Source organism: Lontra canadensis, unplaced genomic scaffold, assembly GCF_010015895.1.
Source record: "Lontra canadensis isolate GAN:19392208 unplaced genomic scaffold, GSC_riverotter_1.0 scaffold5, whole genome shotgun sequence".
NCBI lineage: Eukaryota > Metazoa > Chordata > Mammalia > Carnivora > Mustelidae > Lontra > Lontra canadensis.
The window spans coordinates 34321684-34898399 of NW_022630999.1; the positions used below are offsets into that span (position 1 = coordinate 34321684).

Sequence of the window (576716 nt, forward strand, 5' to 3'; positions counted from 1 at the left end):
TAGAGCCCAATTTGGGACTTGAATTCCCAACCCTAAGGATCAAGACCTGCCCTGAGATCAAGAGTTGGACACTTAACTGATGGAGCCACCTGGGGGCCTCCTATTACTATTACTTCTAACATAAAGTTTATGTTTAGCCAAGTAATATGTTAGAGCAAATGGCAGAAGTCCCTTGCTTACCCCTCCCCACCTATAACTCCCATTCCCCAGAAGAAACCTCTTTTGACTGCTCTTTCTGCCATTTTATCTTTATATTTCTTTAAAAGTATGCTTAAATGCTATTTCTTAATATTTCAATATTTGAATTACAATGGACTTACTACCATGAAAGATGAAAATTTAACTCTCAACCACCATGTCCAACAATTTCCCTTTTCCATCCTGCTACTATAATAAGATCTGTTTCTGTTAAATCAATAGTCAATGTTTTTATTGATTTGGACATAGAAATGTTATTCACAGCTGAACAACAGTAATAGTACAGCTTGATAACATTTCTTATATAACAGTTTTTCTTGAAATTAATAATTGCATCACCATTCCACTTCTTTAATATTTCATGTTTCTGTTACTAATTCATTGCCAGCTCTTTGCCAGAACCATAAAACTCTCAGTATGGTCAAATATACCAAGTGATTTATGGTTTTTTGGTTTGTGCATGTTTTGTTTTGTTTTACCCCAACATTCGTCCTAAAGCCCTAACCCATCAATCCACATCGATTGCTCTCGAGGTCTGTTTTATTCATTGTGCTGGGCTCTTAGCAGGCTCTTTCAACCCATAGATGCACGTCCTTCAGGTTTCCTATATGGTTTCTTTGATAATTTTCTTTTTAATTTCTTTTTAGCGTAACAGTATTCATTGTTTTTGCGCCACACCCAGTGCTCCATGCAGTACGTGCCCTCTTTAATACCCATCACCTGGCTCCCCCAACCTCCCACCCCCCCGCCCCTTCAAAACCCTCAGGTTGTTTTTCAGAGTCCATAGTCTCTCATGGTTCACCTCCCCTTCCAATTTCCCTCAACTCCCTTCTCCTCTCCATCTCCCCATGCCCTCCATGTTATTTGTTATGCATCTCTGGTCTCTATTTCTGAACTCATACTAGGTTAAATGTTGGACTTCCAGAAAAGATCCTCTGTCTCATCTTTTCTTGCCTCCTTTCTCTCCCTTTTTAATGTATATTCTAGGTGATTTCTTCAACTTTTCCCTCCAACTAATGGATTATTTATTTGTAGTATTTTATTATTCATTTCCAAGATAATTTCTTCTTCTCTGAATATTTCCTTATTATGGCATCCTGTGCTTGTTCCAGAAATGCAACATTTTCTTTTCTCTAAGGATATTAATTATAAGCTTTTAAAAATTATAGTTTTCTTCTCCCTGAAGTTTCAATTTCCTCAAGTAGTATTTTTATGTTTGCTTATTTGGCTCTCATCTTTCATATTAAAGCTCTCCTCCTGCCTGTATTATTCGGAGGCACTCTTAAATGTGACACAGAAGCTCTGTGCATGGACAGAACATCCAACTCGAGCTTTCTAAGGGAATGCTGAAAGGGTGATGACGTGGTGGGTCAGCTTTTTCACTGATATCCGAAGTCACTGTCCAAAGCTTGTATTTCCCAAGGACATCAGTTTCTTCCTTGGAAGACAAAAACTGGGCTACCAACATCCTGGAGCCCAGAGAGAAAATGGGGATGCGGTCTCCCAGTTCAGTAAGGTGACTTACACTAAATCTCCTGGTCCAGCCCTTTACCCCTGGCCACAGCTGAGCAAACCTTGTAAGAAATTAAACTGCATGTTTTTTGATGTTGTTGTTGTTGTTGTTTTAACCAGCTACCAGAGAGTGGATCTTACTGTTTTATATGCTAACTTTCAAAACCTGTTTTCAGCTCCGCTTCACAACTTTGTCTCCAGACGTACCTGATACTGTCGAATCTTAACATTGCCAAATTCTGCAGGGTAAGGTGACTGGCTTCCTGTCACCCTCTCCTACCTCAAGTATCTGGCTTCCCACTCCCTTTGCTGTACTAAATCAGTAACGGCCTGCTCATTTGCTTTCCATTTGCTTTCCAGCTCACTTGCTTTCCAGCTTCCAACACTGATTTCCCCATTTGCTTTGGAGCCCTCTCCTGTCCTTTTTGTCCTCACTTATGTGTGTTTTTCAAATTCCTTCACTATAATTCTAGTGGGATGTGAGGAGGGGACAGAAATATATACGGGAACTCATTTACCATGTTTGACCAGGAATCCAAAGCTTTATTCTTGTTTAGCAGTTATTTTAGAACAATGGTGTATTAAATAATGGCTTAAAACCTGACTTGACTCTCATATAAACAGAGGTCAATTAGGTTGGGCCATAGATTTTTTTTTTTACAATATTTTATTTATTTATTTGAGAGAGTAAGCAAGCAAGAGAGCCCGAGCAGGGGGAGGAGCAGAAGGAGAGGGAGAAGCAGACACCACACTGAGCAGGGAGCCCTATGCAAGCCTCTATCCCAGGACCCTGACATCATGACCTGAGCGGAAGGCAGATGCTCGACTGACTGAGACACTCAGGCACCCCCACAGATATTTTTTAGTATTTCATATAATAGTAGCCTAGATGTACTGACCATATAAGCCTAACTTAATGACTAGCACAGAAGAAAGAGAAAAGGGTAGTGTTGTACCCGAGTTTTTGCATCCAAGAGACCACCAAAGAGCCAACACCGATGCAATCACACAAGGGTTTATTCGACAAGCTTAAGCTTGGGCCCAAGTATACCCGACACAGCAGAGCAGGGACTTGGACCCTGGGCTTAGTTAAGGTAGGGGTATTTATGGGTCATTACAAGAGGCTGGGGGGGAAGAGAGAAAATTTACTAAAGCAGGGTGGGGGTTTCTGGAACCAAAGCAGGGTGGGGCTTCCTGGAACTAAAGTAGGGGAAAGTTCAGCCCTTGGGCACAGAGGTCTGAGATGGCTGTACTTATGCTAAGGCTAAACCTGAAGTGGGATGGCCTTAATTTTTCTCCGCCTCCACAGGTAGGGTGGGAGGAAGAAGGGGAAAAAAGAATGGAAAGTCTCTAAATTTTTTTTAATCACACATGATAATAAATAAACTTTATTCTTTACATAATTTTTCTTCATTAATACTTCTTGGGCTTCACTATTAGGTGGTATAAAACAATTTTATTCTCATATAATAACTGTCTTGAAATTGGTTTCCAGAACCTATAGGAGGCAAAAACTACACTTTCATTGCCAGGAGTATAGTTTGTTTTAAACCCAAAAGCTGTCCTTATGAAACTGAAGCCCAGAAAAGGATTTGTGGATTTTAAAATATCTTATGGACTGTCTGTAGACTTGGAATCTGAGGTCAATATTGGCTTGAAATCTTCTATGGCAGACGTGTGATTTTGGGGGGGTGAGGGAGGGAAAGCAGAAAAGAGTAAAAGGGAGAAATGAGGACCTTTTTTTTTTCCCTCTTGGCTCAAAACCAAATATTCAAGGCTTGTGTTCACATCCCTTTGAATGAGGCCTCTGGTAAGTATAGTGGTCCTTGCAGCCCAGCTACAAGGTTTGCAGTCCCCCCAGTTTGTATCATGGGAGCTGGCTGACATTATTCAGGGAAAGCAATGACTGAGGAAAATGTGATATAAAACTCTGCTTCTAGCCTGCAAACTGCCTGTCTGGGACTGTGTGGGATCAATGTGGCTGCTACTTAGAATGTGGGAATGTGGAAGGTAAGTTCTGTGACTTGGACAGAAAAAGTCACATGTATGGTCAGTGTGGGCACCACCTGATAAGTCCCCCAGATGTGGAGAAGCTGATGGACGGAACCCCACTCCCGCCCTCCCCACCCCACCAGCCATGAGGCATCTGTGTGAACCAGGAAAGTGTGTGTGGGCCTGAAGGAAACACCTGTGAGAATGTCTGCCAGTTCAAGGAGCCAAACCTTCAGAAGAGCTCCAGTATTAGCAGGAAACACAAAGGATCTCCTGAATCAGGTAATACAGATTCCTCATACCATTCCCTTGAATTTTTAAAGCATAAAGAATATACACCTCTGTGTATGTTTCCTATTTCTGACATTGACTGTGTGACATTGAAATGATGAAAGAGCCTGTTACTTTTTTGTGGTTACAATTGAAGTTAACTTCCAGGTTATGTGACCTCCCACAAATCTAAAAAACTCAGGTGTGTGGACTTCATTGTTCCAAACTAGATCTAGTGTTCTGTAGATAAAATTATACAAGAATGAAAAAATTAACTATACTAGAGCTCAGCTATGTGACTTCATCGAGTAATAGGAAACGTTTCCGTCCTTACACATTTTGTAACCTTAATAGGGTTTTCTTTATCTTTTCTACAGTCATCATGCAAAATCATCTAAATTTTAATTCAGTGAGGTCTAGATGGAATTAAAAATAATAAGCAATACGAGGCAAGTGCCTTGATATAAATATGAATCATATCTGTATGGGACTTGACACTTTTTTAAAAGTGTGGACATGGCATATAATCAATTGGATGAAATTTCATTTTGGTGTGAGAGCTAAAACTTATAACATGTGAAAGAACCACATTAAATAGATTGTAAATCTACATTACTTAGTAAGTAAGTAGGAAAGACTTCCGATGTCATTTGCATTTATTTGGGGGCACTTAGCCAACAAGATAAAATAAAGTTCTTATAAGGCTGCATTTTTCTTGACAGGATAAAGAAGCCAATGTAAACGTAAAACTACCAGGCTCACTGGGGAAGATGAAGAAAAATAAAGCAACTTTCACAGAGATAGTTCTACAGCCCCACATTAATGTAATTCATTCTTCAAAAATGAGTCATTCCAATTTCTTATAGATTTTCAAATGTCTTAATGCATTTTCTCTAGAGCTCTAAATTGCTCACTAAACACTTTGTGATACAGTTCTGGAAACAGCTATTAATGGAATAGGGCAAGTTCAACAGTTACATCAGCACCTAAACCTACTGTGTGTTGTCAGATGCTCACGCTATAAACACATGTATTTCAGAATAGGATCATTCCACTTAGTTTTCAAAAGTCCATAGGTGCAATTTTTCCTACTACATTTTGTTTCTAACAAGTAAAAATTGGAGATCTCAAGAAGCAGATTCCCAGAATGAAATAAGGCTTAAGCAGCAATGTCCCCTCTAGAATAATGTCAATCCACCCCAACCCAGTATTAGAACTGTGAAGACAGATACACAGTTCGCAGAGCATTGCAGTACTGCATGTGCTGAAAGTCAAAACCCTGGAGAACTACACAGTTTAGCAAAGACCATATTTCTGCCTAAGATCCATGTGTTCAAAATAATCTCTCCAATCAGGAATAAGCTATTATTGGGAATGTGTTCTGCTGTAAATGACAAGCAAGAGGCCTTTTCTCCCAGAGTAACTGAACCACAATGACACATGAAGTCTAGTGATCCTGATAACATTATTGTATTTATTATCAATGAATTTTCATAAGATGAGGCTTTCCAGTGTCCACCTTCTTTTTTTTTTTTTTTTCTTTAAATTAGGATAGCGGGGCGCCTGGGTGGCTCAGGGGGTAAAGCCTCCGCTTTCGGCTCAGGTCATGATCCCAGGGTCCTGGGATGGAGCCCTGCATCAGGCTCTCTGCTCAGTGGGGAGCCTGCTTCCTCCTCTCTCTCTGCCTGCTTCTCTGCCTACTTGTGATCTCTGTCAAATAAACAAATAAAATCTTTAAAAATAAATACATAAATTAGGATAGCTCCTCTAGTATCACTTTTAAGGCCATGAAAACTAGTTTTCAGAAATCTTCAAAGTCATTTGTATCACTGAATCACAACTTCTCAATGCAATCTGTGAGTTCCTAGAGCTGAGAAGGTTAGTCTAAAAGAGCTAGTGATGTCATTGATTTCAGAATATGCAATCTTTACCATTTTTTATTTAGTTACCCCCACCATACCCTATTTTCTGATTTCTATATGGATAACAATACCATTTGAAATTAAAGTTTAAGAAAATAAATGCAGAAAGTAGAACTCTTTCTGAATCTTGTGGTAAGCTAAAACTTCACATTTACAGAAACTTATTTAACCATTATTCTGTTAATTCATGTAAATACCTTCCTATAATGGTCTGAATTGACAAGCTTTGCAAAATGACCAATTTGCCAATATAATTATGATTTTCTACATTCATAAGAAACAATTTGCAATTATTTTAATATACTGATGTATACTGATCAGCAATAAGCTAAAATCCTTTAAAATATTTTCAAGATTGCATTTTACTTAAGTCTGACTCAATGATCTTGAGTTAAACAATACAAAACTAATATGGTTTAACAATCCATTGGGTATGATTTTCTTTGGGGTTTTGGCAGATAATATGATAGATCGAGTCTGAACTTTGATCACAGTAGGGCTATGGATAGTCTGTGAGACCTTTTGCAGACAAGACAGGTAGATTTATCATGACTGATATTAGCACAGGTTATAGTGAGTATATTGTTTGTAATACACAGAAAAATTAAAGGACCAGCTTTGCTGATTAATATGTGACATTAGCTGAAAAATGAAGTCACACAAGAGTTTTCTTTAGCCAAGCATAAAGTACTTGATTTGTGGGCAATTGAGGGTTAAAACTAAATAGGTTTGATTCATTTATGTCCAAGAAAAGGTTACTGTTGTTAGCAATCAAAAAGTACTCCCCAAAGAGGAAAAACAAAAAAGAAAAGTATTACCAAATATTAGGAGCCTTTAGCACAAGATAGGACAACAAAATTTGGTGGTTAGGAGAGCTAACCTAAACCATCTATTCTTTATGAGTTTCTTGATATAAAATGTACTCCCTAATGTTGGGAAACAACAATTTAACACCAGTCCACTTTTCGTTTTATTTCTTCTCCCATTTATTTTTGATTGGATGTTCACAACTTAATACTTCCAAGGGCCACATAGAGTAGCTGTGCCCTAGAAAAGGGGGATTTATGTGATTTCTAGCTTTTTTATTTGGTGCCTTTGGCATTGACATTCCTGCTTTCCTGGGACGAGAAAGAAAAATTACTTTAATGTTAAATTGACTGATGGCCCATTCTGATTTCCTGAGATTACTGCTAATGAAAAAATACTTAACATTAAGAAATAGAAACTATGGAATATAAAATTTACAAAAGCTATCTGCCTTTAAAGGACCATAACAGCCATTAAATTATTATACAGTGCAGCTTGTATCAACTGCAGTTTAGATTGCAACAAAGCGTTAAATAAGTGGGCAAGAAAATTCATATTGCTGGATTTAAAGATGGCTTGACTTTTTTTTTTTTCTTTTTACCCTGGGACATAACAAAGTCAATTTCCAAGATGTTGTATCACTTAGGATAAACCTAAGCTACGCAACGATGATATTACACTATTTTTCAGAAAGGACTTTTAGCATACATAATTAAACATTAATTAAACATATGCATATATTTTGAGTTTTATCCTCCAAATGGATAAAAATGTCCTCTTTGGCAACGTATAGAAGTTGAAGATATTTTTAATATGACTTCTTTAAAAAATAAAAATAACATTGAAATAGAATTTACCATGTTCTTAGTTGCTGTATTTCCTTTCTGGATAAAGGGTCTGTTTTAGATTTAGCTCCATTATTGAAATAAAATTATAAAGCTAGTTATGGTCTAATGGGAAAAATAAGATTGTATGAGAAAATGTTATCAGAAACGTAATGGGAAAAATATTTACTTTGTAGACAGACAAACCTTACTTATTTATTTTTAAAAGATTTTTATTATTTACTTGACAGACAGAGATCATAAGTAGGCAGAGAGGCAGACACAGAAAGAGCAAGGGAAGCAAGCTCCCTGCTGAGCAGAGAGCCCAATGTGGGGCTGGATCCCAGGACCCTGGGATTGTGACCTGAGCCAAAGGCAGAGGCTTAACCCACTGAGCCACCCAGGCACCCTGACAAACCTTATTTAAATCTCGGCTCTGCCACTTAGTGATGTGACTGACCTTGGGTAAGGTGCCTAACTCTGTTAAAGTCACCTGTAAAATAAGAAAATATCTACCTTGCCAGCTGGTAGTGTTAAATAAGAATTGAACAAACCTTGGTACACAAATGTTCAAAAATATGTTTCCCTTTCTCCCATCCACAGAGAGAAAATGAGATCCTAGAGAAATGACTATTTTTATATCTTACATTATAAAGAACAGCTTTTGTATTTTTTTATATGGCCCATTATCTTGTTAACAGTTTTATTGAGCTTTATTTCACATACCATACAACTAATCCACTTAAAGTGTACAATGCAATGGCTTTTAGTATATTCACAGAACTGTGCAGCCATGGCCACAATCAATTCTGTTCACCACAATCAATTTTATATTTTCATTATCCCCCAAAAGAAACCTCACTCCCCTTACTCATCACCCTCCAACCCTCCCATCTCGTCCAGCCCTAGACAATCACTAATCCACTTTCCTAAACTGAACATTTCATATAAGTGGAATCATACATTATGTGGTCAATTGTGACTGTCTTCCCTTAACATGATGTTTTCAAGGTTCATGCATGTTGTAGTATGTGTCAATATCATTCCTTTTTATTAGAATAATATTCCTTTGTATCTATACATCACACTTTATTTATCATTCTTCAGTTGATGGATTATTTGGGTGGTTTCCATTTGAGTAGAACTGCTGTATTAACCATTTGCTAAACTTCCAGACTGTTTTCCAGAGCATCTTCAACATTTTACATCCCTACCAGCAGTGTATTAGGGTTCCATTTTCTCCACATTCTTGCCAATGCCTGTAATTATCTGTTTTGTTTTGTTAAATTATAGCTATCCTCCTATGTGTGAAATGCTATCTGGATGGGCTTTTCATTTGACTTTCGCAATGGCTCATGATGTTGGGCATCTTCTCATGCGCTTACTGGCCATCTGTACACATCTTCTTCATGGGAATATCTACTCAGATTTTTCATCCCTTTTTAGTTGGGTCATTTGTCTTTTTATTATTGATTTGTAATAGCTCTTTCTATATATTCTAGATATAAGCCCATTATCACATATGTGGTTCCTCTTCCGCCCATTATTTTCCTATATTTCTTTTTCACCTCAACATTCCCCACCCAACTTAGTACAACATCTTCACAGCTTTATTCTTACCAGGTCTTCTAGAATTTTTAACAATTTTTTTTTCCCATCCTAAGTAATCTACATTCACTTAAACGACAGGCACTTCTGAATAAGTTTATAATGCAAGGTTTCTTTGTCACTGGGATTCCCCTTTCCAGGCTTCTTAAGTACTACATATATTTTTATGGCAATTTTGGCTAAAAGTCTACCATTTGAGTAGGGGAAAAAACCCTCAATAATTTGTGCCAATTGAATTTATACATGCACAAGTTATTTGCAAAAAAAAATTATTTAGACACGAAAGCCATTTTTTTTACATAAATTCTCACTCGAATTTTTTTTCTTATACCTCCTGTTGTTTCGTTGACTCTTCAAAATACAGAGAATTTCACTCAAAATAATGTCACTTTTGGTTGTAAAGTTTCACCATGTGTAGAGTGGAAGAAAAAGGCAGACACACTGGTCCTTCCTGGTGATGATGGATGTATTTCAATGCACGTATCTGAGTTACTTGAACAGTACACACAGGCAGTCAATATATTTGTTGATGATGTTAATGAACTCTTTCCTCCAGATCACATTTTAAGATTTAAGTTTGAAATATTAAAATGTTTCCACTGTAATCATATCAGGCAATATAATAATAAATTATATATTCAAGGTATTCCAATTACAAAATCATTCCACATGTATGATCTCATCGATAGAACTTGGAGGTCTGCACATGGTGACAGAGGAAAAGGATGGAAGGGAGAGTGTAGTGTTACTCAAAGTGTGGCTCAGAGACTACAGTCACAGGATGATCTTGACACCTTGGTGAAAGGACCAACTACAGGTCCCAACTATAGTCAAAAAGGATCCAGGATATAGGGACTGTGCCTCACAAATCAGCCTTTTTAAAATAATTGTTACAGATGGCCCCAATTTATGCTCAAGTTTAACAAACACTGATATAGTTAAACAAGTAAACAAATAAACTGCATAATATGTTTCAGAATAAAAAGACCGTGAGCAAATCATTTAACCTCTTTGACCTTGTTGTCTCACCTTCTCAGGAATGTCTCAGGATTATTTAATAATGGATATATGTCAGTCACTCAATGCATTGCCTTGCCTGGAGTAGGCACTCAATAAAGAGTAGTTACCGGTTTTTTAAATCATACCTCTAGGGCATTCTTCTCAGAATAATGGGTGGAGAGAGAATTTAGTGGAAGAAACAGTGTATGCAAAGCAGCGAGGAGAATCATGTCACGCAGCTCATTCACTCTAACTGTGCAGAGGGCATGAACAGGAGTAATAATAAATTAATCTGGAAAAGAAGGATTGGGCTAGATAAGAGGACCCTACATTCATAGTACAGAGTTGGGGTTTTTCACAGTAAGCCATGAAGCCATTGAAGGGTTTTTTATTCTATTATAAGAATTTAGGATTACTTATTTTATTATAAGAATTTTCTAGCATTATCAAAAGTAGAGAGAACAGTATAAGAAAGCACATTACTCAGATTCAGTTATTACCTACATTTTGCTACATTGACTTGTCCATCTTTTTATTTTGCTTTTTTCTTTGCCAAAATATCTAAATGCTATCCCCAGCTTTCATATTCTTTCACCTTCCATCCCTCAGTATAAGTCTATAGAATATATGACACTTTCATACACAATCACAATTCCTTTATCATAACTAAAAAGCTTAACATTATTTCTTTGGCATCATCTACCACCCAGTCCATAATTTTCACATTTCCCCAATTGTCTAAAAAATGTCCTTTTATAGTCAGTTTTTAAAAATTAGGTTCCAGGGTCACCTGAGGGGCTTAGTTGGTTAAACATTTGCCTTTGGCTCAGGTCAAGATCCCAGCATCCTGGGATCTGGGATAGATCCCTGCCTCAGGCTCCCTGCATGGTCTCAAGTAAACAACCTAATTTTACATTTCACTTTTACATTTCAAAGAACTAAAAAAAGAACAAACTAAGCCCAAAGCCCAGCCCACTTCTTCCTTTCCTCTGCTCTTCCCCCTGCTTGTGCTCTCTCACTTGCACTCTTTCTCTCTCTTTCTCTCAAATAAATAAAATCTTAAAAAAAAAAAAAATCAGGCTCCAAACACAGTCTGTACATCATAGTTGGTTATTTGGTTTCTCAATCTCTTTAATCTAGAAAAGTGCCCTCACCCATCCTTACTTTTTTTATGTCATTGGCTTATTGCAAAAACCAGGTGATCTGCTTACATAAAATACTACATGTTCTGCATTTGTCTGTGGACTCCCTTAGGAGTGGCGATAGACACTTAACTTATTTTTCTGTTCCCCCATACTTCTATTATTCGATGTTTTCTCTGATACTTATTTAGAGTCAGGTTCAGCATTTTGGGCAAGTGCCCTTCATGGGGGTGTTGTGGACATCCTCTTGCATCACAACAGAAGGCATACCAGGTCTGATTGTCCTACTTTCAGTCATGCTAATATTGGTCAGTTGTTTAAGGAGGTAAAAGCCTGATCTCACTGTGACAAATTTCCCCATCATCATTCAAAAAATAATCCTCAACCAAATGAAGATTATTGCCTAAATCAATTCTTTATTAGGGGTTACATGGCATTCATTCTATGTTTATAGATTGGAATTTGTCTGTAAAGAATTATTCTGGAAGAAATAGACAGCATTACAAGAATAGTAGGGGACTTGCACACCCCACTTACAGCAATGAATAGATCATCCAGGGAGAAAATCTGTACAGAAATATAGGACTTAAACTACATGTTAGACCAGATGGACTTAACAGGTATGTATGGAACATTCTATCCAACAGCAGCAGAGTACACATTCTTCTCAAGCACATGTAGAACATTCTCCAGGATATATTGTATATTACATCACAAAACAAGTCTTAATGAATTTGAGAAGACTGAAATCATATCAAGCATCTTTTCTGACCATGATACAATGAAACTAAAAATTAATTCTAAGAATAAGACTGGAAAATTTGCAAATACATGGAGATTAAACAACATGCTCCTGAACAACCAATGGGTCAAAGAAGAAATGAAAAAAATTTTTAAAAACATTTTGAGGGGCGCCTGGGTGGCTCAGTGGGTTAAAGCCTCTGCCTTCAGCTCAGGTCATGATCCCAGGGTCCTGGAATCGAGCCCCGCATCGGGCTCTCTGCTCAGCAGGGAGCCTGCTTCCTCCTCTCTCTCTGCCTGCCTCTCTGCCTACTTGTGATCTCTGTCTGTCAAATAAATAAATAAAATATTTTAAAAAATAAAATAAAAATAAAAACATTTTGAGACAAATGAAAATGGAAACACAACATACCAAAACTTATGGGCAGCAAAAGGACTTTTAACGTGGATGATTATAGCCATAAATGCCTACATGATGAAAAAAAGAAAGATTTCAAATAAAAAACCTAATTTTACATTTCAAAGAACAGAAAAAAAGAACAAACTAAGCCCAAAGTTAGTAGAAAGGAGGAAGTAATAAAGAGGAGAAATAAATGGAGACTAAAAAGACAACAGAAAATATTAATGAAACTGAGAGGTGGTTTTTTGAAAATATAAGCAAAACTGACAAATCTTCAGCTTAACTAGCTAAGAAAAAAAGAGAAGGCTCAAATAAATAAAATCAGAAATAAAAGAGAAGACATTACAACCGATAGCATAGAAATAAGAAGGATCATAAGAAACTACTATGAACAATTGTACGTCAATAAATTAGATAATCTTTAAGAAAAGGCTAAATTCCTAGAAACTTACAACCTGCCAAGAATGAATCATGAAGAAACAGAAAATCTGAACAGACTAATCATTAGTAAGGAGATTGAGTCATTAATCAAAAACCCCCAACAAAGAAAAGTCCAGAAGCAGGTGATTTCACTGGTGAATTCTGACAAACGTTAAAGAAGAATTAATGATGGACGCCTGGGTGGCTCAGTCGGTTGAGCGGCTGCCTTCGGCTCAGGTCATGATCCCGGACTTCCAGGATCGGGTCCCACATCGGGCTCCCGGCTCCTTGGGGAGTCTGCTTCTCCCTCTGACCTTCTCCTCTCTCATGCTCTCTCTCATTCATTCTCTCTCAAATAAATAAATAAAATCTTAAAAAAAAAAGAAGAAGAAGAAGAATTAATGCCAATCCGTCACAAACCCTTCCAAAAACTTGAAGAAGAGGGAATGCTTGCAAAGTTCTTTTATGAGACATTTTTTTAGTATCACCCTGATACTAAAGCCAGACAAAGGTGCTATAAGAAAGGAAAATTACAGGCCAATATCCCTGGTTAACATAGATGCAAATATCCTCAACAAAATATCAGCAATCTGAATTCAATAATACATTACAAGAATCATACACTATGACCAAGTGGGATTTATTCTAGGGAGGCAAGATGGTTTAATATATGCAAATCAATAAATGTGATACACTACAGTAACAAAATGAAGGACAGAAATTATATGATCACCTCAATAGATACAGGAAAAAGCATCCGACAAAAAATTTTCATGATAGAAAACTCCACAAACTAGGGATAGAGAAAATGTACCTAAACATAATAAAGGCCATATATGACAAGCCTATATCTAACATCATGCTCAATGGTGGAAAGCCAAAAGCTTTTCTTCTAAGATCAGGAATTAGACAAGGATGGCCATTTTCACCACTTTTCCTGTAACATAGTACTAGAAGTTGTAGCCACAGCCATTAGGCAAGAAAGAGAAAATAAAGGCATCTAAATCAGAAAGGAAAAAGTAAAACTGTCTCTATTTACAGATGACATGTTATATATAGAAAACCCTTAACACTCTACCAAAAAAAAATGTTAGAATTAATAAATGAATTCAGTAAAGTTTCAGGGTTCAAAATCAATACACAAAAAGCAGTTGTATTCCTATACACTAACAACAAACTATCAGGAAAAAAAAGTTAAGAAAGCAATCACATTTACAGTAGCATCAAACAGAATGCAATACTTAAGAATAAATTTAACCAGGTTATTGAGAGATCTTTCATCATGTAGGCACTTGTGGAGATTACAGGCCAGTTGTCTTGTAGAATGTCTCTACATTTGAGTTTGTCCAATGCTTCCTCACAGTTAGAGTAAGGGTATGCACCTTTTGCAAGGCTATTAGAGAGATGGTATTGTGTTCTTCCTATTGCGTTTTGTTAAATGGCACATGATTTAGATTTGTCCCATTATTAATGTTATCCGCATTAATCACTCAATTAAAGTTGGCAGATGACAGACTTCTGAGCCAAAAAGTTTTTTTTTTTAACCTTGTAATTAATTAGTATTTTGTGAGGAACTGCTGTGAGACTATGTAAACTTCCAATTTATTCATTTATTCACTTCTATTAATATGTACTAATTCTAGTATATTATTTAGGTTTCTTATTTTATTCAGTGAGTTTTAATCTATTATAATCATTATTTGTTTTGGTGCCTGAATTGTTCTAGATTTGGCAAGTGGAAGCCCCTTCAAGTTGTCTCCATGTCCTTTTGACATGTCCCCTTCATTCTTTGAGGCTTTCCTTACTTTCTTACACCTCAAGATGTTCCAGATTTATCTTGTACTTACATGCCTTGATGTGGAATCAGCCATTTTTCCAAGGAATCCTGGTTCCTGTGAGTAGAAAATAGCATTTAGAAGCCAAGTTCTGGATGTTAGGTGTGCTCATTGTTATTTCAGTCTTGCTGACCTCAGGCATTCTCAGTAGAGATATACATGCACACATACACACACAGACACCTACATTTATTTCTATATTTATCTCTATATAGTGAAAATGATGAATTTTTGGTGATACTTCCAATCCAACACCACAGAGTTTATTGTAGTTATGCCCCTTTCCATATTTGCAATGCCCTTCTCCTACAGTGAGAAATTTAGTTTCCATTATTCTTAATATATGTATTTATTTTATCAATTCCCTAGTATATAACCAGTTTCCTAACTCCACTTCCAACTCTACCCTTGGGTAGGTATCTTTTTACCTCTACTTGGGCTCTGATACCCCTTATCAGGGTACCACCATACATAAAAACCCTCCTCACCTTGCTCAGGCTCTGAATCCCCACACCCAGCTTCCCTCACCCACATCGCTGCACAGATGTCTTTCTCAGATCTGTTAAGCTCTAAAGTCCTGCACTGTCCACCTCTTCAATGCATGGATACCCTCTTCATTCCACTGGGGCTCCAAATCTCTACAATGGGCTAAAACTCTGCATAGATGTCTTCTTCCCCTGCTGTCTCTGACACCCCAAGAAGAACCAGATCACTCTCATGCATAGTCACTCTCCTCATCCCATTCAGGATCTGATACCCTTGTCAACCAGCCCTCCTACACAAAAGCTCTTTTCACCTTCCTTGTCCCACAGAGACTCTACCAATCTTCTTTTGCAACAACTGGTGTGGACTGTGCTCCACTCTGTTAGATGGTTTTAGGACTATCCCAGAGCATGCATTAATACTTTCAAAAGTATTCTAGGTGAAAAATAAACTATATGGTCAATGTATATATAAGTCAACCTGGAAAAGTGTTTTTAGGAGCAGTATTTTATATACCTGAGGGACAACTTTTTGTCTTTTCTACCTCTTCTAGTTATAGAGAATTCTAATAGTTCATTTAATGAATTAAAATTATTGCTATTATATATGTTTTATTTTTAATAGTGAAAAAGAGTAGACAAACATATATTTCCTTCAGTAGAGGACTGATTAAATAAATGATTATATGATATACAACAGTGAAATATTAAGGAGTTCTTGAAAAGAAATGACATAGATCTATGATACTGACATGAAAGATACCTAAAATATATTGTTAAACAGAAAAATCAAGGTGTAAGACAGGATTATAGCATGATCTCATTTGTATGAAAGAAGAAAATGTTTGCCCACATATTTATGTGCAGAGACAGCGGCTTGGAAGGACACATTAAATTAAGATGGGTTAGTTTTGAGCAGCTACCATTCTTGGCAACTTTTACTTTTGATTTTGTATAATTCTGTACCACTAGATTTTATATAAAAGTCATGGATTTCTTTTATAATCAGGAGAAAATAATAGAATTACTCTTATAAAATAAGTTGCTACAACTGAAAAGGACTAAATGTGGGCATCAGTATTGACTGATTTTCCCTAAGCTCCTAAGTATGGCACAACTAACCTTGGGGATGGTTTTGAATGTGTGTTGGGGCAGGGGAGATATGAGGCAGAAGAAAGGAGAAAGAAAAGGTGATGGCTTGGTTTTCCTTGAGCTATTCTTAAGCTCTTTCATTTTTTTTTATAAGAGATTTGCCTGGTCAGCTGTGTATTCTCATGGTAAATTTAAAACATAAGTCTTGGTGAAAGGAAAACATTGACCCTCAAGGAAAGGACTTAGGGTTTAAGAAATGATTTAGCTCTTGCCTACTCAAAGTGATATTAGTATGTGAGGGATCTAATTTTATATCTTAGTCCAAATTAGTTTCACCCTAAAAACAATTAAAGAGTATTGCTTTCACGGAGAAGGATTAAATGTATTTTATAGAAATGTTTTTGAAGAAAGTGCTAGAAATGGGGAAATGCTTATTATTAAGAAGTAGCTATGTGCATAAAATGGGCTATGGCCAGTGATAGCTCTTTTTTCTTGTCCTATTCTCCTAGAATTTACACATTTTATACTCTCCATTTCAATTTAAGACTCCATTATTTAAAAAAATTACACACACACACACACACACACACACACACACACAGTTTCCCTTATATCAAAAAAGATTTGTAGCAATAGAGCCTGTCTGGTCAAACTCACCTTTTCCAAATATCCTTTACCCATATATATGTGGCTTCCACCAGCACTTTTTAAATAAGTGCTTCTTTAGTGAGCATTAACAGTCATCTGTTTAGGTCTGCTTTTTATTATATCACAAGTTTTTCTCTGATTATAAAAATGAATAATGTATATTTTAGAAAATCTTGAAAATGAAACATGAAGAAAAAAAATCACCTGTTAATTCCACAACTCATTAAGATAGCCCTGTTAACATTTGTTTGCATTCTGTTCCATTTTTTTCTACGCCTTTTTTCATTTCATTTGAATGGTGTACCGTTCCATTTTGCCTTTTATACTTAACCTCTTAACATAGCATTTTCCACAGTTTTACAAAACTCTCTATAAATACAATCCTTAATGACTGTATAGGGTTCTGCCATATGTTGTACCATAATTTACTTAACCTTTCCAGCTTTCCCCCATTATAAATTATGCTTTAACAAATACCTTCACATATAAAACTTTTTTTTTGCAGTTATTTTCTTAGAATCACTTTCTTGAAGTTGGGTGAAGATGATAGATATTTTCAAGATTCTTGGTACATATTACAAATCGCTTTTCAGAATGTGTATACTACTTTATCCAATAGCACTACGTGTCAGTGACATTTTATTATGATGCTGCTTAGAGATAATGTTAAGGATACATAGTTAATATAATATTACTATCTTCCTGAGGTAATCAATGCTTTATTTATTATTATGTGGAAGAACTAATAAGCAAGTAATATAAGGCAATATATAAAATGAAAAATATTCATTTTTATTTGTCAAAATAGCATTATTAATACATAGCAGTATACTTTTGTTACTGCCACTACATTAAAAGTGTAAAAGTGTAGAATAAGGGGCCCCTGGGTGGCTCAGAGGGTTAAAGCCTCTGCCTTCGGCTCAGGTCATGATCCCAAGGTCCTGGGATCAAGCCCTGCATGGGGCTCTCTCCTTGGTGGGGAGCCTGCTTCCTCCTCTCTGTCTCTCTGCCTGCCTCTCTGCCTACTTGTGATCTCTCTCTGTTGAAAAAATAAAATCTTTTAAAAAAAGTGTAAAATAATTTAAACTAAAGTGTGTACAGTTTTTAGTATATGTGTAATAATAAAGATTGCAAAATAACTCCTATTTATACCACCAGAGGAGAAGAAATTTTGTTACTCTGGTTTCACACTGGATATTTAAATAAATGGAGTTTAAGGTTAATGTCTTGATAAAATAGAAAAGTTGAAATTAACCAATATGAAAGAAATATACACAAATAAACACATTTTATATAGCTGTTGTGTGTTGGAGGGGTTTTATATAAATTTGAATTTTTTGGACGCATTTTTCTCTTGTTTCTCCCATTTGCCTGACTTCTGCTGGTTCCCAAAACTTACTGAGGTATTAAGTAATCTTATTAAGTGTATTTAATAAAATTATACTTTGTAGAACAAATTAATGAAGGTGTGCACTAATGTTTCCTGTTTTTGCTTATATTGCTACTAAATTAAATGATTGACCATAGGTTTTATATTTTATGTCTTGATAATGTAAGAATTTTAGTTGGAGGGGCACCCGGGTGGCTCAGCTGGTTAAGCATCTGACTTTGGCTCAGGTCATGATCCCAGGAGGGCCCTGCAATAGAGCCCTGCATAGGGCTCCCTGCTCCCTTCTCCTTCTCCCTCTGCCCTCCCCCCAACTTGTACTCTCTGGCTTTCTTTATCTCTCTGTCAAATAAATAAATAAAATCTTAAAAAAATTTAGTTGGCTATTTTGAGGGGTTTTGTATTGTTTTGTTTTTGTTGTTATTGTTGTTGGTGGTGGTGGTGTTGTTTGGTTAGTTAGTTGGTATTTTTAGTTAGTTGGTTAGTTGGTTGGTATTTTGAAGTTTCAGTCCCACAGTTCAGCCCCACAGTTCGGGCCCACATAAGTCCTGTTATAGAAACAATAAATAACAAATCAAAACTCAAAGATGTTAGGTGAATTTCCCAAGGTACCAGAATTACAAACGTTAATTGAATTTCCTGAAAAGATACAAAGATCAAATATCCATTTGTCTTTTTTAGAAGGCTAGTTGACATAGAAGAAGATATTTTAATTCCTAAGAGCCCTAAATGTACCTCCTTTAATTGAGTTTTGTGATAGAAATGAATTATTTGACATCCTGGAGCATCTTTTGTGCTAGTTTAAAAAAAATTTTTTTTTTTTAAGATTTTATTTATTTATTTGAGAGAGAGAGAGGGAGATAGAGAGAGTAGGGGCAGGGAGAGGGAGAAGCAGACTCCCTGCTGAGTAGAGAACCTGATTCAGGGTTCCATCCCAGGACCCTGAGATCATGACCTGAGACAAAGGCAGATGCTTAACTGACTGGACCACCCAGGTGCCCTTTGTGATAGTTTTAATAGCTGCAGGGACACAATTATATCTTAAATTTTATTAATTGACAAAAAAGATATGGAGTTGTATGCATATCTTGTTAGAAAATCATGGAAGGGAGAGTTCATTATAAACTGAAATCTTTAGTAGTCACTCAAATTTAAAGGGAAAAAAGAATTGGTTTTTCCTTTTCTGAGTTTCCTTGTAAATTCACAGAATAGTCAGCTGCTGTTCTTATCACAACCTTATATTTGTGCCAAGGATATTCTGGTATGGGGAAAGAAAAAGTCAAATGATCAAATCTCAAGAAATTGTTCTTCCTGTAATGGCTTAATTTTTGAGGTAATAGAAATGCTACTTTAAAACAATAACTTTAAAATGTGGACTGGGATTCAGAAGTTAGACAAAGACAATAGGCAGTTAAAATAACGGGGTATTGTGTGGCAGATACAATAGGGAGGTCAGAAATCAACACTGGTGTTAAGAGATTAAAAGTCACAAATGAGCCTGGATATTAAAAGTCTTAAAGCATGGACATAGAATATAGGAATCAAAAACTTTGGAATATAGGAATCATAAATGGCAGAATGAGGGAATAGAACATTTTCAAGTTTAGGAGCTGGGTTATGGGGACAAGGATTCATGTGCTCTGGATAAGCTATGTAAATCAAGGGCAAAGAATGGGAGATGCAAACAGTCTGATCATAATGGAGTAGTTTATGTTGAATTAGACCTCCCACTTAAATCAATTATAAAAACAGGACACACACACTTTTAACAAATATGTTAACATATTACACACATAATAGATATAAATTTGATAATTTAATGTGTATTAATGACACACACACACATACACACACATATGTAACAATTGCTAGAAGGCTCGAGGGAAGAACCTATAAAGACAAGACTTGATTGGCTTAACTCTGGAGAGCATGAAAGCACTGAGGGCAAGGTCCACATTCAGGTCTGTTTCCACCCCTGGGGCATTTTGAATTACCACAGGGGTAACTGAGCTAAATAGATAGTAGCAATCTCAGTAGGCTAGGAGCAGAGATGGGAGTTTAGGAACAAATGCAGCTAGGATGTGAAGGACACAATTCTAGAGAGGAGAAAATCACAGAGATGTGAGCTCCAAAATCTGTGTATAAATTCCCTTTATATCATCAGTAAATTTTTAAGACGTACATGCACAGGAAGAGACTTTAAGGGACTCAGCAGAACAGCAGCACCTGAAGAGCTGAACAGAGATTTTAGCAGTTTCACAGAATTGGGGAAATGGGGATTAGAGTTCAAGGCCCACAAGGCAGAGGGGTCTTGGAAAATATTTAGGCTTTCAAGATCTAGTAAGATTTATTAAGAACCATGACCTAGGAATAAGGGCAAAACTGAAATAAACTTGAATTTAAAAGCCTAAGACCAAGTCTCAATCAGATTAAGGTGATTCACTTGTATTCTGTCTGCCTACTACAATAAGAAAACTTAATCCTCTTTGGAGAAAGCTGGTATCATCCACAGTCTCTACAATTTTTCTATCACACTGTCTGACATTTAATAAGAAATTATAAGGCATGCTTAAAAAACAGGACCAAATGCCGAAAGCTGGAAGGACTCATAGGTGATTCAGATATTGGAGTTATCTGATAGGTGCTTTAAATTATATGATTAAAATGTTCAAGAAAATAGAGGAAAGAAAGAGAAACAATTCCACCAGAGCCTTAGAATCTGTTAAAAGAATGGAAAGGGAAAACGCAAATGAAAATTCTGGACCTGGAAATATTATAACTAAAATTAAGATCCCGATAGAGGGGTTGTGTAGCAGCACTAAGATACAGCAGAACAGAGTTTCTACTGAATGGGTGACAGGTCAGTAAAAAAAAATCATGCGGATTAAAACACAACGAGAAAAAAAGACAAAAAATATAGAAAAGAGTGTAAGAGACATATGGAATACTTAAAAAGATCTAACATAGATGTAACTGGAGTTCCAGAAAGAGAAGAGGGAGAAAGGAACAGAAATACAGACAATTTTCAAAAACTGATAAAAATATCAGATTTCATATTTAAGAAGCCTTAGGAATTCCAGGCAGGATAACACATACACACACACACACACACACACACACATACACACACACAGAGTTACATCACACTCAAACTGCTGAAGACAAAAAGAAAGAAAAGAAACAATTTAAGCCAGCCACAGGTGGGAGGAGATGTATTACCTTCAAAGGAGCAACAGTCAGACTCATGGCTAACTTCACAACAGAAACAATGGCAACCAGAAATCAAGGGAAAAGACATTTTTTTTTTTTTAAATGCTGAGAACATTTTTTTTTAAGACAAAAGAGAATTCTATACCTAGCAAAACTATCCTATAAAAAATATAGGTATAAAGATGTATTCATGTTAACAAAGGCTGACTTTGTCACTAGTAAACCTAAACTATAATTAGTATTAAAGTAATTTCTCACACTGAAGTACAATGCCTCCAACTAGAAGGGTCAATCTTCAAGAAGAAATGAAGAGCACCAGAAAGGAATAACTTTGACTTACTTTTGTTCAAATAAATCCTCATTCCAATGGAATCATTTGGTGCAAAATACAAATTCATATTAAATGAAATATAGGCAAGAAGTAGTAATAGGCGAGCTAGAATTTTACAATTTAACACCATGTAGACACTGTCATTTCAATTTCAAGCCAAATAAAGTTAAAAAGAAAATGGAAGTTGGACTCTGGGAATCAGGGGTCAAGAACGGCAAGCCGCTGGCATGAAGGAGTCAAAGATTATGGCAGATCGTGCATGGCAAGTGGGTGTTCAGGGGACAAGAACAGTTACGGAGAGAAGGGTATCAGAAGCTGTGGCCATAGTTGTGCTGTAAGTCTTCAGGATCAACAGAATTTGCGGAAGATGTAAGAACCAGAGGTCATGGCTGACAGTTGAGTTGTGGTGGTTGTGTCAAAGGAAAGATGTCAGAGGTTACGACCCACCTGAAGTAGCAGCATCGGTTCAAACTTCCGTGCTGGGGGCGGTTGAGATTCCCGGCTCCCCAGGCCCCGCCCCCTCGTGCCCACCTCCGCCCCCCCACCTCCACCCCCCACCTCCACCCCCCACCCCGCGCGCCGCCTTCGTCACCCCGCCCCGTCCCGTCAGGCCCCGCCCCGTCCAGCGCTTCAAACGCAGGGGCCGCCAGGCCGAGGCGACGAACGTGCTCGCAAGCCAGCGGCGCAGGGACCCCGCGGGCGGCTGGGGCTTCCGCGGTGCCCGCCTCCGCTCCCTCCCCTCGGGCGCTCGGGGCGGCCGGCCGGCGCCGCCTCCCGGGAAGATGGCGCTGCACTTCCAGGTCAGTGCGCTCTGCACCGCGGGCCTTCGCTCCGCCGTCCCGGGAACCCGGCGCGACGTTGCGGTCTGGAGACGGAGGGCGGAGGACGGCGGCGGAGGACGCCGGGCTGCGGACCCGCGCCTTGGAGCCCCAGCTCCCGCCCCCGCCTGGGTCGGAGACTCGGGCGCTGGCTTGGGCTGCCCACCCCGGGCCCGGGCCCGAAGAGGGGATGGCCCGTGCCCGGGGGTGGCGGGTGGAAAGGCAAGGGGCCAGGTTCGGAGCTCGCCCCTCCGGGGAGGTGCGGATGCTGAGGACCCGCTGCGCTGGAGCCCGCACTCCTGGTGCGGGGCACTGTGCGAAGGGCGGCTTTGGCGGCGCCCAGGCAGGTGGGAGCCCCACCAGGCCGGACCAGTCTTCCCGCCGTGTCCCCGGTCGCGGCTCCATCGCCAGCGTCCGCACGGTTGGGATGCAGTTCGAGAGGGGGCCAGGGTCCCCCGAGGGAACGGCGGCAGCGGTTGGATTTTTAATTGGCTAGAGCGCGCAGGGGCTGTATCTGTAGGGAGTTGCGGAGTGCTTAGCAGCCGCCTTATTGGAGGAGGAAACGGGGGCAGCGTGCCGGAGGAGCGCGGAGATAAGGATGGGACACGTACTTGCGGAGGACGGCTCACGTATTCTCGGGCTGCACTGGCATGTGCATCCAGTTATTCATTCAACAAACATTTATGGAGCTCCCCACTGTGTCTCAAGCATTGTGCACAGTTCTGGGATGAAGGATTACATCATCTTACCATCCCTGCCCTCATAGAATTCACAGACAATTACAGTACATGCGGAAATGATACGGTAGAATTAATCACAGGATATCATGGGAACATTGAAGACGGGCATCAACCGCGCGGGCGTCCCTGTGTGTGTGTGTGTGTGTGTGTGTGTGTGGAGAAGTGAGGCAGAGCTCTGCTTCTTGGAGGAGATGCTTTGAGTTTCCGTTCGCCCAGTTATATACTGAGTTCCTGCTTTGCTAGGCATGGAAAACAGCTCTAGCAAAACTGATTTCTACTCTCAGGGAACTTGCAGTCTAGTGGGTCTTGAATTTTAGGAGCCTGACAGGTGAAGAGGAGGGGAAGAGTACAGAGGCAAAAGGACCATGTGAACGATGGTGAAGAGTTGTGGAAGAACATGGCACACTGTGGAAAGTTTGGTCTGGCTGGAGCATAAGGTTCATGTAAAATGGAAGAGAGAAGGGGAGGCTGCTCTGGATGGTGCGAATGACCTTGGACGGGTAGTCAATTTCATAATGTGGTGACTGTCTCTATGTGTCAAGTTCCTCTTGTAGACTTCTTTGGACTACCTGTGGTCATACTCATTTCTTATTTACTGATTCTTCCAAAGGATATTTTCTTTCCAACCAGCCACTCTCCTGTCAGGTAAATGAAAGCTCCAGGATTTATACACCAGGAAGTAGTGAGCCCCACACATTACCTTTAGACTCCTTGCCATTTCTAAGGGTGTCCAGGTCAAAATAATGTTATTTGTTTCCACTTTGGTAAACATGCCCCCCTGGAAATTTTCACAGGAAGAATCTTACAGGGAGGTCGTAGGGATTGTAAATAGGTAATCAAGTATTCATAGCTCAGGTGTAAATCTTGAGGGTAAAGACTGGTGGAAGTTTGGAAGTTTTCAGGGTTAGAAAGATGATGCATAATAGTAAATCCCTTAGTCCCGGAAGACTTCTTCATACTTAGAGTTTGGAAAAGTTAGCTACTAATGCCAAAACTACCTATATTGGTTTTTCAGGAATGTATCTCACAGCACCTTGAAAGTGTAGTTGGACAAATAAAAGATCAAACAATTTTGAGAGCCAGAAAAAAGCGCTGAAACTTCTCAGTTTGAAGTATTTCTAGTGTATGAGACCATATTTTCCAGTTCACTCTAGGAGCATTTATTAAAAATGATAACCAGTACCTAACATTTTGACTTTTCACATGGGCTTATTATTGATTTTGAGCCCCACAAGTGATTTGAGAGGTGTGCATATATGTACATATATACATTTTATTATTGAAGACACTGAATCTTAGAACAGTTGTGACTTGCCCAAGGCTGTGGAGTTAGAGTAGGCCCAGTAATTCATAATTCCATATTCTTTCATATCAGTAGCTTACTGTTACCTACTCACCAGGGTACGTTGTCAAAAATTATGCCATTAGGGTGATGCGTAAAAATGTGGACTTGCATAAGGTGAGGTTAGGGTACTTCTGCACATTCTTTTTCACATCATGGCATACATAAAAAATGGTAATTGTCTTGTTCATTGACATAAACTGCTCACAGCCAAAAGTCTGGCTGCCTGGAGGGCAGGAGGATCAATATGCCAGGCATGCTATTCCAGGTACATGCATTCTGGTTAGGAAGCTGTGAGCAAGTTAGACTTCTTTGTCCCAAAGGAAGTGATGGATCTGGATTATCATCAAGAGGAGACAGTCCAGATTGGTGGGAGGAAGGCAGAGTGAGGAAAGAAAGATAGAGTTGAGAATAGGTAAGATAAAAGAATTTCAGATAAAACAGAAGGATTGAGATGAGAATCAAGAGGTAATGTCAGGAATAATTTAGAATACTCATTTGGTCCATCCTTTTGCTCTCAGAATTGTTCCAGAACCAGGAACTAAGGCTATGCTTCTTAATACCCAGCCAGGCTACCTGATTTGATCTAGATGTGTTTGTGCACTGTTTTATTTGAACATGATGGTAACATAATGGGAAAAAGGTTTGGGAAAGATCGTGGGCTCGAATGGGAGAAACTACAGACAAAAGACCAATATATGTTTCATAATTTATCGTGAACTGCAGGAATTATTTACAATTTATTTTGCTTTTGTTGTGTGCCAGGCACTGGGTTAAGCTTTCTGTCTTCTCTCTTACTCTTCATAGTTATTTTGGGAGGTGGATATTACTATCTGCAGTTTCAAAAGTGGGGTTTAGAAAGGTTAAATAATTTGCTTCGGGTCAATAAATGGTAGATTCCAAAGCTTCCACTCCTTTCCAAAGAAGCTGCTGAAGAAATCCAGGGCACTGGAGACCACAGTTAGAAAATACTGTTCTGTTGTTCTGTTGTCCATGAATAGCATGTAGAGGTATTAAGTCTGAGTCTCTAGTTAAAAAGAATTGTTAGGATTTTATGACAAATTAGGTATATACCAGGAATTAGCTAAACTGTGAGGTTTAAGATACTCCCTCCCTGCCCTCAATTCTAACACCAGCTGCATATTTGGGGGTTTCCTAGAACCAGGCTCAGATTTGATAGTTTAGCAAAGGACTCGAAGAATTCACTGCAAGCTGTCATATGCATGCAGTTTATTCCTGGGAAAGTACACGGATTAAAATTGATTAAAAGAAGAGGTGCCTAGGGCAGTGTCTGGGAGGGTTCCAAAACAACGCTTTTGCTGTTCTTAGGGCATGTTATTCACTCAGCCTATATATATGACAGTGTGCATTGAGTATTGCAAACTGGGGACCTTTTTACTGGGGCTTCATTACATAGTCATGATTGACTGTTGATTGCCCACGTGATTGATCTCAGTTTTTAGGCTGACTAATACTAATGTGATCCAAAGCCTGCACCCTGAAACACATGGTTGGTCTTTCTGGTTTGGCCAGCCCCTGACTTAAGACTGTGGAATGTGTACCCCCCCCCCAATTCCTGGCCCCTAAACAAAAATAGGCCAGTCAGGTATGACATAGGCTAACCTTCCAGAATCTGAGGGTAATGGGGCAAGGCCAAACTCTTAACTATATAGGAGGGACTAAGGAGAAGGAAGAGACAAAACTAACATCAAAATTAAAAATCTAGATCCTGGTCTAGTCCTTTGAAACCACTCAAAACAAAGAGCCACTTGGAAGTGGAAATCTGTGGGAAATCTGTTCAATTCAGTTTTTGACATTTTTGGGTTTTTAGCATCTTTCTGAATTTCTAAGAGGAAGAAATTGGTAGATACAAAGATGGTGATCAGACAGAGTTGAATGTATAGAGTAGGAAATCATCTGCTTATTATCTCCCTGCAGACTGAAGTAAAGGGTGGCAAGATGTCAGGGTGGTAAGGAAACAACGTGTGCTTGAGGTCTGTAGACTTGTATTTATTTGGCTCAAAATTGACCATTTACTTCACACTTGATCATAAGCAACATATATACATATGTATGTATATGTGTGTGTGTATATATGTGTGTATGTGTGTGTATGTATTTTCTAAGCCTCAGTGGTGGTTTTTGTTTTGTTTTGTTTTGTTTTGGTCTTAAACTGGGTGTACTACAAATATGTACTTTACAGGAGTCTACTTTTCAGGATTGCTTGAAAAATAAAAGCTATAAATCCTTGTAAACTATAAGGCTCTAAAAACAAATACTACTTAATTCATTGTAGAAGGAAGAGTTCCAAGAGCCTTCAGATTTGCTAAGGAAAAGGTAGTAAAGGGAAGAAGAAACAAAGATTTGTGGGGAAATTAGTAACTTCAAGATGAAAGTATTTTTTGTTAATGATAATCAAGAACCTTAATTCCGGGGCGCCTGGGTGGGTCAGTGGGTTAAAGCCTCTGCCTTTGGCTCAGGTCATGATCCCAGGGTCTTGGGATCAAGCCCCGCATCGCATCCGGCTCTCTGCTCAGTGGGGAGCCTGCTTCCTCCTCTCTCTCTGCCTGCCTCTCTGCCTACTTGTGATCTCTGTCAAATAAATAAATAAAATATTAAAAAAAAAAAAAGAACCTTAATTCCATATGGCAGGAAAAATATAGAGAAGTAATTGAAAAGAGTTAAATTCAATTGGGGTGGGGTTTTTGTGGCTCATTGATTTATTTTTTATTATTAGGGGCCATTTTTTTCCTTAGAACAAAAGCCATCATTCTTTTTCTTTTAGCTTAATATTGAGGTGTAACTGACAAATAGCAAACTGCACATATTTAAATTGTACAGTTTTGACTTATGTTTACACCTGCAAAACCATCACTAAAATCAAGATAATGAACATACCCATCATCTCTCCAAAGTTTCCTTTTGTTCCTTTGTAATCCCCCATTGCTGTTCCCCTGTCCTGTTCTGCTCTCCTCCCTCCCTGGCCGAAACCTGTAATCTGTTTTCTGTTCCTATAATACCTTCCGATATATACTCTTTTTGTCTGTTTTTGTTTGTTTGTTTGTTTGTTTTTTTACTCAGCACTTAACCTGTTGATGGATACACGTGTGAGAATAACTGTATAGAAAGAAGTCACGTCAGTTAGGGGTTAATTGTCAAGTGCAAAGACGAGAAACGAGTTTAGAATAGCTTGGAAAATCTTTAAGGCAAAATAATGTCATTATCTCTTCTGCAATGGAAGTTGGGTACTTTCTGTTTATATTTGATAGTTATTCTTTGGGAGTTAGGTGATGTCCAATTCTACTTGTTCTACCTATTAGTTATTTTTATGGGCATCTAATATTGATATAAAGCCTTGCAGGAGCTTTAATAACTCATACCTGATTTGTCAGCAAAGTGAGAAGGGATCCATTTCTCTGAAGCATTCTAATGTTAACCATGTGCGTAGACATCAGTGTGTAAAACTAAGATGCAAATTTATCAATTCATTGTGAGAAATAAAGTCTCTCTTTATAGATTCTCTGGAAAGTCAAATGCTAATCAGAAGATTGCTTGGTCAGTCAGCATTCACCATATTGTGAGTTTAAGTGTTTTAAATGTTTAGATAATGCCTTTCCACCAGGGTAAGGATCTTTGTAGATGTGTCCTTTTCTCTAAAAAGATTTGATATGCCTGGGATGTGCTTTGTTATTATCATTACAGTAAAAGAATGACTTGATTCCCCCCCCTTTGCTTCAGTCTTCCATAAGAAAAAGTTCAGACCTTTCCCTTTTTATCTTGTACTGCCTTTCAGTTAATACTTTGAAATACCTTTGGAAAGAAAAAGGTAATTTGTAATATTGTTGACTTAAGTGAATACTGTTTGAATACACTCCAGAGTTGTTCTTTGTTGAGATTCTTTAAATCAGTATAGCAAAACAGACAAAATAATTTCAAGAACTGTTCTGGAAAATTTCCAATTAGGTTTACTTAGGTACCACTTGAATTGATTAATATTAATATTTGTATTTGTTTCCTAGTACTGTTGTAACAAATTACCACAAACTGAAAAGCCAACAGAAAATTATTGTCTTACAGTTATGAGGGCCGAAGTCTGAAACTAATATGCCAGTCTTATTGGTTCCTTCTGGACTCGTTGAGGGAGAAACTGCCCCATGCCTTTCTCCTACTTTCTGCTGGCTGCTGGTAATGCTTGGTGTTCTTTGGCTTGTGGAGTCATCATTCTAGCCTCTGCCTCCTTCTTCATATGACTTCCCTTGTGTAGCTCTGTGTCTTTTCGTCTCACATGTACTTTACTTTTCTTTTATGAATCATTAGATTTAGGGATCACCCTAAATCCAGGCCAGTGTCGTTAAGATCCTTAATTTAGGATTTGCAATGACCTTCATTTCCAAATAAGGACACATTAAAGGTACCAGGGTTAGGAATTGGGCATATCTTTTAGGGGGATACAGTTCTACCCATTACAATATTATTATTAGGTCATAATAATAAATAATAAAAATAAATAATAAAATATATTATATTATATAAAATAAATAAATAATTTAAATAAAATTTAATTCTCCAAACGAACTTATAAGAAAGGTTTGAGTCTCACTTTTTTGTTGCCTTTGCTTTTAAATACTTAGGTCTTCTCATTATTTCTGGACCAATTCTTTTTGAATTTAAGGTCTACTTCAAAGACTCTTTAGACCTTGATGAACGCTTGACAGCAGGATCAGTTTATCATTAAATTATTCTGGATATTACCAGCTCTAAAATTTAGCCTTTCATATTAGCCTTTATTAGCTGAAGGAAAAGACTTCTAAGGTTAATCATGAGTCAAGAGAGGGAAGAAGGTAGCGCTTTCTTTTTTTGTATTTCTTACCCTTGGAGAAAATACGGAAATTCATATGTATTCAAGGGCATACATTTTCTATGCATTTTAATATGAGCATTATGGAGCCGTACTCTGGGGGCTTGTTGGGCCAGTATAGGTGGGGGAAATATTTAAAATGTGTCACACTTGAGGTCCTTTATCTTAATTTATTCATTTGAAACTTTTCTTTTTTACTTTCACTCTAGCAGAAATTTCCTAAGTCTGGGATGTTTGGCTCTGACCTGGATAGAAAATGGAAAATGCCATAAAGGAGCTAAGAAGGAGAAAGAAGTGAAAAGAATAAAGGGAGCTAGAGGAGGTCTCATTTCAGTGTTTTATGTGCATTCCTATTAGGCAGAGATACATGTATTTGAAAGAATGTTTGGCCTAGTGTAGCTCTAAGGCTGCCATGTAACAATTGACGCCAGAAAGGATAAAAAATGGCATTTCTTTAGGAATATCTGATTACCTTCGTATGACTACCTGATATTGAAATCTGTGCCTTTTTTTTTGCCCTCCAAAGAATTCTCTTTAATTCAAGTTCAAAGTGAAGTAGTTTGTTTTATCAAGTGCCTTTAATAAAAATTATTTTGAGCTAAAAAAGAATGCTGATCTCATTTTTTTCCCAGATCTTATCCATGTATTTTATATCTTCAGATGAAATTATATTTATAAACAGAAAGAATTATTCTTTGTGCTTATAAAATAAGAGCCTACAACATGATAACTAGTTATTACATTGCTAGAAATAACATGGGGTTAGGTCATAGTTCCTGAAAATCATGACAGAGTTTGCCTGCAGCACTATGAGTCATTAGTTTAGAGGCTCCAAATCAGCGTATATTTATAATTATCTTTGCTTTTTTATGGATGGAACCATTGAAATTCTTATAATTTGAGAAGTAATGTAATTGATATAGTGTCTGCAACTCGCTTATGATAATTCCCCCACCCATCTCTTTAGCTTCATTTGGCATCTCCTCCTTGCTGTCTACCAGTGACATTGACCTTTTAATGCCTCTAAATGATTACACTCTGTTCTGGGCCCTGGTAAATGCTACTTTTCTGCCTGGACTGCCGTCTAGTCTTTTTTTGTCTGGCTCACCCTTTTAGGATAAATGTTACTCCTTCAGGCAGACCTTTCAAACTCCTTGGATTAGGCAAGTCCTTCTCTTTCTATACTCTTTTCCACTACCGTTACTGTCAATTTATAAACAAATAACTTAGAGGAAGGAGATAGGCCTTTTTTGTTTACCACTGTGACACTGAGTAAGTAGTGGTAGCTCAGTAAGTATTTCTTGAATTGATGAATTCAGGCATGATATGCATCCCTCAATTCCTGCATTAATATATTTATCTTGTTCTGGTCTTTTACTCAAGTAAAATGTTATATATATATTTTTTCTTCTCAAGAGCTTGGCTGAATTGGAAGTGTTATGTACTCATCTCTACATAGGGACTGATCTTACACAAAGAATAGAGGCTGAGAAAGCACTCCTGGAACTTATTGACAGCCCAGAATGTCTCAGCAAGTGTCAACTTCTATTAGAACAAGGAACGGTAAGTATTTGATAATAGCGATTAACCATGAGAGATCAGTAGATGTATGTTAGTGTCAACGAACGTATATAGGTTATGGTCAGTGGTAATTGATAGATAATACTGCATGTTTTCTTGGGTATAGTTTATTTCACTGTCAAAGGATTAATCATAGGAAGAATTGGAAAGCCTGGAGAGCAAACTTAGAAAAGAGCTCAAGAGGTAGAAATAGGCATAAATTGAAATAGTTTCTTGATTCTTCTTCACCCCTTTTGATGTCTTGATTCTTCTTGACCCCCTTTGCCATCAGTAATGGGCAGAGTTTGCATTTTTAGAAAGTTGAGTAAGAGCCTTTTTAAAAAAAAAAATTTCAGGTAAGAGAAGCAGGTTGTAATTAACTCCAAAACATGAAGGAATGGTTCATAGGAATGCTATCTCTTGCCTGCGTCCCTTCTAGAGATTAGCTATTCACTCAGTAGTCATGTAGCAAATACTTAAATGTAAAACTAGGTATAGTACTACCTACTTGCCTCATGCACATGCATAAAAGTAACTCCTAGTTTAGTTGGGGAGGTATAAGTATGTAAATAGATAGCTATAAAATGACATGGTCGCGCTACAGTAGGAGACTGTAGGGGCTAGAATAGAGGTCAACGAACTTTTTCTGTAAAGGGCCAAATAGTAAATATTTAGATTTTGCAGGCCAAGAGGCTAAATAAAGGATATTTTGTAAGTACATCTATAAGAAGAGAGAAAACAAATTTCCACAAAGTTTTATTGATGAAACTTAAAGTATAATAATTGAGTACAGTTTTTTTTAATACAGATCTACTAATCAAAAGAATGAAATTATTCTTTTGGAGATAACTTTTGACTTAATTGGGGTTCAAAGTTCGTACTTCTGTCATTAGTGTTGATTGCAAATGTTCATGTGTTAATGGTCGTCTTTAATGAGGTTTTTAATATTTTATCTTTGAAAATGTCTTTTCACATAAATAGGTACTGCCAAATATTGATATCCATCCATAAGCATATGATTTTAATTAAGCATATTCATCACTTAGAAGGCATTTATGGAATTCTGGATGTTTGCCTTCCAGAATGTCATTCACATTGCAGAGTAATCACTTCCAACTGAAGGGAAGCTGGGAGCTCCTCAGTTGCTCAGTTAAATGGTTTTTAAAATATGAAAATTTCCTTTCCACTTGTTTCAGGGTCTGAAAAATGCTGCTGGATGTATAGTTTGAGTTCAGAAAATATACTTGGGAGGAGAGATCTTGCTACTTGTTTTAACTTTTGGTAGCGTGGAAAGTGTTTAAAGCAGCTTACTTAATACTAGTTGTGATCGAAAAAGTGTTAGTTATTATTGAAATGACTTTACTGCATTTTAAGTTTTGTAATATAAGTACTAAGCACTCGTTTGCCTTTTAGGCAATTTTGTAACTTTAGGTTGAATTCATTAAATTATGTTATCAAGTCTGCAGCAAAAGCTAATTTTCAAAGCCATTTAGCATTCAATAATAGGGGTTTAGAATGGGTCTTCTCAGAAAAATTTCAGTCTCAGCCCTGAGCTAAAAAAAAAATTACAATAAAACTTTACTATTGCTAAGCTATTGAACTACCTTGTGGTGGGGCAAGTCAGGACTTTCAGCTTCTTTTTCTGACAGAAATTCACAGAACTGAAGATAAGTTCACAAAAGCGAATTGAAGTCTACTCTTAACACCGCTGATTCATTAATACATGATAGACTCAAATAATTTACTACAGAGTATCTACTGGTGGGGAATATAATGAATAACCATAGGTTTTGGACTCTTACATTTTTATAAGTTTTGTAAATTTGTACAACTAAGCACTTTTCTGCTCCATATATTTTTACCACCGTTTGTGACACATCTTAGCAGATACTGCTTCAGGTTGTACACAGTAAGTGTTTTCTTAACTTCTTTGAAAATATTTCTGGCCTGACCTTCCACATAGACTTGTCAGCAAGGCCTTTAGTCACTTCAAACTTAGTATTGACGTCTGGAATAAATGGATAATATTGTTAACGGAATAAGACAGAATTAGCAACATCAGTCAGCTCATCAGGAACTAAAGAGAACCTCCAAATCATTTCCGTTGTTGTTTGAAATTGACTTTTGATTTTGCTTCCATGTCGTCAACTGTTTCAGCATTGTTCTCATTGAAAGTCTAGTAGTTTGAGTTTTATTTTCTCTGCATATATAATTTTGCTACTATAATAAAATAATGGTGATTTTAATTAATTCTCCATTGGTAAATGACTTTCCATGCTTGGCTAACAAATGAGTCACTTCAGAACTTTGGTCTCAGTCCTATTTTATTTTTGTGAGGAAATTCCACTGTTATGAGATACTCTGTTCCAATTTTCTACTTTTTCTGACTGTTGATTTCCTGTGAATTAGGAACATTGTCATGAATACATAGTCTGATACTGTCAACATATATTACAGTCTTTTAGGATAACCATAGTGCCATTTCATAAAGAGCACATTGCTCTACTATCTAATTCAATAACAGTAGTAATTCAAACTCTCCTGTGCCTTAAAAGTTAGGTATTTGAAATCTGCTTTTTATCATGTTTTGACATGGTGGTTATGCACTGGTAATAATCAAAGGTACATGTCATGGCAATACCCATGGCACTCTAGGTGCTATGGAATTATAACTATATTATTGCAATTTATAATGCATTCAGCAGCAGGAGGCAATGAGTGTCACATACAGTCTGTCTCAACTATTCAACTCTGTTGTCATAGCTTGAAAGCAGCCATAGACAATATATAAACGAATGAGCATGTCTATGCTCTGTGTTTCTATATGGACCCTGAAATTTGGATTTCATGATTTTTTGCATGTCATAAAATATTATTTTTCCCCTGATTGTTTAAAATAGTAAAAACCATTCATACCCCATGGACCTTACAAAAACAGATAGGATTTTATCCATGGGCCTTAGTTTGCTGACCTCTAGTCAGAGGAAAATGTAGTGAGTCACTGGACCAAATTTTGAAGGATTGAGTATAAAGTTAAGACAATTGGTGGTCAAAGGGAATACAATACCATAAGACATGGATCTAAAGGAGTGTGGAGGTCAGGGTAGGAAAGGCATTGAAAGGGGCGAAAAGAGAGCTGTTGTGGTCAGAGGACAGTGAAGAGAGGAACCAGGTGAATTGGGAGAGATAATCAGAGGCCAGATCGTACAGGACTGTGTAGATGTGGTAAGAGTATTTTATTTGAACTTGCTCAAAATAATATTTTTTCTCTTGATTATCTGCTCTTGTTTGAGAAAGTGACCTACACCTTCCTCAATGACTGAACCCTTATGAGAGATTGTATATATATATATATGTGTATATTTGTATATATACTTTATTCATTGTTAATCTGTCGTTTTGGAAAACCAGAAAAATTTCCATTATGGCTTAGGAAAAGTTCCTGTCACAGTGTTTTGATGATTCTAATTTCATTTGTGATAATAATAAATAAAATTTATTATTCTTTGCAGACATCCTATGCTCAGCTCCTTGCAGCAACATGTCTTTCAAAACTTGTTAGCCGAGTCAGTCCTTTGCCAATTGAACAGAGGGTAGATATCAGTAAGTGGTTTATTATGCTTTTTTTTTTTTTAATAAAATTGCACTTTATTTTTTAATTGGAGTATAGTTGACACACAATGTTACATTATTTAACATTGCACTTTAAAATCATTTTTTCCTTTTAAATATGTTAAACTGTGAAGAGGCATGCAAGTTACTTAAAATTCTGTTATTTTTTTTGAAGATGAGTTGTCAAGTCTCCTTTATGCATCTAGTAATGAACAGTGATGTGTTATACAACAATGTGTAATCAAAGCATTTGGTTAGTTTAATAATAAATAAATAACTAGGATTTTATTGTGTGTACTGTTGGTAAGATTTGTACTATCTCATTTTATTCACCACATTTATGAAATAGGTGCTCTTATTATCCTCATTTTATAAATGAGGAAATTAGATTTGATTGGCTCTGTAATGTGCCCAAGATCACACAGCTCAGAAGAAGTAAGTAGAGCTGTGATTCAAATCCATACAATCCGTGTGGAGTTTATGCTCTTAGCCATTGTCTTAACTTCATTTGCAACTGAATGATAGAAAAGAAGCCAGCTGTCCATTTATTTCTCAGGCTTCTATACAAAATCATTTGGGGTGCATGTCAAATCAAAAGCAGGTTCCTAAAAATGAAACAAGATGGGATCGGGAGGGAGACAAACCATAAGAGACTTTTAATCTCATAAAACAAACTGAGGGTTGCAGCGGGGAGAGGGGTAGGGGAGGGTGGTTGGGTTATGGACATTGGGGAGGGTATGTGCTATGGTGAGTGCTGTGAAGTGTGTAAACCTGGCGATTCACAGACCTGTACCTCTGGGGCTAGTAATACATTATATGTTAATAAAAAATAAAAATTAAAAAAAAAAAGCAGGTTCCTACTTATTAGGAAGATAATGTGTATATGGAAGAATAATATTTGGAAGTTAGTATAGTTGGAAAACTTATTCTGTGAAGTACAGTATATTTTTCAGAAATAATGTAGTTTAAGGTTTTGTGTGTGTGTGTGTATGTGTACATGTATCTGTGTATGTATGTGTTAGCTTTTCATATGGACAGGAGTCTAATTGAGCTATGGGATTTTTGTTTTCAGTGATCTTTGTTTATAGTAGAAATGAACTGTCGACTCATTTGTGCTCTCCAGCCTCAGGGTTCACATTATTTGTATTTGTGTATCAGAAAAATTAAAATGTATATCTATGATAGATAGTAAGCCAAATTTTTGAACGATCGGATCACACAATGACATGTCATTTGCCTCATATATTTGATATTTTTCTTAAAGCACCCAGAATCATAGGCACTGTACAACGCCTACAGGAGGATTTATCTATGTGTTCATAGACTTGGGTGCTTAAGAAAGCAAGATGAACTTATAGTTTTAAAAATTAGGGTCCAAACATTATAAACCTAACTCACAAAACATCATGGCTTTATTTGACTGACTTACGTATACACACACATACACTTTGAATAGATTTATTTTTTTAGAGCAGTTTTAAAATTGAGCAGAAAGTAGAGTTCTCATACGCTCTGTCCCCCACACATGTATAGGCTCTTCCATTTTTAGTGTCCTGCACCAGAGGTACATTAGTTATAATTGATGAGCCTACATTGACACATGATCATTACCCAAAGTCCAGTTTACGTTAGGGTTCACTCTTGGTATTGTGCATTCTGGGGTTTGCATAAATGTGTAAGGACATACATCCCCCATTATAACAGTCTGCAGAATAGTTTCACTGCCCCCCAGAAATCCTCTGTGTGCCACCTATTCATCCCTTCCTCCCTTCTAACCCCTGACAACCATTGCTCTTTTTACTGTTGGCAGTTTTGCCTTTTCCAGAGTGTCATGTAGTTGGAATCCTATAATGTGTAGCTTTTTCAGATTGGCTTCTTTTACTTAGTAATAAGGATTTAACCTTCTCCTGGTCTTTTCATGGCTTGGTAGATCATTTCTTTTTAGCACTAAATGATACGCTATTGTCTGGATGTACTACAGTTTATTTGCCCACCTACTTGATTGCTCCAAGTTTTGGCAGTTATAAATAAAGCCTAAAGTGGACTTTTGTGTGGGCTTAAGTTCAGCTCATTTGGGTAAATACTAAGGAGAGTAATTGCTCTATGGTATGGTAAGATTGTGTTTAATTTTGTAAAGAATCGTCATATTGTCTTCGAGAATGGCTGTACCATTTTGCATTCCCACCTGCAATGAATGAGAGTTCCTGTTGCTCCACAGTCTTGCTAACATTTGGTATTTTCAATATTTTGGATTTGGGCTGTTTTAGTAGGTGTGTAGCAGTATCTTACTGTTTTAATTTGCAATTCCCTGATGACATACGATTGAACATCTTTTCATACGTTTTATTTACCATCTGTATATTTTCTTTGATGATGTGTCTAAGTCTTTCACCCATTTTTAATCAGGTTGTTTTCTTATTGTTGAGTTTTGAGAGTTTCTCTATATTTTAGATGGCAGTCCTTTATCAGATAAGTCTTTTGCAAAGATTTTGCTCCCTATTCTGTGGCTTGTCTTCTCATTCTCTTGATGTTGTTCCTCCCAGAGCAAAAGTTTTTAATTTTAAGTGAGTCTAGCGTATCACTATATTTTTCATGGAGTGTGCCTTCGTTGTTGTGTGCAGAAAGTCAGTGCAAACCCAAGATGGTCTAGGTTTTTTTCCTGCGTTGTCTTCTAGGAGTTCTTATAGTTTTGTGCTTCACATTTAGGACTGTGATCCATTTCGAGTTGATTTTTGTGGAGAGTGTAAGGTCTGTGTCTAGATTCGTTTATTTGCATATGGGTGTCCACTTGTTCTGGCACCATTTGTTGGAAAGACTGTCTTCACTCCATTCTTTTTTGCCTTCGTCCGTTTGTCAAAGACTAGTTGACTAGATTCACGTGTGTCTTTTTCTGGGCCCTCTATTCTGTTCCGTTGAGCTATTTGTTCTTTTACCAGTACCGCACTGTCTTGAGCGCCGGAACTTTATAAGAAATCTTGAAGCTGGGGAGTGTCAGCCTTCCAGCTTTGTTGTTCTTCAGTATTGTGGCAGGTATTCTAGATCAGTTGCCTCTCTGTGAATCTCTTTAGAATCAGCTTGTAAATATTTACAAAATAACTTACTGGGATTTTGATTTGGATTGCGTTGAATCTCCAGGTCAGTTTGGGAAGAACTGACAGCTTGACAGCATTGAGTCTTTTTACCCACGAACGTGGAATCTCTCTCCATTTATTTAGTTCTTCTCTGGTTTAATCCGTCAGCTTTAGGTTTTTTGTAACACTCTTTTTCATGTTGAGAAAGTTTCCTTCTGTTTCTGCTGAGAATTTTTATTATAACTGGCCACTGGATTTTGTTAAATGCTTTTTCTGCATCTAATAAAATGATCATGTGATTTTCCTTCTTTCCTCTTTTGATAACATTAATTGATTTTCAGATGTTGAACTGGACTTGCAGAACCTGGGACAAATCTCACTTGGTAGTGGTATATAATTCTTGGTTGTGGTATATAATTCTTTTTATGCATTTTTGGAATCAATTTGCTAATTTGTTGAGGATTTTTCTTTATGTTGATGAGAGATATTGGTCTGTAGTTTCTTTTCTTATAACATCTTTGTCTGGTTTTGTTATTAAGGTAGTGCTGGCCTCATAGAATGAATTAGAAGGAATTCTCTTGCTTCTGTCTTCTGGAAGAGATTGAAGATAATTGATATAATTTCTTCCTTAAATGTTTGGTAGGGCCCACCAGTGAACCCCTCAGGGCCTGGTGCAGAATAATTACTGATTCAGTTTATTTGAAAGATACAGACCTATTGTCAGATGGCCCATTTGACTTGTTTGTTTTTAAATAAATACTTAAAGAGGAACACTCATTAAAGGAAATTTGGAAAAGAGAAAAGTAGAAACTTAGAACACAATTTCAAGCAACAAATGATGTGTTCTCCTTATGAGTTGCATTGGTTTAACTTACTACTCTTATTTCTGCAAGTAGATTAGAATGTTTGTCATGACATGTCTGACATGTGTTAGTAGAATAATTCACGTGTCAGCCAAAGTGGAAGATAGGAGTAATTGCTTCAACAGTTGCCGTGACTTCACATCCCCTCAGAATCCTCAGTTTTTCATGGGAAGGCCCAGACTACATAGCCCCATTATCTTCCAACATTAACTCTACTGCCAGTTAGTATTCACCACACTGTTTTCTGCCTTTATTAGCATAATTAACAATGGCTTACTATTGCTCATCAGTTAAATAGTATTTCCTCAGCTTCGTATTCAAGTCCCTTTATGAGTTTGTAATTGATGGACCATTCTTGTAACTGTGTATGCTCATTGGTACTAGTCTTGTAGTTGTGCCAGAAGGTCTTCCCCTTATGCCCTGTTATTTCTGCCTTGGTGCCTTATTTAATGTTGTTTCTCTGGTCTTCTATTCAAATGAAAGTGTAGCTTAAGTTTAATTACCTATATAGATTGGTCCTCCTTTCTTCCCTTCAAAGAGCTTTATTGAGGTGTAATTCATATATCATAAAGTTGACTTGTTTTAAGTGTACAATTAATGATTTTTAGTAAATTTACAGTGTTGTGTGAACATCATCACAATTCAATGTTGGCACATTTCTGTCACCCCCAGAACATCCCTTATGCTTACTAAGTTAGTCCTGCTCCCATAACCCCAACCACTGGATGCTTTCTGCCCTTATAGATTCACCTTTAGTGAATATTTCATATAAATACAATCATACCCATATGTAGCTTTTTGTGTCTGACTTTTTTCACTTAGCAAAATGTTTTTGAGATTTATCCATGTTGTAGCATATGTCAATATTTTGTTCTTTTTTATTGTAGAGTAATATTCCTTAGTATAGATAGATTTTTGTTACCATTTTGTTACCATTCACTACTTGATGGATGTTTGGGTTATTTCTGCTTTTTAGCCACAGTGAATAATGTTATTGTGAATATTGACCTAACAAGTCTTTGTGTGGACATAGGTTTTCATTTCTTTTCAGTAGATACCTAAGAGTGAAATTGCTGGTTCATAAATAAATTTATGCTTAACTTTTAAGGAAACCACTATACTATGTTCCAAGGTGGCTGTACCACTGTGCATTCTCACCAGCAATGCATGGAGGTTCCAGGTTCTCCACATCTTCTCCTCATAAGTCTTATCTTGATCTTCTTGTGATCATTTCTTTTGTCCCATCTATTCTCTCTCTCCAAATATTTCATAAGCAAACTCCAGGCATAGTTTATAGCTCAAATTTTTGTGTTCTTGGAATTTGGAGTTATTTCCATCAAAGAATTCTTTAAATATTGGGGTTATTTACCTTCTCTTTACCTTTTTCTCAAATAACATATTAGCCTTAGGGAACAAAGTAGAGATTGAATCTTTCCCCTTTTCTTTTATATTCTTGTGTGTTTTCTGATAGATTTTGTGGCTTTTTTTTTTTTTTTTTTTAACCTAAAATCAGTTAGTCAGGGGCACCTGGGTGGCTCAGTGGGTTAAAGCTTCTGCCTTCAGCTCAGGTCATGGTCTCAGGGTCCTGGGCTTGAGCCCTGCATCAGCTCTCTGCTCAGTGGGGAGCCTGCTTCCTCCTCTCTCTCTGCCTGCCTCTCTGCCTACTTGTGATCTCTCTCTGTCAAAATAAATAAATAAAATAAAAAAAAAATAAAATCAATTAGTCAAGAACTATTGAATATTAAATTCCCATAATGTGTAATACCAAAAACATCAGGTCTAATGATGGTAAATTACCAAAGATGTCTGCAAGTTTTGAGTTACTCATTACTAATAAGACTTATGGTTTGGCTAGTATTTGGAAGCAATAAACAAAAACTTAAACCAAAACAACCTGTCTTAGTCCCAATTTGGTCAATGTGACAAGTTATTTCACCTCTTTCACTTTCATATCTTTTACCTAAGAAACAAGTTAATAGTAATAATAGTATAATAGCAATATCTTCACATTGCTATGAGAGCCACATAAGGAATTTGCTGGGAAGCACTTCTAACTTGCATCATAAATGCTAAAATGTTATTGTTACATAGGGTTCCACACCCGAAGAGCTTCTACTGCATAGCTTTCCAACTTTCTGTTAACTTCTCTCTGGGACTTTTTTAGCTGTTTTATTTCATTTTCCTGTGTCTTCTTGAGCATTTCATTTTCTTCTTGATATGGCTTTTTTCTGTTACCTTGGGCTGGTGATGATGAGATGCATATTGTTTTACTTGATCATTGTCATGGACACTTACTGAACTGGAAAAATATTAGAAGTCCTGTAAAAAAGCATAACATGAGAGTATTTTATGTAAGGTATTCAGCTAAAATAACAAACGTGTAGTGTATTAATTTTTTTTCCTGCCTTAGATGACAAACTTGTTAGCCAGTGTCTTTACTTGGGTAGTCTGGGAAGGTGTGTATATTGGGACCTAGCTTAAATGTCAAACTTGGTTGATCTCACATTTTGTTGATTATCTTGAGATTACCCTCTTAGTGGTTATCATTACCCCCATGCAGATTCCCATATCCCCTCCAAGTTAAAAATTTTCAAGATAGTAAAAATAATTGAGGTAAATAAACCAGATTTTCTTTTATATTCTAGAAGCAGTGTCTTCTTCTTAAGCTTCATTATTGAAATAAAACATTACAAGTTATGAAGCTTAGGATATCCATATTACTGCATAGGAGAAACCTTTTTTTTTTTTTACATCCATCTTAATTCTAGAAAAATCTATGCTTTTTAAAGAAAATTTAATTTCGGACACTTGGATGGCTCCGTTGGTTGAGCGTCTGCCTTTGGCTCAGGTAATGATCCCAGGGTTCTGGGATTGAGCCCCACATGGCTAGCAGGGTGTCTCCTTCTCCCTCTGCCCCTCACCCTGCTCATGTTCCCTGTCCTCCCCTCTTTCTGTCTCTCAAATAAATAAATCTTTTTTTTTAAAGATTTATTTATATAACTATATAATCTTGATGTTAATAAAAATTAAGGTTGAAATATGATAGTCATGAGAATTTTTTTTTTTAATGTAAGAATCTCACTGCAGCTGTTTCCATTAAAGATATTTTTATTTAAATATTGAGGTATATACCTTTTCTTCACTCTTTTCCCTAATGGCATACTGGCCTTTGAGGCCAAAGTAGAAATGGAATCCTTTCCTTTTTAAAAAATTTTTCCCTTTATTTTTCTGTTAGACTTCTGGCATGTTTGTTACCTGAACTCAATTATTTGATCTCATAGCTAACTTTGCTACCCACTTTTAATGATTTTGGTATATCAGCTTTGTTCCAAGTTTTAATTTACTATTCTATTTGTACTTTCTATAACTTATATACTTATTTTACCATACTATACTACTTGTTTTTTTTGTGCCACTTAAACAGGATAGCGTACAGTCAGTGTTGATATAGTAAGACATATGCATCCATAAAAGTGACTGTGCTATGCATTGTTATGCAGTAAAATCACAGGGTTCAGGAGAGAAATTGGACATGGAAATAAAACTCAACTTCATCAGTGACACATTAAAAAAAGAAATCTAATAGAAGGTTTAGTAGAGTTTTACACATGTTAAATGGTTAAGAAATACTTAAATAGTAGAATAAAGAAGCATTTTATCTTGAATATCTGAATTTTGTTTTTGGATGTGGACCTCAGAGGGTTGCAGTTCGTGAATCATAATGAAGTGGTGAAGGAAGATTATCTGAAATAGGATGGAAAAGTGTAAAACCAGATAAGGTTGTGTGAGGCGGGTAACACGTGAGGTGAACTGAGACAGCTACTAGATGTTTGAGGTGGCTGCATTTTGTATATGGTTTGCTTCATTTGGCCTGGTTGCAGCTTTGTATTCACCTGGCAGTTTTTTCTACGTGAAATCATGCAAAAACAAAAGTGACATTCTCATTACACTCAAATTATCCCCTAATATTTAAATTGAATTGGAGCAAATTTCCTTTTCCACAATAAGCCTTGTAGCATAAATGACTATTTAAGTAAGTATGTATCTTGGAGAAAAGGATTAGCTTTTTGTCAAAGAATGTGTCATTGCCAGCTGTTTTTCTTCACAAGATTCACATTATGTTACGGAAAAGTTCAAATGATCACAGAATATTTTCTTACAGGAAACTACATTCTTAATTATGTGGCATCACAGCCCAAGCTGGCGCCCTTTGTTATCCAAGCTCTAATTCAAGTCATTGCTAAAATCACTAAACTGGGATGGTTTGAGGTTCAGAAAGACCAGTTTATCTTCAGAGAAATTATTGCTGATGTGAAGAAGTTCCTTCAGGTAAGAAGGCATTATCGCATTATTAGAACATCACTAGTTGGTTTTTTTGTTTTTTGGGGTTTTTTTTTTGGTTTAGAAAACTTCTTTTCTTAAGTATGATTTCTTCTGTGACTACCAGTACCATATTAATTACAATTTACTGTTTATCCTCTGGGCCCTTTATTTTTTATTGCCAGTAAATTAGCATCATGGCATTACAGAAGTTTCAGGCAAAAAGAATGAACATTAAAATGTTAGAAAATACACAAAAATTAGAAAATTTCAAAAATACGTGTTCTGTCCTTTCTAACATGCACGTCTATGTACTACATACATACAAAACGGATCTAATATTTTTTGAGTATGATGTGATCTAATGCTCATTACATCTCTTTGAAGTGGATCTCACTTGCAAATGAGAAAACTGAGGCTTAGGAAAGTTAAGTGAATTACATACAGTTGAAGAGTGACCTAGTAAAGCATAAAGCAAGCATTTCAGCCAAGTTTTCTAACTTAAGGGATACATATATTTAACTTTTGCATGAGACCGTATTGACTATGCTAGTTTCTTAAGGATATTTTTAACTTAAATGATTCAAGTTTTAGCATATGCACATTTAACCTGCGCAAATTCGGGTATTTGAACTGCAAAAAATAAAAATAAAGAAAAATAAGCAAGAGGACAGTCATATACACTGTGCTGGTGATTCTGCTTGCCATTCCACAGAGTAGTCTGTGTCCTGAGGTGTGGTGTGGCAAACTCAAATCTGCTATTTCCAGTCTCTGCATGCCTCTTAGAATGACCATCCTGCCTTGCTCAGTGTGATTCGGATATTTAAAGATACATATTTTTTCATACAGACATTATCCCTAATTGCAAGAAAGACACTTCAGCTGGTGCTCTGATGCAGAAGCAGTGGTCTGTTACAGTTCTTGAGGGAAAACTGGCAGTTTGGATTGAGAGATGGCTCAGTATTGGTTTATTGGCAATTAGAGGCAATTTGGATTTTCTGAGATTTTATTTCTTATGCAGTAAATCCCTGTGTAAGATGTAACTCTACCATGTAGTGCAATTCTAGAAACTTCAGAATATGAAACACTAGACTACGATGCTTTCCTTTTATTCATATTGTTAAAATCCTGGTTAACAAATATTTGATCATCTAAAACTTCTCAGGAATCCATCCATGTCTTTTTAGCCCTCAGGTGAGCAGTCCTGGAGCAGTGGATGGTTTGCTCAGAGACAAATGACTTCCTCACTCCAGAGTTGTACTCGCAGTTTTGGCTAACAAAATAGCACTCTTCTCTTGTCGTTTCTTTCTTTCTTTTTTTTTTTTTTTTAAGATTTTATTTATTTATTTGACAGAGATCACAAGCAGGCAGAGAGGCAGGCAGAAAGAGAGGAGGAAGCAGGCTCCCTGCCAAGCAGAGAGCCCAATGCCGGGCTCGATCCCAGGATTCCAGGATCATAACCTGAGCCGGAGGCAAGAGGCTTTAACCCACTGAGCCACCCAGGCCCCCTCTCTTGTTGTTTCTTAAGATCACACACAGCTCAAGAATCATTAGTGTAGGCAAGAACAGACTTCAGAGTTTTTGAAAAATAAAATTAAGGTTGAAAACTGAATGGAATGAAGTCATTCTTGTTGGATAACATTTCTCAAGCTCTCTTTCCAGTGGCTGGTAAGTTGAACTTAAGGTGAGCTTTAGTGTGTTCTTGTCGATTTTGGAAAAACAGAAGAAACAAAATGTTTGGTCTTCAAAGTTTAACAAAGTATCACAAAAGGAAGCACTTGTTTTCTGGGTATGACTTAACCTAACTTTGAGTCACGAGAAAGGCTATTTCACTTACCTGAATGGAAATGAGAAAAGAAACGCGTGCTAAATACGTTTCCCATAAATGTGAATGAGATTCTTAAAAAGCAGACTCAGGTCCTTGGCGCTCTTATTTTTAAAGTGTTCAATCAAGGTAACGGGATTTGAGAAAATACTTTGGGAATTTTAAGTGAATCGAAAGCTGCTAGGTCAGGGCAAGTAAAAAGTTTGAGCAACTAATTTTACTTTGTCCAGATCCTCTACTGTCATAGATTAATTATGTCTAATAAATTTCTAGACAAAAGAGAAAAAAAAAACACTTTAATGTTTAAGTACTCAAATAGAGTACCCCATGGTTCCTTTGGGTATTAACAGCTTCTGTGAATTTTGTACTAAAAATTATTTTAAATTTGCTAAATCTTTAATGGCCTGAAGTTTTGTACATCTTCTTTTCTCTGTTATTGCAGTCTTACTGCTGCCACACTACAAACATTGATGGGCTTCTTTTCTACATACATACCCAGGAGAGCCTCCTGTCATCTATGGCAGTGCTAGCTACATTACTGATTCACAATGAGATAAGGAGCAGAATGTAAATCAGTGTGGTGCTTCCTTCACTGAGGAAGATTTGCTATGAAAAAAATGCTGGCTAAACTAAGCAGTGTACTTAGTAGGGACTTAGTAGGCTTATAATCTTGTACAAACTCTTATCTCATCCATCATGAATGAGTCCCTAGCCACTCTGAGACTAGCATTGAGTTTGCAGAGGACCAGCAGGCCATCAGGGAGCCTCACTTCGAGGAGCATTGACCTGGTGTGCTTACTCAGAGGGCCGATGCTTCAGTAACAGGAAATGTGTAGCCTAGTTCAAACAGTTGAGATTGTTGTGAAGGGCCATAAAGAAATAAAATGCAAAAATTATGGGATGTGACTTTTGTTTATTTTTTTATCCTGAGATAATAAATAGAAGGAATGACCAACTATAAAATTCAGACTTGAAAAACTTGTGGGGCCTTTGGGTGGCTCAGTCAGTTAAGTGTCTGCCTTCAGTTCAGGTCATGATCCCAGGGTCCTGCGGTTGAGCCCTTTCTTCGGGCTCTCTGCTCAGCAAGAAGCCTGCTTCTCCCTCCCACTGCCTGCTGCTCCCCCTGCTTGTGCGCTCGTGTGCTCCCTCTCTCTCTCTGAAATAAATAAATGAAATCTTTAAAAAAAAAAAAGACTTGAAAAGCTTGTAATCTGTATTATTTCTTTTTTATGATTACACTATAATTGAATGTTTTTTTTTTTTTAAGATTTATGTATTTATTTGTGTGTGTGAGAGAGAGAGAGAGAGAGCATGTGGAGGGAGGGGCAGAGAGAGAGGGAGGAAGATAATCTCAGGCAGACTATGTCCTGGGCTTCATCTTACGACCTTGAGCTCATGACTTGAGCTGAAATCAGGAGTCGGACACTCAACTGACTCAGCCACCCAAGCATCCCTGGATGTTACTTTTTTAGTTTTTATACTTACAATGTGATTTTGCAATAAGGTAATTTGTTAGTAAAAGTGCACCTAAAATCTGAATTTTGATTTGAAGGAAGTTTTTGAGATTAAATTGGGAGCTGATTAAATTAAAAACATTATAGAGGCTATGAAACTGTATACCATATTGATAGTTATGTATTAATTTACCCCAGTGCATTGGACACTTTAGACTGCCTTCATTTTAGATATCATAATAAATGCATACACATGTGCTATTAAATAATATTAAAAAGGCCTAAGTGATCTTATGTGATATTAGATTGAGAGATTTATATTAGTTCCTAAGCTATTTATTATTTATTGAGTGCAGCTATCTCAGTAGCCTTCAAGCAAATTTATAGAACTAAAGAGCAATTTTTGTTCAATCTTATAAAGTCTCATGAAAACTATTAAACTCTTGTATTTTAGGGTTTAGTTTAATATAAGTCCTACATGCTATAAACATTTTTTAGAGTATTTAGCATTTCTAGGGTAGGTGAGCTTTTTTCCTCACTCAGTTCTGTGTGTACCTGAATTTATCCTTCAAAAAATGAACTCAAAATTATTTTTGTAGACATCATAAATACTTTTTTATGTATTTTAGTAGATACATTATTCGGAAAATGTGATGTTTCAGTATTTGATTATTTGTTTATGCATTAAGAACCAATAATATGTCTCTACTTAGGGTACACTTGGTTGTTTTCTCCATAGGGTACTGTGGAGCACTGCATAATAGGAGTGATAATCCTCTCCGAGTTGACTCAGGAAATGAACCTGGTAAGCCTTCCATCTAATAGTGACGTGAAGTTTGCTAAGTAATACTGATTCTTTCATATAAAATGTTTGTGTAGCATAAAACTCTGAATAATCAAGTTTTTTGTGTATTTTATTGGTGGGATAATTAGGTATTGGAACACTTACTGAAAGTAACAGAAATAGTGTGAGGTACTGCAAGGAAGAGGGAATTAGACATGGTCCTTGCTCCATGACCATTGGTGAATTGTCCTTTTATCCTCTCTACATAGTAATACACTAACATAAGAAAAAAATTATATGAAAAGAAACAAACCTTTATTTGCTTACAAATAAAAGACAAGCAGTTTGGTGAATGGATTCTCAACAATGGGTACACAGCACGACTCCTCAAAGAATAGGCCACTTGGCACTTGGCCACTTGCTGGCATGAATTTCCACCCTGTACAAGGACTTTACAGAAGCCGTGCTTCACCACAACAGTGCCTTTATGAGCTCAGCAGCTGAGCACATTGTCACCTGTTTCTGCTCACTTTTGTACTTAGCATGGTTCTAAACAGAACAAAAGCAGAAGTTAGGTTCTCTGTGGGATAATGTTAAAATAAAGGGGAGTAGAGGTAGTGTTTATATTTTAAAACTCTTGTCATGTTCAGTAGTCTGCGTTTGTGTGTGTGTGTGTGTGAATATGAAGAGCTTGCATACCTAGGACTACTTGCCAGCTCCCTTTGGAGTGTCAGTATAGTTCTGTACATAAAAAAATCAGCCAAAACAACCGTTTCCAACTTGTGTTCAGTCAGGAATTAGAGAATATTTCTAGTTTTATCGGGTGCTTATCTTAAATTTAAAGTGATCCCTTATGTTATCACAGACCTCACTCCCTGACTCCTCCACCCCGAGCGAGTAACAGTTTCTCCCCTGTGGCTATGTACCAGTATACATTTGTCCCACAAAGGAACCAGTATAGAATTGTGCCTCTCATTTATTGGACATGTTCTTTTAGTCTCCATCAATCTGGAAAAATTCCTCAATCTTTCTCTCACTTTTCATGACCTTAACATTTGTGAAAATTACAGGCTACTTTTGTGAAATGTCCCTCAATTTGGGATTGTCTGATGTTTCTTTATTATTAGATTCGGATTATGCATATTGGTTAGGAATATCACAGAAATGATACTGTGGTCTTCTCATTTTCTCCAGTCAGGAAGCGCATGATTTGATTTGTTACATTACTAATGGTATTTACTTTGGTTACTTGATGAAAATGGTCTCCTCCTCTAATTGCAGATTTATTTTTTTCTCCCTTGTAAATAATAACTACTTAAGACAAAATATCCATTCCTCATCAGACTTCTAATTTATTCACTTATTTATATCAATATGCATTCCTGGCTTCCAATTGTATTTAGTAGATTATAATTTGTTAGTAACATACTTTCATGCTCTCATTTTGCCATATTTGGCCAGTAGGAATCCTTTTAAGCTTGTTTCCATGTCCATTTGACATTTACTCACCAGTCTTTGAATATTTTCTTACTTTTTTGGCACAAGATGTTCTAGGCTTATCTTGTATATAACCCAAGTGCTTTTGAAAAAAGCTTCAAGGTCTAAAGTGTGATTTTGATTTTGTATGGTAAAAAAAATAAGGCTTTTGTGGACCCATTTTACTTGGTCTAATTTTATGGCATTTACAGTTTGAACAAGCGCTTGGTAAGTACTTCTGACCAGGCAGCAGGGAGATCTACAGTGCATGGTGAAAATCAGACACTATCATTATTAAATGTGAACCAGGCAAATTCATGTAATGTCAATAACAAGATGTATTTTTTAAGAAAACATATCTAAACTTGAGGTTTCCTAAAAGAGGATTATAGGCAATCTTGTTTTTTTTCAAAGCCAAGCCTATGGTTTCTACTGTTCCTGAAGGATACTCATCAGGAAGTACAATATCCTTTGTCTACATTGTAGAGGCATAGGTATGCATTAGACAAAGATGCACAGTCCGTCTTCTCAAAAAACTGGATATCGGTGAATAAAACAAGTAAAATAAGCAGGGTAGGCCTTGAAGATAACTGAAATTAGACCTGGATTTGTATTTTAGCTCTATTGCTTACTGCTTTGGACAGACATCTAAATGTCTTTAAGTGTACAGATTTACACTCTGTAAAGTGAGAATGACACCTTCCAGGATCTTCTTAAGATTAGATAAACTACTAGCTCAGGGCCTGGTATGTACAAGTGCTCCATAAGAGTTTCTTCTGTTCGTGTTATAATATGGTAGTAATGAGAGGTTGGCCTAAGATAGTGTGCCTGTAAACTTTAATTTTCATATGTTAGAAGAGGATAATATATTTTTCACAGGCTATTTTAAGAAGTGAAATAATATGTGAAGAGTACTTCATGAATTACAATTGCAATACTATATGCTATTATTTGTATTAAGGAAAAGTTTTTATATATTGAAGGACATATTATAAGAGAAACAGACTAAAGTTTGGTTTAAAAGAAAGGAAGAATGCTGGAAATGCTAATTTGAATCTTACCTATTGGTTACGTTATGCCCGAGTTTTTGTGTCCGAGAGACCACCAAGGAGCCAAGCACCGATGCAATCACACGACGGTTTATTTGACAGGCTTAAGCTTGGGCCCAAGTATACCCGACACAGCGGAGTAGGGACTTGGACCCTGAGGTGACATGCTTAAGCTTGGGCCCAACTATACCCGATGCAGCGGAGTAGGGACTTGGACCCTGAGGTGACATGCTTAAGCTTGGGCCCAAGTATACCTGACGCAGTGGAGTAGGGACTTAGACCCCGAGCCAGATTGCAGTCAGTTTTTAAAGGCAGAATAGGGGTGGACTTGGCGGTGGGTGAGGACAAAAGGGGTTAGGGATGATGTAAGTATCTAAGGAATTTTGGAAGCGAGGTCTCCAGGACTTTGAGGGGCTAGCTGTTGTCTGGGGAAAAGGTTATTCATTACCAATAACAAAAATCTTCTTGTGAGACCCTTTAGGTGTATATCAGTGGGTCATATGCTTGGGAATGATCGCTGACACTATCTTGGAGGTTTAGAGATAAAGTTTCACATTTCTCCTATCAAGTGTCCTTGTTAGTGAGATTTAGGTTTAGAAGAAATTTAACTTTATTTTCATTTCCTTCTGCCTCAGCCTCCTTCAGTTTTATGGTGGGGAGGGCGACATTAGGGCTTAAAGAACTGAGTTATTTGCCTCTGGAAATTGTGCTATTGTTAAGATAGCTTCTTGGTTGTAAATCTCTAGAACATTGGTAAACCAGGGGAGACTCCTGTCTTGCAGGATTGTGATCTCTGCAAGTTAATTATTTGCTTTTCCCCCAGGGCAGCCAGGGGTGGCCGAGGAATGTCACACATACTACCGAGGGAAGGGGAGGGGAGCGGGTGGAGAGGGGGTGCAAGGTGCCAGCCTCCACTTTGCCAAGATGGCTGTACTTATGTTAGGGCTAGACTCGAGGTGGGTACAGCCTTGTTTTTCTTGGCCTCCACAGTTACAGATTCCAGTAACTACTTCCTGTAATCACTTCTGTTATGTTTCATGTTTCTATAAGTAAATGTGGCTTTAAATATAGTCTAAATTGTTTGATGGAGCTTAGGAAGTATCAAATAATCAATTTTGAGCTCACTGATTTTTTTTTAAATGTGTTTAAGCATTAGCAAAGAAAATGGTTTATTTTCTTCTTCCAAATAGCAAAAGGAATGCTGTAGTGACTCTAGCCCATGGTGTTAATGGTCATTTGGGTATCAGACTTCAGCTTTGTTTGCTGTTTGCTGTTGATAAATGGAAGTATTAATGGCATTAATAGTATAGTTTTGATCTTATCATATTTTAGATTAGAGGCTTAAGAACTACTCTTCATAGATTTATTCTTAATAGTTATCTATCGGTAACTAATAAATATTAAGAGGGAATGTACTGTTGCTTATATACTAAGATTTCTGGTTGTTTATTTTTTCCGCCTTGGTTTCTTTTTAAAACACCAAGGATATATGAACCAATGACATTTCTGGTGTATATAGAAATACTACTTTTATATGAACAATTTTTCTGTAATTGATTATTAACTGATTCACAGCAAGTTAAAATTTGAAGATTATTTTAGGGATTCTTGTTTTACAGGAGCAATCTGAGCTGAGGAACAGAGTTGTTGCTTACCTAATAGGAAATGGTACATGGTACAGGAGTTGATAGTCTTAGGATCCATCTGTTATTTTATAATCTGTGTTCATATTACCTCTGAAAGTGTGATCAATTCTGGCTTCTAATTTTGGGATTGGTATGGTTAGAAAGAGCAATGAATTGAAACAGTCTAGAAACTTGGGTTTTGCCGATGGTGGGTCTGCCGTTAACTCTGTGACTAACATTAAGCAGGGCACTTATCCCATAGATTTTTAAAAGCTCTCTTAACTCTGTACTTGATGCTTCTTTAATCATTATTTCCATTCCTTTTCTTAGTAAATTTTTGCTTTGCTATTTGCTAAGTCTGGTTAAATAAATTTATCTTGATCTTTTTAGGTTGATTATTCTAGACCTTCAGCAAAACACAGGAAAATAGCTACCTCATTTCGTGACACTTCTCTCAAAGACATTTTAGTGCTAGCATGCTCTCTTCTAAAAGAGGTAAGTTTTTAAATAATTCAATATCCTACTTAGAGTATTTAGGAAATTTTAAGTTTCAGAAGAACTTCAATTGAAACCCCCTTCCCCAACCGCCATTCTGCCTTTTCCAGATTTACTGTGAACAATCTTAATTTAGGTACAGTAGATTTCCACGAGTCTGTAAGAGGTTCCAAAAAATTCACTTTTATTTAACAGAGATATAATAAAACAAAATCTAAAGGGAATTCAGTAACTTATCTTTAGGTAGTTTCACTGTCTTCCTACTACTGCTATAGATTATTTATTACAGAAGCTAATTGAGACTTAGTTTCTTTATTTTTGTTGCCTGTATTTTAATGGGATGCAGATGAACAATGAAATGGCAGTAAGTTTTTCTAATTCATCAATTATCAGTATTCATAGGTGAGCCAAGACAGTTGACTTTAATAATTTGTTTGGGAAATTATATTTTCCCATTTGCTACTTGGTGCCCTGTGGATTATTAGGATTATTATTATAATTAATAATTAATTATATTAATTATATTATATTAATTAATAATTATATTGTGTTTGCTTGTAATATAGGGATTCCGTCATGCGGTTCAAGCTTTTAAATTGGCATAATATAGCATTTCCTAAAGTATGTTCCAGGAAGTACCTGTTTCTAATTATTTCAGTTCTCTAGATAGTTAGTAACAGGATAACTGCTGCAGTGGGCCAGTCTGAAAGACCCTCTATTGTTTTTTAAATTTTCCTTTTCTATGAAAAATTTTAACATATGTAAAAGAAGGTTGAAGAATATAATGAGCTCCCCTTGGACCCATTAACCAGTTAAGCAGTAACAACTCCAGACCAGTCTCTTTTCATCTCTGTACTTTTCAAACAACTCTTTGTCTTTGTGTTATTCTTGAAGCAGAATCCCAAATTTCGTTATCACTTCTTCCACAGGTATTTCGCAATGTGTCTTTAGGAGATAATCTATTCTGATTGTGTCAGAGTAGACCTTTTGGGGGGGGGGGGAGGTAGGGTGTGGTAAGGATTGTTCTCCAGAACAATCTTAGACTCATGCAGCTCTGACCTTTGTTAACTGAATATGGATCATTTATACATAAAGTTCCCCACTTGAAGAATATTATATTTCCGGCTTGTTCTGAGCAGCCTTTGATCTAAAATAGATCCCAAAGATTTATACATTCTGCTGAGTACAGTATTTGTCCTAACGTTCTTTTTATAACTTTAGAAGGTGGCCTACAATTTGCAGTTAAGTGTCAAAGGTCTTATTCTCATTTTAGAAAATAAAATTTTGAAAACATTCTATTGTACATTTTTGTTGATTGTGATTTTACAACTTTTTCTGACATACACAACAACATAACTTTGCAGACTTTCCTTCCTAATTCTAATTTGGCATTGAAAAGTGATTTAGTGAAGTGACAATTTGTTTATTGATGTATTTCATGAAGTTTTATTTGACTTTCACCTTTTTTCAGGTGTTGGCCAAACCCTTAAATCTTCAGGATGAAGGTCAACAAACTCTAGTAATGCAGGTCTTGAAACTGGTCCTCAACTGCCTTAGCTTTGACTTCATTGGCAGTTCAGCAGATGAATCTGCAGATGATCTTTGCACAGTGCAGATTCCAACAACCTGGAGAACAAGTAAGAAGAAAGTTTAGTGTGAGGGATGGTCAGAGTCAAAGGCACAGAATTAAACAATATAGTTGCCAAATGTGCAGTTACCTCTAGTTTTTGTTAGGCGATCAAAAAATTCAAAAAGATTTGTAACCAGGGTAGCTGCTGATACCCAGTATTGAAATCTGCTTTCCTTACTTCACATCATGGGAGCTTCCATATTTTGATATTGGAAAATAGGAAAGCTAGCTCTAGAGTTAGGGGAAAAACAGGTTTGGGAGGGAAAATGAAGAGTTCTGTTTTGAAAGTTTCAGATGAATAGAGTGAGAGAGGATATAACACAGAGATATAACACAGAGAAACTGTATTTTTCAAAGTTAGAAGGAGAATGAATTAGAATAATGGACTTAGCAGAGCAGAATTGCAGCTTACTTCCTTATAGAGAAGGATACCAAGAAAAAAAAGCAAGCTCATTTGCTCTCACACATTTCAGAAAGATGATGGCACTAGGGTATTCCTACAGTCAGAGGTGAGGTGAGGACTAGGGCTTGGTAAAAAAGTCTGTATTCTGCTCAAAGTCCCCAGGATCTTCTCTCCCACCTGTGCAACTACCAACTTTTCATTTTTCTTCCCTGTGTGCCCTTTCCCCTTACTTTCCAAGACCAGACCTTTTTGTCCTCAAGAAATTAAACTGGGTATTTAGGATAACCAATATAGCAGGGGAACACCACAATTTTGTGAAAACTTCTAATATGGAAAGCAGAGATGAAAACAATTAAAAGGGATGTAGTATTCTTAGTATCGTGATGAATACATGAACCAAAAAAATGCAATAAAAATTGCACATACTGCACATAAACACAGACACACACCTGTATGTCCACATGAGTGCATGTAAAAATGGGAAAAATGAATAAGATTGATGGATTGTATCAGTGTGGTTTCCTGATTGTGATATTCTGCTGTAGTTTTGCAAGAATTTACCATTGAAGGAAACTAAGTAATGGGTGCATGGGTCTCTGTTATTTCTTGCAACTGCATATGCATCTGTAATTATCTCAAGAAGCTTTTTTATAAAGGGAGAGCTTAGTAGAAACAAAGTAAAGAGTAGAAGTAAACTTCAAAAAAGTATAGTTAATATCCCCAGGGAAATTTAAAAAAAAGTAACACATCCCTGAAACAAGATTAGTATTTTTTTAGTTTTATTTATTTATTTGAGAGAAAGAAAGAGAGAGAGAATGCATTGTGGGGAGGGGTAAAGAGAGAAGAAGAAGAGAAAATCTCAAGCAGACTCCCCACTGAGCATGGAGCCCCAATGTGGGGCTCGATCTCATGACCCTGAGATCACGATCTGAACTGAAATCAAGAGTCAGACACTTAACCAGCTGAGCCACACAGTTGTTCCAGAATAAGATATTGTTTTATAAAGCAAAGTTCAGAGAATGTTCCAAATATAAAAGATAGTTGCTTAAATAAAACACTTAATAAAAGATTGGAAGATAAAGTTAGGGAAATATCCCAGAAAGTAGAACAAAAAAGCAAGGAGAGATTTGATAGGAGAAAAATCTACAAGAATATCAGAGCATAAAATTAGGAGAGCTGGCATCTGACTACTAGGAGTTTGAGAAAGAGAATAGAAAAAAAAAAAAAAAAAGAAGAAGAAAATTTGCAAACAAATAACACCAAAAAAAAGTTCTTGGCACTGAAACATAAAATTTCAGATTGAAAGATCCCATGAAGGGCACATAGTAATGAATGAATAAAAGAAACACTAAGCTTCATAATCATAATCATTTCAGAGTAATAGTGATAAAAGGAAGATCCTGAAATCTACCAGAAAGGAGAAGTCACCTACAAAGGACTGGGGTCAAGAACAGCATTAGACTTCTCAGTATCAGCACTGGAAGCCAGAAGACAATGGAGTAGTATCCCTAAACTTCTGAAGGGAAATAATTTTCAAACTAGACTGAAATTATCAAGCATAAGGTTGAACTAAGACATTTTCAGACATGCCCATCCTCTTGAAATTTATCCTTTATGTGCTTGCTCTCAGAAAGTTACTTGACAAAAAAACCATGGAAGATGAGGGGTTTGTGAAAAGGGAGTTTCAAAACAAGATGACAATGAACAGACATAGAAAGAAGATAATTATATAACAAATTTAGGAACAAGTTGGAGGCTATAGGAGATGAGGGAAGGGGGGAGAAGTGGAAATTATAGGTTATTTGATGCTACTGATCACGTGGAAAATGGTATGAAGAACATTTTACAAATCTGTCAGAATATTTGGAAAGAATTCGGGACAGATAGATATACAACTAAGCACAGAAAAGATGCTATGATTAAATCCAGAGAGTGTTAGAAATAAGATCATAGTGTACTCCTTGGCTTAGCTGTTAACATTACTTACACAGCCATAATAAATGTAAACACTTAGAATTGATTTAATCCCAAATTGTTAAAATAGCGGATAGATTTTGAAAGAGGTCAGGTTGTGGTAGAGGCTCCAACCTCATAGCTTATAACAAATTCATTTGATGTTTAAGGTAAAACAAAGAAATAGTCATATAGCATGTTATTTGGAAATACGTATGTAAGTGTAGATTAAGAGTTGAAAGGTAGTTGGAATGGAGTAGGGTATAGCTGTTTTTTTATGATACACTTTTTAATAGTGTTTACTTTTTGATACTGTTTGGCTTAAATGTTTATATTATTGTAATACAGATGAAAATGGTAAGATTCTCCCAGTAAGAACTGTAGATGCTACATAGAAATAAGGAACATTTTAGCTAATTAGTTTCTATCTCTGTATTCTTTCATCTTTCAACGGACTATAGCTAGGAATTAAAAAGGAATTAAGCCTAACTGATAAGAGTGGCCACATGCAGAGGTCTTAGAGTTCTTGTTTGTGTGCTGATGTCTTACTGTTCACATTAAAATGACTGAATGGAAGTAATGGTATTAGAAAAAAAAATTTTTTTTCCAGTTTTCCTGGAACCAGAAACATTGGATCTTTTCTTCAATTTGTATCATTCACTTCCACCACTACTGTCTCAGTTAGTAAGTAAAAATCATTATTTCATTAAAAAGTACTTGCAATCTTTATCTAAGGGTGGTATCTATTTTAGTGTAAAAAGTCTGATTTATATTCTTGATTGGGTTCACCTCTCACAAGAAATGCTTTTTTACATCCCTTGGGATTTATGTTACTTGAGCTATTTGTCACATTCTGACCACAGGTTTCCTTTTCATGGGTGAATCCAGGACCTCTAGCTGTTGGTTTAGCTCTTGCCCAGAGCCAGGAAAGCTTGTCACCCTTTAAGTGTACCTTCCTTTCTACCCAGTCCCCACTCCTTCTTCTGGGTCTCAGTCTGGTAGTTGGCCACACCATCGTTTACCTTCCCTTTTCCTTCCCTCTCTCTAGAATTCTCCCTTAATCCTTCCCTAGGCTCACCAGGCAGCCCACATCAGTGTATCTGAATGAGAAACAAAAGGGGGATCTGCTCATGTAATTTTGTGATCATCACTCCAATTGTTCATTTATTTTTTGAATTAAATTATTTTGTGTGCTTAAAAATCTTAAAACTCTTTGATTATATAGTAACTTTGAGAATGTGAACCCCATCTTTGTGGAACCTGAAACAGAGACCAGGCAAGACTGAAAAAAGAAAAAGAAAAAGAAAAGGTTGTCAGTTTAATATCTAAGCTTCTAGAAGTAAAGTTGGAGGATTCTGATATTGCTATTTCCTGAAAAAACATGTTCCAGATTTAAAGTACAGATCCGTGGTGTGTTTGTTTAGATATGTTATTGCCTAGAAGGGGAGACTAGATTTGCAAAAATACTCTCTCCCTTTCTTTTTTTAAAAAACATGTCTGTTCTTCAGTCTAGGGTTTTAAGGTGGTGGTTTTTAAACTGCGTTTCACAGGGTACTCACTTTTGCGGTGGTGCCGGAGTTTCAGCCTTCTATCTTTTAACCAGAATAATTTTGTTTTTAGTTATTTAAAAACCATGTTTTCGTGTACGGTTATGTTTTGCAATAACATAAGCTACTGGCACTTAAAAAATTAAGTGTAAAACAACTGCTTTAAGAGAAAGTAACTAACATTTATTGGGCCTGCCCTATTATATGGTGCTTATCTCCCTTCATCCTTACAGTGGTCCTGCAAGGTAAGTATTATTATCCTCACTATGTTGTCAAGGAAACAGACCCGGACTGGCTAAGATAAATTTATTAGGGTAGCAAACTATATAATGAAACTGAGACTCAAACCCAGATGTTTTTGGCCCCCAAACACCAGTGGTTCCCAAACCTTCAGTATATCAGAATTGCCTAAGGAATTTTTTTTTTTTTTTTTTTTTTTTAACAGTAAGGACGCGGCAAACTGGAGAACATCTAAAAGGCCATACTCTGATTCTTGTCGCTGTTCTCACCTTTTCTAAGAGAGCCAGACATTATTTAATATCTCTTCATTAAAATATTTAAATCTTAACAGCCAGTTCTAATTTTTTTATGAAGTTGGCAAACATGTGGACCAAAACAAAACCTATGAGGGCCTGCTTGGCCTGAAAAGCTGCCAACTGTGGGCCTCTCACTTAATGATCAGACAGATTCCAGTGGTTTTCAGTAGTAGAATTAAGACCCCAAGTAGTGAAATTGTCTGGTAAAGTATTAACTTTTAGAAGATAACTAGACCATTTTTGTAGAATAGCTAATGTTCTTAGCAGCATTCTCCAAATTGCTCCTCAACTTTTTAATGAATGGTATGGATAAGATGTACTATCACCACATAAATTGGGGATATACTGGATTAAGTGAAGTTATACCAAGTTACACAAAAGCAAAGTTTTCCCACTTGCAGGATACTACTGTACATAGTGTACAGTATTTCTCAAACAGAGTCTACCACAAAACCATCTTTTATTTTCTGTAGAACAGCTGTTTTATTGGTTCGTGAGCAGAGCTGGGCAGCAGAAGCAATTGGAAGTCTTTGGAGTGTATGCCTGCCCAGGTTGCTTTGGCATATTTCACATAGGAAAATATATTAGAAGAGAATACAGATGAATAGAAATTTTAGTGGTGGGGTTGAAGAGTGATGGGTGGTGGTGGTGGTTGATGGTGTGTAGCTTTCATGATTTCTGGATTCTGTAGTACTTTTCTATTATTAAAATTAAAAAATACTTTTTTATGTGAAGACAGTGTTCCTTACATGTGGCCATAGTTACTTTTAAAATTGAAATGAATTTTGTTGTTCCTATTTTTAGGCACTTTCATGTTTAGTTCAGTTTGCTTCTACAAGAAGGTCCTTATTTAGCAGTCCTGAACGTGCCAAGTACCTTGGTAATTTAATTAAGGGAGTAAAAAGGATACTTGAAAACCCTCAGGTATTTATGAAGTAATTTAATTAATACTTAGTATGTAGAAATACAGTTTTTCTGCTGAAAGGTGTAATAAATTCGTGACTTGATTATGATTCTGGAAGGAAGTGTGAAGTATCACATCCATCTTCCTTAGATATCATTTGTAGTAGAAACGGGCAGTTTTAAAAAATGGGTGCTTTCCTGACAGACTTCTGTGTTCTTCCTTTTTCACTTTTTTCCATTCTTTTAGGTGAATAAGAATAGAAGGTATATACCCTGTGATGCTTCTGCTTTATACCATTGTGTCCTGCATTTCTTTGCTTGTACTTCTTACATTATTTATTAATTCAGAGTCATAGCTACCTTCTGAACTATAAGACTTAATATAAATCTGAACGTTAATATTGGATTAAGTGGCTTTGAATTATGAGATAATATCTTTTTGCCCTCTTGTGGACAAATAAGAGTTTGTAGATTTAAAAAATCTATATATTAACTTGCAAAGCTTCAGTAGCAATATTCATTTCAGAGAATTGCAAAGCCATTCTTAATTAGTGATTTGGCTGCCTAGATAAAACTTTTTGTTTTACTTTTTATTTTGTTTTTGGTTTAAAATATATGTAATGAAAGCACGGATTTTAAGAGGTTAAATGCTTTAAGGGGATTTATCTGTCTCTTAGTTATTACTAACTTTTGAGGGGACATACAATATTTGTACATAAAGAAAATGTGCTTGCCTAATAAGGAGCAATTGATTTTGTAGGTCATTCTCAAGAGTGTTTTAGTATTTTGTGTGTTATGCTTTTATATTTCCAATGTTAGCACAGTCATGAAATATACATGTTTTGTTGATAAATGGGATTTTACTAATATACTTTAAATTTTTAGTAGTTTAAGTCACTGTCATCAATCAGTATGTAGAAAATAATATGTTAATATCAAATAATTGTTTTAATTGGTTTTCCAAAATCCTCATGTTCATGTTTCATGTCTGTAAAAGTTAGTTTGAATATTTTATTATTTTAGAGTTACAAACATACTAGGAGATCTATGAGTATGAAGTATCTTTTTATAATTAGACTCTTTTATATTTTCATGGTGTTCATATGAATGAAATTTCTTAGAAACTTTCAGTACTAAACAGATACTTTTTGAATTCTCTTTCATGCCATCTGCAATACAAAGTGTTTGAACTTTTGTAAAGATGACACTTATACCCAGTCCTCAAGGAGCTCTCATAGACAACTAGGGACCTCTTTCTTGGTCTTTCCTTTTAACCTTTCTTTCCTCAAGATTACCTCTCTGTCTTGTAGTACTTCTGTTAAACTTTCTGCCCTTTCTGCATTAATTTATTTGAATGACTCTGCTTAGGGACCAGAAGTTGCTTGAGGGCACAGTGTCTATAGGAACTCTGTAAATATTTGTTGAATTAGAAGAAATTTCTGCTTATGTGCACAAATACCATTTTAACTTCAGTTCAGCTGGTATCACTTTTTTCCAGGGTTTCAAGAACCCATTCTGAATTTTCATCATAAATATTTCTCAAGTCTTCTGTTAACTTCTGTTTAAGCTGCAGTGTGCGTGCACCTGGGCACACACACATGCATGTACATATACATGCAAATTTTTTGTGTAATACGGTGGGTTCCCAAATACAATTTAGTCATCCCAGTGCAAAGCTTCTTCCACATCCTCTACTTTGGATTTCTTATTATGAATCATTCATGAAAACATTAATTTCAACAGGAATCATTTGCTTTATTTCATTAATAATCTACCCATTTGATACAGAGTACCAATGAAAATTGGAAAACTTAATAAAATACTCTCGGAATTTTATTGACAGGTTATTAGCTTGGTTTGTTCTTAAGTATTTTTAAAAGTCTTTTCTTTTTGTCTTATAATTTAGGGTTTGTCTGATCCAGGTAATTATCATGAATTTTGCCGATTTTTGGCTCGTTTAAAAACAAATTATCAGCTGGGAGAATTAGTTATGGTGAAGGAATATCCTGAAGTTATCAGATTGATTGCTAACTTTACCATTACTAGTCTACAGGTAAATAAAAATACATAATTGGTATTAAACAGATAATTTTAAAAATAAGTTCTTGGTAAGATTTGGTGGGGATTTTTAATATTTGTTACTGTACTTTACTAAAAATACTTACTCCAGGATTTTAAGTAAAAGTTCACTGGAACATATTTTGTAAAAAAAATTAGATCTAGACTATCTGAATATCTAATAATTGAAGGATGAATTGAGAAGCTATAATAAACTGTGAAGAAATAAAAACATTTTTTACATATTTTTGGGGGGGGAAATTTTTTATAAGTTTGGGGGGAGTTTTTAAAACCACATTTTCTATATGATCTCAACTCTGGAAAGTATTCATGGAAAGAATATTAGAAGGAAGTACACTAACATTTTAATAGTCCTCATCCTTGGGTCGTAGAATAATGAGAGATTGTTGGATTCTTCTTTATGCCTTTTTGCTTTCATAAAATTTGCTATGTTGAATGTTCATTGGCTATATAATTATAATAAAAGTTAATTTTAAAGTCTGTTTTTAGTAATTTGTCAAAAAAATCTTTTTAGTAATTTTGTCTTTATAGTTCTTATTCTAGGAAGATATGTCATTTTAAATAACATTTGCTTTATTTCTTTGTAGCATTGGGAATTTGCTCCCAACAGTATTCATTATTTATTAACTCTGTGGCAAAGGATGGTAGCATCAGTGCCTTTTGTGAAGTCAACTGAACCCCACTTATTAGACACTTATGCACCAGAAATCACGAAGGCCTTTATCACTTCTCGGTTGGAATCTGTTGCCATAGTTGTGAGGTATTGAAAACTAAATGTTTCTGTTGTGTTTTTACCTTTTGCATCTTGGAATTTAAACATTTGAAGTGTAATTTGCATAGTGTAAAATCACCCTTTTTAGTGAACAGGTCTATGAGTTCTCATAAAGATATACAGTTGTAGAACTACCTTATAGTTAGGATAGAGTATAGTTCCATCAACCCAGAAAATTCTTTTGTGTCCCTTGTAATCATCCCTTTTCCCACCCTCAGCCTCTGGCAATTACTGACTTGTTTTCCTGTAGTTTTTGCCTTTCCAGAATGTTGTATAGATGAAATCCTATGGTATGTAGTCCAGCTTCTTTCACTTAGCATAATGCATGTGAGACTCCTCCATGTTGTGTCAGGAGTTCTTAAAATATATTGCTGAATAGTATTTCATTTTATGGATGTATCACAGTTTATTTAACCATCTGCCTATTGATGGATGTTTGGGTTGTTTCTGTTTTTGTCAATTATGAGTAAAATAGCTATAAACATTCCTAAACAGATTTCTGTTTGATGGTAGGTAGAGAAGTAAATACCTTAGGGGGAGATTTCTGGGTTGAATGGTAAGTATATGTTTCACTTTAAGAGAAACTGCCAAACTGTTTTTCAAAGGGCTGTATCATTTTGCATTCCTACCAGCAATGTATGAGATTCAATTGCTCTTTATCCTCTTCAGTACTTGATATCGTCAGTTTTTAAGAACTTTAAAAATTTTAGTCGTTCTAATAGGTATGTAGTGGTACCTCATTTTGACTTAATTTGCATTCCCTTAACGACCAGTAATGTTGAGCATCATTTTATGTGCTTATTTACCATTTGTATTGTTTGTCAAAGTGCCCGTTAAATTTGTTGCCCCTTCTTTTTGAATTCGGTTGTTTATTTAGATTTCGAAGGTCTGTATATTCTGGTCACAAGTCTTTTTATTGTATGTATTTTGTAAATATTCTCTGTCAGTCCATAGCTTGCTTTTTCATTTCCCTGACAGTCTTTTTTGAAGAGCCAAAGTTTTAGAGTTTAACGAAGTCTGATTTATCCATTATTTTTTTCTTCTAGAGGTTTTACAGTTTTAGAATTTACAATTATTTCTCTGATCCATTTTGAGTTAATTTTTGCATATGGTATGAGGTAAGCCTTGACGTTGGGTTTGTTTTTGTTTTTAATGGATGACCAATTATCCTAGCGCCATTTGCCGAAAAGACTGTCTTCTCTCCATTGCATTGCCTTTATTCTCTTTTCAAAAATTAATTGACCGCATACATGTGCTTTCTGGACTCTGTTTTCATTAATCTGTGTGTTTCTCCTTCTACCAGTACCTTGTCTTGAATACTGTAGCCTTAATAGCTTTGAAATCAGGTGTATGAGTCTTCTCCCTTGGTTTTCCCTTTCCACAATCGCTTTGGCTCTTTTACTTCCTTTGCTTTTGCGTGTAAATTTTAAACTCATCTTGTCAGTTTCCACCAAAAAATCCTGCTGGAATTTTGACTGGAATTATTTTAAATTTGTAGATTAATTTTGGGGAAGAATTGACATCTTTGCAGGATCAAGTCTTTAGTCAGTGAGCAGGTTTTTTTTTTTTTAAATTTTTATTTATTTTTTAAGTTTCTTTTCACTGTTCCAGAATTCATTGTTTATGCACCACACCCAGTGCTGCATGCAATACATGCCCTCTTATAATACCCACCGCCAGGCTCACCCAATCTCCCACCCCCACCCCCTCCAAAACCCTCAGCTAGTTCCCCAAAGTCCATAGTCTCTCATGGTTCGTCTCCCCCTCCAGTTTCCCCCAACTCCCTTCTCCTCTCCATCTCCCCATGTCCTCCGTGCTATTCCTTATGCTCCACAAATAAGCGAAACCATATGATAATTGACTCTCTCTGCTTGACTTATTTCACTCAGCATAATCTCTTCCAGTCCCGTCCATGTTGATATAAAAGTTGGGTATTCATCCTTTCTGATGGAGACAAAATACTCCATAGTATATATGGACCACATCTTTATCCATTCGTCCGTTGAAGGGCATTTTGGTTCTTTCCACAGTTTGGGGACTGTGGCCATTGCTGCTATGAACATTGGGGTACAGATGCCTTTCTTTTCACTACATCTGTATCTTTGGGGTAAATACTCAGTAGTGCAATTGCAGGATCATAGTGTAGCTCTATTTTTAATTTTTTTGAGGAATTTCCACACTGTTTTCCAAAGTGGCTGCACCAACTTGCATTCCCACCAACAGTGTAAGAGGGCTCCCCTTTCTCCACATCCTCTCCAACACATGTTGTTTACTGTCTTGTTAATTTTGGCCATTCTAACTGGTGTAAGGTAGTACCTCAATGTTGTTTTGATTTGAATCTCCCTGATGGCTAGTGATGATGAACATTTTTTCATGTGTCTGTTAGCTATTTGTATGTCTCCATTGGAGAAGTGTCTGTTCGTATCTTCTGCCCATTTTTTGACGTGATTATCCGTTTTGTGTGTGTTGAGTTTGAGGAGTTCTTTCTAGATCTTGGATATCAGCCCTTTGTCTGTAGTGTTATGTGCGAATATCTTCTCGCATTCCGTGGGTTGCCTCTTTGTTTTGTTGACTGTTTCCTTTGCTGTGCAGAAGCTATTGATCTTGATGAAGTCCCAAAAGTTCATTTTCGCTTTTGTTTCCTTTGCCTTTGGAGACATATCTTGAAAGAAGTTTTGCTGTGGCCGATGTCGAAGAGGTTACTGCCTATGTTCTCCTCTAGGACTCTGATGGATTCCTGCCTCACGTTGAGGTCTTTTATCCATTTCGAGTTTATCTTTGTGTACGGTGTATGAGAATGGTCGAGTTTCATTCTTCTACACATAGCTGTCCAATTTTCCCTGCACCATTTATTGAAGAGACTGTCTTTGAGGTTTATCTTTTAATTTAATTAGTTCTCGGGTGTTTCTTTTCCTCACTGGTGATTTCTTTCCTTACTGTTGTATTCAGCATTCAGATTTTACATATGTTTAATTAGATTTAATTAATTAGTTTTTTTCTGGTGCCGTTTGAAGGTACAGTTTTTTAAATGTCAATTTCCAATTGTTCATGGCCAGTAGTTCATGGCTAGTGATACAGTTGGATTTTATATACTGACCCTGTATGCTAGGACCTTGGTAAACTCTGCTGTCTGTAAGAGGTTGTAGCGTGCGTGCACGTGTGTGTGTGTGGTTTCTTTGGGACTCTGTGTATAGAATCATGTCATCTTCAAATATAGAATTTACATTTACATTTTATTTCTTACCTTCCAATCTGTCTTTTTGTTTCTTTATCCATGGTAGAATTTTTATTTAACATAAAGTTTATTTGTGGTGAATAATAGCATATCACATTCTAATGTTGTCTGCAAACTTGTTCTATATCTGCAGAGATAATTTAGATGATCCACTGGATGATACTGCTACTGTGTTTCAGCAGCTGGAGCAGTTGTGCACTGTCAGCAGATGTGAATATGAAAAGACATGCACTCTTCTTGTACAGTTGTTTGACCAAAATGCTCAGAATTACCAAAAGCTTCTGCATTCATCTTCTGCAATAACTGTGGACAAGGCAATTCAGGAAGGTCAGTACATTTTATATGACTATGTATGCTGTTATGTTGAATTTTAAGTAGCTTTTCATTAGTCACTTCAATAATTTTGCTGCAAATTATTTTTATGTATTTCCCCCAAATCCTCATCTTCTAATAAGCCATTAATTTTATTAACCTTCTGGGTGTTTTGTTTGCTTGATGGCCAATTTTTAGTTTTCCTTTATAAGATACATGGGAATTGTGCCTCTGGAATGACCATCAAGAAAAGCTGATAATGGTATTTGAGTAGAGTTCATTAACTTGTAACTGTCTTTTAACTAATCATGTTTCCTTCTTTGCTATAGTTGACTGTAAATTCAGAGCCCAATTTCATCCAGTAAAAAATTGTATAAGACTTCATTATGGTTTTGCATCTGTGGATTAGCCTTCACCATGGCTTTGGTTTATCATTCTATTTTAATTCCTTGATTTTCTTATTATTTTTCTTTAAGTGTTTATTGAGGGAGGATTTATTTATTGCTATATGTCCCTTTAAACCCTTCAGGAACATAGCAGGGAATAAAATTTAAGTAAATACATTTTTTCACACTTCAGAAAAATCAAGTGAATATGAGAATGGAATGGGCTCTATATATTTCTAATAGGAGGCCCTTTAATTATAGTTGCAGAATTTTTTTCTTTTCTGTTTCTTCCTTTCATCATTTCGGAAAGGGAATGGTAAAGAATGATAGTCACACTCTCAATGATCTCCTATTTAAATGCTTTTTAAACAATTGTTTATAAGATTTTACATTTACTAATATCTTCCTAAAATGCCTTTTATTATGTTTTTGTTTTCATTTTTTGAGTCACATTAGAAAACCGCTGCTGGGCTAGATAGTGGAGTAAGTTGTTAACCTTCTCTACTGCAAATGTTTTCTCTTATTAAGATCTCATGATTTATAAATTAAATTGAGGAGCAGTTATTTTTTGCAGCATTTAGTTTTGTCATGATTGATTTCTTCTTTCAGTAGAGTTTTGAAAATGATTAAATATTAAATACATACAAAAGGTTATTTATATATTGAAACATAGTGACTAGCAATAACAGCACCATCACACAGACTAGGTCAGTATCAGTATCTTTGCCACTTCCGTTGTTCTTTGTCCAAATCTATCCTTCCTACCAGCAGAAAATACTTACAGACTTGAGTTCTGTGTTTATCAATTGGTGCCTTTTATTAGTCATAGTAATCCTCATATCTTTGTGTATATATATATATTATGTGTGTGTATATATCTATATATTCTGAAAATAATGGATGGTTTTGCAAATTTCTGAACTCTATACAGCTGGAATGAGACTGTGTTCCTCTACAACTTGCTTTATTTTTTTTTCCCCTCAACATTGCATTTATGAGAGTCTGTGTTGATGCTATGGCTATAGTTCCTTCATTTGCACTGCCACTGTTCTCTGCTGTTTGAATATACCAAATTCATTTATGCATTTTCTTGTCTGTCAATATTGTGTTTTTCCTGTTTTTTGCTGATACAATGAGTGCTGCCGTAAAGATTGTTATATGTACCTATTACATAGTTAGTTTCAGTAGATGATGCCAAAGCAGTTTACAGAGTGATTTACTACTTTATATTCCACCCACCCTCATCTAAATTTTTGCCAGCAGCTCATAATGTTAGACCTAAATTTTTACTAGTTGAGATACTATACCTCATGGGTATTTTAGTTTTTGTAATTCCCAAATTATTAATGAAGTTTAGTATTATCTTATGTTTGTTGACTCTTGTGTCATTACCAGTGATATATATATTCATGATTTTTGTTCTTTTTCTCCTCACCATTTGGATTGTTAGTTTTTCTCTTACTGTTGAATTCTTCATGTATTTTTGACACTAATCCTTCAGTTATTTGAATTGTAAATGTTGTCCCCAAGTTTGTGCTCTGTCTTTACATATCATATTAATGTGTCTGTTCTCTTAATTATTTTTCATACCAAACTTCATTTGAATTAACTCACCTAATCTTTTTGAGGAGGTAATATATGCACATCGTCTAGAAAAAATAAATTAAAATATGATCTGTTTCAGCTCCCTGTCTGTCCTCTTGTTCTTCACTCTAAGTAGCCATTCTTACTAGTTTTGCATATATTTTCAAAGTTTCTGTATGTATATACAAACAATTATGAATTTATAAATTCTTATCCCCCTTTATTTACCTTGGATATGGCATACCACCCTTAATGTTCTGTTCCTGCCTTTTTTTTTTTTCATTTAACAATGTATTTTATAGCTATTTTCAAGCCAGTATATGGAGAATTCTTTTTTTATAGATGCATGATATTTCATATGTATCATTTTATATAATTTATTTAATCATTCCATCCACCACTGAAAGTCATTTGAGTTGTCACCGTCAGCTATTAAAATTAATTCCACATAGATTAACGACATACATATGTCATTTTACATGTCTGCAAATATATATATAAGATAAATTTCCATGGTAGAACTACTATTGGGTAAAGGATAAATGTATTTATAACTCTTATAGATACTGCCAGATTACTCTTGGTAAGGACTATGTCTGTTTACCTGTCCATCAACTCTATGGGAGTGTTTCCTTGTTGCCTTCACGGGGTAATTTACCAACCTTTTAAATTCCTAGCAATTCTGTAGGTGAAAAATGGTTTCTCAGTATAATTTAACTTTCCATGTCAGTGCAGTTAGGCATTGCTTAAATTTATTTAAGAGCTATTTAGTCAGCTCTTTCTGTAATGACTTATTTCTTTGCTCTTTTTTTTAAATTGGGTTGTTGGTCCTTTTCTCATTGATTTTTTTTTTTTAAACAGCTCTTTGTATTTTAGAAAAATGAGCTCCTTGTCTCTGATGAGAGTTGCAAATATATTTTTCTTTTCTTTTTTTTTTTTTTTTGAGTGTGTAGTTTTGATGAATTTAGAAGATATTCACAGCCATGTAACTATCACCACATTCAAGACAGAGAACACTTTCTTCACTCCAAATAATTTTTTCATGCTCTTTGATCCCTTTCCCTGTCTCTTGACCCAGGAACTACTGGCTTCTGTCACTTTGATTTGTCTCTTCTAGATTTCTTAAATGGAATAATACAATAAGTAGTCTTTTGTGTTTGACTTTACATAGCATAATGTTTTTGACATTCAAATATATTGTGTATATTAATATTTCCTTTTCATTGCTGCATAGTATTACATAGTATGACTTTATTATACTTTGTCTGTCTAGTCACTGTGTGATGGACATTTGAGTTCCACTTTCAGTTTTGGGGCTGTTATGAATAATGATGCTATGAACATACGCAGACAAGTCTTTGTATCTACTTCAATTTTTATTTCTCATGGCTAAATACCTAAGACAAATTGCTGGGTCATATAAGAAATGTATGTTTAATATTACAGGGTACTGCTATACTGTTTTACAAAGTGTTCCATTTTTCATTCTCATTGACAATGTATGAGAGTTCCATTTGCTTCACATCTGCATCATGATTTGATACTATCTTCTTAACTTTAGCCATTCTGCTGGGTATCTAACAGTAGTATCTAATTGTTACAGTTTGCATTTCCCAGATAATTAATGGTGGTGTGCTTTTTGCCCATTCATATATCTTCTTTTATGAAATGTTCACATTTTTGCCCATTTTTAAATTGGGTTGTTTGTTCTTTTATACATATTCTTATTGGAATTGGAAGAGTGTTTTATAATTCTGTATATAATCTCTCTTTCGCATATATGTTTGCAAGTATTTTCTCCCTGCCTATGGTATATCTTAACTATTTTTCAAAGAGCAGAAGTTTTAAATTTTGATGACCTGCCTTTTCAGTTTTCTCTTTCTGGCTCGTGCTTTTTGGATTTAAGAAATCTGCTACCCAAGTAACAGAGATGATGGTCTTTGTTTTCTTTTAGAAGTCTAATAGTTTTTAGCTATTATGTTTAAGTCAGAACCACTTAGGGTTTATGTTTATGCATATTGTGAGTTAATGGTAAGGTCCCCTTCCCAACCCATACAGATACATAGTTGTTCTAGTCCCGTTTGCTGAAACAATTCTGTTTTCCCCTGTTGAATTATTGTAACAGTTTTGTCAAAATCAATTGATGATAAACAGCTGAGGTTAATTACTGGACTCTATTCTGTGCCATTGATCTGTATGTTCTCCCTTACGTTAGTGTTAACCTGTCTTGGTTACTGTAACTTTGTAAGTCTTGAAATCAGGTAATCTAAGTACTCCCATTTCATTCTTCTTTCTCAAAATGGTTGTGTCCGTTTTAGGTCTTTTGTCTTTCTATATTAATTTTAGCATCAGCTTGTTAATTTCTTTTAAAAAATCTCACTAGAATTTTGATTGGGATTGCCTCAATCTATGCATCCGTTTGGGCAATCTTAACAATATTGAGTCATCCAGTTCATGGGCATGGTATATTGCTTCACTTATATAGTTGTCCCTTATTTTTCTTTGCAATGTTGTATTGCTTTCAGTGCACAGGTATTAGAAACGTTTCACTGAATTTACTACTATATATTTTTGATGCTATTGTAAATTTTACAATTATTCTCTGCTATATAAAACCAGGATTGATCTTTATCTTCGTGTCCTATGATTTTGCTAAATTTACTTATTTTAATAGCTTTTTTGGGATTCTTTTAGATTGTTATATATGACATGTCATCTGCAAATAAAGACAGTTTAATGTTTTGTCTTCATGCCTTTTATTTCTTTTCTTGCCTTATTCCACTGGTAGGACCTCCAGTACAATGTTGAATAAAGTGGTGAGAGTGGATAGTCTGTCCTTGTTTCTGTTTGTACATATGAAGCATTGAGCCTTTCACCATTGATGTAGGATGTTATCTATAAGTTTTTTTAAAGGATGTGTATAATAAATTTGAGGAAGTTCCCTTCTATTCTTTTGGCTATTTATAATGAATGGGGTATTTTTTTTTTTAATGTTTTTATCTACCTATTCAAATGAACTTTTTTCCCCCTCTTTTTACTAATATAGTGAATTACACTGATTGATTTTTTTGTGTTAAACCAGTTTTACATTCCCAGGGTAAATCCTACTTGGTTATGATATAGCGTTCATTTATATAGGGTTAGATACATTTGCCAAAAAAAATTGTTAATTTTATATTGATGTTCATGAAGGATATTGTGTATATTTGTTTTCTTGCCATGTCTTTGCCTGGTTTTGGTAACAGGGTAATACCATCATAAGTCAGGAAACAATTCGTCTTCTTTCTTTATTTTCTGAAAGAGTTTGTGGAATATGAGTATTATTTCATTCTTAAGAGTCTTACAGAATTCACCAGCAAAGTCAGTGGGCCTAGAGGGTTTAAAATCACAAGTTCGATTTCTTCAATTGATACAGGACTATTCAAATTTTCTGTTTCTCCTGGACTTAAATTTAGTAATTTGTATCTTTCAAGGAATTTGTTCTATTTTTAAATTCCTTTTTATTGGAATAAAGTTATTTCTAATATTGTTATTATTCTTTTACTGTCTGTAGGATCTGAAATGATGTTCCTTTCATTTTTTTTTTTTTCTAACTGAAACATACTTGACATACAACATTATTAGTTTTAGGTAGCCAACATAATGATTTGATATTTGTATATGTTACAGAATGGTCACCACAGTAAATCTAGTTACTGTCACCATACATAGTTATAAAATTGTTTTCTTCTTGTGATGGGAACTTTAAATATCTACCCTCTTAGCAATTTGCAGATATGCAATACAGTATTAACTGTAGTCACTGTGCTGTATATTACATTCCCATGACTTAGTTTTCAACTGGCAGTTTTTAACTTTTGACCCCATTCACCCATTTTACCACCCACCCCTCATTCTTGATACTGACAATTGTTGCCTTTTTTTTTCTTTTCCCCTGATTGATCTCAATTAGAAATTTATCAATTTTGTGAATCTTTCCAAAGAACCAACTTTTATTTTTATTGATTTTTTTTGTTTGTTCATTTTTTAAATTTCATAAGTTATTGTAGCTTTATTATTTTCTGCCTATACTATTGACTTTATTTCATCTTTACCCTCCCTAATTTTAGATAGAGATTCCACATCTTTGAGTTTTAAATTTTTGTATTTTTCTAATAGAAAAATTTCAAGTTATGAATTTCATTGTTAAGCATTGTTTGAGCTGCATCTCATGAATTTTGATGTTCTGTTTTTATCACCACTTAGTTAAAAATATTTTCTAGTCTATATTTTTTGTTAATTTATGGAATTTGAAGTATATGCTTTTTATTTCCAGGTATTTGGGGTTTTCTTAGTTGTCTTATTATTGCTGATTTCTAATTTAATTCCACCTTGTCAAAGACTATCTTGTAGGATTTCAAACTTATAAAATTTATTGAGACTTGTTTTATGACCTAACATATGTTATGTCTTGGTAAACATATGACATACACTTGAAAAGAATATGTATTTTACCATTTGGGAGTAACAGTTTATAAATAGAAATTAAGTCAAGATGATTAATAGTGTCCAGGTATTCTTTGTCTTTGCTGATTTGTGTTTTGTTTTGGTCTATTACTATTATTTATAGAGAGAGCTGTTATAATCTCCAAATAGAATTGTGGAATTGTCTTAGCTACTTTTAATTGTCAATTTTTGCTTCATATAGATATCTATAATTGTTTTGTCTTTCCTATTAATTAAAATGTTTCATCTTGAAATCAGTCTTATCTGATACTAACTAAAGACAGTGCCTTCTTTTTTTTTTTTTTAAAGATTTTATTTATTTATTTGAGATAGAGACAGTGAGAGAGAGCATGAGCAAGGAGAAGGTCAGAGGGAGAAGCAGACTCCCCATGGAGCTGGGAGCCCGATGCGGGACTCGATCCCGGGACTCCGGGATCATGACCCGAGCCGAAGGCAGTCGTCCAAGCAACTAAGCCACCCAGGCGTCCCAAGTCAGTGCCTTCTTATGCTATTTACACAGTAATCCTTCTCCATGTGTTAACTTCCAGTTTGTCTGTGTCTTGATATTTAAAGTACATCCCTCTTAGACAGTATATAGTTCTTTCTTTTTTAAAAACCTACTCTGACTATCCTGTCCTTTAATTGGAATGGTTAGTCCATTAACTAAATGAGGTAGAGGAGGACTACCAACTCAACACCATGTGAACTACTTCTTTAGAATAAGGTTCTTCATATCACACTGGCGGTCTCTATTAAGGCCACAGACCATATATGGTCTGACTTGAGGGTTTTCTCCTCCACTCCATCTAATATTAAAGTCAAGTAAGACAAGTTTCTGTTGTCTTTCTCTGCCAAGGGCAGATTCCCCCTCCCCCCTCCCACCCCAGTTCATTTTTTTCACTAAGGGTATAACTGTGTCTCAGCTTTTGTTGGGCTCCTCACACTGGGCATGCCCTGGGTTTTGTCCTTTGTTCATCAAGAAGAAACTCAAGTTCTCTAGCTGTTCTCATGCTTGTTTCTAGATTTTAGGCCTTTGAGGATTTATTTTACTTTCTTATCAGCTCAATAGTATATTTGGTGTCTTTGTGCATGTTGGGTGCAGATGCACCGTAGCAGAGAGCACAGACTGATGAGTAGAGTACACGCTGTTTTTCATCCCTCCTTGTCTTTTCTGCTAGCTTTTTGTAGCTATGTGCTTGCCCTGTAAGCCTGTGTTGTAGTGTTTTTAAAAGGGTTTTTCTTTTGTTTTGGGGGCTTTTTTTGGTCTAATGACTCAGTGGCATCCCATATAGTATCTTTTCAGATGTGCTTTCTACATTGACTCAGATTGTGTTATGGCCGGCTGCCTGTAAAATCACATTTTTCTTTTTGGTTTATACCCCAAATAATGTTTCCTTCTTTTTAATAGTAAAGAATTAGTAGTTCTTTCACTTCTTTGTTGTCAGCTTGCTGCTCTGAAAGGCTTTTCAGATGCAAAACAGCCAGCTTCTGGATAAACTTTTTAATGTATTTCTGGGCTTGAAATAAGTACATGAAATTTTTGAGGTTCCTTTTCCTCCCCTCTGCTACTCTCCACCCCTTTTGTCCACCGCGTCCCTCCCCAACCTATTTCTCCCTCAAAAAAGTGAACTTTAACTGGAGTGGGACTAGTCAACAGCAAACAAGGTCAAAAGGCAGTATTGCTTTCAAAGGCAAATTATCAATATCAGTGATTAAATTAGTAACAAGGCCTTAGGCTTCGTGTGTGTACTGAACTTAAGATTCATATATCCAAAGGCAAATTATCAGTATCAGGGATTAAATTGGTGATTAAGATTCATATATTAAGTTGGACCCTTGAAAGGGGATAAAGTGGCCCCAGAATGTTACAGCCCTTTGGCTTCCAGCACAAAAAAGTAAATTAAAACCTTCTCTGATGAATAGTAACCATAATTTAGGGCCTTGAGAAAACTGCAGATTCACAGCAATCAAATGAGTGTTCATAATTTTAAAAATAACAAGTACACAAATAATGAACAAGATAGCCTCAGTGAGCAGTAACAGAAACAATAAATTACCTATTTGATTTAGACCTTCCCAAGGACTTAAGATACTGGAAATGGATGGGAATATAAAATAATTATGTATGAAATGTTTAAAGAAATAAAAAATAGAATAAAAAATGAGCCAACAGGAGTATGACAGATGACCAAGGCAGAATGAAGAAGACTCAGGTAAAACTTTTAATATTGAAGAAAAAATTTTGTGATCTAAAATTTAATGGGTGTGTTAAACAGTAAATCAGACATAGCTAAGGAAAGAATTAGCAAATTGGTAGTTAGGTTTGAAGAAATTTTCAAGAATGTGGAGAAACAAGGAAGTGAGACTATTTAAAAAGAAGTTAAAGAATGGGATGAAATGTCAGGGTATCAGATCAATCCCAGAAAAGCAGAATAGAGGAGATGGAACAGAGGCAATAACTGAAGATAATCTATTTGAGAATTTTTTAGAATTAATGGAAGACATGAATCTATTGATACAGTAAGCCCAACATATACCAATCAAAAAAGAGTTAGTCATAGTGTATAGTCCCAAAGACAGATTATCTCCAAAACAGCTTGAGGAGTATAAAATAGACTGATAAGCTCACTTCTCAACAGTAGAAATGTAAGCCAGAGGGTGGTAGAATATTATTTTTTTAAAAAATTGAGCCAAAATAACAGCAATCCTATAATTATATGTAAGCAAAAGTATCTTTCAAGAACAAGGATGAACAAAAGACATTTTCAGACAAACAAAACCAGAATTTTTGTACTAATAGATCTTTGCTGAGGTTCTTCATTAAAAGTTTCAGTAACAAAATGAAAAGGTAACCTACCCAGTGGGAGAAAATATTTGCAAACATATATATCTGATGAAAGGTTAATATCCAAAATATTTAAGGAACTCATACAACTCAGTGACATCAGGTACAACCAAAGGTGTTCCACATCACTAGTCATCAGGGAAATGGAAATTAAAACCACAATTAAAGCACCTCACACCTCTCAAGAATGACTTTTATCTGAAAGACAAGAGGAAGCAAGTATGGTAAAGATGTAGAGAAAAGGGAAGTCTCATTCACTGTTGGTGGGAATGTGAATTAGAATAGCCACTATGGAAAACAGCATGGAAGTTCCTCATAAAATTAAAGATAGAGCTACCATAATATCCAGCAATTCCACCTCTCTGTATTTGTTCAGAGAACATAAAAAACACTAATTTGAAAAGGTATCTACACCCCTACGTTCATTGCAGCTTTCTTTACAATAACCAAGAGCCAAGACATGGGAGCAGTCTAAATGTACACTGATGGATGAATGGAGAAAGGAAGTGTGTGTGTGTGTGTGTGTGTGTGTGTGTGTGTGTGAAATGGAATATTATTCAGCCATAACAAACAGTGAAATCATGCCATGTCTGACAGCAAAGAAGAATCCGTAGGACATTATGCTAAGTGAAACAAGTAAGACAGAGAAAGACTAATACCATATGATCTCATTTATATGTAGAATCTGAAAGTAAAACATAACAAAAAGCTGAATTCATAGATACAGAGGACAGATTGGTGGTTGCCAGAGGAGGGTGGGGGGGTGGGCAAAGTGGATAAACATGGTCAAAAGGTATAAGCTTCCACTTACAAAATAAGTAAGTCATGGGGATGTAATGTACAGCATGGTGACTATAGTAAGAGTTCTGTATTGTATATTTGAAGGTTGCTGAGGGAATAAATCTTGAAATGTCCTTACCATAAAAAAAGTTGTGACTATGTGAGGTAACAAATGTTAACTGGACTTAATGTGATCATTTCCTAATATATACAAATATCAAATCATTATATTTTATATTTTACACTTGAAACTAATATAATGTTGTCTGTGAATTGCATGTCCTTTTTTAAACGTTGAGCTAGTATTTGTGTATAAAGCAAGTCTCAACAAATTTCAGTCACATAGCATCAGAGAGTCCACAGTCTTACCAATTTACAATTAAACTAAAACTAAATTACAAAAATAATAATAAATGAACCCGTACACTTGAGTATTTTTTGGAACCATACTTAAAAGGCACATGAGATACCATTTGTACTCCTAGTAGGTGGGAAAAATAAGAAATCTTACAGGAGAATGTAGATCAAAGGGAATTCTTACACTCTTGTGGTAGGAATATAAAGTAAATCAATTAGAAATGGAATAGAAGTCAATTTGGTGTTATTTTGCAAAGTGGAACATTTGAATCCCTGCTGGCCTGGCACTTCCAGTCTTAGGGATGTCCTCTAGGACATCTCTTCTCCACAAGTGGTGTGAGACTGAATGTTCATAGTCAAGTTGTTCCTAAAGGCACAAGTGGAAACAGCTCAAATGCCCATAAACATGAAAATGTATAAACAGATGATACTGTGGTTATACAATACAGTATTCTATAACAATAAAAATAAATGAAGTAGAGGTATACTTACAATGAATGTCAGAGATATGATCGCTAGTGGAGTAATGTAATTTTCAGGAAACTGTATGTGGTATGAAACACTTAATAAAGCCCCAAAACAAGTGAGACTAAAAATACATTGTTTAGGAGTATATGCATAAGTGATAAAATAAAAAAAAAATTCAAGAGAATAGTAAGCACCAAATACAGCATCATAGTTACCTCTAGGGTGGCAGGTAAGGGGCTATGTTAGAGGAGGGGTAGCCTTGGTTCTTGAGTTGGACTGGGGATTAAATAGGTGTTTGTTTCATTACACTTCATATCCATTACACATAGCTTCATATATATCAAATATTACATTGCAATGTAAAAAGTAAAAAGATTCAGTTATAAAATAATATCTGTTTTCCTACAAAAGAGTATAGCTGTTATGAGATACAAAAATGGAATTAACTTCAATGTAATAATTTACTGATACTAAATTAAAATTAAGTCAGACGTGATTCTTGGTTAAATATAAATTCAAGGAGTTTTTATAGTTGGATATACTGTGTAGGTTTTTTTAAAGATTTTATTTATTTATTTGAGGGAGAGTGAGAGAGAGCACAAGATGGGAGAGGGTCAGAGGGAGAAGCAGATTCCCGTTGCGCTGGGAGCCCAATGTGGGACTCCATCCCAGGACTCCAGGATCATGACCAAAGGCAGTTGCTTAACCAGCTGAGCCACCCAGGTACCCACTATGTGGTTTTAATAACATTTCAGTCTCTAATGCCCAGTACATAGAAAATTTTTAACATTTTGTTTTTCTTTTTTTTTGTCATTGGGAACGAATCTGCCTTTTAGAAATATCTGTGTTCTACTTAAAAATGATTGTTTTAGATTACAAGAAGTGCCTAATGTGGCTCTAGTTTATACCACCATATGTAGCAGTATTCAATTTCTTTTGTGCAGACTAAACACTTCAGTTAGTGTTGAACAAAGAAAATTATATGCTCTCGTTATGTGTGCTTTAATTTAGATGCTTAATGGCTTTTAATGTTACAAAATAAGTTTATTATTATATTATGATCTCATTTGTATTATATTGTCTTGCTCTTCCATATTTGTGGTGATATGGTCATGGTTTACGAAAACAATAATCCCTAAGAAATAGGTCATTAACAGTAGTTAACGATTACTTGTGATCTATGGTAATGACTGATTTCTTTGGGATTATTGCAGTTATAAACCATAATTACAGATTATTACAGCAATAATTATTTTGTTAAAGGAAAAAATGTTCTGTGCTTGAACAGCTGCTTAAACAAGCGCCCTGAACATTTCAGAATAAGTAGAAAAATGGAAAATTATAATGGAAATATAGTATCATTATAAAGATGAGATTCAAAACAAATTTATAGATATGAAACTGATGTATATTTAAATTTCTAAATGTAATTTTGATGTATGGATTTACATTGTTCTTTAAACTTTGTGGACAAAATTCTGTAACCATAGTAACATTTATTATTTCGAATGTTGCCAGTCTAAAATTGGTGAGGTTTAGGGAGAGGGTGTTTATGAGAAATATTATTTTCTCATATTATTTTTCATTCCGTTAAATACAAAAATTATGTTTGATGGTTTAATAATAATGCCTTTACATTCCAATTTTTATTTCTAACACTAATCCTAATTTATTCAGTTAGCAGTTAAGTTTCCAAAGGTTAGGAAATGCCTGCTTGTTGTTTCTTGTGTGATAGAAGTCAGTGCTTTCCAAAACAAGGAGAGTAAATATTCTGTTTTTCTTCCGAATAAACAAACTTCCATTCAGAATATACCATAATTTCAGAAAAAAATTGGTCCCATGTTTTTCTGCATAGTGTTTTTTGATATATAAACCTTATTTTTGAGTTACAGAACAAAAGGAATTAAACAATAAAAAATTTAAATTTGAGAAGTTCATGTCTTGTATTTAGTATCTTTTATCTTTCTATTATTGGACAGTAATACTCATCAACTGCACTGAAAAAATCATTTTTCTCCTTTATCTCTTACTAGGTTCAGTCCTTTGGGCATGGGGTCTCTCCCTTCTCACTGTACCTCATACATACACATATTTAGTTAAAGCACTATGGCAGAACATGACATATAGAAAGGCCCATGCTTTTCTAAGTGTATTTTACCTGGAAATTTTTTTTTCACTTTATAGTTTTTTGCTTTGTTTTACAAAAGCACTGAAGAAATATATATAATTAATGGTAACTAGCTGTAATTGCTACAAGCCTCTGGTAGAGACGAAAGAACTTAAAAATTTTTTAATATTGTGACTTGATTTTCATGAGCAGCTTTTAAAGTAAAACTTATGGGGCGCCTGGGTGGCTCAGTGGGTTAAGCCTCTGCTTTCGGCTCAGGTCATGGTCTCAGGGTCCTGGGATCAAGCCCCGCATCGGGCTCTCTGCTTTGCGGGGAGTCTGCTTCCCCCTCTCTCTCTGCGTGTCTCTCTGCCTACTTGTGATCTCTCTCTCTCTCTCTCTGTTAAATAAACAAATAAAATCTTTAAAATATAAAGTGAAACTTATAATGAACATATAAAAGCAACATTGGTATGTTTTGGTTTTTGTAGGTTTGTTTGATAGAGAAGAATGAAAAAGAGGATGGCTATTTTATAATAATAGTATTAGTGATAATAGTTAACATTTAGTGAGCACTTGTAGGAAGCATTGAGTACTTTATATGCAGAATACAATGTAGTGCTTGTCACAAGCCTGTGAGCCAGGTGTAATTATCACCCCCGTATTTATAAATAAGAATAAAAACGAGAAATTAAATAACTAGCATTGTTAATAGTTGAGGCAGAATTTGGACCAACCCTATGCTCTTGGTAGCTAAATTGTACTGCTTCCATTTTTTATAATACTGATATGTCAACAGAGAAATATGAAAGCTACATGCATGGTGAATTCTTAGACTATTTTTAAGTAGGCTTGTTTTTATCAAGAACTGGTAGACAAATGTTTCTGTGTTTACATTAATGATAAACCCCCAAAATAAGTTTTCTTATTTTAAATTCAGCTGTTCAAAACATACTCATTTCATGTGTCACATATACTTGGGTTTATTTGTGGTTGGTTTGGGAATCAGAGCAAGTGTAAAAGACCCTAGACATGATCCCAAAGGTAGATGTAATCTCATCTGTGGTCAAAACTTGGGAGACAGAGGAAAATTCCAGATTGGGAATTAAAATGTGTTAAATAAACACTTGGGAGATTCTTGGATCATAAGATGTTGTTGGATCACCACAATTTGTCTAGCTAATGGACAGTTGTGCTGCTTGAGTATTCCCTTTCATCCATCTTGAGAGGTAGTAGTATGTATCTCCTAAGGGTATGAGAATGGGCTCTTGGAACTCCATTGCCTGTATTGGAATCATAGCCCTGCAATTTTTAATAGGAACATTTGTGACATTAAATGAATGTAAATATAGGTAATAGATACAATGGTTAGAATAGTAGCTAAGTGCATAGAAAACATCATAAAAAAGTTTGCTGTTATTTTTTTTAATTTATTTATTTTAAAGATTTTATTTATTTATTTGACAGAGAGATCAGTAGTAGCCAGAGAGGCAGGCAGAGAGAGAGGGGGAAACAGGCTCCCTGCTGAGCAAGGAGCCCTATGCGGGGCTCGATCCCAGGACCCTGGGATCATGACCTGAGCCAAAGGCAGAGGCTTAACCCACTGAGCCATCCAGGCACCCCAGTTTGCTGTTATTTTTAGTAATAGTCAAGCTCGCTTTAATAACCAGTACCTAAATATCTAAATTGATAAAACATATAAAAAAGGTTATTATTTTAAAAGGTTATTATTTACATTTAAATCATATTTTTTCATCTTCAAAAAGTTTGCAATATGACATTTTTTAAGTAATGACTGCCATTGGCTAGGTAGATTATTACACTGCCTTCACCAAAAACTATACTTGTGTTTCAGTTTCACATCCATTACTCAAAATGTGTATGTCCCACGCACAGTTGTGGCATAATCTATTAATAATGACCTCTGTGAGATTCTGAGAGATATAGCCAAATCTTATTCAGTGTTTGCATTCTATAAAGTTGCAGTGAACACTGAATTAGCAAATATTAAGCTATTGTTTCTAGGGTGAATACATGTTAGGTTCCCGCAGACCCCGCTCACAACATTTTCATTGACTGGTGAATGTATAGCCTTGTTTTATATGTGTTTCTGTTGCAAGACACCTTGTTTACTGTATATTATTGCTTCATTAGCATTGAACTCATAGTCCACGTCCCTAATATTCATGCCGAGATGAAGCTTATCTAACACATGTATTTTCTCTATGAGGTACATAACATATAGGAACATACATGTTTTTTACATATAGGAACACTATGCAGCATATAGGAACATGTATGTTTTTTACATATAGGAACACTATGCAGCACTTTACTGATCTTGGGGAATATTTTAAATAGTAAAATCACCAACAGAAAGCACAAAAGTACAAAAAAATTGGAGCATCAAAAAGGCCATGGAAGAATACTTACTTGTTTATAGTATGAAAGATGAAACAAGAAAGGAGAATGTTGCTTTGTTCTACCTATGCTTGGCAAGTGTACACTGGGCTACGCAGGTTATTTTGCAGTTGTGCATCTACACATAAGTGGTCACAAGTATTTCTGGAGTTACAAATAAATTTTACCAAGTAGACGAATTTTCAGTAGGAGAATCTACAAATAATGAGGATAGATTTCATCATATCGTGTGTTGAGTATGCTTTGAGAAGAAATTGGTTTTATTTAAGCAATAAATATATAATTACCATTAACATTGATTTTTAGTAATGACTCTACATTTTAATGCATAAAGTCATAAAATGTTAACCTTTTTTGAGTCCATTTCATGCAATCTGTTTTTTGTTTGTTTAAATATTTTATTTATTTATTTATTTATTTATTTATTTATTTGACAGAGAGGGAGAGTGTGAGAGAGGGAACACAAGCAGAGGGAGTGGGAGAGAGAGAAGCAGGCTTTCTTCTGAGCAGGGAGCCTGATGCAGTGCTCCATCCCAGGATGCTGGGATCACGACCCAAGCTGAAGGCAGATGCTTAACGATTGAGCCACCCTGGCGCCCCTCATGCTATCTTTTCTATGTAATGATTTCTTAGTCCGGTAACCCATGTCTTTGGATAACTTACTATGTGCCAGGCACTGCTTTAGGCTCTGGAGATGCATTAGACAACCAAACAGAAAAAATAACAGTTTTTATGCAGTTGATAGTCTATTGGAATAGACAGGTAACAAAGCAAGATAAATAAGTAAAATATATATTATATTAGAAAGTGATAGTACTAAAATAAACAAGCCGGGAAGGGGGATATGAAATGTTGGCAGATTATGTTCTCATAATCTCTTACCAAAACTTAGTAGCTTATCAAATAACAATCATTTTTTTTATTATCTCTTAGTGTTCTCTGGGATTCATAAGTCTCAGCTGGATGATTCTCATTTGGGATCTTTCCTGCATTGTAATCAGATGACACCTGGCACTGAAGTCACCTGAGTGATTATTTACTCAAGCCTGGTATCTGGGCTGGAATGTTCAATGAGTGGGCTCTCAGTGGGCATTTCTCTGCATTGCTAGCTTGGATCTCCTAATAGTATGATAGTCTCAGGGTATTTGGTCTTCTTAAATGGTGATTGGCTTCCCCAGAGTGAACATTTCCCTAAGAGACTGAAAGAAACTGCCAGTTCTCTTAAAGGCTAAGCCCAGTACTGGAATGATGTCACTTCCACCATATTCTGTTGGTCAGAGCAGTTAAAATCCAGCTCACACTTAGAAAGGTTTGGAAGAATAGACTCCACTTTTTGATGGCTTGTGCATATGTAGAGGGAAGGAATTGATGGTTATCTGGAAGGCATGCATGCTTCCTACTCTAGGTACTGAAAATTGATAGGATAGCTATAAAAGGCCTTACTGAAAAGGTGAATCCAAAGTGAGACTGGTCAGCTGGTTGTCTTTCTCAAATTGTATTAAATTGTGGGGGTATAGGCAAAGACTAGGTGGGGAATTAGATTTGAACAATTAGGGTTGTGTAAGATGAGTATGTAAGAGTAAGAGGAATTGAAGGGGTGTGTAAGGCAGAGATTATAATGATTGAGGATTGAGCAAAGAACTGAAGCTAGCTAAGCAGGATAGAGAAGACATTAAGCTTCTAAGAGAGTGAAGAAATGGCAGGTCCCAAAAAAGTGTTAGTACTAATAAGAGATTAACAAAGTTGCTGGATACAGGATTAATAAAAATCAACAGTATGTTTATATATATCCCAATTAATCAAAAATGAAGATCAGTTCACTTAAAATAGCATCAAAAAGAATAAAGTACTTAGGTATAAGTTTTAAAAAAGAAGCATAAGACTTATATACTGATCACTGTACACCCTTGTTGGAAGAAATTAGAGGTGTACATGTGGAAAGTCACCAATGATCATGGATCAGAAGACTTAATATTGGTAAGATGGGAATACTCCCCAAATTGACCTACAGATTTTACGTAATCTCTCTCAAAATCCCAGCTGGCTTCTTTGCAGGAATTGGCATGCTGATCCTGAACTTAATGAGGACATCCACAAGACTCAGAATATGCAGAATAAGTGTGAAAAAGAATGAAGTTTAAAGATTCACACTTTCTGATTTCAGAATTTATTAAAAAGCAACAGTAATCAAAACTGGAATTGGTATGAAGGTAGACATTAGATCAATAAAATAGAATTGAGAGTCCAGGATATCCTCTAATTTATAATCAGTTGCTTTTTCACAAGTGTGGCAAGATAATTCAATGGCGAAAGGATAGTGTTTTTGACAAATGGTGCTGAGACAATTTGATACCACATGCAAAGAATAAAGTTGAACCACTGTCTCCCACCATACATAAAATTAAGTCAAGATGAAACATAGACCTAAATGTAAGAGTTAAAACTATGAAGAAACTATGAAGAGTTAAAACTCAGAAGAAAACGTAGGAGTAAATCTTCATGACTTTGGGTTGGCCAATGGTTTCTTAGATATGGACCAGAAGCTAAAATGACGAAAGAAAAATTCAAAATTTGGACTATATCAGTTAAAAATCTTAGACTACTTCAAAGGATACTGTCAAGAAAGTGGAAGTACAACCAGAAAATTGGAGGAAATATGTGCAAATTATATATTTGATAAGGGACTTGGATCTACAATGCATAAAGAACTCTCATAGCTCACTAGTAAAAAAAAACCACAGTTCAATTAAAAATGAGCAGAGAAGGGCACCTGGGTGGCTCAGTTGGTTAAGCAACTGCCTTTGGCTCAGGTCATGATCCTGGAGTCCCCAGATCAAGTCCCGCATCGGGCTCCCAGCTCCATGGGGAGTCTGCTTCTCCCTCTGATCTTCTCCCCTCTCATGCTCTCTCTCACTCTCTCTATCTCAAATAAATAAATAAAATCTTAAAGAAAAAAAAATGAGCAGAGGAAGGGTGCCTGGCTGGCTCAGTCAGCTAAGTATCCAACTTTTCGTTTTAGCTCAGGTCCCAATCTCAGGGTTGTTGGATTGGTTCCCACGTTGGGCTGCACACTCAGTGCAGGGTCTGCTTGAGATTCTTTTTCCCTTTCCTTCTCCCTCCCGCTCAGCCTGTGTCCTTGCTTATGCACTCTCTCTCATATAATAAATAAATAAAATCTTAAAATGAGCAAAGGATTTGAATAGACCTTTCTCCAAAGAAGATATGTAAGTGGCCAGTAAGCATATGTGAGGATGGTCAACACCATTAGTCATCAGGGAAGGACATGTCATAATTGTAAGATACCACTTTATACTCACTAGGGTGGATGTAATCAAAAAGATAATAAAAATGCTGACAAGGATTTAGACCTTCATTTATTGCTGGTGGGAATGAGAAGTGGTACAGCTGCTTTGGAAAGTTTGGCCATTCCTTAAAATGTTTTAAAAATCTAGGTATCATATGACCCAGTGATTCCAATTCTAGATATATCCAAAAGAAATTAAAACATATCCACATAAAAACAGCGCAGGTATTCATAATAGTATTGTTTTTAAAGTTTATATTTAAATTTTGGTTAATTAACATGCAGTATATTAGTTTCAGGTGTACAATATATTGGTTGAACAGTTCGCTATACAGCACCTGGTGCTCATCACAAGTGCGCTCCTTAATCCCCATCGCCTATTTAACTCCTCCCCCCACCCACCACCCCTCTGGTAACCATCAGTTTGTTCTCTATATCTAAGAGTCTGTTTCTTGGTTTGCCTCTCCTTTCCTCCCCACTTTGCTCATTTGTTTCTTAAATTCCACATATGAGCGAAATCATGGTATTTGTCTGACTTATTTCATTTAGCATAATACTCTTCTAGCTCCATCCATGTCATTGCAAATGGCAAGATTTCATTCTTTTTTATGGCTGAGTAATATTCCATCACACACACACACACACACACACACACACACACACACATATTCAGATAGATAACTATCTTATCTATCTGAATACCATGTCTTCTTACCTATTCATCAGTAAGTAGACACTGTAGGCTGTTTCTGTAAGTAGCAGCATTATTTTCTTTTTTAAATTTATTTGATAGACAGAGATCATAAGTAGGCAGAGAGGCACGCAGAGAGAGAGAGGAAGGGAAGCAGGCTCCCCGCCAAGCAGAGAGCCTGATGCGGGGCTCGATCCCAGAACCCTGGGATCATGACCTGAGCCGAAGGCAGAGGCTTTAACCCACTGAGCCACCCAGGCGCCCCAGTAGCAGCATTATTTTTAAAGCCAAAATATAGAAACAATCCAAATGCCCATTGCTGATGAATAGATAAATAAAATGTGGTATGTCCAACAATGGAATATTTTTTAGTATAGTTGACACATAGTGTTCCATTAGTTTCAGGTATACAGCATAGTCATTCACTTCTCTATACCTTATGGCATCCTCATAAGTGTAGTTACCATCTGTCACCGTACAATGCTATTATAGGTCATTGAGTATAATCCCTGTACTGTCCCTTTTATTCCCATTCATACTATATTCATACCATAACTGGAAGCTTGTATTTCCCTCTCCCCTTTACCCATTTTGCCCATTCCCCCAACCCCTTCACCTCTGGCAACCATCAGTTCAATGGAATGTTGTTTTTTTGTTTTGTTCTGTTTTTTGCTATAAGAAATGGAAGTACCAGTATAAACCACAACAGGGATGATCCTTAAACACATTATGCTAAGTGAAAGAAGACAGTTACAAAGATACATATTAAATGATTTTATTCAGATGAAATGGCCAGAATGGGAAAAATCTGAAGAGACATAAGGTAGATTAATAGTTGCTTAGGGCTGGGGGGTGGGGTTAAGGGGTATGGGGTGGAATCTATGGGGATAGATTGACATGTTCTTAAATTAGGCCTTCGTGGTGGTTGTACAGCCCTGCAAATTTATTTAAAAAAATTGAGTCGTATACTTTAAGTGGGTGAATTGTATGGCAAATGAATTATATTTCAGTAAAATTGTTAAAAAAGAAAGTGATTGGTTTGTGTGTTGGAGAGTCCCAGTAGAACAAAGGATGTTGAAGTTGGCAGATTCATCTTTTTTTTTTTTTTTTAAAGATTTTATTTATTTATTTGAGAGAGAGACAGTGAGAGAGAACATGAGAGGGGAGAAAGTCAGAGGGAGAAGCAGACTCTCCAAGGAGCAGGGAGCCCGATGTGGGACTCGATCCCAGGACTCTGGGATCATGACCTGAGCTGAAGGCAGTCGCTTCACCAACTGAGCCACCCAAGTGCCCTGGCAGATTCATCTTTGTACATATTGAAATTACTGCTGATTATGATAGAAATACTATTGGAAAAGGTGATGGCAAGCCTAGAACTAACATCTTCTGAAAATAAGGGAAAATAACCAGAGGGAGAGTAGATTATTGCAACAGGAAAGGGTATTTGGTAGTATAATTTGATGACATAAGCTGTAAAGCTGAGTGCTTTTATGATGGAGAGGGAGTGTGTTTTAGAAGTGGAGATGAGGAACATCAAACAGACCTACTTCCATGTTGGAAGCCTGAGATACAAGAGGTGTGGAAGAGAAATCCCTTGAGAGGACATACAGAGGAAGAAGGCTCATCAGGGGATAGTGTATGTTCTTAATAGACTTTTATATTAATCACAAAACAATTTTGAGATATGTAGGTGAATTTCTTAACACCTTCAGTTTCCTACATGGGCTTTTTGTTCTGTTACTTTTTTTTTAATTATATGACTCTTGAAGCTTGAGTTTGTTTTATGAATTCTATTATTACTTGATCAAATTAGTGTTTTTGTTCTCCTATGGAATCTGTTTCACATTGTTAATGTAGCTGGTCTGTTCTGATTTATTCATTTGTTTTATGATAGAAGAGGGGATATGGATACTTGCCAAGTTGTGTTTCTAACTTACAGGAAGTTTGTTACCTCAGTAGGCTGATGTCTCTCTCGAAGTCAGAAGGAGTTGATAACTTGTAATGATTGCTAGTATTCACAGGAATATAGGAAGAATGTCATCTTTTTCTGGACGTATTTATCCTTCCTAAGTCTTCCAAGAAGCACGGACAGCCTCTTTTATGACTGTTCCAATCAATACCTTGTGAAAAATACTTTAGTTCACTTGAGAAGTTTTCTCAATACAGAAATGTAATTGATTTTGGGATTATGAAATAAGCTGTTCATCTTTGAAAAATCAGTTTCTAAGAATAGCACAAAATTTCTTTTTAGCAAGATAATTGGTGTGTTGTTAATTATTCATAAAGGTCTCAAAAATTTTGGAGAATCTGATACATAGATCAATGAGTCTAGAGATGTCAAATAACATGCTTAAACAGAAATCATTCAGTAAATAACTCCCATTTCTGAGCCACTCACTTTTGGCTGCCCCCAAATAAAATTTTTGAAAACTGTACGTTCCATGTGTACCAGTATTGTAAAGTTATTTAATCCCTTGCTAATATTGTCTGTAAAGTTGATTTGGTCATCAGACTATGTTATTTGAATGGTGACGGTCTTGGATTTTAAGAAGTTGTGCATCAAAATACAAAGGCAATAAATTTATTACCATCAATTATGATTTAAGCAGAAATAATATTAAAAGTGATCAGACTGGTATGATCATGACACTGACCATTCAGAAAAGATGCTGCTCATTGTATCATATTACTACTGAACCAATTTAGGCCTGGATCTAGACATTATGTTTGGTGTTTTGTTACCAAATTTAATTTTAATCTGAAGTCTTCACAGTAGATCTTATTTTCTCCATTTTTCAAATGAAAACCCTAAGATATAAAGATGTAAGTCACTTAGGCAAGATCACATAATACATTGTTTGAGCTAGGATTTGAATTATTTTTTCTGGCTCTAAAGTCTGTCATTTTTTTTTTTTTAAGATTTTATTTACTTATTTCATAGACAGAGATCACAAGTAGGCAGAGAGGCAGGCAGAGAGAGAGGAGGAAGCAGGCTCCATGCTGAGTAGAGAGCCCGAAGTGGGACTCAATCCCAGGATCTGGGATCACGACCTGAGCTAAGTCAGAGGCTTTAACCCACTGAGCCACCCAGGCGTCCCTGTCATTTTTACGTTTAAACTGCCTTCCTAACATCCACTCTCCACTCTCTTTCAGGGACTGAGTTCACAGTTTACCACTTGTTTGGAAGAATAGGTCATTTTTGCCAATTTTAGAATTTTCTGCAAAATAAGCATTGTTTCTATTAATACTTCCTAAACATTTTTTTTCTTGTTCTATATTAGGACGTCTTGCATGGCTGGTGTACTTAGTTGGGACAGTTGTTGGAGGGAGGTTAACATATACCAGTACAGATGAACATGATGCTATGGATGGAGAATTATCCTGCCGGTAAGTAATGGCCATAAAGTTTACAGAAATTTATGTAGTGAAGAAATGTAGTTATCGAACTGGTATTTTGAGCTAAAACATTTTCTGTGGCCTTTTGAAGAAAGTATTATTTTTTTCTTATTGGTGAGAAAACCAAGGCGTAGAGGTTAACTGATTTGTAGAAGTCAAATCTCTAGTTTAAGTGTTATAGTCAAATATATCTTAAACTTGTATTCAAATAGTATGATGAAGATTTAGGTTGCTTTTTATTTCTTAGGACCTGATAAAGCAGGCAGAATTGCTTTGTATTGGGTGGTGGCAAAATTAGGTGACATACATCTGGTCAAAAAGCAGTGGATAGCCAATTACCCAATACAAGCTTTGTTGATGATTGTTGACTAGATTTTTCACCTCATGACCATAGTCTTAGTAAGAAGCAATGAATTACTTGCCTTAACACTGAGGAAAATTCCTACCTGTGAATAATACATGTGAGTTGGTTTTCTTAATATTTTAATTTATTTTTAATAACATTTTTCTTTATAACAAGGTAATACATGTTTTAATTGAACACTTAACTATTTCAAATAAAAAAGTCATATATTATTTTGGAGGTAACTATTTCTGTCATTTTGCTTAATACCTTCGTGTCTTTTTAATTAATGCTTGAAGGTATATGTACATTATATGTGTCTTCTTCAACATTTTTTGAACAAAAATTATATTCTACTATATTACTGTTTTGTAAGCTAAACTGGAGATAATAATGCCTAATTCATTTTGGGCTATTATAAGGGTTAAATGAGTTAATATTTTTAAGATGCTTAGAACAATGCCTGGCAAATAATAAGCACTATATTACCAAATACCGCCCCCCCAACACTTCTTTCTTTAAAAAAATCAAGCATAATATTGTGAACATTTTACCTAGACATTAAATATTCTAAGCTGTACTAAAATTTAAATATATCACAGTTTTTGGAATTTCGGGTTGTTTCTCAATTTTTCTATATTATAAACTGCTTTGAGGTGAATATTCTTTTAGTCATATCTTTATATAGGTCAAAATAATTTCATTAGAGTTAATTCCTAAAGGCTATATAGTTGGTTGAATGGTCTGCAGCATTTTAAAGAGTTTTAGTACTTATTACCAAAAGACCTTCTGGAAGAGTTGTACCAGTTTATTTTCTGAACTCAAAGGCTCTGAGACCATTTTTTCTGCAGTTGAATGCTAGAAAATAGAATTCTTTTCCCTGCCAGTTTATAGATAACAAATGTCTTGTTTTGATTTCTGTTGCTTTGGTTACAAGTGGTTTCAAACATTCTTTTCCATCCCTACTCTTCGTAACTATATTTTCTTTTTGTGGTTTTTAAACATACGTAGATTGTATCATTTAGCTGCTTTTCTTTTATGATTATCTTTCCTCATTTATCTATAAGAACTCAGTGTATTGTCAAAGATCTTAATATTTAGTATTCATTTTGAAAATGTCTTCTCCATGTTTTTAGTTTGTTTCAGAAATGTCTCTTGTCACAGACCTGTACCCCTAGGGCTAATAATACATTATATTAATAAAAAAATAAAAAATAAAAAAAAATTTTTTCTTGTAATGGATTTAAATATTTATATATTGAAATCTCTGAATTTTTCTCCTCATATTTTCCCCTTTCTTCAGACTTAGAAGGTTGTTCCACACCCAGATAATAAAAATATTCACCTAGATTTTCTCCTAGTTCTTTTATGGTTTCAGCTTTTTATATTTAATTTTTAATACTTGACATTTGTTTTATATACTTTTCCCGAAGTTCCCATAGTATTAACCAATTAATGCGAACCCCACCCTTTACTGACTTGAAATGCTACTTTTATCTTTACACAAAATTCTTAGGTCTTTTTTAAGCCTTTCATTCTTTTCCATTCGTCTTTGTAGTCTGTTTTCCTCCGTGTAGAATAGAATATAAGGGAAATAATTCCTTGCTCCTTATTGAGGCTATGGTCATGAAGTGAAAAACCTGTCCATGATCATAAACAAAGCTTGTATCGGGTAACTGACTATTCATTGCTCTTTTTTTTTTTTTTTAAAGATTTTATTTTTTTGAGAGAGAGAGATACAGAGTGAGAGAGAGCATGAGAGGGGAGGTCAGAGGGAGAAGCAGACTCCCCAGGGAGCTGGGAGCCTGATGCGGAACTCGATCCCAGGACTCCGGGATCATGACCTGAGCCAAAGGCAGTCGCTTAACCAACTGAGCAACCCAGGTGCCCTCCATTGCTTTTGACCACACGTATGCCACCCGAATTTTGCCACCACCCAATATACTATCACCCTACCAAGGTCCTTAAAATTATTAGACCTCATTGTGGCATTTTCCTACCTTACTATTCATAAATATATCCCTGAGTATTTAATAAATTTGTTACCATTCTGAATAGAAATTTTTCTCTTCATTCCATAATCTTTTTAACCTTTAAACTAGCACTTGCTTTAGTGAAACTTGAGTCTGAATGGAACATAAATATTTTTAGCTTTCCTAAGATTTATTTCTAATATCAAATAACTTTAAAATATGAAGAGGGTATTCTTAGAATGCTTTGGTTAATTTTAAACAGTGAATAATTTGCTTCTGTGCCATCTTTTAATATTACATAATTTAGTAAAGTGAAAAGTAAGTATACTTTTTGCTATAATTAGTTTGATTTTTAAGTTTTCATCATCAAGTAGAGAAATACCCACTGGCATTATTTTCCTGAGAAATATATAACAGGAAATAAACAAAAGCAGGTGTATATCTGCTAAGAAAATAAACAAAAGCAGGTGTATATTTGCCAAGTACAAAATTTTAATTTTTTCTTTAAGCAGCAAACATATTTAACTTTAAATAAGATTTGGTTTGTGTTTTAGTCATTGCCTAGAAAAACAAAGTGTTAGGTGAATTCTGTGGTCTAAGGCTTTATTGACAGGGAGAATGGGGCATTTTCAAGGAAGATAAAAATGAAGGAACAAGAAGAGTGAGAGAGTAAGAGAAAACAAATAGAGTCTGTGCTCCCAACTCACATATTCCATTTTTGCAAATCTGTGTACTTGCTAAAATTTATTTGTCACCCCCAAACCAATACTCATGGTGCTACCGCAGTCATTTTTGGATATGTGCTTGGTGATGAAAAATTTGAGTTGCCTGATACCCACTTTCCCATGTGAGGCTGAACAGATGCTGTCTGTACCTTCTTGTTTCAAACTCTCATGCTTTTCATTGTCTGTTTAATGCCCTATATCTCACATTTTTGTGCTTTTTGTTGGTGGTCCCTGATACAGTTCTCTAGTGTTCCTAGGCACAAAAAAAAAAGCTGTGAAGTACCTTACAGAGAAAATACATACGTTAGGTAAGCCTTGTTCAGGCACAAATTATTGTGTTGTTGACCAAGAGTTCGGTGTTAGTGAATCAACAATATATTAACTAAGATGTCTTTAAAGAGAAGCACACATAAAGTTATGTGTTGATTGGCTGATGAAAATATTGTGACCAGAGTTCCGCAGGCGCCCTAACCCTGTGTCTCCTCTGGGAATGCAGTGGTTCAGTATATTCAGTATCAATATACTAATTCACTTTGCTTAATGTCTTTAATAGAACATAACCACCATGAATAAGGAGAATCAAGTGTATAAGGTAGTATATTACACACCTGGTCGCTCCTCTAGGAGTTTTCCCTAGAGGCCACATGGAACCACTGTGCTTGAAAACAGTCCATGGTGGTAGCAGGAAGACAGGGGACTATGGGCAAGCCATTTTTCTGTTTGCTTATTTCTGTGTCCAATTTTTTATTAGTTTCCTTATTTCTGTGTTCCATTTCATATTAACGTCTACTCCTGGGGTGTTTTAACTTTTTCACACTTCATAACTGCATTGCCTGGCCTCTTTGAGGTGCCATTGGAGAAGCCAGAGCTTCTGTTGCTGTTGGTCCTACTGAGTTGGGAGGTAGGGCTTGAGCTGTCATAGACCTCTCTTCTCCCCGGGTGAGGATTTACAACTGCAGGAACTATGTACATTTTTACTGGAGCTACAAGGCAAGTAGTTGAAGCCAGGGGTGGGGTGAAAGGTAGTGAATAGGTTGGTGGGTATGTAAACAGGACTAAGCAGATTCAAAGTGGGGCATAGAAAAAACATAAATATGTGTTTTAAAATATTGAGATTTTAAATTGAATAAGAATGATCTTATTTATTTATTTGACAGATTTTATTTATTTATCTGACAGAGATCACAAGTAGGCAGAGAGGCAGGCAGAAGGAAAGAGGAGGAAGTAGGCTCCCTGCTGAGCAGAGTTCCCGATGCGGAGCTCGATCCCAGGACCTTGAGATCATGACCTGAGGTGAAGGCAGAGGCTTTAACCCACTGAGCCACCCAGGCGCCCCAATAAGAATGATGTTTTATGTAGAATTTTAAAATATCAATTTCCTATGGAGAAGTTCCAAGTAACTGAATATTGTTGCCTTCTCTGTGTTGTTATATGATACCTTTCTAACTCCTGGGAGAACACTACCAAATTGGAAGATTGTGAAGCTTCTGCCAAAAACCTCTATGCTATTTTATCAAGAAAAGGTTAATATTCATAAAAGCTCCCCATATTGTGATCATTTTAATTAAAACATGTTACTTTAAAATATTTAAATATGCTTCTTTAACTTAGCAAATCGTGCTCAGACCATGCAATTCTAATTAAGTAAAGATAATTTTATAGTCATTTCGGTTTCATTCATCATTACCAGAACGTAAACCTCTTGAGAATTTACCCAGAGATTTTGTTTTATTCATCCTGTATCCTCTCAGTTTGCTCGTGCCAGTAGAGTGGCTGCTACTGTTAGAGGCTTATTTCTCTCAGTTATGCCACCCTCCATCTCTCCTTGTTTCTCTGACCTGTTCATCTCCCTGTCATCCCTCATCATTGAAACCTTTGGCAGCTAGCTCAGAGTTTGCTCTCTCCCCCAAACTCTGCTCTCCTATGGATGACTTCAGTTTCTTTCCCATGAAATCATGTTATTCTACTCTTCTCTATCCATAAGCTTCCAGTGGCTTCCTGTCACACTTGAAACAAATGCCAGGGTCGTTGTCATGGCTCAGAGCTCCCTGCGCTTCCTGTGCTACCTGACTTCATTTCCTACCTTTTCTCATACAGCTCAACCACACTGGCCTCCTTGCTGTTCTTTGAGTGTTACCAGTATGTTCTCACTTTAGGACCTCTGCACTTGTGCTAGGAATGCTTTCCTCTAGATATTTATACAGTACTCCTTCGCTTCAGTCAGGGGTGTACCCAGCTGTCTCTTCCTGCCCTGACTTCCCAATCCGAAATAACATCCTTTCCCAGTTTATTTTTTTCATAGTACTTATTACCTATTGATGTTTATTTGTTCATTCCAGTAGAGTAAGGGAAGGAATAAGCTTTATCTGCTTTGTTCACTGCTATATTTTTATCTCATTTGCCTGACAAAACCTTAACCTTGAAGGAATTCAGAGTTTTCTCTGATTTGTTGAGTGATAATAAAAGAAATTGTACACCACTGTATATAGGTACCATTTGTCAATGAAGATACCATTTTTTACCTCAGCTGAGCCTTCAGCATTGATCAGTGATTCTCTGTTGTTTTAGTAATTCTTGTCTTCTGACTTCCAAATTATGTTGAGCTGTTTACTTGAAAGTTGTGTTCCACATGTGTCTTCAATTCAGTGGCTAAAATTAAACTCCTCTCTTCCCTTCCCTCCCAGCCCTGACTCTCTTCTCATGTCTCATCACCATCCACTCAGTTGTCTAAGCCTGCATCCCAGGAGTTATCTTTAACGTTTCCTTTTTCCTCTCTCTAACATCCGTGTAGCCTTCATCTCCAAATCCTCTCATTTCTGCCTTCTAGTTAGGCCAGTTAGTCTAGTTGTTTCTATCTCCCCTGCCATTTTAGCTCTTACCACCTTTCACGTGGGTTCATGCTACAGTTTTATATGGATGCCTTGCTTCCTTCCTGGCTTTCTGAAGTACAGATCTCTTTATGTCAGTGCTTTGCTCAGACTCTGCAATGCTTTCCATTGCTATTGGGTTTAAAATCAACATGGCTCATCGGGTTCTTCATGATCTGGCTCCCGCCTGTCTCATTAGCCTCATCTTTGGACGTTGGTTGTTTTATAGCCACATTTCACTTTTTTCAGCTCTTAAATGAGCCATGCATTTCCTTCCCTTTTTAGTTAGCTACTTAGCTACACAGGCTTTCCCCTTTCTCTGGACACACTCTTTATTTGCCCTGTTCTATCCTAGAATATTATGAATTCTTTACTGATTTCTTTGTATTGTTTATTATGGCACTTGTCATTCTTTATTTTAATTGCTTGTTTTATTTTATGTCTTTTGCTATACAGACTCTAGCTATCTGGAGGACTAGGAATGTCTATATTTTGTTCACTGTTATACTCTGGACTTGTAATGCACACCTGCCATATAGTAGGCCCTCAGATATTTGTTGACTGAATGAATACTTATTTGATAGGTAGGGGAGTATAAACAACTGAGTACCCAAAATTCACTTCTTTGAATTTGAAATGGTGTGCTTATATTGGACCAAAATGATTTAATGTTATATTTGTCTTTTTATTCCCTCCGTGCTCTTTACCAAAAGTAATTTAACATAAAGAGAAAAATAAATGTAGGGCAATAAATGGTAACTGAAAGTGAATATTATATATGCAATACAAGCTTTGGCCTTAATTACTTTTCAAGGTGGCCACAAATCTTTGATGGACACTATGGCAGAGACTACTAGCTGCAGTGTCTCTTCTTCCCTTCTTCTGAAGTAGTACAATACCTCATTATTTGCCAGGCATGTGGCCACCTGAATAAAGTCTGGATTTACTAGACTCTCTTGCAGCTAGGTGTGGTTAAGTGATTGTATTCTAGGCAGAAAATGGGAACAAATGTGGTATATGCAAGACGTGTGGACATAATGGGTAGAGCTGAAGTAGTCATTGTCCACCAGAGAGTGATTGTTTGAATGGAGGCAAGTTAACAACAAGATGAAAGGCACCCGAGTCTCTGATTCAGTGGGGAGCACTAGCTCGTCTTGGAGCACTGTCTTGGATATTTGCCTGAGAGAGAAATAAATATCCATATTGTTTAAGCCATGATTACTTGGATGTTAGACTGTGGCAACTGAACTTCCTGTGCAACTATCACCACCTTACACCACTTAGAATGGCCAAAATTAGCAAGACAGGAAACAACATGTGTTGGAGGGGATGTGGAGAAAGGGGAACCCTCTTACACTGTTGGTGGGAGTGCAAGTTGGTGCAGCCACTTTGGAGAACAGTGTGGAGATTCCTCAAGAAATTAAAAATAGAGCTTCCCTATGACCCTGCAATTGCACTACTGGGTATTTACCCCAAAGGTACAGATGTAGTGAAAAGAAGGGCCATCTGTACCCCAATGTTTATAGCAGCAATGGCCACGGTCACCAAACTGTGGAAAGAACCAAGATGCCCTTCAATGGACGAATGGATAAGGAAGATGTGGTCCGTATACACTATGGAGTATTATGCCTCCATCGGAAAGGATGAATACCCAACTTTTGTAGCAACATGACGGGACTGGAAGAGATTATGCTGAGTGAAATAAATCAAGCAGAGAGAGTCAATTATCATATGGTTTCACTTATTTGTGGAGCATAACAAATAGCATGGAGGACAAGGGGAGATGGAGAGGAGAAGGGAGTTGAGGGAAATTGGTAGGGGAGGTGAACCATGAGAGACTATGGACTCTGGAAAAACAATCTGAGGGGTTTGAAGGGGAGGGGGGTGGGAGGTTGGGGGAACCAGGTGGTGGGTAATGGAGAGGGCACGGATTGCATGCAGCACTGGGTGTGGTGCAAAACCAATGAATATTGTTACACTGAAAATAAATTTAAAAAATTAAAAAAAAAATAAATACAAAAAAAGAAAAAGGGTCTTTGACAAATGGATCCTGTACCCTGCTGGGAATTCTTTCCTGCTTTCCTGCTGGGATGGCATTTCCTCTTAGGCAAATGCAAATCACCAGCTCTACTTGAGTTGTAAAGGCATCCCAACAAAGTGTCTTCTGGTTTCACATCTTCCTGTGATTTTGGAATGTATGCTATAAAAAGGAAAAAAAAAAAGTAAAGGAGAGAGTATGTAGAATCCACAAAGAGCCAGAGTAGGAAAAGGAAAGTCCCACTCAGTAAATAATTAAAAAAAAAAAAAAAAAGGAAAAAAAAAAGATATACCTGTTCAAGTCATGTGAAAATTCACCTGGATCTAGGCATAGTTTGATGCGTATATCTATTTATTTAACTAAAAATTACTCCAGCAATCTGCTAATTCAGAAATATCCAGACTAAAAGTCAGCTTTGTCACTCCTCTCAAAATTACAGAACAGACATATCTTCTTAGGAAAAAAAAAAAAAAAAACCCAGCAACTTGGCTACAGTAATCTAATTCTTAAATTTGTTAATCAGTAAATTTCCTTTCATAAATTTTAATGTTATTAAGGATATGTGGCAAATGAAAGTTACTTTTAAATAATATAAATACAGGAAATTATAACCATAAAATGGTTTTCAACATACTATTTCATAATACTTTGGCAACAAATCCCAACCTTTTTTTCTTTTTTTTCCCATTATTAAAGATTATTTATTTATTTGAGAGAAAGAGAGAGTGCAAGGAGGAGCAGAGGAGGAAGGAGAAGGATAAGCAGATTTCCCTCTGAGTGCACAGCCTGACTCGGGGCTCAGTCCTAGGACCCCAAGATCAGGACCTGAGCCGAAACCAAGAGTTAGATGCTTAATTGACTCAGCCACCCAGGCACCCCATAAGTCTCAGCTTTTTTAAGAGAAGTTTATATGCTATAACCTAGACACTGTGTAGAATTCTTTGGAAGTAGGGAAGAGGGCAATAGTTGTATTTCCTTGAAATATGAACTTAATTCAAAATGAGATGCTCAAACTTTGAGATAGTCTTTAATTTACATCCATTAAAAATAATGTTTCGGAAAAATACTAAATAATTTGAAAAAAAATTGATCAAGGTATATTTATTGAGACTGATCACTGGAATACAATATAAGGTCTGGTAAAGGAATCTGAATGCATAAATGAACTGAGGGTATATGATAAGGGATATAATTGAAATGGTGAGCAAAAAATAGACTATATAAGAAGGAAATGGTGTTGAAGCACCTGGCTAAAATGGGGAAAAGGAAAAAATGTTGATCCGTATCTCACAAGATGTGTTCAAGATAAGCTCAAATGTATGAGAGACATAAATGTAAAATCAAAACAAAACAAAACAAACCCCCTCAGATTTAGCGAAGACTTTGTTAGTATGCAAAATCCATTTAAAAAATTGATGAGGGATGCCTGGGTGGCTCAGTCAGTTGAGCATCTGCCTGCCTTCTGCCCAGGTCATGATCTCAGGGTCCTGGGATCAAGTCCTACATTGGCCTCCTTGCTCGGTGGGGAGCCTGCTTCTCCCTCTGTCTCCTCTACCTGTTGCTCCCCCTGATTGTGCTCTCTTTCTTTGACAAATAAATAAATTAAATTTTCAAAAATTAAATAAATAAAAATGTGATGAAAGGAGTACGTGGGTGGCTCAGTTGGTTAAGTGTTGAACTCTTGGTTTCGATTAAGGTCGTGATCTCATGGGGGGTGGGTTCGAGCCCCAAGTCTGGCTTTGCACTTAGTGTGGACTCTGCTTGAAGATTTTTTCCTCTGCCAGCACCCCCAACTCATGTATTCTCTCTAAAAGAAATAAATAAATCTTTAAAAAATGAATGAAAATTTTGTATAGCAAAAACTTCTCCACAGCATTAAAAACACCATAATCAGGGGCGCCTGGGTGGGTCAGTGGATTAAGCCTCTGCCTTTGGCTCGGGTCATGATCTCAGGGTCCTGGGATCAAGCCCCACATCAGGATCTCTGCTAAGTGAGGAGCCTGCTTCCTCCTCTCTCTGCCTGCCTCTCTGCCTACTTGTGATCTCTCTGTTGAATAAATAAATAAAATCTTTAAAAAAACCAACAACACCATAATCAGTCAAGAGACAAAACTGAGATAAAATTTTATAGCTGAATCAAAGACAAAGAACTCAGTTTCCTAATATATAAAGAATTCATAGAAATCAACAATAAAATGACAGCCCAGTAGGAAGAATTGGCAAAGAATATGGACAAATAGGTCACAAGCAAGGACATATACATGGCTTAAAAACTCGGAAAAATTTTAACCTCACATACATGAGAGAAAAATAAAATAAAATTGCACTGAGATGCCATTTTTCAGATTTCAGTGAATATTTTAGAGTTTCATATCATCTGAACTGAGTGTATATAGACACTTAGAGATTGGAGATAGGAATATAAATTGTTTCAATTTCTATGGAGAACAATTTATTAAAAGGATCAACATTATAAAAATTTATATTCTTTAAACTAGTGGTTTTACTTTTAGAAGTGTTTGTTGTAATACACATGTGTGAAATGATGTATACAAGATGGTTAATTGCAGCATTTTTGCAACAGCAAAAATTTTAAGCTGTGCCCATGTGTAGGAGAATGTTTGAAAATATTATAGCATATTCATGTAATATAAACAGTTGCAAGAGAGAATGAGGAAACTCTTGATGGCTGATATGGAAAGATCTATAAGATAAATGGAAAAAGCTAGGGTTGGAACCGTAAGTATAATAGTATGTTCCATATGTTTAAAGGAGTTGGGAGGAGAACATACAGTCATATTTGTCTATATATACATTTAACAAAATCTCTGGAAGGACATAGGAACTATTAATAGCATGTGTATATGTTCCTGTGTGCATACGTGGAAGGAAGCATGCAGGTCAGGACTAGACGTAGCTGTCTTTGTGCAGTTAGAAAAAGAAGAAAAAAGTGCTGGTTCTCAGTAACCTCCACTTCTTGGTCCTTAAGAAAGATGATTATAATAAGCTGATTTTGTTAACGTCAGAGACTTGGCAGCCATCCATTGGAAATTTTTAATGAAAATAGGCAATACAAAGATTTCTTTTTTCAAAAACTCTAGACTAAGCTTTTTATTATATTAAGTTAAATTGTTTCTCTAGGAAATTTGACTTAACCTTTAGTTACTTTGTGATTATCTGGTAATAATAGTTGTATACTTATATTAAAAATACTTGATTTTATTAAGATCATCTTATAAATTATTCCAGGTAAAATTTTCACTATTCATTGAAAATATGACCCCACATACGTAATTATATAAAAACCTTAAGGTTGAATGAAAAGGTAAAATACAAAACTACACATTCAATATCATTTTTCTTGTACTGAAATTTTATATAGATGTAGATATTAATTTATATCTGTATATATATTACATATAATTATAGGTATTTACTTATATATATGCTAATATATTTATATGTATATGTCATATGCATTTATACCTAAATTTTTAATGAAATAATAAGTATGTCCTTGTAGGTTTCTCTGTATGTACGTGTATGTGTAGGTCTTAGGAAAAAGACTAGAAGGAATTGGGGACTTAGACCCAATTTTATTATCTCTTAGTATTAGGATTTCAGATGGTTTTTAAAATATTTTCTTTGTAAGCTTTTGTATTTTCCCACATTTAAGTGATTATATATTACACTACATTGATGATAAATGTTTTAATGTTGTTTCTCCAAGAATTTTTACTGAAGCCTTTTTTTTTCTCCTTCATGAAAAGAGTTTTTCAGCTTATATCCTTAATGGATACTGGATTGCCTCAGTGTTCTAATGAGAAAATAGAGCTTGCAATTCTGTGGTTCTTGGATCAGTTTCGTAAAACGTATGTTGGCGATCAACTTCAAAGAACCTCAAAGGTAGGTTTTTACTAGAGATTTTTTAGAAACTCTTACTGAAAATGAAGAAAGATGTTCACATATAATAGCTTTAAGCTGAATGATATATTTAGGCAATTTCTACCTAAGAAATTTAATTGATTAATTGAAATCGATTGATTAATTGGCATTGAAGGCAACTTGAAATTAATTTGCTTATTTTACGCCTAGATTTACCATTTTATTTGAAGATTGATTGGCAGAGTTAGTGAATATTTTTTATGTGGCTAGTCATTAAAGAACTACGATTATTTTAAACACTTTAAAAGATTTTGCCTTATATTTATTTCAAAGTTTAAAACAAAAGATTTCCTCTTTTAGTAGTTGTGGGCTTTTTTTGGTCACTTATTTATGTGGTTTCCAGTATATTTTTCGCTCATTACTCGGCATTTTTACATGATAACTGATGAGAATCAGGAGAGCTAGACCTGTCTGTGAGAGGCCATAGTTAAATCACCTTAATGTAGAGGACACTTGTAGTATGATGATTGAAAGTTTAGCATCAACAAATTTCGATGAATTGATCCTAAGGCATAATGAGGGATTATGGGGGCTAATTTTTGTGAACCCTAACCAGATATTTAGTAGTACTTGTGACACTGAGTAAGATCTATGAGATTTTCTTCTTCTTCTGAAATAGTAACTCTTTCTAAGCCTTCTCTATAAGAAGTCGTAAGGACAGTCTTATCTCCTTTGGATTCATAGCTCCTATTAGTAATGTTGAAGGATTTCTTACTTGAAATATTTAGAATAAGCTTTTTATATTGAACTGAGTTTTTTCCCCTATGGGAAATTTAGCATAACCTTCAATACATTTATGCTTTTCTGTTCATAATAGTCATATAATAGTGGGAAAAATTTTTGTTTGGTTTTGTTAATATCATCCTTTAGTTTATTTCGGGTTTATTTTCTTTGCTTTTTAAGAAAGTGATATAGCTTGGTGCTTCCTTTGTCAAATATATTGTGATATTTTATTGCCATTTCAATAAAACTTTCTTAGAATTTAGTTGCCATTGAATGAGACCATTAGGGAGAAAAAGGAGTAACTAGAAATAAATGTTTTAGTTTGATAGAAGGACAAATTAGAGTCAGACAAAAATTACATGGTATGACATTTATACAGGGTATCTCTTTTAAAATCCAAGTTGTGTTACTTGAAGGTTGAGAATAAATCAAATTATGATAAATTATCTTATTTTAAATGTACCCAGAGCGTTTGATATTTTGCTTTCACAAAAGTGAATACTCTTTAAACATTAGTAATCCAATATATGTTTGTTCAGGGTCTTAAATCAGAATAGTAGAACATGGAGTAGAAAAGCCTTCATATTAATTGTGTTTAAAATACTAGGAAAGATATATGTAAAATGACACTAGTTTTTTACATCAATGGGATTTAGGAATTTTTTTCCAGAATTTTTGTTGTTACATTAAAAAAATAGAAAAAAAAATATGAGAGTTTTAGATGTCAAGAAACAGGTCACAGAAAAAGACACATTTATATATCTTTATGAGGTAATCGTGAAAAAAAGTGAATTATAGAAGGTCGGTTTTTCTTTTTTGAAAGAGCTTACATATTAGGAAAAAATGAGCATATTATAGACTGGGGTTGATTCTTCCATTAAAACAACGTTTTTGGTGTATGCATCTAATGCTGTTTCTTCAAAAAGTGTGTAGTCCTACAGTGATTTTATTTCCAAGGCATTCCTACTGCACAGTCCTAAGGGGAAGCCAGAGCTTTCTGCTTTCCCTTTCTCGGGCTTGTCTGCCAATCTGCCTTTGTAAAGCCTCGAAGAGAGTGTTGAGGGGTCCTTGATATGTGCCCTGGCACTCCTCTAGGAACTCTTCATACTCCTTCTAATCCTTACAGTAATCCTGCAAAGTTGGTATTATTTTGTTTGTTTCACTTTTTCAAAGTTGGGATTATGGTTCCCATTTTACAAATGAAACAAACCATCTGAGACATTTATAAGTTCTCTACTAGTTTTCTGGCAACCAACCAAGGAAGACCAGATGGAAAATATTTTTTTTTGGTGACTATATTGTCACTTTCCAAACTGTGGCAAATAAAGGGGAGAGTGTTAGATAACTAGTAGGCAAAAAATACTTAGTGTGCACTTATTTTCTTTAATCAGTAACTGAACACTCTTAAGCATTATCTCATTTAATTGAACCATATAAAGCATGACTTACAAAGTTCTTCCCAGTCTTTTTTCTATGTATGTCAGCAGTTTCATGTGTCAGTCCTCCATATTTTTACTGCATACTTTATGTGTACTAAAGTTTTTTCAACTTCAACAGCTTGTGTTCTCTGTCGATTCTGGGCCTTCAGACAAATGTTTCCTCTGCCTAGAACATTATTTCTTTTAAATCAAACTTCCACCTTACTGTCTTACTCTGTTGACTTCTACTTTATCTTTCACATCAGATACCCCATCCTTTAGGATGACCTTCTTAAATTCTGGGAGAATTCCTTTTTCTCTGTGTTCCTCTAACACCCTATTTTAGCACTATTACACTGCATTGTATTTGTTTGTTAGCAAAACATACATTGACTATAATTCGGGTTAGGGCTGTCTCCACCTTTTTTATTATGACCTCCAAGTGCCTGACATATTGCTTATATGCTTTCTACTAAATAATGGTTGAATGTATATATTTAGTAGAATTCCATAGGATTTTGGGTCTAGATCTCATACATAATACATTCATGTGATAAAAGGTATGTTCTTGAGTTGAAAAATGAGATTAGTGAAATTGTTTAGTGAAATTTTTTGGCAGTTTTAAATAAGGTATACTGCTAAGCATCCTCAAATTTTTAGATACGCATAAGTGCTTCAGGAACCCAGGTGGAATCATTGAGGAAACCTAAGTGATATATAGAATAGAAGCATGTGCTCTAAATGAGAAAGAAGAGTCGTAAATAGTAGCTGTAGGCATTTATTGAAGAAATAGTCTGTGTCAAAGATTTCACATAGCACTTGACAGGCATCTAATTTCATCTCACAAAGACCTGTGGGCATAGTTGTTTTTATTAACACTCTGCCCACCCCTTTTTACAGATTTGGAACCTGAGGTTTGAAATGGTTAATTAATGTGTTTAAGTGGCTGAATCTGGGTTTGAACCCAGAACACCTGATAAGTGAGCCTGTGATGCTTATCACTTTGCTGTACTGCCTCCTGTTGGATCTTTCACTGCGATATTGAATAGGCCTTCCAGTCTCTATAGGTCTGAATTTCCCGAAACCCATCCCTCCTACTTTCCAATTTTGAGGAAGAATGACTGTGAACCCCAAATTTCCACTTTGTTCTTACTTTTTATATCTGGTCTGTCACCTAATCTTGCAGATTTTATTTTCTTAGTATCTTTCAGTTTGACTCTTTTCTCAGGCCCTCAGTTTTTATCCTCATTGGTACTGCTTGTCATTTCTCACTGGACTTCAAAAGTTTTCTGACTCTCCTCTTTGTTTCCTTTTTTGCCTTTTCCCCACTTCAGTCAATTTTCCATACTGCCTTGTGGTAATATGGAAAATGAAGGAAAGTAATCTTTCCTTCAGCAGAAACCAGAGAGAATAGTGTAACGAACACTCATACACCCACCCTCCAACTTTGTCAAATCTGAATGCTTTGCTCTGTTTGCTTCAGATCTGTATATTTTTAAATGAAATGTTAGTGGCCTGTTGTTCTGATTCTGTTCTTACTTCTTGCCCGCAAAGTAACCATTATCTTAAATTTAGTGTTATTTTCATGCATGATTTTGTTCTATTCCCACATTTCTGTGTAGTTTGAAACAAAACCTAGCACTGTTAACTTTATAGAAAATTAGTGTGCAGAAACTTGCCATTTTTGATCAACCTTGTTGTTGAGATTTATCCATGGTGATACATACAGACCTAATTTTTTTAAATTATTAAATGGTATTACAGTATATTACTGTGCCATTACACTTATTTTTCTGTTAATTTATGTTAGATTGTTTCCAGTTTTAAAGATTATAGAAAATAGTGCAGTAAACATTCTAATACCTTTTTCCTCATGCATATGTATGAGAGTGTCTTGAAGGTGAATCCTGGGAGTGGAATTGCTGGGCTGTAGACTACAATTTTCAGCTTTACAAGGTACTATCAAGTTGCCCTCCTAAGTGTTTGAATAGTTTATTCTCCCTCTCCCAGTACAGTATGTGTTGCTGTGTGTTGTCTTAATACTTGCTTTTTTCAGACTTTAAAATTTGCAGAATTTCTCTGCTTGAAATTCTTACTGGTTTCTCATTATGTATAAAATAAGCTCCTTATTATGGTCAGGGTTTTCCTACCTTTGCAGCCTTTTCTTTTGACACTGGATTCTACTCTATGACATGCTTTGTGTGTGCTGCACTTCTTTCCCTCTTACCTGTTCCTTCTTATTATCCAGTGAATATTAATAAGTCACTACTGCAAATTAGGACCAGGGATACAATAGCAAATAGGATGGTCCATCTCTCCACTAAGTTTATAATTAATTAATAATTTATATTTAAATTAAATTTAATTTATAATTAAAGAGGAAGATGGACAAAGAAACAATTACAAAATTTACCCCCTCTTCTACAGTGAAATGCTATATAATAAGGAAAGACAGACTTTTACATCAAGGGTGCTGGGCTTTTGGTTCTATCTATGTAAATATTTGGATTATTACTCCACAGCATACAAAAATTAAATCTAAATTAGTCAGTGGATCTTAGTGTGAAAAGCAGAAGATTATCATTTAGGGATAGGAAGGATTTTTTTATTTAAGGCATAAAAAGCCCAAACTGTAAATGCAAAGGTTGATTAATTCTACCCATATTAAAAATAAAAATTTCTGCAGCTCGAAATACACAGTAAACAAAATAAAAAGACAAACTGGAGACAGGATGAGACCTGATACATGTAACTTAAAGAGAATCAATACCCAGTTATATAAACAATTTCTATCAATCAATAAGAGAAAAATAGCCTAGTAGAAAAATGGGCCAAAGATATGAATAAACAATTTACAAAAGAGGAAATCATAGTCTCTAATCAACATGAAAAAATGTTCATCCTCTCATGGACTTAGGGAAATGCAAATTAAAGCTATAGTGAGATATGATACCATACCTATTAGCTGGAGACAGTTAAAAAGTCTGATGAAGGTACGTATTTGTGAGGAAGTAAAATAGAAAACACTCCTATACACTCCTAGTGGAATCCAAACCAGTAAAATGTGTTTTTTTTGAAAATAGTTTAGCAATATCTTGAAAAGTTGAAAATACATATACACTTAGACTGGGTGAAAACTGTAAAACATCATTGAAAGAAATGAAATGAGGCTTAAGTAAATAGCTGTATACCATATTTGTGAGTTGGAAGACTCAATATTGTTAAGACTTGTTATGTAAAGTAAGGTATGATAACAGTGTGTCACCAAATAGAGAATTTTAATAGAGATACAAATTATTAAAGATGGAAAAAAATAGAAATTCTGTAGTTGAAAAGTACAATAATTAAAAATGAAAAATTCACTTGAAGGCCTCAACAGTATATTTAAACTGACAGAATAAAGAATTAACAAGCTTGAGGATAGCATCTTAAGCATCTGCCTTTGGCTCAGATAGTGATCTCTGAGTCCTGAGATGGGCTCCATGCTCAGTGGGGAATCTGCTTGAGAGTCTCTTTCCTTTCCCTCTGCCCCTCCCCCATTCCCTTGCATGCATTCTTTCTCTCTCAAATAAATAAATCTTTAAAAAATCAATAAGGCAATAATGGCTTAAAATTTACCACATTTGTTGGAAAACATTGCACATCAAAGAATACAACAAAGGTCCACATTAAAAACACATCATAGTAATAATCCTGAAAGAGAAAATGTTGATAGCAGCAAGAGAAAGAATATTTATCACAGTTACCAGAGGGAGGTGGGTGGGGAGGATGGGTTAAACTGGTGATGGGGATTAGAGTACATTTGTGATAAGCACTGGGTGATGTATGGAAATGTTGAATAAAAACTTAAAGAAAGGGGCACCTGGGTGGCATAGTTGTTAAACATCCGCCTTCAGCTCAGGTCATGATCCCAGGGTCCTGGGATTGAGCCCTGCATTGGGCTCTCTGCTTAGCAGGAAGCCTGCTTCTCCCTCTGTCCTTCCCCGCTGCTTGTATTCCCTCCCTTGCTGTGTCTCTCTCTGTCAAATAAATAAATAAAATCTTAAAAATAAAAAAAAGAAAAGAAAACTACTCGTTACATGCAAGGGATACCAATAAGACTAATAGCTGATTAGTCTTTAGAAACAGCAGAGGTCAAAAGACAGTAGATGACATAGTCAAAGTGCTAAACCAGTAACCAAGAATTCTATATCCAGCAAAACTATTTTGGAAAATTAAAGACATTACCAGGCAAACAAAAAACAGAGAATTCATTGCTTTCAAAGCTGCCTTCTAAGAAATACTAATAACAGTACTTTAGGTTAAAAGCAAGTGACCTCAACCTCAGATAAATCCACATGAAAGAACAATGCTCATTATGTATAAAATAAGCTCCTTATTATGGTCAGTGAAGGTAATTAGGCAATTATAAAATATAGTACTTTTTCTCTTAACTGATTTAAAAAGCAATTGGATAAGATAATTACATTTTATACACATAACACTGTATTGATGGCATATAGCATATGTAATATTTAATATATTTGCCAATAACAGCATGAAGAAGATCGGTAGTAGCGAAGTTGGGGGCTAAGGAAATGACACAAGATGGCAACTCGAATCCACGAGAACCAATAAAAAAGAACGAGAAATGGTAAATAAGAAAGTTGACGTAACAAACACTTTAGACGTATATTTTTGTTCTTTCTCTCAACTTCATTAAAAGATGTAAAATTAAGTGAAGAAATAATTATCATGATTTATTGTTAGATATATAATATATAAAGTAATAAATTTTATCATATAATAATAATATTACAAAAAGGGAGAAGAAGGAATAGAGCTATATAGGAATAACATTTCTTTGTCTTTTTGAATTAAGTTAGTATAAATCTGAGGTAGAGTCTGATAAGATGTATATGTTGAGTCCTAGGGAAACTACCCAGAAAGTAACTAAAAAATAGATAGTTAAAAAATTATTAAAATTAAAGTTACTAAAATATTAACTAAAAAATATTCATTTAATGTAAAAGCAGCACATTTAATGTAAAAGCACTCTCATAGGAAGGCTAAAGGAAAAAAATGACAAAAATGGGGAACATAGATCTAACAATATCAATAATAACATTAAATTTAGACTGGATTATGCAACCCAACCAATAGCAGATATTATTAGATTGGATTTTTAAAAAAATAATGTTACACATGCTATCTATGTATAGAACATACATTTTAAATTCAAGAATACAAATAAGTTGAAAGTAAAAAGATAGCAAAAGATATATCACATAGACAGCAACCATTAAAAAGCTGGAGTGTCTATACTAAGACCAAACAAAGTAGACTTTAAAACAAAAAATGCCACTAAGGATAAACAGGAACATTTTATGATAAAAGGGTCAACCCATAAGGAAGAGATAGCAATTAAAACATATATGTACCTAACAAGAGAGGTCCAAAATATATGAAACAAAAGTGACAGAAATAATAATAATAGTTGAAGATTTAATGACTTCGTTTTAAAAATAATGAATAGAACAACTAGGCAGGAGGTCTTTAAGAAGGTCTTGAACAACTTTGTAAACCAAGTAGACCATAGACAACTATGGAACACTATACCCAACAGCAGCAGAATATGCATTCTGTTTTTTAAGTGGATTTTATTTATTTGACAGAGAGAGCACATAAGCACATAAGAGCACATAAGCGGCAGGCAGAGGGAGAGGGAGAAGCAGGCTCCCCAGTGAGCTGAGAGCTTGCCATGGGGCTCAATCCCAGACCCTGCGATCATGACCTGAGCTGAGGACAGACACTTAACTGACTGAGCTACCTAGGTGCCCTCAGAATATGCATTCTTATCAAGTCCTCACAGAACATTGACCAGAATAGACCATATGCTCAATCATAAAACAAGACTTGGTAAGTTTAAAAGAATTAAAATAGTACAAAGTGTGTTCTCTAATCACTATGGAATGCATGGAAATCAGTAACGGAAAGAAATGTGAGGAACTCATAAGTATATAGAAATTAAACAACATACTTCTAGATAACCAATGAGTCAAAGAAGAAATCACAAGGAAAATTAAGAAATACTTTCGGATGAAAGAAAATGACACAACATACAAAACTTAGAAAATTTAGCTAAAGTAGTACTTAGGGATAAATATATAGCTAAAAACACCTACTTTAAAAATAGATATCTTAAGTAAAAAGCCCAATCTTCCACCTTAAGACACTCGAAAAATAAGAAGAAACCAAACCTAAAGCAAGCAGAAGGAAGCATATAATAAAGATTAGAGTAGAAATTGATGAAATAGAAATTTGAAAACAGTAACAAAAGTCAATGAAATACAATCTTGGTTCTTTGTAAAAAAAAAAAAAAAAATTTACGTACCTTTAGCTACATTGACAAGAGAGTACTAAAATCAGGGATGAAATAGAAGACATTACTACTGACCTTACAGAAATGAAAATGATTTTAATGTAATTTTATGAACATCTGAATGCCAGTAAGTTAGATAACTTAGACGGAATGGACAAGTTTATATAAAAATATAAATAACTGAAACTTATACAAGAGTATGTAGAAATCTGAATAAGCATATGACAACTAAAGAAATTGAATTAGTCATCAGACTACCCACAAAGAAGAGCCCAGGCCCAGATAGATTCCCTAGTGATTTCTACCAGGCATTCAAAGGATAGATAGCAATTCTTTATAAATGCTTCCAAAAAGTGGAAGAGAAGGGAGTACTTCCCAAATCATTCTGTGAGGCCAGTTTACACCAATTTTATACCAAGACCATATACATAAAAAAAATGAAGTGACCAATATCTGTTATGAATATAGATGCAAAAAATTTTTAAAAATACAGGCTAACTGAATCTAATGACTTATAAACACTTTCCTCTGATCAAGAACAAGACAAGGATGTCTCTTACTTAGATTAAACATTGTACTAGAGCTTCTGGTCAGGAATATTAGACAATAAAAATTAAATAAAGTCACCCAGATTAGAAGAGAGGAAGTAAACTCCTGTTCACAGATGGCATATCTTGAATGTAGAAAATCTTAAGAATCACCTAAAATACTATTAGAACTAATTTTAAAAATTGGTAAGTTTGCAGAATAGATGATCAGTATAAAAAAAATCATTTGAATTTCTATATACTTGCAATATACAACCTGTGAAGGAAATGAACAAAACATTTCATTTACAATAGCATCAAAAAGAATTAAATACTTAAGAATAAATTTAACAAAAGAAGTACAAAACTTTTAAACTGGAAACTACATGTCATTGTTGGAATAAATAAAAGAAAATCTAATAAATGGAAAGATATCCCATGGTCACGAATCAGAAGACTTACTATTGGGGTACCAGGGTGGCTCAGTTGATTGAGCATCTGACTTGATTTTGGCCCAGGTCTTGGTCTCAGGTTCGTGACTGAGCCCTGTGTCAGGCTCCTTGCTCAGCAGAGCAGGGAGTCTGCTTCTCTCTCTCTCTCTCTCTCTCTCTCTCCTTTTGCCCCTCCCCTTGCTCATGCTTTCTCTCTAAAATAAATAAATGAATCTTGGGGAGAACAAAAAACTTACTGTTAAGATGGCAATACTCCACAGATTGATCTATACCTTCAGCACAATCTTCATAAAACTCTTAGCTATTGGGGTGCCTGGGTGGCTCAGTCATTAAGCATCTGCCTTCAGCTCAGGTCATGATCCCAGAGTCCTGGGATCGAACCCTGCGCTGGGTTCCCTGCTCGGCAGAAGGCCTGCTTCTCCCTCTCCCACTCCCCCTGCTTGTGTTCCCTCTCTCACTGTGCCTCTCTCTGTCAAATAAATAAACAAAATCTTAAAGAAAATCTTAGCTGTCTTAGTTTGCAGAGTTGGCAGTCTTACCCTACAATTCATACAAGAATCAAAGGAACAAGAAGAGCCAAAACAATCTTGAAAAAGAGGAGCACTCTCTTTCCAATTTCACAACCTGCCACAAAGCAACAGTAACTGAGACAGTGTGGTACTGCTTAGCAATAGACATATAGGTCAGCAAAATAGAATTGAGAGTCCAGGCATAAACCCTCACATTTGCAGTTTATTTTTGACAAGAATGCCAAGACAAGCCAGTGGTGAAAAAGTAATCTTTTCAACAAATGGTGCTGGGACAACTGAATATCCACATGCAAAAGAATGAGGCTGGAACCCTATCTCCCACCATATCCAAAAATTACTTCAAAGTGAACCAGACTTAAATGTCAGTGTTAAAACTACAAAACTGTTAGAAAGAAACATAGAAGTAAAACTTCATGACTTTGGATTGAGTAATGGTTTCTTCGATACAATACTGAAAGCACAAGCAGCTAAAGACAAAAAGAGAGAAATTGGACTTCATCAAAAGTTTTGTGCTTCAAATGACACCATCAAGAAAATGAAAACACAACCCACAGAATGGTAGAAAATATATGCAGATCATTTATATGAAAAGAGACTTGTATCAAAATTTATAAAGAGCTCTTACAACTCTAATAAAAAGATGAGTAAACCAATTTAGAAATGGACAAAAGATTTGATAGACACTTCTCCAAAGAAGACACATAAGTGGCTAACAGGCATATGAAAAGATGTTTGACATCACTATAATTCATGAAAAATTTAATCACTGAGGAAAATCCATGTCATTATTACAATGAGTTACTACTTCACAACCCTTGGGTTGGATAAAATCATAAAGACAGATAATATTGGTGAGGATGTGGAGAAATTGGACCTTCATACACTATAGGTGAGCATATAAAAATGGTACAGCCAGTTTGGAAAGCAGTCTGGAAGATCTTCAAAAAGTTAAACAGAGAGTTACTATATGATCCAGTAACTCCAGTGTATATACCCAAGAGAAATAAAAACACACATCCACATAAAAATTTTACACAACTGTTCACAGAAGTATTATTCGTAATACCATGAAGTAGAAATAAGTCCAAATGTCCATCAACTGAGGAATGGATAACTAAAAACTGGTATATGCCAAAATGGAGTATTACTCAGTGAGAAGAAGGAATGAAGTATTGATACATGGTACAGCATAGGTGATTCTTAAAAATAGTATGCCAAGTGAAGGAAGCCAGGCACCACAGAACAAAAAGTGTGATTTCATTGACAGGAAATTTCCAAAATAGGCAAATCTATAGAAACAAAAGTAGATTATTGGTTTCCTAGTAAGGGTTTTTTTTTTTTTTATGGTGTTGAAAATATTCTAGAATTGATTGTGATGATGGTTGCAAATATCTGTGAATATACTAAAAACCTTTGAATTGTATACTTTAAATGTGTGAATTATATAATAGGTGAGTGTCTCAGCTATTACCACAAAAAATCCCCTCACTTTTAAAATGGGGAAAAGATTTAAACAAGCCCATCGAAAGATGATATTTAAGTTGCCAGTAATCACAAAAAGATACCTAACATTGCTCATTATCAGAGAAATATTAATTAAAACTTAAGTGAATTACTATTACACATCTGCCATAATGGCTAAAAATGAAAGGGACTGATCAAACCAAGCCTTGATGATGATGTGGAGGACATGAAACTATCATACTTTCCTGGTGGGAGTATAGATTGATGTAACCATTTTGGAAAACTCTTTGGTGATATCTGCTAAAGCTGAACGTAATCTACCATATAATTCATCAGCTTTACACTTGGGTAAAGAAATGAGTTTATATAGCCACCAAGTGACATGAACAAGAATGTTCATAGCAGCTTCCTTTATAACATTTAAGAACTGGAAACCCATGTCCGTCAACAGTCGAATGGATAAATTAGTATGTAGGCATGCAGTGTAAATACTTCATGGCTGTAAAAGAAAAGGGAAAAAAATGCTACATGCAAAAATTTATGGATGAATTTATGCTAATCAATTTGCCATGATGATGAATGAAAAGTATATGTACTTTATGAGTCTACTTAACGATATAATGATAGTCAAACTAATTTATGGTGATAAAAGTCAGAATGGTGGTGAACTTTGGGGAGGGAGAGTATATTCACTGCAGAAGTGAGCAAAGGAGCTTTCTGAGGAGTTGGAAATATTTTTATCTTGATATACACATAAGTAAAAATTCACTGAGCTCATAATTCTGATTTATGTACTTTATGTGTGTTATACCTCAATATGATTTTTTTTTCCACAAAAGATTACTCATAGAAGCATGATGTATAATTGCAAAAATAAAAGGAAACTTGCCCATTGGCAGGGGAATGGATAAATAGATTTTTGTGTAGTCATACAATGGGATTCTGTACAGCAATGAAAATGAATGATCTAAACTACATTCATTTTTGGCTAAATCCAAAAAAGCCTCTCTATTGTTGTATGAAAAAAAGTTGTTGAAGGATATATGTAATATGATACTCTCTCTATCAAATATGTTAAGAATAATATATGTTCATGAATTCTTTATATAATAAAAATATAAAGATATACATGAGATTGGTTAAAAGCTGAATTCAGGCTAATAGTCATCTCTGGTTGAGCAGAAGCATGGGATTAGAGAAAAAGGCACAAGTGACTTGACTTGTGTCTCTAATGATTTATTTCTTAGTCTGCATGGTGGATCTGCATGAATGTTTATTACTATATTTTATTCCTTTTACTATATTTGGAATTTTTAATCTACAAAACAATTATAGTCACTGTACTTAAACGTAAAAAATTGAATATTCACATTTATCCTCTTTCACACCTTGAAAACCTACTGTAATGACAGTAAAGGAATAAAAATAAAACCAATATACTTACAAGGAAAAAAGTGGGAGAGATGCTAGACCATGACATACTTGAAACTAGCAACCAGATATAGAAGTTGTATTTGGCTTAATATAACTGAAAGAACTAAACCTCACATGCTTGAGTGGAAGAAGGCAATAATTAGCAGACAGTTTGCAATAAGAATCCTGGAAAGGCTCAGAACTTGGAGATGCTAGATACTTTGAAGATTAGGGCTCAGGGTCTGGCCTGAAGTAGGAGAACTGTTTTGAAATATATGTTTAGTTCTGATGGCTCCCTCCTACTCCCACACAGCTAGAGACTCCTCCCTAGTTCTTGCAGGACACAGGAATGTTTCTTTTTCATAGAAGTTTGGACAGCCTGGATGCAAATGAGATGAGACACTGGACTGAAAATCCTCCTAGACACTTCCCAACTCTTGCTTTCCTAACACTGTTAGCTGGGCTTGAAACCCCAAAGCAGGATATTAATGAAATGCTTTTAGGAGTAAGAACATATTTAAGAGAGTCCCATAAATACTGGTATGTGGGATCCCCAATTTAAAAATAAGCCTACATTATGAACCTATAGTCAAGTTTACCGGGTTATAAATCCTGTTGTGAACAAAGAGTCTTGAGTGACTCATTCTCAGAAGTGAACAGATAGTTGACAACTGCCAGCCTTTTGAAGAAAGCCTCTTAAATGAAAATCAGAGAGAAAACCAAACAGAAAATAAGAAATTGGAGCAAGACAAAATAACATTGCAACCACAAAACAAGACAAGGATTCCATAAAGAAGATAATTCAAAGAAGAAAGAACTTTTTGCAATTTAAGACATGATAGCATAAATTCAATCTTAGACAATTTAGAAGATAAAATAGCAAATATCACCAGAAAGTTAAAATAAAAATGGGCAATAGAAGAAAAAAGATAAGAAAATTAGACAATCTAAGAAGCCTAGCAGTGGATTAATGAGTGCTAGTAAGAGAATTTGAATGAGTACTAGAAAATTTCTTGTAATATAAGAGGTTTCATATTGAAAAGGACTATGCAGGGGTCCAACAAAGTGAGTGAAAGAAGATCCATATTCAGACACATCATTGGAAACTCAAACCATCAGAAGGGAGGCTGTAAAAGATCCTGAAAGCTTCCAGAGATGAAAGAGGTCACATTCAAAGGATTAGGAATGAAAATTATATTGTCCTTCTCAGTTGCAACACTAGAAATGGAAGACAGTGGAACAACACCCTCACGTTTTTTGGGCAAAAAAATGAATTCCAACTTGAAATTTTATAAACCAAATTTAAACAAGTATGAAGGTAGAATAAAGACATTTCAGACAGACGGAGCCTCAAAATTTACTTCCCCTACATCCTTTACCAGGAAGCTGCTGGAGGCTGTGTTCCACAAAATTAAGAGAGTAAATCCAGAAAGAGGAAGGCAGACATGGGATCTGAGAATCAGGGAATCCAACAGAGGAGAGAGGCAAAGGAAATTTCCAGCTTGCTTGCCATCTGTGCCTCCAGTGAGAGCAACCAGTCCACACTGGAATAGGTGGGAGGTCATTGGGCTTTCCTTTCCTTTCTCCTTCCTTTCCATTTCTTCCACCTCCTTCCCCGCCCTTCCCTTCCCTTCCTTTTCCCTCCCCTCCCCTCCCTTTCCTTTTCCCTCCCCTCCCCTCTCCCTTCCTCCTCTTTCTTTCTTTCAACTGATTGCCTAATATGGTGGGTCCCATTGCGAGGAATTGAGAGAGTTTACGGATTTGGGTTCATGATACATAGAAACATAGAAAATTAAGGCAAATGAAAAGTGAATCAAACTAAATGTACAAGAAAGGAAATTCAATCATAGTACTGTATAGCTTCTTTGTGAATAATAGGTACATTGTCATAAATATGTTAGGGAGTCGAAAGATAATGTCTAAAGTTAAAAAACCGAGAGAAATAGCTATATCAGCATGTTATTTAGAAGAATGCATGAAAATAGTAAATAGCTAAAAATGTTGAAAGTGGATTTACTAAGTGTCAGAATCGGAAGTAGAAAGGAGTATGTTAGAGGATGGTAGCTTGATTTCCAAATGATGTGCATATGTAATTTTAATAGAAATATGAATCAATTTAGAAAGTACAGTATCATACATGTAGTGATAATGATAAGCATAAGATGTCATAAGAGTACAGAGGACAGGGTATCAGCCCAGATGTTGAGAATCAGAGAAGGCTTCTGAGAGGGAAATTGTGAATGGAATCCAAAAGAATTAGTAGAAGCCGTGGGGAAGGAAGTAAAGCAGGATGCCTGTTTTAGGAGGCAGGAACAAAGCCTCAAAGGTTCCACATTGTAAGAAATCCAAATAGATCAGTACAGCTAGGATTCCCAGTAACACCAGTGACCATTGCAGTGCCTAACATTAGTAAACTCTTAATAAATGTTTGTTGAATTAATGAGTACATAGTTGATGTATGAAAAGGGACCTTTAAGAACGAGAAGTCTGGGAAAGGAGATTCATGACAGTCACATGCAGCCTACCTTGTATCTAAAGCACCAGAGGTCTAGGCCAGGAAGATACAGCAAATTCAGGTGTCTACAAACCAACCAGTTTCTCACGGAACTATGTGTATTGTTTCTGAGATACATAAATATTCTGGACTTCGGTGATTACAATAATCCAGCACTCTCTTGGAATAAAATGTACTAATTAAAAGCATAGCTAATAGTTTAACTGTATATGTAAATGGATCACCCATGTGAAATATTAGGATAGAATTTAAAACATCAAAAATTTTAAAAATATAATAGATTCTTATGTTACATAAGAATTTTTGCTGTATTTTTAATTTTTGTATTACATCAGCTCTGTGGTAAATACTACCTGCTTCCTTTGATCTCATTATATAATCGGAGCCACTATGTACCATAATTATATATTGCCTCAGCTTATGGTTGAGATCAGTTTTAAATGTCACATTTACATTTTAAAATGTGATATCCATTCACTTATTAGGAAAAGTCCATTTTAATTTTTAATCCAATTAAAATTAGAAAAGGAAGAACCCTTTTTACACACATACACACAGAGACACACACACACATATCTTGGCTACTGAATATTTACCAAAGGCTGGAAGTTTGTTTGTTTTTGTTTTGTTTTGTTTTTTAAGATTTTATTTATTTGAGAGAGAGGGTGAGTAAGAGACACAAACAGGGATCAGAAAAAGAGGGAGAAGCAGACTCTCCACTGAGCAGGGAATCTGATGTGGGGCTCAGTCCCAGACCCTGGTCATCAGACCTGAGCCAAAGGCAGATGCTTAATGGACTGAGCCAGCCAGGCATCCCTGGAAGTTTTGAACTTAGTTCCTAAATCCCTTTATTTAAGCCAAACCTATCATAAATACCAGTTTTGCTTTAGTTGGTTACAGAATCACGAATGTTAATTAAAATGTGGCTATTTAGATCTTGGAATGTATTTTCCTTTAAATATAGATCCACAAAGAGCTATTTTTTATTTAAATTCAATTAGTTAACAAATGGTATATTATTAGTTTTAGAGGAAGAGTTCAGTGACTTATCAGTCTTACATAACAGTCAGTGTTCATTACAGCCTGTGCCCTCCTCCACAAGGAGCTATTTAATCAATGATGCTGATAAGCCATAGTATTAATACAGCTTGTCTGAATTTTGGTCTCCTAGGCTAGGGTACCAAAAATTGAGAAAGCAAGTTTCTTTCTCCTCTTAGGATTTAAAAATTGAAATAGGCAAATCAGTCTTAAAAATTTGTTCTGCCTTTCTTCACTCCTGGTTTTGACATCCTTGTTTTTCTCAAGATTGCTTTGGCTATTTGGGCTCTTTTGTGGTTCCATACAAATTTAAGCATTATTTGTTCTAGTTCTGTGAAAAATGCTGTTGTTATTTTGATAGGGATTGCATTGAATCTGTATATTGCTTTGGGTAGTATTGACATTTTAATAATATTAATTCTTCTAATGCATGAGCATGGAATATCTTTCCATTTGTTTGTATGATCTTCTGTTTCTTTCATCAGTGTTTTATAGTTTCAGAGTACAGTTCTTGGTTAAGTTTATTCCTAGATATTTTATTCTTTTTGGTGCAATTGTAAATGAAATTGTTTTCTTAATTTCTCTTTCTCCTACTTTGTTATTAGTGTATAGAAATGCTACCAATTTCTGGGTATTAATTTGTATCCTGCAACTTTACTGAATTCATTGATTACTTCTAGTAGTTTTTTTGGTGGAGTTTTAAAATTTTCTAAATATAGTAGATTACCTACAAGTAGTAACAGCTTAACTTCTTCTTTACCAATGTGGATGCCTCTAATTTCTTTTTCTTATCTGATTGCTGTGACTAAGAATAAAAGTGGCAAGAGTGAACATCAGTGTCTTATTTTGGATCTTAGAGGGAAAGCTCAGTTTTCCACTATCGAGTATGGTGTTAGCTTGGGTTTTTCATATATGTCCTTTATTATGTTGAGTTATGTTCCCTCTAAACCCACTTTGTGAGAGTTTTTATCTTGAATTGACGTATTTTGTCAAATGCTTTTTCTGCGTCTATTGAGATGATCATGTGATGTTTTTCCTTTGTTTTTTTTTTAATTTTTTAATTTTGTTTTCAGTGTTCCAAAATTTATTGTTTATGCACCACACCCAGTGCGCTATGCAGTCCATGCCCTCCATAATTCCCACCACCAGGCTCACCCAACCCCCCACCCCCTTCCTTCCAAAACCCTCAGTTTGTTTCTCAGAGTCCACAGTCTCTCATGGTTTGTCTCCCCTCCGATGTCCCCCAACTCACGTCTCCTCTCCGTGTGTATCGTGTTGATTGACTTGCAAATATTGAACCATCCTTGCATCCCTGAAATAAATCCTACTTGATTGTGGTGAATGATCCTTTTAATGTATTATAGAATGCTGTTAATATTTTTTGAGGATTTTTGCATCATTGTGCATCAGGGATATTGGTGTATCGTTCTCTTTTTCTGTAGTACCTTTGGTTTTGGTCTCTGTAATGCTGGCACATAGAATGAATTTGAAACTAACCAGTCAGTCACCACGAGGGGAATTTCATCCTCTAAAATGATCTGTACCTCTCTTTTCTCCATCACCACAGTACACACTGCCACACACACACCCAACACACACACACACACACACACACACACACCCCTTACAAATTTGCTTTCTTTCCAAACACCTAGCATATGCCAGATGTCAAAAGGAAAGCATTCCAATTAACGTATGAAAGAATTCTCCCATAAAGGATTTGCCTTTCCTAAAGATATTTATTAGTGCCAAAGAATTCCAAATGGTATAACAAAGTTAAGTAAGTAAGAAATCAGCTGTGTTGTGGTGGTTACCTAGATACCTCCATGTGGTTAGGAGTACACTCCCATGTTGGTCCCCTCCACACACACACTTTTTTCCTCTCCTTTATCCTCTTGAATATAGCTATTTCCTAAAAGTTTCCAAATTGCTTTTCAGGAAGGTTCTCAAAACATTGAGAAGGTTATTAGCCAGAGGGAGTGAAGGCAACATAGTAATTTATAAATAGGGTGACCATACATCCAGATTTGCCTCGGATAGTCCTGGTTCACACTTGTCTTGGCATAATTGATAATTGCCCCAGTTTACATTCTCAAAGGTGTCCCTGTTTTGATGATAAGTTATATGGTCACCTTGTGTATAAGTCACATGTTTATAAATACGATAGTGTAGTAATCCAGAAATGGGAAATAACTTTGTTAAGCCCAGGCAAATGATCCTTTTCTTTGGCTCTCTAGTTATGAACTAGTGACATAGAAGCACATTGTATGCTAATAATTCTGTGGAATAACTTAGAATTTGCATTAAGACAGTAGGTGCCCATTGGTGAATTTTCAAGTTATCAAAAATAGAAATGAGAACATTTCAACTTCTAAGCACTAGCTTTGTATATAGATTTCTGAATTGTTTTGCGTAATTAATCTACCTGTTATCCAGCTTGTTTTCTCCTGTTGAGTACACACATGAAGCAGCAGATGGCATTCTCTCCCTACAGTTGTTAGGTCCTCCTGAATAGAATATTATTAGCAGTTACTGGTAAATTGAGTAGGAAAGCCCTTGAATAAGGAAACAAAAAACATATTGTAACAGTAACTTCAGTGGACTGCTATAACTCTAAGTGCAATCCAGTGTTGAAATAATGTACTTGCTGCTTTTCCAGGTACTTGGATATATTTTAGTTGTTGGCGAAATATATATTTGTATTTGATAACACTACATTTTAGGGATGTTTAAGAAATTCAATCACAAGAAAACAGTTTTGGGTATAGAATTTTTACTTTGGTGAAAAATAAGTAGCAGCTTTAAAACATTTTAAAGAGTAAACATTTAAAGATTTGAAAATATTTTAGTATAATAAGTATGTCATGCAGCTTATAGGGAAAAAGTACCTTTGAAAGTTAAAAATATCTTTTGGGATGTTAAGGAATAATGATTGATGACTTTTGGGTTTTTTTTTCTGTTAAGTGTTTTAAAACTTTTCAGACTTTAATTCTGGGATGCTTTCACATTTACTCTAAATGTACTGTGTAAATATGTCTTCGCTATAGTGTTACTAGAGTTAGTTAGGTTTTCTTTCTTAGAAAAGGGTTCGTGCTTATAGGGAAAGTTAATGCTTACACTGCTGGATTGTTTTATTGCTTAGAGATTTGTGCTTTTAATTGTCATTTAATACATATAATACATCAGTATTCAGATAGGCCTTTTTTTTTTAAGGTAATTTTTCTATACTCTTACCCACTTAATCTTACATGGTAATATATAACTTGTAAAAAAAATATATATAACTTGTAAAAAACCCAAACATATTCTGTGCCCCTGCTAAACAGAAAATTGAACAAATCTGAGTAAAGACCTAATTATTTGATTTTAAAACTTTTTGCTTTATAAATGGATTTGCTAAGTTACGCTTTTAAGTATGAACTTCCCTTAGTGCATTTAAGTGTTGATTCAAGAGCATGAGGTACTAGACAAGGAAATTTAGAGCAAGAAAACCTAAAGTTAAAGCGGCTAATTATCGAAATTATGATATAAATTGGAAAAATAAGGGATTTAAGTTGGAAAACTATGGGTTTAGATTTTTTTAACTGGTTTAAAATTTTTAAATTGACTTATTTTTATCACATCAAATCAAATACACCATTGTTTGGTATCAAATCTTATGTGAACTATATATAATTATGTAATTCTTTATGCATTTGATAAGCACTTACTGTCTCCCTTGTGTCAAACACTGTGCTAGAGCCTGGAAGAACACAAAGATGATGGCTCTTTGTGATTACTTGGTAAAGTGTATGCTAACTCACAGAGTATTTTTAATCTGTATTTTCTCATTTTTTCCATTTATTTTTAATGATTATAAATTTTAAAGCACTTAGAAAATTTGACATCGGTGGACAAAATGCACAAAGTAAAACTCCATGTACATTCACAAATTATGGATGACCTTTTTTGAGTTGTTCTCTTGATAGACTTTTTTAAAAAGTAAAGTGGAATGTAATAATTTCTCCTGGTGGTGATTTTATAAGTTTTCTGCCTCAGGTATATTTATCTGGCTTATCTCCGGATGTTTAAAATTTTCCTAATGATTCTAAGAAATTGTTGTGATAAGAGTAATGAACAATATAGGTGGTGGGACCTTGTGATGAGCCCTGTGTGATGTATGGAAGTGTTGAATCACTATATTGTACACCTGAAGCTAATATAACACTGTATGTTAACTATACTGGAATTAAAATGAAAACATAAAAAATAAATGAAATATCGCATGGTATGTAACTACGGTGTATTCTTGAAGAGTGTGCAGCAGTAAAAAAAAAAAAACACTCAATTTTAAGACGTTTTAGTTTTTCAATTTTACAGATACATATTTTCTCCCCCCATAATCCTGTAGTTTTTCTTAATAGTCATTGGGTCTTGTGCAAATCATGCACAAGATAGTCTTCCCTCACAAATCAAAAGGTGAGGCATACAAAATAGTCATTTCCTGAGAAATAGTTTTTATAATTGAAATTATGTCCACCATTCATGATTTATTCATGATGTCTACATTTCTTTGATAGTTCTTGCTTCTGGGATAATGATGGATATTTTTGAAAATTCAGAGAATCTGTCAAATACATCATCGGCCACTTTGTAAGATGGAGGTAGGGAACTGGATTCCTGGAGTCTTGGGGTAGAATCTGCGGTCTTAAAAAATACTTGAGTTGTTTAAAAGAAACTTAGATGTGAAAATATTTCACTGACTTTGGCATCTCAATGATAGAGGCATATGCGAATTTTCTGAATTTCTACTAGAAACATGTTCATCTGTGATGCTGGTACTAAAATTGGTTATCTTTGTGGCACCCGGGTGGCTCAGTCAGTTCAGCGTCTGCCTTGGGCTCAGGTCATGCTCTGGGTCCTGGGATCAAGCCCCACATTGGGCTCTCTACTCAGTGGGGAGTGTGCTTTTCCCTCTGCCCCCCCCCCCCATAAAAATAAATAAATAAAATTGGTTACCTTTATTTAGTGTCAAAGTAGTTATAAATAGGAACTTCCTACTGTATCCTTGTAAGTTATTTTCTTTCTTTTGCTCATGAATGCTTTAAGTAGCTTGCTTAAAGTGAATCCAGGTGAGATAGGATCCCTCCTACTTCTGCTGTAGAAACCTAGAAGCTGCTCAGTATTTGTAAATAATCTATCTCACATCTTTGTTTCTTTTTTGCTTCAAGAAATGTGTAACACCTATTATGTATTATGATGACTTGATTAACTGAAAGGATAAAAGTCTTTTTAGCTTCAAGTTTTTTAATACATATGGTTGAAGTATTTCCAAGAATTTTAGACTCAAGATAGTGATCCTATAGCATTAAATGTTTCCTACAGAACTAAATGAGAAATATTGAGGGTCATTTCATTTTTAATTATTTATATCATTTTTTAAAAGTATTTTGTATTAATCACTTATATCCTAATGCATGATGCTTTTTTTGTAGGATAAGCATAAGAAAGTAAACCTAGAATATTATTTCTAAGGCACATTAGTATTTGAAGAGTAGGTGTGTTTAGCCTGAAAGCAAACCTGGTACTAAATAGTTAAACATTTTAATAATATATTCATGTATGTGTGTTTATGTTTTTTTTTTTTTAAATATTTTATTTATTGATTTGACAGAGAGAGATCACAGGTAGACAGAGAGGCAGGCAGAGAGAGAGAGAGAGAGAGGGAAGCAGGCTCCCCGCTGAGCAGAGAGCCTGATGCGGGACTCGATCCCAGGACCTTGAGATCATGACCTGAGCCGAAGGCAGTGGCTTAACCCACTGAGCCACCCAGGCGCCCCTGTGTTTATGTTTTTATTTCTCAAATATATACTGTTCATTGCTAATCAATGTTCTAATCTGTTAACTAGGAAGAAAAATTAACCAGTTAGGCTTACTGAAAAATATACATGAATGGTAAACCAGAATTGTAGAGTATTTATTAACTTGGGCATATAAGTATAATTATAATGATATAAAACAAACAGTAAAAACTAAGGTATTAGACAAAAGACAAAATAAATATAATAAAATAATATTAATAAAATTAATAAAATATTAATTTGCTGTCTCTTATATTAAAATCGCAGGCAGTGTTTTCTTTATGTTTTTTTGATATTTTGAGATTTTCCCTATTGGTTATATCATATATATTTGGGAAATCCAATAAAGTCTATTAAAAGTGCTTAACTGTGTTTGTCCAAGTCTGAATGGCTCTGCCTTTGCTCAAGTGATACTTTTAGGCAACAATTTAATGCACTGCATAGTAGACAGTTTATTGAATGAATTTATTTAAATGTGCTTTCAAAAATTATTCTCAATTATACTGTATTCTAAGTCTTACAAATTTAGGTTCTGCTACATATAGATGGGTGCAGTCAGCATTTAGTAGACTTCTACTGATTTTAGAAAGTATTATGTGCTTAGTATATTCTTGCTTATTTTATCAAACTAGCTAGCTTCAGGTTATGTAATGTTAAGCTTCTTACCACCATGTGGCAGTAAACCAGATGTATAGAAACTTCAGTAGCATAGATTATAATAATGTTTGTATTCCATTTAGTACATTTATTTTTTTCTTTCTTGCGAAAAGGCCAAAAAAATACTTTGTTTTTGCTTAAAACAAAGGATAAATGAGCATTCTGAATAAGGCTCCTTTACTGTCCTAATGATTAATGATCACCAAACACTTTTGAAAGATTAGCATTTTTCAGAGCTGCTAAAAAAATATACTGTTTTATTTAATTACAAGAAAGTAAAGGCTCTTCACACTGACAGGTGGTGGAAATTAGCAGGCAGTTTTGAAATTGTGCTGTGCACAAGAAATTAGATCTCATTTTAATTCTGCTTTTCTCAACTAGCAAATGAGGTTAATGCCATACATATTCAGCTGATATGGATGAAGAAATTGATATAAAGTAGATCAACATAGCTACGGGGCTAGATTAATTTATAGGTAAAGAGGCAGTGATAAATGAAAGTAATGTAGTAGTGGTCACTAAACTCCTCTGCCATGAGGGATTCAATAGCGTTAGTTGCTCATTAAAGGCATTGTCGGGGCGCATCAAATAGAAATTTGAAAAGGAATAGCCAACTAACCCCTAATTATCAAAATACAGAAAATACTAATTATACCTTAATTAGCTTTTCTTTTAATGTACTGAAATTTGTTACTTTTTGTGTGGCACAAATGGATAGTTATATCAACAATAAATAGGTTGTTTTAATAACTTTCTTTTACCTCTGGGAAAACTACACTCCAATTTTTAATATGCAATAATGCTTCTCTCTAGCCTGTAGGAGATGAAAATTATTAAGTAGCTTTATTTTTTTGAAGATTTTACAGCAGCTTTGGGAAGAATTATTTCACCATGCATCAATTACTTTTAATTGAACTGAATATTTTTCAGATTGTACCGAATGCCTCTCATTTAAGTTTAGCAGTTAGAGTTTAAGAAAGCATCATAATGAGAACTGCATATAACCTCTGTCTTGTGGCATAATAAGGATGATCATTTATTTTGAATTTTTAAAAAAGCAGTCCAAGGTAGGAATTATAAGTGTAGTCACCTTTTTTATTTCTGGCAGACAGTGTTAGAGAAATAGAGGCTATATATTGTAGAAGCTCAGCTTGTGAATTTTTTTCTTCCCTCCTAAAAAGGTTGCTATCAGACAATCCAGATAAGCAGGAATTCATTTCTTTAGAATAAAGATGCAGTGTTGTAGTGGGAAGTAGCTTGGGCTTCTATATTCTATAGTCCCGTAGCTCTCAAGCCTGTTCTGTGCTCCTCCTCCTATCTCATATTACCCTTGGTAAATCCATTAACTTTTTTTTTTTAAAGATTTTATTTATTTATTTTGACAGAGATCACAAGTAGGCAGAGAGGCAGGCAGAGAGAGAGGAGGAAGCAGGCTCCCCTCTGAGCAGAGAGTCCCATATGAGGCTCAATCCCAGGACCCCGGGATCATGACCTGAGCCGAAAATAGAGGCTTTAACCCACTGAGCCACCCAGGCACCCCAACTTTTCTTAATGGCAGTTTCCTCACCTATCAACAAGAGAGATGCTTTTTACAGAGAATTGTGAGGATTAAGTAAAATATGTAGCAAGTGCCTAGCATAAAATTTAATACGATGTAGGGGCATCTGGTTGGCTCAGTCGCTTAAGTGTCTTGATTTCCACTCAGGTCATGATCTCAGGGTCCTGGGACTGTGCCTCACATTGGGCTGCCTGCTCAGCAGGGAGTCTGCTTTTCCCTCTCCTTCTGCCCCTCCCCGTCCCTGCTTGTGCTGCTCCCTCTCACAAATAAATAAGTTAAATAAAAATAAATAAAATATTTTCAATTTAATACAATATACATACTTAAAAAGCTGCTGTTACTGTTAAGAATAACAAGGTAGGACTCAATGTTTTAAAAAATTCTATGAATTTAATGTAATGCCAAAATTCTCCTTGAAAGAATTTCATGTACTCTAATCTTTAGAATAGCTAATGTAATTCCTGATGTTTTTGGAAACCAACAGATATCACAGATTGATTTTTTGTGTGTGGAGAATTTGCAAACATTTTCTCTTTGGAGCAGATATTTACAGTGATTGTAATATCAGCAGATAATCTAAGTTCATGTGGCAGAACTGGGCATTAAAAGTAGACAGCCTGATTCTGAAGCCTCTCCAGAAAAAGACAAAAGTGGTGACTTCTGACCTTATCACATGTATAATTGATTCAAAATATTTATTTTTCTATCTTCTTTTGCTTTTGATATTTGTGTTGAATTTGTGTTTCCTCTCTTTTGCATCTCTTCTTATCTTGTTGGGGGTCATGCAGTGCACAGGCTCTTAACTAGGTCTGTGACACTAAACCTCGGTAATAACCTCATTTTTTTTGTCAGTAGAACAAAAATCATTATATTCATAAAATGCTCTTTTTGGCAATAAATTGTATCCTAATACATTGGGTATCATAATGAATTGTGCCAACAACATCAGTTACGTTGTATCTTTTATCCAAAAAAATTAGAAAATTCAAATAGGAAAAAAAAGGAATGGATCACTCGAAGAGAAAAGAGCAAGGGGAGCATTTTATAATTTCTCAAAGTATGAATACTGGTACTACCTTAAAATGTAAGCACTGCCAGAATACTTACTAGAATTATGAATACTGACTAAATAAATGTATGTGAAAGTAAGTTGTAAGCTAGGAAACCTTGTAAAAATCTTTATAATTTCAGGAAAATTAGAATACTACCTTTTAAGTGCTTACAGAATAATTAAAAAGAACTGAAAGCAGTGATTCTGAAGAGAAGGGAAATGAATGGGTTTGTTTCCACAGAGATTAAAGGAGCGTGGGAAAGAATGTCAGAACAAAAGAAAGGAGGTGAGATTTTTATGTTCATCGGAAGAGACTGGTATTTGAAAAGTTAGAAATATGGAATTATAGCTATGGTCTCAGACTGAGGCCCCAAATCAGTAGCATTAGTCCACTTGGAAACTTGCTAGGAATGAAATTCTAGCACCCTACCGCACCTGACCTACTGAAGCTCTGAGGGCGGGCCCAGCAATCTGTATTATTACAAGATCTTAAGGTGATTCTGACACTCACCTAAGTTTGAGAACCACTGAATTATTGGCTTGAAGACAGATGCTGTATCATGGTTTGTTTTTACCATCATAAGGAACTAGGTTTGTTTGTAACTCCTTCCCACCTCTTTTAAACCTAAATGCCTTCTCTTTTCTTGCTTGTATTTTAACCTAAGATGTAGAGAAGGGTAGGGCGAAATGACCGCTTGTTTGTTCTATGTCAAACATTGTGCTAAAATAAAATACTTTAGGGGAATGTGTAAGTCAGTAGAGGATCCATGTCTCCTCTCCTGAGAACTAAAGTACATATGGTTCTGTAAGGTACCTATGTAACAAACTATGGCTTATCCCAATCTTATCCTAATTTTTCAACATTTATTTAACACTGTAAATAAGACTAAAATGAACACTTTTTTTTAAACGAATTTTCTAAACCTAATTTCTCTTAATACATGGATTTTTTTTTAAAGAAAACTGCAGTCTGAACTAATGCTTGAACAGTTCTCAATGTTGTGACTCTTCCCTGTCCCTGGCATTTCTTTGTGTGTGTTATGTTGCTGATCTGTGGACTCATTAACTTTTAAAAAGTAGTACTTTTTAGGAAAAGTCCTTCAAACACTGTAGCAAGATTAGGTCAGAAGTCACACTCTTTCCGGTTGCTAGAATGAGATTGGATGTAATGCTCAGTTCTCTCTTGCCTTGTGATTATTGGCAAATATGGAATCTCTTTGAGCCATTCTTTCTACATCTAGAAAATGCAAATAATAGTATCTACCTCTGAGGAAAGTTTTGAGATTAAAGGAGAGTGTATTTGAAATAGTTGGCACAGAGCCTGACACGTGGTATTCAGTGTTACCTGCTACAAGGATGGTGATAGTGACGCTGACAGTGGTGATGACAGCAGTGTGGCTGTCACTTCTCTCCAGGAATTTAACCAGTGCGCCATGTTTTCAGATACAAAATATTAGAGCCTAAAAGAGACCAGATATGACTTAAATGAGCATTTTCCAAGTTTTTTGCATATCACAAGGCTCCTAAAAACAGAATTTAACAGGGTAATAGCTCTTTTGAAAAAGGGTTTTTGTTCTTTTTTTTTTATTTTGCTGAATAAATTTGGAAACTTGAAAGAGCCCATGTACTATATTCTCTTGGAAATTTTTCATGCATATTGGCATATTAAAGGTTTTAAGAAGGTCTTGTCTTAAATAATCCTTACCATTTATCAAAATTACTTAACCATAGAAACTTTTTCTCTGGGGAATACCCACTTGTGCTTTACAAAATACAGTCTGAGAAATGCTATCTAGACCAGTCACTTTTGTAGATAAAGATGTATCTCCTCAACCCCATTCCATAGAAACTGATAAGTTATGTAAGGCCACACAGTTGTAGACTCAGTATGGAACCCAAGCTCTTCCTAGTCATGTTATTTCTAATCAGTTTTGGATGTAGACAGGAAAATGCTTTGAGTGTAAACTTGGAAGATGATTCTGTAATGTAGGATGGCAAGGAAAGAGGGTTGAGGGATAATTCTAGTATAGTGGATCTCATGTTTGCCTGATTGTAAGGGAGTCTAGGATATTGTAAAAGTATAGATCCTCATACTCCTGGAAATTTTGATTTTTAAGAGTGTGGTCTATTATCATTGTTAGGTCATATATCAGTAGATCTAGGATTTCCAGTAATGAATCTTTATAAAATTGTAAGAGTTGTTTGATTTTGAGTATCTAGAGATTTTGTATTATCTTTCTATATTGGCAGGAAAATGATTAAAAATAGACAGCTTCTATGACAAAAAAATGCAGATAAACTTCACCTGCTATATATTCACATCGTGAAGTCATGTATGTGTAGGGAAGAATGGTACTGCCTTATTTGTTGCCTTCCTTTTAAATACTCTGTAGTAGCCATTACCTAAAGCAATTACAGAAATCTATTAAGATAGCTTTATTAAGTTCTCTGTTTATAAATTCGTGATTCGTTAAACTCACTTTTTGCTCTTTGACCACAACTGTGTTGGATTCATGTGAGAGGGACAGGATGCCTATAACTTAAATCTGTATGATCTTCTCATGTCAGAAAACATGTAAGAATTTCTACGTGAAAAATTTTGGAAAGATAAGGATAATTGAAGTAATAGCATAGCCTTTATAGCTGATACACCTGTGTAGGTCTAATAAAGACAGTAAGAATTCTCAATGAAATAAAAATTAATGTTGATATATTTTAAAAGATCTGCTTTCCAATAAATATACATAGTTTGTCAGTTAATTTTAGGAAGTCAGACATTATTTGGTAGAAATAAATACATACAAACTGTATATTGTTATGAAAAAAGATTTTTATGGCCATTTGTGGGGATTCTGTGTTACAGGTGAACTGTTTCTGATGTTTGTTGTGTGCATATCTTTTCTTTAAGACCTTGAAATTTGTGACCAAGCAACATACACATTTTCATATTTAGCATTTTTATTGCAGATTGTCAGTTAGAACCTCTTAAGTATTAAATTGACATATGTTTGTGAAATTTTGACTTTCCAAAATAATAATACTGTTTATCTTTTGTTCTCTAGCTTATTTTGTAATCCACTTTTCCTTCACGTCTTGCTTCAGAGAAATCAGATCAAATTACAATATAGTTATAATATCAAAGTCCTTAAAAATATTCACCTTTGTTAACCCAGTCTCTGGAAGTGTAGCCTGAGGAAATAATCTGAAATGCAGGCAAAGCTTTATGTACCAAGGTATTCATCCCATTATTTCAAAGAAGATTGATTAAACAAGTTATGATACAAACATGAGGAAATATCAGGCAGACAGTGGTGGAATTTGTTTAGGCTGAATGTAGAAAGTTGTTGTTCTTACTCCCTTGTCCTTTCTCTTCCTAGGCATAACTATTGTATTATACCTTACTTTTTTCTTTTGTGAAAATTTTATTGACATGGTATGAAGCTTTTGATACAATGTTACATTTTTAAAAGGACAAGTTATAAATATGTAAATATTTTTCAGTCACCAAAAAGATTAGAAGAAAATATATTAAAATGTTAATAATACTTATCTATGGGTCTCTGTAGTTTCAGTTACCTTCCACAGCCCTCCAAGTAATGAAAAAAAGACAGCTCTCAGAAATAAAGGATAATCTTTCTCATCAAAAGGGCTAGCTAACAATATAAAAGTCTGAAAGAGAGGATGCTTAAAAGACCTTTTTTCTCATTACTACTAAGTTTAGATAATAGTTAAAGCTATTTTCCCCCCAAAAGCAAGGCAATGAATAAAAAGATAAGGACACAGTGGTGTCCTGTGAAATACAAAGTAGGAGGTGTGGAAAAATTGTTCGTGGAAATCTGAGTTGGATGGAATGATTGTAATACCTGAAATGGATTTCAGAGGAAGCAAAAGTGATCATTATGAGAGAGGTGATTTTGGTTATTTCAAATTGGGAATTTATTTGATTCTTACTCTGCTAAACAGCAGCTTTCCAGTCCCTATACGAGGTGAATATAAAGAAGGGTTTCTTTTCTCTTTGGGAAGATTTTGATGTCATAGTTATAACATGCCATAAGTTTTCACAGATGAAAAGAGGTGAAAACAGAATCCAGACCTAGGTTGGCCAGATTCCAGAGCACTTGCTGTGTACATACATCATGTTTAGGATCTTAATTTCCACCTCCAACATACTCTCTGACTGTGGAAATAAAAGATGTATCTCAAGATATATTGTCATCATTATGACTTTTCTTATTGGAAAGGGATAATTTATCTTTTTATAGCTTTACTAAAGAGAGTGAGTTTTCTCTGTGTTCCTATTTGTTAATGCGGTGGTTTCTAAAAAATTGAAAAGTGAATTGCTAGCCAAAAGGAAAAAGAAAATCCAATTTCAGTTAAGTCCCAGAAGCTTTATTATAACTCCAAATCCCCAATGTGATGTTTCTGGAAAGTTGTTCCTCAAACTGTGGTGTACGTAAAAGTCCTGTGGGGGCTAGAGTCTGTTAAATGCAGATTCTTGTACTTCTCAGAGATTCTGATACAGCAGATCTGGGCCAGGACCCAGAAATCTATATTGTAATAAGTATTCCTACTAATGTTGATGTAGGTGATCCCTGAACTCCACTTCAAGAAACTCTTGTCCAAAAGTTCTATCTACTAGTCCATATACTGGATATGTAACCAAATGGTTGAAAGGTGACTCTAGAAATCCTCCCACAGAAGTGTAGATTGCTCTTTGCTTGTTTGGCTTCGTGAAGTTCTGCATACCCACTCTTGTGTTAAATAAATGCTGGTTGACTAAATAGGTATTCAATATCCATGTCTTTAGGCCTTTTATTTTACACTGTTAGAAAACCATATACTAATCCAATATTCTTGTTAATCTATTTGCTGAACGTGTTAAGAGTCATAAAAATGTGCATACCCTTTGATCTGGTAATGCCATGCCTATGAATCTATTATTAGGAAATTGCCATTTCCCATTGCTTTGGTATTTATAGTAGTAAATTTGGTATAGAGACTAATCTTGATTACCATGACATCTGAAATCACTTACAAAAATGCTGCTTATATTTATAATGTTAATAGAAAATGGCCATAATATTAAACACAGAATAAGATCAGGCACCTCGGTGGCTCAGTTGGTTGAGCATCTGACTCTTGATTTCAGATTTTGGCTCCAGGGGGGTCAAGCACTATGTCTGGCTCCATGCTCAGCATGGTGCCTACTTGTCCTTCTCCCTCCTCCTCTGTGCCCCCCACCACCATGCACCTGCATTCTCTCTCTCTCTCTATTTCAAATAAATAGATAAATATTTTTAAAAATACAATTCAACTATATGAAAAAAGGAAAAAAATGACTATAAGGAAAGGAACAAAAATATTCATTTTCTTTATTTCTTAGGACAGTTAAAGAGAATTTTTAAATATTTCCCTATTTTTCTACATTTTCCAGTATTATTTCTTTATTAAAAGGAATACATTAATTTAAAAATAATCATTTTTTATGTCTTCACAGTTGACTTGATTATACAGAAGAGAGTCTAAGGATTTTTACATTACTTTCTATCATACTTAGTTTCACAGTATGCTATGAAGTCTGCCAAATGCATATAAATTTGCTGTTCTTTAACTTAATTATGTTCCTCATTTCTTAATTCCTCATTAGACTGGAAAATTTTCTTGTCATATACATACCTTTTCGAATGTGATATTTTAAACATAATTGTCAGGTTGGAGCAGTTGCCATTTCAAACAGTTAGGAACACTCAGGCCATTGTGGAACAGAGCTGATTGCTAGAAGACATAAATAGAAGCCCATTTATAAATCCTGGGTTTTTCACTTTTTAAAAAATTATTTTGTTCTTCGGCATATCCATGTAAAATTACCTAAATGATTTTGGTTAGTCTCTATTCATGGTTATGGTATTTAAATGATGTATGTGTTCATACAGTGTAAAAAATGTATATATGTATATACATAAAAATAACATCAGTACTAAAAGTAGTAGACAGCTTTGATAGAATATTAATTCAGTGGTAAGCCCTTCTCATTCAGCAGTTTAATAGTCTTGTTAAAGTCCTTAAAGCATTCTAACCACTGCTAATTATACATAGACCTACTGACTGGTCTGTTTTATTGTGCTTTTATTTGTATCTTGGATATCTGTCCAGATGCTTTTGCTGATGAGGGATTAAATCACCTATTACAATTTCAATGAAAAGAAAATAACAGAGGGATATCCAGGCCTTGAAGCTATGGTTTTTAATTTTTATAAAATATTTTTTATTTTTTGTAATTCTAGGATTTTTCTGTTATCATTGGCAAATATTTTTTTTCCTGGATATAGGAATGTTCATGAACCTAGACAGAATATCACATTTTAGGTTACTTTAATTTTGAGTTTTAATTTTTTATTTATATACTGTGTAATAGCATTGTGAAGTTTAGACCTAGAAAGGATCTTGACAAATCATTTGCTACTTTGAGACAGTTAGAAATCTTTTAACCCTATTTTAATAGTAAGGCACTGTGAGAGAGTAAATGACTTGCCCAAGGTCTCATGGCTAGTAATTGTAGAGAGAAAACTAGAGTCAAAGCTTTTATTTTCCTAATGTAATTATTTTATCTAATTTTTTGGGATCACTACATTAATAAATTTTTCACAAATACACCTTATGTCAGTGTTTACCATAATTAAATATTTAAGTAAATTTCTATAATTGTAGATAAAATGCTGGTATTTAATACCGGTTTTCTTTTTATCATTTGATAATATTTTTACAATAAAAATTATGCAATTATAAAAATAAATAGCCTGTTTTTTCAATTGGTATGAGCTGGCTTTATTTTATACTGCTAATAAAAGCACATTATGTTCAAGCATTGCAATTATCACTGAAATGCTCGTCCATTAACTGAAACATTAGGCTGAGTATATAATTACTGTCTAGAGCCAATATCTTTGTGAAGCTGCATCTACAAGGCTATTAAGCTATAAGCAATATTTGTAAACTAATATTTAAATGATTCAGAATTGATACCATCTTTTGCAAACTTAAAAATAAATACTGTATCTATTCAATTTGATTGGTTTCTCATGTGCTTTGAAACTATGGTAGGAATTCTCAAAGATGATTGAAATATGTCACTTAGATGAATTTTAATACAGTTGCTATAACCTAATACATATAATCCTACTGAAGTTTTCTTTTGACTGATTTTTTTTTGTCTTGGTAAATACATATAACATAAAATTATTATCTTACCCATTTTTCTGTACAGTGGTATTAGGTGTATTCACGTTGTTGTGCAGCCATCACCACCATTCATCTCCAGAACTTCTTTCAGCTTGCAATATTGCAACTCCAAGCCCATTAAATCGTAACCCTTCATTCCCCCCTGCCCTTAGTCCTAGCAACTACCCTTTTATTTTCTGCCTCTGTGATTTTGAACTACACTAAGTATTTCGTGTAAGTGGAATCATACAGTATTTGTCTTTTTGTGAGTGGTTTATTTCACTTAGCTAATGTCCTCTAAGGTTCATTGATGTTGTCGTATGTGTCAGAATTTTCTTCCTTTTAAAGGCTGAATAATACTCCATTGTATGTATATACCATATTTTGTTTATCCATTCATCTGTCCGTGGACATTTGGATTGCTTCCACATTTCAGCTATTGTGAATAAATCTTCTTTGAAGTACTTGTATCAGCCTGCCTGAACTATAACTTCTGGACACAATACTTTTTTTTAATGATTTTCTGTATTTAGTTGAGAGAGAGGGAGAGTGAGAGAGAGCATGAGAGGGGAGAAGGTCAGAGGGAGAAGCAGACTCCCCGTGGAGCTGGGAGCCTGATGTGGGACTCTATCCCAGACTCCAGGATCATGACCTGAGCTGAAGGCTGTCGCTTAACCAACTGAGCCAACCAGGCGCCCTGGACAAAATATTTTTTAAAAACCCACTATTTTAAGACACTGGGGAGTGACCAAAAGTAGGTAGAAGCCAGAGAGTAGATGCTCCTTGAATAAAAGGAATAAAACTGGTTGACACACACATTTATCTGGCTTTTCCCTTGAAGAAACTCAGAAGTTCTGCAGCGTCCAGGAACACAGCTCAAGCAGAAATCAGCCTTTTTTTTTTTTTTTTTTTTGAGTTAGAGGTTGAAATTCAGGGCTTTCAGAGCAGCTGAAAATGAGCAGGATACTGGAAAGGAAGAAGGCACACATGGGTAACCCCAGAATCTGAATACAAACTTATCCCAAATCCTTACAGGGCAAGATTCCAAGGAACTGGGTGGAACTTGAACTCTAAACCAACTCTGTCTTCAGCAACTGCTGACGTCACTGCCATGCTCTTTAAGGCTTCTGCTTGTGGAAACACAAATGTTAATAACATTTTTTGCGAAAGAGCAGTTGAGACCCAACAGTAAACTGTGGAGCAAATAGATAAAGTGACAGAAACAGCAAACTTTAAGTTCACAAGATTATCCTGCAACTATCAATTCTTCATTAGTGTTGTTGCCTACCTTCTCTTAGCTGTTCTTTTATGTAGGAAATGAGCTAATATTAAGTATTCTGCCAAGGTAAAAGCCTACAGTTATTTTTAAATTCACGATCTCTTTAGTTTATATGCTGTTGCTGAAAAATTCACTTCCTAGAATTTGAATGCTATAGTTATCGTTTTATATTTTCTGAGAGGTTATTTTTGAGAAAACTATTTTTTTTAAAGATTTTATTTATTTATTTGACAGAGATCACAAGTAGGCAGAGAGGCAGGCAGAGAGAGAGGAGGAAGCAGGCTCCCCACTGAGCAGAGAGCCCGATGCAGGGCTCGATCCCAGGACCCTGGGATCATGACCTGAGCCGAAGGCAGAGGCATAACCCACTGAGCCACCCAGGTGCCCCATTGAGAAAACTATTTTTGATGAGGATTCCGACTCTTTCCTGAGGGGGAAGAATTTGGGCAAGGTATCTAGTTCTGGTGAAAGTGAAAATTATGAAATAAGTGAAAGTAGAAATTAAACAGGTGAATGAGAAATCTTCAGTGTTCAAACCCAGAGAAGGTGTTAAGATTATATTGTCTTGTTTAAATCGTTACTTGCTGTTCTATTTTGAGTTGCCTCTGATTATCATGATAGTTTTAGTGTACTGAAATAATCACTTTCTAACTTGGACTTTCTCCGCAGACTGAATAATTTCACTTAGATTCTAAATTTAAAGAATACTTTTAAAAAGAGTTGTGTAGGGACACCTGGGTGGCTCAGTGGGTTAAGCCACTGCCTTCAGCTCAGGTCATGATCCCAGGGTCCTGGGATCGAGTCCCGCATCGGGCTCCTTGCTCAGCAGGGAACCTGCCTCTCTCTCCGCCTCTGCCTGCCTCTCTGCCTGCTTGTGTGCTTTCTCTCTCTCTCTTTATGACAAATAAATAAATAAAATCTTTAAAAAATAAAAATAAAAAGAGTAGTGTATATGCTTACTGCAGGTATAATCAAACCACAGGCTAGTTATATTTTAGTTACTCCCATAGTGTTAAGATGTCTTGTATAGCTTCATCTTTCATTTGTCAGCTTTCCAGTTAACCCAAACAAACAAACAGTCCATTTTTGAAAGATGTGCAGAAGCTTCAAATGTCTATTTTGATTCTTGAGTTAAATTTCAGATGATATTCCATTAGGTTTGTGTACATGTTCATTTTGGACCTATCTTGAAATGACACAGTAATACTACTGAACGATCATTTAGTTGACACTGCTTGCAGTTCCTTATGAACTTGTTTGAACCAACTTCCAGAACTCTAAGATGATCCTAACATCCAGCTTCTTATTTTGGAAGCCCACCATATGCAAGCATTAGCTGGCCTGATCTTTTACCACCAGTTCAGCCCCCAACCGCAGTGGAACCCCACACTGAAGCAGAACCCTAAACTGTTGGATTTTGAACCATAATGTAACCAGTCTCCTTACTGAGAAACCACACTGCTCCCCGGTTGGTTACTACCACATTTTATTCTCTTTCTTAACCAGACTTTGTAGAAGAGTTGTCTATACTGCTTGTCACCATGCCCTGATCTCCTGCTCATTTCTCAATCTATTCAAATTCATTCTTTTAAGCCCTTTCTAGTTCATTCACTTTAAATTTCTAAAAAATCAACTTTATTGAGATCTACTTTATATACACAGTATGCAATTTGATGAGTTATGACGAAAGTATACATGTATAGAGAGTGCCCTTAATAGTGATTGCCACATTCAAGATAGAAAATATTTCCGTCATTGCAAATACAGGGTTTCCCTGTACCCCTTTCCAGTCAGATCCTACTTATAAATAGGCCCAGACCACCGGTAATCTACTTTTTTCACTGTTGGTGTCTGGCTTCATTATCTCAACATCCTGTTTTTGAGATTGATCTATGTAATTGTGTATTTGGTTCATTTTTATTGCTAACTAGTATTCCATTGTCTGCATGTCCCTCAGTGTATTTATGTTCACTTGTTGATGGACGTTTTTTGTCCTTTTTCCTCTTTGTCATTATGAAAAAAGCCGCTGTGAACATTAGCTACAGGACTTTGTAAGGGGCATGTGTTTTCGTTTCTCTTAGAACTTTCACTGCTCTTGGAATAAAATTGCCAAGTGATAGGATAGGGAATGTTAACTGTCAAACTGGTTTTCAAAGTGATCATACCATTTTATATTCTCACTGACAATTTATTTGTTATAGTTATTCTACATACTTGTGGACATTGTCAGTGTTTTAAATTTTAGCCACTATAGCAGATGTAGTGGAATTTCACTGTAGTGTTAATTTGCAATTTCCTGATGACAAATGAGTGTCTTTTCAGGGACTTACTGGCCTTTTATATATCTCCCTCTGTGAAGTGTCTCTTTGCTTCTTTTGCCCATTTCTTATTGTGATACTTGTTTTTTTATTATAGAGGGTTGTTTTTTTTTTTTAGTAAATTCTTTATGCCAGTTCTTTGTCAAACATATGTATTATGAGTATTTCCATTGGATCTATGATTTGCTGTTTGTTTTCTTTGTGGTGTCTTTTGAACCACAGACATTCCTAGTTTTGATGAACTCCAGTTGATCTTTTTTTTTCTTTTTCACTTTTTGTGTCCTAAGAAATTTTTAACTACTGCAGAGTCAAAACTCTCTTCTCCTATATTTTCTTCTAGAAGTATTTTTAGCTTTTACATGTATACCTGTGATTCATTTCAAGTTAGTTTTTGTCTTGAGTTGGGCTTTGTGTTCCCCCTACCATATGGGTATCAAGTAGTTTCAGTATCACTTGTTGAATAGACTATCCTTTCTTCCAATGAATTAGCTTGAGTCCTTAGTAGAAAACTAATTCATTATGTGTGTAAACATCTAGTTCTGAAGTCTCTATTCTGTCTCACTGGTCAGTTAGCCTACCCTATGCCAGTATCATACTGTTCTAATTCCTATAGCCTTTAGTAAAGTCTCGAAATCAGGTGGTGTTCTAAATTTTATATTCTTTTTAAAATTACTTTGGTTATTCTAGTTTTTTGTGTCTTGTACAGACTTTACAACCAGCTTATCAGTCATCATTTATTGGAATTGCATTAAGTGTATAGATCTGTTTAAGGAGAGAACTGAGATTTTAAGAGTATTGAAGTTTTCTGTATTCTTTCTGATTTTTTGGCATCTCGATTTTGTTGATTATTGAGAAAGAAGCATTGATCTCTCTGACTATAATTTTGCAGTATTAAGTTCTTACAGTTCTGTTTTGATTTCATATGTTTTAAAGTACTGTTGTTAAATCAATGAACTTTTAGAATTGTTATGTCCTCTTGATGAATTGATCCCTTTATCATTATTAAGTGACCCTCTTTATTCATGGTAATATTCTTTGCTCTGAAATCTACTTTGTTTGATATTAACATAGCTACTAGCATGTTCTGTTCATTCAGTTACCATTCTTTTATTTAAGTCTTTATATATAAATAGAGTTATAGGCAGCATGTGGTTCAATCTTGTGTTTTTTAACCATAGAAGATAATTGCTACCATTTAATTGAGCTGCTTAGACCACTTACATTAATGTAATTATTAATATGGTTGGATTTAATCCATTATGTTGCTTTTTTCAATTTGCTTCAACTGATTTTTCTCCCCCGTTTTCTTTCCCTCTTTCCTTCTCTCTCTCTCTCCCTCCCTCTTTCTTTCTTTCTCTCTTTGGATTGAATGCTTTTTATTCTATTTGGTCTCCTTTTTTGACTTATTAGCTATAACTTCTGTTAGTTTTGTAGTTATTCTTTAGAGTTTATAGTACATATCATTAGCTCATCGCAGTTCCTTTTCAAGTAATAACCACCTCACAACAGTATACTTCCATCTCTCCTCTGGCCTTGTGCTATTATTGTCATACATTTTACTTCTACATTCGTACATTATAAACCCCATAATATCTTTACATTATTTTTGCCTTAACAGTCAATTATCTTTTAGACAACTATCATATGATCTCTCTGATATGAGGAATTTGAGAGCCAGGGTGGGGGATTGTGGGCAAAGGGAGGGAAAAATGAAACAAGATGGGATCAGGAGGGAGACAAACCGTAAGAGACTCTTACTCTCACAAAACAGAGGGTTGCTGTGGGGTGGGGGATAGGGCTAGGGTGGTTGGGTTATGGACGTTGGGGAGGGTATGTACTGTGGTGAGTGCTGTGAAATGTGTAAGCCTGATGATTCACAGACCTGTACCCCTGGGGCAAATAATACATTATATGTTAATAAACAAGCAAACAAAAAACAGTCAATTATCTTATAAAGGTACTTAAATAATAATAAGAAAAAAAGCTTTTTATATTTATCCAGGTAGTTACCATTTCTAATGTCTTTCATTCTTTTGTGTAGATCCAGATTTCCAAGTGGCATAATTTTCTTCCTGTCTGAAAGATTTCTTATAAAATTGTATGCGGTGCAGAAATCCTGCCAACAGTTCTTTCAGCTTTCATATGTCAGGAAAGCATTTATTTTGCCTTCTTTTTGAAAGCTATTTCCAGGGGCGCCTGGGTGGCTCAGTCGTTAAGCATCTGCCTTCAGCTCAGATCATGATCCCAGGGTTCTGGGATTGAGCCCCACATCGGGCTCCCTGCTCAGCGGGGAGCCTGCTTCTCCCTCTCTCACTCCCCCTGCTTGTGTTCCTGCTCTTGCTGTCTCTCTCTGTCAAATAAATAAATAACATCTTAAAAAAAAATGAAAGAAAGATGTTTCCATTGTATATATGAATGTAGATTGCCATTTCTCCCCTTTCAGTACGTTGAAAAAGTAGTGCCATTGCCACTTGTAAGCCTTTTCTCTAGTCCTGTATGCAATCCATCCCTTCTCTCTGCCTCCTTGTAAGATGTTGACTTTATCACTGATTTTGAGCAATTTTATTACTACGTGCCTTGGTGTTCTTTTCTTCATGTTTCTTGTGTTTGAGATTGTTTGGCTTCTTAAACCTGTGAAATTTTAGTGTAAAAAATAGGTAAAAATTTGGCTTTTATTTCTTCAGAATTTTTTTTTTCTAGCCCTCCCCCTTCTTTCTGTGGGGACTCCAATTTTATATGCATTAGGCCATCTAGAGTTGGACAGCAGCTTACTGATGTCCTTTTTCCCTCTCTGTATTTGATTTTGGATTATTTCTTTTGCTGTTTTCAAGTTCACTAATATTTTCTTTCATGATACCTGATTTGTGGTTGATTGCATGCAGTGGTTTTTTTTTTTTTAATTTTTTATTTATTTGACAGAGATCACAAGCAGGCAGAGAGGCAGGCAGAGAGAGAGGGGGAAGCAGGCTCCCTGCTGAGCAGAGAGGCCGATGCGGGGCTTGATCCCAGGACCCTGAGATCATGACCTGAGCCGAAGGCAGAGGCTTAACCCACTGAGCCACCCAGGCGCCCCTGCAGTGTGTTTTTTAATTCAGACATCATCATTTTCTTTTCTAACAGTCCAGTTTGAGCTTATTAGAATATCTTTTCTGCCTCTACTTAACATCTTTCCTCTAACTTTTTGAACATATCAAGTACATACTTTATCATAACACTTTCTTGTCTTTGTATACTAATTCTGTCATTTATAGAATTTTCTTTTTTACATTCCTAATTTTTTTTTTACTGAATGGCAGATAGATTTTTGTATTCCTATAAATACTCTTGGGTTCTGTTCTGGGAAGCAATTAAATTACTTGGAAACAGTCTGATTCTTTCAGATCTTTTTTTTAAGACTACATGATTAATTTTGTCTCTATGCTAAAACAAAACCTTTCTGAGTTCTTTACAGACTTAGATTTCTACTCAATATACCATGAATTATAAGGCATTCCATGGTGGCTGTTGGGTACAGGAACTACGTCTGGCCCTGTATGAACCCCTGATACTATTCTCTTTTGTCCTTTTGCTGGGTTTTCCCCTCTGACATTGAATAGTTTCCTCACATGTATGGATTGATAAACACTACACATCTCTGAGGTTCTCTCTTTGTAAAGCTCTCTTTCCCAGTACTCTTTCCTGAAAACTATAGCCACCTTAGTGCTCTGAACTTCTGTTTCCATTTCTATTTCCTGAACTTAGGGAGTCTGCTGGGGTTCACCAAGCTTGTGTTTCCCAGCACCAGTCCTGGGACTCATATGTTTCTCGGGAATCCTTTTGTTGTTGTTGTCAGACTTGGAAATTGTCTTGGAAATGATTGTTGTATGTATTTAATTGTCTGGATCTTTAGTTATTTTAGACAAATGGGTAAACATGGCCTCTGTTACTCCATATTGACAGAAGGTTTTATTTTGTTCTGTCCTTTTACTTTTAACCTACCTGTTTCTTTTTGTTTGAGATGGTTTTTACATCAACAGTATCCTGTCGTACAGTCTCTGCATTATAACTGAAATGCTCAGACTAGAAACCAGCAAACCTTTCCTGTAGAAGACCAGATGGTAAATATTTTAGGCCTCGCAGGTGATCTATGTCACAACTGCTCAACTCTGTAGTTGTAGTGCAAAATAGCCGTAGACAATATATAAATCATTTGGGTTGGCTCTGTTCCAATAAAACTATATTGATGGATACTGAAATTTGAATTTCAAAAAGTTTCATGTATCATGAAATATAATTCTTTTTTTTTTTAATATTTTATTTATTTATTTGACAGACAGAGATCACAAGTAGGCAGAGAGGCAGGCAGAGAGCCCGATGTGGGGCTCGATCCCAGGACTCTGAGACCATGACCTGAGCTGAAGGCAGAGGCTTAACCCACTGAGCCACCCAGGCGCCCCATGAAATATAATTCTTAAAGAATTCCTTTTTTTTTAACCATTTACAAATGTAAATGTCATTCTGAACTCATAGACCATAAAAAAATAGTAGGCTGGCTAGATTTGACCTGTGGTCTGTAGTTTGCTGATTGCTGGTTTATACTGTTTCTCTTTAATATAATTGTTGATATGGCTGTTATCTTGCTATTTGTCTTTTATTTGTCCTATCTGTGTTCTGTTTCTTTTTTCCATCTCCTTCGAGTTTTGGATTAATTGCGCATTTTTTATTATTTACTTTATCTCCACTGTTGGCTTATTAGCTATATCTCTTTAAATTTTTAAAATAGTTTATCTATGGCTTATAGTCTGCATTTTAACTCATCTATCCTGAAATAATATTACAGCATTTCACATATAAGAACTTTATAACAATATACTTCCATTTAAACCTTTCCATTTTTTTATGTTCTTGTTCTCACAGATTTTACTTCTACATTTATAAACTTCTCAATACATTATTACTTTAAGTTGTCTGTTGTTATCTTCTAGAGAAGTTGAAGACTGGGGAGGAAAGTTTTTTTATATGCCCACACATGTGCTGTTTGACACTTCATTTCTTTATATAGTTCTAAATTTCCACATGGTATCTATTTTCCATTTGAAAAACTTTCTTTAGCAATTCTTGTAGTTCACATTTGATAGAAACAGATTCTCTCAGCTTTTTCTCTTTTGGCTGAAAAATTCTTTATTTTGTCCTTCTGAACGATATTTTTACTAGATACAGAATTCCAGTTTGATATTTTCTTTTCTTCAGCTATTTAAAAATGTGTTTCATTGTCCTCTGGCTTTTATAGTTTCTGACAAGAAGTCTGTGAACATACTGAAACTCTTTCTGGAACTCTGCCCTGAAAGTTCAAGTTGCCTCAGATTCTGAACTCTTATCTTGTCAACTCCATGAAACTGCTGGGCTATAGCTGGGATACCCGCTTCTTCGCAGTCTAAAATGCTCACCCTTTTTGTTTCCCTTCTCACAGGGGTCCTAATCCTGCACTGCCTGTTTTCCAGTGTCTTAAAACTGTTGCTTCTTACAGTCAATCCAGTTTCCTTGTTGCTTAAGGCATGCGGGTAAGCCAGGAGCCTGTTAATACATTCTGGGTAGAAGAACAAAATCATTCTTTATAAAAATCAAAAAATAAATATTCATTGAATACACTGGGAACTACATTCCTGCTTTAGATGCTAAAGGTGTGAAAACCTAAGTGTCCAGACCTGAGCTCCAGTCTCACAAAACTTACATTCCAGAGGAAGCAGAGTGAAACATTTAATAACGGAGCAAATCAGAAAGTCAGTGTAAGATAACAGATAAGTGCTCTAAAGGCAGTAATGCAAAATGATACAATAATGTGATGGAAGAGTCTACTTTACATTGAGAGAACATGGAAGGCCTTGCTGAGGTGGTAATATTTGATCTGAAATTTGACTGATATAAAACAGGAATCTCCAAACTATGGTCTGAAGACCTATTTTATAAATAAAGTTTTATTGGAAAAGAGCCATACCCATTCCTTGACTTATTGCCTATGGCTGCTTTTGGGCAACAATGATGGTGTTGAGTCGTTGTCCCATAAGCTTAAAATATTTATTATCCGGTCTTTTAAGAAATAGTTTGCCATCCGCGACATAAAAGAACTCTACCGCTGTTGCCGGAGCTGAGATCTCTAATGACTGCCATATTTATGAAGCTGCTACGTACTTTCCTACCCTTATTTTAATGAACTTTTAGCATCATTCAACATGATCAACCGTCTTCTCCGTGAAACAGTTTCTCCTTTCTTAGGTTCTCTGACACCATGATCTGTTGATTTTTTTCTAAGCTCTCTAACAATTTCTTCTCCATTTCTTTGTATAGTAATTTTCCTAAATCTGACCATCTGACCTTTAAATGTTGGAGTTTTTCAGGGCTAGGCTTAGGTCTATCATGTCTCTCTTCTCTGGTTTATCCCTAGTCTCTTATACTCCTGTGTCTTCAGTTACTATTTATTTACTGATGATTCCAAATATGTATCTCTATGTAGGCCTGTCTTCAGAAGTGTTCTGGTTTTCTTTTTAAATGATTGATTGGTTGATTAATTGATTGATTTTTTGGGGGTGGGGCGGGAAGGGCAGAGGGAGAGGCAGAGAGAGTCCCAAGCAGATTCCACGCTGAATGTAGAGCCCCATATGCTGCTCAATCTCAGGACCCTGATATCACGACCCGAGCCAAAACCATGAGTCAGCCACTCAACCAACTGTGCCACCCGGGGACCCCTTGAACTTTTGACTTATCTATCCACTTGTCTATTTGACATCTCCCTGTCATTGTAAATTCAAGAGGCTCTAAAGAGAATTCATGACATCCCCTATAACAGCTGCCTTGGATGTCTGTATTCATTAAGAGGCATCTGATAATCAGGTCAGTAACCTAGAATGTACTGTTGTACATTTCTATTCTTTCAGTTCTCTTTCGGTTTCTATCCTTTCAGTTCTCCCTCCTAAGTATTTGGTTTTGTATAATTTTGTCTGTATTGGTATATTCCTAGTCCAGGCCACACCTCTCTATGACCTATGTGACAGCGTCCTTACTGGTCTGCCCATATCCATTCTGGGATCTCTCCAAGTGGTTCATCAGATGCCATAGCCAAAGATTAAAATGAGAACCAGTAGATTCCCATTGCTTTTAGGACAAGGACCAAAATCTTTTACATGGCTTATAGAATCTACTGAAGAAACTGTCTTCTCTCTTCCTCTCCAGCCTTATCCTATACCATTCCCCCCCCCCCTTTTTTTTTTCTTTTCTATAGGTATTCTGGCATTTTTTCAGTTCCTAAATTCTCCAGATATTTTACCCTAGCCTTTGTATGTATTATTTCTTCTACATGGGATGATCTTTCTCTTTTCTTTGCCTAGCTAATTCCTTCATTGTTTTCTCTGGGCACCTTCTCTCATCCTGTCTTCCCATCTTAGGGCCTCTAGTTATATGAAACCATTATTACTTGGTCTTTACTTTTCAAAGCACTTATCACACTGTGATTAATTGTAGCTATAATTAATGGAATTATTTGTCTGTCTTCCTTACAGAACTATGAACTTCATAAGGGAAGGGGTTGTGTGTTTCTTGTTCACCATTGTATCCTCAACATCAAGCTTGTTTTCTGACAGTAAATATTTGTGAAATGAAATAATAAATGAGTATATTATATATTTTAATTATCACAAAAAACCCCTATAACTTATATTTTCTCTTTGAGAGGCTTTTAAATTCCTTGGAAGAAAGATTTAGAATAATGACAATAGCTGCCATTTATTGAGCAACTGCCATGTGCTTACTTATCCCTATGCCACACACACACACACACACACACACAGTTTGACCTTCACAAGTCCTACAGTGTTGCACTTACCCCCATGATTCTGTGGGAGAACTGAGTCTCAGAGAGGTTATTTCACTTGCTCAGTGTCACACAGTTAGTAAGTGGGAGAGCCATGATTCAAACCCAGTTGGTCTTCCTCCAGAGGCTCGTATGCTCTTACTCTTCGTGTTTCAGCGTCCTGCCACATTATTACTGGGAAAACTACTGCCATTTCTAACTTTGTACACAGGACTCATCTGATCTTCCCTTTTTACTCCCCATAAGTCCGTATTTATACATCCTAGCTCATGTATTCACTAATAGTTAATATTCACATAATGATTGTGGAAATACTTCTTAAACAGCTGTAAAGTATGGGAGAAACACTAAAATTTAGCAATCTTAGATCTTTGAAGACATGCTCTAGAATAGCTAAGCAAAAATTGCACCGAGGTTGCAAATGAACTTAACTTCATTTGACATTCAATTTTTTTTAGTTATCATTAACAGTTTTGATACTAAAATTGAGAAACTAGTCACAAATTCAAATTAAGCAATGGCATGTTTCACATTTTCTCTACCTTAGACATGTAGTAAAATTTAAATCCATCTTTAAGAATCTATTTCTTAAATGAATTTATCATGTACGGCAAGGGACTTCTTTGAGAAACCACAGGTTAGCTTCCTCCTATTATTCCTGCATGGTTTAGGAGTCCTCAAGATTCAGCTACTTCTCTGATAAATTAGTGTCAGGAAGAATTCATTTTTGACTTTTCTTTCAGCATTGGAAAACTCATTTTTACCATGAATCATCTTATTTACTTACAGTGCTCATGAAGTATAAATAGAATTACCCATAATATTTTGATAAAGCTAATAAACACTTCTATTCTTCTCCTATTTTTGTGCTTTGTGAACAGTAAATTGGCTCTTTTCTGGAATTTTCTGTATTTTACAACTTCCCCTCAGAAAAAAACCTTTCATCTACTTAATATATACAAAATTAGTTCAGAAGGCATTTGAACGAACCTATGCATCATATTATAATTAGTAATAGTAATACTGTTCTCAAGCCTTGTTTTATAATAATTTCCTTTCAAATTTCAGTTTCAGTACTAACTTTTGTAGCCTTATATAGTGATTTTCATTATAGAAATCCACTTTCTTATTTGCCTCTCGAACTATATAGAGCATAGACTACTGGACCTAGTAGTTCTGGGTATTTTGTAGAAAGGGAGGTGAGAACTAGAATTGAGGAAGGAATTTCGATTTCATTATGATTTTGTCAGCTATTAAATTAGCGGTCTACTAGATTTTTATAATAGTTACTGAATTTTGCAACCGGTCTTATTCCTAGTCCTTAATATATTAAGGTATTACTTATTAGCATCTGTATCATCTCATCATATCATCCTCTCATGTGAAATGGAGTATTTTGCCTATCGATTTTTTAAAAATAAAAATTAATTGATACCGATATATACAGAACATTGAAATTCCAGGCTTGTCCATAAAGGAGAACAGTTACTATTAGAATTGATGAGGCAATGAAAACAACAACCACCACCACCAACAACTAAAAGACAAAAATTAGTTGTGTTTAGGAGGGCAAAATAGATGTCGTAAAATCCTGGAGTTTACCAATTCTCTAACAGAAAATTATGCGTAACTGTAAGAAATACCTGACAAGACATTTTTGAATACAGATTCTAAAACTAAAAGAAGGAAATCATCTATTTTGTAGGGAAAAACACAATATTTTTAGAATTCTTGTTTGAAAACTTCAATAAGGATATTTTATACCTGTGGAAAACCTGACTGGTACATGACATATCAAATCCTGGCCTTCGGAATGCCCGATAATTTGAACCCTCGAAAGATATATTCTTTTAAATCACCTTTACAGTAGCTGTAATACCTGAAAATAATTTAATCATTTGGATTGATACTGGATTGTTGACATAGCCAAACTTAAGCATTTTTTGAAATATTCTGGGACTACTTACTTTGCTCATGGAAGCAAACTTGACTATTAATTCTCCCAAAATGAAATTTTAAGGAGCCATGAAAATAATCAGTTATAATTAGCATCTTTATTATTGAATCTCCATTCCAGAATGATTTAGACTTTTGATATCTTTGTCTCTCCCAACTTTCGCAGAGACTTTCTTTGCCTTGTGTACAGAAAAGAGGTAGCTAATGGAAAAATGCATACCTGACTTTTTTCCTCTCCTAAGAAAGGAGAATTCATCCACTGCCACTGTACCTTTTTTTCTTTTCTTTTTTGTCTTGCACAGAAGACTGGCATCTTCCTGTGAAGGGCTTGTGGCAAACCTATCCAACTCGGGTTTCTTCCTCCTTGAGAACGATCTGATCCATCATCATCTGAACCAGGGATCACACTCTAAGGGTCCAGGTGAGGGCAAGTCAGTCTATATGTTAAGCCAATTTCTTTTCTGGTCAGGTAAGTCACACTCAGGCATGATCTCACCCAGCATCAGCCAGCCTTAGTTTTTTAAAGCTTCCTGGTCCCCAGAGAGAGATACACCTCATCTGTCCATTAATTCTCTGACCCACCTAAACTATTAATGATGAATCACATCTTTAAAAATTCTCTTTGCTATATAATATAATCATTTCTAGGTACTTACTCATTTTTAATTCCAGAAGTCTTAAAAGGATTATGTGTATGTGGTGAGAAAGAAAGATATATGCTGAAACAAATAGGTTTTCCTAGTTGCAGTTTGAACTTTCGAGAGACATATAATCAGTCTAGCACCCTTGTAATTTTTAGTTTTCAACTGTGTTTGTAGATGTCTGGAAACCAAAGGTAGAATACCAGAGCTAATAACATTGACATGCATGGTTATCATGAAGGTCTTTTTTGGTTTTGTCATGGATTCTTTCATTTAATGTCAAAATGATTAACGGCAGAGACAAGAATTTCCCTGTTCTGTATCAAACTTCCATATGCTAGTTATAAGGAGAAATTTATGATTGCTCTTCAGGCAAGTGATCTTAGCTAATTGGAGTTTGGCTTTGCACCTTGATGCTATCTTTAAGTTGGGAGGTGAATTAACTTTGTAGCTCTGAGGCTATTTTCAAGACAACTTGTTTTTCAAAAACTTTTTCTTTTTTATTAGAGAAAAAAAAATCTGCCTTGTCTTCTGACATTGATGGTCTTTCCTTCAAAATGCACTTGTGCATTATATAATTTGTTTCATAGATGACCTTTATATACAATAATAAATTAGTTGTCAATCTTACAAAATAATTTGTTTCATCATGATACTTATATTGTATGCATTTAATTATAAGGAAAACATAAGTAGTTCTACTCTGATATACCTTGTCTCCTTTGCCAACACATAGATAGGAATAAATTGGGCTTCTATTTCCTTCTGTTGGCTAATTCTCCAAATGACTTATAAGTTAGTTATGAACCAAAGTTAATACATGTCATTGAGTTTGCCACAGTAAAGAGTGATTCCTAGTCACTGCGAAAGGAGATTATCTTCCTCTCTGATATTTTGCCAGCCGTGAAGCTAGACAGTTGTTTTACCCTAATATTTCGCTTTTTGAGATTCATTGTTTTGTGTTTATTATTCAAAAATATCAGTATGAGTTTTGACTAAGAGAAAAATTTTTTGGCTAGAAAAGCTTACAAGCATTCATTATTCAGAACTGCCTGCTATTTTACCACTGAGACCTAAATAAGACAGTTGTTTACGTGATTCTGTATCAGTACAATTAAGTCAGTATGGACTTAAGACACAACTTGTTGGGTACAAGTCCCATTTGTTCCCATTTGTTATACCCTTATATTTGGCATAACGTGGAGAAGCAGAAAATATTCATTGTGCATTAAAATATTTCTGGGGTATCTGTCTTGAACAGAAGAGGTATTTACTTAACTCTGCTTCAGATTCTAATAGAAAGTTATTTCCCACTGGATTATAACTGTTTTAATATGATTAGGTTCCTATATGTACATTGTATGAGTACGTGAACATATTCTAACCCAATCATAAAAAGACATAAAGTAACTTAAATATTTAGAAATATGAATAATATTACTTAACCAGGAATATCATAGACATTGAAATGTTAAATATTAGAATCTGCATTGTGATGACTTCAGTCATCATGTTTCAAAGGCTTAGGAAGTAGGCCAGCTTTCCCATGCTGTTCTTGGGTTGGGCCAATCAACTACATTGTTGAGGATTTTAATTTTGAAGAAATTAGCAAACTGTGAGTAAAATTTGAGGATTACATTTGACTGGCTTCCAAAGTACTTGTATATCTAAAGAGTGTAAGTTTTAAAATAACCTTTTATCCTTCTCATACTCTTACTTTTGTACCTAGTAGTATTTTTATGTAGATGTAGCTGTGAACTTTAGACATGCCCATATTTATATCAGTGAAATCATTACAACATCAGTTTCAGTAAATGAGTGAACTATAGAGACTTAAAAGATCAGTTTTTAGTCCTTAAGACATCATAATGGGATCTGCTGTTAGTATCTGCACAGAAATTTATAGACTTTAAATATATAAATTTAGATTACCTGTAATAACATTTCCATTCTACAACAGGTAATACATTTCAGAGATCCCTGGCATGTGTAATAAGGGATATGCGAGCTAATTCACCTTACTCTAAGTAAAACAGGGTTAGAAAGGCAAGTTTTCCATGAAAAATAAGTAATTGATGAATTCTAAAACCAAATATGTGACTTTGGGATTCTTCCCTGTATTGATAAGGTTGATTGGCCCTTTCTAATAGAGAAGCAGTGCTGCTGACCCACCATAATAAACTTTGTGTTATCTCTTAACTAAACTATATTAGATTTAAAATAAAACGTGGCTCAGGCCTTAGAGAGGTTATTTGCTGAAACTGAGGCTTCCTTTCCATATCCTCCCTTCACAGGATTTGATTGCATTACACTGATAAGCTTTAACATTAAAATCACATTTTGTATTTCTTCGTGTCCATTTTCTGTTCCCTCTGTAGGGCAAAAACCAAAAATGACCAGGGGATGTGATTCTTCTAAGAAGCTCTTTTATAATGTGTCCAAGGTGTCAGAAACAATCCTTTCATACCTCCTGAATAGTGGCAGCAAGCAATCATATAGGAATACTCTACCTAGCTTTTCTTTTGGTGACGTCTTGCCCTTAACTCCTAGAAATGCGTACCATACCTTCAAGTAATTGGTTAGATTGCCTGACGTCTACTAATGTCTCAAGTTAATAACCATAGAATATTTCAAAAAGGTGGTGCCTCCTTCAAAAAATGTATGTGTGCTTGCTAAAATCTTGTTTGGCTTGAAACAACTAAATTTAGTAGACTCTAAAATTGTATATTGTTAGAATATGATACTTCAAACAAACTGTGATTTACTTTCAGTTCTGAAAATATTCAGAAGGATTTGTTATCTCTTGCAGACCTTTCTGCAAACTACTAATGGGATGAACACAATATATCACTTTTATAATAGTGAGCTATTAAAGGCAAGCATAAAGCAGTCTGAAGCCCATAAGTGGTGCCAACAGCTCCTGCTTTAATGAATTCCCTTTTAGATGTCCATTAAATGCTCGTGGCAAATGTACTCATAATGGAAATGGCAAATCTAAATGGGTAGATATGAATAATCCATGGAGTTTAAATTCTGTTTATGATCATCTTCACATTTAGTTTTCAAGACAACGCAGTTTAGTTTTCATTACAGTTTGGAATAAAGAGGACAGGGAGTAATTGATTGCTTCAAGCAGATTAAAATCAATGGTTTTCTTTTCAAAGAACCAGTTCAATGCAGTAATTCCAACTTTAAACATTGATTTAGGGTACTCAACACAAAATGTTTTGTGCTGTGTGAACTTTTATATAGAAAGACTAGTATTAATTTTATTTCCCTATATATCTATATAGTGAAATATAGAGGTTGTTAGTAGCATGTGCATGACTTAATAGTGATCTATATTAAGTCATTTTGATATTATTGCAGGCATATAATGAATCAATGAGATTCCCGTCATCACTGTAATACTGTTTGTAACCCATTAGCACAGAGAAATTACAGCCCATCATACATCATTACTGTGATTGAGGCTTTATTACCATATTCTCAAATTGCTTGCTTGCTATAAAACTAAATAGACACAAGACAACTATAGGTGAAGTGTAGACTATGCATTATTGTGCTACAGTAATGAGCGATTATTGTACCATAATGGGGTGAAACTTATGAGGAAAATAAACTTAGCAGTAATAGAAAACTGGAGACTCTTTTTACATTTGTTTTTATTACCTTAAAGGTCAAATATATTTGTTATGCTCAGGTTATTGTTTATGTATTACATGAATCATAGCCTCTTGATATTTTGTAAAGATCCCCTTCCTCCCCCCCTCCCCGCACAACGTATCTTTTTAAAGTCTGTAGTCTCATGCACTTGGAATGCTCAGGGCTGGATTTGGAATCTGCATTTTGCTGCTTGAGAGAGTAGACATTTTACTGCTACTAAGCCTGACATTTTTGTGGGTAGGTAATACCCTTTAAACTTTAGGCTATTTTTCAGTACTCTATATATTTTATTAACAGTGTGAATAGGTCAGTAGTCTTCCGGCTCTTCAGTTGAAATAATAAATGTATGAATGCAACAATATTCTAAGCAATGAAGAGAGGTAAAATATGGAACAGTTGCCTGGGGCCTGATTGTAAAAGACTTTTGATGTCTCAAAGAGGGAAATGGAAGAAATATATTGCCTCTATATTAAAGAAAAAAAAATCCCATGACACTAAAACTTGTTAGTTAAATTGTGCATATGTTCATTCTATCCCTGTTGAGTCTTGTTATGAGTTATAACATTGAGAGCATTATTTAGAACAGTAAAAAGCCCAGTGTACTGACTTTTGAGCTAAGATCGTTGCTTGGATTCAAAGCTCTCCCTAGTGCTGTGTGGCTTTCTGATCTCAGCCTCATTGTGACTTGGCACCATGTAATAATATAAAATAAAATAGAGAAGCTGGCATAAGATATATTCATGATTATAAAGCACTTCACATATAAATTCTTAGCCAAAGCATAGAGTGGGAGCATAGCTTTCTCTGAAAGACTAAAAGAGGTAACCCGTTCTCAGCTTATAATATCCTTACAAGTTATATAGGCATTATTCTTAGGCTTATCATGATATAATTACCACCCCCTTTTAGATTTTTTTTTTAATTTATAAATGCTTATGGTGGTTGCAGTGGTATAAAACCTGAACACTTGCTACAGTGTGTCTTGACAACAGTGAGAGGTGCTGCCTAAAACGAGAGTTCAGAATTGACCAAAGGGACATTAGACCTAAACTAGTCCTCAGCCAACTGGTACCTTCTGAAAATGTAAGACACATAACTAACCAACTGCATTCTTTGCTCTCCAGGGTACATAGCCATTTTGGGCCATAGAATATTTTTGTGACTTTCTCATAATTTATTTAATCACTTCTTGGGAGGGCTTTCCATGTTAAAAACAAGCAGAGGGAACAATGCAAAAGCAAAATGCCAGGAATAATAAAGAGAGGCAAAGTTTAGACTTTAGAAGGATGTAATTTGAATGTTTAAAACCATCTATGACTCATATTATACTTAATCTAATTTCAAGTAGGATTTGAAGTTGTATTCAATTTATTACTTGCCTCAAAATCTTTTGGGGAACAGGGAGAAACAAGAATAAAACAAATTATTTTTGTTGCTTTTAATAGTCTAGTTGGAGTGATAGTATAAATAAAAAGAATAACAAACAAAAAAATAAGCATTAAATACTAAGAAGAAAATAAAATAGCATATAGAGGATAGGGAGTGCTGAATGGGATTATTTTATATAAGATATTTATAGAAAGCCTTTCTAATGAGATGACATTTTAGCAAAAATCTGAATAAAGTCCCAAACCAGTCATAATGGTATCTGTGGTAAAAATGTATCAGGAACAGTGACTACAAAGGTTCTAACACAACAGCTTGTTTGGTGTATTTGCAAAACAGCAAGGATACTATAGCTCAGCAGAGTAAATAAGAGTGGTAGGGGTAGGAAATTAAAAATAATGTCTTAATAATTTTTAAGATTTATAATGAATTCAACACCATTAATGATTTTTTTATTTGGTGACTTTTTTGCCAGTGGAGAGGTCATTCAAACTCAGATGATCGAATAATTTTCTTAATTTACTGTAAATGACCTGATTTTTAACTATTTAAATATAAAAATTTTTAATATATTCACCCTATCCATGTATATCTTTTTGCAGGGCTCTAGAGTTTTATTTTTGATAAGCAGGGAGTCTCAGAGTGTAAGCCATGGACTTTCCTATGTATTTTTAGAACTTTATAATTGGAGAATGCTTGCACTTTTACTGCTGATCTAGATAGGTTTGTAGTTTGTTTCTAGCACTCAGTGAAAACAAACATTTTTTCATTTAATCGCCTTTCCAAAGCAGTCCATAGGTCCACGAAAGCTTGTGAAGTCTTGCTGTTTTATTGATTTGAGTTATTGACAAGTGGAAATAGATGAATTACAGTTTGGGGGAATCTTTTATTCTGTAAAAGGGGTCCTTGAAATAAAAAAAGTTTTAAGAACTAATTACCTTCTTCTAAGGCAGAAGGTGAGGAACAGAAGAACTAGACATGGGAAAACTGACATAAAAAGAAGACCTAAAGAAAATCTGAGGTTCCCACAAAACACACTGAGGGTTGCTAGGGGTAGGGAGAGGGTGGTGGGGTTATGGACATTGGGGAGGGTATGGGCTATGGTTAATGCTGTGAAATGTGTAAGACTGATGATTCGCAGACCTGTACCCCTGGGGCAAATAATACATTATATGTTAATAAAAATAATTAATAAAAAATTAAGACCACAAAAAAAAGAGAAAAAATCTGAGGTTCCAAGACAGAGAAGCAGCTAAAAATGTATAAAAGTTAAGTTTTGACAGAGAGAAGAGGAAACTGCTGAAGGAGGAGTTCTTCCTAGTTGCATCCTACATTTGTTATGTAGTGCTATGTAACAGAGTACCCTCAGATTTAGGATCAAACATATTTTATTTCCCACAGTTCCTGAGGGACAGGAATTTGAGAGCAGTTTAGCTGAATGGTTCTGGCTTAGGGTGTGTCATGAAGTTCAGTCAAGCTGTTCAGCTGGGACTGTAGTCTCTGCTAACTTGACTGGGGTTGGAGGATCAGCTTATAGAATGACTTCTCACTTGACTGTTGGTTAGGAGGCCTCATCAGTATTAGGCCTTAACTTCCTTGCCATTTGAAGCTCTCCAGAGGACTACTTGATTGTCTTTCAGGCATGCAGTTAACTGCCTCAAAGTGAGTAATCTGAGAGAGAGCAGCGGAGCAAACCGCAATACTTTTTATGACCTAATCTTGGGAGTGACACACTGTCACTTCTGCTTTATTCTTTTGGTTAGAAGTGAGGCACTAAGTTCAGCTCACACTCAAAAGGAGTGGAACTAAGCTCTACCTCTTGAAAAGAGGGGTACCAAAAAATGTATGGACATATTTTAAAACACTTACTCATAACAGCATCGGCCCAGCTCATCTGTATGGAGGCTGTAACCTGGTGCCCTGGAACCATAGTCTAGAATGAAGAGGAATGTAGACAGTCGTCCTTGAGCCTTCTTAGCTCTCTCTCTGCCAGTCCTAGAATGTGGATTTTCCTGGATTTCTATTTCCTCAGCCTTATGTCACTATTGAGCAGTAGGATCTCATGGAGTAAGTCTGACTGAGAGGTGCCTTAGGCCTAAGTAGGAGACTCGGCAGCTCACGTGTGGTCAAGCCTACTTCATTATGACTCTAATAGAGATTTATGGCCAAAGCTCTAGTTAAAAGAGTGATAATCTCTGGCTATGCACTTTGCATTATCTCCCTATGAAACTTGTAATCATGGAGGTCATTAGAGTTTTGAGGTTCAGGAGCCCATCTAACAGGAATCTTATTCATATAATTACTAAAAACTCTTATGACTCCAAGGGCTTATACCTTCTAACTGATGGATTGATGGATAGAAGGATGGCAAGAATGTAATAATTTAAAATTTAGCAAATTTAATTATAAAATCTAGATGATAGGTATGTGCCAATCATTGTACTGTTCTTTCAACTTTTCTCTGTGTTAAAAATTCTCATAATAAAATGTTGGAGGAATAAAACTTTTGTTCTTGTAGTACTCCTCCTAGCTGTTGGTCTTCCAAATGAGTGCCTACCTATACTGTCAAAGAGTTGATAGCTTTTTCTCTCCAACCTGAACAATATATACAGGTTATTGTTAATAGCTGGCATCTTAGCAAGCCTAATAACATCTAGCTCTTTCTGTCTATATAATGTGATTTCTATGATAGGGAAGTAGTGATTACAATTCCGGCCTCCTCCTGTATATGAAAGGGCCTGAAACATAACATATCACGAAACATCTTTGAACAGAATATCTGTCATATAATAGCAGCTACCAATTACTTACTGTCTGCTGCTGTTGCAGGCACTGTACTAGATCCTTCTGTTGTCACCTTAATCTGTATCAAGATCCAAAACAGATGAGGAAACGGTGCTGCAGTACTTCTGCTTCTTACTGTAGCCCTTGTAAAAGTCTCTGTAGTATTGAAAATCACTATCCTGTATGTAGTTTTAGATTCTAGTATGTGATTATTAGCCCCTAGTATAGTCTGAGAAATGCTTGTGTATTTGCAGTGGACTGTCATAGCACCTTATAATTTCTTGTGCCTCCCATGGCTCATTTGTAGTTGGACTGATTGTATAATTAAAGGACCCACGTCACTTGGAGTCAGCTGTTTTGGGCCTAGCCACATCTCTTAAGAGCTTTGTGACCATGAAGGGAATGTAAGTGAAGGATATATAGGAATTCTTTCTATTTTTGCAGTTATTCTGTAAGTCTAAAGTAATTTTAGATAAAACATAGAAAATAAATAGCTTTTTTTTTTTAAAGAGATTTCATTTATTTATTTGATAGAGAGAGAGATCACAAGTAGGTGGAGAGGCAGGCAGAGAGAGAGAAGGGGAATCAGGCTCCCCACTGAGCAGAGAGCCTGATGAGGAGCTCAATCCCAGGACTCTGAGATCATAACCTGAGCCAAAGGCAGAGGCCCAACCCACTAAGCCACCCAGTCGCCCCTAGAAAATAAATAGCTTTGTCACATCTCTGTTAGTGCACTATTTTTGAAAATAGGGAGAGCTATACCTAATAATAATAACAAAAAAACATTGAAAACCTAAAATGTGAGTGTAGATAATATATCTCATAGAACTTTCAGCTGTATCATGCTCAATAATTTTCATGCATAGTTAAATGAACAGTATGTGTTGAGAATGACAATATGATCTTGTAAGAAAATCCTTAATCTTGGGGGACCTGGCTAACTAGATTTAAATCTTCATTCTCCCACTGGATGACCTTGAGCCAATGACTATGTAATGTCATGCCTCAGTTTTTCCTACAATGGTATGAAATCATGGTAAATATTCAATATCTAAAGACATTTCAGTTATCCCTTAGAAAGCTATTGTAAAAATTCAGTTAAATTATAATGTAGTATTTAGTAAACAGAGAGCCATTTAACTAATTGATAACACCCATTTACTTCTATTACAGTTCCTCAGTTTTTCTGAACCATCGCTAGGCGCAAAGCAATGTATCTCCCAAAACAACAGAGAAGACTAACTACCACCACCCCCTTCACAATCTAATTTGTGATAAAATACGAAAATATATTGTTTGTTGAAGGAAGTCCTGTATATACTTTTTTTGAAATAATTTTTTGAATACATAATAATTTTTTGAAATACATCCCTCTAGGCAGATACTAAATTTAAATGTTATTTTCAGTGTTTATTTTAAATAATTTTTTGAAATACATCCCTCTAGGCAGATGCTAAATTTAAATATTATTTTCAGTGTTAATCAAATATTTGTGGTAAAAGAGATGATTAATTAATGCTGATGAGTTGTTAGGATCAAAGAAGAATCCTCCCTTTGCTAGTATCTTGAGGATGATCAGGAACTTCATGAATGATTTTACCACCACAGCACTCATTTGAATCATCTTTGGATTAAAAGGTTCTAACTAGTGTCCTTTTGCATTGCTTTTCCTAATTATAACTATAAATCAAAAACATGAAAATTAGAGAGCTAAATGCTTTCTAAGAACCATTTAATGATTGTAATAACCCACTCTAGAGGAGGGCATCATCTTTTTGTCAGGGAAACCAAAATCACAGAAAGACCCCTGCTCTTAAATTTGTGCTTTGTATGAAAGGAGCATATGTTACAGATGTTTGAGAAATAGTAACATGAAGTCCTTTCTGTAGTATTTTAAAAGAAGATAGAGTAATCTGCCTAAAATAAATTAATAATAAGAAAGTACTCAATGGGCACAAAAGTAGATGAATATGGGACTTCAGAAAAAGAGATCTAGCTGATGTTACATATTGACTAGTGATTGCTTTCCTGTACTTAAACAGTTTGTACCATGCAAGTATTGATCGCCATCAAACGACTGACTACAGTATCTTCATGCAGATGTTCTTGTAATTACTTTGTAACAAGTAAATATTTTCAAGGTAAATATGTTAAAATGAAGTATTCTTCAAATAAAAACTCTAAGATTACTCTCTTCTTGCTTAAAATAATTTGTTCTGAAGATTCCAGGAATATATGTAAGACAGGCTGGTGATTTCAGACTGGCTTACAATCAGCTGTTTCTTAAATGAAATTTTGCACAGAAGCAAATGGCTCTGACTGGAATGAAGATGCAGGAGTTTCAGGGTGCCAGATGTTCCAGTGGCTCAGTTCTTATTCTCTCTTTCTGGGGCCCTGACGTGTCTCTGTGGCATCCTAAACCTCTGAGGAGTGCATCTTGAGAACTGTGGACATATGTAGGAATTTGTAATTCATAGGCCATATGCTATTCTTTTGGCTGTTGGAGGACTCTGCCCTTGTATCCTATTAGATCACATACTCTACCAGCAGCACTATAGTTGTTCAATAGCAATATGTTTATTGAATGTACAAGTGATTGTTAGTCGACGTGTTTTTCTGATCAGCACTGATAATGGGCTATGTGATATGAGCTTAGAAACTTTCTTTTTATGTATATAATGAAAGAGAATTGGGTTAGGTCAAATCAGAAGCTCATTCCAAGCATTTGCTATTCTGTCATTCAGTGGAGAGTCTGGTACTTTCCTTTTATGAGGTAGGAAACAAGTCTTAGCCATAGTTCATAAATCTGCAGGATATAAACTTGGAATGGCAAGATAAAATTAGTCAACATAAAGTAATTAGAAAACACCTATTAATAACATATTAATAAGTTGTTTTAGACTTTAACAGCCAAAATTATGAAGAGAGAAATGTATATCAAAAGGATCTCTTTCAAAATCCTTAGATTAAAAAAAGCCTCTGAGATTCTTCTCATTTAGGTACACTAGCAAAGTTATATGCATTTCCTACTAAGAACTGGAAATCAATCCTGTTGCTCTATTATGATCTTAAATCTCAAATAATGGTCTTTTAAGCAGGTGTAGAAAGATGACATTTCTCTTCTCATGCTATATTTTTTAAAGATTGGTTTTATTTATTTGACAGACAGACATCACAAGTAGGCAGAGAGGCAGGCAGAGAGAGAGAGAGATAGAGGGGTAAGCAGGCTCCCTGCTGAGCTGAGAGCCTGATGTGGGGCTCGATCCCAGGACCCTGAGATCATGACCTGAGCCGAAGGCAGAGGGTTAAACCCACCCAGGCGCCCCTCTTCTCATGCTATTTTTATTTTTTTTTTAAGATTTTATTTATTTATTTATTTGAGAGAGAGAGCGAGCTTGAGAGGGACAAGGGGCAGAGAGAGAAGGAGAAGCAGACTCTCCACTGAGCAGGGAGCCGATGCAGGTCATGATCCTGGAGTCCTGGGACTCCAGGATCATGACCTGAGCAGAAGGCAGTTAATCAGCTGAGCCACCCAGGAGTCCCTCATGTTATTTTTAAATAAATACTAATAATATGACATTTTTACCTTGGTGCCTCCTGTGAAATCTGTATTTTTAGAAATTTAATGAGCCACACTATGACTAACGGTTAATATAAATTCAGTTGACTTGAACATTAAGATTAAAGTCACGAACTTTTCCTGATTTTTTATGAATACAAATTAATATTTTCTTAGGTCCATTTTTCAAATGAATTTCTAATAGAACTCTAAGGTAACATAGATATATTTTGGCATATTTAAGAGATAGTTTAGTAATTATTTTTATGTAAGTCATCAAGGCTTATTTTCCCTTTTGCAATAATAAACCAAACCATTATAAAATTTGTAGAGAATTTTGTATTTATTTGATATTTGACTATAATACCCGAATTGGTTTTGCTTTGCTCACAAAGGTAAAGAGAAATCCAAATTTACTCATAATAAAAGTATTAGAGAAACTGTCAATAAATTTACTGTTATAATTGAATCATATGATATCTAAATTGTTGATAATATGATCTGCTCGTTAAACAATAGTGTCTGGAGAAAATGATGGATTAATTGACTGATGGCTAAAGTTTCCCTCAAATATAATGGTTTACCCAGTTTGATTTGATTTGTGTAAAATAACTTTCTCTAATAAACAATTTGCTCAGAGGCAATAGAAGAAATGAATGGTTATCAAACCAAACTTAATTAGTCTATCCTAGATTGATATTACTTGGGGAGTCTTCGTTTTAATTGTGGAGGGCTGGATACAAAGAGTTTGGTTCATTATTTTTTCCTGTATAAACACTATTGTGTAACTACCTATGGAATAATAACATGTGAATTCATTTTAATAAATGCTTGTAAAGTGAATTAGCTAATTATGCCAGGCTAAAAATGATTCCTTTAATTATTTTGGATATTTAACTGGTACTTCAATTTTATTATTGTTAGTCTGTAAATGTGATTTGTATTAGCTCTGCCAAACTAATTATAATGTATAACTTAACAATTTGAACAGTTTTGTAATGCTTATAATGTTCTCTTGTGTAAAAGAAAACCTTATTTCTAGTTGCATGAAGATAAAGATTTAACACAAATTCAGAGCAAAAGAATGGCAATTTATGTGTAAACAGAGAATAAAAACCCCTCAATATCCAGTGTGGTGACCACCATCATTATATGTATGAGAAAAATGAACAGATTTCGTTCAGGAGAAGATAAAACCAGTTACTCACTAGTTTATCTTAAGATGGTGTTCAGTTGGCACTTGAAGACAAGGCGTAACATAAGAGATTTGATTAGTTCTTATTTTATGAGCTAAAAGCGTTTTCTGTTTGCCCTTAGTATAGATAGAAGTCAGTCTGTATTTTCAAACAGGAAGATTTATATTCATACCTCATTGTGGATGTCAGAAACAATATGCTTCTTAATCATTTTCACTTAGCAGATTAATTCTAATTGTTTTTGAATCAGAAATGAATGAGAACAAAGGCTTTAGTAGTTAAAAATATAGCATTCTAATTTAGTTTTTGTGGGAAGAAAGCAAAATAACCTCCACGAGAGTATGCAATCTAAAACATTCTTCTTTTTAAAATTAATACACAATAAAATTCACTTTGAATTTTTGAGGCGTATACAGTACTATGAGTTTTAACCCAAGTATAGATTCATGTAACCACTACCACAATCAGGATTGGTAATAGTTCTATCACCAAATAAAACAAAACTTCCTCATGCTGTGCCCCATCGCTCACCCCTAGCAACCACTGATCTGTTCCCACTCACTATAGTTTTCATTTTTTCCAGAATGTTATGTATATGGGTTCATATAGTATTTGACCTTTTGAAATGGGCTTGACTTAACATAATGCCTTTAAAAATTAATCCATGTTGGGCACCTGGGTGGCTCAGTCGTTTAAGCGTCTGCCTTCAGCTCAGGTCATGATCTTGAGGTCCTGGGATTGAGCCTCATATTAGGCTTCCTGCTTAGCAGGGAGCCTGCTTCTCCCTCTCCCTCTTGCCGCTCTGCCTGCTTGTTCTCTCTCTCTCTCTCTCTGTCAAATAAATAAATAAAATCTTTAAATAAATAAATAAAATTAATCCATGTTTTTGTAATACCAGTAATTTGTTTCCTGTCTACTCTTCCCCAAATTTCATATAGCAACACCAGTATTGTTTTGTCCAGTTAATAATATAATTGATCTTCCCATAGGGTAACTTAGTTTCTCCTTCAGCATATCCTCATAATAACTAAAAACTTGATTTTTGCTCTTATTCACACATACAGTTCTGCCTTTTTAACATCTGCATTCTAATTTTATGGCTGCACCATATTTTGTTTGACCTTTTTTCAACATAGATATGTAGAATTTTTAAAAAATTATGGCACTTAATGCTGCAATAATTATTCTTGAAAATTTCTTTTCTGCACATATATCTTCCAGTAACTCCTAGGAATGAAATTGTTGGATAAAAAAATAAACACAAAAAACTTGTATGGATTGCAGTTTGCCTTCCAAAATGTTGAACCTGTTTGTACGCAATCTTACTTTACCATCATTATCCTTCTTTGTATTCTTTGCAAATCTAGTAATTGAAAATATCTTACTTTTATTTTAAGTTGTATTTCATTAAACGTTAGTGCAATTGAACTCAATATTAAGGTGTCAGTTGTCTCCAGTTTGACACAAGTCTTTTGTTAGATATATGATTACCAAATATTTTCTTTCATTATATAGCTTGTCTTTTCATTTTCTTAACAGTGTCCATTAAAGAGCTTTTAGGTTTTAGTTTTAGCTTTGAGATTTTTTAAAAAAGATTTTATTTATTTATTTGACAGAGAGGGAGATCACAAGTAGGCAGAGAGGCAGGCAGAGAGAGAGAGTGAAGCAGGCTCCCTGCTGAGCAGAGAGTCCAATGTGGGCCTTGATCCCAGGACCCTGGGATCATGACCTGAGTCAAAGGCAGAGGCTTAATCCACCGAGCCACCCAAATGTCCTAGCTTTTAGTTTTTAATTATGATGAAATCTAATGCCATATTATTTTTGTTAATGGATCATGCTTTTCATATCATTCATAGTTAAATGAGCAATGTAGGAAAACTGTTTGCCTAATTCCAGGACACAAAGATAGTCTTTCAAAACTTGTGTAGTTTCGTATATGTCTTTGTTATATCTTTTCTTTTATCCATTTGCTTAAACTTATCTTTAAATATAAATATATCTTTACATTTTAATGTGAGTTTCTGCTAGACAGCGTTATCATTTGGTCTTATATTTTTATCCATTCTTGCGGTCTCTGTCTCTTAATAGGTATATTTAAACCATTTACATTTATTGTTGATATTTGGATTTACATCTTCCCTCTTCTTGCCTTCTGTTTGTTCCCTCTTTCCTGCCTCCTTTTAGATTATTTAAATATTTATAGATTCCATTTTATTTATCAGTTGAGTTTTTTTCCGTTTTTCTTCAAATGTTTTTCCCCCATGGTTGCTATAGGAATTATCAAATACATGCTTATCCTTGAACAGTTTATTTAGCATTAATGTTGTATCACTTAAAGTGGAACATAGGTCCCTTTGTCTTCTGCTCCCTATGTTGTAGTTGCATAATGTATTATTTCAACTTACATTGAAAACCCCTCAGATGATGTTAGTATATGTGCTGCCAAAGCGAGCACTCTCAGATAATGTTAGAACTTCTGCTTTGCACTGTATTTTGTAGAAATTAAGAGGACAATGACATTCTATTACATTTATCTAGATAGTTACTCCTCCTGTTTCTCCTCTTTCATTCCCAATATTCCAGGTTTTTCTCTCATATCGTTTCCCTTCTGTCCAAAACCTTCCTTTAGCATTCTTACAGAGTAGATCTACGGACAATGAATTCTCTTAGTTTTCTATCATCTAGGAATATCTTTTTTTTTTTAAAGATTTTATTTATTTATCAGAGAGAGAGAGGGAGAGAGAGCTAGCACAGGCAGACAGAATGGCAGGCAGAGGCAGAGGGAGAAGCAGGCTCCCCGCCGAGCAAGGAGCCTGATATGGGACTCGATCCCAGGACACTGGGATCATGACCTGAGCCGAAGGCAGCTGCTCAACCAACTGAGCCACCCAGGCATCCCCTAGGAATATCTTTATTAAACCTTTATTATGAAGGAATTTTTTTCTCTGAATATACAATTCTGGGTTGGAAGTTTGTCAGTTCTTTTGGCACTTTAGATATGTTGTCCAGCTTTCATCCGACTGCATGGTTTCCACACTCATTTGAATTCTTATTACCCACTACATTATGGACTCTTTTTCTCCAGCTGCTTTCAGGACTTTTTTTTTTTCTTTTTTTGCCTTTGGTTTTCATCAGTTTGGTTATAATTGTATGGGCATGAATTTCTTCATGTTTATTCTACATGAATCTGTAGTTCCGTGCTTTTTGCCAAATTTAAGAAGTTGTCAGTAATTATTTCTTTTCTTTCTTTATTCATTTAGATAAAAATACATGACACACAATTAAGTATTTTAAAGTGTACCATTCTGTGGCATTTAGTACATTCACAGTGTCGTTCATACACCACCTCCCTGTAGAGCCAAATATTTTTAGCACCTCAGAAAAATACTTTATACCCATTAATCAGTCATCTTCATCCTCCCCTCTCCCATCTGTTGGGTAACACTCATTTGTTTTCTGTTTCTGGCCTTGCCTGTTGTGGTTATTTTATATGCAAAGAATCATGCAATATGTGATCTTTTGTGGCTGGTGTCTTTCACTTATGTAATGTTTTGTTTTGTTTTTGTACCTTCAAGTTTTTATTTAAATTCCAGTTAACATACAGTATAATATTAGTTTCAGGTGTAGAATTTAGTGACTCATAATTTACATAAAGCAAGTGCCCTCCTTAATGCCCATCTCCCATCTAGCCCATCCCCCACCCACCTCCCTCCATCAATCCTCAGTTTCTTTGTTCTCTATCATTAAGAGTCCGTTTTATGGTTAACTCTTTTTCCCCGCCATGTTCATCTGTTTTGAAATTCTGAATATGAATGAAATCATAGTATTTGTCTATCTCTGACTCACTTATTATTTATATATATATATATAATGTATAAAATGTATATATATATAAATAATACTTTCAAGACTCATCCAAGTTGTAGGGTATATCAGTACTTCATTCCTTTTTCTGGCTGAATAATACTTCATTTTGTGGATATACCATGATTTGTTTCTCTCTTTACCAGTTAATGGACATTTGGTTGTTTCCAACTTTTGGCTATTATGTATAATACTGCTATAAATGTTCTTGTACAAGTTTCTGTGTGGACATACATTTTTATTTCTCTTTGGTACATATATAGGAGTGAAGTTGCTAAGTTATATGGTAATTCTATGCTTAACTTTTTGAGTTACCATTAAACTACTTTCCACAATGGCTGCACCATGGTACATTCCTATCAACAATGTACAAGAGTTTCTGTTTCTGCACATTCTCATTAATACTTTTTATTTTCTGGTTGTTTTTTATGGGTGTAATTATATATAATTATGTAACTATATATATAGTGCGTGTGAAGTGATAACTCATTCTGGTTTTGATTTGCATTTCCTTAATGACAAATGATGTGGAACATATTTTCATGTGCTTTGGAGAAGTATCTATTCAAGTCTTATGCCCCAATTTTTTTTATTTATTACGTTTAATGTTTATTATCTTTGCACTTGAATATAAACTCTATACAGCATGGATTTATATTACATATGTTTTATTAAGATATCGTAAGTCTCTAGAATATGTCTAGGCACAGAGTAGGTAGTTAATAAATAATTGTGGAATAATCACCAATTTTTTTTTTTGCAAGGTTGACTAATAGATTTTATTGTAACAGAGTTTGAAGATCATTGATATGATTTCAGATTCCACATTGCAGCTAACTCTGTTTCTATCTCTAAATTGTCAGTAATTTTTTTTTTTTTTCCACGATGCCCTATGAAGTTTTATTACATAATGTCAGGACTATTACTCACTCTTTACATTTCTTTTTTTTTTTTTTTTTTTTTTTTAATTCTATTTTTTACAAACATATATTTTTTTATGCCCAAATTTTTAAGCTGGCCTTTTCTTGTTGAGCTGTAAGAATTCTTTATATAGTCTTGATATTAAACCCTTATCAGATATATGATCTGCATAGCACCTGGGTGGCTCAGTCAGTTAAGTGTCTGCCTTTGGCTCAGGTCATGATCCCAGGATACTGGGATTGAGCCCCAGATTGATCTCTCTGCTCAGCGGGCAGCTTGCTTCTCTTCTCCTGCCTGCTGCTCACCCTGCTTAGGCATACACACCATCTCTCTCTGTCAAATAAATAAATAAGAAATTTTTTTTAAAAAGATATGATTTGCAAACATTTTCTCCACTTCTGTAAGTTGTCTTTTCACTTTCTTGATGATGTCCTTGAAGCACAAAGTTCTTAGTTCTGTTGTTGTCTGACTTATTTGTTCTTTTGCTGCTCATGCTTTTGTGTGAAAGCTATTAATACATTGCTAAATCGAGATCATAAATATTTACTCTTATGTTTTCTTATAATTTTATAGTTTTAGCTCTTTTAGCTAGTTGATCCATTTTGACTTAATTTTTATATATGGTGTGAGTTATTTTGCATAATCATAATCATTCTTTTACATATGATTAGCATGTATCTTACTACCTTTTGTTGCAAATACTATTCTTTCTCTCTTGAATGGTTTTAGCACCCTTATCAAAAATCAGCTCTCTGTAGATATTTGGGTTTATTTCTGATTCTCAATTCTAATTCCTTGGTCTGTGCTATCATCTGATCATTTGTGTCCCCCCCAAAATTCCTAATTCTAATTCCAAACAGTGGTGATATTAGTTAGGTGGGAACTTTGGAAAGTATTTAAGGGCCTTTGCAAATACTTAAGTTATGATGGTAGAGCCATCATGAATGTAGAATTAGTGCCTTATAAAAGATACTGCAGTGAGATGTCTAACCCCTTCTGCCATACGAAGATACAACAAGAAGTCTGCATTCTGGAAGAGAGCCCTCATCCAACCATGCTGGCACCCTGATCTTGGACTCCCAGTTTTCAGAACTGTAAGAAATTACTTTCCATTGTTTATAAGTTACCCAGTCTGTAGTAGTTTTTTTACCCTTAAGCCAGTACTACACTGTTTTGATTACTATAGTTTTATAGTAAGTTTTAGAATCAGGAAGTATGACTCCTCCAACTTCTTTTTTCAATATTGTTTTGACTGTTCAGAACCCTTTGTAATCCCATATGGATTTGTAGATTATCTTTTCCACTTCTGAAAAAAAAAAAAAGACAGTTGGATTTGTTTAATGTTTTTTTTCATTAATTTTTAAATTTTTTTTATTAGCATATAATGTATTATTAGCCCCTGGGTTACAGGTCTGTGAATCGCCAGGTTTACACACTTCACAGCAGTCACCATAGCACACACCCTCCCCAATGTCCATAACCTCACCACCCTCTCCCTACCCACCTCTCCCCAGCAACCCTCAGTTTGTTTTGTGAGATTAAGAGTCTCTTATGGTTTGTCTCCCTCCCAATCCCATCTTGTTTCATTTATTCTTTTCCTACCTCCAAACCCCCTATGTTGCATCTCCCCTTCCTCATATCAGGGAGATCATATGATAGTGACAGTTGGATTTTGATAGAGATTTGAATCTTTAGATCATTTTTGGGAGTACTCCTTTCATCTTAACAAGATTACATCTTCTCATCCATTAGCATGGAATTCTTTCCATTTAATTAGGTCCTAAATTTCTTTCAGCATTGTCTTGTAATCTTCAGTGTACAAATATTTTATCTCTGGTTAAATTGATTCCTAGATATTTTATTCTTTGGGAATGTTATTATAAATGGAATTGTTTTCCTTCTTTTCTTGAATTGTTCATTGCTAAGGTGTAGACACTTAACTGATTTTTGTGTTTTGATTGTCTATCCTGCAACTTTGCAGAATCTGTTTATTAGCTTTAGTTGATTTTCTGTGGACTTTTTTCTGTATATAAAATTGTGTCATCTCTAAGTAGGTATAATTTTATTTTTTCCTTTGCAGTTTTGATAGCTTTTATTTATTTTTCTTAACTAATTGCTCTAAGTAGGACTTCCAGTACGAGGTTGAATAGCAATAGTGAAATGGGCATCCTTGTTTTGTTCCTGATCTTAGGGAGAATGCTTTCAGTCTTTCACCACTGAGTATGATATTAACTATTTTCTGCTTCAATTCCATCAGTGTTTGCTTCAAATGTTTTAGACCTGTTGCTTGTGTATATATGTTTATAATCTTTGTATTTTCTTTTCAATTTTACCCTCCAATCAATATACAATATTTTTTCTTTGTCTTTTGTAACAACTTTTTAAAAAATTCTATTTTGTCTGATATTAATGTAGCTATCTTTTAGTTAGGGTTTATATGGAATATCTTTTTCCATCCTTTCACTTTCAGCCTGTTTGTGTCTTTGGGTCTAAAGTAAATCTCCTATAACCAGCATTTTTTGGATTTTTTTTTTCCATTCTGCCGAGTTTTGTCTTTTAGTTGATTAGCTTAATCTATTCATATTTAAATTTACAAATAATGAGAAACTTAGTTCTTCCATTTTGTTGTTTGTTTTCTATATATCTTTTATCTTTTTTGTTTCTCAGTTCCTCCTGTACTGCTTTTGTGTGTGTTTGATTTTCTCTTGCCAGTTTTTTAGTTATTTTCTTAGTGATTACCAATGAGGATTACAGTTAGCATCCTGAATTATAACAGTTAGTTTGCACTGATACCAAGTTAACTTCAAGCATACATGACCTCTGCTCTTTCTCCTACCCTTTAGGTTGTTATGTCACAAATTACATAAAATCTATAGAATATGTGCCCATTCCTATGGATTTATAATTGTTTGTTAGGCATTGCTTTTTAAATCATATGGAAAACAAAAAGAATCACAAACTGAAAGTGCAATAATAGTAGCTTTTATATTTCTATGTAATTACCTTAACCGGAGAGCTCTGTTTCTTCATATAGCTCTGAGTTGTGGTCTAGTACCCTTTTACTTCAGCCTGAAAGAATTCCTTTAGTATTTTTTGTAGGGCTGGTCTGCTAATGATGACTTCCTTAGCTTTTTACTTTTTTAAAGCTGGGAATATCTTAATTTCTCCTTCATTTTATAAGGATAGTTTTGCTAGATACAGAATTATTGTTGGCAGCTTTTTTTTTTTTTTTTTTTTTCTCAGCATTTAAAATATGATTCCACACTGCCTTCTGGCCTTCATGGATTCTGGTGAGAAATCAGATATTAACCATATCGAGGCTCTATTGTATGTAACAAGTTATTTTTTCTTACTGCAATATACAGGTTCTTTATAAAGTGCCTTAGTGTACATCTCTGTTAGTTTATCACGGTTTCTTTGGATATGTGAATTTGTGTCTTTCATCAAATGTTAGAAGTTTTTTGCCATTGTTTCCTTTAATATTTTTTCTGCCTTTTTTATCTTTTTTCATTCTGGGACTCCCATAAAGTGTGTGTCGAAATGCATGATAGTTTTTCATAGGTCCCTTAGACACTGTTCATTTCTCTTCACTCTTTTTCTTTCTGCTTCTCATACTGAATACTTTCAGTTGCCCTATTCTCAATTTTACCATGTCTTCTGCTTGCTCAGATCTGCTGTTGAACCAATCAGTCTAGTGATTTTTTTATTTCAGTGTTGTACTTTTCAGCTGCACAATTTTTATTTGGCTCTTTTTTACAATTTCCAGTTTTTAAATTAATAGTTCTAGCTATTTATAGCTTTCTTCTGATTCTTTTAGTTTAGTTTTTTTTTTTTTTTTAATTCATGCTTTCCTTTAGCTCTACGAGCATATTTAAGGCAGTTACTTCAAGTCTTTGTCTAGTAAGTCCAACGAATGGGCTTTTCTCAGGGATTATTTCTGTCAATTAATTATTTTCTGTGAGTGGGCCATCATTTCCTGTTTCTTTGTATGCTTTGTAATATATTTTTTTATTAAGAACTGAACATTTTAGGGGTGCCTGGGTGGCTCAGTGGGTTAAGCCTCTGCCTTCAGCTCAGGTCATGATCTCAGGGTCTCTGAGATTGAGCCCCGCATCAGGCTCCCTGCTGAGCAGGGAGCCTGCTTCCGCCCCCCGCCTGCTTGCCTCTCTGCCTACTTGTGATCTCTCGCTCTCTCTCAAATAAATAAATAAAATCTTTAAATTAAGGGGAAAAAAAACAACATTTTGAATATTGTAATGTGCTAACTCTGGAAATCAGATTTTCTTCCTTCACCAGAGGTTGCTGTTGTTGCTTATTGAAGGCTGTAGTTGTCCATTTGTATAGTGACTTTTTCAAATTATTTTTGCAAAGACTATTTCTTGTTCTGTGTGGTCACTGAAGTCTCTGTTCTGTTATCTACATGGCCAGCCAGTGTGACCTGACAGATGTACTTGAATACCAGGATCTAGTAGGATAAAAGGTAGGAAATAGATGTTTTGTTTCTCTAAATTCTTTCAACAGAGACCATCCAGGAATTTGCTTCCAATTAAAATTAAAGCTGAAATAATGGCTAGCCTCTGTGCTGGTCCCTCAATGAAACATACAAGCCCAATTTTTAGTAGACGGGGTCCTTATTGCCCACTGGGGAAATAGCAAGCTGCACTAGGAACGTAACCTCTGTCCCGATAGCAGCCTGGCCGAGGTCTGGGAGTGTGATGTGGTAGCTGCTCTGCAGAATGCTAAAAGTTACAGTCTTTGTTTTTGTTAGAAACTTCCCTAAATACTGTAAGTATTCAGTTAGACTCTAGAGTTCTGAAACAGTTGAATCTGATAGTACTGTTTTTTGGTGGGGGGAGGGATAGAGGAGGAGGAACAGGCAATCTTAGGTGGGTTCCACACCCAGTATGGAGTCTGATGCAGGGCTTGATCTCACAACCCTGAGATCATGACCTGAGCTGAAAGTAAAAGACATTTAACCAACTGAGCCACCCAGATGCCCCCAAATTTATAGTTCTTGATAGCTCAGTGGTTGTTTCAGTTGTTTCCTGGGGCTTTATTCTGCCATTTAATGTGACATTTACCTTATAATGTCTTTTCTGCATCACACTTTTTATCATCTCCTCCCAAACTCCAGTGAGCCACAGGGGCCTATGTGAACTTGTTATTTTCCCACATGTCTTTGAGGCTCTGTTAATTGTATTTTTTCCTATTCTGTTTAAATTGGATAGTTTCTATATATCTTCACTTTTAACTGAACCTTTCCTCTGTCACTTCCATTCTGCTATTGAACCCATCAGTGAATTTTTAATTTCATGGAAATTTCCACTTCTAAATTTTTCCATTTCATTCTTTGTTGTTTTAATGAAAGTTCTCTCTTTCAGTTTAAGAATGTTCTTCCCTACTTTTTGGAGCATGGTTGTAATAACTACTTTACAGTCATGATTCCAACATCTATGTCATCTCAGGATTATAGTCACTAGATTTCTTTTCACTTGATATTTGAGGTTTTTCTCTTTCTTTATATGAGAGGTGATTTCAGATTGCATTCCTGGACATTTTGAATATTATGTGATAAGATTCTGGGTCTTCTTTACAACCTTAGGAGAGTGTTACCTTCTTATTTTAACAGACACCTGACCTTGTTAAATTCAAATGGACTCTAACCCTTCTTTGATGTGCTATAGTTCCAATGTCAGTTTAACTTTCAGAGGCTATGCAGTACCATTAAAATCTGTCCTGTGTTTTTGTTACTCAATGGCATATTTATTCCCTTGTCTGATTAAGCCCAGTAAAGTTCTCAAAGCTTCTGGTGTGCTGTGTAGTGTTAGATTTACACATGCGCAGATTATCGTTGAACTCAGATGTTCACATGTCACTTAATGGGATGGCTTTTTGAACTTCCTCCTTCTTGCAGTATCCTGGGAACTTTACTCTTCTCTGGGGCTCCTTTTTAATAGTTCTCTGGCCTGAAAGGGCTCTAGTGCTTCTGCTGTGCCATATATGTCCTATGACTGTGTCTGAATCCAGGGCCGAGAGGCAGGAGAACAAAATAAAAAACAATGGGAACTTGTCCTGCCCTCTTAAGACCACAGCTCCTCTGGTCAGAGAGAACATCTTGGTGTCCACCCAACCTCCATGCTGCTCCTCCTCCATAGGATTGTCTGGGTGCAAAAGCAGAGACAATGAATAAAAGAAAAACAGGGAATTTACTCACTTTCACTGAGCTTTATGAGGCTGCCACCTACTTCTTGGGCCAAAGAGTGAAGGTTTCTTTTGAAGTTCCTTCTTTGCAGTCCTAGTACAGAATTCTAGGTTTTAAGGCACCTTTGAGTCCAGGCTGAGCAATACTGAAGGAAAAGATAATGGGAAACTTACCACTGGTTTGGTAGTACTTTGAATTATGGCCCCTCCCCTAATTTGTCTACTGTCTTTCACTTTTCAAAATCTTCAGATAGCTTCTTTCTGCTTTCTTTACAGGATACAAGTTATTTATTTCATCTTTCTGGGATTCAGAACCTCCCTAAACCTTTATTACTGTTAAGCTGTATGCCTTCCTGCTCTAGAAAAAAAACACAGTTGATTTTTCCAGACTGTTTTTCACATAATACGTGCCCAATTAAGTATTTACTGAGTGATTATTCTACCTGGTTGTTAAGACCATGAGACATTACTGAGATTCGTCTGCAGTTTCAGTCAAGTGTGTGTCAACAAAACAGTATATAGTGATATCGTAATAAATATGTATGGTGACAGATAGTAGTTATAATTGTATACGAACATAGTGTATAAAGTTGTCCAATCACTGTTATACACCTGAAACTAATGTAACATTGTGTGTCAACTATACTCAAAAATTTTTAAGTGTATTATTCTAACTGGAATTAAAATGAAAGCTTGGAGAAACAAAGTATATTATGAGTAGAAGAAGGTGAAGGGGGTAAAAACATACGAACTCTCAGCTATAAAGGCATGGGATGTTACATACAACATTGGGATTATAGTTAATCATACTGTATTATATATCTGAAAGTTGCTAAAAGAGTAGATCTTAAAAGTTTTTAATCACAAGAAAAAAAACTGTATGGTGATAGATGTTAACAAGACTCATTGTGGTGATCATTTTGCAGTAAATACAAATATTGAATCATTATGTTGTACACCTGAAACTAATATGTCAATTATATCTAAATTAAAAAAATATAGAACATTTAATTTAGTTTACTGTCCTTAGGGGTTTGTATTCCTAAAATGTGTTCCCAGAGTAACATGCCCACATGGAATAATGATTGTTTATATGTGAGTTTATTTAGTGATTAACATGGTATCTTTCATATCTCTTCTGAATGGAAAAGTCAATAATCTTGGAGAAGGGCAGAAAAAATAATTCCCAATAAAAACATTAATATATTAGAACATTTTTTAAAAAGCAGTATGTAGGGGCACCTGGGTGGCTCAGTCATTAAGGGTCTGCCTTTGGCTCAGGTCATGATCCCAGGGTCCTGGGATTGAGTCCCACTTTGGGCTCCTTGTTTAGCGGGGAGCCTGGGGAGCCTCCCTCTACCTGCAGCTTCCCCTGCTTGTATGCGCTCGATCACTCTCTCTCTTTCTCTCTCTCTGACAAATAAATGAATAAAATCTTTAAAAAAAGAAAAAGACTTTAAGTCCCAGCAGGTTGTAACATAGTGAAATAATCTCGAAGAATCTCTTCTTTGTGCCTAAGTTCTGTTTTCATCTAATAAAACACAATGTTTACCACTGAAGACCCATTGTCTAAGGAGGAGCTTCATAGGAGTATGTGCATACAATATTATCGACTTAATATAGATCGCATTTTTTAAAGTTAAATAAATAAATATCAGAGCATCTAATACAGAGATTACTAGCTCAGTAGTCTTTTCTTACTTTTGGTACCTGAAAAAATTAACTTGTCTTATATCTTTTGTGGTTAAGGGATAGAAACTACCTTCCCTGTATCAGGGAATGCTGTACTATCTTTGTAACTTTTAACTAACTTTTTCCTTCCATTAATTATTAAGGACTGACATATCAAGATAATCTGGTATCTTAGATGCCAAAGGAATTTGCAAGAAGGGAGGAGTTCTATTTGTTAAAAATGGGATGCCGAATAGCCTTGAATTTCAAAATAAGATGAAACCTGAGATTCAGGTTGTTAAATCTGCATGTAAGGGGCTTCTTTGAATTGAGTGGTGGTACAGACATCAGTTGACATAGTACATTGTAATTGTTTGCTCACGTTTTTCTCCCCTTCCCGACGGAGCTCCATTATGGAAGGGTCTGTGTTTCTCATAAATCTGTACTGGTAACACCTAATATTGGACCTGAAGTTAAGTGTTAGATTAATTTTTGAGAAGGGAGAGTGTCCTGGGAAAACTCCGTGTTTCTCCTTTACTCTCACACTATACTTCACTTCTGATCTCAGACAAGTGGATTTTCCACAGATCGAGCAGTTCTTTGGTACCAGCTGGGCGTCCTGTAATTCAGTTAGCTCTGACACTGTCTGCTTGGAGTTAGCATCAGATTGCACAAGGGCTCCATCTCACAAGACTGCCCCCAGTTCAGATGGCAGTTCCAAGTTCCAGATGGTCATCTGTACTTCTGACCAAATGGCTATAAATTGAGGTTCCAGTGACCCCTCCCACCTTGGGTTTGATAATTTGCTAAAATGAATCACGAAACTCAGAAACACTTATGTTCATCAGTTTATTTTAAAAGATGTAATAAAGGGTACAGATGAACAGCCAGATGAAAGATACATATGGTGAATCATAGAAAAGGGGGGTAGAGTTTTCATGTCTTCTGCAGGCACACCACCCTTCCAGCACCTCCACATGTTTAGCAACCTGGAAGCTCTCCGAACCCTGTACTCCTGGTATTTTTATGGAGACTTTATCACTGAGGAATAATCAATCATTAATTCAGTCTCTAGTCCCTCCTTCCTTCCTAGAGGCTGGGGGTAGGGCTGAAGGTCCCAAGCTACTAATCATGGCTTGATCTTTCTAGTGACCAGCATCTGTCATGAAGCCATTCAGAATCCCAGCAAGAGTTGCCTCATTAGAATAAAAGATGCTCCTATCGCCCAGGAAATCCCAAGGGATTTAGGAGTTCTAGGTCAGGAACCAGAGTCAAATGCCCAATAGTAGAATAAAAGATGTTCCTGTGCTCTTGTAATTTAGGAAATTACAAGGGTTTTAGGAGCTCTGTGCCAAGAACCAGGGGGCTGAGAGACTCATGCATTTTTCCTGTTATTTCACAGAAGAGGAAGGAAAGGAAAAGGATAGAGCCTATGCACATGCTAAGGTCATCCACGAAGATTTGTTCGTTTTCATAGTAGGTGACAGATAAAAGTTCAGTGGGGGTGGGGAGGGGTAGAGAAAACTCATGGAGCCTTGATCATCTCAGCCAAGTGGGAGGCAGTTTTCAACTGAAAATAAAGGACATCAGACTGAAGTGAGGACATTGAGCAGAGAGTGGAGGAAGTTTAGGATAGCCTCTCTGAGAAATTCAACAACAAAGTAAACTAAGAATTTTTAAAAATAGTAAGTTGCAAGTGTTTGTAAGGACCCAGGTGAGTTACAAGAGTGCTGAAGAAATCCACTCAAGCCCATTTTAGAATTGAGTGTCTGAATAATGTAAGAATAATATTAGAATAATAATTGTTGGTATACCCCAAGAGATCTGTGTCTCATACTGTCCAGCATGATACCATTTTTTACTTTTATAAATTATATTAATTTTTTAAATTATATTTTTTATCATTTTTATAAGTAGTTCTCTCCTTTCCTTGAAGGTAATCCTATTGATGGTGATGCTATCTTTAAAGGTATGGCTGATGAGAGCATATCAAAGCAACATTATACCACAAAGCTCATAAAGGTCAATAAAGCTCATCTATGGATTATTTTCTGCTTTATGACTGTGGAGTCTAGACTGTGATTTAGGGTTATTCACTCAGGTGTATTGCTTAGACACCGTGTCTCTGGCACAGGCTTAGTTACACAATGCTAACCCTCCAGAAGTGAGTCTCGTGGGGAAGATACAAATATATAAATAGTTACAGTGTTATCTAAGAAGTGCCTTCAGGTAGTATTTTATTTTAAAAGCCGGTGGTACCTAATTAAAGCATTGAATTTCTCATTCTGGAATACCAGAGAATTCATGAAATGTTGCTGGAAAACTTGGACGAGATGGGGAAAGCTTTAAGAACTCATCTTTAATTTGCATCTTCAAGGACCAGTTTGCCAGGGGAGCCGGGGAAGGAGGGGATTTTGAACTAGTATTTCTTAACCTTTTTAAATCCATGACTCTCTCCTTTGATATAAAAATTTCAGTGTCTGCCTTCCACATTGTTTTGAAATTTCAAGATTTTATTTATTTGCGAGAGAGAGAGCATGAGAGGAGAGAGGTCAGAGGGAGAAGCAGACGCCCCACTGAGCAGGGAGCCCCATGTGGGACTCGATCTCAGGACTCCAGGATCCTGACCTGAGCCGAAGGCAGTTGCTTAACCAACTGAGCCACCCAGGCGCCCCGGTTTTGAAATTTCAAATGAAACATGGCTAAAAGTGAAACAGTGGAACAAGTGCTGCTCGTTTTCAGACTGAATTCATTTCCACCCTCTCCCCACTCCTCCACCCCGTATCTCTGCTTTAGATGGGGAGGGGGGGCGTTTATTGATTGATCCATAATTATTTGGCAGGTAGATAGGTATGGCACATGTACAGTGCGTACCACGGCTACATGATCCTGAGGTTTCTCAGGGAAGGCAGAGGATTAAAATCTCTACGTACCTCTGTGAGGCCCGTTGTTCTGAGTTCCTCGTACAGTATGACTCTAACACACAGTCACAGAGTATTGCTCTCCTTTCTCCTCTTGTCCCTTTGTTTGCTAAGTTTAATGTAGGTAATCAGTAAGCTGTGACCATAAATCTTCCTTGACCACCCCAGGCTGTGCCCGACTGGTTCAGATTCCCTTGTATCTACCTTCTTAGAACCCTGGGCTGCAGATTCGGCCACCTGTCGTTTTGACGAATTGTCTTTCCATTCAGTTGTGTCCCTAAAAGCCTGTAAACTGATGGAGAGCAGAGATTGCTTAGCACTGTAGTCTTTATTTCCCAGAATATTGTCAGGCTCCAAGTAGGCAATGAATAGATACTTGTTTAGTGTGTAAACATGATTAAAAGTTGCATTGGTATTGGGCAAAATGATGCAATAGGACAAGTGTGTCACTAGTCCCGTCTTTCCCAGCTCCATCTCTGAGTCCTTCCTACTGCCTTTTTTTTTTTTTTTTTTTTTTTATAATTCAGGGACCCCACATCTTGAGCTCCCTGGTATCAAGGCACTGGTGGGAGGGTGAGGATCTGACTAACATTCTAATCTAGAATAAGAATTTGCTTCTGTAATTTAAAAATATAGTGCTTGTTGGATGTCTTTTTAAAAATGTGTGTCTACAGAAAAAATAACAGAGTCACATGGTACAGAATGCAGAGTACAAAGAAGAATGCATGTTGACAGGTAATTGCCCTTTAGCCTGTCTCTCTCAGACATCAAATTCTGGCCCTTAAAAACCATAGTTCTCAGTTTCTTGAGTATTGTTATGTAGCTGTTCCGTATATACTCATGTTGTATGTCATCTAACTTAGCTTATAGTATCTTCTCTTTTAAAGATGTTTTAAACTTACATGTAACCAACAAGCCAGGTGGTTTGTCCTGTAGAGTTTCCCACAGTCTAGATTTTAGTGATTATATCCTTATGGTATAGTTTGGCATGTTCTTCTGTCCATGTATTTCTTATATATTAGTAGTAAGATCTAGAGACTTCAGGCTTGAATTTTTTTTTTTTGTATGTTTTTGGTCAAGACTACTTTATAAATTAGGCTGTGTAATTTTTTTTAAGGAGCCATATAATGGCTGGATGTCTCTCCATTGCTAATGTTAGCAGCCGCTAATTCAATTTTGGCCTGCGTCATTAAAGATTGCAAAACTGGTAGATATTCTAATTCTGTCCTTCCATCTTCATTTATTTGTTGGATATGTCAATTATTTCCTTACCCCCAAGGTGCAGTTGAGTATAGTCAAGGCAGATATAAATATTGGATTCTTTAATATCTTTCAAGTGATTTTTTTCTTTAGCATCCTTATGAATATGTGGATTTAAACATAATTGAAATTAGTGTTGATATGGCCCTTGGAAACTTCTTTAAGTTGGATTCAAATTCAATGTCTCCTGAATGCTTTTGACACAAACGTAGTAGTGTTGATGCCTTCCTTGCTATCTGGTCTGACAAGATATTCCAGGCTTATCTGGTAGATTTCCTGCCACAAATCTGGAATCAACCATTTGTTCCAGAAGCTCTTGTTCCTTCGAGTGGAAACTGGTATTTATAGACCACAGTTTGGGCTCTAAGAATTTTCAGTATTGCAGGAGTGACCTTTACCCTAGCCATTTTTAATGGACAGACCAGAAATATGTAATTTTTTTAATGTGAAATAAACATAAGATCATACTGATTCTTCCAATAGGAATTCAGCATTTGAAGGCATTTACTGAACCTCATAATATTTTTCATTATTGCTTTCTCCAGAGCTCCAAATCCCAGTTTTGAACTACACCAGCATAGCTACTTCTTTTATCACAGAATACATACCCTATTTGTAATCTTAGAATAACAGTTTCAATTTTACTGTCAACTATATAATTAAAGGAAACTGTTCACAGTTTCTGAAGTTGTTTTTGTCCTTTAGGTACATTCCTAGTAGAGTCAAATTATTGTTGGACATTTGATTTTTTAAAGGCTTTATTGAGGTAAAAGTACATACCATGAATTCACCCATTTGTAGTGTACAGTTCATTCGCTTTTAATATATTGACAGAGTTGTGCATTCATCACCACAATTAATTTTAGAACAGTTTTCATCACTTAAAAAGAAACCCCACTCTCCTTAGCCACCACCCTTTAAGCCTCCATGTCCCCAGCCCTACACAACTGGTAATCTACTTTCTGTCTCTATAGTTTTGCCTCTTCAAGATATTTCATATAAATGGAATCTATATAATATGTGATTCTTTGTGACTGAATTACTTCATTTAGCATAATTTTTTCAAGGTTCATCCATGTTGTAGCATGTATCAATATATTTCTTTTTATTGTTGAGTAATATCCCTTTGTATGGATATACCACAGTTTATTTAAACATTCATGAGTTAATGGACATTAGGATTATTTCCATTCCCTGGCTCTTATGAATAATGCTGCTATGGGGGGAGAGTGGAAGGGGTGCGGAAGAAAAAAATAATGCTCCTGTGAACATTCACATGCAAGTTTTTGTGTGGGTATTTTCATTTCCCTTGGGTGTATACCTAGGAGTGGAATTGTTACATCATATTACAACTCTTATGTTTAAAATTTTGAAAAACTGCCTTTCTGTTTTCCAAAGTGGCTGCACCATTTTACATTCCCACCAGCAGCATATGAGGATTTTTATTTGTCCAAAACCTTGCCAACACATGTCTTTTTTAGTCTATCCATCCTTTGAGTGTGAAGTGGTATCTTACTGTGGTTTTGACTGGTGTCTGATAATATTGAGCATCTTTTCTTACGATCTTTGTCCACGTCTTTAATCGGGTTACCTTTTTATTATTGGCTTGTAATTATTTATATATTCCAGATGTAAGTCTCTTGTCAGATATATGATTGCAGTTGTTTTTCTTTCATTCTGTGAGTTGTCTTTTCACTTTCTTGCAGTATCTCTGGAGCTTCAAAGTTTTCAATTTTGGTGATGTCCAGTTTTGTCTCATTTTTTTCTTTTGTAGCGTGAGCTTTCGATGTTATATGTAAGAAGTGACTGCCTAACCCAGGATCATGAAGATACACTCCCACATTTTCTTCTAAGAGTTTTATAGTTTTAACTCTTATATTTAGACCTTTGATTTATTTTTGTATATAGTATAGGTAAGAGTTCAGCTTCATTCTTTTGCATGGGAATATACAGTTGTCCCAGCACCATTTGTTGAAGGGTGTTCTTTGCCTGTTGGCACTCTTCTTGAAAATCAGTTGACTGTAGAATGAAGTTGGGAGTTGGCCTTCCTCTTGTATTTTTTGGAATAACTTGAGAACAGTAAGTATTAACTCACTTTCAAATGTTTTGTGGAATTCACCTGAGAAGCCATCTGGTCCTGTGCTTTTATTTGTTGGGAGTTTTCGATTACCAATTTAATTTCATTACTAGTAATCGGTCTGTTAAGATTTTCTATTTCTTCCTGATTGTTTTGGAAGATTGTAGGTTTCTAGTAATTTATTTCTTCTAGGTTGCCCAATTTGTTGGCATATAATTTTTCATAATATTCTCTTTTAATTTTCTGTATTTCTATAGTGTTGGTTCTTGTTTCTCCTCCTTCATATCCGATTTTATTTGAGTCTTCTCTTTTTTTTTTTTCGTGATGAGTCTGGCTAAACATTTATCAATTTTGTTTGTTTCCAAAGAACCATCTCATGGTTTTATTGATCTTTTCTTTCTTTCTTATTTTTGTGTGTGTCTGTTTCATTTATTCCTGCTCTCATCTTTATTATTTTCTTCCTTCTTCTGTCTTTAGACTTTGTTCTAATTTTTCTAGTTCTTTTAGGTATAAGATCAAGTTGTTTATTTAAGATTTTTCTTATTTCTTGAGGTTGGACTGTTGTGTTTTGTCTCCATGTATCTTTTTATTTCCCCATTGGTTGTTTAGTAGCATGTTGTTAGGCTTCCATGTATTTGTGAGTTTTTTTTTTTCTTCCAGTTTTTTTCTTGTAAGTGATTTCTAGTTATATACCATTGTCATTAGAAAAGACATTTGATATGATTTCAGTCTTCTTGAAATTATTGAGACTTGTTTTGAAGCCTAACGTGATTTATCCTAGAGAATATTCCATATGTACTTGAAAAGAATGTGTTTCCTGATATTTTTGGATGGAATGTTCTGCATATGTCTGTTAGGTCCGTCTGGTCTAAATGTCATTCAGAGCCACCTTTTCCTTGTTGATTTTCTGTCTCATCTATCCATTGATGTAAGTGGGGTGTTAAAGTCCCATACTATTATTACATCACTGTCATTTTTCTCCATTATGTCTGTTAATATTTGCATTCTGTATTTAGGTGTTCCTATATTGGATACGTAGATACATACAGTTGTTATATCCTCTTGTTGGATTGATCCCTTTATCATTATGTAGGGCCTTTCTTTGTCTCTTGCTACAGTCTTTGTTTTCTTTTTTTTTTTTTTTTTTAAGATTTTATTTATTTGACAGACAGAGATCACAAGTAGACAGAGAGGCAGGCAGAGAGAGAGAGGAGGAAGCAGGCTCCCTGCTGAGCAGAGAGCCCGATGCAGGGCTCAATCCCAGGATCCTGGGATCATGACCTGAGCTGAAGGCAGAGGCTTTAACCCACTGAGCCACCCAGGTGCCCCAGTCTTTGTTTTCAAGTCTATTTTGTCTGTTATAATTATTTACCCTGGCTTTTTTTTTCTCTTCCATGTACATGGAGAATCTTTTTCATTCCTTCACTTTCAGTCTGTGTATGTCTTTAGGTTTGACTGTAAATGTGAGGATTTATTTCTAGACTCTAAATTCTATTCCATTTACCTATACATCTGTTCTTACACCAGTACCACACCATCTTGATTACTGTAGCTTTGTCATACACTTTGGAACTGGGAAGGAATTGATTCTTTTGGATATTCTGGACCCTTTGGATTTTCTTGTGATTTTTAAGATCAGCTTGTCAATTTCTGCAAAGAAGTTGGGACATTGACAGTGATTACACTCAATGTATAGATTAATTTGGGGAGTATTATCACCTTAACAATATTGTCCTCCGATCTATGGACATGGGATTTCTTTCCATTTCTTTCAATAATGTCTATAGTTCTCAGAATAATAGTTCTCAGAATAAAAGTCTTTTGCTAAGTTTATTTCCAAGTATTCTGTTCTTTTTGATGCTATTGTAAATGGAATTTTTTTCTTTATTTCATTTGTGTTTACTCTTTGCTATAAAATAAAATTCATTTTGTTATTTTGGCCTTTATCCTATAACTTGCTGAACTCATTTGTTAGTTCTAATAGTTTTTAGTGGATTCTTTTTTTTGTGTACAAGATCATGTCATCAGCGTGAAGCAGTTCCATATTGGTGTTAACAGTGTCTGTCTGTAACAGTCAAGGATAGCTTCATCCCTTAAGCCCTTCTCCTTCATGTTTTCTTTTCTAATTCTTTTTTTCTCCTTACAGTCCTTTCTGTTTCCCTTCTTTGTAGCTCTTTCTCCTTTCTGCATTTGAGCTCTTCTCTACTGTCTGAATCATGTCTACTTTCCTCCTTTGTATTCTCTCTGCTGGGATCTCCAGCCCTAAATAGCTTTTCTGCTTCTCTACCTCTTTTTCTTGCACTTTCTTCTTCTCTAATGTGTATCTTTATTGCCTGCTGAGGCACACTGACCCCTTTCTGTCAGGAGAGGTGGCTGGAATAATTTCCAAGTTGTGAATTGTGTTTACCAGTTATCTTCTTACAGGAGTGGTGTAGCAACTATTTTAAACTTTATTGAGGCATAAATTACTTAAAATAAAATGAACAGATTTTACGTGTTTTATTTAATGAGTTTCAACAAATATATACATAAGGATATCCACACCCAAGAAAATTTCCTCATTTCTCTTTCTAGTCAATGTCTCTCTCCCCCGGGCCACAAGATGAACCCTTTCTAATTTTTATTAGCCATAAATTAGTGCTACTTACTTCTAGACTTTATATAAATGGAAACAAAGTATGTGCTCTTTTAATTCTTGTGTTTCTTCACTCAACATAAGGTTTTTAGATTCTTCTGTGTTGACAGGCACACAGTAGTTTATTCCTTCATTTAAAAAAAAAAAGATTTTTTTATTTATTTGAGAGAGAGAGAGAGAGAGAGAGAGTGCACTTGTGTGAAGGGGGGTGGGGCAGAGGGAAAGGGAGAGACAGAATCTCAAGCAGACTTCCCACTAAGTGTGGAGCCTGCCACGGGGTTTGAGCCCAAGACCCTGAGATCATGACCTGAGCTGAAGTCAAGAGTCGCACATCAGCTGACTGAGCCATCCAGGCGTCTCTATTCCTTCCTTTTAATTACAAGGTGATATTCTGTTGTATAAATATACCACAATTCGTATATCCATTCTCCTCTTGATGGACCTTTGGATTGCTTTCACTGGTTTTATTTTTTAAAAATAATAGTAACAATTTTTAAATTTGAAAAAGACAAAGGGGAAAAAATTTGGAAGTGGGAGCCCAATTTCTTACCCCCTCACTCCCAATATGATTTCCTCAGTTATATTCCTTTCATAGAGTCATGTGTATATCCAATATTTCTTTATGTCTTTGCCATTATTTTCATACAAATGGAATCATTTTCCACATGATATTTCTCAAACATCATTCTGTATTAGTACATGTGGATTACATCACTGATATTCTTACCTGTCAAGTAGTATATATGCACTATACTTTATCCCATTTTACAGGTGTACAATAAGTTATTTAACCAGTTGTATTTAATTACTGGATAATCAAGTTGCTTCTTTTTTCTTTTACAAATTTTTCTACAATGAGTATCCTTGTATTTATATATTTGTGCTATTTGCTTGGTACATAATTGCTATAAGATAACTCTTATATTAGGTATTGCTAGGTTAAAGATTATATACATTTAAAATTTTGATAGAAATTGCCAAATTATTCTCCAAAAGTGTTGTATTAAATCAAACCAAAATTGCCCTTTCCATACTTATTAGGACATTTAAGGGTTATGTTCTTATATGTGATAAAGGAGACGTTCATCTATTTTTAGCTTATTCATTTAACAATTATTGAAGGCCACCAATAGTGTCTGAGAGTTTTTATTCATACACAGCCTGACAGATACCAGGTCATGTTCATCTCTGCCAGTCTCACAAGTGAAAAATGTTATTTCACTGATGTTTTCATATGATTTCTATAATAATGAATTTTTTTCATATATTTGTTTTCCACGTAATTTTTAAAAATTGTTTAATTTTTTTTATTATGTTGTGCTAGTCACCATACAGTACATCATTAGTTTTTGATGTAGTGTTCCATGATTCATTGTTTGCATATAACACACAGTGCTCCATGCAATCCGTGCCCTCCTTAATACCCATCACCAGGCTCCATGTAGATTAATCTGTAAACTACCTAGTTATAATCTTTGTCCATTTTTCTGTCTGATTTTTGTCTTCATGCTGATTTATAGGAGCTCTTCGTCATGTGTCACTAGTTTTTCCTAGTTAGTGTTTGTGTATTGACTTTGTTTACAGTGGTTTCTTAGGAAAATATCCTCTGTTTCCTCAGTGGTGTTTACATTTTTAAAATAAACCGTTGTCTAACCGAAAAGAGTAATTGTTAAGAGAAATTTAAGGCACTATAACAGTTGAGTTGGAAAACTATTTTGGTTTACAGAAAAGATATCAAGAAATTCATTTCATTTTAATCTTTAACCTTTTTAAATCTTATTCTTTCAGAATGAACTCTTCTTGAAAGACCTATGTCTAAAAAAAAAGGGGGAATATGTGATATAACATCAGTTCTTATGCTATGAGGATAAAATTTGTCTTTAGTGCTAAATATATAGCAATATGGTATAAATAAATCTAAGTATATATACATTTTTCCTGTAATGGTGCAGTTAGTTATTTTGTCATTTGTGGTGTTACAGATCTGATACTCATCACTCTTTACTTTATTCTTTGTGTGGGTAATGACTTCAGAGAATTGTAATATTGTAGAACTGTGGCATTCGAAGGGTTCTTGTCATGGATTTCAGGAAAAGAAGTTATCTATATTTTGTCATCAAAGCACTTAAGTTGAGAATTTGCTTTGCTTAATTGATAAGTTGAATGCACTCAAATATTGTTAGTGCTTCACTTTCTTCTCTTAAATATTTCCTGAAACTCTGGCTAAGATCTTATCTGAAGGAATAAGGAAAGAAAAAACCACTAAGATTTAACTAGGGAACTGCTTCATGGGTACTCATCATACAATAAATGTGACAGTTGAGTCGCTAATGCTACCACATCTTCTAGTTAGTCCAGTTCTACGCTCATAGAAAGTATACAAAACTAGTGCATTACCTGTGCATTTAGTCTCTGCAAGGTAGGTTCTATCATCCCTGTTATAAAGATAAAGAATCTTGCGGCTCCAAGAAGTAAAATATCTTGCCCAAAGTCACTGCTCACTGATAGCTAGAATCTCTTGTTGTTCTCATCAGAGAATAAACTTGTTTATAGTTATGCATTCGTTATTGTTATCAAGTAAATCCCATGCTACTCTTAGTCCATGAGGAACTGACCCCATTTCCAGCCTTAGATGTGCAGACATGACATGAGCCTGGCCATCAGCTCATTCTATTCCTCTGGCCGTAATTTTTGGTTTAATATGAGTTTGTGAACAACTGCAGGTTCAGGTCAATGAAGTTTAATTTCTGGGACCCGTTGAAACTATTTGGTGAAAGAAGTTCTCTTTCCACTGAATTTTAGCTGGGAAAATCTAAGTCTTGAGCTGTTAAGGGCTGCAGGGTTCAGAAAGCCAACTTGAAAGTGAGTATAAGGACTGAAAAGAAACACTGAGAGATAGAGAGAGATCAGATCCTGATAGTATTTCTTTAGCCTCTGGATCCAGTGATGCAGCCATGCCTACAAGAAGATCTAGTGGTGGTTATTTCAGATACTGAGCGAATACTCCATGCACCTGTGCTCCCTGCTTGAAAACACAAGACCGTGCTGAACCGGTACAACCACATAGCTGCTAGGGATTTGAAGTGATACGGGTGAGACTCTCTCTGAGTCTCTTAAACACAGACACACACACACATGCACGTGACTTAAGTCCAGCATGACCGTTAATTCTAAAATAGGAAATGACAGTGCAGATGCTCAGAGGAAGCGGGAAGTTCTCTGACCTGTTGCCAACCCTTTTTTTTTCTTCTTCTTTTTCACATCCACCCTGCACGTATATTCTGTAATGGTCACTGCAACTCTTTTTTGTGAACTGTTTACATGTCTGACTTCTTGTTTGGATTTTACTTGGTGATTTGATATGAATTTTTAATGCAAAAGCACTTAGCATTAGGAGTTTGACATTTTGTCTGACCTTAATCACCAGGAGGATCATGAGAGGTTTATTCAGTGGGAAGAGAACTGTTACAGCTCTGACAGAAATGATGGGAAATAAGTAAACAGCCTTTTAAATCTTCACCAGAAATCAATAGGGTTTAAAGATGATGGACGTTGGTGTTTTTTGCTGCTTAAGGACTTCAACCTTTTACGGGAAAATATCTTCTCAACGTGTCAGCAGTTTTTTCCATGCACACAATGAATCACTGCTGCAAATAGAACATTCTGCATAGAACACTCTTTATCATTATTATAAGGAAGAAATTGTATATGACTGCCCATGGTAATATAGAGCCTTTTGGGGCATTTTTGTATGAAAAAAGAAAGCCATTTCTCACCATTTTGTTTTTGTCTTATGTGTAGTTCATACGCCAAACTTTTTCCTCAGCACAGTAATAGCAGTTGTTATTTACCGAGCATCTCCATTTTAGTGGGCATTGGCTGGGTGGTATGTTGAGGTAGATCATATGACTCCATTTTATAGATGATGAAATTGAGGCCTAAAGGCTTTGTCAAAGGTCGTCTAACTAGTGACATAACTGGTATTTAAAACCCTAGTCCATAGAGTTTGAAGCTTATGCTTTTACCGCTCTTCCAGCTGCATCTCTGAGGACAGGCACTCAATAGGTGTGCTAAGACCTTTGACTCCATTTCTTTAGTAGTGGTGTCTCGTATTTTCTGTCTTTGCTCTTTTCCCTCAGTCAGTAAAACTGACTTAAGTGACAGATTTCCACATCATTTAATAAGAGGATAAGAGCTACCCCATGGTCATTGAATAAAGGGATATGGGTTGAGAACTGCTTCCCAATATACTCTGCAGATTTGTTTTTCATGAATGATTTATAAGATATTAGATTGATACAGCATTTAGCAGTATATTCACAATAAGCTGAATCTGATGCAAGTGTTCAAATATTAACCAAACATGTCATGCTGTGTCCTTTGTTTCAAGGTATAGAATTATGGATTTTATTGTAAAAAATACTTCTGTTCTAAATATTATTATAAAACATGGAACACTTGCCATTATAGAGTAGCTGAAAGGTTTTCAACTGATTCATACATATCATTGTGCAGCTGTTATCTTGGAGAAAGTAACATATTTATTTTGTAATTTGGAAATACTCTTTGTAATTCAAACCAAGAATACCAATTCAGTCTTTTAATAATAAGTAATCATGAAACATACTAGTAAATAAGAATTTCCATACAAAACCTCCTGATTTGAGATGAATTTCAATTTAGGGACACATTACTTAATTGGAATTTTTTTTTAAGATTTTATTTATTTATTTGAGAGAGTGTGTGAGAGAGAACACGAGCAGAGGGAGAGGGAAAGGCAGAGGCAAGGGGAGAAGCATACTCCCCGCTGAGCAGGGAGCCCGACACAGGACTCGATCCCAGGACCCTGGGATGGTGACCTGAGCCAAAGGCAGATGCTTAAGTGACTGAGACAGCCAGGTGCCCCAATTAACTGGGATTTTTAAAAGAAAAGATGAGATAAGTCCTTACCAGCTTATTGTAATACATGCATGGAGCACTGGGTGTTATACATGAACAATGAATCAAAAACTAATGATGTGCTGTATGGTGACTAATATAACACAATAAAAAATAAATTAATTTTAAAAAAGATATATTGAATGCAGATAATATCAGACGTAAGGTACGATCCCCACTTTTTTATTATCGAGTCATGAAATAGTCACTTAACTTTAGTAATTCTCCATTTCCTTATTTAGAAACTGAAATAAACTAAATGCCTGAGGCTCCTGCTAACTCTAAAGTTTGGTATAATTCCTTAGGCTTAGAATTTTGACTTGAAGTAATTTTTTTCTATCACATATTTTTAACTCAAAACAAATTTTTTTAAAGATTTTATTTATTTGTTTGACAGAGAGAGACACAGCGAGGGAGCAAACACAAGCAGGGGCAGTGGGAGAGGGAGAAGCAGGCTTCCCACTAAACAGGGAACCCAATGCGGGGCTGGATCCCAGGGGCCTGGGATCATGACCTGAGCTGAAGGCAGACACTTAACAGACTGAGCCACCCAGGTGCCCCAATTCAAAACAATTTTTTTAAAGTAATTTTTGCCATTACATTTTAAAAGATCTCTCTCCTTCCCCCTCAAAAGCAGGTCTTTTTCTAATATCTAGTGGTCTTCTCTGAATTGGGGGTATTGTATTGCTAACTTGTGCTCACCTCAAGTAAAGTGACATAACCTTTGTTTCTCATATGAAAAAAAATGTATAACATTGTTGCTGCAGGCATTTTAAAGATGCTAATCAACGAATGACTGACAGCCAGTTTCGTGTGTTCTCTGGGACCCTGAGGTTTTCAGGCACATGGTGACTATGTCTATATTTGATACAGGAGTAAACTGATCGATTTCATCGAGTAACTAACTCCTGAGCTTGTAGGAAAGAGTTGAACTTGTGATGAAAGGATGATTCTTAGGCAGTCACAGTATAGGAAGGGCTGTAAGAAATACATGCCTCTGAGGGTCAGAGTTGCAGTCTTATCTCCCCTTTGCTCAAATTCACACTGACTCAGGACCTCTGAAAAGAGAGTGTAGTAGAAATCAGGAATCTTTCATTCTAGTCTGATTCTTCCCCCTAATTTTTTGGTCACATAGATTAGAAGGTCATATAACCTCTTGAGGCCCCAGTTTTCTCATCTGCAGTCTGGGGAAAATAATACCTACTGCACAGGATTATTGTGAGAGTTATAGGAGTTAACATATGAAAGCACTTGAACTCCTGAATAATTGCTTTGGCAGACAGTAAATTATTTACGTATCTTGCCAATACAAGTTTTTCTTACCTGAGTTTGATGCATAACCTCAGAATCTTATACTGTGGCTTGTGGGGTATGACTAGGTATAACGTCTTAAAGGAAACAAGTACTGCTGAGTTTATTCACTTACTGTTTCACAGTCTTTGTCCTTGCCCCTGTTACCAAATAAACATGTCCATTTGAAAGAAGATGCTAGCTTTCCCAACGTAAAAGGAATTACAGATTCAGGAAAGGAGAGGACTTTGCAATATATAGCGTTCCATGTAGTCCAGTTCCTTCCCTTGTTTGTCTTTGAAATTTCAGTCCTCTCTTGTTAAATATAAAGACCTTTTCCAGTTACTTTGTTTTTGTATTTTTCGTTGATTACTATAGGCTTCCAAGGTTTAACTGTTTTATTTTGCTGAGGTGATCTCTAATGGTTAATTTTATTAACCAGAAATCTTGTCCAAGAACATGTTTTAAATGCATTGAAGTCAGTGGGAAAATATGATTTGATACCTAAAAAAATTCCAGTAAAACCAAACATTTTTTTTTTTTGCTTCAAAATTGTACTTAACATTAAGTATTGGTAAACTGTGATTATGTCTGAGTTGGTCTTACCTATATACATTTGTTCCTTTAATTTTTTTTAGATTAATTTATTTGAGAAAGAGAGAGAGCTAGGGGAGGGGCAGAGAGAGAGGGAGGGACATTCTCCAACAGACTCCCCGCTGAATGTGGAGCCTGACTTGGGGCTCAGTCTCATGACCCATGAGATCACTACTTGAGCTGAAACCGAGAGTTGGATGCTCAACTGACTGAGCACCCCCGTGCTCTCCACATTTGTTCCTTTTAAAGAGCACGCAAATTTTCTTTCCTCTTTTCTTCTTTTTTCTCTTTTCATGGCTTTTATTGAAGCAATTACATTGCACACTTACATATCTGGCCTGCACACCATCAAGAACTTCTTAAGTTCTGAGAATTCTCCAGGTAAATACTTTAGTCTTCAATCTGTAAGCTCTGCATTTCGCATTTAGTGAACTCCCCATAATATATTGAATGAGACTGCATTTATGTTGAAGATCTAAAAATACTTAGCCAAATTGATCTATGACTACATAAACAAGTTCTATTGCAGTGACTCTGCAAATGTTCCCAATTTGTGACTGATGGTCTATAATGTCATATTTACTTCCATAATAGACAGTTACCTTTCATAATAGTGTTATCATAATAAACTAAGATAAAAGAGATTTGCTGAGACTTCTCTCCCAACCATTAGGATTAACCAGGTAGAAGGCTCTACTTCCAGTTAGCTATGTGACCATACTGTCTGCAGGATTTATTTACAAAATGAGGGCTTATACTGGATTATTGCTAAGGTTCTGTCTAGCTGAAAAAATTCTCAACCGAAAGAGCTGCCACTATATTTATTTTTGCTCAGAGACCACTCAGCTTCTTTACCCTAAGAAGCCCAGTCATGAAACAGTCACTTGAGGAACCTGAACTGCATATCCCAGGAGCTTCTTACGTGCTGAGAAGAACTGTTATTCCCCTTTGATCTCTGGTCCTTAAACTCCATGCTTAGCATTTAGTGAACACCTACTGATACTTAGTTTGGTTTGGGTTTTGTATAGTACCCCTTTGAAGGTAATGTCTATACACATGTCTTGGAATTTGTGGGAAGACAAGTGTATTGTAAAGTCAACGTCCTGCCACCCCTTCTTTCTTAGAAGTTCTTGCAGCTGTGGTTTAGTCCCCCAGATTTGTTACAAAAGATAGAAATACATTGTTCTACATATCATGGACAATCAGTACAGGTTTATGTATGGCCTTGACCACTGTGGACTATAAGCTACTTGAGGGCAGAAGCTCTGCTTTATTAATTTGTTATCTTCTTCTAATGTGTATTACAGCTGAGCACATATTAGTCGATTATGTTTACTAAGTTAATGACTATGCAAAATCACACACATGATGTCATAGCTGAATTGTTACTGGAAAAAAATCACTGCCTTTGTAATGCCTGTGTAATGATTCCTCTCTCCAAGAAAGAGCATCAAGAACCCAGTTGTATGCGTTAGCTTATGTAAGATGTGAACTTCTGGAAAGGCACCTGCTGGTTATCACTGTCTAATACATCATTTCAGTGTCAAAGGACAAATGTAGTCACGATTGCTGCTGTAATTTTCATGAACCCTGAACAGTTCCGTATTTTGTAAGTGACTAGAGAAATGTATTTGTTATTTGCACTTTAGTTCTTATGCAGTCTAGCAATATAATCAGATTAAGTGTGTGTCATGCACTGTTTCACTTGCAGCCATAATCCCCTGTCTGCATCAGTCTAATTTAGTGCTTTGAGCAGTGAAATAATGCAGACTAAATCAAAGCTGGGCTTGAGCCAAGATGATGAGTTGGAAAGGTCCTTGGTTTTATAATCATATAGACCTGGATCATCACTAATTGAGGTAACATTACATCGAACACTAAAGGTGGCACTGGATCATGGTAAGTTGCTATGTGACTGGAAGCTAATGCTGCTTTAGTTTAAAAGGTTTATTGTGAAAAATAGTCCTTAGGTGTGAAGAACTGTTTGAAAGGTATAAAGTCCATTGCCTTGAAAGTACCGCTTACCAGCATAGAAGATATCTTGGCATGTGTTAGCTGCACAGTAGGTTCTAAAAGAGACCAAGGAATGAAAGAACGAGCTAACTCTGATGCAAGGCCTTGTGCTTTTTTATTTATAATAGTAGAAAAAAATAGTCATCAGATACCAATCTAGATGGTGGCAGCCAACGTGCGTATGGTTTTTAATTGTACATTAGGTGATGAGAGATTTTGGCCTTAGGCAAGTCACTGAGTACTAGATGAGCTCAGCTCTGTTACATTCATCTAGTGAAAACCAGGCCAGTAATGCCTGCATTGTGAAGTTATTTTGAGGGTTGGTGATTATGCCTGCAAAATAACCATTCCAAGTGGCTGGCACTCTCTAATTGTTCTATAAATTGAATTTTTTGTTTTCATTGTTCTCATTGTTAGCATGGCCATCATCACGGTCATTTTTATATAATGATCTCTGCGTTCAAGGTGGGTTAGCGCCTTTGTGGATTATCCCAGTGTTTCTCTGTTCCTCAGATTCTTTAAATGAATAACCACAGAACTTCTCTAGGCATCTGAAAGCAAAATGCTTCATCAGATTCTGTAAGCTCTTAACTTTATGTTCTCACCCAGGCCTATCATCTAACACTGATTCTTCTGATCTTTCAGAACGATGCTGTCGTCACATAGAGGAATTTATGGATGTTTGCTATCTCGCTGATCTTGGTATATGTTAATGACTTTGTGCAATCTTTATCTGATTGCCAGTCTTACTTTACTCACATTGGCAGATTTTCTGTATTCTCTCCCTACTTTTCTTTATCTAGTGATAATTTCATTTAATTTTACTTTCCCTTCATTTCTGAGAATCCATTAATGCCTAATAAGGTCAGCTTTGTGAATTCCAAATCCATTCTCACTAAACAGTTCATAATGCCATGGGGGGTTGTTATTTTACTTCATCTTGCTTTCTCTACTCTCTATCCCCTCGGCGTTCTTGTTATGATGACTTTTTTTTTTTTAAGATTTAGTTTATTTATTTGAGAGAGAATGAGAGAGAGAGAGCGAGAGCGAGCATGAGAGTGGGGAAGGTCAGAGGGAGAAGCAGACTCCCCACCAAGCAGGGAACCTGCTTGTGGGTCTTGATCCCAGGACTCCAGGATCATGACCTGAGCCAAAGGCAGTTGCTTAACCAACTGAGCCACCCAGGTTCCCTGTTACGATGACTTTAATCATGTTTAGAGTGGTTCGTGGAGAAAAGGTTACGGTTGGAATTCACGTGGGCCGTAGACTTTGTTTGCGTGGTTGTGTCTGTCTGTTTTTATCATCTGAAGTTGAGCGTTAGAGGACATTGCTGGCTGTAAATAAAAAGAAAGCACAGACCTGTCCATCTGGTATTAGGTTTATAGCCCCCAGCAAACGAAGTCCGTTGTTGACACTGATGAAGAAATGCATGGAAATTCAGAAGGGTTTTAGTAGTCCAGTTACCTTTTGTAGGTCATAAGCTTTCTGAGCCTTAGTTTTCTCCAGTCCAAAATGGACATTTAACTGCCCTTTGGATTTCAGTGGACCGTGTGAAGATCAGATGAAATCTTGTGAAATGCGTGTAAAAGGAATTCGTCCATCCTGAAAAGTGTTACAGTCTTTATGATTATACAGTATTAGCGGCGTTTTATCCATTGGGGATAAGAGACTAGGTGTTGGTATATCCTATTTATTAACATGTTTTTGCGTCTTCTGCCAGAAAGGATTTGAAGCAGAGATCAGTCATGAAGTGTTGAATTGAAGGTCTTTAATTTTGGCAAGAGGTGTGAAATAAGAGGAAACTGAGGAGGGAAATGTCTTGTAAGGATGTTGAATTATTTTGTTGTATAGGCAATTAGTATTTAGGAGGTGCAACCTCATGGGTAGGATGAAATGTGCAAATTGGATTGTTGTTGGCAGATAAGAGTGTTATTTACTTTTTTATTTATTTATTGAGGGAAGGAGGGGCAAAGGGAAAGGGAGAGAGGGAATGTTAAGCAGACTCCATCCCCAGCATTGAGCTGGACGAATTAAGGCTGGATCTCATGACCCTGAGATCATGACCTGAGCTACCATCTGGAGTTGGACACTTAACCCACTAAGCCACTCAGGAGCCTCAGAGTGATTTTTAGAAGAGAAGTAGTATACCATAGAGGTGGAGAGATATTTTCTATAAAAAGGTAAAATCTTAAAAAGAATAGGTAAAGTTTAGATAGGGTAAGAAATTATGAATTTCTCTCTGAGTACTTGGAGGAAATGTTGCAGGTTATAAGAAAAGAGTAATTTGGGAGAAATAATAATGAAACCTGGAGAAGGCTTAAATTTTGCATCTGAAAAGAAGGGCAAGTTTCTCAAAAAGAGTTGTGGATGGGGGAGGGAGAAGAGCAGTATTTATGACTTATTTCTAACTACACATTAGAACTTTTAGATTCATATCCTAGTACAAAAGCAATTATGGCAGTTTTGGATTACATTATGAAACATTAATTGTGGCCACGTGATTAAAATTTGTAATTCTTGATTTCATTTCTTATTTTTTAAACTGATGTTTTATAAAAGACTTTATTACTTTCTGCTTCAAGGAGCTAGTGAAGAAATTTTCCTTAGTGATTTCTTACATCCAGTGCTAAAAATTGTTAGAGGCCGGTAACCTTTTTTGGTTTCTCTCTTGTTACCTCTTTCCTCCATAACAGTGTGAGACACTGCTACTTATGAGTTCTTCTTTAGGCAAGTTCCTTGGCTCTCTAAACTTTAGTTTCATCACAAACTGAATGAATAATAATATCTAGTTTATAGGGTTGCTTTGAGGGTTGAGATAATGTGCTTAGCATGATAACTGACATACAGAAAGTTGAAAATTAGTTGCTTCTATTGTTGATGTTATTGCAGTTATTATTAACACTGTTCTTATTATTATCTTTGAATACAGTGATTTCTTTTTCCCAGTGGTCTGCTAAATCAAAGAAAAATCATTGGTACATAATCCCAGGGGATGTGTTTATATAAGTGGTGGCCGTGTATTCTATATTATAGGTTAATAAGCTTTGCTTCTTAGCGTGTTGTGAATATCTTTAAACTAAAACTTTTGGATAGGAAAGAAGGGTTTTCTCTGTTTGAAAATGTTCCTCTGTTTTATATCTTTGAGTAGCAAAAACCTGTAGTTTTTAGAATTAGTCTCTCTAGATGTTAACCTGATACAGAAACTAAGATTCTCTGCAGCAGGCCATTCTGAGGTTGGGGCTGTTGTTTCTCTGTATTTTATCTATTAAGCAATCACCTCTTCTTGTGCTTTAAGCTGTCATTTGAGTGCAACTGTGAGAGGTAAATTGTTCAGTAAGCTGAGTGAGCAAACTGTTGGGCATATCTCATTGGGCTTCTAGACGAAGTAAGTGGCTGACCTACGTTTTTGGAAACTCAGGCATTCACATACTGAATGCCTGTCATGGACCAGACGTGTTGTAAAATCATCATTACCCTTAACAATCCTGTTTTTAGTGGTGAGACAAACAAGGTGAAGCTGTGACTGATGTCAATACGGGGCTGCAACAGCGCTTAGGAAAGGCACTTCCCCTTGGGCTTGAGGAGAGCAGGTGAGATGAGACTGAGGAGTCTCCTCAGGAGACTTCCTGTTGGTAATATCTGTTCTGGGCTTTGAGGCCAAATGGGAAACGGCTGTGGGTAGGTATGAGGTGCGGGTCAAGAGGGGGTAAATTTTTCCAGGTTAAAAGAGCAACACCTTTGGGGAACTCTAAGACAGGGGAGTAAAGATAAAAATACTGGGCACGAAGGAGGAAATTAGATTTTTATTGTGGCCTTGGATGTCTGTTTTATGAGAGAACAAGTTGGTTCAAAGGAGAAAAGTGATTGAAATGGTATTCACTGATCTATTTTATTTTGTTGACTTCGTCAGTCCATTTCAGTGAAAGTACTTGAGCCTAATCATTTGGGCATGGGTTTGTTTTCGTTGTTACTCTTTTGTAATTTGTAATTTGTAATATTTTCAAAATTCTCATGTGGTTCTCAATACTGGCTGTACAATATAATCACATAGGGAATTTTTTTTTTAATGCCAGTGTGGATTTGCTGTAAAATATTCCAACAGAAATTTTTAAATGTAGGAGGATTGGGGAACAGATGATACAAGACTGGCAAAACAATGATAATCATTGAAGCTTGGTAATGGGTACCTGGGGTTCATTAAAGTATTCCCATTATGTTTGTATGTATTTAAACATTTCTGTAGTAAAAAGTTTAAAAAGTAAAATTGGTTGTTTTTCTGAATGACAACCAAAATATTCATGCCTGGGTCCCCCACCTGAAACCAGTTCAATCAGAATTTTTTGGAGTAGGATCTGGGTATCTTCTGGTTTTGGTTTTTGTTTTTTTAAGTTCAGTGTGGTGCTAGTATATAGCCATCTTTGAAAATCTCGACTTCATGAGACAAACCTAGCAGGGATTATTCTTATTTTACAGGTAAAGAATTGAGACCCAGAAAGGCTAAATGTTTTGTTAAAAGGCCACACAGCTAGTAAAGAACATACCCATTATGTTATCAGCCTCATATTCTAGTGATCATTTTGTTACACCACTCTGCTTCCTCTGTTGCCTACCATCAAAGGAACGATTTTGTTGCTAGTTCTTATCGCATGATCTGTTCAGAAACTATGCTGTATCGACGATATCGTAGTCCCTACAACCCTGTTTTAGAACACACTAGTTCCTCTTCTTCCTCTAACTGGCAGTGAGTTTTGGGTGCAAGCCATGGAAGTTGCTAAATTGGTTTTATTTGTGAGTAGATGGTCTTAAGTCAGCCTGCCATTTTCTTTTCTTGGCCTGTAAGTAAGGGAGCAGTGTAAGTGCCTCTTGGAAAGAAAACATGCTGATATTTTTCTAGTGCCCTGTGTACTGGGGCAGTAAATCTACATGCAAATTAAAGATTTTGGTGACAAATGATAACTCTCATCATCAGTCTAATCTCCTCTTAACTTTCCTGGGTATTGTTAATTCATAACATAGTTTGAATTGACTTACCATTATTGATTCCTGTATTCATTAGAATGAAAAGGGGACTCTTGCCTTTGCAAGGGAAATACAGTTATAAGACACTTTCCTTTCTCATAAAATAAAAGGACCTGGCAGGATATAAACTGTGAGAGTGACAGTTAAATTGACGTGGTGAAGGTTAATGCTTGCTTGCTACATTGATGTTGGAGGTTCCAATCACTTGTCAGTATGCTCCTATAATACATACAGTACATCTTCATTAGGAAGGCATATAACAATCAGTTTCAGGTTTCCGGATGAGCCTGTGGCCAGGCCATAATTAACCTTTTGAACCTGGAATTGTAACAGAATGTACTATTGGCTTAGGTTATCAATTATGGTCAGAGTCAATTGATACTTTACTCAACAAAGGCTTATTGGTGATGGATATTATCATTTACTCGTCTTCACATTGTGTGATTTAAAATAAAGTTGACATGGCAAAGTTTTCCATTTTTTATTTTTGGAGAGAGAAATTTTTGTAAGCCAGATGCCTTGCCAAAGAGTTATGTAAGTTAACTGGGTGGGTATGTGTGGAGGGGGGCGGGGTTGCCTCAATTTAGAGGGAGAGAACTTTGGTCTCAATTTTCAGCATTATTTTAAATTTCTGAAGTATAAAGTAGGGCAACTATTAAGGGAGCTTTTAGGATTACATGATATGTCAAATTGTAATAGAAAAGAATCATACACAGCATATCAACATACTTTAAGCATAACTTTAAAAGATTAAAGTTCAGGTGTATTCATGTAGTTTTTTGTATCTTATAAGTTGTGTTAAGTGTTTTGTATCTTTTTTTCTGTCTAATATTTTACTTAAATAATATCAGAAAAATGGCTGGCAGACTTTCACTTATTTTGGAAAAACTTAATGGTTTGTGTGTTAATCAAATAAAACTGAAAATATTGTCAGTTCAAACCCAGGGAACAGTTTGATTTTAATGAACTTCAAATTATCTATTACAACTTAAAGAGAATTACTCAAATTAAGAAGTTATTTGCTTTTTTGCTATATTTCTGTTTATCATGTTATCATTATTTTAGTGTTTAAAATAATTTTCTATTAAAGTTAAATAATGACAATGTGTGTCAGGAGTTGTTTCTATAAAAAAGTTACACTCACGTTTTTTATTTATAATTTTTATCCACTGTTATCTGACTGTGTATGTTGTTTTGAGATCATCTATGAAGCCGTCTTGAGAGAATTTATTTTTAAATTATGGGCAGAAAGAACATTATATGCAAAAAAATATTTTGCAATATTTTTATAATAGTGGGAAGTTGAGAGCAACATAAATGTCCAACACTAAGGCATTTGTTAAGTTTATTAATGGTTTGAAGAAATATTATAGCCATTAAAGTAATGATAGAGGGGCGCCTAAGTGGCTCAGTGGTTAAAGCCTCTGCCTTCGGCTCAGGTCATGATCTCAGGGTCGTGGGATCGAGTCCCGCATCAGGCTCTCTGCTCAGCAGGGAGCCTGCCTCCTCCTGTCTCTCTCTGCCTGCCTCTCTGCCTACTTGTGATCTGTCTTTCAAATAAATAAAAAATAAATAAATAAAGTAATGATAGAATAGAAATTTTGATATCCTTGGGAAATAGTTATGTTATCTTAAATTTAAAAAGTAGGCTAAAAACTTGCATACTCAAGGGTAAGAGAAGGTCATTGAAAAACTGGAAGGAAATATACTAAAATATAAACAGTAGTTGCCTTGAGGTGGTAGTATTATATGCCTTTTTCTTATTTACATATTTTATTACATAAAATATTTATTATAGCATTTATATAAATTACATTTAGAAGTAAATTATATTTTTATAAATAGAATTGCTTCTGAGTATTATTACTCTTATCATCAGAAAAAATTAGTTTAAAAATTATTTACAGGTCTCTAAAAAGAATGTTTTTCCTATCTGTTCATCAGTAGCACAACATTATATATAAGGCCTAACTGCCTGGTTCAAATTCCAGCTCTCTTACTTCCTAGCTGTGTGCCTTTGGAGAGAGAGATGAATATTCTCTTTGTACTTCCATTTCCTCATCTGTAAAATGGGGATAATAATGTACTTAGCTTATAGGGTTGCTAGGAGGATTACATTAGTATATATGAAGTTAAAAGTAAGTAAACACATCATTACGTGATGCCATCTGTGCTGTAATCTTGTCCTCACTCCTTGGGGCATAGACCCTCTCGTGCTGAAGCACAGGACACATCCGCTCCTGTATTACTGACTGTTCATTAGCCTTTTAGCCTCGTATCTGTCTTCTTCTGTGTATCTCCACTTGTATGTATCGTGAGCTCTTTCACACTCATTACTTCTGAGATTTAAGCATTTACCGTCTCCCCAAACATCTCCCATTCCTGCTAAGTGAATGTCATTCTCACCTTAGTCACAATAGGAAAGATGTGGAAATCACTTAGACTCTTCGTCTGTCTTCCTAAATTCTCTTGAATATTTCTGCTTTTTTCTTTCCCTTCTGATACATTCAGACCATCTTTATTTCTTATCTGCTAATCCCAGTCTTGACTTCCTCTCCCCAAACATCCTAGACAGAGCTGCTGGGGCAGTGTCAGTCTTCATATCTCCCTTTGCTTTCAAGATGAAAGCCAGACCCTCAAGACCGAGCCCCTTTTCTGGGCTCTCCTCATTCTTCCTGACATTGGCCTCACTGAGTTATTCGCCAGTCTTTGAATGTGTTGTGCTCCATCAGTCCTTCTAGGCCCTTGTACATGTTCTTCTGTCTCTGGAATACTATCACCTCCTGTGATAACTCTGTGCATTAGATATTCCTCCAAATTGGCTCAGCTCAAGGCACAATGCCACAAAAGCATTTATCATATGATACCATATGATAAATTACCATATTTATCATATGGTAATTCTCTGTCCTTGTCCCTGGTCTTCTTTAGGATGTGAGCCCCTTATATTTAGGGACCATGCCTTATCCATCTCTGTACATCTAATCCCTAGAAGAATGACAGGCACCCAGTAAACACTGAATGAAAGAGTGAATTTGATGGAAATAGTGGGTTACAGGTGATGAATTATGTTTCTTACAAAATAATGTCCATACAGGCTATTCTCCTCTTCTTACCATACATAGCTGAGCCATCTTGTCCCTTTACACCATGACCATCATTACTCTCTTAATAACTTGTCTTTAAAAACAATTATTCTTTCCTCTTCATGAGTAGTGATAGATACACTGAGTCAGGAAAGTTACTAATGTAATACTGGCTGAGCAGGAATAAAGGTGGCCCTCAAATGGTCGCTTTTCTCTAAAATAAAGTTAAAGTCAAAATCATGTCTTGTACTTCTGTTCCTTCACCAAATCTGTCATTCTGTGTTTCTTTTTTCATAATCTGGTAGCAATATATAAACCTCCCCTTAAAGAGTTCTCAGAAAATATTGGCTCTCATTGGTGACAGTGACCTGCTTTGCTGCATGATATCCTGTGTTTCCATGATGTAATTTTATTTTTCTTTTAATAAGCCATCTCCTTTGGATTGGATACAATCTGCCATTTTCTTTTCTTTTCTTTTTTTTTAAGATTTATTTATTTATTTATTTGTCAGAGAGAGAGAGAGAGAGAGCATGAAACATAGGAGGTTAGAGGGAGAAGCAGACTCCCCACTGTGCAGGGAGCCTGATGCGGGACTCGATCCCGGGACCCCAGGATCATGACCTGAGCTGAAGACAGTTGCTTAACCAACTGAGCCACCTACGCACCCCAATCTGCCGTTTTCATTCTGTAGACCTTCGTTGAAGATATATAGTGTGCAAGGAATTAGAACTCTGGAGAAATATTTGGACGCATTGCAAGAAATAGTGGGAAAAATATATTAGCTGTATAAACACAAGCGAACTTACTTGAATCTCAGTTTTCCCTTTGTAACTTGGGGATAAAAATCCTTACTTCTCAAAATGATGGCAGCATAAAGTAGATATTTAATAAAAGCGGCTTTCCTTTCTTCCTTCCCACTTCCCCGTGTGGCATCTGTAGAGTATAATCCTAATAAAGGAGCCCAACCAAACTGTAGGTTGCAAATAGATCTGAAGACATTATCACTAATCATCTGCTCACTGAAGCAATCCCTACCACATTTTCCTGTGATCACATATTTTCCTTGACTACTGAACTACATTTGGACATTCTTGGCAGTCATTACCCATCCTGATGCTGTTTCAAAGTAGAGATGAATTGTGTTACTGTCAGACTGTGAGTCCGTTCATTGTATATGGATAGTCATTTGTTCACTCATTAATTTAGTCACAAATATTTGAGCACCTTGTATGTTCCAGCTATGTTTCATGCTGTGCTACACATTAGCATTACACTGGTAAAATGGGTGGCCTCTGCAAAATTTAAATGGAAAGATGGTCGTACATCTCATACCTAGAGAAGTTAAGTGATATCCGGAAAGTTACATAGCTAATAAGAAGAGGAGGTGATAGGGGTTCCTGGGTGGCTCAGTCGTTAAGCCTCTGCCTTCAGCTCAGGTCATGATCTCAGAGTCCTGGGATCGAGCCTCGCATCGGGCTCCCAGCTCAGCGGAAAGCCTGCTTCTCCCTCTCCCACTCCCCCTGCTTGTGTTCCCTCTCTTGCTGTCTCTCTCTGTCAAATGAATAAATAAAATCTTTTAAAAAGAGAAAAGAAGAAGAGGAGGAGCTAATAATGTAGACCCAGCAACATTGAATCTAGAATCTGTGATTTTTAACCTCCATGGCAACAGGTTTCATCGTGTGGTTCAGGGACTTTTGGAGATCCCAAGACCCATTCAGGAAGTCACTGAGGTCAAAACTGTTGTCAGAATGATGCTGGGACAATATTAACCTTTTTATTTTCATACCCTAATGAGTGTACTGTAGAATTTTCTAGAGGCTATATGCTGTGTAATATTACAACAGATTTAAGGCACAAGCTGCTTCTGTTTCCATTAAGCCATATATTAAAGAGATATATAAAAATATAAAATGGTGCCACTGTTCTTACTAAATTTTTTTTCAGAAAATATAGTTTTTTCATTAAAAATATTAATTACTTTGGCATGTAAACGATCTATTCTTTTTCTAATAAATTAATGTTTTAAAATTAATTTTATTTCTAACATGGTAAATACCAGTAGATATAGCCCACATTAACAAAAGTTTTTTTGAGTTTCTTCCTCAATAGTTTTTAAAAATGTAAAAGGGTCCAGAAACCAACAAGTTAGAGAATTGCTGCTATACATTGTTATCCCATATTTCAGAACCTTCTTTTGGGTATACAATTGAGTCTTTAAAAAAATTATTTATTTGAGAGACAGAGCAAGCTGGGGAGGGTGGAAGGAGAGAGAGAATCTCAAGCAGATTCCATGCCAAGCAAGGAGCCCCACACAGGGCTTAATCTCACAACCCTGAGATCACAACCTTAGCTGAAACCAAGAGTTGAATGCTCAACCGACTGAGCCACACAGGAGCCCCTAGAATTGAGTCTTTTAAGTTAACCTCCCAATTCAAAGAATACACAATTCTGTTCAAGAATAATACTTTATCACGAGTTGTCAAAATCATTAGCAGTAATACTTGAGAAAAGTAAAAAATAGAGTAAACAGCAGAATCAGACTCTAAATACAGAGAATAAACTGATGGTTACTAGAGAGAAGGGGGTGGAAGGATGGGCAAAATGGGCAAAAGGGAGTGGGAGATATAAGCTTCTAGTTATGGAATGAATAAGTCATGAGAATAAAAGGTACAGAATGAGGAATGTAGTCAATGATATTGTAATAGCATTACATGATGACAGATTGTAGCCACACTTGTGATGAGCAGAGCGTAACATAGAGAGATGTTGAATCATGATTCTGGACACCTACAACGAATGTAACACTATGTATCAACTATTCTCAAATAAAAAATTGAAAAAAATACTTGAGACCCTTGTATGTTCTTTGATCCCATGTGCCTTTTCAAAGAGCTCACAGTACAAAATATCAGAATATCACGATTCTGGTGTACTTCATTCAGATTTACAGAGTTAATTTTTATGAAATACATGAAAAGAATTGCATCATAATTAAAGCAGATTTTGTTTAAATGTTCTATTTTAGTATATGACTGGTATTGCAACTCGTATGTCACCATCTCCAGAAGTTCATCCAGTCACAAGAAGAGCATATTCCATTTTCTTTCTTAAATAATGAAATGGCTCAGTGTTCTAAATAGGATTCATCAACTATGTATTTTTCAGCATTTCAGAAGCATAGTATAGTACAGGCACACTAAATGGTTTCTAAAGGAACTGTGTATGTCTTTCATTTGACAGTTACTAAGCATATACCAGATTCTGTGTTTAAGTACTGGGAAGACAGACCAGTTGTGGTCTTGGTTATGTTAGATGGGAGAAATAGAAAAGAAAACAAACAAAAGATATTTTTGCCAAACTGGCATAAAATTTCTCAGAGATAACATCTTCCTTATTCTTTATGATGTTTTTCATTGATTTTATGTGAATGAAAGGTCATAGCCTCTTTAATATGAATATAATTTAATTAGTAATAACATCTTTCTGCTATGAAATAGAGATTGTTGAGATCTATACAATGCTAAAGTATTCTTTAAAACAATGAATACATGTTCTTTATCTAATCTCCCTCAAATTAAAATGAGCTGATATTGCCTGCCTTACTTATCTAATGGACCCTGGAAAATGTTCACCTTAACACCAAATTTATTTCCAAGTTGAGTTGCACATAACATCATTAAAAGAAAACAATGTATTAAATTTCTTAGAAGGTTGAAGAACATACAGGTGTACATTTTACATATCCATGTATTACAGTGAAATACTGCATTTATGCTGGGAGAAGAGGTTTTAGTTTAATTTTTGTGGCTAGGAGTGTTTTTTGAGTCTACCTTACTTACATACCCAGTGCTCAACCTAACAGTATTCCAACAAAGATTACTAGTGTTTCATGGTCAAAGGGATTTGGAACTCCTATATGGTGAATACCATTAGCCTGGACATAGGTGACAGTTTGCCCAGGAACAAAATTTAATATCTTTTAAAACCTGCTAGTTTTTCATAAGAGAATCATAATCTCACAAAACAAACTGAGGGTTGCTGGGGGGAGGGGGGGAGGGAGAGGGCGGTGGGGTTATGGACAATGGGGAAGGTATGTGCTGCAGTGAGTGCTGTGAAGTGTGTAAACCTGGCGATTCACAGACCTGTAACCCTGGGTCTAATAATACATTGTATGTTAATAAAAAAATAAATTTAAAAATTAAAAAAAAAACCCTGCTAGTTTTTACTGTGATATTATTCATTATTCATTATTCTAATGGGAACTAATGAGAACTAGTAGGACCAAAGACTAGCTAACATCTTTTGGGGTACGCAGTGTGAAACTAGGACGGCATTTGCACCCTACCGTTGTCATTCAGGTTATGTTATTTGGGGGCTCAGTAAAATGGACATGAACAGAGAAGTCCATTTTAATGAAATCATGACTATTTAAGGATTTTTAAAGGCATGTGGATTGGTAGTTTTACTGACTTACAGAGAGAATTTAAGACAAATAAACTTAACATGCATGACTTTCTGTTACTGTTAAGGGACAAAGGAGATACACAGAAAAGTATTTAATATCAAATTGCTAATTTGGGGGAAATTTTTTAAAAAATATGTTTTCTATAACACCACTTACTACTGAAAGAAAGCTCAATAAAATATTGGCTAATGAAGATATTGTGGGTTTTTTTCCCTCTCTGTGGGAAGGACAAGTTTCTCCCCCAGTCCTATGAAGAGGGACTTGGTGAGTGTCTGGGGTGACTTGAGAACTTCATGTTTATCAAAATGGTGATGAAGGGTGGAAGGAGAAGGATAAGTGTGACAAGCATGAGAATGTAAAGTTGAGAACATTGAAATCCACACAGAATAGATTCCAGTAATGAACACTGTCACTAACTAGCCTGTGAATTTCAAGAAAAAAGTTTGAAAGTGAATTTCAGGGATGAAAATTCTCCCCTTTAAATTAATAAGTAACAATGAATATCATATTTGCTAAGTTATTATTTCAACAAATCTTATTGCGTCTTTAATTAATTAATTTGGCCCTTCCTCATAGATTCTGTAACGTAGTTTGAAGAGATTAGGTTCCTATACTAGTGGATGAAGTCCTCAAGAAAAGGTGTCTCTGTCTCACTCTCTATCCCTCTTATCCAGCATAGAATCTCTTGTTCTGTGTCATAGAGTTTTGTTTGGGATGTTTGTTTGTTTGAGAGGAAGAGCGGGCGGGGGCAGGGGGGAGGAGGAGAGAATCTTCAGGGTCCGCCTCCAATGAGGGACTCCATCTGACAGCGCCAAGATCATGACCTGAGCCAAAATCAAGAGTCTGACGCTTAACCAACTGAGCCAAAACCCCTGTTTTGGGGTTTTGGGTGTTTTTTTTGTTTTGTTTTGTTTTTTTTTGTTTTTTTTTTTAAGTCATTGACCAGGTAGTGATGGTAAAGGGGGAAGAGGGCGGAATGGGTAGAAAAATGTAAAGCTACAAGCCTAGCAGTTCTTGTTTCTGAGAATCAATCAAAACAAAAATGAAATTTTACCCATTTCACCTTTGAAATTACAGTGTGGGTCAATAGGAATCAATTATACCATTCTATTGCCACATATTTTGTTATAAAAATGAAATATAGCTCTGCTTGTCCCTAAATCAGATGGTATTTCAGATAGCTGGCTCGTAGCTAAGGAAAGCTGTGTGGGCTTTAACTTAGAGGAGAGTTTTTCTTCCTTCAACTCCTCCTCCCAGTGCCCGAAACGTTCCTTCAGTCTCCAGTCTGGCCCTGGAGTCTAGTCCGTAGCGCCGTCTAGGAGTCAGGGAAGGTGATGGAGTGGACTCCCCAGAGCTTGCTGCTTCAGCTGCTCCAGAACTCTCCTCCCCACCTCCAACCCTGTCTACTAGTGCTGAGTTAGCCGGTAGCCACCAGAGCTGCCTTTTTCAGTTAACGGTTCTGTAAAATTACATCAGAGAAACAAATGAGTGCGATAGAGAGTTTTCTTCCCAGGGCAGTCTAAGAAAGCAAGTGTATACACATGGCAGGAAACAGTATCATACAATGAGCAGTATCATGCAAGCTTTGTTCCAGACTGACCTGGGCTCAAAGACCCCCTCTGAGCTTGTAGGATTTTTCGTATTATGATATGTAAAGTGCTTGGGACCTAGTAGGCCCCTAGAAGTGGATCATATATTATGTTTCAGAATCATATGGGTAAAATTAGATAGAACCAGAAAAGGATCAAATTCTACAAAAATAATGAAACTATTTTATGCAGCATGAGAAAAGAAAATGAGCTTTAAGCATATCTACTTGGTGTCAGGGCTTTACTTTTTAAAAAGAAAAATTGGGACACCTGGGTGGCTCAGTTGGTTGAGCGTCTGCCTTCGACTTAGGTCATGACCCCAGGGTCCTGGGATTGAGCCCCGCATTGGGCTCCTTGCTCAATGGGAGCCTGCTTCTCCCTCTGCCTGCTGCTGCCCCTGCTTGTGCACCCACTCTCTCTCCCTCTCTGACAAATAAAATCTTAAAAATAAAAAATGAAAATAAGAATCATAGGCTGTGTTATATATCTAAATCAGGAAAGGACTTAAATTCACATTAAGTTATTCTAGTTACAACATAGTAGATAGAACTATATAATCATCAAAGTAAAACTGACTGAAGATTAAGCATGTAATTACGTTGTACTTTGCACAGGAGCATTAAAACAATTCTCATTCTCCTCCTCCATCTCTTACCTCCCACCAAGATACAAAAAATTGGTAAGAAACACCATTCCTTTCTTGGAATGAGCAAAAGAGAACATTTAAACAGATTATAAGAAAATGTCATTCATCGTTTTTATTTTCTTTGGAAATTGTGCTTTTCTTACTGAATATACCATAATAATTTTTTCTTTTCCTTGCATTTTTATGCTCAATCAAAATACTTTAGAACTAATCTTTGTGTGTATGTAGAAAACCATTTACTTCTTAAATATAGTTGGTGTTTTTAGGAAGAACCAGTTTGAGAATATAGATATATCACCATAAGCATCTGTTACCTTGGCACAATTGTATTACAGAGTTTGTTGTGAAGATGAACAGCTAGTTTCTCTTCTAGCTGTTTCTTTTGGTGGATGGAAATTAGCAGTTTGATGTGGTTTCGTTTATACTGAACTTACAATATACATGTTTTTATTCAAAGAATATTTTTGAGAAATCTGGCATGTTTCATATGTTCTTAGACTTTTTAATCCAAAATCCTTTGCTGACTCTACCAGTGATATGAATATACAGTTTGCCATTATACAGACTTGGGTTCAAACATGGTTCTACCACTTGGTGGCCTTAGCAAGTTTCTCAAACTCTGAGATCCTCAGACTTCTTGTCTCTATAAAGCTAGAATAATACTTACCCACAAGGCTTTTGTGAGATTACATATAATAAGCTCTCAGAAATACGTCTCTTTCTCTATAAAATAAAAAATGTCCCTAAAACATGTTAAGGTTATGTCTTTTTTTTTCCTTGACCATCTTTACCCACGTTTTGCCCAACCCTCCACCTCTCCCCACTGCAATCTCCAGTGTGTTCTCTGTATCTGTGAGTTCAAGTATTTTTTTTTTAACTTTAGATTCTGCATTTGTGGGCAACCATACAGTATTTTTCTTTTTCTGTCTAACTTATTGGCCTTTAAGATCCATCAATCATGTTGTAGAAAATGTCAGGATTTCCTTCTTTTTTATGGCTGAATAATATTCCATTATATATATCACCTTACATATATACCACATTATATATATAGCATCTCACACACACACACTCATGCACACACACCCACACACACACTGCATTTTCTTGATGATTCATTTATCAGTGAACAATTAGGTTATTTCCATGTCTTGACTATTGTAAATAATGCTTCAATGAACACAGGGGTGCAGATGTCTTTTCAAGGTAGTGATTTTGTTTTTTTTTTTCAGACAAATACCTAAAAATAGAATTCCTGGCTCATGTGTGGTTCTATTTTAATTTTTGAGGAACCTCCACATTGTTTTCCAGAGTGTCTGCACCACCTTACTTTTCTACCAACAGTGCACAACAAACAGCAATGTACCATTTTTCCACATCCTTGCCAACACTTGTTGTTTTTATCTTTTTGGCAATAGCCACTATGACACATGTGAGGTGGTATCTCATTGTGGTTTTGATTTGCATTTCCCTGATGATGAGTGACATTGAACACCTTTTTATGTATCTGTTGGACATTTGTATGTCTTCTTTGGAAAAATACCTAACCAGATTCTTTGCCCTTTTTTAAATCAGATTGTTTGCTGTCGGTTTTTTTCCTGTCGAGTTGTATGAGTTTTTTATATATTTTGGATATTGACTTCTTATCAGATATATGATTTGCATATGTTTTCTTCCATTCCATAGGTTGCATTTGCATTTTTGTTAGTGGTTTCCTTAAATGTTCCTGTGCATTGCAAGTAGTTCTAATTTGTATCTGCTCCTATCGTTTTCTAGATTCAGAAATAGCTTCCAAATAATGATACTTCTTTAAATGGAATGATGTTAATTCATCTAGCTCACTGCTACTGTATTGTATAGCTTGGGAAAAATGTGCTGTTTTTGCAGTCTGTTCGTTCAAATGGTTTATGAATTAAAGCAAAGGCCTATCATGTTCTAAGATCCCGTAGTTCATTATTGCAAAATAAAGTATCCATTTATTAGGCAAGGATTGTCTACAATGTCTGCAAGAGTAAACAGACCCACTCATAAGAATAAGTGTTGCCTTCAAATTTGTACTGAAGTATGCTGAAAAACATGTATACTATAGCTGTGATAATGAGCAGTACAGTAGAGAGAGGTGATTTATGATACCTGTTTCTGACAGCTATAGTGCCGAGACTCCCAGGGTATCTGATCATGGCATTAGCATGCTGACAGCTCAGCATTTAGAACATTATGGTAATTTATCCTGCCTATGCTGTCACCTGCACTGTCAGAGTTTCTTTTTAATGATGGTATAACTATTTTGTTTGTTTGTACTGCATTCTTTTCATTTGGCTAATGCTTTCTCATTAGATTGAACCTAGTAAATGAGAGTAATTAAGTGCTTCCTATAGCTCAGATGCAATGATTAAGTTGCAGAGCTGCTACTGATTATGTTTTGTCATTTATCTCTATTAATCTGAGAATAATCCAGATGATAAACACATGTAATTTTTTGCTAATGTTCAATAGATGAAATTTATAGTTTCTCAATGGAGCCAAGCAGTAAATGTATAATCATTCATATATATATATATATATATATATATATATATATATATATATATAGTAAGTTGTTATATGTGAACTTGCTTTAAATAAGCATACAAGTGACACTAGTGTTAATAAAAAGGGAAAGATACTTTTAATTGTCATACTGAATTTATTCCTTCTTGAAATGTCCTTTATTCTGGGAAAAAAAAAGAAAAAAGGCTTAAATCCCTGTTACAGAGCAAGTTTCTCTCAATTTCCCTTTCTTTGACTTATATGCAGGGACAAGATTAAAACTTGTTTTAATATACATATTTGAAGTTCTTTTGATCACTCTATTCCAACGGTTTTTCTGAATTTCTAAACTGTAATATTTATGTATTCTGATTTTCTAAACAGTAACAATTTGAAATGATTCTAAAATGTTTCAAACAGGGACACCTGGGTGGCTCAGTGGGTTAAAGCCTCTGTCTTCGGCTCAGGACATGATCCCAGGGTCCTGGGATCGAGCCCCACATCGGGCTCTCTGCTCAGCGGGGAGCCTGCTTCCTCCTCTCTCTCTCTGCCTGTCTCTCTGCCTACTTGTGATCTCTGTCAAATAAATAAAATCTTTAAAAATAAATAAATAAAATGTTTCAAACAAATTGTTCATTAAATAACTCATGGAATTAATTTTAGAGCTTTGCCTTTTAAATAACCCCTATGCTAAAACATGGACAGAATAATGTGAAAAAATATATATATATATTAAGATAATATACAATTACATATATATTTCTTTCTATATGACAGTATTTGCTATAGATACACAGTTTTCACAACTCTGATTATTGTGAATACTATAGTTAGTTATTCCTACCCGCTTTCTTAAGTTAGCCAAATGAAATGATGCATTTTATTTGCAGTTAGAGATAGTATATGCCAGCTTCATGCATTTTAATGTAATCGTTTTGTAAAGATTTGTTCCTAACTCTTTACAGTTCATTTAGAAAATGATAGTCCCAACAAACTTCCAGATACATGAAGGAAAGTAGAGGATTGTTTTTAGGAAATTACATTTTGTGATACTATTTCAATAAATGCTTTGAACGATCACATTATTGCTCAGTCTGTGAATGTCTGTGTATGTAGTCTACTCCAGATCTTCAGTTCATGTATAGATGGTAGGAAAATGGACAGAAACATAGTTACTGCATTACTAGTTTACGTTTAAGTGTATGACCAAAGCCTGCTTAGTGTGATTCGTCAAACACTGGAATAAACACATTCACAGTTCTTTTGTTGGAAAGAGCATTGTTGTACTCGAGTGTTCTTCTATGCTTTGCAGTGCTTTGAGAACTGCTCTTATGTTTCATTTAAGAAAAAGGTCTTTTAAGCATCCTCACATATAAGGCCTTTATTTGCACATTTAGATCACTTGCAGAATTTTGTTCTATGAACAGATGGTATCATCTAGAATTAAATACTGAAAACATGGATGTTAAGCTTACCTTAGTTAATTTTAAGGAATATTATTTTTTGAAAATGAAGACATTGTATAAATCTTAAATGGAGTTTGATATCTTTAATGATAATTTGGTTTTCTGTGGATTCCTTTCTAAAAGAACAGATGATTTTTAAAGGGTGGACTTAGGCTACACAGAGAACGGTTCCTCTTGTTCAGGTGTACAAATGTCTTCCATGCAGACTAACTGGAAATCGAGGCTATCATAAATATTGGAGATTTATTAAGTTCTCTGGTGTTCTATTCAAATTGCTTTTGCTACAATTTGAGAAGATTTAATATTTAGCCGAATAGAGATTATCACCTTTCTTAGAGATCAACTTCTCAGTCCTGTACTTCAGGCTAGGTTGAAGAAATAGGTTGTTCAGATGATTAGATTATATATGAAGTGAAGGTTTGTTAATGGTAGTATAATACCAGAATCTGTGTTTTTGAAATTGTGGAAAATGTCTCTGATAAGCAATTGTTAGTTAAGGAATGCACCAAAAGCATTTGAAAGCCTTAAGTTCTAACTCAGACATTCTTCCCTAGTAGTTATTTCATGAGATAATTTTTCTCTTTCTTCTGCACGATAAGATAATAGAATGAGTAATGGTGAGTATTAGGCCAATTTAACGCTCTTTTAATGTTAAATTCTAAAATAGGGAGCCCAAAATAGTCCTAGCAGTTTTCCCATCATTTTGTACTGTTTAAAGAAGAACGAAAGAAAGAAAAAACTGGATAGTATTTTAGGATGGAATGTTTATTAATCTAGAAGATATTCCTTTTCTGATAAAAGATGGGAATGATGGTTTTGGTGGAATAATCTTTTCAATATCGAGTATTTGCTATTTTTGTATTCCTGCATAGTTGATTCCAAATGTCCTTTCTTTCTTAAGATTCTGGTTTCGAAAACTAATTTTTAATTATCCCCCACCTCCACCCCTTGTCCTAACAACAAAGAAACAAGTCTATTTCAGTTGTTAATGTTGAAATTACAAGTTGTAACTGTTCCTTTATCCTTGGTTAAAAAATAATTATAAAAATAGGGTAAAGAGAAAATTCTTTTTTCCCTTGTTGGTCAGTTCTATAGAGGTAATTTAAAATACCGTATATTGAATTCTTTGATCATTTCTCCTGGGTGGATTGGGAAAGAAGTCAAAGCTGAGGCAATTGCTTCTGGGCTCTCTTTCTGTGTGCCTGGTAAATGAAACACAAGGAACCTCACCAAACTACATGACTAATGGCAACCTCCAGTGCCGCCTGCAATCAAAGATTAATTTGCTTTATCAAGTTTAAAGAATACCGGGTGATAAATCATGTCAAAAAGAAATAATCAGTCAAAAGCTGATGTTCTTTTCTACATGTGAGGACAGGTGCTATGAGGCATGCATTTGCTATATACAGTTAATTTTGTTTTTATGCATTTATGTTCATTTTAATTTCTATTTAGTTGATTCTTGGATCAAATAATTTCTCTCATTAAGATCAACTAACATTTCAGCTGAAAGGCTGTAGGATTATAGATCCAAAGTATCATTCTTTCCCTTTAGTTTATAGAAGTATTTTTCTCATATGAGCATTATTAATAAATGTTTACTTCTTTCAAACATGAGTTAGCCAATGCCAAATGGGAAATGAAATTATTTTCTCCCTGTCAAGATGCCCAAGAATATTAACTGGGTGTTCATATTTGTAATAGCTGTCTGTATAATAGACTTATGTATTTATATAAAATTTTCATTTTACTCAAATCTCCCCATCTTTTTTTCTTTTTCCTTTTTTAAAGAGAGAGAGCGAGAGCAGGAGTCTCTCTCTAATTCTGTCCCCTGGGTCCATAACGCAGGATCCATTTGACGTAAGATTGTGTTATAAAGAGGTGGTCTTCCCAGCACTTTCAGCAGACGCATTTTGAACAGTATCCAAAACCAATCTTGTATTTTTTCAGAGACTGTCAGAACTCTTTTAAAGTGAGACTCAGAGTATCTTTGTAGCAGAGTTTTTTATTTCTAGTCATAGTCAAGTGCAAAGGGAGTTTCTTTAAATGTTTTCTTATGTATAGGTATGTATTACTTCCTGCCCAGGTCTTTTCTAGGTCACTCCCCTTCCATGGTTAATTAGAAATTTGGAAATTATTGATTTTCCACTTGATGTATAAAATTAAATGAAAAGTCATCATAGACTTGAAAGTGGAGCTGTGAAGTTGTCTAGTTGGAGCAGTTGTAGGAATTCTTCTCTCCAGGGTGATTCTTCATCTTCTTTGGCTTCACCATTTCTCCTGGTCTTTTAGTCTAGATAGATTTTGACCCTTTTTCACTCCAGTAAATTGTTGGCAGTGCAGGAGGGCTTATGGATGGCTTTTGTTTTCCTTTTTTAATGTTTCTAATTTCTATGAATTATTTAAAAATATCTGTAAAGTTCCATTATTGACATCACTAGCATCCTAAAGAGAAAATACCTTGTCAGCTTAACTGGGTTTTCAAAGACTTCTTTTAAACTGAGTAGGAATTTAACTTGCCTGGACTTCTGTTTTTCACAAAGTACCTATTATGTTCTATTTCATATCTAAAATGAGAAGATAGGACAAACTGATAAGAATCCTTCCCGTTTGAAAGAATTTTGTAACCTAAGCCGACATTAACTGAGTCAACCAGTGATCCAGTGATCATTAATAGTTTGTGTAATAGCAGTCTATCCTAGTGACTTGCTGTGCTATAAACAGCTTAGTGGAATAAAAGTAGATTTAGATATGAAGACTGAACACTTCTATCCAAGGTCTAACTCCAACATTTGTATAAAACCTGATAATTGTATTTGCTTTAAGGGTGCTGTTAGGAGTATGATCCCATCATATTTCTTAGTGGTCCCTATATGAAGCCACAGAGAGAAATTCCTTTTAAAATTTAGTGCTAGGAGGGGTGCCTGGGTGACTCAGTCAGTTAGGTTCAGGTCATGATCCCTCCGTCCTGGGATCCAACCTTGCATTGGCCTCCCTGCTCAGCGGGGAGCCTGCTTTTCCCACTCCTTCCCCCTGCTGCGCTTTCTTGCTCTCTTTCTGTGAAAAAAACAAAAATCATTAAAACAAATTAACACTAGGATATGTTTCTGTTTGCTTAAGAAATGCATATATATTCCTCTTATACACAGGCTGTAAAATAATCTTTTCTTTTTCACTTTGGATATCTGAAAATGTGGCACCAACGTGGCTCAACTGTTCCATTGTGTGAAACCTTAGAATCTGCTTTTACAAATTTTGATAACTCTCCTCCTCACCTTTTTAATCTATGCTCTTATTCAACTTAATATTATGTCTGATCCTCATGATCCATTTTCATCTCTCTTTTAGTTTTTTCGTGTCTGGATTCTCTATATGTCATTCCAAATACTCAATATAAGGAATCACTGTGTAAATAAGTAAAACTGCCCTGACACCGTCACTAAATATCCAAAGAAGTCCTTTCTTTTCTTTTAGATTTTAGGTATTCTCATTTGTAAACTAAAGTAATGAACTAGATTGCGTGGGAGACCTTTTTGATTCAAATTCTAGGAGTGAAAACAACAGAAGACCTCCAGTTCCTGTTTGGGGCTGTAGAAAGCTTGAAGGATCTATACTCCCATCCTTAAAACACCAAAAAGCTGGACAAACTGCAAGTTTATGACTTTCTTTGAGCCTGTCAGAAAGCTAAGGTTGTAAAGTAACCATCAGGAAGAGAGAGGTGCCTACTAGGAGAGAAAGAGCACAGGCACTTTTTTACTTGCCGCAACACACAGCCAACACCATATTCAGTGATGGGGCTGGAATAGTTGTGTTGATGGAGACTGAGTGTGGGCTGCCAAGAGAAAGCGGAACCCCTGTTGGCCTTAGATACATGAGGATTTTGTACCTCCTTGAAGACTTATCCACTTACCCCATGACACTGTCCCTTCTACCCCAAAAAGATACTGGCAGGAGTCCTGAGAAAGCATCCTTCAGGTTCAGGTCTGCATGAGGGGAACAACAGTGAGAGACACAAAACTCCACCTGAACCCTTCTGCCCTGTCTCTTGTTGGGCAGGGGAGGGGGAGGTATGAATTTACATATTTAAAAGAGCAACCAGTGAAAACCTGTTGCGGCCCCAGTTGGGGAACAGAATCTGGAGTTTATGCTGTGCCCAAAACAACAGCTACTGGAGCGGCTAGAGCTCCGAGAAGGCCATACCCTCAAGACCCAAAGACACAGTACCTACCTAAGGCTGAGACCTAATCAAAACGACAGAGAACACTCTCCCTTATTTCCCATCACCGGACTAACCAATGTGGGTAACAAGTAATAAGATAACAGTGGAATACTGCTGGAGAGCTGCAGGAAAATTAGGACAGATCCTGTCTGAGGCACAGCGTGAAGGGAAGACCTCATGCTAAAGGCAGAACAGACTTTGAGACAATTCCTCTTGAGAATCAGCCCCTCATCTAAATATAAGCTATTGCTACAATAATTTGAAGCCTATGATATATTGTGGGCAATCATACAACAAAAAAATCTCAGACTCAACCTAGTGCCTAACTATTAAATTAAACCCCCATGTGAAAGACCTAGGAGAAATTCATACCCATTTACAGGAGCAAAAAACAGAAAAAATCTGGTTTTCAACAAAAAGTTTACAAGGAGAAAAAAGAAGCAGCCATCTGCCAAGAGACTAACAAAACCAAACCTGGCTATGACACAGGTGCTAGAAGTGTACGACAGGAAATTGACAGGAAAATTAAGATAACTATGATTAATATATTAAAGATTCTAATAGGAAAAGTCGACAACATGCAAGATCAGATGGGTGTTTTCAGCAGTGTTGAAAACTATAAGAAGAAATAAAATGAAATACTAAAAAAGGAAAACTCTTTAACAGAGACAAAGAATGTTTTTGAAGGCTTTATCAGTATATTTGACAGAGTTGAGGAAAGAAGCCCTGAACTCCCAAGCCACAGGACAGTATAACATATGCCTAAGGCTAGGAAAACTTCAATAACACTATCAACCAACTTGACCTACCTGACATTTATAGAACACTTCATCTAATAACAGTAAAATACACATCCTTTCCTCATGCACATGATATATTCACCAAGATAGACCATATTTTAGGCCATGAAACAAATGTTAGCAAATGTAAAGGAATAGAAATCCGATAAAGTCAGTTTCAGATCATAAAAAAAATTAAACTTGAAATCAATAGCAGAAAGATATCTGGAAACTCACCAAATGTTTGGGCATGAAACAGCCATTTCTAAGTAGTCCATGGGCCAAAGAGGAAGTCTCAATATATAAAAATATTTGAAAATGAAAATATAATCTAAAATATTGTGGTTTGTGGGATACTGCTAAAAAATGCATAGAGTGAAATTTATAGCATTAAATAATCATATTAGAAAAAGAAGAAAGAGCTCAAATCAGTTTCTAGAATATGGGTTGGCATTTTTCCAGATAGTGACTATTTTAGACTTTGCAGGCCATATATGGTCTCTGATATATGTTGTTCCTTTCTGTTTTTGTTTTGTTTCTACAACTTTTTAAAAATGTGAAAACCATTCTTAGTTTAAAGTTCATTAAAAAAAGGTCAGGAGCCACATTTGGCCCATGGACCATAGATTGCCTACCCCTGATTTAAAAAATAAAGAGCAAATTAATTTCAAAGCAAGAGGAAGGGAGGAAATAATAAAGATAGGAGCACAAATCAATGAAATTGAAAACAGAAAAACAATAGAGAAAATCATTGAAACCAAAAGCTAGTTGAAAAGATAAATAAAATTAACAAATATCTAGCTTAACCGGCCAAGAAAAAAAGAAACACAAATTGACATCAAGAATGAAAGTATGGATACCAGTACAAATCCCACAGACATTTTAGGAATAATAAACTAATAGAGTTTGACAACTTGGGTTAAGTGGACCATTCTGTGAAAGACATAAACTACCAAAATTTATTCAAGAATAGATAACCGAAACAGTCCTCTATTAAAGAAACTGAATTCATAGTTTAAAAGCCTCCAATAAAGAAAACTTTATTCCTAGATTGTTTCACTAGAGAATTTACTAAACATGTAAAGAAGAAATAATCCTAATTCTGTGCAGTCTCTTCCAGAAAATAAGAGAAGGAAACATATCCCAACTCATTTTATGAGGTCACCATAACTCCCAATTCCAAAATTGTACAAAGACATTACAAAAAAAGGAAATTAAAGATCCATATCCTTTATGATCATAGACTCAGAAATTCTCAATGAAATATATATAAACCAAATCCAACAATATCTAAAAAGGATAATACAGCACAATGAAATGAAATCATCCCCGTATGGCTGGTTCAACATCTAAAAATCAGTCACTGTAACTTTACCTCATTATCAAGCTAAAGAAGAAAAATCATATGATTGTTTCAAGAGATGCAGAAAAAGGTTTTAGCACTCATGCTTAGTAAAAATTGAATAAACCAGGAACAGAAGGGACCTCCCTTAATCTGATCAATGCTGCCTATGAGAACCTAACATCATGCTTAATATTGAAAGACTAAATGCTTTCCCTCTAAGATCAGTAATAATGCAACCATGCTTTCTCACCACTCCTATTCAGCATCATACCAGTCTGGTTCAGGGAAACAGAAATTTGTCAGCATACAGATTAGAAAGGAAGAAGTAAGACTCTCTCTATTCCCAGATGACATGATTATATAGAAGATGCCAAGAAATGTACAAAAAAGATTCTGGGACTGATAAATGAATTTTAGCAAGGTTTTAGGATACAAGGTCTATAAACAAAACTCATTGCATTTCTGTGTACTACCAATGAAAAATTGAAATTTGTTTTTTTTAAGTACTATGTAAAATAATACCCCTCCAAATACTTCCATGCAAAGTTAACAAAATATATATAGACTCTGTATGCTAAAACTATAAACACTGATGAAAGAAATCAAAGGCCTAAATAAAGGGAGATAGATATACAGAGTTCATAATCAGAAGACTCAGTATTGTTAAGATGTTAATTCTTTCAAAATTAATCTATACATTCGATGTATTCCCCATTAGAATTCTAGCAGGATTTTTTGTAGATATCAACAAACTGATTACAAAATTCAGCTGGGAAGGGGTGCCTGGGTGGCTTAGTTGCTTAAGTGTCCAACTTTTTTTTTTTTTTTTATAATTTTATTTTTAAGTGTCCAACTTTTGATTGCAGTTCAGGTCATGATCTCAGCGTTGTGAGATTGAGTCCTGTTTCGGACTCTGTGTGGGTGAGGAGCCTGCTTAAGATTCTCTCTCTCCCTCTGTCCCTGTCCCCCTCTCTTTAAACACACACACATGCACATGCACACACACACTTCATCTGGGAAGCCAGAAAGCCACAGGAACAGAAATAGCTGAAATAGAAGGCATGCAGGTGGTCAACAGACTCATGAGAAGACACTCAACATCGCTAATCTGGGAAATGCAAATCAAAATCACAAGGATGTATCACTTCACACCAGTCAGAATGGCTAGAAACAAAAAGACAAGAAATAATTAGTGGTGGCAAGGATGTGAAAAAAAGAAAAAGGGGCTATCACGCACTGTTGGTGGGTATGTCAACTGGTGCAGCCACATTGGAAAACAGTATGGAAGTGCTTCCAAAAAAGTAAAAATAGAGATACCATATGATCCAGTAATTCCAATACTGGGTATTTACCCAACGAAAATGAAAACACAAATTAAAAAAGATACATACACCCCTGTGTGTATTGCAGTATTATTTGCAATACCCAAGATAGAGAAGCAACCTAAGTGTCCCTCAATGGATAAATAAATAAAGAGGACATGATGTATATGTATATGGTGGACTGTTACTCAGCCATAAAAAAGAATGAGATCTTACCATTTGCAACAACAGGAATGAACCTAGAGGAATTATGCAAAGTGAAGTAAATCAGGCAGAGAAAGACAAATACCATATGATTTCACTTATGTGTGGAATCTAAAAAGACAAATGAACAAAAAAAAAGCAGAAGTAGACCCATAAATACAGAGAACAAACTGGTAATTGCCAGGCGGAAGAGGACTGGGAGGTACAGATTTCCAGTTATGGAATGAATAAGTCATGGGGATGAAAGGTACAGCACAGGGAATATAGTCAGTGGTATTGGAATAGTGTTGTATGCTGACAGATGGTACGTACACTTGTGGTAAGCATAACATAACATACAGAGTTGCCAGACCACTATGTTGTGCACCTGAAACTAATGTAACATTGTGTGTCGACTATACTTCAATAAAAAAAATATACAAAATAACTGGTTTTTCATGAAGAAGGAATAATCAAAACAGTTGTGGGGGGAAAAATGCAAGTGAAAGAGGCACACATCCATTTTCAAGCCTCACTATTGGGTTACCGTCATAAGGAGATTAGATTATGGTACTGGCAAAAATTTAGACATACGGATTAATGGAACACTAGTTACCTTACTTATATTTCCTTACTTTGGCATGAAAAGAGCTGAGAATCTGTGAAGCCCTGATAGCAATGAACATACCTAGATCTCAGATCTTGATTTCTAAGTATCATTTTCCAATTGAAAAAACCAGTTCTTCTTGGAGAAAAGGCTGATTATAAGACTGAGTCTAGGAAAATAGCAGATGAGCCTAAAGCATCTTGTAGTGCCAACAGATAAAGAGATGCTTTAAAAAATGAAGGAATATATAGGATGTGGGAATGCCAAAAGGCGCCACCTTGAAGGAATTCCTAGTGTTGAAAGTAGAGTAATTTTGAACAACAAAATGAATGATAACATTAGATTATAACTCTCAGAACAGAATAAATATCCATGACTTAATGCTGATATGCGTATACAGTTGAACAAATGGGAGAGAAGAGGAAGTTCTTTTGGATGATTTCAATTAATAAATTAGAAGGAATGAAGGAAATATAAAATCACTGTTAGCATACCCCAATAATAATTTTTGTAGGCAAGATCCACCAACAGATGCTAAAATGAGTGGGCATAAGTTTACGTATAAATGGATTATTTTCCTAGTCTTTTACAAGGAAATTAGTATCTTCCACCAAATAATTACAAGAGGAAAAGTAATCACTGTAGAGTGGAAAAACCTGGCACAAGTTCAATGTTGACATAATAAGTAATAAGATCTGTTGGCATACACTCCCTTCTGGTATTCTTGCAAGAAATGTATAACCTCAATCTATTCATGAAGAAGCATCAGACAAATCCAAATAGAAATTCTACAAAATAATTGCCCAGTATTCTTCAAAATTACTTCAAAGTCATGAAAGTCGAGGAAAGCCTAAGGAACTTTCACGTGACAACTAAATGCAACATGGAAGCCTAGAGTGGATCCTGGGTCAGAAGAAGGACATTAGTGGAAGCACATGTGAAATCTGAGTACAGTCTGTAGTTTAGTTGATGGTATTATACAAAAATTTTGGTTTTTACAAATATGCCATGGTTATGTAAGAGGTTAATATTGGGGGAAACGGGGTAAAGGGCATACAGAAATCATCTGTATCATATCTGCAACTTTGTTATGATTCTAAAATTATTTTGAAATAGAAAGTTTCTACAATAGGCAGCCACCAGCTCCCCCTTTTTGAGGGGCAATTGTCCTTTGCAGTAGACATAGTCACCTTCTTTTGAAGATTAAGACGTGAGAAGCCTGAAAAGTTAAATTCTTATTAAAAGAATTTTGTGTAGTTAACAACTCCAGAAAGTCTTCTCTAGCCATGTCTTCCCCCCTGCCCCACACTGTTGTCTCGAACATCCTTTCTCTCTCACCCTTGTCATGGTTCTCATCCCTCTATATGAGATTCATTTATATGCTTATCTTAAATGGGAATTCTCGGTGCCCTGGTCCATGACAGATACCCAATAGTATTTCTTGAAATAAACCTGATCTTTTACCTCTGCTATTCTCCTTGATGAATGGCACCATTCTGGTATAAGCCAGAGACTTAGGAATCATTTCCGTTTCATTTCTCCGTCACTCACACTCACCAAAGTCTGGTATTTTTTACTTACAGAGTCTCCCTAATCTGTTCCTTTCATCTCCTCAACAGCCCCAGTCCAGGTTACCATCTTTTCCCTTGTAATATTACATTACCCGCCCAACTCAAATCCTCACTCTGTTCTTGCCCTCCCACTCCATGCTTTCAGTTTATTTTATACAGTGTAGTCAGAGTACTTTTAAAAAAAATATAAATCTTACTCTATCTTTTCATCTGTTTAAATGCTTCCCATTGTTGTTAGGATGTTGCAACACAGCCCTTATTCATCTAACCCCAACTTACTCTCTAACTGCACATAATCCCACTTTCGTAGCCAGCCCACTGGCCTTTGAGGCCCTGAGACTCACCATACTCTCATATGATTCTAGGCCTTTGAAAATATGAATTCTGTTGTCTGGAATCCTCTTTTCCATTTCTCCCAACCTTCCCTTTTCACCCAGGGGATGCCTACTTATCCCGCAGCTCTCAGCTCAATGACCATTTCATCGTAGAAGGCCTCCTTGATCTCCCAGACCAGGATATGTTACCTTTTTGTATACTGTCAGAACATCTTATATTTCTATTATAGCATCTCTCACAGTTTGTAATAATGTTTATTTGTATGATTATCTGATTAACATCCGTCTCTTTCACTAGAACTGTAACCTCCGTGAGGATGGGGATCATGTTTGATTTTGTTCATACCAGCATCTAGCATGGCACCTGACATATGCTGGAGTATTTATCAAGCTCAAGTTTTCCAAATTCAGTTGAACATTTATTAAATGAATAAAAGAATAAGCTATATTATACTTGTGGAACTGGAACTGCAACTGAATACATTATCAGACATTAGATTAGCCATCTCTTCCGTGAGCAGAATTTGGGTTATAAAGAGCAGATATCATATCATGCCCTAGTTTAAAAAACTCTAATCCAAATCCCTTTTTGATGGTCAGTCAAAATCTGTTTCCTTGTTTGGTACAAGTCCTATTGGACTCAAGGATCCCTAAGTACAGGGATAGAAGTGAGGTTAACTACAGGGAGGCCCAAGGCAACTTTTTGGGATGATGAAAATAATTAATATGGATATATTGACATATATCTTGATTACGGTGATAGTTACACAGCCATGTACATTTTTCAAAATTCATAGAACTGTATGCTTTTGAAAAGGGTGAAATTTATTCTATGAAATTATATGCAATTAAAAAAAAAATCCTGACTAATTTGAGGGGGGCATCTGCTCTGGACCCAAGAATCTCTTCAACCCATCCTTACCTTATTGTGGAAATCCATTCACTTGTCAGGAAGATATGAAGAGCTATCTCAAGTCCAGAATATTCCTAACTACCTAGGTCTTCTCCCTGTGTTCTATCTCAATTGAATGAAGGAATGAGAAACAGAAATTCTTACTGGCTACTTGATCATATTAGGATAGCTTTAAGGCCATTTTATTCCCATGATAGGCTGCCCTTACTCATTTCCACCTCATTGTTCCTTGTAGCATTCATTCAGAAAACTTTGGCAAAGATCTCAAAAGTGTTTCTTTTCCTCCCCTCCTCATTTCTCTACTGGCATAGCTGCTTACTGGAAATGAATATGTCAAAGGGGACCTTTCACCATAGTGTCCTCCCCTAAATGAAGACAAGGTATCTTTTCCATTGAAAAGAAAATATATTCAGACGTAAGAATTCCGCTAACAAAGGTTTTGTTTAATGTTGAGGAGGAAGCCCAAAAAATGCAGAAATGCAAAATACATACTTTGATCTAACAAAAAGCCTAAAATTAGAGAATTGGTTAATTTGAAGACTAAAATCAAAATGATTATTTTGCAAAACTAATTTGATGAGTATCTCCTAACTTTTGCTAGTGTCAGCCCTGAATTCAGTCACTCAATTTTTTAAGATTGTATGCTTATTCAAGATTCCATTTTTTAAATTATGAATTATGACCTACTGCTGTGTAATACCTGTGTCAGAATGTTGGCGTATTCATCATGGGTTTTGTATACTTCTATTTTTATCGAAGTCTTTGGTTTCTTTTCTGCCTATTTAGTATATATCCTATAAAAAAGTGCATGAAATACATCATTTCAGAGTAAAATTAAGGCTAAGAAATTCAAATTTTTTGGTAAAATACCAACAATGTAAATTGTTTGAAATATACAAGACCCTATCATTAATTCAGAATCTTTTCCTATATATTGATATTGGAAATAGAGGTGTTAAATTCCCACCTGGCATGGCCATTGGTTTGCTTCTGGTTTGTAATGATAATAAAGCTGCTGTTTCGGTTTCTGTGCTGTATGTCTCTATTAATGTTCATAGAGCCTCTCTCAGTAGATGATTTTTGAAATCAAGTCTGGCCCCTTTTCATATAATTTTCTGTTAAAAAGTAGTTTCACTTGTTCAAACTGTGATTGAGAAAAAAAAAATACATTGTTAGAGACCAGAGGTGCAGTTGTATGTCACTAATCAGATATCTACTAAATATATGCCCCTGCTATGTGGTGAGACCTTAGAACCCAGACCAGAATCACTGTTGGTGATGGAGTCAACCAAATGTTCTCCCTGCCCTTTATAAAGATAAGATTTTACACCTGCCATGAATATGGAATTGTTCCATAGTTACCAGTGGTAAGATGAGTGGTCATGTTATCAAAAAATTACTTTTTTTCTCAATAGAAGTATAGAAAAGCTTGTCTCTTTTAATTCATTAGTATTCATTAGGGAATATAGACTATTTCAAAGGCCTACGATGTGCCAGTCAGTCTGCTAGATAATTTGTTTATTTTAGTCCTTCTAAAAATAATGTGAAGCAAGTATTGTATCAGTTTTAGAGGTGAGGAAATTAATGTTCAAAATAAGTGACCATCCCCGATAGCTAATGACTCAGAGAACAATATTTCAAACTAGGAGTTTGTAACTAACTACAAAGGCACATGAAGATTGACATTTTTATAGGTGTTTACCTTTTCTTTCCAGACATAAGTAATGAAGGCCTGATTTCTTAAAAGATTATTAAATAGTTTATTTCCTGTTTTAAAATTTTTTGATCAATTGCAACATTTTGTTTTTTAAATTAATCATTGTCACAAACAACCCGATTTTATCTGGTAAGCTAATAGGATAAATGGTTCCATAATTACTCAGTTATGTAGCACAGTTAGCAAGTCCAGATTCGATAGTCCACTGTGGGAAAATAAGATTTAAAATTGAGGTTTTTGTTCCTCAAGGACAATAGAACAATAGAATTTTTCCACTTAATAATCCGTGTACATGTTTCTTTGACACACTGAATAACATCATAGAATTACAGAATATTAGAAGTAGAAAAGGTCATAAAATATGTAGCCCAGTAGTTTTCTAGCATGCTCTGTGGTTTGGGGCAATGGGAAAAAGAGCTTAGCAGGTCATCTTCCCCCCTCTATGAATCAGAGCACTTTGCCTTAGACTGTCTCTCATAGTGAGCTTCCAGATTAGCTCTTATTTGAAAAAATGGATTCACATCTTTGAAACATTCTTTCACCATTTCCTGATTTTACAGATGGCAGTCTAAGGCCCAGAGAAGCAAATTACCTTTCTGAAGTGATTTCAGTTGCTGGATTAGGATTTTCAATGCAGTAACCTATTCATTCCTTTAAAAAAAAGTTATTGAGTATCTGCAGTGGCCCAGTTACTATGCTTAGAGATCAGAGACTGGTGGAAGAGACAGGTGGATAAATAATTGACAGGTCAGCATGACAAAAGAAGTTTATAAGTGCCATATGAAGGAAGTCAAGAGAAGTGTCCCCTGAGACATTACGTTTGAACTAAGTCTTAAGGATGGAGATGATTTTTCTGGGTTGAAAGGGGAGGGTGACTGTTCCCAATTGAGCCATGGAGGGGTCACAGCATGACACAGTCAGCCCAACAGCCTGGATCAGAGGTTTGGTGGGGTACGATTCTGAGCAACAGAGTAGAAGTTAAGGGAAAGGTTATTCCTTGCAGTGGGGAAAGGGCCAGATTAAGAGAATTGTGCCACAGCAGGATAGGGAAAGCCATTATCCTGTAGGAGATGGGTGCCATTAAAGACTTTCAACTAGGTAAGAGGAGTGACTGATAATTTTTGTATTTCAGAAAAGTTGCTCTGGTGGCAGTGTCTTCATCCTGGAGGGGAAGAAATATAAACTGTATGTTGCCTTTGAGCCACCTCAGCCTCTTCCACTTACTGGTGTCACTGGCATCAGCCAGTGGTGCCCCTGCCTTCTTCCCTGATGGCAACAAGTGTCTGTTACATGTTTTGTTAAAGGGGTTTTGTCCTTGAGAGCATCTGCCTGCCACAACACAGAGTAGATCAGATTTGGAGGACCTTTTAAAACTGAGTGTTTGACTCTATGTGAAATCCCTTTTCGTGTTTTGCTTCACTTGAAATGACATTATGACTTACTGTGAGACAGGATAATTTGTAGTTTCCTTTGTCATCATCTTCTTCGGTTGTCACAGACCGTGGAGTGCTCTGCAGTGGTTCTAGGGAACTGAGAATGGGAAGGACACATGATTTTTATATTATTATTTCTCTTGAGTGTTCTTGCTTGTGATAGATTTTGGCTCCAGGCATAAAGATGTATGGAGAAGCAGCCTACTGGGAGAGCATTTTATGTTTCACTTGGCTTTTTTGTGACTAAATGCAGTATTAAATGATTTGTGTGATACTTGCATGATATTAAATCGAAAGGGCTATTGTTTTATCAAGAAGGGCTTTAGCATATACTATGAAGGTTAGACATTAAACACCAGGGTTTCTATGTGTAAAGAAAAGTCAACACAGATTTCTTAGCTTGAATTATTTTAGTTAGTAACCTTAGCAGTGGCTCTTCAGAAACATAAAGTTTGCTTTCTCATCAGAAGCCCCAAATAGTGTGTCTTTGAGGACCATTTTTCTTGGCATTATTCTCTGGACTCAACCAACATTTTGGGTAAGCGATCATCTTACCATCCTCTGTCTGTAAGCCTGAATTTATCTCTTTGACCACCTATGTTTTGTTTTGTTTTGTTTTGTTTAATTTTATTTATTGATCAGAGAGAGAGAGCACAAGCGGGGGAGTGGCAGGCAGAGGGAGAAACAGGCTCCCTGCAGAGCAAGGAGTCCAATGTGGGACTCAATTCCAGGACCCTGGGATCATGACCTGAGCCAAAGGCAGGCACTTAACCGACTGAGCCACCCAGGCATCCCAGCCACCTATGTTTGAAAATAAACTTCTCAGGGCGCCTGGCCAGCTCAGTCAGTTGAGCATCCGACTCGTGATTTCGGCTAAGGTTATGTTCTCCAGGGTGCTGAGATCAAGCCCTCTATAGGGCTCTGCTCTCAGCAGGGGTCTGCTTGAGATTCTTTCCCTCTCTCTCAAATAAATAAATAAATCTTTTAAAAAATATAAGAATAAAAATCTCTATTTCACCCTGTGCTAAGCCAGAGTCCTTTTTCTTTAATAAAACAAAAGAGGAGCAGAAACTTTTCTTTGATATAAATTCCTAAGGACACTTCATACACTAACCGCTCCCAGAGTTGACTTACCCTTACTTGTGTCCACAAGTCCTGTCTTCCCTCGCCCTCTCCACTTTCAACAACTTTTTGGGGATTTCTAAATGTTTTGATACTAGCAAAAAATAAAAAGATGGCTTTTTAATCGGAATTATAGAGAAGGGATGGATAAAATAACAAGCAAAAGCCAATCACACAGCTTCAGGAAGTCTCACACCAAAAACTGTCCCTGACAGTAATGAAACTATAAAGGGGAACAGGCCCAAAGCACATGTCATGCTTATTCTCTTGAAAGCCACATGGTGGGCTCTCTACTGTATTCCCTAGAAATAGTGTTTCCATGAGGTTGTGTAATGCTTTACCTCTCCTTTAGAAACTAACCTCCCTCACAAGAAAAGACAGGGAAAAGCATTACTTTAATTATTAAGGTGGGGGTTTGTTTTGTTTTGTTTTGTTTTAAGGTGGGTTTTTAGGTACTCACAGGACAACATTTCAGAAGAAATCCCATATTATGTCTAATAGGCCCCAGAGGAAGAATAAACTTTTATTAATCACATGTAATATGCAATGCCAAACATTTCACATAGATTTTCTCTATTCCTTATAACAATCCCATGAGAGTCCTCCTCTAACATTTATGGTAATAGTAACAAAATTAAATATCAAATAATAATGCATCTGAGGAGATTTCCTTTCCTCTTGGTCACTGGGTTGCAGCGAGCACCTAGAAAGGCTGAAGACTGAGTGTGTATGACGTGTGTAAGAGCTGAAGGGAAACACAGACGATGAGGAGTAAACATCTAGAGCACACTGGAGAGTGGATGAGGCTTTCTTTTGTAGAAAGAGCAGAACAAGAAAATAGAATTATCAAAGAGCTGCTGTGTAGTTTCTAGGTGCCAGTACTCGGCAAGATCATGACCCCCCAGAAGTTAAGAACTTCTGTGTCATGCCACCTTCACATAAGAGGAGCAAGTTGAGGAAATTAGAGCAGTGTGAGCCTTGTTTTGTATTCCTTTTTAAAACTTTCCCCCCAGGGAGCAGTAGTAGTACATTAAACCCAGGGGCTGGGGGGTAGGGGGGGGAAGTATCCTCACAATCCTTCAGGACTCGGAGACCTAATTTATTTTGTTAGAAAGGTAGTGTAGTGTACTGGGTAAGAGTCTAGGTTCTGAAGTCAAATTGCTCAAATTTAAACCCTAACTCTACCAAGTGTTTGTTCTGTTGCCTCAGAGAATGCACCTAATTGCTCCATCTCAATTTCTTCATTGTAAAGCTAGAATAGTAATAGCATCTACCTCATGGTAGACGTGAGCATTAAATTAGTAAATATGTATGAAGTGCTTAACATGGTGGTTCTTTCCAGAAGTGATTTTTACCTCCCAGAGAACAGCTGATGATATTTAAAGACATTTCTGGTTGTCACAGTTTGGGGGAGGGGCGCTACTGGAATCCAGCAGCTAGAAGCCAGGGATGCTGCTAAACATTTTACAATGCACTGGACAACCCTCCACAACAAAAATGTATCCAGCCCAAAATGTCAGTAGTGCTCAGACTGAAAAACCCTGGTTTAGCACCATGACTGACATTTACACTTCAATAAATGTTTGCAATTACTGTGTGTTAATGTCTATTGAAAATGGAAGAACAAGTGAAATCATGACATACTTCTCTTTTCTGAGCAACTAAAGAATAGTAAAAAAAAAAATTCAATATCAGATAATAAACTACTTTATCTAATTAATGGAATTTCAGTGTTACATGGGAAAACCCATTTAAAGAATGTGATTTTTTGATAGTATAAATGATTACGAACCCATGACTGAGGCTATTTTATGTGCTTCGTAAAAAGTCTTATGGTTTAAACCTGTTTGGAATTGATTGGATTGTATTTTTTAGAGCATTTCATGATCACATATGAAAGGCAGTTGGTTAAGAGTGTGGTCTTTGGTATTATTCTTAATTGAGTTCAAATCCCAACTCTGTCAGTACAAACTATGTGACTCAAAAGACACATTACATAACTTCTCTGAGCCTCAGTTTCCCTAGTGGTAAAATTGTGATACTAATGCCCACCTGTTTCATAGAGTTATATTGATTAAATGAGGTAAGGCATATAATATACCTAGTATCACACCTAGCATATAATAAACACTCAGGAACTGATAGCTGCTTATATTATCTATGTCATCATTTTTAGCATCCCTGTCTCTGGAAGTCCAGTACCCACAGGGGTAGGGTAAAAGCTAAAGGGGACAACTAGGCACCTGAGTGTTAGCAAAGTAAACCTGACCATGGGTTCTGCAGTTAGCATGAATGAGCCATCTCGCTTGTCATGCTGCCTTTACCAATTTCATAAAATCACCTCAATTTCCTCCATAAGGTCTCTTTCCTAGTTTGATATCTACCAACATCCTCTCTCAGCATCCCTAACCCCTTTTGTGATATTCTAGATCTTTTACACTACTCCTTCTTATTGATGTCTGAGTTATGCTCATTTTTCACAGGAGTCCATTATGGGATTTTCCAAAATCCCATTTCACACCAGTAAGGGAATCTGAAAGGGAAGAACCTTTGTTTCCTATCTGTGTCCTCTCACCATGTGACTGTCCATTTTATTCTTTTAAGTTGCTGTATTTTCAGCCTTCTTCTAAATTATATCATATTCTCCTTTGAAGTTCCTAACTTAGCTTGTTCAAAGGCAAAACAAAACAAAACAAAAAAAGTATGATATTTTGTGAGAAATAATGTGTCGTTCGGTTAAGATGCTGTGAGTGCTTTCTGTCTTCAGAAGCTTATTTATAGCAATTTCTCCTTTTATTGTACTTGAAAAGTAGAAGGTATAATCGGCAAACATGGTTTAAGATTTGAGTTAGTTTGCATCTATCTCTATTAATGTGTTTCATACGCGAGGCATTAACATCCCTTTATTGTGTTATTGTTAAAATAATCATCTTAAATCTAAGGACCATGTCTTAATTTTGAAGAAAGATAATTCTTCCACCTCTCTAAGATTAAAATTGTGAGGAAAATCCTGCAAAGAAAACGGAGTTCCATTTGTAAATAACAGATCTCAGTAGGCTTTTGATTTGCAGGTTGTTACTGTTCATCCTCTATCGGTTCGGTGTATCACATGAGCGCCGGTGAGCAGATGTGGGGGGGACACAAGCGGGATGTGGAAGCAGGAAGCAGCAGCGTTGGCAAACTGGCAAATGCTTCTCTTTTGCTAAGACTTGCTTTTTTGTATTCAGGCTGTCCGAACCATCTGCTTTTATATTCTCTTTACCTACTGTCAGCCATTTTGGAGTTTTTTTTAAAGCTTTAAAAGTGATTGGGAATTTCTCACAGTAAGTCAGGAATCCTTACCGCTCTTTAAAAACCTGGTGCTTTTAGCATATTCCCATTTAATGCCCAAGAGAATAGTTATTTTTTAATTTAGGTGCAGTATGTCGTATGTTATATAATGAAAATGTTCTTCTCCCTTTCCAGTTACTTACTCTCAGGCATCAAAATTTAAATTTAACTAGATACTTGGCCATGGTGTACACATTAACAACAGATGCATGGGGATTGAATATAAATGATGGTTTACTTATCCCTTCTTGTTTAAAAAAGAAAAGTATTGCACAGTTTAATGAAAATTCCCAATTTTTATAAGCTTAGTTATTTTCTAGATATGCAACTGATGTTCTCAATAAAAATAGTATTTATAAAGTACCTATTGTGCACAAAATACTGTCCTAGGCATTGTGTCCAAGTTACTGCTGGTCCTCTCTACAACATTACAAGGTGGGTAGTATCCTCATTTCGTAGATGAAGAAATGCTCCACTTCTCAGAGAAATGGAGAAAATTGTTCAGGTCACACTTGAGACAGGGATTAGGGCTCTTCTACACTCCTTTTCAAAAATGTCATATTTAGGAGATAATACAGAATGTGATAGAAAGTTTCAGGATAAGGAATTGGGGATGGTACATTTTATTTAGTTGCAGGTAAGCACGCTTCATTTGGTTTGTGAAGTTCCTGACTCTGTCTAGCCTTTGATTATATATAGGCATTTTATTTTCTTCTCTAGTCATTGAGAAATACTGTTGGCACTTGGTCCCCTGCTTCTGCTGTTTCCAAGGTTTTTAAAAATGCTTTTACTTAAAAAGAAAGAAAAGGAACAATCGTGTCCTGTTTGTAGTAATTTACATTAGCTGATTTGTTTCTTCCTATTTTGCCTGTTAACATTTAAGACCTCTAGTAGCCTTTTCAAGATTGTAGTCAGAATTAAATAGCTGTATTGTTACATGTTTTTGGACCTTTGTCACTACTCAAAAATGTGGTCTCCAGAAATTCAGTGGTTCAAATTATTTATTTTATTTTTTTAAGATTTATTTATTTTAAAGAGAATGAGAGAGAGAGACAGAGAGAGCAAGTGTGGGGAGGGGCAGAGAGAGAAAGAGAATCCTGAAGCAGACTCCCCACTGAGCACCGAGCCCAACACAGTCTCTATCTCAGGACCCTTAGATCATGACCTGAGCTGAAATCAAGAGTCAGCCCTTTAACCGACTGAATGGTCCAGGTGCCCCAATGGTTCAAATGATTTAAAAGCACAATGTTAATAGTTATAATCAATATTTCACTTTTTTACAGCACAATTCACATATATACTATAAAATGAACAGTATGAAAGTCTTAGGTGTCTTCAGTTTAGAAAGTTAAACAATTGAGAGGGAAAATCGGGTTTTTGTTTTTTTAACTCAGTATTTTGGTAGGACTTGAAAATTTCTTAAATATTTAAATTCAGTAATCCCCTTAGCCCTGTGTTAAGTTCAGGGAAAATAAGAGTATGTTTTACTTTCTATGATGGATAATAAAATTTATAGAACTTATTTTTCCAAGCAGTGCCACAAACTGAAAATACATTGATTGAAAGTCCATGAATGAAAGATTGTGAGCTGTTTATTAAGGAAAGATAGAAATATCTGGGTACACCTCCAGCCTTTTGAGGTTAATGGTCATAGTTGGACGGTAGGTCATTGGAATTGTAATCAGAAGCAATAAGGAACCAAATGAGCCTTTGAGCTGATTTATTGTACTATTATATAATTAATATAGGCAGAAGTAATCTCTTTCAAGTTCCTGGCCCACCTCAGACCTGCCTCTTGTTGGAGGAAATAGAGCCAAATTGTCATAATTTTGCCACCTTGGCATTTCTTCTCAATTCCCAACCCTTTTACTTTTCTTCAGTAATTTAGCTGAGGCAGAGAGGGATTTCTTTTCCACATTCAATACTTAATTTTGAAGCTATGGATTTAGAGTTACTTCAGTACATATTTAATTGAAATCTTATATAAGCGGATGAGCCTCCCCCAGGGAACTGGGCATATGAGGATGGAGGGAGAGCACTCTCCGTTCAAGGATGTGGAGAAAAGAAATTTCTACCAAAAATAAAGAATTAGGAAAATGAGAAACCAAAGAGTAGTATATATCCATGAAGGTTGGAATATCAAGGAGAGAGAACACATGTCATTAAACACAACAAATGGTCCAAGAAGGGTAAAAGCTTAACTTCTCTGGCTGTGGTCTATCATACATACTGTAGTTGGACAAATCTTAAACACCACTTTTATCATAGGGCTCTTCCTACTCAAAGACCTATTGTTGCCTACATCAAGCCAGCAATCCTTGCTTCTATGGTCTTCCATAATCTGGCTCCACCTACCAGCCAATTTTAGTTCCAATATCTCCCCTCTATCAGGTTGACTCTCACCATCTTTATCCTAAATTGCATTGTTCTCTTTTTCCTTCTTCCCCACTCCCACCCCCATCCTTTCCCCTCCCCATCCCCATTCTTCAGTGTTCTATTCAAGTATCATTCTCACAGTTCCTAGTATCTGGGTCATATTCATTAAAACTTAGTTAAATAATGATGACAATACTAACAGTCATTTATTGTTTATTATATGCCAGGAGTATGATGTAAGCTTTTACATGCATTACATCTTGTAAACCTCAAAATAATCTTGTGATGAAGGTGTTCTTAACCATAGTTCTACCACAAAGTGACTTAACTAAGAATACAGTGGTAGGAAGTGGCATATACAAGATTTGACCTTTAGGTCTGATTAAATCTATTAAATGATGAGCTGTAATTGCCAATCTTGTTCCTTTTTTTCTGCTCTGTGTTTGAGATTCTTGAAGACAGAGGCAATTTTATATATATATGTATATATATATAATATATTTTATTTGTCAGTATAGCTAAGATAAGGCTAGATCATCAACTATTTTCTTATTGATTGATTGACTGTGGATTAGATAAGATGAGATGGTCAAATTCGATGGTGATGAAAGCAGAGAAACTTTATTCTGATCCTAGTCATTTTTCTGAAGTAGATGTTATTAAATAGAGCGGTATTTTATTTAGGAAATAGTGGATTGAAACCAGGCAATGTTCAGTTTTAAAGGATTTTTATAGTAACTGCAACAGTGTTATTTTGGGCTGAATCAGTGCCATTCTTTTATTCTTTCATCCATTAATCAAGTATTTATAATTACTGTGATAGTATGATATATAAAAAGAAATAAATGTTTGCTCTTTGTCCCCCTTTCTGGCACAGAGTTCCTAAAACCTTTGGAATATCCTAAGCGATAAAAGCCAATAAAGGTATCTTGACATTCCTAACAGACCCCTTTTTTCTACCTGTGAGTTTATGTTTATGAGGTGACTTTTGGAAAGCATCTAAGGATGGAGGCTGCTTGCCAGGGGATCAACCATGTGATTCGAGGGTTGGTACTTTCAGTCTCACTTCCTGACTTCTGGGGAATGGAGAAAGACCAGAGTTTGAGTTTAGTCACCAAGGGCCAAAGAGTTAGTCATGCCTAGGTGAGGAAACTTCCATAAAAAGCCAAAAGGATGTGTTTCAGAGAGCTTCTGGGTTGAGAGACAAAGGCAAACAAATCATGAAAGACTCTGACCTATAGACAACAAACTGAGGGTGGATGGAGGAGGTGGGTGGGGGTGGGTATGAAGGAGGACACTTGTTATGATGAGCACTGGGTGTTGTATGTAAACAATGAACCACTGAACTCTATTCCTATAATCAATATTGAATTGTATGTCAACTAACTAGAATTTCAATTTAAAAAAAGAAAAACTGGGTTAATGAACACCAATAGGAGAGATTTGAGGATAGAGGCTCAAAAAGCATGGAGACTCCATACCCCTTCCCACAAACCTTGCCCTAAGCATCTCTTCCATCTGGACAGTACTGATGTACATTCTTTTATGACAAACCAATAATCTAATAAGTAAAATGTTTCTCTGAGTTCTGTGAGCTCCTCTAGCAAAATAACCAAACCCAAGGAGGGGGTCATCAGAACCTTCAGTCTGTAGCTACTCAGAAGCACAGGTGACAATCTGGACTTCCAGTTAGTGCCTAAATTAGGGGCAGCCTTATGGGACTGAGCCCTTAACCCATGAAATCTGACACTATCTCAAGGTAGACAGTGTCAGAATTGAGTTAAGTTGTAGGAACATCCAGTCAGTCTTCATGGACAGTTGGAGAAAAAACACACATTAGAATTACAAATACGATTGACCCTTGAAGGACATGGGGATTAAGAGTGCCAACCCCCTTGCACAGTCAAAAATCCAGGTATAACTTTTGACTCCCCTCAGGTTTTACTACTAATAGCCTACTTTTGACCAAAAGCCTCACCAATAACATAAGCAGTGGATTAACACAGATTTTGAGTGTTATATCTATTATATACTGTATTCTTACTATAAAGTATGCTGGAGAAAAGAAAATATTCTTTAAAAAATCATAATTACCATACTGTAAAAAATCCGCTTGTAAGTGGACCTGTGCAGCTCAAATCCTTGTTGTGGAAGGGTCATCTGTACATGTAATTGCCTACTGTGTGCTACACATTAGGACACAGTGTGACTAGAGAAATAGCCCTGCCACCACAGGCTGGTGGAGAACACAGACAAAGCTGACAAGCCGTCATTGTTCAATATGATGAGGCCCATGATTGATAGGCAGAAGGACAGTGAGAACATAAAGGAAGCCACCTAATGTAATCTTGGGCAAGTCCTGGAAGGATTTCTAAGTGATACTCAGGGTTTCTTTTAGCATCATTCGGTTCTGTGTATTACATAAACAGGTAAGTAAAATACAACTAGGAGTTACATACAGGGGCAAAAAGAGGCCAGTATGTTTTCCACTTTCCCACTCATGATTGCAGAATGAGACCAAGAAATCTAAATATTGGTACCCTTCAGATTGTTTACCAAATTAAGGAGGTTGCTGTCAAAATAAATGTTTCATGCTCCTAAGGTAATTAATAAAACAAATGAATTCCCCTACCTCTCTCATTTGGCACCAAGAAACCACCCACTGGTTCCATTCTGTCATATTGGTGCCAGAGAGAAGACAGGGTTATCTTACATACATTGAATGAAATAATGCCCATCGAAAGTTTAGTTTGGGTTTACCAGAGTGTCGGTGAATACATATTTTTCCCAGGAGCTAGGAAGCAGTATTGTTAAACAGTGAGACCTGTGAATAGGAAGTTGGAAAAGTGATCATTTTACTGTGTAATCTTGAGCAGTCTCCTAACCACTTTTTGATTTTCCCCATCTAAAAAAAATGGGGCTCATGATACCTGTCCTTTGAATGCACATTCTTAGTGATCCAGGAGAGACAGTATAATGAATGAGCCCTCTCTTGGCCAAAAGGAAGATAATCTAAGTAATTAAATATTTAAAATAAAATTTTATTAATGAGATGAGGGAAAGATAGGGGACATAGGGAAAGTAGATATTTTGTCACCTATTTTTCTTGGTTGCTAATCGAGAATTTTACCATTTTTAATCAGCTACAGTATGGGGAAAGGTCATGATTTCAAAAAACATGAGCATTACTATGAAAAAGAAGCAAAAGGTAAATTAGGCAATGTGTAGTAGGATTCCCTGCATATATAGATATATGGTTTGTAGAATATCATTATGTTGATAATGACTCCCCTTTTAAAAAAATCTGTGAAGATGAAAAAAAATTATTTCATTGAACTCTTCAGAAAAGGTTATCTCCCACAATCAAGCTAATTTTGAAAGAAAGTGGGGGAAAAATAGATCTGAATGGACAAATGGGGTGCAATAGAATGGAGAATTTTTATTCATTTGTATGGTAGATGGTCATCTTGAAATAAATATGAAAAGGAACAAAGTTGTTTGTGCTTTGAAAATTGAGAAGCATTGTTCATCATGCATAATTGAACAAAGTTGAAATTTGTAGGTATGAAACCAAAAAAAGCCACAGCTATGATAGCTATTACAGGAAATGGAGGAAATTAATAATAAAAGACAATACACTACCTCATAAATACACGCTCATCATGAGAGTAGAGGATGAGAGCATTAAGCAAATACTCTGATTAATGTAACAATTTAATCCTGGAATTGGAGTACAGATATTTCAGGGTTCATTTGTACATATAGATAAGTGAGAAAGACAAAAACAGCTTACTTTCATAAAGTAAGATTTTTAGACAGTCCTTCTGGATATGTGAAGATTATACTATTTTAAAAGAAAAGTTGGTTATAACTAAGCAAGTCATGCTTGATATGAGGATTTATTAAATAAATAAATAACCGGTTTCGGTATATTTTTAAAAACACAAAATGTTTTAAGGCAGATTTGGGGCATTTTTGCCTTACATCCAATGATCTTGCTTTTTACAATTTATTCTAACAATGATCCTGCTTTTTATAATTTATTCTAAGTAACTGCTAGGAGCTATGATTTTTAAAAGACTGCATACTAGGAACATAAATTAGGGGGAAAAATTACTTAGTTCTCAGTATTCAGTGGGTAAAGTTTAAATTAACCCTGATTAGAACATCTTTGAATACCTTTTTGATGCATAAAATGATTTATCAGAACATGTGTTTCAGTAAATTTTGGAGGGTTTTTAGAAAGCAAATAGTGTAAGAGTAGTTTACTAGAAAGGGTTTTCTTTTATATCACGCCGACATGTGTGATTCACTTTGTCTTTTTTTCTGTCGGCTATTTGGTAGAAGTCCACAATTTGCCAAAATGGTTAATAGGACACAAATATAGACATTTCATGTGATGTACCATGTAAATGTAAACCTTTGTAGTTACATGTTTCTGTAGCAAGAGAATTGTTTTAAAAGGCATGTAATTTATTAGCTATCGGTAGCTTCTTTATTGCCTTGCCGCGCTGCAGTAATAAATAAAAGAAAGTGAACTGATTTTACAAATGGCACACAAGGTGCACATTTTGTGGAAAAAAAAGTCTTTTTTTAAAGAATTGGCATTAAATCCTTTTTTTGTGATGACAAAGAGGCTAAGAGTGCAAACTGTATTTTCTGTTTATCGAAAACAGTCTTTTTTTCTCGGGGGCATTTTTTCCTATGATCATCAAGGGATTTCAAAAGCAATAAAGTGTGGAATCATTGTTCGACTTGAACAGTATTAAAACTTAGGTTTTAATTTCAGTGAAGTAATAAGATTTGAACCTGTCTCACATTACAGCACTGTAAGGCATTTAGCAATTGTATTTTAAAAGAGGTTTTTAAGATGCAGCTCACTTGTAAGCTAACTGTCTGTCAGTAATTAATAGTTTTTCTTCAGCATAGGCTGTTGTGATCAGACCAAGAAATATCTGTGTTTTTAGTAACACATTATGATAATTGTGAGTGCTTATTTCTAATTAGTCTAAATGTCTAATAATTTTCAGCTTTCTTCTCTGGCTGCTTAATAGAAAAGAGAGAGGAACATGGAAAGCTACGGTGTGTCTTTGGGCTTTTAAAAATATGAATGTACACACCCATGTATATTTCAGTAAGCTTTACACCTAGCAAGATGATATGTCAGTTGACTCATTCATTAACCACGTATTTTGTCCTTCAGTATCATTTCCTGGTTTTCAGACATCACATCATTTGTATATGTAAAAACTGTTGCCAGATATGGTGCTGTATGTACAGCTAAACCCAAACTGACAATCTGGATTCTTCAATACTCAGCATTGAACCTATCTTTACTTTTCAAAAAAGGCTTTAAAAAATATGAGCATTTCTATTAGATCAGTGTGGCAACATACTTGCTGATGAAAGATTGTATTTACCATTTTGAATTGCTATTGAAAATAATTGCCTCTACAAAAGGAAACATCTGTATGATAGCACATGGTTAAAGCTGCCATCAATTTTTAACATTTGAGGGTTGAGCTATGACCTTTTATGATGACTGTGAACAGTAACTGCCTCCATTAGCCATAAGTTTTGTTTCTTTATTTTAGTAGATGGCCTAGACTGTAAATATTAGAGAATCTAAAATAAATCAACATATTATCCTAAGGATACAAAATGTAAGAGCTATTTGTGGTTGGGAACCTTTGACAGATAGTTTGGATGAAGCAGATGATTGCCTGCCTAGCGTATCTGGTCTCCATTGCTATGCCTGCAGGCAGTTTAGTGCTATGGTTGTATATTGATGTCAGGGTTAGTGCTGAGTGGCTAGCAGTGACAGATGTCTATAATTACAGGCAATGCTTCCAGTATTTCTGAAAAGCCAGCCTATGTTGAACAATTATCTTATTTCTGCCTTGCCAAAGAGCATGTTCCAATTGCTAGTATTAGCAATGGTGAATACAGTGCTGCCTTGGGACAAATGTGGGAAAAGCACTTGGTTATAAAACACAAATGCAAAATATTTTTTCAGCATTTTGAATTAGTTAAGTTCAGTGTTTTCCTAATTTTTATCTCCCCATAATGTCTCTGTTGAAGGGATCTTGAAATATAAAAGCACACTTGGCGTACTTATTGAGATTTTGTTTTCCCCTAGGCCTGCCTGGCTCCCCAGCGCCAGTATCCCTTGCTTTACTGAATAGATGTGTTTAAGCAAAGTTGGCTTTGAAACAACTTTCTTCAATGTGAATTACATTTTCTGATTGACTTCTGTTAGAATATTGGAAGTACATTTCAGTAGACAATCTCCCACACTTTTGATGGGGAGAATTGTAGTAAAATGATAGACAATGCTGAAATATGCAAAACACCTTAGTACACTGGTGTCTTTACATTTGCTGAGACACGCAATTCTCAATTTTTGTTTTAACCCTTTCTGTTCAGCCTTCAACCACTCATTGTCCTTTCCTGTCTCTAAGTGTTCACCACCACTTCCTTCCACGCTCCATCTTGGCCTACTTTCCTTCTTTATGGTCCAAGTTCTCAACTTGTCCTTTTTTCCTGGTCATTTGCATGTGTGAGACACAGGCTGTAACACCACACTCCCCAGCCAATGCAGTTGCCTTACACAGTACTCTCCAACCCTGCCATTCCTAAAATCCCCGAAGTTCTAGTGTTAAAACACTGTCCATGCTTTAAGTTACAAATTCTGTGTTTTCAGTTAATGTAGAAATAATCAGTTGAAGATATGTTCTGTCTCCAGCCTTCCTCTAACCTGTATTGGATTTCTCCTTTTGAGCTTAATCACTCTGTGGGAGTTATCATGACATTTTCTCATGGAGTCTTCTCAGCAGTATTTTACTTCGTTAGGTATGATAACCTTCATTTTATAGAATGGGAAAAAGATTTCAGGAAGGTTAAAAGACTTGTTCAGTGACCGACCCTGTGTTAGACCAAATCATCCTACTCTAAATCCAGCTTTGCTTTTCACTCTGTCACATTGCCTGTGTATGTGTTTAGGTGTGAGTTTAGGTATATGCTCAATTTCAAATGTAAAGATGATTGATAGCATGAACATAACAAGTTTCATCCCCATCTTTGCTGTCGTATTTCCCAAGGAAACAAACTCATCTCTACAAGCACAGATTGGACCTCTTATCCTGGCTGGCTATCAGTCACAAGAGAACTAAGCTACTTTTAGATCCTAGATATTTGATAGAATCCATCCTACTATATAAGAAACAATTCGCTCCATAGTCTAGTGTCAAAGACCAATACTATATTCATGAATGAAAGGTGGCCCCTTTCGGTTCTTACTGAGCCTGCCACACAAAAATTCTTTTGATAATTTAAAACTCTAATGATGGTGTTCTGGAACCTTTCTCTGTGTGCATTAATTTAGCAAAGAAAACTTGGAGAATTGGTTGGACTCACTGATCAAAAGACTTCCATAATTTATTGGCCTCAAGGTTGTAAATCATCTACTTACCCAGTGAGTTTAGAACTTATCCTGGAACTAGGAAACAGGAACTTGTAATGACCCAAAAAAGGAAGATGAGGGCTTTGAAATCAAGAACTTAAGTGATGCAGATGAGCCCTTGAGATAAAACATCACCTGTTGCGCAGAGTATTGTTTTTCCTCCTGTCTCCTCTCCCATTGCTATTCTGTTCCTCCTCCGAGAAGATAGAAGATTTGGAGTTAGGCTGCCTTTCATTAGGGCTCACTCCCCTCTAATCACTCTGTAACCAATGCTAAAGCTACACACATACCAACTTAGAATGGAGATCTACTTTCCAGTCTAGTCCAGATAAAGCACAAAGAAAAGGGACCATCATCTTGGTGCATGCCTCATAATCTTAAAGTCAGACTAAGGTTTAATTAGGTGTTACTTAATAGCAATAGTGGCTGTTTGCTGGCCACCTGTTCTGAGGACTAATACCTAGTGTTTATTTGGTCTTACTGTATACTAACAGCTTTCCAAGTGCTTCTGCCAGGATGCTGGCAGAGCTGTAGCATGTTACGACAATAAGAATAACAATACTTAGGGAAATTTTACTCTGTTCCAGGACTGTTCTAAGTGCTTTGCATGAATTAACTACTCCAATCGTCTCAAAAATGTCATAAATTAGTCCTACTATCATCCTCATTTTTTTATTCAAGAAAACTGAGGTTTAGAGGGTAAAGAACTTGATCAAAATCACTCAGTAAGTGGTAGAAGCCTACTAGTCTTGGGCTTCAAACTAGGTCTTAACCATTTCACTAGACTCCTAATTTGTGATATTATTGTTATTATTCTTTCCATTTTACAGATGAAGAAGCTGAGACTCTGAGAGGCTAACTAATTTAGGATTACAGAGTTACTTCATTAAATAAAAATATTTATTGAATGCCTGTTGTCTGTCAAGTACTATGCTAGGCTAGCAAATAGCAGAGTCTCACTCAAAACCCACATTCCACTACATATATATGTTCTGTGTTTCCTCCAAGGTGAAGTTACCAAAAATACACATGCAATTAACTTGCCCATTTCTGTTTTACTGAGAGAAGAAGATGCTTCCTGGGTAACTGTGTATTGTCTTGGTTGGGGTTTTGCATATGTTTTAGCTAATTTTTAACATGGAGAAGTGTTCAGGAAAAAGACTAAGGGAAGCAGGACTTAACCTGCTGCCCCAGATATCACCTACCCAGAGAAACCAGGTATTAGAATTCAAAGGCATTAATGGGCCACCAGAAGGTGAATCATGATCTCTTGCAGTAGGTTAAAGTTTTCACTAACTAGGCTAGCATGAAGGACAGAAATTGAAAGTCAAAACAGATTATAGGAACAACATTTTTTAGTAAAATTTGAGAACGTAATGGAAAAAAAAATGAACATAATGAACATAGCTGATCTGACAGAGTAGTACAAATGCAGCTGATGTGATTGACACCCCACTTGCCATTCTGTGGGCCATTATTCCTCTACCCTCCATGTCGGGTGGTTCTTCCCAGAGAGAGTTGAGAGTCTCTTAGGAGGAAAGTGCAGAAGTTGCTTTGGATGTGGAAAATGGGACATGTTTCAGAGAGGCAGTGTGGAGACAGAAATGGAATATTAATAGGTAACATGTATGAATAAAATAAAGAAGTTAGACGTGGAGATGGGGACCTGATAAAGTCTTAATACCCACTGTAATTATAATTTGTGTGTTTTTAGAGTAGAGGCTTTAGGGGAGAGTTGTGTGGCAAGAATTAGATTAAGTGGTAGAAGACCGTATGAGGTACTTAACCTTCTGAATAAGTGAGTTCTATTTATTAAGAATGTACTCTTACCCATGCAGAGGTGGCTCGGCCTGCTTAAACCCTTAGCCCCAGTTGCCACACTTCCATAATGAGAGGACCTCATGAGCAACAACAGTACTAAGAGACTCTCTAAAAAGTTCTGTCAATGATTATTTATAATTTGTTCTTTTCTAGGGCTATCCTTTAGTAATTGGTTTCTTGAATTCTTCCATGGAAGCAAACCCATTATGTAATCTATGTAACCACATCAAGGCTTTGAACACCACTTGACCATTGTCTTCGCTTATAGCTTCCAGAATAAAATCAAAGTCCCCAGAGCACTTTAAGTGACAACCACAAAGACCCTAAGCCACATCCTCCCTATATTTGAAGTTGGGAAGGCCTTTTGCTCTTCCCTTATCCCTAACGTCAGGTGCCAGGTCCCTAAACTCTGTGCTTTTTAGGTTGTACGCCTGAGGAGTGATGTGTCCAGAGTTCCAGAGAAAGCTTGGAAAATAGTTAAGGTGAGTTGAGTTGCTGGTTATTGTGGTGGATCACCAGTCTTTACACTTATCTCACCACAGCCCCAGGGTCTTGTTACTAAAATAGGTACATGCTCACAGCGATCAGTGTAGGGGTGCCTTGTCTCGGTTCCCTCTTTATGCACTTTATAACCCTACAGTATGCATGTTTTATAACCAAATGTTCAGCCGTCAGCTAGTGAGCAGTATTAACTGCAGAGACTCTGCTTAGCGTGATTGCATAGTGTGAAAGCAGCCTAGGTTTCTCAGTTACATTTCTGAAGTGGCCAGTTCTAATGAGTTATTCACACCTGCAAGGAGAAAGTTTTCTTTGGCTACATGAATAGCATCTCTTACTGAAGGGTATCTACAATATGTGTATCCCTTATGCCAGAGTATGTTTCTGGTGGACACCTTTGAGAGGGATGAGGGTTATAGTAAAAACAAACAAAAAAAAACAAAAAAAAAAACTTTTATGTCCCAATTCTTCACCTCTACCATCACCCTTTCACAAATTTCATCCAGCATCAACTTCTTTCCTCTAACTTCTAATCATGATATAAATTTGCCATTGCAAAGGACTATAAATAAAATGCCTGAAATGCCCTCTTTAAACCATGGTCTCGGAATCTTCCACCAGAAATAGTCAAGCCTTCTTCTAGTAGCCTTGTGCCATAGCCATGGTTAGCTTCTCCTTGTATGCGCTTGGGAAGATAATAATATTTACCCAGTGCTTTCCCATGGTTTTAGCCACAGAAGACTAGTCCAACAGAAACTTGGCCCCAGACATGGAGTGAGTTGGCAGCCAGCAGGAGCAAAGCTGTGTCAGGACAAATGTACACTCCCCATCTTCTCTAGTTGGCTTTCAGCTGGTTGCACCACAGGAGTCTTTCTATGGGCTGTGTATCCTGTGACCAATAACTGGTGCACTCGACCCGGGTCCCTCTTGGCTAGTGAAGGCCTGTCGGGAGACATTAGGTTCATGCTGGTGGAGATCCTTAGTCAGTGGCTCCCTGAAGGAAGATGAGGCAAACAGCCAGCTTCTGTTGAACAGGTGGTAGTTAGACCTTAGATCTGGTCGGGGTTGGGGGGGGGGGGGGGGGGGGGGGGGGGGGGTTGAGAGGGTGGAGGAAGACAGGAGGCAGGGAAAGTATCTCTCCAAAATGCTGGTTTTCACATTGTACCTGTACTCCTCTTTCAAATAAATGGTTATTTAGAAACGAATCCAAAAATATCTCTGGCAGCATCTGGAGCCCTTCCTTAGCCGTCTGGATTTGGGCCCAAGTTAGGAATGGAAACCCCACTGGGGTGCAAGCAAAAGAGGAAGCATGTTCTTAGCCATGCATCAGTGGAGGCCCCTACTGGGAGAGGGGATTATCACAAGGCAGCAGGCAGCCCTGCACCCCAGCCTGCTGAGTTCATGCTTTGTGCCACAGGATGTGGAGCGAAGGAAATGCGAGGCCAGAGTGGTCGCTCCAAGTTTTCTTATACAATGGCTTATTCAAGCAGATTGGGAATGCCTCTGAAGAGATTTGTTAGGTACATGTCCCCTTAGCAAGATGGCCACCACAGATGGCGGGTTCAGATAGTCTAATTGAAATAAACATTTAACATTCACATTTATTTTGTACTTCCATAGTCCACTTTTCTTTTATCCGTTGCCATTCTGTATTCCACTGAACGAGGCAAGCAGAATTGTAACCTTTTACCAGTTGGTTTCCATCATTAACTATGGTTTTAAAATTAAATTCTGCCAGAATATTTTTTTTTACCTAATTTTGGCCTTATATTTTGTGATGCTACTTTAAATGATGTGGAAAAATTAGTCTAGATTAACATGTATCTCTTCAGTAACACTAAATTTCTATATTTAATATGAAGCAATGATATTTGTACCATTATGTCTTTTGACATGGTCATAAGGTAATTGTGATGATCATGTTTTATTCTGCTTCAAGCATTAATGAAAGACCGCAGTATCTTTAGTTCCAAACGGTTTAGATCCAAGCCATTAAGTCCTCTATTCCCTCTTATACCTCTCCTTCTCCTCCTCCACCCCCTATCGCAACCCCCACCTTTTACTTCAACGGTCTCTTCTATAGAAAGCACTGCATTGACGTCACGGGCACTTGAAGCCTAAGACAAAAATAAGAAAATTGGTATCTTATTCGTAATAAATAATATCACACTAAGTTCCAAAATTCTTTTCCTAAGAAATGTTATTGCTTTCACTATATTGGATTCTTTCTGGTGACAGGTTTTGTTTTACCAAATTACAACCCGTTAAAAATCTTGATAAATCATTTCAGCAGATTGAAGCAATACTTTAAAATGTACAACAATTACTGGGGTTTTAAAAAAAAAATTGTGGCATCGATTTGGTATTATTAGATGCAAATTTTGGAGAATAAATTGGTTTAGGAAAGTATATCATCTGATGGGAGAATACTTTGTTGTGGATTTCCACAGCATTGCTAATCTTCTGCATTGAGCCTGCTTACAAAAGCTCTTTGAGAAGTTATAACATCTTAAACATTTATAGAAGACCTAAGGGTATTAACTTACTGTAATTTTCTGAAGATTCATTATCCAAAATCTTAATTCATTATAACAACTCTTATGAAAACCTATAGAATGAGTGTTTTCTCTTATTTTCTTATTTGCACAGAATGAGAGATTCATTGTTCTTTTTAATTTGTTTCATGTGGTGCTTTTGAGTACATTTCATAGAGGGCTGTTATTGAATTTCTGTGACTGTCATTATATATCCATACAACCTTTAGGAACTAATATGCTGGGTTTCCCAGTTCTGTAATCTACTTCAAATTTAAGGATTGACATAATTAGTTTCTTCAGAGTTATACCCAGAATGTTAGAGACAACACTGCAGATACACAAGACCAGGACTTAGGATTGGAAAAAGAAAGCAATTTAAAAATTATCACAGCACATGCTTTTATTCTTTATTAAATTAAATTTACAACTCAGAATCTTACTGCTATTTGCATGCTTATTCCTTGTCTGGTTTTCTTATCATGTCTGCTTTCCCTTTTAAAAAGCCAGATACAAGATCACTTAAGCTACCTGCCTGTGCACAGGCAATATTCATCATTTGGTTAGTTGAGGAGTTAGAGGACGTATGGGTTGTTGAAGTGTTATGTACATACCCAAATGCTTCTTTCTGAAATGGAAAAGTAAAATAAGTGGAATCAAATAAACAGATATAAGAAAACAAACATACTAAAACAGTTTTTTAGGAACATGCCTTTTCAAATCTATAATAATAATTATTCCTTACATTTTTAACAAGTTTCTGTATTTCAAGAGCTAGAGGGATGGATGAATGGTTAAAATGGATAATTTTTCTGGCTTCTAAGATAGTAGCTATGTGGAAGTAGAAAAAATGCAGGTTTGTAGCATGAAAGTTTGAAACTTTATGGCCTTTAACGAATACCATTTCTGACCATGATTGGAGGGTGTGAATTGCCTGACTATATACGGAAAGATTTCAAAGTTACTACAGATTTAAGGTTTTGTTTGTTTTGACTTTATCTGCGCAGTGTGGAAATCTTCGAGGTAAGCCCCCTCTTACTGTTCTGTTACTTTTTTTTGTAGTGAGCCTTCTCTTGAAACGGTACTAGCTGACAGTTTTTATAGCGCCTACTGTGAGACAGGGCCCATTGGAAAAGCAACATTTGTTGAGTGACTACTATATGCCAAGCGCTGTATTAGGTATCATCATTTCACCTGCTCAAAAGCCATTAAGTCCGTATTATTATTCCTGTTTTACAGATAGGAAACCAAGATTCAGAGACTTTAATCCAGTTAGTGGTAGATCCAGAATTCAAATCCAGATATCTTTGGGACCAAAGCCCTTCTACATTGCTAAGTGTATCAAGGGAATGTTCTAATTACTTCTGGATATGTTAAAAAAAAAAAAAAAAAATTCCCTGCCATCTGGCAGCACGTGCTTGAAATAGTGGAGGAAAGACATATGCACATGGAAAGTTAATACTAAGGCAAAAACTGTATTCGGTTGTATCATATGGGAAGTGCCACTAACAGACTAGCAACAGTGTATACTCTCCGTATCAAGTGAGGGGAGCTCTTCTTACTGCATCTATAGGGAGAGCTTCTTCCAGAAATATTATTTAAGCATTAACACCACATCTTTTTAAATAATGAAATTTTACCAGGGTTACTTCTGGATAGTAGAATTTTGGGTCTGTCATTTTCACAGAGAGAAAATTCTGTGCAAAAACCATACCTTTTATGGGTTGTTTTCCTTTAGTTAAAAAAATTTTTTGAAAGAAATGAAATCAGCCAAAATGTGCATTTTAACATTACATTCATTTTTTATTCATTTAACAAACAGTTATCGAGTATTAGGTATGGGAGATAAAAGAGCATCATCTCTGCCCTCAGAGAGCTTACAGTCTAACAGAGAAATACAGGCATATTTAAAAAGGAAGAAGAAGAGTGGGAGGAAGGCACAGATGGCCAGGCAAAACCAACTTGTAATGAGTGCACATACTATTATGTGAAACACATAACCAAAGGCATAGCCATTTTCAACTTCACTGTATCCCTCAGAGAAGATTGGACAACACACATGAGCTAATTGTCTTACTTCTTAAACCTTTGCTTATTTTTCATAACGATCTAATTACCTTAATTGATTCTGAAGTAAAACATTAGTAATCTATGAACTTAAAGGAAGGGTGTTTTTCTTTTTCGCCTTCTTGCATTCCTATGCCAACCTCTGTATCCTTCCTTTAAAAGAGTATTGTGATGTAAGGTTTTTCTTGCTGTAATAAAATTTTTTTTGGTGAAGTGATAGAAGTTTTAGAAAATGTTGAAAACCCCTAAATACTGTTTTAGAATTTTTCCTGTAGAAAACCTTCACTGTCTTGTGCTTCGTGGTAAACATTCTTGAAGAAATTTATATCCTCATTGGACAGACTACTTACCACCCCCGAATTATATATGTCAATGATATAATTGAATTCCAAATGTTTGAAGACATTTTCATATTATCTGCATGGTCTCTGAATGATAAGGTGCCTTGGAAAATGTGAGACCGTCTTTTAAAAGAAATGCAGTAATCATACATTGATTTTAAATGACCCTGTCACACGTGAAAACAAATCAGATTGTTGCTCTTAATGAGCTTTTCAATTTACTATTCAGTAGATCAGATAAGTGGATTTAAGAGGTAATGATCCTGTTTAGTACTCAAGCTTGACTGTCAGATCCTAGTAGTGGAGAGAAATCCCTAGGGACAAAAACGTTGACACAGTTCTAGATGGGATAATGGGAATCAAAGCTAATGGATGATAAAAGGAATGGTGCAAGTTACAAGGATAATTGTGGATTAAAGCACTGCCATGTGTCAATGTTGACTGTTTTTTCTAGTATCTTATTGGGTCAAATCTGATGCTCTGAGAAACTGTTTTGACAGCAGAGCACAACAGACCTGCCTGCCTGCCTAGCTTCCTCCTTTCTTGAAGTCAGGGACACCACAGAAAACTTCGTTGTAAGAACTGCCAATTTAAAAAAAAAAAAAAAAAAGATGTTTTTTAAATGTTCAAATGTCGTGAATGCTTAAAATCAGATTTTAGTTATTATATTTGTATTATTCAATGTGGTTTGGGTAAAATAAAAATTAGGTTAATTCTGAGCATGCCATTTTTTAATAGCATTTCTAAAGCCTTGAAAATGTAAACTTCAATTTTACAAAAATATGATACAGTGGGGGGGGGGGGCGGGGAGTGGGGAGTACATGGACACCCAGACATTTACAATGTGAGAAATACCGTGAGAGAGGGATAGACCAGACACTGTGGAAACATAAAGGAGAGTGCAACTCATTCTTCCTGGGAAGACGGAGAAGGCTTCCGAGGAGATGACTTTTGAATGGGAATCAGCGGGGAGAGAATGAAGGCAAAATGAACAGTAGGTGAACTCCTAGAAATCTGAAACTGCATGAGAAGCTTCGGTTGATCCATCAGTATTTCATTGTGGCTTCAGGTGGTGATGAGGTATGTTGGGGCCAAGTTGTAAAGGGCCTCGTGTGCCATGAATCATACCCATTATCAGATTTTCCAAGAGCCCTATGTACTCCCATCCATGAGGGAGGTCTCAGATTATGCTGAGATAAGGGAAACTTCCCCTTTCTACATACCAGTCTTCCTTTGAGCCTGCTCTGTGCTTATAGGTTTCTGATCACTGAGGACCGGTAGTAACTCACTTCCCAAGATTTTCTCTCCCGCGCTCCTTCTTCCCCCTAAAACAACTTTCAAACACAGTGATGGCTTCAATCTTATGAAAGATGAAGGCCTACTCTCATGAGCAAAGTCATAGATACAGTGATTGAAATGCGTTTCTGTAGGGCTCAGAAATGAGCGGAAGAGGCAACAGGAATGTGAATCTCAGTCTTTCCCAGCTTTTCCCTCCACCTTTCTGCCCCTTCTGTCCTTCTCTTGCCCTCTCCACTTGCCCCCTCCTTTCCCTCTCTCTCTCCCACTGATTCACTACCAGGCTGAGCAGCTTCTGGTAGGTTGAAAGCCCAGAACACGAGTTTCTACTTTGCGTAGTGTTGAAAATCCAGATATGAGATCTCTGCAATGAACAGCCTCCTTCCCCTGTATAACCCTATAATTCTGGGTGCTTTGTGGTGCCCTTTGATTTTTATCTCCCCTTCGTGACCTATGGCAGTATACCAAGCTGGTGTTGACATGTGAAAAGCAAAAGACATAGGGAGTGAGAGCTAAGTTGCCATACCATACCCTAGGAAATAGGCGGATCAGGAGAAAGTGAGAGAACACAATCACAGGGGATCAAATCACAGAAGAGAAATCCCATACAGCTGGTGTCTGGCAGGGATAACCTGGAATCACACCAGAGCATCAGGGAGCATGGAGGTGTCAACCCACCTCTCAGCTTTGCCAGGCTATTAGGGAATATTCCATTGGCTGCTGGTGGCATTTTCCCACTCCAAGTGGGATATGTGTTTACAAGCTCAATGTGGCTTGGGTTGGGACTGAAATGTTGCACCCCAAAGTCTGCAACCAACACTCCCTAATTGGAAGCTTAGTGGATTCCCAGGCCCTGATGTATTCAGCAGAGAATCTGTGAGCCTGGGATTTCAGTTTCAGCATGGAAAGTAAGACCTATCTCTATATTTGGGGGAGCTTAATTGAGAGATTTTTGAGGAGAATGTCTATAAATTCTTTAATTTCCTCTTACTTTTGAAATCCTTCTTTTTACAACTAACATAATCCTGAATTATTTGATGGTTTCCTGATATCTAGAATAGATAGGAATTTTTTTTAATTGTTGGAGCCTTTTATTGAAACACTCCATTTTTTAGCCCTTTATATACATACACCCATCTTCGAGAAAGGGGTGGTTTGAGAGAAAAAAATTATGTGGTGTTCTGGGAACAAACCAAGTACATGAGTGTGGGTGTGTATTTCAAAATAAGAGAGGTACTTCCTGGAAGAAAAAGAGAGTAAATTATTAAATTATACTTTTTAAAAAAATCCTTCATTTGCTCTCCTACCCACTCCTTTCTTCAGTGTGGATGCAACAATGCTTTAAATCTTAGTTGTTTGAAAATACATGTTAATGATAAAGCTTTTAACAATTATGTTTTCATCCAGGTATATGCTCGTATGTCAGAAGTTTTAGGAATAACAGATGACAACCATGTTCTAGAAACATTCATGACGAAAATGTGAGTTCTTTGATTTTTCTTTTGTTGTGTTTGCTTTGAATGTAATAGATATTTTTACTGTGTTTAGATCTCTTAATAAATTTTAGCTTTTAAATAAAAGACCTTTTTAAATTATGCTATAATTCTTAGAATGGTAGCATTGTTCTTAATTGAAACTTAATTTCACATATTTAAAATTCACCACCCAAAGATGTTCTGATTTGTCAAGGTACCCATACAACTGCAGTAGGCAATATCAAAATATGGTTTTAAAATGCTTACAGACTTTGATTCCTCAAGTCAGGTGGGCAGCATTTTTGTTTTTAATTAGAACGAAAATACCCAATTTCAAAGACCAACTGAAGAGATTATTGCAAACTGGAATCATTGGAAGAGGTTTGATTGCCTTAAGACAGGGCATTCATTGATTCCACAATGAACCTATGGCTACCAGAGACATACTCATGGAAACTTCCCTTAAATCATCCTTTACAATCTGTTAGCAGAATTAACTAGCTTGTAGTCATGGGCATAATTTTGTACATTTAGCCTGAATTTGTATGCCTCCATTTGGCAACCCACTTTTATCTGTGTAATGGATAGACAGTACTGTGTTGCTTGCAGAGAAAAGAGCTACATAAACAATCATGACCCTAGAAGTGAGCTTTGGAGCCACAAGTTTGATGGTTCATTTCTTGGCAGTTAACTGTGAGCCTCTATTTGATTTCCTTTGTAACTCTTGCTGTCATTCCCTAACATGTTTGTTTTAGATACAAATTTGATGTTCGTTCTGTGAAATAGGCAATTTTTTCATTTATAAAACTAAATTTAGAGAATTATATACCATTTGGAGAACAGTGTTCATTATACATTGATTGGATATAATTTTGATTATGCCATTAAAAAGAATAGAATAGAAAATGCTCTAGTGGTATTTAAACCTGTTTTTCAACTTTATGAGATATTTCTGCTTTAGGTGACCTAACTTACATAAATGTATGTTCTCTCTATACAAGCAAATACCTTACTTACAATTAAAAGCATTTTTTTCCCCATACTTAGTGTTACAAATCTTAAATACTGGGGAAGATGCGAGCCTGTGATTTCAAGGACTCTTCAGTTCCTAAATGACCTTTCTGTTGGATATCCTTTTTACTGTATATCTGGTAATGTATAGAAACACCATAATGCATGCATTCTATTGGCTGGGTATATATGTTTATAAGTTTGTAATTGTTTAAAACAAACCCTTCATTTAGCCTTATGTGTAAAGTATGGTTTTGAAAGATTTATATTAGCTACGAACTATGAACATTTATTTAGTCTCAGTAGAATTTATATGGATATAGATTCCTAACTAGTTAAACTTACGTTTTTATCTAGTTTAATAAATGGATACATAAGAAAGTATGCAACCAAATGTGTTTTAGTCTGTGATTTTTCTTAATTGTCAGGGAGTTCTTGTTTTAAAAGAAAGCATGTAACTAATGTGAAGAAGGTCAAGATGTTCTAAAAATATTACCTTCTAAAAATTGAATTCCTGAGGGTAAATACTATAGCTTCAGTATTCTTCAATTGAAAAGAATATTATTTTGATTAGTTAAGAGGCACAAAGGAGTAATAGGAAGAAAATTATATAAGTTTTTTTTTTACCACTTCTTAGATTATTGCTGCCACCAAATCAACAGCTTATTTACTCTAAAATAAGATTTCCCATTATGCATTAAATGTTTGGGTTTCTATCTTTAGCAGATTTTTTAAATCTAAAACCAGAATCATCCTTTCTTATTATATTATAGTTAATACTGTTGTCCTGTTTCTTCCAATGAGAGAGAAGCATGTAGATTATCTTTTATATATTAGCTATCGAATACATAGGAGTTATGAAAAATAAGTGTTGGTTTAGTTAACCACCAAGATCAGCTGATATTTAAATATGAGAACAAGATTCTGAAAATCGGTGGCATTGGATGGAAATTTTTAATGCAGGTTTACTGCAGGAATATGTTTGTATTAGTTAAGTTTAAAATTGTGTTCCTTGGGAAACCATAAAAGATTTCCAAAGTATTAGACACCCACTTTTGTGCTGGAATTTAATATGCAACTTTTTATTGGAAAATAATCGTCCTTGTCTGGCAAAATCCACCATGCAATATTTCTGTTAGTAGGTATAATGTAATAAAGACAGGGAGGGCTATTTATCACTACAAATTTTGAGGATTTCAGGATTCTTTTTATTATTTTAATATATTTCTTTGATATTAAATCAGAAAAATGATAAATTACACCTGTCCAGCCTGTTTTTCCTTTTTACTGGAAAGTGATGTACAACCCAATTCCAGTGGTCATTTTGGCTTTTTAAGATATGTATTTTTTCTTATTAAAAAAAAACCCCATCCTGTATTTTTTTTAATAATAATGCTGAAATACTCTTTATTTCTAACATATGAAGTGGTTTATAAGTACTTCCTAGTCTTGCAAACTCTGGCCTTTTCACAATGAATTACTTTGAGAGTATATCTGGAAAGAAGCCTGTGTTATTTTACAGCACGTATCTATTGTTTAGATTTACCCTATTTTTTAGGGTGGAATTGAAATCTCATACAAAATTAATTTGATTTGTATTCTTTTTGGCATAATTTGCAAAATGCCTAATTTATTTCTATCCACTATTTAAGTAAGATCCTTTTCCTGTCATCTTATATCTCTTACATATTCTTTAATCCTAAAATTATAACCTTTTGTTTCGTAAGCTGTTTAGTGCTTTTGAACACTTTTTCTTGAAGTTCATAAAAAATCATATTTTCAGAAAACTTATTAGATAAAACTTAAAAGCTATAACATTTAAACCAAAGGGTACGAATGATTTCAGCTTGGGTACATTGATTTATATTTTTTTAACAATTATTTCAGGTTTCCATATTTAGAAATATATATTAGTTCAATTTGATTTCAGTGCTCAGTTATTTGAATTATAAATCATTATGTCCCTTCTAGCTGATCAGTCATGAAATATCTTTGAATTCATTTACATAATGGAATATGTGAGTGGTATGTCTATTTCAGTGCAGTTGCTGGTTACCTAATGCTTGTTTTGTTATTTCCAATCGATTTCCTTATTATAATGTGTTTTAAAATCCTGATTTTAAAGCAGTGCTTTATATCTGTGTTAAAAATAAGGTGGCACTCTTCAGCAGTATAGAAACAGTTATGCGAGATAAAAATCATCACCAACTGACCTCTATTAATGGAAATCTGTTTATATATTAATATTCAAAATATTTGTATTTAAAATATTAGTAAGGAATAACTGAAAAGCATCTTACTACAAAGTTTTTAAATGTTCCTGATTATTTTCTAATGCATGTCTTCAGATACTTTTCTTTTCTTTTTTTTTTCTGTTTTTTATCTTCTTCAGAGTGAATCCTACTTAGTGTTTGTTTATGGTTCTCAAAGTCAGTCTGTGAACTTCGGTGTTCTTATATCTGACCACTTGTTTGGAAATTGAAGTCACAAAAGATCCTCAATTTTAGAAAGTGCTAAAAAGACTCAGGTTTACTTGCCTTAAGGTCGTAGTCTCAAACTTTAGTGATGATCAGAATCATTAGAGTGCTTGTTAGAATATAAATTACTGGACTTGAGCCCCAGAGTTTATGTTTTAGGAGGTGTTAGACTGAGGCCTGAGAATTTACGTCTTCAGCAAGTTTCTGGGGATGCTAGTGGCTTAGGGACTGTACTGTGCTTTTTAAGATAATTGAAAAATAGGACCAGATGTCCTAAATAAAAAATCAGGTACCTCTTTATAAGACTGTCTTCACTAGGGAAAGGCAGAACTGACATTTTTAGGGATAGCGTAGTTCCTTTAAATCATAATGTGTGTGAGGAGGCCATTACGTTAAGTCCCCAGATTTTAACTGGAGAACCTGTTGCTTTTTGCCCCAAGGTTTGAAGCTTTCCAAGTTAGTAAGACTAGTATCTTACTAAATTTAAAATTTAATGGCCTTTTTGAGGGAAAATTTTTGTTTTCCTGTCAGATTCATTGCATGGGACATATATAATACATTTAGCAAATACATCTGAGTAGCTTTTTAATAAACTCTTAAAATTTCCAAGACTAAAATTCAAGAATTCCAGATTCTAAATAGCTTTATCTAACATGTACAGAGTTGAGATGGCTCTGTCCTGGGCTGCCCTCCACATCCAGGTTTAATACCTGTAGATCCTTTTCCCTCTTTCAATTACTTTCCAGTCATAAATTCTAGTTTCTGTCCACCTGGAAAGGAGGTAAGATTGTTCAAGTGATAGAACAGGGGAGCTGCTGGGGGAGGAGGATCATACAAAGCAACTAAATAAACTTATTTTAAGTTCTGAGATAGAGGGAGGAAAGGGTGACGTTTCATCAAAAATTGTGTTTGTTTTTTAATCATCATTTCAAGGGTTTTTTCCCTTAAAAAGTAATTAATCAATATTTCTACTTAAATTCATTGTTTACTCAAATTTATGCAACAACATGTCTCACCTTGGGTTTCGGGTAGATAATAATGAGAAAGGAAATTTCATTTTCTGTTAGGCCCTCTGTTGGTAGTTGTCCTTATTACATCATCTTCAAGAAAACTCAGAGTATCTTTAGCTTTAAAAAACAGACCCCAAAGCAGATTCTACAATAATTCATGAATTTATCCTAACTCATTTTACCCTGTTAATGCTGTTAACTACAGTTCTTAGGATGAATAACTTCTCCATGTTATTACAAGACCACCTCTATAATTTGCAGGAGTACAAAATGAAAATGTGGGGTGCCTTTCATAAGTTATTAAGAATTTCAGGGTACCTGGCTGTAGAGATTATTTAAAAATAAAATATTTTTTAAAATTCAAGTGCACCTGGGTGGCTCAGTCAGTTAAGCGTCTACCTTTAGCTCAGGTCATGATCCCAGGGGCCTGGGATCAAGTGCTGCGTTGGGATCCGCAGGGAGTCTGCTTCTCCCTTTGTCCTTCACCCCACTCATGTTCTCTCAGTCCCTCTCTCTCTCTCTCTCTCTCTCTCAAATAAATGAATCAAGTCCTAAAAAAAAAAATTCAAGACCTCAATAACATACCATTGAAGCAAGTGCAGGCCCTTCTAGGCATAGAAGATTCCTGTGCACGTGCATAGCATGGACATCCATGAAGCTGGCTCAGGTTCTTTGTTAAAGAAATAATTCCCTCCATTTGGCTTCACACGAGTCCTCTAAGACTTGGAGACTATTTCCTTAGTCCCCGTACACCAGGATTTGGTGAATATAATTCCTACCCACATGCATCATAAATCTATTTATCCATCAGGAGCTTCTCTCTGTTATTTTCATTTTTACAAACCGAAGCGTCTGCTTCCTATTCAGGCTGCTTGGTCACCGTGATGCTTTTCTTTTTCAACCCCAAACCTCCTCCAGTTTCATTTGTCGTTTCTTGCTTGTTTTTTGTTGTTGTTGTTGTTGTTGTTGTGTTAGTGCAAAGCCCAGAACTGCAGCCTTTTGGATTTAACACTGAATAAGAGTTAAATAATTTAATTCCATATTCATCCTAATGATTTACTTCATATTACTGGCCTCTTTCAAGTCAGCAAATATTAATTAAGCATTTGCTAAGTACAGAGCAAAAAGACAAATGAGACACAGACCCTGTCCTCACAGATTTTAAATTCTAACAGGACTCATCCTGATTCCAGACTGCCTTTCACATATTTTCCTAGGAATTCAAAGTCTGTTGTTTTATTAACAGAGTTTCTTTTTCTTTTTAAAATTTAACTCAAGTAAATTATATACTAATTGTCTGAAAGTCTATGCATTGAAAATAATGTGGGTGAGTGACATTTTGATATGGTAGCTTTGAGGGAGCTCTTTTTAGGGTCATAATTTAGATGTAGCTTATATGGAAGCATTAAGTATATAAGTAATATGCAAGCCAGACATCCTTACCCTGTCACTAATCTTCCCAGCACTGGGGTGTGAATCCTGAACGAGGCCGGGGTCAGGTCAGATTAGGGGGTGACAGATGAAACCAAGGTGTAGAACGAAATAAGGGTGAAGGGTGAAAGTACAATTGGGTATGTCTGTTACAGGAAATATATTAGTAATAAACAGTGGTAATTCTGCTTTTGTGAAACAGTATTAACATGTATTGCTTTACTTCAGTGAATACCACCATCTCCAGATGGTTTTGAGAATGTTAAATAAAACTAGTTTCAGCATATATCCCTCAGGCATACTTCTATTAACATTTCTGATCAAAAGAAACGTTGATTTCTTTCTTTGTTTTCCATCTCTATTATCCATGGAAAAGTCATCCCATAACTTATCTGCTCCATTTGGTTTTTTTCCTAGAACCAAGTGTGAGAATCCTCTCTACTCCCTTTCTGTAACCCACTTACTCAAACCTTCACCCAGTTCTTTAGATTCCTGCTTCACAAGATGACCTTCTTTGAGTATTATTGTGATCTGATCATTTCTCTTCCCAAAAGCCCAGAATCGCTTCTACTTGCTTCTCAGGTCAAAGTAAAATTATTGATTAGAACTTGAGTCCTGTAAGACTACTTGACTTATTGAGTTCTCATAACTAATTTCCTGATCTACCACTCAACCACAATCTGTACTTTATGCCCAGGCCAGGGAAATTTATTTTACCTTCCCCTTGACACCCTTCATTATATTTCACTGAATCACCACATATGCTCTTATTTTCATTTGACCCATTGCAACTCAATTAGGTCTCTTTTAAATTTTCAGGTCTTCCTAAAGACTTGGTGAAGGCGTACTGAAACAGTTAGGATCCTTTGTCATAGTATTAACTGAAAGAACATAAACAAATCCTTTAGTTTCTCTGAGGCTCAGTTGCTTCATCTGTAGATAATATTGTAGCTCTTGAGACTTTGTAAGGATTAAGTAAAATAATAGATATGTCATAAAATAATAAATATGTAACAGTACATCTTTGCACAGGGGCCATGCTAATCTTCTCTGTATCATTCCAGTTTTCATATATGTGCTGCCGAAGCGAGCACTTTAACAATGTATCTGTGTTATCTAATAAAATAGGGCACCTGGTACTACTGACCCTATCACATAGTAGGTGCTCACTGAATTTTAATGCCTTTCATTTCATTCCTGTCATCTTTATTTTTCTTAATGTTCCTGAACACCTAGTTCATAGCTATATATCCAGGGGTGAATATCATATAGCTTAGTATTGGCTAGTCTTCTCTATTAGTTTGTAAACTATTAGAGATTAGGAGTCCTTTTTTTTTTTCCTCTTGTTTCAGAATTTCACACAGTGGGCATTTGAATCAATGTTGCCCCCTTTGTTATCTGACAAAGCTTTAACTCCTATTCCTTAAAAGTAGTTATTAGTATTCCTTAAGATGCTTCATTTTGGTGAGACATATTTGGATGTTTTTTAGGTTAGTAGGGTTTATGAATATAATCCCACTTTTGAAATAACGATACTAATATTTCAGTAATTATACTTTGTACCTGTCATCCACCTATAGTAATTTCCAACATGTCATTGTCATGTCATGTCATGTCTTCCAACACCCAGCATATCTGTGAACATGACATGTCATGTCATGTCATGTCATCCAAAATCTAACATATCTGTGAACTTTCTTCTATCATCAAGATCTAATTCTGTCTGCAAAAACTATTTGTAAACATGTATGGTTTTTAAATAATTGCTTTGATCAGCGTATCATCTACTTCTGGTGCTTAGTGAATATCATATGCCTACTATACTGCTCCTTTGATTCTAAAACAAAAATTGCTTTACATTTTAACATTTCTGTAAAGAAGATATGCAAATACCACAACTGATGGTATTTTACACCTTTCTTAGCACATACAGTAATGATGTTTTTTTATAACCACTGGCATTTTAGGTTTGAGGAAGTGTTGTAGATACTCAGTAAAAGCTAGATACCGTGGATTGAAGTCATACTTGCTACTTCTCTGCCCATCAACTACTGAAGTGTGTAATACTCCTGTAACTGAAGAAACCAGTTTGTTCTCAATTTAGGTTTCCTTTTTGCCGCAGGTACAAATTTTCAAAACTTTCCAGCATCTGTAAGGTACACCATTTGTCTTGACTTTTTCTTTCCTTTCTTTATTTGTCGTGGTAACTATCAGTAAGACCATGCCCACCTTCCTCAGTGTTTTCATAACTACATGGATACAAACGGGAATTTCCTAGGGATTTTGTTTAGTGTGTTACTGTCAACCCAGCTACAGAGTATGCTCTGTCCTAGATGTGATGAAGGCTCATTAATGATGGTGCCTCCTAAAAGAAGAGTTTCCCTGTTTTTTCTGGGACCCAGTTCCAGTTTCTGTTGTGTCTCAAAAAACTAGTCATCTCTGTAAAGTCACTGGCCTCTTTAAAATCAAATGGATATGATGCAACCTAATGAAAAGAGCTTTTGGTGTTGAGTCTGACAGACCTGAATTTGAATCTTAGCCCTGCCATTTACATGTTCCATGCATGACCTTCACTAAATTCTCTTACTGCTGTAGGCTCCTACTACTGGTGCTGTTACGTTAGCCACCATTACTATGTTCCCGGTGAGGCGTTGTTCCAGACAAGCCTCTAGAATCTGACCTAGTCCTGCCATGCAACTAAAATGTTCCCACCCAACGAAAGTGGTGCCTCTTCTGAGAACCTGAGTCTCTTAGAAAAGTACAAGATGAAAGTAAAAAGATTATAAATATGATGTATCCATTTGCCTTTTTAAAAAAACATTACATACTCTCTTAAGGACCGTAATAGCTTTGAGTTGAATTCCTGTGAGGGAATATAAATAATCAGATGAATTCTCATTTATTTCTTTATTGAAAAAAGTAAAAATTTATTCTTAATCATTTTTTTTTCCTTTGTTTTTTTTTTTTTGCTTTAGAATGTAATTAAAAGGCAGCGAGGCTGGCCTTGATACAAAGTGCACAGATGCAGTTCTACAGAAAATGTATCTTTGGCAGATGAGATTCTTCCTGCGAATGTTCTGTTTATTGCTACCATAAATATTCCATTGTCAAAACATGACTTGCTGTTTATTAGTAGCACTGACAGGAAGATTCCTATTAATGGCAGCATTCTTATTACCCATAGACCCTGTCACTTTTAACTTTGCAATTCCAGGAGAATTGTATTTGGTAATTACTTAAGATATGTCTTAGTTTATTGATCCCCACCCCTGTTTAACTGAGTGAAGTTTGAGTGGCAGTTCTTCTGCTCAGTGATTTATACTGGGAACAAATCATCAGATCTCATCCTTGTATGCAGAGAGAGACCTCCCTCCTATCATCCCCTGATCTTGTTCCCCTTCAGCCTGCCAGAAAAACACAGTGCACTGAGCACCCCCTGAGAGCAGTGCGCTGAGGAAAACGCGTGGGTGTGGCCCCTGCCCGTGGGAGGCTTGCCACCCTTATATGGAGGTGAGCCAGATACACATGCTTAACATGCAGCTGGAATGGTTGCTTGAGTCAGAGGGCCTTGAGTCTGAATTATACCCTTTGTCTTTTGGAAAGTTTAATTTTTTTGAATTTGTTTCTTCGTCAGAAAACCGGAAGTGATACTACCTACCCTCATGGGCTTGTCAGAATTAACCCTGCAAGTAGCAAACATTCTGTACGTGTTACTTCTCTGCATCTTTGTGTCTTCCTCCCTGACTTACAATTGGTGAAGACGTTTGCCTCCTCTGAGCCTCGCAGCAATCCTGGAAGATAGCTTGGGTGTCATTTGTTGGAGAGGGAGACTAAGGCTCAGAGGATCTGAGTATAGTATTCAGACTCATTCAGCTGATCGAATGGTGTAGTCAAGCCAAAAGCCCAGCTTTCCTGACTCAGGTTCATTGTTTTTTCTGCTCTTTTACACTGACACCTGAATGACGAAGTAAAAGAAGAGGGTGTTTGTATACTCAATAGATTTCTTAGAAACACATCAGCCCTTCTTTGATGGCAGCACTGACCGGAAATTATTTAGGCCTTGCGCTGATGTTTATCATTTCTCAACTTTATTCTTCTTCTGAGTTGAACTGTTCAGGTGGTAATGTGGCCCAGTAGAAAGAACATGGCCTCTGTAGTCAAACCTCAGTTCAGATCACAGCATTGTAGTCCACAGTAAAAATAAATTATTACTTTTTTCATTGTAGTCCACAGTAATCTTGGGCGAGTAACTTACTTTCTCTGAACTTTGGTTTTCTTATCTATGGATTAGAAATAAGAAATTATATTTAACAGGCTAATTGTGAAAATTAGGTAAATGAACACATATAAACATCTTTTAACACCTACGGTGTTAGATGTAGTAGGGTCTTGAGAAATACTGGGTCATTTAAGCCTGTACTTCAACACTTGATGACATGCAGTCAGCTGCATCTAATTGTATTCTGATCTTCTTCATCTAAAGCAGAATTTTCTCAGATTTCTAACTGGGCTCATTGTTTCTTGGAATTGAACAATTTTCTCTTTCTGGATGGTCTATTATGAGTTTTTTATAATTATTTTTTATGAAATAATATTAAGTGAAAAGAAGTTCTCAAGTTATATCCAAAATGTAAAAAGGGTCAGTTTTAATTTTCTACTATCAAGACTTTAATAGTAAAGAAGTTTTTGTCTTAATTATAAAATTCATTTTTCCTTTCCATAACTAGAATATGTATAAGATAGGAAAAGTAATTGCACTGGTTAATAATGGATTATCATTCTTAACAGAATGAAAGACATTTCTGTAGCAATACTCTTTAGAAATAATACTGATTCTTCATAAATAGAAATTGATGCCATTATAATTCAGTGTTATTTTCGGATATATTATCTATTGATAAGACAATTATATTTCCCCAGATTCCTTAACTTCTATTACCTATATCCTTTTAAAAAAACTTGTGAAGATAGATGCCGTGAAATTCATGCTAAAAAACCACACGGTAAGTCTTACTTCCTTTCATTCGTGACTGGGATTTTCTGGGTAGTTTAGGTGAAGTGTTTGTAACTTTGGATGCCCTTTTGCTTTCAATAGAGTGAACACTTTCCCTTCCTTGGAATCAGTGACAATTACAGTGTCAGTGACTTCAGGTGCCGAACCATCTTCTACACTGCCCTCACTCGCCTTCTGATGGTAGATCTAGGTAAGGTGAAGAATTGATTCTTAACTTGATTAAGAAGGGCTCAACAATCTTCTTGTGCAGTTAAAGGAGCACACTGTTAGTGAGGACCATATTTAAGCTACTAGAACTTGCCATCTTCGACAGTTTTCTGCAACTCTCTATGATTTGGGCATCAGAGCCAAAAGACAAATCTTTGTATCTAAAGTGGTATTTTTCACTTTGAATAGAACCTGCATTAATTCTTTACCTCAGGGTTTTCTGGGTATCCCTTGATCCATTAATTTTACTGCTATGAATCTAGGAGCAGTCTTCAATACTGAAAAGCTTTACACACAAAGATTTTTCTTTGTAATGACATTTAATCTAGAGAAAAAAATGGAAATGATGTAAATATCCAGCAATAGGGAATTGTAAAATTACAGTGTATCTACTTACTTGATGGAGTAGTCTGTCCTCATTAAAATTGGGATTTGAAGATAGCGCAATACATGGTATTTTATAATATTAAGTGAAAAAGCTAGCTGTTAAACTGTGCAAATGATATGAGTGTGCCTGGATGCAGAATGCATCCAAAAAAGACTTAAATGAAATTCTTTAAAAATGTTAAATGTTGTTTTGTGGTAGTGAACTATAGGTGACTTTTTCTCATTTTTGATTATTTAAAATTTTTTAAGGTGTTCACTTTTCTAATTGGAAATAATACAACTTCTTTAAAAATGTCTTCCCCTGAAAGGCTTAGCTAGACATATCCACAGGTACCATCCACAGGTAGACAGTACCTGAGGATGGGCTCTTAAGCCTCTTTGTGGTGACCATATTATTCTGGGTTCCCATTTTCCCCCCATGTTTGAATACTGCAGGTTAAATTAATCAGTTTATAGACACAATGTCATTGTGTCATGACAATGTTATTGTGAATCAATGACAATATATCATCCTTAGAGAATATAATAGCGATGGTACTTTTTTTCATCCTTTTTCTTGTAATGTATTGATTGATCCATCAACTTAAATGTGAATTTTTTTAAAAATGATCATACAAAAGGAAAAAGGATAAATAATTTTCTTTTGCACATAAAAGACATTGCTCCATGTAGTAGAAAGGTGACTGAACTGCCCTCTGTTCCACATCTCTATTATTTTCATGCATTTCAACAGAATAAATTACAAGAGAGACAAACAGCCAAAAGTTGAGAGAAATGCATCTAGAATGATTAAGGGGCTTGGTGGGATTGATTTCTAAAGAAAGATTAAAAGAACCATGTATGTATAACTTGGCTAAGTGACAACTAGGGCTTGAGGCAAAGAGAACTGTCTATAAATATTTGAAGAGTGTAAACCAGGCATGCAAAACCCAATCATCTGCTACCTTAGGCAAGTGGGAGATCTGAGTGACAGCTTTGCATACTGCACCCTGCCCTGTATTACCTCTTGGCTGCTGCATCAGAGAGAAGAGGAGCAGCCTGACTTGTTGTCATTGTCCTCAGTCATCATTGAGAAAACATACTGTGCTGTGAGCTCTGAGGGCAGGACAGAAACCAGCGAGGCACACAGGCCCCTGCCCTCAAGGAGCTTGCCCTTTTGCTTTCCTCCCAGTTGTCCAAGCATTAAAGAAGACTGTGTCTAGACCAAATTTATTTCCTAAAGCCTTAAAAAATGCTCCTTTAATGACGCCATCAGACCGAGAAAACCAAAACTAGAGGACAAGATGGAGGAGATTTCCTAGCAATAAGTTCATGTCACACATGTTTTCAGGACCTGGAAATGGAGTGGGTCAAGATCCTTTCTCATATAGTCATCATAGACCAAAGAACCTTCCATAAATCCGTGGGAGCCTAAACAACAGACAGCACTGCTGGTATTCACAGCCCGCCCGCACTTATGGTGATGATAACAGAGAGTCACGAAGGTGCCCAGAAAGACCCTGCATTACGCGCTGCAAAACTACTTTTATTTATCATCGCTTAACGTAAACTGTGAGGTATGAGAAGCTAAAGGAAAATATATAAACTTGAATAACTGAGAAAGGATTTTTTTCAGTTTCTCAAGGTTAGGTTCCTTTGAATTACTTAACCCATATTATATAAAGTATAAATTTATATTTTTTAGTTCACAGCATTTTCAAAAAAGGTCAATCTCCATTATGTCGCAAACACATCTTGGATAGCTCAGCAGAGATGGAAACGGACTGTGTGAAGTGCCTGGTGTGTGGCAGGCACTCAGCACGAGGAAATTGCGTCCGGGTGTGGGTAAAGTTAAAAACAATGGCAACTACAGCCATGGAACTTTTACATTGTTGGAAGAGAAGTCTGTCTTTATTAGTGGTTTTCACTTTTTGAAATAACTAAACACATACTATAAGCATCCAGGGACAGTTTGTGGTATATATTGCCAGAGCTTCTATTTCTGGTGAAGAGCCAGAGCTGCTCTTCTTCCCCAAATACACTGAGCTCCTTCATGGCATGGACTTTGCCTTCTTCATGTTTTCTAGCACCGATCTCCTGTTGCCGCCGTGTAGGTGCTCAGGAAGTATTTAGCGAATGAATGAATGACACGTAAGTATATTGCAGCCAAGATGCCATCATCATGGTTCCTGGAATCAGCAATTCCTGCCAGGTTCTTTCTGGGAGTAGCTTTGATCGTTGGCCTCTCCCAGACAAAACAAACCAAGAGGCTGACTACTCTCACAGGTGATCATCTCCACGTGGCCACTCTTGTGCTCGATTAATCGCTTGTTGCTCTCTGTTCAAAGTGTTATTACTTCATAGATGATCATTTGTTGAGTGTTGCTGAACACAGTTTTATTATTTGAAACCTTGTCTCACAAACTAGGTTGACTGGAACGTTGCTGCCAGAGTTCCTGTATGTGTGGCTTCATAGTTTTCTATTGTGTATTCACTGTCACGGAAACAAAGAAAAAAGAGATGGTGCTATTGTCAAAAGAAGCGCAGATCCATGTATTAAGTGAAAGAAGTAAAAATATTAGGTAGTGAGAATTCTTCTCAAATTAAAGAAAAATTAAGGAAGAACTTTTATATCACTGATTTTTTTTTTAATCAAATAGAAAAACCCCTCAGCAACCTGCTTGCAAAACACAGGATGTAAGTCTTGGACAGAAATATAAAGCATATTCTAATTGAATCCAACAAACTAAATGGAGTACGTTGTGTATGAGCCATACGTGCACACTGGAGTGATTAGAAAAGGGGAAAGAAATTGGGTGTCACATTAATTGGTGTTTACTTTGAAATCCATTTTGGTTTCTAGTCAATTATTTGTACTCTGTATGAATTTAATTAGATGCTGTGTGCCCCAGGTTGTATTTCAGATGAAAATGGGGGTTTTTTGGCAATAAACAGTTGTACCATTTTATCAAATTGCTCCTTGGCTACACTAGATGAAATGTTCACTTGTATAAAGAACAGAATTGAAAGCATTTCATCATCAGAATGATGGTATTTAATGTTGGCCATGTATTTCCGTATTCTAAGAAATTATAAAAATTAATGCAAAAACTCTCTTTGCAAGATAACATACACACAGAAGAAAATGGGTAGCCATCCGTATGTGCACGCATGTTAGTCCTTCCAAGAATCACTTAAAGTTCCCTAGGTTATTTTTAAATTAACTTTGTCAATCTAATAAACTAAAGGAAAGATAATATTACCCAAGCCAGTAAATGGAGACCCTCCAGGGAGCAGTTCAGTATAAAATACTTGAATAAATAAAACCTTCTATTTTGTTTAATTTGAATAGAGGTGAATTCAGTTGACAAATATTGGAGAAGGGGAAGTGTGGAAAAGAACTACAACAACACTCTGTTTTGTGGAGAACTGAGTATTATTCATTGCAAATTAGGTTTTTACCAACCACAAACTTAGAATTACTCAGTGTCATTAGAATTGTTTTTCCTTGGTATCACTAACAGTTGCTTTTCTCGGCCTTTTTATGACTGCACCTTATCTTGAACTACTCAGATGAGAAGCATATTGATAGGATCTGGGAAATTGCATACTGCATAAAGCAGTGCTTTCCCTAGATACTCAAACTCTAAGAAGAAGTCATATCTTGTAATGATCAAGGGATTGTTAATATTAAAATGTTATTTATAGACATTAAGAGGTATTTTCTCTATAGGGAGGAGTGTGCTATAATACTTACCTACCTTTATGGCTTTTAATAGATAATTGGCACCTGAAGATATTCCTAGCTTAAATTTGAGGAATTTTAAATAAAAAGTAAATGAGTTAAGTAAAAAAGGGAAGAGTATTCTAGAAATAGCTACTAATGATAAAAGTAAAAGTACACAGAGGAAGGAAATTTCCTTTTCTTTATTATTAGTAACATTTGTTTGTAAATCTGTAGTCTGCAAACCACTGTCACATACATTATGCTATTTGATCCTCACAACAGCCCATGTGAAATAGGTTTTATTGCTTTGCTTATCTGTTAGAAAGGTGAGGTTCAGAGAGACTAAATGACTTGCCCAAGGTCAGTCGTATAACCTCTAACCCTGTGACCGCACATACTTATTCACTTGTACTAACTACACTGTTACTTCACCTTTCATATTCTCAACCAATTAGGAAAGGTAACTTTTTCTTTTTTATTTTTATTTGAACTGTTTGAACTGAATGATTGATTTGAGGCTTGAGGGCAGGGAGAAGGGATTATTTTCCAAGCTTCTATCAAATAACCAGATAGATTAATGTTATTTGCCCTATATAGGTATATTATGGTCCTTTCGTCAGTGAAAATCAAATGTAGTTTTTAAAATTTGTCCTCATATCCTGATAATTGGCCAAAGCATATTTATTCTCATGGATAAAAAGAACACAGAGGTAGATGTCCCAGAAGGGTTTAGCAAGTGAGAAGCTTGATCAGAAATAACTAATGTTCTGATAGATAAGAAGAATACATCAATATATCACCTGTGTCCATGACTTGGCAGAGACGATCTGGAAAATAGACATGGGGGGTGGGGGGCCTGGGCATTAAGGGGTAAAGAAGCAGCTGGAAATACTTAGAATCTGTAATGAGATAATTAAGACTAATTAGCTGGCCCTGTAGGCAGAAAGCAGCCCATTAAGTCCAGATCCAGTTTTAATAACTTACCTGGTTTTGAGGGTAGAGAGTCTAGAGCACCCCAGGGAACGAGATGCTTTAGGGATGAAACTTTTCGGGGTGGGTTTCCTAGAAAAAAAGGTCTGCAATGGGCGGTGTATTTTTCTTCTGAGAACTAAAATAAACATTCTGGTTCCCTAGGGAGAGGAATTAAAGGGAGCCTCAATTTTTCTCATCTATGAAATGGAGATATCTATCTTGAAGAATTGTTACATGCTTTAAATAAGAGAAAGAGGTGTGAAAAGGCCTGGAACAATTCCTATCACAAAACAAGTATTCAGTATGTATTAATTAAGACAGAAATATTTATTGGATGTACAATCAGGGGCACAGACTGACACCAGGACCTCAAAATGAGGCAAATTCACTACCTTTAGTACAGCTACTCTGTCTTCAGCACTTGGGCTATTATTTTCTTATAGGAGCGGAAGTTGATATCACTTCCTGACAGGTCCTAGAGCAGCCTGCCCTCCCTGAAGCCGTGGCCCTGTCACAGCCAGCTAGGGAAATACTGAAAGGAAAAATCTTGGCCCATGGTAGCACCTTTTTGGCCCACGGTAGCACCTTTTAGCTAGGCACCTTCCTCAAGACTTATTCTAATAGAACTGGAGAAGTGCTATCCCGGTGAAGCCCTGGGGAACAGCAGATGGCACAGGCCTCGGCCTGCAGAAGTCACTGGGTCTTTTGATAGGACCCATTGGTGTGTGGTTTTAAGTTATTTTCCTTACTCGTCTGCCTCTGTATCTTCTTGTTTGCCTCTGCTCTTAATTCTCTGTAGTTTGGAACAGAGAGCTTGCTAACATTAGATCTGACCTTTACTAATTATATTAGTTACCTATTACTCCCATTACAAATTACCGCAAATTTTTGGCTTAAATATTACAGATTTATGATTTTACAATTCTGGAGGTCAGAAGTCCAAAATGGGTCTCGGTCGGCTAAAATCAAGGAGTCAGCAGGGCATCATTCCTTTCTGGGGCCCTGCGGACAAATCTGCTCCCTTGCTTTTTTGCAGCTTACATGCCACCTGCTTTCCTCGGCTCGTGGCCCCCTTACACCAGCCACACCAGGTCAAGTCCTTAGGCTGCCATCTCTCTGGTGTTCCCTGTCTACTTTTCTCTAACACTTTGAGGACCTCTGTGATTACCTTGGACCCATCTGGATAACCCAGGATAATCTTCTCTTTTAAAGATAATTAACAACCTCAATTCCCCTTTGTTTATAACCTGACATATTCGCAGATTCCAAGCATTAGGACATGGGCATCTTTGGGGGCCATAATTCTGCCTATCATACTAACCTATCACTAATACCAAAGTATTTCACGTAATAGTTACCATATAATAAATCCTCAGTACCTGTTGGCTACCATCATTTATTATTATCATAATTATTTGTACTATTAACTTCTCCTTGACTACTCTCCCAGGTCCCCAGTAATCCAACCTCAGTTTGCATTTGAATTTGAGGAAATGAGAAGTTTCCTGTTCTGCATACTTCTAAAGATGGAGAGAATTTTGTTGATGGTGGTTTTTTGTTGTTTTATGGTGGGTTTTTGGTGGGTTTTTGTTTTTTTTTTTTTTTAGATTCACATGCCATAAAATTCACACTGTTAAAGTATAAGTTCAGTGGTATTTAGTACAGTCAGAATATTCACAAGGCTATACAACCATCACCATTATCTAATTCCAGAATACTTTCATCACCCCAGAAAGAAATCCTGTATCTTAAAGTAGTTATTTCTTACTTCCCCTGACCCCGGCCCCTGGTAACCACAAATCTACTTTCTGTCTCTGTGAATTTGCCCATTCTAGAAATTTCATCTACACAGACTCATGTAATATGTGGCCCTTGTGTCTGTTTTCTTTCACGTAGCATAACGTTTTCAAGGCTTATTCATATTTTACCATATCTCAGTACTTCATTTGTTTTTATGGCTAATACTCCATTGTATGGCTGTACCACATTTTGTTTGAACAGTTGGGTTTTCACCTTTTCGCTGTTATGATAATGCTGGTGTGAGCATCTATCTGTAAGTTTTTGTGTGGATATGCCCTTTGAATTCTCTCAGGTGTATACCTGGGAGTAAAATTGGTGAATCAAATGGCAGTTCTATGTTTAACTTTTTGATTATCTGCCAAACTGTTTTCTACAGTGGCTGCATCGTATGACACTGGCTGCACCAGTTTACATGCCCACCACTCAAGGTCTTAAATTGTATAAAATAACAAACGAAGTGTCTTAAAAATAGCATACCCGAGAGCCAATATACTAAAAAGGTTACTGTTAGTATTTTAATGTGACTTCTCTGAAGGAAAATAAATCAGAACTCCTAAAGTGAATAATTTCCTGTTGAATCAGATCCTCAGAAATCCAGTAGAGGGGATTACATTTGGCTTTTACTGAAAAGCTGAAGAATTTATCATTTTTATTATGCATGACTGAGAACTGCAACAATGTTCCATTAATATTTATTTTTCCTGATGCCGGTGAACATATTACTCTGTAAATTGGCAGTTCACCTTCAAATCATACTGGTTTCTGGGCCCTGGTCAGAAAAAAAATGAGCAGTTTCAATTATTATTTATAAAATGGTCACATATACATTTGGCATTCTAAATATATGACTGCATAATTGAATATGAAGTTATAAGAGAGCAAACTCGTGTTTTCTCCTTTCCTATCAGAAGCAGTAATTGATACCTCTAGGAGTAAAACAAATAAGGAAAAAATCTCTAACAAATGTTTTATAGAGTTTGTTTGCATTATATAAACAAAAATGACCAGTTTTCCAGCTTAGATAATACAACGTGTTACCCTGCAGTAAGAGAGGAACAGGGCTAACTGAAACATAAACACTTTTGTAGAAATAATGCCCCAGTGTATCATATTTGCCTGTCTTAAACTCAAATGATCGCGAGGAATCCCTTTCTCCCTACCAGAACCAGTCTGATTGTCCTTTACCCTCTTCTAACTTCGTGCGGCTCTAAACTCAAGATTCTGTAACCCTGACTTCAGTGCCTGCCTCTGATACCTTCCCCCCTACCCCACCATGGAGACAGGGAGAAGAACATGAGCTGGAAGGAAAGCCAGTGAATTGGGGATCTGAGTCCGCTGACAATAGCCCAAGGCTGTTGGACAAACTGCTTAACCCTCTGGTTAAGTGAGCCTCTCTGTCTGCATGTGAAGTGGAAGAAATCGTCATACAACTCCATAGGATTATTGGGACCATTAATGACTTGCAGCAGTGCTTGGAACCTAGGAAGGGCTACATGGGTGTCTGTTAAGTAAATCAAGTATTAAGTTAATTGCCTTCACTTAGTAAGCACTCAGGAAATAACTGTTGTTATTCCATCAGTCCACAACTATTTCTTGAATGCCAGACCCTAGTCTAGGCTCTGAGGATGTAGTCATGATCAAAACAAAGTTGCTTCACCAGGGAGCTTACATTCTACTAGGGAAGACCATGAACATATGTGACTGTGTAGCCCAGTCACAGTAAGTCCCATAGGAAAAATAAAGTAGGTTATGGGAGTGGAAAGCAGGTGGGGGTCAGGGGCGAGTTTTGCAGTAAAGTTTCAGGTAGAGAGGTCAGGGAAGACCTCTGATGAAATGACATTAAAGTAGAAATGCTTTTCGCATTCCTGTCTTCAGCACGTGCTCTTTGACTTCTCCCTGCTCATTTTGGTGGCTTGTTTTTCATGCCTTGATTACACCATACCTCAAACTTTGATTGAGGAAAAAGATGAGTCAGGAAGTTTTTTGACCCATAGCTCTGGGTATTGAGTGAACGGTTGAATGGTAAAATCCTGAATTTGTCTTTGTTCTGATTAAATATCCTTACCTTGGGAAAGCTCTGCTCCCAAAGGAAGGGTATTGGGGGACAACCTGCTTGTCACACTTTATTTGATCCCTGTGATCACCTCTCTAGGTCCATATAAAGCTCAAAACAACAAAAATGTTAATGGCTATCATTTATCCAAAACCAGAATTTTGCTAACAAGTAGCAGAGCTGGGATTTGAGCCTAGAAACTTCAAAGCATCCACTCTTTCCTGTGCCCTTATCTACTTGCAGTGATTATTACCACCGTTCTTGTTAATAATTCCATGTTTAGAAGATACTTTATCTTAGGAGAGTAAGGCTACATAGTTTATAATGTACGTATATATTATTTATTTAAGGATTTGATAATGTCTACTTCAATTAGCTACTGTATTATTCATTTCAGGTGTTAAGAAAATAAGGGATTTTTTTAAATGTCTTTATTTTCATTCAAATACAGTATTTGTGTAATACACGCCAGGCACTGTTCTAGGTGCTGATACTGTAATGCCAGCACCACCACAACTATTGATAGAGCATCTTCTATTTTTCATGTGTTAGAACATTATTCACAATGATGGACTTTTTATCCTTATATTGTGGATGAGAAAACTGAGACTCAGGGTAATTAGTGAATATCTGAAGTTAAACAGTAAGTGGCGGAACCAGACACTGGTTCTGTTTATCGCTGAGCCTCACCTGCTGGCCTCATTCTCCTTCACCTAGAAATGCAAAGATGCAGAGCGTCAGCTCTCCAGAAGCAAAGCCAAAGATACTATTGGTGTAGGTTGACACATCTAATAGTTTACATACACACATTATCAATTTTACTTTATTTAATCCCCACAGGAACCCTCATCAAATGGTGGTAGTGGGGGAGTGATGGGAGGCATTATTATTAGTGTTATTAGCTATATCTGCAAGTTCGAGGCAGACTGATTAATGTTCCTACTGTCAAGAGTAGATGAAATGCTGTGGCAACCCATAGGGAGAAGGGGGGGTGCTTGGGGTGGGGCCTTAGAGAGTACTTGCCTACAAGCTTAGCTCAGATTGGGGGAGCTGCTGTTTCACCTGGGCTTGGAAAAGTGAGGCCTTCTATAAAGGTCTCTAATGTTCTCACCAGCGAATAGAGGGTGTAGCTAAGAGGAATAGCTTGGTTGCATAGCCAGTTGGCAGGCAGGGATTATAATCTGGTCTGCTTTACCGTTCACCTGGAGATCGGACCCTTGTTTAGAACAGCATACCAGGAAAGACTCATTGGCCCTTTGATATCTCTTTGTGAACAAAGCTAAATCCTTGATTCTTTTAGACCCTGGAAACAAAGTGCATAAGGTTAAAGCAGAAAGAGAAATAACAAAAGATCTGGGTCAGCCAGATCAGTCACTCCTTGAGAGTCTAAAGATCCTGATTGTGCCATTGACCTTCTGTGTTATCTGTAGAATGATGTACGGGTGTACAGAGTGGTGTTTCTCCAATATTTGGATACATCTGGATCACCTGGAAGGCTTCTTAAAACAAATTTCTAGACCTCCACCCCCAGGATCTCTGATTCAGTAGCTCTGAGATGGAAGTCAGAAATTTACAACTGGTTAAGTTCCTAAGTGATGCTGATGTTGCTGTGTCAGGGACCAAACTTCAGAATCCCTGATCTCTTCTCTGAGATCTTTTTTTCTCTCTAATGCTCTATTTAAAAAGTAATAGCATCAAAATCAGGTCTGGACTATATAGTGTCACTTCCTAAGTATGCTACCCTGAGTAAGTCACTTAACCTTTCTCTGTCTATTTCTTTCTCAGTAAAGTGTGGTGGGGGGGCCTCACAATTCACGTGGCATAGGATGAAGGAGAGAATCAACTCTCTTATTTAAAAGAAACCCCTTGGGGCACCTGGGTGGCTCAGTCTGTTAAACTGTCTGCCTTTAGCTCAAGCCATGATCTCCAGGTCCTGGGATCGAGCCCCACATTAGGCTTCCTGCTCAGCAGGGAGTCTGCTTCTCCTTCTCTGCCTCCCCCCACTCACACACACACACGCGCGCGCGCGCTCTCTCTCTCTCTCTCAAATAAATAAATAAAATCTTTTTTTAAAGTAAAGAAAAAAAAAAACCCCTTGGGATCCCTGGGTGGCTCAGTTGGTTGAGTGTCTAACTCTTGATTTTGGCTCTGCTCATGACCTTGGGGTCATCAGATGGAGCTCTGCATTGGGCTGCACATGCTCGGCATGGAGTCAGCTTGAGATTCTCTCCCTCTCCCTCTGCCTCTCCCCTTGCTCACTCTAAATAAATAAATAATTTTTTTAAGCTGCCCCTTATGAAAAGAATACTATATAAATTGTCAGTTGTGTAGCTGAGACACGGAAGCAATCTAAATGGATAAGGAAGATGTGATGTGTACACACACACACACACACACACACTGAAATACTAACATAGCCATAAAAGAGGATGAAATTTTGCCATTCATGACAACATGAATGGACTTAGAAGGTATTATGCTAAGTGAAATAAGTCAGACAAAGACAAATATCATATGATTTTACTCAGGTAGGATGTAAAAAAAATTAATAAACAAATGAAAAGCAGAATCAGAATATAAATACCGAGAAGAAACTGATGGTTGCTGGAGGGAAGGGAGGTGAGGGGATGGGCAAGATGAGTGAAGAGGACTGGGAGATACAGGCTTCCAGTTATGGGATGAATAAGTCAGAGGAATAAAAGCATAGCTTAGGGAATGTAGTCGATGATACTGTAATAGCATTGCGTGGTGACAGATCGTAGCTACACTTGGGGTGAGCAGAGCATGACACGAAGTTGAATCATTATGTTGTATACCTGAAACTAATGTAACATTGTCAACTATACTCAAATATAAATTTTTTAATAAAAAATAAATAAATTGTGATTTGTGCATATCCATGTTTGAAGTGAAGATTCTGCTTTGATAGAATCCTTAAGGGGACTGCAGTCTATCTTTCAAGGGGAAAAAAAAAAATAAAATAAAAAATGACTCATTTCTATAAAGAAAAGGGAGCTTAGTGCAAGAGGAAGTGTACCCATGGAGAATGTACTTAAAATCCAAATGACCCATGAGGGACCCCATCTTATTTGGCAGATAAAAGTTTCCCTGCTATCTGTTTAACAAATTAATAAAAAAAAAAAAAAGAACATAAATAAAGGGGAATAATAACTTAGAGCTATCTGGGCACCTGAGTCTGTGAGCCCTTTAGGGCCTTGGCACCTAAAGAGAAGGGGAAAAAAGGATCCCTGTCTCTGAGGCTTTGAAAGTGGCTTTCCTTGAGGCATGGGGGAAGCTCTGGGGGCAGTAAGAACTGAAGGGTTGAGATGCCTGGGGCATGAGTCTGTTTGATCCAATAAAGAGACAGAAGAAAAAAAAAAAGGCTCGTAAGTAATTTTGCTATTTCATTTGGTGCAAAAGAGAAGGCAAAACACCAGAATATTCAATGAGCCAAACAAAGTACAGAATGCGTCAGGAGTGTGGTTGCAGCCTGACCCCTTCCCGGGAGCATTTCTAAGCCCGAATGAAGCACTCACTGCCTAGGCTAATGGACAATAGCATGCATTTTAAACCATGGTGACCCTTTTGTTTTTCTGATAGGCGAAGATGAAGACGAATTTGAGAATTTCATGCTGCCTCTTACAGTCTCTTTTGAAACAGTCTTACAAATATTCAACAACAACTTTAAACAAGAAGATGTAAAGGTGGGTTTGTTCCTAAACATGACAAAAAGATAATTTTGCTCATTCTGGGATATCTAGATCCACAGAGAGGTTTCTGCATATTTCTGTGTGCTCTGTACCTTATACGTCTTGCTTCCTCAATTGTACATGTCTTTGAGTTGTACTTTCCATGAAGTACTTCTTTAGTTTCTTGTACAAATTGACTTTGAGGTCAGCGCGTGGTTTTGGACAGTTTGCGATTAGATGATTTATCTCTTGAGGCAGTTAGTATCTTTAAAAGAACACTTCTCACAGGTACACCACTTCAAGCATCCCTATTCCCTCATCTGCCCTGCACTGTATGCCTCAACGTATTTATATGGAGGAATGCATACACGTACACATGCTAAAACACTACATCTCTAAATATTTTTTTAAACAAGAATTTATATAAATCAAGACTTTATTAAATGGCTAGGCATATATGTATAAATAGAAGCTGGTCTTGAAGTATTGCATTCTTAAACTGAACAAAGTGATTAGGATAACTGATAGCTAAATAAGGTTTTTATGTGCCTGTGGGAGCCGTATTAGGATTGATTTGACAAGTCAGTTCAGCTGTGGCAACAGTCATAATATCTAAGACAACATTATGTTTTATTAGTAAAATCCTTAAGTGTAGCAAGCTGTTTGTGACAAAACAGTCCCATATTTTAATGTGGGGGGTGGGGAACACAAGATCTGCAAAATAGGAATAGCATCTTCTGAAATCATAATGTGTCTGGGCTATTTTAAACAGATTGACACTGATAATTATTTTTAAAAGACAAATGTACTCTAGAGGATGCAGGCACCTTTTGTAAGTGATACTGGAGTCATATTTTATTGTTATTTGGAATAAGTCAAAAACATTAACCATCATTTTGATGGCCTCTCTTCTCCCTAAATATATATATATATATATATATATATTAGCAGTAAGAAGCCAGATATTAAAACGATAGCCTTTGATGATTATTTTAGTGTAATTCTTCTACCAGAATAATTAGCCAAGTGGGATATCTTTTGAAATAGAGTTTTGAAGTGAATATTAAAACTCAGAATTTTTTAAAACCAAAAAGGATCTTAGGGATTTTCATTGCGTTCGTCGTCTCGTGAAAACTCTTCACCAGAGTTTCTCCTCAGGTTAGCTGTATTTCTTAAGAGGTCCCCCAAATATTCTGAAGGACCCACAAAAACTTTGCGGCTTTAAGGTGGCTCTCGGTGCCCTTTATGTCAGAAAGAAGCAGTGAGGTTGAAAAACAGCATCTTTATAAAAATCACATTTGTCTCATTTGAAGATTTCATTATACTCCAAGCCATTTTAATGTAATCCCATCTAGCTCGATAGAAACCGTCTTCCTAGAGTCATTTTTAACGGAGTTCCAGTGATCTATCCCTAAACCAGCAAGTTCTTAACGACCCTGGAAAGTGACTGCTTGATTACACTTGAACGGTATTTGCAAATAAAATCACAAGTAATTAAGGGGAAATCTCCAGGCTTTTGAGCAAGTTTGATGCATGATAACTGCCTGATCCGGCTTCGTCTAGAGTAATGCCGTGTAGGCAGCAGCTACTGAGATCAATAGCAACGTAATGATAGAGGCAGAATTAAGTGAGTAACCTGAGAACTGCGCCTCAGAATGCATGCAGCTGCCACGAGCCAGGGCCACACGGAGCACGCCGCGCTTCCGTCCGAAGTGTTCATCAAAAGACGCCCTGCAGGAAAATGGAGTTAGATGCTCTTTATTGCTGATCGTGTCTCTTGCCACATTTATCAGGGAAATTGGATTAGCAGTTGGCAGCTGCAGGTAGACAAGATTCTGCAGTGATTAAATATGCAGCTTGGCTGCATTCGTTGTGACAGACCTTTAGTAAATTCTACCGTAAGCACCATCTGTCTAATTTGTAGAAAGAAAACTGGGTGCTTTAAGCTACCGATAAAGAGCTAAATCTGTTGCTTTGTCATAAACACAACTTTTGCACTAACTGCTTTTAAATGTAGTTTATTAGGTTGCGGCTATTTTTCTATCATGATGAATAAATAACACATGCAAAAGTGCTTTCAGGTACTTCATTTCGCAAGTACTAGAGATAAAAACAGTTCTGTTTTGTTCTTCAATAAAGTATTTAGTATTCCAATCCACAGGAGGTGATGCTGTTAAAATATCTCTATGAAAATGCCGCAGGACTGCCAAATTCATTTAATTTGCAACCCTTACCAGCATTTTCTAACTCCCTATTTTTAGATATTTTTCAAATGCGGATTTCGGGATGAACAGAAGCAGCAAGGACCTGTGTTGCCAAATTGAAATATGGTTGTGAGGGGAGGAAATGCTGCAAAACTCTTACATTTATAGCTTTGTTTTCTTACTTAGTCCTGATAAAATTGAAGAGAACGTTGAATTTTTGTCTTGGGTTTTTGCTTTCATAGCAAAGGGAAAAAGAAAGAAAATGCTGTGACAGGTCCTGGCTCCAAAGCATTTGTTCAAAATGTGTGTGTGTCCGCCTATAATTGTATCCATAGTGAAATATAGTCCACTACTCCCTTGCCTCGTGCGTCATTTTGTATTTGGCCATGACGTCATCGAGTTTAAGGAAAATGAATGAAAACTTCTCGGAGGAAGAGGAGCAGTTAAATAGGAACCTGCTATCTTTAGTCCCTTCGTAAAAACTCCACAATGTTAAATTATTTAAAATCCTTGATTTTCAGCATGCGCACATTAAAAGTTTTCGCACTAAGTGCCAAATGTTGCAAACAGCACTTTAACAGAATGATTTTGCTTTGATCCCTGTAGCAGTTCCTGAATAATTTATCACAGGTTATTGCCTTAATTCTGGAGAGGGATAGAGCAATAAAGGCAGATGAAAACACTCCAGTTGAAACACCTTGGGGCCTGCTCATTCCTCTGACACGGCTCTTTTGTTGGAACTATTTAGAGGTTATTAAGATGTGTCTCCAGAATTAAGAGTATGCTGTAAGGATGAAGACAGCCATCTTAATTCTAAAGACAAAGCACAATGACCCTTCACCTTCTTTTTCTTTGTTGTTATTATATAGTAGAATTATGAGGATAATATTATAGCTGCCCCCAGTAGTGCCACTACAGTAAAGGGTCTGTCAGACTTTCCATTAGAAACCCTGTTTTGGGGGTCAGGGTGGAAGGAGCCGCATTTCAGCTGTTTCCCGGCCCATTCGTCTCACACTTGGCACACAGACAACTGTTCACCGTGCGGCGTACTGAAGCACTGAGCGGCTTCTCCTCGAACTATCCAGAAGGAATCCTTACGATTAGATACCCCAGACCTACCCGGCCCCCCAAAACCAGCCTCACTGAACACATAGGATCAATCAAGTGTGGACCAACCGTAGGAGAAGGGCAACTTTTGAAATAAACCTCTTCGTACTATTTTAAATGAGATGGTGAACCGTGGCTCCTCCTTCCCTAAATTTCAATCAGACCGCCTCTGGCTCTCTGAGACCGCTTAGTAGTCCAGTTGAACTGCTAGGTAGCAGTCGTCCTGTCCAGAGCAGAGCTGGGTATGTTTTGGCCACCAAGAAAGTACTCCCTTCGTGTCGTTTGAGTATCTCTATAGACTATTACAGTTCTCTTGCTCCCGTAAGAAACAAGATACTGTTTGAGCCTAAGAAATCTGTTTCTTACCCAGGTGGACACTGCATTTTCCTGTCCAGTGAAAACTACTGAAAACACACAGTTAATTCCTAGGTTGTTACATGCTTCCTCCGCTCTATAGTAACATTTTCTGAAATTAAACAGTGATATAATTTCATAGATTCGAGGCACTTAGATTTTATTATTTTGGCATCTTTTAAAGAAGAAAAATCTGATAAAATAAATGTTAAACCTTTTTGTGTAATGAAGAGAGTCAAAAGATATTTTAAGAGCTCTTTGCGCTAGGACAAGGAAAATAAAACCCCTGTTTCCTCTTGACCAGTTTAGAGCTGAACATGGGTGCCTTAGGTATATGTGGAGACTTACTGTAACCTGTAAGTTTACATAATACAAGTAGACCAAAATGCCCACTGTCTTAGAAAGACTGCAGAGCTAAATACTGAGTGGGATTGTTCCAAGAAGGCTTCTTAGAAGACGTATTTTGTTCCAGAGCCTGTGAGAAACGTGGAAAGCTGCAAAAGAGGGGAGCAGGTTCCAGGTGGTGAAAATAGGTTACATAAAAGGCAAAATGGCTTTTTTTTTTTTTAATTTTTAAATAGCAAGTCACATGAGAGAACTGTAAGGAGGCAAGCTGATTCTAGACTAACAAGGACTAGTGAGATTATGAAAGGAAAAAGAATGAGTCACTTAAAGAAGCAGAGAAGAAATTCAGGGTTTGCAGACTCAAATTCAGAAACGCTTAGGTGGTTAGAAACTAAATATTTTATAAATGATGACTTCTGGTTATATCTAGTCACCTTTTAGGTACAGGGTTGGGGGACGATCAGAAATTGCAGGTACTTCTGACAGACAAACGGTTAATTTACTTCAAGATGCTATTTAGCCATTAAGATGAGGCTTCAGATTCACTTTCAAGTCCTTGATGATCATTTAAAGGCCTTCCTATAAAGAGGGTTTCATTTCTTACCAATGTGTGAGGAAAAAGAAAAGAAAATCTGACAGAAGACTTCAGAACCCATTTCCTGGCAGAATCTTTCTACTGAAACAGTATCTTCAGAAATCGCAGTTGCATATCTCAATTATCCCACCCCCTTGTTTTGCAATTATGTTTATTTGTGCTCTTTGTTCTGACATTCTAGCATCTGTTCATGGGTTTTCTTTTTCTCTTCCCAAGCATCATCCTAAGGACAGCTTAATTAAGAGTCCAGAGTACAAGGCAGATCTCTTTTATTTAAGAATCAAGTTGTTTTTTTTCTGTCTCTCTAAAACTAAATATTTATGGAACATTTAGTACGTGTCAGGCTCCTGCTAGGCATTTTCACATAAGTTTATTAAATTTATTCCTCACAATGCCTCTGTGAAAGAGGCAATAGTAGCCCCTTTTGTGGATGAGAAAACAGAGACTGTAAGTTGTTGCCTTGCCTTAAGTCTTACAGTCAAGCAACAGAGCTGTGACTCAAATTCAAGTTTTCTAATAACCAGTACAGATCTCTTTTCCTTACACCTTTTCCTTTCCTTTTCCTTGCTTGGGGAATGCAAATGCCCTTCTCAGAATGTCATCGTCATGAAAAGTCACCTGGCCAGTTTTATTTTGTCCTCAGTGACTAGAGATACTCTTTTGGGATCTTTGAATTCCAGTGTGCTTCCAGGATAAACGCTAGGTTGCATAGTGGGACCGATGGCGTGCAAGCCGGTGTGGTTAAGATTTTGGTATTATTAAATAATGTCTGGACCCTGAGCATCTCTGTTCTGTGGAATTATCAATCCTCATCTCTCCCCCCGCCCCCCGCCGCTTTTTTTTCCCTAATTGGCATTATTCAGAAACAAAGTATATGAAGAATCCAAATGTTCCTAAACTACTGGAATTATAACTTAGCTCAGTTTATAAGAAGTGAAGTCGGGTTGGTCAGCAGATTTGATGGTCTGTTTGTTTAAAAGGGTCTATGGTTTTCTATAGAAAGGGATCCGAGCGAGACATTTTAGCTAATGAATCAAAATCAGATATGTGGTCATTATTGCCTGATTATTACTCCATCTGCTCTGTGCTAACGTGAAAATCAATTACTGTGTCTCTTTCCCACTGACAGCGTATGTTGATCGGGCTGGCAAGAGATCTTCGAGGGATTGCCTTTGCACTGAACACAAAGACCAGCTACACCATGCTGTTTGACTGGATGTATCCTTATTACACTGTGACAATACCAGCTCTGTGCACAGAGGGATGCCAGGCCCCTTGCTTTCGTTTAATAGTATGGCACAGTAGGGAAGAGGAAACAAAGCTAAATGAACTAATGTGTAATCAGCTAAAAATTACAGCACAGTGGCAGCAGTGCAGATAACTGAGCACAGCATTTGGAGACCCAGCTCAGAGAGGTCACTTTTTGGTGCCATTAAATATTGACAACTTAAAAATCACATCCCCAAATGATTGTTTATGTAGGGGTTGCAGGAATAATCAGGCTAACATCTTTAACTCAGGATCAATGAATCTTACCATTTGGCATTTTCGAGCAGATTTGAATTTCTACTCCATCTCAATTAGCAGGGCTGAGAAGGTTACTTTATCTCTCAGAGGCTTAATTCATCATGCTACAGTTTTTCACCATCATGAAAATTTTAGTGGACACGAAAAAGGGGAAATAAATGGTCAGGATTTTTCCTTTGGTATAAAACCTGAATTTTCCTTTGCCAAGGCTTGGTACGGAGAACAACATAAATAAACAAAGAAACAAACAAACATCCCCCCACAGAAATACCTCTTCACATAAGAGTGAGACGAGCACGGACTTTGGTGTCAGACCAGGCTTAAAATCCAGCTCTCCACTTGCCGTGTAAACCTTGGCAAGTCGTTTCACTTCTGTGAGTTGGTTTTCTCATTTAAAAAAAGGAGACATCCAGCATCATGGCTCGCTGCAACCATTAAAATAGGTAGCACATTTTATAGAGTGTCTGAAACATATTTGGGAGTCATAAATAGTTGCTGTTAATATTGTTTTAATAATATTGTATGAATCCTCCTTGATCCTAATAGGAAGTGACAATTTATACAAGTCATATAGGTGTAATATGTTTTCATGTCTTTATATATAAAACCATTAGAGCACCTAAGAAGAATTCGATAGCCTTAAAGCTATTTTATTTTTTAAGTTACACTGTTTCTCAGTTGCTCTTTTCAGGTTCTTCTTATCCAAACTTCCTTCATAAATTAAACTGCAGAAGAAACTTCTTAAAGGCAGTTTTTCACTATGGATGCCACAGTTAGGCCAAAAACATAGCTAACAAGGAATCTGGGCATGTTTTAGGGAGAACTCTACACATTAAAAAAAATTTTTTTAACATTAATTTGAATACTAACTTACATTTTTAGTTACTGTTTAAAACCTATTTCATAAGGGGTGCCTGGGTGGCTCAGTGGGTTAAAGCCTCTGCCTTCCGCTCAAGTCATGATCTCGGGGTCCTGGGATCGAGCCCCACATCGGGCTCTCTGCTCAGCAGGGAGCCTGCTTCCTCCCCTCTCTCTGCCTGCCTCTCTGCCTACTTGTGATCGCTGTCTGTCAAGTAAATAAATAAAATTATAAAAAAAGTTTAAAAAAAAATAAAACCTACTTCATCAGCTATATGTGTCCATAGAAGGATTAGAGATAAGAATTTTCTGTGCCATTGAAGAACCGTGTTTTTATTTCAGCATGCAAAGTACATGTAGAGAGACTATAGTTTTTAATATGGGAAGTCCTAAAATTCTTTTAACTATGAAGAATACACTGAAATCACATGTGACCTTTGTTTATCTAAACATAAGTAGAAGCTCACAAAGTAAAAACTTTCATTTATTTGAAAAATCATAAGAACCTAGTTTCGGCACTTTAAAAGTGATCGTGATCTTGAACCAAGCTGCAACTCTAGGATGCCCGATAATTAATGCTTCACGTTTCCCTCCTCGGCAGTCCCAACCAAGAGTCAAGTCCAGAACCTTTCCCTGCAGTGCCAAGGAATATAAATATGTGCCATAATTGACTCCACCTAAAAGTCCTAGGACGCATTGTAATTTAAGTTTTTAATTAAGTCTGTTTTCCATTTCCTCCCCAGCTTCGTCTCTTTGGCATCTAGCTGAAATGAAACTTTTGTCCAGCAGATGGCAGACAATAGCAAATGGAAGGCCTCAGGACTTAATGTTTTGTTTTGAACTGGAAACTATTGTCTCCTCCACGTGACCGTAGATGTTGATGTTATTAGGGTCCGTGGTGGAGGGCGAAGTGTCAGTTATGCAGGAAGCTGTGTTAGAACTGCCAAATGGGTTGGCTTGTACCGGCTTTGCTTATAATAATTGAGTTTCAGTAGCAAATCAGCTTCCTTGGGAAAAGGCCAAAGGCTTTTCATAATTGTATTGACAACAAAATGAATATGATAAATGGTGTTCATTCAGTTGAGACAAGATTTATAGTTTTCCTTTGGGCAAGGGATGAAGAGCAAATATTTATAATAATAGTAAAATTTGTTTAAAAGTTACATTATTAGATAATTCGAAAAGCTTTATTAAAATATTTTGAAATACTTTAAGCAGTTTCAGGTGATAAAGTATAGATTCTTTTCAAAGTATTCTAGTAATGTAAAAATGAATAAGTATATGGTTTTAAAAAAACATGGATATGAAAGTCATTTATTCTTACTGAAATATTGATATGTCAAACCATCAGTGATGATTCCCACATTACTGCTGGGGAAAGTTTATTTTTGCCTTTTATTCACATAAATGTGTGTTCTCTAATTCGTTATACAGTCCTTAGCATGCAGAAGAAATGTCCTATAAGAGCACATGTCATCTTAAAGTCAAAATGCATTTTATTTATGGCGATTATTTGATAAAATGCTATTTTAGTGGTTAGCTATTTAATTCAAAAGCATTTCTGTAAACACTGACTGCATTAACTGCTACACGAACTGCATTGCTTATCACTGTCCTTCCAAAAGTAAATTGCCTGAAACTACATAGCAAACATGTTGATAAATTGTTCCACTACTGAAGAATTGAGGAATCGCTGATACACTTCTTTGCCCCTATAGTGAGAACACGACAATATAAAAGCACCTTACCTTGTACTGCATTTAGCCACCTTGTTTAGACTTTTTCCCAGGTCATACTTAGACTGCTAAGTGTCAAGGATCCAGACAGCAATTGGAAAAAAAAGGAAAAAGAAATGTGTATGATTGTCATAACCTGATCTCTGAGTCCACTGGTTTTCAGTCAGGTCATCGGTGCTATTTATTAGCATGCGTAAACACTTCGTACAAAGACAAGTCTAGACCCTGTGTAGGTATGCAGAAGGGTGCAAACCTCAGAATAAAACAGTCGTGGAGTCCGGTCCTGGCTTCACCACTTAACCTGTGGGGGCTTTGGGGAACTTCCTCACTGTCTCAGAATCAGTTTTCTTCTCCATAAAACAGGGCTAATCATACCCGTCTCACAGGTGTAGTATAAGAAGTGCGTGAACTGACATCTGTAAAGGGCCCGCTGTAATGTCTGGCGCAAAGGAAATACTCCAGCACTGTTGTTAGGTCTGTTTCTCTCCCAAATATGGAATGAGACAGAGGGATCCCATTTGCTCACTTATTCAGAAAATTTGGCTAAGGATTGTGCTAGGTTTCATGAGGGATGTAGATTACTTTGACTCAAATCCTACCCCCAAATGAGCTTATAATTAAATAGAGACTGTTAGATACCTACATACATGACTGTAATAAAATACAGAAGGTGATGAGTGCCATAACAACAGACACAAATAGAGTGTGATTGCATTTAGCTGGGGAATCAGGAAGGGCTCTGTCAAAGCGCGGCTATTTCCCTGGATTTTACCAAACAAGTAGGATTAGAGTGTTGGAACGATGAAGTAAGAGGTTTTCGGTTGGCCCAAGCACAGGTCTTGGAAGGGGAGTAGAGGAGAAGATATTTTGCTGTAGGTACCACTGATTTCATGGTAGGAAATGCAGGTTGCCTGGGACCCCTGAATATCAAGCTAAGGAATTTAGACCCTTATCCCATAGATAGTGTGAGGCAGTTGTTTCCTTCTGACTAACAAAATCAGAATTGTATTTCAAGAAGAAAGTAATCGGCGCTGTGTTGGACAGACTGAAATAGGGAAGAAAGTACACCTGAAAAATCACTTCAGCAAGCATTGTTTTAAGTCCTGTGTGTCAGGCCTGAGGACTGAATAAAAGGACTGCTTTTTACCAGAATGAATAAAATAGATGGCACTTTAGAAGCTCACTATCTAGGGGGTTAACATACTAATATTCACTAGTATAAATAACATGCTAACGAATAGTGTGTTGTCACAAAGATGTATGCAAAGGACCCTATGAACATGTAAGAGGAAGAGATTGGCATTTTTGGCAAAACAAACAAACAAAAATAAGTAGGCTTTTCAGGGAAGTGGAAGTTGGGCAAGGTGGGGAAAGGTGGATTGGCGTTTGCTAGACAGGAGAGAAAGGAAAGACTTCCAGCAGCATTTGCCTTTGTGGACAAGGTATACTGTTTTGCAAAACAGCTCTGAGCTGGCAGGCTGTTTGTATTCTGGAATCACATCTTCACACCCCTATCCCCTAACAGTTTTAAGAAAAACTCCTTTATTGCCTTCTAGGATATTACCATGCTTTCCCTACTAGGAGATCCCAGAGGGAAAGAATTACATTTTTACTCATTTCTGTTTACTTGGGGCCAGGCACATGGTAAGTTACACTAACTGCGCGGTGGGTGGATGGATGGGTGGTGGTTGTCAAGAAGGAAAGCCCGTACTTCTCATTGTGTCCTATTTGGCATCTGATTAAGGCAGCATCCTATCATTAATGCTTTTGATCTTTCCTTTATCTGATCTAGACGTTAGGAATTCATCAAGAAGGTTAGGTGAAAGCAGTTAAGTCTGTGCTGCTTCTACCTAAGGGCTCCCACTGTCCTCCTGCTTTCCGTATATACATGGTCTTCACAGGCCCTGGAAAATTAAACTCCGAGAGCGGGGTCTGCTTCTCACCCTGTAATCTGAGTCTGGCACTCTCACTCTGCAGCCCTTTTCACCTCCCTGCTTGGTAGACCTCCACTCTGCTTTCCAGTAATCACTCATTTTCTCTGTGGCAGTCACCTCTGTCAGAAGCATATTAGAATTGGCCCCACTCTCATTCTGCACAGAAAAGGAAGCATCCCCTCCTATCCCCCGGCTTTCTCCCATAATGAGTGCAGTGTGCTCTGAAAAATAGGATGGTCTAGACGCCTTTAGAATGCCTGGCAAAGGGGCTTGCATGTGCCTACGATACTCTTAGGTTCTGAGATTGGGGTCTTCGCAGTTTCTTGACGAGCCTTTCCGATGCTTTCCCACTAATGATCACTGAGTTTGTGCTCAGGAGATCTCTTAGTGGAATCTCTTCTCACCTCTGTTTCTCTGACACTGCCTCTGAATTGGGGTACTCAAGAGCATCTCTGTTGTATGTCAACCACCCAGACTTGAGGATGAATTCCCCGAGAATAAAAGCGATGTCTTACGTATCTCTGGATCCCTCACCCCTAGCGCAGTAAATAGCACATAGTATCTGTGAGCTATCAAAAATAGTGTATTTTCTACTACATGGAAAAAGCAGTAAGTTATCTGACAACAGCCAAAATGGAATTAATAATTAAGTTCATTGATTTCATTTTTTTACATTTTCATCCAACTGGAACACTTCTTATCTCCCTTCTTCACCTTATTTTCCTTTGTAGTACTTTCTAACATATTATATATGTCTTCTATTTATTTTTTTGTCTTTTCTTATTAGAATGTAAATTGCACGAGGGCAGGAATTTTTCAATGTTTGTTTCACTGGTGTCTCCAGAGAGTCTAAAACAATGAATACACAGTTATAGAATAGGCCTTTAGTAAATACTTGTTAAGTAAATTCTTTCAACATATACAAATACAACACATGCAAATACAGAGCCTTAACATTGTATATCTGGGGAGACAAAAGTATTGCTTTTTGCAATTTGGGGGAGCTTGCCACTCTTAAGGGATTAGAAGGCTTATTTTATTGAACGTTATATGAATTATTTCCTGAAGCTTCAAAATGAAATGCACAGTTAAAAAGAAATAGATACTTCTCATCAAATATGCTATACCTCATTTTTAGGTTGACAGGTTTACAGCAACAAATATTTATTGAAGCCCACTTTGTACGAGGCCCATGTGTACAACAAGTGCCTAGGTCCTGCCCTCAAGAAGCGTATAATATAATAGGAGAGATAAAGAGACATAAAAGCATTAGCACAGGGTACCACGTCCATATACAGGAAACATACCAGCTAAGTCTTCAGAGGGGGGAAGCCAGGAAGGCTTCTGAGGGACAAGCAACAATGGTGGGGGCAAGGTAGGGAAACACAATCTTTGCCCTTTGGAAACTCACTATCTAATGCGGCAGGCCGGTAACACAAGCAAGCAACCCTAGTAGAGTCTGTTGTAAGAGACACGGGGTCATCATCCTTTCTGATGGCTGAGTAATATGCCATTGTACATATGGACCACATCTTTATCCATCCATCCGTTGAAGGGCATCTCGGCTCCTTCCACAGTTTGACTCTTTTCGACGTTGCTGCGCTGAACAGTGCCTGTGCCTCTTCACTACATCTGTATCTTTGGGGTAAATACCTAGTAGAGCAATTGCTGGGTCGTAGGGTAGCTCTATTCTTAACATCTTGAGGAACCTCCATACTGTTCCCAAGTGTTTGCACCAGCTTGCATTCCCACCAACAGTATAAGAGTGTTCACCTTTCTCCACATCCTTGCCAACATTTGTCGTTCCCTTGTTTTGTTCATTTTTATCATTCTAACTGATGTAAGGTGGTATCTCATTGTGGTTTTGATTTGTATTTCCCAGATGGTTAGTGATGTTGGGCACACTACATCAAAAACTAATGATGTACTGTATGGTGACTAACATAATAAAAAAAAGAGAGAGTGATGGGGTCACAGTGCTCATTGAACATAGATAAGAAAGAGATTGGTGCCTTTTGACAAAAGAGAGAAGGTTTCACCGTCCCATGGGACGTGAACTTGAGCTAGATGTTGAAAGACAGGAATGGGTTAAAGCAGAAGAAGCTGCAAGTAGAGGAATGGAGACAAGAGAATTGGCATCTGGGGCACCTGGGTGGCTCAGTCATTAGGCATCTGCCTTTGGCTCAGGTCATGATTCCAGGGTCCTGGGATCGAGCCACACATCAGGCTTCCTACAAGCCTGCTTCTCCTCTTCCCACTCTCCCTGCTTGTGTTCCCTCTCTTGCTGTATCTCTCTCTGTCAAATAAATAAATAAGATCTTTAAAAAAGAAAAATAGAAGAGAGAGTTGGCATCTGTGGATTTGCAGAGGATTAAGAATGGCTGAATCATGGATAAGGCAGGAATCCTAAGAGAGGAGTCTGAAGGTATGCAGGGACTGGATCTTAAAGGGCCTTGTATGCTATCCTAATGAATTTGAAATGTATTCTAAGAGCAGGGAAGAAAATTGTGTTCTTTTTCACCATGGAGATCTCTACCCATACCCACAGGGAAGGTACGCCATTAAGTGATTCCATTCAGCACTTTCATTGAAACAAAAAGACAAGTACACCAGAAAACATCAGAAAGAGAGAGGCCTAGAGAATAGGAAAAGAAAAAGGAAATGAAGGAGTGGCATATCAAGAGTTGTTTTGTTTTTGTTTTTGTTTTTGTTTCCCTGCTGCAATTTTAGGCCTTAATTTTATATTTATGTGTCCATTTGTCAAGGAAGGAGTCAGTTATGGCTTAAAGGGCCAGGAGAGGTGAGTCAGAGTTTTCCAGTTCTGCTGGTCTCACCGTTGACTTCGCAGAGGTGCATACTTCTTACTGTTGCTGAGGATGTTTGAGAGCTCCTCCTTGGGTGCACATGGGACTACCTTTTAGCTGACCCTGAGTACGTTAAAAGTGACCCAGAGCTTTTCTTCAAGCTAACATCTCCAGTGCTCCTTGGAGCTGCTACAGTGGAACCAAGCCAAGCAAGTCAACAACTTAAAAAAAAACAAAAAGAGAATAGGTAGTTTCTAAGCTGAAAGACAGATGTATGGGGCTTATTATTATTATTTCCCTCTACTTTTATATATTTTCAAAATTTTATAATAAGCATATATTCTTAAGTAGTTTAATACCCAAGAAACTGGTATTAACAATTCAAATATGTTTTTATCCTCATTAGATTTCTTTTCCTTTCATACAGTATTAAGCATGATTCTTATATGTGTTCTTTCAGAATATGTCTTCTGTTTATAGTATATACCAAGAATGAAGCAACATAATGTGTGGGATATGTTACAAAGAAGAACAAATCATTTACAGCCCCTCCCCCCAAAAAATGTACAGCTGTGCAGGTTAGGGAGAGCAATTTATAAAATTGCCGTGATATACTAAACATAGAGCAAATGTGGATTTCTTCTTTGCTCTTTAAGTGCTGCCAATTTTCAGGAACAATATTTCTTTTGACCCTTAAGTTCTTTAACAGGCTTTATTAAAGGTACCCCACATATCTTCCCATTCTTCAGAGGACGATCGAGCGGTGGTATGGCGAGCCAGCATGTACCACTCCCATCTTAAAACTTATGGCAGAACTGATGCAAAATAGGTAAGAAGTGCACTGGGGGTGGGGGAAAATCACTATTTGACGGCATCTTCAGAGGTCAGATTTTCCTGCCTGGTATGTGTATATTCGCTTAGCAAGAACTCAGGAACCAGAAGTTTTCAAATAACCAGTGAAAGCCATAGAATCAGAGCCCCAAGGTCAAGACCTCTTGGGGGGAAAAACGTAGTACATTTAGGTATGTGAGATGGAAGACTACGGCCACCATTATTTAAAACAGTCAAAGACACAGATGGAGGTAGGGCAGCTGTTTTAACTCTTTCACTGCTTAACTGCAATTCTGTAGACTTTTGAAGCAGGAAAGAAGTTTTAGAGGTCTCTGAGTTGAGCTGCTGCTTTATGAAGAAGGGGCCTGAGACCCAGAGCAGTTCATGGTCTCATAGTTCGTCTCAGGAGCCCCCTGGATTGTCCCTGCTTTGACTCCTAAGTTATCCTTCTTCCTCTTTGCCAGTGTGCACCTATGTGGATGATTTATGTGCTCAACCTTCTCATTTAAGTAGCGATGACAGTAAACAAGGGTGCATGTATCTGTTTGAATTAGTGTTTTCATTTGAGAGTCGGGAGGTAAATACCCAGTAGTGGGAACTGCTGGGTCATCTGGTAGTTCTAGTTTTAATTTTTTGAGCTCCCTCCATACCACTTTCCACAGTGGCTACGCTGTTTTGCCTTCCACCAACAGTGCCCAGGGGTTCCTTTTTTTCCACATTCTCACCAACGCTTGTTATTTCTTGTCTTTTTGACTCTAGCCATTGTAACAGGTGTAAGGTGTAATCTTGTAGTGGTTCTGAAACTAATATGACACTATATGTTAATTACACTTTAATAAAAATTTTTAAGACTGAAACAAATGGCAGCTACAACACTTCCTTTTTAGCAACTACAACACGTCTTAGAAATTGCCTAAAAACTTAAAAATAAAAAGAAATTGCCCAGTTGACCTTATAATTGCACAGAGGAGCAGAGATTCAAATACTCTGCATATAAATATTAACAAAGATGTAGCTAAAAGAGAAAAACTGCAGAAAGCTAACTGGTTTTACCTCTTTAAAATATGTCAGTGTGAATATGGATTTGCACCAAATTACCTGTCACTTAGCCATCCTGTTTCATCAGTTCCTCTTTGTAAACTGCATGTTAGAAGGGAACTAGCCAGACAGAGAAGGACTATGGACTGCAGCTGTAATTCAGCTCTTGTGCTGGGCTTTTCCCAGTAATAATTTAAAATCTATTAAACAAGAGGTAGGAAAAGACCTGGCAAATAAATGTGAGTATAAATCTTTTTGAGGCTGTTTGTTTTTTAAAAACTATTCTCATATTCTTATATGTATCTTAGATACTAAAGGAAGGGTACCTATATATTTCATACTAGAAATTTGTTTTTGATTATGATGTTTTCAACCAGATAATTGATATCATATATTGCTGCTATAACATTTAATACTAAATGAAAAAATCATTGCAGTATATATTTTATACCTGCTGTAGGCAAATGATTCATAACTATCTACCACAACTGTTATATAATAAGTTCCTAGTGAAAATCCATAATCTCAGAAAATATGTTATCTTGTCTATATTTCTCCAGAATCTAATATGAATTATGTATATTTGTTTATTTTCTTTAGTCAGTAATTACATGCCAACTATCAAAAGTTCACAGTATTTCTAATCAGTTATCATTATACCTTATTCTAAAGCATTTTGAAAAAGCATGGGGAAGCAACAATTCATCATTCCTGGCAAAAGGACTTTAGCAAGTATCTTTGCTTTTTTGGCATTTCTTTGCTAAGACCTGCTTTCATATTTTTTGCTAGTCCTTTAAAAATATATACCACTATTTTTTGAAAGCACAGAGACCAGGCATATCAGAGCCAACTAAAGACAAATTGATATTAAAAAAACAAGTATTATGTCAGGATGGCATATCAGTCCTTTATCCTGTTCATACTGCTCCTGTACCCATCAGAAACCCGGGAAGTAGAATTGTTCTCATTTAGAACTTCTAGGACTTCTCTTTGTTTGAGCTATGTGCCATGGAAACTATAGTCTGAATGGGATTTAATGTATTTGAAATATGCCTAAAGTATCAGATGATTCATTATGTGTATGAGTAGTATTAAAAGTACCTAGGCCTTCTGTCACTTTGGAATTTGTTTTAAAAATATGGATGGAGCACTACAGGAGGTTACAAATGCAAACCTCTAGCCAGGTATTTATATAAACTTACATACACAAACCTGTATTTTTTTTATTACTTTCTGTCAACCACTTTGCATGAAAAGAAAAGAGAGGAGGAGGTCTGCCATGTAGGATGTCAAGATAATAGTTTTGATAGAGAAAAGTGAATTCTTTGAATCAGCAAATGAATGAAATTAACTCTTCTTAATTGTCCTAATGTCTTTATAGTGAGAAATCAGCATACATATTTTATCAACACTTGTTTAATGGAGTGACATTTTTTTAAAAGGATAATTGTAGGGGCGCCTGGATGGCTTAGTCAGTTAAGCATCTGACTCTTGGTTTCTGCTCAGGTCATGATCTGGTGGGTTGTGAGATGGAGCCCCGCCCTGGGCTCTGTGCTCAATGGAGAGTCTGCTTGAGATTCTCGCCCTCTGCCCCTCCCCCCACTCACACTCATGCGCGCAGGAACACGGTCTCCCTCTCAAAAAAAAAATAAATCTTTTTTTAAAAGGGATAATTGTACTCTGCTACTTCTAATAAATGGAAATGCTAAGCACTTTCAATCTACATCTGGTTTATGTACATATAGAGTCTGATTTTTTTCCTGCATTTCTTAGATCCCAGCGTTTGAATTTTGATGTATCATCTCCTAATGGAATTCTTCTCTTCAGAGAAGCTAGTAAAATGATCTGTACTTATGGTGAGTATCTTTTTCCATATTTGTTTCAGCAATATAACTTTATCTCTTTGGAGAAAAGAAAGATGTTAGTTATTTTGTTCTTTTGAACCTTCCTATCTGTATGAATTTGTGAAGTGGGTGATAGGAGTGCGGAAAGCCAGGTATAGCTATCATATTGGCATCAAAAGTAAGTAAGCAGCATGCCTTTGACTACAAATCATGCCTGACCAACTTGATGAATCTCTTTTGGATAAAATTGCAGTGTCAGTAAGCAAAGGGAATACACTAGATAGAGTATTGAAAAGTTATAGCATATTCAGAATTGCCGAAAGTTCCATCAGGGAATTTGCTATTGTGAATCAAGGAACGCTTAGACGAGTATGTCACCAGCACTGAATTTTGGAAAGATATCCTCCTGAAGAGCAGTAAATATTTTATGACAGGGAATTTGGGGGCACTGCATCCTTAGAATCAGAGTTCTCTATTAAAACTAGTCCTGTTCAATTATTGTCCAAAAAATTCAGTTAGCAGTTAGATTTGAGCCTTAGGACTACCATAAACCCTAATTCTTGCCAATTCTGACAGCTTCATCAAGGAAATCCTCAACTCTCTGAGATCTTTTTGGAACCTGGGAATGGGGGGAGGATGGATAAGAATCCTCTGTTCTAGTTTGCCCCATGCTGGCTGGATGCTGCCTATAGGCCGGGCTCCATGCGGTGCTCTTCTTGAAAGATGGTTCCCTGTGTCCTCTCCTCCTTGTCTGTGTTTTCTTTTTTGGCTGTTGGTTCTTACTTTTCCAAATCAGTAGCCAACTCTGAGAACATTTGGTCTCAAAAATTACCTGTAATTCTATTTTTTTTTTTTTTGAGCACCTTGAAACAGATTTTACAAAATTTTGTAAAGCCTCTTTAAGTGTGTGTGAGTGTGAGTGTGTGCACACATATGCATAGGAAAAACCACTAAAAGTATATCACCTTTTTAAAAGTAAAAGCCTGGTTTTGTTTTGTTTTGTTTTGTTTTGTTTAAAAAAAAGAAAAGAAAAACAAAAAGTGTTTTCACTTCAATTCAAAACCCATTCTGGATGATCATCTAAATGCATTATAGGTCTTTGTTAAAAATGCTTAGTCTTAATTATGCATTTGATTTTTAGAGTTTGAGACTACAAGTGTATGAAAACTACATAAAGCACCTATTTAAGGCAGTAACCTTGCACTCTCCTATATTCATCTGTACCAGCAACTACATTGTCACAGTTTTATCTGTTGAAAATAGACACTTTAGAATCAAATAAAATAGAAATGCTTTGCCTCCTAAAGGTAAAAATGGACCCCTTCTCAATATCCTCAATGCAGTTCACTGTATTTCTAGTGTATATCTAACTCCTTTCATTGTTTTATGTTTCTGGACATTTTCCAAAACAGTATCTTAGAAAAAGCATAGTTTTAGGGAAACCCGTGTGGCTTAGTTGGCTAAGCATCCAACTCTTGATGTCAGCTCAGGTCTTGATCTCAGAGTTGTGAATTTAAGCCCCCCACTGGGCTCCACACTGGGTATGGAGCCTACTAAAAAAGAGAAGAGAAGAAAAGGCACAGTTTTGGGAAATTAAAAGCTCTGAGTCCCACTCATAGTACCAACCCTTATTAACTCCATGACCCTCATTCAAGACACCATACTTCTTTGTTCCTAGTTTTCTCATACACAAAATTAGGAATAATGACCACCTCCTGACCTACCCATCTACTTAGAAGAGGTGGTTAAATGAGCTGCTCCGGGTAAAGGGCTTGGCACAGGGTGGGACATGGAATAGCGTTTGGCGAACATGCGTTTCCTTGGTCCAAAGCCATTCTCTTACATTCACAGAACCAGCTTTCTTTGGACAGGGCCCCACTGACCACATCACTTTTTGGTTCTGCTCCTGCTGGGACCACACTGTCCTGCTTCCTTCTGTCTATAATAAGTGCTTAGCTTCTGTTCCCTTGCTTTTAAAAAGGAAATAATACTTCTTATTAGGGAAAAATATATGTATAAGAATTGCTTAGTAGTTGATAGAGCTTTAACTGTAGAAATGTCAGATTTCTGTTATGAATCACAGTTGTATCTTCTTTTTCTGGATCCAGTTTCTTTCACTGAGTGTAATTTTTCCTTTGGGGCTTATTCACTATTGCAGTAGGACTGATAAGAGCAGTGACTTTCTCGTCCAGTGTTACTGGACCTCTAGGACCGAATGTATGTCCAGCAAGTGACACCAGAAACAATCTCAGAACAATGCCGAATCTATAGGCTTCAAAAGCTACCCAGTCTTCCGTCCCATTGTCCGACGTAGGCAAAAGCATTGTAGCAAAAGTTGAGAAACTTGACTGTGTGAGGATTACATTGGAGGAAGAAGAGGAGCAGACAGAAGGAGAGAGAGGAAGAGTGAAAAGAAGAGAAAGGAGGTAAAATAGAAAAGAGAAAAAAGCATTCTTGAGAAGGAAAGCCAGTACACTTTTTTTAACCCTAAAGAAAAACTAGGGGATTAAAGCAAGACTCTGCACCTTGGCTTGGACTCATAATAATGGTAGCTTTTATTTTTTAATCAGCTCTTACATGCGTGCTCCGGCACTAGACCATTTATCATTCATTAGCCTACTGAGTCCTCAAAGTGGGTATTATTTTCTGCCACTCATTACTCATTTGGCCTTGGCCAAGTTGCTTAGCCTTCTTGCTTCGGTCTCCTGTTAGATGGAGAAAAGAATACCTGCTTCATATGGTGGGCATGAGGATTCAGTCCAGTAATGCATGGTGAGCTCTTAGACCGGTTAGCTTCTGGGATGACTGTGAGGAAGAAACTGAAGCTCGCCAAAGACTGCATAGCTAGCAAGCAGTTGAATTCGAATTTCATTCAAAGTCTGAATAACTGCAAATGATAGTCCTATTGGGCTCCATAGTCCTTAGTGCTACCCAGGAGCTGCCACAGCAAGTTCGTGCCTTGGATATTTCTGAGGAAGCACAGTTCTTTAAAGGATGGTGATTTCTATCCTAAAGCTTAAGGGAAACCAAAGGCTCAGTGGAAAAATGTCTTCTGCCCTCCACTGATTCCCATGCTGGCCACCATCAGCCAAGCTGATTTGATCTCTCTTCACCCCCTTAGTGTTTTATTACTCATGCTTTTACCTCTAGAGACTGTAATATGCTCATGGAGGGAGATCATGGGGTCCCCATGCAGGAGGCTAGAAGATGAGGGAGAGCGTGACTGGGAGGGCACAGAAGAGCAGCTTTATTTATTTCTTTGGTAAGCCAAGTGGAAGGGAGGGGAAACCCCTGGAGAAAAGAGGCCAGAACATTCTGTGATCCCTTCTGTCCCCATCTTGACTGGGTTTCTTCTCTGCTCACGTCTCATGGGCAGTGTTTGGGCAGTCAGTGGTTGGGGTGGTGCAGAGCCAGGAGGACTCTTTTTCATTTAAGCACCTGATTTGTTGCATATTTTGTGGAATACCTGTACCTTTCCTGCTCCATGAGACTGGCAGAAAAATAATACTTTTGATATGCTGTTTTATTTATCTGCATTCTGTCATGATATACTTTGATGTAAGTTTTTAATTTTGCTTCAGCTCTCAGCTGTTCTCGCCGTTACAGCTCAGGGTCAGCAATGAGGTTAGCCACAGTAGCACAAAACAATTTCCTGTTTGTACTGCCCAGGTAACATTTGGATGAGGATTAAATTTTACCACATTTTCTACTAGCCCAAGCCTATTATTTCTAATGAGTTTTAAATTGCTTCAAGAACATGTATTTCAAAACTTAGTACTGTGATCCATTCAGCCTGAGCAACTTAATAAAAGAAATTTCTTTCTTAAATTTTTGGTTAAAATGTTGCATGCAGTGTAATAAATGTTATTACTTTGGAAACCTACTTCTCAGTTTTAAGAACTGGATGTTTTTTATGCTCAATTTCCATTTGTCTAATCTTTTCTTCCCTTAGCCTCTGGGTACTGGTATCTTTAGTGACATCTATTGGTTGAAGAGTGCACAGAAGGGAGAAATAAGGATTATTCTCCTAAGACTAGCCAAAATGGAACTGCTTTTATTCCTTCCTTAGATACCTGATTTAAGAAAGCTCAGTGTGTGAAAATCTAAACTTTAAAAATGGATGGAACATTTACAATTACTCACTACATATAAGAATTTACATCAGGGTTCTTTAAAGCAGTATATACGCCCCGGGTGCATTTAAGGTATGACTTAATCGTATGCTTAAATTGGATTTGAAAAGCAATGTACAAGCCACTGTTATTTATTGTGACCTAGAAAACAGACCAGTGGTTTTCCAGCTGGGTTTTGCAGAGCCCAAGAGATCTCTGAAAGTACCATGGAGGCTCTCCAAATAGCGGGGAAGAAGGCACTCTCTTGCCACCTTGACCAGAACCACCCGCTACGTAGTTGCACTAGGGTTTGTTTGTAGAAAGGATCGCCTCTTGAAAAGGTGATACATATTTTTTTTAAAGAGCTTGAAAACTACTGCCATGTACTATTAGAAGCATTGTAAGAATAAAGGATTGTGATTGTATATTTATGTTTGAATGACTACAAAAAGATGGTTGAAGAATGCATTGGTCTTGAAATAACTAGAGACTTCATAAAATGTCACCAAGAAATAATAGTTCTAGAAAACAAACTGTCCAGGAACACACATGTGGCCATAGATCCTATCTGAAACTTGCTTGGAGTGACGGAGTGACAAGAAAATAGTAGCGAGTAGGACAGTAAAGCTCATGAAAGTCTTCTGAAGGCGGTGGAATGATCAACCCCTTGAGGATCCCAGCGCCAGGATCAGGTGGCTTACAAAAGCAAGACCTTAAGGAACACGATCCACGCCAGATCCACACATGCTGGATGTAGCTCCCCTTTGCACACAAGCAGGAAGTACTGAGTAAGCTGTCAGATAAGTGAAGGTGATCTCCAGACACGTGTGGACTGTTCAGTGGATTCTTTCATCCAGGCAGCTAGCATTTATTGAGCATTTACTATGTGTCTGATACCGTGAGAGTTACAAGGGATAGGAAGAGAAATAAGACACACAGAAAAGGAATCTTAGTGATTCTTCCCTCGAGGACGCTGAGTCCAGAAGGGTATTCAGTCGAGTAAATGAAGACTTAAGGCTGTGCTGTGCTCACGTTTATGCTCGAGAAGTGTAAGAAGAAGTTTCTAACTCAAACGGAGGAGTCAAACAAGGAAGTAGCTTTTGAAGGAATAGGATAAGGCCCAGAAGTTTGAAGATGTATTTCAAGCAGACGGTAGCTTTTACAAAATTCTATGAATATAAAATATTAGCGTGGTATTAGCAAACTGCAGAATTTCAAAATTGCTATAGCGAATAGAAAGTGAAAATTCTGATGATCTCATCATTCAGAGGTAACCATGATTAACAGTTTAGTGTGTGCTTTTCTATACTTTTTTATGTGTGTGTATATTGATATATTTTTCCAAAAGTGATATTATAATATACTTGCTATATGTAATTTGCCTTTTTTTACTTATATCATGGCCATTGTTCCATATTAATATATATAAATTTACCATATCTTTTATTTTTTTAAGTTTTTTTAAGTTTATTTAAGTGATTTCTACACTAATGTGGGGCTCAAACTCACAACCCCGAGATTAAGAGTCACACACTGCCCTGACTGAGCCAGCCACGTGTCCTTACCGTATCTTCTTAAATAGCTGTAAAATACTACATTTTATGGTCATACTATAGTTTATTTATTCACCTTTTATAAATGTAATTTTTTATAAACATGTAATTTTCCACTACCGGACTCTTTGTGTCAGTAAGCAATTTTGTACATTTAGCTCTGTGAGCTTCATTCATTCAGCAGATGTACCCTGGGAGCAGCAGGCACTGTTCCTGACTTTTCGGATACATTCGTGAGCAAAGCAGAAAAAGACATTATTTAGTATGTTGGAAGGTAGTAAGTGCAATGGAAAAAAGGAAGAAAGAAAGAAAGGAGAAGGAACATTAGAAGTACCAGGGATTGGAAAACATGTTACAGTAAATTAAGTAAAGTGCTAGAGATAAGCCTCATTGAGAAGATGAAGGTGTAGAAGAGGAGATTTTGCATTTTTTAATGGAAATCCTCTGAATCTAGATCTTGAGACTTGTCTAGAAGGGCACTTCTGAATGCTGGAATCTAATCCCAAAAAACCAAAGCAACAACAAAAATTGTTTCTCAGAAAAGGACAGAGAATATAAAAAAGAAAAACCCAAACAATATAAACTAATAATGAGGAAAATATTTCTAATAAGTTGAATTCTGTGCATCAGGAGTCCTCTGTGCTTCTCAGTTTTCTCCCCCTCATTATTTAGTGAGATTTCTTTTCCTGCCACACCTGTACCAAGTTAGAACAAAAGCAATTCCATGGCACGTGTGCCCCCCACTCTTGCCCAGAATGGCCTTTGGCTAGATCATCTGTTCACTTCACAGTGTTTTTTCCCTGAGGCCCAGGGGAGCCTCTGCACCCACCCTAACCCCCACCCCCCGCCCTAGACCTAATGGTAAGAATGCAACAGTACCTCATTCCCCTGCATGCAGTTATGGCCTTGTAGTCAGTGAGCAACAATTAGAGATTTTCCTTTTGATTCTAAACTCTGGAAGTCTTTATTTCATTAATGAAAGGATCATTTTCTTTTGTGCTGGGACGGTGGTACCAAAGTGTCAACTGTCACTGGCTTTGGTGGCGGCCAGGCCGACCCTGCCTTCACTGCCAGCTGTCCGTTGGTGTCACGGAGATCTCCCTTCCAGAAACTTCCATCTCCAAGGAAGGAAGGAGGCGGGACTTGCCAGTCATGGGGTGCAACAGGCAAGCAAGGAGGACTGTCACACCCCTAAAGGAACTGCAAAACCAAACTTTGGCCCTGTTACTTTTGTTTACAGTAATGTGAATCTGACTGCGAGATTTTAAGCTATATGAGGGCAGGGCATGCAATTTCAATTAAGTATTGTTGAATAATAACACATATTGAACAGAGCTGAATTATAGTGAATAAATAACTTGGCCAAGCCTTCTCTTCCGTGATCTTTCATCACCACCACAGAATGCCGAGGCCCTGGAGCACGGTGAGATGCAGTTTCCTATTTCGAAAGTATTACTCATTCCATTTTTCCAAGATCATGATGGTAACCATCATACTAATTAATTTATTTAATTAAAATAAATTAATGCAGATGTGTCTGAAACAGCCCAAAGGCAAGCTATGTATATGAAGTTGCAACTTCAGCACAGAAATAAAAGTTGCGATTCTAAATAAGTAATCCTTCTTAATGAAGATTATCCAGCACTTTAAGATCAAAATTTCTCTCTTGTCACAGTTCTAGGTCTGCCTCTTCCACCTTTGGCTGCAGAATATAAGACCTTTAATTCTTCCATAAGGACATCAGCATAAAAAGCCCCAAAAGGTGACCTTTCTCCCTTTGACCCTGGCCTTTACAGCAAACCAAATGTGTAGACCATGCATTCCCCCAAACTACCCTAGCTCTTGTCATCGCATGTAAGCAGTGCTTTTCTTTTAGGGGGAAAGAGAGGGTGAGGGAATGCCTACCTTGGTTTGTACTGAATTTGAGGCAAAGGTAGAATAGCAGTGGTTGAGAACTTTCTTCTACAACACCTTGCTTTCTCAGACCTCCATACCCATGTGTTTGATCTACCTGGTGCACACTCCTCCCCCTCCAAAGTCTTCCTGGAAAACTGTGTTTGATCCTTGAGAAATAACCTGTGCTGTGAAGCCTTTCCCCCACTGCCCTCCTGCCCAAAGTCGGTCTCTTCTTCTGTTCCCCTAACATTTTAGCACAGCTCTCTGTGTTTGTCACATTGTATGGGATTCTTGATTTATATATCTTTTTCCCTCACCAGACTGAACTTCCTCAGAGTACAGATTTTATTTCATTGATGTATTTACCCTAGCACCTCACACGTAGTAGCTGTTAAGTAAATGCGGTCATATCGAGTTGAATCTTTACAGAACTTACTATAGATCTCTAAGGTAAGTTAGGTTGAAGTCATGAGAGAGGGTACAGAATTTGTATGGAGTAAATCCCAAGATCTGTCTGAGCCTTCTAGTCTAAAGGTGTTGGTCAGGTCTTGTCATTTACATGTGTAAGTTATAAGCAAAGCCTTGTGGGCTCATAGGGATGTACAGAAGAAAACCTGCCCATGGAGATGTTTCAGCAAGGCATATCAAGGGGAGGAAACTTTTGCCATGAGCCAGATCTGTGTTTCATGTTCCACCAGAATTATTGGTCCTTCTTTTTTTTTTTTTTTAAGATTTTATTCATTTATTTGACAGAGAGAGCAAAAGCAGGGGGAGAGTCAGAAGGAGAGGGCGAAGCAGGTTTCCCACAAAGCAGGGGAAGCCCGATATGGGACTAGATCCCAGGACTCCGGGATCATGACCTGATCCGAAGGCAGTGGCTTAACCAACTGAGCCACCCAGGCGTCCCTAATATTGGTCCTTCTTAACCAGTTAGTACACATGTGGTTTCTGTAATACACACATCAGTCAGGGCCCAAACAGGGAGAAACAAGCACTGTGACATTTACAGAATAGGGAATTTATTTCATGAATTAGATTTTGGGGGAAGATGGGAAAATAGGTTAAAAGGGAGAATTGAAAGTTCAGGAGAAAAATCACTCACCAGCCCTCCAGAAACAATGGCATGGATAGACAAGTTGGAGCTCACAGGGAAGTCCCACACTAGAAGCTGCTAGTGTGGGACTATGAAAGGATGTGGGGTGAGAGGGAACTGGTGCAGCATAGCTGTCAGTGGAAGACTGTTGCCTCTGCACAGCTGCCATTCTGGAAGTTTGCTGCGAAGTAGTTGGTGGTGGTCTTGGAATCATTCATCAGCAAGGCTGTAGTTCTAGTTACAGAGGACAAAAGAACAAGGACAAAGTGAAACCCAGTGGTATTTCTACCATTTTTTCTCACTGTTACAGTGACCTTCAGAAAACATGGCTGCTATGTCACTGGGACCTTTCAAATCTCACATGATTTCTCTTTTGCCCAATTCTAGTCCACAACCTTACAAGGAAATGGGTTCTGGGAAACATAATTCTTATGTAGCCAGATTGATACGGTACCAAACCACAACAATATACCTCTAAATATTCTAAGTTGAATTTAGTTTCAATTTTAGAAGCAGTACTCCCATAAATAGGAAAAAACAGAGGTAAGAAACATGTATGACTTTATAGTTTTTTGGGCGACGTTCTTGGATATTGCCTAGAAACATGCCTTACCTAGCACACATTTCAGAAACAGAAATTGTTGGTTATAAATACTAACTGCTATAAAAAAAAATCTTAAGGTGATTATATAAGCATTTCTTTGTCTTCTGATGGTCAACATAGAATTTACGTACAGTTTTTAAACAATCATCTCTTGAGAGCTTCCAAAAAATGATGTAAGGAAAAAAGGAAGTAACATTTGTTAGGCACTGTGCCAAGAACTTATGTGTCTTATTTCATCTAATTCACATACCGAAACTGTGAGGCTCCTAAAAGTGAAATAACTCAAGATCAGATTCATGTAAAATTGTTGAAAATTCATCCCAAGGTTTAGAGTAACTTATAGCTCAGTCTAGGCACCTTTTTCTCTTGACTTAGTTGGTTATTTACTCCTATTTCTTAACATCTTATTGAAGAAGAGATAACATATGAAAGTATATAAAGTGAGCTAATCTTAATGAATGAACTCAATCAATTTTTATGTATTCTTAAAATAATCATAATAATGACCTATTATATCTATGTATTCATATAATAATCTATGTATTCATATAATAATCACATAATAATCACCATCGGATAAAAATATAAAACTTTTCCAATACCCTTGATTGGTTTTCCTTAGGACATTTGTACTTCTCAGGTAAACTGCCTTATATATTGATATTTTTCACTCTGTGGATGGTGTAATTCTTGGAACAATGATAGGAGGAAGTGAACCTTAGCAGTAAAATGAAAATGTTAAATAATGTGCCTTATAACTGCTTTGAATTACATCTCCTTATATCACTTTCTCTTTCTGCTTTTACCCTAAAACAGGTAACCAGATCCTGTCCCTTGGGAGCCTCTCAAAAGATCAGATTTATCCAATGAAACTCAAGGGCATCTCCATCTGCTATTCAGCTCTCAAATCTGCCTTGTGTGGAAATTATGTCAGCTTTGGCGTCTTCAAGTTGTATGGGGACAACCATTTTGACAGTGTACTCCAGGCCTTTGTCAAAATGCTGCTGTCAGTGTCCCACAGCGACTTGCTGGTAAGCAGTCGTGTGTCATGGGAGTCTTTGTGTGAAATGTGAAGTAACACCACCACGGGCTTGGAGTGGTTGTAATGAGGCCAAGGGAGTTAGAATAACACCAGAACATTTTATGTTTTAGGACAGCCTCTTGATTTAACGTACAGAATTTGAACAACTATAGTGGTTCTATGTACATAATTAAATGTACAGTTTTCGGGAACTGCAGCTACCACGTCTGACAGATCGGTCATCCAGAGTGCTCCAGGTTCAACAGCCAGAGAAAAATGTAATTAGCAGTTTCAATGAATTGCTTACAACCATGCTAATATTTTAAAGGTCTGTTTCCTGGAGAAGAAATGGAGGATTGGCTACAGAATCTTTTCCTTCCTTCTTCCTTCCTCCTCCTCCTCCATCTGCTTCCCCTACTCTTTGGCCTTCCTTTCTGTGAAAATTCTGGTGTGGCAGAAAGAGTGCTGAACTCAGAGTTGAGCATACAGGCGCATAGTCTCTACTCTGCCACTCACTAGTCATTTACCTTGAATAAATCACCTTCTCTATTTCTCCAGGCTTTAATTTCCTCACCTTTAAAATTAGTAAATTAAACAAAGTGATCTCTAGGTCCCTTTTCAACTCTACCATCTAGTTTCTATGATTTATGTCAGTGGTTTTCAAACTTTGAGGCCCATCAGAATCACCTGGGGTGCTTGTTGGAAATTTAAATTTCCAGGCTCCTCCACTGAGCTGTGTCATTATCAGACTTTTTTTTAAACATCCCTGCCTGGTTACACAAAAGCTAATATATGCCCAGTGTGGTTGCACTAATTACTTCCGTAACAGCCACATTCGTGCTCAGGCTTAGTTCAGGCTTTTCCACCTGCTCCCTACCAAGGTTATAAGTAAGACCGAGGGGGCATTTGTTAAGTCAGCCCATGTAAGAAATGCTCCTTGACAGGAATGGATGAATGGACTAGCAGCACCCTCTTCCACTGTTCTAAGCTAGTCTTAATAGGACCCCATCTCAAGCCAGAGTGGTTTAGCCTCAGTAGTTGAATGGGATGCTCAATGAAGGCACCCATACGACAGAAATTACAAAGTAGAAACTTGATTGAGATCAGATGTGGGTTCTCATCGACGGGACTCTTCAATATCCAGAAAAACTGACCGTAGCTCCAGGAATTGCTCTAATCTTTTTATTCTAACAGGCAAGCAAATCTCTAACTAATAATTCTCAAAATTAAGGGTGCATAGGACTCCCTTAGCGTGCATTTTTAAAATGCATGTCTTAAGACCTCATTCCAGAGCATTTCCTGAGTGAGCCAGCAGTGGGGATCAGGAAACTGCATTTTTAATAAGCATCCCATGTAATCTTATGGAAGTGGTCTTAATCCCACTTTAATAAATACTGCTCTGGCTTATTTCTCTTATGAGTGTTATGCTTCCTTGATATTGGTTTGAGTTCCATTTAAAGTTTTCCAGGTATCTTTCTCATGCACTTACCTTTTGTCTGTAGTATATGGCAAATATTAAGCCATTGGCCAAATCATGATTTAGTTTGGTGGGTTGGCATTTGTAAGTAAAACAGACTATGATATCATATCCTATTATAACAGCAAATACCTTCATTTAAAAAAAGGGGGGGCGGGGGGGGCGGGGGGGGGAGCGCCTGGGTGGCTCAGTGGGTTAAAGCCTCTGCCTTCCTGGGATCAAGCCCCGCATCAGACTCTCTGCTCAGCAGGGAGCCTGCTTCCCTTCCTCTCTCTCTGCCTGCCTCTCGGCCTACTTGTGATCTCTGTCAAATAAATAAATAAATAAAATCTTAAAAAAAAAAAAAAAAAAAAGGCTGCATAGCCACTATTAAGTACTGTTCAGTGTTACAATATCCCCATCCAGAAAAATAATTCAGTCTTCTAAATTCCGTACTACAGAGATTTTATTTGCATTTAAGTGTTAGCCATGTAAGGTGAAATTGAGATTACTTACTGTGCTATAGCTTCAAATTAGGATTTCTAGAGATCAAGAGATTCCTTTTAGAACCCATTTAAATACTGAATTGTGAATCCTGATGTCATTTGTTCAGTGTATTTATTTTATATATTTGTGTTTAGGTAAGTTTACAATTTCCGATATTATAAATGGCAGTTTCCATTAGACCTTAACATGTCTTCTGCCTTCCTGTGGCTTGACAGTTGTCTCTGTGTTGTAGCAATATCGGAAACTGAGCCAGTCTTACTATCCACTCCTGGAATGTCTTACCCAGGACCACATGAGCTTCATCACCAACTTGGAGCCTCCTGTACTCCTGTATGTTCTCACATCGATCTCAGAGGGGCTCACTACTCTTGGTAAGTATCACAGAGAATATACTTCCCAGAGGAAAAATTTGATTGTGGTCTCTTAATGTATATACTTGGTGAGATGGTCATCCTAAAAAGGGGAAAAGGTTGTGTACCCAAACTGAAACATTATTTTATAAGTATTACTTGCAAGCGAGAGAATGCCCTTTTTTCATATTTTGATGTAGCGCTTATTTCTTAATCAGCTTAATTAAGGTATAATTTACACACAATAAAACTCATTGATTTTAAGTGAGCAGTTCCGTGACTACTGACAGATGTATGTACAGTCATAAACTACCACAACCAAGATATGGAACATTTTCTTCGCCACAAAAAGCTCCCTTGTGCCCTTCTGATCAATCCCTTCCCCCCAGTCCCAGCCCCAAAGAACCACCATCTACTTTCTTTCACTATAGTTTGCCTTTTCCAGATTTTTGTCTAAGTCGAAACACAGGATGCATAGCCCTTTGTGTCTGGCTTCTTTGATACAGCATAATGCCTTTGAGATTTGTCCATGTAGTTTTGTGAATCAGTTTACTCCTTTCCATGGCTGAGTATTATCCCATTATACGGATTATCACAATTTATCTATATATTCACCAAGTGATAGCTTTTGGGTTGTTTCCATTATTTGGTTATTTTGTACAATGCTACTATGAACATTCGTGTACAAGTCTTTCTGTGGACAAATACTATGGACAAATACCTAGGAGTGGGATTTCTGAGTTGTATGCCAAGTGTATTTTTAACATTATTTATAAAAAAAGAAAGAAAACTACAACACTGTTTTCCAAAGTGACTGTACCATTTTGCTCTCCCCCCAATGTATAAGGGCTCTAGTTTCCCTGTATCCTCCCTAACACTTGCTATTATCAATCTTTTTAAGTCTTAGCCATCTTAGTGGGTGTGAAGAATCTCATTGTAGTTTTAATATTTATTTCACTACTGAATAATGATTTGAACATCTTTTCATGCTGTGTGCCATTCATGTATCTTTTTTTTCTTTTTAGGAAGTCTAATATTTTTTTAGGAAGTCTAATTTATTTTTTTTCTCTTATAGTTCATGTCTTTTGGGTCCAAGCCTAAGAAATCTTTGCTTAACCCAAGGCCAGAAAGGTTGTTCCTATGTTTTCTTCCACAGGTTTTATAGTTTTTTATTCTTATGCTTAGGTCCATGATCCATTTCAGTTGAACTTTTTGTATATAGTATTATGTATGAGATAAAAGCTGTTTTTTAACATAAGGTCATTCAATTGTTCTAGCATCTTTTGTTGAAAAATATCCTTTCTCTGTTGAATTACTTTGTGCCCATTCTGTACTGTTCTGATTTTTAATTTTTGTGCTAATGTTTTGGTAAGTCTTAAGATCATATAACATTAAACTCATATAGCATAGCCCTCTAATTTTGTTTTCTTCTTTTAAAATTATCTTGACTATTCTGGGTCCTTTGTCTTTTTATGTAAGTTTTAGAGTCAGTTTGTCAGTTTCTCATGTTAGAGAAAAAAAATGAATAAGGGAATTTTGGTGGGTATTGCATTGAATCTCTAGCCCAATTTGGGAGAATTGATGTATTAGCAATATTAAATGTTCAATTCCTGAAAATGGCATATCTGTCCATTTATTTAGATCTTTAATTTTTCTCAATAGCATTTTTGTAGCTTTGAATGTATGACTCTTGTACATATGTTGTTATATTTATAACAAATATTTTACCTTTTTATGCTATTGTACATGGTACTGAATTTTAATACCCTTTGTTCTCAGCTACCATGTAGAATTGCAATTGATTTTTTTGTATGTTGACCTTATATCCTGCAGCCTTACTGCAGGATATAACCTTGTATCCTGCAGCCTTACTGCAGGATAAACTGACCTATTAATTCTGGTGGTTTCTGTAGATGTCTTAAGATTTTCTACATAGGGGCACCTGGGTGGCTCAGTGGGTTAAGCCTCTGCCTTCAGCTCAGGTCATGATCTCAAGGTCTTGGGATCGAGCCCCTCATCAGGCTCTCTGCTCAGCAGGGAGCCTGCTTCTCCCTCTCTCTCTCTGCTTGCCTCTCTGCCTACTTGTGGTCTCTGTCTGTGAAATAAATAAAATCTTTAAAAAAAAAAAAGATTTTCTACATAGATGTATCTGCAAATAAATACAGTTTATCTCTTCCTTTCCAATCTGTATGGCTTTTATTTTTTCTTGCCTTATCACACTGGCTAGGACCTACATGTAGTACAATGTTGAATAGACATAATGATAGCAGACATTTTTATCTTGTCCTCAAGGAAATGTCACCATTCATTCTTTTACCATTCAGTGTAACATTAGCTGCAGGTTTTTACATAGATGCTCTTTATCTTGTTGAGAAAATTCCCTTCCATTGTCGTTTTCTGAGGGTGTTATCAGGGATGAATATTGAATTTTATCAAATTATTTCTGCATCTACTGAGAAGATCATGTGGTTTTTCTTTTTAGTTCTGTTTATACATCACATAATGTTGATCATCACATTGATGGATATTTGATTAAACCAATCTCACATTCCACCCTAGGTTAAAACATATATCCTTCTTATATAAACTGAATCCAGCTTTCTAAAATTTTGATACAGATTTTTATATCTATGTTCATGACAGATATTGATGTGTTCTGTAGTTTTTCTATAGTTCTTCTTCCATATCTTTTATTCTTTGTCTATTCCTCTATATCTTTGCCTTGTTTGGGTGTCATTCTAATGCCCTCATAAAATGACTTGGGAATTGTTCCCTCCTCTCCTATTTTCTTAAAAAGTTTTATAAAATTGTTATTAATTCTTAAATGTTTGATAGAACTCCCCAGTGAAGCTATTAGGCCTAGATTTTTTTTAGTAGGTTTTTAACTACAAATTAAACATTTCTAATGGATTTGGGCTACTCCAGTTATTTATTAGATCTGGGGTAGCATTTGGTAGTTTGGGTCTTTAAAGGAGAAATTCTTTTAAAGTTCATCTGAAATTCATCTGACATTGACATAAAATTATTCATATTATCCCATTGTTCTACAATTTGATTTCTGTAAGATGTAGGGTAACATTCCCTCTTTTATCCCTGAATTTGGCAATTTGTGTCTCTTTTTTTTTCTTTCTTGATCATTCTGGCTGTAGATTTACCAGTGTTATTGCAGAGAACCAGCTTTCAGTTTTCATTGATTTTTCTGTTATTTTTCTGTCTTTTAGTTCATTAACTGCATGTATGGCCTTTATTATTTCCTTCCCTCACTTTCCTTTGCTTTTCCTCTTCTAATTTTTCAGATAGAAACTTAGATCACTGATTTTAGACATTTCCTCTTTGCTAATAGACACATTTAATGCTTTCATCTAAGCACTGCTAAAGCTATTCCTCACAAAATTTTTATGTATTGGGGGGTTTTTTTCTGTTCACTTTAAAAATATTTTCTAATTGTTCCTGCTGATGTTACTGAGAGGCACAGTTTAATTTCTGTATGTCCAGAGGTGTTTCTCATCCTGTTATTGATTCTGATTTAATTCCATTGTGGTCATAGGATATGCTCAATGATTGTTATAATGTTTATATTTATTGTATCTTTTTTATGGTTCAGAATACAGTGAATGTTCCATGGCACTTGAAATGACTGTGCATTCCATTGTTATCAGGAAGAATGTTATATAGTGGTCTAAGACATTGTTAATATTCAGGTTTTCTACATTCTTATTAGTTGTTTGTTTGTTTTCTACTTAACCTATGAATCATCAGGAGAGAAGTGCTTAAGTGTAACTATAATCATAGGTTTTTCCATTTCTCCTTTCAGTTCTATCAGTTTTGATATAAAGCATTTTAAAGTTCTGTTATTAGGTATGTAAATATTTAGGATTGTTCTGTCCCTTGATGAATTTTCCCCTTTATCATGAAAGGACCCTCTATCTTTGGTGATACTTTTTTCTGAAAAGTACTTTGTCTAATATTCCTAGCCTCTCCTGCTTTCTTTTGATTACTATTTCATCTTTTTCCATCATTTCATTTTTTTTTTTAAAGATTGTATTTATTTATTTGACACACAGAGAGGGATCACAAGTAGGCAGAGAGGCGGGTGGAAGCAGGCTCCCCACCGAGCAGAGAGCCTGATATGGGGCTCGATCCTAGGACCCTGAGATCATGACCTGAGCTGAAGGCAGAGGCTTAACCCACTGAGCCACCCAGGCGCCCCATCATTTCATTTTGTATCTTCCTGTGTCTTTATATTTAAAGTTGGTTTCCTGTAGATACCAGATATTTTCTATTGATACTGTAACAATTTTTACAATCTTGCTCGCTTAAACCAATGTAAATTTATTATCTTATAGCTATTTGGGTTTGTTTTTTTTTTTTTTTTAAGATTTTATTTATTTATTTATTTATTTGAGAGACAGAGGGGGAGTGGGGGAGGGGCAGAGGTAAGCTCAGAGCTGAGGCAGGGCATGATCTGAGATCATAACCTGAGCCAAAATCAAGAGTGGGATGCCCAACCAACTGAACCACCCAGGCACCCCATCTTATAGTTCTTTCAGTCATAAATCTGACATGGGTCTCACTGCACTAAAGTGAAGGTGTCAGAAGAACTATGTTCCTTTCTAGGGGAAATTCCATTTCCTTGCCTTTTCCAGTTTGTAGAGACTACCTAAATTCCTTACCTCATGGCCCCCAGCAAGATTGCATCTATAAGCATTCTTCCACAGATACATCTCCCTCTGATTCTGAAGTCTTCTTCTCTTTCACTTTTAAGGACCCTCGGGATTACATTGGGCCTACCCAGATACTCCAGGATAATCTCCCTATTTTTCACTCAACTAATTAGCGGTCTTAATCTATCTGCAATCTTATTTATTCTTTGACATGTAATCTAACATATTCACATGGACATAGAACATACTTGCCTAGCATGCAGCATATAGGTGGGTCACACTTTTATATCAAATCTGACTATCTCTGCCTTCTCATTAGTTTCAGCCATTTATATTTAATGTAATTACCAGTGTATTTGAGTTTAAATCTATAATATTGGTATTTGTTTTCTTTTTATTTGACTGAACTTTGTTTTTTCCTGCCTTCTTTTGGTTTGGATTAATTAAATGTTCCTTATGAATCCATTTTATATCCTCTATGAGTTTATTAGCCAGACTTCTTTATTTTTAGTGGTACTCTAGGGTTTATAATCTACACCTTCAAATAATATCATCACAGTTTGCCTTCAGATAATAACAGTCTACCTTTTTCCCTCTATCTCCATTCCTTCTGGAACTCTAGCTACACATGTATTATATATCTCTGTTATTATACAAATACTGAATAGAAAAGACTCCTCTACAGCTCTCCAGAATTCTCTCATTGTATGTCTCCCACTCTCTGAAACTCTATCCCATGAGTTCTAGCTGCCTCACCCTTCCCAAGTTCAAACTGTTACTCTTCATTGCAGTGAGACTAATAGGCTTTGTTTGGGTTCCCCATTCCAGGCCTGTAGCCTGGAAACTCCTTGGGGCAATAAGCTTCAGTGACTGTGTAGGTGTAACCTCATTTGTTTCCCTCCTCTCTGGTTTAATAGCCCTATACTGCTTGTTGTGCAATAATTGAAAAATGTTTCATATTTTTTCTGTTTTCTAGTTGTTTATGGCAGAACAAAAAAATTCTCGTTAACAGTTAATCCTTCATGGACAGACACTGAAGCCTTGTCTTTTCTTATTACAGTTTGGCTTGACATTCTTTTATCTCACACTGTAGTAATACTTAAAATTTTTGAATTAGTTCCAGGTGGCTTTGTTGTTCTCAAAGTGTGGTCTTGGGCCTAGAATCTGCATTTTCACAAGGCACTCAAGGGAGTCTTGATGGGGTGGCATTATGAAGGGAATACCAAATAAGTCCCAGTGCTACTACCACTTATCAAGTGTATGACTTTGGACAAGTACTCTGTGCCTGATATTGTCATAGCTGTTTTCAAGATATGTACTTCGCCCTTATCATTCTCAGAACCACGGGTTACATACCGTAATAGTGCTATTTGTCCTGATTTTCTGCTTGATTGCTCACTTCCAAAGACCAGGAACAGTGTCGTGAAGTACCACTTTATTCCCAATATCTACCATATACCACCCTGCTGGATCTGTCTGTCTAATACAGGTCACAGTTTGGCAGGTGAATCACGCTCTGTGTCTTCAAGAAAAGAGACTATTGAAAGTAACCACTTGGGTTTCTCCTTCTCCAATAATAATAGACCTGCAAAGAGGCATTTTTAGTTATTGTTTGGGTCACAAGCAGGTCTCAGTTCTGCTTTAGCCTCTGGAAAAAAATGAGAGGAAGGCACAAAAAATTTCAATCAGTGGTGGAATAGTAACTCACCTAATATGCTTGTCATGATGCTAAAAAAAATTGGTAATCATCATCCATCAGCATTTTTAGTTTCAGGTCGGCTATAATATGGGGAAAGAGAAAGGTAAATGAAAAAAGAGATTATATTTTGTCTTTTTAATTACCCAGCCACCATCACCACCAACCCCCACCATACTTTTACATATAGAGACCAAGTGTAGGACTTACAAAAGCTGCTTTTTATAATGACTTTCAAGTCATTCATTCATTCAGTATCAGTTGTGCACATACTAGGTACTTGACCATATTAAAGGGAATAAGACAGATAAGGTCCCTACTTATGTGAAGCTTCGAATCTAGAGAAGATAAACAATAAATAAATGAACAGGCACACACAAAAAGTCAAGTCATGACAAGTGCTAAACAAAGATGTCAAATGGTATAATGACTGGAGAATGATTAAATGTGGCTTCTCTAGAAGAAGTGATCAGAAAAGGCTTCTGCAGTTTAGCTGGGACAGGGATGGGGGTGCATTCCAAGAAGAAGTTAAGGATGGCACAGGAGTCAACAACAAGAAATAGGTGAAGGCAGATGAAAAGTTGAGCCAACTGGAAACCACCAGACCTTTCCTCATCAAGTCTACAACTAATAAAAAGTTCATTATTAATAGAGTATGTTGTTATTTTGAACACATTCTTGAATTGTAGAAAGTGATGTGGATGTAACATCGGGTCAAAACATTCTGGAAACCTTTAGAAACTTAGAGACCTTGTACATTAGTTTCTCCCACCAAAAACATGCTAAAGATAGAAGAAAGCTATGAATTAGCCAAAGTGATGCACTTGGTGTTTCAGGGATTGAAATAGCCAGGAAAACACATGGGAAGTGAAAAGGGGGACAGTACTGTGTACTGGGCCCTAAGGTAGTCTTTACACACTTGACCTTAATTGATTTTTACAAGGTCTTGCGAAGTAGGTGGTATTAAGTGCATTTTACAGAGGCGCATATTGAAGCTCCATAAAGTCAAAACATCTAGAACACAGAGATTCAAACCTAGACCCACCTATTTCCAGAACTACTGCACCACCCATACAGACCATTCGTTCCTGAAATTGCCTTTCACACTGTATTTTTCCAAGACCTCCATGGTGGGAGGTGGGAAATTTTGAGCCAAAGCCAAATTTCAGCTCAGCCCCATTATCATTCTCCTGACTCAGTTAAGCAACTCTTTCCTATACAGTTAACTTTTCAGAACAGTTTTCCGTGATGGGTCTTAGTGAGGCAGAGGGCTATTAATGATGCATGTGCTTCCTGTGGAGACTGGTTGCAGGAGAAAAGGAGCATTTGATTGTTTTTAGTGCCAAACAGCAAGTTGCTGGAGAGGACAAAGTGCCTAGCAAAGGCTAAAAAAAATTGTATCTACAATTCAGCACAGATGAATCCTTCTTAAAAGACTCTGAATACCAAGAACTAGGACAAAATATGAAAATTCATGACTTCTGCCCATCCTTTTATGTCAGGAGAGTTTCATTATTTGAATCTCAAATAATAGCTTGAGCTGCGAATAAAGAAAACCAATAATAATACACAGTCCTCAGCACTATTCATTCTGTTTTTGATCAAATGGCCCTTGATCCTTATGATTCCACACCTTTCAATCTACCCTAACATAACATTTATCTGTTTCAAAGTCCCCAACCATAAATCAGCCATAATGGAAGCTCTTCTTCTTGCTTTTATTGCAAGGATATATGCTCCAACCTTCATGTCTAAAGTGTTTACCTGGCTTTTTCATAGCTGACTCAGTAGATTGGAACCTTTTAATGCAACCTGCATGGCATGTGGTCACCAAATCTATGTGAAGTCTTTATAATTTTTGTGTGATTGATAGCGTATTGCGCTTCACTTTTGAGGGAAAGGGTACCTATTTCCTGCTCACTTCCTTTTGTAGATCTCAAGTTACTGAATCCATTTACTTTCGTGATTGGGACTTCAGAGGTAGAAAAGTGAAGGAAAAGAGAAAAGCAATGAAGCTCAACAAGTCTGTGCCTGACTCTTGGGCCTAGATGTTTTTCACTGCATTCTCTTACCTTCTGGAACTATAAAAACTAAGCCCCCTTGCCTGCAGAGCAACCCAGTTGGGGTTGGGGGGTGGAGATAATCAATCAATCAAACAAACACCATAGTTTTAGGAGAACAAGAGCTCCTTTCTTCAAAGGAAAATATAGCAGTAGAGTTTACTTACATATGTAGCTTCCAGAGCTCCAAAGTTCCCCAAACTATTGTCTGTGGTCATCTTGTAGACCTTCAGACAACCCTCCTGGTCCTGCATCAGCTGCCGTCATCCTCAAGTTTAAATGCATTCATCCATCTGTATTTCAAAACTTTCCCCCAACCTACCTCTTTCTATGAATTATGCCATTTCTCTCCAAAACAATGTATTTGAAAGTTTCTAAGCTACGGTGTTATATCAGTTCCAGATATTATTACTGAACGCAACTCAAGACCTGTAAAAACCTTCCTCAGATTAGCTTTGCCTATCCATTCTTTAATTCAGCTAAGAAGACACCTCTGATCTAGGAAAGGCACACGTGTCTCAGAAGCTCAAAGGTTAGTAAGAATAAGAGATAAATGACTACTTTAGGGAGCGTATAATCCACTGGTTCCCAACCCTACCCTCCCAGTCCACTTTCCTCATCTACTGCATCTACCGTTTTCACCATTTTTGAGGGTTTTCCATTGTTTCTCTTGTCACTTCTGTTACTAAACATAAACTCCTTGGAATTGTGTCCATTTTACCTTTAGCCAAAAAATCTGGGTAGTAGCATGTTATGAATCAAAATCATGAACTTTGGATAAGCTGCTTAACTCTTAGCTTTATTTTTCTCATTTGAAAAATGCAAATAGGGTGCCTGGATGGCTCAGTGGGTTAAGCCTCTGCCTTCGGCTTCGGTCATGATCTCAGGGTCCTGGGATCTAGCCCCGCATTGGGCTCTCTGCTCAGCGGGGAGCCTGCTTCTTCCTCTCTCTCTCTCTCTCTCTCTCTCTGCCTGCCACTCTGCCTACTTGTGATCTCTCTCTCTGTGTGTCAAATAAATAAATAAAATCTTTAAAAATAAATAAATGAAAAGTGCAAATAATAACACTATATACAAAGTGGTTGTTAGAAGTAAGTGAATAATTTAATGTACAAAGTAGATAGTTAATAAATGGTTGCTGTATCATGTCACTCACTTGCTTTAAAGAAGCCTTCAAAACACCTCTTTTGTCTTTCAAATTAAATGTGATGTCTCAGCCCACTATTGGATGCCCTCAAGGAAGACCCCAACCTACTTTGTCACCTTTCTCTTATGACTCCATATACATTCCTTCACTCAAACCATAAGTCCTACTCCGAAATACACTTTCCTCTTTCCATCATGAGGGCAAACCGGTAGTAACATCATCTTCTGAGCCCCTGTGTTTTAAGAAGGTGTTTGATGCTTGTGTTTATTTTTGCTTAATACCTAATTTTGTTTAATACCTGCTTGATTTTAGTGGTTAAGAACAGAAATCTAGAATCCTTGTTTATTCTCATACAGTGGCTCCACAATCATCTAGCCCTGGGGCACTGGACATGTCATTTAATCCCTCACTATTCTTGCCTGTGAATGGAAATAATAATAACAGTAACTATTACAGTGAGGATAATAGCTTAACTATTACTGTGAAGATACAAAATAATAATTCATGCAACTAACGCAACAAGCTCTCATTAAATATCAGCTGTGTCTATGATTAGAATTTCTAGTTGTTTTCTTCTCATTCAGGTCTATGAGATATTTGACAAATGATGAAAAAAGTTAAGCGGCTCTTTCAAAGTAACAACATAACAAGTAATTGGAAAAGATGAGATTTGAAACCAGAGCTGTCTGACTCCCAAAATTCCTGCCTTCCTGCCACCCTGTGTATATTGTGCTCATCTCTCTACCTGAAAAATGCCCTTGCTTATATCTAACTAAAACAACTTTCCCAGGCCCATCTCAGGTTCTGTCTCCTTCAAAAAGTCTCTTTGATTCCCCCATCCAAATGTGATGTCTTCCTCAAAATCCTCACAGCAATGTGTCATTCATTCATACCCAGCATCGTGCCCCAGTGACTTACGTACTACCTCATGAGGGTCAGGGTTGCCTCTGAAACAGAGCCCTTTGCCCCAAGTCTGTGCCCTGTTTCGTCTGAAGCAGAGCACTTTGCACCAAATAGATATTTAATAAAGTCAGTTGAGTTGAACAGAGGGTCATTAAGGTCACAAATGGAAAATTCTGTCCAATTCAATCCAGGAATCATTTACTTACTAACACATATTTACATCAGGTCCTGTAGTAGACACTGGGTTTAAAGAGATAAGCAAGGCAAAATCCCTGCCGTCAAGGAATTTATAGTTTGATAAAAGTTCTTTGAAACCAGGAAGTGATTTTTTTAATTGGAGGCATTATAATTAATCAGATGAAAAAACGCTTCAGTAATGCGAAGGAATTCTCATTTATTGTTCGTACAGATACAGTTGTCTCCTCCAGCTGCTGTACCAGTTTAGACTACATCGTCACCTACCTCTTCAAGCACATAGCAAAAGAGGGCAAGAAGCCACTTCGATGCAGAGAGGCCACCCAGGCCGGTCAGAGACTATTACATTTTATGCAGCAAAATCCAGATGTCCTGCAGCAGGTAACTGGTGGTCGGTCACCTGGCTTAAGAAACAGAGTTTCCCAAAAGCCAGCCTAGGGCCTGAGTATCTCTTAGAGCAAATGGTCTGGTTAAGACTCTTTACCAGTTATTCTGTAGGCGGATTTTCCCAGAAGATAGGGTTGCGCACTAGCCCCAGGACTTGCTCACCCTCAGGAAATCTCTCAGTTGTTCATCTTACTCCAGTGAAGCTAGAATTCAAAGAAAGGTTAGCTCTTCCAGAGGCCTGAGAAAAACAAAAGGCAAAGCCAGAACTAGAGATGGTCACGCTCTGGTTTCTTTCCTGGAGCCTCTAATAACGGCTTCTGAAGTTTGCCTTGTGGGTACTCTGCTACATCAGGAAACTGCCATTTGCTGAGCTCCTGTTCGGTGCTAGACAGCTTGCTGGGAACTTGCTGTTTATCGTACCACAATTGATACTCTTCCCATTTAAGATAAATCGGGGTTCAGATAGGTCACATTCCCCTGGGCATTTAAGTAATAAATAATAAAGCCACAACTTCTTTATTTTCAAATGTGTTTTCTCACTACCTAATATGAGTTAGGTTCAAGTTTAATACTGTTTTTTAAAAACTCACTTCTGCAAATCATAGTAACAGTATGCATAAAAATAACACATGCCAGAAATATTTCAGAGAGAATATGCCATTTTTCTGCAGAGATACCATCACTATGATAGTTTCCAGTTCCACTAACTTTGGAAACTTTATACTGCTTCCAGTCATTTTATCTTGCCAAATTATCTTCATAATAGTTGGTGGTTTGCAAATGTAAACACTTTAACAAGGTTATTAACCAACAAACAAGACGCCTGCCACCAGGCAGAGACTGTCACTCTGAGCAAAGAAATGATAAACATAGAATGAGCTAGCCATGGGCTAGTCTTTCTTCCTGGCTATCATTTTTTACAAATATTCAAATGAAACTATATGAACTTCTTTTGGCCGATGTCTTAGTTAGCCTGTTGTTTTCCTGGCAAGGAGGTGTGTAATTAAGATTCTGTGTAACTAGACAAGGTGCTGCAGCCTGTAAGTGTTTGGTATGACCCTGGAGGGGTTAGGACGCATCAGTGAAAAGAGAAAGGTAGCACGTGGATTGAGGACTTCCCATGCACAGGGTGCAGGAGCCACTGAGATTCCTAAGACATAATTTCTCTCCTTAAAATGCTGCTATCAGGGGCACCTGGGTGGTTCAGTGGGTTAAGCCTTCAGCTCAGGTCATGATCTCAGGGTCCTGGGATCAAGCCCCACATCAGGCTCTCTGCTTGGCGGGGTGCCTGCTTCCCCCCGCTCTGCCTGCTGCTCTGCCTACTTGTGATCTCTTTATTAAATAAGTAAATAAAATCTTTTTAAAAAAATGCCGCTATCAGGTGGGACAGAGATAATCGTTAGTTATTAGATAACTAACCACTTACATGATAATTTGATTAATATAGTGGTAATAGAGATTGATACACGAGGAGAGGACTTTCAGAGAACTCTTCTCATTTGCACCCCCCCACAACAACCCTGAAATGTGGAAATCATCATCCCCATTTTACCGGTGAATACATTGAGTCACAGAGAGAGCAACTGGGGAGTGGAATGTAAACCAGAAGCCCAGGTCCTTTCCACTTACATTGTTGATTCTCAAAGGGCCTGGTTGGTATGGATAAGATCATTTCACACTGAACATTCTGTGGAGATCTGAGTGCTCCGCTCCTTCCTCCTCAGCCACCTCCCCAACGGCAGTAGCCTCTGGTACTGCTGGGAGTGTGGCATAGCCTTCCGGTGTTCTGCGAGGACGAGGTTGAACACCACAGATTTAGAGCATATAGCCAGGGGAGAAAATAAATACCCATGGATTGGCCAGGAATCAGACCCAGCCCCCACCCCACCATGGCAACTGACAAGTCCACCTCCAAATCCCTCCTGCCAGTGCTCAGCCTGATCACAATTTCATCCCATAAACTTGGGCAGAAACTTTTTTAAGTCGGTAGAAGATTCTACCAGAATCAATAGGCTGTGATCCTAGACAAATACCATCAGACTGTGCAGAGCAAGTGATGTGGTTGTACAGGAGACAATCAAGTTTTGTCTTTACTCGAAATCACCATGCATTTGTTGGTTTAAGTAATTTCTGTGTGTTAATAATACCTGGTAATCCTTTGCTTTATAGCATATGACTAAGTAGTGATATATCTTTATTAACAGTGGAATACATTCTATTTATTTGGAATGTAGGCTTTCAGATAGCATTTTAAATATTAATGACTGGTCTCTGGTAGTCAGCATAAATATGATTTGCATTAGCACTCGGTTATATCATCTTGAGTGCCTCTGATGTCAACCATCGGGTATAGCAATATCTGACATCATCTCCTTAGGTCACTGACAACTTTGACCTCTATTCTTATGCACAGTTTCTGTCGTCTCAAAAGCTCTTTTGAATTGATTTGAAATTTTGACTCTTCCCTTTATGAGGCAGTAAAATTGATAATTATTCAGATGGGAACTGAGCGCTGAGTGAAAAATCAATTCTACCCGCTCTCTGCTGCGTATAAAATTACTTCTGAGTCGGCTGGACTGAACGGATGGCCGGAGTAAAAGCAGCAGGCAGGAGTAGTGGGAAGAATTAGCTGGACAGAGCTAATAGCCTGAAGGGATGGACTTGGAAAAGAGGGAGTGGGCCAGTTGGGGGTTATTATGAGCAAGGATGGGTCCCATTGATCATCTGTTTACATCAGCTTTCCAAGACCTTATAAATCAGCCCTGAAGAGCAGCAGAACTCGAGATCCGAGATTCGGCATCTTACCAGAGGGACTTTGTATTAGATTATTCTCATTTTCACACTCAGATGAAAAGTGAGCCATTGATTATTCATTGGTTGCCCATTAAATGCTGTTTTTATAGATGATTTGCCTATCACTGAAGGTAATGAACAAGGTGGCTGCTTTATAACTCGAGGTTTCAGTTTTCAAGGCATCTGTGTCGGTTAAGTAATGCCTAACCCTATTAAAAGGAATGGGTTACAAATTGCTTAACAGTGCTGAAAAACTAGACCCTAATGACTAATTGTGCTTGGAGTTTAGAGAGGGTTTGTCAGCTCTTTAAACTAAACTGGTGCAATGATCCTGCAATTATTTACTTGTTTGAACTGTTTTCCCCCCAACCTGGATATATATATTGCTGGAAGCATAATTGCATGAGGAGTGTCAGTTCCAAATTACAAAAGTTTATGTCCTCAAGCTTCCATAGCAGGCGAAGCTTGCACCCACATAAAAGCTTTTCCAACATCCTTGTAGGCCTTTCGACTGGTGTGCAACAGCCTGGGAAGCACATTTTCAGCACCTCTCACCTGGAAATGTGCTTATTACGATCTGTTATGTGGCTTGAGATCCTCGGTGTTTTTAAAAATATTCTCCAAATAAGGCATCTTTCAGAATCTGCAAACAAATCTAACTTTGCTAGCATTAAATTCAGTCGATTTGAAGACCCACTATAATTAAGTGAATCTATTGCAAATAAGAATTATTGTCTCACCAGCATTCCTTGGACTTAGCAATTGAGGAAAACCCAGTTTCCATGTATTAAGAATAAATATTCCCCATGTGTTTTTATGCCATTAGAAAGATAAACTAGGGGCGCCTGGGTGGCTCAGTGGGTTAAAGCCTCTGCCTTCGGCTCGGGTCATGATCTCAGGGTCCTGGGATCAAGCCCCGAATCGGGCTCTCTGCTCAGCGGGGAGCCTGCTTCCCCCTCTCTCTCTGCCTGCCTCTCTGCCTACTTGTGATCTCTGTCTGTCAAAATAAATAAAATATTTTTTAAAAAAAAGAAAGATAAACTAAAATCTTAACAACAAGCCAATAGTAATAGTGATGAGGCACAGATCTGCTATAGTAATTTGGAAAATTAAATTCCGTGTGAGTTTTTTTCAGTTTTATCTCTGGTCATGTTAAGTGTTTGCCTCTAATAAGCCATAGATCAGCATTCACTTAGTTATATCATGGAGTGAAAGATTTGCCCAAATTAGGTAAACGGAAGAGTGTTTTTTATAGAATTAGAGGGGCAGTTCGGAGATGTGTGACTGATTCTTTTTCGGATGCTAAGAATAGGACACTGATGCAGAATGCGTCTCTAAATCAGAACTGCAGCTGTAAGTAATTGCGCTGGAGAGAGGAGTACCTTCCACGGAAGTAGGACGGGAACTCTGTGATTGTCAGTATTACTGACTGGCTTATGCGGTTAACATATTAACAAGGTATTTTTAGCAATTATAGTCTCTAAAATCTAAATACATTGAAGGGACGAATAGAATATTTGGGTTTGAATTTATCTCACCCTCATCTATTAAACTATTTGGTATAAGTCAGCTTTAATAAAACCCCCCAGAAAGTGCTAATTATGATTATCTCTCTCTTTCACACCCTCCCTCCCTTCCTCCCTCCATCCCCCCCTCCCTCACCCCCAACCTGGCATTTAACTACACATTGTGAAGAGCTGTCAGGAGCTATAAGAATCATACTTCAGTAGGGATGTGTGCTGAGAGAACATTCACCCCTTTCTTCAATCAGTCAGTCAATCAATGAAAATTGCTTTTGTATAGTGCTCTTCACGACATGCATCCCAAAGTGAATTACAGCAAAAGGGAAATCATCTGCTCTTTTTTCATTTTTGTGTTTAGATTGAAGTGATACTGCTCAACATTTTGACATCCTATACAAGACATCTTTCATACTTAAGATTCCATTACCTATAATACTAAGTAGGAGAAAGTGCAGTTGCATATTTAACTCATGTTGAGACTTTGGCCTCTAGAACCTTAGCAACACTCTCACGGTGGGAAACACTTAAGCAGATGAAGTATATCCATGTCTCTTATCCTCTTACAAAATAATTAGCCAGATTTTCTAATGTTACTAAAGGCATTTCTAGTGGACCCTGAATGGAAAGTGTGCCCTCCGCATGATGCATTAGCTCAGTCTGGTTGACGTGCCACCATATTGTCAAAAACATGGAAGTAGATTGGTACCAGAAACACACGCTGAAGGAACATTCAAAACTAGATCAGAGGACAGCGTGGGTGTAGAGTGTTTAGAGGAAGCCGAGGATCGGTCAGTAAACACCAACACAGGAGCTCAGGTTTCAGGAAGGAACTGGTTTTTGCACGTGCTGCCACGATCTCGGTCTTCCCAGCACTCTGTGCTCAGACTCTGTATTTATTTCTAGGAAAAAATGATATTGGCAAAATATGCGTGCTTACTCTGTGCAGGTACTAGTGTATGCTTTCTACCAATGCGTGTAATCCAATTTCATCATCGCAGCATGTCTGTGAAGCGGTGGCATTATGATGGCCCCTTGGTAAATATAGAAATGGAGGCACAAACAGATTAAACAACTAACTTGCCCAAGGTCACCCATAGTCAGTAAGTGGAAAAACTGCAGCTCTGGCCTGTTGAACTCCAGAGTTCACATGCTTAACCACAGAGCTAGAGTTTGTTGGCAGCTACTAATCTGAGGTGGTTTGTGTGTTCTCAGCACTCACGCTGAGGCAAGCTGAGCTTCCAGTAAGTCCCACTGGGGCCATCCTTAAGGTGGAATGATTTAGAGCAGTTATCCTATCCCCCAACTTCGTGCCGCAGCCAGGATGAAACAGATGGGCAGTGACCCAGAGAGGTGGTGGGCAAGGGAGAGGGAGGGTGCTTTGCCAGCTGGTACAGAGAGCCTTGTGCTCCCCACCGTCACTGAGGCAGAGTGAACAGACCCTCCACTCCCTTACCCTGCACCCACACCCACTCATTAATTCTATAGCCAGACAGAGTATAAAATGGAGTGGGACGTGTATCCTCGAGAAGGCCACCAGAGTCTAATAGCATCACTGTCTTGTGATGTTCCTGTGTTCCTTTCCTTTAATGTCTTTGAGGGAGCTCTTGAGGTTTGTTCCAGCTTGGGTTTTCTCGGATAGAGCAATACGGCAGCTGTGAAATGAAGGTGGGGAAGCAACAGGTGCTCTCTATCCGTCCCTTGTACCTAGTGCGTCTCTAGGCTTCATCCTGACTCTCGCCACTGACTCATCAGTATAGAATGCCAGTTGTCACCTCCTTCAGGTGCAGACAGCTTCTCTTCTCTAATGGAAGCTGCTTCTGCTGCTGGGTACTGTTAGCTCCTAAGGGCTTCTCACATCAACAAGACTCAAAGTGAAAATGTTGAGTGTCCCTCTCCCTATCCTTTCCATTCTACAAAATATCACAAACTAAGATGCCTGCAGAGCCAAGCAGAAAACTTGAAGCTTGGGAAAGAAACCCAAGTTGAGTCTACATCCCAGTCCTACGGGGGCAGCCTCCACACAGGGCCAGCTCATTCTTACCCTGTAAGAAGGTAGGACCCAGTGTTGCCAGTGGTATTATTACCTGGCCACCCCCCCCCCTCCAAAGAGAACCAGAAATCCAGGTTTTATGTGTCTGCTTACCAGTCTTCCACCAATGTATTATGTAATCCTAGAGGGTTTCAGAACTAAGATCTTCCCAAAGGATGATCCCTGATATTTCCCACAGCCATACCATGTGCTACTGCTGATGTTTTAATAATTTTTGAAGCACACTTTTTGGATTATTTGCTTAAAGAGGCTGCTGTCATGTTGCTCTTACATTTGATTCTATACATAGGTGTCTATTAAAATTTAAAGACGGCATTTATTTATATTTGGATCGTGTCTTTGCATTCAGAATGGATGCAGTCAGCAGTCAATGAAACTCAGCTAGCACCTCCCAAACATTTTTTTTTAATCTTCAAAATAACCATATTTGTCTGAGGCAAAAATTAAAGTTCAGTTTGGTCAAGTAAGTGTGTGTGTGTGTGTGTGTGTGTGTACACAGTCTGATTACTAAGGGTCAAATCAGAATATATGAGAGGACCAGGATTGGACAAAAGTTTCTAGGTAACAACCACATAAGAAAAGTCCAGATGGGAGTAAAACTCTTGAATGATGAATTTATGACCATCACCCCTAAAGATCAGTTTAGAAAGTTAAAGTATATAATTTTAAATATAGAAAAACTAGGTGGTTTTGTTTGTTGTTGTTTTTTTTACTAAAATGGCATTTTATCTGTGATACTATAAAATCATTGATCCATCTGTAGAAGGATGATTCGAATCCAAATTTTTTGTGGTATACCCTATCTTTGCCATTTTGGTTGTGTTTTTGTTATGGAAATATTTGTTGAATGACTGTTTCAAGTATAACCAAAAGAAATGGTATTTTAAAACAGAAAAATTAGTGAAAACAAAAATCTGTTCTTGACTTATGAATCATCCAGTTATCATGAGAACTGTAATATCTGTCTTTAACAGAGTACCTTTTCTTCCCCAAAGATCTCTTCAGGCTTGATACTTGTCTCAGCGTCTAGCCGAGCCTGATACCTTGTATTGGTTAATGAGTGTCTAGAAAACAACCCCCCCCCCCCAAAATTAATTTGCAGAATTACAGTCCTCAGGCAGTGACTTTAGGTTTCAAAGCCAGCATGGTCATAGTCTGCTACATAATAAACGGAATGGGAATGCTAAGAGGAGATTACACCTTTGTATACTATCTAACGATCCTGCTGAAATTCCACAAGAAAATTTCATCCTAAACATGGGCGAGGAAAGAAATAAGCACTTCGAGTATTGTTCCAAATGGTTAACAGAACAGAGAAGTGTTGTGTTTTTTGTTTTTGTTTTTTTTTTTTCCGCTAGGACATGTGTTTTCTACCTCTAAGCACAGTTTAAAGATGTAATCCATTGATAGCATAACTTGCCTTATTAATTGAAAGGGATGGAATCCACCAGATGTAGCCCAAGCCAGCAGAGAGTTGGGTGACTAAGCAACAGCACAGACACCATATTGAATGAGCCAGAATTCAGTCTCCAAGTCATTTATTTCAACCAGTGACAGTACGTTGCAGCTCCTGTGCCTCAGCGGTGATTGATGGTTTAATATCATATATAATTTTTTTTAATGAAGGAAAAACCATTTAAATATGTTACCATTTGCACTGGTATTCTCCTATGTACATAACTGCATTTAATCATTATGGGGATTGTTTTTATACTTGTGTAATTTGTATCCAAGAAATAACTGTCAAAGCCATCTCACGCTGTTGCTAGAAATGGTACAGTGTGCTTCACCCTTGAATAGATTCATTCTTCCCTGCATAATTAAGAGTGTTGGAGCTTTCCCTGCCACCACATAGGAATTCCATGTTTACATTTCTGAGAATGAAAAATTAGCCACAATGTGCTTTTTCAAGTTCCCATTTTCTGGGCCTATGATATTTAAGTACCTTAGCTCCATAGCAGTGTATGATTTGAAGAGTTTGATTTTAAGACTTTTAATATTAAAATACATAATAAAATTTTATTATCTAATTACAAGAGGGTTTAGCCTCTTATTAAAGTTGCTAAATCAGGCCTAGATTAGCATCATAATAACACAGTTTGACACGGAATACTCAAAAGTCAAGTGCGAAGGAAGGGACAGGGTTTTTTGTTGTTTTAGGGGGTTTTCTCCTCCGCCCACCCCTTGCACAGTGTAACAAGGATGAAATGCATGTATGAAAACAAACAAGGAGCAGTTTGGGACGCTGGAGAAGGAGTGGAGGCGTCAACCTCGGACGGTACCCTTAGGCCAGGCAGCTGGTGTATGTAGCCTTTTGTTTATCTGCTACTGGTTTATGTAGCCTTTAGGCCGGCCCCAGAAACAATCACTCCTACAGGGTCAGCTGCTGGTCAGAAGCAAAGTAAGAAAAGATTCTGCGTTCAAACGCACAGCCATAATTTCTGTACAGCTGGCACCTGCTACTGGTGCACAGCATGAAGGTGAAAGGTCAAAGAGGCAGTTGTTCAAAACTCAAGAATGGCTTAAAGGGACTTGTAGATTAATCTGCTTTATTAACTTCTGTATATTAGATAACTATTGCTGTGAATGACAGTACATCTTTTTTAATAAGTCGCATCTCTTTCTCTTTTAAATTAGCTTTTGAGTAATGAATATTAAATAGAAAGCATTTCAGGGGTAATTAAATGAAAACAGAATGATGTCATTTTACAATTATATTTGTATGTTTATAAAAGAGGGGATGTGTAATGTTTTCCAAAGAGCTAAAAAAAAAAAAAAAAAGGACCAGCTCTGTATGAAGAAGTATTTGAAATAAATAAGTCACATGTCCATTAGCCTTTGTGTTTAAACTAAAATATATGATGTAGTTTGTGACTTAGCATGAAGTCACTGGGTGCTGGTGGCTCAATTCAGCATTCCCAGGGGCTCCCACTATTTTCTTTATGAATTAAAGTGACTGCAATCTGTCACTGTTCTTTTATCTACAGTTTAGCACAGTTTTGCTGTGTAGTCATAGCCAATGTTCTCAGAATAGCAAAGCAGCTGTAAAAGATGAACAACAGCCATACCTTTTCCTTCATATTCCTGTAAAACAGAGAACATTGCATGTGGAAAAAAATGCAGAGTTTTACACAGGTTTCCCCCGAGATAATTAGGCATGCGTGATAACAAATCTCTCACCCAGTATGGCAAATGGCAAGCAAAATGGTTTTTAGCCTCTTCATTAGCGGTGATTGGCATAATTGGCTATCATTGTAAATTAAAAGTTCCCTAAATGTATCCCTTCTTAAAGCCTTAGCAAGGAAAATTTCTACTCCATAGATGAAATACTGATTCCAACTCTGAGGAAGTATCTCACAATCTGTATTCTTTTTTTTTTTTCTTTTTCTTTAGAGAGAGAGTGTGCATAAGGAGGGGGTGGAGTGGGCAGAGAGAGAGAGGGAGAGGGAGAATCTTAACCAGGCTCCATGCCTGATGCGGGGCTCGATCTCGAGACCCTGAGATCATAACCTGAGCTAAAATCAAGAGTCAGACACTTCAGCGACTGAGTCACCCTGGCGCCCTCACAGTCCGTATTCTAAAGGGTTGGTTTTGTCTGCCCTCAGACGTTCTCCAGATGATATCTGCCTGCTTATGCTGACACAGCGCAGGGAGCAGCACTTAGCCCATATTTCACAAACAGAAGTCACTCGGGATTAGCACTCCCACGTTTTAGCACCAGCGTGGTCTTCGTGCTCTGACCAGTGTTTCTGCGACATGTGAACATGCCACCGTCCATCTTCCTGTGTCGTACCCAAGCCAGGGTGCAGCAGAAGGATCCTAAACTTGTATGGATGTCACAGAGAAGCTGATAGAAAAGATAGAAGTGTTTCCTCACCCTTCCACTCCAAAATGAAAGAACTTCTACACCTCCTCCTTAAAGATCTAGACGTTTCCTGCAGGGTCGCTAAGTGCTAAGTGCTTAATGTATATATATATATATTATATATATATACATTATATACATTATAAGTGCTTAAATATATATATATGTATATATAAATGTATATATATACATATATACATATATATATATAAATGTGTATATATACATATATAAATATATATATATGTATTCATAAGGTTTCACTACTTTAGGAAGCAGATACTCGTTTCTGCATTTTATAATCAAAGTATCATAAGTGTAGCTTCAAGAAGTCAGGTAACACAGTCATTGTAACAACTTCTAAGCAGCAGAACCTTTGTGCTCATAACCACTATGCAGTACTACTTGTAAATGCCCTAGAGACAGGGTTAGTAGGGCAGGAGGGGGCAGAGTGGGGCACACAACATTCATTCATTTATAAATCCTTGACTGAGCCAGGGCCCTTCCTTTGAGAACTGATGAGATAAAAGGTAAGCACTTGACCCAGGTTGGCTGAGTCCTCTTCCTTAGACTTAGAAACTGGCATTAAGAAGATGTTCACTTGACTTGAAGACTTGAAAAACCAAGAACCATGTGGCAGCCATCCCCTCTGCATGCCCAGAGAAGTAGCCAGTCAACAGCAAGAGAAGAAAGCAGCGGGCACACTGGGGGATGTTGAAGGAGACTAGCAGCCCCAGAGAGACCGAGAAAGATTCCATTAGCCTTCCACAGCCACCAAGAGACCCAACTGCACTGCCTAATCCAGGGGTCCTTGAGTCACCCCATTTAGGCCTGACTTTGGTCTGTGGAAGTTGCTGTTGTCACAGCCAAAAGATTGTTGACTCAGGGGAGTGTGAGGAGAAAATGGACCAATGAGTATAGACTCACCTAATACAAAGAAGGTATTCAATAAATAAGTAAAATTTGAAACAGTGGACAGGAACCAATAATATTTTTATGTCCCTGAGGAGAACATATCCCTACTGTTCATACAGATGAAGGTGAGAAGTGTCCTTTCCAGGAAATCTGAAGGCCATGACTTCACCCATATTACCTAGGTCTTCTTAGTCCCACATGTGTGTTCTGCCTTTCCTAGAGTTCTCCGTGTGACATGCATTCTCAAGATCACAAACCCTCACTGGTGGGGACCGGGGCGGGTGGGGTAGGGAGGAGCAGGTACAATGTCATTTGGATTTTATTCTTGGCCCCCAATTGACTTGTCCCTTATTCTACCTATGCATTCCAGGCATCACCATGAGAATAAACTTTAGGACTCTTTCCATTGACGTGTCTTTACACCTCATGTCTCCTCTGAGTCTCACAGCAACTCTCATGAGACCGTAGGGCAAATATGGTTTATTTTCTGAACTTGGGAGTATAGGTACATCCCCAGATTACATCCACAGTACCTGTACGGGACAACTGTGCAGGGGTGCTGGGAGGCAAATTCACACAGCCAGTAAATAGCAGTGCTAAGACTATAACTAAGGCTTGTTGTCTCTAGATCTCGCATACATTTTAACGCACCAAGTCTTCCCAGGGCTTTAACCTACTCTGCATTCCTGGCATTTCTCCCACCTTTATCTTTCCAAGTGGCATTGTGAATGGTATGAGAAATTGAGTTTCTTGAAAGAATGGCACTGTGTAAAGTGAGGGTCAGCTTAATGATGGCTTGATTTATTCATTTTACAGTTGTCCCTGGTTTTTCACATACTTGAAGGGTAAACAATGGGAAATTTTTCCAAAGCATATGAGTGTGTGCCAGAGTTGTGAGCTGAACTTCCATATTCATTTCCAGTCTTAATTCTTGGAAAGTTTAATCAGCAGCAACCACTGGGGAGGCTATGAGCTCATTTCATATGTTCAAGAAAACAACTTCTTTGATTACAGTCTGATCACTACTTACAGAGCAAGGTAAAGTTTCCCTAGTCCTCTGGCCTGTCATGAGGACAGGCCTCTGGCCTGCTACTTTGTAGGCTTTGCACCCAAGAATAACTCTTGTATGTTAATTCTTCACCCCTTGTCATGCTTGGGAAGATGCAGGGAATGCTTTCAGATGGATGAATTTCCGTCCTTTCAGAGTGTTGAGTTGCGAATTCTGTATTTGTTAGGATTTTCTGCTTTACTGCAATCAGAACAGATTTTGCATTCAACGTACCTGGCTTTGAATACTTCTGTGTCCTTGGGATAGTTACTTTACCTCTTCAAATATACCAGCATCTCCACCAGGGCACTTCTCAGCCTTACTGGAACTGGCGTACCCAAGCCAGTATCAGGTATTCAACTACCCAGGATCAGGTAGTTGAACTAGTCCCTCCTTAGGTCTTAGGCCCAGACTCCCCAGGACTTTAGCCAAGACCCCTCGCCTTAGCTCTTTCCCATTCTGTCACTCCTCAGCCTACCGTGTAACTCAGAACATCACCACCGTGGAAAAGAAAAACATTCAAGTGCATACTTAGTTAAGGTCATGTGAATGAGGAATGTGAAGCCAACTGCCAAGAAGGAGCGATGAGAAGTGCAAGGCCTGGAGAGAACTCTCTCAGGCCCCAGAGAGACCCACCAGAAAGAAAATCCAAAGCAAGAGCTCTGTATTAATGCCCGTACTTAATGTGGCATCTAGTTTTAGATAGGACGAAGAAGTTCCACTCAAGGAACTAAAAGCGTCAATTAGAGTTAAGTGCATTTAGGGATGACTTCTCAGAGACCCTTTAGGATTGGAAGGAAACGACTTGATGGGTGGGCAATAAGACATTGATAAAATACTTGGGCTCCAGGAGCTTCTTAAGGCCATGAGGACCGCATCTTAATCCATCCCATACCACAGTGCCTGGCACATAGTAGGCTCTCAGTAAGTCTTTGAGCATTGAATATGTGTGAGAAATGAAGAGGGAGAGGAAAAGCAGGAGGGAGAAGCCCCCGGCATGACACCCGACACATAGTAGGCGCTTACTACTTACGTGTTGCCTGTGTGCACCTGGCACAGAAAGAGAGCCACCAGTGGAATATCAGAGACTGGAAACATGTGCCCTACGAGCCCCCGGAGGCCTGGCCTGGCCTGTTCTGGAGTCTTCACTTGAAGGGAGAAGTTCTGCCCTCAGCAAAGGCTGGGCTCGTATCCCACAGAGGGGATACTTCCCCAGCCCCATCTTCTTCCTGAGACCCCCTGCATCACAGAGAGGCTGGAAACAAATTGACAGAAACCTGGAGGAAAGGAACTCAAATGATTTAGGAGAATGGAAGGGCTGGCTTATGGGGCCAGATTAAAGAAGCTAAATATGTATAGCCTGCCTAAGTGACAACTAAACAGGGCATTTGATAAGTCTATAAATACTTGGGGGATGTCACTGCCAAGAAGGAGAGGGAATTACTTAGCATGGCACAATGGAGTATTGGCATAATGGGGTATTATTAAGAAAGGGAAAATGAAGGTTGAACATCAATAAAAAGCTTCCTGACAAAGAGAACCATTCCTGACAAGGGACACTATTACGTTATGCACTGCGGACCAATGGAAGTAATGGCAGTGCCATTTCTCAGGGTCCTGGCCACAGAGCCAGCAAAGAGGGAGCCGAGATCTGCCCCCACTACTGTGCAGGCCAGGCAGGTAACCTGCGTCTGTTGCCTCCCGATCCTAGAACAGAAACAGAGCTGCCTCTGTAGACGGATGGGAAGTCAGACGGCCCAGGCCTCCTAAAGGAGCAGACCATCAGCAGAGGGTCTCGACCAGTAGTTTGTCCTTCTGAGTCATTCTCAGAGTCATTTACCTCAAGTCATTCACCTTGAATGGCACCCCATTGCCTGCAAGATAAGGCCCATGTTTTGTAGCACCCATTACTAGGCCCTTCCCAAGATCTGGGCCCTGTCCACGTACTCAGCCTCTCTGGCCACCAGCGGCCACTCCACACCGCCCCCCTTCAGTCCCACAGAACTGTTCGCCGTCCCTCAAACACCTTTCCAAACCTTTGCCCCTGCTCGCCCTTCTTCCAACCTGTGTGCCTGTCAGACTTGGTTTACTCTCTCCCACAGCTCCACATGTCACCTGTGAAGCCTTCCTGGCCTGGCCCCCACCCCAAGACAGAGTTCTTCAGCCTCCTTTGGTCTCTTAAAGCCTCCTGTGCTAGCTTCTGTGTGTGGGACTTTCTCTGTTGGGTTGTCATGGTTTATCAACTGTGTATCTCCTTCCCTACCCGACTGTGAGCTCTTTGAGGGCTAGGACTGTGCCTTGTTCATCTGTGTGTCCCCTTGTTGTGACACAGAGCTTGTCACAGAGTACGTAGTCAATAAACGTCTGAATAAATCAGGGAGCAGGGATCTAGTCCTATCATTCCTCAGGCTTCCCATGTAATTCTTAGGGCAAAAGAGCTTCCAAATCTTGGTAACTCTTTGAATCATCTCCTTGGCCTCCTGGCCAGCACTCTGCCATTTAGACGACTATAAATAAAAACCCTCAAATGTGAAAGGCAGTATGCTGTCCTCTGTGGTTTAAACATAAACTCTAGACTAATCTTTAATGGAAAATGCTTCCGAGGGCCCTGTGAATGTGCCACAAAAATACTTTTTTCTCCCCACACAAAATCATTTGAACATAATAAGTAAGATAATCCTCCGCTGTTGGTTATGATGACTTTTAGGTCCATCTAACTAAATCCCTTCAGGAAATCAGGGAGAATGTAGTGACAGATGAGAGACAATGAAACATTGACCCTCCTCCTGTAAGGATAATATATTTATTATGAAATACAATATTCATTGCACTCTGCTTGGATGGCTGTACGAGATGCCCTCGTGCCATTATGCCTGATGTTGCGCTGTTTTGAAATACGATATTCATTGGGAAATGTTGTGATGACTGTTCAATAAACTAGCATGCTATTTCCCACTCCCTTCCCTGCTTCTGAACGGCAGTGGTTAGAGTTTACTTTATCACTGAATATTTAATATAAACATGTGCTTGTAGTCTTCTCCATCGTGCATGTGTACGTCGGCCAGCTGGGTTGTCTTGCGGCTCCTGATGTCCCGAGTTCATTGTTGAACTGTTAGTCTGCAGATCCTCTCCACTGCCCTTAGCACTCCAAGGGCCATCTGGCGCCCAGCCCCCTCTCTCCATGGGCAGTCCTGCATTTGAGGCCTAAAGCTCTGACTTTATCTACAGCTTTAGTGGCAGGTTATGTTTCTTGGAAAGATTTTATTGCCTGGGAAAAAAATGGGGTATACACTCAAGGATTCTGACCACTTCTGTCTCTGCTACCAGCCTTGGTGGGGCCCTCGCCTTCTCTCGGCTGGACTGTTGCAGTAGTATCTAAATGTGCTCCCTTGCCTCTGGTACCAACGCACCGTTGCCTTGCTCCGGTCTCCCATCAGTCATTGTTCTAGATCCCAGAGCTCAGCGTTATTCAGGAATCCTTTGAAGGCTACCTGTTATGCACTAGACCAAACCCACTTCTGCATTTAGTGTGACAGCACAGGCCTTTTTTTTTTTTTTAAGATTTTTATTTATTTATTTGACAGAGATCACAAGTAGGCAGAGAGGCAGTTGGGGGGTGGAGCAGGCTCCCCACCGAGCAGAGAGCCTGATGCGAGGCTCGATCCCAGGACCCTGAGATCATGACCTGAGCCGAAGGCAGAGGCTTAACCCAATGAGCCACCCAGATGCCCCAGCACAGGCCTTTTAGAGCCTGGACCCAGCCCAGCCTTCAGCTCCCCGCCCTCAGCTCTGCTCCTTCCTACTCAAAAGAAGAGGCTAACTATTCCTCAGACATCCCAAGCCCTGTCTGCTTTGTCTTTTCTCATTTTATTTCCTCTTCGTGATACATCCTTCTTCCCTGCTGATGCTTATATATATCTTTTAAGATTCAAGCTTAATATCACCCATCCTGTGAAGATCGGCTGGTCTTTTTAGACAGAATCATAGCACATGTGCCCCTCTCTCTTGAGTTTGTACACATATTTGCTAACTGAGGGCCCCCCGGAGGCTAGTAGAGGCCATTGAGGTTCTAGAACCTGGCTGTGTGGCGGTCATTCATTTGGGAATAAAAATTAGAGGGAAATGGCTTTGAAGGTGAAGGTCGTTCCTCTACATAGAGATTTTCCCACCATTCACACCCAGAGGAAACATAAATGACGTTTTTGACAAGTGATGCTTAATTTTTATATAGAGTGGAAAAAGTGTTCTGTTTGATGCTGGCATGAGAAGAGTGAGAAAGAGTTTCCCAAATAGTGCTGAGTGGCAAGGCCTGCAGACTCCCAGTGCCCCAGGTTTTCTGGTTTTATTTGAATGCAGCAAGCTGCTTTATGAGATCTGCAGCCACTTGAAATATGATTTACTACTCGTAAAAAGTTTCAAATGGATAATGAAGATTCAAGAATGAGACTCACAGTGTAGCATAGTCAATTTTGCTGCTCTTGCTCTCCAGTACGTCTCTGCCATTGAAATGAATTATTTATTATAATTTATTTCAACCATGGAAAATAAAACTGTTTTCATTGTGATGTGCGCTGTAACGTTCAGAGTAGACACATTACAGGCAGTACTCTCAATTAATTAATCCTGAAGTTTCGTTCCAACTTTATCTTCTTTCGTATAAGCCAGGAGACTGGCAGGTAATTCTTTCCCCGATAAACAATGATTAAAATGAATGTCTTCAGAACTAGGGGTAATGTTGGTAATGGAGAAAATTGAAACAACAGCAAAACCAGGTTGTGTATTTCCTTAGATTCTACAGTGGATGGAAGAGTTTCTTTAATATCCTGGGCATTTATCACTTGGAGGAAAAGCATCCTTTAACTTCGCGTAGGAGGGGGCAGAGGAAGAGAGTGCTGTTGGTTTAAATGTGCAGATATGCGCCGCTAATGTATGACCAGAACCAGATGAGTTAACCAGGCCTGCAATCCTGCAATGCCGTTATTGGTAAAAAGATGTTTTGCTTTTTTTTTTTTTTTAAACTTTGAGAGCAAATCTAGCATTGTGCAAAGGCCAAATAGGCAGGACTCCCAGATAATTTTCCAAAGGGGAATGGGTCACCCGTAATTAATTGAAATCTTGTTTCTTTAAAAATAAGAGGCTCACTGCATCTTGCATTTCATTAGGTTTTTTTTGTTTTGTTTTGTTTTGTTTTTCATTTTAAGTGCTAAATAGTTGCTAGTATTATGAAGCTGTAAAGGCACAATAAGAATTTAGGAAAAGTGCTTAATATTCACAGACATTAGAAGATTTAATGTAACATAGATGGTGGGGCTTAGTTAATCCAGGCTGGAAAATACGTGCTTATTTGTCCATTGCTTTCATTTTTCATAACATTCCGCTAATATCACATCAGTAGGCAGCAGACGAAGAGAACAATTGATTCCTTTTCCCTAAAGATGACTAGTATCTAATTTGAGGAGGATCAGATTTCAATATCTGCTGTGCACGTGGCCTCAGGAACAGCACTCGGTAATGACAGCAACTGCCTTACTTTCACAAGCACCGAAAACCTGGAAGCTTTTCCTCCTTTGGCAGCGTTCAGATTCTCCCCGATCCTGGATCTCCATCCTGGGCATGGGGCTCTGGAGAAATTACTGTGGAGATGGGTAGAAGTTTCCTCTGCTTGCTCAGATCCGACTGCACTATCCCAGCAATACTGGTTTTGGCTCATTGTTTTTAGCTGGGCCCAGCCTTCCCTATCCTGTCTTACTGGCCTTCTGGAAGGCCAATTACGTACGCCCAAGAGATTGCTGAGACACACGACCCGCTCTTCAGTTTTGGGTCCATTTATCATCGGTCGTTCCTCAAAATTTCAGCTCATTGTGTCAAAATCCAGAACATTCCAGCTTGGCCAGCGGTGTAGAGAATTTTGCATTCTATTTCTTTTCCCTTTAAGACCCCTTTCCTGACCGATTAAGACTCCTCCTTCTGTAGACATGCCCTCTTGGCCAAGCCCTGACCATCCTTGCTTTGTCTTCTTCCCTCCACTTAGATCTGGGCCACAGGAGGGCTTCATCCGGGGCCTCTCACCTTTCCTCTGGCTGTCCTTCCTTTGTCAGACCAAAGCTTCCCTCTCAGGCCCTGTTTCTACCACCTCTAGGACAAGACCAATGACTCTCATCCCATTCCCATTTTCCATTTCCCAGAGGAGCAGGCAGCAAAGTCGCAGTGTAACTGAAGTGTGCACAGAGTGGGCTGGAGAGGGAGGAGGGGGCGTTCCCCTCCCTACATCCAGGCTCCTGTCCCTGCGGTACCGGGCTTCATGGCGTCGCTCCAGCTTTGGGGTTTTGTCTTTCTGACACAGGCCGGGAGCAAGAGGGAGGTTTAGCATCTCCTCCTCTAGTTCTCAGAACTCTGTGGAATGGCTTTTAGTTGCATTATTCAGTAGGCGCTAAGATCGCTAACAGTGAAAAGCATTCACCTTGTAGGGAACATTGTAACACAAAGGAAATCAGCTTAATTTACTAATGTTCTCAATGATGTTAATTTACATTACTGTGTACATGGTACTTTTGGTGGGAGGGAAATTGTTATTTTTAGAAAAACATTCAGTGGACCATTTTCCAGAGACAGTCTATTAATTATGTCTACTGTTGTTCATCTTGAGAGTCTGAAAATCGGTTAACCATGTTTCTAGAAGCATCAGGTAGGAGGCAGGAAGGTCTGCACGCTCGGCAGGACCTGCTGGCCTGGACTCTCATCGCGAGGATTCCAGCAGCCATTCCAGTCTCAAAGGAGACGGCAGAGGAGATGCGTGTGATCCAAGAGGCCCACAGAAGGTGCCAGAGTGATCATGCCCAGAAGCGAGCCTCCCCGCCCACACCAGCAGGGCCCCGGCAGACTGCAGCAGGAGCAGGACACATGGCCTTGGTCACTGCCACTGATGGTCGCTGCCCTGCTGTGGACTGCAGCAGGTAGCAGGCTGGCATGATGGCACAGGCATGGCCTCGGGACTCAGGCAGACCCATGCACGTACCGGAGTTCTCCCTCGCATCCCAACAGCTGTAGACTGATGCCTCGAGCAAGTAACTTCCTGGCTCAGGACCTCAGACCCTTAGTCTACAAAGTGACAATAAGGCCTGCTTCAAGGTGAGCAGAGGGTTAGAGACAGCATGTGCGAAGCATAGGGCTGAGCACCCAGAAGGCTGTGCATGAGCCATAACTGAGTACCGTGGTCAGTGAGAAGACTCATCGGGCACAGTCTCTCTTGGGCGCACGTGCTGGTCAGTAGAGATGATGGTGCGTTAGCCGTCAGCCTTCATAGCCCCACAAGGGCTCTCCCGGGGAGCTGCTGGCTGGAGGGACACCAGAGGCTTAGGAGAGTTCTCAGGCTCTGCGCACAAAGGCGAGACCCTTAGAAATGAACAGTGTATTAATTTAGGTATTTACTCATTTCAGATTTTCGCCAGAGATTGAGGCCAGAACTTTCTGTTTTTTATACTCTCCCCTTTCAAAATGTTCTTTAGCCTCTTATACTTTTGCTCTTGATAGTTCATTCATCCTTTCCTGTTCATTCGTTCATTCATGTGTCCATTGTTTCCTTCAGTCGCTATTTCCCAAGGCTCCGCTGTGTGCCAGATGCCATGCCAGGCCCTGGGGATACAGAGTCTGCAGTCCCTCCTGGTATCAGCATCCAGGAATTTACAGACTAATCTCACAACCAGTCATCACCCCGCACTCACTGGGGCCATGTGACCCCCACCGTCCTGCTCTACCCAGCTTCTAGAGCCACTGAGCCTCCACCTTCCTTAGAGTGCAGACTCGCCAGCTTGCAGCAAAGCCTGCAACACAGACCCCATCTTTGCTTATTCTGCATCAGCAGGAGACAAAACAGAAAGCGCCTGACATGAGAGCGTGTAGTCGCCACCTTGCCGCTGGGAGAGCGCGACCAGCATATCCGGGTTGGAGGGTCCACTGTGCTTCAGGCTTGTGCCCAGACCAGAGCATCCTAGGGCGGAAGCAGAGGAGAGGGGCCGAGGGGTGGATGGAGATCCAGATGGCCCAACGTTAGTTTGTCTTACCTTTCCAAGTCAGGTATTTGTGGTAGCTTTGTGTTTGGTTTGGAAGATGACGAGTCTTCAGAAGAGCAGAACCACTGTCTTTCAGACTCCATGCTAATACATGTGTCAGACCAAACAGGGATGGTCTGGAGACCCTTTGCTATGGTGGGTTATTTTTTGACTGCAACTCTCTGTCAAGTTAGGTAATTGTGAGGAGGCTATGATCTCATTTATCTGAACATAATCAAGACATGAAATGAGGTGTTTCCTTGAGCCCTGAAATTCCATTAGGTCACAGCACAGAGGGAAACCATAGATTCAGTAAAGGAACACAAGTAATTATGGAATGCCTACTGGGCAGCAGACACAGTACAAAATGCTTGACACAGATGAAGGAAGTCAGTCCTCCCAGCAACCCTTCAGAGTAGTTGTTATAATCTCCCGTTTTACAGGTAAGGAGATAAGGGCTCAGAGAAGTGAAGGGACTTGCCCAGCATCTGAGTTAAGTGGCAGGCCTGGATTTGGCCTCCTTTCTGGCAGGCTCCAAAGCCTGTCCCTACCACATCATGCTGGTTTTGTCCACATCATGGAGGGACATTTCCTGCTAACTCACACCAAAGCCTGTGGGGAGAAGGGAGGAGAAAGAGTAAGTGCTGAGGCAATGTGGATTATGGTTTTCCTAAGTGGACCAAGCCACACAGCTCCTCTTCCCGAATGGTCCCTTTCCTGGCTGGGCAGAAGAATAGCTCGGGTTAATACAGTGGGTAACGTGTGTGTTTCAGACATGGGCCCTGGAAAACGAGGCCTCAGTTGGGCAGATCACGAATGGCCATTGCAGCCATCCTGTAACAGTATGGGGGTGAGCAGAAGTTGGGGGGTGGGGGGCCTGCTGGATCCTGTGGAATCCAGGCTTTTAGTTGCATTATGTGACTCCGTGCAGGCTAGGGCGCGCGGGTGCAGAGTCGCCAAGGGCGCCCCCTTTTGAGCCTGCATGTGTCCGTGTCATTGAACACAGAGAGCCTCCTACCAGAGATTTTGCAGGACCTGGATCAGGATTCTGTAGGTAGGCATTTCACCCTCTATCCTTCCAGACGCAGCGGGGGAGCTTGTCCAAAGGAATCCGCGGCATCGCTTGTGCTGTCCCCTCCCCCCGCAGCTGCCACGTCAATAGCACTTGAGTACATTTGCTCACTAATCTCCATTTTTGCAGAAGAGTAAAAAAAATTTTTTTTTAAATCAGACATTTTAGCCAACTTTATTTTTAGAAAAGTATTTTATTCAAACATCGCCCTACTTATTACAGACATAAATACATGCATTCAGACAAATGAATCCACGGAGGGACCGTATAAAGTAATTGGCACATCACTTCAGGATTGCTTTGTCAGTTACTGGAGGAGTTTGGTGCCTCTGACTTTAATCTTTTCCATTAAAATATCCATTCTGCCTTCAGATTGCGAAGCCCGTAATATTTTAGACCGTCTCTGTAGATCTGTTAGTTTTGCTTGTCAATTTAATTTGTGGCTCTACGACTTTGGGTGGCTTGTCAGATCTTACGTGGGAACAAGTGATGTTCACCGGCTGGGCTTGAGTCCCTCGCCTCTACCCTGAGAGCCTGGACAAACAGTAAACGTGGAGTTGGCCAGTGTCACCTGCAACCAGCCTAACCGCCAGGATGATGAGGATGATGTACGGGGCGGCAGATGTTTCGAACTACAGAGATGCTCATTACTGTTGTTATCGTGTACCTTAAATGTTTATGGCACTTTTTCCTCTCTGCAACACTTTTTTATTTCCACCATCTCATTTGATTCTCAGAGCTTTCTTGGGCTAGATTATTTCCCTCCTGATAGCTAATGAAACTGACACAGAGAGAGAGAGAGGTTCAGTAATTGGCCTGAGATCGCTGGGCAGATTGGATTGCAGAAGTGCAGGGGACAAGAGCAGGCATCACCAGAGCCCCTTCAGGGATCATGTGGGCGGTAGCTTTCCCACATAACTGCCATCTCCACTGTGCTCTTTGGGGCACAGGAGCTCTGGAGCTGTGGATACGGAAGGACTAGAGATGGGAAGGAAAGTGTCCAAGGAAAGGCAAGTGTACCATCAGCTGCACACAGGAGACCGAAGCTTACTTCCCTGCCACTTGCCCAGACTGTTGCAAGAACCCCAGCCCTGGCCTTCGTCCTTTAATATCACCTGCAACTGCACGCTTTCTACTGTCTCCGAAGGGATCTTGCTTAAGTGCAGATCTGAGCATCTCTCCTTTGCCACAAACCCATCATGGGCTCCCCCTTCATCGTGATGAAGTCCAGGCTCCGCAGCACGGTCTACCAGCCTGGCTCTGAGTCTGGCTTCTCTGGCTCCCGTCTCTTCTCCCCTCCCACACTCAGTTTTTCCCCAACCTCCTTTTGCATGGCCTTCTGTCCCCAGAACACATGTATGGTGCTCTCCTTAACCCATACCTTCTCTATGGAATCTTCCCTGCCTTCTCAAAGACCCAGAAGCATCCCTCTCTCCGCTACTAGCCCACTGCCATTGGCCCCGCCCGATTTCTGGCTATCTCTCTGCTCTGTACTCTGCCCCAGGAAGCTTCTAGCTCCCCCAGGGCAGAGGTCACAGTAGATGCCTATTCTCTGACCTCCCTTGAGTGTCTTGAGACTTTGAATTTAAGAGGATGCATTTGTGTGTACATATAAAAGTGAAATGAGTGAGTGAGCTAGTGAATGAAGAACAAATGAGCATGAGCCAGCAGGAAAGAGGACCTTCTGAGGTCACGTGGAATGTGTCCCATTTCTCCCTCACTCTGAGAGATGTTACCCCTCCATAATGTGACCTCTGGTAAAATGAGAGGCAAGAAGTCGCCTCCTGGCAAGTTGCATGGAGGAAAGTATACCAGGGTTGAGGGTCAGAGACTGATCCTCTTAGCTCTGTAACCTCTGACTTCTGCCCACCCAGAAGGTTCTCACTGAAGCTTTTGGTGGTAGAAGCTCTTCCTCTTGGCCAAGAATTCCTCCATGCAGCATTATAGGCTTGCAGGGTCAAAACTCTTTGTCCAGGAAGAGCCTTCATGGCTGTTGGCACGATATGGGGTAGAAGGTGAGCCCATGACAGACCTGGGGTTGGGGGGACCTTGGAGCCAAGGTCTTCATTTGACTCTGTCTTCTAGATGATGTCTGTCCTCATGAACACCATTGTCTTTGAAGACTGTCGGAACCAGTGGTCAGTATCCAGGCCTCTGTTGGGGCTCATCCTGCTCAACGAGAAGGTAAGTGTGATTCCTGGAATGTCCACAGGAGATGGTCCCTGGGGGGGGGAGGGAGAAGCTGTACGCCAGGCCGAGCTGCGACAAGAACAGAAGGAACAATGGAGCTTGAGCTGGAACCTTGAGCACTCTGGGGCAAGGCCATAATCCCCCAGATGGCCCTTCCCCAGAGGCCTCGGATCTTCTTCAGGTAAGTGAAGGCCTCAAGACCAGCTCTTCTGGAACCCAGAGCCGCCACACACTGGGAAGGTGGTTTGCTCAGTAGTGCTTCAAGCTCCCCCTCATGTCCTTACTTCGTTTCCTGTGGAATTCCAAGCTGCAACTCCTTCTGCTCCCCACTGGCCTGCATGGACATCGTTCCTTCAGGGACTCACTGTGGAGCCAGCACCCTCCACCTGAGAGCACAAGTCTCCAGCTCATATGTGCACTTGCCTCCTAGGCCCTCCAGCTTCCTCCTGAACCCACCCTCTGTCTCCCCAGCAGTCAGGAGGAACAGTGCATTACTGCTCAGGAGAATGAATTGTCTATACAATAAGATAGTACTGGGGAGAAAGACAGTGAGATTAGAGGCAGCCGCATACATTAAAATTCAAACTGAAATCCCAGCCTTGGAAGGAAACTAATAGAAGAAGAAAATATATCAAAAAGAGAAGAGCTGTCTCATCATTCACCTGTGCTGAAGTATCCAATTTTAGCCACATTCAATAGCACTGTCATTCATCTTCCCTCGGTGTTATTGTGATTTAAATCCAAGCTCTATAAAAGAGAGCAGTTCTTTTAAAATGATTGAGAGGGAATAAGGGCAAATTCAGTGTTTAGAAAAAGCTTATGACATCACAATATTATACTTTACTGATGGAGGCAATATTTCATGGTTTAGGATGAAAAACTAATAATTTTCTATTTGGTGTGAGTCACTGCATCATTATAAAAGGGAAAAATAAGTAGTTTTGTGCATTCCCAATCTTGTTCAGGAAGACATTGTGGTTTAAGTGTAATGCCTCTGATATATAGTATTTAAGTATTAGTCTGACTACATATTAATTATGTGTGTTTTTGATGTGGGCTGTTTTAATGTATGATGGAAATTAAATATCATGCTGTTTGGGCTGGGAAGGATAAACACATGACTGGCAAAATGTTGTCTTTGTGCGGAAATTAAGCCATTTCCAATGATGAGGAGCTGTGTGTCGCGCAAGAGCTTGTGTGTGTGGAAGCCCGCAGACCCCAGCAGAGGGGAAGGGCGGTGCAGCTCTTCGTCACCGGGTGCTACAGGTACATTTTCTTAGGGCCGGCAGGCCCTCTCAGAAGGAAATAAGCCCCTCTAGCTCCCGGCCTCTGGGGAGCAGACCCAGCCTCAGCCAGTGGACAGACACTCGGGACCAAGTCCAGGCTTGTGTGAGGAGTGAGTCACTAAAGCCAAGGACAATGACGAAGCCTGATGGGGGACCCTGGGCCTTGTCCTCCAGTCACCCCAAGTCCTCCCTGTTAAAGTCTTCTCTCCTGCCTCAGAGGAGAAGAGGCCCTTTCTCTTTGAGCCTTTCCGTGATGAGTGGAGATGAGAGTCAGGAAGACCTTCACGTGCTTGGTCCCCCACAGAGGGCCTAGATTGTTCCGTGATGGGAGAACAATTATCACAAGAGATCTTTATGAGAAGGGATAATACAGTTACACCTCGAAACAGAGCTATTGCTTTGGCTTAAAGTTCAAAGTGGGCCTGGACCGAAGCTCCTTTGAGAGTGAGGAGGGTTGAGTGGAGGGAGCAGGTCGAGACCCTCCCCCACAGCTCTCTCAGGGGCCCAGGTCTGGGGTCCAGGCCCTGAGCCTATTCTTTCTCCCCACAGTATTTCAGTGAACTGAGGGCAAGTCTGATAAACAGCCAGCCTCTCCCCAAGCAGGAGGTCCTTGCCCAGTGCTTCAGGAACCTGATGGAAGGAGTAGAGCAGAACCTGTCCGTCAAGAACAGAGACAGGTAAGCCCTGCCCAGTAGGCTCAGCGTCTGCGGCTTGTGGAAAAAAAACTGGATCGTGCTGACACCAAGCACGCACTCAGGTGGCTTTTCTGTTACATCTTGTAAGCCTAGACTCAGCTTATTTCCATCTAATACATATTACTAGGTATTTGCTTTTTTTTTTTAAGATTTTATTTATTTATTTGACAGAGAGCGCACACACAGGGGGAGCGGCAGGCAGAGGGAGGGGGAGAAGCAGGCTCCCCACTGAGCGGAGAGCCCGATGTGGGACTCGATCCCAGGACCCTGGGATCATGACTTGAGCCAAAGGCAGACGCTTAACCAATGGAGCCACCCAGGTGTCCCTGTTTGCTTTTGTTTTAAGCACCATGCTAGGCACTATATAGAGAAGCAGGGATTAGTAAAATGCAGCCTGTGCCCTTACGCACTCTATAATCCAGCAGAAGATAAGAAAAATAACTCATTGAAAAGGTCAAAAGAAGGAAAGCTCAGAACTGCTATGAAGGACGAGGAAAGCCTTCGCGGCGTTTGAACAAACACAGGCTTAGAGGTCAGGCGGACTCCACTTTAAATTTTATCCCTGCCCTCTACAGGCTGTGTGGCAGTGAGTAAGGCAGTCAGCTGGTCTGATACTCAGTGTGCTCACCAACAGAATGGTTGTGATAATGAAAGGAGAGAATGTAGTAAAACATGGCACCCAGGACATAGGAGCCATAGTAAACATGAGTTCCCTCCTCTGCCCAACCTTTAAGAGTGGCTGGTTTTACAGTTGCCAGTGAGATCTAAATGAAAGGAACCCAGACTTATCAGGTATGCTTTCATCCGCTCATTTATTTAGAGCACAAAACTTTATTGAGCATCGACTGTGTGCCAGCATTGAGGATACCAGTGGTGAAATACTTGTTCAAGGTTTTTGCCTTGCCTCCATTAGAAGCTTCTAATGGAGGAAACAGACCATAATGAACAAGGTAGGAAGGAAATGTTTGCAGGGCCTGGGAGGGATTGCCTGCACCATCTCTTGTAAAAGGGGTAACAGTCACATGCTTCATCATTTGAAATGTGAGTCCTCAGTCATCCCAATAACCACAGTGATGTGTGGTGGTCCCCGGCCTGGGCCCCGGCGGTACAAGGCCAAGTCGGATAGGCTCTGCAGACACACCCTTGACTGCTCGTCCCCTGCCATGGTCCTCTGGCAAGCAGAAGAGACTGAATGAATGGGGACACCATAGGTGCCAGAAGGGGGGAGGTTGCATCACTTGAGGCTTGGGAATTGGGAGTCCCCCCTCCTGAGCTGCTCTGTGAAACGATGCCAGACAGCCCTCCTGTTTAAGAGAATACAGATACTTTCCACGTGCCATGCACTAGGGTGAGTACATACGGGCATTGTCTCAACTGAGTCCGTGAATTCTCACTTCCCACAATCCCATGAGGTAGCTATTCCAGTTGAGCCCCAAGACAAGAGGCTAAGTATTCATCCAGGATCACCCCGCGAAGAAGTGGTGGAGCCAGGATTCGAATCCAGGTAATCTAGCCCGGTTTTCTCATCTGCAAAGTGAGGATAAGAATACTGACCTTCGGGAAGACTTACAGTGCCTAAATGGATTTGTGTGTAAACTCAACCCAGTGCTTGGCACAGAAACTTTGATTCATTTCTTTATATTCCTTACTGCCTGTGTGTAGTTTGACTTTTAAAAGCAGTTTTTAAATAGTACACCCACAAAATGTGCCCCTCACAATGGTCCAGGAACATCTGGTGGTAAAACTCTTGTTTTCTGGGAGGGAGAGGAAGAAGCGAGTGTTGGTGGCAGTGGAGGCGCTAGGAAGGAGCTCAGCCAGGATCGGGGCTCTCTCCAAGGTCCTGACCACTGCAGTGTCTTCATCACCCTCCCTGCTCACACCACCTCGGCCTTCCCACTGCCCCCAGCCTTTCTTCCTTTTTCCACAGGTTCACCCAGAACCTGTCCATCTTCAGAAGAGACGTGGCAGAGGCCCTGCGGAGCGACGGCAGCAGTGAGCCATGCGGTCTGGACATGATGAGCTGACCGCCTCCCCCAACCACGTGCCGAGCAGCCTTTACTGAGAGACTCTTATGCGTCTGGGTCCCAGGACAGTGATGTTGGCTAGCCCAGGAGAATCTATTTTTCAAAAGAAACAACAACAAAATCCCTCCCTTTTTATAAGTCTGGTTTAATTCTAAGAATTTATAATAGTGCACAATGTAAATTCAGTCTTTGAGAAAGCAAGAGATGGGTTTTCAGTCTTTCTATAAAATACCATTATCTTTGTTCTTATAATGTTCTAAAAGGGTGTAGAAACAATATTTAACCAAAGAACTTAATAAACCAGGTTTGAACCTAAGTCTGTACTAGTAAATGGTACTCTGTCATCAAGGTCGTGAATGTCTTAGAGCAGCCTTCAACATGGATCCTGTGTCGAGACAAATACCATTTGAACCCACTAAATTAGTAGTTTGTTGCGAGTCTGGAAGAAGCAGCATTGGGGTCTCTGAGCTGTGGGCACTTAGAATGAGGCTGGGAGCCCGCCAGAGCCTCCCACAGGGCCGCACACAGCCCTCTCGGCCTCAGCAGCATCTGATAAAGTTGAGAGACAGTAACACAATTAAATGACTTACAAACAACGTTTGCTTTTCACTGGCATAGATCTGAAGTGGTTCGGTCTAGAAGAATTAAGCCATACAATTACCGCCTGCAGAGCTATTCCTTTGGAGAGCACCGGCAGCCCCCGCAAGAGGTGCTGGGCGGGGCTGGCATCCAGTCCTTCCACCTCTGTTTCACTTTTAAGACAAGCTGCAGGTGCCCAATTACAATATATATTCACCGCAGCCCTGGGCCACCAAAACAGAGCTGGGTGCTAAAGTTCATATTTTCAGAGCACGAAGAACAGGGAAGAACATCCCTCCACAAAAACCCTTTACTACCTTGGGGATTGTGACTTAACCCAAACCCGGGACATGAAGGAGGCCCTTCCAGTTTGTGGCAGACTGTAACTAGGCTATTAATTTGAGATTGCCACTGTCATCTGGCTTTTGTATCTCACTGCTCTGTCTTCATGGTTCAGGCTTGTAGCAAATATTGTGCCCTTTACTGCTAATGAGACATGAAAGGTTGGCCTTCCTGGTGAAGAAGAAGTAAATCCACAGGCTCCTGTTATAATCATGTTTCCTGGACTAGTGTTTCTTGAAACCTTTCTTGATAGTTGAGTTTAGCAACGGGCATGTCACATCAAAGCAAAGTCACCCAAGTTGATCTCAAAATGTTTCTCTTCTATATGTGAGGCCAGGAAATCAGGGAAAGGTGTGCTACAAAGAGGGTTATTCCATGGAAACACAAGCTGTGGCCTTACAGTATACTTCATTAGCAGTGGGAAATGTAATTTTCCTTGAGAAGGCAAACTTTAAACTTTATAAAACATCCACTTTTGGAAGAAGTCTGACTTGAGAATTTGTTTCTCAGGGGCTTATTACTACCTCCTCATCCCACAAAATTGCTTCCTAGAGGGCCTCCCCCATTCTGACACTTCATTTCAAAAGCACCACCCCATCTACCTTGAAATGCTTTAAGAAAATAACAGTGTGCTCTTGGTTTTCTTTGCCATGCCCCCTAAGGTCACCTGGTGGTTTCACAGGGAAGCCAGGGAAGGTTCCATCAACCTTGGCCTTGGAGAGCTGCTCCCACAGGAGGACTTATCAGGCCTGCCCCACTGCCGACGGCAGCCTGTTCATTGTTGTGGGGCGGGGGTTCCAGGGGTACTATGAGGCCTCACACAGGCTGAGAGCAGACACAGCGCACACTTCACAGAGAACCTGCCATGCCCTTTGGTCCTCACAAGAGCCCTATGAAGGGAGACAGCATTACTCCCACACTTCAGGGGAGGCCACGAAGGCCCAAAGGTGGTGCATAGCTTGCCCAGACCACACAGGTGAGAGCTGAACCCATGTCTTTCTCACCTCAGAGCAAGTCCTGGTTTCTTCCGAGAAGACCTGTATCTCAGAATGGCGAGTTGAAACCAGTTAATATTCATATCCACTTCCATTTGTTTTTCTGAACCCTGCTGCTATGGAACAAATTACCCCAAAACGTAGTGGCTTAGAACAACATTGATTATCTCCAAGTCTCTGAGGGCTGGAAATCTGTAGCTGGGTCACCTGCTTAAGGGTCTCTCCCAGACTGCCATCAGTATTGTTGGCCAGGCCTCAGCTGGGGGAGTACTTGCTCCCATGCTCACTCGCAGCTAGGAGTCAGCTCCTCACGGAATGGTGGTCTGAGAGCCTCAGTGCCTTGCTGAATGGGCCTCTCCAGAGGGCAGCACACAACATGGCATCTTGCTTCGTCAGAGCGAGCAAAATAGAGAAGAGACAGTGCTACAGTCTGGAAGTCCAGCCTCTCAGCTGATCTCAAAGGCGACACCCCCTCACTTCTGCTGAATTCCACTAAATATTTCCACTAAAATAACCCACTAGGACCAGCTCATACCCAAGGGGAGGGGTTACACAAGGGCGTGAACACTAGGACACGGCGATCTTCAGAAGCCATTTTCAAAGATGCCTGCCACAGCTCTCTTATCCGGTCTGTGCTGGAGAGGTTGAGTTTGGCTTCAAGTTTCTTCCTAGAAACCTGGACAGGAATCCTAATTTTCTTTGGAGGGCTAAGTTCCATCCTGTGCCCTAAGGACAAAAAGGGGTTGGGGAAGCTGGACCCTTTCAGGAGCACAGATACCGCGAGTTCGGCTCCCAGTAGAAGCCCGCAGCCTGCAGCAGGAAGGGAGAGTGAGGACTCCTGGGCAGAAAGTTCTCCAGAGAGACACCCAGAGTCATGGAATCTACACAAAAGAGAACGAGGTGGGTTTGTTACCTGCGGGAATGGGAGCACAAGCGTATGTAACACGTTCAGCAACAAGAGGAAATAAACCACGTGGACAGTTCTGCGGGGCTAGAGGGAGGGGGAGGCAGGAGGTGTGAACTGGGGTGGGGGCGGGGCACCTGGTCCTCTGGAGGAGTGGGCTCTGCACACCTGCCTCATTCCTGCAAGGGAGAGGGAGGCTCTGCTAGCAAACTGCTCCGGCTAATTCTCCAGCAAGAAACAGCATGAAGGTGTTTGGACTTTGCTCGATGTTTGCCCTCCACACTGACTTAAGATCCTGACCCTGAGAAAGCTGTATCTTGCTTGTGTTCTAGATGTTTCCATTTTTCTAGGCTTTCCATTCAGGCTTCTCTTTGGGAGGAGGGGGAGGAGGATGGGTGAGAGATGAGGAAGCGGGAGATCCCTCCTCCATGTGATGATTCCAACTGCCCAGGAAGCCCTCTCGGCCCCCAGACTTACTTCCACTGACCGTGCCAACCTGGAAGTGCTTTTGGGTTATGGTACTGGAGGTCTCTTTCAGCAAAACAGGCCTAGCGTACAGCCACCAGCTGAGACCCTTGACAGTTAGTTACCCACCCACAGAGAGTTGAGCATGAGAACAAAGAATAGGATAGTCTGGATGAGAGAAATTGGCGAGAGTGAAAAATCTGGCATATGGGAACCCTATCTAGACAGAGGCCAGTCCAGCGTTGGGAGGCAGTAGCACCTGGGAGAACTCAGCTCCTTACAGTGAGGAGGGAAAGGGCACCTGGAGAGGAGAGCAAGGTGAGTAGAAAGGAAGAAAGTAACAGTTTCAAGGTGAAAATATAAAAATTACAGTCACTATCATTTATTGAGCACCCCCTGAGCATTGCAAACTGCCATCTCATTTAAATTTAATGTTTCCCAATCAGAATGTCAAGTAAGTAGTAGTATCCCCATTTTAGAGATGAGAACACCGAGACTGAAAGACTAACCCAAGGCCACGGAGCCTGATTCAGAATCAAGTCAGCCAGACTCCAAAACTCCTGTTTCTTTTCCTCTCTCAACCCTGAAGCTGGGTGCTTCACCCTGGGGCTCCAGGGATAGTGGGTGGGGAGGTGGATCCGGGACCCTCTGCAACCCCCCAGTGAAGCTGGACACTCTCAGAGAAAGGCCAGTCCCACACCAGGGCTCCTTGAGTGCTGTGTCTATGGGTTCTGCCACCGATTCATCCTCCTCCCTGAACTTCATAAAATCATTCTTGAGACTTTTTAATGTTTTATTGAGGTGCAAGTTTACGATGACAGCAAACCTTTCAAACTACAGCAAGAGTAACCTGCCTCCTTGGCATATTAAAAAATAATGGTAGTGTCGGTTTTTACGTCCCATAGTTTGGATTGCTGATAAGAGTGCTTCCTTGACAAGATTCTTTTTGAGGTTTACAGAAAGCGTAATAAAATATGTAAGTTACATTTCCACAAACAAAAGCTATAACATAAGTTATTTATAAGTGTGAGATACAAACAGTATCACGATAAATAAACCATATAGGGTACTTGCAACATCCATCCTAATGTAATTTGCCCAACCAAAGTGTGGAGACGAAGTCAAATTTAGTAGAGAAATCTGTCAGGAAGAGAGGAAAGTTGTAGAAGCCGAAATGGAGAAAATGGCTCCTGGGTGGTGGAGGGAAAGAGCAGGGCACGAGGTCAGGGGTGGGGCTACCTCAGAAGACCCCCCCCTACCACCACCACGGGGCCGTCCTCAGTGCCCGTGTCGCCCCCCCTGCACCTGAGGGCACATTCGGTCATCTGCACAGGGTCCCGGCTCACATGCCCCTCCACAGCCTCCAGCAGCCCCTCTCCCTTCCTGTCTCTTGCACCCTCTGTCCTAAGTCCGACCCCACAGCCAGGGTCTCCATGTGACTGCCAGCCGCCCTGCCGGGCCAGGCCCTCCTCAAGACTAGGGCCCGGGTTGGACTCAGCACCAAGATCCTGGAAGTCATTCATTTCTCCACCACGGATAAAGCCAAGAATGAGACAAAATTCTCTGCCTTTAGAAAGCTGCTGAGCAGGGTGAGTAGAGGCGTTCCACAGGCAATGGGGACAGTGATGAAAATAAACAGAGATGGAGAGTGAAGGGGTAGGGGGGGCCGCTTTGGAGGGTGCCGGACCCCCCACACGGACGCACTTGGATCCTTTTCCTCTCCCCTTGTCTGACCTTGCTGTGTGCTCTTGGGTTTAGTACCGCGAACTCTCGCGATGATCCTTCCGTGGCCCCAGCCCCAAGACACGGAATCAAATGCCGTCAACACTGTTCTGTCCTGAAGGAACTCTCAGGCCAGTTGGGGAGAGGGGAGGACAGAAGTGAGCCCACCATGGCCAGCCCTCACCCCTGCTCCTGAGCTCCTCCCCCCGCCCCCCACTCCTCCACTGATTTCTCCTCCACACTCAGTCCTGGGCCTTGGACCCTTACTACCAGCTCCCAGAGTAGAAACAGAAATACAGGGTAAAGGGAAAAGCATGGGCTCTGGAGTCAAGATAGTCCTGGGTTCAGATCCCAGCTCCAGCCTTCCCAGCTGCATGCCCTGGGCAAAAGACCTCACTTCCCCAAGCGAACTGTCCTTTGAGTCTCATGACCCGTGCTGGCGAGGCAGGGCGGGGCGGGGGGGGGGGGGGGGGGGCGGTGCGGGGAGTGACACGAATCGCACACAGCACCAGGCGGCCTCTGCCTTCCTCCAGCTGGCAGAGTCTTGGGCCCTGGAGGACCTCCTCAGGAAGGTTCTTCGTGGGGAGGCAGCAATGAAGAGCTTAAACTGCCTTACTCCCACTATCAGATGGGGAAATTGAGGCCCAGAGTTGGGACATGGTCCAGAGAGGTGCATAAGTGCTCAGGACATCAGTGTTGCGTAAGTGGCTGAATGAATGACTACATTTGGGCAGACGTCTTTACAGCCTTCCATCCTGAGAACTGCAGGTGCCCCACAGACTTCTAGCTACGGGGTGCAACCCAAGAATGGAAGGTGGGCAGGTAAGCAGCCTGTGACATGGTGCATGTGCCAAATTATGTGTTTGTGTCTTTGTCTATGAAAATAGTCCACAGTATTTTCATCGATCTTCCCAATAGGATTGTGGACCCAAATACGTTGAAGAGCCCCGAATTCGATCTTTACCCCATTTCATAGGTAGGGAAATTGAGTCCAATTCACACAAGAGGTCGATGGCAGAGTGAGACGGAACCAAGCTGGCCTCCCACACATGGGCAGCTGGGAATTCCAACATCCTGTCTCCCAGCCCTGCAGGCCCCTACGCTCCTCTGTGTCTCCCAGCAGGGCCTCCAGCAGCTTTTCCCCTCCTCCCAGCTTCTCCATGGGGAAGAACAGACAATGCACTGCATTCTGGAAGTCTTTGTGCGCCCCCCCCCCAAGACCCTGGATCTTAGCACTGTCACTTTCTGATCTCCCCTCTGGTGTGTGTGCATGCGTATCTGGCACCATTCCGTGGGTAGCAGGCAAGAAGGGACAGCAAAAAATTACAATCTCAGGAACACCAAATGCGCATCAAAGTGCAAGTGGGCAAAAACTGCTTAGAGGTAATATATGACCTTAAATATCTTTATAAAAAAAAACAACAAGAAATCTTGATAAAAATTAACTATATTTTCACCCCCACGAATGAAAAGGAAAATAATTAATAAAAATAAAACATTCCTCAAAGAGATGGCATAAAAAAAGAAGGAAATAGAAGTCTTCTCTTGACGACCCGTAGAATAGACAAACCTTTGGTAAATACGGTAAGAGAAGGCACAGCTCAGTGACACAGGGAATAAAGAGCAGAGGACATTAGCTCAGATTCACAGGAGAGTTTAGGAGAGTATCTCCCCACAACGTTGTAACAATGAATTGGAAAACTTGGATGAAACGGACACTCTTCTGGGCACTGGCTGCCAAATGTGAGCGATCATCAGAATCACCTGGAGGGCTTGTGAAAGCAGATTGCCTAGCCCTACCCTGGAGTTTCGGATTCAGTAAGTCTGGGCTGGGGTCCAAGAATTTGCATTTCTAACAAATTCCTAGGTGCTGCTGCTGCTGGTCCAGGCATAGACTTTGAGAACCCCCAGGACTACTATCTGCCCCCCCAATCACTCCCTTTCCTGAGCTAACAGCTCCACTCTGACTGGGCTGGAAAACAGGGGGTTGTGATCCGTGTGGCCCAAACCACCTACTGCTGGAAGACGGTGAAACCAGGCATCTCAGAAAGCTGGGACTCAGGCGGTGAGGCTGGTGAGACCAAGCTCTGTCCCATCCATGTCTGACACTGCTGGGTGCTTTGTCTGGCACTGCTGGGTGCTTTCACCTGGCCGGGCTCACTTAATCCCATGACGTTGGTGCTGTTGCTTTACAGGATTAGGAACTGAGGCACAAAAAGGATGAGTGATTCCCCAAGGCCACAGCTGGTAAACAGAGTTTGGAATCTGATCCTTACACACTGGACCACTCACTGTGGTACCCGGGAGAAGGGCTGGCTACATCACCCACTTCTAATTCCAAGCCCACACAGCTGTGTGGGGTGCGCCTTGTTAGCCTAATTTAGCAAAGCCCGGAAGTGGGGAGGACAGGCCTGGAACCGGGGCTTGGGAAGCTAGAAGGGAAGTAGAGCTGGTGAGGTGCCTACCTAGCCCTGGAGAGGGGGTGGCTGTGAGCTGTGAACTCGCTGACCCAAAGTTCCCTCATCAGGTAAAAAATGGGATCAATAACCATGTTTCCTCACAGGGTTGTTGTGAGGAGTAAGGACGTGCTCAGCCCCCTGCCTGGCACAAGCTACGTTCTCAACCTATTGCGGCCTTACTGTTGTCTTACTGTTGTCGTTAAAGTTGTTATTATATAATTCGGTTTCTCACAGGCATGTCCACAAACCTTATCTCGTTTATTTCTCACAGCCACCCTGGGGGGAGCTATTACCCTTCCTGTTTTACAAATAAGGAAAATGAGGCTCCTGGAAAGCAAGGAGGGACCAAACAGCCCCAAACCACCAGTGGCAGAGCTGGAATTAGAAAGCAGGCGCCCCCGGCAGGGAGCAATGACGTCTGCTCCCTTTGAAGGTCCTTGGAGCCCCAAAAGAGCAGAGGAGGGCTCACCCCCTGGTCCTGGGCACCCTCTCTCCTCACCCCTCACTCTCCAATGGCCTCATCCCCCCTACCTAGCAAGAGCCAGAGACTTGCCCAAGGTCACACAGCAGGGTGGTGACTGACTCAGGAATAAAGACCTTAAGATTGCAAGTCCTGAGGCCTCTAGGTCACCGGGGGCAGATTATTAGGAAGAACCCCCAACCCCCAACATGCTGCCTCCTGCCCTTCTGGGTCCTCGGGGACTGATCCCACTGATAGACAAATATACGTTTCTCTTCAAGATATTGAGACTCTGCAAATAACATAAAACAGCAGACAAATAAACAAGACTTATCAGAATAATAGATCAACCATCCCGTGGGCGTGGGAGGGCTGCAGCCACTCAGTGCCTACTATGTGCCAGGCCCGAAGCCCTGCGTTCTCTCAGTATCTTATTCAAGGAGTAGGACAATCCCACAATGCACGCATTGTCCATTTCATGAACAAGAAAACCAAAGCCTAAAGATTGGAAGTCACTTGCTCAAGGTCACTGAGCTAGAAAGTGACCGACCCGAATGTGAACGCTCAGTTCTGGCCAGCCTTATTTCCGAGCTCTCACCACGTCCGCAAGACGGGGTGAGAGGGCCTGGCCAGGGATGCAGCAGTTTGCACCTAATGATTTCAGAATTCGAGGGTAGACAACGATTCTGCAAGTCGCCTCCAGAGGAGACAGCTGAGGCTGGCGCTGGGGGTGGCCGCCGGCCGTGAGGTCCTGTCCTGTCCTGTCCTGTCCACGGTGCCCCTCGCCGGCCTCGACAGTCCCCGCGGGCATGAACGGAGCAGGGAGGGAGTGGTCCAACGCCAGGCTGGCCTGCCGCGGGAAGGACTCGCTGCTCCCGTTACCCAAAGAAACCCGGCTATTTGCTCCAAAGACGACCAGCCCCCGCGCCTCGCCACTCGGGCATCCCAGGTCCCCACACCTGCAGTGCCATGGGCGGGTTCCCCACACGCTACTACTGTCCCCGTCCAATCTGTAACGAATTTCGAGGGGCTGGATCCCCACTCCCCACCGGGTGACCCTGGGTCCCTAGACCAGCCGGGCCGGGCACGCGTGGGCACCTGTGAATCACACCTCGGTCCGCCTGGCGAGTGCCAGGGAGTGTCTCCAAAGTGGCCCGGGCGGGGGTGAATTCTCCCCACGCGGGTCGGTGTCCTCGCGAGCGCGGAGCGTGCTGCGGTGCTCCCCTCACCCCGCGCGCTGGGAGCGCGGAGCTTGCGCCGGGAGGTGCGCTCCTTTCGTTGCTCGCGTGGAGGTGGGGTGTCCAAGACGCTTCCGCGGATTCCACAGGGTCTCTCCAGGCTTGCAACTCCATTGTAATTGAAAGAATTCACATGGTTTGGTTTTTACCGAGATGAAAAAATTTGGAAGAAAACGAAACCCCCCTCAGCAAACGGCAATCTCAGCAGCAGAGCGCCCTAACCCGCCCCGCGCTGCGGCCGGGAAGCCGCCCCGGCCGGGAGGAGCGGGGAGCGTCTGCTAATTGCAGCTTCGTTAGATTTCGGGTTTGGGAGGCTGCGGTTCGGGCGCTAATATCCGCCGCCCATTATCCCAGCTAATAAATTTGACCTATTGTTCGTTTGTTAAAATGATGTCACCTTGGAACAGTCCCTAAGCTCCTATTTCCATGAATTAGGCCTTTATTGAAAGCTGGGAGCCAATGGGAGGAAAGAGGCTTGTTGATCGCAGCCAATGGCTGCGGCGGGAGAGGAATTAGCAGCGGAAACTCCAGGTTCGGTTCAAGAAAGATGACACAGAGCCTGTCGGGCCCGCGCACTCTTGGCAAAGTTTCAGTGCAACGAGAGGAGCCGGGCGCTCCATGGCCTCGCCGTAACAGGGTCCCAGCCGCCTCCCCGCCCAGCCCAGCCCAGCCCTTCCGCCCGCCCAGGATGGAGGCGCCCGCCAGCGCGCAGACCCCGCACCCGCACGAGCCCATCAGCTTCGGCATCGACCAGATCCTCAACAGCCCGGACCAGGACAGCGCACCAGCCCCGCGGGGCCCCGACGGCGCCAGCTACCTGGGAGGGCCCCCCGGGGGCCGTCCGGGCGCCACGTACCCGTCTCTACCCGCCTCCTTTGCCGGCCTCGGCGCGCCCTTCGAGGACCCGGGATCTTACAGTGTCAACCTGAGCCTGGCGCCTGCCGGCGTGATCCGAGTGCCAGCGCACAGGCCGCTGCCCGGGGCCGTGCCACCGCCTCTGCCTAGCGCGCTGCCCGCCATGCCCTCCGTGCCCACGGTCTCCAGCCTGGGCGGCCTCAATTTCCCCTGGATGGAGAGCAGCCGCCGCTTCGTGAAAGACCGCTTCACAGGTGAGCAGGGCCAGCCAACAGGCACCGGGCCTCGGCCCTCCCGGGGCCAGAGGCGCCGCGCCCTAGGTGCTCCACTCTGGGAAACGGTTCTGGAGGCCCAGGCGCGGCGGAGGCCTCAGCGCTCGGCGCTCCGGGCAGCCATAGGGGGTTGGAAAATCAGGGAGTTTCGGGAAATAAGCCTACGCCCAGGGGCAGAGGAGAGTGTCTCCCGCCCGGCTTGGTGCTGCTGGGGACGCGGGGGACCAACGAAATAGCGGAGCACTCTGTGCTCCACCGGGCGACAAGGGGTCCGCATGGGGCCTGAAGGGCAGTGGAGCCGGGCTGGGCTTCAGGGGCCCTCGTGTGTCTCCGCAGCGGCGGCGGCGCTCACGCCCTTCACCGTGACCCGGCGCATCGGCCACCCCTACCAGAACAGGACGCCGCCCAAGCGTAAGAAGCCGCGCACGTCCTTTTCTCGGGTGCAGATCTGCGAGCTGGAAAAGCGCTTCCACCGCCAGAAGTACCTGGCCTCGGCCGAGAGGGCGGCGCTCGCCAAGTCGCTCAAAATGACGGACGCGCAGGTCAAGACCTGGTTTCAAAACCGGAGGACCAAGTGGCGGTGAGAGAGGCCCGGCCGCTTGCACCCGCTCTTCGCCCGCCCCGCGCCTCAGCCTCGCGCTCTCCTCATTCTCTGCTCCCCGCTAACCGCCCTCCCAGGGATGCGCTTCCCCACTCCTTCCCAAATTTTATCTCCCTTCTCTCCTTCCCGCCGGCCTGTGTTTCTTTCCCTTCTCTCCCGCGCCTCGTCTTCTCCATTCTCATCCGTGTCGCTCTCGTGCGCCTCTCTAACTCCGTGTTTTCTTCCGACTCTGCGCCCTCTCGGTTTCCTCTCACTTGCACCCCCACCAGCATCCGCCCCACCCCACCCCGGGCTCTCTCGCACTCCCCTAATCCTTCCCGCTTGCCCTCTCGGATATCCGACAGTCGGCGCGGGCTCCGTATTCCTCCTTAGGCTCCCCATCCTGACTCCAGCCCCGTTTTTATCCGATCCCTATTTCCATCCAACCCGTGAACGGCGAAGCTATCGTGTTTTGGAAGAGAGGTTCGGGAAGGGCCTGGGAGAACTGGGTGAGGCTGACCCGGCCCAGGGACACAGCGCGGGCAGCTGCAGAGCAGCCCTCCCACCCGCGGACCCTAGCGAACTGACTGTCCGCAGGGCCGAATCAGTTACACGCACGCCATGTCCCTGTTATCCCGCAAAAGGAACATCTTTGTTGTTGGCGAAGCCACAATACCCGGACGTGCAGGTGGGCGGCGGGCTGAGTCCCCTCCCGGCGACCACCCGACACAAAACAAAAACAAACGATGCCAACCCACTCCCCGGACGCGCGGGCCTCGGGCGCACAGCGCCAGCAGGGGTACAGACGGGTCCTGCGCCTCGAGGCTCCCGGCTGGCCTCCGCTCCCGGGAGGGCTGGGGGCCCCGCCGGCGGCCCCGCAGTGCCGGGTGCATGACGGTGCTGTCCCTCTCCCTCCCCCGGTGCAGGCGGCAGACGGCGGAGGAGCGGGAGGCGGAGCGGCAGCAGGCAAGCCGGCTCATGCTGCAGCTGCAACACGACGCCTTCCAAAAGAGCCTCAACGATTCCATCCAGCCCGACCCTCTCTGTCTGCACAACTCGTCGCTCTTTGCTCTGCAGAATCTGCAGCCCTGGGAGGAGGACAGCTCCAAGGTCCCCGCCGTCACCTCTCTGGTGTGAGCCACCAGCGCGCACAGTCTTCATGGATCGCCGCCCTTACCCGGCGGGGTGCCCCGGGCCCCCAGCCGGGCTGGGGTGGGGGGGCCCCGAGGCCGAGAGGGACAGGGGCCTCCGAGCTCGACTAGGCCCCGGGGCGCGGCCGCATCTCCACCGGCCGCGGAGGGGGCTGGGCCCGGGCTCCGCGCGGCTGCACAATCCGAGCCCCCGCCCCGCGCCCAGTCCCGCCCCAGGCCCGGGCCTGACAAAGAAAGCGCCTTACGTTTCTCCGCCCCTCGCCCGCACCCCCCGGGCCGGGCGCCTGTATTATACTTTGTACTTTTGCCCAAACGTGTAAATAATAAAAGTTTTGGCTTTTTTCTTTAGAAACCGGCCACCTGCTTCCCCCGCGGGGGCCGCTGGAGGAGGGGCGGCCGACCAGGTGGCTGGGGGGAGCGCCAGGGCTGGGGCACCCTGCGTTTAGGCTGGGTCCACTCCTCTCCTTTTCCGTTCCTTTTATTTAAGTCGTTTTATTTAATAAAAAAGTTAGCTATTTCACTTAACGCCGCTTTTATTTCGTTTTCGTTCCAATAATGCTCGGCGAACCCGGCCCTGCGCCCCACCCCATCTGCGGCAGAGACCGAGCCGCGGTGTGCGGGGGCGCGTCCACCTCTCCAACCTTCGTCGGTTTTCGGCTCAGCTCCAGCCACGGCCCGGGGCCCTGGGGAGGATCCGCGGTGCAGGTCAGTTCGTGCCAGCCGCGGGGAGTTTGGGTGCCGGCGGGGTGGGGCGGACTGGGAAGGGCACTCAAGGCCCAGAGGTCGAAGGTCGGCGCCAGGCAGGGTTGAGAATGAACCCCCCCCCCCCCCCCCCGCCCCCCCCCCCCCCCCCGCACGTACTTAGGTTGTCACAGGCCAGACTCACCTAGGGGGTGAAAGGCACCGTGACCTCGAACTTCTAAGAACTCAGAACCCTCCCCCCACCAAACCAATGACCTCCTCTTTTTCCAGTGGGGCCTCAGGTCCTGGGCGGACCCAAGGACTGGCAATAGGGGATCTGCGCGCACTGTGGGTGGGCTGTGTGCACAGAACCCGTGCACGCCCCGAGTCTCCAAATGCTCCTTGTCTAAGGCGAAAGCGCGGGGCACAAACCCAGAACATCAGCCCCCTTGTGGGTTACGTGCGACCACAGGTGGGGCGTGACGTCATGTGCCGTCACCGCAGCCTGGTGGCGTCACTGTTCAGGAGAGGGGCGGGGCACCCGGAAACTTTGGAATACCCAGCCCAGGTGTGAAAGCAGCGAGGCCCAGTCCACCCAGCTTTACCTCGTTTGAAAAGCTGAGTTTCAGGGTCACGGGATGAGCGGTGGGTGGTCCCTTCCAACAGGACACACACTCGTGAACATTTCCTCTTGCTCCCTCAGTTTTCCCCCTTTTATTCGGTCTTTTAATTTGTGGTTTGTTTTTTTTTTTAATTCTGACCTCTCCACTTCTTTCTCCACGATGTTCTCTATTTTCTACTCTGTTACTTTTGGTTTCCGTGTTACTGTAACTTCTGCTTTTCCTTTACAGCTTTATGATTCCGTATATAGTTAGTTCAGTATTGCTTTTAGTTTCCGTGACTCTTTGTCGTATCCTGCCCACCCTTCTCTCTCCATTTCTGACTCCGCCGTCCTCTGTCTCTCTCTAGGTTTTTCTCTCAGCCTTGCCTCCTCCTTCCCTCCTCTCCTTTTGTTCTTTTTGTTTTCTTTTTCTGGTCTCAGCATCTCTTTGCGCCTAGCTTTTTCTGTGTCTGTCTCCGCCATTCCCTCCATGTCTCCATCCCTTCCTCCTGACCGGGTTCCCATTAGCTTCCTGAGGTGAAACAGTTCTGGGGCTGTCCCACAAGCCCCATAGCCGCCCCACCCGCCTCAGCACACCGCCTTTTCCCCAGGCCAAGCGCCACCCTGCGGGCTCGGGTGTTTGGGCAACTTCGTTGTATGCGGGCTGTGGGATTGTCTACACTGGCAGGGCTCAAGAGACAGCAGGGAGTCTAAGAAACACGGGCAGAGCTCCCATGGTGGCTGCCTTCATCTGCACCTCCAAGCTCCACTCCCCCGGACTTATAGACACCCCCAGAGAGGGACTAGAGGGACTCAGATCTTCAGATATTTTCCGCGGGGGTTTTCTTGAAATGATTCCATTTTCTCCACTAAAAAGCATGAGGAACGCCCCCATCGGGATGAGAATCGTTGTCCTTCCAGGATGGGGACTTGAGCATCGAAGAATGACCTCCTTTCCATTTGCTAGCCAAACAGCCCCTTCCTCAGGGACTGACGTGGCTTTCCAATTTCCTTTTTTTTTCTTTTTCTCTATAATAAGGCATAGTGGTTTTGTTTTCTAAAATATTTTTGTGGTTTTGCCAGGATGGCCCTCAATTCCTGGGCCTTTTCAGGGAACACACAAGCATCTTTTTCTTTCTCTCTGGTGCCTCCCTTTGAGTCAAAGGTCTTTGACCCGGAAGCCTGCCTGGGGTCTGCGTTCAGCCAAGCCTGGGGATGGGAACCTATCTAGTCTTGCTTTGGCTCTCAGGGACGTCGGTATTTTTCCCCACTGGCGCTTTTGCCCTGTCTGAGCACTTCACCCCTGCCAAGCCTTGCCCAGAGACTAAGGGTCCATCTCAGTTAGGGGGATGAGCCAACTCGTGTGGGGCCGAGTCTGGACTGTGTCTCGCCCATGCCCACCCACAGCTGGGTGGGCGCCCCCAACGGGTAGGACAGATTGCTGGGTGATGCAAGGGTGTTTAGTGTCCAACCCCGTCCTCCCCTTGTGCAAAGCCTGGAGGTTGCCTTTTACATTGTGGCCATGCAGGACTAGAGCCCCAGGACGCCCTGTTAAGCATCACAGCTCGCACTCCCCACCGTCTGGAAGGCCGTGTTGGCGCAGAAACATCCAGATTAGGCAGCCGCCTCTAAGGCTGAGTGTAGGGGAGGGAATCTGGAGTAGGCAGGAAAGTTCACATGAACGCTTTCTTGGCGATCAGCGCCCAACATTAGGCCCCACCTCTGCTGGAGGAAGCAGCCTTGGCTCCAGAGGCAACGGGTACTTGTGGACCTCCAGCCTCACGGGGGAGGGAATTAAGGAATAGAAGCCCAGGCCTCTGGGTGAAGGCTGAAGACCGACTCGTTGCGCTTCCCCCAGGGCCTTTCCTAACCTCGGTTAAAGCGTCTCTAAAGCAGTGCCCATTTTACAGATGCAGGACTGGGGAGAAGGATCAGCTTTGTCTGCCTGCGCGGACTGTTCTCGCGGGCTCTCCTCGCGTTTCGTTTTCGGAGTCCACCAAGCAGGGAGGTCTTGGCCCCAAGCGTCCGCCAAGAGGGGTGAGGCTGCCCTGCCCAGGGGCGAGGAGTTAGGCTGTGCTGTTTTCCCTGGGAGGCTCCAAAGCCAGTAGAATCTGGGCGGACACGGCCCATCGAGAGAGAGAGAGAGAGAGAGAGAGAGAAGCTCTGGGGCTGGCTACTGGCTTCCCTCAAGTGGGGAAGATTCCCCTTCAGCAGCAGCCTGTCCAGAGCCGGCCGGGGACAGAGAGCTTTGCACGCAGTGTAGTTTACGATGACCCACACAGTATTTCTGCGGAGTCTGGATCCCGCACACCACTTGCCAGTTGGTAAAACGAAGGCTCAGAGAAGTTCGGAAATTGGTTGTGGGTCGTGCGGCTGCAGCGCACCCGCGCTCCTTATCCCCCTAAACCAAGCGCTCCCTCTCTAATACATGGGGGTAAGGAGGGACTTGGCCTAGTGAGGGCTGGGGAGGCGTCCTAGGATGCACCAGCAGCCACCCTGACACGAGGCCCAGGGTTATCTGTGGGGCCGAAGGACCTTCCCACGCCCCGCTTGGGCGCTGGACGCGGCGCGTTCCAAGGGCGCCAGCGCCTCTGGGCTGCCGGGCTAGCGCATGTTTGCCCTCGGAGCGGGAACGGGGAGACTTAGCTGCGCCACTCTAATCGGCGGTGAGACTAGCGAGGCCCCGCAGCGCCCCTGGGCTGGGCAACCTTCTCTTGCCGGCGGCGCTTCTCCGAAAGCCGAAGGACGTGGCCTGGTCCACGTCGGGCGGACCGCCCGCTGCGCCTTTCCCGGGTCAAGGCCGCGTGCAGTAGAAGGCGGTGCGCGTGCGTTTCGCGGCGGTCTGGCTGGGCGCACCGGGTTAGAGTCCTCAGAATAAGGTCTCCAACCTCCCTCTGAGACCGCCCGGCCCAGAATGGGTCCTAGGCTGCGGCAGCGCTGAAGGTTCCTGGGAACGTTCACTAAAATCTCAACCTCGGCCCGGCCAACTAAAGCACAGGGCGGCGGGGTGCAGGCGCCGGCATTCGGGAGCCCCGAAGGGTTCTCCACCCTCTGGGCGGGTTTCCTAATGTGGAGCCGCGAGGGCCCGCATTTGCAAGCATCCGCTCTGTTTTATGCATCTCCTCTCGGCGACGTCCAGACCCAGTCTCACACTTTCTTGTGGTTCAGAAACTCGCAAAACCCGCACGGACTTGCCACGATGATCGGCGCCTTCCTTCTCGCCACCCACCCGCGGGCTGGACCAAGTTCTCCGCTCAGCTCCGTCACGTTCTTTCTGTATGGCCCTGAGCGAGTGGCTTTGACTCTCTGCGCTTTGGTTTCCGCATCTGTAAAATGAGGGCTATACAGTCACTAAGGAGTCTTCCAGGGAAAATAAAAGCCCATGGCTTATCGTACAGTACTGCTGATTATCAGCTTATTATGAGAATAAAAGCATTTAAAAATATATTTGTGGATTAGAAATCTAATTAAACGCCTACTAAGAACGTAGGTGTTTACTCAGAGGTGTTGCTCTGAGAGAGGAAAAGGCAGGAATAGGACCGTGTCCCCCCAACTGCAGTCATCTCTCCTGTCATCACTGTAAGTAGAGTCGTTGGCAGAGAAGTCAGCCCCGAATTTAGGCCTGGTTTGATGGGTTAGAAGTGTCAGTATCCTGGTATTACCTTGAGATGAGTGGCCATATCTGACTGTCACTTTAGTTAAAATGATCTGATAAAGTTGTTCTCCGAAAGTGTCAAACCCGCTGCCAGTTAGTGAGTTAGTCATTAAACTCCTCTCCCAGTTGGTGTGGAGAGGAGGTGGGGTGGAAGAAGGAAAAACACACCTGAACAGAATATTTGATCGGAGGTTTTTGCACCTTCCAACATCCCAGCGATTCCCCCGAACAGTCCTGTGTTCCCATTCTACAAAGAAGGACATTGGGGAGCCGAAAAGGCAGGGGACTCGCCCGGGTTCACCTCGCGCCACCGAACTCAGCTCTGGACTCAAAGCTCCTGGCTGCGGGCCCATCTGGCTGTGTTGCCACCAGGCCACAGATCGCAGCCTGTTAAAGCCCCACCCGCCGCAGGGTCATTAGAGAGATTTGTGCTGACCCAGACTCCCCCATGTTAAAGAAGCCAGCCTTCGTGCTGGCCCGCTCCCTGGGATATATTGGCTCCGCTATCAAGCCTTAGTGATCGATGGATTTATCTGGGACATGCTGAAACTCCGGAAGGCCTGAAACGTGGCACAGCAGCGCACCCTTTGCTTCCTTCACCCCTTCCTCCTGCCGGCAGAGATGCAGCCAGCAGGAAAATGCGGAACGCACGGGAAAAGAAACAACCCTCTCCAGTACGAATAGACCCACTGAGCCCCTGGGGCTGCAGAACGGGTGTGGGCTCAGAGGGGCACCCGTGAATATCCAGTATGCTAAACAGCACGTTCGCATCTGCTGTCTGGGGCGCCACAGCTGGCACACTTTTGTTCCTAGGAAGTAATGGGACTAAGGAGGAGGGGTTGGGGGAGAGCAGAGAGGAAACCCAACTCCAAGAAGACGGGAAGACGCGAGGGTGGGGAGAGGGCCCTGGGAGGGGTTGCCTTCATTAACGACGGGACTCTTGCAAGTTATTTTGTTCCAGGGGGTGGGTGGGGACATTCCGAGCAGAGATGGGGCCCTACACCCACCCAGTCCCCAGCTCCTGGAGACCCCCAGAGCAGCAGCCCCCTAAACTCTCCGATGGTGGCCAGGCTACCATTTGATGAGACCGGCTGCACAATCTCCTGTAATCCTTCTAAGGACCCTGGAAGACAGGGGGTACTCTAATCCCCTTTTTACAGATGAGGAAACCAAGACTGTGCAGAGTGTGACACAACATTCCCAAGTCCTCTGATGCCAGGACTTTAACCCAAGTGGACTGAGTCCGGCTCGTTGGCTTTTACTCAAGAAGGTCCCTCAAAACCCCTTGGTTATGAAAGCCAATATCTTCAAGACTGTCAGAGGCAATTCTGACTGGTTTGAAAATTGTCATTCCCAAACAACTTCAGATACAAACCAGAATACCCTGGGTTGTATTTGTAAGAATATGGTAAACTGTTATTTCTCTGTGGAGTCCCCTAAAGGTGGCTGCAAGGCACGGGGTCTTCCACTTTCCCTAAGGGATTCAGAGGTCTTCCATAGCCCTCTCCGCAAGCCTAGATACCAACAGTGTCTAATGAGCCCCCCACGAATGCTGACACACCACGGTGTGCCCCTCAGCTTCAGACCATGAGGACTTCTGACTGAGGAAGGGAGGTGGCACTTTTATGTGGTCTGCTTCCTCTACCAAGATGCCCACAGCATGTACAGAGCTTTCACTGGACCGGGTTAAAATCCCGGTTTTACCCTCACCATCTGTGTGGCCTTGGACAAGTCACTTTGCCTCTCTGAGCTTCATCAACCTGTCTGTACTTTGCATGGATAGATCTCCCTCACAAGGTTGTTTGAGGACTAAATGACACAATCCATTGAGCATTTCACCACCAGGAGCCTGACGCACAACAAGCACTGTGGTACATTTACTATACTTATTATCAGTGGTAGATGAATTTTCACAAGATAAATTGTTCTTGTTCTCTTCCTGGAGAGAAGAAAGCAGACTGGGAGAAGATGAGTCAATGGCTCAGGGTCAGATGTTAAGTAACAGAGCTAGGGGCGCCTGGGTGGCTTAGTGGGTTAAGCCTTTGCCTTCAGCTCATGTCATGATCCTGTCATGATCCCAGGGTCCTGGGATCAAGCCCCATTGGGCTCTCTGCTCGGCAGGATGCCTGCTTCCCCCTCTCTCTCTCTCTGCCTGCCTCTCTGCCTACTTGTGATCTCTGCCAAATATATAAATAAAATCTTTAAAAAGGAAAAAAAGTAACAGATCTAGAATTCAAACCCAGTTATGTCAGAGTTTAGAGCCCTAACTCACTCACTCGGTGTAATATTTTCCCCTTAGGGAATCTTCTAGACTGTTGAAAATCTAGATTATTCTAAGTAAGAGTAAGCAGGTTCTCTGCTGCCTTCTGCGGCTTCTCTTTACTTGGATCACTGATGACTGGCACACTGCAACAGCCTAGTACACATTTCTTCAATAATAACAGTAAGTATTGTATCCAGAACTACTAGGGGCCAGGCTGTGGAATAAGCATTTTACACTATTGATCTCATTTAACTCTTCAAACAGACCTAGAAAGTAGATCTCATTTTGACAATGAGAAGTTTGAGTTAGGGGATGTTAAATAACTTACCGACATCCAACAGGGTGTGGCTTGCAATCCAGATGTTCAGACCCCACAGCAGTGAGAAACCCAATCTGTGCTGAGTGCCTACCAAGTGCTAAGCACTGTCCTTGGCACAACCTTTCTATTTCTCACACAATCCTCACAATCACCTTTTAAAAGAGTTTCGAAACTCCATTTTACAGATGACACAACTAAGTCTCGGTCACTTTAAAGTGGATTTGTCCAAGCTCACATAGCTGTCCGACTACAGCGGTTCTCTGTTTACTGGCCGGGGATGCTCCACTCTGTTTCAAAAGTTGAGGTCTTCAACCAAAGTTGGATTGCTCTATGGAGATGGGGCCTCCATGGCTACGGGAGGTGGAGTTCGCAGATGAAATATGAGAAGCCGTGTGGCTTTTCCCACAAGGAGACCAGGCAAACTTGCTATTTCCTGACTCTCTCCGAGGGAGGGGATGTCAGTGATATTGTGAGCAGACAGTGATGAAGCATCCGGAGGTAAGATGAACACAGATAAACCAGGATTGGGGTGGACAAAAGGCCTGCAGGCCTGCTCTTGGCCTACAAGTACGCAGCAAAGAGCCTTGCTAGGAGCTGTCCTCATTGCCTTCAGCTTCTCCTCTCTCCTCTGCTTGCCTCCTTGCCCCACTACACTATTATAGCCTACCTCCCCTCCCCGCCTTTCCAGAAAGAGCTGCTTTAGATGATGACCCCAGGCCCTTTATACCCTCACGTTCAAAAGCATGGCAGGGAGCATCTATGTTACTCACTCTAATCTAAGACTTAAAGACCAGGTAAGGTGGATTGTTCTGGTTTTTTTCAAATTCATCAGGTAACAAGCAAAAGACCTTGAGTGTGGAGTTACTAAATCCTGAAGGTCAAGGTCTGGGCTAACATCTTGGATTTGTTTCTTCCACATACGCCAGGTTTGGCCAACCTTGCCACACACTGTACCAGACAAGCTTCTCCTGGGCTCCATAATGCTCAGCACACTGGGCACTTAGTAGGTGGTTCAGTGAGTCCTGGCGACTGTCCTACCCACAGCTTGAGCAGCTCGGCTTGAGCTGAGTGGCAGCCAGCAACCCCTCCCTTTCGGGCTGTGCTTGGTAAGCAGAGGTCAGAGTCTGAGGCTTCTCTGCAGGAAGGGCACCATGAAGAGAAAGTTGAACCTGCACTTTATATAGTTTAAAAATGATTTGTCAATGGCGACAATTTACAAAAATATATTTCTGTTGCAGCATCTCCCAATCGCTGGGATTTATGGCTTCATCTCTTGGATTTGAAAGCACACCCGCATGCTTTGGCAAATGGGAAAATGTATGAACAATTTGTTGGCTTTTTTTTTTTTATCAAGTTTCCCCAAATATGTAAACTCTGAGAGCGCCTTATTCTTTTTAAATGATCATTCATTTGTCTCCAGACTCTATCTTTTGGCACAATTTATTACTCTCTATTTCAAAAAACTTAAATGCATTTTGCATATTAGCACGTAACTCTTGTTCCTGTCTCCTCAGTTGTGGAAAGGACTGGATTGCTTTTATAAAGAAAAAAATGGCTAATAAAATTGGCCTCAGCACCATTGCTCTGCAATTCTTATGAACAGTAAAGTGGTACTTACCGTCATTGATGTTAAAAGCTATTTCTAAATTATGGTGCCATTTATTATCTCTAGTGTCCAAAGTAAGTTTAAATGATGCTTATAATTCATGTTTTACCAAATTTCCTTTTCCCCCCGAGGATACCTCTGATTAACTTATGCACATTAAAGCGCTTTTTAAATTCTTCTTTTATTGCCATTATGCTCTGAAAATCTCAGCGATTCTCAAAAATGGGTAATAAACTTGAGATAAAATGCTGCAGTTTTAGATCAATGCTGACATATCACTGTGGTGATTTCTACAGAGCTAAAGTGATAATGCTTCATATTTACGGAATATATACTAGGTTATTACTACAGTATTACCATTTTGTTCTAAGATGAAATGAGTAATTTACCAATTTATTAAACTGTTACATTTAAGTATTGCTTAGGACATTACCACCCCAATCTGTTTACTTAGCTTGAAGAGTTACCATTAAGATACCCTGTTTATTTAGGTAAAATTTGTAATCATCATGCCTTCCATTAACCAACTTATTTTTCTGCAAGGCTAATTGTCTGGAAATGAGTTTCTTCTTATTTACTGTGCTACATTCTGCTTAGCTGGCTAAAAACGTCACCCCAGCAAGAAGTGCTAGGGAAATTAATAATACATACAGAGAACAGTTTTAATTAGTATAATACCAAATGTTAATAAAAGATTTATGACGCCGTTAAAAAGTTCCAACAGAAGAGATCTTAACAGCTTCGGGCTCAATTTGTCAGGAGAGGACGACCCTCTTGTGGGAGGACAGATTTGGGTGATTCTCAGAAGATGCTGGAGCTCTGGGGAGCACTGGCTGAAGGTGAGGGGCTCTGCCTCTAGAAGGGGTTTGCTGGGAGCTGAATAGAACGGCTGTTGAATGCCAGTTCTAACTTGAAAGACACCAAGTTTTCTGCAAAGTAGGAAAGGACTACAGGCCAGCCTTAGGCCCTTCAGAAACATTTCCTGGGGCACCATGGTCTTTAGGGAGTTGGGAATAGGACTGTGAGAGACTGGGATTCGGGTAGCTCACAAGCCATGGGAAAAGCCATGATCAACGTGGAACTAGGAAAAGGATGAATGATATTCCCTGAGTGTAAGCCCTTTGCTTACATACATCTAATCCTTAGAACGGACAGCTAGCATTATCCTCATTTTGAGGGTCAGTACATGAAGCCCTTGGGAGGGTAAAGCCCTTACCCGAGGTTATGCTGCTAGGGAGTAGAGCAGAATTTGAACCCAGGTCACTGGAAACCTCACAGCACTGACTCCTGCAAGGCAATACCCCATTATTCCCCTGTGCCTTTGTGCACATGACGTCTGTCAGATGGGCACCCAGACCAGCAACTGGATGCTTCCATTTTTATCTGGATGCATTGGGCATGCTCATCCTTCCTCTGTCCTGTTGCCCCAAAGGAGCAGTGCTCTTTTTTTTTTTTAATAATTTTTATTTATTTATTTGATGGAGAGGAAGAGAGAGAGTACAAGCAGGTGGAGTAGAAGGTAGAGGGAGAGGAAGAAGAAGGCCCCCCCGCTGACCAGGTAGACCGACATGGAGCTCGATCCCAGGACCTTGGGACCACGACCCGAGCCAAAGGCAGCTGCTTATCCAACTGAGCCACCCAGGCACCCCAAGGAGCAGCGTTCTTTCTTTATGTGCTCATCTTCCCTCCTGTGACATGAGGGCAGGAGCCATTTCTTACCTTCTTTAGATCCTTACTGCCTGGGAACAGTTTAGGTTTTCTAAAAAGATTTAAGAGACCAGGGGAAAAATGAAGTGAAAAGGAGAGATGCATACAACTTCTGTTCATAGCGCTCAGGAGAAATAGTGACTCGAGACACAGATTCTATTGGATTGTTGGACATCATGCAGCCTCCCCTCCCCGCCACCAAGTCCACACAACCCTGGCTGAAGTACAGGAGGCTGTTTTTAGTGCCCACCTCCCCAGTCCCCAAGGGCCAGGTCTAAGAGCAGAAGCAGAAACCCTTTATAGGGTGAGCTGGTTCTTTCCTAGCACGCACAATAAAAACCTGACCAAGCCAGCTACTTTCCTAACACTGCCTCCAATTTGAGAAACTCCATAGGATGAGGAACTTGGAGGCCAAAGATTCCTTTATCTCACTCTTGGTTAAAAGAGAAAAACAAAAAACAAAACCAACAATAGTTCTGGGACAGAAGTTCTCCAGGATATGCAACAATCAATACAGCCTGGGCTTCTTCAAGAAAAAGAAACAAAAGGGGTGCCTGGGTGGCTCAGTTGGTTGAGTGTCTGCCTTCGGCTCAGGTCATGATCCCAGGGTCCTGGGATGGAGTCCCACATCGGACTCCCTGCTCAGCGAGTAGCCTGCTTCTCCCTCTCCCTTGCTTGTGCTCACTCTCTTCCTTGCTCTCTCAAACAAATAAATAAAACCTTAAAAAGAGAGAGAGAGAGACAGAAACAATATCTGAGACCAGTGCCCATGTCTGAGGCCCACCTGAACCCCTCGGTCTTCCCAGCTGTTCCCTCTGAGAAGGGGTTTTGGCCTCCGTGGATGAATGGGTAAACAAAGTGCATTCTGTACTCACAATGGAATATTTTCCAGCCAGCAAAAGGAAGGAAGCACCTATATATCCTACAACCAAGAGGAACCTCCCAAACATTACGCTAAGGGAAAGAAGTCAGGCACAAGAGGTCCCATGTTGTATGATCCCATTTACATGAAATGTCCAGAAAAGGCAAATTCATAGCGACAGAAGAGAGATTGGTGGAGGCCAGGGACAGAAGAAGGGAGGAATCATGAGTGATTACTTAATGGGTTAGGATTGTTTTCTCTGGGCTGATGAAGAATTCCAAAACTAGAGCGAGGTGGTGGTCGTACAACATCCCAAGTATGCTAAATGCCACACCAAACCGTACAGAGTAAAACAGTGAACTATATGTTATGTGAATTTCACCTCAAGTATTTTTGGAAAAGGCACTTAAGGAATCCTAGCATCAGTGTCCAAAGCTCCGTGTACCTGCGTTTTCATCACAGCGGTGGTTGCAAGAAGGAGACGCTGGAATGGCCATAGGCCCGTCGTTTAGAGATTGGTCACCGAGAACGACGTCATTTATACTATGTGATGAAAGACAACCATCAAAAGAATTGCTAGCCACCAGCTTGGAAAGATGCCCGCAATGCACTATTAAGTAAAACAAGTGAGTTGCAAACTCACACGTGTATGACATCCCAGTAAAAAAAACCCAAAAACCTACCTGCTGCTGTGCCTTTTATCAGCATAGGACCAAAGTCTGAGAGGATTCGCTCTGGTTCCTGCAGAGGAAATAATGCTGGAGTGGGAGGAGGCTTTCATTTCTTACTGAGCTGCACAGTCATTTGTATTGCAGGGTCATTTGCAAAAACTTAAAGATTTTTGGAATATAAATGTTTTGAATTAAGTCAAAAGCTACAGTAACTTCTAAGAGGTAGAAGAGTGGTGGGAGTGAAAGAAAATGACCCATAGTCCTGCCACCAAAACCTTCTTTTAGTTTATAGGGCTCAAATTTTTAAAAAAAATTTTTTTAAACACATAGGACACTAAGATTAAAAAAAGAAGAAGAAGAAGAAACACGGAAAAAGTAAGCCATCAAAAGATGACACTGGAGGATAAGCAGGGCCTGACTTGGCCTTTGTTTCTTCTGAAACCCAGCACCAGTTCTTGAAAGGAACTCACTAAGGTCTCAACTCCCAGTTTTTTAAAGATTTTAAAACGTACTCCACTTCCCTACAATTGTCAGAAGCCAGCATGGGCACATTGAACTTAAAACGTTGATAAGATAAAATGGCTGTTACATGTGCAAAGTTGAGGGTGCTTTTTAACTGAGCAACTCTGGAGGACGACTGCCTGCGGAAAAGCCTCTTATCCCAGTTACTGGGATGCTTCAGAAGGTATTTTTACCCTAAACAACTTGGGTAATTATCTCCATACTTCCACTTTGTTTTGACTAGCTCTGCAGACTGATTTGAGTTCAGAGGGATATCAGTTACCTCAACTAAATATTCTTTGAAATTCATTGTGCTAACTCACAAATCTTTTTTTTTTTTTCTTTTTGGCTTTCAGTGGCTTTTCTCAAACAGCTAACATTTTAATTTTAGGTTTTATCCCTTTTCGAAAGGTACCAGTCTTAGAATCTGAAGTATGGAATGGACCTCAGGGTCTGTCTCCGTGTGTGTGCATGCGTGTGTGTGTGTGTGTGTGCACATGTGGCGCGGCATATGTATGTACCATGACGGCCCCCATGTCAAATTTTCAAGGCAAAAGACAGAGCTGATTTTTCTCTCTTATTTTCACTGTATTATTTTCTGTGGGCTCTAAATAATTGATAAGGAGGTCCCTTTCCATAATTAAAATGGATGTTCCTACATGTCAACACCAATAGCTTTTCCAGTAATGAGCAAATTTAGATACATGTTAGAGTTGTAGTGCAGAGTGTGCAGAGGGGGGACTGGGGGCTGGTGGGAGACACAGAGCCAGTTTCCATGCAGATGACAAGAGAGCAGAAAGGATGGAAGCCTGGAAGATTACCAGGAGAAAAGTCCCTGCCTGGCCCCAAGGTCACCTTGGACAAGTAGGTGAGCCTGGATAGAAAGGCAATGTTAGGGCAGCAAGTTTGAAAACGTACTTGGTGCCATTTAGAATCTGTTTAGTTTCCTTTGTCTTTCTTCCAATCCCTAATGCCTTCCCAGGGTTTTACCTTCTTACTGACATCTCCCAGTTGCCCCTTTCCTTGATCAAAACCTGCTGCTGAAACCTTCCCTGGCATGGGGGTGGGGGTTGTGAGTACAACTTTTCCAGGTGTCGTTACCATCTTACAAATATCCAAGTCGGTTCATTCACCTTTTGGTTCAACAGACACTTCCTCCTCCCTCACTAGGTGCCCTACTCTTAGCTGCCGGTGCTGGAGACATTACAATCAAAGGCTCCCTGTCCTGCAGGAATCCACATAGAGGGCAGGCAGACAGACGGAGTGGGGCTAGGGGGAGCAGGTTAGGTGCGAGGACTGGGCATAGAGGGACAGGGTGGAGAGACAGTTTGTGCCCGTGCAGGTGGGGCTGACCCAGTGGAAAAGCCGCCTCTGGGCAGGAAGTGGGCAGGGTGGCAGCAGCACGTGAAAGGGCAGAGAAAACAGCAGACAGCTGGGTGGGTGAGGGTCCATCCACGGGGGTTGAATTCCTTGTCTGTGTGTGCCGCTGAGGCACGGAAAGACTTTATGCAAGGGTGTATATGGTGGGAGGAGGGCTGTTGAACTTTAGGGAGGTCTCTCTGGTGGCCCAGGGAGGAGGATCTGGAGATAAGGCTGGAAGCAGAACTAGAGGTTCAAGCCGTGAAAGAGGGCCTCCCGGAAGTCTCCAGAGACCTCTTCCCGAGTGAGAAAGAGAGAGGAGAGGTGTGGCAGGCCTGAGTGACAGAGACCAGGGGACAGAAAAGGACAGTTTGCAGTCCAGACCTCCCTGACTGCTCCAGTCATGTCTGACAGGGACACAGGGGCGCGAATGAGATGGGGCAGGTTCCAATCCCAGCATCTGGCCTTGGGGCTCTGTGACCCAGGGCAAGTGACTTGCCCTCTCTGAAGCACAGTGTCCTTCTCTGGGATTTGGGCATAACAGTACCTGCTTTGCCGCTCTTCACCCACCACGTCTCAGCTGCTGGAGGCATAGTTGAGCTGATTATTTCCGGGAGGCACATAGGCTGTTCTGCAAATGCACTTGCAGAGAAGCCACCCACGGGCTTCTGAGTAGGAGAGCTGAGGGTGGGCTGGGTCCATGGGGGTTCACCACCAAGCTCTCCTGAGCAAGAACTTTGAACAAGGAGCGAGAAAGCCAGTCTGGAGACACTCATTTACAAGCCGACTCCTGTCAAGCAAAAAAAAAAAAAAAAGCGGCAGCGTGTCAGTTCTGGCAGAAATACCCAAGACCACAGATGCATTTGCCCGCCTGCCCCCGCTGTTCTCTCTGTCTGTCTCCCTCTGGCCTCCTTCATACAGTCTTGGCTTTGATACCACCAGCTGACTCCAGAGAGGCGACAGGCAACTCAGAGCGGATGGCCATCGGGGAAGGAGCCTGTAGATAACTCTGGAAAAGGGGGCCCATTCTTGGATGGTACCAAGCTCTCAGCTCCGAGAACAAATAGGGCTAATGCTGATCCAAACTTTGAAAAGACTTTTTAAAAAGCAACCTTGCTGACGCGTTAAAGATGTGTATCCATATATTTGATTCGTTTAAAATATGTTTAATGTTGGGGCGCCTGGGTGACTCAGTGGGTTGAGCCTCTGCCTTCGGCTCGGGTCATGGTCTCGGGGTCCTGGGATCGAGCCCTGCATCGGGCTCTCTGCTCAGCCGGGAGCCTGCTTCCCTTCCTGCCTCTCTGCCTACTTGTGATCTCTGTCAAATAAATAAATAAAATCTTTAAAAAATATATGCTTAATGCTCAAAGGTCCCTTTTCCAACGGAAACTAACAAAAAGGTCACGATTTAAATAGAATTTCAGCATCCAACTCTTCCTTTAAGGAAAAAGACAAAGCGTTTCTTGCCGTAGCCAAAAGTGGGCCTTTGGGGAAGGGCAGGCGCTGTGGCGGGTGACACACTTCTCCTGAATGAGCCTGCAGGTACCACGGAGGGGATGGAAAGGCTGTTATTCCGGTGGATTAGTCATGAAGAGGTCAGCAGACTAGCTCTCAGAAATAGGAGCACTGAATTAGTGGGAGACTCCAAGCGTTTTGTTTCTACAGGAAAACTGTTAGAAGGGGGAAAATTCTCACAGCTACGCCTGCCAGCTTGTGTGCAATATATGGCCTACTTGCAAAACATTGCCCAAGAAATCTGGCAAGGACTCCAGGCTATTCCTTCCTTCCTTGCTCCTGCATAGCACGCCCCCCCCCCCACCCCGCTGACTCTAGCACAGGCCTCCCCCACTCTCAGCCAGCAGCAAGCACACCCCGAGTCTTCCATTCATAAGGCAGCTCAGACTGGGTTTGCTATAAACTTAGCTTCAGGAGGAAGCCAAGCAAGAGGATGCTCCCCAACCCCCGCCCAGTGGCCGCAACACTGCACTTCTGTCCTGATATCACTGCTGATGTGAATGCTACCCCCAGTGTGAGCTTCCTTGTTCATGTGGTGGCAGTCTCTAAAGTGACCGCAATTGTGGGCATAGAAGTGAGTACCGAGGGTTGGGGCGCCTGGGTGGCTCAGTTGGTTAAGCAACTGCCTTCGGTTCAGGTCATGGTTCCAGAGTCCTGGGATCGAGTCCCGCATTGAGCTCCCAACTCCATGGGGAGTCTGCTTCTCCCTCTGACCTTCTCTGCTCTCATGCTCTCTCTCACTCTCTCTCTCTCTCAAATAAATAAATAAAATCTTTAATAAAAAAAAAAGAAGAAGAAAAAGAAAATACCGAGGGCAATGGACATGGGCACCAGGACACCCACAGCTCTGCTGCATCATCTTTCTCCGTGGGGTCCACACCTGCACCTCTCAACCTGCAGGCTTTCCCCCGAGGCATGGGAGCACGTGCCCCATCACCCTCCAAATTGGGAGCTATTGCTTATTGCCCTCAACCAATGACGGGCAGGGCACTGACTGATTAGTACTCCAGCTGCCTGGCCCTGGGTTGAGAGGCAATTTCTCCCATCTCCCAGTGGTCCCCAGTGATGCTGAACTCTGGTCGCCACAGTGGGAACTAGCACGCAAACACACCTTTCACTGGCTGCCTTCCCCTTCCCGTCTCACACCCCTACTCTCTTGCCACTGTCTCCTGGGATCACTGCCAAATAACTGCTTGTACCCCTATTCTTGTTTCAACACTCTACTTTTGGGGGAACCTGAACAGAGCAACATGGGGTTTCCTACCACACAACCCTCTGAAGCTGCCGCCTCTGACCAGAGCAAGCTCATATGGCTTAACTAGTACTTGTTACGTGGAAGCTCTCTTTCCTGAGGAGTCTGATCTCATGTCTGCGAACACAAGCATATCCCTGTCCGTGAAGCCACAGGCTGTGGGCAAGAGCAGTTTGATATTTCCTTTTCCGTACATGTTTTCCTCTCCTGATGACAAGCTCAGGCTCGTCATTTGTAATGATTACTTGGCATCCCATTGTTCTCTTTCTCCCTGTAGGCAGGGCCAGGGGCTGGCAGCTTGTCAGGGGCCCCACGCTTGCAAGAGTCCTGCACTTGATTTCAGTGCTCGATTGTCGCCATCTTGGAATACTGAATTTTTCAGCAAGAGGCTCCTTATTTTCATTGTGTGGTGGGCCCACACATGGTAGAGCTGGTCCTGTCTGCATAATTTAGGTGATGCTGACTGTTGAGCATTCTTCCACCTAATTTGCTTCCTCTTTAAATAGTCCAGTGTCAACAATCAAGGAAGACAATATTATCCCAATGGCCGAGACAAAAAATGATGCTATACTATGTTGGCAAGAGTAGGGGAAACTGGCAGGAGTGTTAATTGTCCAGCCTTTTTTGTGGAACAATTTGACAATATTGTTACTAATTTAAAATGCCCATTCCTTTAATTGAATGGTTTCACAAAGTGGTCTTTTTCCAATACATACACTTCTATGCTCCAAAGAAGTACTTTTGAGGTAATCCGATCCCAGCACCATTTAAAAAAGCAGTCGATTGCAAATAATCTAAATAAATATCAATAGGGAATGGATTCACTAACATAGGGAATAATTACATCATTGAATACTATGCAACCACTAAAAAAAGGGACCCGTCTCCAGATACACTGTGGGGTGAAGAAGCAAGTCCAGCAGGAGGTGCACATTAGCTTACGTTTGTATCCAAAAAAAAAAAAAAAAAAAGATGAGAAGGGCTAAACATTCTTAACACATGCATAGACTGACTCTAGAAGGAAGGAAGAGCTAGTTTCAAGACTGCTGTGGAGAGGGGAGCTGGGAAACGGGATACAAGGAAGGAGGACAACTGATTATTCACTCCTTGGACTCTTTTCTGGTGTTTTATTTATTATTATTTTTTTAAGATTTTATTTATTTATTTGACACAGAGATCACAAGTAGGCAGAGAGAGGGGGAAGCAGGCTCCCCGCTGAGCAGAGAGCCCAATGTGGGGTTTGATCCCAGGACCCTGAGATCATGACCTGAGCTGAAGGCAGAGGCTTTAACCCCCTGAGCCACCCAGGCACCCCTTTTCTGGTGTTTTAATGTTTTTTTCTTTCTCGCTGTATTTTTGAAATCAATTCCAAACATGTGCTACTTTACAATGTTAAAACAAAGGGCGGGTGGGGGTGGGAGGGTGCTCGTGGAGCCAGCCAGAAGACTAGCTAACCGGATGACCAGCCAACCGGGCAGGCAACCTTTCTGCTCTGACTTCAAGCTTCCGGTCTGGAGCCACCAGGACTCCAGAAACGCCCGTAGCTCATTTCTGGATTGCCCCGGTCAACCTCCTCCTCTCTCCTCTGGGGCTGCCACTGTAAGGTCCCAAGTGACAAGTCTTTTAAAAATCCAGAGGAAATGAAAGCCTTTTTACTGTTCTTGATGAGTTTGTCTGCTTTCCTCTGCTTCGAAAACAAGTGTATAAAGTGACGGTGTCTCTTTTTTATTTTTTCCCTTTGGCTGCCAGGAAACTCACCCATTCTGAGCTCAATTATATGTAGTCACGTGAATGGAGGGTTAAATTCTTTTCTCCTCTGGATTTGATTTTCTACCTCTGTTACCTGTTCTTTGATCCTGAGTCTCTATTTATATTCGGATTGCTTTTATGGTACACGGACAAGGATAACATTTTGGATTTTCAAATGCTCTTTTTTCCTCCCTGCCTTTCCTTGTAGCCCTGCTCTCCCCGCCCCCTCTCTCCTTCAGCCCAGAACAGAATAAGCCCAGGTGGCCTCTGCGCCTGAGGGAAGGGATGTCACAGCAGGATGAGAAAAATCTCTTGAGTTTCAAAGCGGAAGCTCTGTGGGACTGTGGGCCTGAACAGTGGCTTTGAGGAGGGAGATAATGAGTCCACAGAGCTAAGCAGGCTGAAGCTTCCAGGGTGCAGGAAGAATGAGCTAAAGGCAGTTGAGAGTTAAGGGAACAGCAGACAACCCAGGGTGCTGTAGGGAATCTGTCCCAGGGATGCCGGGGCCCTGCTTCCCACTCAAAATCCACACAAAGCACACTCGTGCCAGAAGGGGCTGAGGGCAGAGGGGTCCGAGACTGCCTCCCAGAGGGGCCTGCACTCCGGAGGGCATAGGAGCCGTGCCCAGGTTGGGGGTATCTGGATGGGCGCAGTGAGAGAAGGACAGGAGGGCAGAGTCTGTCACGAACCCAGGCCCAGGGCTGGAGCGTGGTCATCACCTCAGGTGCTAGCCTGCAGGACAGGGGCTGAGGACAAGCATCTGGCTGGCCCTGATGCCCCTGTAGCTCCCAGATCTGAGAGCAGCCCAGAGAAACTGTGACCTGACCGAGATGAACTTCCTGCCCTAGGGCGGGACCAGGCTCCTGAAAAGAACTTGAGTTGCCTTGTAGAGAAAGGGTCCCCATTCTGCAAAATGTTGAAACACTGAGCCTCTCAAGGGAATCCAAAGGAGCAACAAATGAAGACAGGAGAGAAGAGCCTTATCCTAAAATCCTTTCCAGACCCTCTATAAGAGGCAACCACTGGGACAGACTGCCCGCCCCCCACCCCGACCTCTCCAACCCTATTCAGAGCCCTAGGATGGTCCCTCTGATAAAGGTAGAATTTCCGGACTGGGGACACAACTAGATCCATCTCCCGCATTTTGAAGGGCCAGGAAGTCATCTGACTCATTTCCTACCCTTCCTCGGTAGCAAATGCTTTCTGAATAAACTGGGCTGCCACCGAGCACAGTTAATGGCCTGGAAGCTTCCCAGGTGCTCCAGGAAAGAAGAGGCCTTTTAACCATGGTTTTTGGCCTTCATAACTAATGTCAGCCTTAAATGCTATTTGGAATAACAAATGAATGCTTGTCTGACTTTGAGAGCCTTTGCTAACTGCGCTCCCAAGCTTTATTATTTCGCTGATGGAGACGGCTTTTGTCATCTGGAGCAGTCTGACCCTTAGTTTACCTGTCTTTCAAATGAGCAGAAGACTAATTTCTTCGTGGGGGACTGATGCTGAGCAGATGTTCGCAGAGCCCCTTAGGATCACCGGGACAGGTCTCTCAGTAGAATTGAGGTTGTTGTTATGTAATCATTTTCCCTTCTAGTTTTGATTAAAAAAATGATCCATGTGCATCTATGTACACAAATGTGTCAATGCTAATGGGGGCATGCGCACTGGAGCCACCTCCACGCAGATAGAGCAGGAGCAGGGTGTCCCCACAGCAAAGCTCTCTCGCAGCACCCCAGATGACACAAACGGAATACCTGGCGGGGTGGGCTGGGGGCGATCTCTCCCTCCACACACACCAGAGATGTTCCTGACCTTGATGGGTCCCGCATTTGCGGGGAGAGGGTGGTGAGAGGGTGGTGAGAGGCAGCCTTGCTCGCCGTGTGGCAGACTCTAGTGCCCTCTGCTGTCCTTTGGGAGACAAACCCTTCTGGAGGGAGTCATCCACGTCTACCGCAAGGAAGGAAAAACCAACTGCTCGGGAAGCAGCAAAGTTTCCACCTGCATTTGTTTCGAGTTCTTTGGGTCGGAGCACAGGTATCCCCCACGGAACCTGGGGTGTCCTGCTACGCCGGCCTCGGTGCTCACCCCCCAGATGGAACGGAGGTGTGCTGGAACAGAAAAGCAAACTGACCAAATACCAAGACTCCCCGGGACTTGGAAGAGAGCGCCGGCACATTTTTGGAGAGATCCTTAAGAGAGTAGTCTTGGCTGGAATAGAAAACAGCCCCAAGCTGTAGTGTTCTGGGGGTTACTTACTCATTTTAAAATTTGCTTTAATGTTATCCTTTGGCCATCAGGCAAGGCAAGGACGCTAATTTGGCCCGCAGTGTGGCACTCTTTGCTGGATGTGCCCCCGTCGCCTGTGCCTCTCTGTAACACCTGGGTATGGCCCAAAGATCAAGTGTTCATTTACTCCGTAAGTGAACAGGATATTTGCCCATTAATTTCCACTCCAGTGCTCTAAGCCCCATATAAGGCACAGTTAATATAATCTCACTTTAGATGACACTCGGAGGAGCAGGAAGACAATTTGTGGGGGGAAAGGCATAAGAGGCAGTGCGCATTTAGCGGGAATGTTAATATTTACTCGTTGCCACACTTGGTATCTGGGAGGCTGCAAAGTCACTAAGTGGGGATTACATCTTCAATTAAGTAGTGGTAGCGGGGGAGTCAGTGATGTTTCACAGAGGGAAACTGCCGAAATCATACTTTAAGGAGAATAATTTTTTTAAAAGCTACAAAAAATTGAAATAAAAGCCCAAGGGGAAAAAATAGAGGGAACATTTCTGTTTAGGGAATCCTAATATTTTGGCTGAACACATTATGTAAAATTAAATACTATTTTAAACCAAGGAGATATAATATCTAATTAAGTTTTTGTGGTTGATGGGCTGAGAGAGGATTGTGAATGTGGCATCCATTGAACTGAAAGAAGTAGAAAAATTAAATAACGCTGTTCTACAGTGACTTTCACCCAGACATCCAAGCAGACCTCCATATTTCGCTTTTACTCGGCCCCCTACCTAGGACTCACTGAAGGCATGAAAGAGAAAATGAAAGTGTGCACAATGAGCTCATTAAGCCTTATAACTACCCCCAAGGAGTAGGAATCAAGAGCTGTTAGCCTCATTTCCAAGCTGTGACCATGGGTTCCATGGGGGACAAGGGATTCTCATCCAGGGTCATCCTGTGAGTCCAGGGCTGGAGACAGAACAGAACCACTATTGGTCAGTTGTATCTGGAATTTCTTCTCCATTATGCTCTCTGCTCTACGGTAAGAAGAATGTTAAACTTTGGGATGTGGAACCTTCTGTAATTAATTAGAATTACCAGGAAGCCCCAAGATTTTAAAGCTATTTGGAGTCTTGGAGGAATTTCAATGTAAAGTATGTAGAAACCAAAGACAAAAGATTCGTTTTTAAAGGATGTTGACTTCTGAGACTAATTATTACATTAAGATATTTTCAAATACATTATAAAATCATTTTAGACATATGAGATATATGTGATTTTCAATGGGTGATTTTTTTTTAAACTTAGCTTGAATATTTATTTGTTAATTTGAGAGAGACCATGTGCACAAGTTGGGGGAGGAGCAGAGGGAGAGGGAAAGACTGGGGAGGAAGGGCAGAAGGAGAGAATCTCAAGCAGACTCCCCACTGAGCAGGGAGCCTGATGCGGGGGCTCAATCCTATGACCTGAGATCATGACCTGAGCTGAAATCAAGAGCTGGATGCTTAACTGACTGAGCCACCTAGGCGCCCAGAATAGTGGGCTTCCTTCCTTTCTTTCTTTCTTTTTAAAGATTTTATTTATTTATTTGACAGAGAGAGATCACAAGTAGGCAGAGAGGCAGGAAGGGAAGCAGGCTCCCTGCTGAGCAGAAAGCCCGATGCAGGGCTCAATCCCAGGACCCTGGGATCATGACCTGAGCCAAAGGCAGAAGCTTTAACCCACTGAGCCACCCAGGAGCCCCATTAGTGGGCTTTCTTAAACTGAGTTGAAATACCTACAGAATTTTGAAAGACCACACAAAGAACTCCACATGCCAATAAGACTGAATATTTCAATCATATTTCATTAGTTTTTCCCTTAAATTTACCATCACAGATGTATAATTATAGAATTATCCACCATTTTTTTAAAGTTTAAACTTTGGTGATATCTATTTTGTATATCATTCCTAAGATAACTTAAGCAGGGCCACATTTAATTTGGGGGGGTGGCGCGAAGAACTCTTGGGGCAGCTTCATATCCAGTTGAAAGAAATTTGGTCAGAAGGCTATTTGAACGGAGAATATTCAAATTACAATTTGGCGATAAAGAAGTAGTTTAAATAATTGAAAATGAGGAATGAGCTTTGAGAAGTCGCTCTTCGGTGGTCGTTTTTGTTTCAATCGCCACAAGCGAGAAGTAGGTTTTAAAAATAGATCACCAGGGCAGAGCCAAGTGTCTCCGACAGGCACTTGCAGGCAGGATTCTAGAAATTCCAATCATTTAACAAATTGCACCATTAAAAGTCATAATAGGTCTAAAAGCCATTCTTGAAAGAACTTACTAAGTAATTTGACCTACATAATCATCTTGTTAAATTCATTTGATATCACGAGACAGTTAGTGAAATATGCATAGTACATTATATTAAAGAGAAAAGTACCCTTCAATTGGTGTCTGATGTGCACTTTGCAATCGCAGCTATTAGTTGTCTATAAAACTCCTAGACATGATTTGATTTGATTTTATTACTGTTATATCATTTTACTTTGTAACGTATAGGGGTGGAGATTACAGGTCGGCTCGTGCTCACTAGGAAATATTTAACGAAGGATGTTTTATTTATTAGCATAAAGAGACACAGTGGATTATTGGGTGATTAAAGTGATGGTGTGGCTACCACACTTGTCAAAAGTACAGCTCTAATTCAATAGCAAGGCGACAGTCAGTCTCTGAGTTGATTTATGCCTGAGCAAACTGGCTCTGAAGGCAGGACATTGTCCACTTAAAAGGATCTTTGTAAATTTCTATAATTGCACATTATCAAAAGCAAACAGCAACAACAACAAACCCGCAGAGTGATTTCTCAGTCGTAAGTTTACTTTCCATCTGCCAGGAGCCCTGCGTTTCATCTTTTGCATTCCTAACATCCCAAATCAATAACAGAGAATGATATTTAATGTTACTAATCTATGTGGGAAACACAATATTTTTACACAAAGTAAATTGAGAAGAGAATTCAATAAAGGGAACAAAGGAAGAAAGGAACTAGCGTTTATTGACTGCCTGCTTTGTGCCAGGTTCTGTGCTCAGTGTTCTACAAAGACCAGCAGACTATCTCATTTAATCCTACAGAAAGCTGCAAAGTGAACGAAAAAATATTTATTTTTAAATTTTGAAATTGCACACGTTACTACTTTTCCCCTTTGTTTTCCTTTGATTTAATCTCACTTAAGCCCGCAAATAATACGTATCATCAGAACTACTTCACATCTGGCTGGGAGAGGAGGGAGAAGTTGCTAATATCACTTGTCAATGAACACATTTACTGCAAGTAGTGTCCGTTTTATCTATTCTTTACCCTTGCTCAAAGAATACTTAATCAGAATTTTATTTTGCATATAATTAGGCATAAATATATCCTTCCTGAAATACCAGCTCTTTGCTGGTATTGTGAATTTGAAGGAAACTTATAATCTTATAAATAAACCATAAACTGTATCACTTAAATCATCCATTTGTTAATATTTGTTAATTTCATTATTTGTATTTCAGGACAAATTTAGTGCTAATTCAAGGCAAAATATTACAGAGTCTGATTTGTTTTATGTTACAAGCCAAGATATGGTACAGACCCTTTCTTAATTATTTTACTATGCTAAAAGCTAAAATTGACTGGGTGCATCATAAACCTTCCTGGGCCTTAGGAGCAGTTTAGTTTCACAGCGCCCTCTGCTGTACTCTGTGAGTTTAGCACTCTTCCAACTCCAGCAAAGAGCTGAAACCCGCCCAGAAGACAACCCAACAGTCAGGGCAGGTGTGGGTGGGGTCCTCAGCCATCAGGGTTCAGAACTTGAATACTGACTGCAAACCCAGATCCCAGCAGGCTTAGGAAACTAGTGTGCTTGACGGAACTCCCAGGAATTCTCTTTCAATCTCCATCGTCTCCCCCAAGAGGGAGGGCTACGGGGCCCCTGCATCCAGCTGCCTCCACAGCTGAAGGGCATTTCACATTTTGCATTTCCAAGAAGGCAGACCTGGCTTTTCACCACTCCCAGCCCAAACATCCTTTACCTCCAGGTCTTCTCACCTCTGTTCATGGGTCACCTTTCTTTCAGCCCCAAAGCCTAGGAGTTGTCTGTGATTTCTCTCTTTCCCTCACCTGGCTCCTGGCAGGTCCTTCAGAGATTACCTGTGGAATGAATGAGGAAGCAGACAGAGAATGCAGAATTTCAGGGTGTTAGCCCACCACGGAAAACAGAAATGCATCTATGAAAGCAGGAATAACGTCACCGTGTTATTTCCAGGTAGGTAGACCTACACGGAGAGAGGGCAACGCCAATTTACATTTTCCTGTCCATCTCTTATCTAGGTATGATAGGATCCCTTTAGATTCCCACAGCCTCCATCAGGCCAGTGGGGAATAAGTAAGAGATCTGGCTTTAGGTTTCTAAGGGATTAACACGTTCCTTCCTTGTTCTCTGAAACTGTATCCTGGTTATAGTTTCTTGGAGTGGAACTGGCCTGCCGCCAAGCCCACCAGTCTGCCCAGCCCACCTCATGATGTATCTCACATCTTCTTGTAGCTCATATGTGCCCTCATGTGTGGGATCTTTCTGCTGTCACTTGCGAGGGTATTTTTTCCCCTGTTCTGAGAGATCCGTGTGGTGCCTTTGACCATGAGTGTTTACCAGTGAAACTTGCCAATCAAAATTTGACATACTTGGGGCACCTGGGTGGCTCAGTGGGTTAGGGCCTCTGCCTTCGGCTCAGGTCATGATCCCAGGGTCCTGGGATTGAGCCCCACATTAGGCTCTCTGCTCAGCAGGGATCCTGCTTTCCCCTCTCTCCCTGTCTGCCTCTAAAAAAAAAAAAAAAAAAAAAATTTGACATACTTGCCCATCAAGGTATCTTCTAAATTATCTTGACTAGTTCGATTTAACCAGAACCCATTAATATATAAACTCATAATACACATTTTGATAACATGTAGAGAATTCAAAAAGTAAACATCAGGTTAATCCTAGCACCCAGGGATAACTTCTATTAACACTTGGATGTGTTTTTTTTTTTTTTTTTTTAAATAGAGTTAATTTTTTAGAACAGTTTTAGGTCCAGAGCAAAAGGAAGTGGAAGATATAGAGATTTCCCATAAACTCCCCGCCCCCTCCATATCCAGCCCCACTCCCATTATCAATATCCCCCACCAGAGTGGGGCATTTCTTACAACCAGTGAACCTACATGAGACATCACTGTCAACCACAGTTCATAGTTTACATTAAGGTTTACTCTTGGTGCCGTACTAGTCTGTGGGTTTGACAAAAGCGTAAGGTCATCTATCTACCATGAGAGTATCATACAGAATAGATTTATATATAAAAATATCCCTGAAAATCCTCCGTGTTCCTCATATTCATCTCTCTTTCCTTCCTAATCTCTAGCAACCACTGATCTTTTCATCTTCACGTACATTTTAGTCTCTTCTCTAAGTATATGTGTGCATATTAATATCACTACAAAAGTGAGCACGTACTATACATGCACTTTATTTTCTGTTTTACTTTCCTTTTAAATTTTTAAAGCTGTACATGATGGAAATTCTTAAGCATACACAAAAATCAGAGAGAAAACCATAATGAAACTCCATCTGCCCAACACCTGGCTTCAATAATTATCAACATTTTGTTAATTGTATTTCATCTCTCTCCCTCTACTGGCTTGCTTTTCTTTTTTCCTGAAATATCTTGACACAAATCCAAAGAATTGTGCCATTTCACCCATAATGCTGAAATATATACATATATAAACTGCCTTTTTCATTTTACATGACATCACGAATATTTTTCCATCTCATTCACTATGGTTTAAAACATTATTTTTAACAACTGCCAAATATTGTCATTGTATGTGCCACAAAGCTTTGAGTGCATCTCTGATTATTTCCTTGGGATATATTTCTGTAAGTAAATAAGAGGACCAAAAGGATAAGAGTTTTAAAGGCAGAAAAACTTGGTTGTATCAACTTACATTCCAATCAGTGGGGTGTGAAAGGGCCTGTTTCCTTAACCCTTGAGTTAATACCGATTGTATGGGTCAAGGTGCCATTGCAGATAACAGAATCTATTCTAGCTGGAAGCCAAGATTTATTACTAGTTATTATAAAATCATTAGAAGATTAGGAGGAGTTGATTGATCTCCCAGGAATGAACTCCAGAATCACAGTGCGGAGTTGGCTCACCAAGACAGCTACCTCTGCCATCATTGGGAAGCTGGGAGTAAAAAAGTTGTCATCATAGTTGCAAGCTCTAGGTTCCTAGTGCCTTTCTCGTGATTTACACCATTCGAATGGATGCCTCTCCAGCCCCCCAACAAAAATGGAATTGGACCCTAGGCCTTCTACTACAAATGCCATGGAAGTCCAAATGCCTCTATGATCTTACTTGCTAGCAGAAGCACAAGAATTATGGTTTATGTCTTAGTGTACTGGTTCTCATTGTCCACGTTTCATACGGGCACATTGCTAGATTGAAGGTAGGTCCTCTGAAAAATTCAAGCTATTAGAGAGTCTGGGTCATGCAGTACTTTTGCTGTCCAGTCTTAGCAGGCAGCAAGCCATGACACAAAGTGGTTAAATGGAGCTGAATGAGCCAGACAGTAACATCTGCTACAGTCCACCCGTTTGGCAACACAGCATCTGTATGTAGTCTCTGTCAATGAACCTCCCAAACAAAGGGGCGCCTGGGCGGTGCAGTAGGTTAAGAGTCTGACTCCTGGTTTCGGCTCAGGTCATGATCCCAGGGTCATGAGATTGAGCCCCATGTGGGGCTCTACTCTCAGTATGGAGTTTGCTTAAGTCTCTCTCCCTTTCCCTCTGCCCCTCCCCACTCATGCGCGCATGCTCGCTCTGTCTCTCTCTCTCTCTCTGTCTCTCTCAAATAAATAAGTAAATCTTAAAAAAAAAATCTTCTAGGAGCATCTGGGTGGCTCAGTCAGTTAAGTGTCTGCCTTCAGCTTAGGTCATGATCCCGGGGTCCTGGGGTTGAGCCCCAAATTGGGCTCCCTGCTCAGAAGGAAGCCTGCTTCTCCCTCTCCCTCTGTTGCTCTCTCGCTTTCTCTCTCAAATAAATAAATAAATAAATAATAAATAAAATCTTTAAAAAAAAATCTTCTAAACAAAAATAATAGCCACTGGGTGCCTGGATGGCTCAGTGGGTTGAGCCTTTGCGTTCAGCTCGGGTCATGATCTCAGGGTCCCCGGGATCAAGTCCCACATCGGGCTCTCTGCTCAGCAGAGAGACCACTTCCCCCTCTCTCTCTGCCTGCCTCTCTGCCTACTTGTGATCTCTCTCTCTCTGTGTCAAATAAATAAATAAAACCTTAAAAAACAAAAAACAAAAATAATAGCCAGAACCAACATACTTTCCTAATGGACTCATACCTCATACAAACAAAAAGAAGCTTATCCCCAAAAAGAAACCCAAAAGTCACTCTACATGCTCTCCATTTCTAAGTGATGTTCATTCCTCTTCTGGTATACCCACATATTGATACCCTGTAATCTAAGTGCTAAATGATAAACTCTGTATTAAATATTTGAACTTGCTCTATGTCATGTAGTAAGTGAAGGCGGGGGAGCGAAATAGTATTATGTATAAAATTTGTGATCATGGATCTCATTTCTTCAACTAGTCATGAGATACCAATACCAGTCAATATTCAAAGACGTTTTAAAACTGGTTTATTTGATTCCAAATCCAAACATGGCTGTGTGGTCTCATGAGTTTCTTTTACTCAATTTATTCTTTTATTCAATTTCCTTTATCATTTTTGTGCTTTGATTTGTTGGTGAAACCAGGTTATTTTTTTAAGTGTGGAATGTTTCACATTATGTATTTGGTTGATTGTTTTATCTTGATATCATCAAACTTATTCTACTTTACCCTGTATTTCCTGAAAGCTGGTAGCTATTCTGAAGACCTGATTAGACTGAGTTTTGTTTGTTGACAGGAGGAGCTCATGAGCACACTTGGGGTCTTTCTATTGCATCACATTGTCTGGTATCCTTCTTTCAGAGAATCTAAGATTGATCACTGGGTTCGGGTGGTGTGGCCCTGGTCCCTCCACTGTAAAGATTCTAAACATTTCTCCTAATTATACAAATGTTCCTTGAGATCATGAACTGGACCTATTATTTCGTTAAGGATCAAAATTGATGATTTGTCTAATTCTACCAAACTCGTGACTCACTGCAGATCTATACCCTTGACCATTTTTTTAAGGCAGAATGAAAGACCAAGTATGTATATAAAATCCTGTATATAACAGCAGACATCACTGTCTGTTATTCCGCAATTAAGACTACCAGATTTAGCAAATAAAAATATAGGACATCCAGTTAAATTTGAATTTCAGAAACATTTTTAAAAAAATTAAGTGTGTTTATTTTTTTTTAAGATTTTATTTATTTATTTATTTTTTCTGAGAGAGAGCAAGAGTGAGAGAGATCACAGAGGGAGAGAAAGAGGCAGGCTCCCCGCTGAGCAGAGAGCCCCATGTGGGGCTTGATCCTAGGACCCAGGGATAGTTACCTGAGCCAAAAGCAGGAGCTTAATTTACTGAGCCATCCAGGTACCCCAAATTTAAGTGTGTTTAAATATTAAAAAATAGGGGCACCTGGCTGGCTCAGTTGATAGACTATGGGACTCTTGATCTTGGGGTCATAAGTTTGAACCCCACATTGGGCACAGAGTTACTTAAAAAAATAAATAAAATATTAAAAAAATAAATGGAGGCATATGAAAAAAATTTTAAGACTTTATTTGAGCAAAAATCTTTTAATATTGGGTAGCATCCAATCTAGCAGATAGAAAGGAGCGCCAATGAGCTGTACAAAATGAAAGACTTTTATAGGCAGAAGGGAGCAGGAGCAAGGAAGTTATATTAGGAAAACAAGTGGGTTGGTCATTGTAAGGTTACTTTCCTTTAGGGGATGGCAGGGATCTTTCAGGCAAATTACCTAACTAGCACTGATCAGGAGATTTCTAACTGGTTTATAAAGATTCCATTTCTGGGACAGTTGAAACTAATTAAATTAAATCTTGGTTTGGTGATGAGGGGCTTAACATAAGTGACTCTATTTTGCAACTGTTGTCTTGTTTTTAACAGAAATTTGCAGGGTCAGTCTCAGGGTCAGGTTAGGGTTAGTTGGGACAGTAAAAATCTGGAAGAGGACAGTTAGAGGAACAGAGAGAAATCATTCGCCAGGGACCACAAAAGCAGCCAATGAAGAAGGCTATGGAAATCTTTGTGTCTGGTGTTGCACTAACATTGATGTATGTCAGCAGGGCTAGCAGTAGGAAATAACTGAATTCGAAGCAGGTGAGAATGGGGACATGCTGGAACCGAGGAAGACATACTGGCACCCACATCTGTTTTTCAGAGTCTCCAACCTCGATGCCATGGATGACCTGTAGAAGAAGCTGGTGCCTTTTGCCATGCACCTGGCGCAGAGGAACTGAAGGAGAAAAATGCACAGGAGGAGCCAGCAGTTGAGGGACAAGGTAAGCGCATTGCAGCAACACCTAGAGCTCCCCCATAAGGATCTTCAGGCCCTGATGCCTGCTAGTTTGCTCTCATCTTCCAAATCTCAGACATACTTTTCTTGTGACCAACTTTAAACTATGAGTTAAGGGAAGGGAATTCCAGGTAATATAATTCCAGTTTAGCCAGGTTGGCTCCCTACAAAATCACCATAGTTCACTTTACCTCTATCAACTCTATTTATCTTCTGGATAAAGACAAAAGCAAAATCATGCTTCTGACTAACATGTTGCAAGTATCTCTCATACAATAAAAAGCGTACTAACCTTCTCTCAAAAACAGGATATGAAGGCCCATCTTTTTTGCAAAGGATTACTTCCTCTAGCTGAGTCACTCTCTACCTTTGATGCCCTATAATTTAAAGACTGAGTTATTGAGTTGTGGTAGTTTTTAATTTAGTTTTGTTTTTTTAAATTTTATTTATTTATTTATTTATTTATTTATTTATTTGACAGACAGAGATCACAAGTAGGCAGAGAAGCAGGCAGAGAGAAAGGGGGGAAGCAGGCTCCCGCCAAGCAGAGAGCCCAATGTGGGGCTCGATCCCAGGACCCTGGGATCATGACCCAAGCCGAAGGCAGAGAGGTTTTAACCCACTGAGCCACCCAGGTGCCCCTTCATTTAGTTTTATCAATAGGACACAGAGCTAAGATGCATCCCAGGAAAATGACTGCATTCCACACATAATCCTTACTCACACTGTGTAGTAGAGATCCCATTTCCCTTTGATAGTCAAGATCACTCAGCCTAGTCAATACAAAAACTCCTGTTTTGCCTGAGGAGTCCATGATGGTCAGGCAGCAGTTTCAATTTCCTTTTCAATGAAATCATTGTTAGAACCTCTGGTGGAAGCCTTCTTTCCTTGGGAACTAATACCTGTAGACCAGCAATGTTAAGGGAGTGGGAAGCAAAACATTTGTTAGGGATCACTAAGGGTGGAAACGGAAGGGGCTCTTCTTCCATTAACCATTCTTGTTTCTACTCCTTGATTTCCACAATTCCAGACTTTATATTAGTCATTGATTTGGTGCATATACTACATAATGGAGAACAGTATTCCAGCCCAACAAGATGTTACCATTTAGCTGAGAATACAACGTCTTCATAGGCCATACCGTTATTCAATGAGGCCAGATGATGACAAACATGCAACCAGGGTTCCATAGGCATCAGTCCATTGCATCACTTCATTTGCTAGGAAGTTCCTTTGTCAGAAGAATGATTATGGGACACTCTGACAAAAAAAGTCTGTTAAGTCTGTGGATGTTGGTTTTGGCAGAAGGATTGTAAACAGGACAGGCAAGTCTATATACAAAGTTAGGTGTCTACTCCATTGAGAACAACATGCTATCCCTTCCAATATGGAACTGATCCAATGAAAACAATCCAACATCTTATGACTGGCTGATCTCTTGGGGAAATAGAGCCACACTGGAAGCTCATTGTTTATATTTGCCATTGGCGGGGGAGGCTGTAACATTCCATGTTTCCATGACCATGTATAACTTCCATTACTGACTTTGCCCATTTTTTTCCCCATAAGCTTTTTGAGTAGGGACAGGGGTTGTGGAAGAAAGCGGGTGACTAATGTTGGCAGAACAGGTCATCTTGCCTCTATGATAAATGAGATTCTTCTCTGTTGAGGTTGTTTTTTGGTAAGCATTCACATAAAATACAAATATCTTCATATCCTGTGCCCATTTGGAAAGCTCTGCCCATATACCTATTCCCAGACCTCCTTGGCACTGATTTTCTAATCATGCTCCTTTTAAGTTCCTGACTACCCAGCCAAACAATTACCCAGACAAATATCCATGAATCATGGTAGATCTATCCCCCTGGCCATCTCTTTTTCTAGGCAGAACAAATGACCAGGTGCACTGATTAGAGTTCTGCCTACTAAGAGGATGTCTCTTCTTCATGGTCCTTCAGGGCCACACATGAGTGTATCAGTTATCTATTGTGATGTAATTAACCACTCCAAAACTTAGTGGCTTAAGGTGACAACAATAATTTATTTTGCTTGTGAATATGTTATTTGGGCTTTCAGCATAGCTGGCCCATCTGTATTCCATATTTGAATAGTCGGTTTTTTGAAACTGAACTGGGTTAGTCTGGAAGATGGACTTTCACTTTGGCTCAATCACATAGCTGGCCAGTTGTTGCTGGTTATTGGCTGAGGTATAGCCAAAACTGTAGGCTAGGCCTCTGATCCTCTCTAAGTAGGCACCTCCACAGATTGCCTGGGCTTGCTCATGGTGGGTAGGCTCCAAGAGTGAGTGTTACAAGAGCCTTGGGAGTCACATAACAACACTTCTGCCTTAATTTTAGTGGTCAAGGCATAGGTTCAAGGGGAGGGTACATAGACTCCACTTCTTAAATGGGGGAGGGTGTCAGAGTTCTAGAAAATTACATGTAATAAGACATTATTGTGGCCTTCTTTGGAAATACAATCTGCCATAATGCAGGTTGAAAGAAAGGAGCAGCAAAGTGAAGAGAGGACCATGGGCACCTAGGTCCCTTGCTCATTTGTCTTCTGAATTTACCTGAGCCTGATCTCTTCTGAAAATGAAGTGCTGCTGTGCATGTCTAACTTTATGATTGGATGAGTGAGACAACACTTGGTAACTTGGTGGCCCACAGTCAAATGTTTAGTTGCTACTAGTGCCCAGAGTGAGCCATTCTCAAAAGAATAGTTATCTGTAGGGAATGGCATAACCTTGTCCCCAAATCCTAAGTGTCTGGGCCATAAGTCATCTACGGGGTCTTGCCAAAGTCTCCATATAGCCTCCTTATGTTCCACAGATACTTTAAGCACCATTGGATCTTCTGGGTCATGTTGCCCAAATGGTGGAGGGGCATCACAGCCTGGACTTACTTGTAGAGCTTTCATTTGTTCTGAGCCCTACTGAAACCTGGGAGCCTTTTGGGTCACTCAGTAAATATGTTAAAACAGCATGGCCAAATGAGATATATGTTGCCTGCCAAAACCAAAGAGGTTCACCCAGCATTGTGCTTCTTTCTTGGTGGTAGAAGAGGACAGATACAGAAGTTTGTCTTTCATGTTGGAAGGGATATTTTGAGATGTTCCAGACCATTGGACCCCTAGAATTTCACCAAGGTGGCAGCCCCTGAAATTTTGTGGGATTTGTTTCCTATGCTCTGGTATGCAAGTGTCTTACCAAGATACCTAGAGTAGTTGCTACTCCCTGTGCACAAGCTCCGGGCACCATGATATCATCAATGTATGAATCAGCTTAATGTCCTAGAGAAAGGCAACCAAGGTGCTTTCAGACTAGATCATGACAGAGAGCCTGAGAGTTGATATAGCCCTGAGGTACATTACTGAAGTATATTGCTAGCCCTGCCTGCTGAAAGTAAACTATATCTCATGGTCTTAATTAACAGGTATAGGGGGGAAACACATTCTCCACACCAATAGCTTAATTGCAGGTCCTGGAGATGTTCATTCACTCCAGAAATGAAACTGTATCTGGAACAGCAATGCAACAGAAGTAACCACTGATTATACTTATAACATACTGTCATTCTCCAAGATCCATCCAACCAGGTACCTGGTGGTGATTTGGTAATATTAGACCCCTTCCACTCTATTTCATCCTGCCAAAACTCATAAGTCTTTGACTTGCTGACACAAGATCCTATATAATATCACCTTGGACCAAGAGGCCCACTTTAGGGTACTAGAGGGTTATTGATGGACATGTAACTATAGGATCATTGGTCTTAGTATATATCATATCACCCCATATTCTAGACTAACAGAACTTTGGAATGGCCTCTACAAGATGCAGCTAAGTCTGAAGATAATTCTGTAGGGCTGGGGTACTAACCCTCAGATGTGATATATATAAATATAAATTGCTATTATGTGGAGCTGTTTTCCTGTTAGATAGAATACATAGGTCCATGAGCCAAGGAATGGAGGCTAAGAGTGACCCTCTGTCCACCATTTTCAGTGGCCTTCTTAGGGACTATGTACTTTTCATCTCTGCAACTTTAGGTTAGGTGCATCTAGAGGTCCTGGCCTACAATGAGAGGATAGGGTAGGTGGAGATAACTTTTATTTATTGTCTGTCAGGGAACAATAATTGTTCTACTGAACTTAAAGCTCTGGCTGCTAGTTGGTCACTTTGATTTTCTCATGACAGAAGATCAGCAGACAAAGAAAAAAAGTTATATTGTTAGGAGTAACTGACCTTTTTCCTTCTAAGGGATACAGAGTTCCTTTGACATAATAGGAAAAAGGAGAGACATGTCTGTAACTCAGGGAATCCACTGGGCATCTCTTGAGGCTGCCATGCCTGGTTTTAACTGTGAATGAACAATTCAGGAACTGAATTGTTCTGTGTGCCTGCCTGACAAGCACACAGCAAGCAAAGGCTTGAGCCACTTGGGGTGAAGGTCTAGAATGTCCTAACAGGCAAGCAATTCAGACTAATGAAAGTGCTAGCTGAGGTGAGAGGGAATCTAGAACAGGTGGGCAGTAGAAGGAGATGATAACTATCAATTATAGGCTCAGGACCTACTACAGAAGCAGGAGCTATAACTCATTCCACTATCTCTCCTCTTATACATCTCTTCAGCTGGAAATTGTGATAATCCACCCTCCTGAAGAAACACTGGTTTAGATCTAACTTGAAGCACACAAGAATAGTGCAAGTTATCTATATTCTCCCCATATTCTCAGTTTCCTTTATAATTTTGGGGTACCAGCTCCCATATGCCTTTTCTTCCAACAGCCAATACCTGCATCTTTTTGTCCAAAGGGTGCCCCCAGATTCCTAGTACCATGGTGCCTTTGGGCATAGAGGACCAGAAGTGTTTGGGAATTTACAATTCCCACTCCCCTCCCCCACCTCAATACACACACACACACACACACACACACACACACACACACCAGCCGTTAACCAATCACTGAAGGGCACAGAGGTATACATACTCTAGCTCCTTTGTTCCCCATAGGACAGTGTCTTGTCTATACCGTCCAGAGCTCTCCTGTGGAACTGAGTCAAAGTTACCCTCCATAGCACCACACTAGACATCACAACCTGGCTTGGCTTCATTCCCTCCCCAACTTACTTCCCCATACTCCTGCCAGCTTTTCCTGGGAGTACTTCCTAATCAATCACCTTTGCTTGAATCCTTATCTTAAGGCCTGCTCCCAAGATCATACTATATTATTAGGAGGTTGGAGTAGGGTTATAAAAGCTGATTTGCAGTATCTTCTACCATCATTACAGTATTGATTTCTTGTGGATACTGAACTTCGGTGACCTAATCCTTATTACCTATTTGAATAATTCCTAATAAAAAATGAATATAAAAATGAAGATAAATAGTTTCTAAGTATACTATTATTCTTTCTGCTCATTAATTCTACTTATACCATCCTCTCCAAAAGAAAAAACAATTTTTTTATTTTTTAAAAGATTTTATTTATTTATTTGACAGGATGAGAGAGAGAGAGAGAGAGAGACAGCAAGAGAAGGAATACAAGCAGGGGGAGTGGGAGAGGGAGAAGCAGGGTCCCCACTGAGCAGGGAGCCTGATGCAGGGCTCAGTCCTAGAACCCTGGGACCATGACCTGAGCCAAAGGCTGATGCTTAATGACTGAGCCACCCAGGCACCCTGAAAATAATAATTTTTAAAGAGGCAATGCTCTTAAAGAAGGGTTAACTTGTGGAAGGTATCATCGCTTCTTCTAATTATTGTCATATGGTAGGCCAGGAAAAAAAAAAAAAACAGGAAAAAATTATCAGACCTAGAAAACAGATAAAGAATTCAAATGGCATGAGCTGGCTCTAGTACAATCCTAATGTAAAGGCATTATATTTCCTCCCTCCCTGCCTTTCTTCCTTCCAGTCTGTGCGTTAGGGGAGCATGCAAAAGTAGCATTTGTTACTACCCTTGAGAAACTCCAAACCCAATGGAGGTCAATGGACGAAGTCCCTTCTTCTAACTAGGTTAAGCCTCACTGCAGCAAAATTTCTCCATCCTGAAGGAAGCTGTTTGGGGACATCCTGCAACCCATATATAGTACATCTTGGCCACTTGATTGTCATCCCCACCTATGGTGGTTCTTACATTTGCTCTCACTGAACTCTGTTCTCTCCTCTCTACAGCTGGAAGTCTCAAGCAAGGGCATGATGAGAAAATAGATTTAAAATATGTGATAATAGGGACACCTGGCCAGCTCAGTCAGCAGAGCATACAACTCTTGATCTCAGGGCTGTGAGTTCAAGCCCCATGCTGGGCACAGAGCCTTATTTAAAATTCAAAAAAAGTAAAAAACAAAGAAATGTGATAATAGAAGAGTGAGGTGAGATGGCAGTTTAGGTCCAGGGCTCGATCCCAGGACCCCGGGATTATGACCCGAGCCGAAGGCAGAGGCTTCAACCCACTGAGCCACCCAGGCGCCCCGGAAGTATATTTCTTAATTCAAAGAAAAGTTTTTCAAAATCTTCTTTGGGAAGGTGGACTGAAAATACAGGAAGATGGTAGGTGAAGAAGCAGTAAGTTCTGATAGATTGATTATCTTTATCCCATCTTATGCATTTATATAAAATCATTTTTCTTGATTTCTAATAGGTTAACACAGGAGAGAAGTGCTGACCTAAATGGTCCTACTCCCTTTGTAGAAAGCATAGTCTGTTGGCTAAGGATCTCATGGCAACCCAATAGCAGAGGCTTAGGAGGCAAGCAAAGGTCTGTCTCTCCCTTTCACTAGCTATGGTTCTGGGTAAATTACTTAACTTGTTTAATCCCATTTCATACCTGCAAAATGGGGATTGTTCTGGGTTGAATTGTGTTCTTCCAAAATTCATATGTCAGAGTCTTAGCCCCAAATACTTCACAATGTGACCTTATTTGGGAATAGGGTTGTTACAGGTAAAATTAGTTTAGTTAAAATGAGGTCATACTGGAGAAAGGTGGGTCCCTAACTCAACACAACTGAAGTCCTTTAAAAAAGGGATATTTGGGGATGCCTGGGTGGCTCAGTTAATTAATCATCTGCTTCTTGGTTTTAGCTCAGGTCATGATCTCATGGGTCATGGGATCGAGCCCTGCATCAGGCTCCACACTCAGCAGGGAGTCTACTCAAAGAGTCTCTCCCTCTGCCCCTCCCCTTGTTCATTCTCTCTCTTTAAAATAAATACAAAAATCTTGAAAAAAAGGGGGTATTGGGACACATACATGCACACAGGGAGAATGACACATGAAGATGGAGGCAGAGATGAAGATGATGTTTCTAAAAGCCAAGGTACCATCCTTGTCAACACCTCAATCTCAGACTTCCTGCCTCCAGAACCATGAGACAATACATTTCTGTTCTTAAGCCACGCGATCTATGGCACTTCGTTACAGCAACCCCTGCAAACTAATCTAGAGATTAAAATAGTTCCAGTCCAAGGGGTGCCTGGGTGGCTCAGTGGGTTAAAGCCTCTGCTTTTGGCTCAGGTCATGGTCCCAGGGTCCTGGGATCGAGCCCCGCATCGGGCTCTCTGCTCAGCGGGGGGCCTGTTTCCCCCTCCCTCTCTACCTGCCTCTCTGCATACTTGTGATCTCTGTCCTTTTGTCAAATAAATAAATAAAATCTTTAAAAAAAATAAATCTTTAAAAAAAAATGGTTCCAGCCCCATAGAGTTGTAATGAGGATAAAACAAGATGATGCACGGGAAGTATTTCATACAGTGATTGGCCCGTAAAAAGTACTTAAAAACTGGTTGCTATTACTACTATTTAGAGTAGATTAATGACTCAACCAACAACAAACACATCTACTGGGACAACACATATCCTGAAGTTGCCTCTTCAGTATTCTCTAAATGACCTAGAGGATCCTGAACTTTCTAGCCAGGTGCCTTGTGTAGGACTGACCCCTTCCTCAATTTCAGGATGGGTTTTGAGTGACTTAAACCCTTCACTACAATTCTCCTTCCATTTCCATTCCCACAGGGACTGGATGACATGAACAGGTAACCTAGGCCTGAGCCAATCATCACAGCGTTTCTCAGGCCATGGATGGGGGAGAGGAGGAACCTGTGACCCAAGAATTAAATTAGAGAAATTCCCTAGACTTTTCTTTGACAGTTTGATGAAGGATGTCTCTACCCTCTCAACCCCCAGTCTCAGATATTAACAGAAAGTTTGTCTGTGTTGTTCTTATGAGGGAACTCAAACCATGAACAGAGCTGATGAGGGTGGAACAGAGAGAATTCGAGTTATAGTGACCTTGATGGTACCTTATACCACCGTTCATCAAATCCTACCTGAATGCTGCTTCGTATCTTTTTTCCCCTGGCTAGTTTGAGTTTGAGTTGGGTTCTCTTGTGAAAGTGGCATATTTAGTGGACAGGACTTGGTAGGAGAGAAGCAGGAAGTAGCTTTATTCTTTCTGATCACTTACTCTTTAAACCTACTTGGTCCATTCTCTATTCTCCATCTGTGCAGTATACTGAGCAGAGGACTTAGATTTTCTTTCACTTTCAGGTACTAGAATAGTCTCATTTCAGGTGCCAAAATTCTGGGTGGATTTAAGTCAGAGATTCAGTTTCTGGTGTGGATGAAATCTTCTGAGGCCCATGTAGGCTTAAAACCTGTGGGAGTGAAGGAATAGGGTGTTTTTTGTTTGTTTGTTTGTTTTTGTTTTGTTTTTCCTATTTCTTCACTATATTCCACTCCTACTGTATGCTTCCTGATGCTTCTGGGTGCCTCCAGTCAGGATGGAAAGGAGGGACGGGAGGAAGCAAAGCAGAGTCTAACTTGATGGTGGTGGTTTAATCTAGCATCACTGTCTTCCTGTAGCAGATGCCCAAATGCCGGCCTTGGGTCTTGTGGGATGCTTTCATGACTCCTTCACAAACAACCCCTGATATGGCACATTTGCTGGGCTGAGCATTGTACCCTCTGGTTGACCTTTCAGAGGTCACTCCCCTCAGCATCTCTTTATCTCTCTATGAACTGACATGGAGCAATTTCTAGGACAAAAGAAAGCAAAGTGTAAAGAGTGCCCAAAGTATGCCACCTTTTGTGTAGTGAAGAAGGGAAAATATCTGTTCAACAATGCCCTATGAGCCATGTGGAGCTTAGGCAAAAGGAACATATATACACCTTTGGGTCTAATGGAAGCAAACTCATAAATATTCTCAAAATCTACTTCTTTGTTTATATTGTTTTCAGTTGAAAGAACTACTGTGTTCGATCACTTATTTTATTACTTTACTTATTTATTTATTTATTTTTAAGATTTTATTTATTTATTTGACAGAGAGATCACAAGTAGGCAGAGCGGCAGGCAGAGCGGCAGGCAGAGAGGGAGAGAGGGAGAAGCAGGCTCCCTGCTGAGCAGAGAGTCCGATGATGCGGGGCTCCATCCCAGGACCCTGAGATCATGACCTGAGCCAAAGGCAGCAGCTTAACCCACTGAGCCATCCAGGCGCCCCTTATTATTATATTTTAAAGTAGGCTCAATACCTAATGTGAGGCTCCAATTCACAACCCCAAGATCAAGAGGTGCATGCCCTATAGACTGAATCACCCAGGTGCTCCTTGATCATTTTTTTTGGACAAGTGGTGATCTTAAATAATTTTTAATCAACTTAAGCTGAAATAAAATTAGAGTAAAGTCTGTTTTGATATAAATAAAATATGTAAATTAAAAATAATGTTGTGAAGAGCAACACTGATGAAAGATGGCAGCCACCATGGGCTGGGACAATTTATGAAAACCAAACATACAGCCTTAAATGCCTTAAATATCCCCAAACTCCTCCTTTGTAATATTTGTAACAAAAATGAATATGAATGGAGTTAACAGTTCCAATGGAGTAGTAGACCCAAGAGCCATACCAGTGCTGTCAAAATGGTAGAATTCATATAGCATCAAAGTTGCAAGATGATGTCTAACGAAAACATGAAACTCCCTCAGCTGCTTGAAGGACAGTGTCACAGCAATTAATTGAAATGAGAAAACACAGTTCCCCCATTTGATTTAAGCAATCTTCATTTTCCACAGTAGTACATTTTCTAGATACATCTTGTAGACCTCAAAGAACTGGAAAGGAAGCTTCCATTCAAAGGCAATTTATCTTAAGATATTGTAAATAATACTAATTTTTTGTCCATTCGAAATATATGTTGTGCTATAAAAAATAAAATAAGAAAATGTATTACTCTACCTACTTTTTAATTTTTCAATATTTTTCATCTGCCTTAATGTTCTTGAGGAATAGCAGTCATTAAAAACTACTTAAAAACATGTACATGAAGTACATATTTTTTCTTTTGCCTCAGGTTCCAATATGGCTCAGCTCTGAGGTCTATTTATTCAAAACTCTGATGTCTTGTCATCACAGATTTTTTGCATTAATTTTTATTTTTAAAAATATTGCCTTAAAATATTATATATTTATTTTTAAAGATTTTATTTATGTATTATTTTGAGAGAGAGAGTGCATGCCCGTGAGTGGGGGATGGGCAGAGGGGGAGGGAGGGAGAGAATTCCCAAGCAGACTCTGCACTGAGTGCAAAGCCCAGTGTGGAGCCTGATCCCACAATCCTTGAGATCATGCCCTGAGCTGAAATCAAGAGTCGACGCTCAACCAACTGAGCCACCCAGGCACCCCTAAAATCTTATTTATTTTGACTACAGATTCCTCTCCACTTAATTCTGTGCCAAGGTGAGTTCCTCACCCTAATGTGGTCTCTGCATCTCAACTGTGCAAAAAGAAACACAAAAAGGATAAACCAAAAACTAATGAGATTGGTTAGGTACAAGCAGAGGATCAGGATAGGATAGAAAGGATAAGGACAGCTCTCTGAGCAATCCTTCTTACAAATTTCTGACTTTTAGAGCCATGCAACTGTTTCACATACTAAAAATATGAACAAAATATAATCAACGAAGATGAGATAGAGCCCCAAATGGAATATACATGAAAACCTAACTGTATTAAACAACATAACCATATTGGGGGTAACAGCAGAAAAGGACCAACCTATGTAACTTTAGGAAAGAATATTTTGACTCCATACACACTAATATGTTCTAAAGACCAAGGGGAAAAAATTGAGCACAAATACTTTACTTAGTAGTTTGTTTTTATCACAGATACAGTTTAGTATCTGAAACCACTTTATGAATATTGAAGCCAATAAGTAAATATATTGTGGATAATGAGAGCCAGGTTTCTCACTATCAGAGAAAGCAGTTAAAATAAAGGGAAAGGCTGAATGAAACCTATGGTGTAGGTTTGGAATTGGAGATATAAACTAATAGTGTGTATATGTATGTGTGTGTACATATACATAAAATACATGCAACATATATATACAGACACACACTTATAGATAGATGACTTCCTACTACCAATAAGCACATCTAGCACCTATCTCTTGATTTCTAAATCCCACTACCCAGTGAAAGGATCTTTTTGCTTACTATAACCTCAGGCACAATGACTTGCTGGTCCCCTACAAGCCCTGTGTTCCCTTCATTTACTTGCTCACTTTCTTTTCCTTGCCAGAACATGGTTCCCTCTGTTGATGTTTCAGGAATCAGTTCAAATGCCACCTCCTCTCAAAGGACTTCTTACTTCCCCTGAGTTGGACATGAACTGTTTCTGAATCTTAAGGCATGCCATCTAGTTTGTACACTCTCGAAACATGTAAGTTTATTGAAATACCTCAATAAAGCTGTAGTGAAAAAAGAACGGACAGTAGCAGCTGCTGGTGTGCCAGAGGAACCACTGGTATTCAAACACTGATTGCGGAAATGTAAATTGCTACAACCCTTTAGAAAAGCAGTTTGGTCTTTTCTTTTAGAGTCAAACATATTATTACCACATAATTCAGCAATCTCACTCCTGAACGGTTACCCAATATTTTTTTAAAAATTTTATTTGTCAGAGAGATGGGGTGGGAAGATAGCATGAGCGTACACAAGCAGGGAGAGCAGGAGGCAGAGGGAGAAGCAGGCTTCCAGCTGAACAAGGAGCCTGATGCAGGCTCCATCCCAGGACCCTGGGATCATGACCTGAGCTGAAGGCAGATGCTTAGCCGACGAAGCCACCCAGGTGTCCCCAGTTACCCAATTTTTAATTAATATTTATATTGACACACATATCAGTATAAGAATGTACCTGGGTGGCTCAGTGGGTTGGGCCTCTGCCTTGGGCTCAGGTCATGATCTCAGGGTCCTGGGATCAAGCCCCACATGGGGCTCTCTGCTGGGCAGGGACCCTGCTTTCCCCTCTCTCTGCCTGCCTCTCTGCCTACTTATGATTTCTCTCTCTGTCAAGTAGATAGATAAAATCTTAAACAAACAAACAAAAAAATCAGAACCAGGAACCTGGGTGGCTCAGTCAGTTAAGCATCTGACTTCAGCTCAGGTCATGATCTCAGGGTTTGGGGATTGAGCCCCGCATTGGACTCTGCCCTCAGTAGGGAGTCTGCTTATCCCTCTGTACCCGCCCCCCACCCTGTTCTCTCTCTCTCAAATAAATAAATAAATAAATAAAATATTTTTTAAAAATGTGCACAGTATAGTGGCTTTATTTGTAAATGCTTAAGACTAGAAACAACTCATAATCCTTCACCTGATAGACAGATAGACTGCAGTATATGTAGTATAGAATATTGCTTAGCAGTAAGATGATAAACACCTGATACATGGATGAACCCCAAATTCATTATGCTAAGTGAATGAAACCAGACTTAAAAACCAATATACTGTATGATTTCATTTATGTGACAATTTAGAAAAGGCAAAAACTATAGGGAGAGAAAACAGATTAGTGATCGCCAGGAGCTAGAGGTGGTGGGGTGAATTTGACTACAAAAAACCGGGGGAGGGCGCCTGGGTGGCTCAGTGGGTTAAGCCACTGCCTTCGGCTCAGGTCATGATCTCGGGGTCCTGGGATCGAGTCCCGCATCGGGCTCTCTGCTCGGCAGGGAGCCTGCTTCCCTCTCTCTCTCTCTCTGCCTGCCTCTCCATCTACTTGTGATCTCTCTCTGTCAAATAAATAAATAAAATCTTTAAAAAAAAAAAACCGGGGGAGGGGCACCTGGGTGGCTCAGTGGGTTAAAGCCTCTGCCTTCGGCTTGGGTCATCATCTCAGGGTCCTGGGATCGAGCCCCACATCGGGCTCTCTGCTTGGCAGGGAGCCTGCTTCCTCCTCTCTCTCTGCCTGCCTCTCTGCCCACTTGTGATCTCTGTCTGTCAAATAAATAAATAAAATCTTAAAAAAAAAAAAGGCCAGGGGATTTTGGGGTGATGAAAATGTTCTCTATATTGATTGGAGTAGTAGTTGTACACTTCATGCATTTGTAAAAACTTGTAGAACCGTACCCTAGAAAAGGCGAATTTTACTGTATATCAACCATCTCTTAAAAAAATAAAGCAATAAAACAAAGTGATGGTATTGACCTGGAGGTTCAGTTTTCAAGAATACATGTATGTTTAAAGATGTTTATCATTTGGGGCACTTGGGTGGCTTAATCGGTTAAACGTCCACTCTTAATTTCAGCTCAGGTCATGATCTCAGATTCATGGGACAGAGCCCTATGTTGGGCTCTGCACACACTCAGCTGGGAGTCTGCTTGAGATTCTCTCTCTCCCTCTCATCCCCACCCCCGCTCACATATATACGCTCTCTAAAATAAATAAATAAATCTTTAAAAAATAGCATACTTATCATTTTATAGTTTACAGCATTGAAAAACTAAAAACAACCCAAATATCCAATAATGGAGAAGCGTGTAAATAAATAGGGTACAAGACAAGTGCAAATTAAGTCTACAACCATATTACATATCTGTAAGATTGGCAAAAATCCCGAAGTTCTACAACATACTCTACAGATGACACTGTGAGAAAACAGACTGATGGGAATACAAAATTTTACATTCATATAAAGGTGAATGGACAACATCAAGCAAAAATCAGGGGCGCCTGGGGGCTCAGTGGGTTGAGCCTCTGCCTCGGCTCAGGTCATGATCTCAGAGTCCTGGGATGGAGCCCCACATCGGGCTCTCGGCTCAGCGGGGAGCCTGCTTCCCTCTCTCTCTCTGCCTTCTGCTCTGCCTACTTGTGATCTCTCTCTCTCTTTCTGTCAAATAAATAAATAAATAAAAATCTTTAATAAAAAAAATCATATGCATGGTGGAGCTGTAAGGCTGCTGTCTTCATGTCTGATACTACAGCTCGAATTCTACAGGGTGTCAGTCAGGAAGCACAGACAGATAAAAAATTAGAGAGCACCAAGGACAAGCTGGAATCCATGAGACAGACCAAAACTGATGCTAGTTCTCACTACCTCCAAGTAGTGAGATACCTCTGAGATACCTTGAGGAACTGGGTATCTCGCCGAAGGTGGTGTCCTTTTCACTGAGCTAGACATCTGCAAGTCCTAGGAGTTGTAGAAACGGAATGATGATGCAAGGGGAGGTGGGGCAGTTGTCGGCCTGAATTTTGCCCCGCGCCAAACCAGTAAGCGAGTAAATAAGCACCATGTGTGTTAGCCGCCAAAGTAACTGCCCCAGCCTTCTGGGCATGAAAACCAAAATGCTGCTGCTTCTCCTTGGCCGAGCCAAGTTGACCCATTATAATGCTCTCCAAACCTGATAAAAACACAAACTGATGCATGTACAAAGCTCTTCCTGGCTGTACCAATTGCAATAGCACACAACTGGAAGGAACCCAAACGTCCATTAACAGGGAACTGGTTACGTAAACTAGAGTACATCCACACCGTGCAGCTATAAAATGGGCTGTGAAAAAAAGAAAGCCTTTACATGCTGTGCCATGGAATGATATCTGAGATATACTGAGAAGTGAGGGAAAAAGAAAACAAGAGATGCAAAACAACAAGTGTAGTATATTGTCTTTAACCTAAGAAAATATTTCCTAGTTCTGTCCATTGGAGAGTCCTAGGAAAACAATTAACCCCATAGCAACAAGCACCTTTCACAACTAGAATGTGATCTCTAATACCATCTCCATTAAAGGGATCAGGACCCTTAAAGAAATAGCTGAATCCAGTTCAGGAATAGGAAATGTACAAGGTAAGCCTAGAATATTCTATCATACTCAAAAGTAATGTCGTTTCACAAAGACATTAAAGCCAACTTGAAGGGGCTCTCACTGACAAAATTTCTGAGCAACAGAAAAGAATTACTTAAATAAGTTTAAATGCTAGCTATGTTAAAATTCATGTATACATGAAGATGATTAAAAAAAACTTACTCATCTTTGTAGAAAGGTAAAACAAGTAAATAAAAGGAAAGATACAATCATTTATGGACTATTTTTCAGGGAAACTAAATAGTTTTTTTTTTTAAGATTTTATTTATTTATTTGACAGAAATCACAAGTAGGCAGAGAGGCAGGCAGAGAGAGAGGGGGAAGCTGGCTCCTCGCTGAGCAGAGAGCCCAATGCAGGGCTCGATCCTAGGACTCTGGGATGATTACCTGAGCCAAAGGCAGAGGCTTTCACCCACTGAGCGACCCAGGTGCCCCAAAACTAAATAGTTGATAAGGGAAAGTTCTCCTTTGTTGAATTCTAGTTAATAAATACAGAGGGAGTGGTAAAATTAGAAATAATGAACAGAGGCAGTGATCAGTCAAAACGTAGGGGAGTGGAGAACTTCGTAAAGGAAGAATTAGGCTGACAATAGCTAAACATAATACCATACAAAAAGAGACAACCAGACATTATCTGCCTCTTGTCACAAGAGGATGTATTCCTATGAAATGTTCTTGTCAGGAAGGTGAACACCAATCTGGGGGAAACCCCTACATCACAGCTGTCCCACAGAACCTTCTGTGGTGATGGAAATGTTTTTGTGTGCTATCCCATACATAGCTATTGAGCACTTGGCCAGTGAGACTGAGGAACTGACTTTTCCATTTTAATTAATTTTAACTAATTTAAATTTAAGTAGCCACATGTAGTTAGTGGCAACCACTAACCATTTGACAAAGCAGCTACAGATCTGTCTGCTAACTTAGAGAAAATACAGGGGATAAAGGGACATGTTAAGTGACAACACGTCTTCCTGCATAATGTGTTGACCTTGTTTGCATCCTTATTCAAACAAACCAACTGTGAGACAATCAGGGAAATCTGAACTGGATAATTCATTAATATTAGTAATTATTTAAAATTTTGATTTTGATCATGATGGTATTATGTTTAGGTTTTGAGAAATTGTTCTTATTTCTTAAAGATACTTAAGTATTTATAGATGAAAATATACATGTTTGGGATTTTCTTTAAACAACCTAGCAGAGGGGGAGATGAATAGTGGGAGGGTGTATATGAAACAAGAGTGGTTATATGTTGATAACTATTAAAGCTGAGTGATGGGTATATGGGTATTCATCATAATGTTCTATTTTTGTAAAGTTTGAAAATTTCCATCACAAAATGTGTTAACAAATGAAGGAATAAATAAAACCTGGAATTAAACCAATAATATATACATACATCCTATGTACTATTATGCAACTCCTAAAAAGAAAGCATTGGATCTCAAATATATCATGGAAAGATAGCTAAATTACATGAAATCAAGAAGGGGAGTTGAGGAATAATTGCTATGGTTTGAAGGCTTTTGTCCCCACAAAATGCCTATGTTGAAATCCTAACCCCCGTTGGTGATAGTATTAGTAGGTGGGGCCTTTGGGAGGTGATCATGTCAGGAAAATGGAGCCCTCATGAATGGAATTAGTGTGTTTATTAAAGGGATCCTACAGAGCTCCCTTGCCCCATCCACCATATGAGGACACAAGAAGTCTGTGATCTGGAGAGGATCCTCACGCAACCATGCTGAAACCCTTATCCTGAACATTGGGCCTCCAGAAACGTGAGAAATAAATTTCTGTTGTTTATAAGCTACACAATCTGTACTGATTTTCTTACAACAGCCTGAACAGGCTAAGAGAGCACTCTATGAAGTGTGCCCCTATTTATGTAAACAAAAAGATGTAGTCATGTGTATATATGTTTGTAAGGAAATAGCTGCCGTTTTACTGTGCAAGTCCACTGCTTAGAGTATATTTACAAAATTACTTTTAGACATCCATAAGGATATATGTACAAATATTCTTACTGTAGCAGTCTGATCAGGCTGCTGATTTTATAGATGGGTGATTGGGTGACTTAAACCACAGAAATTTATTTCTTAGTTTTTGAGGCTGGGTGAAGGTGCCTGCTGATTCAGTTTCTGGAAAGAGCTCTTTTCTGGCTTGCAGATGGCTGCCTTCTCCTATACACATAGCTGAGAGAGACAGCAAGCTCTGATGTCTCTTCCTCTTCTTATAAGGACACCAGCACTATTGAATCAGGGTTCATCTTTATAACCTTATTTAACCTTTATCACTTCCTCATCGGCTTGGTCTCCAAATAAAGTCACATTGAGGGTTAGGGCTTCAACATATGAATTTGGGGCGGGACACACACACACACACACACACACACACACACATTCAGTCCATAATATTTACTAAAGCTTTATTTCTTATAGTAAGATTATGGAGATAATTTTAGTGTCCATCAATGGAGGAATGGACAAGTAAATTATATCCATATTATGTACTAGTGTGGGGAAATGTTCTATATATTTAAATATATATATGTATATGTATATGTATATGTATATGTATATATGTGTGTGTATATATATTTATTTAAGTATAAATAAATTTCTTTTTTTTTAAAGATTTTACTTATTTATTTGACAGAGATCACAAGTAGGCAGAGAGGCAGGCAGAGAGAGAGATGGAGGAAGCAGGCTCCCTGCTGAGCAGAGAGCCCCATGTGGGGTTCAATCCCAGGACCCTGAGATCATGACCTGAGCCAAAGGCACAGGTTTTAACCCACTGAGCCACCCAGCCGTCCCACAAATTTCTTTTTTTAAAGTAGGTTCCACACCCAGCATGGAGCCCAACTCAGGGCTTGAACTCACAATCCTGAGATTAAGACCCAAACTGAGATTAAGAGTTGGACGCTTACCTGACTGAGGCACCCAGGCACCCCTCCAAAATATATTCTCGAACAAAGCAAGCAAATTGAAAAATGCAACTTGAATATATGAATCATCCATATTAAAAAAAAAAACAGGAGACCCTCCAACTATATCATCTCTCTTTCTCTGTATAGATAGGTAGACAATCTAGAAGGAAAAAAATCACACATAACTATTATGGGTGACTAATCCTTGGGAATAGGAATGGGAATGTGGAAAGAGGGGCACTCTTACTTTTCCACTTTGTATAGGCTTAACTAATTTTAATTTATTTTAAGAAGTGAGCATTTGTTATGTTTGTAAATCTGAAAAAAATGCAATAAGTAGTCTTTTTTTTTTTAACTGCTTGATTCCATGAGATAGTATCTAGATTAGGTGCTTAAAATATTTAAGAAACAAATGTATTTGTTTATATAACATGAGATATGGTTCCCACATGGCTCAGGCTCTGTGCAGAGCTGCATTTGAATAATCATGGTCCAGAATCCAGAAAGTACAAAGTAGTTCCAATTTATACTGGCATGGACTTAAAGAATACTAAGCTCTCCTTCTCCATTCTCCTACAGCTCCTCTTGAGACTTTCTCATGCCCAGATCTTTTCTTTTTTGTAAGATTTTATTTTTAAATAATCTCTAATCCTCTGTTTAGTCCTCCCTCCCTTTCTCAGCCTTTCTCAACTCTTTACATATATATCCTTCTAAGTCTCAGGATTTTCTCTAGCAATTGGCCATACTCTGCATATCAAAAGATCCAAGAGCCAGACTGGTGAAGACTCTTCTTCATTTGGGGGTGGGGAACAGCTTGTTCCCTTTCACATTCTAATTTCACTGATTTCTCCAAATTTAGAATTTCGATTCTGTTAGTTAATAGCTGATTCACCTGTATTACAGTTTATCTTCCCAACTAGATTGTATTTGGAGAAAAGGAGGTGGGGCACTGCTCTCACTATATTTATTCCTTCCACAATTTCTTAAATTATTTAATCTGTTGATGTAAACAAGCTAATTAGGGGAATCCTTAAAAACGCACTAGTGTGAGGGGGCTCCAGGGGTTGGGATCCTCTGTCACGATGTAGCTTGTTGAGAATAATCATTTCCAGACTCACTCCCAAAGAGTCTAATTGAGGCCTCTGCATTTCTTATAAGTCGTATGTTTTCTTCACAGGTTAGAACAGTCGTAGCAATATTAAAGATTAAGAATTGCACTGCCTCAGCGACCGGACCCACACATATCCCTCCAAACTCTTTCAAGGGGATGTTAGCATTGGGCTTGGAGCTAGAGCATCCTGTCTTACCACTTCATCCATTTGGGCACTTGTTGTCTCCAGAGTGGGAATAAGTCACAAGTGCCTCACAGATCTTAACATGGGGACATATTGTGGGTATGTAGTCCTTTTATTTTTTTTTTTATTTTTTTTAAAGATTTTATTTATTGATTTGACAGACCACAAGTAGGCAGAGAGGCAGGCAGAGAGAGAGAGAGGAGGAAGCAGGCTCCCTGCTGAGCAGAGAGCCCGATGCGGGAATCGATCCCAGCATACTGGGATCATGACCTGAGCTGAAGGCAGAGGCTTTAACCCACTGAGCCACCCAGGCACCCCGGCATGTAGTCCTTTTAATAAATCTTGTGTCTGGCGAAATCAACCAGGGTTGGCCCCTGCCCTGCTCATATGGAAGAGACTCACTCAGTCCCCTTTAGGCCCCCAAATGACATCAAGATGAGAGATTTCAACTTCAGAGATGTTTCCTCAGAAAGGAAAGAGCTATAAAAGCAATTGAGTAAGTCCGAACAGCAGCTACATCTTTTCTCCCCAAGAAACAATCAGTAATCCACTGTTTCTGGCAACTGAGGCTTTAACTTTGGGGAAACAATGAACTCTGAGCCCAAGCCTTCAGGTAAGTCAAAATCCCGAGGTGGTTATGCTTGTCTGGAGACTTGAGAGGCACGAAGTGATGGAGAAAGGTGAACCGAGCAGCTCTCTGGCTCATTTACAACCGGCTCGCCCTCCCTCCCTAATACAGTTAAGGGTTGCCGTCGCCATTTTGCGGGGTGGGCTGCGCAGAATCCTGGCGCTAGGCCGGCCCGCCAGAGCGGGAGAGGACGTGGACGGGTTGGAGGGGGGCAGCGCGCGCTACCAGGGGAAAGCACGCGTGCGCACAGGCGGCAGCGGCGGAGGGGTGGGGCCGGGGTAGGAGTGCGCGTGCTCGGTGGGAGCCCGCGAGGTACCTGGAGGAGGTGGGGGGCGAGGTAAAAAGAAGTGGCGTTGAAGAGCGCTTGCGCGAGAGACGGATCGTCCGGGGGAGGGGGGCTCCCGAGCACGCGCGCGGAGACGGGACTTGGGAAGCTCTCGCGAGATCCTCACGATGCTATATATGTGCGCAGGGAGCCCGCGTCCTTTCCCTGGTGTGATTCCGTCCTGCGCGGCTGTTCTGTGAACAGCAGTCGTTTATCTCCGTCCGCCTTCTCTCCACCTAAGTGCGAGCCACCACCCCATGGAAGATTCGATGGATATGGACATGAGCCCCCTGAGGCCCCAGAACTATCTTTTCGGTAAGTGCTGGGAGGTTGGGGCGAGGCCGACCAGGGCCTGGTGGCTTTGAGGTGGGGGGGCGGGAATCTTCCTGAGGCCTGGGCTGGTAGAGAAAGCTAGGCACACTAGAAGGCATGAGGGAGGAAAGCGAGGTGCCGGGGCCCTGCAGCCTAAGAAATGGGAGGTCAGTAAAGGAGAGCTGGAGCTCGAAGCGGTGGAAGGAGGGGCAGCCTGAAGCCTGGGGCAGGAGCGATCTGAGGCCCGGGGCCTGAGGTAACGTAGAACCGACAGGCTGAGGGTTCGGCTTTATTTGGGGACACGCGGTAGAGCCACAGGCATGATTTTCTCTTGGGCTCTGTGATTTCGTAGGCTTGTGACTCTTGGCTGGTGTCTTTCATGCTGGGCCCGGCCTTGGTGCTGGAGGTTGTAGGAATCCGTGGTGTGGGGCATGGTCTTGTTTTCTGGGGGAAAAGGGTATTTAGAGCCTGGCGTTGTCCTCGGGCCTCAGGAGTGCGGAACTCTAGGGCCGATATTCAGCCCCGGTGCCTCGGCCGGTTGCGGGGGGAGGGGAGGCGCGGCCCGGCGTGGGGAGGCCGCAACTGCTGGGAGCACGTGGTTGCCACGTGGTTGGGGGAAGGAGGGGGTGTGGGCACTACATCCGGGTCTACCTGGTGTCTTGTCACCCCGGAGCCCGGCATCCTGGGGCTTAATTGAAGCTCTTGGGCGGGAAATGTTGGGTAGAGTGGCTGGTGGAGCCAAGATTGTGGGAGTCTTTGTTCAGTGCTTAACGTCTGTGATGGCAGTTCTCATTTATAGAGCGTTTTTTTTTGTTCTCACGTTGGTAGATTGAGTTAGCCCACTTTGCAGATGACGGTGCTGATGCGCAGAGCTGAAGTGACTTAACGAAGGTTGTGCTTGTAGATTTAAACCAAGACCCTTGCCTCTAGAGCTGGTGCTTTATTTATTTATTTTTGGAGGGAGGCTGGTGGAGACCGCCTTCTGTAACGCGTTGAGCAAACAGCTCTTTTGAAAAGATGGGAAACGTGTTTAGGGTCAGTAAGGGCTAGTAATGTTTAGGATAATCTTCCCCTCCCCTCTCCAGAACGCAGTACCCTAGTAGAAAGAGCCCAGCTTTGGTTTTCAGTCGTCATGAAATTGTCGAAGCTCTATCTTTTGTCAGGCTTTGCAGTAAGTGCAAATCCTGCCCCATGTTTGTTCTTTATATATCATGCTGAGATTTGTTGAGATCACATCGAGGCATCTGTATACCAGTAACTGTTAGATGGCAGTTAAATGGAATCATTTTAGTTAAAATGTTATTCTGATGGTCCTTGAAACAAATTGCCTATTGATGGAATGGGAGTAGATAACTCGCACTGTACATTACGGCTTTTATTTCTAGCTGTTTTGAATAGCCAGAGTTTTTGATCAGTTTATACCATATTTTTGTTTTAATCTTTTCTACTGGAACTATCTGTGGTATGTCTATTCTTAAATATAATTTCTGAGCATAATTTAATGTATATCATTTCTGTTAACTTCAGATTGGGATATTGATCCCTGTAGTAAGTTTTGGTTCTTTTTATATTTGTAGTTTTTCTTATAAGTATAAGCTGTTCATGTAGGTGTTCGTGTAACCATTCTCCTTTTTCAGTTTGCCACTTGGGTGGTTAGGTAGGTAATGGATCTTTTTTAAATAGTAGGATTTTATCAATATTGTACATTAGACTTAGTTTCAAGATACAGGTTTCAGTTCCAGATTTACTCGGTCTTCGGGCCTGTTTCTACCTGAAAGTGGTAATAGTAGTGTAGTAGAAAATGAGATGGGATAGTGGGAAAGTGGAATTTATAAAGCCATGTGTGGATGTTATTTGATGTTTACAGACAGTTGTTCAAGAAATCCAGGAAGAGCTACTTCTGCCCTGCCTTTTGGTAGCTAGAACAGTAGAAAACTTGTTCAGTCATCTTCCCTTAAGTTTTCAGTGATAATCTTTGTTGTTGTTTTTTTGCTTAATTTACAGGTTGTGAACTAAAGGCTGACAAGGATTATCACTTTAAGGTGGATAATGATGAAAATGAGCACCAGTTATCTTTAAGAACGGTATTTACATTTTCCAAAATAAACTTTTTTTTTTTTTAAAGATTTTATTTATTTATTTGACAGACAGAGAACACAAGTAGGCAGAGAAGCAGGCAGAGAGAGAGAGAGAGAGAAGCAGGCTCCGCACTGAGCAGAGAGCCCGATGCGGGGCTCGATCCCAGGACCCTGGGATCACGACCGGAGCCGAAGGCAGAGGCTTTAACCACTGAGCCACCCAGGCGCCCCCAAAATAAACTTTTTCTTGCTATCAGCCTATTTCTTTTTGTGTGACTTAACACTTTGATAATATTTGTTTATAACTGAGTATTGTATATACGTGATAGTACACTTGGCATCTTTACCTCTCAGTTGGTAATCATGTGAAGTTCAGTCACACTAATGTTCAGCTTTCCATATTTATGTACTTTGTTTCTTTGGCTGCATTATAAAACCCTTTAGGGCAGTGATGAATCTTTTTTGTACTCTACAGTAAGGCCTGTAGCCTTACTGCCTAACTTGTGATAGGTGGCTAGTAAATGTTAGGTGATCCATACTGTCGGTAACCTACCACTGTGCAATCAAATATATTTCTATGCATTTATTCAAATGTATCAAATATTAGAAATGGATTGGCAAGGCGACATAAAACTTGAATGTTGTACACAATAAAGTTTTTTATCAGTGGTAATAATAGTTTTATAATTGTTTTTTTTTTTTTTTTCTTTGAAGACAAATTTTGGGGGATTATAAAAGCGAACTTAAGCTGAAATACTATTTTGGTTCACAGGTCAGTTTAGGAGCTGGTGCAAAGGATGAATTGCACATTGTTGAAGCAGAGGCAATGAATTACGAAGGCAGTCCAATTAAAGTCACACTGGCAACTTTGAAAATGTCTGTACAGCCAACGGTAAGGGCACTTAAACTTTGGGATTTATGTCAAGGTCTGATTCTATTGCATTAAAATAGATGTCATTTAACTTAGACCAAGGACTTAGAAAGGAGGAATTTCCTTTGGTTCTTACTAGTAGCAGTAGCTGTGTCTTCTTTCACTGTGGGTTTGAATGATCAACTCTTGAACATAGTGGTTTGCTACTTGTTTGTCAGAAGTGGAAAAAGATGTCACTGGTTTGTTCATTTGGCCTGTAATGAGTTTGCCTGTATGAGTTTGCCTGTAATGTCTATTAATGCAAACATTTTTCCAAGTTTGTCGTGAGAAGGTTTTTATACTGAACATTTAACCTTAAAAATTTCTCCTTTTTAGGTTTCCCTTGGGGGCTTTGAAATAACACCACCTGTGGTCTTACGGTTGAAATGTGGTTCAGGGCCTGTGCATATTAGTGGACAGCACTTAGTAGGTATGTTATTATGTATTAGGCTATTCATTCTCAAATGCAGTTGCTTTGTTCCCTGTTTGAACTTTGTTCAGTAGTTCTAATACTCTTGTCTTCATAATCATTCACATGGAAATAACGGGAAAAGCCTCCCCCTCCCCCCCATTTAAAACCTAGGAGAGTATTAGCCTTGGAAAGTCCTTTTTAAAAAATTTCTCTGCCCTTTTTGCTGTTTTTCTAGTAGATCTTTGGTTTTAAATGCTCACTACTGTATGTTACGCCTTTTTTTTTCTGAGTTCTTCCTTGTCGGTTGAGTTTTAATAGTGGATAATAAATTTATTTTAGCTGTAGAGGAAGATGCAGAGTCAGAAGATGAAGAGGAAGAGGATGTGAAACTCCTTAGTATATCTGGAAAGCGTTCTGCCCCTGGAAGTGGTAGCAAGGTTCCTCAGGTAGGTGAAATTACGGCGGATATCTTACTCTGGCCTTTAGTTTGTGATTAAGGCCAGTACTTGTTCATGAGTATATGGGTGTATATATTTATATTATATTTTTTTCCTTTAAGAAAAAAGTAAAACTTGCTGCTGATGAAGATGATGATGAAGATGACGATGATGACGATGATGACGAAGAGTAAGTATAAGTAGTATGCTCTTAGAAGCTTGACAGGTGTCCGGGGATTAGTTTATGGAAATTATTTACTACAGTCGTCCTGTGAAATTAATATAATTAAAGGGTAAAGGCCAGTGGTTGTTATTTCGAGTTAAAATAGCTGAGTTAAAGAATATTACAGGATTAAGAGCCTTTACAATGCTGCAGTGTATTGCAAATTTTAAAAGAATATGCAGTATTTCCCAAACGTATTTGACTAGCTTCTTTTTCTTTCTTCTTTTTTTTTTTTAAGATTTTATTTATTCATTTGACAGACAGAACACAAGTAGGCAGAGGGGCAGGCAGAGAGAGAGGAGGAAGCAGGCTCCCTGCTGAGCAGAGATCCTGATGCTGGGCTCTACCCCAGGACCCTGGGATCATGACCTGAGCTGAAGGCAGAGGCTTAACCCACTGAGCCACCCAGGTGCCCCGACTAGCTTTTTTCTGAGGAAGAGTTAGTGAACCTGTGATTACAGGTCTGCTGGTATGTTTTTTATTGAACGCTATATGATAAATGGTTTGGGTAGAAAGAATCTGAATAATTCCAGCTACATTCATTTGTAAGTTGTTATTTCATGGTTTTTTCCCCCTCACAAAGATTTTGGTTTATGGTTCTTTGGTCCTTACTGGTAAAATAAGATTCTTCTAAAAGAGATTAAGAATGGGTGCTTGGAGGGTGCCTGGGTGTCTTGGTGGGTTAAGCTTCTCCCTTTGGCTTGGGGCTTGATCTCACAGTCTTGGATCCAGCCCCACGTCGGGCTCTCTCCTCAGCAGGGAGCCTGCTTCTCCCTCTCTGCCTGCCTCTTTGCTTACTTGTGATCTCTCTCTGTCAAATAAATGGAAAAAAAAAAAAAAAGAATGGGTGCTTGGGTGGCTCAGTCAGTTGGGTGTCTGCCTTTGGCTCAGGTCATCATTCCAGGGTCTTGGGATTAAGCTCCTCAGTAGGGAATCTGCTTCTGCACCTTGCCCTGCTTGTGGGTATGCATGTGTGTGCACTCACTGGCGCCCTGTCTCTCCCTCTCTCACATTCTCTTGTGAGCTCTTTCCTGTAAATACATTATTTAAAAAGATTAAGAGGATGTTCATGGAGGATTTAAAATTGGGGTGGAAACAATTTAATGATAGGTCTGTTAAACTTGATCAGGCTGAGGTAGAGTTATATGCACCTAAAAAATAAAATGCTGTTTGTAATTGGTCTTTCCTATGTGCAGTAATACCAGTAACTTTTGATAAGTTGAACTTTTAATTATCTGTCAGCTTTTTTCCCGAGTTCCAGGTTGGTCCATATATGTACATACACACACACACACACACACACACACACACACACACACACAATTCAAACAGAATCTAAGGTCAAACATGTACTAGGTAATGATCAAATAGAGTTAGGTTTTCAGTAACTTCAACTAGCCAAGCTGGTAGTTATTAAATAAGCCATTTGAGCATGGCAGTGAAGGCTATAAAGTAGGAAATGACAAAGAGTTGAATGCTTAAAAAAATGTAGGATTACCTGCATATCAGACTTAGAAACAATATAGTTGTTGTTTCACTGTTAACGACTTTGGAGCATAGTTTTTATTAGTCAGAATTAAAATGATACACCCCAGGAGAAGAATGGGAAATGGACTTAAAATAGAAATGAGAAACCTGAATGGTACATGTATTTTGAATTTTACTTAGTCCTTGATCTCACATTACCTTTGTGCAGGTTTACTGTTTATGTCCAATAACCTATTCAGTGAGGAAACAGTCCCTTCTAGGAAGGCTTGGAGTGGGACCCAGTTGTTTTTAGTCTGCTTGGGTTTTGAAAGATTTCCTGTCTTTAAAATAGGTGTTTCTTGATAAAACCACAGTGTAGAAGAGTTTGTGTTCTTCCATGTTCCCTCTAAGTTGTCTTTAAGTTTGGTGGTGAGGGAGGAGTGAAATAAATATATGTAGATGTTAATCAGGGTCCAGATTACTAAGTTTTCATATAAGGGAAGAAAGAGTAGATGGTCAGATAAATGTATAGGTAGGGATACTTAAACTGCTTGTGATAATTGGTTTTATAGAAATTTTTGTCATCTTGTTTCTAGTGTGGGGAAGAACATAACAGGGATTAGGCTTTAAATAAGCCGAAATTGACAGAATCACTGTTTAAATTAAAGGACAGTGTATATGTAGCTTTGCCTGTACTACATGATATTTGGCAGTCATATTAATTTACCGCAGTTCTGGAAAGATGGGTGTTTTCTTGGTGCAAGTAGATGAAATTGCTTGATTTAGAAACTAGTGTGGAAAAGAAAAAACATTTTTGGCTAGTATAAAAGTTAGTTTTTGAGGTAATTAAAATATGAATTATATTTGCTATTAGCTAATACTTACATGAACTTCTCAAATTTTTCCCTACAATTCACCAGTTTAGGATTAGAATGCACAATTCAGTTGTTCTTACATTGCATAGTTGTGCAGTCATCACCACAATTTCAGACCATTTCATTTCTTCAGAAAGAAACCGTACTATAACTTATGTTTATATTCTCCAGCTCTACTCAACCAGTAATGTACTTTGTCTTTTATGGATTTGCCTATATTGGATATTTCTTGCAAATGGAATTTTTACATACAGTATGTGATTGATGTCTTGAGTCTTAAAAGAATCATGCATGTTGTAGTATTACTAGTACTTGTCTTGATATTATTTGAGTTGTAAGAGGTTTTTTGTGTTTTGGGACAAGCACCTTATCAGATACAAATATTTTCTCCCATTCTGTTGGTTGTCTTCCACTCTTGAGTGGTATCCTTTGCACCAAAGTTTTTAATATTCTCATTGCCTTCTTTGTAATTGAAGCATAGTTGACCATACAATGTCACATTAGCTTAAATTTTTCTTAATGACTTGTGAAGTCCATTTTATTTATTTTGCTGCTTGTGCTTTTGGTATTAACTTAAGAAGCAATTGCCAACTCTAGTGAAATCTTTACTATGTTTTATATTTAGATCTTTGATAGATTACTGAGTCCGTTTTTGTGTATGGTGTGAAGTTAGGGGGACCAACTTAAGATTCTGCATGTGGATTTCCAGTTGTCCCAGCACCATTTGTTAGGCTTCTTTTGCCATTGAATTAACAGTGTGATCACTGTTGTTGAAAATACAATTACTATAAATACATGGGTTTATTTCTGGGCTCTCTGGTTTTATTATTGTGTGTGTATCGTTAAGTGTTGGTAAAACACAATTTGATTTCTGTTGCTTCATAGTTTTTGTGGGTTTCCTTGAAAACAGTAGGTGAATCCTCCAACTTTTTTCTTTTTCAAGATTGTTTTGGCTGCTTCAGGTTCTTCAATTTTGATACAAATTTTAGGATCATTTTCTACAGAGAAGTCATTTGGGACTCTGAGGGACTGTGATGAACTGTAGATTATTTTGGAGTTGCCACCTTAGAATATTTCTACTGATGTGTGAACATAAGATATGTTTCTATTTAATTTCTTCAGACTAGGACCTCCAATTTTTTTGCTCATTTATTTGTAAAAGAACACAGTATTTACCATCTTAACCATTTTTTAAGTGTGCAGTTCAGGAGTGCTAACCATATTCATACTATTGTGTAATCTTAAACTCGTATCTACTTAATATTGAAAATAATACTTATTGAGTGAAAACTCCTTTCTACCATTCTCCAGCTGTCTGGAGCCGCCTGGCAACCACCAGTCTGCTTTTGGGTTCTTAGGAGTATAAAGATTACTTTTGATACTCATTAAGTGGGATCATGTAGTATGTCTTTCTGTGACTGTTCTGTTTCAGTTAACTGTGTTTTCAAAGTTTGTCTGTGTTTAGCATGTGACAGATTTCCTTTAAAAGTGAATATTCCAGGGGCGCCTGGGTGGCTCAGTTGTTTAAGTGTCCGACTCTTGATTTCAGGTCAGCCATGATCCTCAGGGTCCTGAGATTAGAGGGCTCCACTCCATGCTTGCTCGCTCTCCCTCAAATCTTACCCAAAAATCTGAATATTGTAATAACTATGAATATTCCATTAATTGTGTATATATCACATTTTCTTAATATATTTGACTGTTAATGGATATTTGGGTTGCTTCACCTCTTGGAAATTGTGAATAATGCTGTAATGAAGATGAACGTACAGAAAGCTCTTCAAGATCCTGCTTCTGATTCTTTTTGTCAGTCCCCAAAAGTCTGAAAGTTATTGTCTTGATTGATAAAACTTGTAGGTTCATCCAATTTCTACATAGTTTTTTGGCTTATGTGAGTGCATTGAGTCAGTATTAATAACTCTCTTCATTTGTAGTGATGATGATGATGATTTTGATGATGAGGAAGCGGAAGAAAAGGCTCCAGTAAAGAAAGTAAGTAGGATACAATGGTATGAGGTCCGAAACAGCTAATAACAGAAATACTGGAAATTTTTTAGTGCTTTTCACTTGTTTTGTAGTTAATGAAAGCTGCCTTGGGAGGAGTTGATGATCTCATATTTACTTTAGTCCTGAGTAGGGTTGTCATCCTAAAAACTTTTCCTAGTAGTGAAGAATGATCTATTTTCTTTATCCATGGGGCCTCCTCCCACTTTATTAGTTCTTTACACCTTTTGTCAGAATGACTGCTTTTGTCTTAGCCTGACTGCCACATACATAGTTTTAAGGAAGTTTTATTTGCACTCGTATCCGTTGTTTAGGAGAGGGCAGTGATTAAGATTAATTTCTAATTACAGTCTGTACGAGATACTCCAGCCAAAAATGCACAGAAATCGAACCAGAATGGAAAAGACTCAAAACCATCAACACCAAGAACAAAAGTAAGTGGCACCATACACATAAATGCAGCTTTCATTGTAGTAGTTAAAAAACTACAGAGTTCTCCTGTGGAAGAAGCTAGTCTGAAATTTGACATTGTTTGGAGAACCCTTGTAATTGGTGTCTTAAAGAGCCAAAGTATGCTTGTTAGTAATTACTGTCCTATATATGACTGCTGGTATTTTAGTGGAGGAGGATGCCAACAGAAAGATTTTTATTGCATTACAAACAGTTGTGTCTTGTAAGGAGATTGTTGAAAGTATTTTATGGCATGGTACAGTTTTTCAGCTCTGGCTGTGTGTTAGGCTCTGACAGCTTAAAAGAACCACAGTACCTGGGCTTGGAGATTATTAGAAGCTGCAGGATGGGCCTCCAGCATATCAAGCTGCATTTACTTGTTTCATTCTTGGGGCCTTTGGGTTTCAGTTTTGAAACCTTTAAGTGGTTTCCTCTAAGTGTAGGACTGATCTGGTGTTGAATTACAAAAGCAAGCTCGAAGTATTCCTATTTCTTTCTTAAGGGATGATACTAAGAATAAAAAAGTTGTTCAGATGTTAATTTGAAATAACAGCGCAACTCTGTACATTTTATAAAGAAGGATGGTATTAAGAGGGATTTTTCTTGAGAAAAACCAGGTAGATAGGGGATGGGTCTTAAAAGCTATACTCTAAGGACCTTTTGAAGTTCATCTTTTTTCTCCCCCCGCCCAGGGTCAAGAATCTTTCAAAAAACAGGAAAAGACTCCCAAGACACCGAAAGGACCTAGTTCTGTAGAAGACATTAAAGCAAAAATGCAAGCAAGTATAGAAAAAGTGAGTAAAAGGATCTTTATTTAAGAACTAGATAGGTTTATTCTTCCCTATGTTAAGGTAATATTGTTGGAAGGCTTGGAACTAGATTGCTCCTTATTTTTTATTTTTCTTGCTACACCTACCTGCCCCTTTTGTGTTTTTTGTTGTTTTGTTTTCAGAAATGGATTACTTGTTTTTTCACATTTGTTTTTAATCTCATGATTTTTTTGGTATGTACTTGAATTTACTTTTATTTTATAAAAGAAATACAACTATGTTGGTTTTAAGGTTCATTCTGATCTTAAATGTGTGCTATGGTGAGTGCTGTGAATTGTGTAAGACTGATGATTCACAGACCTATACGCATGAAACAAATAATACATTATATATTAATTTTAAAAGTTGAGTAGATTCCTTTGCTTGTTTTTTTGGTTGTAAGATGCTACAGAACCAGCAGAGGGCGTTTGGGTTTTATAAAATTATAAGCCACTGGAAAAGTGGAGACAGTGTTGCTTCGTGGTGTAGCTAAAAAAATACTCATGACTGACTCCAGTCAAACATTTTCCAACAAATTGGAAAATGTCTTTTTCTATTTGCTTTTTATACTGAGATATTACTGGTCAATATATGTGATAATATCTTGAGTCTTCAATAACGCTTAAATTTAAAAGCCTTGTCTTAGTGGAAATGTGAGAAGAAGTTAGCTCTCATCCTGTTGCTTGATTGGGGAGCTCAACTAAACCTTAGTGAACTTGGACTTGTAGAATATGGAATAAATAGTTTAAAAATGTTTTGAAACATTTGAGAAAGGCTATAATTCTGAATTATTACGATATAAGACCCCAATTAGTGAGAGTAAAGGCAGGATGGTGATGAAAAGTTGCTGACTCTCCATTCCCCATGTTTTTCCTGTGCTTTCTAAGTTTTACCTGGCTTTGCTAGATGTCCTTGTGCAGTGAAGAGTCAGTTGGAAAAATAATGTTTAGAACGAGGATGTGTTCATTTGTGCTTTGGTGCTATGGTATACCTTTCTAGGTTCTGATAGCACGGCTTTATTTTTATCCCTTGCATACAGTGCTAAAATGACATCTTTTAGATCCCCCCCCCCCATTTTAATATGGTCCTATCTCCTTGATTTAATTACAGGCGAATTGAACAGTCCTGGGCACTACTGGTAAATTAAGCCCAAAGCTGGGGAGAGAGGAAAAGGAGAGACAAATATAGTCCATACTGACTGTCATCAACAATCCAGACTGAAGTTTCAAATTCCCTTTCCTGATTTGCCACCTACCCACACCCCCTTCCAGGCTGGAAGCAATCTCATTCTTGATCTCCTAAAGCACTTTTCTTTTGACTGCTGTGATTTCAGTGATCCCTTACACTTGGCTTTCTATGATTTGTGCAATTGCCTCACTTATTGACAATGTTTCAGTCACTTCTGTATCTCCCTAGCTGCTCAATAAATACTTTAATGAATCAAATAAGAATGTATGTGACAATAATTTAAAAATTGCAAATTACAGTAAGGTTTATTTTCTAGGTTATAGAGGTAGTTTAACTATCTTACACCGTATGTCTGATCCCTAAACTGTTCGTGCCATGATTCCTTTGACATTTTGAAACCTTGATCTTTTAAAATGTGTAGAAAATTGAGGTTAAAGGAAAATTAAAATTTAGTTATAAAAAGAGGAAACAAAAAGGATATACTTAGTGTAAATAAGATCATTCAGAAGTAGTGATGAATATGAACATCTCAGGGTATTTTGTAGTAATTGCTGTTTAAAAATACTTGGTGATGAAATATTTCGAAAATAATTTGGTGCTAGTAGTATTACGATTTCTTCCCCGTATCCATAATTGATGGAGGTTCCAAGTTACAGTTAGTGAAATGTGGGGCTAATTTTCCCTCCCATTTGACTTCATAAAAGTCCTGAACTGACTCCCAGGTTAGCATTGTGCTGAACCTAGGTTTTTAGTAAGTATTACAACAATTTCGATTTCTTTGTATGTGGTACTCAAAAAAGGGTATACATTTGTATTTGGTTCTGGGTGGTATATATAATACAGTAGGCAGGCAGTCGACATTTGAGGGTCTGAAGAATCTCAAGTGTAGCTTATATTTTGTATTTTTAGACAAAATATATTGTCTAAAATTGGAGAGAATTCAAGACTGATAAACGTAGCAGTATGGGAATACTATGAAAGACCTAAGGTTTTTTTTTCCCCCTTTTAACTTTAAATTCAATTGATTAACAACAGTGTGTTAGTTTCAAAGGTAGAGTTCAGTGATTCATCAGTTTTAAACCCAGCATTCATTACATCATGAGCCCACCTTAATGGAAGACCTAGCTCTTAAGTCTCGTTGCCCAGTAGGTGTTTCTGGGCCTAAAAACAGTATTAAAATGAAAGAGTTGAATTGATACGAAATGAACCAGTGATGTGTGTAAATAGCATGAAAATCTGTGAGGAATTTCATAATACCTCAAAAACAGTGTTTCCATACTTAACCTTAATAATGCTTTTGTCTCCTAGGGTGGTTCTCTTCCCAAAGTGGAAGCCAAGTTCATCAATTATGTGAAGAATTGCTTCCGGATGACTGACCAAGAGGTAACTGAATTTTCAGGACATAAGACCAAATCTAAGTATTTTACTGTGCCTTATTTATGATGCTTTTAGTTTAAGTATTGGCTTCTTTTAAAAGGTTCCTAACCACAGACAATACTTCAGATTAAATACATGGAAACTTTTAAGGACTTAGTTGGTAGAGATTGAGAAGATAACTCTTCAGTACATTTTTCTCAGCTTCTGATAATAGTGGGTAAATTATCTTTTTGGTTCCTGAACTCAATTTTAATTTTGGTGCTTTGTTGGTTAAGGAAGTAGTATTCTGTGGTTTCCTTGCTCCTCCATTTGAGTACTTGAGCTAGTCTGGACTTCGGCTTTCTTGTGAGTTGGCAGAGAAGACCATTTTCTGCATAGGTCTTAGGGGAAGCACATTTTGCTGAAATCAACCTAAAGTGTAAAATCTGGAAACAAGAAGCCAAATTGTAGTTAATATTCAATATCTTAGTTTGAGTCATCTGTTAAGTTTTGTATCATGTGTTATTTTGTCAATAGAAAAAAATGCATTTATTTTTATTGTCTTATTTATGGTTGCTGACTCAGATTATAAAGGAAAATGTAAAAACAGGTAAGGTTCCTAGGCGTCTTATATATACAGAACACTGTTAAACGGCTTTTGTCAAGAATTCCCCAAGCCTTAACTTTTCTCAGTAAACGAGGAAATTTTTTCAGTTGGAGTTTATTTTCTGCCAGTTATTTAAGTACTTAGATGACTTAAATGGCAGTACTGTTTATGTCCAGTTTGAAACCCATTCAGTATTTCAACACTACTATTTGTGAGGTCAGCCTTAATTGACATGGCTGTGAAATGATGAAATTCAGTTTTGCACTCTTTTGGTGGCTGTTCTGTTTGTGTATATTTGAACCCCAAAGTGCAAGTATGAATTTTCTGAATAGTGGACATCTGTTACACAAAAATCATGTGAAACTGCAGTATGCAGCTATTAGTTCAATATTGTGTAGTGGAAAGTAAGATGTAAACCAGCATTTACTAACAGGGAAGCACAAAACAAATGATTTCTCCCACTAGTACCAAAGGAAGTGGTGAAATAAAACTTGGAATTAAGAACAATTCAGGGGAAGAAAAAATAACCGAAGTTGTAAAGGACTTCCACCCAGTATATCAGTCATGGCAGCTGAAATGACTGAATTCTTGCTTTCAGAAGTACTTTCTGAGTCTAAAACGGAAAGCCTATTCTCAAGTGCAAGGGTGAAATTTCTATAATATTCAAAAGTAGTTCTGTTTACTATTACAGAGATTTATCAAAACTATAAATATGCCTCATGTTTTTACAGCATACTTACAGATACAGGTCACAATGTATAAACATTTTTTTCCATTGCTTGTGCAGTTTTTCTAGTGAAAGAGCGTTGCTTCTGAGGATTTGGCTAGTAAAATCCCTTCCAGATGGGACTTGAGAAATACTAGCAAATCTTTGCAAACGCTCTTGAATTAAGAGTTAATGAAAACAATTGTACTGCTTTTTGTGAAGAAACAACAGATGAAATTTTGGTGAATGTCTTTGTAAAGATAAAATGTTTACTCAAAGCAGTGATGATACTACAAAAGGTGTTTCGCTGTCCTCATACTCTGCATAGTACTGCCCCAGTGGCGTCTCCGGTTTCTTTTGACTAGAGTGCCATGAGATTGTTCTTCAGCATTTACATTGAACTGAGGGAGGATTTTTGTGAGATTTACTCCTGTTTGTTACTCCGTTCCTTTGTGTTTGAAATCCCGTGGCTGTTGAATAATGGTATTTTTCAGAGTCCTCTATTTGAAGCCTTGGAAATCATACTTCTGAAGAAAAGATTCTAAATGTTCTTAGTGACATTTTTAAATGGTTAACTGAATAAAGCCTACGTTTAGCAGTAGGATTATGTAAATGTACAGAAGTTCAAAAAACTTACTGTAATGTACTCCTGTTGTATTAAAAGGAACTTGTTGAAGGCTATAGAGTTGACAAACATCAAGACTATTAGTTTTAATCATAGTTTTAAAGGTTTTTTTTCTTACGTACCTCCCATCCATCGCAGGGTTTGTACCAGAACCCCAAGATAAAGAGTTACATGTCCCACCAACTGAGCAGCCGGGCATCTCAAGATGCCTTTAAAAAAACGTTATCTATAAATAGGAATAGAAATGCCAACTTGAAGTGGATAATTAATAACTATACTTAGCCAAGACTGTCATTTGAATAAAGATTCTTTTATGTGGATGTTAATACTAGCATGAGAATTAAGTACGAATTTCATCATGTGTTAAAGGAGGACATAGAAATGGACAGAGAAGCTCTTTTGTCAGTAGACAACATCAAATCATTAGATTTTAAGAATGGAAAACAGATTATGTCTTGGAAGATTGGTGTTAAGTGATTTAACAAACCAGATAAGAACAAGTGTGAGTAGTTAATCTGGTGCGTTTCAAGTAAATGTAATTTTTTTTAGTATGTGTCCCATAGACTTAGAAGTAAATGTGTTTAACTGTGTGTTCTGTATTTCTACATGTTAAATCTGGCAGCCCTAACGCAGATTACATTGGCCAAACTGGCTTCCCTACTCTTGCATTTCATTTATCTAAGCTATTAGATACATACTAGTACCATTGACTCTGCTTACAAAGATTCACGTGATTTTAGTCTGATTTGAAGTATTTGAAATAAATTATGTCTGAGTATATATTTGGTTGAAATTAGTTCTTAATTATGTAATGAACCTTTTTGGTGGTAAGATGAAAAATAGCTATGTTGAACTGTACAAAGAGACGTGGTTTAATTTATTGGTGTCTATGAAGTGTTGTGGTTCTTTAACCGCATTTCTTTTTTTTCCAGGCTATTCAAGATCTCTGGCAGTGGAGGAAGTCTCTTTAAGAAAATAGTTTAAACAGTTTGTTAAAATTTTCCGTCTTATTTCATTTCTGTAACAGTTGATATCTGGCTGTCCTTTTTATAATGCAGAGTGAGAACTTTCCCTACCGTGTCTGATAAATGTTGTTCAGGTTCCATTGCCAAGAATGTGTTGTCCAAAATGCCTGTTTAGTTTTTAAAGATGGAACTCCACCCTTTGCTTGGTTTTAAGTATGTATGGAATGTTATGATAGGACATAGTAGTAGTGGTGGTCAGACAAATGGAAATGGTGGGGAGACAAAAATATACATGTGAAATAAACTCAGTATTTTAATAAAGTAGCACTGTTTCTCTTTCTGTTATTTACCCTTCTTATACTTTGTCAAAGAAATAAGTGTACATAGTTAAAAAAGTGTCAAATACTATCCTAAAATCCCTTCCCTACCCCTCCAAATAGATCTGCTTCTTGGAGTTAACCCATCTATTTTTCATCTTGAGCATTTCATGTTTAAAACTTCCCACTTCTTAATAACATGATAATTATGACCATGCAGGCGTGTTTCCAAGTGTTCAGACCACCTATCCACTTTAGCCCAGTTTTTACTGGTAAAATCTGGCAAGTTGAACATGTTGCAGCAGCTTTTCTCAACGTGGGTTCTTCATCTAAAGGGGGACGAATTCTGTTGACTTTTTTCAATTTCTAAAGGACGAATTCTGTTGACTTTTCTTTGTTTGCCCAAAAACGCACATAATTTACACGTTTTTAAATCTGTAGGAGAAAGATTAATTTATTGCATGTGGTGGTTACATGAGGACATTTAGGGGCTAATTCTTGGCATCTTTTATCTGTTTTACCCTGTGCCAATTGTGTGATGGTTCTGTCAGATTACTCTTCTTCCTCTTGTTTTGCTGTAGTGTCTCCCAGTAGTTGGCTAATACCTGGAGGAAGTATTTTTTGACTACTTTTCATCTGAAAAGTCCATTTTTGACACAATTCACTGCTGTTAAATCTTATCAGAATTTTAATTGTGCCCTTTCTGGCTTACTCTGTTGCCATGTTCATGTTTGTCTAGGACCAATTTTCCTGAGAGCTGATTAGGAGTGCCCTATTGCTTGGTTTCCTGAAATTTTATAATTTGTCTTGTTCTGGGCCCTGGGTAGACTGGGTCTGTGCTCTAGGGAGTCTCTAGTTTGGGGCCATGTTCTTCGGGGAGATTTTGCTCTCCTGTTTAAAGTCTGTTCTTGGGCCTTTGGTTTGATGCTCTTGGAAGTTTTTCATCATTGCTTTTTGTTTTCACTTAAGGATAAAGGAAGTCATTTTATGTCTTCAAATTTGTGTTGGTTTTATTAACTAACTTCCAAATGCTTTTTGGTGTTCGGGGGACATACTATTTGAAGTTTGAAGAAACCCTTTTCACCCATGCATTGTTTACTCAAGTTTTTTGGTTTGTTTTTACCCTCTGTCTTTTATATTGATTAGGAGAGACTTGCTGTCTTTGAGGCTGTAGTTCCAAATACTTTGATGGGAATGAGCGGGTGTCAGCCTTTTAATCTTTGTAATGGTTTTGGTAGAGCATCCTTATTTTTTCATTTTACTTGTTAAAGTAGGCTCCATGTCCACCATGGGGCTTGAACTCACGGCCCTGGGATCAAGAGTCAGATGCCCTATGGGCTGAGCCAGCCATCAGGCGCTCTGAGTAACTTTACTATGGAGGGTAGAGAGGGTTGGTGCAGTACTGTCTTTCTAATCCCACTTTCCAGGCTTCAGGTGTCTCTTCTAGTCATTTACTTTAGATTTTGGTTTTCTTCATTGATTATTTCATTTCCTTTTCAAGGTGTCTGTCCTTGTAGTTTCTCTTTTTATATCTTTAATGGAGATTCAGTTGGAAATGGCAAATGTTCATTGTTCTTAATTTGACTTAAAAGTACCTCTTATTTTAAAGGATGTTTTATGCTTAACATTCATACTTTAAATTGATAGACTACCAAAACGCTTAGCCTGCACGTGAATTTGAAAAAGTTAACTGGTCTTAAATAGTGCCACAGAGTGCTACCAAGAACTAAATACATTAAAGTTGAGTCATTCCTTTCCCAGATAGTGTTTTGCATGACAGTACGTGATGATGTAGGACTATATTATGAATTAGTTACTTAAAATGTTCAGAAGTAGAAGTATACTTGGAATATAATGTCTTAACCAAAATAGAGGTCTGAACTGTTTTGAGTTGCGTTGTCTAGAAGTTAACCCTTGGGTTTAGCTGATGGGTACCTAATGTACCAGGAAGACCAAAAGGACTTCTCCCCACTCTGAGAGAAAGTTGTTGGCCTTACTGGTGGTGGTTTTTTGCACATTAAATAAAGCCTATCAGATCCATCTTTGTAAAAGATTCTAGATAGGGCAGGTTTTCTTGTGCCTCCGAAGTCACTTAATAGTGCTTGGTACTGGACTTCAGCCAACAAAATATGTTAATCTGAAAATTGAGCTCTTAGGCTTATGACTGAAAATTCTCCCTTTAAAAAACACTTGTGCAATTCAAACTGTTAAGTGAGATTGGCCATATTTATATCAATATTGGTTTAATTACTAAAAAATAAATACAATTAAGGTACTTATGGAAAGCTAAAGATTTTTAATCAAAGCATTTTTAGTTTTCTAAGACTAATTAGGAAAAAAATAATTCTTTCCCTTTGTCCCTAGTGCTTTTTTTTTTTTTTTTTTCCTTTCCTCCAAATTTATGGGACACCTGGGTGGCTTAGTTGGTTTAAGTGTTTGCCATCGGCTCAGGTTCATGATCCCAAGGTCCTGGGATCAAGTCCTACATATGCTCTGTCTCTCTGACAAAATATTTAAATTTTTTTTCTTTTTGTTAGAGTGAGTGCACAAGAAGGGGACACTGCAGGCAGAGGAAGAAGTAGGCTCCCAGCTGAGCAAGGAGCCCAATGTGGGACTTGATCCCAGGACTTTGGGATCATGACCCAAGCCAGTGGCAGACACGTCACTGACTAAGCTACCACAGTGTGCCCCTAATACTAATTTTCTTTTTAAAGATTTATTTTAGAGAGAAGGGGAGAGGGGGTGGTGGGAAGGGGCAGAGGGAAAGAATCTACAATCCCCACTGAGCAGGGAGTTTGAAAAAAGGGGCTTGGTCTTAAGATCTTCAGATCACATGACCTGAACTGAAATCAAGAAGCAGCCACTAACTAAGCCACTCAGGCACCCCAAATCTTTAATTTAAAGTAGTAGAGGACCCTGTAAGAGAAACCTGGTTTATTTTCCTTAATTTGGGGAATTTATAGTAGGTATACCAGGTTGTTTTTAACTTTTTAAACATATTTGCTTCAGGAGTACAGGTCTGTGAATCATCAGTCTTACACAATTCACAGCATTTCTTGATGGAATAACTATTATTTCCCTTTCTTAAGCCAGTCTCCAAGATACGAACATTTAATGGCTTAGTTCTTCAGCAGTACCATTCACAATTTGCAGGCATTTTTTAAAAAAATCCCCACTTGTATTGCCTTTGTACCTGACTTTTAAAAAACAAGTATTTGAATGTTCTTTACTAATTTTCAGAATGATGGATTGATGTTCTTTCATCAGAGCAACCTCTGAAAGTAGTTTTAGTTAAGTATCCTGGATTCAGATTTTTTTATATATTGCTATTTTGCTCTTAGATCTTTTTTGGCTTTTGGGAATCCCCTTTGAGCTTTGAGCTACCATCACAGACTCTAGTAGTCTGATCGTGTCTTGCTTTCTAGTGAGAACATTTTCCAAGTTCATCTTCATTTTCTTTCTCAGACCTGGAATGATCCATTTCTTATAAAGAATGGCAGGGGCGCCTGTGTGGCTCAATCGGTTAAGTGTCTGACTTTCAGCTTGGGTCATGATCTCAGGGTTCTGGGATGGAGACTTGCATGGGGCTCCCCACTCAGCGGGGAGTCTGCTTCTCCCTTTCCTGCCCCTCCCCCTGCTCATACTTGCTCACTCTCAAAATCTTGTAAAATAAAAAAGAATGGCAGTTAGGAACAGTCTGGGTGGGTGGTGATCATTAGCTTCACTTTATGGATGATCATGTCAGACCCTTTGCAAAAGTAATGGAGTTGTCAGAGCATTTAGAGGGCAGTGACATAACTTGGGTAACTGAGAGAAGCTTCTCTTCACTTGATACCTTGGTCATGTAAGGTTGTGTTACCTTCAGTTTCAACCACAGAACAAAATAATGCCATTTGGGGAGAACAGATCAGACTGTCTAAATGGACTTATGCAAATAATAATAGTATGAGGTTTATAGTGTCACAAAGCTGTAGAAGCTTCTAGGTGGTCTTGACAACCAGTAGCTTAAATGAGGGAGATAAACAGTCTAGGGTGTGGGGCTTTCCTTGGAAATGGTCCAAGAAAAGTTGAGGGTCACCACACATGGAGCTGCTGAATAAAAGGTAGTGGTCTGGGCTCTGGAAATAAAAGGTTACAGTTTGTTTTTGTTTTAAGTTTTTTTTTAACTCCAGTATAGTTAACAATAAAGGGTTAATGTTATTTCAGAAAGTCTAAGGCTACCTTCCAGCCAGTTCTTGCCAGAGCCAGTTGCTCCCTGACTCATGCATTTGGCAGTAGAGGTCCTGTTTAATGCTGTGAAAGTTCTGAGAGCTGGTTCTGAGAAAATATCAGAGCCTCGTGTGTGCTAAGGGTCTGTCTACTATTGAAGGCTTGAGGCTCTGTTCTGTGTTCTTAGGCTGGAGGTTCTCCTATTTTTCTGTATCCAAAATACTTGTATTCTGTAAAACTACCTGAATTTTGTGAGTCTAAGTTGGAGAAAAGTGGAAAATAAATATCAGGTTGCTGTGGTGTATATTACTTTCACACTTTAAAAAGATAGAAATCTAAAACATTTAACTACATACTCTGTCCCAAAGTTCTAGGTGTTCAGTCAGAAAGCAAAAAAAAGTTAACTGCCCTGTGGAGTATACATCCCATTGCACTAGCAGTCAATATACATTCTCAGCTCTCTTTAAGATTTTCAATTCCGCATAAGAAAAGGGGGTTAACAGATGAGAATCTACTCAGAAAATTGTAAGTTACTAGCTGACAACTGGGAATTGGATGTAGCACACAGCCATCCATCCCAAGCTACAGTTGCCTAGACTGGTGGTCATAGCCTTGGCCTCCCAACTGCCACAGTTGGACCCTTCCAATTCATTCTTCACTTTAGCACCTGTGATAAGCTTTTGAAAACAAATTCATTTTGACCATGAGCTTCAAAGCCTTTGACACTGATTGCCAAAAAATTAGTATATCCACGCTGTTGAGTACTACTTGGTAATAAACTGATAAAAGCAACAAAGGGTGACTCAAAAACATACTGAACAAAAGAAGCTGGCCACAAAATAGCACATAATACAGGGCTCAATTTATGTTGTAGTAGCATCTAGTGCCAACAAATGTTAATTTGGGACCAGCAATGGGGAGGATGCCTTAGGTGTTTATACATAGATCTGTGTTAAACTCTGAGCACACTTGAAACAGATGGACTTAAAAATTGTACATAAAATAGTGCCTTTAAAAAGATACTGGATACCTGTTGGCCTCTGAGAACCTATGAGGTAGGATCAAGCATTTGCTTATTTTTACCCTGAACTTCTCCCATTCACCCCTGGCTAATCATGCCTGTTACCTAGGTTTTTTCTACTTGTAGGCACTTGATGTCTTTTGCTTGGAATATTCCTTTGCATGGCTAGCTCTCCTCACCTCTGCAGCTTAGCCCAAGTATTACTAAGAGGCTTTCTCTGTCCCATTGGTTTTCTTCAAAGCACCGATAAGCTAGAATTTCTCCTGACTTCCGTTACTTCTCATTTTCCGTAAAAGTGAAGTGGCTTTTTTAGAAGAGGAAGTCTGTCTTCACCCATGGCCTGACAGTAGGGTCAATAAATCATGATTGGATGAATTGATGAGAAGTGACTACCAAATCAGTGCTACATACTAAGTTAATACGAATGTGTCAAGTTAATATAGGAAAACTTCATATGAAAATCATGTATATAGTAAGTAGATATGTGAAAACTAGATTAGAGATGTAAGTGGTAAAAAATGTGTTAAATGACGAGCTGGAGTCAAAAGACATCCTGGTTGGACGCCTCTTCAACTGTAAGTTGAGAATGATACTGCCTCCCTACTTCGTGAAGTCATGAAGAAAGTGAAAATCTGAGAAACCTAATTATAATTATTAATAATGGCTAAAACCTTTGGAGCTTTTCTTATGTGCCAGACTCTGAATGACCTCATTCAGTAACTGAAAACAACTCTGGAATTGTTACTGTTCTTAGCCATGGTTTGTAGATGAGGAAGCAGAGTCTCAGACTGTTACTTGTTGGAATTTATAAGTAAATGTTGGAGGCAATATTCAAATCGAGGATTTCTGACTCTTGAGTTCATGCTCTTACTCAGAACTGTTCTCTTGACTGGACTTTTTTGGTCAGTCTTTATTTGGGTGATAGAAGAGTAATAGAAAGTAATAATGGTACGATAAGCAAGACCAATCCTGGCAATAAGAATGTCTGTTCAGCTCAGCCCTCCACAGGAGCCTTCCCTGTCACCCAGCACTTAGTTTTCAAAAGGTTTTCTGCTCTTGTGTCTAATGCTGAAACAGAGACAACCTGTTTCAGAGCCTCAGGCGTGAATGGGAACTTAACAAGAGCTTTCAGAGAGGGCTGGTACACGGAACAGTCATTTCCTGTTTGACAGCAGCTACCCCAGTTTATGCTCTAGTACAGTGGGGTTATCAACCACTGCCAGCGACACCAGGTTTTTAACCGAATAGTATGGATTCCTGAATTTTGCTTTTTGAGTTTGTTTCCCACTATGACCTCTCCCTTAGCGTCAGGGCCAAAGGACAGCCTGACTGTCAGCAGTTCTAGAGAGGAAGCAGTTGCATATGACGACACCTACATTTTGAAGTTGGGAGTGTTGCCCCTGAAGCGGGGAGAGGCGGGGAGAAGAGATATCCTTATTGGAGTCGTGGTTAAAGGAACTAGATGCAAACGGAAACAAGTCTCAGCCAGGTGGCCCATGGAGGACCTGGAGTGGTCGCTGACCAGAGTCCTGCTGGTAGCTCCCTGTTAGCCTTCCCGGGCAGGGGTTGCAGCGACGCCTCGGGGCCGCTAGGTGGCAGCCGCGCGTTTCCAAAGCTGGCTCGCCTACCAGAGCCCAGCTGGGAGCCCTGAGAACAGACCCGAGAGCTCCGGAGGGGGGTGAGGGGGAGAGAAGTCCTGGAGACCCCCTCCCCCGCAGCGGCAAGGACGGAGAGATCAGACGGGGTCTCAGAGTGCTAGCCGTCCGAGAGGGCATCTGGGACACGCCACGGTCCTGCGCGGACTCACCGAGCGGACGAAAGCGAACCCCCTTAAACGGAGCCGCCCCGGGGGCTGGGCCTGACCCGCCCCCTCCCGGCTCCCCACTCAAGCGCTAGTGGGTGTGAGTGAGTGCTAGTAGCGAATGTGGGTGAGTGAGGACGCTCCTCACCTAACTGCTTTCTTGGGGACCGCCGCCTTCCCAATACGCGCAGTATTTGCGCCGCCGCGGCGCGGGTCATTGCGCCTGGGCGCAGAGCTCCGACGGCTTCCAGCGCTCACCAGCTCCAGCCTCGCGGGCTCTGCCCTTTCGGAGCTGCCGGTCCCGTCTCCGAGAGTCAGAGCACCTCCCTCCAACCCGGAGCCGCCAGGAGGAGGAGGAGGCGGTGGAGAGGCCGCGGCAGGCAGGCAAGCAGGCTGGGCCGCCTTTGATGTGGGCGCGGCGCACCCAGCCGAGCTGAGCGCCCGTCCGGCCGCGCCCCGAGGGGGGAGCCCCCGGGCCCCGCATCCTCATTGTGCCGACTCGGGCCCGGGCCCGCCCCCGGCCCCCCGCCCCCTCGCCGCCCGCGCGTAGAAAACGCCCCGGCCGCCGCCAGTGGTGGGAGGCGGCGATGCGCACGGCCGGAGAGACGCGGAGGAGGAGACATGAGCCGGCGGGCGCCCAGACGGTGCGGCCGTGACGCGTTCCTGCTGCAGCCGCGCGCCCCGGCCCTGGAGCGCTGACCTCTGGCCCCGCACAGCCCCGCGCCCCGGCCGGAGATCGCGTCCCAGCTTCCAGCCCCACCGCGCATGCTGCCCCCGGAGTGAACCGAGCAGCCAGCCTCCCGTGGATGCCCGGACGGACGGCCGGCCAGCAGTGAGCAAGCTTCCCCGCACCAGTCGGGCGCCTCCTGCACAGCGGCGGCCACCCCGTAGCCCCCGCGCCAGCCCGGAGGGCGCAGCGCTCGGGAGGAGCCGCGCGGGGCGCTGATGCCGCAGGGCGCGCCGCGGAGCGCCCCGGAGCAGCAGAGTCTGCAGCAGCAGCAGCCGGCGAGGAGAGAGCAGCAGCAGCGGCGGCGGCGGCGGCGGCGGCGGCGGAGGCGCCCGGTCCCGGCCGCGCGAAGCGGACATGTGCAGGCTGGGCTAGGAGCCGCCGCCTCCCCCCCGCCCAGCGATGTATTCAGCGCCCTCCGCCTGCACTTGCCTGTAAGCGCCCGCGCGCGGGGCTGCCTACCCTGCCTGGCCGTCTGTCCGTGTGCCTGTGACTCTGTCGCCCGCCCGGCCGTTCGTCTGACTTTCCGACTGCGTATCCGTCTGTCTGTCCGCGCGCCCCCCTCCCTCAAGTCCCACTGACCACCTCTCCATCTCTCTCCCGCAGGTGTTTACACTTCCTACTGCTGTGCTTCCAGGTACAGGTACGTAGGATCCTGACTCTGACCTCCCCCTGCCCCTACCTCGCGGTACAGGCCGAACCCCCTCCCCTGGGCCGCGCCCCCTCCTTGTGCCCCACCCCTACTGGGCGCCAAGCCCAGTGCACCTGTTCCCAGGGCGCCAAAGGGCGGCTCCGCGCGCGCCCAGTGCCGGCGGGGGACCAGCCAAGGGCAAGGGGCTCTGCTGCAGGGCTCAGACTGGCGCGGCCCCAGTTAGCCTCGGCTGGGAGGAGATCCCCGGAGCCAGCGGACTCAGCCGCTGCAGTGTGCCCCGCTCCAAACCCCCTGCCCACAACCGGGGAGGAGTTGGGACCTGGGGATTTTTTCTGCCAACCGTCCCTTAATATCTCCGCTCGCTCTTCCAAACAAAAAGGCTCCTTTGAGCCGAATGGATTTTGAGTCCAGGGAGAAAGCTTCAGTTGTAAATTACTCTGTGGTTTCAAAGGCGTTTGCAGGGAGGAGAGAGTGAGAGAGGGAGGGAGGGAGAGAGACAGGTCTAGGAGAGATTCGGTGCAAGGTAGCAGAGACGGGCGCTCAGGCTGCGAGGCCATTGCCCTTGAAGCTGCTCCGGAATGGGCCACGCTCCGCACACCCTCACCCAAGGTGGTGCAGCCCTGGGCTGGTTCCTCGCTTTGCTCCCCGCTCGCTCGCTCTCTGTGAATCAGAAGAGGGCTTGGCGCTCAGCCTGGAAAGCACTTGCTAAAATCTGATCTGTTACTTCAGCAGCTTTCAGACTCGGGAAGGTCTTGGCACGCAGACAGTTGGAACGCTCTGGCTTCCAAAGCCGTGGAAATGAAGGAAAGGGGGGGGGGCAGAGAAAGAGAAGAGGGAAAGAGGGAGCGACTTCAGCCCCGATTAGAACCAGACCAGGGCTGCCTCAGCATGGTTTGGGGGGGGGGCAAAGAAAAGGGGAATAGGAAGTGCCAGCTGCCCTAGCCCCCCACCCACCTAGAGCTGCAAGGGAGGGGCCTTAGGAGGAGCTGGATTGGGGCCAAAAGAGATTATCTGCCCCTTCCCCTCTGGGTTGAAGGCAGGTGTCCTCACAGGGTTAGAAGAGGATGCTTAGGTTTTAGCCTTTTGGGTTCCAGAGGTGCCCCAGAAGAAACTTGAGCAGGGAAAATGGTGGCTCTCCCAGCTTTATGGCATAAGGAATGGTGTGTGTGTTGAGTGCTTTTGAGACCCAGTAGCCTCTTTCATTGCTTGGTGTGGAGGTGGGTCTGCTTACCTCCCCTTGCACTCCTGGGAGAGGATCCTTACCATCAGGATGGACATTGGGCTGGGGAAAGCTAGTTGGGGCTAGGGGCTGTGAGGATGGCTCGCTGGCTGGCTGGCTGGATGGGTGGACGGACAGACGGACTGATGGGTTCTTTCCCCCAGCCTGGGCAGGCTGTGGTCCCTAGTGACTCCTTGAATCAATATAACTGGAGTCAGTAACTTAAAACTGGCTGTTTGCCAAAGCAGATGTGACCCTGTGGTGGCGGGGGCAGGGGTGGGAATGGCTGGTGTCAAAGAGAGAGGCCAGTGCCAGGCATGACCTGCCTGATTTGCAGCTGAGTCCCCAAGCAGAGGGCAGGCCCCAGGGTCATTCCAGGGGATCTGCTTGTCTGTCTTGGGTGAGAGCTCTTCTCCTGCATGTTGCACCTGGGGATGGGGGAATGCTGCAGTGGCCACGGGGGTAGAGAGAGATCTGTGCACTCCTGCTGCCTGCTGCCTCTCTGTCCTTAAAGCAGGCCCAGGAGGGGCTGCTGTGTCATCTTTGTGTTCTCCAGGGAAGCACAAGGGAGGGAACCTGAACTCTGCATCCCACCTCGACCTCCTGGCCTACAGCTAGAGCCAGCCTCTCAGGAAAGAGCTGGGTGGTCCATCTGGGTTAGGACTTCAAGCAGGTGATGGAGCCTCCTCTCCCCCCTCTCTCACCTCTTCCTTTCTTTTCAGACTTTCCCCATCCAAACTCCCGTAAGACTGATGAATTTAACCCATGGTCCAAGCGCCCATAGAATCTCTAAGGATGGGATTCTGGAGGAGGCAGGCCCCTGATATGTCGCATCAAAATGGTGCCCAAATGTGCCCGTGCTTTGGAGAGGGCTCTCAGCTCCCCACAGATTTTCAAAAGCATCTACAATTCCTAAAAGATAAAGAAAGGGCAGGCTCATGTCCCCATTCATGGTCTAAGAACAAAGGTGTAGTGGCCATTAGAGGTAGAGATGAAGAGTGGGGGGTGGGCTTCAAGTGTTCGTAGCTGGGAGTGTGAAGCCTGCTCCCTGCTGAGGCGGGCATTGGGCAGGCAGAGGGGAGAGCAGCTACTTCCCTGGCGGGGTACACTTAGAGAGGGGGACAGGAGCTCCCTTGGTGAGCAGGGGCTGGGAAAGGCCTCCTTGCGTGGTGGGAAGGGCTCAGAGTTTTGCAGCCTGGTGGTCTGGGCCTGAGCCCCAGACTCATCTTTCCTCAGCTGTAGACCTCTGTAAGTCTGAGCTCATCATTTGTGAGTGGGTGGACTTGAGGCTGAAGCGATACATGACAGGTACGGAAGAAGGTGTGGAGAACCTCATCCACCCAGGAGCGTATGTTGTTCTGCTGGGAAATGGATATATCTATGCCCTTCCCATCCACACCTCCCTGGTTCGGGGGACTGCTCCAGTCTTAGCTATAGAGCTTCTGGGCTCTTCTTTTCTCCCCATCCATCAGCCATCAGGCCCAGAATGGGCCCCCACCTCCAGATGCATTTTCGAGAGAACACAACAGTCAATGCCAGACACTGCCTTCCCCCTCAGCCCCCCATGGGGTGAGCCCTGCCCCCCTTCAGCCCCTGCTGGCCACCCCAGGAAGCAGGAAGCTGGGAATTTAATAAAATCCCTTCTCCACACGACTTGGGACACCGCGGATAGCTCAAATCGGAAGAATTTTAAAAATTTCCGAGGGGAGCAGGCGGCGTGACCAGTAAATTGCTTTTCTGCACTTGGCTGAGCGCTGACAATGACACCGGGCTGGGCCTTTCACGCAGCTTGGCCGGCACCTGCCTGACATTGTTCCTACCGCCAGGCTCGGCTAGGTCCTGGCCTTCACCAGACAGGCCAGGATTGAGCCGCGCCAGGGAAGGGGGGCTTCCGCGACCCACCCGCTGTCACTCCCACAGCACCGTTCCTCTCTCACTGCCTGGTTTGTTCAAGTTTTGAAGTTTCCTTCCACACCCCCTTTGGACCTGACCACCCCCTACACCTGACTTCCTCTGGGAGGTTTAGAACCCTTCTTCTAGCTGGCTAGAATAGGAAAGCCAGAGACAGAGTCCTTTGGGACATGAGGAGGATGGGGAACTGTCCTGTTGAGTAGCACTTTTAGCTTCTTAGGGCGGTGACATCATCCATCCATGTCCAGTCAGGTGTTTGTTCACAACTCTGCTTCTTGCTGAATCTGAGAACATGTCTAGTCAGTTCCTGGCCTCAAGATGCTCCCATTCTAAGGGGGGCAGGGGTGGGCTGTGATCCTGCCTCCTGAGAAGTACAGTGGGGCAGGCATATCCTGTTCTGTCCAACCAAGCAAGACTCCAAGGCTCTTGAATCCAGAAGCTTGTTTCCTTCTTCCTGTCATTTTTCCTCCTGAAGTAGGTGGGGTAATATTCCTACTTCACCGTTGGAGAGACTGAGGCCTGGAGTGGGGAAGGGATTTGTTCAAGGCCAATGCTAAGACTCAAGACTCTGGATTCAAGGTCTTGTATTCTTTCCATGACACCAGACAGATTTCTTCAGAAAGAATACCGGTGGGGCAATGGGAGTTCCAAGGGGTGTGCTAGGGGTTCTCAGTGAAATCTTCCCCTTGGGTTCTTGCTGGTAGGGTCTCCATGGTACAGATGATCAGAACCGAGATAGGTGTCTCTGACAGAGGGCACCTGACTTGGAGAGGGCATCTGGTTTTCGTAGAATGTTCTGGACTGAAAGGGTCCCAGAGCCATAGGTGGGTGTTTAGGAGGGTAGTGCCTGGGGGATTCTGTACTCCCCTCCCAGCTTCATTCCCAGCAGGGAAGGGGAGGGGACACTATTGTTTAAATATCTTGTGGTTGTCTCTGCCAGTGTCAGCAGGCGTGGGAGAGCTCTGAGGTCACATTGGGCCCCCAAAGGGAGATGGAAGGTGACAGGGAGGAGACTTCCTAGCCTCAGCAGGACCTTCTGGCTCTGACGTGGTCTTCTAGCAGGAGATGTGTAGGTGTGGGAAATCAGGGTGCAGACCCATCAGGCTGACAGCGATACTTAGAGCCACCACCAGGCACAGTGTCCTTGCCATGGGGCAGGCAGGCACTTCCTCGCATCATGGAGGCTCAGCCTCACAACCAGCCTGCAATGAGGGAATTTTGCAGAAAAGAAAGCGAGGCTCAGAGTCATGACATAACCGGCCTCTGGCCACACAGCACGAGAGATGCAGAGCTGGCCTCCACTCTGGGTCACCCGGCTCCAGGCCCCAGGTTTATGAAACAGCAGTATGAGGGTTCTGTATGAGGGTTCTGGCAGGTCCCAGCCTTGTTCCAGTGGTCACCCTGACTTACCTTTGCTGTATGACCTTGAGCAAGTTACTTAACCTCTCTGGTCTCAGCTTCTGCATGTGTAAAATGGAAAGAAAACTACCAACAGAACAATCCCTGCTCCGTAAAGGTGAGAGCAAGGGTCAGCACACCAGCCCCTGGGTCTCTTGTTTGGGGAAGCCTCCCTTGCCCCCATGCCCATGTCAGTGTGGCGAGCTCCCCTTCCCCAGGGCCCCATCACCTCCTGGTGACAACGACAGGGGGGATGTGGATGGATTCCTCTCTTGGAGCAGCGGCTCTCTTCCACCTCTGTGTGCCCCATTTTTTTTTTTTTTTTTTTTGCTGGGTCATGTTGCTGACCACTCACAAGGACTGTGGCCAAACACTCAGGGATAGGACAGTGCCAAGGGCCTTGCCAGGCTGCCCTGGGCTTGGGGAGAGCTGCCACACCTCAGAGGGGCTGAAACCTGTTGTCTCCACTTTGGGCCTGAGGATGGGGACTTGTTCTGGAATGTTGGTGGGTAAATTGGCCCCTCGGGCTTTAATCAGGTTGCCGGTAGGGCTAGGAGATGTTTGGAGATTATTGCTCTCATATCTAAATGGCACAATGCTCACAGGTCACTTAAACCACTCCTGTGCCAAAAATGGGGCCAAGGACAAGCCTCCCATGGGCCACTGAGCAGAAACACTCTCAAGACCCTTGGGGTTAAGTCCTGGCTTTGTCACTGGCTCCTGGGGTGACCTCCCTCTCTGGGCCTCAGTTTACACAGCTGGGTATCAGTGAGGTGAGCTAGCTGACTTCTGTGGAGCTTGAATGCATGGGCTTTGGTGTAGGAGGGACCTAGTTTAGAACCGTGTCTGTGCTGCTGGGCAAATTTCTTAACGTCAACCCTTTGCAGTTTTCGCCTTTTCCCACCTGTAAAGTGGGGTGACAAGCGGGACCCGCTTCTTAAGAGTCACTGTGGGAGTTGAGATAACGCACACAGGGTGGCTGGCACAGTGGCTGGCACTCTGGCAGTATCTGACAGTAGCTATTGGGTCATTTTCCTGCTCTGTGTGAGTGTCAGGTGTGTACCCTTCTGCTGGGTACTGAGCAAGGCTGGGAAGGACATACTCCTTGCATCAGTGGCCTCAGGGCTCCTCTTGTCTAGGTTGAGAGCCCAGCCCTTGGACTTAAGTCTGCACCTGAGCCTCACTGCACCCCCTCCTAGGCTGTGTGGCCTTGGGCAAGATTCTTAACCTCTCTGAGTCTCTGGTTCCTCATTACATGGGCAATAGGGATGATAGTACCACTCCCAGGCATGTTGGAAGGTGTAATCAAAGTCATGTCTTGGGCCAGGTATGCAGTAGGTGCTCATTTATGATGCTGCTTCTCATTAGCCATCAGCATACATTCATGGGACACTTGCTGCATGGGTGGCCTTGGACTGGGTTTTGGAGGGGATGCCAAGAAGGCATCCATTCAGCTTTTCCCTCAAAATGTTCCCTGTGAAGAGATGACTGACACTTTGGGCAGCTTTATTTGCCCCCCCTCATTCTACCTCTGCCTTGGACCCCTTTGTACTCTGTCACTGTTGCATGACCCAGTGTTTTCCATGGGGCTCACGGGGATGCACAGGAGCTCAGGCTTGGGGTCCAGCTCACCAGATCACACCCTCTCTGGGCCACTTCATAGTCTCATGACTGAGCAAATTGCTTGGCTTCTCTGTGGCTCATTTTTCATGTGGGCATTAGGGTAGAACCTCCCTCTTGGGGTTGCTGTTGGGGTGAATTGTGGCTACCCCAGGGGAAGTACTTGGCACAGCACTTGGATCATTATAGGTGTTAAGTAAATGTGAGCTTCAGTTAGGCATTTGACTTTGGTGTGTCTGGAGGCCTGTTTGTCTACCAGCTCATAATTCCTGGAAGTCAGGGGAGGCTGGACCCATCCCGAGGGCCCCACAGCATCTGGCACAGACCTGGTGAGCAGGCTGAGTGTTGAGTCAGTGATTTGAAGGAGCCCCAGCTTCTCTGGGGCCAGACACCTGCATTCAGGCCCCTTCTGGCACCAGCCATGGGCCGAGGGAGCTCAGGACCTATCCCAGCCCTTGGGGACTTGAGAGAAATCTGAGGGATCTGTGCAGGGGGACAGGGGCTCAGGGTGCCATGGGTACTTAGGAGAAGGGCCATGAAACCCGACGGGGGGGCTGGAGGATCTGACCAGGGGAGATGCCCCATTTGAATCTCAGATTAGGAACAAGTTGGGCGAGGACACTGTGAACCTGCGTGTATGTGTGTGTGTGCGTGTCCATGTGCATGTATGTGTGTATATGTGAGCGCGCATGCATGCATGTGCGTGTGTGTGCATGTGTGTGAGTGTGTGTATGGAAAAGCCATTGCAAGCAATGGGACATCTCTCCATGGAAGCAGGGAACAGCCCGATGTGCTCAGGGGACTCTGAGCCAGCTAGAGCATCAAGTTTAGGAATAGGGGTGATGTGAAAGGCCAATCATAGGCATTGAGTGCTGGAATAAAGGGCTCATATCTGATCTTGTAGGCATGCCGGACCACTCCCCACTCACCTGCGTTAAGGGATTTGAAGAAGGGATTGGCAGGAAGGGGAAAAGAAGGGAGCTGGGGTCTTTAGGGGTCCTGCCTCCTTCCCCAAGCTGGCTTCAGGCTTGACTGCCAGGGGTACCCGTATTGACGATCTGTACAGAGAAGGCTGATGTGTTGGGAGAGGGGCTTCTAGTCAGCCCCTTGGGTGGCAGCACTTCCCTCCCATGCTGATGCCTCAGCCCTGCCAATCAATACATTGATAGCCCTGGGAGCTTAATGGACAGGCTTGGGGGTGGGGAAGGGCCCTTTGCAACGTCACTGTTCTGGCTGGGTTGGGTGTGGGGACGATGACAGGAGAGAGGGAAGAAGCCTGGGGCTGAGGGGTGAATGGGAATGTGAATCTGAGCCAAACTCACATCCAGGGGTGGGCTTGGCCTTCCCCCTTTCCTTTCTGTCCACAGATGCCAGCTGGGGGAAATTCATGGGCTCTAGAGCCAGAGATGGGTTCAGATCTTGGCTCGGTTGCTTTGTGTACAACATCGTGGGTAAGCCGCTTGGCCTCTCTGTGTCTCCCTTTGTCATAGGGTTGGCAATCATCCTGACCTGCCCAGGTTGTGTGAGGAGAACAGAGACCATGTGCTTAGTTCAGGCCTGGCGCAAAGAAAGTGGCCAGCAAGTGGGAGCCAGTGTGGGTCTCACCCTCTCAGATAATAATCCCCAGTGCACTGGGGCAGGCAGCAACTCCTGGGCCCGAGTCCAGACCTGCTCTCTAGGAAGAGTTTGAGGAGCTGCATTTTGGAGTGGAGAGCGGGGCTGACTCTACCAGCGACCACTCCTAAAGGGGTGAGTTGAGAATTTGGAGAAGCTCTGAAAGCCCTTGGCAGGGCTGGCCACACTGGTGCTGGAGAAGGAGACAGGCGGTGGTGGAATGTGGCCGGAAGTCTGTGGGCTGCCCCTCCGGGGACTGAGGAGACCCTCCCTTTCTGGGCAGGCTGCCTGGAGACAGGGGCATGGATTATAGGAGGCCTCAAGGCTGGGGACCTGGGCGGGAGGGGGCAGTGTGACCCCATCCTCCTCTGGAGTTAGGGGGAGTGAGCTCAAGGCTTCAGCTCTTTCATGTTTAATTCCCGCTCCAGTCCCTGCCCCAACTATGGCTTGTGGCCAGAACGCAGTTGCCATCCTGAACTGAGGGAAGGGAGGGGATGGCGAGAGGGGAGAATGAAGGCAGGCAAGGCTGACGTGCTGGAATGCTTGCGCTCTAGGCTGACGGGGATTTGAATCTTGATTTCTTTGCTCACTAGCGTGTGCCTCGGGATGCGCGAGGCCCCCTCTCCAAGCCTCAGTTTCCTCGTCTGTAAAATGGGGACTGTACTCAAACCAACTTATGGGGCCACTCTGGGAATTACATGAGGCAGTTGACCTAAAGCAGTTCTTAAACGCTCAATAAGCAGTGGCCGTTCAGAAAACGAAACACAAGAAAAAGGAAAAAGAAAATAATTGTGGCTGTTGTTCCTAATACCATCTTTTTTCTGAGATAAATATGATAAGCAGTTCCCATTCTGTCAGTGAGAAAACCAAGGGTTAGAGAAATCAGAGATTTGGGCTGGAGCTGGACGACCCCAGAGGTCAGTCAGTGCCGGTTATCTTGAACGTGTGTGGTGTGTGTGCTGAAATGAAGCCTGATGGGGAAGGGGCGGTGCAGCCCAGGAAGAACTAGGAGCCCCCAAACATGTCTTCAGAGCAGGAGTATGTTGGGGAAACCGAAATCTACAGCCAGACAGAGCAGGGGTGGCTGATGATACCCCAGTAGGAGGGGACCTAGGTTAATGCCTGGGAGCGGGTGTTGAAATAGCCCCAATCTCTTTCCACCCCATGGAAGGTTCCCCCCAAGGTGCCTAAGGGCAGAGCCTCAGAAGGTAGGAGAGACCAGATGGTGCAGGATCCCGAGTGGGCACCATGCTGTGGGCAGTGGGGAGCCAGGCTTAGTGGGCAGTCAGAACCGGCCTCATCCTGAGCGTTAGAGAGCCGTGCCCACAGCGGGAGACTGCAGGACGATGTGGGGGGCTCTGTCCCACTGGACCCCTTTTCTGTGCCAGGGCCTGGGACCTTGACATACCTTGGGAAAGATTTGAAACTATCAGGCCATTGCTGACTCTGTGCCATTCCTGAATTGAGGAGTGAATATTTCCACCACAGCCCAAGCTCTCAGGGTAGGGAAGGGGCTGGTAGGGAAGGGTAATTGGGGGGGGCCTTAAGCTGCATGGGGACCCCACTATGGGCCATCCTGCTGTGGGGAAAGCTGCTTTGACCCAAAAGAGAAGCTGGAGTGGAGGGAAGACAGAATCACAAAGGTGCCTTCCTCTGCCCAAGGACACGTCCTGGCTGTGCCCACCTGCTCACCTTGTGAGAGCCGCGTAGTCTCATTTTTTCCCCACTGCAGCTTCTCAGCACCCCAGGTGACTGTGCCCCTGGAGGGGGCTGAGCCCGTGGACAGCAGCGTCAGCTCTTCTAGGAGGGCCTGGAAGACAGGCCCCCTCAGGCCAAGTGACCTGCCCCTCAGTGAGCAGGAAAGCAGGAGGGAGAGAATGTTCCTGAGGCAGACACTAGAGCTCTGCTTGCCCATGTTCCAGCTCTGTAGCCCTGGAGAAGTGCCTCAAAGGTCCAGTCTACACAGTGAGCTCCGACGGACGCCCACCTCCTGGAGTGGCTAAGGGAGTAGCACGTCTAGGGGGCTTCTTAGCAGAGCACCTGGAACAGAGGGAAGCTCAGCAATTGAGAGCTTTCAGATGCCCCATTGCCATCCCTCTGTGGGGCACTCTGCTCGTCTGGGTAGTGAGTGCTGGGGCTGATTTTGGCCTGCAGGTTTCTCTCATCCTAGCCACAATCACTTAGCAAGCATTCATCGGGCACTTCCTGAGGCCAGAACAGGAGACCCCAGGATGAGCCAGACAAGCTGCAGTCTGGGGCTGATAAGCCATTACAGTAATGTCCAGAAATCCTAACCCAGCTGGCGTGGGGGGGTGAGGAGATAGGGCAGGAAAGGGCTTCTGAAGGAGGTACCTGAGGGCAGGTGTTAGCTGGGAACAGGGGGCAGGGTGCCCTGGGCAGAGGACTTGACCTGTGCAAAGGCCCGTGGCTCCCTAGAGGTCTTGCCCAGGAAGCCCAGGGGTCTCTGTCTTTTCAGAAGGAGGGACTCTGTTTATGTGTCAGAGGCCACCCCTGCTACCTCCCTTGGGAAGGATGTGACCACAGAATGTGGCTTAAATGGTGGAAGCTGGGCAAGATGGATTGTTCCCTCCACATCCTAGGGAAGGGCCACCGGATAGCCCCTGCTGACCCTGGGTCACCCGCACTGCCTCTGTCCAGTGGGCCAGGGAGAAAATCGTTAATGGGAGGCTGGCTTCTGGGGCAGGGCAGCTCCCCTTGGGGACCCAGGGTAAGGAGATTGGTTTGACCTCGGGTCGATAAGGTCTCCTGTGAGCAGGAGGAGAGTTGGAGGACAGGGAAGGAGGCTGGAGACCCGCCCTTGGGGGGAGGGGAAAAGGCAAGGCTCCCTCAGGAAGTCATTCTGGGGGAGGTCGAGAGCCATAGATGGGGGTTCTTCAGGACATGTGCCCACCAGGTGTGAACCTCATGGGGTATGGAGTTCTTCCCTCCCTGAGCATCGGGATATGAGAAGAGGTGGGTCCCAGGTGTCAGAATCTGGCTGTGAATTGGTGACAGGGGCTGGCCATTGAGAATAGTGGGAGTGAAGGCTGTGCACCCCTGGTGGGCCAGCTGCCAGGCCCCGCACCCCTGGCTGTGTGGCTCAAGGCAACCGACTTAACTTTTCCGAGCTTGGGTTTCTGCGTCTGTTAAGCAGAGGGGATAAGCCCTCCGATGGTGCAGCATCAGAGGTGATAACGTCTTCCCGGCCTGTGACTGTGTGCAGAGGTGCCCCTTCTGTGGGATGGGAGTATGATCTGCTTGTATTTCCAGACAGGCTCTGTCTACGCAGCCTCACCTCTGAGAGGGCCCCCATGTGCTCTCTTAGTTATGCCTCCTGAGTACTTGCTCTGTGCTGGGCACTGTTGTAAGACTTTCTGTGTTTCTGTGGAGACTTTCTGTGGAGCAGCCCGTGGGGTGGGTGCCATCATCACCCCTCTCATTTCCTAGGGAAGCTGAAGTCCAGAGGGGTTGGTAACTTGCCTTGGGACTCTTAACGAAGAAAAGGCACACCCTGGGTTCTGACTCTGGGACCTCCTCCTGATTGTGCAGCTGGGGCAAGCAAGGCTCAGCAAAATGGGGCTGGAAGAGGGGCTTTGGAGCCATAACTGGGGCTGATTCTGCCGTGGCTTGTTCTGGGAACTTGTCAATTTAGCTTTGAGGCCTCAGTTTTCTCATCTGCAATGTGGGATAATAGTTCCACCCTGAGGATGATAGTGGAAGGTCAATAATGTGGTCCAGCTGGAGTGCCTGGGGGGGCCTAGGCTAGCAACAGGGAACATGTACATGTCAACTTGAGGACAGAGACCCTGGGCTGGGCATGGGATGCAGCAATGAGGAGAACACGGTCCCTGCCCTCGGGAGCTTATGACTGATAGGTGAGACAGATGCTTGGGCAGCCCTGGTCCCAAGAGCTCTGTGACAGGCTGAGTCGGCCATGCTCTCATGGAAGTGGGGTCCTTCCTGCCCAGCATCATGTTGGACCTCGTGGGCACACAGAACAAACCAAGATCGCTGTCTGGGCTTCAAGAATCGTTCAGCTTTATGGTGAAGATGGGATGGAACAGGCATACATTTAGTAGGGCCTAGGAAAACCTAATTTAATAGTAAATGGAATGACAGGACTCCACATCTGTCCAATGTTCTTTTGTCCATTCATTCATGCATTCAAGAAATGTTTGAGTTTCTTCTATGCTACATGCTGGGGTTATAGCAGCAAACAAGGAGACAGCCCCAACTTTCATGGTACTGCCAATATAATGTTGGGGGGAGACAGACAAAAGCCAGATAAGTAAATGTTATGTCAGGTTGGTCAATGTTAGAAGGAAAAAAACAGCATGACAGAGAGATGGAGAATGGCAGAGGTAGAGCTGCTTCAGAAAAACCGCCGAAGAACGCCAGTCTCAAGGATGTGACATTGAGCAGAGATCCCAATGAAGTAAAGGAGCCAGAATGTAGAAATCTGGGAAAGACCACTGAAGCCAAAGGAAGAGCAAGTGCAAAGGCCCTGAGGCTGGTGTGTGTTTTGTGTTTGGAATGCTCGGTGGCATAGTAAGGCAGCCAGTATAAGCAGGGGTGAAGAGTTGTAAAGGGTGAAGAGGGGGCTCACCCTGAAGACCTTGAGGCGGTGGTGGGGACCTTTGTCTAAATGTGATGGGAAGCCCCGGAGAGTGTGGAGGGGGAGGGAGCATTACTCAAGGTGACTGGGTTTGGTGGAAGCCAGATGACCAAGGGGCAAGAGTGGGAACAGAAGGCTGGTGAGGAGGTGGCTGCAAGTTGTCCAGGTGAGAGGTCATGCTCAGGATGGGAGACTGAGAGGTACATGTTGACATAGCCAGGGGCAGCTTCCTGGAGGCTGTGGTCAGACACGAACTAAACCTCTGAGGATATGGGGAGTTTTGGTGGGAGATTCAAAGTGAAGTCCCCCACAAGAGAGGCCAGGAATGTGGGCAAATGCCAGCTGAGGGTGGGTGATCGTGAGGACTCCCTGGTCATGCAGAGGAGGCCTCCCGGCATCTACTCCTAGGGACGAGTGACAGTGGATTCTGGCCCACTCCTTCCCAGGGTGACTAGCCAGGCCTCTGTCCTTCCCTGCTGTGCACCCAAACAGCAGCTCTATGCCCCCCACCCTTCTCCCATCTTCATACCGATTTTGATCCTGTACTCCACACCTGCTCACTTGACCTTCATGGCCACCCTGGTCTGTAATCAGGGTAGGGACTCTGCCCTGCTCTTTCAGTGAGAAGGAGTCTGTGTGCTCAAGGTCACAGGAGAAAACTCGGCTCCGGACTTCTTGCTTTAATTTGGGGCTTTGGTGGAAAGGTAGCAAGCTTTGCTGTCAGTAGACTGAGCCCTGCTTCTTAGCTTTGCCACTTCTCAGCTAGGCCACCTCAGGCGACATGCTTCCCCTCCCTGAGCATTGTTGCCTCATCTGTGCAATGGGATGGTAACAGAACAGGTGCGGGTCTATGCTGGACCCAGGGCCAGCAAGGAGCGGGCCCTGGCATTCTTGTGTGAACGCGGCTGCTGCGTGCAGGGCCCCTGGTCCTTCCCCGGTAGACCACTGATGCCGCTCTCCCTGGCCAGGTGCTGGCGGCCGAGGAGAACGTGGACTTCCGCATCCATGTGGAGAACCAGACGCGGGCCCGGGACGATGTGAGCCGAAAGCAGCTGCGGCTGTACCAGCTGTACAGCCGGACCAGTGGAAAGCACATCCAGGTCCTGGGCCGCAGGATCAGTGCCCGCGGCGAGGACGGGGACAAGTATGGTAGGTACCAGCCCCCTCTTCCCTCACCCAGTCCACAGGTTCAAATCCCAGGTCTGGCCTGTCCTGGCTGTGTAACTTGGCACCTGGCACAGCCTTTCTGGCCCTCGGCTTCATTGTCTGCAAACTGCAGGTGCAGTGTGTCTACCGGAGAGCCTTGCTGGGAGCACTCACTGCTTTGTTGGGAAAGGCCAGTGGTCATGGGTATCTGTGGTTTCCCTGGCATGGCCCAAAGCTGGTAGCCGCTCCCCATGGCCTTGCTTCACCAGCCCTGGGTTCAGGCGCTCAGAGAGGTGGGAGCCTCTGGGTAGTGCTTTCTGGATGCTGCTGGCGGTGCTGGGTGCACATGGGTGTGACTGTGGGTGGACGTGGGTACGAGCACGGGTATATGCTCTGCAACTTGAGCTTGTACACCTGTGAGGAATGGTGCTCCTAGCACCTTGGGCTGTGGTCCCTTTGACCTGCCCTTGACCCTGAAACTGCCCCGCCCTCCTCTGGGATGTTTGGGAACCATTCCTCACCTCATGCTGCCTCTGCAAGGGGGCTGGGAGGAATGAGACACCCTGAATCCCTTGCCACCCCACACGCGCAACTCACAAAACCCTCAACGGTGAGAGAAACACATAGGACTGCACTTTCCCAGAACCTCAAGAGAGAAACACATAGGATTGCACTTTCCCAGAACCTCGAGAGGATTCGGGGAACTCTGTCCCATGGGTTCTTGCCTCCTGAGGCCAGGTTCTGAGAGGTGTCCCAGCCAAACCGCCCCTCCCCCGGCCTTGGGCGGGGGAGCTGGGGCTGCAGGAGGCCCGATGTGCGGGGGCTGGGGCTCGGGTCCCGGGTGTGCGTTGTGGTCCTGCCAGCCTAGCCTGTTCGGGGTTGATGCCCCACTTGCCCGCCGGCCCCTGCTCGTTGCAGTCAAGACATGACAACAAGACAAATAATTTCTTGGACCTTTTATCTTGGACACCATTTATTTTCCCTCAGCCCCAGGGCAGGACTGACCTCATGGTAGGGCCCAAGTGTGGCAGCTGCACCGTCACTGGGGGCTGGGGCAGGCCAGGCCGGGCAGGGCTGGGCCAGCCTGGGCTCCCCGTCTCCAGGCCAGCTGCCTCCCTTCTCCCTGTGCCATCACTCTTTACTGCCTCCATTCCCCTCCCTCCCTCTTTCGCCTTCTTCCTTTCTTCATCTTGCTGCTGCTGCATTTCTCCTGACCGCTCTTTCTCAGTCCTTCTCCCCTCCTTCCTGGTACTTATCCCTTCCCCTCTTTGTGTCTGTCCATCTCTCTGTCTTCCCCTCCCCACAATCTCTGTCCTCCCTGCCTCCCTCCCTTGGATCACAGCTTTCCAGTCCCTCCTCCTCCCCACCTCTCCCAGGTCCTATGCTGGCCGCCTCTCTGGGGCCTCTGTCTCTCTGTGCTCCCCGCTGTGCTGGGCAGACCCAGGTGGTGCTTTTCCCTGGGATCTGCTGTCCAGTTGCTGCCAGGGAAGGGGCAGCTGGCTAGCTGGGACGGGAGGGAGGTGCCCTCCTGGGGAGTCCCTGGAGCTCTCACCGGCCCCTCCAGGCTGGGAGAGTACAGGGGGGTCAGACGCTGGTCTGAACCATCTGTCCATGCCCTGAGACAGGAGGTAGGAGTTCGGGAGGGAGAGGAGCCCAGAAATGGCCACCCCTCACTCCATAAGTTACTTGCCTCTCATTTCCTCTGCCTGAGCCAGACAGAGACTCAGGGGATCTCACATTCTGTGTGATATCAGGCAGGACCTTTTCCTCCCTCCTCTGAGCCTCAGTTTCCCTTCTGTACCATACTAGGCTTGGACGACCGCAGGGCTTCCCATGCCTGGGAGTCACCAAGGGATCTGGTTAGGTGCTGATGTTCATTTGGTGGGTCTGGGGTGGGACCTGAGTTCTGCACTTCTAATCCATGCCCAGACAGTGCCTATGGGCCACACTGGGCACATCCAGGAACTAGCCCATTTTGGCTTCTCCAGCCCCACAAGCCCCAGATTGAATCATTCTCTCTCAAGGAATATGTTTATCACTCCTCCAACCCACCCCCTCTTCTCCCCCCCAAAAGCCCGGGCAGCGTGGGGCTTTGCTGGCCGCTGAGGCTGTTTCATTTAAGTGTCGCATTAGAAACGCAGATGAGGCAAAGGGACCCCATCTGTGAGCCCTGGGAGAGGAAGTGAGACAATGGAGCCAATTGAGGCTTCCAATCTAGATAATCAATACAAATATTATTGGGAGGGTGATTTATGTGGCCAAGCAAGCCTGGAGGATGGGGCTGTGGTAGGGGCCGGCCCTGCCTGTGGGGGATGGGCAGCCGGTAGTCCCCTGTCAGGCCAGGAACACCCCACCCCCCCATCCCAGGACAGTCCCTCCTTCTCAGGACTCTGTGGGACTGAAAGAATGGTGCGGTCTGAGGCTTGCAGTCATAGGCATTTGTAATGTAGTCTGGGAATGGCAGCAAACACCAAGTATAAACAGGGACCCCAGGAACACCTGGAATCTGGAATCCTGACAGACACCTGGAATCTCAGATTCGGTGGCATCCTAAGGTGTTGGACTCAGGGCAGGCACAGGCGCAGGCCCACTTTAGTCTGGGGCCTGGCCCAGGAGCTCTTGGCCTGCTTTACTGCTTCACATCTGTGAGTGGTCTTCGGTGAGATCTGCAGAGATGTCAGCCAGGCTCCCACAGCCTGAGGATCTCCCCAGGGCTCCCGAAAGCTTTCCCAGAGCGCTCTAGGATGCTAAGGGTGGGCGGGGCTCTGGAGGGACAAGTGTGCTAGCCCAGAAAGCTGAAGGTTTAGGAACGGGGACTGCTGGCCGGCCGTGGCTCCAGGTAGGGCCCCCCTGCCCCCCCAGCATGGTTACATCAGGCCCTCCCCTTCCTGCCCTTGGCCCTGGCCACCTCTGTCGTGTAGGTAGTGGCCCTGTTGCAGAAACAGCCCCAGGAGGCAGGACACCTGCCTTTTGGTTGCCGCTCTGCTACTGAGCAGCCCATGGAGTTTGGGGCAAGGGTGTCTGGCTCTGGGCTTCGTTTCTTCCTCTGCCACGTGAGAATGAGAAAGGCCTCCTCTACCTGCCTCTGAGACTGACACACCTGAGCCCGGGGTGTGGTGGCACCAGGTCCTCCTGGCTGCAGGAGGCTGGGCTGCCAGTGACACAGGTGGAGTTTCAGAGGATGAGGACAGGGGTGGGAGTGGGGGTGGGGGAGGTGATTTTGGGGGCACTGAGTCAGTGCTCAGGGGAGTGGGGAGGGACCCTGGCAGTAGGAATGGTGGTATGGGGGCAGTTCTGCTTTTATAAGCAGTATGATTAGATATTCTTTCCTGTTGTCATTTGAAAGAAAAAAGGATTTTCTACTTTACAAAAAAAAAGACACAAAAACCCCCCAAATCCAATGTTTTGTAGTAGAGCCAGGCTCTCAGGACTGACTGTGTCCAGAAGAGCCACTGGAGGGGCTGTGTCAGCCAGAAAGTTGATGTTTGAGGGGATGAGACTGTAGACTCCGGAGGAACAAGTTTGAACCCAGCTCCACCTCTTGTGGGCTGGAGATCTAGGATCTGAGTTAGCCTTTCTGATCCTCTTTGCTCTTCTTTGAAATGGGGTAATAGAAATGAGAGCATCTCCTATACTCAAAAGATTATGTGTGATTATTAAAGCAAAAAAAGATGAAGAATAACTACTTGAACTCATTACTGTTGTATGGGGTACCCTCATGGGCTCTGGTAGAGGTTCCCCTCTCAGGAGCTGGTTCCTGGGGCTTCCAGAAGAGGCCAGGTCTCTCTCGTATCATGGGACCCTGGCATGTCATTTGCAGGCCCAAGAGGCATCTTCAGTGTGATTCCAAGCAGCAGGTCAGCTTGCCTTGGCTGCTGTCGGGCCCGAGGAGGCAGGGTCTTTGGACCTTCGTGCTGGGGGTGGTCTGATCATTTCTCAGTTTGAGCTGGGGTCCCTCACTCACTCGGCACAGAATTATTGAGTCCTGGGGCTAAGGTGTGAGACACACCTGGTTTCAGCCCCCAGGCTGCTCCTGGGCCAGAGACCCTGCTCCATCTCAGGGGGCTGACTCTGAGTAGGAAGAGTCTAGTTCTCCAACTTCCAGTTGTGACCTTGGGGCCTTCTCACAACGTCCCTGATCCTCAGCTTCCTCCCCATTCATGGGGGCTGGGGGCGGGGTGTGGAGTTAGCACTCCTTGGCTTCCTTGAGAGCTCAGGCGTGGATTCGTCTGTGAGTCAGCTGTGGTCCAGCTGTGTGGGGTCAGGAGGGGTCAGCCCGTCCCAGCATGGGCCTGCACCTTCCTGCACTGAGAACATGAGCTCCCTGAAAGCAGTGACCCTTCCGCACGTCCCTATGTCCCATACAAGTCTTGGCAGAAAGCAGGTCCACACTTATGCTGGGGGAAGGCATAAAATAACTATGGGGCAGCTCCCAGCGTCATTGGGGACTGCCCTGTGTGGCTCACACAGGGAGGAGTGGGAGGCGTCCAGGGCTTTGGCTGAGCAGATGACAAGAGTGGGGGGAGTCCTCTGGTCCCATTTTCCTCATTCTGGAGGGCCAGAATGGAGGGCCTGCTGGAGGGCTGTGTTTCTACAAGGAGCAAGGGCTGGTGTGGCTGACGCCACAGGGACCCCCTACTCTCTGAGTCGGATGCCCGGAGTCCATATAGCAGTCCAAAATGTGAGACGGTGTCACGCCACTCTCTAAGGTGCTTGTCTCTCTTAGGGTTAAATCCCAGTCCTTGGACCAGTCCGGAATGGCCTGGTTCTTGATGACCACTCCAGCCTTGCCTCGCTGCCCCTTCCTTGTCCACTCGGCTCCGCAGTCCCACCCACCAGCCAACAGGCCAGGCGTGCTCCTGGCTAAGGACCTTCGCGTTTGCTGTTCCCTCAACCCTAGGATGCTGTTCTCCCAGACGGCCTCATGGCTGGCTCCCTCATTTCGCTCAGGCTTCTGTTCAATGGTCTCCTTGTCAGAGACTTCCCGTCTCTGTCTCCTGGCGGGCAGTTTGTTCTTCCTAGCATTTACCATCACGTAGTTCGCCTTTTGCTCCCTGTCTCCCCTGTTAACAGTGCAAACTCCTTGAGGGTAGAGGGCTTCTGTCTGTTTTGTTCACTGCTGTATCTCCATGCACAGAGCCGGCCACCAGCAGGGGCTCAATGTGTGCTTGAGCCAGTGGCTGTGCGGAGGAGCCCTGTGTGTGTCTGGGAGTGCTCCCCCTGGGGCAGGTGCCGCATGGAGCTCAGGCACACAGTAGATGCTTGGCAGATCAGTGCTCCCTGCCTCCTCTCCCTCCTCTCTTGCCCTCCCCTTCCATCCTTCCAACCTGCCAGCTCTGCATCATGCAATGGGGGATACAGAGAGCAGCAGACCTGACTTCCCCCAGGGCTCTTGCAGCTCGGAAGAGGCATTAAAACCCCTGCCCTTTGAGCTCATGTCCCATAACTTCTGTCCCCAGTGAGGAGTGGTCACCCACACCTCGCTGACTCTGCAGCTGAAATGGCCACACTAGAGCTATGGCTAGGATTAAATATAGCTCCTGATCAATCCCATTGATTTTTTTCCCTCTTCCTTTCCAGCAAGCCCACGTGGCCTGCAAAAAACCTCCTTTGGGGACATTAGGAGAAGGGGACTTTGGGAGAAAGGATGTGTGTGTGTGTGTGTGTGTGTGTGTGTGTGTGTGTGTACAGTGATGTGGAAACATCTCCAGAAAGTGTTCCTTCTCCCCACCGCCTCCTCCCCACCTGGTCCACCTTCAGAGGGAGGAAGGGAGGACTGATTTGCATTGACCTTCCTGTGTCTTTGGTGGCAAGGACATTTCCTCACTGGAGAACACCTGAAGAGTGGCCAGGGGCACAGTCAGCCCTGGAACCATAGAGGCCTGCCAGCTGCTAGTCATCTCACCTAGGGCCTGGGGGTTTTGGCTCCCACACTGCTCCTGCAGGTCTGGGGGGGTGGTGGGGGGGGGCTTGAGGCTGAAGCTTGAGGCGGGGAAAGAAACCCCCCTTCTCTAGCTTTGTTCTCTTGGGCTTCCTCCTTCGGTTCCTGTCTCCTGTGTCTCTCTTTGCACTGTGTCTCTGTCTGGTTTTTTGGCTGCCTGTCTGTGTCTTTCCCTGCTGTTTCCTACGCTTCAAACCAAAGGCCGTCAAAGTGAGGCCCTGGGTCACGCACTGGGAGGCCCAGTTAGGGAATCACACTGGAATCAGTCAGTCAGTCGGTCGGTCGGTGTCACCTCCTTCTTCTCTGCCATGACCGGCCTGCAGGATGTCTGTCTCCTGCTCCTGCCCGCCTCAGAACCTCTGTCTGGCTCAGACGAGCTCTGGGGTTACTCCGCCGGCGTTCAGATCCTGGCCCTACTGGGCGGCTCTGGGCGCGCAACTTGTCTGCTCCGTGCCTCAAGTCTCTTCACCCATCAAAAGGGTGTCATAGTCTTGCCTCAGAGGGTCGCAAGGACCTAACGAGGCATTGCACATTCAGTCTAAGCACTGGGCCTGACGGATGGTAAATGCCCGAGTAAGTGTTTGTTGAGACTTTTCAACTATCCTTGTGACTTCAGGCACTTAGGGACGAGAAAAAGGCAGCGCGAGTTTTTTATAGAAAGGGCTTTGTAGGCATCCTTACCGATGGTCCTTCTGTGTCAAGAGAATGAGGTCAGAGCAAAGACCTTCCCTGCCCTTGGCGTTGACTCACTTACTCCCCCAGGAAAGGGACTGATGCGGAGGGAACAGAAGCGTGGATGAGGTAAGGCCTGGACTTCTGGGCTCGCCCGCCAGGGCTCTAACTCCATCACTGGGTAACCTTGGGACTCCGTTTTCTCACCTGGAACATGGGGATGATAATAAGTTCTCACCTCATGGGATTATTATGAGGCTACCGTGAGTGACAGAATGCGTATGGAGCCCACTACCTCATAAGCGCTGAGTAAATGTACGTTACTGATAATATCTCTAGAGGGGCAGTACTGAAAGAGGCCTTGGAGGTCGCCTAGGCCCGGCCCAGAGAGGAACAGCGTTTTCACCTCTGTCACACAGCAAACTGGAAGACGTGGTAGTAATCCTGAGGCTAGGGACAGGTGGGTGGGAGCTCAGAGTTTGAGTGAGTCGGAGGAGTAGCAGCAGGAGAACACCAGCGGGGGCAGAGTGGCTAAGGGACTTGACTGTGGACTTAGACGGGTCCCAACACATGCGCTGCTTTGATCACCTGTGTGCCCTCGGGCAAGCCCCTTCACCTCCCTGAGTCTTGTTTTCTTTAACTCTTACCTTAGATAGTGTTACTCATATCTACTTCACAAAGCCGTTTATGCGTTTACTAAAACTTACTTGTTGGTCATTTCCTATGAGCCAGGTATGGGCTAGGTACTGGAAATCACAGTGGTGTATAAGACGGATAAGGTCCTGCTGTCGTGGAGCTTACCTTCCAGTGGAGAGACAGATTGTAGAAAAAAGGAATATAGCAATTAAGACCATCTGGAGAAGAGCTCTAAGGAAAATGGAGCAGTGTATGGGGAGCGCTGGACTGGGGAGGTGTAGGAAAGGCCTCTCTGAGGAAGTGATATTTGAGCAGCAACCTAAGAGAAGAGAAGCCTCAATGGGAAGCTCTAGGCAAGGCAGCCTCGGGGTAGAGGGAATAGCAAGTGCAAAGGCCCTGAGGTGGGAGTGTGCCTGGTGTGTCAGAGAGGAACAGCAAAGAGGCTTGTTGGCTGGCAGGCTGTGAGTGAGGGTAGGACATAGGAATGACCAGTAGGGGCCAGAGCGTGTGCCCGCTATGGGTCTCCCTGAAGACGCTAGATTTTAAGTGGGTTGAAGATCCCTAGGAGGCTTTTAGCAGGAAAGAGATAAAATTAATTTTTTATTTTTAAAGGCTTTTTCTGGCAGAGGGTGGAGGCTGCTGAGTTGTGCAGTCTGGGTGGGGGGGATGCCTGGAGAGGGGTTCTGATGATGAGGGGAGCCAGATAACATCCCAGACTCCTCCTGCCTGGTCTGGTACAGGCCTTGAGAATGGAACTGAGCCCAGATGAGGTTTCTAAGCTCCTGAGAGTCGCATGTTGGGGGCTTGGGTCATGAGAAGGGGGAGTGCGATGCTGTGGGTGAGGTAGGCTGTGAGCAAACCTGGCCTGGGTGGGTGGGGTCTCTCTCTCTCCATCCTGCTCGCTCTCTCTTTCTCTTTCTCTCTCTTTCTGAGAACTGCTGCTGTTATTAGTCCCTGCAGACTTTACATAATTCTGGCCCGGCTCCCTCCTCATTATGTCATGCGCCCGAGTGGAGTCTAGGTCACGGCAAGGCCTGCTGTGGTCGGGAAGAACAGACTTCTGGCTCCCCGGCATGGTATCTGGAGCAGACCTTCCCCATGCTGGGGTGAGGGCAGCTAGGCTTGTGGGGGTGGGGGTGCAGCCCAGCCCCAGTCTAGGCCTTTGGACAGTTCAGGCAAAGGCCAGGCTTGCTGTGGTGGGCCGCAGCTGATGAGAATTAGGGGTTGGGGGGCAGGGAACTACTCCTCTCCAGAGTTGGGGGCCCTCCCCTGGTGCCCAGGCCCCAGCGGAAAGTCAGGCAGACCCGATGTCAGCCCCTCCTCTGAGTTGCTTTTCTGAAAGCCAGTTTCCTAAACTGTAAAATGGGGACAAAGCCACCCAAGCTCAAGATGATGTATAAATTTCAGTGGGCTCACACAGGAGCCAGAATGGTAGGAGCTGTTCTGAGGACAGAGGTCCAGGCACATGCTGGGAGAGGGGCAGACTTCCTCTCAGATTCACTTGGGGTCTCTTGGGCCATAGTTCTGGGGCCTGACCCCTTTTCTACAGTCTCCCATCCCTAACCTTCTCCTAGGCTCTGCCCCAGTCCCAGAGAGAATCAGAATAGGGGTGAGCCTCTCCCTCCCCCTTGCACAGAGCAGGAGACTGAGACTCAGAAGAGGGGTGTGCCTGGCTCAAGGTGATACAGCCTAGCATGGCGATGCCAGAAATGGAATCACACCCCGTAAGTCCCAGTCCAAGGGATGTTCTGATGCACTTCGCCGTGTGGGATGCCCGTAACCCTGGAGGATGCTGAAGAAGTTCAGGTTAGAGGGCATGCCTGGGGAGGCAAGTTTGACTCCACTTCCACCATTTACACACATCTGATTTTTTCCCAACACACTATGCTGTGTGTTTTTGTGTGTTTAGGGGAAAAAAGTTTTGTTTTGCAGTTACTATGAAACTTACACAATATTATGAAACTTACACTTCCCTCACCTGGCCTCTGATAACAGGTGCTACGCCCTTTCTTTCTTTCTTTTTTTTTTTTAAGATTTTATTTATTTATTTGACAGAGATCACAAGTAGGCAGAGAGGCAGGCAGAGAGAGAGGGGAAAGCAGACTCCCCGCTGAGCAGAGAGCCTGATGCGGGGCTCCATCCCAGGACCCTGGGATCATGACCTGAGCGGAAGGCAGAGGCTTTAACCCACTGAGCCACCCAGGCACCCCTGCTAGGCCCTTTCTGCCTTCCTTCTGTGGGATCCTCACAATACCTTTTGAAGATTAAGGATGATTACACCCATTTTACGGGTCAGGAAACTGAGGCCCAGGGTCACATGGTTGGCAAGCGGGGCCAGGGATTCATACCCAAATCGGCGCGTTCCAAAGCTCTCACCTTTCCCTTACATGTGCTGTCTTCTTCACCGCCCTAGGATGGGAGACACTCCTGAACCCCACAACCTCTGTTCTGTGTGGGGCCAGAGTTTTGGAGGAGATGCAGAAAGCAAGCCCCAGGTTGCTCTGATGTTTGGCCTGGGTTCCCAGGGAGAGCTATAGGGAGTTTGAATTAAAGGGGAACAGGGAGGATGAGGGGCTTGTAACCCCCTATCTCAGTACTGCTTAATATTCTTGACTGTGTTTACTAGGGATGGGGGAAGGTGGAGAGAAGAATGTGCCTTCCCCTCCCTCCCTGTTACTAGAATTACTAAATTCTTGTTAGATCTTTAAATTTTATGTAAATTCTTCTTATTTTCCTTGGAAAGGTGGGGTATCATATTTTAATTAGTAGTGGTGTCAAAGGAGGGCTAGATTAATTATTGGAAATCCTGAGTTCCAGATGGTTTTAATTTTCACAGCAGGGCACCAGGGTATATATTTTTAAATTTTTTTATTAAAATCATACCTAGTGTATTTTAGGGGCACTGAGGTACACTCTTGGTGGCTCCAAGGATGCTGTATTTAGGGCTATGATTTTTGTTACGGAGAAGCAAGTCCCTTGTCACTAAAATTAAAAGTTTGTGGGTGAGGGAGGGGCAGGTGCTGGGAAGCAAAGGGTCAGAGATGGGAGGGTGAGAATGAGGAGGTCATAGGCAAAGAAGGCAGCAGTGGGGAGGAGGTGTTGCAGAGGATTCAGGCATAGAATTCAAGGCCAGATAGGAGAAAGAGCTCAGAGAGGATGGGTGGCCTACTGAAGTCACACAACACCTTACTGGGGAGAAAAAGAGGATTGGCAGATGGACAGGGAGGGGTCTGGACATGGCACATCAAGGAACAGTCACCCTTAGACCACTCGACACCCTTTCACAATCAGGGCTTTGGGGGATCAGCTCTGGAAAGCACCCTCTCCTAAGGGAGGCTCTATGGAGAATGGGTCATTAAGTTGAGGTCTCCTACTTCAAACCAGGGAATATTGTGTCCCAACTGGGATGTCTGGGTTCCTGGTAGTTAGCTACATTTTAGCCTCTGTGGCCTTGATTGAGAAAGTAGAATATTCTGAAGATAGTTTCCATTCCCGGGGTCCTTAAACCTCATTTCACTGGGCCTTCCCCACTTTGAGTGGCAAAGGTATGTCAGGGGAGGGGACATAGCAGGGGTTCTAGATGTTCGCCCTGGAGGGAGAGGCCTTTGGCCCAAATTTTGAAGGAAGTAGCTTGATGTCCCCCAAGGCAGGGTGTGTGCGTGGCCATGCAACCTTGCACACATTTTTCTGTGCCCTAATTCCGGAGACTGCTACTTCTCTGGGATTATTGGTGGCTGTGTGTCCTATTCTGGGGAACAGAGGTGAGGGGCTGATAGAGTGGGTGATAAGGTAGAGTTAGCCACGAGGGACAGAACAACTCTCCAGCTGGAGCCATCTAGGTCCCAAGTGGAGTCAAGAGAGGCTGGGGGTGGGGAAGCTTTCTCTGGCTGCCTAAGGGGCAGGGTGCTCCAATGAGACCTGTTCAAAACCTCCCCCATGCCTGATGTTGGAACAGTGAGGGGGTCCAGGGACGGGGTCAGTCGCTGAACTTTTCCGCCAAACCATTGTCCCTGATTAAAAAAAAAAAAATGTGTCTTATTCTCCTTCTGCCTTTCGAAGCCCAGCTCCTAGTGGAGACAGACACCTTCGGTAGTCAAGTCCGGATCAAGGGCAAGGAGACGGAATTCTACCTGTGTATGAACCGGAAAGGCAAGCTTGTGGGGAAGGTGAGTGATGGTCTGGAATTCCCAGGGTATTTGGGAGGGTTCCCCCCGGCAACTCTGGGTAGCCAGAACTGGGTGCTCAGGGCCTTGTCAGCCCCAAATGGAAAACAAGCTGGGTGAGTGTGTGTGTGTGTGTGTGTGTGTGAGTGTGAGTTTCTGAGTGTAACCTCTTCCTTTAGCCCCTTCTCTACCCACATCCCTGAGGTATCCACGGCCACGACTTTGGGGAGCAGGCAGGGTCCCGCTCTCTCCTGCTGGTTGTGGACCCGGAGGGGCTCAGGGCTTCCTGGCTGTGTGTGTCTGCTGTCTGAGAACAGGGAAATGGCTGGCCAGGGGCTGCGGCCACAGCATTGGTTGAGTAATCGCCAGGGGTTTGCAGAGAAATACAGCATCTCCTGGATCCCATTGCCGTCTCAGTGCTGGGCCTTACGGTTCTAGCATTTCAGGAAGATTTTACTACTTGGGCATAGGCCACAGAGCTGCATGTAACAAATTAGGGTGGGGTGTGGGTGTGGGGGCGTGGACCCACATGGGGCTCATAGTTTCCACGGGCGCTGCTCAGTGTCCCCCTTTTTTCTTGGGTGTGCCTATTTGTGAAGTTCATAAATTTGCTTCCTTTGGGGGCTCTGGTGCAGGGTGTTAGGGTATTGGCTCCATGGTGCACACGCTCTGTGTTCCCTTCCCTTTGTCGGGCCCCTACTGACCCCCACCCCATATCCAACTTGCAAAATGATTCCGTTGGGCAGGTGGAGTGAGGGGTACAGGGTAGATCCTGATTCTAAGGAGGACGGCTCTTCCTATTTGGCGGCAAGGCCCGGGCTGGTGATTTGCATTTCTTACACCGTGTTGGGAGGAGGAAGCACAGCCTCAAGCCCCAATTCCTGTTTAAGCCATGGTTTTGTTTTCTGGAAGCCCCCAACTCTTCGCTGTCTTCCCCTCCTCCACACCCTAGTGGCTGCGGAGAGTACAACAGGCCAGGGACTTGAGCCCGAGTACCGTTGCTTCTTATTTGTTAATGATAACACTACCAGTAGCTTCGGCTAACTGAGCATCTACTTTCTGCCAGGCACTGTGCAAAAATACTCCCAAATAATCCCATGAGGTCGCTACCACTACCATCCCCATTTCGCAGATGAGAAAGCTGAGGCTCGGCCCCGTCGCGGGCACTTGTCCCGGGTCCCACACTAGAGCGGCGCGGATTCCAAGTCCGGTCTGGAAGGCAGAGAGGTTCCCGCCGCACTGCCCACGCCAGCCGAAGCTTCTCAGAGAGCGCAGTAATAGTAATCCGCAGAGCGCGGCTCCGGGACGCCGAAGAGTGGTTTTAATTAGTGATTCACTTTCCGCGTCCCGGGGCGGCCGGCCGACCGGCGAGGCGATCGGGGCAGGGGCGGCGGGCGGGCCGGGCGCCGGGTCCCCTGGCCTGGCCGTGCGTTTCCTGTGGCGGCGCGGCCCGGCCCCGCGTCAGGCGCTTTGTTCTGCTGCCCGCCCGGGCCGCCTCCCAGGCCCAACCTGCTTGCGGCTGGACGCTCGGCTTCCTTTTCCCGCGGCTTCCAGGCGGGGCGGGCGGTAGCCCGCGGTGCCCGGTGCCCGCGCGCCCCTCCCTCTGCGCTGCGCGCTTCCCGGCAGCTTGACCCCAGGAGGGCCGCGCTGGGGTCAAAAGAGCAGCCCCGCTCCCCGCCGAAGGCCGCCCACCGCCCGCCCGCCCGCCGGCTGGCCGCTGAGTCACCGCTTCCACAGGAGCCGGATCCGATTTCCTGCCCCCTCGCCCTCTCTCCCGTCATTAATATTGGGGACGGTTCAGCTGGCTCGGGCTCCGCCAGGCTCGGCGCAGCCCGGAGAGGTCCCCCTCCTTCCCGCTCCCCTCGAGGCAGCTCCCCCATCCCGGGAAGGACGCGCCTGTCTTTTGGGCTGGCCCCGGGGGGCGAGGGAGGCTCCAAGGACGGGCCCCAAATCCACCTGCCCCAGGATGGCCCTGGGCAGACCCCCTGTTGCCCTCTGCCTAACCCAGCTTCCCTCATTGTCTCTGGCCCCTGTAGATAGAAGTCACAGGCTCATGGGGTGCTGTTTCATCACAGCCTCCCAAGCAGTCAGGTGCCAAGGTCCTGAGGTTGCCCCCGTGTTGTTCTTCATTGATGCCACTGCCTCTGTTGTGGCCTCATCCTTTCCCAGGAACTGTTGCCCTGGCCATTTCAGGACTCCCAGCCCAGGCTATTTGCCTTTGCCCACTACCCACCGTCAGCTCTCTAAGAGCATCCCCTGTCTTCCACCCCTAACCCATCTTAAAACCTATGCCTGGGTCTGCACCGTCTACCATCTACTAGAGAAAGGCCACGCTCCCTGGGGAGACACAGAGGGCCCTGGGGATCCTCCCTGGCCTCTCAGCCCTGCCACCCATCCTCAGGTTCGTTAAGCCACAGACCCATGGCCCTGCCAACTATCACTCTCTGGATGGGGACTCGGGCTTTGTATACGCTGATTGCCCTTCCCTCTGTCCACCTGCTCTAAGTCCTGCTCAGCCTTCAGCAGCTTCTAGCTTCCCCAACCCCTCATAGAGCACACCTGCCCTGGAGCCCATAATCCACACACAGTTGTCTGTTGCCTGTCGATAACCCGAGTTTTCACTGTTTGTTCCTGTGCCTACATCTCGCAACTAGATGGAGAGCTCACTGAGGGCTGATTCCGGATCCATCCACCCATGTTCTGGGTACCGGAGCCAAAGAGCCGCAGGAGCACCAAAGAAGTAGAAAAATGCTTCTTGCTTTCCAAGGACTGTCTTAACCCACAGCCAGAATTACTCACGTCAGGCTAGGACGTCAGGTCCCCTTATTGCTGAGCCTCAGTGTCCTCATCTGTACGATGGCAGTGATGATGCTGGCAGCAATGATGCTGGCATCTGGTGGGCAATTGACAAATAGTCATTCATTTCCCCTTTGAAGCCAGGCCCCAAAGTTACTCCATCAGCTGTGGGAACCCTTGGCCTTAGCTTAGGCTCTGACTCCTTTGGAGCTTTCTTGGGTGGTCTAGACCCTGGGTGCCAACCTCGCACCTCTTTGGCCCCAGCAGGGCACATGCAACGAGCCCCCAACAGAGCCTTTTCAGATGTTCTGGGCCCCTGGCTCTAGCTCCTCACTCCTCTGTTGCACTGTAACAATCACATACCAGAGCTCTGCCCCGAGCCCCTGCATGCTCAGGGAGCCCCCTTCCCTGCGCCAGCTTTCTGGACCCCACATCCATCTCGCCCAGGAGGGTGTACATCCTTTCACTCCACAAACAGCTGTTGACTATAGAGCACTGTGTGCTCGGCATCCCCCCCACCCCCACGCCGCATCTCTGAATATTCAACCCAGATGGATTATTTTCTCAGCTGCCCCCACCTGAGTGATCCCTGGTGAGCCCTCTTTGGGGCAGCATAGGGCCCAAGACCTTTCAGGGCAGAGGGGTCCCCCACCCACCACCATATCTTTGTGAAGACTGTTTTGGTTGTGAACGACCGAAGCCCAACTCAAAATGCCTTGAGCAAAAAAAGAAATTTTTTGCCTCGTGTAACTACAAATGTCCAGGGGTTAGTTCTAGTTTCAAGTAAGATGGGATCTAGGGGCCAAATGATGTCATCAGGATTCAGTCTTCAGATCAAATAGAAGGAATAGGACTCCAGTTTAGAAAGGAGGAGGTTGGAGGTTGGAGGCTGTGGAGTGGGTAGAGATGCTCCAATTCTACTTAATCACCAAGGTTCTGTGATGGGATACTCACCCACTCTGTAAATACTGATGATCTGCCTTGCCTGCACCTATTGTGTCAGCATTTTGGGGGGGCGAGGTTCAAGCACAGGAGATTTTTTTTTAAATCTTTGCAGGCAATAAGCAGGGTCAGAGAGGTAGTCAGGAGTAGAGGTGAGGTTCAAGCCCAGGTGCGGCCTGCCATTACCTTTGAATCTGCTGAGTCTGAGCTCCCAGGGGTGGGTGGGGCGTGGGGGTGGTGGGGGGAGTGGGGACTTGTGACCATCATGGGTCCCGTGGCTCCTCCCAAGGGGCTCCTGAGCTCTCCAAGGTGCTCAGAGTTTCAGCCCTCATAAGTATACCTGGATACATACAAACACATTGCCAGGCACTGTGCCCGCACCTTGCACGTCCAAGACCTTGCTTCATGCTGATGGTGGCCGTGTGGGCCTGCGGAGGGGAGGTGTTTTTGACAGGCAGTGCTCTGCCCTCTCTTCCACACTCTTTCTTCTCCTGGACCTCTCTGAAACTGGACAGAGGAATGAGCTACAGTGGCTCTGCCTCTTAGAAGCCCCATGACCTTGGGCAAGACATTTTGCCCTCTTCGAACTCTGTTTTCTTCTAGCAGGGAGAGTTTATTTGAGCAAGTTCAGAGGATTAAATGAAATAATGCACACGGAGATGTCTGGCTTATAATTAACAAGCAGTAAATGCTGAATGAGTGAATGAATGAAGGGGTAGGGAGACCAAGTGGGCCAGGCTGGGTACTCTGGTCCTCTGCCTGCTCTGTCCCTTTCTCAGCACGCCTCCAGGAGGGCCTCCCCTAGCTCATGACGGTCTCTGGGACTTCAGTGAGGGATCCAGGAGGCAGCATCTCCTTTCTTTTAAGAAGAAAGCCTTTTGAGGGGTTCCCTACCACCATTACTATCCCAGAACTCTCCTTTATTCAACCACAAATGCTCTGGGGGCCAGAGACCTATGCTGAGCCATGAGGGCAACTGACAGGTGGTCCTGACCTCCTGAAGCTCTTGGGCTAATGAGGAGGCAGGCAGATATGGGATTGCTCTGTTGGGAGGGTGGGATGAAGAATGGGTGCCAAGGGGAGAAGCTGGAATATGTGAGTCCAATAAAACCTGATGCTTGAATGGAGTCTTAAATGAAGAAGAGGACATGCCAAGGGAGATAGATGGCAGTCAAGGAAAGCTTCCTGGAGGAGGTTAACCCTGAAGGATGAAAGCAGTTTTCCAGGTAGTGGCAGGTATTCTGTGGCAGGGAACAGCATGGTGTAGGCTTTGTTCAGTTTGCTGTGACTGTTCCATTGAGAGTGACCGAGGGACCTGGACTCAGGTTGGATAGGCAGCTTCCAGAATTATCCATGGTGGGGGAGGGGGCTGGCCAGAGACCGCTCCCTTCTGCCTTCTACTTGCTTTGTACAAATGCCCCACTTCCCTCACCAGAGTCCCTCACTCTTCACCCCCTGACAGATACTGTCCCCTGGGTCCCACATGTTCCCAGTCCCACCCCTGCCTGCTCTGCAGCCTCCTCGAAAGATCTCAGCCTCCAGAGAATGTTTTCTTACCCTGTCTGTCCCTTTCTGCAAAGTTCAGCACTTTGTCTGCAGGGCCCAAGCTTGCCCTCCACTCAAAGGTGAACGTTCCTGGAAGCTCCAGCCTGTTTTCCACTTCAAACAAAAGGTTGGAACTCGCACCTCAGTCACCACGCACAGCCAGACCGCTGGGCTTCCAACTTGGCTGGGCAACCGTCTGGAACGAGGAGTGGGCCTGGCCTAAATTTGGAGATGTTAGTTGGAAACTCGAGTGCTGCTAATTCAGGCCTTCCAGCTTTGTGTGCTTCCCACTCTGCTACATGGAGCGATTCAACTGTCTCAGGAAGGAGGGTCACAGCCCTGCCTCCCACCGTCCTTTGTCCAGATCCGATCCAGGGAGGGACCCCAGAACTCATCTGAACCACCTGCAATTCTGAAATAATTCAGCAAGTTCCTACCGTGTATGAGGCTCAAGTATAAGTATCATTCCTCACATTTATGTGACACGGGGCCACTGTCCTGGTTTGGTAAGACGAGGAATGCGATGTCTAGCGCGTGAAATTAACTAGCCTGAGGTCACATAAGGAAGTGTTAGAGTTGATTCAGCTCCTGACTCCAAATCTAGTATTCCTTGCCTGGCATCCCTTGTCTCCTTGGGAGTTCGCACATCTGCTGGGGAGCCTGAAATCTCAGAACCAAAGGCATAGGCTCTGGAGTCTGGCCGTGCAAAAACTCTTATTCTAGGAGTTCCCCTCTTCACACCAAACATTTAAAATGCACCATATCCCACATTAAATGTTATTTGAATTTAACTATATTGCAGTGGAGTGGAGTGGCCGTGGTGTAGCTGACTCCGTATCAGGCTTTGTGCACTAATCTCTACGACTTTAAGGGAAATGAGATATTATTGGCCCACATCACAGTGAGGTAACGAACTTAGATACTGCTTGGTCCAGAGCCCAAAGGATGTGACGAGAACTTGGTTTCTCTCATTCCCTTCCTCTTGGCATGACTTTCTCTGTGTTGGCCTTGTTGTCAGACCGCGTTTTTCCTCATAGTGGTAAAATGGCTGCTTTTGCTTCAGCCTTAGGTGTTCCTCTAGTTTAAAATCAGCCTATGTTTGGGGGGATTAAACAAGGGTCTTGAGGAGCACTCTGATTGGATGGTTCAGGCCACATGCCCAGCTCTGCACCAGTCATGGGAAATAATGTTTTATTGGCCAGGTCTGAGTCTCTATTCTCTATGGGGAATCTATTACCTAATTGGCCGGTGAGGAAGGAGGCAGGGGCCGATATGACAAGTCCACCCCGCAGATCTGGGAAGTGAAATTACTGCGGACAAAACTTGGGTTAGGCCCTCTCGTCTTTACTGCCCCAAGCCTCTGCCACCTACCCACACCCTGTCCGTATAGCTCTGCCCCTCGTACCCACCCTTCCCCACTCACCTCCTCCTTTTCTTGCCTCCTACAGCCCGATGGCACCAGCAAGGAGTGTGTATTCATTGAGAAGGTCCTGGAAAACAACTACACAGCCCTGATGTCTGCCAAGTACTCTGGCTGGTACGTGGGCTTCACCAAGAAGGGGCGGCCACGGAAGGGTCCCAAGACTCGGGAGAACCAGCAGGACGTGCACTTCATGAAACGCTACCCCAAGGGGCAGGCAGAGCTGCAGAAGCCCTTCAAGTACACCACGGTGACCAAGAGGTCCCGGCGGATCCGCCCCACGCACCCTGGCTAGGCTGGCCCCACCGCAGTCCCCCGGGCTGCCCCCTGGCCCACACTCACACTCACAGAGAACTGCATCAGAGGAATATTTTTACATGAAAAATTAGGAAGAAGCTCTATTTTTGTACATTGTGTTTAAAAGAAGACAAAAACTGAACCAAAACTCTTGGGGAGGGGGGAAGCAATAAGGATTTTATTGTTGACTTGAAACCCCCTGTCTATGACAAAAGACTCACAAAAAGTGACTGCTGTCAATGGACAGGTGCTTGTCTCTCTCTAGGAACAGACAACTCTAATCTCGTCCCCAGAGGAGGATTTGAATGAGGAAAACGACACTCTGAGAAACCAAAGTCCTTTTTCCCAAAGGTTCTGAAAGCAAAAAAAAAAAAAAAAAAAAAAAAAAAAAAAAAAAAAAAAAAAAAAAACAACAACAACAACAAAGAAAAAAAAAAAAGAGAAAGTAGTACCTATCCCCAGACTCCCCGTCTTTCCCAACCCCTATCCCTGCCCCATACTCCAACAAAAATCGCTCTCTGGTTTGCAGTCATTTATTTATTGTCCGCTGCAAGCTGTCCCGAGACACCGCGCAGGGAAGGCGTGCCCTCGGAATTCTCGGCGCCTCGACTTCCGACGACAGACGGCCTCGTCCAATCAAGTGACCCTGCCTTGCTCGCAGTTCTGGAGGATGCTGCTATCGACCTTCCGTGACTCACGTGACCTAGTACACCAATGATAAGGGAATATTTTAAAACCAGCTATATTATATATATATATTATATATATAAGCTATTTATTTCACCTCTCTGTATATTGCAGTTTCATGAACCAAGTATTACTGCCTCAACAATTAAAAACAATCGACAAATTATTTAAAAAAACCCTGAGGTGAGTGGTGGGGGGTGGTGGGGCTCAGGCAGGGCGGGGGCCCCTTTGTGTTTCCTTCCTCTGGGTCTGCAATCTGGGCTCTGAGAGCAGGGGTGGGGAGCTCGGGCGCCTGCTCCGCACACTGCTCCAGGCTGTGAGAACGCAGCCTTAGACCAAGGGATTTTTGCTTCTGGACATCCTTGCCCTCAGAGAGATTACATTCCAATGAGTTCTTGATTGGATAACTGATTCAGGCATAATCGTTCACAAACATTTGCTTGCCGACTCCGGGCACTGGGTATTTACCAAAAAACGCGCCCAAAACATGCCAGCCTCCCAGGGAACTTCACTTAGTCACTGATTAATTGCTTCATTCACTCATTTCTTGATGGAACTGTTCATTCAACATATGATTACTAGGCACTTAATTAAATGCCAGGCACTGTTTTAGGTAATGAGAATTCATCAAAGAACAAAACAGACCCAAAATCATACTGCATGAAACTTACAGTCTAGGGATTATTGCTCGAGTCATTTGTGCAGCCCCATCTGGATTTTGCCAGACACAGGCTGAGCAAGGCAGCAGTGGGGCCCCTTCTGTGTCTGGTGGAGTCGGAGGGCCCAGGTCAAGAGGAGACTGGTGTTTCTCCCCTTAAACTCTCACAGGTGGGAGTGCAAGAAGTCTGTCTGTCTGCCTCTTGAACTTCCAGGGGCCCTTTCTTCTAGGTCTTCCCCAGGACCTGGCCAGGATGGAGGGGAGAGGCCAGCTTTGTCTTGGGATGGGAAGCAGATTGGGCAGAAGGTTGACTGAAGAGGAGGTTGCCTCCTGTGGGATCCTGTGGCTGTTCCCTGCCTCCCTTGAAACCACTTCCTGCCAAGACTGGCCAGAAGACCCCAGTGAGGCCCTACAGAGAGGAAGGAAAGAGGAGGGCAGGAGAACCTTCTCTGCAAAGGGCTCCTGGCTGGGCTGGGGCTTGGCTTCTAACATGTGTGCTCCCTCTGCAACCCACCTCTGAGCTCTGGCCAAGCACAACTCCTGGTTCTGTCCTTCCTCCGTGCATTATGAGGGTCTCTCTCCACCCCTGGGCCCCCATCCCTTGTGTCACAGCACATTGGCTTGGGGCTTTGTGAAGCCCTTTCAGATGCACAATCTCATTGTCACCTCAGGACATCCTGCAGGGAAGATACTATCATTATTCCCATTTCATAAATGGATGAGACTGAGGCTCAGAAATATTTAGCAGCTTCCCCAAGATCACAGAATAAGAAAGCTGGGGCTGGTGTCCACATCCTACACTCTGCAGGGTGCAGGTAGCTGCCACTTGGTGCGTGCCTCCTGTGTTTCAGACGGCCTGCTGCGGCCTTACCAACAGCCTGCCTGGCCTCACTGCACACCCCGGCGGGGGAGACATGGGCACACTCGACAGAGGCTCACAGAGGCCATCAATGTGTCCCAGGCCTCAGTGGGTGGGTGACTGAGACTCAGACCCCTGGGGAGAGTAATTATGATGGTGGTTGTCATTTACTGGGCACCTATGGGTGTCAACTCCTTTTACACTCTGTCATTTAATTTAAACACTAACCCTATGAGATGGGTGTGTATTACCTTTTGCACTGAACGTTTCAGAGACATGAAATGACCTGCTCAAAGCAATTCAAGCTAGAAAATCACGGAGTCAGAATTCAATCAATCATTTATTTATTCATCCAATCAATATGGGTTTAGTTTACTCTGTGCCACATGCTGTTCTGGAGGCTAGAGACAGAGCAGTGAACTGAGCAGAGCCCCTGCCCTCATGGAGCTTACATCCCATTGGGGAAAATCAACAATAAACCCAATAGACGGAAGACAGGTCAGACAGTGATAAATCATAAACTAGGGGGAAATAACATAGGGTGAGGGGATAGAGAGGGATGGGCTGCTATTTTAGAGTGCTCAGGGAAGGCCTCTGAGGTGGGGGGCGGGGGGCACAGGCAGACACTGAGGGAAAGAGCATTCTGGACAGAGAGAACAGAGAGTGCTAAGGCCCAGAGGCCTGCCACAGAATAAAGAAGGGCCTGCAGGGTGGAGCATAGTGAGTGGGGGAGGAGAATTTTGGAGGGGGCCGAGTTTTGGATGGGGCCAGACCACCACCTGGGCTTTTATTCAGAGTGAGCTGGGGAGACATGTGTGATATATCCTGCACTGTAAACGGAATGCTCTGGCTCCTGCGTGGAAGAGGATGGCAGTTTCCATCCCGGGACTGCCTAGTACCATAAGCTGGGCTCTCACCATGGCCCTGGGCTGCTTCCTGCTGCTGGCTCTTCCCACCTCCTCACAGGCTGCGGGCGCCTCCCACACCCACACCTCCATCTCGTGGAGCAGTGAGGCCGGCGTCCATTCTCTTTTCCTGCCCCTTTAGAGACTCCCTGTCTTTGGAAGATGCGGCCCCAGCTTCTATTTACTCTAGACAGGCTTCCTGGACAGTTCCTGGACAATGAGAACTATGTTAATGATAGGCACAGTGGACTGGTGGGAAGAGTTCCCAGCCATGGATGATGTCTTAGGATGCTCGCTTGACGGAGGAGCCAAGTGAGTGTTTCCACAGTCCAGCTGAGTAGGGAAACCTCTCAGAGCACCTATTATGTACCAAGTACAGTCTTACTGAGTCTTCCCAACAGTCTTTGGGGTGTAGATTTTTAGCCTGACTTTATAGAGCAGGCTCTGAGAAGTGGAGTCATTTGCCTGAGGTCACCCAGATAGTCAATAAAAGCACTGAGATTTGAGCCCAGGTCTTCTGATCCCTAGAGCTTGGGGCTTTTGGCACCTCTCCAGGGTTTCAGTCTTTCCCACCCCTGGCCCTCCCTATCCTGTCTTGGTGTCCATCATCTCCCAACCCACCAGAGGGAGGAGGCAGACCGAGACCACATTCCCACATCTCTGATAACAGCTCTTCTCCTAACCCCTGGACCCTTCCCAGGATGTCAGTGTCACAGACAGTACAGGGATCTGGGACCTAAGGCCCCTGAGTTTATTTTCAGCTTGGCCACTTTGCCAGCTATGTGACCTTGAGCAGTATCCCTCATCAACCCAATAGTTTTCACCTTGCAGGGCTGCCCATGTCATGTTCAAAAGAGATAGCAGAGCATAGTGGGAGTAATTCTTGCCCAGTAAGAGCTGGAGGGCCCAGGCAAGTGTTTTACCCTCAGTCTTCTCTCCATTTCCCTTCAACCTCATCACTTTAGAGAGGAAGCAGTCACAACCCAGATGGGTAGAGCGACCTGCTCCAGGGCACCCAGCGAGTAAATGGCAGAGCCCACTCGATGACCAATGAATAGCGAGATAGTGATTCATAAACACACTGGAGTATGGCAAAGGGAGATGAGTCAGGGCTCTTCTCAGGAGTTCAGGGGGCGGTTCGGTGGCCCGGCAGGTTCCTCTTAGCATCTTTCCCAAGTTTGCTTCTTGACCCAAGGAAATGGAGGACAGGAAGGAGAGGGCTGAGGTTTCTTGGTCGCACACCCTACCATCTGCTCTTCATCCCTGCAGTGGCACCGTGTGACCAAGTGCCAGAAGTGAGTAAAGATGGAAGCTTACCTAGCATTTCAAGGAGTCGGCATGCAAGAATGGTGGGACTGGCCCCCAAAAGGGAGAGAAATGAGTTTGATGATGAGGGTGCTCTCTCTACCTACCTGCCCCACATTTGGGCATTGTTTGGATTCAGTCTCCTCCCTCCATGGCCACCCATTCCCTGACCACTGGCACAGGAGAGGGAAGGGATGTTTAATGGGCACCTACTCTAGAGAGACTCTTATGATCATAGCTGTACACACACACCCTGTTCAGGATAGCTCCTGGTACAGAGTGAGCCCTTGTACCCTAGCTATTACTGTGATCTCATTTGACTGGTACAACAACTTGGCAAGGTAAGTGTTAAGAGACCTATTTTGTAGATGGGGAAACTGAGTCCCATAGAAGAATGCGATGGGCCCCAGGTCGCATGGTAGAAAGTGACAGAGATGAGGTTCAACCCCAGGTTTCCCTGGCCCTACTTTCTGCTTCCCTACTGTTCCTCTTTATCTCTTTGTTGGGGATGAAGAGGGCAATAAATCCCCAAAACTTGGGGCAAGAGAAATAAAGTGCAACTCCTGGTGGGTGGGGAGGAACGTGAGGACCAGGAGAGGCTGTGTCTGGGGGTGTTTCTGCCAAACCAGGTGATCCTGGGCAGTGGGAGGCAGTAAAGCCCCAGGCTGAGTGCAAGAAGTTGGGGGGAGGGTGGAGATGGCCTCCTGGATGCCTACACAGCTGGAGCCTAACAAGAGGAGGCTGGGATGCCCGGGGCTTGAAAACCCCATAAATAGGCAGAGCCCTCCTTCCCCAGACGCAAGACTGGGGCTTCCAAAGAAACAATAGTGAATTAGGTGCTAAAGATGTGAAGGCTGCTCCCCAACCACGCAATTAGGTAGTGGGTCTGTTACAAACATTAGAGGGGGAGCTGGGACCAGATGTTGGTGAGCCTTACCCTTGGCTGTCCTGTCCCAGAACCGCCTGGCCTCCTAGCTGAGGTTGCCAGCTCTGAGAAGGAGGGAGGGTGGCAGGGAGCCCTGGTGTGTGGCCCCCTGCAGAGCAGGCCAGTGATTAATCAGACATCCCCCCCAACCCCGTAGCTTCACGGATCTAATTAGCATGTGCTAGAATTTCTGCCTACCTCCTCTGCTTGTGGACAGAGCTATACGCTTTCAAGGTTCCAGGCTCCCAGGCTGACCACTCTGAGGCTGTTGGGTACTGGGTTGCCCCCTGGGGTGGGTCAGAGGCACTGGCTGATTTTAAAAGACTGTTGCAGACTGAAGCCCCCCTTGCCTGCCCCACGTGGGGCTCACTGTCATCTCTTGAGCATCAGCTTTCTGTGGGCATTGTACCCACTTCTCTTCTCTAATTCCCACCACAACTGCCCCAGAGAGCTATTTTTATCTGTTTCCTACCAACCCTTCTGTATTTCCAGGCTTACGTCCTACTGGCTTCATAACTTCAGAAGGAAGAGAACACACCTTTCCCAGAGGCTCCAGTAAAAGTCTCAGGGCTGACTCTCATTGGATCAATTCTCTCTTTTGTAAATCCTTGAACCAATCACTGTGGTTGGAATAGGACCCCTCCTCCTCCCCCCCACCCGCCTTTCATTCCATGATCTGGAGTTTCACTCGAGCTTCACTAGGGGGACAGAACAGTTTAAGTGGCCAGGTGTAGGTCATGGGCTAGACCCTGGAACTGGTGTTGGGGAGACCTGGGCCAGTCCACCCAATCATAAGTTCTGCAAGTCAAAGAAGGGGTGATTTCCCAAAGGAATATGGGACCGTTCTTACCAGAAGAAAAGGGGCAAAAGCAAGAAATGTCTGTTCCAGTGCTTGTCCACTTGGGTGTGCAACCCAGTCCCAGGCAAGGGGGATTCATACACAGATAGTTGGGCCTCAGCCCTGTAGGTTCCACTTCAATAGGTTTGGGGTGGGCCAAAGAGTTTTCAAATTACAAAGGAATGCTGATGCTGCTGGACTGAGATTCTTTAAGAACCACTGATCTGGGGGCGTCTGGGTGGCTCAGTGGGTTGAGCGTCTGCCTTTGGCTCGGGTCATGGCCCTGGGGTCCTGGGATCGAGCCCCACATCGGGCTCTCTGCTCAGTGGGGAGTCTGCTTCTCCCTCTCCCTCTGCCTGTCTCTCTGCTTGTGCTCTCTCTCTCAAATGAATAAATAAAATCTTTAAAAAAAAAAAAAGAACCACTCGTCTTCCCCTTTCCCTTACCCTCATTCTCTCCATCATCATTGTAAGCTCTATGCTCCCATCCAGGACTTCAGAGTGGGGACACATACACCTCAGGCTATGCAAGGGGTTTCCAAGACATCTATGGGTACAGTCATCTCGAGGTAATCAATTTACAGCTTCCCGACTTTCCTGAGTACTTTCCCCTAAATTGATCTGCTGAAGAATGCTCCCATGGCTGGCAGGCTCCCCTTCCCCCCCACTCTTCCTACAAAGCTTCTCTTCCACTTTCCAGTAGAAGATGCACCCCTCACCCCACCTGCATCTCACCGCAGGCATTGCCTGGAGTGTAGGAAACTCCAGCTCATGGAATGAACGGAAGATAGTATGGGGATGGGGCCATGAATCTGTGGAAAGTCCTCATGCTTTTCCCTGTCTGAATACTGATTTATGCTATCACAGGGCGAATGGTATATTTCGTTTTGGTCCATGTTGGGTTATTTGAATGCAGGTATATTGCACAGTGGGATGTACTGGCAACTTTTCTTTAATTACTTTGCCTCATTTATACCCCAAATGTTCTGGAACTCATTCACTACGAAGGGGTGTCTTGTGAAAGGAAAAGAAATAAGGGTAATGGAAGTAACTTATTCAGGGGACACAACTCCTGGTAAGTTCCATTCCGTATGTGCTCCCTTACCTGCCACCTGCCTGTCTATCTATCCAGCCACCTATCTGCCTATTTACCTATCTATCTACCAAGCCATCTTAGAATGACAGTATTCATGATTTGGAAAAAGCATCCTGGCGTGTACGAGTCTGGGCCAAGTGCATCTTGCTGTGTTGCCGCTACTCTCAGTGATGAGAAAGAACCTGTTGTGTTTCTCATCCATCCTCTCGTTGGCCCGTGGAAAGCATTTTGCCCAATCAAAGTAGGAGGAGGTGAAATGTTCCACACTTACCTCCTCCAGGCTGTCTTTGAGTAAAATATCTTGTATCAGACGCAAGTTATTGTTTTATATTTTCTTGAGCATTTGTTCAGACTTGTAGGGGAAATATTTTCCTTTAACTTTTGCAGAAAGATTCCTGGCTACTGTAAAGCCATATTTGTTTTTAAACCTCTTATTTGCTGTCGCCAGTTCACTTATTTGTGTTTGGTGAGCATTTATTAGATTTAGATGAGTTTAATCGTGCATGATATGGATTTTACTGAAAAGATATAATTATCAAAATTACTTAAGTGTCTCTGAACTTGAAAAATATGAAGATGCGCCCCCTTCTAGTCCAACGGAGGCACCTGTATGCACTACCCCACACGGACACTGTTGATCCTCGATCTGGAAACACTGGCTCGCTTGTCTATCTTCTGCAGCTGGGAGCACAGAGGTGCCACGACACAGTCCCCTGGGGGTACCCCAAGAGGCAGCCCTTGGGGAGCTCACAGTTGAAGGCTGCAAACGGGTGGACTATAATGCAGCAAGAGGAACACGTGTAGATGGAGGCGCAGAAGTTCTAGATGCTCAGAGAATGAGGGCACGAACTGGGTAAGGGGCGAGGGGTCAGGAGACTCTGGAAATCTGAATGCAGGTTTAACTGCAGAACAGGGAAGGGCAGCCCAGGCAGAAGGAAGAGCACGTGCAAAGGAAGAAAGGTGTAGCTGGAGCTGGAGAGCGGGAGGCCGGGTGATGGGAGGTGCAGCTGGGTGGGAGAGGGGCCAGAGAGTCAAGGCAGGGTGTTTCTTTCTTTTTTTCTTTCCCTCTTTCTTTCTTTCTTCCTTTCTTTCTTTCTTTCTTTCTTTCTTTCTTTCAAGATTTATTTATTTATTTGAGAGAGACAGAGAGAGGTGGGGTGTGGATAAAAGGAGGGAGAGAGGGTCTAAAGCAGACTCTGTGCTGAGTGTGGAGCCCAATGTGGGGCTCCATCCCATGACTCCGAGATCAAGACTTGACCCAAAACCAAGAGTTGTTTAAGCGACCGAGCCACCCAGGTGCCCCAAGGCTGTTGTTTTTGTAGGCCCCCATTTCTGCATGGCCCTTCTGCATTGTGCATGTACATCTGTGTTCACACTCACCCCGATGTGCACATGTGTGAACAGTCAGTCACACTCTGAGGCTCAGCCAAGTGCATACACCAGCACTAACAGAGTGCCAGGCCGTGCCTTCCTTCCTCCCTCCTTCTTCCTCGCAATATTTTCTGAGTGCCTGCTCTCTACTGGGTTCCTTGGAGATAAAACAATGACTCTGGCATGGTCTCCGCCCCTGCAAGCGTTACTGAGGAGACAGACCATTAACAGTGACCACACACTGTGACAAGTGACACAAGGGGCAAGCATAGCACAAAGTGGGAGTCAGAGAAGGCTTCCCGGAGGAAGATTCATGGAAACCTGGGATCTAAAGAATAAGAAAGCGTTGGCAGGAAGGGAAGGGGGGAGGAGGAGTAAGCATTTTAGAAGAGGCAGCATGTACAAAAACCGGGCTGGAGAGAGGAGCGCCTCCAGAGGAACCCAGAAAGGGACCAGGAGAGGATTTATGATTTCAGTGGAGGAATGGCAGCTTGGTTGGCGAAAATCAGGGGATGTTACTGGAAGATTTGCCTTGGGTTTCTGTTTTGTTGGGAGACACTGGGGCCCAAGCTGATGGACACTGATGGTTGTGGTGGGTCCCACACCTTCCTCAAGTACTTCCAGGGGCTCCGATGAGTCACGTGTGGTTCTGTTTCTCCCAGATACAACCTCGTGGTTTAAGTAGCCATTGAGCGCCGTGACCCGCATCTGCGGTTCCCAAGGAGGATGACTTTGTCTTGCAGGACACTGGGCAGTGTGTGGGAACGCTCTGGTTGTCACGGCCAGGTAGCTGCTACTGCCATCTGGTGAGTCGGGCCCCGGGGGGTTGCTGAATAAACATTTTGGGCTGTGTAGGCCAGGTCCCACAGCAAAGAAATTACCTGGCTCTAGAAGTCAGTTGTGCTGAGGTTGAGAAAACTTGGCCTAGATCCGTTCTTTCCGGAAGGTGGCAAAACGATGGTTTTCTAATTCTCTCATTTCTGCTGCATTTATTAACTGGGATTCTCCAATGAACTGAGAACTTTCCCCAATCAACTGTTCAGTTACCCCGAGGGGTAGTTCCTTGAGGAAAGGCAGGTAGGTCCTTGATTTTTTCTCTTTATTTATCACTTTTCAGAATAATTCGTTAACTGGTATTCTCCAAAGATGACCAATGCATTTTTCAGTGTCACCCTGGGAATTATTAAAGACCTAATTAATGTCTTTCAATTCATAGCAGTCATTATTCTTTTTGAAGGTCAAGTTCTTCCACTTTTGGCCAGTGAGTGCTCCTTGGCAGGGGGTTGGGCGGGGAGGTAGGGGGGGTGGGGGAGTGTATTCTTTTGCTGCTGCCGGTTTCCTTGCTTCCTGGTGTGACAAGATGTCCAGTCCCCAGTTGGTCTTGCGATTTCCCAGCCCCGACCCTGGGAGCAGCTATTTCTTTCAGAGCCTGAGTTCCTTTTAGTGGAGAATGTCAGGGCTCCCAGAGGATGGACTGAGATGGTGACTATGAAGCTGTGAGCTCAGTGCCTGGGACATAGTGAGCGCTCATCTTGTGCTGTGGTTTTGAAGACAGGTTCCCTGCCAAGTTGCTGCAAATCCCTTGCTCCCCTCCACCTCCAGTACATTCCAACACTTGCTCTCTGTACCTCCAGACAAGCTAAGGTGGGACCCGAGTGTAATGAGGGCTCAGGTTCCCCAGGGGAGGTTTGTAGTGGCTTCCTTGGGCAGAGGGATCTGCCAGTCAAGAGACCTCGTGCATTAAAAGCCAGAGTAAGGCAGAAGAGAGGAGCAATTAGGTTAATTCAGGAGTCAAGGCTTTCCTTTATTTTCACTCTATCTTAATCCTGCCATAACCTTTGACCTAAGCCTTGGGGCAATTAGTGCTTGCTAATGAAGTGATGGTGGGTTTGAACTTCTGCTTTCCTCCCCAGGCTGAGTCAATACTTTGTATTCTAGCACACGTAATTGAGGTAAAAGGGTTTATTTAAGCTAAGGAATGATTATTTCCCACAATAGTATCTCCATCCTGGTTAGTGAATTGGCTCTTCAGGCATCCTATGTTTTGTCTGCAGCCGAAGCCTGTATTTTACTCACTGCTTTGTTCTTTTCTCCCCTTGCTCCTTGCTTCTCTCTCCCCGCTCTTTGCCCTCACAATTGAATTCAGTAAATTGAGTGTAACTAGCATTCACACGGCAACTTAGCCCGGTGTTAGGCGGGCCTGGCCTTTAGAATCCAGGACAATTCTGGCCCAGCCCAGAAGGAGCTCACAGTCTAATGACAAAGACAGACTCATCAACAGATAAGTCACAAATTGTACTGCATGGCGAGGGCAAAGTCATCCAACAGGTCTAAAGGAAGGAGCTAGATGGTGTGGTGTGGTCTTTGCGCAGAAGAGTCTGGAAGGGGAGAAAAGACTGGAAACATTTGAACCTTTAGACACAAGGCTTCCATGGACCAAAGAGGGTCTTCATCCTAGTGGCCTGAAAGGTGGTTGTTTAAAGGGTTTAAAAGAACAGTTTAAAAGAATGGCAGCAGACCTCTCACTACAGAATACAGATTTGGTTCTTGTTCCCTCCTCCCCTATGGGCTTATGTACTTCAGAGAAGCCTTGTGTCATCTTCATTCTCAGGGGTTGAGTGTTAATTCCTCTAGTCTAAGCCAATGGTGCTAATTGCATTCCCTTTCCCAGTGTTGGCTTAATAAGGGGCATGTGACAATAGTCTGGCCAATGGGCTATGAGGGGAAGGATGTGGGAAGCGGTGCTGGACATGTTTCTAGGGAAGTTTCTTAGCTCTTGTAAATATACATAAGGAACTCACTATCGTTTCTCTAGAGTCTGGATTATGGTGAGGATGTGGTGGCTGGAGTTGTTGTAGCCATTTTGCAATCATGAGGACAACTAGCAGCCGTTCAGAGGATGGAAGAGCAAAGGGATGGAAGAAAACTGGATTCTTGATGCCATCCTACAGCCACTGGCGCCTTCCTTGAGAATTCTCATTGTCTGAGACAACAAAATGTTTTTTTTATTTAAGTACCTTTTGACTGTTTGCTGAAGGCTTCCCAAGTGATATAGAAGAGGAGGGAGAATTTGAAGAATGTTTCCCAAGGAGAGGGAAAAAGAGAATTTCAGGAAAGGCATATAGACAAGGTGCTGAGCTAATAGGAAATGTTCATAGTAAAGATATGGAAGGCCTAGTTCTCAGAGGGGAGGTCAGATAGGATTTGGCCATGTTAGGCAGCACTCCGTGTCCCCTCTCTCTCTGTACCCTCCGTCCTTCCATTCCCCCTGAGGGGGTCCTCTTCTTTATTCAGTCTCCTCTCCAAATGTACCTGGGGAGGGAGACACAGGTAGCAGCGATCTTAGCCTAGTTATGAAATGTGTATCTCGTGTTCACTCTGTGCCAGACCTTGCACTGGGCCTAAGTGAACAAGATGTGATCCCCTCTGAATGGAGCTCCCAGTCCAGGGACAGAGACACAGACAGCAACCTGTGATCCTAAAGGTTTCAGGGGTGAGCGTGTTAGATGGTTTGCAGACTAACATCATGTGTGAACATTCGTTTTTTTATTTGGGTAGTTATGAGTGTATTTTGATGACCCATTTCTGTAGATGACAGAAATATAAATTTTCCTTTAGAATGTATTAAGGAAAGAAAATGAGTTAATTTAGGAAAACTAGTTGGTAATGTTATAAGTGGTGTGTGGATATGGTAAAATTTATGCAAGAATTAAATAATGTGCATGTGTGTGAGTGTGTATATAATACGTTCATGCAGTCTTTTTCTCAATCATATAAGAATGGACCTCTTTTCTCTCAGGAACTACTGTTTCTGGGCTGTATGTGGTTTCTCTGGGAGACACCATGTGTATATGACCTTCCCTACTCCTGCTGTATTCAACCAGTCAGGACTTTTCCAACCATGAAAAGCCCCTCTCTAGTGGCAGATGCTATCAAACACGAGGCTTGGAAGCTGTTGGCCTGTTCCTTGCCTTACTGAGGACACTGACCTTGAGCAGGCAAAGAAAAGGAAAAAGAATAGATTTGGTCGATTCTCATTACTCACGGTAGTTATATTCTCTAAATTGGCCACAAACTGAATTAGTGACCATGGCACCATTGCTCCTAGGGGAAATACAGGGCAAGGCTCCTGTGAGCCCCTGGTTGTGACATTTTCATTAGCACATCAATACTTAACCTTGTTTAATTTGTGTTTTGGTTTAAAGACACCTTATATCATATACATTGTTGATCCATTGACATTAAACTCATGGTCAGCAGCACTAGAACTCATGCTGAATGAAGCTGATCTAATACATGTGTTTTTTCTAGAAGGCATATCCCAGCCTTCTTGCACTTAGGATCACTAGGCAGCCCTTCAGAACTATGGTTGGGGACCATTTTCAATGGCAAAAATCACCACCAAAAAGCACTAAAATGAGAAAAATGTGGCACTAAATAGACAATGACAAGGATAATTGTTCAACGTATGAGTGCGGAGATGAGCTGGCCTCGTTGTTTGACCCAAGCTGAGAATGGGTGTGTTGGAGGATTCAAATTTTTCATCACTCTGCACGTATCCACGAGCAACCATGAAAATGCTACAAATGTTGATTTGGGGGTTGCAGATAAATTTTAGTAAGGAAGTGAATTCACATATGCAGAATGCATGAGAAATGAGCATTGACTGGAAGATAAAGAGGACACTTCCAGCTATGGTGAGGGTTTGAGTCACTGATTCTAGCTATTTCTCTGCTCTTCTTATAGCTTGAATATTCAATTTCTGTTCGATTATGTGAGATATTGCAAAGTCCTTTCTACATCCCCACCCTCTTTTGTTCTACCCTAAGATGATTCAATTGGAATTCTGTTGCTTGCAACCAAAAGAGTTCTGACTCAGTAGAGAAAACCCTCGGCACATAGTAGGTCCTCAGTGAATGTGGGTCTCTTCCTTCATGGAATGCAGGGTTGGCTAAAGTAACCAGTGAATATATGTCACAGGAGAAGCAGTGGTGAGGAGAAGGAGGCTTTATAATGTGAAAAATAGGGAGCAACATATTTCCAACTTTTTTACCCTTTGCAGCAACAGCCACTTCTTGTCATGTTCCAATACAGATGGAAAAGTCACTGAATTACAAACCCAGTTGCAAGCTATTTTTGGTGGAGTTGTGTGTGTGTGTGTGTGTGTGTGTGTGTGTGTGTAATGTACGCATTGGGATTCTTGGCCACTGCCTCTGTTTGTATCAGCTGTCAGCAAATCAGAGGCACCATACACGTTTGTCATAATTCATTACATTAATTAACCATGTTTGAGAACTGGGCACAGGCCAGAGGGGATGCGGGGGAGGGAAGCCTCCACATTGTTGTGTCTGAACCTCCCGGGTCAGAATTTCCACGGTTTGATGGGCTGCCATCGCCTGCACATGTGTCCCCTGACACTTGGACCTTGATGAAATCATCATGTTTACATCTTTGAATATTCCCTGCAGATGATGCCCGTGGCGGGAAGCCAGAGGCAGAGAGCATCCCAGAACTTGGCTCTGAAGGCCTATTGCTGTACCCAAAAGAGTTTGGAATTACCCTGACGTCCGATACCAGACTGGGCATCCTTCTCTAGCCCTTCCCTCTCTGGCCAGTTCCCTGGGCAGGTTGCCTAGCCTAGGCCTTCTGCAGGACAAACAGCGTCAGCTGTACCACTCTTACTCAAGACCCAGTGGGGTGAAGCCATCTTCTCTTCATGGCCCCCATTGCAGTAAATGAGGCCATTGCTTGAACCCAGCCGCCAGTCTTGGAACCCACAGGTAACTCTTGTCTCTTGCCACATCCAGCCAGCCTCCATATCCTATTGGTTCCCTTTGTACCACCTCTGGGGTCCTTACACTCTCTTCAGTTGTGCTTCCCCACTGCCCCGTCTGGGCCTCTCTTGCCTCTTACCTGGACCACAGCAACAGCCTCAACCCCTGGCCTCCTCTTTCATTCTTTCTCCCTTCCATCTCTCCTGCAGGTTGCCGCCAGAGTGACTTTTCTGAAATGCAGATAGTAGCATGCCACTCTCCAGTTGCTTTCCCATTGACCTTCAGGTTTTTTACAGTGACTTACAAGGCCCCTCCTGAGCTGGCCCTGCCAATCACTGATTCCTGTCCCATTTCCAAGCCTTATTCTCTGGCCTCTTTATCAGTTCTACCAACAGATTTCTTTTGTCCAAGTTAGTTTCTGTTCTATGCAGCCAAAGACTTTTGAATCATCAGAGTTTCAATTTGTTCCATATGTGAGATTAGGAGCAATTTTTTTTTCAACAGAAATGTCCTATGTTCTTATGTACTCAGTCACTGGGCCACCAAATGGTGTTTAGCTACAGTCTTCCTGCTTAGAAACTAGGCCCTTAGTGATATCATTTAAGCTACTTGATCAAACCTTACCTAAAGCAAGCATCAAAAGTTTTCCAGTGTCTTCAGTCAACAGATTCTCCATATTTTTGAATTAAATTTTCTGCAACTTTCAACTTGACGCAGACATTGAATCGCAAACTGTTCTGGGGGCAAAGACAATGCCTGCTTCATCATGACCCTAATTATCTGCTGGTGTGGACTTTCATTTGTATTATCCGGTCCCATTACCAACCTAAGGAAGATCCTCGGTTTGGGGATGTGCCCCCTGCACATTACTTACAATTTATAAAGCACTCTCACATGCACCATCCCAACAATCCTGGGGAAGTGTAATTGTATCACTTTATAGATGACAAGACTGAGGTTCAGAGAGGTAACAGGCTTGCCCAAGGTTATATGGCTAGCGAGAAGCAGGGCTAATGTTTAAAGCCTGTCCTCTGATTCAGAACTTGTAGATTTTCTTATATCCAGGCATTCATTAACTATTCCAGAACAGCCAAAAAGATTAAATGCCTACTACTTCCAGGGATCTTCTAGGCTTTGGGAAATACATTAGCAAATGAGACAGAATCCCTGTTCTCAAGGCACTTACTAACTCGCAGGAGATATGGGCGGTGGAGTGAGGCATGATGGGACATCTCTCCTTTCGGAGTCCGAAGAGCTGGTCAGGAAGCCGCCACTGGAGGAGCCCCGCCATCCCCGTGTCTGCGTCTGTCTGGGTAAGGTTCAAATTTCGGGCTGGGTTGTGGGTGGGAGGCAGGTTGGAACAGATACAGTAGACTGTGAGCAGTGGAGAACAGAATTCTGCAAGAGGAAATTAGAACTCTGTTAGGAAGGGGAATAGGAACAACACGTGTCTGCTCTAATTCAGGACATTCCAGCCACTTATTGGATTCTGGCGTTTTCGTCAAGAGTTACAGTGGCTACACCCTAGCGCTTGTCAACTGATCTCACAATTTTGGATGTGAGATTTTTGTCCCCTTCAGTCTTTTTGACTTACTTTGCAACCATCTTCTATGAACGTCATTGAACCTTTTGGGGAGAAGACAGAGGCTGGTGAGGAGGGCATTTTTTCTGTTGTCTTCTGTAGTAACGTCAATACTGCTGTATCGTCTCAACCCCTCCCATGGCGGCAGGATGAACTGTGTCTGGCATTCTTTCCCACCGCGCCCAGTTAAAGACCCCAGAGTCAGTGCAATTAGGTAGCTGCTACCAATCGACCAGAGTTGGCATCTGAGGCGCAACCTATTTGCCAGTCTTGTTTTGGGGACTCCGGGGTCTTGGGAAAATTCCTTCCTTTCTCTGGGCCTCAGTTTTTCCATCTGTTAAATAATGGCCCGAGTGATCTGTAAGGTGCCTTCCAGTTCTGATGGTTTGGGAATGGGAGATCTTGAAGTCACCAGGTGGGAAGTCACCTCCTGGGGCCAGCTTTTTATGGTTCCCCTCCTCCCTTTCCCCCTCCAGGACTGGGAAGTGGGTGGGAATCAGGCCTCGTACTGGGACACAGACTAAATATTTCCCTCACAACCTGTGCAGGTAAAGGGTCTGGATCACCCAAGGCTCTGGGGTATGGATTCAAGGAGCAAAATGGCAAGGATGGTTGGCATTTATTGGACTCCTGCTATGTGCACCTGGCCCTGCCTCTTATCTTCAGCACGACCCTTCAAATCAATGTTTTCATTCTTATTTGTAAGTAAAATGAGGGTGCTGACTTCAGACTTTGGTGCACACAATTATCTCACTCAGTGGCAGAGTCAGGATTAGAACTCAGAATCATGTCGCCTCCTCAATTCCACCCGCCTCCAGCTTGAGAGGCCCTAAGGAAATGGTTTTTGGTACTTTTTGGGATTTGCCAAGCCCTAGTGTCGTGCTAGATCCCCTTCCCCTGGGGTGCTGCTCTGTCTCTGCACCTAGCACTCCCACCCAGCCCCTGACTCTGTTCCTTTTTGCTGTCCCTCTGAGCCCCTCTCCTGGCTTCTGTGTTCTCTGTGTGTATTGGCCTTACTGCAGGTGCCTCACCCAGATGCCAAGAGATGGTTGTGCCCTAGAACTTAAATTCTCTGCTCACACTGTAGCAGGGCACCCTTGGCCACTGACTGACTGGTCCTGGAGTTTAGAAGTCCAGTTCCCGTGTCCTGCACAAGCTCCAGGGGGAACGTCCACTCCTGTGTCTGTCTGTGAGATCAGGCTGAGGCTGGGGCCTTGCCTCAGTTTACACACTGGCTTGGCTCCTTCCCTTCCCTGTTGGCCTCCCAATCTCTTACTGAAAGCAGTTCTTTAATAAATCATGGGCCCTCAAATATGTAGCTTAGAGACTGCTCTGGGCAAGCTGACCTAAGGTACCCTCCTTCCCTCCACTACCTAGGAAATTACCCAATCATCAGAACTTAGACTTATAGAATTCATTGCAAAGCATTTTTGGATCAGTGATCTTACATAGTTCTTTGCACACGTGGTTCTTTCCGCCTGATATGCCCTCTGACCGCCCACTTCCCTACTGGACTTGGTTCCATCCTGACTTCTTCTGGGAAGGTTCTCTGCTCAATCAGACAGGGTTAGCCACTTTGTCCCCCCACTTGTGGCAGAGACCCGCTAGAGGAGCAACCGTCCCGGCTCCCCAGTTCCCAGCCTCCCGCGCAGTGAAGTGGGGGCAGTGTGACCGGTTCCGGACAATGGAACATGGGCAAGTGAGGTACGTGAGTTTCGGGCCAGGCCATAAAACGTTCCGTGCAGTCCTCCATGACGCCTCTCTCTTGCATGTTGGCAGACATCCAGTAGAGGATTCCAGTAGAAGACTCCAAGGAGGCCTGGATCTCATAATGATTACATGGAGCAGAAGCCCATGCCAATACATTGCACCATGTGGTATCTTGTTACGCCATCGAGAGGCTGGGGTTATTTGTTAAAGCAGCTCGCGCTGAAGGCCCTAACACACCCAGCGTCTTATCATTTAGCTATTGGAACAATAGTCAAGCTCCATTATTATTTGTTACTTATCTATCTCACTGCGTGGGTTGGAAGCTTGTGGAGAGCTGGCACAGGCTTTCTCTCTCTATGCTCAGTGCCCAGGACAAGGAAATGCTCCTTGTTTGCTCCTTCAATGAACGTACAAAAACCTGTGAGATTCGGTGTAACAGGTCAGTCTTCGGACTCTGGAGCTGGAGTGGCTGGGTTGGGGTCCTTGCTCTTTCTTTTGTTGCTTGGATCACCTTGGGCAAGTTACTCAACTTCTCTGAGTTTACCTTCCTAATCTGTAAAGTGGCGATAACTCTCATATTATTATCTTATCAATTATTGTCCCTACTGACCCTGGAATTCAGAGAGAGTACTTGACTGCCCAAGAGCACTCAGTGAAGGGCAGAGATGGCCCTTGCCTCCATATCTCCCTCTTCCCGCTACACTTTGAGGAGTATGTAGAGAGCTCGTCTGTCATCTCCGGCTTTTCCTCTGGAGCTCTGGGTGACAGCCAGGATTCCCAGCAGGAGTGGTGATCTGAGGGTTTTCAACACCCTCAGGTGCTAAGTTGAGGCAAAGGACCTGAGTGACTTTTCAGGGAAGAGTCATGCACTTGGTTAAAAGACACCCCAGAGTGGGGACATGGCCTCAAGCCGGGCCCTCATGGTGGAGGGGTGGGGCTTCACCCTGGGGATGTCCCTTGTTGCAGGGGACAGGCATTGACTTAGAAAGTACGGAACTGTGAAGCCAGTGGCACCTGCTTCCCAGGCCCTCTTTTCTTCCCCTTCAACATCTACCTCTCTTCCTCCTACTCCTTCAGAAAAATAGCAGTTGTCAAGCTTCGCTGGCAATCTCTGAGCTTGAATGTTAAGACCTGTGGCCTCTGAGGACGGGAGCCAGGAGGAAGGTTTTTAGCTCTGCAATCCAGACAGCAGGAAGCACCGGGGTTTCCTGAGGAGCCGGGGAGGGGAGCCACGCCAGGGTTTCCCTGGGCTGCACGGGACGGGCCCAGCTGGGATCTGACCTCAGTCCCTTGGGAAGCAAGGGCCTGGACCCAGCTGGAGAAAGTAGGCCCATGGGGAATGCTGGGGCATTCCAGGGGATCCTTGCCTTGTTAGTGGTCAAGGCCCACAGACGTCCTGGGGGACACCAAAGTGCCCAGCTGGAGGCAAGTTTGGCCTCCTCTGTGGCTGATGAGCTCTGCTCCTTTTCTGGCTTCTCTCTCCCTTCCGAAACAGCTGATACTCTTGGCCACCTCTCTGTCATCTTCCTGGCCTGCCATCTCCTTCCCCTTCACCACTTGGTACCCTCCCCTCACCTTTCCAGAACCTACCTTTCTCTGTGAGGCCCTCACAGCTGACCTGCTGGCCTTCTATAGCCTCAGGTGGGCTCTGCCTCGGAGATTTTCTGTGGGGAGCATGTCTTTTTTTTTTTTTTAAAGATTTTATTTATTTATTTGACAGATAGAGACCACAAGTAGGCAGAGAGGCAGAGAGAGGGGAGGAAGCAGGCTCCCTGCCGAGCAGAGAGCCTGATGTGGGGCTCGATCCCAGGACCCTGAGATCATGACCTGGGCCGAAGGCAGAGGCTTAACCCACTGAGCCACCCAGGCGCCCCTGGGGAGCATGTCTTAACCCGAGAGTGCTCCGAGGGCAGGGTCTGTGACTGTTTACCTTTGAGCAAATGGATCAGTGGATGAATGAGTGAACAACTGAGGAAATGAAGGAACAGAAGAGTGGCTGCCTATGCTAATGAATGAGTGAGTCTGTGATGGCATGAGGGAAGGAATGAACTTGCCCGAGTGAGAGTGAGTGGGTGAGTTGGGAGTTCCTGAGGTGGGGCTAGGGGGCAGAGGCAGCCGCAACGGCAGAAGGAGGCTTGGATGGGCTGGGGCAAAGGGCCATCTTGGCTCATTATCTGGGGAGGACCCACGGGGAGGCAGGGTCCCTTTTCCCATGCACAGACAGCACTCTGTCTTCTCTCCTGGCTCCTGTGTCCCCTCAAGCTCCCATCCTTGGCCAGGCTCAGAGGAGAACCCTCCTGGCCCCCGCCCTTGAGTTTTCTTGGCAGGATCCTCCTTGGAGGCTGTTTCTCTTGGATGAAGCCTCTCCTGACCCCTCCTCCCCTCCCCAAGTCCCCATAAAATGTTCAAAGTATTTTCTTTTACTCAATAAAGCAAACAAAGGCAAGGGCAGCCTTGAGGCCTGAATCTGCAGCCCTTGGTTTTGCTCAGCCGAGGCTCGCAAACCACCTTCATGCTGGAGTCTCTGGGGACCTTCCCGTTCGCTCCACTTCGTGGATGGGAAAGCAAGGCTCAGAAGAAGAGAGATCATTCAGCTAAGCGCGGCAGGCAGAGCCTTGGCCTTGGGCCTTCAGACTCAGATTTGGGGAAAACATCCCCCTCTAACTGCCCCTCTCTGCATCCCTTTGAGTCCAGTGGGTGACAGGAATGGGGAGGCCTTGGGCTGGGTCCCCACAGCCCCTGTGGTGAGGGTCCACAGTGCACACAGGCGGGAGGGAGGCAGAGCCGAGGGGAGGGACTTCCCACAGCTGAGAAGGTCAGGAATCCTTGCCTGGGGCTCCACGGGATCCATGAGCTGGGCGGGTGTGCAGGGCCGGCAGACCCACAGAGACGAACGTGACTTGAGTGAGCACACTCTCCATGCCAGGCGTTCTTTACAATGACCCTCTAAGGCAGGTACTATTATCCCCATTTTCCAGATGAGGAGCCAAGGCCCAAAGAGGTGACAGGACTTGTTCAAGATCGCACCAGGCAGTAAGTGGTGGAGCCAGGATTTGATCCTAGCTTTTGTCAAACTCCAAAGCCCAGGTTCTAACTTGTTCTCCTAGTTGGGTGAGAGCTTGAGGGGGGAGAGGTGGGCAGGTATGGGTGTGGACTGCCGTCAGGCCTATAACAGGCCTATGCATTGCCAGGAGTAGAGAAGGTGCTCACCCGGGCTCCTGGTTTCCTACACTTCTGTGATGGAATGCTATCCTGCCCAGGAAGTTGGGGTCTTCCCGTTCTCTCAGGATTCTCCTTGGTTAATCAGTTCTTCTAGAAGCCTAACCACGTGTTTCATCTTCTTTGGAGATAGGTGCTCTCCAGCCTTCCAGTGGGGGCCAGGTTCCCTTCCGCCTGTCCTAACTCTACAGCCCTGTGGTGGGCAAAGTGAGCTCCTCAGGAAATGGGGTTCCCTCTAGACAGCCCTGCCCTCCACCCCCCTTCCCATCGCTGGCCCTGGCCGGCCCCCTGGGCCCCGGCTTGAGAACAGACACTCACCCCTTTGCCAAGCACGGAGTGGGAAGGGAAGGGCCGCGGCAGCCCAGCCAGGAGTCTCAGCCAGGGAATGGGATCAAGAGCGGATGGGATGACTGGGGCTGCTGAGAGGCCAGGACCAAGGCACAGAGACCTAGGGTTGGAGCAGGCTGGGGGTGGCCTAGAGGTTGAGGGAGGAGCAGGGGGGCCCCCTATCCCCCATGCGGAAGGAAGTCGGGAGTCTTATAGCTGCAGCCAGAAGGGGCTGAGGTAGGAAATGGCCTTGCCCATCTCTCTTCCTGACGGGGCCAAATCTCTTAAAGGGGCAGCTCTTGGGCTGGGCATGGGGTGGTGGGGTGAGAGAGCTCAGCCTCTCAGCCCTGGGGTCAGAGCTCAGTGCCTTCCCACAGGCAGAGGGGCCATCTCCTCTTAGAGATTCGATGGTCTCTTGCCTCCTCACCACAATGGCATCCCACTGGGCCTATCCCCACTTGAGAGGGCCATGGGGTTGGGTCCCTCGTCTGCCTTGTGTCTAGTATCCTGGGCCAGGCCCAGAGGAGCACATCAGAAATTACTAAGGAGCAGAGGATGTTGGTGAGGGGACCTGGATGGAGCTATGAGTTGGGACCCCAGACTCCAACCAGAGGCTTGCCCTGACTCAGTTTCCTTTTGGTTTCCCAAACCCAGCTTAGATGGGTGGTCAGAATGGATCTTGGCAGGGATGGGTCTTCCCTAGCTGGGCTGTTCTCCAAACAGCCCTGCTCTCAAGGTCTTCATCCCCGTGGACATCACCTCCATACAACCCAAAGTGCCCAGCCCTATAGCACAGCTAAGAGCTCTGACGTGCTTTTCAAATTTCATAAATGGACACTGTAGCTTGTATTGAAAGAACCAGAGAGGCTGAGTTCAAATCCCCATTCTGCCCATTCCCAGCTGTGTCTCAGTTTTCTTACCTGTAAATGGAGCCATCAGTGACACGGTGTCAGAGGATTACAGCAAGGATTCCATCAATGAATGCTGCTGAAATATTAGAACGGGTACAATTGATGGTAGCCAGGATTTGAACTCAGGTCCAGCTGGTGCCAAAGCCTGCCTTTTTCCATCTTCATATGATGGATCCTTCCATTGCTCAAGTCATGGGATGGCACATTTGTGGGGAGCTGGTGGCTGGTGATGGCTGGATTGGGAGCTAGAGCTGGCATCTCACAAGGGGCCTGGAGGCCAATGGCCCTCTCTGGCTGAACAGAATCTACTCTTCCCTCTCCCCTACTTAATTCCACAGATGCCCCAAATGATGGTCAGTTCGGGCAGGCAGAAATACCCCCAGAGACCCCAGTCCCTTCCCCTCCCCGGGCCTTAGCTTCCCTGTCTGTAGGCTGGGAAGATCCGACAAAGGCAGTGGGAGCCTCAGCTGAGCTCTAATGCATGAGAAAGTTTTCAGGACACATAGTGGGCGAGGACTCCCAGGTTGGAGGACAGAATGGGTAACCTTTGGAGCGGGGAAAGTGAGCTGGCTGCGTTGACAGACTCAGACTTCGGCCTGGGCCGGCAGCTGGGCCTGGACTCCTGCTCATGGCCGCCCCCTCTCATGGGCCTGCTCCAGGCTGACCCCTTCCCTGCTGAGGAGGCTTCTGCTGTCCACGCAGGCACACCCTCTTTGCTGAGGCTGGGTGCTCGTGTGTGTGTGTGTGTGTGTGTTTGCGTGTTGGGTATGTGGGTGGGGTACGGAGAGGTGCTGAACAGTGAGGGGCTCCTGAGCTCACACCGTGTCACACACACAGAGCCCTCACAGACTCAGCCTGGGCTGCCGGCTCAGACTTCCTTCCCGGAGCCTCTATGGCCCCTCTGGCTGCCGCCACAGGCAGATTCCCGGCGAATGGTGCTCCTGAGACTGCCACGGGCCGGGGCTGCGTCATTCCCGCCCTCCCTGAGCCCTGGGACCAGCTGGGCAGCACTCCAGCCCTGGGAACTCCGCCTGCTGCTTCTTTTTTTCTTCTCCTTCGAAACTTCACTCTGTGATTCAATGAAATGTTCTCTGCTCTCCGTTGCCTGGCTTGGCCAAGCTGACCTTGTAAGGCAGAGAGCACTGGACTTGAAGTTCTTGTCTGCTGCCTCGGATGCCCCACATGACCTCATGAGGATGTCTTCCACTCTGTGGGCCTCAGTTTCTCCATCTATAGAATGGAGCGGGAGGATGGTGGTGAGGGTGCATCTAGCACTGAAGAAGGAAGAACTGCTTTGGCACCTTCTCATGCCTGTCTCCTGGCTCCACGGTGGGCACCATTCTTTCTTCACAGAGGTTTACCCCAGGGTTCTCACTTGGACCTCTTCACTCTGCCCTCCCTGCCGAACCAGCTTACAGATCAGTGGTCCCAGGCCCACCTGTGGTGGCCTTGTGTGGAGACTCATCGCCAGGCCCAAGAAGGTCCACCTCTAAGATCTAGGCCCCAACTGTTCTCCCTTCTCTACTGTCCTACCCCGCTGGGTAAAGGCTAAGACACCCCTCCATGTGGGGCTCCACCACTAGAGGGCGCCCATCGCTCCGCAAAACATGATTAAACACCAAAACCAAAATGCTTATCCCAACTGAATTTAATGATAACAGCCATTTATTGAGTACTTATCTATGCCAGCTGCTACATCAATCCCCCAGCATCACTAGAAAGTACACAGCGGCATCATCCCCACTTCACAGATCAGAAACCGAGGGTGGGAGAAGTGAAATTACTTACCCAAGGTCACTCAGCTTAGTCAGAGACAAGGCTGCACCAGAATTCATGTCCAAACCAGATCAATCTCAGGCTCCCAGCTGAGGGCTCAGCACCTCCCAGAGTCAGTCACCAAGATAGGGGATGAGGGCTGGGATGGAAACCAGAGATAGGAGCTAGGACTGAGATGATCGGAGACCTTAGTGAACATTGCAAACTTTAAAATAAGCACTCAGCAGGATTTTTTAATAATGACACTAGTAGGTAACATCCATGAAGCAGTCACCATGTGCCAGGCACAACATCAAGTGTTCTGCATACATGAGCTCACCTAACACTTGAAACTACCCAGGGGGGCAAGGTCTAGCATGATTCCCATTTTGAAGATGGGGAAACTGAGGTTTGACAAGACCAGCAGTCTTCCCCAAACTTACTTTTTTGAATCCCCAAGTCTGTTTGCCTCCAGAGCAATGTTCATTTTACAGAGCATGTTCATTTTACACTATGCTGCTTATCTTGTTTTAGATCAACCTTAGCTGGACTCCCAATATTTAAAAGGGAAAAGTGGGCAGAAGCAGAGGAGGTGGGGACACAGAAGCCTGAGACATCCCTGGCCACAGCTGGAGGACCCTTGATTGGAGGCATCCCCTTTCTGTGTCCCAGAGAGGAGCAGGGACTTGGCCAAGGGCACAGATCTGGTTCAGGGCAAAGCAGGAGAAGATCCCAGGTCTCCTGGCCCCCTGTCTGCTGGTTGCTTGCTCTCTGTGTTGCACTGACTTCAAGACAAACTTAGAATCCTGTCTCAGTCCAGGCCTCGGTGACTGAATGGTGGAATGTCTTTCCTGGAGGGCACCCCTCAGGCCCGCCTGGAGACATTTGGACACATGGGCTGTCGTAGGCAGTGGCAGTCAAGAGGTGGCCGTGGCCTGGGGGGTGCTACTTGGGCCCCTATCGTGTCTATCCAGCCCTTCTCCCAAAGGACCCCACCCCCTCCCACCTCTGCCGAGAGGGCAGCCCCAGAGCTGCTCCTGGGCAAGATGGCGGAACAGCCAGGTCATGTGAGCTGAACCCGTGGTCTCATGGCAGCTTGTGCAGGACAGGAGCGCCAGAGTGGGATGTAGTCCCTGCGCTGTGTGAGGCTCTCCTTTGGCATAATAACTGCCTGATCCCAGGTCCTGCCTTTCACCCACTCTGGTCCTTTGCCAGAGCTGAATCTTTGGGAGTTTCCAACTTCTGCGGCTACACCGGGATGACTAAGCTCAGCGGCAATATAGACCACAAAGCCCCGCAGCTGGGAGCGTTTGGTGGGTCAGGCTGGGGTCAGGGGCACCGGAACTAGTAATGCGTGAAAGAGAGAGAGAGACTTATGCCAACTCTGCCCTGAGCGCGGAGCCTGCCCTGGGGTTAGATGTCATGACCTCAAGATTGCGACCTGAGCAGAAACCCAGAGTTGAATGTTTCACTGACTGCGCCACCCAGGCTCCCCTAGAGCCTTAAATTTTTAAAGTCAATCAGAAATGTGAATGCTTTATGAACTTTTCCATTTTCCAAAGCTTGGAAAATGAATTAAAAGCTTATTTTAGAAATCTGGGGTCGGGGGTGGGGGAGCATTAATCAGAAAATTTAAAGATTAAAAAAAAAAATCTGAGCAGTCCAATAGGCCTGTAGACCGACTCCAACCTGGTATGTTACAAGGGGCCTGTGGGACCCTTGAGGCAGGGCCCCTAACTCAGCTGAGGAGGGTCCTCCCACAAAGAGAAAAATATCTTGGGGATGAGAAGAGATTAGGAGAGGGGAGCAGGCGGAAGAATGAATCAGACACGGGGATGCTTTTAGGGGACAGCCTAAGCAAAGGCACAGGGAGGGCTCCATTACAGTGCCTGGACCACTGATGTCCCTTCTAAGGGAGACTGCCCCAAAGTAGGAGGTGATGGTTGTTTTGGGGAAAAGGAGAGGAAGAGCAGAATCTCCCAGGAAAAACACAAGGGATTCCCTTTGTTGGGACAAAGGACCAACACGCTTTAATGACAGACAATTTTCTCTGCCTAGTTTTATACTGAGTTTTTTTCTTTGCAAGAATATTGCTCTGTCGTGCCCAAAAGCCCTGTATTTGGGGTGCTTTGGGGAGTGGAGGAGAGGGGGCTGCATCCACGCTTGGGTGAAAGTGGGGTGAAGAGGGACCAGCAGCTGGCGGCTGGGGTGATCAGACAGGCAAAGTGACCCTGAACAGCCGGCAGTGGGCTTTTGGAGGAGACAGAGAACGCTGGCGGAAGACAGGCGTCCACTGGGGAGCTCAGCCTCGGGCGCAGCGGGGCTGGAGTGTCTGGAGGGGAAGAGGAAGGGCTGCCCCTGCTGACTTAGTGTCACACATGATGAGATGGCATTTGCTGGAGCTGCCAGGAGGGCTCCAGACACAGTGTGGTGGAACAGAGCCCCACCACACCCTGGGTCATCGTCTGCAAAGGAAGGTGGTTTGACCCAGATTAAGATGGCAAGTGTTTTCATCTCATGAGTCAGTCCTTGCTGATGGCCGCGGCTCTGCCTTGAGAAGGCTCTCCGGCTGCTTTGTCTCAGCCAGCAAGAGCACAGAGGTGGGTCCGGGGTGCCTGCTAATTGTGGAGTGTGCGAAGGGTTGAGATGCGGGGACTGTTTCCATTCCCCGCTTGTTGCTCGCACCTCCGTACCTCTGAAGGAAAAGCAGTTCTTGTTTTTGTTCTCAAGTTTTCTTGACCTAGGCTCCCCTCCCTCGGAGACTTCAGACATCCCCCCTCAGAGGACCTGATTGTCATCCATGACTCACCGTACCCTCTGGGACTTGGTTTCCACATCTGTAAAAGGGCAATGCAACGTTGACAGTCATGGAACCCCAACCCTACTCCTCTTGCAGGATGCTGTTGGGGCAAAGCAGGCTGTTTGTCAGACACTGCCGTTCTCACAAATGCTTGCCGAGGAGGTTAGACTCAATCCCGCCATTTTAAGTATTGTGACTTTATGACATGATGCATTTTAATATCTGGTAGAGGAAGACCACCCCTACCCCTATCATTCTTTTTCTCTCAAATATTTTGTGGCTTTGGTCACAATTATCTCTCCAGATGAACTCTAGGATCACTTGATAAAATTGTGACCGGGAATTGGATCTTCTTTGGTTATTCTACAAGTTTGTGGAGCTAAGACTTAAGTGTAGGCTTAGTGTAGGCTGTGAAGTCCAATGGTGTGGGTACATATCCCAGCCCCGCCATCCCCACTTACAGGATATGGGGCAAAGACAACATTCGCAGGCTCCATTTCACCATCTGTAAATGGTGCTCACAGTGTTGCTGACTTTGTAAAGTTCATAGGGAAGATGACATGGGATCATTCATGTGTAGCGTTTCAAAACATGGCTGGCACATGGCAAGCCCACAGTAACTGAGAGCTAGGGCTAGTTTCATTGAGTATGTCCTCTCTCCTCGGCTTCCCAATTAGGGCTGTGGTGACATGCAGCGATCACGGTGCTGAGTGTAGCCTGCGTGGGGAAGAGGTGGAGGAGACAGGGGTGGCTGCGTGACTCTGAACCACGTGACACATGCCTATGGCACAGGCTCCCATCAGAGATGTTGGAATAAATGCCACATGGTCCCTGACCTTAGGGTCATAGTGTGAGGAGGAGGCAGACACAGTGACACAAGTCATTGCACACAGTAGTGGAAATTTCTGTCTGAGCCTTCAGGGAGGAATGACTCACCCATGGGTGTTAGGGGCGTTGCAAAGACTTCCAGGCTGAGGGGATGGATGAGCATTCCAGGAGCAGCTGCAGCAGGAGACACAGCTGGGAAAACCCAGGGGCCACATTGTCATGGCTTTGGGGGTCAGGCTAGGAGGTGCAGGCTTTATTATGAAAGCAATGGGGAGTCAGGAAGTCGTAAAATGGGTGGAGGGGTGTTGACACCTGGTGAGACCCATGTTTGAGAAATGAGAACTTTGGGGAGTCACTTGAAGGGATGTCTTTTGCACGTTGACTGTGGCCCTGGCTCCGCTAGGACCCTTTCTTCCACACCAGCTCTGTGAGGTCTGTTTCAGCCACCCACCTGCTCCAACTAACTGAGCAGTGTTTTCTGCCTTCCTTCCCTCACCCAATCCCTCCCTCCTCCACATTTTCCTTTGCTCTCCACTTCCCACGTGCCACAAACCTGTTTACATGACCCTCCTCTTTCTTTTGTCCTGTTGCCTGGTCCCGACTGAGTTCCACCAACAATTTCCAGCTTCAGATGGAACACTTTCCCTTAAAAATGGCACCTCATGTATATAGACTTGGAGGACAACTTGGATGGAAGAAAGAACAAAAGGTGTCTGAGCAACCGAAATGGAAGTCATCAAGTTCATCGTCCTTCTTCATCGGAGAATCATCCTTCCTGGGAGTCTAACATAGAGTTTTCTTTACACGTGATTTGGGCATTATTTCTTACCAAGTTTCCAGACATTGCATTCTGAAGCAACACATTACAAATGCATCCTAGAATTTTAATATATTATTTACCACATTTTATTGCTTTTTATTTAATTTTGTTATATTCTTTTTTTTCTGATTATAAGCAAAACAGACACACTGTAAACATTCTGAGTAAATGTGAACTTGTAAAAATGGCGTGATGATTAATTTTATTGCCAGTTTGGCTGGGCCACAGTGCCCAGATATGTGGTCAAACATTATTCTGGATATTAATCTGAGGGTGGTTTGAAGTGAGATTAACATTGAAATTGGTGTCTTCCATACTATGGGCGGGACTTGTCCAATCAGTTGGAAGCCTGCATAGACCTGAAGAGAGCGAGCTCTGCTGAGCAAGAGGGAATTCTGCAGCAGGTGGCCTTTGGACCTGAACTGCAACACTGACACTTGTCTGAGTCTCCAGCCTGCCATCCACAGATTTCGGACTTGCCAGCGTCCATGATCACGAGAGCCAATTCTTTAAAATAAATATCTTTCTCTCTGTATACATCCTCTTGTTTCTGTTTGACTAATACAGATGGAAAGCAAAAACACTCTTTAAAATCATCCTAACAGGGACTTTTGGTTTCTGGTCCAGCAGGTAAGGAGTTTGGAAGTCCCTACTCCATTCTAACAACAAATAAAAGCCTGAAAAATAAAAAAACTTCTCGTGGATCTTTCAGAGAAGTGAGGTTACAGGGAAAACGACTGCCCCCAGATTTGGAGAGGCAGGCAGGTGGCTACAGGGGGTCACAACTTCCTGGAACAGAAAATCATGAGCAGAAGTCTCCACAGGCACCAGTCTTGGGATAGGAGAACCTGAACAGGAATTAAATTGTCAGAGACTCAGTGTAGACGACACTGAGATTTAAAAACACCACGGGGCTCGGTCACAAAGAGGCCCCCACACTTTCATAAATTTCAGTCCCAGGAGCTCCACCAGGTCCTCACAGTGAGTATCAGAAAAAACTCATTCCTCCAGCAGTGGGAGGAGAAAAGGAACCATTGTGAGATATGCTAGAAGACTCCGTTTTTTCTGAACAAGTACTGCCCTCCAGAGAAATTATTTTACCAAAGCCTAAGCTGTTGGGATTTTATCAGACTTGGAGGAAGGGAAATATCCAACTCCGGTTTTTCTGGCCTTCCACATGTGGAAAGGGACATACATAACTCTAGTCTCCTCCAGCCGTCCTGTCCCATCTAAGGGAGGAAAAACTGAAAGGGACTGGTGAAGCTCAGAGTCCAGGGGCACACGTGTAGACCTAATCCTAGGGCTATAGAATACTTCCCTTCCTGCAACACCTCACCACCACGTTACTGAAGGCCTATTTACTGCAGTTCTTTTGTCTGATGCATCATGTCTGCTTTTCAACAAAGAATTACAAGGCACACTAAAAGGTAAAGATAGCTTGAAGAGATTGAGCAAGCATCAGAACAGAGTCAGATATGGCAGGGATGTTAGAATTTAAAAAAGTCTTTAATGGAAAAACCAGACAGCATGCAAGAACAGATGGATAAGGTGAGCAGAGAGATGGAAATTTTAAGAAAGCATGAAAAAAAATGGTAGAGATCAAAACCAAGAAGAGAAATGAAGCTCATCTGTCAACTGGACACAAAGTAGGAAAGAATCTCTGAGCTGGAGGATATGACAACAGAAACTTCCCAAACTGAAAAGCCAAGAGAAAAAAAGGCCAAAAAAAGGGTAAACAGACCCAGAACAGAATATCCAAGAACTGTGGGACAACTACAAAAATTGTAACATATCACAATGGGAACACCAGAAGAAAAAGAAAGAATCAGATGGAAGCAAGATTTGAAGGAATAATGGCTGAGAATTTCTCTCAAATTAATGTCAGACACCAAGCCACAGATCCAGGAAGCTCAGAGAACGAGAAGCAGAGTAAATGCCAAAAACTATAGCTAAACATATCATACCCAAACTGCAGAAAAGGGAAGATAAAGAAAAAGTCCTGAAAGAAGACAGAGAACAAAACACCTTGCCTATGGAGGAACAAAGGACAGGATTTAACCAGACTTCTTGTCAGAAACCACGTAAGCAAGTGGAGTGAAATATTTAAAGCGTTGGGAGAAAAACCCCGACCAACCCAGAATTGTACATTGTGTGAAATTATCTTCCAAAAATGAAGAGGAAATCATGATTTCCTCAGACAAACAATAATTGAGGAAATTTGTTGCCAGTGAACCTGCCTTGCAAGAAATGTCAAAAGAGCTTTTTCAGAGGGAAAGATGATAATGATATAGGATAGAAAAATGATACAGGTCAGAAACTCAGATCTACATAAAGCAAGGGAGAACATTGGAGAATGAACAAGTGATGGTAAACATTCTTTTATTTTCTTATTCTTAATTGATCAGATCATACTTTGTTCGAAATAGTAATAGAATAGCCAACTCAGTATTGAAGAAGAACAGAGTTGGAGGATGGACACTACCCAACTTCAAGACTTACCATAAATCTGTAGTAACCAAGACAGTGTGATATTGTTGAAAGAACAGACAAATAGACCAATGGAACAGAACAGATAACCCAGAAATAGACCCACATGCATACAGTCAACTGATCTTTGACAAAGGAGCAAATGCGATGCAATGAAGCAAAGAGTCTTTTCAACAAATTTTGCTAGAACAACTGGACATCCACATGCAAAGGAAAAAACCCAAGAATCTAAGCACAGTTCTTATACCCCTCACAAAGATCAACTCACAACGGATCATAGAGCTAAATGTAAAACGCAAAACTATAAAATTACTTGAAGGTAGCATAGGAGAAAACCTAGATGACCTTGGGTATGATGATGACTTTTTAGATGTAACACCAAAGGTAAAATCCAGCTTCATTTCATTAAAATTAAAACTTCTGGTCTGTGAAAGACAATGTCAAGAGAATAAGAAGATAAGCCACAGACTAGGAGAAAATATTTGCAACATACACATCTGATGAAGGACTGTTATCCAAAATATGGAAAGAATGCTGAAAACTCAATGAAAGGAAAATGAATAAGCCAATTAAAAAATAGTCAAAAGACCTGCTGAAAAAATGTCTCACTAGAGAAGATATACAGATGACAATTAAGCATATGAAAAGATACTCAACACCATACATCATTAGGGAATTGCAAATTAAAATGACAATGAGACAGTATCACACGCCTATGAGAATGGCCACATCCAAAATACTGACAACACCAAACATTGGTGAGGATGTGAAGCAACAGGAACTCTCCTTCATTGCTGGTGAGAATGCAAAATGGTACCGCCACTATAGAACACAGTTTGTCAGTTTCTTGTAAAGCTGTATACACTCTTAACATACAATCCAGCAACTGTGCTCCTTGATATTTACCCAAATGAGTTGAAAACCTATGTTCACACAAAAACCGGCACATGGATGTTTTCAGAAGCTTTATTCATAATTGCCAAAATTTAAAGGAGACCAAGATATCCTTCAGTAGGCAAAAGGATTACTAAAATGGTGGTACATCCATACAATGGCATATAATTCAGCACTAAAAAGAAATGAGCTTTCAAGCCATGAAAAGACATGTAGGAATCTTGCATATTACTAAGTGAAGGAAGCCAATCTGAAAAGCCTACATACCGTATGATTCTGACTATATGACATTCTAGAAAAGCCAAAATAATGGCGACAGTAAAAAGATTAATGATTGTTCAGGAATTAGGGAAGTGAAGGGATAAAGAGATGGAACACAGAGGATTTTTAGGGCAATGAAAATACCATGTATGTTATTATAATGGCAGATACATGTCACTATGCACCTGTCAAAAACCATAGAATGGACAAGGCCAAGAGGGAACCCTAATGTAAACTATGGACTTGGATAATAAATATGTGTCAACCAATCATTGTAACGAGTGAACCATTCTTGTAGGAATGTTCATGGTGGGGGAGGTTGCAAGAAGGGTGGGGATGGATGGGAAACTCTTGGTACTGTCCGCTCAATTTTGCTATGAATGTAAGATTGCTCGAATAAATAAAGTTTATTAAGTAAAAAACCATTGCATCAAATGAATATCTATCAAGAACAGCACATATGCTTTTGGAATGTTTTACAAAATATCTATCTATATTATATACACATTTGTTAATGTTATACGGACTGTAGATTTTTCTACAGCTTGCTTTTTGCATGATTTTGTTTCAAACATCTTTCATTAACATCCCTTCCTTCTCTTCAATGGGTGAATATTGTGCCATAATTTATTTAGTTAGAACCCTCTTGATGGTCTTTTGTGTTATTTTAAATTTTTTATAAATGCCAAATTTATTTTGCCTATGTGTGTTTGCCCAAGTTTTACTTTGAGGTGAATTCTAGAAGTGGACTTGCTCAATTATCTTCCAAAAATGTTTATTCAATTTGCACTCCCACTAACACTATATGAGAGGACCTATTTTCTTATACTTTCAGTACTAACCTTTAAAATGTTTATCAAAAAGAGGGTGGGAGGTTGGGTGAGCCTGGTGGTGGGTATTATGGAGGGCATGTACTGCATGGAGCACTAGGTGTGGTACATAAAACAATGAATTCTGGAACACAGAAAAGAAGTTTAAAAAATAAATAAAAAATTAAAAAAAAATTTTATCAAAAAGAGAAACCAAAAAATTCATCTTGTTTAAATATAAAGTTTTACGATTACTGGTGAGATGAAGAATTTATTTTCACACTTCAGTGGCCTTTTGGAGTTCTCTGTTTCGCCTGCAAAGTTCATTGTCCATTGTATGTTCTCTCAGTATCTTTACCTTGAAGTTCCATCTCTTCCAAGTATCTGCTGAGAGCTCAGCTCAGCATTTAAAGCATTGCGAGTGAGTAAATCGGTAAATTAATGAATGAAAAAGCACGACCACTTCCAGGTCTGAGCCATGGCACAGTACAGGGTATGGAAAAATTCCCCATTATGTTCATGGTTCGAAAATGAATCTGTGTGCCCGGCCAGAGGAGGGCTTGGCAGAGGGAAGTGCCCTTTTGCAAAGAGAACGGGAGGCTCCTCATGCGAGCCGGGGCCTGACGCCAGGACCCAGGAACACCCTCCTGCCTAATGTGCGAGCGTGGAGCTCCACATCCTCGCACATGAGCACGTTCCCACTTCAAGTCATGCAAATACCCTGGGATAAATACCACAACGTTTACGCGTTTTGTAAGAGGAAATGTGTTCTGGAGGAAATTATCCGCAGAAAGTCGTAGAACTGGACATTGGTGAGATTTCCTGAGAATAGATCATAAGAATGATAACCCAGGTCAAAGGACAAATCCGCGATGTGACATCACACTCCAAAATTACACGCTGGAGAATGGGCCAGGGCACTTAGTGTTCCAGCCAATAGGAACACTCGGCGTGCGGGCTCATTCAGCCAACCGGAGCTCAGCATTCCTCCCATCCAGAGTCTGGCCCAGCTAGCCGGGGACTTCTGCCAATGACAGAACTTTAGGGCACAAGTGGAGAGGCGGTTAATTGAAAAAGTCAAGCCCACACACTTATCAACATCATCTTTTACGTATACGGAGCATTTACACATAAATTGCGTCCCAAATGCTTTCCAAGAGGCGAAGAAGCCTGCGTGAGGTCACACAGGGGTGTGGGGTCCATGCTCCCAAAACTATAGCGCTTCTGCTTCTATGCGCACGAGAGGCCTGTGAGGTGGGGGCTATTACAGCTTCATTTTTCTTACTGACGGATCAAATAATGACACAAAGTCTCCCACAAGAGTATCCCATTGGGGAAGACTCTTGACCCGTCATGCCGACAGATGCACACACAGAATCCCAAAGTGTACCCCATGTGATTATGTGACAAATGCACATTGAGCTAAGGACAAGTGGGGGAGTGAGATGCGGTAGGGAGAGCCGAAGGAGAGCCACCAAGAGGGATATGTGCGGTCGCACGGTAGGGCCCGAGAAGCTGCTGCAGAATGCTGGAAGGCCGGGACAAAAAGTTGTACCTAATGAGGCTCCAAGGTAGAGAGGACGGATGGTATGGATTCCCAGATGCTCCGCATCCCTCGCCTTGTCCCAACCCTCCACACGGTGGTCAGGACGTCCGGGGTCAGTTCTGGTACCCTCCAGGCGGCCCCCAAGCCCAGAGAGTGCTCCTAGTTAAACACGAGGGTGGCGGCATTGTCAGGTGGACATACATAGACCCGGAGTCACAGGCAGGTGGAGCCCCGCACAGCTGGCTATGCCCATTATCACAGACACACCCATGTGTGCAGAGCTGCACACACCCACACGTATACATACGCGCTTCTTTGAGAATCTTGTGGAGTTCCTAAAAAAAAGAATACCTTCCCTCCCCGCCTTTTTCTTATGTGGCTGGGTTGAGGGTTCAATCATGCACCCGCATTTATTGGGGACCTACAGCATGTCCGGTGCTGTGCTGAGTCCAAGGGCTTGTCCTCGGGGACCAGGAAGAAGAGACCCCCAACTCCAGAATCAGGAGGACTCAGGTTAAGGGGTAAAAAAAAAAGTGTTGGTAAACCCATGGTGTTGCTGGTGGGCCTGTTTGGGAGAGCTTGTCAGAAAAGCTACGGGGAGCTGGCTCCAATTCAGACATCTTCCAGGAACACAGAAAACAACCACATTTTACTAATTATAGCGAAGGAAAACACGCTGCGATTACAGCTAAATTACATTAAGACATGACTGGCTGGCTCGGCCTGGGCTCTGTCTCTGGGTCAGGTTTCAGCCAGGCTGGGCGGTGCCACAGGCCGATGGGTGGGCCAGGGAGGCCAAGCCTGGCTGGGGAGGGTCCCTGCAGCCCCTTTCCCTGGGAGGTCGTGACCCTGGCATGACTTTGGGGAGTCCCAGGGCCCGCCCCGGCCCTGTTACCGGCATCTTCCTCTGCCCAGAAGGGGCTTTCCCAGACTCCTGGGCTGGAACCAACTGCAGAGGGCCACGGAGCCCACCAACCCCTGCTCGCCTTCCCTTGCAGCGCTGCGGGTCGGGAACTCCAAGGCTTCAAGCAAGGTCTTGGAGACTGAGCTGCAGTCATTTAGAAGGCGACTCGTGGGGGTTGTTTTTCAAAATCCTTTCTCGTGTTGTGGCCACCGACTCTGTCTTTTCCTTCCAGGCCTCGGTCTGCACCTGCCAAGAAGGGCTTGGCACCTGTTTGGGGAATGGGATGAGGGGGAGGGGGATGTTGGACCCTCCACCTCCATTCTCCATGTAGTTATTCCCAGAGGGCCAGTGTCTGATTCATGCCTAATTGGTAGGGATGGGGGGAAGGAAGGAAGGGAGGGATGGAATAAAGAAAGGATGAGAGGGAGAGGCAGGGAGGGAGGGGGAGGAAGAGAGGAAGACAAGGACGAAAGAGACAGGCAGTAATTCATGACGCGAAGACAACTTACTGAGCCCTTGCCAAATGCCAGACATTGTCCACGCAGTATCTCCTGGAATTGTGACAACAGCTTAAGGACAGGGACACAGACTTATTCGTCCAAGGGTGCTAGAGCTCACACAATGTCAGTACTCAAGAAACATTTCAGTGAGTTCTTGAATGGGCGAGTGAGGCCAGTGAGAGAGATAACGTGGTTATTTGTGGTTGGAGCCACTGGAGCTCAGCTGGGACAGTGACAACAATGACATCACAGGGTTAGGGTTCAAATCCAGCTGTTGGGCTCCAAAACTTGCTCACCCACACCTGCACCAGGCTGCTCATCTCTGGGTGCTAAAGAAGTGGCCACTTCAGTGACCACCCAGCTCCTAATGATGATGGGACCTTGGTCTCCAGCCGCAATCTTGTCCAGCTTGGGGCTAAACTAAAGGGCTGCTTTTATTTTGCCAGACGCTGTACTTTATATGCATGATCTTGTTTGACCCCACCAGCACAATCTGGGGAGGGGGTGATTCTTAAGTCCTCCCTTTCTAGATTAGGAAAATAGGGCCCAGAGGGGTCAAAGGACTAACTTCAAGCTCGCACAGCTGCTAACTGGGGTGTTGCGGTTCCCATCCTGGTCTGTGTACTGTACCAAGTACCACACAGTTAAGTTAGAGATCCTGTGGGGCCTGGTCTCTTGTAACCTCCTCGGGGCCTTTCTGATGGCCAAGGGCAGGGGTGGGGTGGGAGGCCCTTTCCCCTCTGAGCACAGACCCTGCAATTGTTGCCCAGGCCTTCTGACTGTGAGGACAGGGTTTGGCCGGGTCCCCTGGGCTCAGCGCAGGGAAAACACACCAGCCTGTGCCCAGTGCCTGTGGAGATGGGCCCATCCCAGATCCAGGGGCAGCAAGAGGTGTGGCCCTGGGCATGAGGAGCAGCTGAGCTGTGGTCTGGTGGCCACTGTGTTCTGGCCAGTGATGCTGGTGTTTACAATCCCTATTTTTAATAATCTAATGTTATGTTTGGCCCTGGATCCCTTCTGCAGGGCCTAAGGCTTGCCTCCAAGATGGTCTTCTAGCTCTTTCCAACCCCGGCCCTGAAATGAGCTGGGAGGAGAGATCCAGAGGGAGATGAGGGCGAGGAGACACAGGTGGAAGCAGAAGGCCAGGGAACTCCACCTGACCTGTATGGAGCTCCTACTGGGTACCAAGTGCCTTTCTTAGGCTAGTTTTATTCGATCCCCACGGCAACCCAGTAGGTGTATTTTCTCCCACCCATTTTGTGAATAAAACGGAGGCCCAACGCTGCCTGCCCAAGGTCACACATCTGGGTGAGGACATGGTGAGCTCGGGGTTTTACTTCAGCTGTGTCCATCCCATGATGCATGTTGAGGCACGGGGGAGCCTGGGTCCGTGGGTCCATTATGAGAGCTCATCTACTCTGAGTCCTGTGCCTTTCCCAGGGGTGGAAAAGCTCTCAATCCAGGTTTGGATGGGGACAGAGATGAGTGACTCTTCTGGGGGCAGAAAAGTCCAAACCTTGGGCTCTCGCTTTTCTCTCCTATCTGGGCCCCTCCGCCTGGGCCGCCAGCATCACTAAGCCTTGCAGATAAAGCTGTCAGCCCTGCCCACTCCACTGAGTCAGGACCTGCAGAGTTAGGACCTTTCTTTTTTTAGAGAAAGTTCTAGTGTGGAGCGGCGCCCAGCTGACACTACAGAAGGACAGATCTCCAGGCCCCACCATAGCCCTTCTCTCATCTTGCTTTTCTCTGGTATCGTAGAAATTAGATCACAGCACCAGTCCTCATTAGCTGCGCTTGTTAGTGAAAGTCATAACTGTAATGATGACAGAACATTGTGTTCCAGAGACCGGGCTGCGTACTTTCTATCATGTTCTGCTTGTGTCCCTACAACCGTCCTTTGCAGGAGGAAGGATCATTGTCCTAAGTTACCTGGTGGGATTTGCCTGTGATAGCACAGACAGCAAGTAGCAGAAGTCTCACTCTTCACTGCATGTCAAATTGCTTTCTGTGACTGTGGCTCTGAGCCTGACTTTTTCCATCCGTCAAATGGAAATTGAGGCGCATCCCAACCTCAAAACATCCATGTGACAACACAACAAGAATATGGAGGTCAAGAGCTTAGGACATGGGAGGTACCTGGAGAATGTTGGTTGCCTCAGTTTGTCAGTGATTCAACTAGTGTGTGGGGGATCCTGCCCCTACCAGACACTGGGTGAAATCTCAGCCCAGCGGTGAAGATGGGCACTGAGCAAAGCATGACGCACACCTGATTGGATGCTCTCTCGGGGGCTCTGGGCTGCCGGAGAGAAGTTCAGGTTTGAGGAAGGACTAGAAATGGGGAAGGATGGCATTTGGGGGGAAGTGAGGTCAGGAAGCCTCTGTGCCCCATGACAGAGACATGTCGAAGGCACTGGGAAGGATTGTTAGCATGAAGGAGATGGGATAGTTGAGGGGCAGAGGAACTCTTGCCCATCTCCTCTGCAGCAGTCGGGGAAAGCCTGAGTGGTCTGATTCCAGGTTCAACCTGACCCAGGTAAAAATGTGCCGGTTCTTCAGGCAAGTGTCACCTGCTGGGCATCTGGGAGCTGGCTCAGCAGATGGAGTGGGGGTGGGGAGTGCCGTGTCTGAGGCCTTTGGAGGCCAAACTGCAGCCCGCTCTGCCTTTTCTGTTCTTGCTGGTACGGAGCAGGGCTATGCCTGCCTGCTGTTGAGTTGATCGTAGCCAAGACCACCAGCTGAAATCCCATGTCCTGTGCTTCTTTCCTGTGAGTGAGGTTAGTTCCCAGAGTTCAGTTTACCCGGTCTTCATTGGGTACCTTACTAGCCATCTCTCTAATTGTTCTGAGGTTTATTGGAAGAGTGCATGTGAAGGGAGAATTCGTTATTCCGCTTTACTAAAAATCTCTAGAGAGCCTCTAGTTGCCAGGCATTATGCTGAGCAATTGACAAGTTTGCTTCATTTAATTCATTTCACAAACTGTCGTAAGGAGGCACCTTCATTATCCCCATGTTACAGATGGAGAAACTAAGTCTCAGAAAAAGTCAAGGAATTTGGTCAAGGTCACAGAACAGGTGATAGTTTACAGAGGGAACATAAAATACATCAAGGTACTGCAGATGAATAAAATCCACAACTACGGTTTATGGAGGACCCACTCGGGGCCAGGCAATTTGTGTAGGAACCTAAGTCTGCTTGCCGCAAAGATGACTTTCTACTTTGGCTCTAGGGCCTTTGTGACATGGCAGTGGGAGTTTGGGGACCCCTAGCTCCATTTGGCCTGGTCTTACTGTCATGAAGGGCTGTAGACAGAGACAGATGTTCCACAGTTTCTTCCAATGAGATCACACATGCAGTTAGATTTAGCAAATAATTGTCAGATTTAGCAAATAAAGATGTTCTCAGAAAAAACAACAAATATTTTTTTAGTGTATGTTCCAAGTATTTTATTTCCTTCTAACTCTTAAGTATACATACACCTATATTAAAACATTATTTCTCGTTGATCTGAAACTTGAATTTTATTGGGTATCTTATGTTTTATCTAGCCCCCCTACATACTGCCCCAGAACCACCCTGATGGGATTAAGAGAAGACAGATTTCACCACACAATTTATTTAACTGCCCTGACCTCAGTGCTCTATGGATTGATGTTATTAAGAAGTCCTGAAATTATCTTGGGACTATCTTGCACTTTGTGCAGTTAAACATCTTTCCTTTGTTCAGTGCTAATCTTTAAAATGGGCTACAGTGTTTTGTAACCCTAAGTTGACATTTGGGTGAGCAAACTATGGGACGTAGGTCATACTGAGCCCAAGATAAAATATCTTATTAATACAAATAAAGTTTTATTGGAACACAGCTGCACCCATTCATTTACGTATCGTCTATGCCTATTTTCACACTATGATGGCAGAGTGGAATTGTTGCAACAGAGACCATATGGTCTGCAAAACCCAAAGTGTTTGCTATCTGGCCCTTTACAGAAAGTCTTCCCATCCCATTGCTGGTATTATTTCTGTTGATCAGAACTTGTATTTCCAGCAGCAGCAACATACAGGTGGTCCTTGCATGTGGACATGGTGGAGGGGTCACTGGAATTTGGACCATACTGAGATGCCATTTCTAAGCCTTTGAGTATCCTACATGGCATGCAGTGTGTGTCCAGTGGGGGTGAGCCCTCCCCAAACTTTTTTCTCAAATTTCTTCCATCATCTCCCCTTGGAAAGGGAGGCCCCCAGTCAACTGCTCTCTTCTCCCATGGAGGTCTGCTCTGCAAATTCAAAGCAGGTTTCTGCTGCATTTTGAGCTCTGTCTGCAATCCACAAATTTCACCTGGCTGAAAGTAGTCATGTGAATAGTTCCTTGATTAAAGTCTTTAGCTGAGGGGGAAAGGTCTGTGCCCTGGTCCTGGGCAGTCCTCCCTCTTTCTGCTTGACAGTCCCATCTGCCTGTCAATTGGGGTGCAGAATTTGTTGCGTTTCCATCCCTGGGGCTTGGTATTCAGCTGGGTTTAATTGCAACTCTCCTTGGAAAGGGTGAGTATGCAGATTAGAAACAGGAGGAGTGCTGGGTCAGGCAGCAGCATCTGAGAATTCACGCATTGCTTCTGCTTCATACCTACCTCCCTTCCCCAGACCTGGAGAGAAAATGAGTCACCTCTCTTGCCCAAATGCCCAGGAGTCCTTACCACCCTTCCATCCACCACCCAGGAGTCCATCCACCCTTCCAACCATCCATCCATTCATTCATCCATCTGTCCATCCATCCATCTGTCCATCCATCCAAATCTCCAATCGCAGAGCCAGTTTCCCAGGGAAACTGATCGAAGACAAACTCTCCCTTAATATTCAAATAAATTGTTGCCAAGAACTGTGCAGGGTCTGAGATGTTACCTACTTGTAAGTTCACAAGTTTGCTTTCATCATTTCATGAATGCTCACAGAAGACACAAGACTCTTGGATCAGAGACAAAAGACATTATTACCTACAGCACAGCAGACAGCATGAACTTCATCAATGAGTAGGGGAATTTGGCGGGGGCAGGTGGATGCTGCACACAGTGGGTTTGTATCATAACTGAGGAACCCAAAGTTAAGGGAACAGGATCCTTAAAATGGGTAGAAAACTTGCCTGAATTTTGACCCAGAGGAAGACATTTTCTTTGTTATACTCAACAGTAGACACATTTGCCCACCGCCTTGGAGGTAAACACTATCTCTATCTTCCAGGGTTGTTCACTACTCAAATACCTTTGATAAGATAGAATCTTGGCTCCCAAGATGTTTGGGAAAGTGAGAGATCAAAGAGAGAGAATCACCTCAAATTGTCAATTTATTTCCCTTAATGAACCATCTGAGCTTTTTAAATGAATGCTTTTGTACATAAAAGAACAGTGTGCGCAATTGTCATTGATTATTGTAAGCATTTATGCCTGTAACAGATACATTACCCTTTCACTGACTGATAAGATATAAATCCCACGAGGTAATTTCCACTCTCAGTTACACTTTGAATCACTATTTATATTTGAAAGTAAATACTCAGATATTAACAATAAGCCTGAATGGTGTGTCTTGTATGTATTACTATCACTCTATGTATTATTGATGCTGCTGTGATGATGGACATGATTGGAAACCTATGTGATTACATGACCATTTCTCCCACACAATTTAGGGATGCCAGAAATGACAATGAAGCTGGCATTTGACTATTGGCTTTCCAAAGCTGAAGCCAAAGAGCAGATTTGGGCTGAATTCTGATGCTAACGTTGATGTGGATGCACCTCAAATTATAACACAGAGTGGTCTCATAATATCACTCCATTCATTCCTGGGGGAGGAGGCAGAGGGCTGCAAGCAGACGAGTGGGGCCCCAGGGCCTGACAAGCAAGACAAGGTTAAGGTCAAGAGCCTTGAGCAAGGTGGCCCAGCTAGTGAAGACCAGAGCCTGGATTTCACCCACAGGAGTCTGATTTCAACACCCAGATGCTGAAAAGCTTTGGGGGAACTGCCATTCCAAATGGGGAGCATTCCAAGCTAGGGGAGGCAGGGCAGTGTTCGATACAGTGAAAGACAAGACAGTATCTGACCCAGCAGTGTGGCTGTTGGCTGCCAACAGCTCTCCGTGTTGGGAGTCCCAGCACTGAATGTCAGCTCCGCAGGGAGGCAGGTACCCGTGAGGACTTCCATGCACTTCGCGGTGTGCCAAGTGTAAGGATGGCTCAGAGGAGGCATCATTCTAGCTTCCCTACTTAATACCTGTGGCAGAGATAGGCTAAGTGTGCCCCAAATCTGTTTTCTCTTATTCCCTGGGCTCCCAGCTAGACTGCATTTGCCTACTCCCTTGCGGCTAGGTAAGGCCATGACAATTCAGCCAGTCAAGTGAGATGGGGGTGAGGTACAACTGTGAGGCCCTATAGCCTCCTATAGTAGCCTTTGTGCTCCCCATCTTCTTCCATTTCTCAGCTACCTAGAGATGATCTGAAGATTCTGAGGCCCTAAGACTGGCTGGAGCCACAAGATGGAAAGATCTTGGGTCCCTGAGTGATATCATGAAGCACAACCATCAACCTCGCATCATCACAAGGATGTGACCTGAGTGAGAAGTAACTTTATATTTGGTTAAGCCACAGAGCATTTGGGATTTTTTTTTTTTTTTTACTTAATACTATTCTTTGTCTAGTGTCACCTTGACCCCTGCAACCCACCCATTCAGCCTAGACTTTGATATTCTGGTCATCAGTCCTCATGCTGTTTTTACTTGAAGCGGTAGAAGCTACTCCCTCTCTCGTTCCCTTTCTGCACTCTGAGCTGCACTGGGATGGCTGGGGGATCCCTACCACAGGCCTGGCAGGGCACCTCTCCCTTTCAGGGGCTCCTCTTGACTTTAATTCCATCTAGTCCCATGTCTTGGGGGGCGCAATAGAAAGAACCTGTGGCCCAGACCTGTGTTTGAATCTGAGCTCTGCCACTTAAAATCATTCAGTTAGCATTTCCCATGTGCTAGGTACCGTTCTACATGTTTTTGACGTATGAACTCCCTGTAGCTTTGAGGTGGGCATCATTGCCATTGCCACCCAAGGTCTCAGAGCCATATGCGATGGAACCAGGATTCACACCCAGTCAGCCTGGCTCCAGAGTTCAGGGTTGTAACTACTCCATCCCTTCCCTGGCACAGCTCAGCTTCCACATCAGTGGATCGGGACACCATTTCCAAGTGGGACATGTGCTGCCTCTGGAATCCAGAGACTCCTCCCAGACGTTGTGTTCCCTTCCTCGCCGTGGGAGCTGTGAGATGCAAAAAGTTGTTCTTCACATTCCACGGAGTCGACTCAGCATGTTCTAGAACTACCAGACCCCTAAAAATGTCACTGATAAGGTGGGTTTTGGAATCTTCACATAGTTTTTCTCCTGTTCTCTGTAAAGCAGGTTTCTTACCAAGGTATCCACAACACTTGCCACTTGTTCACGGGATCTGATAAACAGACCAGGCTTTCCAATTTAATGGTCCACTGTGATCATCTAGGTAATATCCAGATTGGCTACTACATGTATTTGGAGCCTATTATGACAGAGGTTGGGAGAATTATCATAGTTCTGGACTATTATGCACCTCCCAATGAGTATGGAACGCTTCTGGTTCTCTTCCCCAATAGGGATAGAAGTGCATGCGTGTGCGAGATCACCAGCCATGTACCATGCACCTGATGCCATGTTAATCTGCTTAGCAAAGACACCAACATGGCAGCTCCAAGTGGAGCTGTGTGCCTGAGACAGCTGTAGTTGCCCGTTACCTCCTGGAGCAGGCCTGCTACTTCCTTGGCCCAGTTATGTTATAATTAACTCTAGTTACTGGTCTGGCAGCCGGGAAGGGACATGGGGGTAGATTCTGAGTGAGCTGGATCTTTTTTTCAAGGTAGAGGGCTCGGCATCATCTTCCAATGGGAGACAAATGCTAGCATCTAACAGACAGGGGTTCTGCATGCTCATGGGATTCAGAAAAACCCTGGGATTCTAGATTTTTAAGCGCATCCACCTACACGTCCCCATACCAGTCCTCAGGAGCCCATCCTTCCAAGCAGGACTATGACTCTGGCATAACAGACTTGCTGAAAATTCCAACCTTCTCTGAAGCTTCACTTTTAATGAACTCTGGGCTTGGTTCTCTGCCTCCTCTGGCCTCTCCTGCAGGAGATGGAATCCCTTCTAACGTGGCCAAGGAGAACTTCTGGCTTTTACACTTCACCTTCAATTGGTAATGAATCACCCTCACCTCTTACTGTCTTTCTCCAATGTACTGCTGGTGATTGGCAACAGTCCTCGGCCTCCAAGATCGTTAGCGCATGGCCACGTTCCCCAGGCTTTCAATGCAGTGGAGACAAAGGCCTTTCCAATCCCGAGGGGACCTCTGGAGCTGGGATGGCGCTGGCAGATGGTTGCAATCGAGGCCAGGCACCAGCGTTTGGTTGAGGGCTACCCTGGGAAGGGTGTCGTCTTGGGGGAGGGGGCTCACCTTGTCTGAGGGCAATTCCCTGAGAGGGGACTCAGTGATGTGCCATCCTCAGATGACCCCGCAGGCAACGGAGGAATGAGTGTCTTGTTCCTGAATGGGGCACTCTCCATGGCGCACCACAGCTTCCTCTCTCTCTGTGCCCCACCTTCCAAGCCTGTCAGCGTTCCTGCTGTCCACACCATCTATCTCAGTCACTTATGGCGATTCTGGCTCCTTCCCTCACCTTCCTATGTGTACGTATGTGTAGAAGGCTTCTGGAAGAATACACAAAAACTGTTCATCATGATTGGGGACTAGGTAGCTGGAAAATATGGGTGTGGAGATAACTTACTTTTCACTTAAAAAATCTTGGTTTTGTATCCTGTTCATTTGTTTCTATACATACCAGCACATTTGTAGAATAAATTACTAAAAATCCTAGGAAAATGAGGAGCAACTGAAAAATATCATGTCATCTCTCAAGCGGTTTATAGAAATCATTATTAACCACATGTTCCCTCGTCACTGAAGTGTTAAATGACCATTTTAGCATCCTCTACATTTACATCCTTTACATTTACAAAGGGAAATGAGTATGCTTTTCTTTCAAAAGGGTTTGTTCTGAAGTATGGGATTCTATACTCATGTTATCCATGCAATCCCTTGAAGTAGGTCTTATCGTGACCCCGATTTTACAGGTAAGAGACCTGAGGCCCAGAGCAGTTCAATGACCGTGGGCCATGTTGACGATCTTCTTATCCGTGATTCAGACCTGCCCCTATCCTTTGATTCTCATCCTCCCCATCCAGAGGCAAGACAGGGATTCTTAGAAATAATTTGCTAATAGGAAGCTGAGATATGGATGGAGAAGTGACCTAAGGGGAAACCAGGACACTGCTGGGTCTTGAACCAGGGTTTCTGATTCCCAGGCTGGGTCTGTGTCTCTCCGTGCTGGGGCCCTGAGCAGGCACAGGAGGCCTTGAAAGGAGCGACATGGTGGGCTGGAAGGCCAGTGGCCCCGGAGTCAGGAGGTCATCACCCTGCCCTGCCCTGCCCTCAGTTTCTCACACCAACCAAGGGGTCAGGGGGGAAGGGACTTTATGGCCGAGGGGATTTATGGCAGAGACAACAGTTTGTTCTCTGAGCTGCACTGGCCTGAGCCACCCAGGGAGCAGTTTTACACACACCCCTGCAGCCCCCAAATGGGGTTTCCAGCTGGAGCTCTGGGGCCCACCCTGGGCCGGAGCCTGAGATGGCCCCATTTCCCATCTGTGCAGGAGCCCTACGGGGTCCGTCTGCTCCTGTGAACCCTCCATGAACCCCGGAGAAAGAGGGAGCGGCTTGGAGGGCCCCCTGGTAGGGGCCAGACTCCTCCCAGGAGCTCAGAGCAGGGGGAGGTCAGGACCCCAGCCAGGGGAGCAACAAGTCTTCTGGGATCCCCTTGCGGCTTTGCTCCCCCTACAGCAGTCTGTTTATGGCCCTGAGGCCCCTCCATTCAGATAGGATTGTCACCTACTCGTTCTGTGGGACTCAAGCCTCTATCCTCAGTTCTCTGCACCTTAACCTCCAGCTGCTCACGTCTCCCCAGCTGCTGGATGTTCCCCCAGAGGTTCTCCAGGAAGTGCCAACTCAACTTGGCCAAACTTGAACCGCCCACTGTCCCCCCTTCCTCTCCTATCACTTTGTTTTTGGGCAGTGGCACCTCCACTTATCTTGGCTCTCAAGCCAGAAACATGGGCTCCTCCTCGATGGCATCATCTTCTTTCAGTCACCAAGGCCTGTCCATGCTGCTTTAAAAATATCTCCCAAGTCTATAGACTTCAGAATTCCCTCTTCTTCGAGGGATGGCAGTATTTTTGGTCTTAAGGCCTCAACTGATTGGACGAGGCCCACCCACATTATGAGGATACTCTGCTTTACTCCGACTCCACTGTCTAAATGCTACTCTCATCTAAAAACTATCTTTAGAGCAATATCGAGACTGGTGTTTGACCAAACAGCTGGGTATCACGGCCTAGCCAACTTGAAACATAAAATTAACCATCAAAGCATGTGTGTATTTTTGTTTACACAGAATGTGGATATGGCTGGATGGTCAAATGGATCCACGAGTGATGAGTGGATGATTGGACACGTGCTTGGAATGATGGGTAGCATCTGGTTGGTTATGTGTTGGGGTGGATGAATGGTGGAACGGTTGGTTGAGACAGTAGATGTGGAGACACATGAATACATAGGTGGATAGGTATATAAATGGGTGATTGGTTGGGTAGTACATATGTGAGTGGGTGGATTGATAGGTGGTTGCATGGTTGGTTGGTAGTTGGATGGTGACCAGTGGAACCCATGGTCGGATGAGGTGCTGGTGGCGGCATATACGTCTACACTGATGGACAGCCATGTGAGTGCTTGGATGAGTGGATAAGTGGATTGATGGATGATTGAGTGGTTAAGTGCATAGATTAGATGTAGCTCTGAAAGGGTGGGTACCCCAGGCCCAGATGTTGTCTCTGGGATATGGCTGAGTGGGTGGGGGTGTGGGTAAATGTATTCGGCAGCGAATTTCTTTGGGGAAATGATAAATTGAGAAAAGCCTGAAGAGAGCAAAGTCTTTACTACAGAAGAAAGTGCTGGTAGAAGGAAAGCAACATGTCATGTCCCATTCGTGTGATTTATATAAGTTCCATCATTTTTCTGAGCCTTCATTTCTTCATCTAAAAAAGGGAAAAAATAGTCTTACCTGGCAGGGTCCTATGAAGCTCAAGTGAGATATGTGTGCAAGTGTCTGGCACGGTGCCCTGAATACGGTTAAATTCTCAAAAATGTCAGTTCTCTGCATTCCTCTGGCTCTCCCTGCTCATTCCTCCCTACACTTGGGTGGTAGGTTCTGATTTACAGGGCAGAGTCATACTGAGGTCTCCTTTGGATTCCCCCCAACCCCAGCAGCAACATAAACATATCCCCAATGTTGCTGACGTGACCCCTTGTGCCCCACACTTGGGCACAGAATAGCCCCCCCACCTTCAACCTCATCCCAGAAGGGACACTACTGGCTGAGCCTCTCACTCCAGCTGGGATGATTTCTCAGTCCTCAGTGGGCCAGAGACAACATCTGGGCCTGGCTACTGCTTCTTCTTGAGTCTTCTCATGACACTCAGAAATGATGAGAAACACATTGTGTCCCTTTGGCAGTGGCAACACTTTCTCCTGGAGAGATGAGAGGCAAGGACAAGGCCATGTGTGTGGGCACCCGCGAAGTTTTTCTTTGGGCCCTCAGTGGGAAGAAGTTTGTGATGAAGCCTATGAGTTTGAGAAACGGGGGTTCAAATCCTGACCCTGCCATTTTGGGGCTGTAGGGTTTTGGAGATGTCACTTTCCTTTACTGAGACTTAGTGACCCTTATCTTTAAAATGAAAATAATATCGCCTGCCTCACAAGACCTTTGTGAGGAAGAACTGAAAGGCTTATGAACAGAGTCTGGTGCATAATAGGCACTAAATCCTCATTGGGAAAAGTCTGGCTGGGCAACTGATCTAAGGTGTGCCAATCTGGGTTACACTGATGTATTTTGAGCCCCGGGGGAGCAGTTGATAAAGGAAGGCTCACAAGTACATGGATTGATCCATTTGTTCACGAACTCCTTTCTTTCATTTCAAATCAACTGACTGATGTGTGATTTATGTGCCACAACTGCATCTACTCTAAGTGAATAATTTCATGAGTTTCTATAAACACATGCACCACAGAAACCACCACTACAATCAAGATACAGATCATTTCCATCACCCCCAAGAGGTTTTTGTGCCCTTTTGCAGCCATCCCTCCCTCCTGCCCCATCCCCAGGTGACCGCCGATCTGTTTTCTGTCACCGTGGATTTGTTTGTATTTTCTAGAATTTTACATAAATGCAAGCATGCAGAGAGTACTCTTCTATGTCTGACACCATCACTCTGATTAGTGATTTGGGGATTCATTCCTACTGCCCCGTGTAACCGTTATCCATCCTTTATTAGTTGTGATTTTGTCCATTCATTCATTCATTCATTCGTTCATCCACTCCACAAATATTTGCGTGCCTACCCTGGGCCAGGAACCACTCAGTTACAGCATCAGAGCACGTGTCCTCTGTATCTATTAAAGGTATATATAGATATAGATATAGATATAGATATAGATATATCTTTATTAAAGTGCTGGGGCTAGAGCAGGAAACAAATTAGGGAAGTGCCTATACTGAAGAAAGGAGATTATATTCTACGAACTATAAGCAAATAACCACATAATATGACAGCCCGTGATAAATGATATGAAGAGAAATAAAGCAGGTTTGGGGAATAGGTGTTTATGGAGACGTGTGCTTCTTTATGGAGGAGGTTGGAGCCAGCCCTGCGGCTATTCGGGGAATTGAGTAGACAGAGAGTCAGAAAGTGCAGAGATGTTGGCGTATGGTACATGGCTGGGATACTCAAAGGGCAGCAAGTCTGGAAGAGATCTGGACTGAAGACACACTGCACGTCGCTGTGTTCAGAGAGCACGTGTGAAGGAGGAAGGACAGATGAGGTCCAACCCCAAGGGTGCTGTGTAGCTGGAGGGTTGAGCTCTGAGGGTGGTGAAGGATGATGGAGGCAGTGGAGAGTGAGCGCTCAGAAGACAAGAGGGGAACCAGGAGAGAGTGGGCCCGGAAGCTAAGCACAAAACAGGCTTTGAGAGGGAGGGAGGGATCCCCTGTGCCGAACGCTGCTGGGGGGTTGAGGAGGAGGAAGAGGAGGGCTGAAAACTGTCCCCTGGCTGTGGCCCCCAGAGGTCTTTGGCAGGCCAGAAAGCAGCAGTCTGGGGAGGCAGGCATGAGAGAAGCAAGGTCAGGAGAATGGGTGGGGAGAGGAGGGAGAGGCAGGAAGCACAGACTCCTTTGAGGCAATCTACCATAAGGGGAGAAGAAAAGGAGGGTGATCCCCGGGGAGGGGTGGGAGTCAAGGATTTTATTAATTGTAAGCTTGGGATAATTTGGTATGTTTGTATGCTAATGGCATTGAGTCGGCATTTACTGAAGGCTTTCTCTTTCCAGGCACGGTGCTATTGATCCCTTCTTGTTTTTCATTGATTACAAGAACTTTGTCCCTCCTTTCACTTTTGAGTAGCTACTTCCTAGGAGGGAAAGGGTGTCTTAGTGGATCCTGAGGGCCAGAGAGTGGTCCTTGAGGAGGAGGTAGAGGAGGAGTTGGGCCATAAGGGGAGAGATCTTCACCACCTGGATGGCCTTCCCTTCTTCAGCCTGGAAGGGCCAGCCAGAACCGGGGACAAAGCAGAGCTAAGTCCTCCCCAGTTCCTGGATGAATTGGGAAAAGCATCACCTCAGCTTGGCTGAGAGGGGAGAGGAGGCCCCAGGAAGGGGAGTAGGCTGAGGCAGGAGCCGTGCCCCTCGGCGGTGACTCGGGCTGGCTCTGGGGATGAGATGAGCCCGGCACGTGCTCTGAGGTCACTTCCCTGGCCTGCGGGCCTCGGGTCAGCCCCTCCTCGTGTCCATTTCCGCCAGCTCTCAGGCCTTGGGGACTGGGAGGACCAGGACAAGCATCCAGGAGGGGCTTCCCTGCCTTTGGATGGGATCCCACTTGGACCTGGGTTCTTTCTTCCTTTGGAGGCTACTTGGGAGGGTGGTTGTGCAGTCGGACAGACATGGGTGTGAGTCTGGTTCCAGAACATTTTCGAGGGAAGACTAGGGTGAACCAACTTGTCCTGATTTGCCTGGGACTTTCCCACGTTTAGCACTGAAAATCTCACATCCTGTAACGCCGCCCCCCCGTCCACCTCCCTGCAGTCCCAGGCAAACCAGGTGGGTGGGTCACTGTAGAAATAAGCAGTGGATGGATGTGCCTGGAACTCCAGGACCAGGACTGACTCATCCAGCCTGCAAGAAGCAGTCTGGTAGAGTGAGTAAGAGCCTGGTGGCCATCTCTGCTTTGCCACTTACTAGATGTGGGACCTGGTTTAGTACTTTGACTTTTCTGGACCTCAGTGAGTCCATCTGTAAAATAGGGACGATCGTAACTCCTATCTTACAGGATTGTTGAAGATGATACATAAAGCTTTTAAAAACTGCCTGCCTCATGGTAAGTACTCAGTGTTAGCAGTCAGCTGTTATTTATAATTATCTATCTATCAAACTATCTACTGAGTCTATGAATGAAAAGGTTACTTTGGTAAGAGTATACACAAGGTGCTGGGGTAGCCAGAGGAAAGGAGACTGATTCTATTCAGTGGAAATCAGAGGCAGCTTCGCAGAGGGTAATACTTGGGCTGGGAATTATAGGTTGAGTAGGAGTTTTCCAGTTAGACAAGAGCGAGGGAAAGATAGCCTGTACAAAGGCATAAAGGTGTGAGGACGAAGAGCAAGTTGCTTCCCTTTCACCCCAGATATGGGCTGGTTTTAGATACAGCACAGAAACTCAGTTATCCAACCAAATCTCAGAGGGGTTGGTTTTCCTATGCCCGTGATTGTAAATGCTCCTCCCCACTCCCACCCCCGTCTATGTTTCTCAATCCGTACTCCAGCGCCCAGCTCAGGGCTGACTATCTAGTGGGTGCTCAGGAAACATTTACCACTCATCCGCTCGGTACCTGCTGCTGTGTTAAGGCCCTTACGTGTGTTAGCTCACTTAATCTTTACTCTTACTATCTCCCATCTCAAAGATGAGAAAATCGAGATGAGAAATAAATTACTTGCTTGAGCAAGATCCAAGAGCTGGTAAATGAGGCTCTGGCATTTAAACCCAGTCATGTCTGCCTCCAGATTAAGCTTTTAACCACTCCCTTGCATATTTCTTTATTTCTTGGCACCTGGGACCTCTGGCTGCAGTTCTAAGAATAAGAGGAGGTTGCTCGAACTGTAGGATCTCTGCTTCTATGCTGGTGGGGAGGTTACTCACTTAAACTCAATAAACAATAAATAAGTCGTTGTTCCATGCTAGGCAAGGTGAGGCCTTGTACCACAGACACAAGGCCTGGGACCTGTAGAGCCAGGCTGCCCGGGTTCATGTCCGGGCTCCGTGCTTTCTAGCACTGTGCTCCCGGTCCAGTCTCCGTTCCGTTATGGGAGTCCCTTCCCCCTCCTCTTAAATGGGGAATTAAATTCGTTATCTCGTCTAAGACACACTGAGTGGTGCCTGGCATGTGGCGAGCATTCAGTGCATGTTTTTCTGTCATAACTAACTTTATCATCAGAGTCCCAGGCCTTGTGTGGCCACCAGACAGCAGATAGAGTGACATGTGACCTTATCCAAGGACAACATAAACAGTGGGGTGAAGGGGTGGTGGGCTGGGTGGGAGACCGAGCCCTGGGAGTTTTAAGGAGATGATTGAAATGATTTAATTCTACAGGGGTGGGGAAGAGCCTTGGAGCAGCAGGGAAGAATGTGGATAAAAGGGGCTGGAGACCAAGCGCAGGGACCTCAGTCTAGGCAGAAAAAAACAGCCACCCAAATGGGATGGCCAACTGACCCTCAGTCCCAGGAAAACCAGGGCATGTGATTATTTTGACCCCAAAGGAGACTGAAGGTGCTGCCAGAGGTGGGAGAAAACCAGGAGAACAAGGAGGAGATGTGAAGAAGGGTAGGGTAGGCACCACTGCCCCGGGAGGACAAGATGCAGTCCCCGGGTTTGGTGCTGTGGCCGTCACCATGGCCTGGATGACAGCAGCCTCTGGGAGTGGGGCTGAATGTCTGATTGCAGTGTCTGGCTTGAAGGCGGGAGAGACTAGAACAGCTAACACGCTGATGGGAGGGACCCAGCAGAGGAGACACATGGAGAGAGGGCGCTGATGGCCTGCAAATGGACAGAAGAGATGAGACGAAGGAGCCCATGTCAGGGGCTGGCCTGGGATGGCAGTGGGACCACCATGTCCATGCTGAGGGGAGAGAAGGAGAGGGGGTGGCCGGTGGCTGGGAAGAGACACAGGGATTCCCATCTGAAGGCCTCTGTTGTCTTTCTGAAGATGAGAGAGCTCACCGGTAGGGACCCTGGTGAGGGCGAGGATGAATGGAGAAGGGCCGTCAGAGGGTGGAGGGTGGGGAAAGGAGCTGAGGGGAGAGGGTTAGCAAGCTGGCTGAAGCAGGCTCTGGGGTCACCTGGAGCAGGCAGAGGAGGAAACTCCAGAGGCCATCTGCCCACCTTGGGGAGCTTCCTCGGCTGGACCAGCTGTTTGGACCCGGAGCAGAGGACGTGGGGATGGGCTCATCCACACCTGGTTCAGTTGGGTGAGGTGACGGGCAGAGTGTGTAGGGAAGAGTGTGTCGTGATGGCCGTGACTGGCCATGGGGTGGGGGGCTGGAGAAGAGGCCCAGTGCCTTAGGTAGCTGAGCAGGGAAGGGGGAGCTAGAGCCAGTGACATGGGTAGGTGTGTAAACCATTCCAGGATGGGGGTTGGGAGTAAGGGAGCCAGAAGACCGAGGGTTGTAGCTGAAGAATGCAGCGCCCGGCTCCTTGACGTCAGAGTAGTGCAGCCTCTGCTGAGGACAACTTATGACAGCGGATTTGAACAGAGGGGGCACCACTGGTGACAGGGAAGTCCAAGAGGCCATGGCACTGTTTGGGGTGTCCGTGTGGGTGTCCAGGGGACCCAGGGCAATGGCAAGAATTGGAGAGAGGAAGTCCTCGGTCAGTGAGGAGTAACTGAGAGGCTGGTGGACAATAGTGATGGGGGTGAGGTGCAGCCAGTCAGCCTGAACCTCAAAGCAGTTGGGTGTTTTGGGAAGAGGGTGGAGCAGTGAAGGTCAGAAAGTGGTCAAGGGGAGCAAGGGGGTACCTCCTCTACCTTCCTTCTCTGACGAAACCTGGCCTCCCCTTGGGAGGGCGAGAGGGGAGCACGCCCTCCAGGGAGGGGCAGCTCTGCTGGAGCTGGGTGTGTGTGAAAGAGTGTACTGTGTGTGGGGATGGAATTCGGGGGGCACCATGAGAAGATTCTGGAAGGGGAAGTAGGAAGCTGGGCCGGGGGAGAGACCTTGCAGAAAGCCTGGGTATGAGACTCCGGAGGAAGGGGCTGCCCTTCAGAGATGTGAGGCCTTGTGTTGGCTCCTTCTGGTGATGCGGGAAAGAGTGGGTACCTGGGCCCAGTGGGACTCAGCCGAGGCCCGGAAGTGTGACCAAAAGCTACAAGACAGTGGTGGGGGTGGGTTAAATGGAGCTCTAGGGAAGGGGTGAAGGGCCTTTATGCTGCCTCCCTAGGGCCCGTCCCAGCTGGCTCTGGGAGGGCACCACCCCGCCCCAGCCTATGACCCCTGGGTCAGGGGCCTGTCTCTTCAGGAGCTGGGAGTTCGTGGCAGCCAGAGCCAGCTGCTTACAGGGGAGGAGGCCCCTGCAATGACCGGCTCTTTCACACCCCAAGGAAAAACAAGCCCATCTGCAAAACCTCGGAGGTGTGAGGTGGGGGCTTGGCAAACGGAGGCTGTGAGAGAGGAGCCTCCCTGTCGGTCAGTCTTCCCGCTAAGACTGTGTGGGAAGGCCGGCCAGCCCTGGGCCTGCTCTAGCCCCCCCTTCCTCTGTGGGGCCTCGGGCAGGGCCTCGGGAGAGCAGTGTGGGGCTGGGAAGCACCTGGAGGAGCAGGAAGCTTCGAGGACACTGCAGCTTAGAGGGCTGGCTGACGGTGAGCACTGTGCGGGGAGTCAGGAGACCCCCCCCCCCCGCCCCCGCTGCTCACGTTGCCCTGGCTTCTGAGCACTCTGGGGCGGTCATGAGGTCCTCGCTTCAGGCCTCAGTTTCCCTGGCCATCCAGCCGTGGGTGTCCGTGGCCTGGGATGCTCTCTCTGGCGGGGGAGAGCGTTTAGGCCCTCCCAATAGGGGCGGAAGAGCCCAGGCGGAGGGCCTGAGTGCACGCCCGCTCTGGGCACCCGGAGCTGAGCAGGCTCGAGTTCCATTCCTGAATATCAATGAGCAGGCCCAGGAATGTCTGCCACACAGCTGGCCGCAGGCAGGCAGGAGGGCGGGCGGCGGGCGGGGCGGGGAGGGAGGAAATGGCCTGCAGGCCCTCCCAGACCCACCTGCCGGGCGGCGGCAGTCGCAGCAGTCAGGGCAGCCCACGGCAGGACAGAGCCTTCTGAGGCCGCAGTCATAGGTGTGCTCTGTACCCCACACCTTCAAGTCTCAGACGAACTCCAGAGGCATGCATTGTCATTCCGACAACTTTCCTGTTTCACACTCTGGGAAGAGGCGGAAATAGAATTCAAGGCTGCCTCCTCAGCCCCAAACCCATGATATTTGCGCTCTGTTGCCTAGGGGGTTGGGGAGGCTGCAAATCTGGATGCTCAGAGGCTTGGTCCTGTGAAGATTTATGTGCCAGGCCGTGTTGGGTGCTGGGGAGACAGCTGTGAGCAGGCCAGGGGGCTGTTAGGGAGAAGAGGAGACCGGAGGGGCCAAAAATGCCCTTTGGTCATCTCCGGTCCCGTGAGCATTATCTGAACAAGCAGGGAAGGCTGCACTCCTCCAAATTAGCAAGAATTTATAAACGTCAAGACTGACTTCTGCAACTGTAGGAGACAGAAAGCCTTCTGACAATCAGGCTCAGTGACCAGCTCCTGAATGTGACAGGTCCTGGGACCAGCGCAGGCTCAGGGTGTGTGACAAGATGATTCGACCAGGTTCCTGCTGCATGAAGCTCACAGACCCACTGACAGACGACCCCACAGCCATCCTGGAGCGGAGAGCTGGGCTTGAGCCGTGGAAGGGCCAGGTGGGAAGAAAGGCTCACAGGCAGGGACTTTGGAATCTGGCATTGTAGAAGGAGTGAGAATCCCCCAAGAGCTGAAGTAGAGAAGGGCATTCGGGTCAGAAAAGACAGTATTTGTCATGGCCTTGCCAAGTCTGTAGCACTTTTGGGGTGTCTGCAGGGTTCATGAGGCTGGGATGTGGGCTGAAACCAGGAGAGGGGCCCAGGGGTGGGCAGCCAAGGAAACCCTTTGCTCGACCTGAGGGCCATTCCAGGCTTGGTTCCTGGCCTAGAAAACTCTTCTATAGGTGTCTAATCTCCTCTGGGAAGCCAGTTGAGGCTGCCCATAGTGCAAGATGGTGTCTCAGGGCTGACTAGGTCTGTGTTTGGGGCACAAATCTGTCATCCGCAAAGACAGAACTGTAATAATGTTTCCAGGGCAGATGGTCCGAGTAGCTGTTGGGCACCGCCTACCTAGGCACAAAACCGCATTTGAAGCCCTTCCCACCCAGACCAAGCTCAACCCTGGGACCTAAGTCTGACTAATCATGAAGATCCCATCCCTAGTCTGTGCCTCAGTTTCCCTGTGGGCTCAGTGATGCTCTCCAACATTCTCAATCTGATGTCTCAGTGGGTGCCCACATATAAAGTGGTTGGAGAATTAGATTTAATTATTAGTCATGGCTGTCATTTCTGGCACCCCTGGCCCCTCTGGGGGGTTGGTAAGTGTAGGCAGACTGACAGCTGCATGGGGTGGTGGCAATGGCTTCACTGTGAGGCCAGTTGCTGGGGGAGGCCACAGGGCTCGAAGCTGGCATCTTCAAGATCCATGTGGTGTAGACCCTTGTCTAGACCTGGGGTGGGGAGTAGAGGCAGAATAAGGACTTCAGTCCTTATTGTCTGGGGAGGCCAAGATTCATATCCATCTCTGGGATCCATCCATCCATCCACTTAATGACTCATTGCTGAGCACAGCACATTCTAGCTGCATGATCAATAATGGACGCTGAAGGGAATTCGAAAGCATGGCATCAATGCTAGAAGGCTCTCACTCTGGCAGTGGAGCCATCCCACTGAATACATAGGAAATCCCTACTTCCTGTGTGTGCCCAGGGAAAGCACTTCTCCCCCGTGAGTCTCAGTTTCCCCCACCAGACAGTAGGTTTTCATGGTCACCTGCAGCGCTATTGTGAGTTTCATGAGGTGAGGGATGGGAAACATCCCGTACGACCCAGGAGACCATGTGAGAGCGGTCACCGGTATTTACTGTGGCGTCAAGCCTGAGCCTCCACCTGACATAGGGTGTTGGCAGAACCAGCCATGGATTCTAGCACAGTTGGCCAGTCTCTCAGCTTCTCAGAATCTCCCATTTCTAAATCAGCAATGATCATTCCTATCTGCAGGGTGGAGGTGAGGTGAAAGGTGTAAGGGGCAGTCTTGATAGGTTATGTTGAAAGCACACGCTTCCATTTCCCTTCTCTGAGGGAATGAACTAGGGGCATCATGACTCCAGAGGGCTTTGGGGGAAAATCAGGAGGCGTCTCCAGTTGGCTTGGGAGTTCCTGCATTCATCCACAGGCTGTTGGGAAGGCCTTGTGTGAGGATGTTTGGGGCACATTGATGGACAAGACAGATGTGGCCCCTGCTCTCATGGGGCCCCTAAATTGGGGATTGGGGAGGGGCAAAGAATACCAAATATACAGAATAGTTTGTGATTAGTGTCCTGAAGGAAAGCTCCAGGGAGCTGTGATAACAGCTCAAAGGGTTATTTGAGACAGAGAAGTCCAGGAAAGCCTCTTGAAAGAGGTGGCCTTTGAGTGATGACCTGAAAGGCAAGAAAGAACCAGCTGTTCAAAAGCTGGACAAAGAGGACACAGCATGTGCAAAGGCCCTGGGGTTGCAAAGACTTTGGAGGCTAGAGAAAACAAAGGAGGCCATGTTAGTAGGGGTTTTCATGTACAATGGGAAGAGTGTAAGCCATTCAATTGGAAAGTTAGAGACAGGCTAGATCAAACAGGCCGATTAGTTTATGTAGATGGTGATGACTCATGTTTCCCAATTGAGGAAACTGAGGACTCAGAGTGGTTAAGCCACCTGCCCAACATCAAGTTGGCAAGAGATGGAGCCCAGGTGGATCTCAGTGTCAAACCTTGTTGGGAGGAAAGGGGTAAAACTTTTAGGTGCTCTGAGGCTCCCCCTCATCCTCTTGAGGGGTGAAAGCAGGAGGCGCCCAGCCTAGGAGAGAGAACATCGTGTCTGTGGGAGAGTCAGAAGAGGCAGCAGCCTAAACACACGGCAGACCCCGGCCAGCCCCGGCTGCCAACACAACTGCTTGTGTGGCTGCCAAAGAGCCAGATGCCGCTTCTGGAAAAAATATCTTCCTGGCTTGGCACTCTCTGGCCAGGCCTGCCTGCCATGCAAGGGGAGGAGGGGGCTGCCGAGTGTGGGCCTCTGCTTAGCACCCCAGAACGGCACTGCTGTGCCTTTGAAGCCAGGGCAGGAACAGGGAAGGGGGGGGTAGGAGGATGCAAGCAAAATATTTTTGCTAAAAATATTCTGGTCCAGGAGAAGATCTTTTTTTTTTTTTTTTCTTTTTTTCCCCTACTCTTGCTGGAAAACCAAAGTCTTATTAAAACAACACCAGAATATTTTATGTTGATATCAATTAGGCGAAGGAGAAGGAATCTTGAATTCTCCTCCCTGCCAGTTTCACATAAAAGGAATATTCTCCCAGAGGCCAAAGGATGAAGGTTTTTAATTTTTTCCTTTTCTGCAAAAAAATTCCTGCGATGTGGATGGAAAGTTCCTCATGTCTGAGAACTTCCTGAGAAGTTGGGGCTCCGGACCCTGAGGCCAAATTCTCCCCTTAAGCTGGGTAGGGCAGTCAGGTGGCTGGTCCCTTAAGACAGCCCTCTGAACCTGTCAGGTTTGCTCCGTACTGAGGCCTGAGCTGCGTACTCTACAAGGACACTGGCCAGTTGGACCACAGAGTCAAGGGCCAGGAGATGGGCAGATAGAGACAGAGCATTTGACCTGTGCTTCTGGAACCCCTCATCAAAGCTCCTCAGGCAGCCTCAAGACAGGGAGTCACTCTGAGGTGCCAGACCTGGCCAACTCCCCTCTTCCTGGTTTAGGCCTTTCGTAACCATGACAGCAGCTCCATTTCTGCACACCTCTTCTGTGCCAGGCACTTTAAAATGTATATTGATATAATACCTCAATTAGTTCTCACAAAGACCGTAGGAGAGGTGAATTATATTATCCCCAGTAAGCTGATGTGACAAGATTTGAGCCCAAGTCCTTCTAACCCTAAAGTCTGGGTGCTGTCCTCTGTCACAGCCTACCACTCGATGACCCATTGGCTCGAAGACCCATCTGGTCTGCCATCAAGCATCTGGTAAGTAAGTGAGGCTCTCTTGTCTTTGGTATTATTTCAGTCCTCTGACTCCAAAGCAGAACCCCAGGTTCCGCTTAGCTTTCTGAGTTTCCCTTATTAATGCATCAATTCATTCATTAATTTATTTCATTCAACCAACCATTCATCTATCTATCCATACATCCATTTATCTATCCATCCATCCACTCACCTACCTCCCATCCACCCATCCATCCACCCATGTTTTTACCCATACACTCATCCACCCATTCATCTCATGTTTGCTAAGTGCCAGAGATACAGAAATGACTAGAACACAACTTCTGCTCAAGTCCCATTCAGATTCATCAAATATTAAAAGTAAAATCTAGTCTTAAAAGTAATCTAATCCAATCCCCCTTCTTATGTAATCCAGGTGGGAGGGAGTATTTTCATTTTACAGATGAGGAAACTATAGTGCAGGAAAACCAATGAGACTTGCTGGTATGTTGTGCTTTGGAGTAGACAGGGCCTTCATGTCAAAGCAGACATGAGTTCTCGTCCTGGTTCTTTTCCTTGCTAGCTGGATGACCTTCTGCAGTCCCTGAAACTCTGTGAATGTGGGGGAGAGTAGTGAGTGAGTTCAGAGAGGGCTTCGGGCCCTGGGCTTTGTAGGCTGTTGTTAAGAACTCTGGCATCTACTGTGAGTAAGAGAGCACCAATGCAGGGTCTGCCCAGCAGAGAGACAAGATCCAACTTCAATTTTAAAAGGATCACTCTGGTTCTTGGGTGGAGAATCACGTGTAAGGAGAGAAAGGAACGAAGGGGACAAGCAGGATGCTGACCAGTAAGGAAGCTATTACAAGAGGTGATACTGGTTTAGAACAAGGGGATAGCAGTGGAAGTGTGAGAAACTTCAGTGCTCAGTGTGAGGTGTGGAAGGAAGAGGACATCAAGGAGGACTTGGTGACCTTGTGCCGGAATGACTGGTGCTGGAATGACCTGGTGCCGGAATGACTGGTGCCGGAATGACTGGAATGACTGCATAGAGCGGCCATCACCCGAGAAGGCCAACACTGTGGTTGGAGCAGGTTCTGGAGAGAAGATCAGAAGTTCCTCTTTGGATGCGTTGACTCTCAGGCACCCATGAACTCTTCAAGTGGTGAAGTTGGGTAGGAAGTTAGACATGCAGTCTGGGGTCAGGAGCAGGTCTGGGCTGGAGGTCAATCTGGCAGTCACTGGTATATGAATGGTGTTTAGAGCCTCGAGACGGGAAGAATCACAAAATGAGTGAGTGTTGTGGTGCCTGGGTGGCTCAGTCGGTTAAGTGTCTATCTTCGGCTCAGGTCATAATCCCAGGGTCCTGGGATGGAGCCCTTCCCGCACTGGGCTCTCGACTCAGCAGGGGAGTCTGGTTCTCCCCCTGCACCTCCTTTTGCTTGTGCTCTCTCTCTCTCACTCTCAAATAAATAACAATATAGATAAATAAATAAATAAATAAAATCTTTTTTAAAAAGTGAGTGAGTGTACACAGAGGAGAGTAGGATCAACGCCCGAGCCTTGGACCCTCCGTCACTCAGAGATTTTATCAATGCAACATAAGGCTACAGGGTACATAGAGGAAGAAAGCACAGTCATAGGCCTCACAAAGCGTGCATTCTAAAGAGGGCAACAGACACAGAAGGGACCAGCAAGTTCACTTGGCCAACAAGCTTCAGGAGAGGGTCCGTCAAGGGCTGCAGGAGCCCACGTGTGACTCTGCGTCCAGCCCAGGGGCACCTGCAGCCCTGGCCTATGCCAGTTCCACAGTGGCAGACACTGCCTGGCCTGGGCCCAAGTGACTATTAGGACCCCTTGAACCTGTCCTGTTCCACAGAAAGGAGAACCCAAACCCAGAGTTTATTCTCTCTATAGCCTGATCAGATAAGTACTATCATCCCCATTTTACACCCGAGAAACTAAGGCTCAGAAAGGGAAGGCCACGGCCAAAGGGTTGACTTTAATGATCACGCCCCTAATGAGAAAGAGAGAGAGAGAAGAGGATATAGGAGGATGTTGTGAAAAGGAAGCAGAATTTTCACATTATGATTTGAGTCTCTCTCCTGAGGGACAGCTCCAGGCCTGCCGCGGTCCAAAACCTGACGCTTTCAGGGGCCAGGCAGTGGACGTCAGTGAGGGTTGTGGGCTGGGAGCGGGGAGTGGAGGGCACAAGCCTAGTCAGCTGTGGTCCGGAGGAAAGGTGGGCCTAGGGTTGTCAAACCTGGTTTCTAAAGAGAAGCCGGAAATCTGGATTTTTATGTGAAGTTTCCCACTTTTTAAAGCAGCGTCGGGTCCAAACAAAATATATCTGCAAGCCGAGTTGACCTTATGGGCCACCAGCTCCAGACTTTGGCCTTTTGGACTGGTGGCTGTAGGATCACACGGGCTTGGGCTTTGAATCCACAAGTCCTCCCTTGGTAGCTGTGTGATCTTGGGTAAGTGAGTTCGCCTCTCTGGGCCTCAGTTTCCTTATCTGTCCATCATCACGGAGTCTCTGGGAGGAGGATCACAGGAGACAATGTGTGCCTGGCTCAGTGTGGGGCACGTCAGAGATGCTCCACAGATGATGGCAAGGAGGTGATGTGTGTGTGTGTGCATGTGTGTGTGTGTGTTGAGGGTAGGAGCTGGGGGTTTACTGCCTGTCCTGGTCTTACCCAGTCGCCCCTGAGTGCCGGGAGCCTATGTGCGGACCCTCCACAGACCTGCACTCTATCTTCCCTTCCCTTCCTAACCTTGCTTTCAAGCATTCCCCAAGGACCACTTCCAGCTCTCCTGGGCCGTGGTGGCCTCCGGGCCCCAGGCTTCTTCAGCAGCCTGGCTTCTCCCTCCTGCCACCTCTCTGCTGCACAGGAGAACCAGGGGGACGTCTGGATTCCTGAGGGGATGTTTTCCACATTTCTGGAAACCCACTGCGGTTTGGTTTTCCGTGGTAAAGGCCTTGGCAGGGGCTCAGTCCAATGGAACAGCCAGTGGCTGGGAGGGGCGAGAATCAAGGAGACATTCATTGAGCACCCACTGTGTACCAGGCCTTGGGGATTCACAGATGCTTGAAACAGCCCTGCCCTCCAAGAACCTCATTATCTTGTTATGAAGACAGACTGGAAACCTGAGAAGTTAAAAACAGATCTTAAAACCAAAGTCCTTGTCACTCAAGCCAGAAGCCTGCTTGCCCCTGGCTTACTCCTCCTCCTCATCCCATCAGATACGAGGTTCTGCCGACTGGCCCTCCTCAGCCCTCAGAATCTCTCAGATCTGTCCCTTTCTTTTTGCTTCATTGCCAGGGCCCTAGTTTGGGTCATCGTCCTCCCTCCTCTGGATGATGGCTGCTGCCTCCTCCCGAACTCCCTGCCTCTAGCCAACCCTCTTGCAGTCCTTCCCCACACGACCGCGAGAAAGGGCGTTCTAAAACCCAAAGCTGCTCCTGTAACTTCCCTACTGAAAGCCCGCAGTGACTCCACGACAGAGTCCATACTACCCACATTGGCTCCCAGGCCTTGCAGGCTCTGCCCTCTCTGCCCTGGGCAGCCTGCTTCATCTCTTACTGCGTTTCCCTCCATCTTGCTGGGTCAGCCACACCAGAGGCCTCCAAGTTAACGGTCTGCCTTCGGGTTTCTCTCAGCCCTAGGGCCCTTTATGCATGGGTTCCCGCTTCCTCGAATGTTTCCACCATCTCCTTCACCAAGCAAACTTCTAATCATTCTTTCAGGCTTAGCTTAAATGTCACTTCCTCCAGGAAGTCTTCCTCACCTCCTCCCACTGCAGGGCTGAATTAAAGCAGAGTCTTTGTTCCGTGTCCCCAGTGCTTTCCTTATGGTCATACTACTACCACTGCCACTACTACTACTTGGCTGCTGCTGATACTGCCCGCCCCCCCCACCCAAGTCCAGACTAATTCGGACAGTTCTCATATGCACCAAGCATTATTCTAAGGGGTCTATGTCCATTTTAGCCCCTTGCATACCCTCTAAAGTAGGAACCATTATTGTCCATTTTATAGGTGAGAAAACTGAGGTGCGGAGAAGTGGAGTGACTTGTCCAAGGTTTTGTGGGAAACAAGTGGTGAAGCCAAGACTTGTTATAATTCACGTGTCAGTCTGTACAAAGACCTATTTCCTGCTCTACCTCCCTCACCAGACTATAAACTCCAGGAGCACAAAGCCCACCCTTGCCTATGGTTATGTCTCTGGCACCTAGCATCATGTCTGGCACACAGTATGTGCTCAGTGAATTCCTGATAGAAGGCAGGCCCATTAGACAATGTTGGAGAACTCTGGAGCTGCTTGAGTGCAGGGAGCAGGACCGATTGACCGCGTCCGATTCCTGGGTTGTAGCCGAGCATTCGGAGTGTAGGCTGTTTATCTCTTGATCAAGGTGAACTAAAAATAGCTTTCATAAAACCCATACACCCTTGACATTCGTTTTATCACCGATTAGCTAAGACAATGCATGTGAAGCACATTGCCGGCAGAGACAGGTGCTTACTACTAAGCAATGATGAGCAGGGGCTCTTGGCAACAACCCATAGAGGGGCCAAGCCTGTCCCATTTTATAGATGAGAAGACTGAGCCTCCAGGAAGGGGTGAGGTGACTTGCAGAGTGCATCCAGCCCACACGTGAAGGAGTGGAGGCCCAAAATCCCGAAGCTGGTTCTCCCTCCCCTGGAAACAGAAGTTTCCATTTACCTATCACCAAATTCACAGATTATATGTATCTTGCTTCTGAGACCATATTGCGTATTTCAAATTTATATTTATTTTGAGATCAGAATTTCAACCCCCTTGGAGATTTTTTCTTCAGTCTGCTTTTAAGGTCCCTATTGTCTAGTTTGCCCACTTTTAAACATTTCTGAATATTTTTTCTTTTAAGGCCAGTTCAGGAAGAGGCGCTTCTGTCTTTTGCATTTCTAGAAGTATCCAGTTAATGAGGCTTAATATATGTTTCATTAGGATTATCCCCTTCGTGTCTTCTTGCCTTCTCTTCCTTCTGTCGGGTTTGCAGATCTCTGCAAGTGTCCAGACTACCCAGCCTCACCAGTGTGCAGTCTTACATACTTCTAACCTTAAAATGGTTGGTAATTTGACACAGAGAATTGACATCTTCCTGTTTGAATTTGCATTTCGTTGATTTCTATTGAAGTTGAATTCCCTCTCTCATTTTTTTAAAAACAACTTAAATACTATTTTTTTGATATTTTTGGTTGAAAAAAATTTTTTTTCACATATTAGGTCTTGCCATTTTCATTTTAGCCTTTTTCCTCCTTTTTTGTTTTAACGTGCAGGTATCTTATGTTAGTTTTTCCTGTTATTTCCTCAAATGCACCTTAGCTTCCACCGTCCATGTTTTCCAGAGGCTGGGTGGAGTTCCTTTCGTGTCCTGAGGGTGAGTGTCTGCACTAATTGTTCTAAGCCTACTGGTATGTGGTTTGGGTGCAGTGACTGAGGCTGGTTTTGACTCTTCCCAGAACCAACGCCTGGGAGACTCCACCCTCTTGCCATCCTCTTTATCCTTGGCTTTACACTTATTCTTTTTTAAAAAAAAATTTAATTTAAATTAAATTAATCAATATATAATGATTACTGGTTTCAGAGGTAGAGGCCAGTGATTCATCTGTCTTATCTAACACCTAGTGTTCATCACATCACGTGCCCTCTTTAATGTCCATCACCCAATTACCCCATCCCTCTACCCTCCTCCCCTCCAGCAACCCTCAGTTTGTTTCCTATGATTAAGAGTCTCTGATTTTGTCTTGTTTCATTTTTCCCTCTCTTCCCCTATGATCCTGTTTTGTTTCTTCAATTCCACATATTGGTGAGATCATATGATAATTGTCTTTCTTTCACTGACTTATTTCACTTAGCATAATACCCTCTCTAGTTCCATCCCCATTGTTGCAAATGGTAAGATTTCATTCTTTTTGATGGCTGAGTAGTATTCTGCTCTGTGTGTGTGTGTGTGTGTGTGTGTGTGTGTGTATAACATCTTCTTTACCCATTCATCTGTTGATGGACATCTGGCTTCCTACTTCTGAGCTAGGTGCCTATCTTTGACAAAACCTGATGACAAATGCCACAGCATACCAGAGTCTTTGCTCTGGAACTTAACAAAAGGCTCTTCTGAAAGTACATTAGGGCTTTTCCTTTCATACTGACCATTCAGTTCTCTCAAACAATTGTCGTAGATGCGTGATGTCACTACCCCTTTCAGAAATGACGGTGTGGAAAGACTTTAGCACACCGGAGAAAGCACCTGCTATTGACCTTTATGTTTGGGAAATAAAAATATTTTTTCTCCCTTCCCTTTCTCTTTTCATCCCTCTTCCTCTTCTTCCTTTGGTGAATCTTGATTTTGTCTCTCAGGCTACAGATGGTGTCATAGAGCTGACTTCTGCTCAGGTGCTGACTGGGCACCATTATTCCCAAACTAGGCACTCAACTTATGGAGCCCAGGCAGGGGACACTGAAAGCCACAGACACAACAGAAATCACCTCTATCTGTCCTAGTGCTTCCCTACTCAATAATCCCAGGTGTCACCTGTTGATTAGCAGTGACCGGGGACTACAGTGTCCTAATATAGGACACAGATGACTCACAGTATTTTGGCTTTAGAAGACTCGCCCCATTTCTCTTTTTCCCAAAACCGGTGCCGCTGCTGGGATTTTTTCCTACATGGCAGCTCCACTCAGCATGCAACCTTGGGTCTTTTAGTCTTTATATTTGAATGCCTCCTAACCTTCAAACCTACCAAAATGCTCGTTGATGTTCTAGTCTATTTATTTCATCTAATCATGTGAAATGGAATGTATTTGATTGTTTCTGATCTATCAAAATAGTAATTTCATATAGTTCAACTTAATATTGTTTTTTAGACATTATACAAGGGATATAGAAGCACCCTAAGAAAATTAGAAAACAGAGGAAAATATAAAGAAAGGAAATATGCAAATATTATCCCTGATAACATTCTGTTGTGTCATCTTCTGATTGTTTCCATGTGGTACATGCCCATATACTTACCCAGAGACTTGTTATTAGATATGGAATCTAACTACCTACATAAAATGTCGTCATGTCATTAACAATACACTGGGAGTGACTTTCCATGTCAATGCATGCAGTTCCTTACAATCATTTTTAATAGCTGCATTGTGCTCCATCGTGTGGTTGCACCACGATTCAAGGTAGCCAATAATCAAGAGGCTGAAGGGTAGGGCCCTTGGGGTAGGAGAAGGATGGAAAGCATGATGGGGTGGGGGGGAGAAGGGCCAACATGGTGGGGAGTTATGATGTCAAGGCTGGAAAAGTTTTTAAGATGCTTTATATTGGAAGAGGCCCTGAAGGGATTTGGATGGACAAGAAAGAGCCCCAGACTCTGGGGAGGGGCCACTGGAAGGCTTACAAAAGGTTGGGAGTCATATTCATGTATTCACTCACTCAGCAAATTCTTATTGAACTTCCACTACATGACATTCTAGTGGGGACACTGTGGTGAAGGAGACAGACCCACACAACCTTGCCTGTATTGTTAGGGGAGACAGCCATAACAAAAGAAAATCATAGCATTTTGATAAAAGAACTGGGAAGGAAAATGAACAAGGCGATAAGATGAAGCATAAAGGGTCCTGGAGGTGGGGGTAAGGTGATCAGGTATAACATTCCTGGGAAGGGGTATTCGAGCTGAGATCTGAATGACTCCGAGGAGGAGTGTTATAAAGAGAAGAACCAGTAAGTACAACGGCCAAGTGGAATGAGTAGACACCACCCCAGGTGTGAAACATTTCATTCACCCACTCAACCTGGTTGAGCTCTTTTCTGTTGCAGATCAGAACAGAGACATCAAATATCACTTCTCCCTCAAGGGAGATGAGACATCCATTCATTTCATTTATTTACTCATTCATTCAGTGATTCAACACATTCTGAGTACTTGTTATGTGCCTTAGACATTAAAAAGAAAACAAAGATGCGTAAGAATTAGTTCTTTTCCTCCAGGATATTTGTGGTCAAAAGCAAGGAAGGTGAGAGGGAGCAGCCTGAGAGAAGAAAGAAATGGCCAGCTCAGGGTGCTGCAGTGGGTTCACATCAGGGATGGGACTAGAAGGAGGTATCCTGCTTCCCTCACCAAAGTTTTGTCTATCATGTTGTCCTGTGGCCCCTACCATTCTGTGTTAGTCCTTTGTCAATTCAAGGTTTATGGACACAGCCTCCACATGCCCCAAGATGAAGTCTATAAATGGTTCCAGTTGTAGTTCTCTCACGTTCGTTGGATGTAAGAAAAATGGCTGGGTGCAGATAGGGAGCCATTGCCTTTACCAGCTGGGTATTAATGACTACACTTGGAAAGCAACAGAGTTGTGTCTGGGTACCCCCAAATAGCAAACTGGAAGTCCTTGTTGGGTTGGTTGCAACTGTGATGGGGCCATGTGGGTAGGGAGTGTGGGGTCCTGTTCATACTTGGGGTGACCTAGTCGAATCATCAGGGAGTATGTAATTGGCCAATGGAAGGTTCAGGAATGTGAATAAAAAGAACTTTAGGACATATATACAATTTTGGTAGTATGACAGTATGGAAAGATGCTTGATCTAGAATATCTTGACTTGAGTTTGAATCCTACTTCTGCCTCTTGCCACCTGGGTGACCTTGGGCATTTCACTTACTCCCTCGGAGACTCTGTTTCATGATTTCTAGACTAGGCATGAGGCAGATACTCAGATGCCCACCACAGAGCTAGTACCCCATTTTCCTTGCTAGTCTAAGTCAATGATTGGCTGAGGACTTGGCATGCAATCAAGTTCCAACCAATAGAAAGTCTGGTTGAGGGTTTATGCCAAACATCTTCCTTCCTTTCTTTTTTGCCTTGAATTCCTCTAGGCAAGGATGTGATCATTGTAGCTGAGGCAATCACCTCACAAGCCTGAGATGATGAGCCCATAAATAAAAGCCTGTGCACTGGTGTGGAGAGGGGAAGGATAGAAATCTTCCCATGACAATGCTGAACTGTTGTGTCAAACTTGGGACTCCTTCTTATAGAATTAAGTCATGGCTCTGTGGGTTCTATTATTTGCACCTGAAGCATCCCCAAGGAACATGAAGGATCACGATAGCTATTTCCTAGAGCTCCCGTGGGAATTAAATGACACACCGCACATCCTATCCTAGGCCTATTTTTGTGACTTTCTGCCCTGATTCTCATCGTATGTGATGTGATCTCTTACTCCAGGCTGGAGAAAGCTGCTTTGGGAGAGAGCGCCATGTTGGTTGGTGGAGAGTGACCAGTTTCTGGCCCCCAGAAATACTTGGAGGGGCACCAAATAGTAAAACACAATTCAAAATCATTGTTAACACGTGCCATAATCCACCCTGTGTGAACCCACATCTTTAACAGAAACTTTATCGCGCTGATGTATAAGGCAGAGGGATTCTTTTAAGAGAGGTTACCCCACATGTAGAGGATGATTGAACTGTTCTCGTTATTCATGCCAACATCCAAGGTGGTTAGCCTAAGTCAAAAGAATTTCACCCACCTTCGTCAGGAGTGGCCGTGTGGCCCCATGAGATGTGTGGAGAATCTGCTGTGGGCTTTGAAGAAGAGTTTCCTCTCTCCTAAGCGAGAGCCACGGAAGACCAGGGTCTCCCACCCCCACCCCCTTATGTCATGGTGTCTGGTGGAGAGACTGAAACCACCATGGCTGTGTGACTCCCAGGCTGAGGGCTCCCAACAATCAGACACAGAGGCGAGCTGGAACGAGCCCAGCTTCGATGGCAGTTCTGAGCTGCTGGAGTTAGCTGGTCTTGGAGCCTGCCTGGCACCTGGACTTTCTAATACATGAGCTAAATATTTACTTATGGTTTATGAGTTGGGGTTTTGGGGTTTTGTTGCTGAAAGCATTCTGCATGATACTCTGAGTTTACTTAAGCGATTTCAGTTTACACAAAGAAAACCCAGATGTCCACCCAGCGTTACAGAAGCAAGCTCTTGCAGGAAGTGAGGTAGGGGTTCAGTGAGGAAGGCAGTGCCATAGCCATTGTCAGAACTTGGCCAGGGGGCGTCCCTGGGCTGGCGCTGGACGAGAAAGTTCCATTCTGTCAAAGCTGTGGGTTGGTAAAGGAATGGTTGTATTCCTACTGTATTAGTCAGGGTTCTCCGGAGGGAGATATATTTATTTTAAGGAAGACAACTGTGGCTCACACAACTGTGGGGGCTGGGAAGTACAAAATGCTCAGAGATAAACACGTCTAGGGAAGTTTCTTCTCCCCTCCCCAGAAACGTTGCCGGGAAGGTTTCTAGACAAGGGAAAATGGGTCCCAAATGGCTGAGTCATTTGACATGTGACAAGCAAATGGTCAGGGCTTGCTGGGGAGGGAGCCCACATTGCCCCAGCTCATCTCCACGAATGGTGTCACCGCTGTGACCCTCTCCCCACCCCGGGCCCGCTCAGTTTGCAAGGTCTCTTTGGATGCTCTATGGACCTTCGCTCCAAAGCCACAGAACCCGGCTACAGATGAACCAGATCCTTAGCTGGACCAGAGCCGCGCCCCAGACTGGGAACTGAGCTGCGTTCCAGCCTCTGTCCCGCTTGGCTGACGTGATTCCGCCTTCTCCCCCAAGTCTGGCCTGGACCCCGTGGTTGGAGCTGGAGCTGGAGCTGGGAAGAGAGGTGGAGGAACGTCCTGGGTAGGGCCACCGGTCAGGCCACTTGGAAAGGTCAGGATTGTTATCCCCATTTTATAGATGGTTAATGAAGACGCCACGGCCCGGATGCCGGGCTAGGGTCCCTGGCCCGTAAGCTTCTTGAGGAGGCCTTTCCCCTCTCTGCCACCACCATATCGCGGTGGTGGTTCAAACTCTTCTTTTGCTCTCGGGTGGCACTGCCAAATCATTTTAAAGCAAAAAAAAGCAAAGAAAGGCTGACCGGTGCTCTATCCAAACTGGGCTCAAATACAGCAACCAAGAAAGCAGTTGCCCTTCCTTTCAGAGTTGACTGGTGCTGATTGAACCTAGATCCTTGGCCCACCAAGCGTCTGGCACTTGGGAAGCAGTGGGACACAGGACAGATGTGAACCTTGCCTTCACTGAGTCCACAGTCTGGGTCTGGCTCCTATCCCACCCCAGCCAAGCTGCTCTGGAGTCCCAAGCTGCTTGACCTAATGTCTGGAATTCTTGGTCCTAGGGGGAAAGCAGGGCAGGACAGAAGACAGAGGACGCATGGGCAGCTCACTAACCATAATGTGCAGGGACATAGTGACCAAGAGCTTTCGTAAAAGGAGGGGGTGAAGGGGATGAGGGATGTATATTTAGAAATCAAGAGTCTGACTAACTTTGTGGAGAACCGAAGGGAAAAAAAGCCTGAGTCCCCGCAGTAACCTGTTTGCAGGAGCTGCCCAATTTAGCAGAAAATCACACACACTGGTCCTGGCACGGGCTTGGGGAAGGTATTTCCTCCCCAGCTCGGGTCAAGTTTCATTCATAGGTACTGTCTAAAATTAGACCCTCTGCTTTCATTTTGGTCCAAACTCCCTGCCTAGCGTAATATTTGGGAGAAACAGGCACTCCATTAAAAGTGCCTTCCTCTCAGCGGCCCTTGGCCTGGGAGGGGCTGGACCCTGTCCTCGGCAGGCGGCTGCTGCGGCTCATAAACCCGGGTCTAAATTCAAAGCATCCGCTCTGACTAGTGACCTCTGGCTCCCAGGCAAACTCCTGCCTTTTCCTCCAGCTCGCATCCAAGGTCTGGCCAGGTCGCCGGGAGGGACCCGTTGCAGACCCTTGACCTTCTTTCTGACGGAGACTCTCCGGAGGGGGAAGACAGCCAGGAAGAGGTGCTTGTCACCCCAGATCACGCAATGAGGCTTCTTGCTAGGGCTCGGCCGGCCATCTGCTTCTCTTCTGGACCCAGGAAGCCTGCTGGCTGGGTCTGTCAGTCTCAAAACAAAAATAGTGTTTTACTGTTATTTTTTTTCCAGATTAACATACTGTCAAGGAAGGACTCAGGGAGATGGAGAATCAACACCATGTTTGGACTGATTAGTCCATTTAATAAATGTTTCCTGAGCACCTTGTGTTTGGAGTCATTCAGACATGAGTTACAAAAATAAGAAGGCTACTGTGGGAGGTCCTGGCCTCCGAGAGCTGAAGGCACACCAGGGCTGGGCTGGAGTCACAGCCTGAGCCAGGGGTGTGGGGAACCCAGGAAGCGCTTTCTCATCGTCTCTCACCTTTACTTCTCTCCCAGTAGCAGCCTCCAAGGCTCTCTCTTGCCTCCTGGCCACAGCACAGAATGGGGCTCCCCCTCCCTGTGCTCTCAGCTTAGCCATCTGCACGGAGCCCAGCCCTTTTTCTGGATTCCAATTTCAAAGTCCCAGGGAAAGTTTTCAATGGGCTTTGCTTGTATCAGGTGTCTGCCCCTCAGCCAATCAACAGCAGCCGGGGGAGGGCCCACAGGAGCCCAGCGGATTCTGTCCGAAGGATTGGCATGGCAGGAGGAAAAGACATTCCTAGAAATAGACAATTTTAGCGCTATGTGGTTGCTGCTCTGCTGGCCGCCCGTGGAAATGCAGAAAAGGATCTTAATCCAGTCATGGCAGATTAAGGAAGGCTTCCTGGAAGAGGTAATTTCTAAACTGGGTGAATGGCATTTAGCCAGGACCCGAGAGGGAAGAGTGTAGAATGTTGTTCAAAGAATTACAGGCAAAAACCTCAAGGCAAGACGCAGGTCTACCAGGATGGGAATCCTGCACTGGGCACTCACTGGCTGTGCTGGCTTTGGGAGTCGTGTGGCTCTCTGAGCTTCAGTTTCCTCTTCTGTGAAAGGGAATCCCAACATTTTCCTCCCGGAGTTACGAGGATTAAATGAGGCTCTGAGTATAGTAGTGTGTGTCAATTGAATCCATTAACCCTGGGTGCAGGGACCTTTTCTGGGCAAGCAGTGTTCCCATAGCTCGTTCCTTCCCCCCTTTGGTCTCAACTCAGGTATCACAGGGACATCAGAGGAGCCTTCCCTGACCAACGTGCAGAGAGAGCTTCCCTTTTAACTCTGATGGTTATCCCTTTTTCCTGTGAGTTGTTTTCTCAATTTGCAGTTATTTGGTTTGTCTTCTTGTTGTTGTTGTTGTTTTTTTAATTGAAATATATTTGCCATGTTGCATTGTGTAAATTTAAGGTGTGCAACGTATCGATCTGATGTGTTTATATATTGTGATACGTTTGCTGTGGCAGCACTAATTAGCACCTCTCTCATGGTATGTAATTATCATTTCCTTTTTAGTGGTTGGAGTAATTCAGATCTCGTCTTTTAGCAAGTCGGCCGGCTATCCTACAATGCTGTTGTCTCTAGACTGCCCATTAGATTCCTACGGTTTATGGACCACTTGTTGCAAATTTGTACCCTTAAACAATAGCTTGCCTGTTTTCTTGTTTCCAGTCTGGTTTTGTCTGAAACTCAAAGGTCTATGAATGTGAAGACTGCGCCTATCTTGTTCTCTGCACTACCCTCTTGACATGCGGGGGGCCCAGCACCTCCAGGGTGCTTAATCAGTGTCTGCCCAATCAATGAATGCGGGAAGGGAGACACGCAGGTGGGACGTCTTGGTGGCTTCCTGCGGGAAGAGTGGATTTTCTCAGACAATCTCTGCCTGAGGGCAGTGTCCAGCCTCCCCCAGCAAAGTCGCTGCTCTCTCAACAGCTACTTGAGTCCTGAACCCCCTGATAAAACCCCTTTGAACCCAGTTCAAAGGCTTTGGTGCTTGGGGCCCTAGTCCAGACCTACAGTTTCTGGAGAACTAAGGTGGAGTTCCAACCATTCTATTCTCTGAGACTCCAACTGGGCCTTTTAAGTTGGGAAGGGCAAGGGGCTTGAGCCTGGGGGCCTCCCTATGACTCTAGCCCTGGAAGAGATTTCTCTGCAGGGCCTGAGCAGGGGCTCCTCACCCTCGTCCTCACTCATCCCCTGGTGATGCGCTCCACCCTACAGAGGAGCAAAGAGTGGGATAAGAATAAGGCCGGGCCCAGGAGGCTCCATAGCAAGACTGGGGTCAAGTCTCGGCATCAGCTGTAGCACAAAGGCTGACTCCCACCTCCCACTACCCATCATTTACTCCCTCCCACCTTGGCCCCTCTCTCTTGACCTCCTGCAACTTCCTAGAACCACCGGCTCTTCTCCTTGCTCGTCTCAATTTGGCTCCCTCACCACAGACTTCGACATGAGAATATGAGTACACGTAGTTTATTTGGAGGGTGATTCCAGAAAGTACTGGCAAGGAAAATGGGATCACGAGACAGGCAAGGGCAGGAGGTCACTATTGGGTGCAGTTACCAATGGAGGCAACTATGGTCCAACTTTGCAAGATGGTGTAGAATGCCTGCCCCAGCCCACCAGAGGGGCAGGAGCCACTGGCTGAGGGTCCCACAGCAGGCCCTCACTCTCCAGTACTCAAGCCTGTCTGGTTTGTAGGAAGCCTTCAGATTTATAGGAGCTTTTATTTGGTTTTCCTTTGGGTCAGTGTGGAAGAAAATATTGAGTGCTGAGGGCATCTGGACAGGGTATCTGCCCCTCTTCTGATCACCCCAGAGGGCCTCTCCAACCACCCACTGATTGTTCACTCCCCTCTCACCCCAAACACCCCCTCACTGATCCCTGATGGCTGACTCTTCACAGGTCCATCAACACCTGATGAATTGCCTACCCTAACCCCCCCTCAGGACCCTTTATGTTCCCATTTAACCTTCCGTTGACCCCATTCCCTTTGCTCAACTCCGCCCACTCTCCCCTGTATGGGAGTTTTGGGATAGGAGCAGGATTGGGCTAGATGTCCTCAATGAAGCAACAGGAGGGTGTGTCCACTTCCTGAACGTCTCCTTCCAGGATCCTCTGTGGCTGACCAAGTGAGTCACATTCTCTGCCTCCCCCCCACCTGGCCCCGTCCCTGTCTCTCAGAGAGGGGCTGGCTTCCGCCCTGGGATCCTTGCTTCCTCCCCTTTCCCCATCAAGACAGGGAACTGGTGAGGTCAATGTGGCCTGAGGGACAATGAGGTTTAGCCTGCATGATCCAGTGGGCCCTAAAGCTGGGCTCAATTGTCTAGCCCCTCCCTAGGTCCTCCCAGGGGCACAGACTCAGGTTTTCTCTGTGGCTTTCCAGGTGGGGCCCTGGACAAGGCAGGGAGAACATGGACATGACCCCATCTGGGACACTGTAGTTTCAGCCCTGCTCTGAGCAAAGCCTGAGAAAGCAGAGGCTCAGAGAAAGTGAATTACTCACCCATGGCCACAGAGTCAGCCAGTATCTGACTCCAAAGCCCAGCATTCTAGTTCCCAGGATTACTGAGTGTGTGCCGAGCACGGTGCCATTCCCCATGAGAGATGCAAAGAGGGGACACCCATGGGCCAGCCCACAGAGCCTGGGGCTGAGCTGGGAAATGAGCCTGACCTCTGCCCACCATATTTGCCACCTGCCGCCACCCTGGCCTTCCTGTTTCGACTCCTGCCCTCTGTGATCCACTCTCCACAGAGCAGCCAGGGGAGCTTAAGAAAAATAATTGCGATCATGTTACTCCCTTGTTTGTGACCTTCCAACAGCTTCCCACAAGGAAGTGGAAGAACTGGAACTTTCCACAAGGACCGGCAAGGCTTCCCTGGCCTGGCTCCCACCTCCCTCTCTAATCTCATCTCCGGTTCTACCACTCGGATTCCCTGGTCGTCCCCAGACACCCCAGGTTCCTCTACAGTAGCAGGGCTCTCTGCTTGGAGCTTATCCTATCTGTTGTCAGGAACAGCCTGTCCTGACCCTTTAGTCTGAAATATCTCCCACTTTCCCCACAATGTGGCCCATCGCCTGGTTTTGTTTCCTCACCACCTGATGGATTTTCTCATTTACTCAGTGCTTTACTTGTGTGTTGTCTCTCCCCCATCAGAACGTGGGGTCTGTGAGGGCCGGGGCTCGTCTGCCTGCCTCACTGCTGTATTCCTAGTGTCGCGGGGTGTTTGACACACAGTGGGGGCTCTAGTTGAGTGACGTCATCTAGGGCATTTGTTGAATGACGGACTCTCTGTTTATAGCAGCGTGAGCTCAGCATGTGGTGTGTGGTCACCATACTGAGCAGCCTTGAATGAGGGGGGGAGGTGTGTACCCGCTTGAATGTGCACGCGTGCATACACACACACACACACACACACGCACACAGCTCCAGGAGTGTGCCCAGACCCTACCCCAACAGCTCTACCTGCCCCTGAGTTTCAGATCCAGGGACAACATGGTGGACCTTGGGTCACAGGTCATCATTGTCACTGCCGTGTCTGGTACCTCAGAACCACTCAGGAAGCACCTCTTGAGCTACCCTCTCTGCCCTCCTACTTTCTCCTCTTGTATGGGAACAGGATGTGTGTCCTTGGCCTTGCAGACAAATCTGGCCACCTGCTTAGTTGCTCAATGGTCATAAAACCCATGAACCTTTAGGATCTCCTCCAAGGACACTTTTTCTAATTGTTTTTCTGGACATTGTCCTGAGTTTTGATTTCTGTCTCTGAGAGGGCTTCCTTCTTTGCGCCTGTCCATTCAAACTGTCATCCAGATTTTGGAAACTTGCTTTCCTGACCCATAGGTATTGGCCGTGCACCAGGGCCCATCCCTCTACCCGCAACAGGGCATTTCCACAGGCACAAAATAATGCCAGGTTGGTCCCAAGGCCCACTAAACAAGAGACAGTAAGGCTTTGCCATGCTGGGTCCTGCACAACTGGTCAGGGTTGGTGTGGCTCCACCAGGCCTTGCTCTTCTAAGATTTCTTCACCACTGTGAGTTGTTATATATATATGGTGGAATATTATGCAGCCATTAAAAGAACATGGAATTTTGCCATTTGTAACGATGTGGATGGAACTAGAGGCTATTACGCTAACCACTAGGAGTTGTAGACATGGTCCTTTTTATGATTGTTTATTCATAGGCTAACTGCTGGATCCTTCTCTCTCTCTCACATATACATATACACACACACACACCACATACCTCTACCAGATATTCATTATCAGAAACAATTCTATCTTTCCCAAGGAGGTCAAATTCTAAATGCATACATGCGGTGGTCAGAAAGATGACATCACTGAGTACAACAGGCCAGTTGTAGGATGATAAGCGATAATCCAGAGCCTCTGTGTTGGGAAAGGCAGGTGAGTGGGGACAATGGCAGGCTGGTCAGCACACCACCAATGGAGCCCACCACGTAGCTCCAGTCAAGCGTTGCTGTGTAGGATGGGGCTCAGTGTGGTCACATGCCCTCATACTTCAAAAGAAGCCAGAAAACCATTTTATCTCCTGAAAGATCTGCATTCTTTCATTAAAGAATGTAGATGAACCCACATTTAAACACTATATTCATGTAACATCACATGTTTTGCCAGCAATGACTCCTGGGATGCCAGTCTAAGGCTTCTGCATGAAATCTACAAGAAATTAATGGAAGTGTGTGTGTGTGTGTGTGTGTGTGTGTGTGTGTGTGTGTGTGTGTTGGGGGATGGTGGAGCTCTTCCTTCAGTTACAAACAGAACATAGTTTTCAATAGAATTATGCTAACCAATGTCAACCCCTTACATTACCCCCAACCATTTCTCTATTATTAGATATTTTGATTATTCCAAGGTTCTTACTGCCATGAATGGCACCACTATAAACTTCCTTAAAGTTGGCTCTTTACCAGCTTGTACATATATCTGTCACAGACCTGGACCATAAAGATCTGTTTTGAAGACTGACCTTTTTGAAAAGAAGGAACATCTGATTTTTCTCTGTAGGCCAGTTGCTGCCACTCTGCCAGGATCATAGGAGGCACTCAGTAAATGTTTGTTGGATGAAGAAATGGGGTCAGAAAAGGAGGAAAGTCAGCTTTATGGTGCCATCAGAAGAAAATTTCAAGTGAATTTCAAGTTTGCCACTGTTACAAAAGTGCAATTTATCGGGAAGACTTAGACCCCATTCTCTGTTACTGTCACAGTACACCCACTAAATCACCACCCTCCATCCCAGATTCTTCCCAACCCCATCTATACCCTAGAGTTTATACCATGGGACACAAAACACAACTCAGATTTCCCTGGAGTAGTCATTATGATTGAGTTTACAAACTTGAGGTTTGTCCTTTATTTTTCAACTCCAATTAAAACCAATTGGAATTCTCAAAAAGCCCAAGATCTGCCTTAGAGCACCTCCCTCCCCTTGAGCTGACCAAGATCTCCAGGGATTGATACAATCCCAGATAAAAGTCAACCAACTCGGAATGGATCCTGCCTTGTAGGGCTCTGAGAGTAAGGACCCCCTGAAATATTCACCCCCAGCACTTTGCTTGCCTCACCTTAGTCTTGACTTGAGAAGCAAAAAGCCATTCCCAGGAGCAGTTTCAGCTTCTGTAAGGAGGGAATTTCTCTCTCTGAGACTGATCTGTCATAGATGTGTATGTAGTTTCCTTAAACCCTAAAAGTCTCCCTCTTTGGGACTCTTGTTCTTGGGTTTGAATGCCAAGGCCCAAGGAAAAGGAAATAATTAGTGACCAGTGTCTGTGGCTTCTCCATTTAATCCTCTCCAGTATGAAAGATAAGGATGAAAGATAAGGACGTTTCCTTTCCATATGGATGGAAGGGGAAGTCCCAACATCAGGAGCATGGGAGTGTCATTTCCTCCCTTCTGATGGACCTACTAACAAGTATGAGATTTCTTTTTGGAGTGATGAAAATGTTCTGGAATTCGATGGTTGCACGACCTTGTGAATATACTCAAAACCGTTCAATTGCCCACTTTAAAAGGGTGAGTTTTATGATATATGAATTATATTTCAATTAAAAAAATGTTTTTAAACCTGAGTTAACTCATTTGCCTCCGCCCTCTGCCCACTGTGCTCTGCCAGCCCTGGGACTTAGAAGCTTTCTCACTGCTGATCCACCACTCCCCAAACCAGGACCCTGAGCTGGAGGCTCCTGGCACAGAGGAGCTGGCCAGGGCTGGCTCGGGGAGCCCTGGGGCCACTCGCGCAGGAGGATAGATTTATGGTCTGGAGGCTCCCAGGGTAAAAATGAGTGTGGGCTGGAGCCAGTAGGCAGAGGTTCCTACATGGGTAACCAGGACCTGGGAGTGAGAATGTTTTCTTTCCTAACTTCAGGAGAGAAAAGGAGTGGGATCATCTCAAATGAAGAATGAAAAAGATCTTGTTTTCTGAATCATAGCTGATAAAGTTCATTGAAATAATTCTTAAGGGGCAGAATCAAAGTTATTCTTTTTACAGTTGGGTCCTTCTTAGATTTATATTTGATTTAAAAAATCTTAGTTTAGAATAATTTTGGCTTTGTTATTGCTTTAAACTGAGTTCCTCCAATCTCCTGGGATCAGATATCTCACTGGCCCACATTAACAGAGAAGCCCTTCTACCTTACCTCTTCTGCAGGGAGTGAGAGTGGAAGGTCTTATTCTACAGCTGGGCAGGATTCTTTTTTGTGTTCTCTCATTAAGAGAGGAGAGGATGGAAAGGTCCCTTGCAGAGGAATTGTGTAAGTCTTCAAACGATCAATTCTGCTAACTGCGAAAGTGTTGAGAACACTTTATCGTCAATGCAGTGCATTTCCTACAGCATTTGTGAATATCATTTACTCAGTGTAAAAGTTCAAGATATTTCTGCTTAAAGGTCAGAAGCCCAATTCAAATTGGCTTAGCTGAAAAAAGAGTTTATTAGTTCATGTATACAAAGGCAATTAGAACTTTAGGTATGGCTTGATCCAGGGCATCAAGAAAGATCATCAGGCCCCAGTTTCTTTTTCTTCATTTCTTGGCTCTGCCAAAAAACCCATCTAGATGCAAAGGTCTTGTTGTAAATCATTGATGCTGGCTGGGTCACATACTCATCCTTGAACGAATTACCATGATCAGGGGAATGCAGTGTTGGAATTGGCTAGGCCTGTATCACATGTCTATTTTGGGAGTGAGATGGAACCCCACAGTCACTGTGTGGCTTGAGCATGGGCAACAGGATAGTTCTTTAGAGAGAAACATGTGCTACGAGAGGAAGAATGGATGTTGGGTGGTAAGAACCAGTTGCCCACAATATCCCTGGTAGTATATTATGCAAATTAAAAGCTTAGCTCTCTGGATCAAATCTCAGCCCTGCCGTTATTAACTATGTGACCTTCTGAAGCTCAGGTTTTTCCCTTTGAAGAGCAGGGATAATACTAATACTTTGCTCCTAGAGTAACCAGGATTAAATGAGATAATCCAGTTAGCACAGTGCTGAACTAGTCAGTGCTCTCTACGTGATGCTGACTACTGCTATTATGCATTTGCTTATATCCAGATAGAATTTTAAGTCACCATGGAAAGTACTTTTCAAAGATAAACCTCAAAAAACAAAGTAGCTTATTTTATTATTATTTTTTTTTTAATGAAAGACCCAGGAATGAGTACCTACATGGAAAACTACAAGGAAAAACCGAGGAGTGATCATCAGGGGAGTCAGAGGAGTGGTTACTTTTGAGGGAAGGGAGGGCATGAGACATGAAAGGCACACTAAGGTTTCTTGTTCTTCGACCTGGCAGTGATTCCACAGACGTGTGTTTTAAACTGCACACATGCCAAAGCTGGCTACTGTTTCCTCTTTCTCCTGGAACCACATGCATGCCACATTTCCCAGCCTCCCTTGCAGTGAACTTAGCCATGAAACTGAGCTCTGGCCAACGGAACATGGGTGGAAGTATCGTGTACGGCTTCCAGCCCCGGCCTGTCAAACCACTCCCTTTTTTCACCTGCTGCCTGCACCATCGATTCCCAAGGTAAGTGGGGGAAGCAAGCCGGTGATGAAGATGGTATAGAGGCCATCTTTCTGGATCCCTGTGCCGCCCACTGGAGCAGAGGCTTCCCGGTCGGGCACCCTGTTGCTCCTCAGGAACACCATTTTTGACTTTACAAAGAAACTAAGTGACGCCATTGAACTGTTGGCATTTGCCTACCTTAACAAAGTACATAATGTTTTACATACTTTTCAGTGCATGGAAAAGAGTGGACAATAAAAAAAGCAGAGAACAAAAGAAAAAGGAAATGAAGGCTGGTTGGAGATTATGGGAATAAGAGGAAAACAGGAGGCTCTCCCAGATTCAAAGTGTTTCCAACTATTACTTCCGAAGGGGGTTGCAGCTTCAGGGGTGGAAGCTAGAAGCTGCTTTCCTATCTGTTTTCTGGATCTTTCTGAGGATTCTGTCATGTGGGTGGGAGCTCTGAAGTTTTCTGGAATTGCTTCCGGACAGTATGGGGCTCAAAGGGGAGGAAAAAGAATCGGAATGATAAGAACAACAACAAAAGATGCTGTTTGGTGAGTGTTCAGGCCAACCAGGCACCCTGCTCAGCCCCAAGCGACAGGTCTCAGATATTTTTGCTACTGTTTAAGAGACCAAGTTACTGAGAACATATGTCACACAGCTAAGGACTCTGGCACTGTGCTCCTTACCTCTCTGTGAGGCTGATGAGTAAGGGGGAGTCAGAGCAAAGGAGACATCTAATGACTTGTGACATCTGCCCTGAAGTGGACGTGGCGGTGTGGAGGGTGGGGTGAAGCCATGACCCAGCCCTGAGATCAGTCCTTGGGCTCCCGTATCCTCCAACGGGGAAGGCGTCCAAGCTGGGAGGGCTGTTATCATGGGGGCTGAGCTGAACCTCCCCTCCCCTCTTCTACCTTCTCGTTTTTTTAGCTCATTCTTGGGTCGAATCTGCTATTTCTTCCTTCTTGTCACCTTCATGCAGGCAGTTCCCATCTACCTCAGCCCTCAGAAGATTCTTTTTTTTTTTTTTTTTTAACTAACTTCTTGATCATTTTGCTTAAAAAAAAAAAAAGATTTGGGGTCTACCATCTCCTGCTCATCCCTCCCTCTCTGCAGGAAAAGACACCCCAGAGCTGCCCACAGTTCCACCCCTGGTCATGAAGCCAATCAGTCACCCCCAAGAGAATTTTCCACACCCAGAGCCCAGAGCCCAGAAAAGGGGATTCAGTCAACAGAGGCGGGGTTCAGAGCCATCCGTGCATGCAGAGACACATCTGCCTTTGACCACACAGTATCTTGGTTCCCTTTTCTTTCCCGTCATCAAGGAATGGGTCCCTTTCTCAGATGGGGGAGATATGCCCGAGACTGTGCCCAGGTACCAAAGACTGTTACATTCACTGGAAACTTGGTTATAGGGAGGAGGTAGGCAAGTTCTTTATGATGAGGAAAACATCATTTTAATACAGCCCAGTTCCCTTTGTCCTTCAACTGGGAGAAATCCTGATTAAAGAGGGACAGTTTAGTCCCGAACTCTGCTCTGAAGGAGGTTGCAGGGGTGGGTGGGGAAGTGTTGGCCACAAGGTTTGGCTCTGCAATGACAGGGTGTTGCTTCCATGTGAGTTCCACCCATCTCAGACCATTCGGGGGAGAATAGGCTGTTCTTTAGTACGGGGGAAGGAGAAGGAAGCCAAAGACACACCATAGGACGGAGGGATCCCTCCCCCCCCCTCAGAAAAGATATTTCTGACAAGAGAAGCCAGCACTAAAATTCCATCATCTTCCAACCTCACTCATCACAAATGGTGACAACTACAGACATTTCCCGCCAGCAGTCCCTTGGGAGGTGTCCATGAGAAGCACTGCATCCCAGGATTTAAGAGCATGAACTCTGAAGATACAGAGATCTATCTTCCAAGCCAGAATCCACTACTTTCTAGCTGGGTGACCCAGGGCATGTAATTGGACACCCCTGCGTCTCAGCTAGCCCCCAAAGTTGTGATGACTGACACTATTAGGAGATGGGATGGCTTAGTGAGCACTCTGTAAGTGGTGGATGCTGTCGCTTTGCTGGCAGGTCCGTCTAGAGACGCAGAGGGAGGGGAGGGGGAGCCAAGGGACGAGTTCCTCTCTGTCATCCATGCTTCTGAGCCTATGCTGTCTTCTGAATCACTTACCTGTGGGTGTGCTGGTCCAGCCACTGCGAACATCTGGCCTGAACAACAATGCCTAAAAGATCGGTCTCTATGATCATTCTAGAAGAAGAGTCCACCTGTCTGCTGAATGACAGGCTGGGAACTCAGTGAGGTGGTGAACCCAGAAATGGGGAAGCAGGGAGTGGCCAACTCCTCCAGGGGTCCCAGACAGCCCCGGAAGCAAAGCCAGCAGAGCTGTGAGCACTGGAGACATGGGAGGGGAGTGCTGGGGTCCGTGGGTGGGAACTGAGGGCCAGCATGCGACCACCCTGCCTGCCCCAACTTCACCAGGAAATACTCCTCTCATTGCCACTGTCCAGGGCCGCCTCACTGCCTAGGGTGTGTCATGCTCTTCTACAGAATCCTGTTTGCCTCCATGTTGAGAAAGGACAGATCTCTGTCTCAGGATGGACTTAAGTTCACTTAGCCCTGAGGTTGATGCACGAAGCATGAAGGTACAGTGAGAGCCTGCACTGCTATGGAGGGGCCTCAGGCCAGGGGCTCATTGCTTCCCCCACCCCACTCCTCCTCCTCCCTCTTCTGCTGCTGCTTCTCCCCCTTCCCTCCTGCTCCTCTTCTCCTTCATGCATACATCCAGTGCACATGCGGATGAAGTTCAAACAGCACAGAAGGGTCTATCCTCCAAAGAGGATAGACTTTCATCTCTAACTTCCAGTCCTCAGTTTACCTGCTGGCTACACAGTGCTCTGTTGTATGGATGCCCTGCGACTTGCTCAATCAGACCATAATTGATGAGCATTTATGGTGTTGCCACTCCTGATGTCCACAAAGAATGCAGGAAATACTCTTATAATGATAATAATAATGATTAATATTTGTTGGGCTCTTACCAAGTGTTGGACACCCATTTCATATGCTTTTTTGTATTAACTTCTTTAATCTTAAAAGTGGATCTAGGTAGCAGGTGCTTTTATCATTTTGTGGATGAGGAAACCAAGGCACAGAGAGGTTAAATCCTCGCCTACTTATATGCACACATGAGTAGTTATATCTATAAATTCCTAAAAATATATTTTAAATTTTGATAGGTTTTTTACCAAATTGTCCTTGTAAGGCATAGGTCCATTTATGCTCTCATCAGCCTTGTATAAAAGTGCTTACTTCCTTCATACAGTTCAGAAAGCAGAGAAAGAGAGAGAATAAGAGAGAAGAAAGCTTGAATCTTGTGATTTAATTTGCATTCCTTTTATTATGAGTAAAGTTGAGTACCTTTTTGTATGTTCAAAACCATTCCATTAATTTTTTTGTGAACCATTCAAATCCTTTGCTCATCTTTTCTGTCAGATTGTGGATCTTACCCTTACTACTTTACAAGAACTCTTTATATGTTAATTTTAACCTAAACTCTTTTAAATAATTATATTTAAATTATTTTACTTAAAAATATATTATCAAATGAATCACACACAAAGATTACAGACATCATCTATCCCATATAAAGAAGAATAAGAAAATGACATCCAGCTACCATCCACTCAGCTTAAGAAATAGAACATTTCCAGCAACTTCAAACACCATGTGATTTCTTCTCCAATTGCATTTCCCTGTCAATCTTCACCCCTACACTCCAGGAAACTATTATCCTAAATTTTGTGCCTATCTATTTTCTCTTCTTTGCCCTTTTACTGCATATGTATATATTCCCCCCAAAATACATGCTTTAGTTTTGGTCTGACTTTACAATTCATATAAATCGAATTATACCGCGCATTTTTTTGATGACTTTCTTCTTTCATTCCTATTGCGATTTTGAGAGGCATCCGTGTTCATGCGCAGCTGTGGTTGATTAATTACAAATGCTATTGTGCGTTTATGGTTACACAATTTTATGTGAAAAGTAAAACCCACCAGTACTCTGAAAATTTCCATGAGTACATTTCACCAACATTTGGCATTGTTAGGTCCCCACAGGGGTATGATGGTATTTCATTAAGATTGTAATTGGCATTTCAAGATTGTTGGAGTTGAGAATATTTTCATATTTTATGGACCATTGATGTTTCCTCTTCTCCGAAGAAGTTATGACATTTATCCATTTCCTATTGTGCAACTTGTCTTCTCCTTATTGATTCAATGGTGTTCTTTATATATTCTGGATATTATTCTTTTGTCAGTTACATGTGCTGCAAATACATTCAATTTGTGATTTGCCTTTACATTTTGTTTATGGTAAAATTTCATGAACAGATATTCTTACTTTTAACATACTTAAATTTATTAATATTTAATGATTTTTACTTTTTGCAACTTGTTTGAGGAATCCTTCTTTTCTCTGAAGTCATAATAGTATTCTTCTACATCGGTTTTTACATTTAAGACTTTAATCCACTGGAAACTGATTTTTGTGATGCTGTGAAATAGGAATCCAATTTAATTCTTTTGCTATATGGATAGATAATAGTCCCAGTACCACCATCTTTTGTCACCTGTCTTCAGTGCCATTCGGGCATAAACCCATGTCCTTATTTGCATGGGTCTGATTCTGGGCTTTCTATTCTTTTATATGGGTCTTTTTTTTTTTTTTTACCTATTCTCGTACCTATAACACTTTCTTATGTTTGTCATAGTTGTTTAGCCCTGGGTTTTCTTGGTAGGAAGACTTTAAACTACTGATTTAATTTCCTTTGTGGTCATTAGGTTACTCTGTTTTCTATTTTATTTTTGAGTCACTTTTAATGAATGATATTATCTGAGGAATTTGTCCTGTTGTCTAAGTTTTCAAATCAATTGGCAATTTTTTTCTACAGTATCTTTGTTTTATCTACTTAATATCTGCATTTATGTTTATGTTTATTTTTCATTCTTAATATTATTTATTGGGCCATTTTTTTTCTTTGGATTAGTATAACTAGAAATTTGCCTATTAGTCTTTTCAAAGAGAAAGATTTTGGCCTTGCTGTTTCTTTTATTATGTTTTACTTTTCAATAATTTCTCTTCTTATATTATATCCCTTCTCTTAATGGGGGAGGGTTGTGCTGTTAAATGTTTAGCTTATTAATGTTGTAGAAATTTTATTATGATTTAGCTTTAAGCACTTAAAATTTTAAATATATCATTCGTTCTTAGATCATTGAGTTGTTTAGAGACGTATTTTAACTTTACAGTTGGTTGCTCCAGAAATTTAAGCATCCAGATTGAACTAAATAAGGTAGAAATTTAATTAATATCTCTGCCTTCCTACTGAAAAATAAAATAATCTTCAAATGCTATAATTCCAGCCACCTCCTCCTTAAATGTTATTTTGATCATTATCTTTGTTCTATTTTATTTCTCTGCCAAACTTTCTATATGCTGTGTTTGTTTCATAAAAATGTATGTTTGGGTTTAGCCCATATTTACCTTTCCCCTTGTTTTCCATTCCTGCTCACATTTCAAAATTTTCTTCTGAGATAATTATCATGTTGTCAGAAAACCATCCTTTGGACTGTCTTGATGGTAAGCTCTCCTATTTCTTGTGTCTGAAAATGTTTGTTTGTTTGTTTGTTTGTTGTTGTGAGTTGCTGATTACACTGTATAGTTCAATATCACTTTAAAAATCTGATCAATAATCTCTGTCTATGAAAATGATCTTACTGAGGTGTAATTAACATAATAAATTGCACAAATTGTCTCAGTATAATGCTAAATGGAAGTGTTGAAAACCAACATCCTTTGGTTTTTCCCTATCTTAGGGAAAAATACATTCAGTATAAAACCTGTTAGCTGCAGGTTTTAAAATAAACATTCTTGGGACGCCTGGGTGGCTCAGTTGGTTAAGCCGCTGCCTTCGGCTCAGGTTGTGATCCTAGGGTCCTGGAATCGAGTTCCGCATTGGGCTCCTTGCTCAGTGGGGAGCCTGCATCTCTCTCTGCCTCTGCCCGCCACTCTGCCTGCTTGTGTGTTCTCTCTCTCTCTCTCTCTCTGACAAATAAATAAATAAATAAACAAATAAATAAATAAAATCTTTAAAAAAAATAAATTAAATAAAATAAACATTCTTTACTGGGACACCTGGGTGGCTCAGTCGGTTAAGTGTCTGCCTTATTGAGCTCAGGTCATGATCTCATGGTCTTGGGATCAAGCCCCCCATCAGGCTCTCTGCTCAGTGGGGAGTCTGCTTCTCCCTTTTCCTCTCCCCTGCCCCTCACTCATGTTCCTCTCTTGTAAATAAATAAATAAAATCTTTAAAAAAAAAATTTTCTTTTTCCTTCTCCCTCTGTCCCTTCCCCCAAATCCCCTCATGCATGCACATTCTCTTCCTTTAAACAAACAAACAAACAAACAAACAAACATTCTTTATGAGATTGAGGAATTCCCTTTTATTCTTAGTTTGCTGAAAGTTTTAGTTTTGTTTTCAATCAGGAGTTAATGTTGGATTTTTGTCACATTCTTTTTCTTTTTCTGTATCTATTGAGAAGATCACAAAGTTTTTCTTTTTAGTTTTTACAGGGGCAAATAACATTGATTAATTTTTTATATTAAATCAACCTGTATTCCTAAGATTAAAACTCATTTCGGGTGGCTGGGTGGCTCGGTGGGTTAGGCCTCTGCCTTTGGCTCGGGTCATGATCACAGGGTCCTGGGATCGAGTCCTGTGTAGGGCTCTCTGCTCAGTGGGGAGCCCGCTTCCCCCTCTCTCTCTGCCTGCCTCTCTGCTTACTTGTGATCTCTGTCTGTCAAATAAATAAATAAAATCTTTAAAAAAAATAAAACCCATTTCATCATGATGCATTATTTTTTCTATATATTATTGGATTTGATACGTGAAAATCTTCAGAATTTTTGCATCTATGTTCATGACAGATATCGGTCTATAGTTTTTCCATATTGTAATTTATTAGCCTGTTTGTGTTATTAAGGTACTGCTGGCCTTTAGAGTAAATTGGAAAACACTTCCTTCTCTTCAATTTTCTGGAAATGTTTATGTACAACAGATATTTCTTTCTGAAATGTTCAGTAATACTTACCAATGAAGCTAACTGGATTCTGGAATTTTGCTTTTGGAATGATCTTCAACTGAAAATTTATTTTCTTTAAGAGTTTTAGGGATAGGGACACCTGGGTGGCTCAGTTAGTTAAGTGTCTGCTTTTGGCTCAGGTTATGATCCCAGGGTCCTGGGATCGAGTCCTGCATCGGGCTCTTTTCTTCTCCCTCTGCCTTCTCTCCCTGCTTGTGCTCTTGCTCTCTCTCTATCTGACAAATAAGTAAATAAATAAAATCTTAAAAAAAAAAAAAAGAGTTCTAAGGATATAATCTGTAGTGATGTTACTTCTCTTGCTTTTGATATTGGCAATATTTATAATCTCCAACCTTTCCCCAATCAGTTAAGCTAGAAATTTTAAAATGTTACTGATATTTTCAAGAAGTCAGCTTTTGGTTTCACTGGATTTTCTATCGTTTTTCTGTATTATATTTCTTTGATTTCTATAGTGGTTTTTATTATTTCTCTCCTTCTTTCTTTGGTTTTAATTTGTTCTTTTTTAAAACTTCTAACTTGCTAAGGTAGAAACTGAGGTCATTAATTTGAGAATTCCTTTCTTTTCTAATAGAGGCAATTAGTGTTATAAATTTCCTTATAAGTACTGATTTAATGGTAGCTCGCAAAATTTTTTTTTTAAGATTTTATTTATTTATTTGACAGAGAGAGAGAGAGATCACAAGTAGGCAGAGAGGCAAGCGGGGGAGGGGGAAGCAGGCTCCCCACTGAGCAGAGAGCTCAATCCCAGGACCCTGAGATCATGACCTGGGTGGAAGGCAGAGGCTTAACCCACTGAGCCACCCAGGCACACCAGCTCACAAATTTTGATATGTGGCCTTTTCACTTTCATTCAGTTTGCAATACTTTTAAATTACTCTTTTGATTTTTTCTCTGACCCCTCAATTATTTAAAAGTGTGTTATTTAGTTTCAAGTATTTGTGGATTTTCCAGACATCTTTGTTATTAATTTATAATTTGATTTCACTGTGGTCAGAGAACATACTTGTAAAACTAGAATCTTTTAAGTTTATTTAGACTTGCTTTATAGCCCAAAATATGGTCTTTCTTGGTAAGTGTTCCTTGTGCACTTGAAAAGAATGTGTATTCTGCTGTTGTTGGGTGGAGTGCTGTATAAATGCCAATTAGGTCAAGTTGGTTAATAGTGTTGTTCAAGTCTTCTATATCCTTACTGATTTTCTATCTACTTATTCTATCAAGTCTTGAGAGAAGCGCATTGAAATCTTTTATTATAAGGATGGATTTGCCTGTTTCTCATTGTAGTATGATACTATCAGTTTTGCTTCATGTATTTTGAAGCTCTGTTATCGGATGCTTAAACATTTGGAGTTGTTGTGTCTTGATGAACTCTTTTATCTACTGTAGCTAATAAAAAGAACTTCTTTTTCCATAGTAATGTTCTTTGCTCTGAAATCTACTTTATTTGATATTCATAAAGCCGTTTCAATCAAAAGCCATTCTTTTGATTAGGAATAATTCTTTTCTCACCCTTCGACTTTCAATTTATTTCTGTCTTTATATTTAAAATATATTTCTGTAGGCAGGATGTAGTTGAGTCTTTTTTCCTCCCTCTCCTTCTTTCCTCCTCCTACCCCTTTACCCTCCTCCTCTTCCTTCTTCTCTTAATACAATGTGAAAATATCTGCCCTTTAAATGAGGATACCTAGAACATTTACATTTAATGTGATTATATGATTAGATTTAAATCTATCATCTTAATATTTGTTTTCTAGTTTTTTCCATCTGTTGTTTTCTCTTCCTTATTTTTCTGCCCTTTTTTTGAATCAAAATTTTTTTATGATTCTATTTCATCTCCTTTGTTGGATTATTAATCCTAGCTCTCTGGTAATTTTAGTGGTTGTTTTAGAGTTTATAGTGTACATCTTTAACTTGCCACAACCTACTCTTAAATAATATTATGCTACTTCACACACAGACTATAAGAACATTTTAGTGGTATGCTTCCATTTCTCTCCTCACAGTCTTATAAGTAAAATGTTATACATTTTACTTATATATAAGTTATGAACCACTCTGTATTATCATGTTTATTTAAAAATTACATTGTCACGTCAAGAAATCGTTTATATTTACCAATTTGGTGTCTTCTCTACAGCCCTTCATTCTTTTGAGTAGGTCCAAACTTCATTTTAGTATCATTTTCCCTCTACTTAAAGGAGGACTTTGAAGGCATTTCTTGTTCCACAGCTGACTTGTGATGAATTCCTTCAGTTTCTATGTGTCTGAAAAAGTCTTTATTTTGCCTTTATTTTTGAAAGATATGTTGGATGAATATACAATTTTAGGTTATTAGGTGTTTTGTTTTGTTTTTGTTTTTGTTTTTGTTTTGAGTACTTCAAGATGTTCCTCTATTGTCTTTTTCTTTGTATTGTTTTCAAAAACAAATCTGATGTCATCCTTATCTTTGAACCTCTGCATGTAACATGTCTTTTTTCCCCTCTGGCCGCTCTTGGGATATTTTCCTTATCACCAGATTTGAGTAGTTTGATTATGATATGCCTTGGTGTAGTTTTCTTCAGGTTTCTTGAGCTAGAGGTTTGTTGAACTTCTTGGATCTTTGGATTTACAGTTTTCACTAAATTTAGAAAGTTCATGGCCATTGTGTCTTCAAATATTTTTCCTGTCCCTGTTGCTCCTTCAGGGACTCCAGCTACATATACATTATGCTGCTTGAAATTCTCCCACACCTCAGTCATGTTCTTTTCATTTTTAATTTTTTTCTCTCCAAGTCTCATTTTGCATAATTTCTATTGCTGTCTTTAAATACACTAATATTTCCTTCTGTGATATCTAATATGCTTTTAATTTCATTGAGTGTATTTTTTCATCTTAAGACATTGTAGATTTTATCTTTATAAATTCATCATGACTTTTTATATCTTTAATGACTTTACTTAACTTTCTGAACACCTGGAATGTAATTATAATAGCTAATTTAATTCTGTTAATTAATTAATTCTGTTAATTTAATTCTGTTAATTCTGAAATTTGTGTCAGTTCTTTATCAGTTTTTATTGAGTTTTCCCATCATTATGTATTACACATTATATGTTTTCCTTTTCTTGAATGTCTGGCAATTTTTTTTTGGACACCAAACATTCTGAATTTGACGTTGTTGGTTTTATGTTTTTACATTCCTATGTTCTTGAGAGTTTTGTTTTGTTTTTTCTTTTGTGGGATAAAGTGTAGTTACTTAGAATCAGTTTGACCCTTTTAGGTCTTGCTTTTATGATTTCTTAGATGGGACATAAACAATGTTTCTTCTAAGGCTAATTATCCCCCCCTCTCTCCCTAAAGTAAGACCCTTCTGAGTACTCTGTCCCTTGAATTATGTGGGTGTTTTTTTGTTTTTTGTTTTTTGTTTTTCAGTCTTGCTGATGAGAACAGTTACAATTCCTTGTTCTCTTTGAGCTCTGTGAACTCTTCCTTTTAATTCCTTTGAGTGGTTCTTTCTGGGCCTCAAGTAGTTTCCTCATACACATATGTTTATCAGTACTCTGTGGAAGGCATGTAAAGGACCCTCTGCAGATCTCCAGTATTCTGTCTCTATGTAGCTGTCACCTCTCTAATACTCCAATCATCAAACCCAGATACCTTTACTTGGGCTCTTAGCTCTGTTTCCTCAACTTAGGGATTCTCCTGAGCTTCTCTGAGTTCCTCCTTCCTGCTCTGAGGTCTGGAAACACTTTCAAGGTATAAATAGGACAATTGTATGGTTTGTTCTATGTATTTTCTATCTCTCAGAAATCACCATCCTCTGTTCCTGAAGTTAATTTTCTTGAAAACAGTTTTTATACATTAATTGTTTCAGTGGGAATGTAAATACAGTTATTGTTACTCCATTGTAGACAAAAGCAGAAGTCTTTTAAATGGAATGGTTAACCCATTTACATTTGGCATAATTATGAATATAGTTGGGCTTACATGTAAGATCTTGGTATTTGTTTTCTATTTTTTAAAGATTTAAAAAAATTATTTATTTGACAGACAGAGATCACAAGTAGGCAGAGACAGGCAGAGAGAGAGGAGAAAGCAGGCTCCCCAATGTGGGGCTCGATCCCAGGATTCTGAGACCATGACCTGAGCTGAAGGCAGAGGTGCCCCTGTTTTCCATTTTTTATCTGTTTTTGGTTCCTTTGATTTTCTTTTCCTGCCTTTAAAAAATTAATCAAGTGCTTTTAACTATTCTTTTGAATATTCTCTATTGGTTTTTAGCCCTACCTTTTTACTTTTTTATTTTTTATTTGCTCTAGTGATTGAAACAATGCATCTTTAATTTATCTCAGTATATCTTCAATTAATAATATAAAACTGCATGCTTAAGATAAAAACTTTACAAAATTTTTGTTAACCCTCCCTTGTCCTCAAATTTTTGTGCATTTTACTTTTATCATGTTTTATAAACATCACAACCATTATTTTACTTACACTGCCAGTTGTCTTTTAAAAACTTAGAAAAGAGGAAAAAATAGATTTTTATATTTATCTATATATTTATTTTTTCTGGCACTTTTCATTCCATCTCGTAGACTCAATTTTCCATCTCATATCATTTCTCTTCTGCCCAGAGCCCTTTCTTTATCAATTAATTTTTTTTAGATGCATCTGTGAGTTACAAATTCTCAATTTTAGTTTAACTTAGTATGTCATTGTTTTGCCTTCTGTTTTTGAAGAATATTTTCTGGAGATAGATTTCTAGGTTGATAGTTTTTCCATCCCAGCACTTTGAAGATATTGGTCAATTTTCTCATTACTTGAATTGTTTATTACAATGAATTTTCATTCTTATTCCCTTCAATATAATGTTTCCTTTCCTCTGGCTCTTTTTAAAGTTTCATCTTTGGTTTTCAAGAATTTTACTATGACATCTTTTCTTTTCTTTTTTTTTTTAATCTTGCTTGAGACTTGTTGAGTTTCTTGAATCTGTTGATTTTTTTTTTTTAAATCAAATTTGGACAAATTTTGGCCATTAATTCTTCAAATTTTGCTTAGGTCTTATTTTCTCTCTCCACTCTTTCTGGAACTTAAATTACACATGTGTTAAACTGCTTTATATTTTACTTTATTAAACATCATTATTACTGATGTTTATTTTTATTCACTCATTTTACTTTCTGTTCCTCAGTTTGGATAACTTCAATTTATTTGTGTTCAAGTGACCTTTTTCTTTACATTGACTAATCTACTACTGAGTTCATCTAATTAATTTTTTATCTCACACATTTTAGTTTCAGAATTTACATTTTGTTATTTTTTAGAGTTTACAGTTTTCTGCAGAAATACCCAATCTCTTCTCTTTTTCACCTCTAAAATTTTAAACATTTATAATAGTTGTTCTAAAGTCCTTGTCTGCCAATTCCAATAACTGTCCTTTGTGGATCTGTTTCTGTCAATTGTGTTTTCTCTTGGTTATGAAAATTTTTCCCCTTGCTTCTGTAAATGTCATAAATTTTTATTGTATTCCAGATGTTATATATACAGAGCAGGGAAGTGTACTTTTCTTTGTTTATTTCTCAGAGTGAAAATCCTTTCTTACGAATGGCAATTTGAGTGAATGTCTAATGATTTGCTCATGTATACAAAGAGAAATGTAATATTTTATCCAGCATTTTTAGGTGTTTGTATTGAGATAGCTTTTCTGTACATTTGATCCACCATGTTACCAAGATGGAATTATTTCTTTAGATCTTTCAAAAACTTTGAGCTAAATCTTGCAGGGCATACTTGTTGGAATTTAAGTGATTTTGGGGCTTCTAAAAGTAGAAATAGACTCTAACATTTCCTATATACCATATTCTCTCCAATCACCAAAGTGAAAATTAGGGATTGCTTCTGTCCTCCCCACCACCCACAGTCTTTACGCTGGTGTGTGTGTGTGTGTGTGTGTGTGTGTGTGTGTGTGTGTGTTTCAGCCAGAAGCCCCATCGGGGTAAAACACGAGGGAAAAACAGTACAAACTAGTTACAATGGATGGTATAGAATTCAATTTTGTGTCACGAGTTGCAAATATCCACTAGGATCCTCTGGGGGCAAACTGCAATAAATTCTCTGGCCTCTGTCAAGGAAGAGATGCTGCTATTCGATCCAGCAGGAGGCTCATATGGGAATGTCTAGCAAACCAACCACAAACAGTCCCAAAGATAACAATTTCTCACACTTGCACTTTTTGCTTAGCAAGGCAGGTACAGGCCCATGGATCTCCTTTGATTCTTACAACTCAGTTTTATTAACAGGTAAGACTGGGAAGGTTCAGTGGGCCAATTTTCAAGTGGCCTTAATGTCATCCGAAATATTGAGCTTTATCCCACATTCTGCCATCTTCTCTCACTTGGGTTTCTTCTGTTCCTCATTGTACATCTCCCTGCCTCCAGGCCTCACCCCCTTTAGTCCACTCATCACACTGAGTAGGCAATCTACAAAGCAAGACTCTCTTTTTTACTCTTCTGTTCTATACTCTTCAATGGCTCCCCAGTGCCTTCAGGACAAATTTATAAGGCCTTTGAGGTCTGGCCTCTTTCCACTCCTCCAGCCTCATCTTTCTTCTCCTACTCCTCTCAGACATATATGAATAATGCACCTTTTTCTCTGGGACACTGCCTCCCCCCTACACACACATGTGTGCACACGCACACACACACACACACACACACACACACCTGCTCACCCATCTGGTCACAACTACAGACTTACTTCCTTTCCCTGCCTCCTAAGTCTGGGTTAGGAATGCCTCCTCTGGGCCACAGACCTCTGAGCTTTACATTTGACTGTGATCACCCCCACTTTACAGATGAAACAACTGAGGCATAAAGAAGTGAAATGATTTGTCCAAGATCAGAGAGTTCAAAAGCAGTGAGTCTGGGGGTCAACCCAGTGGTGAGATGTTAGACTTTCTCTGCAAAGACTGCGCAGTAACAATGCTGAAATCCCGAAGCTTCCAGGCTGGTTCTCAAGAAAGATAGAGATGCTTGCACAAGATCCCAAGTGCAGAGGGTGCCCAGAGAAGGGAAGAGGGAAATGTGATCCACTGCAGTGTCAGAAAGCCTGGGAAGGTGCTGAGTCCCAGGAGAGCAGTGCAAGGCCTCTCAGGGCAGCTTGGTGACCCAGGATTCCCGGAGGAGGTCCGGGAGACCCTTCCTCCAAATTCCCTGGGAAGGCCGGGCAGGAGATGATGCTGACGCTAGCCTGGAGATGGGGCCAGAGACTGCTGGAAAAGAACGCGGCTAGATGGCAGGGTTTAGGGCCCCAGCCAGGCCTGGCTGCTCTGTGCTAGCATCCTGCCCTGGGAGGAAGAGCAGGGAGAGAATCCACAGTAGCCCTCGGAAGAGCTTCTGAAAAGGGCCGCCAAGCCAGGAGCAGGGAGAAGCGGGTGCTCTGGCGGCCAGGTCGGGGCGGGGCAGCCAGGCCACCCGGACACCTCTGACAGGGAATTTCCAATTTCCTATGGAATTAAACTGTAGAAGCAGAGTCCGTCGCTGTCTGCTGCCTCCCTGGGAGGGGAGACAGTTACCGTGGCAGGCTTGAGAGAGCTGGACTGTCCTTTCCCAAACAAAATAGCAACCAGGCCAGCTGGTATTTGGAGGATGGTATCAGAGCCCTGGGCTGTGTGTCAAGGTGCCTGCGTCTTCTGTCTCTACCTGCTTGGGTGACCTTGGGCAAGTCCCTTCCTCTCTGTGGGCCTGTTTCTTCATCTAGGAAAGGAGGTATTGGCCGCAAGGACGCCGGAGGCCCCTTCCAGCTCTGAGATGCTAGCATTCTGTAACAAAGTTGGGTGTGGGAAAATATGAGGTCTAGGGGGACTGGGGGAAGGGGCTGGAACCATCCTCGGTTGGAATTGCTAAAGGAAGCTCTGTTCAGCCCCAGCCCCAAGGCTCCCAAATCCAGCAGCAAAACTGGGATCCACCCAACCAAAATCAGCGCGGGGAAGCCAAAAGCATGAGTAAGGAGAGGTTGGGCCATAAACATGTCATCTGCACAAACATCCAGCCCCCTCTGGGGTCCCATTGGCCCTGCTGGGGGAGGAGACTGCTGCTGGGGCCCCCCTCAGCCACAACCCCAAGCTTACTCGTTTGGCACAGGATTTCAGGGTGGAGGCCTGACTGCTAAGAAGGGAAACCTGGCCGTGGACGTGCCCTGAGGAGCTGTCAGGAAGGCTGGGTGAGGGGAGGGCCCCACCAAAGCCAGACAGCTGGGGGGTGGCTCTCAGCTGAAGGGAGGCCTTCCATCCTGATGGAACACAGAGCTTTCCGGGATGGTCTCCATCTTAGATCTGCCGAGGTTCCTGTGTCTCCAGCTCAGACCCTTCTCCCAAGTTTTGGAAAACCAGCAGCCTATGGGACCTTGTTTTCCAGACCTTCACGGGTATTCGAACTCAAGTCTCCAGTCACAACTCCCGGTCCTCTCCAAACCTCTTCCTCTATAGGGTTCCCTAGCTCAGAGCTGACGCTGTCACCCAGCCACTGGAGCTGGTGTTCGAGAAATGATCCTCTTTCCCCCTCTGTGTTCACACCTGAAACTTTCCCTTGGCAAACTGACCCTTAGTGCGGCCTGTGTAGGCCCCTTCCTCCTTTTTGATCCTTCTTTCTTTCTCTCCAGACCTCAAGTACACATGACTTGACTCATCTAGTTTTCATACGGCCCACTTAAAAGAATGTGTCACTTTTACTGATGAAAACAAGGCCGAGGACTTTGACAGTAACCTGCACCGCAAAGGTATCACTCTCCCATCCCATTTCCTTGCCTTCTCCCCTCCAAGGAAGCTGTCCTACATCCGGGGTCTTTTGCTCTGTTGCATCCTTTTAAATAAAGTCTTTTTTCATCCTTCTGCACTCCTAAGGTCTAATTTTAAGTTTTATGCAAAGATGTCATTTGGCATGTAATCTTTTGGAGTTTGCTTTTCTTCACTTAATATTGTATTTCCATGCACGGTTGTTTGTTTGCAAATATGGCTACAGTTTTCCCGCTCCGTTTCTCCACATTCCTTTTGCCATGAGACTTGATGGAATGGAAGCATCAAGAGGTGAGCCTCTCACCCTGCTTCTTAAATCTCGACCAGCCCCCTGTACTGTTTTGACTAAGAGAATGAGCAGAAGTGGCACTGTGTCATTTCTGAGCTTAGACTTTAGAAGGTTTTATACTCTTCCTCGTTCTCCTGGAAACATTTGTTGCCATGTGAACAAGTTAGCTTGCTGGGCGATGGGAGACACGCCACCCAATTGACACCATCACCCTAGCAGACTCTCCACTGACTGTGAATTCCCAAGGAAGCCCAGCTAAAACCAGAACTGCGCAGCTGAGTCCAGCCTCAAATGCCTGCCTACTGAATTGTGAATTAAACATGTAATGGCTGTTTAAGCCACTGATTCGGGACTGGTTTGTTACACGGTGGTCAGCAACCGGTATGCCAAGATTGTGGCATGCTTCTGTGGTTCGTTCCTTTTCACAGCTGCCTAATATTCCACTAGGTGAGCTAGCAGTCTTCATTCATTCTCTTTCCTGTTGATAAGCATCTGTGTTTCTGCTATTGTGAAAATGCTTACATGAATTTTTTGTGTGTGCGCATGGTTCCCTATTGAACATTATGAAAGATGACGTCTCCTCTTTAGGCTCACAGCTACTGGGAACCTTGAGCCCATTCTCTTCACTGTCCTGGAGGAAACCGTCAAAATGAAAAACAAATCAGGACACGCCTTGCCCCAAATCTCTCAGGGGCTGTCCCCTGCTCTCGGGGTGGAATTCAATGTCTTTATTTGATATTTAAGATCCTCTGCGCCCTGGCTGGTTGTCTCCTCTCTGCCAACAAACTTGGCTATTAAACTGCTATGCGACCTTGGGGACAAATTACTTTATCTCTCTGTGTCCCAGTTTCTTCTTCAGAAGAAAGGGGCTAGTAATAGACTGGGCCATAATGTTATTGGAGAGGATTAATTGAATTAATATGTACAGAGATTTGGAACAGTACTTGGCACAAAGCACCCCACAAATATTTGCTATTATTATTGTTACTTTGGTTTTTTAAAGTAGCCAAATGGTAAAGCTGATGTTCCCTGGAGTGTATCACAGCTCAGGGCCTCTCCCCCTATGGGTCCCTCTGCCCAAAGCCTTTTCTTTCTATGTCTACCTGCTAAGCTTGCCTGTCCAGACCTTGTCAGGGTGTCACTCAGTTTGACAACTTCCCGGCTCATCTCCCACCACCGAGGTTAATTGAGCTCACTCACCCTGGGCTCCATTTGCCTCTGCATGCATGTCGAGCATTGCTTGTGTCTGTTTAGTGGGCCTCTCTGAGCTCAGTGACTGTATCCCATTCATTTCTGTACCCCAGAGCCTGGCATGGGATAGATCCAGGATAAATGAACGATGAATGAGTAAATGAACAAACGAGTTACGGACCTTATTTGCCCTGTGCAATCACTCATTCACCATTCATCCAACGACCATGTCCTGAGTTCAGATCTGCCAGCCACTGTCATGTCTAGCGGAGACCTCTGCCTATGGGGTCTGATAGGAAGAGACAGATCCCAGGAGGACAAGCAAGGCTCAGCGTGGTCTGAGCTGTGACATGCAAATCCCCTACCCAGAACAAGTGGCGTGAGGGGTCTGCCCTCAGGGAGCCCACCAACCATGGACAGGAATGAGCTTAGGCCCCAAACGTCAAAGAAGCAGCCAGAAGCTTTCGGTGCATCCAGGATTCTAAGTGTGCAGACGATGGGAGTGTAGGGAGACAAACAGATGCATGACGCGCCGGAAGCCCAGGATTCAAGCTCTGTGAGAGCGGGAATCATCTTGTTCACCCTGGGAGCCCAGGCCCAGCTAAGGTCTGCAGCCGAGGCTCTGGTCAGCAGAAATATTCGTTGAGAATGTGATACATGAGGAGAGGGCGTCTACAGAAATAAGAACAACGTTTCAGTCCCACTCTGTCACGTGGTACCCAGTGACCACTGCCAGAACGCGTCCCCTCTCTGGCCTCAGGTATTTTCCCAAGATCCTCCCGAACTCTCAATCCCGTGATGATGCTCAGATGTAGGCTCCGCCCACAGGGAGTCCCTGGACTGGCTGCTGTGTTTGTGTCTGTATGCGCAGGCGCGCGCTCGCACCCATACGGTGTGTCCAGAGCCAAGGTTGGAAATGGGAACGGTAAACGGTAATGTGTGGTCACCGCCATTCTGGGGGCACTTTCTCTGTGCTAGACACAGAACACAAAGTTCTGACTGCTTCCCGGGTACTATCTCATTTTACCCTTTCTCAAAGTACATGCGATGGGTGCGATGGAGGAGAATATTATGCCCATTTTACAGATAAGGAGCCCAAGTCTCCTGAGGTGGAAGAAATGGCCCGGCGGCTAGCGGTGGCGGATGTGGGATTGGAAGCAGGGCTTCTAAGAGAGGCGCTTAGCCTCTCCCCTCCGTAGCCTCCCACAACAAGCCTGTCCTTTGTCTCCTGGGAGCTTATCTTTCTGCCACTTGAGGGCAGTTTTTGATGATGGATCCTGGCTGAGAATTCAGGAATGATGGAAGCCAAAGTTGGGGTAGAGGGTTGGGGGCTGGGGGCGGTTGAGCCTCACTGCCTCTCCAAGCCCCTGCTAACTGAAGCCAGATCCTCCAGGCAAAAGATCTGGCTGGAGCTTTCTAGGGCTTGCTTGGGAGTTTTTGGAGTTTTTGTCTTGCTTAACTGAAGAGCTTCCTGTGGTGCTCTGGACTGTTCTTTTCTGGCTGGGCTAAGGGAGGGTAGAGGTCAGTGGAGGCCCTGCCTTTGGCTCACCCTCGGGGAGGTGGACTCCCAGCCAGTCCGAGAGATCCTGAAATGGCCTCTTGCACTGAGGAGGGATCCTGGGACATGGCCCCCACCCAGGCCCGCTGCATCCCCTCACGTGCCGTGGAGAAGCTTAGACCCCAGCTCAGCATGGGGAATGCAGCCCCATGAAAGTAGCTACAGCTTGGCCTTTGAAAGGTGTTCTCTTTCTTCTAATGCTTAGGGGAGAGAAAAAAGCAAGGAAAAAAAAAGAGAGAGAGAAAGAAAGAATAAAAACATTGGCCCGACCAAGGGCTTGGTCTGTTGAGTCAAATTTCTTGACCCGTGCGTCCTGATGATGCCTGCGGCGAGACCGCCTTGCACATGGACTCAGCGGACAGACAGAAGGCGGCCTCCACTGCAGCTGCAGGCTCCCCATTCCAAGGCCCCAACTCAGCAGGTCTGATGGAAGGTCTTGGATGCTGATTGTAAATCGAGTCACCCCAATAGGGAGGGCCCTTTCCGGGCCCCTGAGAGGAGATTTGGATGGTGGGGACCTAGGATCCTGCAGCTGAGGCTCCCGCCCTCCTAGGAGGACGGGGCAAAGTCAGGAGCAGCAGGGGCTGTCTTCATTGCTCCCAGGGCCTTGCAGACCGTCTCCTGGCTTCCCCGAGACAGTCCCTGGAAGTGAACCGAACCCCAGGGGCTCAGGCCAGGAGCAGCCTCTACCATGATATCTGCACACGCCCATGCCTCCAGCGAGGTGTGGGGTGTGGTGGTGGGGGGGCGGAAAGGCTGGCTCATCCAGGCCTTTGGAAACATCCTGACACACTTTCCTCCAGCCGGCCGAAGTTACTTTCCAAGTATTTCACTTTCCATTTCTTCTCCAGATCTGGTAACAGGGTGTTCCTGCCCTTTTCCCCTTGCTGACCTTTCTGCCAGGGCCCTGCCCCTGCTGCGTTTCATCAAGTCGACACGCTCTCAGAGCCCAGACCAAATCTGGGCTCAGCCCCACCGCTGACACGCAAACGGGCCACAGGCCCTGCTCGCTCTGCCTGGCCTCCCTGTCAAGCTTCGGGGACAGATGGACAGACGGAAACAGGCATGAGGGGTCTCCTGGGCTCTGAGGTCTGGCATCCCGCCTGCTGAGGCCAGCTCCCTGACACTCCAGCCAGCTGCGTCACCCTGGGAAAGTGTCTTGAGTTCTCTGAGTCTCGGGGAGCTCCTCTGTGCAAAGTCGCGAGGTTGAAACAAAAGAGAACAATGAAGTGCAAGGTCAGATCTGGGTGAATCAGTGGTTTTTTGATGTTACTTTAACTTTCTGGGGTAGAAGTCCACAGCTAGAAATTTCTCTCTTGGGGAACGGCCTCTTCTGTGTCTTTCTAGACATGGAGGAAGAAGCCAAGGCACTGAAATCAGACAAAACTAGGTTTGAATCCTGATTCAGCTCACCTCACCTCTCTGGCTCCCCTTAGAAGCGAAACAGAATATAACAGGCAGGTAAAAATGCCACCATTCTCAAGGGGTGGAGGGCAGGGTTCATTGGCACACTATCGGCACACAAGCCTTTGGCACAGCTCGTGGCTCCAGGGATGGTGGCAGTTACTGTGATTCTTCTCTGGGATGGGGGAGGCGACAGTGCCTCCAGTCCCCCTTCCTGAGATGCCTGGGTCAGTCTGGGACGTTGTTGGCTGGGAAGCTACTGGTTTCTCTGAGAGGAAGAAGGAGCTGGACCCCTCACAGTTCTTTAATGCCCTTCCCTCCCACTTACCACCACCCTTTTTCTTTTTCCAGGCTGCATGAGTTTTGCAGGGTGACATAGGAAGCAGAGAATGAAAAAGAAAAAAAAAAAAAAAAGAGGGGAGATCTGAAGCCAGAGTGGGCGTCGTGCAAGAGGCTCTGGAATTACAGACAGTTACAGCCCAGATACGATGCCGAGCGCCGAGCAATGCACCAGATCTCCCCAGGCCCGGCTCCGGCCAGCTTTGAAGTGTTGACAACACGTAAAATTAAAAGCATCACAATGCAAATTATCGCGTTGTTTTTTCCACTTTGATAGCCTCTACAAAGCATTTTATACGAATGAATCAATATAAATGTTTCTTTACACGGACGTCAGGAACAAAACAAAAAAAAAATTTTTTTTTTTTTTCCTTAAGAGAAACCAACAAAACTCACCAAAAGATTTTAGCTCTGGGTTGTGTAATAACTCCAGGTATCTTAGTGAGTGTGGTCTCTCATTCTAACTGAGGCCATGGTGTCCCCCATGTCTGCTTGCTTGGGTTGCACCATCCAGCCCCCTTGCTGAATGTCCGCCTGTTTGGGCATCTCGTGACTGCAGGTCTGTGTGTGTACACGGGTACAAGCAGATAGAGAGCACGTCGTCTCTCTATAAATGTACACACACGTGTGTGTGTGTGTGTGTGTGTGTTTTGTGGTTTGGTAAAGTAAAGCTTGCAAATTAAGAATAATTTATAACTAGTTGCAACTCAATTATTGGCTGGGACTTCCTTTATGTTACAGCAGATGGACTTTTGCATGAAATATTTTCCCCAAGTTGCTATAGAGACATGCCAACATCTTTCTGCTGAAGCCATTCCCTGCAGGCCTGTTTGCTGTTACGCCCGGTGCAGAATCACTTGCAGGCTGAATCACTCGCAGCCCTCACAGAGACTGATTAAAGAGCCCGGGGGCCCTGGGAGTCTCCAGCCTCTCAGCTACTGCCACCAGGGATGGGCTGCAAAAGTCGTTAGGGCCGGGTGGGGGTTGGGGCTGGGCTGCAGGACAATGCCAAGTGAGCCAGCCAGATGCTGGGGAGAGGGTCCTGTAGGGGAGGAAAATAGCTAGGGCTCAGGCGGGACCTACTGTGCGCTACAGGTGAATCTGGGAACACGTCCTTCTCATACTTTGTCTCATCCCTGTAGCAAGCCCTCTGAGGTGGGTCCTGTAATTCCCTTTTTTCAGTGGGGTAAGTGAGGCACAACAGAGTTAAATTATTTGCTCAAGTTACTACTATAGCATTCAAAGCCAGGTCTCTCTAACTCTATCATCTTATCATTGGTGTATTCTGCAAATTGGGGGGTGGCGGTGCTGGGATAGATGGGGTGCATTTGGAACTTAGGATCCTGGGTGAGCTGAAAAGCCACAGGCTGGACAGGGTGGCCAAATTCAGGCCTCTGCCAGTTTCTTGGGCTGTTGGAGCATCCTCAGACAAAATCTCCAGCCTCTGTCACGCAACTCACAGTCCATTTGGGCAGACACACTCAGGCCTGTCTGACCAGCAACATAAACATGGCCAAGCACTGAGACGCTGTGGGTCCCAGCTTTGAGCCAGAGGCATGTATGGGAGCCCATGCCTCCGCCTCTCCCTTCCCAGGCAAAGATAGGAACCAAGTGATGTTTCCTAAGAGCAGGGTTTACAAAGAGGGTGGCCTGGAGTGATGACAAGGCCATGGACTTTGAAGTCCAACAGATCCAAGTTAGAGTCTTGAATCCACTCTTGTCCAGAGGTGGGATTTTAGGCAACTCAATCCTCCTCTCTGAGCTCTGATTTTCCTCATCTATAGAATGGGACCTGCAGTACCTGCTTGGCAAGGCTAGACTCAGTTCTCCCACTAGAGTCAAAGTGCCCTAGAACAGTGCTGGTACATGGTAGGTGTCACTAAATATATGATGAGAAAATGAATACATTTTAAATATGTCTGGCATGTATTGGGTACTCGGGTAGAAGTGATTTTAATCTACCATTTTTTCAACTTTCAGGGCTCTTTTCTTCCCTCCCTGGGCAGAGTTTCAAGGAGGATCCTAAGTCCCTGAGTCTCTTTCCCAGACTCTTCCAACCCATAATAGACAGACTTCTTAGAGAATACAAACAACCCAACACATTATCTCAGTCCATGGAGATCTCTTCTTATGAGAGGACATAGGTCAGGGCTATTTAGATTGCAAGAACAGAAACCTAACTCAAACTGTCTTAAGCTAATAAAGGAGCAAATTCATAGGAATAATATTACCTCAGGTATGGCTGGATCCAGGTGTCTAGCCAATCTCTATACATTTCTTGAATTCACTCTTTTCCAGCTTGGTTTTACCCTCCGGCAGGCTCTGCCCTTGTAATGATAGGTGGTTGCTCAGCTTCAGGGCTACTCACTAGCTCCTCCTCAAGATTCACATACAAGTCCTAGGACTGAATTTCATTGGATGTGCTTGGATCGCATGTGAAGTCTGATCTGGTATCCATTCCAGAAGCCTGCAAGGAGAGTCAGCCCCACCTAAGTCAACATGGCCTGAGAGCAGGGAAGGAGAGGTTCTCCAAGGGTAATGTGGTTGTGCTTGCCAGACGAAGAGGAGAGGGGTGCCGAGCAGGCAAATACAGACAGTAACTGCTGCAGAGAGGGAGAAAACCTAATATTTATCCTCATGACGATCCTAAAAGGTAGTTATGATTTTTTCTGATTTTACAGAAAACGGAAACCCCGAGAGTCTGGGACCTTGCCCAAAGCCACACAACTGAATGTGTCAGTGGTAGATTCAGGGTGGGAACCCCCAAACCTGTGTTCTTGCTGGGACTTTATGGGAAGAGGCGAGCCTTGCAGCAGATCTGGAACTAGCACATGGAGGAGGGGTGCGAGATACAGATGGCCCCAGAATCCCAACTGCAGCCAGGAGAAACTTCCGGGGCCATGCAGGCGCTGTTTTGGGTTCTTGTTCTTGTTTGTGCCAAGTAGCACGAGTCTTGAAACAAGCAGATACTTGCCTTTCCTCATCTTTCCCAAATCCCAAAGTATATTGTGTTTCATGTGTGGGACCCTTGCAAGCAATTTATTATTTTATTTTGATTATCTCAAGTCAGAAAGAATTTGACTTTGGCATTATTGAGTGTCCTATTTTTAAACACCTTGTTTTATGGGCTTTTTGGTGGCTCTTTTTAGGAGAAGTTTTCTACATCTCAGGCATCATAACCCCAGAGAGCTGAGATCTTCCACGAAGGTTTTGGATGGGTGTCCCTCAAGCCAGTCCTGCAGGCCTAGTTGTTGCTGTCTCACATGCTGGTCTATATTCAGCTCCTATTCAATCTCAGGTCACCGCCCCTCTGACGGCCACCCTGGTAGCTTCGCACCAGACTGTGTCTTCATCCAACTGTGGCCCCACTGCTCTGTGCTGCACAAAGGAACACTGGGAAGCTCTGGACTAGGTCTCACTTGTCTCTAGTCATAACTTGGCCTGTCTTCGAATTCATCTGTAGAATCTTGTCCTTCAAGAATCGGTTCAAAATGAACTTTGTAACAGGTTTTAAAAACTGTAAAGATTTTATAAAATCAAAGATCATTTTCTCATGTTATTCTCTATCTCATCCTCATCAGGCATAATGAAAATTGGCAAATATAATTTCTTTTATGTATATACCAGTTACACACACATACACAAACACACACAAGTACACACACACACAAGGTTTTCATGCGTCTAGCTCCCTCACCAAACAGTGAGGCCAAGAAGATATGCCTCAGGACTCTCTCACTCACCACTGTATTGCTGCATATTATTATTAGATGGTGTTAGATGCTTGGTAAGCATTTGCTAAAAGGAGCAATGCTTCCATGAATGAGTAAATGAGCAGGTGAAAAACACAGTCTGGCTTTCTCCATCAGAGAGTAAAGCAAAGGCAGTGCAATTAGGTACATTTGGTTTCAAATCACAGTTCCATCGCTTTCTAGCAATGTGAACTTGGGTGGATGATGTTTCCTGACCTTTCTGTGTTTTCGTTTCCTCATCCATAAAATGGGATACCATTTCACTGAGGAAGCTAAAATATCACTTGTGTGAATTCAGTGCTTGCAATAGTAGGCACTCAATAAAGGTCAAGACCTTTCTCCCTTCCCTCTTTAGAGAGTCCACAATACCGACAATCGTGGGCAACTATTGAAAATTTAGGAAACGCTTTTTGATTGACGGATAAGTTTATCAGAGTGACAGGCACAACTCCAGTGTGGGATTTCCATTCCTGGTGGAGAGAGAACTATGAGGTTATATAACTGATCAAAAATTCAGAGGGGCCCTGGGAGTGGTGAGAAGCTAGAATGGGAGAGAGGCAGTGTTTGTGTGTGCATGTGCACGTGGGTGTGTGTGTGCACATGTGTGTACATGTGTGTGCATGTGTGTGTTTGCTTGGATATAGATAGAGGCGCATATGGAGAGGACATTCATTATTCAAAGTCCATTGATTCTATGTTTGAAGGTTTAAGGTTATAATCAAACAAGTACCAAGAAGCCTATGGAAGTTCTTGGGGCACCTGGATGGCTCAGAGGTTAAATGTCCAACTCTTGAATTCAGCTCAGGTCATGATCTCAGCGTCGGGAGATTGAGTGCCAAATTGGGCTCAGCACTGGGTGGGAGCCAGCCTGGGATTTTTTTTTTCTCTCTCACTCTCTCCCTCTGCCCCTTCCCCCTCTAAAACAATATAAGCAAATAAACAAACAAATAAATAAATAATCAATTAATAAGAAACCCATGGAAGTTCTTGAAAATGAGACATGTGATGGAAAATTCTTTTAGTATCTGCATGAAGGACAGACTTGAACAGGGAGAGGCAGTGAGGTCGATCTAGTAATCTAGGAAAAGGGAGAGATGACTAGTAGGTATTCAATAAGCCACATTGACATCAATAAGTAGGGAGAGGCAAGTCTTGAAGACTCCTTGCATCCATAAATCAAGAAATATTTATTGGGGATGGAGCAAAAGAAAGGAAGAGACCAAATTTGTTTTTATTTTTCCTTCTAAAATTATAAATGTGATTTTTTCCATTGCAGAATAATATAGCCCCACTAAAGGCTATAATTAGAAAATGAAAGGAAAAATAATCATTCATAATCCCATAACCAGAAGAGCACCATGACTGCATTTTATGACCCTACATCTATGACTTTAGCAGAGTGAATGAGTCTGCTGTGTTCATGATGGGGATATAGGAAAAGGGTCAGATAGATGTTAAAGAGAGGCCACGGCTGAATTCATTCATTTGTTAATTTGATTCAGTCATCACAAGAGAAACCACATCTTGACACTGGGTTGGAATCTCACGGTTTCTTTATGCAACTCTGGGCATCAGCAATGTCAGGTTCCTTCCAACCTGATCATGAGAATCCTTTTCTTTTTTCACTCTTTGGTGGACATTTTAGTTTTTGTCTTTGCATCTGTCACCACCTTCCTATTGTATCTGATCTTCCTTTTGAGGACATTCTTCATTGTGTGGAGTCCTGGCAGCTGAGTTCTCTCTGAGAGTTGTTGTTGATCAATGGTTGCTTGGCTGGCCTACCCACGAGATGCCCTTGTCCTTTCAACAATTCCTCTGTTAGTGTTTGAGTAGGTTGGTTCATAGGCAGTTGGTCATTTGGTCAGCTGGTTAACCAGGCTTTTGGGGAGAGGCAGGTTCACATTATAATCCAGTGGTTCTCGGACAAAATGATCCATCAGTCAGTCAGTGCTCTGTTGGCTGACTGACCATTGGTCCATCTGTCTATCAGGGGGGCAGTTAATCCATTCACTGGTGTATCAACCACTCCATTGGCTCAATTGTCACTTGGTAATTCTACCATTCTGTCAGCCAGTTGGTCAGTCTCTCCATTAGCTTTTTGGCCAGTTAGCTCTTCAGTAAGTCAGTAAGTCTGTCAGTTGTCAGTGAGTTGGTTGGGCCACACCCATGATGGGCCCCTCCAGCTGGTGATCTCAGTCCTCACCTGAGCAGGGAGGGCATGGAGGGAGAAGCTCATTTCCTCCCTGAGGAGGTCCTTTGAAGTGCCCAGTCAATCCTTGGAAACTTTAAATCAAATGTTATTTATGAGGTACTAGAGTGAAAACAGCCTCATCATTCTAAATTACTAGCAGCTAACTTGAGTTTACCAATTTTCTTTCAAAAATTGTTAAAATTTAGAACCATGGTTTGCCTTCTTGCCCCTACTCCCTCCCACTCCCTGGGCTTGCCTCCTCCTTCTTTCGGCAGGAGAATTGATTTTTAGGAGCATGTGACTTCAGTAGCTTCTCCTGATGCCAACCAGAGTTGTCAATGTCCGTGAAGAGGTGAGTCACCCTCCTTGAGAGGAGGCTTGTGGAGATCCAGGCATGTTCCCAGACAGGGGCTTGTGACCCAAGAGTAGGCCATTAGTCCAGCTTGCGGAGCCGTCTTCCACTTGGAAGCCCCTTGTAGACTTGATGGGTCTGGAAGGATGGACTCCAACAAAGGGGGCTAAAGATCTGTTTCCCTGTGGGCTCTCCTTTCTTTCTGGAGTGGAGGCATAGGCTGTCTAATAGTCAGAGCAGATTTCCTAATGCCTAATAGAACAAGCAGCATACTGGGTGCCAGGACACCTGGGCTCCTGGCTGGCCCACAGCCAAGAGCAGAGGAAGATGTTGGAACTTGGCCACCTCCAGCCTCCCTACTGGGCCCCTCTCTTTCCAGGTTTTTATAACCACTTCTATCCATCACCTTCACCTCAGGTTCTCTTAGTGCTCAACTAATCTCTAGGAATTGACTCTGTCCATGGGATTGAGTGTCAAATTCAAGTTCGACAACAGGCATTTACTGAGTGCTTATTGGGGTCAGGATCTTCTGTTGTTTCCTGCTGAGGGGAATGCGTCTTCATTTATTTATGCAACAAATATTTACAAGCATTTGAATACTTGCCGCCTTCAGAGTACTGGGCTGGGTGTGGGAGTGTTGAGCAGAATGTGCATTGTTCCGTCTTCATGGAGCTAGAGTCTAGACAGGTTCAGACACTAATTAAATGATGACACAAAAAAATGTTGAATTTACTGAGATGAGTGCTATGATGAAAAACAATAGTGGCTTATGAAAGAGATAATATGGAAGCCCAATCTGGTGTTGGTTTGGGGAGCCAGGGGGCTTTCCCAAGTAAATGACTGAATTTGAAGATTAAAAGCTACCAAGGAGAAGAAAGGATCACCTCAGGTAGAGGAGACAGCATGTGACAAGGCCCTGTACAAGGAAGCAGCCTGGAATATTAAAGCACTGACAGAATGTCCCTTGAAGCTATTGCCAGAGTTGGGGAAGGGTGTTGAGATAAGTGCATAGAGAGACATTCATTATTCTTCACTCCTTAGCACATTCACCCATTTGTACATCCATTCATACATACATTATTTCCTCACTCATTCATGCATGCATTCAACAAATGGTTACTCAATGTGTGCTTGGCCTCCATCCTTCTTTCAGACTTCACTGAGTACAAACAACAGAAACCAGGGCTGGCTAACAGTGTTGGCTGGGTAGCCGTTGGAAGTATGCTGAAGGACCATAAAACTGGTGCAATATGGGAGAAGCAGGTTTAGAAAGGAAGGTTGTCTGGCATCTCTGGGCATCTCTGGGAGCCATGGTAACCTTCTTCCAGAAGACCCTGTGAACTCGGCCACTGCCATAGTGAGTGTCCTCCAGCCATCCTCCTTTCCTTGTAGGATCAAGATCCAAAGCCTTAAGAGGGCGTTCACTCTAGTTGCCATAATCTACCCCATACCATACCAAGTCTATGAGAAAAAGGATAATGTCCCTTGGCTTTCTTATGGATAGGCCAACACTTGCATTTACTTTTCTACCAAGAATCCACACAAGGGGTTGGGGTGAGGGTGTTTTCTGAGAAAACTTTGTTATGTTTTTGGGTATCCCCAACTTATCTATTATTCATTACAATCTTTAAATCCTGAAGGTCAAGCTAGGACTCCCATGGCCTTCCTGGCAATGGTTTTTCTTTGGAAGTCCAGGTACCATGTTGGTGGGTGGTACCAACATCGGAAATAGCTTCATGTTCGTTATCTAGGTGTACAGCATTTTTACATGGTGTCTGAATTGCTCTCTGAGACAGCCTTGCTCCCTCTGGGTATGTGTATGTGTGTGTATGTTTGGGGATGGGGCTCTAGGACCCTTTATAGGGTGGAGTGTGACTTGGCTAAGATCACACAGGGAACTGGGGCTGGAGTCAGGATTTGAACCCAGGTCTGGCTCAAAGCCAGTGGCTCTTTCTACTATAGTCCTGAACCTTTAGGAATTTGGACTAAGCCTGATCCTTGTAAGTGTGTCCTCATAGCCTCAGGGATCAGTAGGTGTGGATAATCCGGGGAACACACTTCCATGCTCTTCCTTCAGTATCTGGCTCTCGGCTGTCTTCAGGCACACAGATGCCCAGCCAAGCTCTCAAAGTTCTTCATTTTTGAAATAGGCACAAAATTCCTCTCTTTGATATCTCCCACCACTGACGTGGGAGTAAAGCAAGTTGATACCTCTTAAAATCTCCAGGAGCCAGAGCTCTCTATTATCATGAGCTCAGAGGTTGAAAGTGGTTGACCAAAGCGTGACTCATCTAAAAAGCAACAAGGTCTTTCCTTCAGCAGACAGGAGGGAGGGGATCTACTTGCTTTGTGCCCTGGGTTAGTGGAGAGTAAATGGTGAAGGAGTAATGGGGCAAAGGCACCCCTGTCAGGAGAATCTGTTCCTGATGTGAAATTATGAGGGAGATGGTCCTTCCCCTTTGAGAACCAGAAGGGGAGGACTGAGGGCATTTCTTTCCCACGTGAGGAGACTTCCACCTCAATGATCACTTCTTTCCCCGCTCCTCAAATGTCTGTTCATTCATTCAATCCCACAAGTGAGCATGTATGTACGCATGTGTGTGTGTATGTTGGGGGGTAGCCGGGAGAGGGTGTGGGGGTGGGACCGTCCCAGGTTATATGGAAATCAAACATGCCTTGGAGCAGGTCTGGTGAACTGGTGAGATGGACGCACATATGTGGATACACGGGAGGGATGAGGAGTTCCCTGGGAGAGAAGAAAGACTTGGGCACAAAAGGCTGACCTGGAGAGGAGCCTTGAAAAAGTTGGAGATGCTTCCTGAATTTGTCTTAAGCGCAAGTCCCTGGAAGCATTTGTGGCTTCAGCAATAAGCTAGCAGCAGACTGTCAATAGAAGGGAAAACTCTGTAATATAGTGGGATCCAAGCAGCTCTGCTTTAGGACTGAGACAGGGAGGGACCCATCCTCCCCGTTGTGGTCACAATCTTCCATTCAAGTTCTCCACCTTCAGTATTTATGTGCAGCCATAGTCGATGGTGGGTAGCCATGTCCTTGCAGGAGGGGATGTGTTCATGGGCACATATGGGTTCTTCAGGACATTCCTGGAGGTCTTTGGGTTGGAGGTTACTTTACCTAGGACCCTGGGGGGAACTTCGTTTGTGTTAACTGACTGTATACTATGTGCTGGGCATTTTCTCCCACATTGTTGCTGCCATGATGCCTTCTCTAACCTTCCCCTTTCACATCCCTTTCACTCTCCCTGCTCTGAATTTGTACTCAGTCATCCATCCATCCCTCTTCTCAACAAAAGATAAACATTTAGTGGTGATATACTCTAGTTTATTAACAGCTGCCCTATTGGTGGAAGCTTGTTTCTACTTTTTGCTCTTATAAACAATACTGTAGTGAACATCCTTGCACATGCCTTGGAAAATATGTACCAATCACCTGCTTTATACCAGGTTTACCTTTTGTTCCTTTATAATATTAAATTTTTAATAGGCATGTCTTGAGTTCCTAACCTTGTAAACTCTTTTTGTGTTTGGACTTCAACCTTGTATCTTTCATAATTTATTGCCCCAAATACCTGCTTAATCAACACTGATGATGACTGGACCAATGGATAAAAATAACAAGCCACCTATGGAGCCAAAGAATGGGCCTCGAGGGGGGAGATAGCTCGACTCGTACACATGAACCAATTCCCATCTCTTATCTAGTCCTGGCTGTGGGAGCTTGCTCTTAGGATTTGGGGATTTTTTTTTGTTTTTCCAACCTTTGGGATTTGATTTCCTTCTTGCACTTCTGTCTAGCCTCATCAAGGGCCTGGGAGTTAGGAAGGGGAGCAGAGATCTGTGAAGTGTCCGCTGTGGACGCTGGGCCTGAGCTGGCCCAATCTGCCTCCCAACACCTAGAAACAGAGCTCTAGCATCTTCAAATAGTGCTCCCCTGAGCTCAAAGCTGCAACCACACCCCCATTCAGCCACCTGCTGTGTCCTCTCACACCTCTGCTCCTCTCTTCTTGCTGTTCTTTTGGCCTAGAACGCCCTTTCTTGGCTTTGGCATCCATTCAAAAGCCACCTCCTAGAAGTTTCCCCCCAAAACTTCCTGCCAGGCAGAACCAATTGATCCAGCATTCTGCTCATGCAGCCCTTGTGCACATCTCTACTGCGGCTCCCCCCTTGTTGTTGTGGCCAGCTCCCCAGCTGCCCTGCGTGGTCCACTGAGGAGGGACCAACTCTTGCCCAGGGATGGCGAACAGATTTTACCTCAGTATGCCTGCTCTGATGGATTAGTCCTGGGTGCCTAAAGCACTGTCTTAATATAATTGTAAAAATTCAGTTCCTTAGTGGTGATCCCTACACTTGAAATGCTCAATAGTCACATGTGGCCAGGAGGTAGGGGAGGGAAAGCCGATCTGCAGGGGCAGGTCTGCAGAGGCTGCAGTGTGCTGGGATCAGCTAGCAATGCCTGGCTTGGGTACATAGTTGGGGAAGGGGCACCCCAGGCCCTATATTTAACATTCTGGGTTTTATTTACCTCTTTACCCCCAACTCCTAGTGGGACTCATGTTGCGAAGGAACAGCCTCAGGGATAGCTCGATTACAAAGGATGTGCAAAGATCTGGTACACCGAGCTTTCTTACCAGAAAGAGAAATGGTAGTAGAGAGTCTGTGAGGTTCTCTGAGAAGGGGAGGGACAGCATCAGATTAGCACGAGGAAGTTGGCTCTGCCACTGACAGGAGAACAGAGCTGAGGACACCAGTTTGGAGGGGGCAGTGGGCAGGAAGGAGGCATTGCAGGGATCAACCCAGAGTGAGATGAGGCAGTTAAAGGCACAGTCAAGACATCCTGGTTCCCTCTGCTCTTGGAAGAAGAAACTGGTCATTGGTCCAGTCCTGTGAAAAGCTCGCCTCCCTCCAGGGAGGGGCTGTATTGTTGCCGACTTTTTACTGCCATTTATTGTTATTTTGTACACTGAACTCACTCTGAAGAAGGAGCTAGAATATGCAGCAAGTGGTGGAATGATGGGTGAGATGCTCTCCATGCTCAGCCAAATGGCCATGTGACCCTAGGCCAAGGGGCCCCGCCTCTCTGTCGCTGTTTTCTCCAGGAGAACCCATCAGATGCCCCATGCAGTGCTGTGTGTGTGTGTGTGTGTGTGTGTGTGTGTGTGTGTGTCTGGTGGCCAGTGGTGGTGGGGGTTGCACCCACATCACCTGTGGGTCTAGCATGTAGTTGCAGTAAGGATCCAGGCAATGGCAGTTGCTATATTACTATTCATGCATGAACAACTACAAATAGTTTTCAGTGCACACTGAGATAAGAAAAGTTGCATTACAGACTGGAGACTCCCCACATCACCCCAGAATGGAGGGGGGTCAAGACCAGATATGGGTCCTTTTAAGACAGCACTCCTGAGAGACCTCCCCTACCGGGGCAAGGAGAAGGCAGGGTCTAGCAGCATCATTCTGCCCACAGATACTGAAGCCAGTTTGCCTGGTTCTACTACCTCCTAACTCTGCCTCCATTTCCTTGTCTGTAAAATGGGGATCGTTATATTCCCTCCTCACCAAGACTGCTGTTTGTGTTCATATTGTTTTTATCACCGTTTATGGGCACTGGTATAGCCTGGCTTTCACATGCCCAGCCAAGCCCCCTTCTCCAGCCTGTCCCAAGGAAACAGGGAGAAGGACGAGACAAGGGTCCACTACATTTGGTCAGGGAGCTACAATCTAGTCCTTTCATGGCTCTTCCTTCAATCCAGGGGACAGCACTCCGAACAAGGAGCTGCTGAGGAGTTTGAAGGCACCTCCAGCAAGCCTTGACCACAGACTCACAGCAGCACAGGGGTGGGATGGGCGGGCAAGGTTAGCTGAGGGCGTAACCGGAGGCTGCATCCTCCTGACAGCTTTCCCAGCAGGCATCACTGGCCGTGCAAGTCTGTGGCTGCAGCGGAATCACCTGGGAGAGATTCCCAGGCTCAGTTCCAGACCCCTGAACCTGAATCTCCAGGTATGGGCTTAGGAATCTGTGTATTTTTTAAAGTCCCCTGAGTGATGCTGATGCACAGCCAGGCTTAGAAACCACCACCGTCAGCTCTGAAATGGGAGTTGGTACAAGAATTAATACAGTGCCAACAGAGCAAAAGTGAGGACGGCTCCCCCTTGTCTTCAGCTAGAATAACAGATGCACACATCGGGCCCCAGGATTAATTAAGTGTAAAGAGTGTGGCAGGGCAGCATACCATGTGGCTCTCGGTCTCAGTGGCTTTCTTCTTTTTCTAGAATGCTGTCACTTTCCTTTATAACAACACAATTTCTCTCTCTCCAAGCCTCAACTCAAATGCTGTTAAGAAGTCCTGTTCGACTACATCCTTGGAGAGGAAAGTAGGGAGCAGATAATGGATACTAGGTAAGTGTTAAAGCCAGCCCCACTGGGACATTCTACTTCCATAGAAATACTAGCTTGAGTGAGCACGGAAGCAGGCAAAGAGGATTCTTGAAGCACTGTTTGTGATCACAAAAAGAAAAGTAGAAACAGTTGTCCATCAATGAGAAAATGGGTAAATATACTGTTACGTATTTAAACAGTGAGCAACATATGGCAGGTTAAATTAAGGAGAGACATCTATGTATCTCAACATGTGTAATTTCCCACAAAGCAAATTGCAGAAAGAGATCTATTACATGATATTATTTGGGTAAATTCTAAAAGCACAAAACAGTGTCCTATACAGTTTGTGGACACACCCGTATGTAGAAGAGGCATTAAACTTGGATGGAAATTGTTATACCCAACATCTTCAAGTTAGTGGGAAGGAAGGGACAGGGTTCTGTAAAAAGATCTGAAGCAAATATGGCAAAAATCTATTAAATCTTGGTAGATCGATGAGTGTCATATGATTTTCTATCTCGTTAAGTACGTCTGAACTATCTTAGAATGAAAATAAAGCAGCTGGCATTAAAGAAATCAGAGATGTTAGAGTCCACATAGTCTAGGAAGGACAGAGATGAGTCCTGGAAATTTGGTGCGGGTACCTTTTGAAAACTTGTAAGGAAAAAGAGAATGATCTTGCTTGTTGTTCTGGAGCTAAAGCCTTTGTCATTTGCTAAAAGCATTTAAGCCATTTATATTTACATCATCGCTAACACCCTTGGTCTAACTTTTGTCATTAGAAGTTTTTCCCTGCTGCTTTAGGTCTAAAGCTCTGGTAGGGCCCATGATTGGGGGTGGGGGTGAGTCTCATAAACACACATGTTCCTGCCACAACAGCAGAGCCATGACGAACCCCACCCATGCAGGTGAAACGTGAACAGAAGATGTAGGGTCTGTGAGCAACCCTGGTTTGGACGATAGGACCTGCGCTTAGTGCCGGGCCTGTTCTAAAGGGAATTTAAAATGAGCAATCTTCATCCCAAAGTGCATGTCGTCTCACCACTTGGAACCCTATCATGCACACTGCTAAAGGGCCCCTCACTTCCAGAGGCAGGGAGGTGTGAAGGAAGGATCATCAATTTCCAGTCAGACGCGGACCCATTCCGTTCTAGTTTGCCACAGCTGGACACTTGGTCTTTCTGAGTGAGTGCTCAACTCAGTCCCACCTGGACAGCAGAGTGTGGCTGGAGTCACACCTCTCCCATGCACTAGCCTGCAAGCTGTCTCGTCACTCCACCCTTCCACCCCTCATCACAAAACCAGCACCCTCACATCCACCTGCCAGCGCCAATCGAATGATGTGGCCAGCATAGACCCTTGACATGCTGTGGGTCCTTGGTAGGTTGTTTTTTATTTGATTTTCCCTCCTCGTACCCTCGGGGACTGACAGAAGCTCATTGCACCCTTGCAACAAGGTAGGCAGGAAGTGAGTCCCACAGAGGGGCTGTTGCTTATCCTGAGAGGAGTTCAGTGGATCGGCCGCCAGACTATTACTGTCTGAGGATGGCTTTATGGGGAAGCGGCGGGGGTGGTGGTGGTTCTGGCCGTTCCGGGGTGGGGGGGGGGAAGGGAGGACCTCTCTCTACACTGCCAGCCCCCATTTGGCGGGGGTGTCAAACCAGCCAGGCCCACTCGCTGCTGCCAGTGCCTTCTGAGCTTGCCTCCTCAGAGAGGGGCAGCCCGCTAAGGCCTGGCTGGGCCGGCTCCACACTCCATGTGCCCTGGCCCCATATGCCATTTGTCGAGTGGCAGAACAGAATTTCCTCATAAATAAACAAGATCTTGGGTTTCATGTTGGGGAGGCGATGACAGAAGAGGGCCTGGGGCTCTCGCTGTTATCTGCACCCGGGCCTGCCAACTCCCTGCTGCCTGGAAGGGCCTAGAGGAGAGAGGAAGGAGAGCCTGGCCAACAGCACATTTTTTGGGTGTAGAGTCACTGCCTGGCGGCTGGCCGCAGCTCCTCTCATTTCCCGAGATGTCCCTCACACTGGCCACCAGGGACTCCGGGCTGGGCAACCACCAGAACCCCCACCCAGCCAAGTGCCAGCACCTGAACTTGGTTAGGAGGGAGGGGCATCGGAGGGACGGCCAGAGCTTGGGAGGTGTCAGGTCTGGAGAGGAGGAGTCTAGGAGTGTTAGCCTAGATCACCTCTCCTGTCCTGGGGGGAATTCTCAGCTCAACACTTCCCAGCCAATATGGTGTTTGTTCTGTCTTGTGCCAAGCCCAGTGCTGGCTAAGGAGGAAACTGAGGATGGTCCCAGGAAGCCAGTATCCAAGGGCAATGCATTCAGTGTCCATGTCCCATGATCAGATCACAGGCAGAGAACAACCTCCTCCCAGCTCTGGTAGAGTGGCAGAAATGGAATACTACACAGCAATGAACAAGGATGAGTTATGCAGCACAGACAAACCATGTACACGTAATATTGGGCAAAAGAAACAAGATACAGAACATGTACAGCATAATTCCATTTATATAAAGCTCAAAACCATGCAAAATCCACCTGTGATGATTAAAATCAGAAGAGTGGTTACCTCTCGGAGGGGAGACTGACTTGGAAGGGGCATGAGGGAGCCTTCTGGTCCTGCTGTGTTCTATCTCTTGATCTGGATGGGGGTTTTCTGGGTGTCTATATCAGGAAAAGACCCTGAGCTGTCCTCCTGGGATGAACGTGCTTTTCTGCTCTACGTTATGTGGGTTAGACCTCAATGACAGGTTTTTTAAAAAATCCTAAGAGGATCCTAAAAAGAGTTAAAGATCATGTCCTTCCATGACTAAAACTGCCCACCAACTGCCCGTCGCTTGGAAGAGGAAATACAGGCCCCTCACCAAAACCTACGAGGCCCTCTCTGTTCTGGGCCTTCCAACCTCTCACCTCAGTCTTGGCTCCACAGAAAGGCTGACCCTGACCATTTATTTAAAATAACCTCACCCCCGATTTCTCCGACTGCACTGCCTGTTTTACCATCCTCCTAGCAGGTACGGCTGTATGAGGTCATCGTCTTTATATATGTATCCATGCTCCTTAGCCTGCCTCCCCTGGTGGGTCCTTACAGAGCTTTCATATTCACTCCGGACGCTGACCACCTATGTGGTGCAGGTGCCTTAGGCTTGCAGCGTTTGCTTCTCTAGCATCCAACCCCTTTCCCCATTTACTCCCCATTTCTACCTGTCCCCAGTTCTCAGACCGTGTGGTCTGGCGGTCGTTTCTGGAGAAGATTTCAAAGCCTGCTGTATTTGAACGTGAATGGATGTGGAGCTTGGGGCTGCGGCTGCTGCCAGCATGGCTACTATGTGAGGGAGGGAAGCACTGATAACTGAGACTAGGTCTTGAAAATATCACTTGAGGACCAAACTGTATCTGAAGTCAGCAAGACCTGTACCTGTGCTTTCCAGTTACATGAATCATTAGATTCCCATTTTCTTAAGCTAGTTTGTCTGGATTACCTTGCTACCGGGTGAGTGTTCTGTGCTAAGCCCCCACACTGGCTGCAGAGGAAACCAAGGACAATCCCATTCTGTCTCTAGGGCGCAGGATGCACTGTGTCCACACGTGATGAAGATCAGATCACAGAAAACAACACACCTTCCCCAAAGTGAGACAATGTTTAGCTGCTCAAAATAGTCCTGACTAAATAAGTACCTATGTGCATGGATGGATGGGTGAGTGGGTGGATGGATGGATGGATGGATGGATGGAAGGATGGGTGGGTGGGAGGGTGGATGGATGGATGGGTGGGTGGGTGGGTGGGTGGATGGATGGATGGATGGATGGATGGATGAGTGGGTGGGTGGATGGGTGAGTGGGTGGATAGGTGGATGGATAAGTGGTTGGTTGGAAGAGTGGATGGATGGATGGAAAAGTGGATAGACAGGTGGATGGATGAGTGGATGCTTAGATATCTTGTTCTTATCAAAAAGTATCCATCATCACAAGGCAGTATAAGTAGAAAAGAACTTAGGATTCTAGATTGGAGAGGTCACTGGGTCTGGAGGGCATCACAGAAGAAGTAGGGCTTGAGTCAGGTATGTAGGGAGAATGTCAGGAAGGGACTGGGGACTAATATTTCTCTGTATTTTGACATATTTAAAACTCATATGACCCTGATATAATTACCTGAACTTTGAGGATGAAGAAACTGAGGTTCAGAAAGGTGGACCAGCTAGCTTGAGGTCACAGAGCCAGAAAGTGGCGGCCAGGATGGAAAAGCAGGTCTGGCTGATGCCAAGGCCTGTCTGGTGGCTGTCCTCCCTGCCTGCTGCCTGAGACCCTCCGTTGGCAGTGTCAGAGAATGAACTGGAAGGACAGCAGTCTCAAAGTCCCATCCTGGCAATGCTCAGAGCCCCCTGGGAGGCCCAGGCCGGATCCTCCCCACCCCTCGGAAACTCATGTCAGTGGCCTGACAGCTGTATTCCACTGGCCGGCCACAGCTGCCACTGGGGCCCTTGTTTCTGATGCTGAATGTTCCACCACTTTTTCCTGGCACCCCAGGCCTGACGGCCGCTCAGGAAAGCTACTGTACTTGTGAGAAAAGTGAGGTCAGCGCATGTTTCCATTTACTCGGAAAAGGAAAACAAAAACAAATATTCTCGCTACTGAATGTGCTTTTTATTCAGTAGAATCCTTCCCCAGAAGACTTAATTTATGGTTCACCCATGTGTCCCTGAGCATATTCACCGGGGGACATGGTGGGGGAAGACTGGAGGGGCTCATGGCTCTGGCTGTATCCTGGTGGGAGCTTCAGGTCCTCGAGCAGAGAAAGGACCAGAGAGTTAGGGAGAAGAGGGTGGGTCAGGATGGCAGAGAGGGGGCTCAGGCTTGGGGGACAGACAGGATGGTGCAAAGGAGCAGGGATTTGTATTTCTGCTTTGCACATGCTATTCTGCTCTTTTGCGTATCCTCCTATTTTTTAGTCTGGCAAACTCCTACTCAATCTTCAAAGACCTGCTCCAGCCTTCCTCTGGGCAGAGTTGGCCCTAGCTAGTTGGAACTTGGGAAGGCCCGTGTTCATCCATCTAGGGGCGGGCCACCTGGTATGTGCCTCTCTAGAGTGTGTGCTCTTCAAGGCAGGGACCCTGGTGATGCACTTCTGCAAGGTAGCCCAGGGCCTGGCGCACAATGAATGATGAGGGAGTGAGAATAAGAGCAAGCCTGGGGCGGGAAAGAGTGTGGGCTTTGGAGGAAGTCCAGAGGGCTAAAGGAACAGTCCATCAGAGCTGGCTATGGGGCTTGTGTGATTTGGGGGACCAGGTTGAGGAAGTATGTTTTAATGGTGGGAAAGGAGGCATGGCTGGGACAGGGTGGGGATAGGTGGAAATCTCCCTCCTCAGGTTACTGACGTAAACACTCAGGCTTCCCTCTCATCTCATGAGACATGAGACCCAGCAGAGAGCTGCTTTGTTTAACTCATGCTTCCCTGGTGCCCCATTCACACTCCCACCATCCTCAGATGCACCCCAACCCACTCTGGGTTCCTGCCTCTGCCCGCTTCCTCCCCTCTCACAGGATGAGGGGGATCTCTGCTCTGCTGTGGGAATTTAGTGGGCATGTGATCAAACCCACAGCTCAAGATGCCACTCCCTCTTCCCATGGAGCCTCGATTTCCTCATCTATGAAACCGGGGTTGCTCTTGCTGCCTTACTGGGTCAGAGATGAGGTTCTATACCTGAAGCTCATGGCATAGGGCCTGGAACAGAGTGAGCACTCGGCTCCTTTCTTTCTTCCATAGTCTGTGTGGTCTTTTTCTCCTCTGACTGTAAAGTTGACACTCCTCCCCCAGCCGACCCCACCCCCCAGTAAAGTTCTGTCCACCCTGGAGTCTTGCTGGCCACCGATCAGACCTGTCCCCATCCTCTGAGTCCATAGCAGCCTCATGACCCTCATGATGTATGGCTTGGGTCATACATGGGTGTCCGTTGGCTGCCTGCCTCATCCCCTCCGCCCCTCCAGATCAGAAGTGCTGGGAAACCTGACTTCATT

The 576716-nt window shown here is 41.4% G+C and overlaps 4 protein-coding genes and 2 pseudogenes across 11 annotated transcripts; 5 read left to right on the forward strand and 1 right to left on the reverse strand.

The window, feature by feature from the left end:
- The first annotated feature begins 22448 nt into the window (after positions 1 to 22448).
- On the forward strand, positions 22449 to 339524 carry RANBP17 (RAN binding protein 17). 5 transcript variants are annotated; one of them, XM_032851794.1, is made up of 29 exons: positions 22449 to 22620; positions 30995 to 31141; positions 34651 to 34741; positions 42847 to 43013; positions 47023 to 47088; positions 51608 to 51712; positions 53184 to 53349; positions 56309 to 56382; positions 58586 to 58705; positions 60591 to 60737; positions 61351 to 61523; positions 64904 to 65097; positions 87792 to 87897; positions 99623 to 99758; positions 239333 to 239392; positions 247054 to 247127; positions 248169 to 248249; positions 257990 to 258053; positions 258146 to 258254; positions 270790 to 270893; positions 276613 to 276701; positions 285064 to 285171; positions 287985 to 288067; positions 298130 to 298344; positions 300530 to 300668; positions 311527 to 311693; positions 335099 to 335197; positions 337039 to 337166; positions 339112 to 339524. In XM_032851794.1, the coding sequence occupies exons 1-29, from the start codon at positions 22603 to 22605 to the stop codon at positions 339206 to 339208; spliced, it is 3327 nt and encodes a 1108-aa protein (XP_032707685.1). In that variant the 5' UTR covers positions 22449 to 22602; the 3' UTR covers positions 339209 to 339524. The 5 variants fall into 5 exon arrangements, with proteins under 5 accessions (XP_032707685.1, XP_032707682.1, XP_032707683.1 ...); XM_032851791.1 differs by lacking the exon at positions 239333 to 239392 and having other exon boundaries at positions 22487 to 22620; XM_032851792.1 differs by lacking the exon at positions 58586 to 58705 and having other exon boundaries at positions 22487 to 22620.
- LOC116864454 lies at positions 254046 to 254144 on the reverse strand (annotated as a pseudogene).
- Positions 339525 to 348919: 9395 nt separating the features above from the next.
- Positions 348920 to 351359, forward strand: TLX3 (T cell leukemia homeobox 3). The gene is made up of 3 exons (XM_032851796.1): positions 348920 to 349481; positions 349836 to 350079; positions 351006 to 351359. Exons 1-3 carry the CDS (start codon positions 348920 to 348922, stop codon positions 351214 to 351216), a joined length of 1017 nt encoding a protein of 338 aa, XP_032707687.1. The 3' UTR covers positions 351217 to 351359.
- A 40117-nt stretch (positions 351360 to 391476) lies between these two features.
- On the forward strand, positions 391477 to 391959 carry LOC116864430 (annotated as a pseudogene).
- Positions 391960 to 402200: 10241 nt separating this feature from the next.
- NPM1 (nucleophosmin 1) lies at positions 402201 to 417820 on the forward strand. Of its 2 annotated transcripts, XM_032851797.1 has the most exons (11): positions 402202 to 402387; positions 404389 to 404468; positions 405235 to 405354; positions 405709 to 405802; positions 406124 to 406230; positions 406344 to 406411; positions 410721 to 410778; positions 411141 to 411224; positions 411933 to 412034; positions 414546 to 414620; positions 417464 to 417820. In XM_032851797.1, exons 1-11 carry the CDS (start codon positions 402330 to 402332, stop codon positions 417500 to 417502), a joined length of 885 nt encoding a protein of 294 aa, XP_032707688.1. In that variant the 5' UTR covers positions 402202 to 402329; the 3' UTR covers positions 417503 to 417820. The 2 variants fall into 2 exon arrangements, with proteins under 2 accessions (XP_032707689.1, XP_032707688.1); XM_032851798.1 differs by lacking the exons at positions 414546 to 414620; positions 417464 to 417820 and adding an exon at positions 413160 to 413219 and having other exon boundaries at positions 402201 to 402387.
- Positions 417821 to 425430: 7610 nt separating this feature from the next.
- On the forward strand, positions 425431 to 459009 carry FGF18 (fibroblast growth factor 18). Of its 3 annotated transcripts, XM_032851801.1 has the most exons (6): positions 425431 to 426005; positions 426178 to 426214; positions 439569 to 439749; positions 451055 to 451161; positions 457890 to 457978; positions 458688 to 459009. In XM_032851801.1, exons 1-6 carry the CDS (start codon positions 425974 to 425976, stop codon positions 458800 to 458802), a joined length of 561 nt encoding a protein of 186 aa, XP_032707692.1. In that variant the 5' UTR covers positions 425431 to 425973; the 3' UTR covers positions 458803 to 459009. The 3 variants fall into 3 exon arrangements, with proteins under 3 accessions (XP_032707692.1, XP_032707690.1, XP_032707691.1); XM_032851799.1 differs by lacking the exon at positions 458688 to 459009 and having other exon boundaries at positions 457890 to 458568; XM_032851800.1 differs by lacking the exon at positions 458688 to 459009 and having other exon boundaries at positions 426178 to 426208; positions 457890 to 458568.
- Positions 459010 to 576716: the final 117707 nt, after the last annotated feature.

What these genes read in the sequence shown, in the direction of transcription:
- RANBP17 (XM_032851794.1), top strand. An exon ending in TGAACAGAGGGTAGATATCA is followed by an intron (nt 34,742 to 42,846) that starts GTAAGTGGTTTA and finishes ATTTTCTTACAG; the next exon opens with GAAACTACATTCTTAATTAT. An exon ending in TTAAACAAGAAGATGTAAAG is followed by an intron (nt 270,894 to 276,612) that starts GTGGGTTTGTTC and finishes TCCCACTGACAG; the next exon opens with CGTATGTTGATCGGGCTGGC.
- TLX3 (XM_032851796.1), top strand. Translation starts at nt 348,920, where the DNA reads ATGACACAGAGCCTGTCGGGCCCGCGCACTCTTGGCAAAGTTTCAGTG. An exon ending in CGTGAAAGACCGCTTCACAG is followed by an intron (nt 349,482 to 349,835) that starts GTGAGCAGGGCC and finishes GTGTCTCCGCAG; the next exon opens with CGGCGGCGGCGCTCACGCCC. An exon ending in AACCGGAGGACCAAGTGGCG is followed by an intron (nt 350,080 to 351,005) that starts GTGAGAGAGGCC and finishes CCCCCGGTGCAG; the next exon opens with GCGGCAGACGGCGGAGGAGC.
- NPM1 (XM_032851797.1), top strand. Translation starts at nt 402,330, where the DNA reads ATGGAAGATTCGATGGATATGGACATGAGCCCCCTGAGGCCCCAGAAC. An exon ending in TAGTGGACAGCACTTAGTAG is followed by an intron (nt 405,803 to 406,123) that starts GTATGTTATTAT and finishes AATTTATTTTAG; the next exon opens with CTGTAGAGGAAGATGCAGAG. An exon ending in AAAAGGCTCCAGTAAAGAAA is followed by an intron (nt 410,779 to 411,140) that starts GTAAGTAGGATA and finishes TTCTAATTACAG; the next exon opens with TCTGTACGAGATACTCCAGC.
- FGF18 (XM_032851799.1), top strand. Translation starts at nt 425,974, where the DNA reads ATGTATTCAGCGCCCTCCGCCTGCACTTGCCT. An exon ending in TGCTGTGCTTCCAGGTACAG is followed by an intron (nt 426,215 to 439,568) that starts GTACGTAGGATC and finishes CTCCCTGGCCAG; the next exon opens with GTGCTGGCGGCCGAGGAGAA. An exon ending in CGAGGACGGGGACAAGTATG is followed by an intron (nt 439,750 to 451,054) that starts GTAGGTACCAGC and finishes TGCCTTTCGAAG; the next exon opens with CCCAGCTCCTAGTGGAGACA.